Source organism: Pelophylax lessonae (assembly GCF_965119305.1).
Source record: "Pelophylax lessonae genome assembly, chromosome: 3".
Lineage (NCBI taxonomy): Eukaryota > Metazoa > Chordata > Amphibia > Anura > Ranidae > Pelophylax > Pelophylax lessonae.
The window spans coordinates 228,275,664-228,699,542 of record NC_138770.1 but is presented as its reverse complement, the minus strand read 5'-3'; the positions used below and the strand labels follow the sequence as shown (position 1 = coordinate 228,699,542).

Below are 423,879 nucleotides of genomic sequence, written 5' to 3'. Positions count from 1 at the left end.
TGCATAATACGAAATATACATGGCTTTTAACCACTTTACCACCGGAGGATTTTGCTGTCTTCCGTCCAGGCCACTATTTGCGATTCGGCGCTGTGCGACTTCAACTGACAATTGCGCGGTCGTGCGACGCCGTACCCAAACGAAATTTACGTCCTTTTTTCCCCACAAACAGAGCTTTCTTTTGGTGGTATTTGATCACCTGTGCGATTTTTACTTTTTGCGCTATAAACAAAAAAAGAGCGTTTATTTTGAAAAAATAACAATATTTTTAACTTTTTTTTTATATGAAATTCCCCCCAAAAAAGATGTAAAAACCAATTTTTTTAAACATTTTTGGCCAATTTGTTTTCTGCTACCTATGTTTGGTAAAAAAAATCGCAATAAGCGTATTTTGATTGGTTTGCGCAAAAGTTATTGCGTTTACTAACAAAGGGAAAGATTTCTGTCATTTTTGGTGTTTTTTTTTTAACGCGTAATGGCGGCGATCTGCAATTTTTTTTTTGCGGGACTGCGACATTGCGGCGGACAGATCGGACCCTTGACTGACATTTTTGACACTTTTGGGGGTACCAGTGACATTACTGCAGTAATCAGTGCTATATATATGCACTGTTACTGTAAAAATGACACTGGCAGGGAAGGGGTTAATTTTATTGGAGAGGGAGGGGTTAATATATGCCTGGTGCTTACTGACGTGTAGGGGGGGAGGTGACTGAGTGAGTCATGGACAGATCGGATGTCCAGCTATGCTGAACAGTCCGATCTGTCACTCCCTGTCACTATGGAGATCCGCCCGCTGTGTTTACACACAGCGGGCGGATCTCCAGACTCGATCCCCGACGATCGGGTAAGAGCAGCGGCGATCGCCGCTGCTCCTCCCCTGGCCCGACTCCCGCTGTGAATGAAAACAGCGGGAGCGAGCCTCCGGCGGTGCGCAAGCGCCGCCCAGAAGGGGGAGTGTCTGACGACGTAGTACTACGTCGTCAGACGATAACGAGCCACTCTGCCGCAGTAATATTACTGTGAGCAGTGGTAAAGTGGTTAAAATCATTTTTCTTTTTACCTATTATTATTTTAATCAACCCCCAATAACCCCGACAAGCTGTATACTGAACTAGTTATGTGTTCACTTGTAGTTCCACCAAACAAACAAACAAACTCGAACACGAAATCAAACAAATAAACTATCAAACTTCAAAGGTTATATCGAATTCAAACTATCGAACAAACCCAAACAACTCAAAACCAAACTCAAACAGCAATAGAGAGAGAGAAATATATCCACTATTTGTTATACTGTATTCAGCACATGTTGTACATGGACTGTCTGCTGCAAAAGTGTCACTGTTATCTATGAAGAAAAGTTGAAGTTAATAAAGAAGATATCTTAAGCGTTTGGTGTGCTCTTTAAACCTACTGCTTTCCATAGAACGGTATTAGAGGAATTTATAGAGTAACAGACAGTCTGGTTATACTGAAGTCAGAGAGATCCAATTCTTCTAATGCCACAGGGCATAAGGCACTTTGTAGTGCTGCGCCTGCCACACGCTCCTCCACCTTCCGTTTGAAGATGCCCCACAGATGCTCCATAGGCTTTAGGTCTGGAGACATGCTTGGCCAGTCCATCACCTTTACCCAGGCAGTGGTCATCTTGGAGGTGTGTTTGGGTCATTATTATGTTGGAATACTGCCCTGCGGCCCAGTCTCTGAAGCAAGGGGATCATGCTCTGCTTCAGTATGTCACAGCACATGTTGACATTCATGGTTCCCTCAATGAACTGTAGCTCCCCAGTGCCGGCAGCACTCATGCAGCCCCAGACCATGACACTCCCACCACCATGCTTGACTGTAGGCAAGACATACTTGTCTTTGTACTCCTCACCTGGTTGCCGCCACACACGCTTGACACCATCTGAACCAAATAAGTTTATCTTGGTCTCATCAGACCACAGGACATGGTTCCAGTAATCTATATCCTGAAGGCCCGTACACACGTACCGATCGTCGGCATACAAACGTCGGTGGACGAAGGATCTGCCGATTGTACGCGTGTTAGTATGGTGCCTCCGACAGATGTCTGCGCACAATCCGCGGACAAAAGTCTTTCGTGCAAACATGAAAATATTTGTATGCCGACACCAGAACGGACGATTGTTCGCCTGTCAGTACACAATTCGGCCGACAGACCGCAGATTTGCAAGACTGGGCATGCTCAGAAAATAGAAAACACAGGGAAAGTTAACCATTACATGACATCACTTCTGCAGTCGGCGGACAAAATTCTTGTGCTGTCCTTGTGCTGTCTTTGCACTTTTCAGCAGACACCGACATCCCGGGGAGAAAAGAGGAACATTTGTAAGCCGACCATCGGTACGTGTGTACGGGGCTTTAGTCTGCTTGTCTTCAGCAAACTGTTTGTGGGCTTTCTTATGCATCGTCTTTAGAAGAGGCTTCCTTCTGGGACAACAGCCATGCAGACAAATTTGATGCAGTTTATTGTCTGAGCACTGACAAGCTGACCCCCCACCCCCTCAACCTCTGCAGCAATGCTGGCAGCACTCATACTTCTATTTCCCAAAGACAACCTCTGGATATAATGCTGAGCATGTGCACTCAACTTCTTTGACCGACCATGGCGAGGCCTGTTCTGAGTGGAACCTGTCCTGTTAAACCGCTGTATGGTCTTGGCCACCATGCTGTAGCTCAGTTTCAGGGTCTTGGCAATCTTCTTATAGCCTAGGTCATCTTTATGTAGAGCAACAATTCTTTTTTTCAGAGTTCTTTGCCATGAGGTGCCATGTTGAATTTCCAGTGACCAGTATGAGAGAGTGAGAGCGATAACACCAAATTTAACACACCTCAGACCTTGTAACACTAACGAGTCACATCATACCAGAGAGAGAAAATAGCTAATTTGGCCCAGTTTGGACATTTTCACTTAGGGGTGTACTCACTTCTGTTGCCAGCGGTTTAGGCCCCTTTCACACTGGGGCGATCCGACTTCCCGGGGCGACCTCATAGGTCGCGGCGCGCTGCTCGCACCGCGACCTCGGAGCGGCCGGCACGGACTTCATAACATTGAAGTCTATGCAGGTCGCTCCGGGTCGCCCCAAAGAAGCTTTGGACCCTTTTTCTAAGTCGGAGCGACTTGTGTCGCTCCTATTAGAATGGGTCCACAGCTTCTCTAGGCGACCTACGGCTGACAGGTCGCCCCAGTGTGAACGGGGGCTTAGACATTAATGGCTGTGTGTTGAGTTATTTTGAGGGGGCAGCAAATTTACACTGTTATAAAAGCTGTACACTCATTACTTTACATTGTAGCAAAGTGTAATTTCTTCAGTGTTGTCACATGAAAAGATATAATAAAATATTTACAAAAATGTGAGGGGTGTACTCACTTTTGTGAGTTACTGTAAGTGGGATTGGCTTGTAGATTCCTGTGACAGCATATCTGGGACTAGCTTGTTCATCCATGTGACAGCATAACTGGGACTGGCTTGTGGATGGATGTGAGGGTACATCAGTGAAGGAGAAAAAAAATACCTTTCTCTTACGTCCTCCGACAGTCGCCGCCTCCTCTAAGTCATCACTGATGGGTATTGTCATCTGCTCCGCAGGAGTAGCTAGGCATATAGACTTAGTTAAAAACAAAAGGCATTTGCATGTGTACACCCCTGGGGGCTGTCCCATCTGGTCAATACCCCCCTGCAGTGACCACTCCCAACTCAGTTTTTAATTTACCTAGCATCAGGAGTAGTTAGGCTTTCCCTGTGCTGGGGCTTCAGTCTCAGCCTATCTTATTTTTTATTTGATTTTCTTGAAAAATGTCAGTTTTTTCTTTCTTTACTAGCTGTTTAATTTGTCAGCTTTAGTGTTAGTTGACTCTTCGGACGAAGATGGACATGCGCTGCTGGGATTCGGACTGGCCGCCCTGGTTCTCCAGGGCACAGAGGGTCAGATGGACCCCCAGCCCGCCATCGAGCGTTCAGCTATGGTTCGCCCTGGCATTATGAACGACCCATCCCTGTTCGCAGCAGGGATGCAGCTGTGAGGTGGCTACCTCACTGGACGCATCTGCGACTCAGCAGTGCAATGTCCCTGGCAAATGGAATTCCCTGTCCGATGAGGACAGCGGCTTTCCGTTCTGTGAGGCTCCCCACGCCATCGGGTACAGGTAAGTACTTCCGTGTGGGGCCTCTGTGTGGGGTGGCAGTCCTGGTTGCTGTGTGTTCCCCATGTCTGTGCCTTGTGTGACTCCCTGCTGCGATCCCTGCGGGGATCATTTGTACATGCGCTGCGGCGCTGTGTGTGTTTGGGGGTCCCCTTCCCTGGGTCACTTCGGTGTTTGGGGGTGCAGACTGTGTATGGACCGCGGCGGAGGGACACCGCGCGGTCCGCCATTTTTTATACACTGGGCAGGCATGTGAGCTTCTCTATGGGCTAAACAACATGCTGATTTGGCGCCAATCGCCGCCATTTCTCTTACGTCCTCCGACAGTCGCCGCCTCTTCATATTCGTCACTATGGGGTTATTGACCTTTGCTCCGTAGGAGTAGCTAGGCAACAGAATATGTTAATATCAAAGCTTTTAGCATATCCCACCCCTAGGGGGTGGTCCCCTCAGTCAATACCCTCCTGCTTCCTGCATTCCTACCTCAGGTTTAATTGTCTAGCTTAGGAGTTAGCAGGCTTATCCTGTGCTGGGGTTTTCAGTCTAAGCCTTTATTCTCTTTTTGATTTTATTTTGAATGTTTTTTTTCTCTTTCTTTACTTAGCTGTTATTTTTCAGCACTAGTTTAGTTTCTTCGGATGAAGATGATCGTGCGGAGCTGGGTCTCGGGCTGGCCTCCCTGGTTATCCGGGGTTCAGGGCCAGTGGCTTCCCAGCCTGCCATTGAGTGTTCAGCGCAGGTTTCCCTGGCATATATGAACGACCCATCCCTGTTCGCTGCAGGGAAGCTGCGGTGAGGTGGCTACCTCACCGGACGCCTTTTGTGGTTTCGCACCGCAGTTCCACTGCGTCCTGGCTGCGACTCTCCCTGTCCTTTGATCGCTTGTGCGGGCTCCCCACGCCATGCGGATGGTAAGTGTATTCTATGTGGGGACCTGTCTGTTTTGGGTGTCAGTCTGGGACTGTGGGACCCTGCATGTCTGTGAATAATGTTGAGCTCCCTGTCAGAATAGCTGCCTTCTGTGGGCTGCAAGGAGGGGGGCTCTCCTACTCTGCTCTGTGTGACAGGCTGTGTTATCTGTGAGACATGCTGTATGCTGTGAGACATGCTTGTGTGACATGTTGGGGCATACTGTGCGGCGACCGCTGCTGCGGTCCGCCATTTTTTTGCAGCAAGCTTGTGGTGGCCGGTCCTGTGTGGTAAGCGCGGCGTTTTGGCGCCAAACGCCGCCATTTTGGCGTCGATCGCTCAGGCCACATGTCAACGCTGTTCTCTATCTCCCTATGCAGTCCTCAGCCAGCGGCCATGTTTGTGTAGCCTTACATAGGCTTTATAGGGGCGGTCAGTCTTGCATCACTTCCTTTTGCTCTGGGACAGCGATCGGTGCAGCAGCCTGTGTGATCTCTCCAGGTTTTACCTTAACACAATACTGTATTCCTTGCCTAGTATTCTTATCCCTGTGGGGGTCAGTGTGTTCAGTGGGTACGGTGGGCTACGCTTGCCGCGATCTTAAAGGGGCAGTACTCCTTTTTTTCTTAATACTACTGGGGCATGGATTCTCAGGAAAGCAAGTTTCCTCCCACCTTGGTGGGGGGCCAAGGGGCTGCTGCTTCCCCCGAGGGGGCTGATTTGGCTGCTATTGTGGCAAACCTAGCTGCTCAGGTGCAGATGCTAGTGGCTGATCGATCCACAAAACGGCCCAGAGTGTCAATTTCCTCTGATTCAGAGGGCGATGGGGCTGCTATGGCTGGGGTGCCCTTCTCAGGGTCCCATGCATCTCTAGACTTTGTGGGGTCTGAGGGGGAGGCTGAGGTAGAAGTGGTTGATAATTCCCCCCCTGGCTCGTCTGAAGAGCTTGCACTCATGGATGAGTTGGTTGCTTCTATCAAGCAAACACTGCATTTGCAGGATGAACAATGTCCTCCTGCTTTGCTGTCCTCTTATGGGACGCAGAGGAAACACAAAACATCGCAGGTTTTTCCTTGCTCTGCAGAGTTTCAGCGCGCTGTTGATGAACAATGGCGCAATTTAAAGAAGCCTTTTGCTGTGCCGAGTAGGTTCAAGCTGCGTTATCCCTTTACGCCCGCTACTGATGAGCGTTGGTGTGTGCCACCTCCGGTGGATCACGCGGTGGCAGTTTTGAATAAGTCTACTGCGATTCCAGCGGAGGATACCCCGGTGTTCTGGGATCCCACGGACAGGAGATTAGTCTCTTGCCCGTCATACTTATACGGTTACTAGTTCAATGCTGAAACCTATTTTTGCTTCCCTTATGGCAGCCCAGGCTGTCGCGGATTGGACGCAGGTGCTTAGGCGCATCCTGGTGGCTGACTCTGCCCCGCCGACAACATTGGCTATGGTGGATCAAATTCATCAGGGTGTCATGTATTTGTGTGATGCGAACTTGGATTTGGTCCCTTTGACTGCGCGCGTCCAAAGTGTGGCGGTGTTGACACGCCGTCTGATATGGCTAAAATGTTGGTCTGTTGACCAGGCTTCTCGCAAGACTTTAGCTAATTTACCCTATGCGGGATCCCGCCTTTTTGGCGAATCTTTGGAAACTCTGATAAAGGGAATTTCCGGGGGTAAGAGCACGCTCTTGCCCCAGACTCACAAGTCTAAGGTTGTTCGTGGTAAGAAGAATGCCTCTTTTAGACCCTCTCAGGGGTCCTTTCGTGCCTTTCGGTCGTACTATAAGGGCAAGCCCTTCAAAGGCCAAGGCTCCCAGAAAAAGCCGTGGACAGGTAAGCAGAAGTCCGGCCAGTCCGGGTCCACTGCCCATAACAATGCGGCCTGAAGGGGCGCCCTCACCCAGTTCTGGGGTGGGGGGACGTTTGCTCGGTTTTCTTCAACCCTGGCTGGCCCACGTTCGGGACAGGTGGGTTCAGGAAATCGTTCGATCTGGGTACAAGATCGAGTTTCTCTCTCGGCCGGCGAGCAGATTTTTTCCCTCGAATCTTCAGCTGTCTCCGGAGCGCTTGCGGGATCTGCACCTGGCGGTGCGGGACTTGCGGGCTCAGGGAGTGGTGGTTCCGGTACCTCATCGGGACAGGTTCTGGGGGTTCTATTCCAATCTGTTCACTGTGCCCAGAAAGGAGGGCAAGGTACATCCAATTCTGGACTTGAAAGCTCTGAACCGCTTTGTGCGGGTTCGCAAGTTCCGCATGGAATCCCTGCGTTCGGTGGTGGCTGCCCTGGTTCCGGGGGAATTCATGGCGTCCATCGATCTGAAGGATGCGTATCTTCACATCCCCATTTTCGAGGGTCACCAGAGGTACCTTCGATTCGCCATTGCGGAGGAGCATTACCAATTCGTGGCGTTACCCTTTGGTCTCGCTTCAGCTCCGCGGGTGTTCACCAAGGTGCTTGCGCCGGTTCTGGCCTTGTTAAGAGCTCAAGGCATTTCTGTCCTGGGGTATCTGGACGACATTCTGGTTCGATCTGCGACCAGTCAGGGTCTGGTGAACGACCTGTCCGTCACGATGCAGACTCTACAGGAGTTTGGTTGGACGATAAATTTTCCAAAGTCGACGCTGTGTCCGTCGGTTCGTCTTCCCTACCTGGGAATGATCCTGGACTCTGTTCAGGCGAAGGTCTTCCTGCCGGTAGACAAGCTCAGGACGCTTCAGGAAGAAGTTGGGTCCCTCAGGGACGTTCAGTGCTCGTCCCTCCGGACGTGCATGAGGTGTCTGGGATTGATGGTCTCGGCTTTCGAGGCGATTCCCTTCGCCCAGTTTCACACGCGGGGTCTCCAAGCGTAGATTATGACCAGGTGGGACGGGATCTTCTGGATCTCCAGATTTCATTGAGCCATCGCACCAGAAGGGATCTTCTGTGGTGGCTACAGTCCCCGGCGGTGTCGGGGGGCAAGTCCTTTCGCCCTTTCTCGTGGACAGTGATCACCACGGATGCCAGCCTGTCGGGCTGGGGTGGTGTTCTGGGCGTTCTGTCCGCCCAGGGAACTTGGTCGGAGGAGGAATCCTCCCTTCCGATCAACATTCTGGAATTGCGAGCGATAAATCTCTGCCTTCGGCGTTGGACGGACAGGCTGCAGGGCCGTCCGGTTCGGGTGCAGACAGACAACGCCACAGCGGTGGCCTACATCAACCACCAAGGGGGCACCAGGAGTGCCCGAGCGGCTTGGGAAGTGGCCGACATTCTGTCTTGGGCCGAGACGCACGTCCCGGCGATAACGGCGGTTCACATTCCGGGGGTGGAGAACTGGCAGGCGGATTATCTGAGTCGCCAGACCCTGGACCAGGGAGAATGGTCCCTTCACCCGGATGTCTTCCAGATGTTGTGCGCGAAGTGGGGCTCTCCAGATGTGGACCTGTTCACGTCTCGTCTAAACAACAAGGTGGAAAGGTTCGTGGCAAGGACGCGCGATCCTCGGGCAGACGCGTCAGACGCGTTAGTGGCGCCCTGGCATCAGTATCGTCTGATGTATGCCTTTCCACCGATTCAGCTGCTATCCAGGTTCCTTCGCAGGTTGGCCTCGGAACCGCACACGGTGATTCTGGTGACGCCAGACTGGCCTCGCCGGTCTTGGTACGCGGATCTCGTGAATCTGGTGGTCGACGCTCCGTGGCGTTTGCCTCTTCGAGAAGATCTCCTGTCTCAAGGGCCGATATTCCATCCTGCTTTACAGTCGCTGGCTTTGACGGCCTGGCTGTTGAAAGCGAGGTCCTGAAGGACAGGGGTCTCTCCCCTGAGGTCATTCACACTTTGATCAAGGCTAGAAAGACCTCTTCGGGGAAGGTTTACTACCGTACTTGGAAGGCGTATTTTGCCTGGTGTGAGTCCAGGGGGTATTCCCCTCGCTCATACTCGGTATTGAGAGTGTTGGCTTTCCTTCAAACGGGCGTGGACCAGCGTTTGGCGTTGGCCACGATTAAGGGTCAGATTTCTGCGCTGGCCGTTCTCTTTCAACACCCTGTGGCGTCTAATTCTTTGGTTAGCACCTTTGTTCAAGGGGTGCAACATCTGGTCCCTCCTAGGAGGGAGCCTTTGCCTCAATGGGACTTGAACCTTGTTCTGTCCGTGTTTCAACATGCTCCTTTTGAAAAGATCAGAGAGATCTCGTTGTCTATGTTGTCCAAGAAGGTCGCCTTTTTGGTGGCTATCACTTCGGCTCGCAGAGTGTCGGAGCTGGCTGCTTTGTCCTGCAGGTCTCCGTATTTGGTGGTTCACTTGGATAAGGTGGTCTTGCGACCTAACCCGTCTTTTCTTCCGAAAAGGATTTCGGAATTTCATCTCAATGAGGACATTGTATTGCCTTCGCTTTGCGCGAAGCCTAAAAATCCGAAGGAGGTGGCTTTGCATTCCTTGGATGTTGTTCGGGCGATCAGGGTTTACCTGTCATCGACTGAATCCTTTCGCAAGACGGATTCTCTATTAGTCCTTCCAGAGGGACCTCGGAAGGGCATGGCGGCGTCGGCTTCTACCATCGCCAAATGGATCAGACAGACCATTGCACAGGCTTATGCTTTGAAGGGAAAAGTTCCCCCCATGCCTGTGAAGGCGCACTCTACCAGATCTCTGAGTACGTCTTGGGCCTGTCATCATCGGGCTTCTGTGGCCCAGGTGTGTAAGGCGGCGACTTGGTCGTCCGTTCACACCTTCTCAAAATTCTACAGAGTGGATGTTCAGGCATCGGCAGATGCTTCCTTTGGCCGCAAGGTTCTTAGTGCGGCAGTGCCTTAGGGTCCCTTGTTTTGGGTCCTTGGCTGTTGGGATGTTTTTATCCCTAGGTATTTGTTTTCCTGGGTTGTTGCTCCAGTTGAGCAAGTTTTTTTCATGTTGCCCAGTTGGTTTCCTTCCTTTGGTAAGGTTCCTTTTTTTTCTGATGTGGGTACTGCGTTGCCTTAGGCGCGGCTGCGTTTTTTCTCCCACCCCTCATGTCTACACTGCTTTGGGACGTCCCCATAGTGACGAATATGAAGAGGCGGCGACTGTCGGAGGACGTAAGAGAAAACGGAATTTTTGTAAAATCTTACCTTGTAAAATTCCTTTCTCTGAGTCCTCCGACAGTCGCCGCCCCCGCCCCTCTTTTGGGGTTTGTTTATGTACTCTACTGCTATGCTACTGAAACTGAGGTAGGAATGCAGGAAGCAGGAGGGTATTGACTGAGGGGACCACCCCCTAGGGGTGGGATATGCTAAAAGCTTTGATATTAACATATTATGTTGCCTAGCTACTCCTACGGAGAAAAGGTCAATAACCCCATAGTGACGAATATGAAGAGGCGGCGACTGTCGGAGGACTCAGAGAAAGGAATTTTACAGGTAAGATTTTACAAAAATTCCATTTTTTGCGGTGACCGAACGCTCGGTTCGGCCGCATGTCGGCGGCCATTTTGGTGGAGTCTCCCATATGTTTCTATGGGGCAGCCATTTTCCCTGGGTCATGCAGCAGATTAGTTCAGCCTACTTTTGCAGCTCTTCCTCTTTCCTCTGAAGCAGGACAGCGGTGGCAACACTCTGCGGGGCTCTGCAGGTTATTGCTCTCAATATATCTCTGTACTGTCGCTTCTGGCTCAGTTTTGTCTCCTTTCCTGTTTGGGGGTCTTTTTGTCTTTATAGCTGGAGCGCTGGGCTGCGCCCTCGCAGCGCTTTTTAAAGGGACCGCACCTAATTCTTGCACTGTCCTTTTTTTCTCACTTGAGCATGGATTCTCAGGATAGCAAATTTCCACCAGCCTTGGTGGGGGCCCCCAGTTCTCCTGTGGCCCCTCTGAGACCTGATTTGGCTGCTGTAGTGGCGACTTTGGTATCCAAGAAGGAAATGCTGATGGCTGAACGTGCTGCTCTTAAGAGGCCCAGATTGTCCCTCTCCTCTGATTTAGATGGTGATATGGCTGCTGCGAGCGTGCCCTTTTCAGGGTCCCGCTCATCCTTGGACCTGCAGGGGTGTAAGGGGGAGGTGGAGGGGGTTGATACCTCCTCTCCGGGGTCGCCCGAAGAGCGGGCGACCATGGATGAATTAATTATTTCTGTGAAGGAAACTTTACATTTGGAGGATGAGCCCAGTCCTCCGGGCGTTGTGTCCTCCTTTGGGACGCAAAGGACCCGCAAGTCGGTGCAGGTTTTTCCCTGTCCCGCTGAGTTTCATTACACTGTTAATGAACTGTGGCGCACGTTAAAACGTCCGTTCGTGGTGCCTAGTAGGTTCAAATTGCTTTATCCCTTTGCACCGGCTACGGAATCGCGCTGGTGTGTGCCTCCACAGGTGGATCACACGGTTGCAGTGTTGAGCAAGGCTACCTTGGTTCCTACGGAGGATTCCCCGGTTTTCCAGGATCCAACGAACCGGCGTTTGGAGTCTTTGGCCCGCCATTCCTATACGGTGGCGGGCTCTCTGCTCAAACCCATTTTCGCGTCCGTGTTAGTGGCGCAGGCGGTTGCTGATTGGACTAAGGTGCTTAGGAGCAACCTCGTGTCTGATGATGTTCCGCCTGCCCGGCTGGAAATGCTGGATCAAATCCATCAAGGAATCATGTATCTGTGTGATGCGGCCTTGAATGAGGCCCCCTTGGTGGTGCGCCTCTCTAGCGTCTCGGTGCTTAACCGGCGACTGATATGGCTGAAGAGCTGGTCGGCTGACCAGTCCTCGCGGAAAACGGTTGCTGATTTTCCCTATGCTGGCTCTCGCCTTTTTGGCGAGGCGTTGGATACCCTGGTGAAAGGCGTCACGGGGGGCAAGAGTACTATGCTGCCCCAGAACCCAAAGCACAAGTCCTTCCGGGGCAAGCGGGGTTCTGCGCCTAGATCCAATCAGGGTTCCTTTCGTGCCTTTCTAAACCAATCCAAGGGCAAGCCCTTCAAGTCCCAGGGAGGACAGAAGAAGCCCTGGGCGGGTAAGCAGAAGTCAGGCAATGCCGCTTCGGCGGGCCAGTCCACCTCTGCCTGAAGGGACGCCCTCACCAGTTTCAGGGGTGGGGGGACGTTTGCGCGGTTTCCTCCAACCTTGGCTGCTCCGGATTTCGGACAGGTGGGTTCAGGAAATCGTTCGGTCTGGATACAAGATCGAATTTCTTTCCCGTCCAGTGGACAGATTCTTCCCCTCTAATCTTCATTTGCCTCCGGGGCGTCTGCAGGACCTGCACTGTGCGGTTCAGGACCTCCTTGCTCAGGGAGTGATTGTCCCGGTACCTCACCGGGACAGGTTTCGGGGCTTTTATTCCAATCTGTTCACTGTGCCCAGAAAGGAGGGCAAAGTGCGTCCTATTCTGGACCTAAAAGCTCTGAACCGCTTTGTGCGAGTTCGAAAATTCCGTATGGAGTCTCTCCGATCGGTGGTGGCTTCCCTGAGCCCAGGAGAATTCCTGGCTTCGATAGACCTCAAGGATGCGTACCTGCATGTTCCCATCTTCGAGGGTCATCAGCGGTACCTTCGGTTTGCCGTCGCGGAGGACCATTACCAGTTTTTGGCGTTACCTTTCGGTCTCGCTTCGGCTCCAAGGGTCTTTACCAAGGTATTGGCGCCGGTTCTGGGCCTACTGAGGGCTCAGGGCATTGCGGTCTTGGGGTATCTGGACGATCTCATAAGATCGAGTGTCAGTCAGGATCTGGTGCGCGATCTGTCCACCACGGTCCAGACGCTTCAGGAGTTCGGATGGACCATCAACATTCAGAAATCATCGTTGTCCCCTTCGGTTCGTCTTCCCGACCTGGGGATGATTCTGGACTCTGCTCAGGCGAAGGTGTTCCTGCCGGAGGACAAGCTCCGAACATTGCGGGACAAGATCAGGTCCCTCAGGGACGTAACGGCCTCGTCTCTCAGGACCTGTATGCGGGTCCTGGGGTTAATGGTGTCGGCCTTCGAGGCAATACTCTTTGCTCAGTTTCACACACGGGCTCTCCAAGCGGAGATCCTGGCTAAATGGGATGGACTGGCTCAGTCCCTGGATCTGCGTATCTCCTTGAGTCGTCAGACAAAATTGGCTCTTCTGTGGTGGCTCCAGTCCCCGTCGGTGACGGAGGGCAAGTCTTTCCATCCGTTGGTTTGGACGGTGATCACCACGGATGCCAGCCTGTCAGGCTGGGGTGGGGTCCTGGGCACCCTGTCTGCCCAGGGCACTTGGTTGGAGGAGTCCTCTCAACGTCCTGGAATTGCGAGCGATAAAGCTCTGCCTCCTCCAGTGGTCGGACCGTCTACAGGGTCGTCCTGTCCGGGTACAGACGGACAATGCTACCGCAGTGGCTTACATCAACCACCAAGGGGGCACCAGGAGTGCTCGGGCGGCCCGGGAGGTGACCGACATTCTGTTTTGGGCCGAGATTCATGTCCCGGCAATCTCAGCGGTTCACATTGGCAGGCCGACTATCTGAGTCGCCAGACCCTGGACCAGGGGTAATGGTCCTTACACCCGGAGGTCTTCCAAATGCTGTGTGCGAGGTGGGGATCCCCGGACGTGGATCTGTTCGCATCTCGGCTAAATCAAAAGGTGGAAAGGTTCGTGGCAAGAACGCGCGATCCGTTGGCGGACGCCTCGGATGCGTTAGTGGCCCCTTGGCATCAGTATCGTCTGATGTATGCCTTTCTTCCAATTCAGTTGCTGTCCAGGTTCCTCCGCAGGCTAGCCTCCGAACCGCACCTGGTGATTCTGGTAGCGCCGGACTGGCCTCGCCGGTCCTGGTACACCGACGTTGTTCACCTGGCAGTGGCGCCTCCGTGGCGACTGCCAATGCGGGAAGATCTTCTGTCTCAAGGACCGATCTTCCATCCTGCTTTACAGTCGCTGGCTTTAATGGCCTGGCTGCTGAGACCCAGGTCCTGAGGGACAAGGGTCTCTCCCCTGAGGTTATCCCTACTCTAATCAAGGCTAGGAAATCCTCCTCTGGTAAAATCTATTACCGTACCTGGAAAGCTTATTTTGCCTGGTGTGAGTCCAGGGGGTTTTCCCCTCGCTCGTACTCGGTGTCAAGAGTGTTGGCTTTCCTCCAGTCTGGAGTGGATCAGCGCTTGGCGCTGGCCACGATAAAGGGTCAGGTGTCTGCTCTGGCTATCCTTTTCCAACGCCCTGTGGCGTCTAATTCCTTGATCCGCACCTTCATTCAAGGTGTGCGACATTTGGCTCCTCCCAGGAAGGAGCCTTTACCTCCATGGGACTTGAACTTGGTTCTGTCCGTGTTACAGCGTGCTCCCTTTGAAAATATCAGGGAGATCTCTTTGCCTCTGTTGTCAAAGAAGGTCGCCTTTTTGGTGGCGATCACTTTGGCTCGCAGAGTGACGGAGCTGGCAGGGTTGTCTTGCCGCTCCCCTTACTTGATAATCCACAAGGATAAGGTGGTGTTGAGAACACTCCCGTCCTTTCTTCCCAAGGTGGTCACTGAATTTCACCTTAATGAGGAAATTGTCCTGCCTTCGCTTTGCACGAAGCCTAAGCATCCAAAGGAGATTGCTTTGCATTCTTTGGATGTTGTCCGGGCGATCAGGGTTTACCTGTCGTCTACAGAATCCTTTCGTAAGATGGATTCCCTGTTTGTTCTTCCTGAGGAATCTCGGAAGGGCATGGCTGCGTCCGCAGCAACTATTGCCAAATGGATCAGACAGACCATTGAGCAGGCTTATGCTTTGAAGGAACGGGTTCCACCCTTCCCTGTTAAGGCGCACTCTACTAGATCTGTGAGTACGTCCTGGGCTTGTTGGCATCGGGCCTCGGTGGCCCAGGTGTGCAAGGCTGCGACTTGGTCGTCGGTGCACACTTTCTCCAAATTCTACAAAGTAGATGTTCTGGCATCGGCTGATGCTTCCTTTGGCCGCAAAGTTCTCAGTGCGGCAATGCCATGACGGACCCTTGTTTTTGTATGGGTCCCTGGCTGTTGGTGTTTGCTTTCCTGGGCTGCTCCTGTTGAGCATTGTTTTTTCTGTTGCCCAGAAGGTTCTCTTACAGTGCATGTAAGATTCCTTTCTCTGATGTGGGTACTGCGTTGTGTCTATACTGCTTTGGGACATCCCATCAGTGATGACTTAGAGGAGGCTGCGACTGTCAGAGGACGTAAGAGAAAGCGGAATTTTTGTAAAATCTTACCTGTAAAATTCCTTTCTCTAAGTCCTCCGACAGTCGCCGCCCCCGCCCCTCTCTTGGGGTTCTTGTTACTTACTGCTATGCTACCAAACTGAGTTGGGAGTGGTCACTGCAGGGGGGTATTGACCAGATGGGACAGCCCCCAGGGGTGTACACATGCAAATGCCTTTTGTTTGTAACTAAGTCTATATGCCTAGCTACTCCTGCGGAGCAGATGATAATACCCATCAGTGATGACTTAGAGGAGGCGGCGACTGTCGGAGGACTCAGAGAAAGGAATTTTACAGGTAAGATTTTACAAAAATTCCGTTATTTTCAAAATATTCTGACAGAAACTAAGACTTTTTTTTTTTTTCCAAGTTTTTTGGTCTTTTTTTTTTTTTTTTTTTCTTTTTAGGAAAAAAAAAAAATAAACAGCAGTGATTGAATACCTATCTAAAGAAAGCTGTATTTGTGTGAAAGAAAATGAATTATTTTGGGTACAGTGTTGCATGACCACATAATTGTCATTCAAGGTGTCACAGCACTGAAAGTTGAAAATTGGCCTGGGCAGGAAAGGGGTAAACGTGATCTGTATTGAAGCGGTTAAAAAAATAAACAAACCCATACTTCTCTTTTAATGTTTATACTGCTAGCATTAGTAAATAAATTGTAAAGTATATCATATTTACTTGTTTTAAAATGTTTACTTCCATTTCTTTAGTTACTTCCTAGTTTCCAGGCCTAGGCAAATAATGCCTTACGTACCAGGAGTCTTCAAGGAGGGGAGGAGGGGTTTTCTTTGCTAAACAAAACCTCCTGCAGACGGATTCCAGGAAATAAATGCTACATGAAACATCTGCACTTAAGATTACCACAGCCACAAATGCTAGAGGGTGTTTTTCAAAGTGATTTCCCAGCAAAATAAAGCATGGAGGAATGGATTGGTGATTTTGCTTTTATTATTAAAAATTAATTAACCACTTACCGCTCGCCCACCCCGTCAAATGACGGTAGAGCGGTGCAGCTACTGTTCTGGGACGCCGTCATATGACGGAGCACCAGAACAGCCTCTCTCGCACACCCCCGGGGGCGCACAGTGTGGCAATCGTGGCCGCGCCGTGTTACTAGGGCATGGCGCGACCCCAATCTGTAAAGAGCTAATGACATGGCTCTTTACCCATGTGATCGGCTGTGTCCAATTACAGCCGGTCACATGTAAATGAGGAAGCGCCGTTTATCGGCTCTCCTCGTCTCACACTGTAGAATGTGAGGCGAGGAGAGCTGATCAGCGGCTCCTCCTCACAGGGGAGACCAGGACAGGTAATCAGGGCACTGATCATCAGTGCCCTGATTACAAAAAAGTGCTAAACAGTGCCCACAATCAGTGCCCATAGTGTTGCCAGTCAGTGCCTGCTCATCTAGGCACTGACTGGCAGCACTATGAGCACTGATTGTGAGCACTGATGGTGCTGCCCATCAGTGCCGTCTGTCATGTCAGTGCCCATCAGTGCGGCATATTAGTACCCCCCCCTCATCAGTGCCACTTCATCAGTGCCGCCTCATCAGCACACATCAGTGAAGGAGAAAAATTATTTATTTTCAACATTTACTGACAGAAAATAAGAAAAACTTTTTTTTTTTCAAAATTCTGTCTTTTTTTCTTTTTGTAAGAAATAAGAAACCCAGCAGATATTAAATTCCACCAAAAGAAAGCTCTATTTGTGTGAAAAAAATGATAAAAATGTAATATGGGTACAGTGTAGCATGACCGTGCAATTGTCATTCAAAGTGTGACAGCGCTGAAAGCTGTAGATTGGCCTGGGCAGGAAGGGGGTAAAAGTGCACTGTATTGAAGTAGTTAAACAGCATTTTTGGTTTGTGGTGCTCAGGTGCATCGTAGTTCTGCTTGGTCTGGTACAGATACACTCTTATATGGGACTGCAAGCTGGTCTCAGCCAAGTCCTCAAGATTTACAAGCTGGCTATTATGATGAATCTGTCACAAGTCAGTCCCAGAGATGGTCTTGCATGCATCTACAAGTTCATCCTCCAGCCTAGTGGAGAGTTCTGGGGCTGTGTAGTAGCTCAATAAAAGCTATAATGCACTTATAGTAGCTCGGCTGTCATTTTGGTGCTTTGGCTTTCAGAATCCGTAACATGTAAAAAAAAATGGATTTTTGTAAAATCTTACCGTAAAATCCTTTTCTCTTAGCTCATCGACAGACGTAGTCCTCGGTGATACACCACCTTCGGGTTATGTTACCTCCGCAGGAGCAGGACTAGACAGGAAATTAAAAAGCTCTGGCCACACCCTAGGGGCAGTCCCAGAGGGTATATCCTCTCTCTCTCTCTGCCTCAGCAAATCAGTTATGTGAAAAAGCAGTGCTTAGAGAATTTAACCCAACCCAACTCCAAAACAGAGGGGCGGGGACTACGTCTGTCGATGAGCTAAGAGAAAAGGATTTTACGGTAAGATTTTACAAAAATCCATTTTTCTCTAGCGCTCATCGACAGACGTAATCCTCGGTGATACACCACCTTCGGGACGTCCCAGAGCAGTATCACAACTGAGGGGTGGGAAAATGGAAATCAAATCCCAATCTAGAAGGCCCAACCGGTGCCAACTAGAAGTTTACAATGCTCATCCTTAATGATGAGACTCAACCAAAAAAAGAGAAAACAATTTTTTTTTTTTTTCAAACAGAAAAAAACCCTCGAGGTAGACCACCGGTCTCCTCAAATTGCGGCCTGCAAAACCTTGCGGCCAAATGAGGCATCCGCCGATGCCGTCACATCAATTTTATAGAATTTTGTAAAGGTATGTACCGACGACCAGGTGGCCGCCTTACATACCTGGACCACTGACGCTTGATGGCGAAAGGCCCAGGAAGTACTGAGCGCTCGAGTGGAGTGCGCCCTAACAGGGAACGGAGGACTCTGACCCTTAATAGAATAAGCCTGTACCACCGTTTGTCTAATCCATTTGGCAATGGTCGCGGCAGATGCAGGCAAACCCTTTCTGGGGCCATCCGTGATCACAAAAAGTGAATCCGTCTTACGGAATGATTCCGTAGATTTCAGGTATACCCTGATTGCCCGAACCACATCTAAGGAATGCAACGCATGTTCCCGATGATGCTTGGGCTGAGGACACAAGGAAGGTAGTACAATATCTTCATTCAGATGAAAATCTGAAACCACCTTGGGAAGAAAAGATGGCTTAGGATGAAGTACTACCTTATCCCTATGAATCACTAGGTATGGTGACTGGCATGATAATGCAGCCAGTTCTGACACCCTGCGAGCAGAAGTAATAGCCACCAAGAAGGCCACCTTCTGGGATAGAGTAAGCAAGGGAATCTCCCTGATGTTTTCAAAAGGAGGTTTCTGTAGAACCGACAAAACCAAATTAAGATCCCAGGGCGGTAAGGGCGCGCGGACTGGAGGAGCCAGGTGCCGCACCCCCTGGATGAAATTCCGCACCAAGGATTTGGTAGCTAAAGGCTTCTGAAAGAAGATTGCTAATGCTGAAACTTGACCCTTGATGGTGCTCAAGGCTAGCTTCTGCTCAACCCCTTGTTGCAAAAAAGCCAATATTCGAGTCACCGAATAGGTACGTGGAGGAAATCCTAAAGATTCGCACCACGCAATATAAGTATTCCATGTGTGATAATAGACTTTGCTGGAAGTCGCTTTCCTTGCTTTAATAAGGGTAGGAATGACTGAAGTAGACAAACCTCTGTCCTTCAGTACTTGGGTCTCAATGGCCAGGCCATTAAAACCAGCGACTGTAAAGCACGAAGGTAAATTGGTCCTTGAGACCACAGACACTCCCTGAGACGAAGTTCCCACGGAACGTCTGCAACTAACATGTCCAAGTCGGCCAGGCCGGCTTGAGGAGGCCAGCCTAGAATTTCTAGGACCACTGGCGCTGATTGGATCTGAACCAGGCGTCCCTAGAGCTATCTGGCCCCGACCATCCGAGAAAGTCTGGTCGTTTTCTGTTCCCACACATTTATCAGATACCTGATAGTTATCAGGAAAGGTGATCTTTTCTGGTTGAACCTCAGGGACCGAAGTCACCCGACTAGAGGCTACTTGGCCTATCTGGTCAACCAGATCCGATTCCTGTGAGGTATCGGGACTAATCTTAGGAAAAGGTAAAGGAAAAGATCTTTTCAGGGAACGGTAACTACCGCTTCCTGTGGTACTTAAATGTTGGAAGGGAAGAATCGCACCGGTAGTAGTGGTTGATGCTCGATCTAATGTCCTGAATACCGGTGAAAACGTCCCCCCCACCCTGAAACCGGGTGGGGGCGCACCTTCAGGCTGTGTACTCCTTTGCTTCGGGTTTGGCTGGGTTGGTCCCCTTCTTGAACCCTCCTGGAGGAGTCTTGCCTTTCCCGCTAGTACCAGCCGGGCGCCCTTTATGGGCGGTAAAGAAAGGTCCTCGCTTGTTGCGAGGTCCCTTAGCTTTTGCAGCCTGTGGCAAAAAAGTGCTCTTGCCCCCAGTGGCATCCTTAATGATTTCATCTAGGTTGGCTCCAAATAGACGATTCCCCTGAAAGGGGAGATTGGTCAAGGTCTTTTTGGAACCTAGGTCAGCTGACCAGCATTTTAACCACAGCACACGTCTGAGGATCACTGCTAACTTAGATGCATGCCCTAATAGGGGAGTAGTGTCCAAGGCTGCGTCACAGATAAACCGTAGCCCTTGTATGATCTGTTCCATCAAATCAGATGTCTCCTGGGGAATATCTTTTCCCCTAAGATCTTGGCGTACCATCTTCGCCCATTCCGTAAGTGTCTGGGAAACTAGACCAATAACGATTACTGGTCTAAATGCTGACCCTATCAGAGAAAAGATAGTGCGGGACTCTGCTTCTATCTTTCGATCCACCGGATCCTTAAAGGACGAAGTGTCCTCCACTGGAATAACCGTGGCTTTATTCAGCCTGGAAATAGGCGGATCCACGACTGGTGGTACCGTCCATTTCTTGATGATGGATTCCTCAAACGGATAGCGTCTAGCAATACGCTTGGAAATAGTAAAGGTACGTTTAGAATGCTCCCATTCTCCTTTAATCTGATTACCAAAACATTTAGGTACAGGAAAAGCCTTCGCCGTCTTGATGGGCTTATTAGTCCCAAAAGGCCTCTCTGTTTCAGTTGCCTCTGCCGGTAAAGCCTCAAGTTTTAAGGTTTCTTGCACTGCCACAACTAGTGCGTCCACCAATGCTTCTTCCTGAATTATAGCAAGAGAAGAAGCGTCCTCCTCACTGTCTGAGGGGGCTTTACCTGGGATAACAGCCCTTGCAGAGGAACCTGCAACTGCCGTGACCATCTCTGAATCTGAGTCAGAGGTGTCAGATGGTATAGGGGTAGGCGGGGGTCGCTTCCTTGACCCCCGTCCCTGACAGGCCGCCTCCACCCGAGCCACCATAGACTCCAAAATTGCTGTAAATGACTCTATACTCTGTGCACCGGCGGGTCCCGAGGCCCCCTCGAGGGAAACAGGTGGGGGAATATGTGTGGCAGGGTCCATAATAACTCCAGTTACTTCCTGGATAATATAATTCAAAAGTAAAGAAAAAAACTTTTTTTTTTTTTTTTTTTTTTCTTTTCTGACCCCCAGCGCCACAAAAAAGCCCCTTAGTGTTACCTGCTTAGGGATCCCTATCGATTGAGAGAGAGAGAGAGATAGACCCCCAGGCTCACCACTTGATGCTCAGAGTTAAACTGCAACAGCTTACAGCACTGTCTTGACAAACAGGAAGTCTTTTGGCTGGCTGCCCAGGAAGAAAGGAGGCGGCTCCGCCCCTCTGCACGCCTTCCGGCGCCTCCCCCAAGCTCCACGAGGTGTAGGATCACCTCAAACATGGCCGCCCCCATGCTGGAGACACGAGGCTACGCCAAAATGGCGGCTCGTGCGATCCTGCAAGAAAAAATGGCGGTGGCCTGCTGAATGGCGGTGTGCTGCACACAACACTGTCTCTGCCTGGGGATATGGCGTGGTTGGCGGTAACGGCCCCTGGCGGACCGCATGGCCGTTCGGGAGGCCTGCTAATAGCTGGAGATCTGATTTGGAAGGCAGTCTACATGTCCGTGGCTTCTGACTGGTAGGTAGCTTATACTTAACCCATAAGATTCCCAGAATGCCACAGATTACATCTTTTAAACATGTATACAATAGATTGTTAGCTCCCAAACCAAGCCTCCTGGCTTTTTGTACACAAAAAATCACACTCAAAGTAGGAGGATCTGTGACATGTTATAGGATAGAAAGAACTCTTTCTTACCATACAGAGAGGGGCCCGCGTTCACCACAAAACCCGTCAGGGGGAAAGGGGGAACATACTACTCACCATACCGGAACCAGGCGGGCACCAACTCCTGACAGTACCCCTCTCCACCGGGGCGGGAGGGCTGTCGACCGATACGAACGCCGTGACTCATGGTCTTTGGCGTTTCAGCGAGACGTTTAACTCGCGGGTTCAGTCCTTTTAATGGGACTTTGTCGCGGCCGACCCAGCGCGGAGCTATGGCCTGCACGCGCTCGTAGGCTGAACTGGGGTGACCACCGGATCTCAACATCCAGCCCGTCGCCCAGTTCAGCTTTCTTGCTTGAAGATCTCACAGGAACACTGGAGAAAAAGCTGTCTAAAAAAAAACCTTTAAGAAAAAATTCTTGCCAGGACCTAAGATCCCAGCAAGGTGTCTAGGTCCTTACTCCTAACTAGACAGAAAATAACTGATTTGCTGAGGCAGAGAGAGAGAGGATATACCCTCTGGGACTGCCCCTAGGGTGTGGCCAGAGCTTTTTAATTTCCTGTCTAGTCCTGCTCCTGCGGAGGTAACATAACCCGAAGGTGGTGTATCACCGAGGACTACGTCTGTCGATGAGCGCTAGAGAAATATTAATTAATCATACTTAATTGCGCTAAATAATGCAAAGAACTCTAAAGCTGCAACTTTACAGTGAGATACCACTAAATATATATGTACAAAAACAAAAGCTGCGCTGTGATAAATTATTACTATATATTAAATAAATATGATGTTCTGAACAAAAAAAGTGCTAGGTGAATACACCATATATAGTCCAAACGATTGCTAAAGATAAATATAATGTTAAAAGTCTAAAGTCCTGAAGCAGTGGGTGCGGTTGGAGCGGCACTCGGTAGGGACCCCCCCTGAGTCCTCTTTGTGGACGCCTTCCCCCGTTCCTAGGGAACTGTCCGACCATCGGCCCTACTTTGCGGGTCGGTAGGCGGTTGTGCCACGGGGGCCAACTGGCTACTCTGCCGTCCCCACTTCTCCCGGTGGTTGACAGCCCTGATTTCCCGCCGGGGATGGGCCATCCGGGATTTCGGTCCCTGAGGGAGGCCGGATTTGGCCAGGCCGGTCACTTTGTGCGGGCCGGGGCATGGGTCCCTAGGTCTCTCCTTCACTCAGACGCCACCTTCTCTACGTTGACCTTTTGGCAGCAGGTCCAACTTTCTCATTTTTTGCACTCTGCCTGCGGCACCTCTGTTTACTAGACGTCTCACCTATTTTGAAGAACTTTGCTCTGCCCCGTCTCCTTTACGACACACTATTTCCCTGTTGTACAGGGCTTTGGTCACACCCGAGGCACCATTTCAACCACCCTACATTGCACGTTGGGAGCGAGAACTCGGCCTGACCTTCACCGATCAACATGTCGAACGCCTACTGTTTTTCGCGTATAAAACTTCGCTCTGCTCTCGCTACCAGGAAGTGGGATACAAATGCCTGACCCGGTGGCATTACACCCCGGCAAGGCTGAGTCGAATGTTCCCGACCTGTACTGACACTTGCTGGCGATGTGGGAAGGAGGGGGGGACCTACCTCCATATTTTCTGGTCTTGTGAGCTGCTGCAGCCTTTTTTGGACTTTGGTACGTACCATCGCCCAAAAATTCACAGACCATTCTCTGACGCTGGACCCTGCTCTTTTCCTTCTCCACCATCACGAGTTTCCGAGGGCGTTCCCATCGGAAGTCCATCCTACCGTTGTTGCTCACGGCAGCGAAAAGTTGCATCCCCCCCCTCTGGAAGCAGACTCAGCACCCGACTGCAGCCATGTGGCTCCATAAAGTTAAATGCATCAATGAAATGGAAGACCTGATGGCAACGGAGCGGGGAACCAGAGAGAAATTTTCGAAGCGCTGGTACTACTGGCACGAATTCACGTTTACTGCGGAATACCGTGACATACTGCTCTGATGCCCCCCCCCCACCCTTTTTCTCTTTTTTCTTCTTCGCTGTCTCCTATATTTCTGGTTTGTTCTTCAAGGCATAATTCCCTAGCTCTCTGTTTGATCTATGTTTTGCCCCCAGTCGGACATGCTGATATCAGTTCCCCCTGTGACAGAGGAACAATTTGGTGGCCGTTGGGGCGCGGCCCCCCGCGCACCAGTTGCCGGCCATATGTTAGATGCCGGTGGTGATGGGAGGTTGCCCCGACATGGTCATTAAGCGTCTTGGTATACACTGGGTACCACATATATCTCTGTGCTATGTTCTCAGGGGTTGATGTAATTATATTAGGTTGTCGTGTTGTATCCATCCTCACGTTCCAATACGTTATCCTGTTATTTCATGCTAGATATGTGGACTGAGAGCTGTGTATTCTGTTTTGTCTCCATACTGCTCACTGTATTTTTTTATGACTGGTCATATGCCTTTTCTGTCTCAAACAAATTTACAAAAAAAAAAAGTCTAAAGTCAATGATGAAGTAATTGGATTCCAACCGTAAACAAATTACATATGTGAAGTAAGGAGTGAACTTCCCCCACCAACACTGTGTATCCACCACCACCACACGGAAAACCCACTTACCAGAAGGGGAGACCCCAAAGGGTCAAAAACGCCAGAGGTAAGTAGATGTTAAGATGACAAGTGGACCACTCCGCTGTGGCTCTTTAATAATAGTCCGCTTGGCACCAGATGATGATCTCCAAAAGATACAATAAAAAGTGCCATAGTGTAAAATAGTAAGGTGAATTTATTTAAAAAGGTAATTATTGCACTTACAGCCGGCCGGCTATACACTGCACCTGTCCTTCCGGGATCTCCGTAACACTCGCTGACGTCAGTACTTTTAGGCTTTTAGGTTGGGTCGTGACGTGCTGACGTCACCGAGTGTTACAGAGATGCTAGAAGGATGGGTGCAGCGTATAGCCAGCCGGCCGGCTTTTATCTGCCTTTTTGATGCTTTTTACTTGCTTTAAGTGCAATAATTACCTTTTTAAATAAATTCACCATACTATTTTACACTATGGCACTTTTTATTGTATCTTTTGGAGATCATCATCCGGTGCCAAGCTGAATATTATTAAAGAGCCACAGCGGAGAGGTCCACTTGTCATCTTAATATCTACTTACCTCTGGCGTGTTTGACCTTTTGGGGTCTCCCCTTCTGGTAAGCAGGTTTTCCGTGTGGTGGTGGATACACAGTGTTGGTGGTGAAAGTTCACTCCTTAGGGTCGTTTCACATGGTGCGCGGTCCGGTCTCTGCTCAGCGGGGATTGATCCGCTGAGTAGGCAGGTGACAGCTCCGTCTCCGCTCTGTGTGCGGAGACGGAGCAGTAAGATCCCCGCTGTCCTCTATGGGGGAATTGGATGAGAACGGACCACCTGTCCGTTGTCATCCGATCCAATCCCCTGAACGGATAGAAAATAGGGTTTTCATCCGTCCAGATTTCACGGACAGGATCGGAATCGGATAGCAGCGGAGATGTCTCCGCTGACATTCGCTGCCCCATAGGGATGCACGGAGGATCCGATCAGGTCCGCCTGAAAAACTGACAGGCGGATCTGATCGGATCGTTCGTGTGAAAGGACCCTTACCTCACATATGTAATTCGTTTATGGTTGGAATGCAATTAATTCTTCATTGACTTTAGACTTTCAACATTATATTTATCTTCAGCAATCGTTTGGACTATATATGGTGTATTCACCTAGCACTTTATTGCTCAATATAACACTTTATTATTTTGAACATCATATTTATTTAATATATAGTAATAATTTATCACAACGCAGCTTTTGTTTTTGTACATGGAAAAATTATACTTTTTTTTTCTTTTTTAAACTTTATACATTGTAAACTGTTTGATATTTAATTGTTTTGTTTGTGCTAAAACACTGCATATTAATCTATTATGAAACATTAAAATTCACTTTCCATTTTAATACCAAGCCACTGTATTTTTCCAAAACTATTAAAAAAACGATTTGCCTTGCTTGCAACATGGAGACATTCTATACACAAATTCGTATGAACAACACGTTCCAGGAAAAAAATTATTTTGACTTTAAGTGCAACTAAAGGCAAAACTTTTTTTCTCTTACGTCCTCCGACAGTCGCTGCCCACTCACAAGTCTTCGCCAATGGGTATTGACCTTTGCTCCGCAGGAGTAGCTAGGCAACAAGAATTGTTAATACAAAGCTTTTAGCATAGACACACCCCTAGGGACTGTCCCCTCAGTCAATACACTCTGCACCAGCATTCCCAACTCAGTTTGACTTTGCCTAGCTTAGGAGTAGCTGGCTATCCTGTGCTGGGGCTCAGTCTCAGCCTTCTACCCTTTCTTTGATTTTATTTCAAGTATTTTTTCTCTTTTCCTTGCTAGCTGTTATTTTGTCAGCCTTAGTTTAGGGATCTTCTGATGAAGAATCATCATGCGGAGCTGGGTCTCGGACTGGTCGCCCTGGATCCCAGGGCTGAGAGCCAGATGGATCCCCAGCCTGCCATCGAGCGTTCAGCTTAGGTTTTACCCTGGCACATTGAACGACCCATCCCTGTTCGCTGCAGGGATGCTGCCTGTGAGGTGGCTACCTCACTGGACGCCATGACTGCGGTCCACAAGCGTCCTGGCTGCGGCACTCCCTGTCTGCCCTGATAGCTGTTTGTCGCTGGAGACGGCTCCCCACGCCATCTGGTACGGTAAGCACCTTCTGTGTGGGGACCTTCTGTATGGGTGTCAGTCTGTGGCTGTGTATTACCCTCCATGTCTGTGTAACTGCGGGCTCCCTGTCTGATCCCTGTGTGGCTGCACTGCCTGTGGGCTGCAAGGGGGGACCATCCTGCTCTGCTGTTTGATATGCTCTGGGTGCAGTTTGTGTGCAGACATGTGTGTGTGCGGCGGTCGCTGCGGCGATCCGCCATTTTATTTGCCTGTATACTGTGACCGGCCCTGTCCCTATGCAGCGCCGTGTTTTGGGGCCATTCGCCGCCATTTTGGCGGGCGATACTCATCATGCACATGGCGGCGCCATTTTATTGTAGCCTTTTCCCTCGGCCGAGCGGCCATTTTGCTGGAGCCTTCCATAGGCTATATCAGTCAGTCAGCATTGCATCACTTCCTCTTTCTCTGGGAACAGCGATCGGTGGCAGCAGTCTGGTGTGCTCTCTCCAGGTTTTTACCTTCTTGTCCTGTCGTTCCTTGCTCAGTATTTGTCTATCCCTGCGGGGTCAGTGCATACAGCAGTGTGCGGTGGGCTGCGCTCGCCGTGGTGTTAAAGGGCCAGTACCTTTATACTTTTTTGTACTGGGGCATGGATTCTCAGGATAGCAAGTTTCCCCCCGCCCTGGTGGGGGACCAGGGGGCTGCTGCACCCCCCGAGGGGGCCGATCTGACCACTGTAGTGGCTTCCTTGGTGTCTCAGGTGCAGATGCTGCTGGCTGAACGATCCGCAAAAAGGGCCAGGTTATCCATTTCCTCTGATTCAGAGGGCGATGTGGCTGGCGTACCCTTCTCTGGGTCCCGCTCATCTTTGGACCTTGTGGGGTCTGAGGGGGAGCCTGAGGTGGAGGGGGTTGATGTTTCTCCCCCTGGCTCGCCTGAAGAGCTTGCACTCATGAATGAGCTGATTGCTTCCATAAAGGACACCTTGCACCTGGAGGATGAGCCTACTCCCCCTGCTAGGATGTCTTCCTTTGGAACACAGAGGGCTCGCAAATCAGCGCAGGTTTTTCCCTGCCCCGCTGAATTTCACCATACGGTTAATGAACAGTGGCGCAATTTAAAGAAGCCCTTTACTGTGCCAAATAAGTTTAAACTGCTTTATCCGTTTGCACCTGCCACCGACGAGCATTGGTGTGTGGCGCCTCCGGTGGATCACGCGGTAGCCGTTTTGAACAAAGCTACTGCGGTGCCTTCCGAGGATACCCCGGTTTTCCGGGACCCTACGGACAGGAGAATAGAGTCTCTTGCCCGTCATGCCTATATGGTGGCTGGTTCTATGCTGAAGCCTATTTTTGCTTCCATTATGGCGGCACAGGCTGTTGCTGATTGGACCAAGATGCTCAGGCGCACCTTGGCTGCTGATTCCGCTCCGCCTACCACGTTGGCTATGGTGGACCAGATCCATCAGGGTGTCATGTACTTGTGTGATGCGGACTTGAATTTAGCTCCCTTGGCTGCGCGCCTGTCCAGCGTGGCGGTACTGAACCGTCGTCTGATTTGGCTGAAGAATTGGTCGGTCGACCAATCTTCTTGCAAGACGCTGGCGGATTTTCCTTACGCGGGGTCTCGCCTTTTTGGCGAGACTTTGGATACCCTGATAAAAGGGGTTACGGGGGGCAAGAGTACTCTCCTGCCCCAGTCTTTCAAGCATAAAAGTCTTTCCGTGGAAAGCGGAATTCCTCGTCTAGGCCCTCTCAGGGGTCCTTTCGTGCCTTTCGGTCGCAGTCCAAGGGCAAGCCCTTCAAGGGCCAAGGCTCCCAGAAGAAGCCGTGGGCAGGGAAGCAGAAGTCCAGCCAGTCCGGTTCGACTTCCCATACCACTTCCGCCTGAAGGGGCGCCCTCACCCGTTTCTGGGGTGGGGGGACGTCTGCGCGGTTTCCTACAACCTTGGCTGGCCCGCGTTCGGCACAGGTGGGTTCAGGAAATCGTTCGATCTGGTTACAAGATCGAATTTCTCTCTCGGCCGGCAGGCAGATTTTTTCCCTCAAATCTTCAGCTGTCTCTGCGGGCCCAGGGGGTGGTGGTCCCGGTGCCTCATCGGGACAGATTTTGGGGGTTTTACTCCAATCTGTTCACTGTGCCCAGAAAGGAGGGCAAAGTGCGTCCGATTCTGGACTTGAAAGCTCTGAACCCCTTTGTGCGGGTTCGCAAGTTTCGCATGGAATCCCTGCGCTCAGTGGTGGCTGCCCTGAGTCCGGGGGAATTCATGGCCTCCATCGATCTGAAGGATGCGTACCTACACATCCCCATTTTCGAGGGTCACCAGAGGTACCTTCGATTCGCCATTGCGGAGGATCACTACCAATTCGTGGCGTTACCTTTCGGTCTCGCTTCGGCTCCGCGGGTTTTTACTGGCGCCGGTTCTGGCCCTGTTGCGAGCACAGGGCATTGCTGTCTTGGGGTATCTGGACGATATCCTGATACGGTCAAACGCCAGTCAGAGCCTGGTGACCGACCTGTCCACCACGATGCGGACTCAGCAGGAGTTCGGTTGGACCATAAACATTCCGAAGTCGACTCTGTGTCCTTCGGTTCGCCTTCCCTACCTGGGAATGATTCTGGACTCTGTCCAAGCGAAGGTCTTCATGCCGGAGGACAAGCTTCGGACTCTTCAGGACGAGGTCAGGTCCCTCAGGGACAACTGGCTCTCGTCTCTCCGGACATGCATGAGATGTCTAGGTCTAATGGTCTCGTCTTTCGAGGCGATCCCTTTTGCCCAGTTTCACAAGCGGAGATTCTGACCGAGTGGGACGGGCGGCCGCAATCCCTGGATCTGCGGATCTCGTTGAGCCACGACACCAGGAGGGATCTTCTGTGGTGGCTCCAGTCCCCGGCGGTGTCGGGGGGCAAGTCTTTTTCGTCCATTATCGTGGACGGTGCTCACCACGGATGCCAGCCTGTCGGGCTGGGGTGGTGTTCTGGGCGTTCTATCTGCCCAGGGAACTTGGTCGGAGGAGGAGTCCTCCCTCCCGATCAACATTCTGGAATTAAGAGCGATAAAGCTTTGCCTTCTGAGATGGACGGACCGGCTTCGGGGCCGTCCAGTTCGGGTTCAGACTGACAATGCCACCACGGTGGCTTACATCAACCACCAAGGGGGCACCAGGAGTGCCCGAGCGGCTCGGGAAGTAGCCGACATTCTGTCTTGGGCCGAGACACACGTCCCGGCGATAACGGCAGTTCACATCCCGGGAGTGGAGAACTGGCAGGCGGATTATCTGAGTCGCCAGACCCTGGACCAGGGAGAATGGTCCCTTCACCCGGATGTCTTCCAGATGTTGTGCGCGAAGTGGGGTTCCCCGGATGTGGACCTGTTCGCGTCTCGTCTGAACAACAAGGTGGAAAGGTTCCTGGCAAGGACGCGCGATCCTCGGGCAGACGCCTCAGACGCGTTAGTGGCGCCCTGGCACCAGTATCGTCTGATGTATGCCTTTCCACCGATTCAGCTGCTGTCCAGGCTTCTTCGCAGGTTAGCCTCGGAACCGCACACGGTGATTCTGGTGGCACCGGACTGGCTTCGCCGGTCCTGGTACGCAGACCTCATAAATCTGGCGGTCGACGCTCCGTGGCGTCTGCCACTTCGAGAAGATCTCCTGTCTCAAGGGCCGATATTCCATCCTGCTTTACAGTCGCTGGCTTTAACGGCCTGGCTGTTGAAAGCCAAGTCCTAAAGGATAGGGGTCTCTCCCCTGAGGTCATTCCCACTTTGATCAAGGCTAGGAAAGCCTCTTCGGGGAAGATTTACTACCGTACTTGGAAAGCGTATTTTGCCTGGTGTGAGTCCAGGGGGTATTCCCCTCGCTCATACTCGGTGTCGAGAGTGTTGGCTATTCTTCAAACGGGCGTGGACCAGCGTTTGGCGTTGGCCACGATTAAGGGTCAGATTTCTGCGCTGGCCGTTCTCTTTCAACGCCCTGTGGCGTCTAATTCATTGGTTAGCACCTTTGTTCAGGGGGTGCGACATTTGGCCCCTCCTAGGAGGGACCCTTTACCTTGGTTCTGTCCGTGTTGCAACAGGCTCCCTTTGAAAAGATCAGGGAGATCTCGTTGTCTCTGTTGTCCAAGAAGGTTGCCTTTTTGGTGGCAATCACTTCGGCTCGCAGGGTGTCGGAGCTGGCGGCTTTGTCCTGCAATTCTCCCTACCTGGTGGTCCACAAGGATAAGGTGGTCCTGCGGCCTAACCCATCTTTTCTTCCGATAAGGATATCGGAATTTCACCTGAATGAAGACATTGTCTCGCCTTCGCTCTGCACGAAGCCTAAGCATCCGAAGGAGGTTGCCTTACATTCCTTGGATGTTGTCCGGGCGATCAGAGTTTACCTGTCGTCCACTAAATCATTTCGCTAGTCGGATTCCCTCTTTGTCCTTCCTGAGGGACCTCGGAAAGGCATGGCGGCGTCGGCTGCGACCATCGCCAAATGGATCAGACAGATCATTGAACAAGCCTATGCATTGAAGGGGAAGGTTCCTCCCTTCCCTGTAAAGGCGCTCTCTACCAGGTCTTTGAGTACGTCTTGGGCTTACCGTCATCAGGCTTCTGTGGCCCAGGTGTGTAAGGCGGCGACTTGGTCGTCCGTTCATACCTTCTCAAAGTTCTATAAGGTGGATGTTCAGGCATCGGCTGATGCCTCCTTTGGCCGTAATGTTCTCAGTGCGGCAGTCTCCTAGGGACCCTTGTTCTCATGGGCCCTTGGTTGTTGGGGTGTTTTACCCCTGGGTTACTTGTTTTTCCTGGGTTGTTGCTCCTGTTGAGCACGTTTTTTTCCTGTTGCCCAGTTGGTTCTCTTACTGGAGTAAGGTTCCTTTCTCTGATGTGGGTACTGCGTTGCCTTTCTACGGTTGCGTCTCCCACCCCTCATGTCTACACTGCTTTGGGACATCCCATTGGTGAAGACTTGTGAGTGGGTGGCGACTGTCGGAGGACGTAAGAGAAAACGGAATTTTTGTAAAATCTTACCGTAAAATTCCTTTCTCTGAGTCCTCCGACAGTCCCCGCCCCTCTTTTGGGGTTTTTGTGTACTCTTACTGCTATGCTACCAAACTGAGTTGGGAATGCTGGTGCAGGGAGGTATTGACTGAGGGGACAGCCCCTAGGGGTGTGTCTATGCTAAAAGCTTTGTATTAACAATTCTTGTTGCCTAGCTACTCCTGCGGAGCAAAGGTCAATACCCATTGGTGAAGACTTGTGAGTGGGCAGCGACTGTCGGAGGACTCAGAGAAAGGAATTTTACGGTAAGATTTTACAAAAATTCTGTTTTTTTGTTTTGGATAGAGTGGAGAGGGATTTTACTGCTTTAGCCTTTAGGGAGCTACAGCCTCCCTATTTGCCATGTTTGCCGTTATCATCAAAAGTGAAAGAAAATCCAAAATTTGGGGTTAACATTAAAACACTAAAAGAGTAAAAAATCTTCCAATGGGGACACTTTTTTTGGTGGCACACCAGGATAACCTCACTTTGGAGGGATTTCTTCTCACTTCCTGTTTTGGTCTATGAGACAGGAAGTGAAGGGAAATCTCCCCAACGGAAGGCAAATGGCAAGAATAAACTGGACCCTTTGCCTTTAGTTACACTTTAACTGGTTATCCCATATCTTGGAGTACAGGACACAGGCCAGATATTCATAGTTTCAGCTTATAGGCTGCTACCTTTAGGTGATTGGACACCGGCAATGATTTTGGACATGCCTCTCCCTTGAGCATACCCCTGTAAACCTATACCAATCCACGAGAGTTTTTTCTAGCAGGGAATGCAGAGTAACACAGGAACAGAGAGGGGGTGTTCTTTGCTGTACTCCAATATACAGAATTTACAGGCAAATCAAAATTCCTTTTATCCTAATTGTACAGTACAGGAAACAGGCTGAATATTCATAGATCCTAGGATGTTCCCAAGCAATGAATTAGAAGGGTGGGCAACATCAATGTAAACAGAATCGTGCCAATAGGCCTAACCAAAGATAAAACGTGTCTACTTGGAAGTTTGAGAATGTCTGTGTACCAGGTTCTTCTGGGTACGTTTTGGTGCAATGAGAATCACAGATTTCTTCTCTTCTCTTCTCTTCCTCTATCTTGGGGAGCAGTCGAGAAGCAATCTGCACAGGAGATAGAAGATATCAGGTTGGAGGGACCATCCCAGTTATCCACTGATGGAATGTGAACAGCAGAGATGTCTGGGTAGTATTAGGAGATGATCAGACTTGCTTCCTTCAAAACTAACTCCTAGTTCCGAGAAGCTTGTTTGGTGGAAGGCAAACCATTGCCTGGGCCTGGTCTAGGATGAGGCCTAGATAATTCAGATGTAGGTGGGGCTGGAGGGAAGACTTTTGGAAATTTTTTACCCAACCAAAGCCCTGAAAGAAAGAATTTGCATAGTCATTTGGGTGTTTGCCGACAGTTGTGGGAGATGAATCCATTAAAGTGGAAGTACAGCCTAATACCTTAAATTCTCCCCTGCAATCAATAATGTGAGCGGAGTTCAGCCTTATGTGTCAAAATGAAAAATACCAGTTTTCTACCTTTATTTTGCAGTATTCAGCGCTATCACATGACTTCAAGTCCTCTTCCTGTTGAGTCCAAGAGCAGCAAGTGGGTGTGGTTACTGAAAGCTAGTGACATCACTTCCAGGGAGGGACACTGTTCCTGTGTAGCCAGTGGGCGTATACAGGACGGGAGGAGCTGATCATAGGTTCCCACCCAGTGTTCTCTCATCAGTAAGGATACATTGTACATCCTAATTCAGGAGAAAATAAAAAAATAATTCACACAGGAAGGGGGGGGGGGGCACATATACAGAATAGCTGTGCTAGGGGTAGGGGCACATATACAGTATAGCTGTGCTGGGGGTAGGGGCACATATACAGTATAGCTGTGCTGGGGGAGGAGCAAATATACAGTACAGCTGTGCTGGGGGGAGGGGCACATATACAGTATAGCTGTGCTGGGGGAGAGGGTCATATATACAGTATAGCTGTGCTTGGGGGAGGGGCAAATATACAGTATAGCTGTGCTGTGCTGTGCTTTGAATGAAGACTACCATAGGAGAAGGAATCTGGACACGGGAGGAGAGGGAAAGGTAATTGTAGCTGGCAGTACTCTGGAGTCTTAGCTCACGGTCTACAATGATCATAGTACAGGAAAGCACACTACGTCCACTATCCACTAATGTGACTAATCAATAGCACCCATTCCCCATCTATGTGGCTTTGAAAATCAGCGACTTTGTAAAGGTACCTGCACTACTTTGATTCAACTTTTAATGGGACTTTGATCCAGAGAGTGTAAAATTAGATCAAAGTTGCATCAAGGTCGCACTCTAAATCGCAATAGTGGAAACTTAGACTAAGGCCCCTTTCACACAGGCTGACCGTTCAGATCCGCCTGTCCGTTTTTTTGGCGGATCTGAACGGTCCCCCCATGCATTCCTATGGGGCATCGGATGTCAGCGGAGACATGTCCGCTGACATCCGATCCGTCAAATCTGGACGGATGGAAACCCTATTTTCCATCTGTCCAGCGGATCGGATCGGGTGAGAACGGACTGACGGTCCGTTCACATCCGATTTCCCCCATAGAGATGCATGGGGAACTGTCAGCTGTGTCTCCGCACACAGCGCGGAGACACAGCTGTCCTCCTGCTGCTCAGCTGGGGATCGGCGGCTCGATCCCCCGCTGAGAAAAACTGACTCCGTCCAGCGGACGGAGTGTGTGAAAGAGCCCTAAAGCTTTCTCTCCACTAGTGTGACTTGTCATGCGACTTTGGACACAAAGTTGCATGAAAAGTCATAGCCCATTGATTTCAATAGCACCCGTTCCCACCTATGTGACTTTGAAAAGGTACCTGCACTACTTTGATGAAACTTTTGATGCCACTTTGATCCAGAGAGTGTAAAGTTAGATCAAAGTCGCACTCTAAGTCGCAGTAGTGGAAACGTAGACTAAGGCCCCTTTCACACTTGTGCAATTTGGGACTGCAAAGTCACATGACAAGTCACACTCCGCAATTTCCAAAGAGTACCGTTTATATCTGTGCGACTTCAAGCTGCCACAACTTTAAAGTAGTCCCTGCACTACTTTGGTCCGACTTTGATGCATTTTGAGGTTCAAAGATATAGGCATTGCTTCAAGTCCAGTCAAAATCGGGGCAAAAAATTGCGCGACTTTTAGGCCACACAAGTGTGGAAAGGGACTTAAGCTCTATTTTCCACTAGTGCAACTAATAATGAAACCCGTTCCCATCTATGCGACTTTGAAAAGGTACCTGCACTACTTTGATGCAACTTTAGATGCAGTTTTGATCCAGAGAGTGTAAAGTTGGATCAAAGTTGCATCAAAGTCACACTCTAAATCACAATAGTGGAAACTTAGACTAAAGCTCCGTTTACACTACTGCGACTTAGGACACACAAAGTCACAGCCCATTCATTTAAACAGCACCTGTTCCCATCTATGTGACTTTGAAAATCAGCGACTTTGAAAAGGTACCTTCACTACTTTGATGCAACTTTGATCCAGAGAGTGTAAAGTTGGATCAAAGCCTAAAGACTAAAGCTCCGTTTCCACTAGTGCGACTTGTCATGCGACTTTGGACACACAAAATCGCATGAAAAGTCACAGCCCATTGATTTCAAACGGCACCCGTTCCCATCTATGTGACATAGAAAATTTGCAACCTGAAAAAGGTACCTGCACTACTTTGATGCAACTTTTAATGCGCCTTTGATCCAGAGTGTGTAAAGTTGGATCAAAATTGCACTCCAAAGTCAAACTCTAGCTTAGTAGCTATGTTTCCACTAGTGTGACTCTTGTGCGATTTAAAGTGCGACTGAGTGCAGCTTTTATCCAACTTTACACTCTCTGGATCAAAGTCGCATCAAAGGCACATTTTTAAAGTCGCAATTTTCAAAGTGGGATAGATGGGAACGGGTGCCATTGAAATCAATGGGCTGTGACTTGTCATGCAACTTAATGTGTCCAAAGTTGCATGGCAAGTGGCACTAGTGGAAATTGAGCCTAAAACTCATTACTCACATGTAATGAGCAAAAAAAAAAAATGGATCTGTATCCTTCTAAACTTACACAAATGTTCCTTTGTACCCCCCTCTCAGGAGAAGCGGTTAGTCTAAAAAAGGCAATGAAGACCAGAGGAGGTAATGGTGAAAGATAGGGTGGATGGGGGAGGAGCTGGGCAGGTCTGTCTAAGAAAGCTTGACAACTTTATCAGGAAGTGAAAGGCAGCTTATCAAATATCAGATAACAGGAAATAGAGTTGTCAGTGAAGAACAGGAAGAAGCTGTTTGTCCAGCTTAGACAAGACTTTCTAAGCTTCACAAGCAGCTAGCCAGAAAATGAATAATTTAAAAGATAAAGATATTTAACATACTATTAGGAAAAATTTCATTTTTGACTGCAGTTTCTTTTTAGGATAAAGGTTGTGTATTATTATAATACAGAATTTATACAGTGCCAACAGTTTGCACAGCGCTTTACAACATGAGGGCAGACAGTACAGTTACAATACAATTCAATACAGGAGGAATCGGAGGGCCCTGCTGATTAGAGCTTACAATTAAAAGGGAGGGTCAAGTGTTACAAAAGGTAATAACTGTGAGGGATAATCTGACAGAGAAAATAAAATTAAAGTTAGGTGGAGGCAGGATGGGCTTCTCTGAAAAGTTTTCAAGAATCGCCTAAACGTGGACAGAGTAGGAGATAGTTCAGACAGATTGGAGTAGGGAATTCCATAAAATAGGAGAGGAGAGGCTGCGGTGTAGAAGCTTGATAATTTGGATACTCCAGGTTCTTAAGAGTGATAGTAGGGGTGCAAGTATCTTTGTGAATAGTCTGGATAGGCCTAAGAGCAGTTTTGTTTATCTCTTACTGTAATGCACAGATGAGGTGGGTAACTGGGAATATGGAAAATCTTGAACATCTACTGATGCCAATTGTTCCAGTTGTCTCAGAAAGGCAATATCTGACCTTGCGTATTCCATGTGAAACTTGTGAATGCAAAAGGTACTTGTCTGGGGATTTTAGGTAGATGATAGGACCAATACTCCCAGATAATTTTGGTACTGTGAACAGGTTTGAATAGAACCTGTCCACCGGAGGGACCTAAACAACCACCCTTTGAGACAAGAGATGGTTCAGGACAACCCTGCAGACGATTTGTCCAGTGACTCAAGCAAAGCCTAATTGCTCTGAGTCTCCCCCCCCCAGCTGGACAGGCTGTCATTCACGGATATCACAGGCCAATACAATGGAAGGAAGGAAGGAAGGACTTGACGCAACGGAGCCACCACAGTAGAGCACTTCTTGCGTTTTGACTCAACCAAATCAGATTGTCCATAGATTTTGGATCCTTGTTCCACTTGACAAGTATACCCCTTTGCAGAGGTCTTGTGTGGAACTGAGCAAACGGAACCGCCCCGAAGGTAGACACCATCAGGCCTAGAGCTTGCATGCAAGTCCGCAATGAGGACAGAGTGCTGGGTAACAGCAACTGAATCGCCCTCTGCAACTTTTGCAGCTTTTCTGCGGAAAGAATAGAAACCATTTTGGAGGCTGGGACCAGAGCAGATTTTCTGAAATTGATGGTCCAACCAAAAACTTGCAGAGTTCGTACAGTGACTGACAGATTGCCCACCAGAACTGAGTGGGAGTCTGCTCTTAAGAGGAGATCGTCCAGGTACCCTAGTACCGCAATCACCCGCTGTCACAGTAATGCCAATACTGGAGCAGACACTTCGGTGAAGACTGGGGGCGGAGGCGAGACCAAAGGGTAATGCCACAAATTGATAATGTTCTTCTCCTACAGCGAAGCAAAGAAAATGCCGGTGTCCAGTGTAAATAGGGATGTGCAGATATGCGTCCTTAATATCGATAGAGGCCAAAAAGTCCCCTTAAAGTAGGAATGCCACTACCGTGCAAATGGACTCCATTCCAAACTGTACCAGCACGAAGAGATTCAGAGCCTTTTGTCCAGAATTGGACGCACTTTCCCTTCTTTCCTGGGAACAGTAAACAGGTTTGAATAAAACCCTTGAAAGCGTTCCCGAGAGGGAACCGGCACAATCACCCTTTGCGACAGCAGATCTTGTACTGCCTCTCGTAGATCTCTTCCCCGATCTGAAGATAGGCGTAGATTGGACCAGAAGAATCTGTCCGACGTTCGGGACCTGAATTCGATCTTGTAACCCGATCGGAGCAGCTCGTGGGCCCATTTGTCCTGAATCAAGGAGGTTCCTGACAGAAAACAAAGACCTCAATCCCCCCACCCCAGATATGGGGGGAGGGCGTCCATTCATGGAGATAGAGATTTGTCTGCAGATCTGGAGGGGGCCTGTTCTCAGCTTACCCGACCGCATCTTCTTGGAACCCCCAGATGATCTAAATGGCTTAGGTCCTTTCTCCTGCGTGCAGAAGGCACAAAGGGGCCGCCTGTGTGCTGTAAAATAAGGGCCCCATCTATTATGCTGTGACTTGCCCTTAGCGGATAGATGAAGAAGAGTAATCTTCCCACCTGTGAGTCCTTTGATCAGTTCCTCCAACAAAGACCCAAATAGGCAGTCCCCTGTAAAGGGGAGATCTGATAGAGCCTTTTTAGAAGCCTGGTCCGCAGGCCAACATTTTAGCCACACCATGCGTGGTTACCATGATTGCGTTTAGAACTCCACTGATTCGCGACAATTTTGTCACAGTAGGCGGGAAAAGGGAGTACCTTTGCCGCCATTAGGGGAGCTGCGGGCCCCTGAAGACCCTGTGGACGTTCTGCACCGATACAATCAGTGCATCCACCAGCACCCTTGCATGTGCAGTTAAAAAAATAAATCATCACCACAGAGCACCCGAAGTGTGTGGACGCAGACCCAGTAGAGTCGCTATATGCTAAGCCCACCCTGAGAACATAAGCAGGGGAGGTTACCGACCACAGTCCCGCAAGTAGACGCCGGCTAAAGTTCCACAAGACCTTAAGACTTATTAGACCCTAAGGGTCGCCCATCGTAAATGACATAAAAGGACATAGCCCCCTATAAAGGGGAAGAGGGGGCCCGCCGTGATGTAGACGCGCAGGCAGAGTACCCCCACACAACAATGCCCCCCGGTTTAAGGGGGGGCCCCAGACAGTCCATATGTCCACCCCCCTGAGGGGGGATGCCCATCCACTGCTCTATCACCCCGGTCAGCTGCTCAAACAGCCTGGTCAACAGCTCGGACAGCCAGCCTCGGGTAGGTCACAAGGCCGCGGACTAAATTTGGGGCCCAATCCAGTCGGGAGTCTGCCGTCAGCTTGATCAGCAGCTCGGTTAGGAGCTCAGACAGCTTGTTCAGTCAGACAGCCAGCGCCGTCAGCAGGCCGCAAAGCTGCGGCCTCAATTTTTGGCCCGATCTGGCCACGTGAGGTGATCAGTCGGCATCCCCCGATCATGCTTGGTCAGACACTCAGTCAGGTACCCAGACAGCCGCGAGTAGGCCGCAAAGCCATGGACCAAATTTTCGGCCTGACCCAGACACGTGAGGTGCAGACCCGCAGATGAAGAAATATCCGCTCCCCCCAAGTCTATAACCACCGCAGGGAGCCCAAAGGACATCCCTGCCCCAGTCACTAACTCACAGGGGTCGGGAACTTGTTCAAAGACCACTGTGTGCGATCCAGACAGCCCGGTCAGCAACAACCGCATCCACCCCCCCCCCCCCTTACTGGAGCAAGTGCAAAGCCAGCTCCTACCTAACCCCAGGAGGGGGTGGCGTGGGGGTAGGTTGGGGCCAAAAGAACACAGTGACTGTTAGAGGGGCTGGGGAAATGGAAGGGAACCCGGGGTTCCGACTATCCCAAGGAGGTGGCCACGTCCACCCCGAGATACTGTAGCAAGAGCTATGAGGGGACACTACTCACCATACCGACAATAGGGTGGGCGCCACTTCGGACGGACTACCTCTCCACTCGGGGTGGGGGTGCTGACGGCCAAGGGGCACACTGCGACTCAGGCCGAACCAGGTCGTGTGTGTGTCCCGGCGAGGTGTTTCACTCGCGGGCTAGCCCCCGTCCATTGGGGCTCTGTCGTCGTGAGGCCTAGTGCGGGGCTATAACCTGCACACGCTCGCTGGCTGGACTGGGACACCTTAAGGATCTAGGATATCCAGTCTGAAACCCAGTCCGGCTGTTGATTGCAGTTCTCTCAGGAACATAACTAGCTAAAAAATGTAAATTTTAACAAAGGTTCCCCTTAAAATAAAAAAAACAAGCTAAGACCGAAGCCCCAGCCGGGAACTAGGTCCTACTCCTAAACTAGGCAGAAACAAACTGAATCCTATAGCAGAGTGAGTGGGTGTATGCCTTCAGGGACTGCCTATAGGCGTGGTAAAGTTTTTTCCTGCCTAGTGTCCTACTCCTTTAGGGGGCAGCAATGGTTAAAAAGAATATGTTACTGCGTCTGTCAATGAACGATAGAGAAAACTGAATTTTTGTAAAATCTTACCTGTAAAATTCCTTTCTCTGAGTCCTCCGACAGTCGCCGCCACCTCTAATGCCCCACACACACGTGCAGATTATCTGCAGACTTTTGTCTGCAGACTTACCAAAACCATATAATATGAGGTCAAACCTAAACACTTTCAATTTGTATGCAATCCGGCAGGCCCTTGCACTACATAGAAAAGGTAAGTCTGCAGATAATCTGCATGTGTGTACGGGGCATAAGTCATCACTGTTGGGTATTGACTTCCCATCCGCAGGAATAGCTAGGCATATAGACTTAGTCCAAAGACAAAATGCATTAGATATACACACCCATGGGGGCTGTCCCATCTGGTCAATACCCCCCCTGCATCACCACTCCCAACTCAGTTTGGTAGCATAGCAGTAGGTAATAAGAACCCCAAAAGAGGGGCGGCGGGCGACTGTCGGAGGACTCAGAAAAAGGAATTTTACAGGTAAGATTTTACAAAAATTCCATTTTCTCTTACATCCTCCGACAGTCACCGCCACCTCTAAGTCATCACTGTTGGGATGTCCCAAAGCAGTATAGACATGAGGGGTGGGAGACGCAACTGTAAAAAAAAAAAAAGGCAACGCAGTACCCACATCAGAGAAAGGAATCTTACACGCACTGTAAGAGAACCAACTGGGCAACAGAAAAAAAACAATGCTCAACAGGAGCAACAGCCCAGGAAAAACAAATGCCAACAGCCAGGGACCCAGAAAAAAATTCAAGGGTCCATCATGGCACTGCGCGCACTGAGAACTTTGCGGCCAAAAGAAGCATCAGCTGATGCCAGAGCATCTACTTTGTAGAATTTGGAAAAAGTGTGCACCGACGACCAAGTCGCAGCCTTGCACACCAGGGCCACCGAGGCCCGATGCCAATAGGCCCAGGACGCACTCAAAGACCTGGTAGAGTGCGCTTTAACAGGGAAGGGTGGAATCCGTTCCTTCAATGCAGAAGCCTGTTCAATGGTCTGTCTGATCCATTTGGCAATAGTTGCTGCAGACGCAGCCATGCCCTTCCGAGATCCCTCAGGAAGGACAAATAGGGAATCCGTCTTCCGAAAGGATTCCGTAGACGACAGGTAAACCCTGATCGCCCTTACAACATCCAAGGAATGCAAGGCAATCTCCTTAGGATGCTAGGCTTCGTACAAAGCGAAGGCAGGACAACGTCCTCATTAAGGTGGAACTCAGAGATCACCTTGGGAAGGAAGGATGGGGGTGGTCGCAAAACCACCTTATCCTTGTGAATCATCAAGTAAGGGGAGCGGAAAGACAACGCCGCCAGCTCCGACACTCTGCGAGCCGAAGTGATCGCCACTAGAAAAGCAACCTTTTTCGACAGCAGAGGCAACAATATCTCCCTGATGTTTTCAAAGGGAGCACGCTGTAACACGGACAGAACCAAGTTCAAGTCCCATGGAGGTAAAGGCTCCTTTCTGGGAGGAGCCAAATGTCACACACCTTGAATGAAGGTGCGCACCAAGGAATGAGACGCCACAGGGCGTTGGAAAAGGACAGCCAGTGCAGACACCTGGCCCTATATCGTGGCCAGCACCAGGCGCTGATCCACGGTCCGACCACTGGAAGAGACAGAGTGATCGCTCGTAACTCCAGCACATTTATCGGGAGGGAGGACTCCTCCTCCGACCAAGTGCCCTGGGCAGACAGGTTGCCCAGGACTCCACCCCAGCCCGACAGGCTGGCGTCCGTGGTAACCACCGTCCACACCAACGGATGGAAGGACTTGCCTTCCGCCACCGACGGGGACCGGAGCCACCACAGAAGAGCCAATCTGGTCTGATGACTCAAGGAGACATCCAGATCCAAGGACTGAGGCAGTATGTCCCACCTGGCCAGGATCTCCGTCTGGAGAGCCCGCTTGTGGAACTGAGCAAAGGGTATCGCCTTGAAGGCCGAAACCATCAACCCCAGGCCCCGCATACAGGTCCTGAGTGACGAGGACGGGTCGTCCCTGAGGGACCTGTCGTCCCGCAAAGTCTGGAACTTGTCCGCCGGTAAGAACACCTTTTCCTGAGCAGAGTCCAGAACCATTCCCAGGTAGGGAAGGCGAAGCGATGGAGACAACGCCGATTTTTGAACGTCGATGGTCCCTCCGAACTCCTGGAGCGTCTGTACCGTGATGGACAGATCGCGCACAAGGTCCTGACTGGCACGTGATCTCAGAAGCAGATTGTCCAGGTAACCCAGGACCGCAATGCCCTGGGCCCTCAGCAGGCACAGAGCCGGCGCCAACACTTTGGTAAACACCCTTGGTGCCGAAGCGAGACCGAAAGGTAACACCACAAACTGGTAGTGGTCCTCTGCGATAGCAAAACGAAGGTACCGCTGACGACCCCTGAAAATGGGGATGTGCAGGTACGCATCCTTCAAATCTATCGAAGCCAGGAATTCTCCTGGACTCAAGGAAGCCACTACCGAACGGAGAGACTCCATTCGAAACTACCGAACACGCACAAAGCGGTTCATCGCTATCAGGTCCAGAATAGGATGCACTTTGCCCTCCTTCCTGGGAGGTGAACAGATTTGAATAAAACCCCCGAAACCTGTCCCGATGAAGCACCGGGACAACCACTCCCTGAGCAAGCAGGTCCTGCACCACTTGATGCAAGTCCTGCAGACGCCCCGGAAGCAGATGAAGATTGGAGGGAAAGAATCTGTCCGCCGGCCGGGAAAGGAATTCAATATTGTAACCCGATTGAACGATTTCCTGAACCCACCTGTCCGATATCCGGAGCAGCCAAGGTTGGAGGAAACCGCGCAAACGTCCCCCCACCCCTGAAATGGGTGAGGGCGCCCCTTCAGGCAGAGGCGGATTGACCCGCCGAGCCGACATTGCCGGACTTCTGCTTACCCGCCCAGGGCTTCTTCTAGTTGCCCTGGGCCTTAAAGGGCTTGCCCTTGGATTGGTTCCGAAAGGCACGAAAGGACCCCTGATTGGATCTAGGCGCAGAACCCCGCTTGCCTCGAAAAGACTTGTTCTTCGGGTTCTGGGGCAGCAGAGTGCTCTTGCCCCCCGTGACGCCTTTCACCAGGGTGTCCAACGCCTCGCCAAAAAGGCGAGAGCCAGCATAGGGAAAATCAGCAACAGTTTTCCTTGAGGACTGGTCGGCCGACCAGCTCTTCAGCCATATCAGTCGCTGGTTTAAGCACCGCGACACTAGAGAGGCGAGTCACCAAGGGGGCCTCATTCAAGGCTGCATCACACAAGTACATGACTCCTTGGTGGATCTGATCCACCATTTCCAGCCAGGCAGGTGGAACACCATCAGACATGAGATAACTTCTAAGCATCTTAGTCCAATCAGCCACCGCCCGAACCACCAGAACGGACACGAAAACGGGTTTGAGCAACGAACCCGCCACCGTATAGGAATGGCGAGCTAGAGGCTCCAACCGCCGGCCTGTGGGATCCCGGAAAACCGGGGTATCCTCAGTAGGCACCAAGGTAGCCTTGTTCAACACGGCCACAGTGTGATCTACCTGTGGAGGCACACACCATCGCGATTCCGTAGCCGGTGCAAAAGGATAAAGCAATTTGAACCGGCTAGGTACCAGGAATGGACGTTTCAACGTGCGCCACATTTCATTAACAGTGTAATGGAATTCCGCTGGGCAGGGGAAAACCTGCGCAGACTTGCGGGTCCTGTGCGTCCCAAACGAGGACACAACGCCCGGAGGACAGGGCTCATCCTCTAAATGTAAGGTGTCCTTTACAGACACAACCAACTCATCCATGGTCGCCCGTTCTTCAGGCGACCCCGGGGAGGAGGCATCAACCCCCTCCATCACAGCCTCCCCCTCAGACCCCGGGGGGTCCAAGGATGAGCGGGACCCTGAAAAGGGCACGCTCGCAGCAGCAGCCATATCCCCATCTGAATCAGAAGAAAGAGACAACCTGGGCCTCTTTATCGCAGCCCGTTCAGACATCAGCATTTCCATATTTGCCACAGCAGCCAGATCGGGTCGCAGCGGAGCCACAGGAGAACTGGGGGCCCCCAGAAAGCTGGAGGAAACTTGCATTCCTGAGAATCCATTGCTCAAGTTATCAGAACAAACTACAGTGCAATACAATGTACTGTCCCCTTTAAGAACGCTGCGGTGTGCGCAGCCCACCGCTACTGCTACAGTGATAAAAGACCCCCAAAGGAGAAAAGAAACTGAGCTAGAAGCGATAGCACAAAGGGAAATTGAGAGTGATAACCTGCAGAGCTCGCAGAGCGTTGCTACCGATGTCCTGCTGCTGATGGAAAGGAAGCGCTGCTGGAGTAGGCTGGACTATATGCCAGACCCTGGGAAAATGGCTGCCCCATAGGGATGCATTGGAGGCTACGCCAAAATGGCCGCCGACATGCGGCCGGACCGATCGTTCCACCGCCCACAAAATGGCGGCGAATGGTGCCAAAATAACATGCAGGATCGCCCCAGAGGAGCTACACATGTTAGCCCATAGCAAAGATGGCGGACCGCGCGAAAATTCGCCGCTGCGGTCGCCGCACAATCAGAAAACGTCTGCACCCCCAACAATGCACCTAAGTGACACAGGGACCCCCGGGCACACACAGTATCTGCACAAGCGATCCCCACAGGGATCGCAGAGGGAGTCACACAGGCACAGACATGGGGAACACACAGCAACACAGACTGCCACCCCAGACAGAGGCCCCACACAGAAGTACTTACCTGTACCAGATGGCGTGGGGAGCCTCTATGCACGGAAAACCTCTGTCCTCATCTGACGGAGTGCCGTGAGCCAGGGACATGACGCTGCAGCACCGCAGACGAGTCCTGTGAGGTAGCCACCTCACGGCTGCATCCCTGTAGCAAACAGGGATGGGTCGTTGTTCGTAATGCCAGGGCGAACCATAGCTGAACGCTCGATGGCGGACTGGGGGTCCATCTGACCCTTTTGCTCTGGAGAACCAGGGCGGTCAGTCCGAATCCCAGCACCGCATGATCCATCTTCATCCGAAGAGAAGACTAACACTAAAAGCTGACAAAATAAACAGCTAGTAAAATAAGAGAAAAAACTGACATTTTTAAAGAAAATCAAATCAAACATTAGGAAGGCTGAGACTGAAGCCCCAGCACAAGGTAAGCGTGACTATTCCTGACGCTAGGCAGATTAAAACTGAGTTGGGAGTGGTGATGCAGGGGGGATATTGACCAGATGGGACAGCCCCCATGGGTGTATATGCTAATGCCTTTTGTCTTTGGACTAAGTCTATATGCCTAGCTATTCCTGCAGATGGAAAGTCAATACCCAACAGTGATGACTCAGAGGTGGCGGCGACTGTCGGAGGACGTAAGAGAAATAACAATTTTGTTTGGGTACAGTGTTGCATGACTGAGTAATTGCCATTCAAAATGTGAGAGCGCTGAAAGCTGAAAATTGGTCTGGGCAAGAAGGGGGTAAAAGTGCCTTGTGTTGAAGTGGTTAAACCATTTACATTAAGACTACATTCAGGTGGCACGTCCTGCTTTTCCCTTTCTTGCTTAACCACTTGCCGACCGCCGCACGACTATCTACGTCGGCGGTCAGCCCCTCACAGGCAAACTAACGTAGGGCTACGTTGCTTGCTTGTGAGGGTCTAGGGAGCGAGCGCGCGCCCCCGGGGGCGCGCTCCCGCGTGGTCACGGACCCCCCCGCGCGTATGACCAGCGGACCCGATGTCCGCCGGTCACTCGGCGATCGGCGGGGGAGAGGGAGAATGTCAGGCAGCTTGTGTAAACAAACTGCCTGTCATTCTCCTCGCTGCAAAGACACTGATAAAACGGATCTGGTATGTAGATCCGTTGATCAGTGTCCTTACAGCTAGAGCCACAGCCAATCACAGTAGAAACCACGCCCCTAGGGACACACACAGCCCCTCCCTTCCAAATAAAGTTAACCCCTTCACTACCAGTGTATTTTTACAGTAACAGTGCATATGTATAGCACTGATTACTGTAGAAATGTCACTGGTAACCCCAAAAGTGTCAAAAATGTCAGTCAAGGGTCCGATCTGTCCGCCGCAATGTCGCAGTACCGCAAAAAAAATCGCAGATCGCCGCCATTACGCGTTAAAAAAAAAAACAACAAAAATGACAAAAATCTTTCCCTTTGTTAGTAAACGCGATAACTTTTGCGCAAACCAATCAAAATACGCTTTTTGCGATTTTTTTTACCAAACATAGGTAGCATAAAACAAATTGGCCGAAAATTTTTAAAAATTTTGATTTTTACATTTTTTTTTGGGGGAATTTCATATAAAAAAATGTGAAAAATATTGCCATTTTTGCAAAATTGACGCTCTTTTTTTGTTTATAGCGCGTGATCAAAAAATCGCACAGGTGATCAAATACCACCAAAAGAAAGCTCTGTTTGTGGGAAAAAAAGGACGTCAAATTTGTTTAGGTACAGCGTCGCACGACCGCGCAATTGTGCGTTAAATTCACGCAGTGCCGAATCGCAAAATACCCCCTGGTCGGAATGGGGGTAAAATCTTCCGGGGCTTAAGTGGTTAAAATAGGGTCCATCTCCAATTCAAGGGAAGTAATATTACTCTGAGTGGATTGAATGCTTTGCATCAGTAAGGGTATTTCCCTTTGGGGTACTCCCAGAGTAGGGTGTGGAAATGTGGTCAGCCTGTCAATAGAAGGATACATAGCTACCCAGGTATCGATGAAACTGATTAATGAATTCAAAGTAAAAAAAGGTCTAGTTAATGTGAACTAAGTGCTCTTAATAATGACAATGTTTAATCCTTATGCTGCTAGCAATAGTAAATAGATAGGAAACTACATCATATATACTTGTTTTGAATGTTTTTTTCTACATTTCTTTAGTTACTTCTTGGTTTCCAGGTCTAGGCAAAATAAAATACATATTCTGATTCTTTATGGGAGGGGAGATGTTTTCTCAGTTTAGCATACCCTCCTGCATGCAGGCCTGGCCTAGGGGCAGATAGAATTTGTGACAGACCCAACCAGGACAGGGGCTTTTAGAAAGAACTAGGTTAAAGCCTCCTACCCACTGAATTTGGCCCATGGAGAGAGCAGATCATTCTCGAATGATGGACATGATTAACGTTGAGAGCAAGGCTTGGATTCATTCTCTGAATAAGGACAATAAAGCATCCATTCTGGAGAGGATGGAAAGGTGTAATATTAATCCCATACACTTTAATGGTCAGAAGAAATAAGGTGGCCCTCCTGCAGACTGGGTTGACTTGGGACAGAAATATTTATCAATATCCCTCAAGAACTCTATGAAGATACATTAATTCCACCTTTTCAGACTGCTGGAACATAGTATAAGTTTTGTCTCAGACTGTTGCCTGACAGTTTGGGATCCCTGATTAATCAAAGCATTGTTTAGGTTTGAATTCCCATGGTTGAGTCACCTATTGTTTCTGTCTGTTGGCTAAATTGGCTAACTCTTGGGAGGTTCCTACATGCTGTGATAAGCCTTGTGTCAACTCTACCTTGTTATCTAACCATTGTGTAATGTTTTGGGTAATATTTGGTTTGATTGACCTACTTTTGAATGGTATAAAAACCTGTATGTCTATATAATAAAGAGTTCCAGTTTGCATTTAAGCTAGTGTTGTCTAGTCTTGGGTGGTCAGCTAGAATACCCGGTTCCTGGTTCCAGACTATAGGAAACTATATCTTGACAGAGGCACCCAAGCTGGGTGCTAGACTGTTCCGTCACACTTTCTATCAAGTAAATGCTATATGAATCATTGGATTCTAATAAACCGGAGCACCTATATCCGATCACCAATACTTCACTGCCATCTCTTACACATCAATAAACACACAAATAAGGGATCCAACACCCCATATTGAATACTGTAAAAAAGTAGAGTTTCTTACTAATGCCTCCCTTCTCTCAAATGTACACATATACATCACTGATTTACAAGGCTGAGAAATATAGTGAAGACCAAAAATTGGGCCTGCAGATTGGCACAGAGATTGGAGCTCAGTCAGACAGGATAGTAGTGATTTTGAGCAGGGAAGGCTTAAGGGCATAGTGACAGACTGCATTATATATGTCATTTTTATTTTGCTCAGTTTCAAAATAAATTTTAAAGTAGAACTGAAGGCAAAACTTTGAAATTGCATTATCTATGTGCTGCACATAGCCTGTTCAGAGAACAGAGCTGTGGGAGAGACCCAGCACCCACCCAATACAAACTACATGCAGAATAAAATCAGACGGGGCAGATACAAGACACCTTACCCTGCACAAGAACAGAGGGCAGCAGTGCCAGGTTTTCATGACAGGAACCAATGGGGGACATTTATCATAACTGCGAATGGAAACCATTCAGCTTCCATCTTCAGCTTGTTCAGTTAAGCTTTGAAAATTAAAGGGAACCTGATTGGTTGCTGATTCTTTCTGCTACAGTTTTAATAAATTCCACCCAATGTTTCACACATTACTTCAAAGATATGCAAGACAAAAAAAGCCCGTGAAGATTCAAATAGGAATACTCATATTTAAACAATATTTGCTTCTCCTGGAGTTCAGCTTCAACAGTGGAAATTAAAGTGATTGGAAAAGCTAAGGTTTAACTTAAAGCGGAGTTCCACCCAAAAGTGGAACTTCCGCTTTAGGGAGTCCTGACCCCCCCCGACATGCTACATTTGGCATGTCATTTTTTGGGGGGGGGGAGCGGGTACCTAGTTTTGACAGGTACCCACTTCCGCTCGGAGCGCCGCGGCGCCCTGAGCGGAAGTTCTCCTCTCCCCCTCCCTCCCTGCAATCTTCTGGGACACGTCAGAGGTCCCAGAAGATTGCCGGCCAATCACGGCGCGCAGCGCGACTCGCGCATGCGCAGTGGGTACCCGGCTGTGAAGCCGCAAACTGTAACAGCCGGGTGCCCACAGCAGTGATGCCGGCGCCGAGGGAGAGGATCGAGGCTTCCGGCGGCCGCATCGCTGGACCGTTGGACAGGTGAGTAAATGGCTGGAACTCCGCTTTAATGCAGTCTTTGCAATAAAGTAAAAAAAAAAAAAAGACAACTTTGTGCAGCTTCCCTCCCCACTTATACTTTCCTGAGTCCGATTTTGATCCAGTGCTATGCCCGAGAACAGTGGCGTTGCTCTTTCGCTCTCCTCACTGGTCTCAGTGAGCGCAACAAAAGCCATTGGCTCATGCTGTCAATCAAAATCCAGTGGCAGAGCCGAACCGAACTGTATGCCAGTTGATGCACACAGTGCGGCTCAGGATTGAGCCCACAAGACTGCCCCCATAGCAAGCGGCTTGCTATGAGGGCATTTAGCAGGGGGGAGGAGCCAGGATCCTCGGCAGGGTGGAGGGGCCGGGAGCCCCGGCAGGGGGATCCCAAGAGAGAAGAATTGGGGCTACTCTATGTAAAACCACTGCACAGAGCAGGAAAGAATAACATTTTGCTTAAAAAAAAAAATACTTAAACTTTAAAATTTTTTAAAAATGACTGCATCAGCCCAATTTAGATCTGTTCTGTACAAAATGGACCTTACATTAAAATGAATTTTTGTAAGAACTTACCGTAAAATTCTTTTCTCTGAGTCCTCTGACAGTCGCTGCCCACTCATACAGTCTGTACTTCTGGGTATTGGTCTTATCCACAGGAGTAAGCTAGGCATAAGATTTTGTTAGAAAACATTTACAAAACCTTTGTATAGACACACCTACAGGGGGCTGTCCCTCTGGTACAATACCCCCAGCTAGCAGCATTCCCAAATCAGTTTGGTAGCAAGCAGTATAGAAATCCATGAACCCCAAAAGAGGGGTGGGCGGCGGCGACTGTCCGAGGACTTAGAGAAAATAATTTTACGGTAAGTTCTTACAAAAGTTCTATTTTCTCTTACGTCCTCTGATAGTCGCCGCCCATTCATACAGTCTGCACTTCTGGGACGTCCCAAAGCAGTGTAGATGTGAGGGGTGGGAAACGTAACCGTCAAAAAAGGCAACGCAGCACCCAGGTCAGAGAAAAGAACCTTATCTGAACCAGAAAAATAACCACTGGGTAATAGGAAAGCTCAACAGGAGCGAAAAAACCCAGGAAAGCAAAATAACCAAGGGGGGAAAAAACACCAACAGGAGGAGACAGGCTAAAAATCGCCATGTCTCCCCTAAGGCACTGCCGCATTCAGAACTTTGCGGCCAAAAGAGGCATCTGCCGATGCCAGAACATCAAGTTTGTAAAATTTAGTAAAGGAATGCACGGACGACCAGGTTGCCGCCTTGCACACCTGGGACACCGACGCCTGATGGCGGAAGGCCCAAGACGCACTAACCGCTCTGGTAGAGTGCGCCGTGACAGGGAAAGGTGGAACCCGAGCCCTAATTGAATAGGCCTGCACAATCGTCTGTCTGATCCATTTGGAAATGGTTGCCGCAGACGCAGCCGTACCCTTCCGAGGTCAGGAAGGACAAAAAGAGAATCCGACTTTCTAAAGGATTCAGTAGACGACAGGTAAACCCTGATCGCCCTTACCACATCCAAGGAATGCAAGGCAAACTCCTTAGGATGCTTAGGCTTCGCACACAGCGAAGGTAAGACAATGTCCTCGTTGAGATGGAAAACCGAAACCACTGTCGGAAGAAAGGACTGATGAGGTGGCAAGACCACTTTGTCCCTATGAACAACCAGATAGGGGGAGCGGCACGACAGGGCCACCAATATCGATACTCTGCGAGCAGATGTGACCGCCACCAGAAAAGCAACTTTCCGTGACAGCACCAGCAGAGGAATCTCCCAGATGTTCTCAAATGGAGGACGTTGCAAAACGGACAAAACCAAATTTAGGTCCCAAGGAGGCAAGCGTGCCCTCCTAGGGGGAGCCAGATGAAGCACCCCTTGAATGAAAGTGCAGATCAAGGAATTCGATGCCAGAGGGCGTTGAAAAAGAATGGCCAGCGCAGATAACTGGCCCTTAATAGTGGTCAGCGCCAATCTCTGCTCCACACCAGTTTGCAGGAACGCCAACAACCTCGCCACCGAAAAGGAGCGGAGATGGAACCCCTGCGATTCACACCAGGCGAAATAAGCCTTCCAGGTACGATAATAAATCTTACCAGACGAGGCTTTTCTAGTGATGCAAATGTGGGTGCGCTGATAGGAGTGAAGCTGCTACCTGAACTATACCTAGTGAAAATAATTGTTGAAAAAATAGGTGCGCTAAACAAAAGTGCTGAATAAATTGCCGTATAGGCACATATGAACACAATGAAAACAATCAAGTCTCATGAATGGTTGTGAAAAATAAACCATGGTGAACGTGATCCAATTGAAAATGGGAAACCCAAAATAGGTGCAAAAACTAATATGAGTTCACAAAGTCCAATTGATGTAGTCTTCACCAAAATGTGTGTTGTGAAGAAATGTGAGAAATCGACTTCAAGTGATATTTCCAGTGTTGTAAAACAGTGATTCCCACCACCGACAGGCTTTCCTCCTTATGAGATTAAACAAGGTAAGGCGCAGAGTGAAAACTCAAATAAGCCGGTTGGAAAGGAGGAAAACTTCCACTGCAATTCCACCCTGTGAGATGACACAAATTGGCCTCTTACCAGATGGTGTGTGTCAAAGGCACAGGAAAAATCTCCCAAGTGGATGTCCCTTCTGCTGATCGGATACTGGTAGTCTCCTCCGCTAACCACATACGTCCATTTTCTTATTTAAACTCCCCAGGATGTCATATGAGGAACAAGGAATAAGCAGACGATCGTGTAATACCCCCGAGATGTTTATTTAAAAGATGGTCATGCACTTACATGGGTATGCGGGGAAACGAACAAGAGTATCCAGTGGTACGCCTATGCCCGGCTGCAGATCGGGCAATGCGTGACGTCTGTGGCGGCGCGACACACCTCCTCACTGACGCGTTTCCTCTGACAAGGCTTCTGCTGAGATAGGAGCCACGCCGTCAAAGCCAGCGACTGTAAAGCAGGATGGAAGATTGGCCCCTGAGACAGAAGATTGTCTCGTAGTGGGAGCCGCCAGGGAGGCTCGACGACCAGTTGCATGATGTCTGTGTACCAAGACCGGCGCGGCCAGTCTGGGGCCACTAGAATCACCAACCTCGGTTCCGAGACCAACCTGCGAAGGAACCTGGACAACTGAATCGGGGGAAAGGCATAAATCAGGCGATACCGATTCCAAGCCACTACCAACGCGTCCGAGGCGTCCGCCAGAGGGTCGCGTGTTCTTGCCACGAACCTTCCCACCTTGTTGTTTAGCCGAGATGTGAATAGATCCACATCCGGGGATCCCCACCACGCACACAGCATCTGAAACACCTCCGGGTGTAGGGACCATTCCCCCTGGTCCAGGGTCTGGCGACTCAGATAGTCCGCCTGCCAGTTCTCCACACCTGGAATGTGAACTGCTGAAATCGCCGGGACCTGCGTCTCGGCCCAAGATAGAATCTCGGCCACTTCCTTGGCCGCCCGGGCACTCCTGGTGCCCCCCTGGTGATTGATGTAAGCCACCACAGTGGCGTTGTCCGTCTGCACCCGCACCGGACAGCCCCGCAGACGATCCAACCAACGGAGCAAACAGAGCCTGATCGCTCGCAGTTCCAAGACATTTATCGGAAGGGAGGACTCTCCCTCCAACCAAGTGCCCTGGGCAGACAGATTACCCAGAACACCACCCCAGCCCGACATGCTGGCGTCCATGGTTACAACAGTCCATAGCAACGGCCGAAAGGACTTTCCTTCCCGCAGAGCCGGAGACTGAAGCCACCACAGAAGATCCGATCTGACTTGAGGGCTCAAAGAGATCCTCCTTCCCAAGGAGTGAGGATGCCTGTCCCGCCTCGAAAGCCGACACCATCAAGCCCAGGGACCGCATGCAGGTCTGGAGCGAGGAGAACTCGTCCCTGAGGGACGTGACCTCGCCCTGCAGAGTCCGGAGTTTGTCCTCCGGAAGAAAGACCTTCGCCTGGGCGGAGTCCAAAATCATCCCCAGGTAAGGGAGACGAACAGAAGGGGACAATGTCGACTTCTGAAAATTGATGGTCCACCCGAACTCCTCGAGCATCTGAACCGTTGGACAGATCGCACAACAGAGTGGCACTGGAACTCGACCTTAAACGGAGATCGTCCAGGTACCCCAGGATGGCAATCCCCTGAACCCGCAACAAGGCAAGAACAGGAGCCAACACTTTGTAAAAACCCTTGGAGCCAAAGCGAGGCCGAAAGGCAACGCCACGAACTGATAATGCTCCTCCGCAATTGCGAATCGGAGGTTCCTCTGATGACCCTCGTATATAGGGATGTGTAGATACGCATCCTTGAGGTCGATGGAAGCCAGCCTTTAAGTCAGAAACTTTAAGTCCAGAATCGGACGCATCTTGCCCTCTTTTCTGGGCACTGTGAACAGATTTGAGTAAAAACCCCGAAACCTGTCCCGATGTGGCACCAGGACAACCACTCCCTGGGCGAAGAGATCCTGAACCGATGGAGATATCGGCAACGATCTGGGGTCAAATGAAGATTTGAGGGAAAGAATCTGTCAGCTGGGGGTGATCGAAACTCGATCTTGTACCCTGACCTAATGAGTTCTTGAACCCACCTGTCCTGAATCTTGGCCAGCCAAGGTTCGGGAAAACAGCGCAGACGTCCCCCCACCCCTGAGAAGGGTGAGGGTGCCCCTTCAGGTCGAGGCGGACTGGGCCGCCGTGCCCGTGTGTGCGGCTTTAGGCTTGCCCGCTCAAGGCTTCTTCTGGCCACCAGAGGCCTTGAAGGACTTACCCTTGTCTTGTGCCTTGAAGGCACGAAAGGACCCCTGGTTAGGTTTAAATGAAGGGCCCCGCTTACCACGGAAAGATCTTCCCCTGGACACCTGGGGCAGCAGCGTGCTCCCTTCACCAGTTCATCCAGAGAGTCCCCAAAAAGACGACTCCCAGCATAAGGGATGTCAGACACCGTCTTCTTGGAAGACTGGTCGGCCAACCAGCTTTTCAACCAAACGATGCGACGAATCGTCACAGCAACTGCAGACAGGCGTGAGACTAAAGGGGCCTCATCCAGGGCCGCGTCACATACGTATAAAACAGCATGAATATTTTGATCCACCATCTCCAGAGTAGCAGGAGGGGTGGAGTCTGCAATAAGTGTGCGTTGAAGCACCTTGGCCCACTCCACAACAGCCACAGAGACCATTAAGGAACCCGCAACCATGTAGATGTGTCGGGTAAGATTTTCCACCCGCCTATCCGCTGGGTCTTTAAACACCAGAGAATCCTCCGTGGGCATTAAAGTGGCTTTATTCAACCTGGACACAGTGTGGTCCACCTTAGGAGCCACAGTCCAGCGTGTATGCACCGGAACCGCAAAGGGATAACGGTACTAAAAACACTTGGGCACCACAAAATTGCGCTTTTAATTGCGCCATTGTTCATTCACGGTCTCGTGAAACTCAGCGGGCAGGGAAAAACCGGACCTGACTTCTGAGCTTTGCGGGTCCCAAAGGAAGACCGCTTATCCGACAGGTGGGGCTCATCATCTAAATTTAGCGTGTCTTTCATAGCGCTAATAAGAGCAGACATTGCAGCGCGTTCTCTTGCTATACCGGAGGTGGAATTCTCATCCTCCTCCTCCACATCCGACCTCAGGGGGTACACTGTCCGTGGCAACCATATCTGGCTCTGAATCAGAAGACTGAGAAAACCTGGGCCTTTTCCTAGAAGCCCGGTCAGACATTAAGAAATCCACTTTTGACGCTAAAGTCGCAAGCGCAGCAGTAAGTGAGACTATAGCCGAGGATTCAGGAGTACCTGAACCCTCCACCAGAGCAGGGGGGAATTTGCTATCCTGGGACTCCATCACAGCACTTCAGAATTTAAAAGGCGCTGGCCCTTTAAATCGGCGATTACCGCGGTTCCCACCGCAAATGCACCGCAATGAGGAACTAAGCCTGTGCTACTAAAAACTGCAAAGGAATGAAAGCCAGCAGGAATGCAGCCCAGGAAACACCATAAAATCCCCCAAAGTGTGCATATACCTTGTCACACGCTGCCAGCTCGATCTGCCTGTGAGAAGAAAGGAAGTGACCTCACGCCACTAGAGGCAGAACACAGCTCTGAGCCACAAGAAAATGGTTGCCATACAAGTCTATGGAGAAGGCTCCAGCAAAATAGCCGCTGTTCACCTAAAGAAACATAGCGCCCACACTAAAGATGGCACCCCGAAGGGCGCCAAAAGAATAGCAGAGAATGGCTGCTGCCCTCACGATGAGGCCAAACAGCCTGCCCACACCTAAAATGGCGGCCCTGCGGTTTTACACCGATCGCGGCCCCCACACACCATGTCTGTACCCCCAAAACATTGCAGAAGCACCTCAGGGACCCCCGCAACCCCCCACACAGCGGTAGAACCGCCATTGCACCCCAGCAGGGACCAAGAAGGGACACGCAGGGACCGCACTGACAGACATGAGGGGGATATCACAGATCCATGTGCACTGCCATCCCCATACACAGAGGACCCACATACACACCCTGACAGACAATAGACAGAAGGGTAGCATGGTACTCACCGGTCCAGCGAAACGTGGGTACCACTCTGTAACAGGAAGCCTCCCACTCTGGGTGGTGGTGCGGTCAGCCGAAAAGGACGCTAGCAACATGCGGCGTACCGCAGTTGAGACATCCCAGGCGAAGAAGCCACTTCACAGGCTCTGCCCTGAGGACAGGGACATGGTCGTTTGCGAGGCCTGGGCGTACGCATAGCCTGCTAACGCTCGACACTCGGCAGGCTGGGATTCCATAAGGCCCTAGGATAGCCAGTGCGATTCCCAACCCGCAAACACTGTAGTCTTCCGAAGTCTGACTAACTATGCGCAGGAACAAATAAAAGGCTATTATTATAAAAGAAAAAAACACTTTCTCAGAGAGAAAAAATAATAAGAAAAAAGGCTGAGACTGCAGCCCCAGCCAGGGAAAAGCCAGCCTGCTCCTATGCTAGGCAAAGACAAATGGATTTGGGAATGCTGCTAGCTGGGGGTATTGGACCAGAGGGACAGCCCCCTGTAGGTGTGTCTATACAAAGGTTTTGTGAATGTTTTCTAACAAAATCTTTTGGCTAGCTTACTCCTGTGGATAAGACCAATACCCAGAAGTGCAGACTGTATGAGTGGGCGGCGACTGTCAGAGGATGTAAGAGAGATAGCATTTTTAACAGTATATTTGGCATTGTCACGTGCCTTTTTACCATAGTCATGCTATGTTTAAATGCTGAGAGCATGGCCCACCTACTCTGCAACTTCTTTCCAGTGATCTGCTTGTTATTAAGAGTCAATGAGTATCTTTGCAGAAAACTTGCCATCAGACTAAACCTTTCTGATGTAAACTGTGACATCTAAAATGCCAGATGCCTGACTGACTCTGATCTCAATACTTCGAATCACTAAAATGAAACATGCTTGCAGCAAGTTAGAACCCCTAATCTGCATTCCTATTCCAAGACAGTGACTCAAAATATTGAAGCATTTGGATCAAATTAACAGGCAAGTACTTCCAAAAGGAGAGTTCTGTAATGACATAACAGCTGCTGCTTTAGGCTTATAACCGGTTCACCAAACTTTGGAACAAGCGGTCTTTATGCATTCTGGAGATATGCAATTATAGAAGTTCAAGAACACAACCTACACAGGGAGTATATGGATTTATTTGATCATGTTAGATCCCCTGGGATTATTTTGTTTCAGAAAAAAATTGAGGTCTCGCATCTGGTCTGGAGCCCACAATAGAACACAGTAGTACCACTTTTCTTGCAGGTCCTATGTCTCCTTTGTACACATACAGTGGGTACGGAAAGTATTCAGACCCCCTTAAATTTTTCACTCTTTGTTATATTGCAGCCGTTTGCTAAAATCATTTAAGTTCATTCTTCTTCCTCATGAATGTACACATAGCACCCCATACTGACAGAAAAACACAGAATTGTTGACATTGTTGCAGATTTATTAAAAAAGAAAAACTGAAATATCACATGGTCCTAAGTATTCAGACCCTTTGCTCAGTATTTAGTAGAAGCCCCCTTTTGATCTAATACAGCCAGGAGTCTTTTTGGGAAAGATGCAACAAGTCTTTCACACCTGGATTTGGGGATCCTCTGCCATTCCTCCTTGCAGATCCTCTCCAGTTCTGTCAGGTTGGATGGTAAACGTTGGTGGACAGCCATTTTTAGGTCTCTCCAGAGATGCTCAATTGGGTTTAAGTCAGGGCTCTGGCTGGGCCATTCAAGAACAGTCACGGAGTTGTTGTGAAGCCACTCCTTTGTTATTTTAGCTGTGTGCTTAGGGTCATTGTCTTGTTGGAAGGTAAACCTTCGGCCCAGTCTGAGGTCCAGAGCACTCTGGAGAAGGTTTTTGTCCAGGATATCCCTGTACTTGGCCGCATTCATCTTTCCCTCGATTGCAACCAGTCGTCCTGTCCCTGCAGCTGAAAAACACCCCCACAGCATGATGCTGCCACCACCATGCTTCACTGTTGGGACTGTATTGGACAGGTGATGAGCAGTGCCTGGTTTTCTCCACACATACCGCTTAGAATTAAGGCCAAAAAGTTCTATTTTGGTCTCATCAGACCAGAGAATATTATTTCTCACCATCTTGGAGTCCTTCAGGTGTTTTTTTTAGCAAACTCCATGTGGGCTTTCATGTGTCTTACACTGAGGAGAGGCTTCCGTCGGGCCACTCTGCCATAAAGCCCCGACTGGTGGAGGGCTGCAGTGATGGTTGACTTTCTACAACTTTTTCCCATCTCCTGACTGCATCTCTGGAGCTCAGCCACAGTGATCTTTGGGTTCTTCTTTACCTCTCTCACCAAGGCTCTTCTCCCCCGATAGCTCAGTTTGGCCGGACGGCCAGCTCTAGGAAGGGTTCTGGTCGTCCCAAACGTCTTCCATTTGAGGATTATGGAGGCCACTGTGCTCTTAGGAACCTTAAGTGCAGCAGAAATCTTTTTGTAACCTTGGCCAGATCTGTGCCTTGCCACAATTCTGTCTCTGAGCTCTTCAGGCAGTTCCTTTGACCTCATGATTCTCATTTGCTCTGACATGCATTGTGATCTGGAAGGTCTTATATAGACAGGTGTGTGGCTTTCCTAATCAAGTCCAATCAGTATAATCAAACACAGCTGGACTCAAATGAAGGTGTAGAACCATCTCAAGGATGATCAGAAGAAATGGAAAGCACCTGAGTTAAATATATGAGTGTCACAGCAAAGGGTCTAAATACTTAGGACCATGTGATATTTCAGTTTTTCTTTTTTAATAAATCTGCAACAATGTCAACAATTCTGTGTTTTTCTGTCAGTATGGGGTGCTATGTGTACATTCATGAGGAAGAAGAATGAACTACAATGATTTTAGCAAATGGCTGCAATATAACAAAGAGTGAAAAATTTAAGGGGGTCTGAATACTTTCCGTACCCACTGTATCTGAAATTACAAATTTTACCCTTGCCATAACCGGTTTTCAATCTGTTACTTAAGCATGTCCTTTCTTAAAATTATTTCTGACTGAAGGGCCAGGATTCATTATAACCACCTGGTGCAATATCAGGAACACGAGAGGGTAAATAAACAAGTCATGTGTTTCTACAGTTACTCTTGCCTGTCTGAGCCAGCATGATGTTAAAGAGGCAGATTCTGCAGTGTTTTGGCCAGTGAGGACACTGATGCCATAGAATCCAGTAATGACCTCTCTAGACATCCTGTAATCTCAGAGAGCATGTCACCAACAGTGAATCTCTTAATATTCATTTGCAATCAAAAATCCTGTATTTTCAATTTTCCTTGCATGATTGGGTACTCATTGCAAAGTGGATTTTCACATTTTTTAAGCTAAGTGAAACAAAATAAATCAGCCACAATACCTGTATATCTGGAAAAAATAAAAAATGATAAAAGAAAACTACAATTATCAACATTACCTACTGAACAGAATAACTTTATTCTTACAAACCCATTTTAATTAGGTTGTCACAGTACAGTCATAAGAAAAGCACAACAATAACAAAATATTTTTAGACTTATTGTGGTAAACATTGCAACAGAAAATTGTATACCTAATCACTGCTTAAAACAGCAGGTTCTCATCTAGGACATTTATAAACTTTTTACATGGGTCTTCTCCTTGGAGAAAGTCCAACATAAAGACACTGAAAGTCATCTCTTATCCGTTCGGAGATAGCAGTAAACTATTCAAGGATAAAAAAAACAAATACAACCTGGACTATCAGACATTACACAATAGTCTGTAAAAATTTAAGTCACAAAGCTTCATTTAGGAATTTAGAAAGTGGCAGCAACCCACAATAGTCAGTATTATTCACTGAGGCCACCCATCACATTAATAATCAGGCTTAGGCAGGGCCAAAACAACACGAGTGTATCTGCACAGACCCCCCAAAGTTTTGGGGCTGCTTGAGCATGAAATCAAATTCTTTATTCTCTCCTGCATTGCTGATCAATTGGTGGAATGTAAAAGCAGCCAATGAGTAAGTCAGTTAAGCTTTCAGCAGCGATCACATGTAAGGAGCCCAGCCTAGGTACATTTGGCTCAGAAGGTTTTCATCAGTAGCTTCTTGAATCAAATAGTGAACATGGCCTTCAATAGACAGTGGAAGGCCTTTGATACGATTCCTTGTCTTTATGACGCCCTGCAGCCTTTGTTCGATATCAAGCACATGGGTTTTAGCCTGAAAACAAAGTGAAAATATTACTTTCATTTTCGTTTTCAAAAGACAAGAAAGTGTGCCATAAAGTGGTTGTAAACCTCAGACATGAAATATGAAAAAGCACATCCCTCTATAGTGTGTATATGTCTCAATCCAGAGCAGTAAGTGTCATTTCTGTAGGCTGCTTCATTCCTCTGCTATTAGCGTGAGCTTCTGACACGTTTTCCTGATACCAAGAGGTAAGGGTAATTCCAGCACACAGCCTGTGATTGACAACCTCTGCTCTGTGTACTGTATAGGGGAGGATTTGTCCCTTCCCTCCAATCAGCTCTGAACTCTGCAGATAGTACCTTCGGCTCCCCGCCCCCCTGCTGGAAAGGTAGACAAGCTGTATGAATTCTGGACTTTTAATAGATGTAAGGAAGAGAAAACTGCAGACAAAGGGGGACAACTTATGTAGGAGGATTTGTTTAATTTCCGTATCACCTGAGGCCAGTCACTTCACTGGGTATATGGAAGGGTTTACAACCACTTTAAAGAATGAAACAAGATAGAAAGAAACTTAAATAAAACAACGCCTATACAAATACCAAACCACATCAGGGAATCAATAACAGGTGTCTGCTTATATCCTCAGCATTCTTAAAGGATATCCAATATAAAAGGGTGTTAAGAAAGACTTTTTATCTAAGAAGTTAAAAACTGGCAACATGTCATTATTGGCCAGTAAAGCCACCCAACACTTTAATATGGCAGCAGACCCAAGCAACAACTTCCTTTTCTGGAAAATAGACCACACCAGTTTTGGACACTCCTAAAGGAAGCACCCCAAAGTTCTGGAGATTATTCCCACAGGTTGTTAACATTTAAGTCACTCCAGGTGTAATTTAAATAGTCTTTCAGGAGGAAGGAGGGCAAATTGCCACAGATATGAAGAACAGGCACCTTACAAACCTGTGCACAAACCTGGCATTTGACTTTTTTTTTGTACAGCCACATTCAAAAATATTCTGGCTATATCCATTATATACACATCTGCTGACATATTCACAGTACAAACCTTTTCATTGACAACTTCTCCAGTCTCATTAGCTTGAACTTTAGTACCCCCACGAGCAGGTTTGCTCCATTCCACCAAAGGATCATGCAAGAATGGTTTCAGTACACTGGAAAAAAATTGTAATGTACTAATCTTTAATATATATAAGAATAGAGATCTTTAATATACAGTATATAGGAAGAAAGCATTACTTAAGTTGCTTTAATAAGGGTGTGACTTCTGTTTATAAGAACTATTTTCTAGGTGCTGCCAAAATACATATACGCAAACGGCAGTCATATACAAGTAATACGAGTTTTAGATGAATTTAGAAAATTTTAGCTACACAAGAGGGTACACAATATAGTAGCAGACACATATACTGACAAGCTAAACATGACTTGTGTTTTAGAAGAAAAGATATAAAACAACCTGAAGGGCCCTTTTTATAAGGCAGCAAACAAGTAAACAATGCCAATTATATTTTCACGCATTGAAGACAATTATAAAATATAATTTTTGTACTTCCTGTAAAATTTTTTTTTTTTTGGAGTTTGTTGAGGGACACAGGAATCCAGACATGGTTATACTGCTGCACACAGGAAGACGGGATACTGGCAAACAGAAAAAATTGTGGGGTAGCCCAGTAAAACAGCTCCAACTGACAGAATGCCTTAGTTTTGTGGCAAAGCATTACCAAGAGTATAATCATAAACACAGGGAACAATTGCTTAATGAATTCCAAGAAACAGACTTTGTTAAAAAAACAAAAATACTACTTTAAAATAGTACTCTCCCTACCAATAGTGGCTCTGTTTGATTCCCTTACTAAAGCAAATTAATCTAAGGGCTCCATTTCAGACACCTATATACATTTACCGACTTCACACTGGTGTAAATTCCCTCTCTGCTGAAAACTGGAAGGACATGGGGCCTATTTCTGATGATATCTGGGAAACAGTCCTACAATCTGATCAGTTGATGTTGATTACTCCCCTTCTAGCTGACTCAACTACTTATTTTACATTTTTGTACAGTATTGGCCTATGTAGTGAATTCTGCTGCAATAGATGTTATCAACCACATGGCACCCTAATTTGTCTGGAAACAAGAAACAAACAGAGGGCACACCGTCCTAGTGCATTATCCCTAAAGCAATATATTTTAATAAGGTTAAAAAAGGTACTCACAAATGTTTGGTATAGGCATATCTCATAAAAGGACTATGGAGTCCACAGTATCTCATCAGGATGAATAAAAACTGCCACGGGGACTTCCGGTTCCGGCACCAGATGTGAAGGAGCAGGAAGTAGCGTCTCAGGGCACATCGCTGTACAAAACCGGCTAATCCGCCCGATCGGCGGGTCCGCGGCACCCCCCGCAGCCACTACCAATTAGGGGAACACCCCATGGACAAGTTTCTGGTCCACGGACCTCCCGCAGCTCCTCCGCCCGACCTCTCGGACTGTTCGTCTGCCGCCTCACAGACAGGCAAGATGGCGGAGGGCGCGACCTTGCATCCCAGCCAGCATCCACCCGGCCCTAGCTATGCTGCTGTTGTGGCCACCTCCGCTGCCACTAGTGCGGTGTCCCCTGAGCACTATAATGGCATTGCTCAAGCTGTCGCAGCCCTGCTATCCCCAACGATCACAGCAGCTGTTGATAAAGCTATGGCTGCAGGCATTGCTCAGATCAGGAAGGATCTGAGTGAACATGCATTCCGCCTCACTGAGCTTGAGAGTAGAGTGACTGACATAGAGGAAGAAACACAGGCATCTTTCCATTCTGAGAAACAATTCAAACAGACCCAACAATATCTCTTAGAGAAAGTGGATGATCTTGAAAATCGTTCACGCAGGAATAACCTGCGTATAATTGGTCTCCCGGAATCCTTTGGTGCGGATTCCCTGATGGAACTGTGTTCTCAGCGTGTACCTCAGGCATTGGGACTCACAGCCCCCTGCGTTGCTGAAAGGGCTCACCAAGTGGGACCTCCCTCTAATGAAAGGCGCACTCCACGTCCAGTGATAGTGAAATACCTGAATTTTGCTGACAGAAATAATTTGATGAAATCCTATCGAAATTCCAAAGCTCTGCAAATTGACGGCCATAAATTACTGCTGTTCACAGATTACTCACAGGAGGTCTCCCGCCGCCGTAAGGCCCTACAACCAATCTGCAACGCCCTCTATCAGCAGGGTATAAAGTGCACTCTGGCTTATCCTGCGACTTTGCGATTCACAGATCCGACAGGCCTCTCCAAGTCCTTCACTCACCCGGATGACGCCTGGGATTACCTTAATTCCCACCTGAGACTGCCGATGGATACCTCCGCACCACCTGCACAATCCTCTGCCAGGTACCAACAACCCAGAGATCAACGGAGCCCCCGCAGGGAGCCCGCTAAAAAACTGCGACTCACTGATCTTCCCGGGAAGTATAATCCTGTGTGGCCTACGTTAAAGTTGATGATCCCCATCTTTGTTCCTCGGTTCGCTTTCAGTTTTATTTTGCTCCATCAACACACTAAGGAATGCCAGTGGGAGCCCCTGCAGCCACTGCTTAGCTCCATTTCCACCCACCTGTAACATTCCTAGTGGTTTGAATACACCTCTAACTATCTACAGGTGGGGCCGAACATCCTAGTTGGCATGCCCATGTCTCATTCTCACCCCCTACCTTGCATTGATGGATTGGTTCGTATATATAGGCTCTTGATAGATTATGTGCACTGTTTTGCCTGACTGTTTTCTTTTACCCACCTCCTCACAGGGTGCTACCGCGGATAGTCTGCTCCTTTACAGCTGGTTGTGGTCACCCTGCTGTTGTTCGAGATGTCTGGGCTGGAACTCATCTACACTCTCATCTACCTGTGGATGGGGCTGCGGACTCGCTGCTTGGGCCAGATCGTCGACCTTCCCCGGTAGCGCTACTGTAGGAGATAGTCACATGTGGGAAGAAGCGTAGTTCAGGCTTCCACGGACACGTAAGTGTCTTTTCACTGCTCTGTACTGTTTGTTTTCCCCCCCTCCACCCCACTACTTCACTGCTAGATGCAATGCATATTCATGGTCACTTGCCTCCCATCAGGTCCACATGTCGAGGCTACGGGCCCAAATCTGTGAGACCTGTTCGGGACGCCTACTTTGGTTTATTAATTGAGTGTTGTTTTACATGATACTGTTTGTTGTGTATTTTGCATTGCATTGTTTGTGCAAACTCTGTTCATTTCTTGAAAAACCTCAATAAAATATGTTTTAAAAAAAAAAAAAAAAAAAACTGCCACGGGTTGGCTGACACGTTTCGAGGTCCTGCCTTTTCTTCAGAGCCAAGTAGGCTGTGTCTTTGTCTAACGCTTTATGCCTTCTCACAGACTAGAGGCAGAGGTGTGGTCCGCGCCCAAGGGGTGTATACTATAGGGTGGCCGGATGACCCCCCTCTGTCTCAGATCAAGGAAAGCAAACAAGCCCAATAAAAATGCACTAAAAATACAATATTGTATTGTATTTTGCATCTTTATTGTATTTTTATTGGGCTTGTTTGCTTTCGCTGATCTGAGACATCCTTATGAGGTACTGTGGACTCCATAGTCCTATGTGATAGGCCTATATCAAACATTTGTTTGTCAGTACCTTTTTTTACCTTATTAAAACACATTGCTTTAAGGATAATGCACTAGGCCGGTGCGCCCTCTGTTTCTTGTTTCCAGTCATACAGACTACCCTAGTCTAGTGAGGGCAGCAAGGTGGCATCTATCCGTATCAGCCTGGACAGAAAGGCAGCATCTATCCGTATCAGCCCGGACAGAGATCTTTCAGCTGAGCCCCCCTGGGACTCACCTTTTAAGCGCAGGAGAATTTGCCTTGTGTGTTTTCAAAGCACCCTAATATGTCTCATGCGGCCTTGTCCCAAGCTTTAAAGGTATTGGGAGGATGTGGTTTTGCCTCTCACTGAAGTCTTTGGTAAAAAAAAACTGGTAGCTGACCCCAGACCTGTATCTTGGGATATTTTGACTCTTTAATCCCCGATGACTGCATATTACAGGCAATACTTAGATTTCTATTTGAAAACTGCAAAAGGAATGAAGTATCTAAAGCAGGGGTGGGGAACCTCCGGCCCGTGGGCCGCATGCGGCCCGCACGATCGTTCTGTCCGGGCCGCACAATCATTGCGATCCGATGGCTCCTTTCTGACACTGTGAATCTCCAACTGCAGAGCAGTGCGCCTCCAGCCGCCCATTTGTGTGACAATAGCGAATGAAAATTCGCTACTGTCTCACGGATCCTCCTCCTCCTTGGCCAATGCCATTGGCCGAGGAGGAGGCGGGACGCGGGAGGACTCGAAGAGATTCGGGGACTGAAGAGAGGAAGCCGCCGCTACAACAGGTAAGTCAAGTGCACTGGGGCTTGGCACGCTGTTCACTCTGCATTGTGATCAATCAGTCTGCATTAAAATTGGGCACGCTGTGGTCAGTCTGCATTAAAGGGGGCGCGCTGTGGTCAGTCTGCATTAAAATTGGGCACGCTGTGGTCAGTCTGCATTAAAAGGGGGCACGCTGTGGTCAGTCTGCATTAAAAGGGGGCACGCTGTGGTCGGTCTGCATTGAAAGGGGGCACGCTGTGGTCAGTCTGCATTGAAAGGGGAATAAAAATATGAGTATTGCAGCGCTTGAACAGTTATAAAATATATCCGTCAGTCCCAGAAGACCAAACGATATATCACAGAACACTTATCAGAATGGCTCCCTGGATAAAATCCATCTGATGTTACATGTGATAGTAATCCAGAACTGAAAGATCACACGCTTGATATAATAGACCAGCAAGAATCTCGGTACAGCCTCAAACAGATAACGCCAAGCACCCCAGAATCTTCTCCCAACCTCTTGTTAGACAGTCACCATGCACAATAAAATGGAAAGTATCTTTATTAAAATGTAGCACAAAACCAAAAATAAAAGTAGCCACTCACATACAGGTAAACTCTGGTGCTCCTCAAAGGTAACAGGTAGAGTTCCTCAGTGGGCGGCTAGCCTGACATGTTTCTGGCCAAAAGCCATTCATCAGGGGGCTCCTGTGCAGTCTGTGCATTGAAACGGGGCACGCTGTGGTCAGTCTGCATTGAAAGGGGCACGCTGTGGTCCATCTGCATTGAAAGGGGGCACGCTGTGGTCAGTCTGCATTGAAAGGGGGCACGCTGTGGTCAGTCTGCATTGAAAGGGGGCACGCTGCGGTCAGTCTGCATTGAACGGGGGCACGCTGCGGTCACTCTGCATTGAAAGGGGGCACGCTGTGGTCACTCTGCATTGAAAGGGGGCACGCTGTGGTCACTCTGCATTGAAAGGGGGCACGCTGTGGTCACTCTGCATTGAAAGGGGGCACGCTGTGGTCACTCTGTATTGAAAGGGGGCACGCTGTGGTCACTCTGCCTTGAAAGGGGGCACGCAGTGGTCAGTCTGCATTGAAAGGGGGCACGCTGTGGTCAGTCTGCATTGAAAGGGGGCACACTATACCTTGATTACTGAAGGCCCCTTTCACACTTTTGTGACCTCAAAGTCACGCAATTTTTTACAGCTTTTTTTGCCGCAAAGCAATGCCTATTACATTTATGCATACATTTTGTACGGCCCCCGAATGATGTTACAAAAATCCAAATGGCCCTTGGCAGATAAAGGTTCCCCACCCCTGATCTAAAGTATCAACATGTTTCACCTATATGAAGGCTTCTTCCAGATCCCTTTATTTGTTAATAATGAAACAAGGTGAGTAAAGTGCTGTAAGGTGTTTATTTAGTGCATTGGAGGACAGAACCATATTGAGTAGAGAAAATTAAATAGAACCACCATACAGGGGTCCCTGATAGGAATGCAAGTGGTAAATGGGTTTGCATGAAAGCATGTGCCAATACACATAAAGGTGAGGTGAGTATAAGTAGTTTGAAACCAAAGTATTGACCAAAAGGCCACCAAAACAGTGATGTCAGCAGAATGAAATGGAAGTAAAAAAACTATACACCTATGTTTTAGTATACTTTCATTTTTTTAGACATCATCAGAATAATATTGGTTATACAGTACTCTTAATTACATGACATGGAAGACTAATCTACTCCCATCACCATATGTCACAGTGTTGTGATAGCATTGTGGTTGAATGTACATGAAATACAAAATGTTAAGGTATTTACTGTGTGTATATATGAATTTTCTAATTCCCATGTGTGTATCATTGCTATGTGCTATTTTACCTGTTCTTGTACTTTCATAAACATGTCATTGTGTTTTTGTTAACTATCTAGTCATGTGCCTTATACCTCACACAAAGTCCCAACCCTCTCCTTTAATTATAGATTCAGGGATGGAGGTGCATGACAGTGTCATGCTCTTCATTTAAAGTCCCACAACCCTCCTTCATGCAACAGGAAAGTCAATAGCCAGTTAAAAAAACGATACCAGGATCATGGCTGCAGATATGATCCTTATATAACCACTTGCTGATCAGCATGTTTATATGTATGTGCTGGACAGCAAAGCACTACAACATTGCGCTAAGCTCATCCTCTACATAAAAAAAGAGTTACATTTTTTATCATGGATAAACTTACACAGAAGTACACATTTACCTCATAAGTGGTTCTCTCTGGTCTCTCATCAGTCTCATGGTGACTTCACAGGCACGTCTGAAAAGACCTTCTGTTCCCATAGGACCCATTCCATTAACCATGTTATGTGTCAGCCGGAATGGGACAATTTCTGGAACCTCAAATGTTTCACCCTAATAAAAGCCAACAACTTATTAATAAATAACTCAAGACAATTAATGCAAACATTACAATCTTTAGAACTTTGTTTAGGACCAAACTCTAAAAAAGTTTATATGAAGCGCCTTACAAAGTATTGGGATCTCTCCCACTGTGGTAAATTTCTGAGGGATTACATGTGATATGACAGGACCACAGGTTTCCATTTAGGCCCCATGTATGCAGACATGACAGACAAAAGCGGTCAGTGCCCTTTTTTAGTTTTTTGATTTTGTTAGTGCTGCTGCCAGAAGAACTAAGCAGTAAGGCTGGTTGCACAACACTATATAAAGGCAATTTATTCCTTTCTTTTATGCCACGCATGGCAAGTGTTCTTTATGTGAATGTACTGTAATGGTTACAGCTCTTAAAGAGGAAGTAAACCCGTTTCACATTTTTAAAAAAAAAAAAAAACCTGTAAAAACAAAGGCATAATGAGCTAGCATGCATCGCATACTAGCTCATTATGAAGTACTTACCTAAAAATGAAGCCCCCTCAGTGCTGACAGGATGGCCGACATGTCCGGACGTCCTGCTTCATGGATCTCGTCCTCCGGCCATCTGATTGCCGTCGGTCACGGCACTGGTATCTGAAGGAACGGCACGGGTGGCCATTCCTTCAGAGCGCATGCGCCGATGACATAATCTGCTGCATGCACTGTAAATATCTCCTAAACGGTGCAAGTTTAGGAGATATTTATAGCACCTATAGGTAAGCCTTAACGTGGGCTTACAAATAGGTAAATGTAAACAAAAGGGGTTTACAACCTCTTCAACCAGTCACATCCACCAAGGTGTATAAACTAACCAAGTGTCTCTGCTTGTCTACAAATCCGTTCCTTAATCTTGGGCCTCTACCCAGGATCTGGGCTCCTCCCAAGTACAAAGTCATGCAAACTCAGCCTCCTTCATTAAACTATTGGCTGTGCTACTTGACAGTTAAATGACAGCAGGGTGAGCGTAGCATCAGGTGTTCCTTTCCGCTCACCCCAGTGTCCTTTAAAATGTTATGAACGCTGGAGGGCGGAAAAGATTGGCTGTCACAGTGGTCACATGATTGAAAGCAGGTCCCTTCAGCTACAAATCATTAGCAGGGACCAATAGTTTTTTACAGCTCGGTCTCTGCTAAGAATGTGCTCCTAATGTAGAAACGTTGGCCACCCAGCCGCAAACGTGTGGCATGTGGGCAATAAATCACGCCCTTTTGCCGCCACACATATCTATTAGGCGGGCATAAATGAGTTTATCTCAAGTTGTGTCTCAGAGTCAGATGCAGGTTTCATATGCAGGTCCATGCAAGTTACAAAGAAACTGATCTTAACCACTTCTATACAGGGCAGTTACACCCCTTCCTGCCCAGACCAATTTTCAGCTTTCAGCACTCTCACACTTTAACTGACAATTGCTCAGTCATGCTGCACTGTAACCAAAACAAAATTTTTTATAATTTTCACACAAATAGAGCTTTCTTTTGGTGGTATTTGATCACAACTGGGTTTTTTTTTTCTCCTGATATATGCAAAAAAAGAGCAAAAATTTTGAAAAAAAAACAAACACCACACTTTTTTTCCGTTTCTATTATAACATTTTGCAAAAAATACATTTTTCTTCATACATTTGGGCCAAAATTTATATTGCTACATATCTCTGGTAAAAATAACCCAAATTAGTGTATATTATTTAGTCTGTGTAAAAGTTATTGAGTCTAGAAGCTATGGTACCAATTACTGAAAATTGATCACACCTGATGTACTGACTGATCTCCTTTCTTGAGGCCCTGAAATATCAGGACAGTACAAATACACCCCCCCCCCCCCCCCAAATGACCCTTTTTTGGAAAGTAGACAGTCCAAAAGGTATTTAGTAAGAGGCATGGTGAGTTTTTTGAAGTTGTAATTTTTTTCCCCACAATTCTTGGGAAAATGAAGAAAAGTTTTTTTTGTTGTTGTTTTTTTCCCCACAAAGTTGTCAATGTATAAGCTATTTCTAACACATAGCATGTAAACAGCAAAAATGACACCCTAAAATACCCATTACTCGGGTACTCTGATGGGCAGGTGGCAGGTACTCGGGTACTCTGATGGGCAGGTGGCAGGTACTCAGGTACGCTGATGGGCAGGTGACAGGCACTCGGATGGGCTCACAGATAGGTACTAGGATCAGCTGGTGACAGGTCCTCTTTATTTGGTTGGGCAATCAGGGCACAGTAGTATGCACAGTAAAGTGGTAACTCACTGTTTCCAGATCTCCTCCTCACACTGGATAAGTGTGTGATGAGGAGAACCTGGTAACAGTGAGTTACCTCCATCTTTGTTGACTTTTGTGACCGGCTGTGATTGGACATTGCTGGTCACGTGGTAGAGAGCCAATTTCATTGCTCTGTCCGAGAGACGACCCTCGTCCCAGTTTACCGCGCTACGCGCCCCTGGGGGCTCGCGTTGCGGCGAGAACGAGCGGCTCGCACTGGAGCCTCTCGTGATCAGCTGTGATTGGACACAGCCGATCACGTGGTAAAAAGCCAATTTCATTGGCTCTTTACCTTGATCGGGGATGGGCTCTGTCCGAGGGACGAGCCTCATCCCTGATCACCACGCTGCGCGCCCCCGGGGGGGCGCACAGTAGCAGCGAGAACAGAATCGACAGAATGTTCCTGCCAGCGCCATTTGACTATGGGCCGGTAAGGAACTGGTTAAGGTAAGCATAGAAAAGTGACTGCATTTTGCGATTGTAATTTAGTGGTGACATTTTTTTTTTAACAACGTTAAGAAAAAACAATAAGTGAGTCAACTATTACAGACAATTCAAGTGTATAGGATCGAAAATGTGAAACAGATAAGATTCAGATAATATTGCGATTGTAATTTAACCACTTAACGACCAGCCACGTAGATCTAAGTCGGCTGACGTTGAGTGGTTATACTGGGATGATGCCTCTACCTAGAGGCATCATCCCGGTACCGTTGTTTGAAGCAGACGGTCGGCTTTCCGTCGGTAACGATCGATGCGGCTCGGGAGCCGCTCGATCGTTACCCGGGGGGGGCGGGAGGGGATGTCCCCCCCCCCCCTCCCGCCGCCTTCCGCGTCCGCGTCCGCCGGCTGGATGGAGTCCCGATGAATGCCGGAAACGGCATCGATCGGGTCTCCGATGACGTAACCCGGAGGCGGCGTCCATGACGTCACATCCGGGTTACTGTGCTGCAAAAGGTGGCAGATTTGAAAAACGGCTGTATGCAAAAATGCCGTTTTCGGCGTTTTGCTTACATGGAAGTGTAGTGGAGGAGTCTAGGGTCTTTTAGACCCTCGATCCCTCCATAAAGTGTACCTGTCACTACATATTGGTGTCACAAGGGATGTTTACATTGCTTGTGACAGCAATAAAAGTGATCGGATTTTTTTTTTTTTTTTTTTTAAAAACCTGTAATAAAGTTAAAAAAAAATAAAAAATAAATAGGAAATAAAAAATTTAGCCGCCCCCGTCACCGTTAGCTCGCGCACAAAAAAAACGTATACGCAAGTCGAGCCGCAAATGAAATCGCTGTTCAAACCACACATGTGAGGTATCGCCGCAATCGCCAGAGCGTGGGCAATAATTTAAAAAAAAGAGCTACACTCTAACTCTAAACTGGTAACCGTTAAATAAATTTAAAGCGTCGCAGATTGAGATCTCTATTGACCGTAGTTTGTCGCCATCCCACGGGGGGCGCAATTTTAAACCGTAACATGTTTGGTATCTATTTACTCGGCGTGACATCATCTTTCACAATATACAAAAAAAATGGGCTAACTTTACTGTTTAGTATTTTTTAAATGCAGTGAAATGTGATTTTTCTAATTTTTTCCAAAAAAATGGCGTTTTAAAGACCGCTGCGCAAATACCGCGTGACAAAAAATTTTGCAATGACTGACATTTTATTCTCCAGAGTCTGCTAAAAAAATATATATAATGTTTGGGGGTTCTAAGTAGTTTTCTAGGAAAAAATACTGGTTTTAACTTGTGAACAAAAAGTGTCCGAAATAGGGCTGGGGGTAAAGTGGTTAAACATTTTCATAAATAATTCAATATATGGTGCAGTGTATAGGCATAACCTGCTAAATGGCCATTTGTCCTGGGGTATTATTATATAGCACCAGCAGTTTGCACAGCGATTTACAAAATTAAGGCAGACATTACAGTTACAATACAATTTGGTACATAAGGAATCCGAGGGCCATGTATGTTAGAGCTTACAATCTAAGAGGGAGCACCAAGTAATACAAAAGGTAATAACTGTAAAAACACAGTGTATTAGTTAAAAGAAGGATAGGCTACTTTAAAATAGAAGGGTTTTCAGGGATCATCTAAAAATGTCTAGATTATGAGATAGTCGGGGTAGAGAGTTCCAAAGGATGGGAGAAGCTCCAGAGAAAATCTGGAGGCAAGCATGGGAGGTGGTGACAAGGGAGCTAGAGAGCAGGAGGTCTTGGGAGTACCGAAGAGAGTGGCTTTGTTGATATTTTGAGACCAGGTTAGTGACGTAGCTGGGGGCAGAGTTGTGGATGGCTTTGTAAGTTGTTGTTAGTACTTGGGTTTTGGATAGACTGAGTTTGAGGAAGTGGTGTGACATCCAGATATGTCTTTTAATAAATCAGTGACGCGTGAGGAAACTGATGGGGTTCAGCTGAGGGGAGGAGAGATCGATTTGGGTGTCATCAGCATAGCAATTGTATTGGAAGTCATGGGAGGCTATCAGCTGACCCTGGGAGGAGGTGTAAATCGAGAATAGGAGAGGTCCAAGGACAAATACTTGGGGGACCACAACGGTAAGAGGAGAGGAGGAAGTAGAGTTGTAAAGGACACTGAAGGTGCGGTGAGATAGGGAAGATTCGAACCAATGGATAGCACAGCCATGAAGACCAAGGAGATAGAGTTTTTTTAAGAAGGAGGGGGAGGTCAACTGTATAAGGCAAAATGAGAGGTCCAAGCAAGGAGCTTCTATTCACCTGTAAGAATGGATCTTAGACCAAGGCCTATATATATAAATTTTAAGCTCCTCAGATAATTATACCAATATGAATTCTATTGCTTTTATTGCTGATTATAACTGTCCCTAATCTGAAGTCTTTTGCATTGATGCAGACATGAAATGCCCTACTAAATCCCACTATGCTTAACAATTTATAGAAGACGTAGGAAGTAGTAAATTATTCTATGTTATATAATTACTACTATACCCATATGCCTTGCATGACTATATAAAGGATTGCTATTAGAGACTGATCCAAACACAGTACAACACAGAAAAGTTGTCATTTAACGTGCCATACTGTTTCTGTTTATGACTTGGCTATTTACACTTGTGTACCTTGTTAAAGAGACAATTGAAATCTACGTGGACACACTCTCCTGTGAGGGAATCAAATAGAATATTCTCTCCATGGCGATCTCCAAGGCCCAAGATATAGCCAACCATGGACATCACAGCTGTGGAGCGGCAGTACGCTGATCTGCTGTTGTACCTAGAAACATTTTTACAGTCACATTAGAATACCTTCACAGATTAGTCACCAGAGCCTTTATATACGGTAGTTAGTTTAGAATTCTGGTTCAAATAGATTAATTACTGTCCTGGCTCAATTAACACTCAAATACAGTATCTCACAAAAGTGAGTACACCCCTCACATTTTTGTAAATATTATTTCATCTTTTCATGTGACAACACTGAAGAAATGACACTTTGCTACAATGTAAAGTAGTGAGTGTACAGCTTGTATAACAGTGTCAATTTGTTGTCCCCTCAAAATAGCTCAACACACTGCCATTAATGTTCTGAACTGCTGGCAACAAAAGTGAGTACACCCCTAAGGCTCCTTTCACACGGCCGCTCCGTGTGAAAGGTCCGCTGCGGGACTTTTTTTTTTTTTTTTTTCCACGGAGCGGATGACATTTCTGTCATCCGCTCCGTGTGCCCGCATATCATCCCATCCGTTTGCAGATGATATGCGGACATAATGTAAGTAATATGGCACTGCGGATGTCAGCGGATGACACCGCTGACATCCGATTTTCCTTCCTTTCCGTTTTTTACACGGAAGGAAAAATGGGGTTCTGTTCCATTCGTAAAAACGGAACAGAACTGACAGGAGGAAAATCGGTGTCAGCGGATGGTATTCCGCTGACACCCGCAGTGCCATTCACTTACATTATGTCCGCAAATCATCCGCAAACGGATTGGATGATTTGCGGACACACGGAGCGGCCGTGTGAAAGGACCCTAAGTTAAAATGTCAAAATTGTCCAAATTGGGCCCAATTAGCTGTTTTCCCTCCCCGGTGTCATGCGACTCATTAGTGTTACAAGGTCTCAGGTGTGAATGGGGAGCAGGTGTGTTAAATTTGGTGTTATTGCTCTCATTCTCTCATACGGTCACTGGAAGTTCAACATGGCATTTTGTTGTCAGCGGTTTAGATATTAATGGCTGTGTGTGGAGTTATTTTGAGGCGACATCAAATTTACACTGTTATACAAGCTGTACACTCACTACTTTACATTGTAGCAAAGTGTAATTTCTTCAGTGTGTCATATGAAAAGATATAATAAAATATTTACAAAAATGAGAGGGCTGTACTCACTTTGTGAGATAATGTATCTTTATAGGTAAGACGATTAACAATTAACAGATAAATTATCCAGTTTTCCTTTGAACAAGCCTTTTACACTACAAATCTATATTAATGAAATAATAAATGGCCAGGGCAGATGCAATTTGCATTGTATACTGGTAAGTATACAATGCATTCCTCAGGAGAAAAAAATGTATCTTTGTAAGAACTTACTGTAAAATCCTCTGACGTTCATCGACAGAAGCAACTCCTTATCTTCATGACTCACAGGGTTCTGCTCCTCCTAGGAATAGCCACTAGGCAGGAAAAAAACGTAACCACGCCTATGGCGGCTGTCCCTGCAGGCAAAACTCCTCAGACTCTGCTATCATCCAACAATTTAGTTGCAAGCAGTGTTTAGAAGATAAAAAACCCCATACCTCAGAAGTAGAGGGGCGGGTGCTGCGTCTGTCGATGAACTTCAGAGAAAAGAATTTTACGGTAAGTTCTTATAAAAATCCAGTTTTCTCTATCGTTCATCGTCAGACACAGCTCCTTATCTTCATGACTCATAGGGATGGCCCAAAGCAGTGTAATCAGGGGTGGGAAACAATGCAGAAACAAAACGTAAGTCCCCAATGGCTAAACTTAGCCAACCAGGTAACATGGAGCTTAACCAGAACAACTGGAGCTTAAACAGAACAACTGGAGCTCACCCGGTCCCAGCAGGAAGCTAGGTCCTATTCCTAACACTAGGCAGAACAAAACTGTTTGATGATAGCAGTGTCTGAGGGGTTATGCCTGCAGGGACAGCCCCCGTAGGCGTGGTTAAGTTTTTTCCCGCCTAGTGCCTGTTTCTAGGAGGAGGAGCATAACCCTGTGAGTCATGAAGATAAGGAGCTGCATCTGTCGATGAACGATAGAGAAACTGATCCCAGTAAATAGTTTTTTTAATTGTAGCTGGAACCTATTAAAACAATTTTCTGTTGAATAAGTTCCCATCTTGGTACAGAACCATTGTATTTTATATTCTTATGGCATCTCGAATAATGATTACAGCTAAACGGAAAACTAACCTAGCACCTAATATCTCTGAGGTTGTTGACAGAGTCAATACACACTATCAATATGAAAGAGCAATAGCTAGCAATACTAACTCTCTACAAGCGTTTCACCATAGATGGTCAACTTGGATGCATTTACATCCAACTCCATGATGTGAGATCCCTTCCTCTAAGTTAACCAGTAACTTAGATAAGTATGATTACATATCCTTTTCCGATGACGGTATTTAGTGTTTCCCTTCTTCTCTCTCTCTCTTCTATCCTTACTTTATTTTATCTTTCCTGTTCTCTTTTGACTATACTTTTTACTTACACTGGGCATGTACTACTAATCTCCTCTGACCAACTTCACTTATAGTGTGAACACATTTACCAGGTTATAGTGAATTAGTGGTGACTCCAGTCTCCCTTCTGTTGGAGAATCCTACGCCCCTTAGGGGCATTGCAGATCGGCTAGGGGTGCTGGGGGCTGCGTTGCTGGCTCTTGAGCATGGGTTGATCCCAGTAGGGGTGCCCAGGAGTTGGGGGCGCCTCCCTGGGGTCCTGGTTGACCACTGTATCATCTGATCTTTAAACAAATGCAATACGAACTGACTGGTTGTATTATTGAAGACCTCCATCAGTGGTAGTTTTTCTAAAATTGGTTATGTACCATGAGTTACAGAGGGGCTATGGGAGCCTTTTTCTGTGTGGCTCCTGGGTCCCTTCTTGTTATTGTTTATTTGTTCTTTGCATTCCCACTGTATGTTTTTCATGGTTTGCATTTTCTTTTTCTGGAAAAAATCTATTGAATCATAAAACTATTTTCTTCTGTTTATTATTCTATATTGATACAGAGGATTAAACCTTGTTTGGAGATGAATGCTGATGACAAGTGCATTGCACTACATAACATATCTGCTAATACCATGATGTTGGATCAGGAAATGTCCTTAAAAACCACTCATGGAACACAGGTGGGTGACGAAGCAGGAGAGTCTCCTTATATATCTTCAGCTTGTCCTGCAAGGGAGCTCCCTTTGGCAACATACACTGGCGAAGTTCTTTCCCACTCATGTATATGCCTGCAAAAAAACAGAGAGGGACATGGCTAGCATTAATAGACTGGCTATTTTGTGATTATTAGCAAAAGTAGACGCAAAATCAAATACGGAAGCTCTGGAATACCCTATACGAGTGATGGCGAACCTTGGCACCCCAAATGCTTTGGAACTACATTTCGCATGAAACTCAATTCCAATGCAGAGTGCATGAGCATCATGGGAAATATAGTTCCAAAACATCTTGGGGGCAAAGGTTCGCCATCACTGCCCTATACACTAGAAATGCAGACCATGTTTGCATCGGATGGTGGCACTCTTAGCTCTGGCAGGTCAGTTCAAGATAAGAATATCATTTAAAGATTGTGTTTTTGTAAAGCAATCACAATACAAAGTGCTCTTTAAAAGGGAACCTGTCATGGCGATACTTTGGTCTTGAAATTACAATCCCCATGTGGATAGTCACACACACTCCCCTCAACCAAACCATGCCATGAAATTAACCAATTATATTAAATTAAACCTGTGTTTTTCAACCTTACTCCAGTCACGGTGCCCTTAAAAATTATTTTCAGTCTCAAGGCACCCCAGTCTAGGGCATAGTTTACATGACTATGTTGGGAACGTGTGCCAAATCACGCACGTTCCCGACACGCAGACAAACGTACTGATCTTTAGCAGACACACAGGAGTACCAGTCATTCTTAATATAGTTTCCCCATGTATTGGCAAATGCTGAGTCTTTTATTGTCTGCAAAACTGGTGCAACGTGATTTTAAATAAAGGGTTTGGACCTTCTTTTTCTATGTTTTAATGGGTAGGGCAGCCCACTTAAATGAATGGGCTACCATACACACACACACACGAGGTTGGGTGACGGTAAAACCACTCTGTTTAGCCAACTTTATTAACGTGCTTCCAACTGCTCCCTTCTTAGCGGCAAAGGCAGCAGCTACAGTCGTACATATGCTGTAGCAACTGCAGTGACTATACCCCCAGGTAAACTAGGCCAACCGGGCAATTGCATGTATTGCACGTGGTTGTGGAAAGGTGGCGCTGCACTTAGAGGGTTAAAACAGGTGGTGAGCACGTGACATATTGCCTCTTCATAGTCTGCAAATTCCTCTGAAAATAAATCCAAGCATGGATCACTTTTCAGAGGAGCAGCATTCCTAACCACTATTGTAAACAAGCCGTAAAATAGCAGTTCTGATTGAGATTATGTGTCAAGATTAAAAATAACGCACACACATGCATACACACACGCAAGCAAGCAGTTTTAATAATTGCAGTGCTGTACCTTCACCCACACTGCCAAGAACTGCACCACACAGTAATGCCCTGTAGTGGGGAGATGAAGAGCTCAGGTCAGCACCTTCCCCTTCCCTGCACTTTACTGTCCTTGAGCTCCTGCTTTGCTAAAGCACAGTTTCACAGAGGAGCTCAAACAGCCTTTCTGAATCAGGATGCCACAACACTCCAGACAACCTCACATGGCACCCCAGTTGAGAAAGGCAGATCTAAACTTTTATAATGAAGCTTTAACACAAGTACCCTGAAATCTAGATTGTAACAGCTATTCTCTTAAATCCTAACATGAGCCTTACCTCAACCTTAACCCTTGCAGAGCCATACTTAGAACCATGTCATAAGACAAAGGTTCTGGCCAGTCCTGCACCCAGATTGACACTGAAAACTAGGCCTGTGGAATATAATCGGGGGAAAGGCAACATCGATTAGGAAATTACGTCATCCAAGCCGCGCCACGCCCTCCCACTCCTGGGAGAAAAAAGTCAAAGAGCACAGCAGTGGTGATCGGCATGGGAGCGGATTATTGCGGGAGCTGAATAAAAAGGCTCTGCCCCTTCCTCTTCCCTCTTTGACCCGAGGCGCAGCGGTAAGAAGAACATCCCCCGCGTGGTATCGGCGTCCCACTTGCGGCCTTGCAGGAGCCCTGAGAGTGGCAGCCAGCCAGGACCTGGAGCCCCAAGCGTTCCCATCGCAGCCAGCGCCGCCTCACCGTGGTCGTTTCAGGCCCAGCCGTCACGCCAGCCAGCCTTCCCCAAAGCATGGAAAAACAATCCAGCTGCTATTTAGCTGCTTGGATTGCTTTAACTTAATGCAGACTTGCCGGCCAAAAAAAAAAAAAAAAAGATACTGGGTTCATGACTACAGCCATGGCCCCGGTATAACCACCGAACTCGAGGACACACAGGGACGTCCTACAGGTGAGGTGGGAAGTAGATAACTTTGGCAGCTCCAAAATATCTCTGCTCACAAAATTTCCTTAAAACATTAAAGAGGTAGTAAAGGTTCCTAGGATTACTAAAAAATTTGCCCCCCCCCCCCCCCCCCCCGCCTATACTGCATACCTTGTAAGAAAAAAAAATGTGCTTACCCTTTTTAGTCCAATCAGGTCGAGTGATCCTGCAGCTCCAGCTCCCCTGTGTAAGGAAGCGCTCGGCAACAGCTGTGATTTCTTAACTCCTAGGCTCCCATTAACCTCCCCCCTTGTAGGCATTTCCTCCTCTCCCCTGCAGCAGCAGACTGAAACAGGAGAGCCAGAGCTGCAGGATTATGTTAACAGGAAAAAAAAATAAAAGTAAGGTACACATCTTATATTCAGGGATAAAAAAAAATAATACCGGTAGGAGGGGGGGGGGGGGGGGGAACATTTTTAAGAAAGAAAATTGCTAACCTTATCTTACACTTCAAGCTCTTAGCATACAGAGTAAATGAGTACATAAAACATTTATCAGAATAAACTGTAACTAAAAAAAATAAAAAACTATAGAACGATTAGCTGGTAAAAAACACAGTAATATACTTTAGGATTTAAAAACAAATAACCTCTCACACTGACCTCTTTCTTTGTATAGTTTGATTAGTATGTTTCTCAGTCCCGCTGTGTTATTTACCCATTCTATTATGCCACACTCATCATTCAGTGGGATTACAGCATAGGTTCGGATATGAAGTTCTCTCCTTCGAGACTCTGCATCCTTTCGCAGGCACTATTAAAACACACACACATAAAACATTGGTATTTCGCTACAACTTCCTGAAGGTGTATAATGCATTGCATGTAAAATGCATTAATCATAAAGGACTTGAGTGCATAGCTCACACAGGAAAGTGTATAGAAATCCTACTCAATCAAAAAAACCACCAACTTCTAAACGTGAACCTATTGATTTTTAAGAAATGTATAGATTCATATTATCTTTGTTCAACTTAGTAGTTGTGAACTAGACAGAATTTGAAAGATATAATTATTAAACTCTAGACAGTTTTTTGTCATATTGAACCAATACTTGATGAGATTATGATCTGTAAAAAATCGGATTTTTGTAAGATCTTACCGTAAAATCCTTTTCTCTTAGCTCATTGACAGACGTAGTCTTCTTGATTCACAAGAACTGGGTTATGTTGTCTCCGCAGGAGTAGGACTAGGCAGAAAAGAAAAAACGTTCTGGCTCCACCCTAGGGGCAGTCCCAGAGGGTATATCCTCCCTCTCTCTGCTACAAGGCATCAGTTCTGTCACAAAGCAGCAACAGAGAATTTTAACCCAACCCAACTCAATGATAGAGGGGCCGGTACTGCGTCTGTCAATGAGCTAAGAGAAAAGGATTTTGTAAGATCTTACAAAAATCCGATTTTCTCTGTCGCTCATTGACAGACGTAGTCTTCTTGATTCACAAGAACTGGGACATCCAGAAGCAGTGCCACAAATGAGGGGTGGGATTGACAGAAATCAAAATCCAATCTAGAAGGCCCAACCGGTGCCAACTAGAAGTTTTAAAGGCTCATTAGAAACAAAGAATGAGACTCAAATAAAAATTTCCAACGGAAAAAAACCCTCGAGGTAGACCACTGGTCTCCTCAAATGGCGGCCTGCAAAACCTTGCGGCCAAACGAGGCATCAGACGATGCCATTACATCAACTTTATAATGTTTTGTAAAGGTATGCACCGACGACCAGGTAGCCGCCTTGCACACCTGGACCACTGACGCCTGATGGCGAAAGGCCCATGACGCACTAAGTGCCCGAGTGGAGTGCGCCTTAACAGGGAACGGGGGCTCCCGACCCTTAATATAATAAGCCTGTACCACCGTCTGTCTGATCCATTTGGAAATAGTCGCGGCAGATGCAGGCAACCCCTTTTTGGGTCCATCCGGGATCACAAAAAGTGAATCCGTCTTGCGAAACGAGTCTGTCGTTTTCAAGTATACCCTGATCGCCCGGACCACATCCAAGGAGTGCAAAGCAAACTCCCGAGGATGACTGGGCTTAGGACACAGGGAAGGTAATACAATTTCTTCATTCAGATGAAATTCTGAAACCACTTTTGGTAGAAAGGCTGGATTCGGACGAAGAACCAACTTATCTCTATGAACCACCAGATATGGGGAACGACAAGATAATGCAGCCAGTTCTGACACCCTGCGTGCAGAAGTGATAGCCACCAAGAAGGCCACCTTCTGGGACAACGTAGGTAGAGGAATCTCCCTAATATCTTCAAAGGGAGGTTTCTGAAGAACCGACAATACTAAATTAAGATCCCAGGGTGGTAACGGCGCGCGCACTGGCGGAGCCAGATGTCGCACCCCCTGGATGAAATTCCGCACCAAGGGATGAGTAGCCAAAGGCTTCTGAAAGAAGATAGCTAAGGCTGAGACCTGACCCTTGATAGTACTCAAGGCCAGTTTCTGCTCAACCCCTTGTTGCAGAAAAGCTAATATTCGACTAACCGAATAAGACCGTGGACGGAACCCCAGAGGTTCACACCATGCAATGTAGGACTTCCATGTGCGATGATAAATCTTTCTGGAAGTCGCTTTCCTTGCTTTAACTAGAGTAGGAATAACTGAAGCTGACAAACCCTTGTCCTTCAGCACCTGGGTCTCAATAGCCAGGCCATTAAAGCCAGCAATCGTAAAGCAGGATGGAAGATCGGTCCCTGAGACAGTAGGTCCTCCCTGAGAGAAAGTCTCCACGGGACGTCCGTCACCAGTCTGACCAAGTCGGCGTACCACGCTCGGCGAGGCCAGTCCAGAGCTACCAGGATTACTGGAATTCCTTCCTCCTCTATCCTGCGAAGAAGTCTTGGCAGTAACCCGAGAAAAGGGAAGGCATACATTAGCTGGTATTGCCCCCACGGGGCGATCAGTGCGTCTGCGGTCTCTGCTAGAGGATCGCGGGAGCGAGCCACGAATCTCTGTACTTTCCTGTTGAATCGTGATGCCAACAGATCCACATCCGGGGTGCCCCAACGTAGGCACAACTGGTGGAAAACTTCTGGATGGAGGGACCATTCCCCCTGATCCAGAGTCTGACGGCTGAGATAATCTGCCTGCCAATTTTCCACCCCCGGAATGAACACCGCAGAGATCGCTGGAACAAATCGTTCCGCCCAGCGAAGAATGCAAGCCACTTCCTTGGCCGCTCGGACACTCTTGGTGCCCCCCTGGTGATTGACATAAGCCACGGCCGTGGTGTTGTCCGACTGGATTCGAACCGGGCTGCCCTGGACCTGCTCGGTCCAGTGAATCAGACAAAGTCTGATCGCTCTCAGTTCCAATACATTTATCGGCAACCTGGATTCTTCCGGGGACCAAGTCGCTGGACAGATAACTGACCGAGAATTCCTCCCCATCCGGATAGGCTGGCATCCGTGGTCACTATCGTCCAATATATTGGCAGAAATGACTTTCCCTGGCTGAGCATCGGAGACCGAAGCCACCAGACCAGAGACTCTCTGGTCTGTTTGCTCAATCGGATCCGATTGTCCAGGGATTCCGGATTCCGATTCCATCTGAGAAGAATCTCTTGCTGAAGAATTCGGGTATGGGACTGGGCAAATAGGACTGCTTCGAAGGAAGCCACCATCAACCCCAGAACCCTCATGCAAGTTCGAAGAGAAGACCAGCTGTTGGATAGTAACAACTGGACTGCTGATTGAATCTTCCAGAGTTTCCCTACCGGAAGGAAAACTCTTGTCCTGACTGTGTCTAGAATTAGACCCAGATATTCGAGCCTCTGGGTGGGAACCAGAAATGACTTTTGCTGGTTCACCAGCCACCCGAATTCCTGTAAAGAAATTATAGTAATTTCTATGTTTTGTAGCAGGGTCTGAGGAGACTCTGCATGAAGCAGGAGATCGTCTAGGTAACCTAGAATCGATATGCCTCTTTGGCGCAGTAGTGCCAACATTGGGGCCAACACCTTTGTGAAGACCCGAGGAGCCGTGGCGAGATCGAAAGGTAACGCCACAAACTGATAGTGGTTCTCTTCTACGGAAAAGCGTAGAAACCGCTGATGTCCTGCGAAAATGGGAATGTGAAGATAGGCGTCCTTGATGTCTATGGACGCTAGGACATCCCCTGGATGCAGGAAGGCTCTTTTTTTTTTTTTATGTGTCTCCCCCTAGCGCAATAGCGCCCCTCAGAGTACCTGCTTCTCGATCCCCACAGAGAGAGAGAGGGACCCCCAAGGCTCACCACCCGATGCAGAGAAGTTTCCAACCAACTGCAGTCAGTGTCTGTCTTTTACAGACTGGAAAGAGCTGTGTTCGTTTTCCCGGGTAGAAGGACGTGGCTCCGCCCCCTGTGTACGCCTTCCGGCGTTCCCAGCTCTCCACGAGGTAGCTGGGCTCATCAAACATGGCCGCCCCCATACGGGAGACAATAGACTCCAAAAACATGGCGGCCGGCGTGACCTGAGGACATTCATGCACCCGGTCTACGGCAAAATGGCGGCGGACTGCCGAAATCGTTTTTCCCAGCACATCCACCTGCATCTCTGCTAAGTGGCGGTTTATCGATCTGCAGGAGGTACACTACAATTAAGGTAGGATTATACCTCCTATGTCTGCTGTAATACTACAGTCTGCTGGGTAGAGTGTTAGCTCTCAAACCAAGTCCACTTCCCACCAAACACATACTGTATTTACAAGGGGGACTTTTAGTGTCAGATATATACTGACCATGTATGGAGGGGCCCATAATTCATACTGCCTCATAACGAGGAAAAAAGGGAACGTTTACTCACCATACCGAACCGACAGGCACCCTCTCTTCACAATACCCTCTCCACCGGGGTGGGGGGTTGTGGACCACTCTGGACGCCTCGACTCTCTGGTTCCTGGCGTCCAAGCGAGACTTTTAACTCGCAAGGTCAGTCCCTCCAATGGGACTCCGTCGCGGCCGACCCAGCGCGGAGCTCTGGTCTGCACGCGCTCGTAGGCAGAAACCGGGGTGACCACTGGATCTCAACATCCAGCCCGTCGCCCGGCCCCGCATACTTACTTGAATGTGTCGCGGCCGACCAAGCGCAATGCAATGGTCTGCGCGCGCTCGTAGGCTGGCTGGGGTGACCACTAGTGTCGCCCAGTCCGGCGTTTTCTAAAGAAAAAATCTTGCCAGGACCAAAAAGATCCCAGCAAGGAACTTAGGTCCTTACTCCTGACTAGACAGAAAAAAACTGATGCCTTGTAGCAGAGAGAGGGAGGATATACCCTCTGGGACTGCCCCTAGGGTGGAGCCAGAACGTTTTTTCTTTTCTGCCTAGTCCTACTCCTGCGGAGACAACATAACCCAGTTCTTGTGAATCAAGAAGACTAAGTCTGTCAATGAGCGACAGAGAAACATTAGTTCCGAGCTCTGCAGAGGACCACAGACTTCTGTACTGTAGTAGTAATTAGGCTTACTAATATATAGAACAATACACAGAGATACAACTAGTAATGTCAAACTGCACACACAACTATAGTACAACTACTACAACTAGTAATCGACTAACTGTAGTTTTCCTCAGTGCTGACATTAACGCAATATTAAACCTATAAACAAAAATGTTATACAGTATAGTACAGCTTACCAATCCTTAAATGTGGTGGTTGCATTCATTTTCTAATTGTAGGCTTTTTTCCTTTATTTTTACCTGTTTGTCCAGCTAGTCACACTATGTCTTAGGGTGTCTCCACTCTGCATAGAGATGCAATGGAGACACCCCTGGGCAGCAGCACTGTTATTCTGGGGAGAGGGTAGCATTAGATGCACCTGCAGATTTAGATGGACTGGACTAATAAGGCTCCTTTCATACTATCTGTCCGTCGGACGGATTCCGTTTTTCTCAGCGGAGGATGACAGCTGTGTCTCCGCGCTGTGTGCGGAGACACAGCTGTCAGTTCCCCATGCATCTCTATGGGGGAAATCGAAAGGGAACGGACCGTCGGTCCGTTCTCATCCGATCCAGGCCGATCCGCTGGACGGATGGAAAATAGGGTTTCCATCCGTCCAGATTTGACGGATCAGATTGGATGTCAGCGGACATGTCTCCGCTGACATCCGATCCCCCATAGAGATGCATGGGGTGACTGTTCAGATGCACCAAAAAAACGGACAGGCGGATCTGAACGGTCCGCCTGTGTGAAATGGGCCTAAGTTAAAACTGAACCCAAGATAACACTTTTTAAGCAGTTACAGCAAGCTTTTTTTTGTTTTTACAGGAGGGTCAGCTTTTACAATAAATCCCAACATTGCACATTAATCACCCCTGGCAGTGTAACATGGTTTGTCTCAAGCCTCTAAAAGCTTTGTTTGCTGGACATCCCCGTTGTGTAAAGAAACTGGACAGCTCATCACATGAAAATAAAAGTTAAAAAAGCTGAAAAAAAGAAAATGAATGCAGCTACCTCAGTCAAGAATCGCAATATAATACGTAATTTAACACAGCCGCAAGTTATTCTTTACAGTCTTGCAGAAACATTTAGTGATTTATCCTCTCTCTTGTAAGCCCTATTAATGACTTAAATATCAGCTACCTGGAAGTAGTTTTAGACACTTACTTTGTTAATCAGGGAATTGAACTCCATGAGTCTACAGTCTTTCCTGAGATCATCTTTTGGTTTACACATCATAATGTAAGATTTTCCATCAGATCCTTTCAGTGAAATTTTCTTGGGCTTTTGAAGTGATGGTAATATCTCAACCTATAATAAGCAAAATTATGACTGTACAGGTTTACTGACATTGTGAGATTATAACAGATTAGTGATTATTTGGAGGAAAGGGCACTATGAAGCTTTGACAATGGTTAGTGGAATAATGTATGTAGCTACATTCCACTGCTATCGTCTCTGCAAGAAGATACCAAATAAGCATAGAAATATAAAAGAATGATGGCAGAAAAAATGGCCAAGTGGTCCATCGAGTCTGCCCCAATATATTTATTCTTTTTTTTTTTTTTTTACTTTATTTGTCTGAGTATAGATCTAGGTTTGTCCCAAGCATGTTTGAATCCACTTACTGTTGGCTGGCTCACTACCTCTGCTCGAAGTCCATTTCAAGCATCAACTACCCTTTCAGTAAAATAATACTTTCTAAGATTAGTTTTGAACTTGAGGTCATGTCCCTGTGTTCTTGATCTTGATTTCATATTGAAAATACTGCCCTCCTGAACCGTATTCACCTCCTTGATGTATTTAAAGGTTTCAGTCATGTCTCCCCTTTCCCTGCTTTCCTCTAGGATGTACATAAGTTCCTGAAGTCACTCTCGATATGTTTTATCCCTCAGACCTTTCACCACTTTTTGTCGCCTGTCTCCAGGCTTGTTCTATCCTATCAAAATCTTTTTGCGAGATTGCCAGAACTGGACACAGTATTCTAAATGAGGTCTTACTAAAGATCTATATAAGGGGAGTCAGGACATACTTTCTCCTGCTGGTAGTGAGGCATCCTAGAATTCAATTCACTTTTCCCAACTGCCTGGTCACCTTGTTTGCTCATTTTGCAATCTTCTGAAATAAGTGCCCCCAAATCTTTTTCTTCTGTAGTGCTGGCTAACACTGTACCTCCAATGTTGTACTCTCTCAAGTGATTGTTTTTCCCTAGGTTCATTATTTTACATTTAGAAACATTTAACTGCAGTTTCCACTGCTTTGACCAATCTTCCAGCAATGCCAAATCATAATCCATGTTACAGACACCTCCAGGGATATCAACCCTATTACACACCTTTGTGTCAACAGCAAAAAGACATCCCTTACCCACCAACCCTGTAGTTCTATCACTTACATATAGATTACATAGAACAGGACCTAGTACAGAACCTTGTGGTACACCATCAGTGACTGCTCTTTTCTCGGTGAACCCCATTTACAACCACACTCTGGTATCTATCCTTTAGCCAATTGCATATCCACTGAACCACCCAAGGGTTAAGTCTTCGCTTGTATAACTTTTTTATTAGAGTATTCTTTATTAGAGGTTACCAGAAGAATTACCAGATCTCTAGCTTCAAGTCCTACAGTCTCCTTGAGTGGGAGGCAAGCTCTGAATGCCTATATGTACTTACTGCTGAAGCAGAAGGATGGGATTCCTCCAACCCCCTCCACAGACCACCTTTGTTGATGCAGGAGTACACGCTGGCCACCTGCAGTGTTGCTAATAACAGTGTAAAGAGCAGGTTCTAAGAGACAACATCCCATAAGGAGTAACTAAATCAAACGTGCATAATCACATAATCAGCATCCCAAGCTCAGAGCTAGAATACACTATATGGTTTGCCGGTTAAGATGGATGACTGGTGCGTCTACAGTTGGAATGGAGCACTGTTTTTATAGATTCCCTCTCAAAGGGAATGAGTCAACACACTCTCAGGTGGGACACAGGAACATCAGGGTGTTTCCAGTCCTCGAAAAGGAATGACCCAAATAATGGGTGTAGAAAGAAGGCCTTTGCAGCTGTAGGAGATGTAAAAAACCAAAGGCCTGAAACAGCAGGCTGATCCTCCAGATTCAGTGTAGTATGCACAGAGTTGTATAAAGTACTCGAAACCCATACTTGAGTAAAAGTACAAGTGCTCAATCAAAAAATGACTTGAGTAGAAGTGGAAGTGCTCAATCAAAAAGTGACTTGAGTAGAAGTACTAAAGTATTCAACATTTTTTGTACTTAAGTATTGCAAGTAGTTTTTTTAAAAAATTTTGCTACTCAAGTACTGAAAGTAAAAGTACCAGTAGTTTTGAAAAAAAATTGCTACTCAAGTACTGAAAGTAAAAGGTACAAGTACTGTGTTATGTAGTTATTAAAGAAAGAAGTCAATAGTTTGAACATCATATTGTTTTTTATTATTTCAAATGCAGCTTTTATTCATACATACAGTAGCATTTATTTTCGTATGCGCTGATAATACACATGTTTTGAGCTTCATGAAACCTGCCATCTACTGTTCTGGCAGTGGTAATTTTTATAATAGTAACGAGTAACTATGCAGCACAGAAAAAAAAAAATATTGGAGTAGAAGTATTGAAATCATTGAAAAAATGTAGTGAAGTAAAAGTGGAAGTAGGGGAAAAAAATTCTACTCTAGGAAAGTACCGATACCGCCTTTCACAGTAGTGAAGTAGTTCTACTTAGTTACTATACATCTCTGAGTATGCACTACATTGGTATGATTTGTAGCAACCCCCTGTAAGCATGAATCAACTACAAGAGACTGGAGTGTCTCAAAATCAGTCTCTCCAGTAACAGAGATGGGATATGGAAACAAGGCCACAGGTCAGGTTTGGCTTAGAAGGGTCTGCAGGGGATAGCACCAGAATGTGCTTAGAACCTCTATGGGTAGAATGTTTCAGTATCTGAGCGCAAGCAGTCAGGAAGTCCAGAGCAGACTTAGAAGTCCCTGAGGACATGGGGGAGGACACGGGGAAGGCCATGGCCACCCTTAGAGGGCTGAAGTAGACTCTGATGGAGGGCAACCCTATGACAAAAAGGGATCCAGGTTCTGGGGTCAGTTTATTCTGGGCAAGTCAGGTGAAAGCGGAATTCCACCCACATTTTGCACTCTCCATCATGTAGCACTGCGTTGCATCCTTAAAATGAATTTGCTTTTTTTTTCTTCGGTTCACTTACCTTTTTTAGGCATGTATCTAATCACAATTCCTCCTCCGCCTCGTTGCTTTTCTATCAACTCTAACCTGTCTGCCCATTCACCTCTGAAATCAGTCATCAAGTAGGCATTTTCCTCCACAAAACTGCCACTTACTGGATATTTTTTTCTATTTTTGCACCATTATCTCTATACCCTAGAGACCTTTGTGTGTGAAAACAGCAGTAGATCAGCAGTTTTTCAAATACTCACACCAGCCCGTCTAGCACCAACAACCATCCCCCATTCTTCCCCATATATACAACCCAAAAAATGGCCCCTGTGTGTGTGTGTGTGTGTGTGTATATATGTATATGTATATATATATATATATATATATATATATATATATATATATATATACACACACACACACACACAAGCGATAATAAGAAAAATTATAAATAGTTTTTAAAAATAATTAAAATCACATTCTGTAATTTCCTTGTGTTCTGCATTATTTTAGAAGAGCTCTTACCTAAATCAGTGGCGTTTTGCATGTGTTGATTTCCACAAGTAGACAACTGCTTTTTTACTTCCTGGTTCCTGGAGGGGGAGAAGAGGTTTCCATAGCAAAGGGGCAGCAACTTCCTCCGACGCCACCGTCGCTATGGAAACCAGACCCACAAGCTATTGTGCCGTTTGCAATGCATGTGCAAGATCGGCAGGTGCATGCTGGGTAGCCAGCATGCACGGAATACAGGAAGTGGGACACAGCGGCTTCAAATGCCCACACTGGAGATGGCCGCTCTGTGCAAGAACTACACTAAGATAGTTTACAGCATAACTTTATTACACTGCACGAGGCATGACTATTCTAAAGGTATTTTTATTGTAAAACATAAATTTCGGCCGGAACACAGCTTTAGGGCCTTCACCCTTCAGCTGCTAGGGAAGTAAGGGCTGATGTCACTTGAAGCAGTGGGATTGTCCTGTGTGTGTCTTAGCAAAGACATGTTGGATCTTCACAGTGGCGATGCAACTAGGCCCAGTGTGACCAACTAGGTTCAGTGTGAGGCAAGGCCTCAAGCACTAACAAAACTGGGCAGCTGTTTCTAATGAGGGTTTTAGGTGCCCAGAGGTGGGCAGTGGAAACAGACCAGAGGATCCATGCGATGCTTCAGGAGCAAGAGCAGGATGAGGCTTCCTCCAGGCTGAACAGTACGAGCATGGAGCACTACACCCGGCAGATTATGTAAGCCCTTGAACTCTCAGCCCTAAAGTGGTTGTTAGGCCACCGAGCCTTCTTGCTACATTCAAGTCCGGTATATTAAATCATGTGCCCCAGTGCATGTGTTTTTTTTTTTTTTTAAAATAAGCTGCTGTATAATTTATTTTATAGCACTGCTCACGTGATTGGCTGCCTTTCTCCTCTCTCGAACTGACAGCTACAGTGGGCGGGGCTGAGAATCCCCTGCTGATGTCAGCCAGGAGGAGGAAAGAAGTGGCAGGTCACATGAGCTGAGCTATTAAATAAGGTATACGGCGGCTTATTTAAAAAAAATAAAAATAAAAATAAAATAAAACCCATACACTAGGGCACATCACTTATTAGAACAGACGAGATTGTAGCAAAGAAGATATTAGTTATTTTAGCAGCAGGGAGGGAGGGCCAGGGAGCAGATCAGAGCTAACAGTCGAGGGGGGGGGGGGGGCAGGACAGAGGAGAGCAGCAGATGACTGAGGCACGTAAATGACCACGGTGTAACCACGATGACAAATGGTGGTCAGGTTACAGAGGGAAGGGCAGAACCAGGCAGGATCAGCCAGGTATTTTAGATGATACAAAGGGACAAATTACACAGCACAAGCATTGTGCTGTATAACATGCTTTAGAGCAAGGGTGTCCAAACTTTTTTCAAAGATTTAATGAAGTGAACATGCGTAAGGGCCGACCATTTTGCCTGACATTCTTTGGACCATTAAAATTAAATGCAAATTAACTATTTTATGCAATATACCCAAGGACAGGGTCGCACCTGGGTCTGTGCAACAGCTTTGGACTTGGAAAACCCTCCGTGGCTAACACAGAACACTGCTCAGGGCCCAAAGGTCACATTCAAGGCCAGTCCAGGTATGGCCTCAAAAAAAAAAAAAAAAGTGCTCTGGAAATGCTAATCCAGATAGATGCTTTGTACAGACAAGCTCAAGCAATCAAGAAATCTTGATTGAAGTCACCAAGGAAAAGAAAAAAAAAAAAAAAGAAAAAAATGACAGTGAGGTGGTTAGCAAAAATCAGACATATTTCAGCAGATTTGATGGCAAAGGCAAACTTCCTGGGACACTAGCAAAAAAGTGAGACATGCTGGGTAAAGGATGATTTTTAACAATGGGCTGGCTTGCAATTTTTATGTTTGCCATTGTCCCCACCTGCTGTAGGCAACAATATAACCTGATTCTAAATTCTTCTGCATACAAATAAAACATTTCTTACTGGAATCTACAATGGCTCAAGTAACATGGTAAACTTTAGCAAGCAAAACAGATTCTATCGCGCAAATGAGTAACAAAGTACTACAATGCAGTCGGCAAAATGACAACAGAGACTATATGAATGTACTGTCATTTATCACAAAGATGTTTCGTGCAGGGGCATTCCAACTTATACTTTTTTTCAATTGTCACAAAAAAATTATCATCATGAATTAGCTTAATAGCTGTATACTTACAGCATCATCAAAGCCAGCAATATATGCCCAGTGTCCAGGAAAGGGGTCATGGTTGGCATGGTCACGCTTTCCAACAGTGGATGGCAGTGTAGGGATCATAACGGACTGTAGTGGTATTAGAATCTCACTAAACGTAGACTCCTCTACCAGCTTCTTAAGCAGCCTGAAGTGGACACTCATGCTTAAAGTGCCAGTGTTTCCATCCACCTAAACAGGGCACACATTAAAAAAAATACCATCACACTTTGACATGCATGCATGTTACAATGTGGCAATTCATGTAAAATATATGTTAACTATGCAGCAGAAGAGAAGTTCCCCCACATAAAACATGACATTACCAAGAAATGCTTTCTCCCTTCACTTTATGGAGTTACATTTACTGAAATCATATTCCGTATGGATACCAAATGGGGCAAATGCTGCAAGTGCTACCATGGAGAGAAGTTCCAGCATTAGTGTAACAACACAACATACACAGGTCCGCTCCTGCTTATTACAGCAGCAGTTGGAATCTTCTGCTTTGCTTTATTTCTTGAAAATTTAGCTTTGAATTATTTTCTATATTTTCTCTTTACTTCATAGTCAAAGTGATTCTTGAGCCCTAGCGCCCATGTTTTATGAAAGAAACTCCTCCAGCAACTAATGTGAACTAACAGAAATTCTTATCCTGGTTGATCAAGCTGCAATAGCATTAGACAAATGTCACCTTTCAACCATTATTGCATGCACTACATATTGATATGTCAGTTTAAGGTTGCCTTGATGAATCAGGTAATTGGTCTCAACAAAATTACTCACAGGTTTGTTGCAGAGCTCCAGAAGCTTATCTGTAAGTCTTGTGGCATCTCCAATAAATTTTCCAAGTGCTGGCTTCATGTGAATGGCCTTTTCAAGTATCTCTTTACATCGATTTACACGCATTGGATAGGAAGACTGTGGAAATATGGCAACACAATCATAAAAACAAAAAATGTATATTCATTCCTTTTAGTGGGAACAGCCACAAATGTAGAAGAAAAAAAAAAACCAGAATGTCTAAGGCCCCTTTCACATAGGCCGGATTCGGTTCCCCATCAACAGGGGGATCCACTCCCAGATCCCTTGCTGATCAGAGCAGGTGGATGGTACATCCATGTCCGTTCAGTTTCTGCATAGCAGACATGGACACAGCCCGCTTTGCTCAATGGGCAGATAGGAGTAAACAGACTTCACTGTCCATTTACACCTAACTACCCTCTGATCTGCCTAAAGAGAGGACTAATCCCCTCTTCTGTTTTTTTTTTTTTTGCAGGCCGGATTAGACCCAGAGGCAGGACACAAGTCAGTTTACACCCATCTGCCCATAGGAATGCATGGACCTTCTGATCAAGTCCGCCAGAAAAACTGAGTACCTGATCAGATCGCCCATATGAAAGAAGCCTAAATATGCACAGACCAATATTTAGAGGCCAATGCGAGTCCTTATCATTAGTTTTATAAACATACGTAAAGAATGGCTACAACTTCTGTCAGTTATTTAATGCTGCATATGTCCATATTAACGAGATTTCACCTCACTTTCTGTAACTAACAGTAATACATCAAGAGGTGCAAGGATGTGTCCTGCTAATGAGATTTCCATCTATGCCTGTAAGATTTTTTTTCGGTAACATAAAAATTGAGTGAAAAATAAAGCATAACAAAATTTCTATTATTTCGAACATTAGAAAAATGTATGCTGAAAATCAATTTAAAGAGACATTTTGGGGGGGCGTGGCCGGGATGTGAGTCTGAGCGGACGTGCGGCGCTGGAGCTCCGATCCTGATCTCATCCTTTTGCCTCATTGAGCTACCTGTTTATCCTCGGCACCCCCTTTTACCACCCTGGGTCCCCCCAAGAAGACAAGCGGCAAGCAGCGGGCACCTCCGCTATCGCCTGGGCGGCTTAGATCCTCGGTTACGCCCGCTTCTTCTCCCTGTCCCCCGGGACGCTCGGCGGCCATCTTGGTCACGAGGCCTTCTCCCTCCAACATGTCGGCCAGTACTCAGACGGAGGCAGGCCCAAGCCAGCAGCGGGATCCCTCTCCATCGGATATCCTGGAGGCGATACAGGCCTGCAAGGACACCCTTACGGTCAAAATAGACTACCTGGCCACGGACATTAGCCTGATCAGGCACGATCTGGACAAATTCCGCTCGCGGGTGTCTGAAGCGGAGGACCGCATCTCCCGCCTGGAGGACAACACCAGGGAGGACTCCAGGGACCTCCATGCCCTGCAAATACAGGTTAAGGCTCTCCAGGACAGGGCGATTGACACCGAAAACCGCCTGAGAAGAAACAACATCCGCATCTTGGGGCTGCCGGAGCGTGCGGAGGGCCCCAGGCCTGCGGAATTTGCTGAGACCTTTCTGCCGCAGCTGCTGGACCTCCCCGCTATGCCACCGACCTTTGTGGTGGAGAGGGCCCACAGGGTCCCCGCGGTTCCTCCGATACCCGGAGCACCCCCAAGGCCTTTCCTGCTGCGCCTTCTCAACTACCGGGACCGAGACCGTCTCCTGGCAGCGGCACGAACCAAGAAGGAACTCCGCTATGAGGGCGCCCGCATTATGCTGTTCCCGGATTATTCCCCTGAGGTGCAACAGAAACGCCGCCAGTTCACTGACATCCGCAAGCGTCTCCGCGATCTGGGTATCAAATACAGTCTCCTCTACCCCAGCAGACTCCGAGTGATCGACGGGGATCGCACCAGATTTTTTGATACCCCTGACCTGGCGGCCTCCTGGCTGGACGTTCGCTGACCTGAATCCCCCCCGCACCTAAGCTGCGCAAGTATACCCCCTTTCTACTGTTGACCCCCCCTACTTCATATGACTTTTATGATTTGGATTGCCCTCTTTTGGTCCTGCTCCCTACCATCCTGCCGTTATTCTTCCCCCCCCCCCTTCTTATTTTTCTCTCCTGGACCCCCCTTCTCCCTGTATGTGCCTTATGAACTGCCGCTGCTCATCTCTGACTGTTCACTGTAGCTCACTGTATGGAGCTGAACCAGCTGCCGAGCTGCACACTGCAATATAAAATCCCCCGCCGGTCTATTCGTTTTGCTGTGGTGGGATTTTCCTTTTTCGCCTTTGCTGGACATTTCTTCTGTGCTGCCCACCCCGGCTCCCCCCTGTTTGGTGGAGCCGGCGTGCCCCCCCTACTGCTGAGGCTGATGCTTTTAGCCTAACAGCAGTTCTGGACTCTGTGTTGTTTTTTTTGGGTATAAGCTTTCCCTGGCTCCCCCCGGGGGGACTAGTTGGTCCGCCCTGTTTTTTTTTGGGGGGAATGCTGGGGCTTAGCAGGATAGGCACTCCGTGCCTGGGTGTTTTTGTTCTGTTTACATGTGTAACTGTGTTCCCTGTCCTACAGTTGTGTTTACGGTGCTTGGGTTCGACTGCTCTTGCTGCTCCTCGGATGCTGATAATGGTTCCCACGGGGTCCTCTCCCATTTCCTTCCAGTATAGTTGTCATGGCCTCACGTGACCTGCAGACCTTCTCCGTCCTCTCCTGGAATGTTCGGGGCCTAAATTCAAAGTTTAAACGTGCTCTCATGTTTCAATACTTAAATTCCCACAAACCATCGATTGTAATTTTACAGGAAACGCATCTGATGGGCAGCAAACTGTTGTCCCTTAAGAAACCTTGGGTGCACAAGTCTTTCCATGCTTCCTACTCCAGTTACGCAAGGGGGGTCTCGATTTTGATTCGAAAGTCCCTTCCCTGTGAGGTGGAGGCGGTCCATACGGACCCTCTGGGCCGTTATGTTGTGCTAGTTCTCACTATGTGGCACCGTAGATATGTGATGGTGGGCCTGTATGTACCCCCGCCCTTTAAGCCTGATGTGTTGTATTCTATCTTGGACAGGGTTTCCCCGTACTGCCCTGCCAGGTTGCTTTGGATGGGGGATTTCAACGCCATTCTCTCCCCGTCCCTGGACAGGCCGTCCGCCCCTAAATCCTTTTCGGAGGATCTATTGCGCTGGTCGGAGGCCGCAGGGTTGACGGAGGTCTGGCGTTGGAAACACCCCGATCAGAGGGGTTACTCCTGCTTTTCGGCTTCTTACAAGACTTCCTCCAGAATTGACCTGGCTTTCGCCAATACGGCGGTGTTATCTGATGTGGTGTCGGCGCGGTATTTGCCGGCAGGGCTGTCTGATCACTGCCCCTTGGAGCTTACCTTGCGTTCTACTGCGGCCCGGTGTGGCTCTATGTGGCGCTTGGGCTCCCAATGGGTGGACCACCCGGACGTCTCCTCTCAGATCCCACCGCTTCTGCAGGAGTATTGGAAGAATAACGCAGAGACGTCCACGCCCGGAGTGGTTTGGGACGCCTTCAAGGCTTACACCAGGGGCCACTATATGTCTACCATTAAGGCGGTCAAGGTCCAGCATTCAGCTACGCTGACCCGTCTGGAGGAGGAGGTGGAGGGCGCCAGTGCCACGTATGGCCTGGACCCTTCGACCGCCAACTTCGAGACGTTGCAGACGAAGAAAAGGGACTTGCATCTACATATGTCGGAGATTACGAGGTTGGCGATGTACCACTCCCGACAGTCCTTTTTCGAACAGGGGGACAGGAATGGTAGATTTCTCAACATGACTCACCCCAGACGGTGGTTCCGGAGCTCACCTCTCCCACAGGGGAGGCCCTTACCTCTCCCGAGGACATACTGGAAGCCTTTAGATCTTACTATAGCACACTCTACACTACCACCCTTCCCCCAGACTTTAGCCCGACTGACTTACACTCCCTCCTGGACCCAGTGGCCCTGGGCTGGCTCTCGGATCGGGAGAGAGATTGGCTGGTGCGCCCAGTCACGACTGATGAGGTTTTGGCCATAATTTCGTCCATACCAGGTGGCAAGGCCCCGGGCCCGGACGGTCTGCCCATAGAATTTTATAAGACCCACTCGGGACTTCTGGCCCCGCTGCTGGCCGTGACCTTTACCAGGTGCCTCGAGGAGGGGTCCTTGCCCCCCTCGATGGCGGAAGCACATATCATCCTCATTTACAAGCCCCCTAAGGACCCCAAGCTTTGCGCCTCTTACAGGCCTATCGCGCTACTCAATAATGACTTGAAAATTCTGACCAAGCTGCTAGCTACTAGACTCCAGCCCTTACTTCCCTCGATAGTGGATCAGGACCAAACAGGCTTTATGGCCCATAGGTCCACGGATGTTAACCTTCGCAGACTGTATACCAACCTACAAGCACAACATCTTAACGTAGGGACTAGAGTAGTGGCCTCGCTTGACATAGAAAAGGCATTCGACTCGGTGGAGTGGCCTTTCCTGTGGGAGACTCTCCGGAGAATGGGGTTCCCCCTAATCTTCATCCGTTGGTTGCAAACCATTTACAGGGCACCGGTGGCGGCCATTCGCTTGGGTGGACAGTTGTCCTCTAGGTTCAATCTATCTAGGGGCACGCGACAGGGCTGCCCCCTCTCTCCGGCCTTGTTTGCCATTGCCATGGAGCCGGTGGCGGAGGCCCTCCGCATTTCCCCGCAGGTCAGGGGCCTGCGGATTGCCGGGTTGGAGGAGAGGGTAGCCCTGTATGCAGACGACCTCCTACTGTTCTTGAATGATGCTGACTCTTCCCTCCGGGGGGCGCTGCACGTTTTGGACACCTTCTCCAGAGTGACCGGGTTGAGGGTCAACTGGTCTAAGTCGCAACTGTTGGCGATTGACCAGGGGGCCAGGCACTTGGCACCGCCGGATGTTCAGTTGCAATGGGTGGAGGACATGGTGTACCTGGGAGTACGGGTGTCTCGGGATGTTGACGCCTTTATTTCACTTAATCTGGACCCGGTGGTCAACGCAGTTAGGGCAAGATTGAAGGCATGGGAGAACCTACCCCTTTCCCTTTTAGGTCGCATTAATCTAGTGAAGATGAAGGTATTGCCTAAATTTACGTACCTCTTTCGCCACTCCCCGCAGTGGATACCCAAGTCCTTTTTCACGGCACTAAATAGACTTTTTTCCTCTTTCTTGTGGGGGTCGCACCCGCCTAGGTACAAATTTTCCACACTTATGCGCCCCCTTTCCCAGGGGGGACTGGCATTTCCGGATTGCCACAAATACTTCCTAGCATCTCAACTGGTCACGGCCGTTTGGTGGCTAAATCCTGATCTATACAACTCGGCGGTTGCGGTGGAGGCGGCGGTGCTCGGATCCGTGGAGGCACTCACTCACTTGCTGTTTAGGGGCCCCAAGGCCCCACACGGGCTCACTGCCTCCATGTCCACGGTGCTGCGAGCCTGGAAACTCGGGCTGCAGCTCGAGGGTTATCCGGGCACGGCGGTCTCCCCCAACGCGCCTTTGTGGCACAACCCTGACTTGCCGTATCTCTATTCCCTTCCTGACCCGGCGGTGTGGACTAAATTCAACATCAAGAAACTCTCGGATGTGTCGCATGATCTCACCTTCCCTCTATTGTCCCATTTTGTCGATACGTTTAATGTCCCGCCATCCCTAGTGTTCAGATACCTGCAGTTCTCTCATGCCTTCAAGGCCCAGTTCCCGCCCGGTGGTGCTCAGCTGGTGCAATCGGACCTGGAACGGGTTCTGCGACATGACTGCTCGGAGCGAGCGGTGTCGGCTCTGTATGCCCACCTTCTCCGAGTCCGCTCTCCGGAGCTCTCTGGCCTCCATGATCGCTGGGCCCGGGATGTTCCGGACTTGGACTCGGAGGATTGGATTAATGTGTGGGAGGTCCCCTTTAAGATGCTGGTCTCTCTCAGGGACAGACTCATCCAATTTAAGATAGTCCATAGAGCCTATCTCACCCCATATCGTCTCCACAAGATGCATGCATCTCACTCCCCGGAGTGCTGGCGGTGTGGCCAGTCTCCGGGAGATTTCTTCCACGTATTCTGGGCCTGCCCCCATCTCTCTGACTTTTGGTCCGGGGTGCTTCAATTGATTGAAAAAGTTTCTCAGGTTAAACTTGATCCCAGCCCCAGAGTCTGCATTCTGGGGTTGCTTGATGACCTAGTGCCCCGGGTGGCTGATCGGACGTTGCTGGGTCTTTTGCTTTATTATGCCAGGAAATCTATTGTTTTGCATTGGCGACGGCGATCGCCACCCACGGTACTGCAATGGAAGATACTGGTGAATTCGGTGCTTCCTCTTTACAGGGACACGTATACACATAGAGGCTGCCCGAAGAAGCATGACAGGGTGTGGAAGAAGTGGCTCGCCGATCCCTCTACGGCTGCGAGCGGCTGATGCGGGCCTCGTCCCGTCGCCCTAGGGCGGCCGGGGATGCCCGCGTCGGTCTTATTTAAGGTATTGCCCTCTTGTGCCTATGCCACATGCCTTGTCACTAGATGGCCCCTTGGGCGAAAGTCGGGTTTCATAGGAGGGAGGTGTTTGCCTTTTATGATGTCTTTGCTGCTAATGTTTTTCCATTTGGACCCCTGCGTGGGTACCGTGCCTTAATGCCTGTACTGCTTAGTAGTTCGGGTCAGTGTGGACCCTGGCACCGTAGTTTGTTTTTGTTGTTTTGTTTTCTTTTCTCTGTTGAAAACTCAATAAAAAAGATTTTTAAAAAAAAAAAAAGAGACATTTTGGATTAAACCAGTGGAGTTTGTAAAGCTCTGCAAAAAGTAAGGAATCCTTTTTTGGGATTCATTTTCCGCAGGGTATATGGGGAAAAAAATTGCAAGTCTTCTAAAAGATAAAGTAAACCTGTCATAGGAGGAACATGGCTAATCTCTATTGCCAAATGAGAATTTTGATACTGTAAAATCCTTTTCCTAGAGTCCATTAAGGAACACTGAAAATCATATACTGACAGGTTATACTGCCTATAGTAGGACTGGACACTGGCAAAGCAAACATTGTTGGCAAGCCCAATCCTACTCCAAAGCATGCCTTAGTTTTGAAGCAAAGCAGTACCAAGGGCATGATCATAAATCAACACAAATGGGTGGAACCGGTCTTTCAATGGACTCAAAGAAGAGGATTTTACAATTATTACACCAATCCGGTTTCCTTTCTGGTCCATCAACAAACATACGAGGTCATATACTGTTAAGGCCTCCAAAAGCAATCCAACTAAGGGGCAGACAACACAGCAAACAAAACTCGAACAGGTCAACAAAAAAAACAGCTCAACAAAGCTCAAACAGGCACCTGAAGGATCTTAACACCTGAATACCGTATTCATGCGATAAAGCTTGCAGAACATGTGAAAAGATGACCAGATGTCAGCCTTGTAAATTTGAAAAACAATAGATACTGTAGAGCTGAAGAAGCACTTACAAATCTAATAGTGAGTGCCTTTAGGAAATGGCGACTTCCAATCCTTTAGACCAGGGGTGGACCGATATCCCTCCTTGCCGACCCCCCCGAACCTGGAGAGGAGGGGAGGCATTTGCCGGAACCGATCCCCTGTATTTTTCTCCTGCAGCAGCTGAAGGTTGGCTTCTCCTCCTTTCCCTCCCGCTGGCATTCAGCTGCTGCAGGAGGAAATTACAGGGCAATGCTACCAGTAAATACTACTCCATTGTCCCTCCTGTCACTGTTTCTCTTCTGTCGCCCGGAGATTCTCCCCTCCCCATCCTCCTCAGCGCTGCCGGCTTCCCTGCTCCCCTTTCCTGCCAGCTGCTGCGGGGCATCGTTCCAGGCTAGAGAGCAGGGGAAAGGGCCCTTAAATATGATGTTTACTGGCCCCTACCATTTCTGAATTAACATAGTGAGTAATCAATACCTGAAGCATAGTAAATGCTCAGAACACAGTGCGCTAGAGCTGCACGATTCTGGCCAAAATGAGAATCACGATTTTTTAGCTTGGAATAAAGATCACGATTCTCTGTGTAACAAAAAAAAATTGGGATACCTTTACTGTTACGTTTTTTTTTTTATTCATTAAAGTCTATTAATTGCGTTTGAAAGACTGCTGCGCAAATACAGTGTGACATAAAATATTACAACAATCGCCATTTTATTCTGTAGGGTCTCTGCTAAAAAAAATATATAAAATGTTTGGGGGTTCTAAGTACTTTTCTAGCAAAAAAAACCTGATTTTAACTTGCAAGCAACAAATGTCAGAAAAAGATCCAGTCTTTAAGAGGTTAAACTTCCTTTCTCCCTGGCAGAGGGAAGGAAAAGATACAATGTAATCATTTTTGTTTATAGTTACTGGGAGACTATGCTGATAGCTGTTTGCTGGGAGGCTTTTTTTTTTTTTTTTCCACAGCTGTTCTCTCTGCTATGCAGCTATGCAAAGAATCGAGCATATTTCAGGGTTAGATCGTCAGGAGGGGTGAATCGAGATCGCGATTTTCATACGATTAATTGTGCAGCTCTACTGTGCGCTTCTCATTCATTCATGGTACAGTGCAGCTGAGGCTGCAGAGAAAGGGACTGGGAATCTCTGTCCTCAGTCCCTTTCTCGGTCTCAAAAAAGACACATCACGGGTCTTTTTAGACCCCTGATATTTCAACAAGGCCCCCCAACAGGGATCCTAGAAAAAATTGTTAAAAATAATATTGTCAATAAATAATAAAAAAAACTGCCGATACCATTCACTGCCCCACTGACTAACACTGTCCAAGTTTAAGGTAAAGTTTATATGTTTGCACCCATGTATTGCTTACACAAACAGTGACAGACCTTGTGAGAAATAGACTTCCTAGTTTTTTAATATTGTGTGAATTACGGATTCCGAAATACCTGTGTCCCTCAGAACCTGGGCTTAAACAGCAATGCCAGTAAAAAACCAATGACCATGAAGAGGAATGTTAAATTGGTCCTTGAGAAAGAAGATCCAGATGATCTAAAAGAGCCACAGAACATCTTCCAAGAGTCTTATCAACCCGGAGTAACACACCCACTTGGGCTATTATAAAGCTACGAGAGCCCTCTTTATCCTGCGTAGCAGGCTAGGAAGCACCTGGTCCAAGAGGAGTGGTCCCTACACCCTGTTGTGTAGGAGGACATGTGTCGTAGATGGGGTGATACTAAATGTAGCTCTCCTGTCTTTCAGGCTCAACAACAAATTGTTGTACAAGAGGTTTGCTTCATGTTGTAGAGATCCTCTAGTGCAAGCAGTGGATGCTCTGGTTACCCCATGGAATCCATACACCATAATTTATGCCTTTCCTTCTATGTCTAAAGTGATACATGTTGCAGTCATGTGATGGTAAAGCAACACAGCTCAAAGGTTTGAAGCAAGGCCCCAGGTGCTCACAAAACCAAGGGGCTGGTAGCAGGTGTAGGGTCAAACAGCCAGAGGTGACCAGGTCACTGTAGGCGGAATAGTAGTAAGTGACTAAACATCGGCGTTACATGTCTCTTACATAAGTCTCTTTAAAGCTGTTGTAATAAGCCTGTATTAATGGTGTACTTATACAAAGGGACTTTTCCTCAACTTCAACATTACCTTAGACACAGCAGTCATCATCCACATTGCCTGCTGAGGATAAGCCACAAACACTTTTGCCACTATTTCCATCAATACTGCAAACACCTCATCGTGAGAGTGACAGATTCTAGAGATTAGCTGAGAGAAGGCCGTCAGGAACTGGTATGGAGCCAAATTATTTTTTTGATCTGTTATAACCTTGTTAATTTTGATCAAATCGTTTTTCATTTGCAGACGATCAGCACGGCCAGCTGAAAATGGCAAAGTAAAATTGCATATTTAAACAATGAAAATAACACATACAAATTCTGGTCAACAATAATCATAGAAGTGCCAAATGGCAGGTCCAAAAGTGAGCAAAATCTTAGCATGTATAAAGAGTAAGATAAAAAGAAATCATATACATACAGTATTGCCTCTTTATAAATACTTCTAAAGTCACATTTAAAATACAGTTTTTCTCATAGGTTTACATACCCTGGCAGAATTTATGATTTCATGGCCATTTTTCTGAAAATATGAATAAAAGAAAAAACGTTTCTTTTACTCATGGTTCGTGTTTGGCTGAAGCCATTTATTATCAATCAACTGAGTTGACTCTTTTTAAATGATAATGACAACAGAAACTACCCAAATGACCCTGATCAAAAGTTTACATACCCCCTTAATACAGTGTATTGTCCTCTTTAACATTATGAGGCGCTTTATCTTCTCAGATGGTGAAGCTGCCCATTCTTCCTGGCAAAAAGCCTCCAGTTCCTTTAAATTCTTGGGTGGTCTTGCATGAACTGCACGTTTGAGATCTCCCCAGAGTGGCTCAATGATATTGAGGTCAGGAGACTGAGATGGCCACTCCAGAACCTTCACTTTATTCTGCTGTAGCCAATGACAGCTCGAGTTGGCCTTGTGTTTAGGATCATTGTCATGTTGGAATGTCCAAGTACCTCCCTTGCGCAGCTTCCGGGCTGATGAATGCAAATTTTCCTCCAGTATTTTTTTGATAACATACTGCATTCATCTTGCCATCAATTCTGACCAAATTTCCTGTGCCTTTGTAGCTCACACATCCCCAAAACACCAGCGATCCACCTCCGTGTTTCACAGTAGGAATGGTGTACCTTTCATCATAGGCCTTGTTGACTCCTTTCCAAATGTAGCATTTATGGTTGTGTCCAAAAAGCTAAATTTTGGTCTCATCACTCCAAATGACTTTGTGCCAGAAGGTTTGAGGCTGGTCTCTGTGCTGTTTGGCGTATTGTAAGCGGGATACTTTGTGGCATTTGCGTAGTAATGGCTTTCTTCTAGTGACTCGACCATGCAGCCCATCTTTCTTCAAGTGCCTCCTTATCGTGCATCTTGAAACAGCCACACCACATGTTTTCAGAGTCCTGTATTTCGCCTGAAGTTATTTGTGGGTTTTTCTTTGCATCCCGAACAATTTTTCTGGCAGTTGTGGCTGAAATTGTAGTTTGTTCTACCTGACATTGGTTTGGTTTCAACAGAACTCTTCATTTTCCACTTCTTGATTAGAGTTTGAAGTTTGAACACTGCTGATTGGCATTCTTTATTCCTTGGATATCTTTTTATATCCCTTTCCTGTTTTATACAGTTCAACTACCTTTTCCCGCAGATCCTTTGATGATTCTTTTGCTTTCCCCATGACTCAGAATCCAGAAACGTCAGTGCAGCACTGGATGAAAGATGCAAGTGTCTGTCAGGAGTCCAGAAGCTCACTGACCTTTTACACACACACTAATTACATGCAAACAGATCACAGGTGAGGGTGGTTACCTTCAATAGCCATTCAGACCCTTTTGTGTCAACTTGTGTGCATGTTATCAGGCTAAAATCACCAGGGTATGTACACTTTTGATCAGGGTCATTTGGGTAGTTAGTTGTAATTATAATTTTAACCACTTCAGCCCTGGATGGTTTTGCCCCCTTTCTGACCAGGCCCTATTTTGCGATTCGGCACTGCGTTATTTTAACGGACAATTGCGCGATTGTGCGACTCTGTACCCAAACTAAATTTACGTCCTTTCTTTCGGTGGTATTTGATCACCTCTGCAATATTAAATTTTTGCACTATAAACAGAAAAAAGCGACAATTTTGAAGAAAAAAAAAAAATAATTTTTCACATTCTGCTATATGACATTACCCCCCCCCCCCCCTCCCGAAAAAAAAATGTAGAAATCTATTTTTTTTTTTAACATTTTAGGCCAATTTGTTTTCTGCTACATATTTTTGGTAAAAAAAAACAAAAAAAAACGCAATACGCGTATTTTTATTGGTTTGCGCAAAAGTTATTGCATCTACTAACTACGGGAAAGATTTGTCATGTTTACTTTTTATTTTATTTTTTTTTTACTAGTAATGGCGGCGATCTGCGATCTTTTTGCGGGACTGCGACATTGCGGCGGACAGATCGGACCCCTGACATTTTTTACACTTTTGGGGGGACCAGTGACATTACTACAGTAATCAGTGCTAAAAATAGGCACTGTTACTGTAATAATGACACTGGCAGGGAAGGGGTTAATACTGTGGGTGATCAAGGGGTTAAATGTATGCCTCATGCTTACTGACATGGGGGGGGTTCTGTAACAGACACAGAGATCGCAGTTTCAGCATAACACGAGGGACATGGGCTGATCGCTTTCTGTCTGTCACTGAGAAGGTCTGCCTGCTTGGTTTATATAAGCAGACGGGTCTTCTCTCCATTTCCCTGATGATCGGGGGAGGGCAGCGGCAATCAGAGCCGCTCCTCCCGCGGCCGGACTCCCGCTGTGTCTAAACACAGCAGTCCAGTGACGTAGATCTACGTGGCTGGACCCAGGGGAGCCGCACTGCCGCAGTAATATTACTTTGAGCAGTCGGCAAGTGGTTAAAAACGTGTAAAATGTTCCAGAAGGTGAACTTATCCTTTAACCCTTTCATAGCCAGAGCAGTTTTTGCATTTTTTGCACACGTTTAAAAAAAACATTTTAGGCCTGAAGATTACACAAAACCCCCACGTTTTATATTTTCTGAAAGCAGACACCCTAGAGAATAAACTAGCGTAGTTCCATTTGTTTTGTTTTTTTATGTCCCACGATATTATCGCAAATGTTTAGTAAAAAAAAAAACACATTAAAAGTTAATTTTAGGGGGTCCAAAAATGCAATAAATTACCCAAGTTTTTGTTAAATTATAAAAGCCGAGGTTGCACCAAGGAAATAGATTCCCAACATGTCAAACCTTAACCACTTTACTACCAGTCACGTAACCTCTACGTCGGCTGACTTTGAGTGGTTATACCGGGATGATGCCTCTAGCTAGAGGCATCATCCCGGTACCGTTGTTTGAAGCCGACGGTCGGCTTTCCGTCGGTAACGATCGATGCGGCTCGGGAGCCGCTCGATCGTTACCCGGGGGGGCGGGAGGGGACGTCCCCCCCCTCCCGCCGCCTTCCGCGGCTTTGCTCGGGGCTACCGTCCCACCGGGAGCCCCGAGCACCCAGCCGGCATGTCCGCCGGCTGGATGGAGTCCCGATGAATGCCGGAAACGGCATCGATCGGGTCTCCGATGACGTAACCCGGAGGCGGCGTCCATGACGTCACGTCCGGGTTACTGTGCTGCAAAAGGCGGCAGATTTGAAAAACGGCTGTATGCAAAAATGCCGTTTTCGGCGTTTTGCATACAGGGAAGTGTAGTGGAGGGGTCTAGGGTCTTTTAGACCCTCGATCCCACCATAAAGTGTACCTGTCACGACATATTGCTGTCACCAGGGATGTTTACATTGCTTGTGACAGCAATAAAAGTGATCAGATTTTTTTTTTTTTTTAAAAACCTGTAATAAAGTTTAAAAAAAAGAAAAAATAAATAGGAAAAAAAAAAAAAAAAAAAATTTAGCCGTCCCCGTCACCGTTAGCTCGCGCACAAAAAAAAACGTATACGCAAGTCGAGCCGCAAATGAAATCGCTGTTCAAACCACACATGTGAGGTATCGCCGCGATCGCCAGAGCGTGGGCAATAATTAAAAAAAAAGAGCTACACTCTAACTATAAACTGGTAACCGTTAAATAAATTTAAAGCGTCGCAGATTGAGATCTCTATTGACCGTAGTTTGTCGCCATCCCACGGGGGGGCGCAATTTTAAACCGTAACATGTTTGGTATCTATTTACTCGGCGTGACATCATCTTTCACAATATACAAAAAAAATGGGCTAACTTTACTGTTTAGTATTTTTTAAATGCAGTGAAATGTGATTTTTCAAATTTTTTCCAAAAAAATGGCGTTTTAAAGACCGCTGCGCAAATACCGCGTGACAAAAAATTTTGCAATGACCGACATTTTATTCTCCAGAGTCTTTGCTAAAAAAATATATATAATGTTTGGGGGTTCTAAGTAGTTTTCTAGGAAAAAATACTGGTTTTAACTTGTGAACAAAAAGTGTCCGAAATAGGGCTGGGGCTAAAGTGGTTAAACATGTCAGTACCCTATATTTTCCATAGACGCTTTAAAAGCCCCCCCAGGTGCCCGCTGCATGTGTTTACACTTGTAAATGCATATATGTGGGGGAGCTCAATTTTTTTTTTTGATGGGTTTGCTAACTTTTATTACATTTAAAAAAAAAAAAAAGAAAAACAACAGGATTTTTGTATGTAGCACCCTACAGGTAGGTGCTAGGTAAAGGTATAGTGGACCATATCTGCCTAACAGCAGGGCTGTGATTTATTTAATCAGTGTGTCATGGTTTTCAGGTGTGCCTGCTGAAGGGGGAGTCTCCGCACTGGCTCCAGTGAGAGGTTTCTCATAGGGCGGTGGAGGAAGCCCAATCAGGGGACATATCCAGGCTTGTAACTACCCCAGAAGGCAGATTGTGCTGCAAAGGATTCTGGGAGTGGGTATAAGTTTGAGGGTGGCACATGACACAATGTCTTTGGCGGGAGCAGAGTCCCAGGATGGAGAGTGCGGCTGTCTCTCCTCCAGTCTGAGGAAAGAGGATGCCTCGAGGTGTCGCCTGAGAATTCAGAGAGTGCTGAGTTGAGCAGAGGGGATCCTGGGTGCCGAGAACCTGCGGAGAGAGAGGGGTTCAGTCCCTGGAAAGCCTACACAGGTCGTGAGTACTGAGGATTGCCCCTGGGGGTCTGCCAGAGTTAAAGGGGACCACTCCGGAAGAGGTTCTGGGATCCAGTGCCAGCTAGCAGAAAGGGGGTACCTAGGTTGAGGACCCTAAAGTTACAGAGGGGGGTGCATAGATCGTGAATCCCCGAAGAATTCAAGGTTAAAGTTTAAAGGGGGCACCTACCATTGTGCCCTGAATTGTACAGAGTGTGCCAGTTGGGATTTACAGTTCTACAACATACTACCTCAAGCCAGAGCAAGGCGGGAGGGAAGTATTCAGTGACTTGTTGCAGTGTAACAGTGTCGGTGGTTCTACAAATTCCCAGTCCTGGATCTTTTGGACTTTAAGTCAAGGATTCAGCACTTCTATTAAGCTACGGAGTATCCTCAGAGTTAGTGGGCGCGGCTGGCGTTAAGGTAGCGCCAACAGGCATTTTTCAGGAACCAAGTCCCAAGTGTATATGGTTGAAGCCTAAAGGAGTATCCCACTCATTCCCTTCTCCCATCCTCTTTATCTACAATAAAACAACAAAACCAAGATGCCGGAGTTGTCCATGTCTCAGTCTCTACATCCAGGGCCGCAGCTCACATGGGCTGGAAAGGTAACCGGTAACAATGGCAGACCCACATCAGGCCGCAGGCCTGGAAAACCTGCTACATGTACTTACTATTAAATCCCTTTCTCTAAAGTTCATCGACAGACGCAGCTCCATTTCTTCTTTAGAGCATTGGGTTATGCTCCTCCTATCAGGAATAGGACACTAGGCAGGAAAAAGCTTTACCACACCTAGGGGGGCTGTCCCTGCAGGCATAACCCCACACACTCTGCTACAGCATCTAGTTTCATTCTACAGACGCAGCTCCATATCTTCTTTAGACCATTGGGATGTCCCAAAGCAGTATTTTCATGAGGGGTGGGAAGACAACACAAAGAAGATGAATGTAACTCCCCAAAGGCTAAACGTAGCCAACCAAGTAATATGGAGCTCAACCAGGACAACTGGAGCTCACCTAGGAAAACCATACACCCTCAAAGAGAACAAAAATAATTCTCTTTAAACAGCAGCCTGCAAAACCTTATGGCCAAAGGAGGCATCCGAAGATGCCAACACAAACTTTGTAGAATTGTGTGAACGTATGCACAGATGACCAAGTTGCCGCCTTGCAAACTTGCACTACTGAGGCCTGATGGCGAAAAGCCCAAGAGGCACTCAGCGCTCTAGTAGAATGCACCTTCGCAGGGAACAGAGGAACCTGACCCTTCAGCGTATAAGCCTGAATAAGCGTCTGCCAGATCCATCGGGATATGGTCAAAGCAGACGCAGTCAAGCATTTAGGAGGTCCCTCGGTAAGGAAAATAAAGCATCCGATTTTCTGAAGGACTCAGTGGCCGCCAGGTAAACCCTGATCGCCCGATCCATGTCCAAAGAATGCAAGGCGAATTCCTTAGGATGCTTAGGCTTGGGATAGAGTGAGGACAGCACAATGTCTTCAGTCAAATGAAAATCAGAAACCATCTTAGGGAGAAAAGACTGATTTAGTCGGAGTACCACTTTATCTCCGTATACCACCAAATAGGGTAAGCGGCAGGACAACGCTGCCAATTCAGATACTCTGCGGGCAGAAGTTATAGCAACCAAAAAGGCAACCTTCTGAGACAAAGCAGAGGAATCTCCCGAATGTTCTCAAAAGGAGGTTTTTGAAGAACAGATAATACCAGATTCAGATCCCACAGAGGTAGTGGGGAGCGTCTCGGAGGAGCCATATGGTGCACTCCCTGAGTGAAAGTACGAATCAGGGCATGCATAGCTAACAGGCGTTGAAAATATATAGCCAAAGCCCACACTTGGCCTTTGATAGTGCCCAAAGCCAACCGCTGTTCAACCCCTTCTTGCAGAAAGGCCAAAACCCTAGCTACTGAAAACAAGCGAGGGTGCACCTTCAGTGATATATCTTCGTGGAAGTCTACTTCCTAGCCTTCAGAAGCGTAGGAATCACAGAGTCAGATAGACCTCTATCCCTCAACACCTGGCTTTCAACAGCTATGCCGTTAAAGCCAGCGACTGGAAAAGCAGGATGGAAGATCGGACCTTGAGACAACAGATCTTCCCTGAGAGGACGTCTCCAAGGAGCATTGGCGACCAACCTTCTAGGTCTGCGCACCAAGACCGGTGAGGCCAGGCTGGAGCCACCAGAATGACCAGAAACCCTTCCACCTCCATCCTGCTCAGAAACCCCGGCAGGAGTTTTGGCAGAGGAAAGGCATAAATCAGCCGATACTGACCCCAAGGAGCCACCAGCGTGTCTGTGGAGTCGGCCAGAGGATCTCGAGACCTGGCTACGGACCTCTGCACTTTCTTGTTCAGACAATAAGCAAACAATTCGACCTCAGGTGTCATCCACCAAACGCACAGGAGATGAAACACCTCCGGGTGTAGGGACCACTCCCTTTGATCGAACACCTGACGACTTACGTAATCCACTTGCCAGTTTTTCACACCTGGGATGTGCACAGCAGAGAAGGCTGAAACAAACTTTTCCACCCAGGCCAGAATCTCTGCCACTCCCTGGCCCACAAGACACTCTTGGTGCCCCCCTGGTGATTGATGTAAGCCACAGCCATGGCATTGTCCAATTGAATCCGAACCGGACAATCTTGCAGACGATACGTCCAGTGGCTCAGACAAAACTTTATTGCTCTGAGCTCCAAAACATTTTTTGGCAACTTGGACTCTTCTTCTGTCCAGGCTCCCTGGGCACAGAGATTTCCCAGTAACCCGCCCCAGCCTGACAGGCTGGCGTCCCTGATTACCATTGTCCAAAACAACGGTAGGAAGGGTTTGCCCTGGCATAGTGCTGGAAAATGAAGCCACCATAACAGAGCAGATCTTGTGTAGCGGCTCAACCAAATCAAAGTGTCCAAGGACTTTGAATCCTTGTTCCATTTGACAAGAATCTCCCTTTGCAAAGGTCTGGTATGAAACTGAGGAAACGGATCTGTCTCGAAGGTCGATACCATCAGACCCAAGGCCCGCATGCAAGTTTGCAGAGAGGACAGATTGTTTGCCAACAACTGGATCGCCCCCTGCAACTTCTGCAGATTGTTTGGGGAGAGAAAGACCCTCGCCAAAGCTGAATCCAGAGTCAGGCCCAGAAAATTCAGTCTCAAGGAAGGTATCGGGGCGGACTTCTTGAAGTTGATGTTTCACCCGAACTCCTGCATGGAGCTGACAGTGATCGTCAGGTCGCTCATCAGGGCTGAATGAGAGTCTGCTCTCAACAGGAGATCATCCAGATACCCTAGTACAGCAATCCCCTGTTGGCGCAACAAAGCCAACACTGGGGCCAATACACCCTGGGAGCGGAGGAGAGACCAAAGGGTAACACCACAAATTAATAATGCTCTTCTGCTACTGCAAAGCGAAGGAACCGCTGGTGACCAGCGTAGATAGGGATGTGTAGGTATGCATCCTTGATATATATGGAAGTCAAAAAGTCTCCCTGGTGTAGTGACACCACTACTGTTCGAATGGATTCCATGCGAAACCTCTGTACCTGCACAAAGCGATTCAGAGCCTTGAGATCCAGAATTGGACGCACTTTGCCTTCTTTTCTGGGAACAGTAAATAGGTTTGAATAAAACCCCTGAAAGTGTTCCTGAAAGGGAACTGAAACAATCCCCCCTTGCGACAGCAGATCTTGTACTGCCTCTCATAGATTCCTTAAGTTGTCTGAAGATATGCGCAGATCGCAGATAGGCGCAGGAATTCGATCTTGTACCCTGATCTCATTTGTCCTGAATCAAGGAAGTCCAAGGTCCCGGAAAGAATCGAAGACAAACCCCCACCTGAGAAGTGGGTGAGGGTGCCCCTTCATGCAGACAAGGATTTGTCTGCAGATCCGGACTGACCGGACCATGGCTTCTCGGAACTCCCAGAAGGCCTGAACGGCTTCCCTTTTTCTTGTGACCCGGAGGTACTAAAAAAGCCGCTTATAAGCAGTGAAGGAAGGCCCCCCGTCTAGGACGTGGTGCCTTTCCCTTAGAGAACTAAGAAGAGCACTCTCCCCCCCCCCCTCCCCCCGTAAGGCCTTTGATCAACTAGTCCAGAGAGGATCCAAACAACCTCTCCCCCATAAAGGAAAGAGCTGTCAAAGCCTTTTTGGAAGCCTGGTCTGCAGACAAGCTTTTCAACCACACCATGCGTCTAATCGCAATCCCCACTGCAGACACTCTGGTCACTAGGAGAGCCACATCCAGGGACGTATCACACATGAACACCAGAGCTTGAGCCATCTGGTCCATTATTTCCAGCACCGCTGAGGTGAGCTGCTCAGCTTCCAAGATACCCTTTAGTAACTTCACCCATTCAGTCACCGTCTGGGACACCAGAACATTCACAAATATTGGCTTCGAAGGCCGGGGATTCTTCCACCGAAACCACAGTAGACTTATTCAGCCTGGAAACCGGGTGATCCACCTTTGGTGGCACGGTCCACCTAGAATAAACTGCATCTGCAAAAGGATAACGGCGTTTAAAGCGCTGAGGCACCACTAGCATGTGCTTGATGTGCCGCCATTGTTGGACAATATCGTCAAAAAGCTCCTGACAAGGAAAACCCTTGCCCGATTTTCGGGATCCAAAAGACATCTGCGATCCCGACGCTGTAGATTCATCTGCCAATTTTAAAGTTTCCCGCACTGAAACTATAAGTGCTTCAACCAATGTGCGTTCCCGCGTGGCGGCAGACTAGGACATGTCCTCTTCACCATCAGAATGCGAAGACACCAACACCTCAGGGTGGGGTGCGTCTGCGGCGGCCATATCTGCCTCAGAATCTGAGGAAACTACCAAGCGAGGCGAAGGCAAAGGGTGTTTATGGCTAGCAACACTTTTACATACAAAATCTACCTTTGACACCAGGCTTTCCAAGACTGCTGTAATCGCAGACAGGGGCTGCGACCCAGAAGGTTCCGCAGCCACTCCTAGGGGTCTGTAGGTGAAAAAGTACCCTGGGAAAATAACAGTGTCACTTTAAAAGTCACTAAATCGCAATTCCACCGCTAAATTAGTGGTATACCTAGTCCCAATCCAAAACAATCTGATAGAGTGGGTAAGAAAAACCTACAGGGGACCCCAGAAACATTACCAAACCACTCAGGAGACTGTCTTGTGAAACAGAAAGTGAAATGAAATGACAAGCACAGCCTGTCACAGCTAGATTTTTGTGTTACATGCCGTTCGCCTGTCCAGCATTGTGGACTACAAGAAAATGGCCGCCCCATGCATTCCCATGGGGAACAAAAAAATGGCTGCCCATGCATTTCAATGTGAGAAACGAAAGCATGAATCTTCAGCAAAATGGCTGCCCCCCCCCCCCCCCCCCACGGTGCACAATGCGGTCTCCCAGACCCCCAGAAGGGCTCCCAGACAAGAGGCATCAGAGGATGGGCCCTCACCAGAGCAAGGCCACCCCCCGCAGAAAAACGCAGCCGCGAACGCAATATTTCTACCCTCCGGAGGTTAGACCTGCTGTGGGTAGGGGAAAATACTTGGAGGGGATAGGCCTAAAATCTCAGAGGCCAGGGGAACCAACGGAGCCCAGAGGGTCCGACTATTTCAGGGAGGGGGCCCACGTCCACCCCAAGATCGCCAAACGATTGGGGGGGACAGTATTACTCACCATATCTCGGTACCAGGTGGACGCCACTCCGAACAGTCCATCTCCCACCCGGGTGGGGGTGCTGCCAGCCAGAGGATACGCTGCGACTCAGGTTGTTCCAGGTCGATTGCGTCCCAGTGAGACTTGTCCACTCGCAGGCTCGTCGCCATTCATCGGAGCTCTGTCGTGGCGAGGCCTAGTTCTGGACTATAACCTGCTCACTTGCTGGCCAGGCTGGGAGACCATAAGGATCTAGAATATCCAGTCCGAAACCACAGCCGGCTGTTGCTTATAGTTCTCCAGGAACTACAGCTACCACTTTATAAAACACTGGTCCGACCACACCTGGCGTATTTTGTCCAGTTCTGGTCACCAGTCCTCAGAAGGGAAGTGTTGGAGCTGAAAAGAGTCCAGAGAAGGGCAACTAAACTGATTAGGGGATTAGAGGACCTTAATTATGAAGAGCGCTTACAAGCGGTTGATTTATTCACACTGGAGAGGAGACGCCTGAGAGGGTACATGATAGCGATTTATAAATACCTCAACGGTGATCTCAACATAGAGAAAAAACTATTCAGTCGCAAGGAATGCATGAGGACACGGGGCCATACAATGCGATTAGAGGAGAAGCGTTTTAACCTCAGGCTACGCAGTGGGTTCTTTACAGTAAGGGCTACAAGACTGTGGAATTCTCTACCACAAATGGTAGTAACTGCGGGAAGTATGGCTACTTTTAAAAAAGACTCTTGGATGTACATCTCAAGGATCATAACATTCAGGGGTATGGGAAATGATTACGGCCACACACACCTACACAGGTTGAACTGGATGGACTATTGTCTTTATTCAACCTAAACTACTTTGAAACTATGTAACTATGTACAGTATTGTAGGAACTCTTAACCAGTGAAAAAAAAAAAAAATCACAAAATAAATTTCCCTAATAATAGCGAAGACCGAAGTCCCAGCAGGGAACTAGGTCCTATTCCTAAACTAGGCAGAAACAAACTAGATGCTGTAGCAGAATGTGTGGGGTTATGCCTGCAGGGACAGCCCCCATAGGTGTGGTAAAGCTTTTTACTGCCTAGTGTCCCATTCCTGATGGGAGGAGTATAACCCAATGGTCTAAAGAAGATATGGAGCTGCATCTGTCGATGACTAATAGAGAAAAATGTTTAACTTTTTTTTTTTTCCATTACATAAGGGAACAAAAAGTCCTCTATGTTACTTTTTTTTTTTTTGGGTGACAGGTTCTCTTTAATGAGACATGCAGGGTCCCTATGCTCCAGTGAATGTAATGCAATTCACATTGCACTGCATTACATTCATTCCTGGCTTGATGGCTGGGGAAACTGAACGGGGACCCAGACGTGATATCTCTTCGGTGTTAACAGCTAGAAGGGGAGGAGAGCGGACACACTTCCCTTCCTACTCCATGACGGCACCAGTTATACCGTTACGGGGAACGCAGATGGGCAAGCAGAGCCTCGGATACATAACGGGGGAGGGGGAGAATTCAGGCAGCACCCCAGGCGCCTGGGGTTTTTTCGAGCCCTGTAGTATACTATAAACGGAACATAGGCATTCTGCAAAGGATTCAAAGGTGAACTACTAAAAAAATAAATGGAACGATCTGTAAATTATTAGAAATATTGGGTATATTCAGTTTGACTTACAAACATCTTAAAAGGGTCCACGACCAAAAACAACTGTATTCAGAGAACTTTACACAGGTAATACATGTAATAATAGTATTCACAATATCACTTTTTTCCCCCAAATACTTTTATTTTTTTAATGTAGAGCAGTATTAAACCCAAGTCAAAAATTTTATATTTTGCAGTTTGCAAAATTGTGGTGGCTGCATTAGATTCTTTTAAAGGATTTTTTCCTTCATTTTTGCCTGGTGATCTGTCCAGTAACACGCTTCCCATCTTAGGGTGTCTCCACTCTGGATGGAGGTGCAATGGAGAAACCCTTGGACAGCAGCATTATCAATCTGGGGAGTGGATAGTGTTCGATGCACTAGCAAGTTTGGATGGACTTGAACAAAAAAAAAAAAAAAAACTCCTGCTAAAACTTTTTAAGCAGCTACAGTTTTTTTTTCTTTTGGGACATACATCCTATATAATAAAGTACAAGTGTCTCTGTGTCCAGTCCCTGTGTCCGTGGGATTGCGCTACTGCACATGTGCCCCACGGACAGCCGTTGGGACTTGGAGCGCAGAGACTTCGGGCGGCCGGATAATGCCTCCCGTCAGTGGCGTCGGCAGGGGGGGCTATAGGCCAGGGCTATAGCCCCGAGTGTTCCCCCGAAAAGCCCGGGTCTGTCTCCTGTACACTTTCAATAAGTATTAGCCCCGAGCCTCCTCTCTGTGCTGGCTGGACAGCCCTCACCTGGCGCATCCCACGGCGCGGCCCACGGTGCTCTTATGGCATTGTACATTTAAAAATGGCGTCGCTCGGCGCCAACATGTCACCGCGCATGCGCAGCCGGGAATAGCCGAACATTGCATGCGCAATGGCGTGTTGGCGGCGCCATTTTTAAATCAAAGGTGCCTCATGAACAGGTAAGTGAGAATGTCAGTGTAGGGGTCAGTGTGGAGGGGGTCAGTGTAGGTGTCATTGTGGAGGGGGTCAGTGTAAGGGGGTCAGTGTAGGTGTCATTGTGGAGGGGGTCAGTGTAGGAGGGGTCAGTGTAGGAGGGGTCAGTGTAAGGGGGTCAGTGTAGGTTTCAGTGTAGGAGGGGTCAGTGTAGGAGGGGTCAGTGTAGGAGGGGTCAGTGTAGGAGGGGTCAGTGTAGGAGGGGTCAGTGTAGGAGGGGTCAGTGTAGGTTTCAGTGTGGCGGGGGTCAGTGTAGGAGGGGTCAGTGTAGGAGGGGTCAGTGTAGGAGGGGTCAGTGTAGGAGGGGTCAGTGTAGGTTTCAGTGTGGCGGGGGTCAGTGTAGGAGGGGTCAGTGTAGGAGGGGTCAGTGTAGGAGGGGTCAGTGTAGGAGGGGTCAGTGTAGGAGGGGAGGGGGGGTCAGTGTTGGTGTCAGTGTAGGGGGGTCAGTGTAGGTGTCAGTGTGGCGGGGGTCAGTGTAGGAGGGGTCAGTGTAGGTGTCAGTGTGGCGGGGGTCAGTGTAGGAGGGGTCAGCGTGGGCGCCTGTTAATTTAACAGGCTTAATGTCTAGTTCTACATAAAAGGATAAAAGCTGACCATTGTAAATAAACCTATTAGTGTTAAATGGTTCATCTCAATTCTCTAACTGCCACTTTTGCTGGACAGTTTGGTCTACTGGAAGTTAAAATAAGCACACTTAAGCCTGGTACACACTACTGCGGGTGGTTGCGGGTGTGGGAATAGGACCGATTCAAGCACCCGCAAACACACGCAGTCAAAATGCACTGCTGTTTAAAACCGCACAGGAGTGCCATTCATTCTTACTGGCACCCCCACGCATCTCAAACCACAGCACATTTGCGGAAACCGCAGGTAAGTTGCATGGTGCAAAAACTGGATTTTTGTAAGAACTTACCGTAAAATCCTTTTCTCTGAGGTTCATCGACAGACGCAGCTCCTTATCTTCATGACTCATAGGGTTATACTCCTCCTTCTATGAATAGGGACAAGGCAGGAAAAAAAATTAACTACGCCTATGGGGATTGTACCTGCAGGCATAACCCCTCAGACTCTGATATCATTCAACAGTTTAGTTGGAAGCAGTTTAGAAGACAAAAAAAAACCCATACCTCAGAAGTAGAGAGGCGGGTGCTGCGTCTGTCAAACTTCAGAGAAAAGGATTTTACGGTAAGTTCTTACAAAAATCTAGTTTTTTCTATCATTCCACAGATGCAGCTCCTTATCTTCATGACTCATAAGGATGTCCCAAAGCAGTATAATCATAAGGGGTGGGAAACAACGCAGAAACACTTAGCCAACCAGGCAACATGGAGCTCAACCAGGAACTGGAGCTCACCCAAAAAAAATTGAACCCTCAAAGAGAAACTAAACAGTTCTCTTTTTAAACTGAAGCCTGCAAAACCTTGTGGCCAAAAGAAGCATCCGCGGATGCCAACACATCTACCTTGTAGAATTGTGTGAACGTATGCACAGACGACCAAGTTGCCGCCTTGCAAACTTGTAGCACCGACGCCTGATGGCGAAAAGCCCAAGAGGCACACAGCGCTCTCACAGAATGAGCCTTCACCGGGAAAGGAGAAACCTGGCCCCTCAGTGAATAAGCCTGTACCAACGTCTGCCTAATCCATCTGGAAATGGTCGCAGCAGACGCAGCCAATCCCTTACGAGGTCCATCAATAAGGACACAAAGAGCGTCTGATTTTCTAAAGGACTCAATGGTCGCCCGAACCACATCCAAAGAATGCAAGGCATACTCCTTAGGATACTGAGGTTTAGGGCAAAGTGAAGATGAAAATCAGAAACCACCTTAGGAAGGAACAACTGATTAGGTCGAAGTACCACCTTATCCCCGTCTACCACCAGATAAGGTGAGCGGAAAGACAACGCCCCCACTTCAGATACCCTGCGGGCAGAAGGGATCCCCACCAAGGAGGCAACCTTCTGAGACAAAGAAAGCAGCGAATCTCCCAAATGTTTTTAAAAGGAGGCTTTTGAAGAACAGATAACACTAGATTTAGATCCCATGGAGGTAACTGGGATCGCCTCGGAGGAGTCATATGGCGCTCTCCCTGGATAAAAGTCTGGATTAGAACATGCGTGGCTAACGGACGTTGAAAATATATAGCCAAAGCCGAAACTTGGCCTTTGATAGTACCCAAAGCCAACCGCTGTTCATCCTCTTTCTGCAATAAGGCCTAAACCCTAGTGATTGAAAACAAGAGAGGGTGCACCTTCAGCGATTCACACCATGTCATGTACGATTTCCACGTACAATGGTAGAGCTTCCTGGAAGTTGACTTCCTAGCCTTCAAGAGTGTAGATATCACAGTAAGAAAGAACCCTGACTTTCAACAGCCATGCCCTTAAAGCCAGCGACTGTAAAGCAGGATGGAAGATCGGACCTTGAGAACAGTAGAGGAAGTCTCCAAGGGTATCGGCGACCAGCCTTATCAGATCTCCGTACCAAGACCAGTGAGGCCAGTCTGGAGCCACCAGAATGAACGGAATGTTTTCCAACTCTATCCTGCGCAGAAGCCTCGGCAGGAGTTTTAATGGAGGAGATGCATAAATCAGCCGATACCGACCACAAGGAGCTGGCTACGAACCTCTGCACCTTCTTGTTCAGACAAGAAGCCAACAGTTCGACCTTGGGTGTCCTCCACCAAACACACAGGAGATGAAACACCTCCGGGTGTAGGGACCACTCCCCTTGATCCAACAACTGATGACTCAAGGAATCCGCTTGTCAGTTTTCCACACCTGGGATGTACACAGCAGAGAGGGCTGGAACAAACTTTTCCGCCCAAGCCAGAATCTCTGCCACCTCCCTGGCCGCCAAGAAACTCTTGGTGCCTCCCTGGTGATTGATGTAAGCCACAGCCGTGGCGTTGTCTGAGTGAATCCGAACCAGACAATCTTGCAGACGAGTCGTCCAATGAATCAGCCAAAGCTTTAATCGCTCTGAGCTCCAAAACATCTGAAGTTTTGACTTTTCCATCGTCCAGGTACCCTGGGCACAGAGCTTCCCCAGTACCACGCCCCAGCCGACTGGCTGGCGTACGTGATTACCCCCGTCCGAAACAACGAAAGGAAGGACTTGCCCTGGCACAGTGCTGGAGATTGAATCCACAACAGAGATTTTGTGTTGTGGCTCAACCGAATCACAGAATCCTAGGACTTTGTATCCTTGTTCCATTTTACAAGAATCTCCCCTTGCAAAGGCCTTGTATGGAACTGAGCAAACAGAACCGCCTCGAAGGTCGATACCATCAGACCCAAGGCTCGCATGCAAACTCGCAGGGGACAGATTGTTGTCCAACAACTGAATCGCTCCATGCAACTTTTGCAGCTTGTCGGGGGGAAGAAAAACCTTTGCCAGGGCTGAATCCAGATTAAAGCCCAAATAATCCAGTCTCAGAATCGGAGTCAGTGTGGATTTCTTGAAATTTATGTTCCAACCAAACTCCTGCAGAGTTCTGACTGTGATTGTCAGATCCCCAAACAAGGCTGAAGGAATTTGCTCTCAACAGATCCTCCAGGTAAGAATAATATTGTGGGTTTGCGGCACTCAAATAATAGTCCATATGAATATTCTGCTTACCAGATGGAAGATAAAAATTAACCTGTCAGTAGGTAGAGATGGTGTAGAATCTCGCGATTCCAGCTTAGCTCAATCAATTCAATGCAGATGGCAAGATGTATGTAAAAAAACAAAAGGAAATCTCATGGTGCAGTATATCCCAACTTTTAAATTTTAGGAACAAACCCGCCACCAAGAACTAAAAAATGCCACTCTATCAAATGATTATATGAGCCGCTCACCAGAAGGATATATATAAAGGTGGTAAATTATACAGAAAAACCGTCACCAGAATCTCCTTAAGATCATCAAACAATTGTAGTCACACAGTCTGCTTACCAGATACTATTGTAAAGTACGCAGTTATACACAGGTTTAAGACTTCTCTCCACTTCCAATGGCAGGCAAACTCCAGAGAACAGGTCTCAAAAGTTTAAAATTAACTAAAAAAAATGGAAAAAATATACATAGTGTGGTATGTTTGGACACCAGAATAGTATCTAATAAAATGCCACCACCAAATTCCTTATGAGTTACAAGAAATCACCTGTGGATGTAATTAAATGGGCTGCTTACCAGAAACACTCGTTATGATGGCATGAATACAGGTTACAGGGATCCAGGAGGATTCTTAGTGGAAAGGGGGATCTCATAAGAAGGATGATCCAATATCCGGATAACCAATCCACCAAGAGGGTTAATCACCAATGAATTTCAGTTCCAAAAAAGAGGAAAGAGGCTCATGGTGCAGTATTTAAAAACTAACTCACATTTATTGTAGTCACTTACATGTAAAACTGATAGACAGGTACACATAGGAAAAACCACAGTGTAGGTTCAAACAGCGTGTCCTAGAAACTGCAGGAGGATCATCTGATGCATTTCGGCCAGCCGTCATCTGAGGTACCCTCCTACAGCATAGACACGCATTATATATGGGCAGCAATCAAGGACGTATTGCACGTATCCATCAGCTGTATTAGAAGTGTCCTCCCTCTGTGGTCACATCAAAAGTCCATAGAGCTAAGACATGGAACGCACATATGCTGGGCGGGGGCCTAGACCGCAACCGCCAATCATACGAGAAGGGGCGGAGCCGCTCGCTCGAGCCGCTACCCCCAATCTAACGAGAAGGGACGGAGTCACAACCAATCGTGTGGAGGAGGGCGGAGAAAGCTTCCATTCACCAAAGCATCAGCAGAGGGGCAGCTGTGCCGATCGCAACAGCCTATCAGCACAAGTAGGAGGCGGGGACACACGCCGCAAAAAGCCAACCACAGCGAGAAAGGGGCGAGGACACCCACGACCCTCGCTGATATAGTGAATATACTACACTTCTGTTTTTAAACACAGGCCAATCTGCATCTGAAAGCACATGACGTGCTTCCGGTGTCTCCAGAGGAGGAAAAAAAAGCACATCCCAACATTAACCACTTTACGACCGCTCACATTGCTGCTACTGCGGCAATGTGGCTCGTTATCGTCCAGCGACGTAGACCTACGTCGCTGGACTCCTCCCCTTGTGGGCAGCGTGCGCGCCGCCGGAGGCTCGCTCCCACTGTATTCAGTTACAGCGGGAGTCGGGCCAGATGAGGAGCGGCGGTGATCACCGCTGCTCTTCCCCGATCGTCGGGGATCGAGTGTGGAGATCCGCCCGCTTGTGTAATCAAAGCGGGCGGATCTCCCAAGTGACAGGCAGGGTCAGATTGCAAGATTCAGCATAGCTGAACCTGCGATCTGTCCCTGTGTCACATAGTCCCCTCCCCCCACACACGTTAGTAAGCACCAGGCATACATTAACCCCTTGATCACCAATAAAAATTAACCCCTTCCCTGCCAGTGTCATTTTTACAGTAACAGTGCATATTTATAGCACTGATTACTGTAGTAGTAATGTCACTGGTACCCCCAAAAGTGTCAGTCAAGGGTCCGATCTGTCCGCCGCAATGTCGCAGTCCCGCAAAAAAAAAAAATCGCAGATAGCCGCCATTACTAGTTAAAAAAAAATAAAAATGACATAAAATTTCCCGTAGTTAGTAGCTGCGATAACTTTTGCGCAAACCAATCAAAATACGCTTATTGTGATTTTTTTTTTTTTTACCAAAAATATGTAGTAGAAAACAAATTGGCAAAAAAAGTTAAAAAATTTAGATTTTTACATTTTTTTTTGGGGGGGGGGGGGGGGAATTTCATATAAAAAAAATGTATTTTTTTTTAAATTGTCGCTTTTTTTTGTTTATAGCGCAAAAAGTAAAAATCACACAGGTGATCAAATACCCCCAAAAGAAAGCTCTATTTGTGGGGAAAAAAAGGACATAAATTTAATTTGGGTACAGCATCGCACGGCCGCGCAATTGTCCGTTAAAATAACGCAGTGCCGAATCGCAAAATATGGCCTGGTCAGGAAGGGGGTAAAAGCTTCTGGTCTTAAAAGCAGTTAAAAATACGCTCATTGAGAATTTTTTTTGTCAAAGACATGTAGCTAAATACATTTTGGCCTAAGTATATGCCAAAAATTGAATATATTGGATATTTTTAACAGTCAAAGTAGAAAAAACTGAATTTTTGTAAAATCTTACCTGTAAAATTCCTTTCTCTGAGTCCTCCGACAGTCACCGCCTCCTCTAAGTCATCACTGTTGGGTATTGTCTTCCTATCCGTAGGAATAGCTAGGCATATAGACAAAAGGCATTAGCATATACACACCCATGGGGGCTGTCCCATCCGGTCAATACCCCCCCTGGATCACCACTCCCAACTCAGTTTGGTAGCATAGCAGTAGGTAAAAAGAACCCCAAAAGAGGGGCGGGGGCGGCGACTGTCGGAGGTCTCAGAGAAAGGAATTTTACAGGTAAGATTTTACAAAGATTCCATTTTCTCTTATGTCCTCCGACAGTCGCCGCCTCCTCTAAGTCATCACTGTTGGGATGTCCCAAAGCAGTATAAACATGAGGGGTGGGAGACGCAACCGTAGAAAAGGCAACGCAGTACCCACATCAGAGAAAGGAATCTTACATGCACCGTAAGAGAACCAAATGGGCAACAGAAAAAAAACAATGCTCAACAGGAGCAACAGCCCAGGAAAGCAAATGCCAACAGCCAGGGACCCAGAGAAAAATTCAAGGGTCCATCATGGCACTGCCGCACTGAGAACTTTGCGGCCAGAAGAAGCATCAGCTGATGCCAGAAAGTCTACTTTGTAGAACTTGTAAAAAAGTGTGCACCGACGACCAAGTCGCCGCCGTGCACACCTGGGCCACCGAGGCCCGATGCCAATAGGCCCAGGATGCACTCAAAGACCTGGTAGAGTGCGCCTTAACAGGGAATGGCGGAACCCGTTCCTTCAAGGCATAAGCCTGCTCAATGGTCTGTCTGATCCATTTGGCAATAGTTGCTGCGGACGCAGCCATGCCCTTCCGAGATCTCTCAGGAAGGACAAAGAGGGAATCCGTCTTCCGAAAGGATTCCGTAGACGACAGGTGAACCCTGATCGCCCTGACAACATCCAAGGAATGTAAGGCAATCACCTTTGGATGTTTAGGCTTCGTACAAAACGAAGGCAGGACAATGTCCTCATTGAGGTGAAATACAGAGATCACCTTGGGAAGGAAGGATGGGGGTGGTCGCAAAACCACCTTATCCTTGTGAATTATCAAGCAAGACGCCGCCAGCTCCGACACTCTGCGAGCCGAAGTGATCGCTACTAAAAAGGCAACCTTTTTTGACAGCAGAGGCAACGATATCTCCCTGATGTTTTCAAAGGGAGCACGCTGTAACGCGGACAGAACCAAGTTCAAGTCCCATGGAGGTAAAGGCTCCTTCCTGGGAGGAGCCAGATGTCGCACACCTTGAATGAAAGTGCGCACCAAGGAATGAGACGCCACAGGGCGTTGGAAAATGACAGCCAGTGCAGACACCTGGCCCTTTATCGTGGCCAGCGCCAGGCGCTGGTCCACTCCAGACTGGAGAAAAGCCAAGTTTCTCGACACCGAGTAAGAACGAGGGGAGAACCCCCTGGACTCACACCAGGTGAAATAGGCTTTCCAGGTACGGTAATAGATCTTACCCGAGGAGGATTTCCTAGCCTTGATCAGGGTAGGGATAACCTCAGGGGATAGACCCTTGTCCTTCAAGACCTGGGTCTCAACAGCCAGGCCGTTAAAGCCAGCGACTGTAAAGCAGGATGGAAGATTGGACCCTGAGACAGGAGATCTTCCCGCAGAGGCAGACGCCACGGAGGCGCCACTGCCAGGTGAACAACGTCGGCGTACCAGGACCGGCAGGCCAGTCCGGCGCCACCAGAATCACCATGTTCGGTTCCGAGACCAATCTGCGAAGGAACCGGGATAGTAACTGAATCGGAGGAAAGGCGTACATCAGACGATACTGATGCCAAGGGGCCACCAACGCATCCGAGGCTTCCGCCAACGGATCGCGTGTTCTTGCCACGAACCTTTCCACCTTTCAATTTAGCCGGGATGCGAACAGATCCACGTCTGGGGATCCCCACCTCGCACACAGCATCTGAAAGACCTCCGGGTGTAGGGACCATTCCCCTTGGTCCAGGGTCTGGCGGCTCAGATAGTCGGCCTGCCAATTGTCCACACCCGGAATGTGAACTGCCGAAATCGCCGGGACATGAGTCTTGGCCCAAGACAGAATGTCGGTCACCTCCCGGGCCGCTCGAGCACTCCTGGTGTCCCCCGGGTGGTTGATGTAAGCCACCGCGGTAGCATTGGCCGTCTGTATGCGAACAGGCTGGCCCTGGAGACGGTCCGACCACTGGAAGAGAGAGAGTTTTATCGCTCGTAGTTCCAGCACATTTATCGGGAGGGAGGACTCCTCCTCCGACCAAGTGCCCTGGGCAGACAGGTTGCCCAGGACTCCACCCCAGCCCGAAAGGCTGGCGTCCGTGGTAACCACTGTCCACACCAACGGACGGAAGGACTTGCCTTCCGCCACCGACGGGGACTGGAACCACCCCAGAAGAGTCAATCTGGTCTGGCGACTCAAGGAGACATCCAGATCCAAAGACTGAGGAAGTCTGTCCCACCTGGCCAGGATCTCCGTCTGGAGAGCCCGCGTGTGGAACTGGGCAAAGGGAATCGCCTCGAAGGCCGACACCATCAAACCCAGGCCCCGTATGCAGGTCCTGAGTGACGAGGACGGATCGTCCCTGAGGGACCTGAGTCCGTCCCGCAAAGTCCGGAGCATGTCCTCCGGCAAGAACACCTTTGCCTGAGCAGAGTCCAGAACCATTGCCAGATAGGGAAGGCGAAGCGACGGAGACAACATTGATTTTTGAACGTTGATGGTCCATCCGAACTCCTGGAGCGTCTGTACCATGCTGGACAGATCGCAGTAGGCCCAGGACCGGTGTCAACACCCCGGTAAACACCCTGGGTACCGAAGCGAGACCAAAAGGTAACGCCACAAACTGGTAGTGGTCCTCTGCGATAGCAAACCGAATGTACCGCTGATGACCCTCGAAAATAGGGATGTGCAGCATCCTTCTGTAAGATTCTGGTACCTTTGGTACCCTTATTGCCCATTTTCCTTTTTATATTGCGTCCCACCTTTTTAGTTAGGTGGAACGCATATACCTTTAAGCCGGATGACATCATCGCTGAGCGCCGCTCTGAGCGGCTATTTCGCCGGCTTTCTCTCTCACATTGTTCATTCAATGTTACCGCATGCTCACAAGCCTTGTCTTATGCTGCCGGAGCCTCCAGCTATTCTCTTTACCTGGAACAGACCGGAACCTCGCTACTGATCCCGTAACTCGCTACCGGATCACTCCCTCACTACCGGACCCCTCTACTTACTAACCTTACTAGTGATAAGTACCCCACAGGGGATTCCTCCATAACTAACTTACACTATCTACCTCTGCACATTAAGGACTGTTACTATCTATGCATACTAATTCTATCATCTGCACTGTTACATAGATTGCTAGCTCTTGAGTCTACTACCATCTATCCTTGCACTGGGTTAGTCTATCCTGTATATATCATCTGCTGTCCTCACCACCCGTTACCATACATGATCACTAACCTATCTGCATTCTACCTATTACCATCTACTACTCTCCTGAACATTTCTATCAAGTGCTTATCATTGCTGTCACTGCTCACACCTGTCCCTTCAGCACATCACCTCCATACTGTCCTATACATCCCATCACTCCAGGAACATCTTATTGAGTGTATGTATATCTGTATGCTGAAGCAGACAGGCCCACAGTGATGAGTCTGGAGAGTTGGATCTGGTGTTTCAACACATCTCTACATGACTACTGAGTGGAGATTCTGCAGCTGCAAATCCAGCTTACTATAAAAACGCAGGAGCGTTACACCTTCAGATCTACCGAAGCCAGGAATTCTCCTGGACTTAAGGAGACCACAACCGAACGGAGAGACTCCATTCGAAACTGCCGAACACGCCCGAAGCGGTTCAGCGCTTTTAGGTCCAGAATAGGACGCACTTTGCCCACCTTCCTGGGCACAGTGAACAGATTCCCCGAAACCTGTCCCAATGAGGTACCGGGACAAGCACTCCCTGAGCAAGCAGGTCCTGCACCGCTTGATGCAAGTCCTGCAGACGCCCCAGAAGCAGATGAAGATTGGAGGGAAAGAATCTGTCCGTCAACCGGGAAAGGAATTCGATCTGGAAGCCCGATCGAACGATTTCCTGGACCCACCTGTCCGATACCCGGAGCAGCCAAGGTCGGAGGAAACCGCGCAAACGTCCCCCCACCCCTGAAATGGGTGAGGGCGCCCCTTCAGGTAGAGGCGGATTGAACAGCCGAGCCGGCATTGCCGGACTCCTGCTCACCTGCCCAGGGCTTCTTCTGGGTGCCCTGGGCCTGGAAGGTCTTGCCCTTGGGACGGGCCCGAAAGGACCCCCGATTGGAACCAGACGCAGAACCCCGCCTGCCTCGAAAAGACTTGGTTTTCGGGTTCTGGGGCAGCATAGAGCTCATGCCCCCCGTGACGCCTGTCACCAGGGCGTCCAATGCCTCGCCAAAAAGGCGAGAGCCAGCATAGGGAGAATCAGCAACCGCTTCTCTTGAGGACTGGTCGGCCGACCAGCTCTTCAGCCAAATCAGTCGCCGTTGAAGCACCGCGACACTAGAGAGGCGAGCCACCAAGGGTGCCTCGGCCAAAGCTGCATCACACAAGTACATGACTCCTTGGTGGATTTGATCCACCAATTTCAGCTGGGCAGGTGTCACACCAGCAGACACAAGATTGCGCTTAAGCATCTTAGTCCAATCAGCAGCCGCCCGAGCCACCAGAACGGACGCGAAAACGGGTTTGAGCAACGAACCCGCCACCGTATAGGAATGGCGAGATAGGGACTCCAAACGCCGGTCCATGGGACCCCGGAAAACCGGAGCTTCCTCAGTAGGAACCAAGGTAGCCTTGTTCAGCACGGCCACAGTGTGATCCACCTGTGGAGGCACACACCATCGTAATTCCGTAGCCGGATCAAAAGGATAAAGCAACCCAAACCGACTAGGTACCAGGAATGGACGTTTTAAAGTGCGCCACTGTTCATTAACAGTGTCCTGGACTTCTTCTGGGCAGGGAAAAACCTGCACAGACTTGCGGGTCCTGTGCGTCCCAAACAGGGACACAACGCCCGGAGGACAGGGCTCATCCTCTAAATGTAAGGTGTTCTTAACAGACACAATCAAATCATCCATGGTCGCCCGTTCTGCAGGCGACCCCGGGGAGGGGGCATCAACCCCTTCCATCTCAGCCTCCACCTCAGACCCCAAGGGGTCCAAAGATGAGCGGGGCCCTGAAAAGGGCACGCTCGCAGCAGCAGCCATATCCCCATCTGAATCAGAAGAGAGAGACAACCTGGGACTCCTACTCGCAGCACGTTCAGACATCAGCAGTTCCTTATTCGCCACCGCAGTTAGAGCGGGGCGCAGCGGGGCCACAGGAGAACCGGGACCCCCCACTAGAGCTGGAGGAAACTTGCTTTCCTGCGAATCCATGGCTCAAGTTATCAGAAACAAAACTACAGTGCAAAAAAGATGTACTGTCCCCTTTAAAAGCGATGCGGTGTGCGCAGCCCCACCGCTACTGCAACAGTGATGAAAGACCCCCAAGGGAGAAAAGAAAACTGAGCCAGAAGCGATATACAGAGGGAAAATTAAAGTGATAACCTGCAGAGCCCGCAGAGCGTTGCTACCAGTGCCCTTGCTGCTGATGGAATGCTGCCGACATGCGGCCGGACCGATCGTTCCACCGCCCACAAAATGGCGGCGGATGGCGCCAAAATGACATGTACAATCGCCCCAGATCACAGTAAAGATGGCGGACCGCGCAAATTTTTCCCCGCTGCGGTCGCCGCACAAGCACAAACGTCTGCACCCCTAACATGCACCTAAGGTGACACAGGGACCCCGGCAAACATACAGATCTGCACAAGCGAACCCCGCAGGGATCGCACAGGGAGTCACACAGGCACAGACATGGGGGGACACAGCAACACAGACTGCCACCCCAGACAGAGGCCCCACACAGAAAAGTACTTACCTGTACCAGATGGCGTGGGGGAGCCTCTATGCACGGAAAACCTCTGTCCTCATCTGACAGGGAGTGCCGTGAGCCAGGGACATGACGCTGCAGCACCGCAGACGAGTCCTGTGAGGTAGCCACCTCACGGCTGCATCCCTGCAGCGAACAGGGATGGGTCGTTCGTAATGCCAGGGCGAACCATAGCTGAACGCTCGATGGCGGGCTGGGGGTCCATCTGACCCTTTTGCTCTGGAGAACCAGGGCGGTCAGTCCGAATCCCAGCACCGCATGATCCATCTTCATCCGAAGAGAAGACTAATGCCCCATACACACGTGCAGATTATCTGAAGACTTTTGTCTTCAGATTTACCTTTTCTATGTAGTGCAAGGGCCTGCCGGATTGCATACAAATTGAAAGTGTTTAGGTTTGACTTCATATTATATGGTTTTGGTAAGTCTGCAGACAAAAGTCTTCAGATAATCTGCACGTGTGTATGGGGCATAACACTAGAGCTGACAAAATAAACAGCTAGTAAAGTGAGAGAAAAAAACTGACATTTTCAAAGAAAATAAAATAAAAGATTAGGAAGGCTGAGACTGAAGCCCCAGCACAAGGTAAGCCTAACTATTCCTGACGCTAGGCAGATTAAAACTGAGTTGGGAGTGGTGATGCAGGGGGGGGGGGGGTATTGACCGGATGGGACAGCCCCCATGGGTGTGTATATACTAATGCCTTTTGTCTTTGGACTAAGTCTATATGCCTAGCTATTCCTACGGATAGGAAGACAATACCCAACAGTGATGACTTAGAGGAGGCGGCGACTGTCGGAGGACGTAAGAGAAATGTTATTTTTTCAAAATTGTCGCATTTTTTTATTAATATCGCAAAAAATGAAAAGCGCAGAGGTGATCAAATAGCACCAAAAGAAAGCTCTGTTTGTGGGAAAAAAAGGACGTAAATTTCGTTTGGGTACGGCATTGCATGACCACGCAATTGTCAGTTAAAGTCGCACAGTGCCGAATCGCAAAAAGTGGCCTGAACGTAAGACAGCAAAATCCTCCGGTGGTAAAGTGGTTAAATCGGTAGTTTCATCTCCTACATCATTCGTAAAATGTACACCTAGGCCCAATTTGTGCATATATTTGCAAGCCGTAATAATAACCTTCAAAAGGTTATATATATTATGTGTATTACTAAATCAAGTTAAATGACGATTGCTTAAGGCATAATAGTGAGCCTTTAACATATAAATGAAAAAAAATTTGTGGTTAATAGATAATATACGGGACCACAGACAGAGGACACCTACAATAAAAAATAATATACAATTTAAAACTAAAAATAAAATAACTAATTAAAAACTTTAACTTTATTATTTTTTATTGTAGGTGTCCTCTGTCTGTGGTCCTGTATATTAACAACATTTTTTTTTTTTTATTTATATGTTAAAGGCTCACTATTATGCCTTAAGCAATCATCATTTATTAATTTGATTACGTAATACACATAATATAACCTTTTGAAGATTATTACGGCTTGTTGCCACCAAGCATCTATATGCACAAATTGGGCCCAGGTGTACAATTTAAGAATGAGGTAGGAGATGAAACTACCGATTTAATATCGGGATGTGCTTTTTTTCCTCCTCTGGAGACACCGGAAGCACATCATTATGTGCTTTCAGATGCAGATTGGCCTGTGTTTAAAAACAGAAGTGTACTATATTCACTACATCAGCGAGGGTCGTGGGTGTCCTCCTCGCCCCTTCTTGCTGTGGTTGGCTTTTTGCGGCGTGTGTCCCCGCTTCCTACTTGTGCTGATAGGCTGTTGCGATCGGCACAGCTGCCCCTCTGCTGATGCTTTGGTAAATGGAAGCTTTCTCCGCCCTCCTCCACACGATTGGTTGCGCGCAAGTGACTCCGCCCCTTCTCGTTAGATTGGTGGTTGCGGCTCGAGCGAGCGGCTCCGCCCCTTCTCGTATGATTGCGGTCTAGGCCCCTGCCCAACATATGTGCGTTCCACGTCTTAGCTCTATGGACTTTTGAAGTGACCATAGAGGGAGGACACTTCTAATACAGCTGATGGATACGTGCAATACGTCCTTGATGGCTGCCCATATATAATGCGTGTCTATGCTGTAGGAGGGTACCTCAGATGACGGCTGATTGGCCGAAATGCATCAGGTGATCCTCCTGCAGTTTCTAGGACATAATGTTTGAACCTACACCGCGGTTTTTCCTGTGTGTACCTGTCGTTTTTATCAGTCTTACATGTAAGTTACTACAATAAATGTGAGTTAGTTTTTAAATACTGCACCATGAGCCTCTCTCCTCTTTTTTGGAACTGAAATTCATTGGCGATTAACCCCCTTGGTGGATCGGTTATCCGGATATTGGATCATCCTTTTCCACTAAGAATCCTCCTGGATCCCTGTAACCTGTATTCATGCAATCATAACGAGTGTTTCTGGTAAGCAGCCCATTTAATTACATCCACAGGTGATTTCTTGTAACTCATAAGGAATTTGGTGGGGGCCTTTTATTAGATACTATTCTGGTGTCCAAACATACCACACTATGTATATTTTTTCCATTTCTTTGAGTTAATTTTAAACTTTTGAGACCTGTTCTCTGGAGTTTACCTGCCATTGGAAGTGAAGAGAAGTCTTAAACCTGTGTATAACTGCGTACTTTACAATAGTATCTGGTAAGCAGACTGTGTGACTACCATTGTTTGATGATCTTAAGGAGATTCTGGTGACAGTTTTTTTCTGTATAATTTACCACCTTTTTATATGTCCTTCTGGTGAGTGGCTCATATAATCATTTGATAGAGTGTCATTTTTTAGTTCTTGGTGGCGGGTTTGTTCCTAAAATTTTAAAGTTGGGATATACTGCACCATGAGATTTCCTTTTGTTATTTTACATACATCTTGCCATCTGCATTGAATTGATTGAGCCAAGCTGGAATAGCAAGATTCTACACCATCTCTACCTACAGACAGGTTCATTTTTATCTTCCATCTGGTAAGCAGACTGGACTGTCCCTACTATTCATATGGACCATTATTTGAGCCCTGCAAACCCACAATATTATTCTTACTTGATCTGAGTTGTCTATATCAGAATTTGCTGGCAGCCACACTTTGGACTTTATTATCTTATCTTGTATTTTGAGCGCGGAATTTCTTCTATATTATCTAGATCAGGGATTCCCAAACTACGGCCCTCCAGTTGTTCAGAAACTACAATTCCCATTATGTCTGTGAATGTCAGAGTTTTACAATGCCTCATGGGATGTGTAGTTCTGCAACAGCTGCAGGGCCGTAGTTTGGGAATCCCTGATCTAGATCATCCAGGTCCCCCGGTACCGCAATCCCTCGGCAGTGCAGCAGTGCTAATACCGGTGCTATTACCTTGGTAAACACTCTGGGAGCAGAGGCGAACCAAAGTGTAACTCCACAAATTGAAAATGCTCCTCTGCTACCGCAAAGCAAATAAACTGCTGGTGTCCAGCATAGATAGGGATGCGTAGATATGTGTCCTTGATATCTATGGAGGCTAAGAAATCACCCTGATGCAGAGACGCTACTACCGTGCGGATGGACTCCATCCGAAACCTCTGTACCTGCACGAAGCGGTTCAGGGCCTTGAGATCCAGGATGGAACGCACCTTGCCTTCTTTTTTGGGCACGGTAAATAGGTTAAAATAAAACGCATGAAAACGTTCCTGAGCGGGAACCAGCACAATCACCCCTTGCGACAGCAAGTCGTGTGTTGCCCCTTGCAAGTCCCTTAACCGGACTGGGGATGATTGAAGATTGGATGGGAAGAACCTGTCCAACGGACGAGATTGGAATTCGATCTTGTATCCTATCGGATCAGTTCGTGAACCAATTTGTCCTGAATCAAGGAGGTCCAGCATTCCTGAAAGAATCAAGACGTCCTCCCCACCCCAGACTAGGGTGAGGGCGCCCCTTCATGCAGCTGAGGACTTGTCTGCAGGTCCAGATTGGCCGGACTTAGATTTTCCCAACCATGGCTTCTTGGAAACCCCAGAAGGCCTAAACCATTTACCTTTTTCTTGCAACCCGGAGGCACGAAAAAAAGACGTTTATGAGCAGTAAAGGAAGGCCCCCACCTAGTGCGCCACGCCTTGCCCTTAGAGGATTGGGGCAGATTAGTGCCTTTACCCTCCGTGATATCTTTGATCAACTCATCCAGGGAGAATCCAAACAGCCTCTTCCCTGTAAAAGGAAGATCAGTCACAGCCTTCTCAGAAAGCTGGTAAGCCGACCAGCATTTTTGCCATACCATGCGCCTAATAGCAATCCCCACTGCTGATGTCCTGGCCACCAAAAAAGTCCAGGGACGTATCACACATGAGCACCAGGGCTTGGGTCAACTGGTCTATTAGTTCCAGTACCGCAGGGGGAAGCCGTGCCGTTTCCAAGTTATTTTTCAGTAATTTCACCCATTCAGTAGCAGTCTGCGCTACTAAAAATTCACAAAGGTGGCCTTTAACATGTGACCTGCTATCACATGTAAATGGTGGGACAAGGATTCCACCTGTCTATACACGGGATCCGGAAAGGTTGGAGACTCTTCCACAGGTACCAGAGTCGATTTATTCAACCTGGCCACCGGATAATCCACTTTTGGTGGTACAGTCCACCTATTGGACACCACCTCCAGAAAAGGATAACAGCGTGAAAAATGCTTAGGCACCACCAACATGTGCTTAATGCGTCGCCATAGTTCATCCACAATAGTATGAAACAATTTTGAACAAGGGAACACCTTGCCCGATTTACAGGATTTGCGAGAGCCAAAAGACACCTGCGTATCTGACGCTGTAGGTTCATCAGCCAAATTTATGGTTTCCCACACAGAAACTATCAGGGCTTCCACCAATGCGCGTTCCCGCGGCAGCTGATGAGGACAGGTCCTCTTCACCTTCAGAATGTAAAGACACCGAGCCATCAAGGTGGTCTGCGTCCGAGGCAACCATATCTGTCTCAGAGTCCAAGACCCTGCCAATGGAGGCGAGGGCGGAGGGCGTTTGCGGCTGGCAGCACCAAAAAAATGACAAAATCCACTTTTGACATCAGGCTTTGCAAAAAAACTGCAATTTCTGGCTCCGACTGTGAGCCGGTTGGTCCCGCAGTCGCTTCCAGGGGGTCTGCAGGTGAATTTTTATCCTGGGACTCCATTGCTCAAAAAAAAATTAAAACATTTTGTGTAATGTCCCTTTAAGACCGCTATTACTGTGGATTCACAATACGTGATTATGTATAAATAGCAGAGCAGAAGAGGAACAAACCCACAGGGAAACCCAGGAATCTTACCAGACCACAGAGAAGCATCCAGCCTGATGAAAAAGCGAAACTAACACGGTCTGCACAGAAAGAAGCTTTGCCTCTATCATTACAAGCCATGCCACATGCCTGTCCATCCCATGGACCTCAAGAAAATGGCCGCTTATACATTCTCAATGGGGAAGTATAGAAAATGATTGCCCATGCAAACTAATGGGAACACAGAGATCAAGAACCACAGCAAAACGGAGGCCTCCACGGCGCGCCATGCGGTCTCCAGGACCCCCCAAAGGGGTCCCAGAACAATCGGAATCTAAAGGGACCCACCCAGGACAATCCACCCCCCCTCTAATAAGCGCCATAATGGCCACATTATTACAGCCCCCCCAAGGTAAAACCTTCTACGGGTAGGGGAATGCCAAGGGGTACACCAGATTAGTCCTCAGGGGTGCCAGGGAACCGAGGGAGCCCTTAAGATCCAACCATTCCAGGGAGGGGCCCATGCCCGATTTGCGACCACCAAGGGTATTTGGGGGGACAATTTTACTCACCATATCACGGTACCAGGTGGGCGCCACTCCGAAACAGATCACCTCCCACCTGAGATGGGGGTTCTGACAGCCAAGGGGAAGCTGCGACTCAGGGCGTTTCGGGTCAATGTGCCCCAGCGAGACTGTCCACTTGCAGGCTCGTCCCCATCCATCTGTGCACTGCCGTGGCATGGCCTAGTTCGGGACTATAACCTACTCACGTTCGCTGGCCAAGCTGGGAGACCTTAAGGATCTAGATTATCCAGTGCGAAACCGCAGCCGGCTGTTGCTTGTAGTTCCTCTGTATCTTGGTCCTCAGGAACTAACTAGTTAAATAAAAAAGCACAAACTTTTCTTTTTATAGCTAAAACCGAAGTCCCAGCAGGGAGCTAGGTCCTATTCCTAACACAAGGCAGAACAAACTGTTGGACGATAGCAGAGTCTGATGGGTTATGCCTGCAGGGACAGCCCCCACAGGCCTGGAGGAGCATAACCCTATGAGTCAGGAAGATAAGGCGCTGCGTCTATCGATGACCGATAGAGAAATCACTATGCAATTTTTTGGCCCCTGCATTTCCAAAATGTTGCAAGAACCTTTTTTCTTCGGGAAACACAGGCACGCCAGCCTATTCAAATAACTGGCTGCTGTGCCCGTGCAAATGCGGGCAGAAAACCTGCAATAGTGTGAACCAGGGCTAACTGAATGGATCACAAGGTAAAAATAAAGGAAAAACGGAATTTTTGTAAAATCTTACCTGTAAAATTCCTTTCTCTGAGTCCTCCGACAGTCGCCGCCTCTTCATATTCGTCACATATGGGTATTAGACTTTGCTCCGAAGGAGTAGCTAGGCAACAGAATATGTTAACAATAAAGCTTTAACATATCCCACCCTCAAGGGGTGGTCCCCTCAGTCAATACCCTCCTACTTCCTGCAACCATATCTCAGTTTTAGTGGAATAGCAGTAGAGTATACATTCAAACCCCAAAAGAGGGGCGGGGGCGGCGACTGTCGGAGGACTCAGAGAAAGGAATTTTACAGGTAAGATTTTACAAAAATTCCGTTTTCTCTTACGTCCTCCGACAGTCGCCGCCTCTTCATATTCGTCACATATGGGGACGTCCCAAAGCAGTGCAAACATGAGGGGTGGGAAACGCATCCGCGCCGAAAGGCAACGCAGTCTCCACATCAAAGAAAGGAACCTTACCAAAGGAAGGAAACCAGCTGGGCAACAGCAAAAATAAGTGCTCAACAGGAGCAACAACCCAGGAAAAGACAAAAAACCAGGGGATACAAAACTTATCCCAACAGCCAGGAGTCCCCAACAAGGGACCCTAGGGAACAGCCGCACTAAGAACCTTGCGGCCAAAGGAAGCATCCGCCGATGCCTGAACATCTACTTTGTAGAATTTTGTGAAAGTGTGTACGGTCGACCAAGTCGCCGCCTTACACACCTGGGCTACAGAAGCCCCATGACGACAGGCCCAAGACGTACTCAGAGATCTAGTAGAGTGCGCCTTCACAGGCACAGGGGGAACCTTCCCCTGCAAGGCATAGGCCTGTTCAATGGTCTGCCTGATCCATTTGGCAATGGTAGAGGCGGAAGCCGCCATGCCCTTCCGAGGACCCTCTGGAAGAACAAACAAGGAGTCCGTCTTTCGAAAAGACTCAGTCGATTTAAGGTAAACCCTAATCGCCCGAACAACATCCAGAGAATGTAGTCTCACCTCCTTTGGATGTTTAGGCTTCGTGCACAACGAAGGCAAAACAATATCCTCGTTAAGATGGAATTCCGAAACTCGTTTCGGCAGAAAAGAAGGATTAGGTCGCAAGACCACCTTATCCAAATGAACAACCAGGTACGGAGACTTGCAGGACAAAGCCGCCAGTTCCGACACTCTGCGAGCCGAAGTGATCGCCACCAAAAAGGCGACCTTTTTGGACAACATAGACAACGATATCTCCCTGATCTGTTCAAAAGGAGCACGTTGTAACACAGACAGGACTAGATTCAAGTCCCAAGGGGGCAAAGGATCCCTCCTAGGAGGAACCAGATGCCGCACACCCTGAATAAAAGTGCCAACCAAGGAGTTGGAAGCCACGGGACGTTGAAACAGAACGGCCAGCGCAGACACCTGACCCTTTATCGTAGCCAGCGCCAAACGCCGATCGACACCCGTCTGAAGGAAAGACAGCACACGGGAAACCGAGTACGTGCGGGGTGAAAACCCCCTGGACTCACACCAGGCAAAATAGGCCTTCCAAGTACGGTAATAAACCTTTCCCGAGGAAGACTTCCTCGCGTTGATCAAGGTATGAACAACCTCTGGAGAGAGACCCTTCTCCTTCAGGACCTCGGTCTCAACAACCAGGCCGTCAAAGCCAGCGACTGTAAAGCAGGATGGTAAATCGGTCCTTGAGACAGTAGATCGTCCCGAAGAGGCAGACGCCAGGGGGCGTCGACCGCCAGATTCACGAGGTCTGCGTACCAGGACCGGCGAGGCCAGTCCGGTGCCACAAGAATCACCGTGCTGCGTTCCGAGTGTAACCTGCGAAGGAACCGGGACAGCAACTGAATCGGTGGAAACGCGTACATCAGCCTGTACTGATGCCACGGGGCCACTAACGCGTCCGACGCGTCTGCCCGAGGGTCGCGCGTCCTTGCCACGAACCTCTTCACCTTGTAGTTGAGGCGAGACGCGAACAGGTCCACATCTGGAAGACCCCACTTCGCGCACAACATCTGGAAGACAGCCGGGTGGAGAGACCATTCCCCCTGATCCAGGGTCTGGCGACTCAGATAGTCCGCCTGCCAGTTCTCCACTCCCGGAATGTGAACCGCCGTTATCGCCGGGACATGAGTCTCGGCCCAAGACAGAATGTCGGCCACTTCTCGAGCCGCTCGGGCACTCCTGGTGCCCCCTTGGTGGTTGATGTAGGCCACCGCCGTGGCATTGTCCGTCTGCACCCGAACCGGGCAGCCCTGCAGCCGGTCCGTCCAGCGATGAAGACAGAGCCTTATCGCACGCAATTCCAGAATGTTGATCGGGAGGGAAGACTCCCCCTCCGACCAGGTCCCCTGGGCGGACAGAACGCCCAGAACACCACCCCAGCCCGACAGGCTGGCATCCGTGGTGATTATCGTCCACGAGATCGGACGAAACGACTTGCCCCCGGACACCAACGGGGACTGGAGCCACCACAGAAGGTTTTCCCTGGTGCGATGACTCAACGAGATCTGAAGATCCAGAGATTGAGGTCGCCCGTCCCACTTGGACAAGATCTCCGCCTGGAGACCCCGCGTGTGAAACTGCGCGAAAGGAATCGCCTCGAAAGCCGAGACCATCAATCCCAGACATCTCATACACGTCCGCAGAGACGAGTTCGGAACGTCCCTGAGGGACCTGACGTCCTCCTGAAGAGTCCTGAGCTTGTCTTCCGGCAGGAAGACCTTCGCCTGCACCGAGTCCAGTATCATTCCCAGATAGGGAAGACGAACCGACGGACTCAGTGTCGACTTTGGAACATTTATCGTCCAACCGAACTCCTGCAGAGTTTGCATCGTGACAGACAGGTCCTTCTCCAGACCCTGACTGGTCGCAGACCGAATCAGAATGTCGTCCAGATACCCCAGGACAGAAATGCCCTGGGCTCTCAATAATGCCAGAACCGGTGCAAGCACTTTGGTGAGGACCCGCGGAGCCGAGGCGAGCCCAAAGGGCAACGCCACGAACTGGTAGTGATCCTCCGTAATGGCAAATCGAAGGTATCTCTGATGACCCTCGAATATGGGGATGTGAAGATACGCATCCTTCAAATCGATGGAGGCCATGAATTCCCCCGGAACCAGGGCAGCCACCACCGAGCGCAGGGATTCCATGCGGAACTTGCGAACCCGCACAGAGCGGTTCAGAGCTTTCAAGTCCAGAATTGGACGAACCTTGCCCTCCTTTCTGGGCACGGTGAACAGATTGGAATAAAACCCCCGAAATCTGTCCCGATGAGGCACCGGAACCACCACTCCCTGAGCCCTCAGGTCCCGCACCGCCAGGTGCAGATCCCGCAGGCGCTCTGGAGACAGTTGTAGATTTGAGGGAAAAAATCTGCTCTCTGGCCGAGAGAGAAACTCGATCTTGTAACCAGATCGAACGATTTCCAGAACCCATCTGTCCCGCACACGGGCCAACCAGGGCTGAAGAAAACCGAGCAAGCGTCCCCCCACCCCAAAACTGGGTGAGGGCGCCCCTTCAGGCCGAACTGTTATGGGCCGCAGGTCCGGATTGGCCGGACTTCTGTTTCCCAGACCAGGGTTTCTTCTGAGAGCCCTGGCCCTTGAACGGTTTGCCCTTGTAGTGCGGCCGAAAGGCACGAAAGGACCCCTGAGGGGGCCGAAAATGAGCATGCTTCTTCCCAGAAGCCCCCTTAGCCTTGGGGAAATGGGGCAAGAGAGTGCTCTTACCCCCGGTAATCCCCTTAATCAACACATCCAGGGACTCCCCAAAAAGGCGAGACCCATCATAAGGCAGATTGGCTAAGGTTTTACGTGAAGATTGGTCCACCGACCAACATTTCAACCAAACCAGGCGGCGAGACAACACCGCCACGCTGTGCACACGCGCGGCCAACGGAATCAGGTCCAGGTCCGCATCACACAGATACATGACACCCTGGTGGATCTGATCCACCATATCCAGGGTCGCCGCCGAGGCCGAATCGGCCACTAGGACGCGCCTAAGCATCTGCGTCCAACTTGCGATCGCCTGGGCCGCCATGAGAGAAGCAAACAGAGCCTTAAGCATAGAACCCGTAACAGAATAAGTATGACGGGCAAGAGACTCCAGTCTCCTATCCGTGGCATCACGGAAAACAGGGGATCCCTCTGCAGGGATCGCAGTGGCTTTGTTCAAAACCGCAATAGCATGATCCACTGGCGGAGGCACACACCACCGTTCATCAGTGGCAGGCGAGAAAGGATAACGCAGCTTAAATTTACTTGGTACCGCAAAAGGCTTGCGCAAATCGCGCCATTGGTCCTTAACAGCGCGCTGAAAATCAGCATTGCAGGGAAAAACCTGCGGCGTCCTGCGTTTTCTCTGCGTCCCATAAGCCGCCAAGGCAGCTGGGGGACACACCTCGTCCTGCAAACGTAGCGTCTGCTTAATGGAAGCAATCAACTCATCCATGATTGCAAGCTCTTCAGGCGAGCCAGGGGGAGAATTATCAACCCCCTCAACTTCAGCCTCTACCTCAGACCCCACTAGATCAAGAGAGGAGCGGGACCCCGATAGGGGGGTCCCCGCCAGAACAGCCCCATCACCTTCACCCTCAGAATCAGAGGACAGAGTAACTCTGGGCCGTTTAGTAGATTGAGCAGCCACCAGCATTTGCACCTGTGCAGCAAGGCCAGCCACAATAGTGGCCAAATCCCCCCCTGGGGGGGAAACAGCGGTCCCCTGGCTTTCCACCAATACTGTGGGAAACTTGCCCTCCTGAGAATCCATTGCCCCTGTATGCCAGACAACCAAGGGTTAACTGCCCCCTTACAGCAAGCGCGGCAAGCGCAGCCCACCGCACCACACTCAGGCACAATGAGACCCCCACAGGGAATATACAGACTGAATACAGGCAATGGAATACAGGAATAGAAGGATAAAACCTGAGGAGACTCCGCTGCTGCTGCTGCCTCGATCGGTGCTTCCAGGAGAGAGGAAGTGATGCTGCCAGGGCGCTCTATGTAAGCCTATGGAGGCTACAAGAAAATGGCCGCCGTGCATGTAAACCATGCGGCCGGAGCGGGCGCCGGTAAAATGGCGCCGTTTGGCGCCGAAATCGCCGCTCCACAGTGCATAAAATCACACACAATATTATCCCATAATATGGATACATGTTAGATCGCCGCAGCGATCGCTGTATATGCCCCAACATGCCATTAAAAACATGCCCCACAGCACACAGCTCCTCACACTGCCCAGCCTGACATACTCAGTGTCATACAGCTCCCCCCCCCCTTGCAGCCCACAGCATGCAGCCGAGATATAGGGAGACAAGCAGTGTGATTAAAGGCAGGTTACACAGTCCCAGACTGAGACCCCCCCCAGACAGACAGGTCCCCACATAGATACACTTACCTCACATGGCGTGGGGAACCCGCACAGGCGAACAAGCCGCTGCACATGAGGCAGGGAGAGTCGCAATTCAAGACGCACACAATGGCGGTTCAGAAACCGCACAGCGTCCGGTGAGGTAGCCACCTCACCAATCATCCCTGCACCGAACAGGGATGGGTCGTTCACCGTGCCAGGAGCGTTACCTGGCTGAACGCTCGATGGCAGACTGGGAAGCCACTGACCCACGACCTGCGACCAGGGGGATCAGCCCGAGACCCAGTCCGCATGATCCTCTTCGTCCGAAGAACCAACTAATGCTGACAAAAATAACAGCTAAGTAAAGGTAGAGAGAAAACTCAAACAAAATATCAAAAAGAAGAAAGAGTCTGGGACAAAAAGTCCCAGCACAGAGAGAGCCAGCCACTCCTGACAAGCTAGACATTAAAACTGAGATATGGTTGCAGGAAGTAGGAGGGTATTGACTGAGGGGACCACCCCTTGAGGGTGGGATATGTTAAAGCTTTATTGTTAACATATTCTGTTGCCTAGCTACTCCTTCGGAGCAAAGTCTAATACCCATATGTGACGAATATGAAGAGGCGGCGACTGTCGGAGGACGTAAGAGAAAAAGGCCTTATAAAAATGAATGGAGCCACAGCAATTTAGAATTGATAAACTGCAATATAATACATTTTTATTTGGATTTAATACTGCTTTAAACAAGCAAACCAGGAAAAAACTAACATGCAACAGGGAAAACAATAACAAAACAAGTACCACAATTACAGCAGCAGTATAGTTTGCCTATGTATTAAACTGGCAACAGCTGCTACTTTTACTCCAATTGTCTCTGAAGCAAAATAACAGAATTTTTGTAAGAACTTACCGTAAAATTATTTTCTCTGAGTCCTCTGACAGTCGCCGCCCGATGGTATTAGCCTTCACTAATGGGTAATGGCGCACTCTGCAGGAGCAGGCTAGGCAGATAATTGATCAGGTTAATACAAAAAAAAGTTTTTATACCTCGGCACGCCACTAGGGGGCCATCTCTCAGCCATTATTCTAAACCCAATCTGATAATACCTCAGTTTGTAGTACTGGAAGGCAACAACCCTCAGATCCAAAAACCAGAGGGGCGGGGGCGGCGACTGTCAAGAGGACTCAGAGAAAATAATTTTACAGTAAGTTCTTACAAAAATTCTATTTTCTCTTACCTTATCCGACAGTCGCCGCCCGATGGTATTAGCCTTCACTAATGGGACGTCCCAAAGCAGTGCAGGGGTGGGAAAGCAACGCAACGCAAACAATTGAGAAGGTAACGCAAATAACCGGGCCAGTAACAACCTGAGCCCATAGGAAAAAACTGGAACAAACCCAGAAAAAAACACCCCAAAAAGGAGGGACAGTAAAACAACGTCCCCTTAAACAACTGCGGCTTAAAACAAACCTTTGCGGCCAAAGGAAGCATCCGAAGGTGCCAAAACGTCAAGTTTGCAAAACTTTGTGAAAGTGTGGACAGACGACCAGGTCGCCGCCTTGCACACCTGAGCCACAGAAGCCTGATGGCGAAAAGCCCAAGAGGCACTAACGGCTCGAGTAGAATGGGCCATCACCGGAAAAAGAGGAATCCGACCCTTAATGGAATAGGCCTGAATAATGGTCTGTCTGATCCACTTAGAAATGGTCGCTGCGGAGGCGGCCGATCCCTTCCGAGGTCCCTCAGGAAGAACAAATAAAGAGTCAGACTGTCTAATCGACTCCGTGGCGGACAGATACACCTTGACCTCCTGGGACCACATCCAGAGAATGCAAGGCAAACTCCTTAGGATGCCTAGGTCGTGCACAAAACGAAGGCAACAAGATATCCTCATTGAGGTGGAACGAAGAAACCACCTTGGGAAAAAATGACTGATTCAGTCGCAAAACCACCTTATCTCTATGAAGCACCAAATAAGAACGGCAGGACAAAGCCGCCAATTCAGACACTGTGAGCCGACGGGATGGTCACCAGAAAGGCAACTTTCTGGGATAACACAGACAGAGGAATCTCTCTGATGTTCTCAAAGGGAGGTTGTTGTAGCACAGATAAAACCAAATTTAGATCCCATGGAGGCAAAGGATCTCTCCTTGGGGGGAGCCAAATGCAGCACCCCCTGAATGAAGGTACGGACCAAGGAATGCGACGCCAGCGTTCGCTGAAAAAAGATGGCCAAGGCCGACAACTGACCCTTGACCGTAGTCCGCGCCAGACGCTGATCCACGCCCTTCTGCAGGAAGGCCAAGACCACCGAGAAGGAACGCCACCGAGAAGGAACGAGGGAGACGACCATTCGCCTCACACCAAGCAATATACACTTTCCAGGTGCGGTGATAAATCTTCCTTGAAGTGGCTTTACGAGCCTTTAACAAGGTAGGGATGACCGCCTGTGGAAGACCTCTATCCCTCAAGACCTGGCTTTCAATAGCCATGCCGTTAAAGCCAGAGACTGTAAAGCAGGATGGAAGATCGGTCCTTGAGACAAAAGATTGTCTCGCAGCGGAAGGCCGCCAGGGAGGTTCGATGACCATCTGAACGATGTCCGCGTACCAGGACCATCGAGGCCAGTTCCGACGCCAACCTGCAGTGGAACCTGGACAACAGCTGAATCAGAGGAAAAGCATAGATCAGCCGATAGCGGTGCCAAGGCACCACCAACGCGTCCGCGGCGTCTGCCAGAGGATCGCGAGTTCTGGCCACAAACCTTTCCACCTTTTTGTTGAGACGAGACGCAAACAAATCCACGTCCGGGGTCCCCCACCAGGCGCAAAGGAGGCAAAATACCTCCAGATGCAGGGACCATTCCCCCTGGTCCAAGGTCTGGCGACTCAGATAGTCCGCCTGCCAGTTGTCCACACCCGGAATGTGAACAGCTGAGATCGCCGATACATGCGATTCGGCTCAAGACAGGATCTCGGCCACTTCCATGGCCTCCCGGGCACTCTTTGTGCCCCCTTGGTGATTTATGTATGCCACAGCCGTGGCATTGTCCGTCTGTACCTGGACCGAACACCCCTGAAGCTGAGATGACCACCGAAAAAGACAAAGCTTTATTGCCCAGAGCTCCAGGACATCAGTAGTGAGGTCTCCCCCGCTGACCACGTCCCCTGGGCACAAAGCGTGCCCAGAACTCCTCCCCAGCCCAACAGGCTGGCATCTGTGGTGAGAATCGTCCACAACAGAATCCAAATGGACTGGCCCTGCGTCACGGACGGCGACTGGAGCCACCACAAGAGGTCCGACCTCACCAGACAACTCAAGGAAATTCTCCTTTCCAAGGACTGGGGCATCCTGTCCCATCTGGCCAGGATCTCCACTTGCAGAGTCCTGATGTGAAATTGAGCAAACGGGACTGTTTCGAAGGCCAAGACCATCAGGCCCAGAAACCGCATGCAGATAGCAGAGTGGAGAGATCGTTGTGCCTGAGAGCCCTGATTTCTTCCCATAGAGTCCCGAGTTTGTCCTCCGGAAGGAAGACCCGAGAGTGAGCGGAATCCAGAACCATCCCTAGGTACTGAAGACAAGTTGAGGGAGTCAGTGCCGACTTCCGAAAATTGATGGTCCACCCGAATTCCTGAAGTGTCTGAACCGTCACGGCCAGATCGCTCGCCAAGGTCACATATGAGTTCGACCAGGTAACCGAGGACCGCAATGCCCGTAAACGCAGTAAAGCTAGAAGCGCAGCCAACACCTTGGTGAAAACCCTGGGAGCCGAAGCGAGGCAGAAAGGCAACGCCAAACTTATAGTGCTCCCCAGCCACCGCGAAGCAGAGATATCTCTGATGACCCTTGAAAATGTGCAGATACGCATCCTTCAAGTTGACTGAAGCCAGGAAGTCCCCGGGTCTCAACGATGCCACCAACGACCGGATGGATGCCACCCTGAACTTCTGCAACCGCACAAAGCGGTTCAGAAATTTCAAGTCCAGAATCGGACGTACCTTGCCCTCTTTTCTGGGCACCGTGAACAGGTTGGAGTAAAAAACGTGAAACCGTTCCCGTGAAGGAATGGGTACAATGACTCCTTGGGCAAGCAGATCATGCACCGCCCCCATGAGATCTCTGAAACGATCGGGAGACAGCTGGAGATTGGACGGAAAGAACCTGTCTGGGAGGCTAGATCGAAACTCGATCTTGTACCCTGAACAAATCAGTTTGTGAACCCACCTGTCCTGAATGCCGAACAACCAGGGTTCCTGAAAGCAACGCAGACGTCCCCCCACCCCAACAACGGGTGAGGGCGTCCCTTCAGGAAGAGGTGGACTGGGCCGCCGAGCCTGACTGGCCGGCTTTTGGCTTACCCGTCCACGGTTTCTTCTGGCCACCAGGAGGTCAGAAGGGTTACCCTTCTCCTGCGTCCCAAAGGAAGTACGTTGAGTCTTAAAGGAGGGTCACCGCCGGGCGCGCGCGCGGGAGGGGGGGGGGTGTTTACCCTTAGTGACCTTCTGTGAGCCCCTTGATCAACTCACCCAGAGTTTTCCCAAAAAGACGACCTCCCGCATAGGGAATCTCAGATATCATCTTCTTGGACGTGTGGTCAGCCGACCAGCTCTTCAACCAGGTCCCCACCGCCGACAATCAGGCGACCAAAGGAGCCTTGTGCAAGGCCGCATCGCACAGATACATCCCAGTTTGGATGAGCTGATCGACCATGTCAATGGCATTCGGAGAGGCCGACTCCGCCACCAGGGTGCTGCGAAGCCCCTTGCCCCACACCGTGAGTGCCTGATAGGCCATCACCGAGGCAAAAACAGGTTTCAACAGGGAACCTGCCACCATATAAATGTGACGGGAGAGTGCTTCCACACGCCTATCCGCCGGATCTCCGAAAACCGGGGAATCCTCTACTGGAATCAAGGTGGACTTATTCAGCCTAGACACAGTGTGATCCACTTTTGGGGACACCGTCCAACATTTTTTTACGGCCTCCGCGAAAGGATAGCGGACGGAAAAACGCTTAGGCACCACCAACATGTGCTTAATGCGCCGCCACTGGTCATTCACAATCTCGTGAAATTCCTCAGGGCAGGTAAAAGCCTGACCAGACTTCTGGGGTCTGCTGAACCCGAAGGCAGACCGCTTACTTGACTGAGATGGCTCATCGCCAAGAATGAGAGCTTCTTTAATTGCGCTAATGACAGAATCCATCTTAGCGCGTTCCCGCGCTACCGAGGTCGAAGATTCCTCCTCCTCCTCATCCCGCTCAGAAGCAGGGGACCGGGACCTCTCAGGGCGGCTAACGTTTGTGGCAACCAATTCTGGCTCAGAGTCAGAGGACTGGGAGGGCATAGGCCGTTTTTTGTAGGAGCGTTCTGACATCAGCAGATTCACCTGGGATGCCAAAGAACAGCAGATATGGAGGCCATGGAGGAGGATTCAGGTGTACCCGAAGCCCCCACCAGGTCTGCGGGGAATTTATTGTCCTGGGAGTCCATTTTTGCCTTTAAATTAAAAAGGGACGCTGGCCCTTTAAATCCCCCCCGCACTAACTGAAAAAGCCCCTTGAGGAAACGCACTAGCCACAAGTAAAGTTCGAGTTGGTCGAAAAATGGCTGAGAAATAAGCAGAAAAAGAGGCCAGCCCTCGAGCCCAAAAAAAAGGTGCCTATTGAAAGTCAATGACAAAAGTCACAGGGAAAATAGCTGCTTGCCCTTACTAGGCATGTTGCCCACATCCAAGATGGCGCCCGACCGGGAGCCCATGCAGAATCCCAACATGGCTGCTGTCCTCACAAAGAACTTAGATTCTGCACACCATAAAACATGGCAGCAAAATAAGTGTACAAACACATTCTGGCTAACAGCAGGGACCCCAGGGAGACCCCTACAGTGCCCCATACAGCGCCCCCAGCGGGAGCGGGGGGGAGAAAACCACAATCCCGGCCAGAAGGGGGACCCTAGAGAGACCACCAGCCCTGCTATCCACTGAGGGACGAGGGGGTATCAGTACTCACCATCCAGGAAGCGGGCACCGCTCAGATACGGGAGACCTCACACCTAAGTGGGGGTGCTGTCAGCCATGGAGGAACGCTGGCAACACGTGGGCGATCCAGGTTAAGACATCCTCAGCGAAGACGCAGCTCCGCAGGTTCGTCCCCATATGGAGGGGCACTGTCGTTGCGAGGCCTGGGCGTACCAGTAACCTGCGACGCTCGTTGGCAGGCTGGGACTCCATAAGGATCTAATGGCACTTTTCCACTGCAAGTACCGGCTCGGCTCTACTCGGCCCTGCTTGGCCCGGTTTGCTTTTCCACTGCTGGTACCGCATGGTACGGTGTTGGAACGGTTCGGTACGGTATGCTTTTCCACTAAAGTAGTACTAAAGCTAAGTGGGTGGGATAACAACGGGGTGGGTGGGATTCTCTGACCAATCAGTGGCTAGTAGTGACTGCATGCAAAGGATTGTGGGATATGGTACCGGTTATGGTACCTGTTGGAACCACAATTGAGTCGGGTACTGTTTTTGAGCGCCGTACCGTTCGGTTCCATGCAGTGGAAAAGCGTCGCCGTACCGTACCATTCCTACACTATACCATGCGGTACCAGCAGTGGAAAAGCACAAAAGCGAGCCGAACCGTTCGGTTCCATGCAGTGGAAAAGCGCCATTAGATACCCAGTCCGAGGCCCAGCTCTGCAGTCCTCCAAGAAAGGAATCCCTGACTAACTAGTGATAGAAAATAAAAATCTATTGTGTAAAGAAAAACACAAATTCAGAAAAAAAAAAAACAAGAAAAACCCAAACACTAGGTCTCAGCAGGGAAGACCTAGCTCTACTCCTGACACTAGGCAGCATAAAACTGAGGTAATATCAGATTGGGTCTAGGATAATGGCTGAGGGATGGCCCCCTAGTGGCGTGCCGAGGTATAAAAAGTTTTTTTTGTATTAGCCCGATAATCAATTATCTGCCTAGCCTGCTCCTGCAGAGTGCGCCATTACCCATTAGTGAAGGCTAATACCATCAGGCGGCGACTGTCAGAGAACGTAAGAGAAAGCAGGATTTAGAAAATGTTAAACCTGATCCACAGTCTCTTTTCATCCTTTTTTTACTATGTATAAAACAGTTAAAAAAAAAAAAAAAAAAAAAAGAGTACATAAGATAAATAATATATTTTACCTTTTTCCCATTCATAAGCTTTAGCTCCAAAGTCAAGCCACAGAGATAGCATTCGAGGCATTGACTGGTAAATGAATTGGTTTCCATATTGCAGGGACCTAATAAAAGTTGAATTTTAAATTTAGATTTTTAATAAGCAATACAAAATCTGTCAATTCAATTAAAAAAAAAACTCAAAAATTGTGAGCCCCCTGGATCACCTAACACTATGGATTATATGTTTTAGCTACAAAAGAATGGCATTATGGGGTAAATATTCTGACTTCAAGAGGAATGGTATATGATGTATATAAATTATAGCAAATTGTTGTCATGCTCTGCATATTATTGCCGGCTGTCATTTGTTAAGGTATGTACAGTGCCTTAAAAAGGATTCATACCTCTGTAAATTTTTTGCATTTCTTCAGGTTACAACCAAAAACGTAAATTAATTTTATAGGGATTTTATGCGATAGATAGACCAACACAAAGTGGCATATAATTGTGAAGTGGAAGAAAAATCATAAATGGTTTTCAAAGTTTTTACAAATATCTGAAAAGTGTGGTGTGCATTTGTTATCAGCCCCCCGAGTCAATACTTTGTAGAACCACCTTTTACTGCAATTACAGATGCAAGTCTTTTTGGGTATGTCTCTACCAGCTTTGCTCAAAAGAGCGACATTTTTGCCAATTCTTTTTTGCAAAATAGCTCAAGCTGTCAGATTGAATGGGGAGCGTCTGTGAACAGCAATTTTCAAGTCTTGCCACAGATTCTCAATTGGATTTAGGTCTGGGTTTTGATTGGGCCATTCTAATGCATGAATATGCTTTAATCTAAACCATTCTATTGTAGCTCTGGCTGTATGTATAGGGTCGTTGTCCTGCTGGAAGGTGAACCTCTGCCCCAGTCTCAAGTCTTTTGCAGACTTACAGCTTTTCTTCTAAGATTGCCCTGTATTTGGCTCCATCCATCTTCCCATCAACTCTGACAAGCTTCCCTGTCCTTGCTGAAGAAAAGCATCCCTACAACATGATGCTGCCACCATGTTTCATGGTGGGGATGGTATGTTCAGGGTGATGTGCAGTATTAGTTTTCTGGCACACAGTGTTTTGCTTTTAGGCCAAAAAAATGGATTTTTGTACCGTAAAATCCTTTTCTCTGAAGTTCGACAGATGCAGCTCTGCTTAATCATAGACTATAGGGTTATGCTCCTCCTACTAGGGTAGGCACTAGTTGGAAAAACGCCTATAGGGGCAGTCCCAGCAAGCATAACCCTCAGGCTCTGCTATACTCAAACAGTTGTTCCAAGCAGTGACAGAAAAAGACCCCATAACTCAAAGGTGGAGGGGCGGGTGCTGTGTCTGTCGAACTTCAGATAAAAGGATTTTACGGTAAGTTCTTACAAAAATCCAGTTTTCTCTATGGTACATCGACAGACGTAGCTCTGCCTAATCATAGACTATAGGAATGTCGCAAAAAAACAAGGAGTTAAGTGAAAACCCTGGTGTGAGGGTCTAACACAAACACCGTGTTTAAAGTGGAAGGGAAGAAAAGGAGGAAGTGAAAAGAGGTATGAGAAGGAAGGGGAGAGGAAAAGGGGAGGGGGGGGGGGAAGGGGGGGGGGGGAAAGAGGGAAAAGAAAAGAAAAGGAAAAGTTGGATTGAGAAAAGAAGAGATAAGAGAGAAAAATGGTTGAGGGCTAATGGGATTTTAACGGTACTTAGATCAACGATGGAAAAACCACCATGTATAAAAATATATAAATTTTATTGTTCCATTAAAAATTACATACAGAATAAAGAAAAGAAATTATAAAATAAAGGATTGTACAGAACAGATTACCATCATAGTCATATCAATTACATACAGTTCTGAACATTGCAGGCAGTATAGATGTTATGCAAGCTCCGGTGACCCCAAACTAGGGTACCGGGCATTAACCCAACATGTTTCGCGGGTTTCAACACTCCGCTTCTTCAGGGGTGTAAGATTATACAATATATTGGTTGCCTTAGAGTTCCTGTGTAATAGAAATATATTATGAGAACATTGTAATCAACAGTTTTATACAGAGGAGTTATTTGCATGCACAAACACATACTGGTCCGGGGCTCCCACCACCAAAACACATGCAGGGGTAGCCACCCAGTGAACGCCTCACCCACGGATGTGGAGGGGGTCATTAAGGTAGCGTGATTTTGATAATGAAGGTTATATGTGACATTGTCACAATACCTGTATATGATAGTATCGGTATCTGGTAGGTCATAGAATGCCCATGGGGTTGTTTGGCCAGATAAAGTGGCACTTCTTTCTGTAGAGCATAAGAATATTTATGTAATACCGTAGCTAAAAGGGCTCTAGGTTTGCAAGGATTCATAGCTCTATTAGGATTGGAGCTTACCAAACTTTAGTTAGGAGTATACAAGTGTATCTATAGTTACATCTGGATATCCCTAGTAGTTCTTTTTTGGCTCCAAGTATGCATGTAAGCAATTATGGAGGGATATATAGGTTTTCCGGATGGAGGCTCCCTTTGAGGAGGTGAGAGGCACTTGGATATCTGTATGATGAAAGGCAAGTTATGTATGGATTAGAAGAGCATAAGTCTAGGTATATGCCGATCTATCATATTCAGAGAATTGCTCCCCAGCGCTTACCTCGTGTCTGGTCTGCTTGTGTGCACCCCGGCATCTGCAGGGGAATTGTTCGCCCGCCACCTTATGAGCGTCCCCTCAACCCGGCGTGTGTGTGCACTTCCGGGCGGAAGTGACGACACCACGTCGGGTCAGGTCTCTAACGGCGCTCGCCAGTGCGCAGGCGAGCGCCGTTAGAGACCTGACCCGACGTGGTGTCGTCACTTCCGCCCGGAAGTGCGCACACACGCCGGGTTGAGGGGACGCTCATAAGGTGGCGGGCGAACAATTCCCCTGCAGATGCCGGGGTGCACACAAGCAGACCAGACACGAGGTAAGCGCTGGGGAGCAATTCTCTGAATATGATAGATCGGCATATACCTAGACTTATGCTCTTCTAATCCATACATAACTTGCCTTTCATCATACAGATATCCAAGTGCCTCTCACCTCCTCAAAGGGAGCCTCCATCCGGAAAACCTATATATCCCTCCATAATTGCTTACATGCATACTTGGAGCCAAAAAAGAACTACTAGGGATATCCAGATGTAACTATAGATACACTTGTATACTCCTAACTAAAGTTTGGTAAGCTCCAATCCTAATAGAGCTATGAATCCTTGCAAACCTAGAGCCCTTTTAGCTACGGTATTACATAAATATTCTTATGCTCTACAGAAAGAAGTGCCACTTTATCTGGCCAAACAACCCCATGGGCATTCTATGACCTACCAGATACCGATACTATCATATACAGGTATTGTGACAATGTCACATATAACCTTCATTATCAAAATCACGCTACCTTAATGACCCCCTCCACATCCGTGGGTGAGGCGTTCACTGGGTGGCTACCCTTGCATGTGTTTTGGTGGTGGGAGCCCCGGACCAGTATGTGTTTGTGCATGCAAATAACTCCTCTGTATAAAACTGTTGATTACAATGTTCTCATAATATATTTCTATTACACAGGAACTCTAAGGCAACCAATATATTGTATAATCTTACACCCCTGAAGAAGCGGAGTGTTGAAACCCGCGAAACATGTTGGGTTAATGCCCGGTACCCTAGTTTGGGGTCACCGGAGCTTGCATAACATCTATACTGCCTGCAATGTTCAGAACTGTATGTAATTGATATGACTATGATGGTAATCTGTTCTGTACAATCCTTTATTTTATAATTTCTTTTCTTTATTCTGTATGTAATTTTTAATGTAACAATAAAATTTATATATTTTTATACATGGTGGTTTTTCCATCGTTGATCTAAGTACCGTTAAAATCCCATTAGCCCTCAACCATTTTTCTCTCTTATCTCTTTTCTCAATCCAACTTTTCCTTTTCTTTTCTTTTCCCTCTTCCCCCCCCCTTCCCCCCCCCCTCCCCTCCCCCCCTCCCCTCCCCTTTTCCTCTCCCCTTCCTTCTCATACCTCTTTTCCCTTTCACTTCCTCCTTTTCTTCCCTTCCACTTTAAACACGGTGTTTGTGTTAGACCCTCACACCAGGGTTTTCACTTAACTCCTTGTTTTTTTGCATTATTACCAGGGATGTTGGTACCATACTACAATTATACAACAAACATTTGATTATATATACTATAGGAATGTCCCAAAGCAGTAAAAACATGAGGGGTGGGAACAAGACAGGAACTAAAAACCTGAATGCCCCAATGGCCAAACGTAGTAAACCAGGTAAAACAGAGCTCAACCAGAAACAACTGGAGGTCCCCGAAAAACAACGTACCCTCAAAGATACCAACGAAAGCATCAGCTGATGCCAACACATCTACCTTGTAGAATTTAGTGAACGTAAGCACAGACGACCAAGTTGCCGCTTTGCAAACTTGTAGCACCGACACCTGATGGTGAAAAGGTTGCAGCAGACGCAGCCAGTCCCTTACGAGGTCCATCCGTAAGAACAAAAAAGAGCGTCCAATTTTCCGAAGGACGCAGTGGCCTCCAAGTGAACCCTGATAGCCCAGGCTACATCCAAAGAATGTAAGGCATACTCTTTAGGATGCTGAGGTTTAGGACAAAGGGCAGGCAGTACTATGTCTTCATTTAAATTAAAATCAGAAACCACCTTAGGAGGGAACGACTGATTAGGTTGAAGTACCACCTTATCTCTGTGAACCACCAGATAAGGTGAGCAGCAGACAACGCCGCCAATTCAGATACTCTTCGGATAGAAGTGATCGTCGCCAAGGAGGCAACCTTCTGAGACAAAGCAAGCAACTAAATCTCCTGAATTTTCTCAAAAGGCGGAATTTGAAGAACAGATCGCACCAGATTGAGATCCCATGGCAGTAACGGGGATCGCTGCGGAGGCGCCAAATGGCCAATGAATAAACGTCCGAATAAGGGCATGCATGGCTAATGGGCTTTGAAAATAGATCGACAAAGCCGAAACTTGGCCTTTGATAGTACCCAAGGCCAACCGCTGTTCAACCCCTTTCTGCAGAAAAGCCAAAACCCTGGCGATAGAAAACAAGCAAGGGTGCACTTTCAGCGATTCGCATCATGAAATGTACGATTTTAGATTTTTTCGAGAAGTCGACTTCCTAGCCTTCAAGAGAGTGGGAATGCCAGACTCAGAGAGACCCCTATCTCTCAACACCTGACTTTCAAAGGCCATGCCGTTAAAGCCAGGGACTGTAAAGCAGGATAGAAGATTGGACCTTGTGGACTCCATCCAAAACTTCTGTGCCCACACACAGCGGTTAAGCGCATTGAGATCTAGGATGGGGCGCACCTTGAAAGCGTCCCCGAGCTGGAACCGGCACAATCACCCCTTGCGACAGCAAGTCGTCTACCGCCCCTCTCAAGTCCCTTAACCTGGCTGGGGACAACAGAAGATTTGACAGGAAGAACCTATCTTGTCGACGAGACCGGAATTCGATTTTGTATCCGAAACGGATCAATTCGTGAAACCATTTGTCCTGAATCAAGGAAGCCCAGGGTTCCCCGAAGAATCAAAGACGTCCCCCCACCCCAGACTCGGGTGAGGGCGCCCCTTAATGCAGACGAGGGCTTTTCTGCGGGTCTGGATTTACCAGACCACGGCTTCTTGGACCCTCCCGAAGATCTAAACGGTTTACCTTTTGCCTGTGACCCGGAGACATGGAAAAAACCTTTATGAGCAGTAAAGGAAGGCCCTCGCCTAGGGCGCGGCGTCTTGCCTTTAGAGTGCTCTTACCCCCGTGATACCTTTGATTAACTTATCCAGAGAGGCTCAAAATAGCTTCTCCCCTGTAAAAGGGAGATCAACAACAGATTCAGAAGCCTGGTCAGCCGACCAGCATTTCAGCCATATTAGCCGTCTAATAGCAACCCCCACTGTTCGACGTCCTGGCCACCAATAAGGCCAAGTCCAGGGACGTATCACACATGAACACCAGGGCTTGGACCAACTGGTCTAACAGTTCCAGAACCGCAAGGGGGAACTGTGTCGTTTCCAAGTTGCTCTTCAGCAACTTCACCCATTCAGTAGCAGTCTGTGCTACGAGAATGTTCACAAAGTTAGCTTTTAACATGTGAGCCGTTACATGGGATCCGGAAACGTTGGAGACTCTTCCACTGCTTTATTCAACTTGGCCACAGGGGAATCCACTTTCGGTGGTACAGCCCACCCGGTATCCACCGCCTCCGCAAAGGGATAATGGCGTGCAAAACGCTTAGGCACCACCAGCATGTGCTTAATGTGTCGCCATTGTTCATCCACAATAGAGTGAAACAAGTCAGGACAAGGGAATACTTTACCCGATTTGCGATATTTTCGGGAGCCAAAAGACACCTGTGTACTTGACGCTGTGGGTTCATCAGCCATTCTAAGAATTTCACATTTTACAACAAGGCACGTTCTGGCGCGACAGTGGAGGATGACAGGTGCTTTTTATTGTCAGAATGTGAAGACACCGACCCCTCAGGGTGGTCTGCGTCAACCATATCTGTGTCAGAATCAGAAAATCCTGCAGATGGGGGACATTTGCGGCTAGGAGCCCCAGAACAAACTGACTGCACTTTTGACATCAGGCTTTGCAGAAAAACTGCAATCTCTGGCTGCAACTGCGAGGCGGAGGGTCCTGCAGTCAATTCCAGGGGGCCTGCAGGTGATATTGTATCCTGGGATTCCATTTGCAAATAAAAAAAGATTTGATGCAATGTCCCTTTAAGACCGCGAAAAACGCGGTCTCCCCGTTATTACTGTGGATCCCCAAAACCTCAGCAATGTATAAATATAGCAGAGCAGGGGAGGAAAAGCCTACAGGGGAACCCATGAAACTTTACCAGAGCCCAGATAAAACATGCAGTCCTGGTCAGTGTCAAAACGAAAGCAACACAGAAGAGCAGGAAGAGGAAGCAACTCTGCCTCAAGCATAGAAAAAAAAGCGTGCTGCATGCCATTCCCGCCCCCAGACCACAGGAAAATGGCTGCTATAGGGATTCCTAGAAAATGGCTGCCCATACAAACTAATGGAAATACAGAGGTCATGAACCATGGCAAATGGTGGCCAGGTACAAGGTGGGCGCCACTCCGAAACAGATCACCTCTCACCCGGGATGGGGGTGCTGTTGGCCATGGGGAAGCTGCGACTCAGGGCGTTCCAAGTCATCTGCGTCCCAGTGAGATGATCCACTAGCAGGCTCGTCCCCATCCATCGGGGCACTGTCGTGGTGAGGCCTAGTTCTGAAATATAACCTGCTCACGCTAGTAGGCCAGCCTGGGAGACCTTAAGGATCTAGATTATCCAGTGCGAAAACCACAGCCGGCTGTTGCTTGTAGTTACTCTGGATCTTGGTCCTCAGGAAGTAACTATAAAATATTAAAAAAAAAAAAAAAAAAAAAACTTTCCCTGTTACAGCTAAGACCGAAACCCAGCAGGGAACTGGGTCCAATCCCTGTCACTAGGCAGAACAAACTGTTTGTATAGCAGAGCCTGAGGGGTTATGCCTGCTGGGGCAGCCCATAAAGGCGTGGACAAGTTTTTTCCGCCTAGTGCCTATCCCTAGCGGGAGGAGCATAACCCTAAAGTCTATGATTAAGCAGAGCTGCGTCTGTCGATGAACGATAGAGAAAGTTAAATTTTGGTCTTATCTGACCAGAACACCTTCTTCTACGTTTGCCGTGTCCCCTGCATGGCTTCTCGCAAACTGCAAACGGGACTTTTTATGGCTTTCTTCTTGCCACACTTCCATAACGACCAGATTTGTGGAGTGCACCACTAATAGTTGTTCTGTGGACAGGTTATCCCACATGAGCTGTAAATCTCTGCAGTTCATCCAGAGTTACCATGGGCCTCTTGGCTGCTTCTTCGATTAATGCTCTCCTTGCCCGGTCTGTCAGCTTTGATTGATGGCCATGTCTTGGTAGGTTTGCAGCTGTCCCATACTCTTTCCATTTTCAGATGATGGATTAAACAGTGCTCTGTGAGATGTTCCCAGCTTGGGGTAATTTTTTATAACCTAACCCTGTTTGAAACTTCTCCACAACTTTATCCCTGACCTGTCTGGTGTATTCCTTGTCCTTCATGATGCTGCTTGTTCACTATGGCTCTCTAACAAACTGCTGAGGGTTTCACAGAACAGCTGTATTTGTACGGAGATTAAATTAAACACAGGAGAAATCTATTTACTAATTAGGCGACTTCTGAAGGCAACTGGTTTCACCAGATCTTAGTTAGGGGAATCAGAGTAAAGGGGGCTGAATACAAATGCATGTAACACTTTTCAGATATTTGTAAAAAAAATGTATCATTTTCCTTTCACTTCACAATCATGTGCTACTTTGTGTTTGTGTATCACATAAAATCTCAATAACATACATTTATATTTTTGGTTGTAACATGACAATGTGGAAAATTTCAAGGGGTAATAAAACTTTTTCAAGGCACTGTATATACCCTATTACTGGAATGACACTATGGGGTGTATACCCTGGCTACAAAAAGAATGTTACTATAGCCTATATCCCTGGGTATATGAGGAATGGCACTATAGGGTACATTCCCTCGCTACAAGACGAATGGCACTTTCGGGCATATACCCTGGCTATCAAAGAAATTACACTAGGGGGTATATACCCTGGCTACAAGAGGAATGTCAAAATTCGGTGTATCCCCTTGCTACAAGGGAAATCACACAATGCTAGTAGAGCTATAAGGAAAACAAGAAAAAGACAGGTGCCTCCGAGTGTAAACTGTAGTATTTTTAATAAGAGGAATAAAACTCAAATGTTAAACATGGGTACAAGCACATAGGGAAATTCTGGTGGTCAGAGTCTGCATGAGTCCGCCTTGTAGATCGTATACTGCTGCTCGTAATACTGTCCTTGCCGGCAGGATGTAGAAGCACGCCGGTGACACCTTCACGGAACACACTGCGGTCCAGCCCGCATTCCACCATCACTTGCACATCCTGCCAGCCAGGACAGTGTCACGAGCGGTGGTATACGACCTATAAAGGCGGACTCATGCAGACTCTGACCACCAGAGTTTCCCTATGTGCATGTACCCATGTTTAACATGTGAGTTTTATTCCGCTTTTCATTGAAAATACTACAGTCTACACTCAGAGGCTCCTTTCTTTCTTATTTTTCTGCATGTTTGTAGATTGCTTCTACTCCCCTCCAGGTTTGCCCTAAGCTTTTTGACTGTGCATCATTCACCCCATGGATAGAGCTAGCAGCTCCAAGGACTGCATGCTGGACATTGCATTGCATTAAAATGCAAACCCTTGGTTGCGGCACTACCCACATGTTGTAGTAGAGGTATAGCACTGGGGGTATATAACCAGGCTTCAAGAGGAATGACACTTTGATGTATATGCTCTTGTTTCAAGCAAAAATGCACATTGCAGTATATCCCCTTGCTAGGAGAGGTATGGCATTGTAGATTTGGGGTATGGCATGTACTATGGGGTATATGCCCTGGTTACAGGAAGAATAGCATTATGGGGTAGTTTCTCCAGCTACAAAAGTAATGGCACTATGGGGTATATGCCCTGGCTATAAAACTGGAGAAAAGGGGGGGGTTGATATTAGTATGTTTTGAAACAATATGTGGACATTTAAGTATTAATTATATGTTATCGACCAGCAATTATTTGTAATACTGTTACTACTATATTATGATGTTGCGTGTATATTGATGAATTAAATGTGATGCTATATATTTTTATTGTGTTATGATCTCACATGTACATATATTAATCATTTATATGGGTTTATTAACTTATCTAATTCTCTTGGATTGCACCCACAGTTTCATTTAAAGTCCCAATCTCCCTTTGCTTTTATTCAATTTGCCCTGGCTATAAAAGATATGGCACTATGGGGTATAAGCCATGCCTACAAGAGGCATGAAACATTGGAGTATATACCCAAGCCAAAAAAAAAATGGCTCCATGAGGTATATGTCCTGGCTACAAGAGGACTTACACTATGGGATACAGTTCCTGGCTACAGAGGATATAAATATAATGTTCTTTTGCAAGAAACATACATTGCAATAAAAATCATACTATCAAAATAAGTGTGTGCTGTAAATTGCCTCTAGCCCCTGAACAGCAGTAAATCAAAGCGGTACTAAACCCATCGATTTAAGAGTTTCAAAAAACAGTTACATTTCTGGAACGTTAACTGTCACATTTGACTGTGTCCTCAAACTATCAAATGCTTGGTGTCATAACTGATCACATTTGCAGCACCATGCAGTTGCATATCAAACAAAAGCAGCTTCTTTGGCTATAAAGCATAGGAGGGTTTAATTCCATTTTAAGGCTGTCACAAGATTGGCCTCTACAAATTCTGGAGTGCCTAAAAATAGAGAGAAACTGAGCATGTGCAGAGCAGGGTGAAACAGTGTATTACTGGATTTTAAACAATATAGGTAGTTATGTTTTACATAGTTTTTGCAAAAGGGACCAGCCAGAAGTGATCTAGCAGGATTAAATTTTCTGACTTAAGTTCCACTTTATCTAGATTTGTGCTCATAAGTTACAAGCTACAGCAGTGCAAGGCATTTAGTCAAAATTGATAGAAAGATAAATGCAGCATAGTATCAGAATATAACAAAAAATATTTGTCTTAATAAGCTCGAAGCGGCACATAGGACACACTTGGAATTTCTAACATGACAATGATCCAGACATAAGATTAAAGCGGTGTTCCAGCCTCCCCCTCCAAAAATTAAAAGTCAGCAGCTACACATACTGATGGTTGATGTAAGCCACAGCCGTGGCATTGTCGGATTGAATCCGAACCGGACAATCCTGCAGACGAGTCTTCCAATGGCTCGGACAAAGCTTTATTGCTCTGAACTCCAAAACATTTATCTGTAGTTTTGGCTCTTCCTTTGTCCAGGTACCCTGGGCACAGAGCTTCCCCAGCATCCCGCCCCAGCCCGATAGGCTGGCGTCCCTGGTCACCAACGTCCAAAACAATGGGAGGAAGGACTTGCCCTGGCATAGTGCTGGAGACTGAATCCACCACAACAGAGCAGACTTTGTGTTGTGGCTTAACTGAGTCAAAGAGTCCAAGGACTTCGGATCCTTGTTCCATTTGACAAGAATCTTCCTTTCTGGTATAAAACTGAGTAAACAGAGCCGCCTTTAGGTTTGATACCATCAGACCCAAGGTCTGCATGCAAACTCGAAGAGAGGAGAGATTGTTTGCCAACAACAAACGAATCGCCTCCTGCAACTTTTGCAGCTTGCCCGGGGGAAGAAACACCTTGGCCAAGGCTGAATCCAGAGTCAAGCCCAGATAATCCAGTCTCAAGACAGGTGTCAGCGCGGATTTCTTGAAATTGATGGACGCTCCTTCATGCAGATGAGGACTTGCCTGCAGTTCCAGATTGGCTGGCCAGTGTTTGCTCTCCCCGACCATGGCTTTTTGGAACTCCAAGAAGACCTGAATGATTTACCTTTTTCTTGCGACCCGGAGGCACAAAAAAGACGTTTCTGAGCATTAAAGGAAGGCCCCGCCTAGCGTCTTGCCCTTAGAGGATTGGGGAAGATGATGCCCTTACCCCCCATGATACCTTTGATCAACTCATACAGAGAGGATCCAAACAGCCTCTCCCCTGAGAAGGGAAAATCAGTCAAGGCCTTTTTAGAAGCCTGGTCCGCCGACCAGCTTTTTAGCCACACCATGCACCTAATAGCAATCCCCACTGTGGACGCCCTGGATACCAACGGGACTGAATCCAGGGACATAGCAGCACGCATGAACCCCAGGGCTTGACCCAACTGGTCCAGTAGTGCCAACACTGCAGGGGGGAACCATTCAGCTTCCAAGTTACTTTTTTTTTACCATTCCGTAGCAGTCTGCGCTCCCAAAACATTCACAAAAGGTCTTTAATATGTGACCTGCTACCACGTGTAAATGGCGGGACAAGGATTCCACCCGTCTATCCACGGGGTCCGCAAAAGTTGGAGACTCTTCCACCGATACCAGAGTCGATTTATTCAACCAGGACACCGGGGGGGGGTCCCCTTTTGGCGGTACAGTCCACCTAGCGGACACTGCCTCTGCAAAGGAAAAATGCTTAGGCACCTCCAACATGTGCTTAATGCGCCGTCATTGTTCATCCACAATAGTATGAAACAATTCTGGGCAAGGGAACACCTTGCCCGATTTACGGGATTTGCAGGAGCCAAAAGACACCTGTGTACCCGGCGCTGTGAATTCATCAGCCAATTTTAAAGTTTCCCGCACTGAAACTATCAGAGCTTCCACCAAAGCGCGGTCCTCTTCACCGTTAGAATGCAACACCACCGACACCTTAGGTGGTCTGCGTCTGTGGCGGCCATGTCCCCACCTCAGAGTCCGGAGACCCTGCTGATGGAGGTGAGGGCAGAAGGTATTTGAGGCTGACAGCACTAGCAATGACAAAATCTACCTTAGACATCAGATTTTGCAAAAAAATTGCAATCTCTGGCTGGGACTGTGAACCAGAAGGTCCCGCAATCGCTCCCAGGGGGTCTGCAGGTGAAATATTATCCTGGGACTACATGTTACACATTTTAAAATATTTGGGCAGTGTTTCTTTAAGACCTCCAAAAACACGGTCCCACCGCTATAAGTGTGGGCTCACAATCCCTGGTTATTATAAGATAATAGCAGAGTGAATGAAGAAAATCCACAGGGAACCCCAGGAAAAAGTTACCAGACCACAGGGGAGACTTCCAGCCCGATCTGTGCAAAAACGAAACTGACACTACAGGAAGAGAAAACTCAGCCTCTATATGTTGAAACCCATGCCACATGCCTGTCCAGCCTATGGACCTCAGGAAAATGTCCGCTCATGCATTCTCAATGGGAAAATATATAAAATGGCTGCCCATATAATCTAATGGGAATATAAAAATCATGATCCACAGCAAAATGGTGGCCCCCGTGGTGCGCCACATGGTCTCCGGGACCCCCAAAAAGGAGCACAGAACAATAGGCATCGGAAGGTCCCTTCCCAGGGGCCCACACAGGACAAGTCACCCCCACAATGGCCGCATTATTACCAACCCCCCCAAGGTAAGGGGTAGACAGGACTAGTCCTCTGAGATGCCAGGGGAACCGAGGGAGGCCCTAAGGTCCAGGGAAGGGCCCACGTCTGCCCCAAGACCACCAGGGGTGTTTGAGGGGACAATTTACTCACCATTCCACTGTACCAGGTGGGCGCCATTCCGAAACAGATCTCCTACCCGGGATGGGGGTGCTGTCAGCCAAGGGGAAGCTGCAACTCAGGGCGTTCCAGGTCGTGTGTGTCCCAGTGAGACGGTCCACTCACAGGCTCGTCCCCATCCGTCGGGGCACTGTCGTGGCGAGGCCTAGTTCTGGACTAGAACCTGCTCACGCTCCCTGGCCAGGCTGGGAGACCTTAAGGTTCTAGATTATCCAGTGCGAAACCTCAGCCAGCTGTTGCTTGTAGTTCCTCTGGATCTTGGTCCTCAGGAACTAACTAGTGAAAATAAAAAAAATCACAAACTACCAAACAACCAAACTTTCCTAGAATAGCGAAGACCGAAGTCCCAGCAGGAAGCTAGGTCCTATTCCTTAAATTAGGCAGAAACAAACTGCTTGATGATAGCAGGGTGTGTGGGGTTATGCTTGCAGGGACAGCCCCTATAGGTGTGGTTAAGCTTTTTGCCTGTCTAGTGCCTATTCCTGATAGGAGGAGCATAACCCTATAGTCTGTGTATAGATGGAGCTGCATCTGCCGATGAACGGTAGAGAAATCCAATTTTCTTTATCGTACATCACGGGATACAGAGCAGCCATAATAACTATTATCCGGGATGTCCCACAGCAATGCACTTGAGCGGAGGGGGACACTGATAATGAAAACCGCCATCAGACTGAAAAGATCTACATAACTGCCTGCAGCATACTGCGGCCAAATGCAGAATCCTTTCGGGGCCCTAACATCCACCTAATAAAATCTAGAGACTATATGTACTGAAGACAAGATAGCGGCCCTGCAAATTTAAGCTATAGAAGCTTGATGGCAAACTGCCCATGAAGCCCTACTTTTCTAGTAGGGTGTGCCTTTACCCGAAAAGATGAAACCTTCCCCTTTAAACCATATGCCGGGATAACCTAGCAAATCCACTGAGAAATTGTAGTCCAATATGCTGCCTGCCCTTTCATGGGCCCTTCTGGCAGCGCGAACAAAAAATCGGTTTTCCAAATCTAAGCTGACATATTCAAATAGACCTTTAATTCTACATTTGACTACATTGAGGATGTTTGAGGATCTGTAAAGAAGGAAGGCAGTGTAATGTCTTGATTCAAATGAAAAGCAGAAACCACCCTGGTTGTGGACGTAGAATCACCCTATCTTGCTGAAAGATCAAAAATGGCTCCTTACAAGAATGAGCCACTAATTCTGACACCCTTCTAGCTGAAGTTACTGCAACCAAAAAGACTAACTTTCTTGTCAGAAGAGCCAGAGGAATATGCTGAAAGGGCTCAAAGGGATGTTTCTGTAGGATGGCCAGGATTCAATTTAAATCCAAAGGACATATCGGCGGCCTAGCTGGCGGAAGCATATGCAGCACCCCTTGTAGAAAGGCTCGAACCAGGGAATGCGAAGCAATTGATCTTTGAAAGAAGACTGATAAGGCTTAAATCTGACCTTTAATTGTGCCTAAGGCTAGCTTTATATCTATCCCTACTTGCAAGCTAGAATTCTACCGATTATATATTTACGGGATGCCCCTTCCTGGCCTCACACCAGGAAATTAAGGCTTCCAGACTCTATAATAAATGTTTACTAGCGTTTATCATGGTAGACTGCAGGACCAGATATACCCGCTCCCTCAAAATCCTGGCTTCTATAGCCAAACCCTCAAATTTAGCGATTGTAAAGCAGGGTGGAATATCAGACCCTGAGAGAGCAGGTCCGGACATAGTGGGAGGACCCATGGCCTTTCCACCGACAACCTTAGAATTTGCGGGTACCAAATCTTCCTGGGCCAAGCTAGAGCCACCAGAATTGCTGGTTTCCCTTCTTCCTGAATCTTGCACAGAAGTTGTGCCAGCAGCTGGACCAGGGAAAAGGCATAGATCAGGGAGAACTGCTCCCAGGGAGTCACCAAGGAATCCACTCCGACTGTGAGCGGATCCCTGGTCCTGGACACAAATTTGTCCAACTTGTTGTTGAACCTGGATGCCAACAGATCTACATCCAGAAGCCCCCAGCTTTGACAAATCAATGCAAAGATCTCAGGAAGTAAGGACCATTCCCCTGATAACATCTGCTGACGACTAGAGTCTGCCTGCCAGTTCTCTATTCCCAGAATAAAAACTGCCGACAGGCACGGAACAAATTCCTCCACCCAGGATATTATGTGACCCCCCTACTTCTGGGCTGACTGACTCTTGGTGCCCCCCTAATAGTTGATATAGACCATAGGAGGTGGCATTGTCGGATTGGACCCTGACGGGGCAACCCCGTAGTCTGATAGTCCAGAACCTTAAAGCCAAACTGCTTGAATTTGCAGGATATTGATGAGTAAGCTCCTTTTTAACCAGGACCATTTCTCTTGGACAATGGCTTCCTCCAGAACTGCTCCCCAGCCAGAGAGACTGGCATCTGTAGTCACCACCTTCCAGACTACTGGAAGAAAGGATTTCCCGCTCTCCAAATTCCTGGCTACCAACCACCAATCTAGACTATGACGTACCCTTGGTGATAGAGAAATGCGACAATCTAGGGCCTGGATCTTTTTGCTCCAGGCTGGCTCTATGTTGTTCTGTAATGGTCTGCCATGGAATTGGGCACAGTGAACTGCTTTGAATGAGTACACCATCTTCCCTAGCAAGCTTGTGCAAAGAAGTACAGAAGGATACTTCTTGCTTCTTGCGATCCGGACCAGATCCTTCAGGGCTACGACCTTTCTTGGCAGCAAAAACACCTTTGCCTGTACTGTGTACACAAGGAGACCCAGATACTCTAGACTCTGAACCGGATTCATTGCTGACTTTGCTAAATTCAGAATCCAACCCAGACGTTCTAAGAACTGAACTGCCCGGAACACATTCTGGCTAAAAGTAGAAGCCGACTGATCTATGAGTAATAGATCGTCCAGGTATCCTACAACTGCTATCCCTTGAGATCTTAGAATAGTGAATACTGGAGCTAGGGTTTTTGTGAACACTCATGGAGCTGTGGCTAGCCTGAAGCACAAAGCCACAAACTGAAAAGGACGGTCTTCCACTGCAATCCACAAAAAAACGTTTGATGGGCCTGAAAATTGGCACGTGAAGATATGCATCTTTGATGTCTATGGATGCTAGAAATTCTTCTCCTTGCAGAGAAGCCACGACTGAGCGAATTTACTCCATTCGAAAAGTGAGAATGTTTAAAAATTGGTTCAGGGCTTTGAGATCCAGAATGGGTCTCACATCTTCGTTTGGTTTGGGGACTACAAAAAGGTTTGAGTAGAAGCCCCTGAATTTCTTGTCTTCTGGAACCTCTAATCACTGCTTGTGACTTCAGATGGTTCAGAGCCAGAAAACGGAATTTTTGTAAAATCTTACCTGTAAAATTCCTTTCTCTGAGTCCTCCGACAGTCGCCGCCTCTTCATATTCGTCACATATGGGGTATTAGACTTTGCTCCGAAGGAGTAGCTAGGCAACAGAATATGTTAACATTAAAGCTTTTAACATATCCCACCCTCAAGGGGTGGTCCCCTCAGTCAATACCCTCCTACTTCCTGCAACCATATCTCAGTTTTAGTGGAATAGCAGTAGAGTATACAACCAAACCCCAAAAGAGGGGCGGGGGCGGCGACTGTCGGAGGACTCAGAGAAAAGAATTTTACAGGTAAGATTTTACAAAAATTCCGTTTTCTCTTACGTCCTCCGACAGTCGCCGCCTCTTCATATTCGTCACATATGGGGACGTCCCAAAGCAGTGCAAACATGAGGGGTGGGAAACGCATCCGCGCCGAAAAGGCAACGCAGTCTCCGCATCAAAGAAAGGAACCTTACCAAAGGAAGGAAACCAGCTGGGCAACAGAAAAAAACAAGTGCTCAACAGGAGCAACAACCCAGGAAAAGACAAAAAACCAGGGGATATAAAAACTTATCCCAACAGCCAGAGGTCCCTAACAAGGGACCCTAGGGAACTGCCGCACTAAGAACCTTGCGGCCATAGGAAGCATCCGCCGATGCCTGGACATCTACTTTGTAGAATCTTGTGAACGTGTGTACGGTCGACCAGGTCGCCGCCTTACACACCTGGGCTACAGAAGCCCCAAGACGTACTCAAAGATCTAGTAGAGTGCGCCTTCACAGGCACAGGGGGAACCTTCCCCTGCAAAGCATAGGCCTGTTCAATGGTCTGCCTGATCCATTTGGCGATGGTAGAGGCCGAAGCCGCCATGCCCTTCCGAGGACCCTCTGGAAGAACAAACAAGGAGTCCGTCTTTCGAAAAGACTCAGTCGATTTAAGGTAAACCCTTATCGCCCGAACAACATCCAGAGAATGCAATCTCACCTCCTTTGGATGTTTAGGCTTCGCGCACAGCGAAGGTAAGACAATATCCTCATTAAGATGGAATTCCGAAACTCGTTTCGGAAGAAAAGAAGGATTAGGTCGTAAGACCACCTTATCCAAAGGAACAACCAGGTACGGAGACTTGCAGGACAAAGCTGCCATCTCCGACACTCTGCGAGCCGAAGTGATCGCCACCAAAAAGGCGACCTTTTTGGACAACATAGACAACGAGATCTCCCTGATCTGTTCAAAAGGAGCACGTTGCAACACAGACAGAACGAGATTCAAGTCCCAAGGGGGCAAAGGATCCCTCCTAGGAGGAACCAGATGCCGCACACCCTGAACAAAAGTGCCAACCAAGGAGTTGGAAGCCACGGGACGTTGAAACAGTACGGCCAGTGCAGACACCTGACCCTTTATCGTAGCCAGCGCCAAACGCTGATCAACACCCGTTTGAAGAAAAGACAGCACACGGGAAACCGAGTACGTGCGGGGTGAAAACCCCCTGGACTCACACCAGGCAAAATAGGCCTTCCAAGTACGGTAATAAACCTTCCCCGAGGAAGACTTCCTCGCGTTGATCAAAGTATGAACGACCTCTGGAGAGACCCCTCTCCTTCAGGACCTCGGTCTCAACAGCCAGGCCGTCAAAGCCAGCGACTGTAAAGCAGGATGGTATATCGGTCCTTGAGACAGTAGATCGTCTCGAAGAGGCAGACGCCACGGAGCGTCGACCGCCAGATTCACGAGGTCTGCGTACCAGGACCGGCGAGGCCAGTCCGGTGCCACAAGAATCACCGTGCTGCGTTCCAAGTGTAACCTGCGAAGGAACCTGGACAGCAACTGAATCGGTGGAAACGCGTACATCAGCCTGTACTGATGCCACGGGGCCACTAACGCGTCCGACGCGTCTGCCCGAGGGTCGCGCGTCCTTGCCACGAACCTTTTCACCTTGTTGTTGAGACGAGACGCGAACAGGTCCACATCTGGAAGACCCCACTTCGCGCACAACATCCGTAAGACAGCCGGGTGGAGAGACCATTCCCCCTGATCCAGGGTCTGGCGACTCCGATAGTCCGCCTGCCAATTCTCCACTCCCGGAATGTGAACCGCCGTTATCGCCGGGACATGAGTCTCGGCCCAAGACAGAATGTCGGCCACTTCTCGAGCCGCTCGGGCACTCCTGGTGCCCCCTTGGTGGTTGATTTAGGCCACCGCCTTGGCATTGTCCGTCTGCACCCGAACCGGGCAGCCCTGCAGCCGGTCCGTCCAGCGATGAAGACAGAGCTTTATCGCACGCAATTCCAGAATGTTGATCGGAAGGGAAGACTCCCCCTCTGACCAAGATCCCTGGGCGGACAGAACGCCCAGAACACCACCCCAGCCCGACAGGCTGGCATCCGTGGTGATCACCGTCCACGAGACAGGACGAAACGACTTGCCCCCGGACACCATCGGGGACTGGAGCCACCACAGAAGGTTTCTTCTGGTGCGATGACTCAACGAGATTTGAAGATCCAGAGATTGAGGTCGCCCGTCCCACCTGGACAGGATCTCCGCTTGGAGACCCCGCGTGTGAAACTGGGCGAAGGGAATCGCCTCGAAAGCCGAGACCATCAATCCCAGACATCTCATGCACGTCCGCAGAGACGAGTGCGAAACGTCCCTGAGGGACCTGACCTCCTCCTGAAGAGTTCTGAGTTTGTCTTCCGGCAGGAAGACCTTCGCCTGCACCGAGTCCAGAATCATTCCCAGGTAGGGAAGACGAACCGATGGACTCAGTGTCGACTTTGGAAAATTTATCGTCCAACCAAACTCCTGCAGAGTTTGCATCGTGACAGACAGGTCCTTCTCCAGACCCTGGCTGGTCGCAGACCGAACCAGAATGTCGTCCAGATACCCCAGGACAGAAATGCCCTGGGCCCTCAATAATGCCAGAACCGGTGCAAGCACCTTGGTGAAGACCCGCGGAGCCGAGGCGAGACCAAAAGGCAACGCCACGAACTGGTAGTGATCCTCCGCAATGGCAAATCGAAGGAACCTCTGGTGACCCTCGAAAATGGGGATGTGAAGATACGCATCCTTCAAATCGATGGAGGCCATGAATTCCCCCGGAACCAGGGCAGCCACCACCGACCGCAGGGATTCCATGCGGAACTTGCGAACCCGCACAGAGCGGTTCAGAGCCTTCAAGTCCAGAATTGGACGAACCTTGCCCTCCTTTCTGGGCACGGTGAACAGATTGGAATAAAACCCCCGAAATCTGTCCCGATGAGGCACCGGAACCACCACTCCCTGAGCCCTCAGGTCCCGCACCGCCAGGTGCAGGTCCCGCAAACGCTCTGGAGACAGTTGAAGATTTGAGGGAAAAAATCTGCTCTCCGGCCGAGAGAGAAACTCGATCTTGTAACCAGACCGAACGATCTCCTGAACCCACCTGTCCCGCACACGGGCCAACCAGGGTTGAAGAAAACCGAGCAAGCGTCCCCCCACCCCAAAACTGGGTGAGGGCGCCCCTTCAGGCCGAACTGTTATGGGCTGCAGATCCGGATTGGCCGGACTTCTGTTTCCCAGACCAGGGCTTCTTCTGAGAGCCTTGACCTTTGAACGGCTTGCCCTTGTAGTGCGGCCGAAAGGCACGAAAGGACCCCTGAGGGGGCCGAAAATTAGCATGCTTCTTCCCAGAAGCCCCCTTAGCCTTGGGGAAATGGGGCAAGAGAGTGCTCTTACCCCCGGTGATCCCCTTAATCAACACATCCAAGGACTCCCCAAAAAGGCGAGACCCATCATAAGGTAGATTGGCTAAGGTCTTACGCGAAAATTGGTCCACCGACCAACATTTTAACCAAACCAGGCGGCGAGACAACACCGCCACGCTGTGCACACGTGCAGCCAATGGAACCAGGTCCAGGTCCGCATCACACAGATACATGATACCCTGGTGGATTTGATCCACCATATCCAGGGTCGCCGGCGAGGCCGAGTCGGCCACTAGGACGTGCCTAAGCATCTGCGTCCAACTTGCGATCGCCTGGGCCGCCATGAGAGAAGCAAACAGAGCTTTAAGCATAGAACCCGTAACAGAATAAGTATGACGGGCAAGAGACTCCAATCTCCTATCCGTGGCATCACGGAACACAGGGGAATCCTCTGCAGGAATCGCAGTGGCCTTGTTCAAAACCGCAATTGCGTGATCCACTGGGGGCGGTACACACCACCTTTCATCAGTGGAAGGCGAGAAAGGATAACGCAGCTTGAACCTACTTGGTACAGCAAAAGGTTTGCGCAGATTGCGCCATTGTTCCTTAACAGCGCGCTGAAAATCATCATTGCAGGGAAAAACCTGCGGTGTCCTGCGTTTTCTCTGCGTCCCATAAGCCGCCAAGGCAGCGGGGGGACACACTTCATCCTGCAAACGCAATGTTTGCTTTATGGAAGCAATCAATTCATCCATGATTGCAAGCTCTTCAGGCGAGCCAGGGGGAGAATTATCAACCCCCTCAACTTCAGCCTCCACTTCGGACCCCACTAGATCTAGGGAGGAGCGGGACCCCGATAAGGAGGCCCCCGCCATAACAACCCCATCCCCTTCACCCTCAGAATCAGAGGAAAGAGCAATTCTGGGTCTTTTAGTAGATTGAGCAGCCACCAGCATCTGCACCTGAGCAGCAAGGCCAGCCACAATAGTGGCTAAATCCCCCCCTGGGGGGGAAACAGCGGTCCCCTGGCTTTCCACCAAGGCGGTAGGAAATTTGCCCTCCTGAGAATCCATTGCCCCTGTAATACCAGACAATAAAGGGTTAACTGCCCCTTTAAGCAAGCGCGGCAAGCGCAGCCCACCGCACCACACTCAAGCACAATGAGACCCCCACAGGGAATATGCAAACTGAACACAGGCAATGGATAGCAAGAACAGAAGGATAAAACCTGAGGAGACCCTCGCCGCTGCTGCTGCCTCGATCGGTGTTCCTGGAAAGAGGAAGTGATGCTGCCAGGGCGCTCTATGAAAGCCAATGGAGACTACAAGAAAATGGCCGCCATGCATGTAAAACATGCGGCCGGAGCGAGTGTAGGCAAAATGGTGCCGTTTGGCGCCGAAAACGCCGCTCCAGAGTGTAGTAATTCACACATGTCATCCATGTATAAGAACACATGTCAGCGATCGCTGTAAATGCCCAAACATGCCAAAAAAACATGCCCCACAGCACACAGCTTTTCACACTGACCAGACTGACACACACAGTGTCACACAGCTCCCCCCCCCCCCCCTTGCAGCCCACAGCATGCAGCCGAGAGATAGGGAGACAAGCAGTGTGAATAGAGGCAGGTTACACAGTCCCAGACTGACACCCCCCCAGACAGACAGGTCCCCACATAGATACACTTACCTCTTAATGGCGTGGGGGACCCGCACAGGCGAACAAGCCGCTGCACATGAGGCAGGGAGAGTCGCAATTCAAGATGCACAAAATGGGGGTTAAGAAACCGCACGGCGTCCAGTGAGGTAGCCACCTCACCAATCATCCCTGCACCGAACAGGGATGGGTCGTTCACTGTGCCAGGAGCGTTACCTGGCTGAACGCTCGATGGCAGGCTGGGAAGCCACTGACCCACGACCTGCGACCAGGGGGATCAGCCCGAGACCCAGCCCGCATGATCCTCTTCATCAGAAGAACTAACTAACGCTGACAAAAATAACAGCTAAGTAAAGGTAGAGAGAAAACTCAAACAAAATATCAAAAAGAAGAAAGAGTCTGGGGCAGAAAGCCCCAGCACAGGAAAAGCCAGCCACTCCTGACAAGCTAGACATTAAAACTGAGATATGGTTGCAGGAAGAAGAAGGGTATTGACTGAGGGGACCACCCCTTGAGGGTGGGATATGTTAAAAGCTTTAATGTTAACATTCTGTTGCCTAGCTACTCCTTCGGAGCAAAGTCTAATACCCCATATGTGACGAATATGAAGAGGCGGCGACTGTCGGAGGACGTAAGAGAAAAAAGGATTTTCTTTTTACAGGGATCTGCAGGTATGTTTGACCTTACAAACCAAGGATGAGGAAATGCTCGGAATTCTAGTTTGTACCCCTGCGAGACTGTGGAAACAACCCAGCTGTCCTGAATCACTTCTACCCAACTGAGTGGGGGCATCTCTTCAGAAGGTAGATTTAGAGCTAGGCTTGGGAGGCCTCTGGACCCAGGGTTTCTTCTGCCCTTGCCCTGTTGGTTTGGCTCTAGATCCAGATGGCTGAGGCTGTCAAAACTGCCTGGGATTAGAAGTACTGGGAACTTGAGCATTAGACACCTTAAAAGAAGGCCATTTACTTCTCCTCTTAACTGGTAGTTCTTAACCCCCCCCCCCCAAAAAATCTTTTGGATATATTTATTCAGATCGTCACCAAATAGGAGTTCCCCATGAAAGGGAAAGCCAGCTAGAAACTTTTTACATGGCAATTCCGCAGACCAATTCTTTAGCCACAGAATTCTGTGCATATGAACTGACAGAAGAGCAAACCGTGACATCTGCTGTATGGAGTCCTTAAGAGCATCTACTGTAAAACAAAAAGCACAAGGTAAATCTGCTAAATCCTCAGCAGACTACCCCTGAGTAGGAACACTCCTGATCATCTGCTTAATGTGGTCTTTCAAAGACTGAAAAACCCCTATAGCTGCCACTGCTGGTTGTATTGCAGACCCAGCAATAGCAAAAGAAGCTTTTAGTCAAGATTCCAATTTCTGGTCCACTGGATCTTTAAAACCTGGCCATTATCTAGGAAAGGTTCAATTTATGTTTACAGAAGAAATAGCATCAACTGCAGGCATACTCCATTTCTTTTTTCTGAATAGGATACAACAGAGAGAACCTTCTGGGAGGAATAAAAACTCTATACACTATCTGCCCTAAAAGCGGAAGGGAAAAGCCTGAGTGTTTTGTGGAGGGCGTAATAAGCCTAATGAAGAAAAAGACTTCAGAAATCTCTAGGGGAGGTAATTTAAATCCAGACTAGACCATTTCAGTGGGAAACGGAATTCATCTCTGAGATTGAGAGGCAGAGGAATGGCTCCTCAGACCATGACTCCCCAGAAGTGGAATCCTCAGCTTGACCTTCTACTAGGTCATTTACAGCTACTTCTTCCACATCCTCTGCCCAATCCTGAACTAAAACAGGGGGGGCTCAAGTGAATGGGATAATTTTTTCCCTCAAGGCCGGCTAAAGCAGATGCCAAATCGTCATTAGTGACGTAGGCTGAGACAGAAGCACTAGATGTAGCTACTATGCCTGACAACCGTAATGGCTCAGATTGGCCAGTCGCCTCTGGTCTCTCAAGGGAGGTCAACACAGAGGATGCACGGCTAGGATCTTCCAATCCTGATGGTAGATCACTTGTGCCCCTTCCCGCATTAAACCCCCCGCCCCCCCCTCCACCACTCCTTTTCGGGGGGGAACATGTTTACCATTAACAGCAGTAAGACATATGGTTATGGCCAGGATCACCACTTTGGAATTTTTTGAATATTCGATAAAGGTCTTTACCTCCAACTGAGAAGCACTATTTATCAATCACTCTACCATGGTCATCCTTGATTGATGTCGGCATGCCAGCATGTGCTCAGTGTCTGTACAGCAGTGATTACAGTCTGTTTTCACTAAGCACTCTCTCACACTGAGTCACATGCCTTTATTGTTCCTGCATTGTGGGTGGGATATGTGTCGCGTGTGTCTTTTTATGCTGTCTATGTTTATTGTTGGTCTGTCCGGTTCCTCATTGGTATCAATATCCACTACCTTGTGGTGGATTCCGTTACAAATGTATATTTGCACAAATTTTCCTTAATAAAGTTTTTTCAATTTTTTGAAATATCAGATTCGAGCATCCCTTCTTTGCAACCCTCTGAGGTTACACCTCTTTGTTTCCTCCGTTTTGCCTGTCACTTGTAGACCTTCAAGGAGCGGGTCCCCCTATAATCTTGGGGCCACTCCCTTGGACCTGTAGGGCACTCTGCCAGATTGCCTTTGGAGTCAGTCTTACCAAGAGTCCGGATCCCAGGGTCCAGCGCCAAAGAGGGTCGCATTACAGGCAATACCTCGCAGTCTTCCTCTACCGAGGCTCAGGTACCATCCTTTTAGTCTTCCACTTTCTGATGGATCCAATTGCACATCCTCTTGGAACCTGCAAGATCTTATCCAGGACTGTAGCATAACCTTAAAATATGGAGAGCTTCTCCAACCATGACCATCACCTCTAAGACACTGGCGAAAAAACTGAGGTACTTCCTGTATAGCAGGGGTTATATAGAGGGGGACTTCCTGTCTTTTTAGTTGCCAGTGTCCATTCACCTATAGGTGGGGTAAAACCCAGATAGTAATTATTATGGCTGCTCTGTGTCCCGTGATGTACGATAAAGAGAGGTGAAAGTTCTAGAGTAATTATCACAGTCCAATGACCTTAACATTACTGAGTCTCTTTAAAAAGATCTCAAACATGCAGCTCATGCTAGACAACCAAAGAATTTACAGTACCTAAAGGACTCTTTTTTTCAAAGAATGAGCTGTTTTACCACAAGGCCCATTCAAAACTATTACAATGGAATGCAAGCTGACAATGATTAAATGGGGGCTATAAACAATATTAAGAACTATGGGTATGCAACCTTTTGAAAAGGGCAATTTTATTAGTTTCCTTTATTGCGGTGGTTTGTTTAACGATGGTGCTAATCTGTGATGACCAATAGCTTATTTGAATCACATTAAAAATAAAATTAAATAGCTTTGTCTATTCACCAATGTTTTCTTAAAGAAATTAAAAAAACGATTCACATCTTATAAATCCTGCCGAGGGTATGTAAACTTAGAGCACAACTGTAGTTCTGACGGATCATGTTTTTTTTTCTGTAACTTGCTAACCTCCCAGTATAGGTAGAGAAAATGCGTGAAGAATAAAAAGATTCTTGCTAAAACTGATCTGCTGGTGTATGACATTCTGATCTGCCACGGAAGTTTTGCAATACTTGCTGGATTCTCTTCTGAATACTTTTTTGAACCAAGCAGTGTGAATGCCCCCACACAATGCCCCAATACGCATAGGTAGATTATGGCAAGGTAAATTTAAAAGAAGCCAATAGTAATATGAATGTGGAGTTGTCAAGAAATTTAAGAATAATGAACATTAAGGGGGGAAATCTAAGCTAAGAATCTGACCAACATGTAAAAAATAACATTTTTAGTATCCACTGCTTGCTTTAGGCAGGGAACACTCCGAGGTAAAGGTTATGTTGTGTCTCTAAAGAACAATAAAATAAAGTATCAACAGCCTTTGTCAGTAAATGTGCCAGCATCCAATGTATAATGCAACCCAGTAATTTTTGAAGAGGGATTGATAGATTGAAGATAGCCTTAATGCTTGGGTTCTCTAACTGGACTGGCAACTTAGCTTTAATGGTTTTTCAATCTTAAGAACAGGTTTTCTGGAGAACACACTACTGATTGAAGTATGACTATCCTTCAAACCTTATACACATATATAAATTTTATGTCGCAGAGCCTAAAAACAAGACAAAAAAGAACTACAAGACATAACAGAAGAACATATACCTCCCAAAATGATGAACAATATATCTTATCAGATCACCCTGCTTCTCCATCTTGTTGTCAGTCACCATAGGCATCAGTTTGTCATAGTACTTTGCAAGGTAAAAATGCCCATCCTCCCATTCAGGCAGCAAAGTGGTAACATCCTATATAAATTAATGATGAAAATATGTATTGAATGAAATATTCTAAAAAAAACAATATGAAACAATCACATGAAATAGGATTTTTGAAGTCAATGTAAAATCATTTGCTTGGAGTCTACTGAGAGACACAGGAAAGCCTAACATTTGGGTCATACTGCTGCCTAACAGAAGGATTGGACACTGGCAACAAAAAAAAAAAAAAAACACTTTAAGCCAGCAGAAAGAAAACCCCTTTCACTACCAGCATGTCTCAATAATTCAGTAAAGCAGTACTGAGAGCATATTCATAAACACACAGTGGTAGGTAAGACCTGTGTCTTTCAAAGGACTCCAAGAAAAGGATTTTTATAGGGGAAAAAAAACTCCTTTCATGCACTGAGGGACACAAGAAATCTTTATTATTTGGCATGTCCAAGAGCAGTCCAGGGGTGGCAACAAAGCAAATGATCGCAAACAGGCCCAAAGTATCAAAAGAAAACTGGGAACTGCCTGCAACTTTAAAGAGCCGCCTGAAGTACCTTATGCCTGCAGCTGGCATCAGATGAGGCAGAGACTTAGGCCTGGTAGGACCTTAAGAACATGCAAATTTGAGACTATATAGCAGCCTTACAAATCTAGGAAACAACTGGCTGATGCCGAAGAGTGCAGGAAGCACCAATAGACCTAGTAGAATGAGCCTGAAAGAAGTATTGGCTGAGAGGTAAACTGACACAGCCTAAACCTCATCCAGATAATAAAGGGAAAATTCCTTTCAGTAAACTGCAGAACAAATGGCTGGTAGAACAAAATCCTGGTTAAAGCGGAGTTCCGGCCACAAAATCGACAATCGATTTTGTGGCCATCCGCTTGCTTTTCTTTACCTGAAAAGGAAATGGATAGTTACGATTTTTTTTTTTACTTACCTTGTTGTTGAAGAAAAATATACTCACCTTTCTTCCACTTCCTCCCTCGGCGGCCGCGGCCCGCGCCTTTACTTGCGGTTTGCAATGATCCCTGGGAGCTGAACGTCATCGCTCCCAGGAATCAATGCGACGGCATCGGGCCCGCTCGTCACTTCCGGTGCAACGCCGCATTCCCTGTTAAACAGCTTCTGGGCATGCCCAGAAGCTGTGGAGGAATGTGGCGCCGCACCGGAAGTGACGAGAGGGGTCGTGCAGGCGCATTTTCGGAGAAGAGGACACGGAAGAGGACACAGAAGAGGATCACGCTGGCTTCAGCTGCCCACATCAGAGATGGCAATGCTGGAGAAGAAATTTTGAAAGTGAGTATTTCTTCTTGCAGGTAAGTGCGAACCGGGACAGATCAGAGGCTAGCCATTGTGGAATGTACTAGCCCTGACTGTACTGGGGTATTTTCATTGAAAATATTTTTTTGTGGCCAGAACTCAACTTTAAGGTAAAAGGCAGAGACTACCTACGGCAAGAAGGATGTCCTGGACTTCAACGCCAAGTTATCCCTAATCAAGACCAAAAACTGCTCCTTGCAAGACAAGTCCAGTTTAAACAATCTGCTCACAGAGATGATAGCTACAAGAAAAGCAACCAATCACTGTTGATGGGCAGCAGGAGCAGATTAATGATCAAAATTCCATGTATTTTTTTGAAACAGGAGCAGCAGTTGGGATATGCATCCTTTATGATGTATGGCAGGAAAAAGAGCACAGTGCATGCACAATACTTCACCTAGGGGATGTAAGTGCTCAGTCCCACAGTGCTGACACCTTCCATAACACATCTAGTGGGAATGGGGAATAATAGCACCTAGCAAAATTTAGGGAGCTCTTGGTGGTCTGATGGGCCTACTCATTAAGTGAGTTATCAAGAATATGGCAAGTGCACAGGGAATGCCAATATCTCTGAACCTTGAAAGTGCTCAGAAGCTAATATATACAAGTTTATAAAGCACCTAACTAGGAACCCAGTGTGCAAAGGTCCCTTTCCAGGGTAACCCTGCAATGTCCAGTCCAGCAGGATCTGGATACAGTAGTCCAAAAGCCAGGCTGAAGACAACTGCACCGGAGAGCTGCAAATTGAACGGTAGACATTCAGCATTAGTGTAGAGATAAGCCTTTATGGAAGAAAAAAAGATTAAACATTTGCTAGAAAAATTACAGTATCTCACAAAAGTGAGTACACCCCTCACATTTTTGTAAATATTTTATTATATCTTTTCATGTGACAACACTGAAGAAATGACACTTTGCTACAATGTAAAGTAGTGAGTGTACAGCTTGTATAACAGTGTAAATGTGTTGTCCCCTCAAAATAATTCAACACAGCCATTAATGCCTAAACCGCTGGCAACAAAAGTGAAAATGTCCAAATTGGTCCCAATTAGCCATTTTCCCTACCCGGTGTCTTTTCCCTACCCGGTGTCATGTGACTCGTTAGTATTACAAGGTCTCAGGTGTGAATGGGGAGTAAGTGTGTTAAATTTGGTGTCATCGGTCTCTCACTCCTTCATACTGGTCACTGGAAGTTCAACATGGCCCCTCATGGCAAAGAACTCTCTGAGGATCTGAAAAAAGAATTGTTGCTCTACATAAAGATGGCCTAGGCTATAAGAAGATTGCCAAGACCCCGAAACTGAGCTGCAGCATGGTGGCTAAGACCATACAGCGGTTTAACAGGACAGGTTCCACTGAGAACAGCCTTACAAAAAGAGTGGGACCAGGGCAAGATAGCAACCTAGGCACACAAAGCAGTTAATAAGCAGGAACTACGGATATCTGATGGTGTATAATAAATTAATATAATATAAGTTTACAATTACAAAAATGCATTAAATGCCATAGAATTAGGTGTCCCATATCCTCCACCCACACATAAAAAACACATGCCAAGTGAGGCTCTGGATCAGCTAATAAATAAGTCATGCAGTGCTGAAAAAGCACAATTATTAACTAATCAGCTGAATAAAAAAAAATGGGGAAATCTCAAAAAATCCTACACTGTGTAGGATTTTACAGTGGCTTTCCACCAGGGAGTAGCAGAGGAGACAATCATCAGGATTAGCAGCCTGGATAATTAATATCCTTATTTATCTGTAAGCTGACCTTTGAATGCTTATGTTTGAGGAGCCTACAACCGTGAGGATCATGACCCACAGCGCGGCTTGCCATCCTTACCGGAGATGGATGGCAGATAAGCAGCGAGCACATGAAATAACCTTATACACCATCGGATATCCATAGTCCCTGCTTATTAACCGCTTTGTGTGCCTAGGTTACTATCTTGCCCTGGTCCCACTCTTTTTGTAAGGTTGTGTCTTTTGGTTTACAGCGGGAAACCACTAAATTGGTTTGGACACTGATTGGTTATTATTTAATCTTATTTCAGATGGTGTCAAGCGTGTGTGGCGGCAACCAGGTGAGTACAAAGACAAGTATGTCTTGCCTACATTCAAGCATGGTGGTGGGAGTGTCACGGTCTGAGGCTGCAGACACTGGGGAGCTACAGTTCATTGAGGGAACCATGATTTCCAACATGTATTGTGACATACTGAAGCAGAACATGATCCCCTCCCTTTGGAGACTTGGCCGCAGGGCAGTATTCCAACATGATAACAACCCCAAACACACCTCCAAGATGACCACTGCCTTGATAAAGAAGCTGAGGGTAAAGGTGATGGACTGGCCAAGCATGTCTCCAGACCTGAAACCTATTGAGAATCTGTGGGGCATTCCTCAAACAGAAGATGGAGGAGCTCAAGGTCTCTTATATCTACCAACTCCAGTGGCAACCTGAGAAGCTCTGGTGAACTCCATATCGAAGAGGGTTATAGCAGTGCTGGAAAATAAGGGTGGCCACACAAAATATTGACACTTTGGGCCCAATATGGAAATTTTAACTTCGGGGTGTACTCACTTTTGTTTCCAGCGGTTTAGACATTAAATGGCTGTGTGTTGTTATTTTGAGGGGACAGCAAATTTACACGGTTATACAAGTTGTACATTCACTACTTTACTTTGTAGCAAAGTGTCATTTCTTCAGTTTTGTCACATGAAAAGATATAATAAAATATTTACAAACATTTGAGGAGTGTACTCACTTTTGTGAGATACTGTACATATTAGTCTTTACCTCAGACTTCCATCATCCTAGGACACTAGCAAAAAAACTGCATGCTGGCAGTAAGAATGGTTATCCTGGGCTGGGCTGACTTACAGTTATTTGTTTGCCAGTGTCCAGTCCTACTGTATGTGGCAGAAAAACCCAAAGGTTAAAAAGTCAGTGTCCCTCATTGGATGAGAAAAATGATTCCCTATACTGAACAAAATTATAAACGCAACACTTGTTTTGCACCATTTTTCATGAGCTGAACTCAAAGATCTAAGAAAACCGTGATTCATCCATTAAGGGAACACCTTTCCAAAGTGGCAAACGCCATCGAATGTGAGCATTTGCCCACTCAAGTCTGTTACGATGACGAACTGCAGTCAGGTCGAGACCCCGATGAGGACAACGAACATGCAGATGAGCTTTCCTGAGACAGTTTCTGACAGTTTGTGCAGAAATTCTTTGGTTATGCAAACCGATTGTTGCAGCAGCTATCCGGGTGGCTGCTCTCAGACGATCTTGGAGGTGAGGATGCTGGATGTAGAGGTCCTGGGCACGTGGTCTGCAGTTGTTAGGCCGGTTGGATTTACTGCCAAATTCTCAGAAATGTCTTTGGAGACAGCTTATGGTAGAAAAAACGGAATTTTTGTAAAATCTTACCTGTAAAATTCCTTTCTCTGAGTCCTCCGACAGTCGCCGCCTCTTCATATTCGTCACTATGGGGTTATTGACCTTTGCTCCGTAGGAGTAGCTAGGCAACAGAATATGTCAATATTAAAGCTTTTAACATATCCCACCCCCAGGGGGTGGTCCCCTCAGTCAATACCCTCCTGCTTCCTGTATCCATACCTCAGTTTCAGTAGAATAGCAGTAGAGTACACAAATAAACACCAAAAGAGGGGCGGGGGCGGCGACTGTCGGAGGACTCAGAGAAAGAAATTTTACAGGTAATAATTTAAAAAAATTCCGTTTTCTCTTACGTCCTCCGACAGTCGCTGCCTCTTCATATTCGTCATTATGGGGACGTCCCAAAGCAGTGCAAACATGAGGGGTGGGAAACGCAGCCGCGCCTAAGGCAACGCAGTACCCACAGCAGAAAAAAAGGAACCTTACCAAAAGGAAGGAAACCAGCTGGGCAGCATGAAAAAAAAAAAAAAAAAAACTTGCTCAACAGGAGCAACAACCCAGGAAAAAACAAATAACCTAGGGACAAAAAAACATCCCAAAATAGCCAAGGGCCCAAAAATAAGGGACCCTAAGGCACTGCCGCACTAAGAACCTTGCGGCCAAAGGAAGCATCTGCCGATGCCTGAACATCCACTTTGTAGAACTTTGAGAAGGTGTGAACGGACGACCAAGTCGCCGCCTTACACACCTGAGCCACAGAAGCCCGATGAGGACAGGCCCAAGACGTACTCAGAGATCTGGTAGAGTGCGCCTTCACAGGCATAGGGGGGAACTTTTCCCTGCAAAGCATATGCCTGTTCAATGGTCTGTCTGATCCATTTGGCGATGGTAGAAGCCGACGCCGCCATGCCCTTCCGAGGCCCCTCTGGAAGGACAAATAGAGAATCCGTCTTGCGAAAGGATTTAGTCGATGACAGGTAAACCCTGATCGCCCGAACATCCAAGGAGAGTAAATCCACCTCCTTTGGATGTTTAGGCTTCGCGCAAAGCGAAGGCAAGACAATGTCCTCATTGAGATGAAATTCCGAGATCCTCTTCGGAAGAAAAGAAGGGTTAGGTCGCAAGACCACCTTATCCAAGTGAATAACCAAATACGGAGACCTGCAGGACAAGGCTGCCAGCTCCGACACTCTGCGCGCCGAAGTGATCGCCACCAAAAAAGCGACCTTCTTGGACAACATGGACAACGAGATCTTCCTGATCTTTTCAAAAGGAGCATGTTGCAACACAGACAGAACAAGGTTCAAGTCCCATGGAGGCAAAGGCTCCCTCCTAGGAGGGACCAGATGCCGCACCCCTTGAACAAAAGTGCCAACCAAGGGGCTAGACGCCACAGGGCGTTGAAAAAGAACGGCCAGCGCAGAAATCTGACCCTTAATCGTGGCCAACGCCAAACGCTGGTCCACACCCGTTTGAAGGAAAGACAACACCCTAGACACCGAGTACGAGCGAGGGGAAAACCCCCTGGACTCACACCAGGCAAAATAGGCCTTCCAAGTACGGTAGTAAACCTTCCCCGAAGAGGTCTTTCTAGCGTTGATCAAAGTGTGAATGACCTCAGGGGAGAGACCCCTATCCCTCAGGACCTCGGTTTCAACAGCCAGGCCGTCAAAGCCAGCGACTGTAAAGCAGGATGGAATATCGGTCCTTGAGACAGAAGATCTTCTCGAAGAGGCAGACGCCATGGAGCGGCGACCGCCAGATTCACGAGGTCTGCGTACCAAGACCAGCGAGGCCAGTCTGGCGCCACCAGAATCACCGTGAGCGGTTCCGAGGACAACCTGCGAAGGAACCTGGATAGCAGCTGAATCGGTGGAAAGGCATACATCAGTCGATACTGATGCCACGGAGCCACTAACGCATCCGACGCGTCTGCCCGAGGATCGCGCGTCCTTGCCACGAACCTTCCCACCTTGTTGTTAAGACGAGACGCGAACAGGTCCACATCCGGAAGACCCCACTTCGCGCACAACATCTGGAAGACATCCGGGTGGAGTGACCATTCCCCCTGGTCCAGGGTCTGGCGACTCAGATAATCCGCCTGCCAGTTCTCCACCCCCGGAATGTGAACTGCCGTGATCGCCGGGACGTGCGTCTCGGCCCAAGACAGAATGTCGGCCACCTCCCGAGCCGCTCGGGCACTCCTGGTGCCCCCTTGGTGGTTGATGTAGGCCACCGCTGTGGCATTGTCCGTCTGCACCCGAACAGGACGGCCCTGAAGCCTGTCCATCCAACGTCAAAGGCAGAGATTTATCGCCCGCAATTCCAGAATGTTGATCGGAAGGGAGGATTCCCCCTCCGACCAAGTACCCTGGGCGGACAGAACGCCCAGAACACCACGCCAGCCCGACAGGCTGGCATCCGTGGTGATCACCGTCCACGAAGGAGGGCGAAAAGACTTGCCCCCCGACACCGCCGGGGACTGTTGCCACCACAGAAGATCCCTTCTGGTGCGAGGACTCAACGAGATCTGAAGATCCAGAGATTGTGGTCGCCCGTCCCACCAGGACAGGATCTCCGCTTGGAGACCCCTCGTGTGAAACTGGGCGAAGGGAATCGCCTCGAAAGCCGAGACCATCAATCCCAGACACCTCATGCCCGTCCGGAGGGACGAGCACGAAACATCCCTGAGGGACCCGACTTCTTCCTGAAGTGTCCTTCAGGAAGACCTTCGCCTGAACAGAGTCCAGGATCATTCCCAGGTAGGGAAGACGAACCGACGGGCACAGCGTCGATTTTGGAAAGTTTATCGTCCAACCAAACTCCTGTAGAGTTTGCATCGGGACGGACAGGTCTTTTACCAGACCCTGACTGGTCGCAGACCGAACCAGAATGTCGTCCAGATACCCCAGGACCGAGATGCCCTGGGCTCTCAATAAAGCCAGAACCGGTGCAAGCACCTTGGTGAACACCCGCGGAGCCGAAGCGAGACCAAAAGGCAGCGCCACGACTTGGTAATGATCCTCCGCAATGGCGAATCGAAGGTACCTCTGGCGACCCTCGAAAATGGGGATGTGAAGGTACGCATCCTTCAAATCGATGGATGCCATGAATTCTCCCGGAACTAGAGCAGCCACCACCGAGCGCAGGGATTCCATGCGGAACTTGCGAACCCGCACAAAGCGGTTCAGATCTTTTAAGTCCAGAATCTGACGTACCTTGCCCTCCTTTCTGGGCACAGTGAACAGATTTGAATAAAACCCCAGAAATCTGTCCCGATGAGGCACCGGAACCACCACTCCCTGAGCCCGCAAGTCCCGCACCGCCAGGTGCAGATCCCGCAAACGCTCCGGAGACAGTTGAAGATTTGAGGGAAAAAATCTGCTCGCCGGCCGAGAGAGAAACTCGATCTTGTAACCGGACCGAACGATCTCCTGAACCCACCTGTCCCGAACGCGGGCCAGCCAGGGTTAAAGAAAACCGAGCAAACGTCCCCCCACCCCAGAACTGGGTGAGGGCCCCCCTTCAGGCCGCATTGTTATGGGCAGCGGACCCGGACTGGCCGGACTTCTGTCCACGGCTTCTTTTGGGAGCCTTGACCTTTGAAGGGTTTGCCCTTATAGTGCGACCAAAAGGCACGAAAGGACCCCTGAGAGGGTCTAAACGAAGCATGCTTCTTACCTTGAGCAACCTTAGCCTTGTGAGACTGGGGCAAGAGCGTGATCTTACCCCCAGTGATCCCCTTTATCAGCGTATCCAAGGATTCGCCAAAAAGGCGAGATCCCGTATAAGGAAGATTAGCTAAAGTTTTGCGAGAAGATTGGTCCACAGACCAACATTTCAGCCAAATCAAGCGGCGTGTCAACACCGCCACGCAGTGCACACGCGCAGCCAAAGGGACTATATCTAAGTCCGCATCACACAAATACATGACACCCTGATGAATTTGATCCACCATAGCCAACATTGTCGGCGGGGCAGAATCAGCCACCAGGACGCGCCTGAGCACCTGCGTCCAATCCGCGACAGCCTGAGCTGCCATAAGTGAAGCAAAAATAGCTTTCAGCATGGAACCGGTAACCGAGTAAGTATGGCGGGCAAGAGACTCCAGTCTCCTGTCCGTGGGATCCCGGAACACCGGGGTATCCTCCGCCGGAATCGCAGTAGATTTATTCAAAACTGCCACCGCGTGATCCACCGGAGGCGGCACACACCAACGTTTATCAGTGGCGGGTGTGAAGGGATAACGCAGCTTGAACCTACTTGGCACAGCAAAAGGCTTCTTTTTTTTATTGCGCCATTGTTGACTAACAGCGCGCTGAAAATCCTCAGTGCAAGGAAAAACCTGCGATGATTTGCGTCTCCGCTGCGTCCCATAAGAGGCCAGGACGGCAGGAGGACATGGTTCATCCTGCAAATGCAGTGTTTGTTTGATAGAAGCAACCAATTCATCCATGATTGCAAGCTCTTCAGAGGAGCCAGGGGGGGAATCATCAACCCCTTCAACCTCTGCCTCCCCTTCCGACCCTACAAGGTCCAGGGACGAACGGGACCCCGATAAGGGGACCCCAGCCATAGCAGCCCCATCACCATCGCCCTCTGAATCAGAGGAAATTGAAACTCTGCGCCGTTTTGTGGATTGAGCAGCCACAAGCATCTGCACCTGAGCAGCTAGGTTAGCCACAATGGTAGCCAAATCGCCCTTCTCGGGGGAAGCAGCAGACCCTTGGCCCCCCACTAAAGTGGGAGGAAATTTGCTTTCCTGAGAATCCATGCCCCAAAAGTTTGCAGGAAAAAAAGGGGTACTGCCCCTTTAAGATCGCGGCGAGCGTAGCCCACCGCACACACACCGACCCCCACAGGGAGAAGTACAAAAACTCAGGCAAGCAATACAGGAATAAGGAAGGTAAACCTGGAGAGATCACTCAGGCTGCTGCATCGATCGCTGTTCTCAGGGCAAAGGAAGTGATGCAATACTGACCGCTCCGATAAAGCCTATGGAAGGCTACACAAAAATGGCCGCCGGAGGAGGACTGCAAAGGCAGAGATCATGCAGCGCTGACATGTGGCCTGAGCGATCGCCGCCAAAAATGGCGGCGCTTGGCGCCAAAAACGCCGCTCTCCCCACACAGTATCGGCCACCACAAGCCTGCTGCAATAAAATGGCGGACCGCAGCAGCGGTCGCCGCAAGTATGCCCACAAACATGTCTCACATCATGCCCCACAGCATACAGCATGTCACACAGAAAAAACACAGCCTGTTACACAAAACATGGCAGGAGAGCCCCCCCTGCAGCCCACAGAAAGCAGCAATCCAGACAGGGAGCCCAACAGTGTTTTCAGACATGCAGGGTTACACAGTCCCAGACTGACACCCACTAAACAGACAGGTCCCCACACAGAGTACACTTACCTCCTAAATGTCGTGGGGAGAACCGCCCAAGCGATCAAGCCACTGCAGAGAGGACAGGGAGAGTCGCAGTCAGGACGCAATAGAACTGCGGTGCGAAACCGCATGGCGTCCAGTGAGGTAGCCACCTCACCGCAGCATCCCTGCAGCGAACAGGGATGGGTCGTTCACACATGCCAGGAAAAAACCTGACTGAACGCTCGATGGCAGGCTGGGAAGCCACTGGCCCTGAGCCCCGGAAACCCAGGGAGGACAGCCCGAGACCCAGCACCGCACGATCATCTTCATCAGAAGAACCTAACTAGTGCTGAAAAATAAACAGCTAATAAAAGGAAGAGAAAAAACTTCAAATAAAATCAAAAAAGAAAAGAAGCTGAGACCGAAAAGCCCCAGCACAGAATCAGCCAGCCTACTCCTGAGCTAGACAATTGAAACTGAGGTATGGATACAGGAAGCAGGAGGGTATTGACTGAGGGGACCACCCCCTGGGGGTGGGATATGTTAAAAGCTTTAATATTGACATATTCTGTTGCCTAGCTGCTCCTACGGAGCAAAGGTCAATAACCCCATAGTGACAAATATGAAGAGGCGGCGACTGTCGGAGGACATAAGAGAAATTAACATTTAATTCATGGGCAACAGCTCAGCATGCCAACTGCCCACTCCCTCAAAACTTGCGACATCTGTGGCATTGAGCTGTGTGATAAAACTGCACATTTTAGAGTGGCCTTTATTGTGGCCAGCCTAAGGCACACCTGTGCAATAATTATGCTGTCTAATCAGCATCTTGATATGCCACACCTGTGAGGTGGATGGATTATCTCGGCAAAGGAGAAGCGCTCACTAACACAGACAGTATAGATGCGAACATATGCTAACAAGACTAATAGCAGTATATTTGTTTTGAACTCACTTTATATTTTTTCATCACAGCATTACTTTCAAAGTTAGCCGTCTCCTCCATGAATCGCCCCACAAGTAGCATGGCTCTGCCATGGATAAGCGGCTGCTCACTGCTGTCAGACTGAAACAACTCTGCTCCTTTCTGAAGGACAATGAGGGCCTGGTGCACATCACCCTGTTAGAAGTGTGAAAAAAAACATAAAAGTTATGTTACATCCCATACAAATATACGAATGCACTGTTTTTGACCTATGATGCCTGCTGTGGCACTCAGAATGCACAGCATGCAAGTACAGAGAACAAATGTGTTCACAAGCACTAAATTAAAAGGCAATCATTTGTTTTGTCAATTTTTGAAAATAACCACAGCATAATCACAACTGAGGTACAAAACCTAATTATCCACCTGACAAAAGGATGCCTGCAGAGTGGTACACAGATGGCAGAAGAATGCCGGAACTTTGTAGCTTAAAGCCGGCTACACATGAATTGAAATTCTCTCAGTGGACTGGTGAATTTCAATCCATGCATGGGTAGGTTGCTTATACAGAAGAGGATCTACCCATCTACTTCTGTACAACTGTCCTGCCGGGTTTTTCCTGAACGATCTGCGGCTGGCAGCAGTGATCAGTGTATTCTGATGATGGCGAAGTCTCCCTGCTGTCAGAATACAATAGCTGAGCAGACATCCACAGAGAGAGTAGATGGGTGAAAGGGGGGTCATATTTTTTTGTTCAATAAAAAAAAAAAAAAAAAAAAAAAACGATTAGTATATAGGCTGCTTTAATAAGGGACTCCGGACCAAAACTTTTTTACATGTTCTTGTTGCTGATCTACATTCACCAAATATGCCATTTATCTTCTTGCTACTTCAGTAGTTCCTCTGTAATAGCCTGATTATTTTTAAATAAAACTGTTAGTAAGACCAGTGGTTGCTATTCCTCCTGTACCTCTGGTCACCGATCTTTGCACTTCCCATTTGTAGTTCTATCTACAGCAAGCAGGGTTTTTAACTTCTGCCCTGCTTGCTGTAGTGGGCAGAGAGGTCTCACAGATTCCGGTCTGTACTGCCCAATGGAGGTGGAATCCTAATCCTACATAGAGTCCAACCAGCTGCCACTGTCACTTCCTGTACTGGGCTCACCTCAATGCAGCTGCCTCTGTTAAGGATGCCCCAGTACTGATCAGTGCCGCTCCATCGGTGCCACCGATCAGCGCAGCTCCACCAGTGGAGGCTCACCAGTGGAGGCTCCACCACTAAGCATTGCAGTCTCACCAGTGGAGGCTAAGCATTGCAACCTCACCAGTGGAGGCTCACCAGTGATGCCTCATCAGTTATTACATCAGAATAGAGTGTTTAGAATATTTAAAGCGGAGTTCAGGCCACAGATTCGTTTTTTTTTTTTTTAAATACCTCCCAAACAGTGATCCACCACCCTTCTTACATCCGCTAATCCGATTTTATACATGTAAATAATAGATTGGCAATACTAAAATCTTACTTAAATTTTTGCAGAGCGCCGCCATCTTTTCCAAGGTCCCCCGAAGCCACAGTGTGCACAAATATGCCCTGCTTCCTGGTTGTAAATGGAGGGGGGCGATCAATGCAGCGCAAAATCTTGCGCATGCCCAGTACAAAGGAAAGTACTGGCAATAGGCTGGCGCCGTCCGCGCTGTGCTCCGCCTCTCATCGCATCATTTTCTGTTTGGAAATAATGCGATGAGAGGAGCGGCCGGCCTCCTACGTCACTGCCCATTGCCTCCTGGGAGTGATCAGTAAGAGCTCCCAGGACGCATTGCGGGACAGGAAGTGACGGCACGGGCCGCGGCCGCACAGGGAGGAAGTGGAAGGAAAGGCGAGTATATTTTCTGCTGAAAAAAGTAAAAAAAAAAATTCAGGAATATCCAATTCTTTTTCAGGGTACAATAGTTACATAGTAGATGAGGTTGAATAAAGACAATAGTCCATCCAGTTCAACCTGTGTAGGTGTGTGTGGCTGTAATCATCTCACATAGCCCTGAATGTTCTGATCCTTGAGATGTACGTCTAAGAGTCTTTTGAAAGCCACCATACTTCCCGCAGAAATCACCTCTTGTGGTAGAGAATTCCACAATCTTGTAGCCCTCACAGTAAAGAACTCCCCACATTGCCTGAGGTTAAAACGCTTCTCCTCTAATCGCATTGTATGCCCTCGAGTCCTCGTGCAATCCCTTCGATTGAACAGCTTTTTTTCTAAGCTGAGATCCCCATTGAGATATTTGTAAATTGCTATCCTGTCCCCCCTCAGGCGTCTCTTGTCCAGGGAGAATAAATCAAGCGATTGCAGACGCTCTTCATAATCAAGGTCCTCCAATCCCCTAATCAGTTTAGTTGCCCTTCTCTGGACTCTCTCCAGCTCCAACACATCCCTCCTGAGGACTGGCGACCAGAACTGGACAGAATACTCCAGATGCGGTCGGACCAGAGTTTTATAAAGTGGAAGGATTATAGTCTTATCTCTGGAATACATCCCTTTCTTTATGCATGCTAATATTCTGCTGGCTTTGGCAGCTGCTGCTTAACATTGCATGCTATTGCCTAATCTATCAACCAAGACTCCCAGATCTTTCTCCATTTTTGATTCCCCCAAGGGTTCCACTCCTAACGTGTATTGTGCTTTTATGTCTTTAGTCCCCAAGTGCAAAACCTTACACTTCTCAACATTAAACCTCATTTGCCATGTCGTATAAGGAAGCGGATGCCACAAAATCTAAAATAACGAATTTGCGGCCGGATCTCCACTTTAATTATGAGCCTGTGTCTATAGGTCGGCAATAATAAAGTAAATGAAAACCCATTTCAGAAAATCTGACCTGGGCACATAGTCAGGTCCATAAATATTGGGACAGACACAATTCTAATCTTTTTGGCTCTATACACCACCACAATTGATTTGAAATGAAACAAACAAGAGGTGCTTTAACTGCAGACTTTCAGCTTTAATTTGAGGGTGTTTACATTCAAATCAGGTGAAAGGTGTAAGAATTACAACAGTTTGCATATGTGCCTCATATTTTTTAAGGGACCAAAAGTAATGGGACAATTGGCTGTTCAGCTGTTCCATGGCCAGGTGTGTGTTATTCCCTCATTATTCCATTTACAAGGAGCAAATAAAAGGTACAGAGTTAATTTCAAGTGTGCTGTTTGAATTTGGAATCTGTTGCTGTCAACTCTCAATATGAGATCCAAAGAGCTGTCACTATCAGTGAAGCAAGCCATCATTAGGCTGAAAAAACAAAAAAAAAACATCGGAGAGATAGCAAAAACATTAGGTGTGACCAAATCAACTGTTTGGAACATCCTTAAAAAGTAAGAATGCACCTGTGAGCTCAGCAACACCAAAAGACCCGGAAGACCATGGAAAACAACTGTGGTGGATGACCGAAGAATTTTGTTTTCCCTGGTGAAGAAAACACCCTTCACAACAGTTGGCCAGATCAAGAACACTCTCCAGGAGGTAGGTGTATGTGTGTCAAAGTCAACAATCAAGAGAAGACTTCACCAGAGTGAATACAGAGGGCTCACCACAAGATGTAAACCATTGGTGAGCCTCAAAAACAGGAAGGCCAGATTAGAGTTTGCCAAAAAACATCTAAAAAAGCCTTCACAGTTCTGGAACAACATCCTTTGGACAGATGAGACCAAGATCAACTTGTACCAGAGTGATAGGAAGAGAAGAGTATGGAGAAGGAAAGGAACTGCTCATGATCCAAAGCATACCACCTCATCAGTGAAGCATGGTGGTGGTAGTGTCATGGTGTGGGCATGTATGGCTGCCAATGGAACTGGTTCTCTTGTATTTATAGATGATGTGACTGCTGACAAAAGCCGCAGGATGAATTCTGAAGTGTTTCGGGCAATATTATCTGCTCATATTCAACCAAATGCTTCAGAACTCATTGGACGGCGCTTCACAGTGCAGATGGACAATGACCCAAAGCATACTGCGAAAGCAACCAAAGAGTTTTTTTAAAGAAGTGGAATGTTATGCAATGGCCAAGTCAATCACCTGACCTGAATCCGATTCAGCGTGCATTTCCCTTGCTGAAGAGAAAACGGAAGGGAAAATGCTCCAAGAACAAGCAGGAACCGAAGACAGTTGCAGTAGAGGTCCGGAGGAGCATCACCAGGGATGAAACCCAGCGTTTGGTGATGTCTATGCGTTCCAGAGTTCAGGCTGTAATTGACTGCAAAGGATTTGTAACCAAGTATTAAAAAGTGAAAGTTTGATTTATGGTTGTTAATCTGTCCCATTACTTTTGATCCCTTAAAAAGTGGGAAGCACAAAACTGTTGAAATTCCTACACCGTTCACCTGATTTACATAGTTACATAGTAGGTGAGGTTGAATAAAGACAATAGTCCATCCAGTTCAACCTGTGTAGGTGTGTGTGGCTGTAATCATCTCACATAGCCCTGAATGGTCTGATCCTTGAGATGTACGTCTAAGAGTCTTTTGAAAGCCACCATACTACCCGCAGAAACCACCTCTTAAGGTAGAGAATTCCACAATCTTGTAGCCCTAACAGTAAAGAACCCCCCACGTTGCCTGAGGTTAAAACGCTTCTCCTTTAATCGCATTGTATGCCCTCGAGTCCTCATGCAATCCCTTCGACTGAACAGCTTTTTTTCTAAGCCGAGAATCCCATTGAGATATTTATAAATTGCTATCATGTCCCCCCTCAGGCGACTCTTCTCCAGGGAGAATAAATAAAGGTATTGCAGACGCTCTTCATAATTAAGGTCCTCCAATCCCCTAATCAGTTTAGTTGCCCTTCTCTGGACTCTCTCCAGCTCCAACACATCCCTCCTGAGGACTGGCGACCAGAACAGGATAGAATACTCCAGATGCGGTCGGACCAGAGTTTTATAAAGTGGAAGGATTATAGTCTTATCTCTGGAATATGTCCCATTCTTTATGCATGCTAATATTCTGCTGGCTTTGGCAGCTGCCGCTTGACATTGCATGCTATTGCCTAATCTATCATCAACCAAGACTCCCAGATCTTTCTCCATTTTTGATTCCCCCAAGGGTTCCCCTCCTAACGTGTATTGTGCTTTTATGTTTTGGATGTAAATATCCTCAAATTAAAGCTGAAAGTCGGCAGTTAAAGCACATCTTGTTTGTTTCATTTCAAATCCATTGTGGTGGTGTATAGAGCCAGAAATATTAGAATTGTGTCAATGTCCCAACATTTATGGACCTAACTGTTTACTTATCTCTCTCAAAAGCCCTAAGTCCTGTGTCTTTCTGCTGCTCCATTCCTCTGCTATCAGCATTCCAACTTCTGACAAGCTCTCCGATACAGGAGATAAAAGCAGCTGGAAATTTGTGTCGGGGAGGTAACTTAGAGACAGATAAGCAAAGAGCTTGTCTATTCACAGCTCTGCAAGTTTCTCTGCATTTGTGGAGTGGGGGTGTGTGCCTTTCCTCCAATCAGCTCACACACAGCTTATGCCCAGACTCATCTAACATGATGTGCACTTTAAGAGTCTAGAAAGCTGAAGACAGCAGATATACATGCAAAACGTATATAAGGGAGATTTGTTTCATCTCTGTGTATCATCTGAGGCTGTTCACTTCGGGTATATGTGAGAGTTTACATCCACTTTAAATAAAGCATGTAGGGGCAATTCTTTTATCTGCTGTTCTGGTTGGAGGAGGAAGAGATCTCATGGGAAGATTGTTGCCAGTAGCAGAAAATCTAGAGGAGGGCGAATTCAATATTTAATGAAAATAGACTACATAGAATAAACTAAACATTGTGCACATGCATGCTTTATATTTATAAGACTGTCATTTGTCTGTGTGCTCAGCAGTGTTTGTGAGAATGAGGGGAGTGATTTATGTTGAAGTGGGCTAGTTCACATTTCACATGTACAGGTCAAGGGTACCCTGACACATTCACTGCAATTCCCAAAAGGTTCATGGGGAATGTAGTTCCTTTTCCTGTAAAGAGAGAGGAGAGGATATGGTGTAATCAATGCTGTTACACCTCCTCCTTGGCAGAACAGATGCTGGATTTTTTGAAAAACAAAGCTGAAAATTCAGTTAGACTTTTCTCTTTAATGGTATAGAATTTCACAAATGTAATAACTTTTTAGTGCAGGGTGGTGTACTGATGGGAGCTCTACTTTAAGGTCTCTGCCTCAGAACTATGGATGAAGGTGCATATGCATCAACACAACCCACCTCTCCCCCGTCATCCCAAACCTCATCTTTTTATCCTGGAATTTAGAACTTTTTTTAGCAAAGAAAATAACCAAGTTGCAAAGTAACCCTACTTTTGGATATGAATTCAAACCTTCAAACTGGCAGACACTTAAACTGGTGGCAATGCTGTTCATCAGTAACAGAAAACATATGCCAAAAGTGTGCTTACCTTTGACCAGTGCCACTTAGCACGCTCGACATTGAGTTCTGACAGCCTGGTCTCTCCAGCATTGAGAAGGGCATTGTATGCAGCCTGATGATGGCCTGCTTTACGTGCAACTCGAGCACTTTGGAGCCAACATTCCCCAACCATATCAGTGTAATGAGGCCTGAAGAATACAAGACTGTTCTTTAATTCTTTTTTTAAAGGGTTAGAACCAAAAATGAACAATTTTACACAATTGGCTAATCACACACATTTTCTAATACAAGTGGCATGTGCTTTTTTTTTTTTAACCATTTGCCTACCGAGGCAATTCTGACAATTCTGTCACATGCAAATATCAGCATTTTTTTTGCTTGCTAGAAAGTTACTTAGAACCCCCTACATTATATATATTTTTTTTTTTAAGCAATGGCGCTAGAAAATAAAATGGTGGGTGTTGCAATTTTTGTTACACGGTATTTGCGCAGTGGTTTTTGAAATGCAATTTTTTTGGAAAGGTACACTTTTATTAATTTTAATACACAACATATTACCCAATTGCTTGGTAAAATATAAAGGATGATGTTACACCGAGCAAATAAATACCAAACTTGTAATGCTTTAAAATTGCGTACGCCCATGGAACCATTCTCGGTGATACTTCACGCGTGTGGTTGTTGGTGTGAACACCATTTTCATATGCATACATGACCTAAGTATACATTCGTACAAAAAAGAAGAATGCCCAAGGGACTTTGTAAGACACAAACCACAAGGTATAAAATGAACAACATTTATTAAACTTTAAACACTTTAGTACATACAATTGAAATAATTCTAATAAACATAGGTACATAGATATATGCATGGGTTTCCATAGTTACATAAATCAAAATATAACTGACAATCCAAGGTGTAAATGTATATATGGTAAAATTTCTCTACGCGTTTCGCGAGACCATGCTCGCTTCCTCAGGAGTAACAGCTATAAATGCCTGAAATTAGAGACAGTAGTTAGGCCTCAGAGCAGAAAGGGAGGATAAGAAAGGAAATGGGGGGGGGGGGGGGTTAACAAAAAAAGGAAAAAAGGAGAGGGAAGACCAAAAAACTTACAATTGTAAAGAGATGAACTACATGGACTGCTTGAGGATCTCTGTTTACCTACATCTTCAACTCCAATGGGGAGTCCTATGGGAATCATGAATCTATTTGACTGTTTACCCTGGTTTGGAAGTTTGTTAGGACTATTATATACACAATTATGTGAGGAAGCAAGCATGGTCTCGCGAAACACGTAGAGGAATTTTACCATATATACATTTACACCTTGGATTGTCTGTTATATTTTGATTTATGCAACTATGGAAACCCATGCATATATCTATGTACCTATGTTTAATAGAATTATTTCAATTGTATGTACTAAAGTGTTTAAAGTTTAATAAATGTTGTTCATTTTATACCTTGTGGTTTGTGTCTTACAAAGTCCCTTGGGCATTCTTCTTTTTTGTATTCATACATATCGGGACTAAGACACTTGCATACCCCTCATATGCCAGCTCTCCTCTGATCAAGTATACATTCGCCTTTGTGCGCAAGCACAGGGAAGCAGGGGTGCATTTTTTTTCTTTATTTAAATTTTTCTTTTTACACTGTACCTTCAATTTTTTTTCACTCATTTTTATTGCTATAACAAGGGATGAACAACATCCCTTGTGATAGCATGGGCAGTGACAGGTTCTCTTTACTGAGACATCCGGGTCTATTAGACCCCAGATCTCTCCTCTGCCTCTTTTACCTTCCGCCGCAGCAGCTATTTAGTCACTAGGATTGTTTTTACATTATACAACATCACCAGGGTCATGAGTGCAATCATAGTCCCGGTATACCCACTTCAACCCAAGGACATATGGGTATATCCTATGGATAGGAAATGGTTAATCACCGCCCTTCATGTGTTTTTTCCAGATCTGTGCAGCAATCCAGCATAAAACAACTTCTGCACTTTGTTGATTTTTACAAGACTTCCTGTAATAAAGACCAGTCATTGCTATTCTCTCTGGTCTTGTACGTATATCCTTTTTGTCGAAGGAAGATTACAAGCAAAAGTTTTGGTACCCATACTTCAGGTTCAAAGGGTTAGTTCACAAAAAAGCACACTATGCAGTCCCATGGGGGTATAGCAGCATAGCATGCTATACCTACCTTCCAGCCAGGGCTCCTTTTCAGTTCAAAGAATGAAGGTCAAATTGCAATAACATTTTCTACAGCCTGTGATGGCTCTTGTCTCATACTATTGTATGGATGGAGCAGCCAATGGAACCAGCGACCCTAGTGCCACTGCAAGGAGCAATGTCCTGTTCTTTTGTCCTGCACATGTACAGTGTGTACCTTCTAACACAGCTCTTCATTGACTGATCCCAACAGCTGCTCCGTTCCTACAATAACTCAGGACAAAGCCTTCAAAACGCATGAGACAGCAAAGTGTGCTTTTTTTGGAAAAGTGAATTCTTTAACACTCAGGCTCCAAAAATGACAACCAAAAAGAGGTTGTCATTTTTGCTAAGGATGTGCTGAACTAGATCTATTTCACCACTACGGCTAGCCTCCTTAGAGTTAGTTTATGAAACCGTTTTTTTTTTTTTTTTAAAAGATCTTTAACTTTGAAATGCTTTCCTAAAACTGCTTTCTTAATTCTGTAACCTGCTTCATGAATTGTAGAACTTACCTATTACTGACAGTCAGCAATGCCCTGCGTACTGCCAGAATGGGCTCCCTAGCCCTGTAGGAATTCTGTGTCATTTCCAGCCGTGCCTGCCAGTTGAGAAAATCTGCAGGTGAGTCACTAAGAGATTTATCCAGTAACATCTTCACACTGTGCTCCAGCTCACAAAGCATGTGTAACCTTGGGAAGAAGATAAAAAGTACTCTTTTTGCCAGAATATACAACACAAGACTTACAAAGCTACCCTGAGTCTGAGTATGCATTTGAATATTTTCCTAATTTACCAAGTAATAAATAGCTTTCAAAGTATAGATTTTGTTATACCAATTTAGGCAAGATCCATGGGGGAAAGAGGGGGGGGGGGGCTGTTAAAGTAAATCTTAAAGCGGAGTTCCACTCAAAAGTGGAACTTCCGCTTATCCATCTCATCCCCCCATCCAGTGCCACATTTGGCACCGTTCACCGGGCAGCAGGTACCTGTTTTTGACAGGTACCCTGTCCCCACTTCCGTTGGACCTCGCCGCGGCGAGGTACGTCAAAGGTTCGACCCTCTCCTCCTCCCTCTGCTTCCAGGCCAATTACCAAACGCAGCACGCTTCGTGCATGCGCAGTAGTGGCCCGGCCGTGAAGCCGTCAGGGTTCACGGTCAGGTTCCATTTCCGGCAATTGCGGCGGCAGCACCCAACAGCCGAAGGAAACATCAGCTGCGGTGCTGACATCGCTGAATTCCAGGACAGGTTAGTGTCCTAATATTAAAAGTCAGCAGCTACAGTATGTATTTTAATTTTTGGAGGGGGTGGCGGAACTCTGCTTTAAAACGCAACTAAACCCATCAATTTAACGTTTTCAAAAAACAGTTACATTCCAGGCATGCAGGGACTGCTGTCGCATTTGCTTGTGCTCTCAACCAAACTGTTAGCCATCAAATGGCTGGTGTCCTAACTGATCACATGAGGCTAAGATGGTAGCTTCTTTGGCTGAAAAGGATAGGAGAGTCTAGTTCAACTTTATGCTAAAAATAAGTTTTGGGATAGAGTACGGAGGAGTTAAAGCAACTGACAGGGTTTTTTTTTTTTTTTGCCATCTGTGTCACATTGGCAAGATTTGTATTCACTTCCTGTCCCATACACACATCAGAAAGTGAAAGGAAGTCTCTTTATAGTATGGGAGATCCCTTCTTAGCCAATCACCGCAACAAATGTCCCAATGGGAAGGCTTCCCGTCTGTTTCTGTCCAAGTGATTTTGAATTTTCCTTCACTTTCAGTGGCAGCATCAATGGTGGCAAGGAAAAATGGAAAGTGTGAATTTCTCTCTCAATTTGGAAGTCAAGCAATTGTTGCCATTTCACAAAACTATTGATACGTACCTCACAATGTACTCGTATCCACGTTGGTAGGAGCCTCTCTCAAAGCTGGCAGCCGATAAAGGCACAATCTGCTCTGCTCGCACCACTTTCAGTGTGTCATAGAATCTGTCTCTTTCTTTCTTCTTAGAGGACAGAAGCAGCTGACCAAGTCTGATACTCCAGGTCGTAGATTTCTTATCTGTTTAAGAGCATCTGCTGCATTATATGTTAACACAAAATGCAATCTAACATTAAAAAAACATATCACCACAATACCGCACTCAAATTCCAGGGATTATCAGAAGTGAGTCACTGAGTTGAATACTTAAAAACACAGACGGGCATATTAATAAAGCAGTAAATGCGACATTTACCAAATAATCACTGGATGGGAATCACAGTGTACAAGTGTTTCAAATTATAGAAAATGGTTGACCGCCTGTGAATGTAACATTTACCGTTTTATAAATATGCCCCTTAAGCCAGGTTTGGGAATGATCTGAATTCAGGAAATGCATATTGCATATTTTTTTTACACTTATGTTCTGGCTAAGAGTAGATCGTGGAGTCTTTTACATAATCACCATGCTCCTTATACCTGCAGACAAATATTCTTCCACTAGGTCCCACTGCGAGAGCTTCCAAGCTGCCTCCACTCTGTAGGTGTTCAATTCTGAAATCCAATCTGGCCTAGAAAAGCAGTACAATTTATTTATTTTTTGTTAGATCTCAACGTGTATAACCCTAACCTTAATCCTAAGGGCCCTTTCACATTGATCGTTTTTTGATTAGTTGTTCAGTTAAAAAAAGCTGAAGAAAAATGCAGGAAAATGCATGCCTTTAAATCCTATGGAACCATTCACATTGGTCTGTTGCATTTTTAAAAGTCCTGCTTTCTGCATTTTTGGTGTATGTTTGGTGTGGTAAATAAAAAGCAACAACGAGGCACCTCTCCAATGAAATTGAAATGGAATGGAAACAAACACAATGTGTCTGTGGGACGTGCTTTCTCCTGTCACATGTCCAGGGGAAAAGCGCACCTGTGACAAAAAAATGCATAAAAAAATGCATCAAACACGCAATGCAAGCATATGCGTTTTTGCACTAGAGCAGAGTGAAAGCAAACCCCTAACAGAACAATGCATGTTTATAATCTCAGGCAATACTCCAAAGAACTGAATTTTACAAATAAAATATACAGCACAGTTCACATCTACAAAAAGAAAAATCACACAGTATTTTTGCGGCAGCTTTCAGAAAGTGCCATCTTCCATGGGGATTCAAGGAACAGTGTATACATTCCATGAAGGGAAAGAGGAGAGCGGACGCATCAGCATTCTCAGTTAAGCTTTGGAAATATAGGCTAGAAGCCAATTGGTTACTATGCAAAACTTCTCTGGATTCTGTCCACTCCAGTCTTAGTTAACTCCCCTGGCTATTATTTGTAAAACTTCAGTGATAAGAATGGAAAGTGCTGATTCTCGTGCACCGTTTAGGATATATTCACTCTGGATGCAGCTGGTGAAATCACCAGTGCATGTGCTCAGGACGGTTCAGCATAGCGTGCAGGACCGTCAGAGCTTCGTACCGGGGCCGAGGGCTCTCGCACACGTGTGACGGTAGTGACATCAACACAGCTCCGCCCACTCATACAGCCGGAGCCTGCAAACCCAGAAGAAAGACGGACATACAATATACAAAGTAATCCCTAGATTTCTTCAACAAGGTACAATTATACTGACCTGCTATTTAGTACTCCATTAACTTGAGTTATTACAGTAGAGAGTTGACCAAGGCCCAGCATAGATTTCACCACTCCATTATAGTGAACAATCTATAAAAAAGAAAAGATAACAAAAGGATTCACATGGTATAGTCCTAACCGAAGGAAACTTGACAGTGGACAAATACAGAAGCTACCACAGCGAACATATGAAAACATCATGCTGTTCCAAAGGTCTCAACATTTTGAGTCACTGACCTGAAAGAGACCTGCAGGTCTTCTAACTTCACTGGCTTTCTTATCTGAATGTTTGTTTTAGGTTGATTAAAGCCAGAGATAGAACAAGTTAAAGTTTTTGTAAGTTACCTTTTTTTTTTTTACAAGCATGCCATACTTACCTGCTCTGTACAATGGTGTCACAGAGTAGCCCGATCTTCCTCTTCTGGGGTCCCCTCTGGGCTCCTCCTTTACTCTGCATGCCACCATAGGATTCCTATGGTGGTACACATGAAGGCTCGATCCTGACCACACTCTGTGTGTCCATTGACACACACAGGGTGACTCGGCCCTGGACTTGATTAACAGCAGCAGGAGTCTAAAGCTCCTGCTGCGCTCATTAGGTCCAGTGAGGGGTGTCAGAACTATGATTAAGAAATAGACATATTTCAAAAAGATTTCATATGGAGATTGAATATTGAAAAGGTCTTAAAAAAAATAGAATTTTTGTAAGAACTTACCGTAAAATTCTTTTCTCTGAGTCCTCTTGACAGTCGCAGCCCGTTCAGTATTCCTTCGCGAGTGGGTAATGTGCCCTCTCTGCAGGAGCAGGCTAGGTAGTTAAAAGGTTAACAACAAAAGCTTTACACACAACACATCTCTAGGAGGCTGTCCCTCAGGCATTACCCATCAGCCTCTAGGTGCTGCCCTTCAGTTTTGTAGCAAGCAGTACAGGAAAACAAATAACCCCCAAAAAATAGAGGGGCTGCGACTGTCAGAGGACTCAGAGAAAATAATTTTACGGTAAGTTCTGACAAAAATTCTATTTTCTCTTATGTCCTCTGACATTTGCAGGCCGTTCAGTATTCCTTCACGAGTGGGACGTCCCAAAGCAGTGCAGATGTGAGGTGTGGGAAGACGCAACCTAAATAGAAGGCAACGTGTCAACCAGGCCAGAGAAAAAACTGAGCCAACAGGGCAACAGAAGCTCAACAGGAGCCAACCAAGAACAAATAACACCCCAGAAAGAGACAGAACAACGCGTCTCTTCAAACAACCACGGCACACAAAACCTTGCAGCCAAAGGAAGCATCCGAGGATGCCATCACATCAAGTTTGTAGAATTTTTTGAAAGTGTGCACAGACGACCAGGTCGCCGCTTTGCACACCTGAGCCACAAAAGCCTGATGGCAAAACGCCCAAGAGGCACTGACAGCTCTAGTAGAACGTGCCCTCACAGGGAAAGGAGGCACCTGACCCTTGATTGAAAAGGCTTGAACAATAGTCTGACTGATCCATTTGGAAATGGTAGCAGCGGACGCACCTGAACCCTTCTGAGGTCCCTCAGGAAGGACAAACAGGGTATCAGACTCCCTAAAGGACTCCGTGGCAGACAAAAAAAAAACGATCGCCCGGACCACATCCAACGAATGCAAGGCAAATGCAAATAATATATATATACAAAACGCAGATAAAACAATATTTCCATGGAGGTGGCAAGCAGATACCACCTTAGGAAGAAAAGACTGATTAGGTCGCAGGACCACTTTATCCCTATGAACAACCATATAAGGCGAACGGCAAGCCAGAGCCGCCAATTTAGACACTCTGCAAACAGAGGTGATAGCCAGCAGAAAAGCAACTTTCTGGGACAACACAGGCAGAGCCATTTCCCTGATGTGCTCAAGGGGAGGCCGTTCTAAAACGGACAAAACCAAACGCAGGTCCCACGGAGGCAAAGGAGCCTTCCGCGGGGGAGCAAGATGACGCACTCCTTGAATAAAGGTGCGAATCAAGGAATTAAGTCGCCAAGGGCCGCTGGAAGAAAATGGCTAAGGTCGACAACAGACCTTTGATAGTGCCCAGCGCTGATCCACTCCTTCCCGCAGGAAGGCCAAAACCCTCGCCACCGAAAAGGAGCGAGGATGAAACCCTTGCGACTCACACCAGGCAATATACACCTTCCAGGTAGGATGGTAAATCTCCCTGGAGGTAGCCTTTCCGAGCCCTCAGTAAGGTAGGAATAACAGCATCCGAGAGACCCTAGTCTCTCAAAACTTGGGCCAGTCTAGGGCCAGTCTAGGACGAGGCCAGTCTAGGGCCACCAGAAGCACCTGCACTTGTTCCGACGCCACCGGCGTAGGAACCTGGACAGGGGTGGAATCGGAGGATAGGCACAAATCAGCCGACACCGGTGCCAGGGCATCACCAATGCGCCGTGGCGTCCGCCAGAGGAACGCGGGTACTGGCCACAAACCTTCCCACCTTTTTGTAGAGATAGGACGCGAACAGATCCACGTCCAGAGTCCGCCACCAGGCACACAGGAGTTGAAAAACCTCCGGATGCAGGGACCATGCCCCCTGGTCCAAGGACTGGCAACTCAGATAGTCCGCCTGCCAGCTTTCCACTCCTGGAATGTGAACAGTCGAAATCGCTGGAAAGTGCGTCTCGGCCAAAGACAGGATCTCGGCCACTTCCTTGGCTGCCCGGGCACTCTTGGTGCCCCCTTGGCGATTGACGGAAGCCACCGCCGTGGGGTTGGCCGTCCGAACATGAACCAGGCGACCCTGTAGCCGAGTTGTCCAATGGAACAAGCAGAGCCTGATTGCTCGGAGCTCCAAGACGTTGATCGGTGAGGAGGATTCCTCCGCCGACCACGTCCCCTGGGCACTAAATGTGCCTAGAACTCCACCCCAGCCCAACAGGCTGGCATCCGTGGTGATCACTGTCCACAGAAGAGGCCGAAAGGTTTCACCGTGACTCAGAGTGGGTGACAGGAGCCACCACAAAAGGTCCGTCCTCGTGAGGTGGCTCAAAGATATCCTCTTGTCCAAAGACTGAGTTTTTCTGTCCCAAATGGAAAGAAGCTCTGCTTGCAGAGTTCTCGTGTGAAAACTGAGCAAACGGAATGGCTTCGAAGGCAGAAACCATCAGACCGCAGGCCCATAGAGGAGAGATTGTTGTCCCCGAGGGACCTGATCTCGCCCTGCAGGGTTTGAAGTTTTTCTTCGGGGAGAAAAACCTTCGCTTGAGCGGAGTCCAGGACCATCCCCAGGTAACTGAGACAAACTGACGGGGTCAGTCCTGACTTCTGGAAGTTGATGGTCCACCCGAACTCCTGGAGCTTCTGAATCGTGACCGTCAGATCGCCCGACAGAGTGGCACACAAACTCGCCCTCAACAGGTGGTCGTCCAGATAACCGAGGACCACAATCCACTTCATGTGCACCAAGGCCAAAATAGTGAATACCCTGGGATGGGAGCCGAAGCAAGACCAAAAGGTAATGTCACAAATTGAAAGTGCTCCTCTGCCACTGCAAAGCGGAGATACCGCTGATGACCTTCGTAGATAGGGATGTGCAGATACGCATCCTTTAAATCGATGGAGGCCAGAAAATCCCCCGGACTCAATGATGCCCCCACTGACCGGATAGATTCCATCCAGAACTTCTGCACCCGCACGAAGTGGGTCAGAAATTTGAGGTCCAGATTCAGACACACTTAGCCCTCTTTTCTGGGCACCGTGAAAAGTTTGGAATAGAACCTGTGAAACCTGTCCCGCTGAGGGACTGGCACAATACTTCCTTGGGCAAGAAGATCTTGCACCGCCCCCTTGAGATCTTTTAAAAGGTTCGTGAGTCAGACGGAGATTTCATGAGAAGAACCTGTCTGCGGGAAGAGATCGAAACTCGATCTTGTATCCTGAACGAATTAGTTTGTGAACCCACCTGTCCCGAATTTGGGACAACCAGGGTTCCTGAAAGTAACGCTGACGTCCCCCCACCCCTGAAATGGGTGAGGGCGTCCCATCAGGCGGAGGAGGACTGGGCTGCCGAACCGGCCTGACCGGCCTTGGGCTTCCCGGACCATTTAAGGATTTACCTTTTTCCTGTGCCCCTGAGGCACGAAAGGACCCACGAAGAGCCCTGAAGGAAGGACCCCGCCTAGCGCGGGTTGATATTTTACCTTAGAGGTTTGGCACAAAAGGGTACTCTTACCACCCGTAAGACCTTTGATCAACTCATCTAAGGTATCCCCAAAAAAGTTGATTACCCAGACACAGTCTTCTCGGAAGCGTGGGCAGCTGACCAACTTTTTAGCCAAATAATGAGGCGGATTGTGACCCCAACCGCAGATAACCTTGCGACCAAAGGAGCCTCGTCCAAGGCCACATCACATAGGCACAGCATGGCCTGGGCTATCTGATCCACCAGGTCAAGGGCAGTCGGTGAGGACGACTTTGCCACTAAGGTGCGCCTAAGCACCTTGGACCATTCCGTGACCGCTTGAGGAAACCATCACCGAAGCGAACACAGGTTTGAGCAGGGAGCCCACCACCAAATACATGTGGCAGGAAAGCGTCTCCATGAGCCTATCCACCAGGCCTTTGAACACCGGGGAGTCCTCCACAGGCATCAACGTGGATTTATTCAACCTAGAAACAGTGTGGCCCACCTTAGGTGACACCGTCCAGCGACTGTCGGCTGGATCCGCAAATGGATAACTGTTTTGAAACTGCTTAGGCCCCGCCAGCACGTTTAATGCAACGGCATTGATCGTTCACGGTTTTGTGAAACTCCTCGGAGCAAGAAAAAACCTGACCAGACTTCTGGGCTTTTCGGGACCCGAAGGACACCAGCTTACCTGACTGGGGAGCTCATCATCAAGATTTAAAGTCTCCCTGACGGAGCTAATGAGTATATCCACTACCGCGTGTTCCCGCGCCTTAGCGGAGGAGGACATCTCCTCCTCCCCATCCGAATGAGGACTGGGACCCCTCAGGGGGGACTTTGGCAACTAATTCAGGCTCTGAGTCAGAAGACAGAGGGCATCGGCCTTTATGAGCAGTGCGTTCAGACATCAGCAGATCAACCTTGGATGCCAAGGTCGCAAGCGCAGCAGATAAGGAGGCAATGGAAGAGGATTTAGGAGTTCCTGAAGCCCCAAGTCTGTGGGGAACTTGTTATCCTGGGACTCCATTTAGTATTTACATTTTTTTGGGACACTGGCCCTTTAAAACGGCGGATCCCGCGGTCCATACCGCAAATCTGCACCGCCGGTGGAGACCCCTTTAAACTGCTATAGCCACAGAGAAAGAACAGTTTTGCAAGAAAAAGTCCGAAAAAACAGCCAAAAATCAGCCCCACAGTGTACATTACCACCTCAAACACGCTGCTGCAGTGAAGGGAGAAGAGAGAAAGGAAGTGACCTCATGCACTAGAGGCCAATCCATGCCCTGAGCCACAGTATAATGAATGCCTATTAAAAGTAAATGGGAGGAAGCAGTCGCAAAATGGCCGCCTACATGAAAGGAAGGAAAGGAGGCGCAACCACCTAGTGCATTACCCGTGGTACTGTATAAATTTTTAATAAAAAATGCCAAATGCATACTCACAAACATGCAGAAATAAAATCGTGTTACAAATTCCCATCACACGTGTGCTGGAACATGTCCTTTAAGATGCGAACGCGTTTCGGGAGTAAAGCCCCCTTCTTCAGAGCTGGTCATGACCATAGCAGGTACAAGTATATATAGAGAGTAGCCTCATGTTCCTCCACCTACTCCCCCCTCCCCTTCCCCTCCCTCCCGAGAGAGGGCGGGACCATCCAGTGTCAACAAGCACTCCTGCTGTGCCTGTGCCTTAATGCTCAAAACTTTTATGGGTCTGAATTTTGCCCCCCCTGCACTCCCCAATCTTTTCAAACTCTTTGTGGATCTAAATAAGTTCACACGAAACTTAACATTGAAAAGATTTTTTGCCAAAAAGGAGAGCAAAAATGTACCAAACCATGGTGGGGACGTAGACGTCCTATGACGAAACGTACGTAGGGCGGAAACCCACGTCACTTCCGGTCCGCAGCTCGCCGAGGCTTGGAACGCAGGAGCTTCCTTGGCGCAGACTGCCAATATCTGAAGGGATCTGCTGCATCTACCCAAGCGTGAGTCGCTACTATCACATTGTATACCCGATCCACACTTATCACACTGAGTAGCTTCTCTCTTTTCTCCCTTTTGTACCCAGATGGGATCTTTTTGGGTCCGAGGGGACCGTCAGTAGACAGGTTTGAGGATCTCACCTACATCCTGTCTTTTGGCTCATATACCTAACATCTGTGGTCTTAGGGTAAGTGTGACACCTAGTGTTTAAACTGGAGAACTACATCCCAAAAGGTATACAATTAGTATCCTCACTGCTCCTTTGATTTAAGATCGATTTATAACCAATACATTGAGCGTTTTTTTACCTAATATTATTTATTCTACATTATTCACCTATTTAATTATTGTATTAATTATCACTTACTCAGCAGTACCTATTGGAAATCACTATAGTATTGATTTAATATACATCTTTTAACATACTTTTTTACCACACTTCGCTTTCTTTCTTTTATTCATTTATTTATTTATTGTCTTGGCCTAAGTTTTATATATATTGACCTATGTACACAACTATCTATATGTCACTTTGCACGCACTAAGCACTTTTTTCCTCTTCACCCGCATCTTTGCACATGCGTTAGGTAGCGCCGTTTTCCAACTATTCACCCCCACACTATATTCCTGCCCCTAAGTTTCTTAGGGGTTCGGTTGGTGGCTGCAACCTTATATATATTTACTGCCTGTCAGTTCTTATCCATAGCGCTGGTTCTCACAACCCCCGTGTAGAACCAGTGGATGTGGGAGATGTAGTACAGGAAGAGGCAGGTCTATGTGCATTGGAAGAACTTTGGGAGGAAGGAAAGTGCTATGATGATGATGATGGAGAAGGTTTGATAGAATTTGAGAGATTATGCCATGTCCATACAGGACAGATCCAGCACACTTCATTTAAGCCTAAGTCGGTATTCCATCCCCATTGGGCAAAGGGTAATTACATATCCACATTTTATGAGATGGTCTATTCAGATTTTAACAAACTATGTCAGAAAGCTAGGGGAGACCACTCCGCAGCCATGCCACAAGGAGAACGTGAGGCCTTGAGGAATTTGAAGAATACTCCAGATTTAGTATTCAGGCAGGCCGATAAAGGGGGTGGATTGGTAATACAAAACAAGGATCAATATATGGCAGAAGCCTATAGGCTGTTGAGTGATGCTGAAACATATGAGAGACTCCCAGGAGATCCTACAGCCGCCTACACGGTGGTTTATAGGGAGATTTTGGATCAGGCTTTAGAAGCAAAAATTCTCACAAAACAAGAAAGAAGCTTCTTGTTAAGACCCTTCCCCGTCATACCACACTTCTATCATATCCCCAAAATACATAAAGACATCTCGAATCCCCCGGGTAGAGCCATAATAGCGGGCATAGATAGCCTCCCCTGTAATTTGGGGAACTACATTGACTTCTTGCTACAAGATATGGTCATGCAGTTGCCCTCTTATATTCGTGACTCCGGTCACATGCTGGAAGTCCTGACCAATTACAAATGGCACGAAAACTACAGATGGGTATCATTGGATGTATGCTCGTTATACACCTCTATCTAACACGAGTACAGGTTGCAAGCAGTACAACACTTCATGTTCCAAGATCAGACACTCCACCATACCCAAATAGAATTTATACTACGATGCATTGAGTTCACCTTGACGCACAACTATTTCACGTTTGTGGGTGACTTCTATAGGCAGCTTAGGGGCACGGCGATGGGAGCCAGGTTCGCCCCTAGTTATGCCAATTTGTTCATGGGGTTATGGGAACATCATTTCATCTGGAGGAACAACCCCTACGGGGCGAACCTGGTTCTCTTCGCCCGCTATATAGATGACATAATCGTCATCTGGGATGGATCGGATGATGAACTACAGGCATTTGGTTTAGTACTGCCAAAATAATCCATATGGGATCCAGTTTACACATGTGGTGGACAAGGAAATGTTGGTCTTTTTGGATTTAGAGCTCAGGGCGGAGCCAGATGGGTGCATTACATCAAAAACCCACTTTAAACCTACAGCAGGCAATTTGTACCTGCATGCCCACAGTCACCATCACCCCAGGTGGATACATAATGTTCCTTTGGGTCAATTTTGCAGGCTCAGACGTACATGTACCAAGCTCGAGGACTTTGAAGAACAGAGTTCTATCCTGACCAAAAAATTCCAACAAAAGGGATATGACAACCAATGTATACACACAGCTTATACCAAATATAGGCAGGAATATACCGATGAGAGGAAGTCTGAGGATTGCAGAACCAGTCAGGTATATAAAACAAGGGAGGACTATCAAGTGTCATTCTGCACCAAATACAACCAAAAAGCGTTTGCCATTAAAAACATCCTAGAAAAACATTGGGGCATTCTAGAAAAAGATCCGTTATCAGGGGCTATTTCAAGTAAACCAAAGGTCATCTATCGTAGACCGAAAGATCTAAAGAGTGTCTTAGCACCGAGCCGAGTCAAACCCACTAGGACAGAACTGGCACCGATGTGGAAGACTGTATTTGACCAAAAGGGCTCCTTCAGATGTGGAGTTTCCAACTGCGGACTTTGCAAATACATGTGGCACAGGAAAAAGGAGGTTGCAGGGATAGACGGTCGAGTACATCCTACCAGACAGTTTATCAATCGTTCCACAGAGTTTGTGGTTTATGGTCTCGTCTGTCCCTGCGGACTCCTTTATGTAGGCCACACTTCACGCACTTTCAGAACACGATTTGGAGAACATAAAAGGAACATCCACAAAGGTTTTGATAAACATTCTCTCTCCTGCCATTTTCGGGATGTGCATGACAAAAAATCAGTGGGTCTGAAAGCCTTTGGACTTGAGGCCATCCCAGGCTACACAGATGCTGGCCTCAGATTTCAAAGGTTGTGCAGTAGGGAAACGTATTGGATTCATCAACTTGGTTCATTGGCTCCCAGGGGGTTGAATGAGAGTTTGGACATCAGAGCTGTCATACGTTGAGTGTAGGGTCAGTTGGCCCCACGGTCTTTGTTAGGGGGATTTTTTCAGAGTCATGTGCTAATAGATACACAATAGGGGGAGAGCTAAGTGTAGGACGGGGAGGGGAGACACAAGGGTGAGTGTTTGGGGTCACCACTACAGGTAGTGGATCCACCCAACCAGATAGGCCATTGGATGGTGTACAACTTTTAATTTTACTATTGTACTATTTTAGTATGCCAACTGTTGAACACACTATTGTTAGCAGTTTTAGTGAAAAAAGTGCATGGCAGAGACATTTTATGTTTTTTAATAGATGTTTTTTATTACACAATTTTTTTTTATCATACATTCTGGCTATATAGGCACCTATATCATTGATTATATCACTGTACATGTTATAAGTGATGTTTACAGCATGGAGTAGTATCAGGTTCCTACATCCTACAATACACTGGAGTTTTAGGACTCCAGTGGATCCACAAGGGAGTCGGGGTGTGACTGTCCAGTACGCAACAATACCCATGTAGGAAAACACTTTTATGTCCGATTTTCTTCTTCTTCACACTCACTTAAGGAGTAAATTGTATATATGGAATTATACAAGATATAATTGTATACAATTTTTTATATTTTTTATATATTTACAATATACAGAGAAGAAATCCCAGGGCACCTGCCAACACAGGGTCACGTTTTTTAAATTGCTGTTGTATTTCGGATGGTGAGCCTTGGGGGAGGCAGTAGATCCTAGAGATAACGTCTTGTATTATAAATCCTATTGAGACTTCATGTGGAGTGTAGTGTCTTCCTCCAACAGCCAGGTGGCAGTGAACCTAACCAGTGATCCAGCTTGGTTTGCGTACATGTCCCCATGGGTACAGACGGAGGCGGGCTCTATACAGAGCATCCGCCCGTCTTACAGGAAGTGATGCGGTACAGGTCCTGGAGCGCAGGGTGCACGGCATGCATTCCAGGACCAGGAAGTAGCAATCTCCTGGGGGGAACACACATTGTACAGCAAGATCAAACTGCACAAGTTATATTCCGGCATGCGAGAGGTCCCGTGAGTGAGAGGACAGGCGGCTGGGTACAGATGCCAACACATACACTTTATAAAAATTTGTAAAAGTGTGCGCCAACGACAAGGTGGCCGCCTTGCAAACCTGCGTCACTGACGCCTGATGACGGAAAGCCCAGGAGGCATTAACGCCCTAGTGCACCTTGACAGGGAAAGCAGAAACCTGACCCCTGATGGAAAAGGCCTGAACCACCGTCTGTCTGGTCCATCTGGAAATGGTCGCAGAGAAAGCGGAGAACCGTTTGTGGTCTATCCATGAGCACAAAGAGAGAGTCTGACTTCCTGAAAGACTCCGTAGCTGCCAGGTACACCCTAATTGCCCAGACCACATCCAAGGCATGCAAGGCATTTTCCTTGGCCAAAAGTGTGTGGCCAAAACGTCGTTGGAGGAAGACCCCTAAAGCAGACACCTGGCCCTTGATGGTACAATTTCTGTCCAACCCCCCATTGAAGGAAGGTCAAGATCCGAGCCACAGAGAGGGAGCGAGGAAGAACCCCAAGAGATTTACGCCACGCAATGTATGTCTTCCGCGTACAATGGTAGATCTTCCTAAAGGTAGATTTCCTAGCTTTTAACAGTGTAGGAATCACTGACCTTCAGCACCTGGCGTTCAACAGCCAAACCGTCAAAGCCAATGACTATAAAGTGACTATAAAGCATGAAGGAAAATTGGTCCTTGGTACAGCAGATCCTCCCAGAGAGGAAGCTGCCAAGGAACGTTGGCGACCAGCTGCACCAGATCGGCGTACCAAGCCCTGCAAGGCCAGTCCGGAGCCACTAAGATGACCAGAATCCCTTCTGCCTCGAGCCTGCATAGAAGTCTTGGCAGAAGCTTGAGAGGAGGGAAGGCGTAAATCAGATGATACTGACCCCAAAGGGCCACCAGCGCATCTGTGGCGTCCGCCACAGGAACCCCTGACCGAGCCGCAAACCTCTGTACCTTTCTGTTTAACCGAGACACCACCAGATCCACCTCGAAGATGCCCAACCAGAGAGACAGCTGATGAAACACCTCCGGATGAAGGGACCACTCCCGTGGTCCAATGCCTGCCGAATCAGTAATCCGCCTGACGATTTTCCACCCCGGGATGTGTACGACAACGAACCGTTCTGCCCACCTTACAATGCTGGCTACCTCCAGAGCCGACAGGACACTTCTTGTGTCCCCTTGGTTGACATAAGCCACAGCCGTGGCATTGTCTGATTGATTGCGCACTGACAACCCTGAAGACGCGATGTCCAATGATCAAGACACGCTCGGAGTTCCAAGACATTGATCGGGAATCTGCACTCTTCCAGCGTCCAGATCCCCTGAGCATAATTTTTGCCAAGGACGCCTCCCCAGCCAGGCAGGCTAGCATCCGTGGTGACCACTGGCCAATACAAGGCGAGGAACGAGTTTCCAAGCCGAAGCGCCAAAGAACAAATAGGGATTAAAGGCTAGCGCTAAGGATTATAATTATACTGATACCACTGTATAGTAGGCTGCTGCTGGTATAAAAGGTGATGTTCCTTCATAAAGTGTATAGTGCAAAAGTATACCTGCGCTGCTAACAAAACAAACTAATAAATAAATCTCAATAATTATTGTGTATAAATAGTCTGTGTAAAAGCATTTGATAACGCTCTGTGTGTGGAGCGAAACGTGTCAAGCCGTTCGTCCGAGTACGTACTACGCCTGAATACATCCACCTTCCGAGATACGGGGACACGGGGAGTGAGTACAGTCGTTTGGATTGGTAACCCGTGGGATGACTTTTAGGCGTTTGAACCTTTGCCATATTGTAAGTGTATCTTGTATTGTGTGCATTGAATAAAGTGGTTACATACTTCACGATGCCAGCATCTCTTTTCTTTTTTTGAGCAAATACCTGGATGATGTGATCTACAGTAAAGCTATTGAGTTGATGGTCCAATAAGGCTCGTCCTATCTAAGGATATTTTTGAAGGCGGTGTATTATTTGGCTTCTGGTGAGTAGGGGTCCAGGAGGGGAGCACCTACCCATGTAGAGAGAGCACCGGCACTTGTTTTACGAGCACGCAGCACTTTGGACTTATATTTTGCACAAAGACTGTCACTATTTCAGCACGTCTTTAATTGAAGGATTTTATTCACATTCATTTTTTCACGTGTATAAAATTTGTATTTATGTATATTTTTATATTGATTGGTATTTAAGATATAGGATTGTGTATTTTAAGTTGAGCACTAGCACTTTACACAGACTATTTATACACAATAATTATTGAGATTTATTTATTAGTTTGTTTTGTTAGCAGCGCAGGTATACTTTTGCACTATACGCCAAAGAACAAAGCCACCATATCAGGGTGTGCCCCGACTCAGCCGATCTGATTTCCAGAGACTGCAGAGTCTTACCCATTTGGTCAGAATTTCACTTTGCAGGGACCTCGTATGGAACTGTGCAAACTAAACCGCCTCGAAGGTAGACACCATTCAGGCCTAGCACCAGCATGCAAGTCCTGAGGGATGACCATTTGTTGGACAGCAGAAGGTGATTTGCAGCCTGCAATTTCTGGAGTTTGTCCAGAGGAAGGAGCAATCTGGCTAAGGCCGAGTGCAGAGTCAGGCCCAGATAGTCCAGCTTTGTGGACAGAACCAGAGCAGACCTCTGAAAATTCAGAATCCAGCCAAACTCCCGCAGAGTTCGTATTGTGATCTCTAGGTTCTCCACCAGAGCAGAGGGAGACTCTGCTTGCAGAAGATCGCCAAAGAAGCCCAGTAACACGATCCCCCATTGTCATAGCAAAGCTAGCACCAAGGCTAACACTTTTGTGAAGACCCGAGGAGCAGACGCGAGACCAAAGGGTAATGCCACAAACTGATAATGCTTCTCCCCCACAGCAAAGAGGAGAAAACGCTGGTGACGGGAACATATTGGAATGTGAAGATAGGCATCCTTGATATCAAAAGAGGCAAGGAAATCCCCCCTGACGCAGGGATACCACCATCATTCAAATGGACTCCATTCTGAACTTCTGTACCCGCAGAAAGCAGTTTAGCGCCTTGAGGTCCCGGATTGGATGCACTTTGCCTTCCCCTCAAGGGTACAGGTTTGAGTAAAAACCTGAAAACCTTCCGAGGTTGGAACCAGGACAATCACCCCTTGAAGGAACATGTCTTGTACCGCCCCAAACAGGCCCTGTAAACTGTCTGGGGACAGGCGCAAGTTGGAAGGAAAAAACCTTGCCAGGGGACAAGAGCAAAACTCAATCTTGTAGCCGGACCGAATGACTTTGTGGACCCAGTTGTCTTGCACCCGGGAAGTCCACGGGTCCGGAAACCAGCGAAGACGTCCCTCCACTCCAGATACGGGTAAGGGTACGCCTTAATGCAGAAGGAGCCATGTCCCCGGATCTGGAGAAGCCCGATCTAGGCTTGCCAGACCAGGTTTGTTTGGATCCTCCAGAAGAGGCCCTGAAAGGCTTCGAGCCCTTGTCAGTCGACCCTGAGGGACGAAAAAACTTCTTATGAGCCGAGAAGGAAGGCCCATGTCTATGACGAGGTTCCAAGCCCTAAGTAGCCTGCAGAAGAAAAGTACTCTTTTTAGCTCCAAACAGGCGATCTCCCTGAAAAGGAAGATCAGTCAAGGCCTTTCTTGAAGTATGATCCGCAGATGAGCACTTGAGACAAAAAGCACGCCGAAGGACCACTGCCAAAAACAAAGAGGTGAGCCATCAGGGGAGCCGCATCCAAAGAGGTATCTCACAGATAAACTGAAACCCCTGGACCAGCTGGCAGAGGGGAGCTGTTTCCCCTCCGAGTCACGGTGTAGGAGCTTAGCCCACTCGGTCAGAGTTTGCGACACTAGGGCAATATTAAATACAGGCCTCATTGCTAAACCAGCCAGAGTGTACATTGTGGGGGCCACAGCCTCAGCCTTCTGGTCAGCCAGATCCTTAAGGCCCGGGACTCTTCAAGCGGAATCATGGTTGCCTTGTTCAATCTAAAAACCGGTAGGTCCACCACCGGTGGCACAATCCACTTCTTAAGAAGGGACTACTCAGGGGTAACACCTAGTAAAGCGCTTAGGGACCCCAAGAGGATGCTTTGGTCATCCTCCCTCCTTAGCGACGATTCTGTCACAATAGGCAGGGAAAGTAAATGCCTTAGCAGCTTTGGATGGCTTGTGAGTGCCAAAAGGCACCTGACCCTCCGTCACAGTTTCAGCTGTGTCCTACAGTTTCAGGGTCGCACGCACAGATACAATCAGTGAATCCACCAGCGTCTCTTCATGCGCGGTCACAGACGTGGAGAAATCATCCTATCAGAGGATTCCAAGCACGATATTGCAGACCCAGCAGGATGACCCACGGCCACAGCAGCCGAATCAGATTCAGGATCTGATGGGACAGATGAGGCAGGGGAAAGTGGGGGGGGTCGCTTTTTGCTAGCTCGTCGTCTGCAAGCCACCTCCACACTGAACACAAGGGACTCCACGACTGCCGTCAGTGCATGGATGGATGGTTGGGGAAAAAATGATTTTCTGCCTAGTGTCCTACTCCTGTAGGGGGCAGTATGACCCAATGGTTAAGAATATCAGGAGTGGTTTCCGTCAATGAACGAAAGAGAAAAATGAGGTGGCTCCTGGTGCTCTGCTAGCCTATTCACTAATAGTCTTCAGAAACCGAGCAGGCAATGCCAGCGGCTCTGCAGCTAACTTTTACCAGAAGGTAGTCTAGAAAAAGCAGATTCAAATGCCTAAAGGTTACTTTGTGGCTATTCCCGCATGTCCAGTCTAGCGGTGTCCAAACGCGAGACTTCAAAAGCCTGGCTGGGGACGACTGTGATGGAAAGCTGCAACCAATGAGATAGAGCTTCAGCAGTGATGCAGAGAAAAGACTTGATTAAAGAAAAAAAAAAAAAACAACAACAAAGAAGCAGAAAAATAAGTTAGTCTCAACACAAGAGTGAAAGAAAGAAAGCAAGCAAGAAAGAGGGGGGGGGGGGGGAGAGATATATCCATTCATCTTTGACACTAGCCAATGAAAGGCATGCTGATAGTGCTAGCATTCATCTTGGACTGGCCTAGTTTTTCTGTTTGCCAATCCTGTAAGTGGCAGAAATACTGAAGTTAGACTTACTGTGTCCCTTTATTGGATGAGAAAAGGAGAACATATTTTTTTGCAGCTGAGTTACACTAGTTAAGGTGAAGTCAAGGTATGGGAAACATTGCTCTGTATGACAAGTGGACTGGAATTACCTCCTCTGGTTTCAGTTGGATTGCTCGGTCATAGCAGGCTGTGGCATCTCTCAGCAAACCAATACTTTCATGCTCCAATATCTGTTCTCTCAGAGTTGCCTCTCTCTTACGAATAGCACTGACCCCAGCCACTCCATCAGGTTCATGCATAGCAGCATACAGTTTCTTATGGGGGGGAAAAAAATGCCACAGATATGCAGTGCATTACTAGCTTGTAAAAAAGAAAATAAAATTCATAAAGCCTTGATGTTCAGTTTAAATTACTGTAAATATAAATCACAGATTTTAGGTCTGCTATTTTGAAGCCACTAATGCAGACTCTACCTTGTGACAAACAATGCCATTGTATGACACTATGACAAAATGAATTACTAGATATTGCAAATATGTCAGTTTACAAAACAAATCTACTTAAAGTAGTAGTTCAGCCTAAAACTATCTAAACGGTAAATCTACTGGCAGCCACATTCTAAGACTGATCTAACCCTGTAAAGCAAAAAAGCACTATACACACCTTTTTCCGCAACTGGTCCAGTCTCTTAGCAGCGGATGTTGTGAGGAAGAGGCAGCCAACAGCTGAGAAGTGACGTCACCCACAGACTTACTATGGGGCTACCTATTCTGCACACACCTACAAAGAGAAGCTGCTGCTGACATCTCAGTGTGGGACCGGACCAGAGCGACTGAAGAAAAGCGATGTATAGCAATTTTTTGCTTCACAGGGCTAGATTAGTCTTAAGCCCCATACACACTAGTCTTTTTTTTTTTTTTATTCAACCCAGCAGGGCAGAACGAAAAAAACGGACAGCTCAGGAGGAGCAGCTGTACTAACTATCCAACGTTAGTATAGCGACCTCCCCTGCTGTTCTATTGTTTTCTGACAGAGGGACGCAACCCCCCCTTTTAATAAAGGCAATTAGATAGTTCATTTTGCAATTGCAGCAGCACTCTGCAAGGAAATTTGCTAGATTAGTAAATGAGGTGAAGCTTCAATTTGCAAAGAATAACCCTTCACATGCACAGGGAATAACACTTACGGTTGTTTGTAGGGGTTTTCTGCAAGTTGCGTCCGCTCTGTCTCCTCGCTTCCCTCGGTGTGAGGGTGAAGTGAGGAGACGCTGATTCCCCGGCCTTTTTAAAGCCCTTCGCGCGTGCGCACTGTGTGCCGCACGTACGGAGCTTCCTGTGTGACTGACGTCATTCCCTTGTTGAGCGCACGCGCTAGTGGGGTGCGCGCGCATCAGGGAGACTGGTCGCACATTATTGGCCGCCGACACGGGAGGGAGGAACTAAAATCCCGGGAGGGGGATTTTGCGGAAGATGGTATATTCCGGGGTTCCAAGTTTAACCCCTGGTTTACACAGGGGCTTTCCGTGCCGGGTGCGTTCTTCATGATTTGAACAGTTTCATCAGGGGTCGATGAGTTATATCAAGCATACATATATATATATATTTGAAAGTTATACAGTAAATAAAACTAAATAGTATATTTGTGTATAGTCTAGTATCATGAGTTTTAACAGCAGAAAAAATATACAAAAGGAAGGGGGCCTCATTGTATTCTGGAGAGCAAGAGTTTAGAGGTCCTGTGGGAATGAAGGGGGTGGAAAAAAGGGGAGAGGGAGAGAGAGAGGGGGGGGGGGGGGGAAGGTATTTATGTATTTTTTAGGGGATTTTGACCGTGAGGTGAGTTTGGCTTATTTTTAGTTTTTGGGTTTTTGGGAGGTTTAGTGTTTAATCAGTTTTTCCTGATACGAAACCTTCCAGAAAAGGGCGATAGCTTGCTATTTCGTTTAGACCCGGAGGTACGGTGGCTTTTAGGCGCTGTATCCACCGTAGTTCTATTTGGAGGAGGCGTTTGTTCCAATCCCCCCCTCTATGGGGGATATGGATTCTGTCTAGAGCCATAAAGTTTATTCTGGGCATTTTGTAGCCATGTTGATACGCTACATGTCTTCCTAGTGGAAGGTCGGGATTGCAAAGGTCCATACTGTTTACATGTTTTCCAATTCTTTTTCCCATTTCTTGTTTTGTTTTCCCAACATAGTATGCTCCGCATTCGCATGTCATCAAGTAAATCACTCCCTTTGTTTTGCAATTTGCAAAGTGTCTTGGTATAAATTTTTCCCCATTTGGTAATGTGGTTTCCACGCATTTCTTAATGACGTTGCATTGCGCGCATGATCCACAAGGATATGTTCCTTTAGTTTTGCATGGGTCTTTTCTGATGTTTTCTTTAAATTCACTGTGTATGAGGTTTTGTTGTAGGGAGCCTGCTTTGCGATATGTTATTGATGGATTCTCGGAGACCAGATGTTTTATTTTGGGGTCCTCTTTTAGGATTGGCCAGTGTTTTTGGAGAATGTTTTTTATGGTGGGATGTTCGTTGGTGTATCTTAGTATTATCCGTGTGTTGTCTTGTTCTTGTTTTTCTTTTTCGAAAGACGACCACCACTGAACAAGACACACAAGCTGAAACGTCAAGACTGGGCCAAGAAATATCTCAAGACTGATTTTTCAAAGGTTTTATGGACTGATGAAATGAGAGTGAGTCTTGATGGGCCAGATGGATGGGCCCGTGGCTGGATTGGTAAAGGGCAGAGAGCTCCAGTCCGACTCAGACTCCAGCAAGGTGGAGGTGGAGTACTGGTTTGGGCTGGTATCATCAAAGATGAGCTTGTGGGGCCTTTTCGGGTTGAGGATGGAGTCAAGCTCAACTCCCAGTCCTACTGCCAGTTTCTGGAAGACACCTTCTTCAAGCAGTGGTACAGGAAGAAGTCTGCATCCTTCAAGAAAAACATGATTTTCATGCAGGACAATGCTCCATCACACGCGTCCAAGTACTCCACAGCGTGGCTGGCAAGAAAGGGTATAAAAGAAGAAAAGCTAATGACATGGCCTCCTTGTTCACCTGATCTGAACCCCATTGAGAACCTGTGGTCCATCATCAAATGTGAGATTTACAAGGAGGGAAAACAGTACACCTCTCTGAACAGTGTCTGGGAGGCTGTGGTTGCTGCTGCACGCAATGTTGATGGTGAACAGATCAAAACACTGACAGAATCCATGGATGGCAGGCTTTTGAGTGTCCTTGCAAAGAAAGGTGGCTATATTGGTCACTGATTTGTTTTTGTTTTGTTTTTGAATGTCAGAAATGTATATTTGTGAATGTTGAGATGTTATATTGGTTTCACTGGTAAAAAAAATAATTGAAATGGGTATACTGTATATTTGATTTTTGTTAAGTTGCCTAATAATTATGCACAGTAATAGTCACCTGCAAACACAGATATCCCCCTAAAATAGCTAAAACTAAAAACAAACTAAAAACTACTTCCAAAAATAGTCAGCTTTGATATTAATGAGTTTTTTGGGTTCATTGAGAACATGGTTCTATTTTTATTGAACAATAATAAAATGAATCCTCAAAAATACTCATTTGCCTAATAATTCTGCACTCCCTGTATATGCAGTGCCCTCAATTCAGAAGAACGGTAAACTATATATCTGCATTCCCTAGTAACCCTTATGTTGTCATATAAGCAATAAGAAGAAGGAATGCAATGAGTTCAACTACACTCAAGCATAAGAAAACTTCTGAAACAGTGGGGTTGATTTACTAAAACTGGTGTAGCTCTACATAGAAACAAGATTTCAGGTTTTTTTTTTTTTTTTTTGGCCAAAGCTTAAATTAAACAAGCTGAAATTAGAAGCTGACTGGCAAACACGCACAGCTGCACCAAAATTTGCACTCTCCAGTTCTAGTAAATCAACTTTCACGTGCTTATGTGTGTAACCTAAAAAGCCAAAGATGCAATATACCGTACAATAGCACAGTGAAAGGTTGAACATCGCACTAGTAATACCACCAGCAAGGCAGAACGTACTGCACATGAGCTATCTTGGGGAAAAATAAAAATAAAGTGCCAAGCAGTAGGCTGTCTTAGCAGTGAGCATTTTCTCACCTGCAAAAATCCAAGGTGCTCCTGGATTTGTTGTTTTTTTTCCACAATAAATGATTCAAAGTGCATGACAGCTCTGGTGTATGCTTTGGAACGGAATGAAGCCACAGCCAAAGTATCTTGCGGTATAAGCTCTAAGAATTTTGTCACATTTTGATACTGTACAGTGTCTTCCTGACAGATAGCTAGTGAAACAAAATAGAAAGAAATATGTTTTGACAAAGTAATACCAAAAAAAATAAAGAGTAAAAAAAAAAAAAAAAATTGCTATGTATCTGCCAACAGAGCAACCTAAGAAAAAAAAAATGTCCTACACATTATTTATGGATTTACCAAACGTTCAATTACCGGTGCCATGGTCTTTTCAACCTGTAATCTTGCCACCCCTACCTCCAAGCCAGAGTCTCTGCAAGTGTTCAAATACGTTTGTACAATATAACAATGTCATTCTTCCCTGCATGAGTTTACATAGAAATTATTATTTTCTTTAGATATTTGTCCTTTAGGAGATTCAACACCCAATAAAGACACTGCTTTCCATAACAGCAACTCAAGCTACAGAAAAAATCGGATTTTTGTAAGATCTTACCGTAAAATCCTTTTCTCTTAGCTCATTGACAGACGTAGTCTTCTTGATTCACAAGAACTGGGTTATGTTGTCTCCGCAGGAGCAGGACTAGGCAGAAAGAAAAAACGTTCTGGCTCCACCTTAGGGGCAGTCCCTGAGGGTATATCCTCCCTCTCTCTGCTACAAGGCATCAGTTCTGTCACAAAGCAGCAACAGAGAATTTAACCCAACCCAACTCAATGATAGAGGGGCGGGTACTACGTCTGTCAATGAGCTAAGAGAAAAGGATTTTACGGTAAGATCTTACAAAAACGGAATTTTTGTAAAATCTTACCTGTAAAATTCCTTTCTCTGAGTCCTCCGACAGTCGCCGCCTCTTCATATTCGTCACATATGGGGTATTAGACTTTGCTCCGAAGGAGTAGCTAGGCAACAGAATATGTTAACATTAAAGCTTTTAACATATCCCACCCTAAAGGGGTGGTCCCCTCAGTCAATACCCTCCTACTTCCTGCAACCATATCTCAGTTTTAGTGGAATAGCAGTAGAGTATACAACCAAACCCCAAAAGAGGGGCGGGGGCGGCGACTGTCGGAGGACTCAGAGAAAGGAATTTTACAGGTAAGATTTTACAAAAATTCCGTTTTCTCTTACGTCCTCCGACAGTCGCCGCCTCTTCATATTAGTCACATATGGGGACGTCCCAAAGCAGTGCAAACATGAGGGGTGGGAAACGTATCCGCGCCGAAAAGGCAACGCAGTCTCCGCATCAAAGAAAGGAACCTTACCAAAGGAAGGAACCCAGCTGGGCAACAGGAAAAAACAGGTGCTCAACAGGAGCAACAACCCAGGAAAAAACAAATAACCAGGGGATAAAAAACTTATCCCAACAGCCAGTGGTCCCCACAAGGGACCCTAGGGAACCGCCGCACTAAGAACCTTGCGGCCAAAGGAAGCATCCGCAGATGCCTGAACATCTACTTTGTAGAATTTTGTGAAAGTGTGCACGGTCGACCAAGTCGCCGCCTTACACACCTGGGCCACAGAAGCCCCATGACGACAGGCCCAAGACGTACTCAGAGATCTAGTAGAGTGCGCCTTCACAGGCACAGGGGGAACCTTCCCCTGCAAAGCATAGGCCTGTTCAATGGTCTGCCTGATCCATTTGGCGATGGTAGAGGCCGCCGCCGCCTTGCCCTTCCGAGGACCCTCTGGAAGAACAAACAAGGAATCCGTCTTTCGAAAAGACTCAGTCGATTTAAGGTAAACCCTTATCGCCCGAACAACATCCAGAGAGTGTAATCTCACCTCCTTTGGATGTTTAGGCTTCGCGCACAGCGAAGGCAAGACAATATCCTCATTAAGATGGAATTCCGAAACTCGTTTCGGAAGAAAAGAAGGATTAGGTCGCAAGACCACCTTATCCAAATGAACAACCAGATACGGAGACTTGCAGGACAAAGCTGCCAGCTCCGACACTCTGCGAGCCGAAGTGATCGCCACCAAAAAGGCGACCTTTTTGGACAACATAGACAACGAGATCTCCCTGATCTGTTCAAAAGGAGCACGTTGCAACACAGACAGAACGAGATTCAAGTCCCAAGGGCGCAGAGGATCCCTCCTAGGAGGAACCAGATGCCGCACACCCTGAACAAAAGTGCCAACCAAGGAGTTGGAAGCCACGGGACGTTGAAACAGAACGGCCAGCGCAGACACCTGACCCTTTATCGTAGCCAGCGCCAAACGCTGATCGACACCCGTTTGAAGGAAGGACAGTACTCGGGAAACCGAGTACGTGCGGGGAGAAAATCCCCTGGACTCACACCAAGCAAAATAGGCCTTCCAAGTACGGTAATAAACCTTCCCAGAGGAAGACTTCCTCGCGTTGATCAAGGTATGAACGACCTCTGGGGAGAGACCCTTCTCCCTCAGGACTTCGGTCTCAACAGCCAGGCCGTCAAAGCCAGCGACTGTAAAGCAGGATGGAATATCGGTCCTTGAGACAAGAGATCGTCTCGAAGAGGCAGACGCCACGGGGCGTCGACCGCCAGATTCACGAGGTCTGCGTACCAGGACCGGCGAGGCCAGTCCGGTGCCACAAGAATCACCGTGCTGCGTTCCGAGTGTAACCTGCGAAGGAACCTGGACAGCAACTGAATCGGTGGAAACGCGTATATCAGCCTGTACTGATGCCACGGGGCCACTAACGCGTCCGACGCGTCTGCCCGAGGGTCGCGCGTCCTTGCCACGAACCTTCTCACCTTGTTGTTGAGACGAGACGCGAACAGGTCCACATCTGGAAGACCCCACTTCGCGCACAACATCTGGAAGACAGCCGGGTGGAGAGACCATTCCCCCTGATCCAGGGTCTGGCGACTCAGATAGTCCGCCTGCCAGTTCTCCACCCCCGGAATGTGAACCGCCGTTATCGCCGGGACATGAGCCTCGGCCCAAGACAGAATGTCGGCCACTTCTCGAGCCGCTCGGGCACTCCTGGTGCCCCCTTGGTGGTTGATGTAGGCCACCGCCGTGGCATTGTCCGTCTGCACCCGAACCGGGCAGCCCAGCAGCCGGTCCGTCCAGCGATGAAGACAGAGATTTATCGCACGCAATTCCAGAATGTTGATCGGAAGGGAGGACTCCCCCTCCGACCAAGTCCCCTGGGCGGACAGAACGCCCAGAACACCACCCCAGCCCGACAGGCTGGCATCCGTGGTGATTACCGTCCACGAGATCGGACGAAACGACTTGCCCCCGGACACCATCGGGGACTGGAGCCACCACAGAAGGTCTCTTCTGGTACGATGACTCAACGAGATTTGAAGATCCAGAGATTGAGGTCGCCCGTCCCACATGGACAGGACCTCCGCTTGGAGACCCCGCGTGTGAAACTGGGCAAAGGGAATCGCCTCGAAGGCCGAGACCATCAATCCCAGACATCTCATGCACGTCCGCAGAGACGAGTGCGGAACGTCCCTGAGGGACCCGACTTCCTCCTGAAGAGTTCTGAGTTTGTCTTCCGGCAGGAAGACCTTCGCCTGCACCGAGTCCAGAATCATTCCCAGGTAGGGAAGACGAACCGACAGACTCAGCGTCGACTTTGGAAAATTTATCGTCCAACCGAACTCCTGCAGAGTTTGCATCGTGACAGACAGGTCCTTCTCCAGACCCTGGCTGGTCGCAGACCGAACCAGAATGTCGTCCAGATACCCCAGGACAGAAATGCCCTGGGCCCTCAATAATGCCAGAACCGGTGCAAGCACCTTGGTGAAGACCCGCGGAGCCGAGGCGAGACCAAAAGGCAACGCCACGAACTGGTAGTGATCCTCCGCAATGGCAAATCGAAGGTACCTCTGGTGACCCTCGAAAATGGGGATGTGAAGATACGCATCCTTCAAATCGATGGAGGCCATGAATTCCCCCGGAACCAGGGCAGCCACCACCGACCGCAGGGATTCCATGCGGAACTTGCGAACCCGCACAGAGCGGTTCAGAGCCTTCAAGTCCAGAATTGGACGAACCTTGCCCTCCTTTCTGGGCACGGTGAACAGATTGGAATAAAACCCCCGAAATCTGTCCCGATGAGGCACCGGAACTACCACTCCCTGAGCCCTCAGGTCCCGCACCGCCAGGTGCAGGTCCCGTAAACGCTCTGGAGACAGTTGAAGATTTGAGGGAAAAAGTCTGCTCTCCGGCCGAGAGAGAAACTCGATCTTGTAACCAGATCGAACGATCTCCTGAACCCATCTGTCCCGCACGCGGGCCAACCAGGGCTGAAGAAAACCGAGCAAGCGTCCCCCCACCCCAAAACTGGGTGAGGGCGCCCCTTCAGGCCGCACTGTTATGGGCTGCGGATCCGGATTGACCGGACTTCTGTTTACCAGACCAGGGCTTCTTCTGAGAGCCTTGACCTTTGAACGGTTTGCCCTTGTAGTGCGACCGAAAGGCACGAAAGGACCCCTGAGGGGGCCGAAAATTAGCATGCTTCCTCCCAGAAGCCCCCTTAGCCTTGGGGAAATGGGGCAAGAGAGTGCTCTTACCTCCGGTGATCCCCTTAATCAACACATCCAAGGACTCCCCAAAAAGGCGAGACCCATCATAAGGCAGATTGGCTAAGGTCTTACGTGAAGACTGGTCCACCGACCAACATTTTAACCAAACCAGGCGGCGAGACAACACCGCCACGCTGTGCACACGTGCAGCCAACGGAACTAGGTCCAAGTCCGCATCACACAGATACATGACACCCTGGTGGATTTGATCCACCATATCCAGGGTCGCCGGCGAGGCCGAATAGGCCACTAGGACGCGCCTAAGCATCTGCGTCCAACTTGCGATCGCCTGGGCCGCCATGAGAGAAGCAAACAGAGCCTTAAGCATAGAACCCGTAACAGAATAAGTATGACGGGCAAGAGACTCCAATCTCCTATCCGTGGCATCACGGAACACAGGGGAATCCTCTGCAGGAATCGCAGTGGATTTGTTTAAAACCGCAATTGCGTGATCCACTGGGGGAGGCACACACCACCTTTCATCAGTGGAAGGCGAGAAAGGATAACGCAGCTTGAACCTACTTGGTAAAGCAAAAGGTTTGCGCAGATTGCGCCATTGTTCCTTAACAGCGCGCTGAAAATCATTATTGCAGGGAAAAACCTGCGGCGTTCTGCGTTTTCTCTGCGTCCCATAAGCCGCAAAGGCAGCGGGGGGACACACTTCATCCTGCAAACGCAGCGTTTGCTTTATGGAAGAAATCAATTCATCCATGATTGCAAGCTCTTCAGGCGAGCCAGGGGGAGAATTATCAACCCCTTCAACTTCAGCCTCCACCTCGGACCCCACTAGATCCAGGGAGGAGCGGGACCCCGATAAGGAGGCCCCCGCCATAACAGCCCCATCACCTTCACCCTCAGAATCAGAGGAAAGAGCAACTCTGGGTCTTTTAGTAGATTGAGCAGCCACCAGCATCTGCACCTGAGCAGCAAGGCCAGCCACAATAGTGGCTAAATCCCCCCCTGGGGGGGAAACAGCGGTCCCCTGGCTTTCCACCAAGGCGGTAGGAAATTTGCCCTCCTGAGAATCCATTGCCCCTATAACAAATGCCGGATAATAAAGGGTTAACTGCCCCTTTAACACGCGCGGCGAGCGCAGCCCACCGCACCACACACAAGCACAATGAGACCCCCACAGGGACAATAAAACTGACACAGGCAATGGATAGGAAGGATAAAACCTGAGGAGACCCTCGCCGCTGCCTCGATCGGTGTTCCTGGAGAAGAGGAAGTGATGCTGCCAGGGCGCTCTATGAAAGCCTATGGGAGGCTACAAGAAAATGTCCGCCATGCATGTAGAACATGCGGCCGGAGCGAGTGTAGGCAAAATGGCGCCGTTTGGTGCTGAAACCGCCGCTCCACAGTACAGTAATGGACACATGTCTGTATTAAAAAAAACATGTCAGATCGCCGCAGCGATCGCTGTATAATGCCCAAACATGCCACAAAACATGCCCCACAGCACACAGCTTCTCACACTGACAAGGCTGACACACACAGTGTCACACAGCTCCCCCCCCCCCCCCCTTGCAGCCCACAGCATGCAGCCGAGAGATAGGGAGACAAACAGTGTGAATAGAGGCAGGTTACACAGTCCCAGACTGACACCCCCCCAGACAGACAGGTCCCCACATAAATACACTTACCTCACAATGGCGTGGGGGACCCGCACAGGCGAACAAGCCGCTGCACATGAGGCAGGGAGAGTCGCATACAAGACGCACAGAATGGGGGTTAAGAAACCGCACAGCGTCCAGTGAGGTAGCCACCTCACCAATCATCCCTGCACCGAACAGGGATGGGTCGTTCACTGTGCCAGGAGCGTTACCTGGCTGAACGCTCGATGGCAGGCTGGGAAGCCACTGACCCACAACCTGCGACCAGGGGGATCAGCCCGAGACCCAGCCCGCATGATCCTCTTCATCCGAAGAACTAACTAAAGCTGACAAAAAGAACAGCTAAGTAAAGGTAGAGAGAAAACTCAAACAAAAAATCAAAAAAGAAGAAAGAGTCAGCACAGAGAGAGCCAGCCACTCCTGACAAGCTAGACATTAAAACTGGGATATGGTTGCAGGAAGTAGGAGGGTATTGACTGAGGGGACCACCCCTTGAGGGTGGGATATGTTAAAAGTTTTAATGTTAACATATTCTGTTGCCTAGCTACTCCTTCGGAGCAAAGTCTAATACCCCATATGTGACGAATATGAAGAGGCGGCGACTGTCGGAGGACGTAAGAGAAAATCCGATTTTCTCTGTCGCTCATTGACAGACTTAGTCTTCTTGATTCACAAGAACTGGGACATCCAGAAGCAGTGCCACAAATGAGGGGTGGGATTGACCGATATCAAAATCCAATCTAGAAGGCCCAACCGGTGCCAAACTAGAAGTTTTAAAGGCTCATTATAAACAAAGAATGAGACTCAAATGAAAATTTCCAACGGAAAAAAACCCTCGAGGCAGACCACTGGTCTCCCCAAATGGCGGCCTGCAAAACCTTGCGGCCAAACGAGGCATCAGACGATGCCATTACATCAACTTTATAATGTTTTGTAAAGGTATGCACCGACGACCAGGTAGCCGCCTTGCACACCTGGACCACTGACGCCTGATGGCGAAAGGCCCATGACGCACTAAGTGCCCGAGTGGAGTGCGCCTTAACAGGGAACGGGGGCTCCCGACCCTTAATAGAATAAGCCTGTACCACCGTCTGTCTGATCCATTTGGAAATGGTCGCGGCAGATGCAGGCAACCCTTTTTTGGGTCCATCCGGGATCACAAAAAGTGAATCCGTCTTGCGAAACGAGTCTGTCGTTTTCAAGTATACCCTGATCGCCCGGACCACATCCAAGGAGTGTAAAGCAAACTCCCGAGGATGACTGGGCTTAGGACACAGGGAAGGTAATACAATTTCTTCATTCAGATGAAATTCTGAAACCACTTTTGGTAGGAAGGATGGATTCGGACGAAGAACCACCTTATCTCTATGAACCACCAGATATGGGGAACGACAAGATAAAGCGGCCAGTTCTGACACCCTGCGTGCAGAAGTGATAGCCACCAAGAAGGCCACCTTCTGGGACAACGTAGGTAGAGGAATCTCCCTAATATCTTCAAAGGGAGGCTTCTGAAGAACCGACAATTACCCAGGGTGGTAACGGCGCGCGCACTGGCGGAGCCAGATGTCGCACCCCCTGGATGAAATTCCGCACCAAGGAATGAGTAGCTAAAGGCTTCTGAAAGAAGATAGCTAAGGCTGAGACCTGACCCTTGATAGTACTCAAGGCCAGTTTCTGCTCAACCCCTTGTTGCAGAAAAGCTAATATTCGACTAACCGAATAAGACCGTGGACGGAACCCCAGAGGTTCACACCATGCAATGTAGGACTTCCATGTACGATGATAAATCTTTCTGGAAGTCGCTTTCCTTGCTTTAACTAGAGTAGGAATAACTGAAGCTGACAATCCCTTGTCCTTCAGCACCTGGGTCTCAATAGCCAGGCCGTTAAAGCCAGCGATCGTAAAGCAGGATGGAAGATCGGTCCCTGAGACAGTAGGTCCTCCCTGGGAGGAAGTCTCCACGGGACGTCCGCCACCAGTCTGACCACGTCGGCGTACCAAGCTCGGCGAGGCCAGTCCGGAGCTACCAGGATTACTGGAATTCCTTCCTCCTCTATCCTGCGAAGAAGTCTTGGCAGTAACCAGAGAGGAGGGAAGGCATACATTAGCTGGTATTGCCCCCACGGGGCGATCAGTGCGTCTGCGGTCTCTGCTAGAGGATCGCGGGAGCGAGCCACGAATCTCTGTACTTTCCTGTTGAATCGTGATGCCAACAGATCCACATTCGGGGTGCCCCACCGTAGGCACAACTGGTGGAAAACTTCTGGATGGAGGGACCATTCCCCTTGATCCAGAGTCTGACGGCTGAGATAATCTGCCTGCCAATTCTCCACCCCCGGAATGAATACCGCAGAGATAGCTGGAACAAATCGTTCCGCCCAGCAAAGAATGCAAGCCACTTCTTTGGCCGCTCGGACACTCTTGGTGCCCCCCTGGTGATTGACATAAGCCACGGCCGTGGCGTTGTCCGACTGGATCCGAACCGGGCTGCCCTGGAGCTGCTTGGTCCAGTGAATCAGACAAAGTCTGATCGCTCTCAGTTCCAATACATTTATCGGCAACCTGGATTCTTCCGGGGACCAAAGTCCCTGGACAGATAACTGACCGAGAATTCCTCCCCATCCGGATAGACTGGCATCCGTGGTCACTATCATCCAATATATTGGCAGAAATGACTTTCCCTGGCTGAGCATCGGAGACCGAAGCCACCAGACCAGAGACTCTCTGGTCTGTTTGCTCAATCGGATCCGATTGTCCAGGGATTCCGGATTCCGATTCCATCTGAGAAGAATCTCTTGCTGAAGAATTCGGGTATGGGACTGGGCAAATGGGACTGCTTCGAAGGAAGCCACCATCAATCCCAGAACCCTCATGCAAGTTCGAAGAGAAGACCAGCTGTTGGATAGTAACAACTGGACTGCTGATTGAATCTTCCGGAGTTTCCCTACCAGAAAGGAAAACTCTTGACCTGACTGTGTCTAGAATTAGACCCAGATATTCGAGCCTCTGGGTGGGAACCAGAAATGACTTTTGCTGGTTCACCAGCCACCCGAATTCCTGTAAAGAAATTATAGTAATTTCTATGTTTTGTAGCAGGGTCTGAGGAGACTCTGCATGAAGCAGGAGATCGTCTAGGTAACCTAGAATCGATATGCCTCTTTGGCGCAGTAGTGCCAACATTGGGGCCAACACCTTCGTGAAGACCCGAGGAGCCGTGGCGAGACCGAAAGGTAACGCCACAAACTGATAGTGGTTCTCTTCTACGGAAAAGCGTAGAAACCGCTGATGTCCTGCGAAAATGGGAATGTGAAGATAGGCGTCCTTGATGTCTATGGACGCTAGGACATCCCCTGGATGCAGGAAGGCTGCTACTGTGCGAATGGATTCCATCTTGAATTTCCTTATGTTGAGAAAGGAATTGAGTGCCCTTAAGTCCAGAATTGGACGCACTTTGCCCTCTTTCCTGGGTATTGTAAATAGGTTTGAATAAAACCCTTGAAAACGTTCTGTCCAAGGAACGTGGACTACCACTCCTTGTTGTAGTAAATCCGTGACTGCTCTCCGCAGATCTTCTAAACGATCCGGGGATAGTCGGATATTGGAAGGGAAGAATCGCGCCGGTGGGAGAGATCGAAACTCGATCTTGTACCCTGACCTTATGACTTCGCAAACCCACTTGTCCGGGATTCTGGAAAGCCATGGATCCGGGAACCGGCGAAGACGTCCCCCCACCCCAATTATGGGTGGGGGCGCACCTTCAGGCTTTGGACGATTTATCTTCAGGTCTGGAGGGGGCGGGCTTTTGCTTGCCCGACCAACGTCCCCTTAAGCCTCCTGAAGGAGCTTTGGAGGACTTAATTTTTTCACCCGCGGGACGAAAAAACTTTTTGTGAGCAGAGAAAGAAGGCCCTCGTCTTTGACGAGTTCCTTTACCCTTAACATTTTGCGGTAAAAAAGTGCTCTTTCCACCCGTGAGATCCTTAATGATCTCATCTAAGTTGGCTCCAAATAGACGCTCTCCTAAAAAGGGGATATTAGCCAATGCTTTTTTGGAACCTTGGTCGGCTAACCAACCTTTTAGCCACAGTGTACGCCTGAGAACCACTGCTGAAACTGATGCTCGCGCCAATAATGGAGTGGCGTCTAACGCCGCATCACACACAAACTGTAACCCCTGTATCATTTGTTCCAACAAATCTGATACCGCCTGAGGGACCTCTTCTAAGTCCCGGCGTAACCACTTGGTCCATTCAGTTACAGTCTGCGAAACCAGACCAATAGCAATTATTGGTCTGAAAGCTGATCCAATCAAGGAAAACATGGTGCGAGACATAGCTTCTATCTTGCGATCCACTGGATCTTTAAAAGACGGAGCGTCTTCTAAAGGAATAACCGTGGCTTTATTCAATCTAGCAATTGGTGAATCCACCACAGGTGGTTCTGTCCATTTCTTAATGAGGGTTTCCTCAAACGGATAACGCCTGTTAATGCGTTTAGAAATAGCAGAGGTGCGTTTTGGCAGACTCCATTCTTCTTTGATTGGATTGCCAAAACATTTGGGCAATGGAAAAACCTTCGCCACTTTCATGCGTTTTTTAGTCCCAAAAGGGATTTCAGTTTCAGCTATTTCCGACGGAATACCCTGTAATTTTAAGGTTTCTTGAATAGATACAATGAGTGCGTTTACCAACGCTTCCTCTCGGGCTATGGCTGATGCCGAAACATCCTCCTCACTGTCTGAAGAGACAGTACCCGAGACACCAATCCCAGATGAAGTACCTGCAACTGCAGAAATAGGCTCAGAGTCTGAATCCGAAGTTTCAGATAATAAGGGGTTAGGCGGGGGTCGCTTTCTTGCGCCCTGTCCCTGACAAGCCACTTCCACCCGGGACACAAAAGTTTCCATAATAGCTGACAATGATTCAACCATCAGTGGGGTGCTGGAGGATCCTGCAGACACCTCGAGGGATCCGGTGGAGATACATGAGTGGCAGGGTCCATGTTAATTCAGGACACCTCTGCCAGAAAAAACAAAAAACTTTCTTTTTTTTTTTTTTTTTTAAATAAAAAAATACCTCTTTTTTTTTTTTTTTTATTTTTTTTTTTATGTGTCTCCCCCTAGCGCAATAGCGCCCCTCAGAGTACCTGCTTCTCGATCCCCACAGAGAGAGAGAGGGACCCCCAAGGCTCACCACCCGATGCAGAGAAGTTTCCAACCAACTGCAGTCAGCGTCTGTCTTTTACAGACTGGAAAGAGCTGTGTTCGTTTTCCCGGGTAGAAGGACGTGGCTCCGCCCCCTGTGTACGCCTTCCGGCGTTCCCAGCTCTCCACGAGGTAGCTGGGCTCATCAAACATGGCCGCCCCCATACAGGAGACAATAGACTCCAAAAACATGGCGGCCGGCGTGACCTGAGGACATACGTGCACCCGGTCTACGGCAAAATGGCGGCGGACCGCCGAAATAGTTTTTCCCAGCACATCCACCTGCATCTCTGCTAAGTGGCGGTTTATCGATCTGCAGGAGGTACACTACAATTAAGGTAGGATTATACCTCCTATGTCTGCTGTAATACTACAGTCTGCTGGGTAGAGTGTTAGCTCTCAAACCAAGTCCACTTCCCACCAAACACATACTGTATTTAAACGGGGGACTTTTGGTGTCAGATATATACTGACCATGTATGGAGGGGCCCATAATTCATACTGCCTCATAACGAGGAAAAAAGGGAACGTTTACTCACCATACCAAACTGACAGGCACCCTCTCTTCACAATACCCTCTCCACCGGGGTGGGGGGTTGTGGACCACTCCGGACGCTTCGACTCTCTGGTTACTGGCGTCCAAGCGAGACTTTTAACTCGCAAGGTCAGTCCCTCCAATGGGACTCCGTCGCGGCCGACCCAGCGCGGAGCTCTGGTCTGCACGCGCTCGTAGGCAGAAACCGGGGTGACCACTGGATCTCAACATCCAGCCCGTCGCCCGGCCCCGCATACTTACTTGAATGTGTCACGGCCGACCAAGCGCAATGCAATGGTCTGCGCGCGCTCGTAGGCCGGCTGGGGTGACCACTAGTGTCGCCCAGTCCGGCGTATTTGCTTGAAGATCTCACAGGAAAAAAACACTGGAGAAAACTGCCTAAAAAATATTTTTTCTAAAGAAAAAATCTTGCCAGGACCCAAAAGATCCCAGCAAGGAACTTCGGTCCTTACTCCTGACTAGACAGAAAAAAACTGATGCCTTGTAGCAGAGAGAGGGAGGATATACCCTCAGGGACTGCCCCTAAGGTGGAGCCAGAACGTTTTTTCTTTCTGCCTAGTCCTGCTCCTGCGGAGACAACATAACCCAGTTCTTGTGAATCAAGAAGACTACGTCTGTCAATGAGCGACAGAGAAACTGAATTTTTTACTTACCGCAAAATCCTTTTCTCTGAAGTTCATTGACAGACGCAGCGCCATATCTTCTTGACCATTGGGTTATGCTGCCCCCTACAGGAGTAAGACACTAGGCAGGAAAAAGCTTAACCACGCCTATGGGACACAGTCCCTGCAGGCATACACCCACACACACTGCTACAGCCGTCAGTTTTGTTGCAAGCAGTGTTTAGAAGAAAAAAAAAACATCCCACTCAGAAATAGAGGGGCGGGTGCTGCGTCAGTCAATGAACTTCAGAGAAAATGATTTTACGGTAAGTCAAAAATCCAGTTTTCTCTATCGTTCATTGACAGACGCAGCTCCATATCTTCTTGACCATTGGGATGTCCCAAAGCAGTATTTGCATGAGGTGGGAGAAACAACGCAAAGAACGAACGTAATTCCCCAAAGGCTAAACTAGCCAACCAGGTTACATGAAGCTCAACCAGGAACAACTGGAGCTCACCTGAAACCAACATATACCTTTAAGAGAATAGTGCCTCTTTTAAAACAGCAGCCTGCAAAACCTTGCGGCCAAAAGAAGCATCTGAGGATGCCAACACATCAACCTTGTCAAACTTTGTGAAAGTGTGCACCGACGACCAAGTTGCCACCTTGCAAACTTGCATCACTGACGCCTGATGGCGAAATGCACAAGAGGCACTCAGCACCTTAACCGAGAAAGGAGGAACCTGACCCTTCAGTGAATAAGCCTGAACCACCATCTGCCTGATCTATCTGGATATGGTCGCAGCAGACGCAGCCAATCCTTTTCGTGGTCCTTCAGTAAGGACAAAGAGAGAGTCTGATTTCCTGAAAGATTCAGTAGGCACCGCCAGGTAAACTCTAATTGCCCGAACCACATCCTAAGAATGCAGGACACAGTGACGGCAGCACAAGGTCTTCATTCAGAAGAAAATCAGAAACCACCTTAGGAGGAAACGACTGATTAGGCCGAAGTACCACTTTATCTCTGTGGACAACCAGATAAGGTGAACGGCAGGACAACGCCGCCAGTTCAGATACTCTGCGGTCAGAAGTAATAGGCACCAAAAAGGCAACCTTCTGTGACAGTGTAAGCAGAGGAATCTCCCTAATGTTCTCAAAAGGAGGTTTTTGAAGAACAGATAACACTAAATTAAGCTCCCACGGCGGCCTTGAATAAAAGTGTGAATCAAAGCATGCATAGCTAAAGGCCGTTCGAAAAATACAGCCAAAGCCGACACTTGGCCTTTTTGAAGAAAGGTCAAAATCCTATCCACCGAAAACAGGCGAGGATGCACCTTCAGCGATTCACACCATGAAATGTACAATTTCCATGTACGATGATAGCTCTTCCTGGAAGTAAACTTCCTGGCCTTTAATAGTGTAGGAATCACAGAATCCGGGAGACCTCTATTCTTCAATACCTGGCTTTCAACAGCCACGCCTTTAAAGCCAGCAACTGTAAAGCAGGATGGAAGATCGTCCCTTGAGACAGCAGATCTTCCCACCCATAAGGTCTTCGATCAACTCATCCAGGGAGGATCCAAACAACCTGTCCCCCATAAAGGGAAGGTCAGAAAGAGCCTTTTTGGAAGCCTGGTCCACAGACCAGCTTTTCTGCCACACCATGCGTGTAGCAATCCCCACCGCAGACACTCTAGCTAACAGTGGAGCCGCATACAGCAACGCATCACATATATGCAAAAGCACTTGGACCATTTTGTCTATTAGCTCTATCAGGCCTGGTGAGAGCTGCTCCGTTTCCAAGTCACCTTTTAGCAACTTCGCGCATTCTGTGATGGTTTGTGACAATCACTGTACGGACCCCTGCAAGAGTTCGGTTGGAACATCAATTTAAAAAAATCCACCCTGGTATCATCCTTAAAACTGGATTATCTGGGCCTGACTCTGGACTCTACTTTGGCGAGGGTTTTTCTTTCTCCGGACAAACTGCAAAAGTTGCAGGGGGTGATTCGTCTTTCATCTTGTGGTGGCCTTGTCCTCCTGTTTGGAGAAAGCAGATTTTTGTTTGCCCGACCAGGGTCGTTTGGAACCGCCTGAGGGAGTCTTGAAGGGTTTCGCCCTAACGACTAACCCCGAGGGGCAAAAAAACTTCTTGTGTTAGCCTGCGGGAGGGAGGTACTCTTACCCCCTGTGAGATTATTTATAATGTCATTCAGAGTAGCCCCAAACAGGCGATCATCTTGAAAAGGTAAATCAGTCAAGGCCTTCTTTGATGTCTGATCCGCAGACCAGCACTTCAGCCAAAGTATACGCCGGAGGACCACTGCCGAAACCGACAGTCGGCCCATATGGGAGCAGTATCCAGAGCGGCATCGCAAACAAATTGCAGTCCAACAGCTCCGCAAAGGCAGGAGGAAGGTGTTTTCCCTCCAGGTTACGGCATGGTAACTTTGCCCATTCAGTCAATGTTTGCAAGACAAGGGCAACCATAAACACCGGTCTTAGTGCAGACCCCGCCAGGGGGTACCTTATGCTGGGCCACTTACTACGCCTTTTTTTCCACCGGATCCTTAAAGGACAAAGACTCCTCCACTGGGATAAGTCTGTCTTGAGACTGGAGGGACCACCGGAGGTGGCACAGTCCATTACTTCATAAGGGACTTCTCAAAAGGGTAGCATCTAGCAATCCCTTTAGGCACCCCAGGGGAACGCTTTGGGTCCCATTCCTTTCTGAGCATGGCCTCAAAATACACGGGAAGAAACCTTTGCCGCTCTGAATGGCTTGTGAGTGCCAAACGTAACCTGCGCCTCCGTCGCAGTCGCGCCCTCCATTTTCAGGGTCTCACGCACAGGTACAACCAGTGCGTCCACCCACGCCTTATCTTGCACGGCAGTGGAGGTAGAAATGTCCTCCTCACTGTCAGAGAAGACAGGGTGCGAGGTAGCGGACGCAGCATGGAGACCCGCGTCTGCGGTGGCTGAGTCAGACTCAGAATCTGAGACATAAGATGAGGCAGGGGTAGGCCACCTCCACCCAAGACACAAACGATTCCAGGACTGCCGAAATTGCATCTATAGACAGCTGGGGTCCGGAAGGCCCTGTGGCCTCCTTGAGGGGGTCAGATGGGGACACATGATCTGTAGGGTCCATGTTGCGCCAGGGAAACCTGTCAGCCAAACTTTTTTTTAAAAAAGCATCCAACCGCCCCCCGGAAGTCAGGCTAAGCACATTGGAGACTTCCAGCAGTGAGAGAGGGACCCCCAGACTCACTGTACCAAAGATGCACCAGGAGGCCCAGAACGGCTGCACAGCACATGTCAGCAGCAATCTCGATCCAAAAGGGGAGGATCTGAGGAACAGCTCAGGGTATAGGGAGGTGCTCCTCCCACAAAACGCCTCCAGGATCTCCCATCCTGATTCTTATTAGAAAAAGCCTCCGCAAAATGGTCGTGCCGGGTGTACCAAGATGGACAACGATCTCCTCAGCACATGAGGCTACAAGAAAATGGCGGCCCTGCGCAGCCTGCAGAACAACTGAGGACCCTCGTTGGGACCCCCCAGACTCCAGAACGAGATCGACTGGAAGGTGGGCCCCAAAGTGACAGGTAGAGACCCCCCCCTGCACGATCGTTCGTATTTCGCCGGCGGCGCCCCACCCCACCCCCTCCCCCACATGCGGCCTGCCGTGTGTTTCCAGCCCCCGGGAAGGTGGTGGGTGATTGACAGGACAGAGGGGAACCCGGATTGTGAGAGTCTGACCGTCCCAGGGAAGGTCCCGGGTCCACCCCAAAATTCGCCAGGGAGAAGAGGGTGGAGGGAACATTTACTCACCATACCGGAACAGATGGGCGCCATCTCCTGACAGCACCCCTCTTCGCCAAAGTGGGGGGGCTGTCGGCCAAATAGGAATGCTGTGACTCGGGCCTAGACCCGGTCGTATGCGACCTAGTGAGAGGTTTAACTCACGGGGCCAGTCCCCGTCCAGCGGGACTATGTCGCGGCCGACCCAGCACGGAGCTAATGTCTGCGTGCGCTCGTTGGCTGGCTGGGGTGAACACTGGTTCTATACATCCAGCCCGTTGCCCAGATCCGGCATAGTTGCTTGTATATCTCACAGGAAAAAATCCGGAGAAAAGCCAACTAAAAACATTTAAAAAAAAAAATGTATCTAGAGAAAAAACTTTGCCAGGACCAGAGATCCCAGCCAGGAACTAGGTCCTTACTCCTGACTAGATAGATTAAAACTGACATCCTATGAAGGAAGAGTGAGGGTGTACCCTCTGGGAATGCCCATAGACGTAGCCAGAACTTTTTTTCTGTCTAGTGTCCTACTACTGTAGGGGGCAGTTTAACCCTACTGATATGCATTATTGACTGCGTCCGTCAATGAACAATAGAGAAAAAGTCAGTGTCACTTTAAGAAGTGTCGCAAAAACAGGATCCGCACTGATGCATCAGCAGTAGAGCTGCACGACTCTGGCCAAAATGAGAATCACGATTTTTTAGCTTGGAATAAAGATCACGATTCTCTCACGATTCTCTGTGTAACCAAAAAAAATTGGGATAACTTTACCGTTACGTTTTTTTTTTTATTCATTAAAGTCTATTAATTGCGTTTGAAAGACTGCTGCGCAAATACAGTGTGACATAAAATATTACAACAATCGCCATTTTATTCTGTAGGGTCTCTGCTAAAAAAATATATAAAATGTTTGGGGGGTTCTAAGTACTTTTCTAGCAAAAAAAAACTGATTTTAACTTGCAAGCAACAAGTGTCAGAGAAAGGTCTAGTCTTTAAGAGGTTAAACTTCCTTTCTCCCTGGCAGAGGGAAGGAAAAGATACAATGTAATCATTTTTGTTTATAGTTACTGGGAGACTTTGCTAATAGGCATTTGCCAGAGGCTTTTTTTTTTTTTTCCACAGCTGTTCTCTCTGCTATGCAAAGAATCGAGCAAATTTCAGGTTTAGATCGTCAGGGGGGGTGAATCGAGATCGCGATTTTCATACGATTAATCATGCAGCTCTAATCAGCAGTACCACAAGTCCCAGCCCTAACACAGCCTGCAGCAGGGTGAGTGAGAATACCTACAGGGACCCCAGGAACAGACCACCAAACCGGTCTGGAGGCTTCAGGAATGTTCTGTGCAGAGATAGAAACAATCTGACACAGGGAATAGAAAAGCACCTGGGTCGTGCCTAGAGCCCCTAGCTTCTCTCTTACTGTCCAGCGATCGTGAACTTCAAGAAAATGGCCGCCCCATGCATTCCTATGGGGAACTACCAAAACATGTCTGCCCATGCATTTCAATGAGAAAATTATTTACATTGATGCAGAGCAGAAAGCCTTCAGCAAAATGGCGGCCCCCACGGCGCGCAATGCGTTCTCCAGGACCCCGAGGGGGGGGTCATCAAACAGAAGGCATCAGGGACCCTCATCGGGTATCCCTCGGTTCCCCTGGCCTCTCGGTGATACCAGGCCTCCCTCGGCTGCCCCCTCCCCCCACAAAATAAACCAAGTAAGTTATACTGAAACCCAAAAAGGTTCAAATAAACAAAAAAATTAAAAAGAAAAGAAATACAATTTTATAAAAATCTATATAAATTTATTTAATTTCAAAATATGTATAAAAATCACATCAAAATAAAATCAGTATATGTATAACTAAGCTTTTAATTGACTGGTTTCGCCTAACCGGCTTCTTCAGAATAAGCAAAAAAGCAGAATTGTTGTGGGCTTTTAATTACAAACATTAAGAATCTACTAGCGGTTTCTGGCTCAGTAATAAAACATCACTCCTTTAGTATCCATCAACATGGCCTTTTTTGGAGGATATACACTGTTGTAGCCCTTCTACGATTTTGATTGGCGCTTATTCTGAAGAAGCCGCTTAGGCGAAACTGGTTAATTTAAAGCGTAGTTATACATATATTGATTTTATTTTGATGTGGTTTTTAAACATCTTTGTAATAAATAAATTTACATAGATCTTTATAAAATTATATTTTCTTTTTCAATTTTTTTTTGTTTATTTGAACCTTTTTGGGTTTTAATAACACTTACTTGGTTTATTTTATGCACCTACAAAGTCCCTAGTGCCCATATTCTATATATTTTTCTATTAGTTTGGGGTGTTGGTGCTTCAATGTTTTCAAAGTGATTCCACCCTTCTAATGTAAGCTATAATTTAATATTAACAACTGTAAAGTACAGAAAAAACTGAAAATAAATAAAATTAAAAACTAAGATGGTATCAAATGTAAAAGTAAAAAACTATAGAAACACAGAGAAAATAACTGGTACTAACTCTAAATACGACAGGGTCTCTCTTTGCTTAAACCAGCTCTAGGAAACAAATACATACTAACCCTTAACTTCTCCGCGACCTCCCAATTTAGTACTGATCTCAGCCTGAAGCGCCTGAAATTTTTCCCTTGACCACTGAGTCAGGTGATCCAGCATTGAAAACACTGTCTGGGTGCTCAGCTGGCTGAGATCAGAGGCATTGTCCTGTAATCGCCGGGCCCCTGGATCTTCATGTTTCAACACTGCCATGATCTCAGCATGAATCTGAAATACAATGTACAACATATCTTCAGTAACTGAAAAAAAAAAAAAAACGATTTTTGTAAGAACTTACCGTAAAATCCTTTTCTCTGAAGTTCATCGACAGGCGCAGATCCATCTTCATTACAAGTAGGGTTATGCTGCTCCCATCAGGAATATGCACTAGGCAGGCAAAAAAAAAAACACTTATGGGGGATGTCCCTGCAGGCATAACCCCTCACACTATCATTAATCAGTTTAGTTGCAAGCAGTGTTTAGAAGACAAAAAACCCCATACACTCAGAAGTAGAGGGGCGGGTGCTGCGTCTGTCGAACTTCAGAGAAAAGGATTTTACGGTAAGTTCTTACAAAAATCCAGTTTTCTCTATCATTCATTCATCGACAGACGCAGCTCCATCTTCATTACTAGTAGGGATGTCCCAAAGCAGTATATTTATGAGGGGTGGAAAGGCCATGCAAAAAAAAAAAAAAGAACGCAAGTCCCCCAAAGGCTAAACGTAGCCAATCAAGTAACATGGAGCTCAACCAGGAACAACCTGAGCTCTCCCAGAACAAAATTACACCCTCAAAGAGAAACTAAAAAAAAAAAAAAAAAGAGTTCTCTTTCAAACTTCAGCCTGCAAAACCTTGCGGCCAAAAGAAGCATCCACAGATGTCAAAACCTCTACTTTGTAGAATTTTGTAAAGGTATGCACAGACGACCAAGTTGCCGCCTTGCACACTTGCAGCACAGACTCCTGATGGCAAAAAGCCCAAAAGGCACTCGGCGCTCTCGTAGAATGTGCCTTCACTGAGAAAGGAGGAACCTGACCCTTCAGTGAATAGGCCTGTACCACCGTCTGCCTGATCCGTCTGGAAATGGGTCACAGCAGACACAACCGATCCCTTACAAGGTCCATCAGAGAGGACAAAAGAGCATCTGACTTTTGAAAAGATTTGGTTGCCTCCAAATAAACCTTGATAGCCCGAACCACATCCAAAGAATGCAAAGCATATTCCTTAGGATGCATGGGCTTAGGACAGAGTGAAGGCAACACAATGTCTTCATTCAAATGAAAATCAGAAACCACCTTAGGGAGAAATGACTGATTAGGACGAAGTACCGCTTAAGGTCTGTGTACAACCTGATAAGGGGAGCGGCAGGACAACACTGCCATGCAGAAACTCCAGATAACACCAGATTGAGATCCCACAGAGCCAGCGGAGATAGTCTTGGAGGAGCCATATGGCGCACTCCCTGGATGAAATTATGAATCAATGCATGTATAGCTAATAGATATATATCCAAAGCCGAGACTTAGCCTTTGATTGTGCCCAAAGTGCCAAAATCCTAGCTATAGAAAACAAGCGAGGATGCACCTTCAGTGATTCACACCATGAGATGTAGGACTTCCACGTACGATGATAAATCTTCCTGGAAGTCGACTTCCTAGCCTTCAAGAGCATAGGAATCACAGAGTCAGAAAGACCCCTATCCCACAACACCCGGCTTTCAACAGCCATCCAGTAAAGCCAGCGACTGTAAAGCAGGATGGAAGATCGGGCCTCGAGACAGCAGACCTTCTCTGAGATGAATTCTCCAAGGAGTATCGGCGACCAGCCTTATTAGGTCCACGCACCAAGACCGGGAAGACCAGTCCACGTACCAAGAGCAGGGAGACCAGTTCAGAGCCACCAGAATGGACGGAATGCATTCCACCTTTATCCTACACAGAAGCCCTGGTAGAAGTTTAAATGGGGGAAACGCATAAATAAGCCGATACCGACCCCAAGGAGCCACAAGTGCATCTGTGGCTTCGGCCAGAGGATCTTGAGACCTGACTACGAACCGCTGGACCTTCTTGTTGAGGCGAGAAGCAAACAGATCAACCTTGGGAGTCCCCACACTGAACAGACAGGAGATGAACACCTCCGGGTGCAGGGACCACTCCCCTTGATCCAACACCTGACGACTCAGGTAACTAGCCTGCCAGTTTTCCACACCTGGAAAGTGTACAGCAGAGAGGGCTGGAACAAAGCTTTCTGCCCAGGCCAGAATCTCGGCCACCTTCTTGGCTGCCAAGACACTCTTGGTGCCCCCCTGGTGATTGATGTAAGCCACAGCCGTGGCATTGTCTGATTGAATCCGAAAAGGACAATCTTACAGATGAGTTGTCCAATGACACAGACATAGCTTTAATGCTCTAAGCACCAAAAATTTAATCGGAAGTCTTGACTCTTCCATCGTCTGGGTACCCTGGCCACAGAACTTCCCCAGTACACCACCCCAGCCCGACAGGCTGGCGTCCGTGGTTACTACTGTCCAAAACAACGGAAGAAAGGACTTGCCCTGGCACAGAGCTGTAGACTGAATCCACCACAACAGAGCAGACTTCGTGTTGTGGCTCAACCGAATCATAGAATCCAAGGACTTTGGATACTTGCTCCACTAGACCACAAACTCCCTTTGCAACGGTCTTGTGTGGAACTGAGCAAAGGGGACCGCCTCGAAGGGCAAGACCATCAGACCCAAGGCCCGCATGCAAACTCGCAGAGAGGACAGATTGTTGTCCAGCAACAACCGAATTGCCCCCTGCAACTTTTGTAGCTTGTCCGGGGGTAAAAACCTACTCCAAGGCTGAAACCAGAGTGAAGCCCAGATACTCTAGTCTCAGGACAGGAGTCAGCGTGGATTTCATGAGATTGATGTTCCAACCTAACTCTTGTAGAGTCCTGACAGTGATCTCCAAATCCCCCAAACAAGGCTATGTGAGAGTCCGCTCTCAACAGGAAATCGTCCAGGTACCCTAGTACCGCAATCTCCCACTGGCCTAACAATGCCAATATCGGAGCTAGAACCCTGGTAAACACTCTGGGAGCAGAGGCGGGACCAAAGGGTAACGTCACAAATAGATAATGTTCCTCTGCTACTGCAAAGCGAAGAATGTGAATAGGTTTGAATAAAACCTTTGAAAGAGTTCCAGAGATGGAACCGGAACAATCACTCCTTGCGACAGCAAATCTTGTACCACCCCATGCAGGGCCTGTAACCAGACTGGGGATAATTGAGATTGGACGGGAAGAACCTGTCCAACTGACAAGACTGGAATTCGATCTTGTACCCTGATCAGTTTGTGAACCCATTTGTCCTGAATCAAGGAAGTCCAAGGTTCCTGAAAGAAACAAAGAGGTCCCCCTACCTCAAAATTGGGTGAGGGCACCCCTTTATGCAGCTGAGGACTTGTCAGCATGCCCAGATTTTCCAGACTTATGCCTCGTTTCCACCGAGCGGATCAGTTTGGGTCGGTTCGGTACGCAAATTTGAGTGTTTCCATTATGAAAGTGGCCCATACAACCGAACCAAACCGCACCATTCCTGGTCCTGCTTCAGATGTAGGGCCATAGGAAATGGTACGGTACGGTTAGGGCGGAGCTACTGGCGTCACACGATAGATTCCACTGATTGGCGGACAGGAAAACTTCAATGCTCACGTCAAATGAAAGAGCAAAACAAACCCCTCATTTGGTGTAAACCCCGCATGGCCCCTGGTGGCCCGACTTGCAGTGGAAACGCTCACCTGAATAGACCGGACCATTCTAACCCTTCCAAACTGTGCCGACCTGAACCGTTCCGCTCAGTGGAAACTAGGCATTAGTCTTTCCCGACCATGGCTTCTTGGGACCCCCAGAAGACCTGAACGATTTCTCTCTCTCTTGCGACCCGGAATCACAAATAAACATTCATGAACATTAAAGGAAGGCCCCCGCCTAGGACGTGGCGCCTTACTTTTTAAAGACTGGGGCATATTAGTGCTCCTACCACCCGTAATACCTTTGATCAACTCCTCCAGAGAGGATCCAAACAGCCTCTCCCCTGTAAAAGGAAGATCAGCCACAGCCTTTTTTGAGGCCTGGTCAGCCAACCAGCATTTCAGCCATACCATGCGCCAAGGGGCAATCCCCACTGCTGACGTCCTGGCCACTAACAGAGCTGAATCCAGGGACGTATCACACATGAATACCAAAGCATAAGTCAACTGGTCTAGTAATTCCAGCACCGCAGGGGGGGGGGGGTGAGTCGTGCAGTTTCCAGGGGTTACTTTTAAGTAACTTCACCCATTCAGCAGCAGTCTGCGCTACCAGAACATTCACAAAGGTAGTCTTTAACCTGTGACCTGCCACCACATGTAAATGGCGGAACAGCGATTCCACCCTTCTATATACAGGATCCGGAAAAGTTGGCGATTCTACCACCGGTACCAGAGTTGCCTTATTCAACCTGATCACCGGAGATTGTACTTTTGGTGGAACAGTCCACCTACTGAACACCGCCTCCACAAAGTAGTAACAACGTGCAAAATGCTTAGGCATTACCAACAGATGCTTAATGCGTCTCCATTGTTCATCTACAATGGAGTGAAAAAATTCTGGGCAAGGAAACACTTTCCCCGGGGAATTGCGGAAGCCAAAAGACACCTGCGCACCTGATGCTGTCGGTTTGTTCATCAGCCATTTTTAGAGTTTCCCGCACAGAAACTATCAGAGCTTCAACCAATGCTCGTTCCATCGATGCGGTTGATGAGGCAGGTCCTCTTTACCGTCAGAATGCGAAGACACCGACCCCTTAACATGCTCTGCGTCTGCGGTGACCTTATCTATCTCAGTCTGTAGACCCTGCTGATGGAGGTGAGGGCAGAGGGCGTTTGTGACTGGCAGCACCAGAAATGACCAAATCTACCTTGGACATCAAATTTTGCAAAAAAAACTGCAATCTCTGGCTGAGACTGGGAACCCGAAAGGTCCCGCAATCGCTCCCAGAAGGTCTGCAGGTGAAATTTGTATCCCGAGACTCCAAATTATGTAATAACATTTTTTGTAGGGTACTGGCCCTTTAAGACCGCCAAAAACGCGGTCCCACCGCTAACACTGCGGTCTCTCAATCCCTGATAATTATAGAATAATAGCAGAGCAGATGAGGAAAAACCTCAGGAAAAACGTTACCAGAGCACAAGAAGCTGCCAGCATGATCAGTGTATGATACTGACTGAACAGGAAGAGGAAGAGAAAACTCTGCCTCCTTCTTTAAAAAGCCATGCCGCAAACCTGTCCAGCCCAAGGACCTCAAAACATGGCTGCTCATACATTCTCAATGGGGAATTATATAAAATGGCTGCCCATACAATCTTAATGGGAACATAGAAATCATGAACCACAGCAAAATGCCAGCCCCCCCCCCCCCCCCACGGCGCGCCATGCGGTCTCCAGGACCCCCAAAAGGGGTCCCAGAACAATAGACATTTAAAGGTCCCTGACCAGGGACCCACACAGTACCATCCACCCCCCTCAAATAAGTGCCACAACGGCGGCGTTATTACCGGTAAAAACCTGCTAGTGGAGGGGGAATGCAGAGGGGAATACCAGACTATTCCTCCGAGGTGCCAGGGAACCAAGGGAGCCCCTAAGGTCCAACCAGGGAGGGGTCCACGACCAACCCGAGACCGCCAGGGGTTTTGGGGGGCAACATTTACTCACCATACCACTGTACCAGGTGGGCGCCACTTTGAGACAGATCACCTCTCACCCGGGATGGGGGTGCTGTCAGCCAAGGGGAAGCTGCGACTCAGGGCATTCCAGGTCGTGTGTGTCCCAGCGAGACTGTCCACTCGCAGGCTCATCCCCATCCATCGGGGCACTGTCGTGGCGAGGCCTAGTTCTGGACTATAACCTGCTCACGCTCGATGGCCAGGCTGGGAGACCTTAAGGATCTAGATTATCCAGTGCGAAAACTACAGCTGGCTGTTGCTTGTAGTTCCTCTGGATCTTGGTCCTCAGGAACTAACTAGTGGAAAGAAAAAAAAAAAAATCACAAACTGTCCCTGTTACAGCTAAGACCGAAGTCCCAGCAGGGCTAGGTCCTATTCCTAACACTAAGCAGAACAAACTGCTTAATGATAGCAGAGCGTGAGGGATTATGCCTGCAGGGACAGCCACCATAGGTGTAGTTAAGCTTTTTTTGCCTGCCTAGTGCCTACTCCTGATGAGAGGAGCATAACCCTACTAGTAATGAAGATTGAGCTGTGTCTGCCTATGAACGAGAGAGAAATCTAATTTTTTAATTCGCAAAATGTGAATTTCACAATCGCATAAGTAGCAATGTGCTAATGGTCAAACGAATATTTGCCCATTCACCCAACATTTAAAAAAACTTCTGATTACAAAACACATGAATTTCTTGGGCAGGTTTGTTATCTTTCATGTATAGTTTTGAGATTTCATTGTACAGCCATATAGAAATAGACCCAACAATCGCATGCTCTAATTTTTTACTTTTTCATGCCATGTACAGAATATACTATGATATTATACTGTATGCGGTCATGACTTTGGCATACATGGGAAGTTTAAAAAGAATCCTTTAGACTCGAAAGTCCAACATGAGCAACCTGCGAGGGGATATCCTTGACAATCGAGGTGCACACATTCCCATCTTTCTTTATTGGTAATCTAGAGCAGGAAAGAAAGTATGCCTTTTGTTTAAGCATAATATGCCTGCCTCAGCTTCCTTTCTGACATCTGTCCATCACTCTTTGAAGTGGGACAAAAAGAGTGCAGAAGCTTTCAAATGTTTATCTGCGGTTACGGGCCAACTGGGGGAAAAAAAATTCTGATCCCTAAAGAAAATCAGGTAAATCCATGGATTAATATTCTGCAATATTATGTTTTACAAATATTAGTAGCTAATTTTATTTGTGCACTTAGAAACACATCCAGCCCTTTGAGTCAGCTAGAATCATTTCCTACATTTTTAAAGTTCCGAAAGCAGAAATAAAATGAAAAAAAATTTAAATAATTGCTAGGCCATAGGAATTTTTTACACTTCTGTGTACATTGTATGCTGCATGCACAGAGCAGTGTACACTATCCTTTCATTTCTGGTATCGCTAAGATGACAAGAATCAGTCATGTGCCTGGGACAATCTAACTCCTGTGTGCATGTGCAGAAGTTACATCATCAGTGGCTGCCCAATGATTACAGAGGGATAACTGGAAACCTAGAGGTAGCCGCAGCAGAGATGGCGGCAGTGAAGGACGGAGCAAAGCCTGCATCAGGCGGCCCTGGAGAAGGGTACACGTGTAAGGTAAGTGTGCAATATATCAAAAGTCCACACAACACATCCCACTTTAAAGTATAGAGGTCTTTCCATATCTGTTTCCCGATCTTAGAGTGAATAACTTTTCACTGAATTTATTAAATAGATATTATGTATTTAAAAAAATGTAAAATGTATTAATCTTATCAATCCTCAATCCCCTCTTCTGTATAGTTTTTTGAGTAACTATAAAAATAATATATATTTCCTGAAGAATATTAACACTGTATTACCTCTTGGTGATCTTCTTTGGTACATCCCAGCAATGCATAAACCAAAATATGTGGTAAAAGATATATGGTCACTTTGAAGTCATGTTTCATCATGATACTGCAGCAGCTGAAGACCTTCCTAGCAAGCTCATGCCTGACCTATAGACCACAATTTTTGAAAAAATTTAAACTACGTTAATCTAATAAACAGGAAAAATATAGGACAGTGTACATGTTATACTGGCTTCAGGTTCACAGTTGCTTCAAACCAGCTTTGTAATAAAAGCAACAAAACTTGGAACGCATGGTAACATATTTAAATATAAACACAATACTCCCTTGTCCAAACTTAGCTCCAAGTTAAAACCCAATTGAATTTTTAAATAAAGCTGGATACACTAAATACTGTGCAGAATTTAAAACAGCTATTGTTACACAAGAAGTTAATTTAAATCCCATCGCTTGCCTGAACTTTTTTCCCCCAGAATTTGTCTGCAGTGAGGCAGCAGCCTCACTGTGAGATAGTCCAAAAGCTCCACAGAAGACCCAAAGCTATTAACCCCAGCAGCACCAAAGTTTAGCAGTGTGAAAAGGACTGGGCATCCCTGCACAGAAGATTTCTACAGGATCCAGGTGACAGCACGACATGGGACAACCTTTATTACAGATAAGTTCGTTTACAAAAGCTAGAGAATGGTTTTGTTAGGTCTAAGCGTCAGCTTTAAAACAATTTGACATATTTTGTTTAAAAGTGTCTTACCATAAAGTCCTTTTCTCTGAGGTTCACTGACAGACACAGCTTCAAATCTTCAGACCATTGGGCTTTACGCTGTCTCTCTTCAGAAATAGGACTAGGCGGAAACCTTTTTGGTTACTCCCCTGAGGCAGTCCCAGATGGTATGCCATCACTTCCTGCTGTATGACTCCAGTTTGTAACAAGCAGTGTCAGAAGAAAATATAACTCAACCCCAACAGAGGGGCGGGGTGCTGTGTCCGTCAGTGAACCTCAGAGAAAAAGATTTTACGGTAAGATAAAAATCCAGTTTTCACTTTCCTTCACTGACGAACACAGCTTCAAATCTTCAGACTATTGGGATGTCCCAAAGCAGTGTCAATATGAGGGGTGGGAAAAAACACAGCAAAAACAGAATTCTTAACAAGGCTAAAAATAGCCAACCAGGCAACAACAGGAGCTCAACCAGGAACAACTGGAGCTCACCACCAGGAAAAAATTACACCCTCAAATGCGGAAGCCTCTGCAACCGCAGCCAGCCAAACTTTGCGGCCAACCGCTGCATCCGAAGATGCAAATACATCCACCTTATAAAACGTTGTGAATGTGTGTACAGACGACCATGTAGCCGCCTTGCACACCTGAACCACTGACGCCTGATGACATTAGGCCCAGGAAGCACTAAGCCCCCCCATAGAATGCGCTTTAACAGGGAAAGGAGGAACCTGTCCCTAATGGGGTAGGCCTGCACCACCGTCTGCCTAATCCACTTGGAAATGGTCGCAGCAGATGCGGCCTGCCCCTTACAAGGTCCATCCGTAGAACAAAGAAACTGATTTTCAAATCGGTTCAGTCACTGCCAGGCACATCCGAATTGCCCTTACAACATCTAAGGAATGTAAGGCAATGTCCTAAGGATGTTTCGGCTTAGGACATAGGAACGGTAACCCAATATCTTCATTCAAAGAAACTCCGAGACAACCTTCGGAAGGAACTCCTGATAGGGTCGTAACACCACTTTGTCCCTATGAATCACCAAGTAAGGTGACCGACAGGACAACGCAGCCAATTCTGACACCCAACGTGCGGAAGTAATCGCTAAGAAAGCCACTTTCTGCAACAGAGTGAGCAGAGGAAGTTCTTGAATATTTTAAAAGGAAGCTTTTGAAGCACCGACAGTACCAAATTGAGATTTCATGGAGGTACCAGGGATCGCACCTGAGGAGCCAGATTGCGAACTCCCTTCACAAAAGTGTGAACCAAGGACTTCGGTGCCAACGGCCTTTGGAAAAAGATAACCAAGACAGTAATCTAGCCCTTGATGGTGCCCAGAGCCAAATGCTGATCTACACCTAGCTGTAGAAACTCCAACAGGGGAGACACAGAAAAGGGGTGGGGAGAAACCCCCAAGACTCACATTAAGTAATGTACGCCTTCCAAACCCTATGATAAACCTTCCTGAAAGTAGATTTCCTAGCTTTGAACAATGTACGAATCCCAGACTCTGACAGCCCTCTGTCCTTCAGCACCTGGCTTTTAATAGCCAGGCCATTAAAAGCCAGCGACCGTAAAGCAGGATGGAAGATTGGCCCCTGAGACAGAAGATCTTCCATGAGAGGAAGTTTCTAAGGAGCGTCTATCAGCCTTACCAGGCCTGTGTACCAAGACTGGCGAGGCCAGTCAGGTGCCACAGAAGTTGTATTGGCGGAAATGCATAAATCAGACGATACTGACCCCAAGGGGCCACCAAGGCATCAGAGGATTCGGCCAGAGGATCCCGAGACCTTGACACAAACCTCTGCACCTTACTTTTGAGACAGGAGGCCCACAGGTCCACATTGGGGGTCCCCCACCGGTGACACAGTTGATGAAATACCTCCAGGTGAAGAGACCATTCTCCCGGATCCAACGTCTGCTGACTGAGATAGTCAGCTTGCCAATTCTCCACCCCTGGAATATGCACAGCAGAGAGGGCCGGAACATATAGTTCTGCCCACCTCAAGATGCTGGCCACTTCCCGGGCCACCAGGGCACTCTTTGTGCCCCCTTGATGATTGACATAGGCCACAGCTGTAGCATTGTCCGATTATATCCGCACAGGGCATCCCTGCACGCAGAAGCGGATTGTCCAGGTAACCCAGTACCGCAATCCCCTTCTGCCATAGCAAGGCCAACACTCGGGCCAAAACCTTTCTGAACACCCGAGGAGCAGAGGCGAGACCAAAGTGTAATACCACGAATTGAAAGTGCTCCTCGCTCACGGCAAAACGAAGAAAATGCTGATATCTGACATATATTTGAATAAGAAGGTAAGCATCCTCTTCCATAGAGGCACCGAACAGACGGTCAACTACAAAAGGAAGATCAGTCAACACCTTTTTAGAAGCCTGGGCAGCCGACCATTACTTCAACCAGATCATGTGGCGAAGGATCACCGCCGTCACAGAAATCCTGTCGGCCAAGGGGGCCGCATGTGGGATGCATCACAAATATAATGTAACCCCTGGATCAACTGATTCGCCAGCTCAGAAGGGTGTCGACTCCCCTCCAGATCCTGGCAAAAAATCTTCGTCCATTCCATTAAAGTCTGGGCTACCAAGGTGATAGCAAACACCGGTCTCACAATTGAACCAGCCACGATGAAGAGCTACCGAACCAGAGCCTCAGCTCTTTTGTCCACGGGGTCCTTAAAGGACGAAGAATCCTCCACCGGCAAAAGTGTGGCCTTATTTAGCCTGGAAACCTGAGAATCAACCGACGGTGGAACCATTCCTTTCTTCAGAAGAGACTCCTCAAAAGGTATTTATCCTAGCAAAACGCTTAGGTATTCCAAACATGCGTTTTGGGGGAACTCCACTGACTAATGACAATCTCGTCAAAATAGGCAGGAAAGGGAAACACCTTAGTCACCTTTGCGGGTGCCAAACTGCACCGGCGTCGCCGACTCCGCTGCAACTGAGTCCTCAAACTTTAAAATTTCCCGCACTGACACGATCAGGGCCTCCACCAGCACTTTTTCATGTGCGGCTGCAGAGGACGACGACGACGACTCACTATTAGAGCACTCAGCGTGTGTGGACGCAGACCCAGTGGGCTAACACTCGTCCGTTGCGGCCAAATCCACCTCAGATTCTGAGGAAGCAGAATACAGATGAAGGCGGGGGGCACTTCTTGCCAGGCCTCCTTTGCAGAGCCAGATCTACTTTGGCTATCAGTGACTGCAGGGCTGCCATCATGGCTGCCAGGCCAGACTGAGACCCAGAGGGTCCTGCAGCTTTCAGGAGTGGATCGGGGGGTGAAACGCGCTCCAGAGGCGCCATTACCATTAAGGGTTATTCGTAACCGCGCTGCTCAGAAATTTTTTGCAGGAAAAAAAAAAAAGGGAGAGCCCCCCCCGGGCACCCCTGGGGCACCACAAGAAACAGCGCACCCGCGGCGCTGTATACAGCAGAGGAAGGATATAGTACCCCCATAGACTTACCACTTGAGCTGGAGAGCGCCAAAGCGGTGTGCCACACTGCTAGAAAGAGGATGAGGAAATGCCGACCTGACACTAGAGGCCCCCGCAGTCCCACACCGCATCAGACTAGAGAAAATGGTCACTGTTAAACTCTATGGAGAAACCAAAAACATGGCCGCCGGACTACACAAACATGGCTGCCGAAGCCAGGAATATAGAATCAGCGGCAAAATGGCGCACCACGGGGCTCTGCATGGGACCTTGGACCCCAGAGAAGCACACAGACCCCAGGAGGGGACCCCCCAGGGGAACCGCCCTTCAGCAGCCAGGTACAGACACCCCCACAAGGGGGCCGACAGCGGCATCACCCACTACTTCTCTGGCCCAGAACCATACAAGCCCCCTCCACCCATGCCCCCCGGAGGGAGCCAGGGGAGGGGACAAGGAGCGGATGAGGGCACCTACACAGGGGAAACCCCACTAAGGAGAAGGGGGAAAGGTATGAGAGGGAGGAAAGACATAGGAGGGGCCTACCATCCCCAGGGAGGGCCAGCGACCACCCTAACAATTCCGTAAGAAAGGAGGGGGGGACACTACTCACCATACCACGGCTCCAGGCGGGGACTATTCCCATCAGTCCACCGCACCATCTTGGGGAATGGGGGTGCTATGGCCTGAGGAATGCTGCAACTCTGATCTCGACTGCTGTCGTGACCAGGGCTATGCGACCTCGCAAGGTGTTTCACTTCATGGCCAGCCCCCGCCCAATGAGGCTACATCGCAGCCAACCTAGCGCGGAGCTAATAGTTGGGTCATGCTCGCAGGCCAGACTGGGAAGACCATAAGGATCTAGGATATCCAGTGCATCGCCCAGTCGGGAACAGTTGATTGTAGTTCACACAGGCACAAAAATAATAAAGAAAATGTAAAAAATTGCATTGAAAAAGTAAAAAATGCCAGGAGCGCAGATCCCAGGAGAGAGCCAGGTCCTTACTCCTAACTAGGCAGAAAAAACAGGAGTACTACAGCAGGAAGTGATGGTATACCGTCTGGGACTGCCTCAGGGGCATAATCAAAAAGGTTTCTGCCTAGTCCTACTCCTGAAGAGAGACAGCATAAAGCCCAATGGTCTGAAGTCTAGAAGCTGTGTCCGAGTATTTATTACAGTAAACACAATTTCCAATAGAAGAAACATCGTTGGCAGATGTCAGTGAATACTTTTTTCAGTCATGGAATGTGCTGGCAAATCTAAATGTTAAAGAATATTTGTAGAAGGCCCTTTTCACGGATGAACTTCACCAGCAGTCCACCTGCTCAGCTGTGAATCTGTCAGCTGATCCCTGCTGGGCAGGCGGATGGCTTGTTCATGTCTGCTCCACTTATGCAAAGCAGACACAGAAATGGCCATCTGATCAGATCCGCTTGACGGATGGGGAATGGGTCCCCATCAGTCTGTTTTTAGTGGATAGGATCAGATGTCCTTTGATTAAAAAAAAAATGACACGCGGACCTGATCAAAAAGCCCATGGGGGCCTTATACATAGGTTTGTCAATAATCCCCTATATACTTTTATTCACTTACCAAGTTCAATAAAACCAACGCATACAAGACTCATAAGCACAGCTATCACAGAAGGGGCTTTCTGGAAAGAAAAATGCCAACACAGTTCAACTATATCTTACCTTTGTTATCAAGTATCCAGCCCAGGACGCAGACCAATCTGCAAAGTTATCACCCAGTTTACTTAGGTAAATGGGTTTCTTTATTTTAGTCCAGTTTATTGCCTTACGGGAACTCTTGTACCTAAAGGAAAAAAAGGGCATTTTTACCTACCAATCTTTAGCCATGGGTTTTTTTTCAGCTACCTTCTGGTGACTGGATACACAGGACTATCGCCAAAAAAAAAGAAAAAAAACTGTAGGGACCTATAATCCCTCCCATTCCCAGCTAACCAGTTTTGTAATAGGAAGATATTAATACAGAAGGATCATCTTCGGGGTAAAAAACCTCCCCAGGAAAGAGGTGAGATTTTCTTTGTCACCTAAGAACACTAGCTGAGGCTAGGAACGGGAGCGGTTATATAGGGGGTTAAAGACTTTATTTGTCCTCTTCGTCCTCTTGTTTTCCACACCAAAAACCCAACTTAGCAATCTGCCTCATGTCCTAAAGTCGTCTAGACATCTCCAGACAAGGAGGCTTATTTTTACTCACTGCAAACTCATTTTCTATAAGTTAATTAGGGGCACAGGAGACCTCTGGTGTATACCTACTTTGACTGTATATGCAGTAAAAAAGTAAACCGAAAGATGCAACAGAAGATTAAAAAAAAATACTATCAAAGGGTAGAAGCTGTTCCGCCCATTGATCTCAACAAACATAAGATTTTACAGTATGTACAAAAAAAAAAAACTTTTACCTCCTTTACGCTAGGGGGCATGAGTGACCCATGGGGATATTCAAAAGCATGCCCAAAAATGAGTGGGGAACTAGGACAAGTCTTGAGCACACTACACCTCTAACAGTGTCAAGCAAAACAGAATCACAAAAAAATTAGATTTTTGACTTACCGTAAAAACCTTTTCTCTTAAAGTGGAGTTCCACCAGTTTTTCCAACATTATAAAAATTGCTTTTATTCCCCAAATGATCACAGCATTGGCTAAATGTAATTGTTTTCCTATCTACTTAAAGGAAAACGGAATTTTTGTAAAATCTTACCTGTAAAATTCCTTTCTCTGAGTCCTCCGACAGTCGCCGCCTCTTCATATTCGTCACATATGGGGTATTAGACTTTGCTCCGAAGGAGTAGCTAGGCAACAGAATATGTTAACAATAAAGCTTTAACATATCCCACCCTCAAGGGGTGGTCCCCTCAGTCAATACCCTCCTACTTCCTGCAACCATATCTCAGTTTTAGTGGAATAGCAGTAGAGTATACATTCAAACCCCAAAAGAGGGGCGGGGGCGGCGACTGTCGGAGGACTCAGAGAAAGGAATTTTACAGGTAAGATTTTACAAAAATTCCGTTTTCTCTTACGTCCTCCGACAGTCGCCGCCTCTTCATATTCGTCACATATGGGGACGTCCCAAAGCAGTGCAAACATGAGGGGTGGGAAACGCATCCGCGCCGAAAGGCAACGCAGTCTCCACATCAAAGAAAGGAACCTTACCAAAGGAAGGAACTAGCTGGGCAACAGCAAAAATAAGTGCTCAACAGGAGCAACAACCCAGGAAAAGACAAAAAAACCAGGGGATACAAAACTTATCCCAACAGCCAGGAGTCCCCAACAAGGGACCCTAGGGAACAGCCGCACTAAGAACCTTGCGGCCAAAGGAAGCATCCGCCGATGCCTGAACATCTACTTTGTAGAATTTTGTGAAAGTGTGCACGGTCGACCAAGTCGCCGCCTTACACACCTGGGCTACAGAAGCCCCATGACGACAGGCCCAAGACGTACTCAGAGATCTAGTAGAGTGCGCCTTCACAGGCACAGGGGGAACCTTCCCCTGCAAGGCATAAGCCTGTTCAATGGTCTGCCTGATCCATTTGGCAATGGTAGAGGCGGAAGCCGCCATGCCCTTCCGAGGACCCTCTGGAAGAACAAACAAGGAGTCCGTCTTTCGAAAAGACTCAGTCGATTTAAGGTAAACCCTAATCGCTCGAACAACATCCAGAGAATGCAATCTCACCTCCTTAGGATGTTTAGGCTTCGTGCACAACGAAGGCAAAACAATATCCTCGTTAAGATGGAATTCCGAAACTCGTTTCGGCAGAAAAGAAGGATTAGGTCGCAAGACCACCTTATCCAAATGAACAACCAGGTACGGAGACTTGCAGGACAAAGCCGCCAGTTCCGACACTCTGCGAGCCGAAGTGATCGCCACCAAAAAGGCGACCTTTTTGGACAACATAGACAACGAGATCTCCCTGATCTGTTCAAAAGGAGCACGTTGTAACACAGACAGGACTAGATTCAAGTCCCAAGGGGGCAAGGGATCCCTCCTAGGAGGAACCAGATGCCGCACACCCTGAATAAAAGTGCCAACCAAGGAGTTGGAAGCTACGGGACGTTGAAACAGAACGGCCAGCGCAGACACCTGACCCTTTATCGTAGCCAGCGCCAAACGCTGATCGACACCCGTCTGAAGGAAAGACAGCACACGGGAAACCGAGTACGTGCGGGGTGAAAACCCCCTGGACTCACACCAGGCAAAATAGGCCTTCCAAGTACGGTAATAAACCTTTCCCGAGGAAGACTTCCTCGCGTTGATCAAGGTATGAACAACCTCTGGAGAGAGACCCTTCTCCTTCAGGACCTCGGTCTCAACAGCCAGGCCGTCAAAGCCAGCGACTGTAAAGCAGGATGGTAAATCGGTCCTTGAGACAGTAGATCGTCCCGAAGAGGCAGACGCCATGGGGCGTCGACCGCCAGATTCACGAGGTCTGCGTACCAGGACCGGCGAGGCCAGTCCGGTGCCACAAGAATCACCGTGCTGCGTTCCGAGTGTAACCTGCGAAGGAACCGGGACAGCAACTGAATCGGTGGAAACGCGTACATCAGCCTGTACTGATGCCACGGGGCCACTAACGCGTCCGACGCGTCCGCCCGAGGGTCGCGCGTCCTTGCCACGAACCTCTTCACCTTGTAGTTGAGGCGAGACGCGAACAGGTCCACATCTGGAAGACCCCACTTCGCGCACAACATCTGGAAGACAGCCGGGTGGAGAGACCATTCCCCCTGATCCAGGGTCTGGCGACTCAGATAGTCCGCCTGCCAGTTCTCCACTCCCGGAATGTGAACCGCCGTTATCGCCGGGACATGAGTCTCGGCCCAAGACAGAATGTCGGCCACTTCTCGAGCCGCTCGGGCACTCCTGGTGCCCCCTTGGTGGTTGATGTAGGCCACCGCCGTGGCATTGTCCGTCTGCACCCGAACCGGGCAGCCCTGCAGCCGGTCCGTCCAGCGATGAAGACAGAGCCTTATCGCACGCAATTCCAGAATGTTGATCGGGAGGGAAGACTCCCCCTCCGACCAGGTCCCCTGGGCGGACAGAACGCCCAGAACACCACCCCAGCCCGACAGGCTGGCATCCGTGGTGATTATCGTCCACGAGATCGGACGAAACGACTTGCCCCCGGACACCAACGGGGACTGGAGCCACCACAGGAGGTTTTCCCTGGTGCGATGACTCAACGAGATCTGAAGATCCAGAGATTGAGGTCGCCCGTCCCACTTGGACAAGATCTCCGCTTGGAGACCCCGCGTGTGAAACTGCGCGAAAGGAATCGCCTCGAAAGCCGAGACCATCAATCCCAGACATCTCATACACGTCCGCAGAGACGAGTTCGGAACGTCCCTGAGGGACCTGACTTCCTCCTGAAGAGTCCTGAGTTTGTCTTCCGGCAGGAAGACCTTCGCCTGCACCGAGTCCAGTATCATTCCCAGATAGGGAAGACGAACCGACGGACTCAGAGTCGACCTTGGAACATTTATCGTCCAACCGAACTCCTGCAGAGTTTGCATCGTGACAGACAGGTCCTTCTCCAGACCCTGACTGGTCGCAGACCGAATCAGAATGTCGTCCAGATACCCCAGGACAGAAATGCCCTGGGCTCTCAATAATGCCAGAACCGGTGCAAGCACCTTGGTGAAGACCCGCGGAGCCGAGGCGAGCCCAAAGGGCAACGCCACGAACTGGTAGTGATCCTCCGCAATGGCAAATCGAAGGTATCTCTGATGACCCTCGAATATGGGGATGTGAAGATACGCATCCTTCAAATCGATGGAGGCCATGAATTCCCCCGGAACCAGGGCAGCCACCACCGAGCGCAGGGATTCCATGCGGAACTTGCGAACCCGCACAGAGCGGTTCAGAGCTTTCAAGTCCAGAATTGGACGAACCTTGCCCTCCTTTCTGGGCACAGTGAACAGATTGGAATAAAACCCCCGAAATCTGTCCCGATGAGGCACCGGAACCACCACTCCCTGAGCCCTCAGGTCCCGCACCGCCAGGCGCAGATCCCGCAGGCGCTCTGGAGACAGTTGTAGATTTGAGGGAAAAAATCTGCTCTCTGGCCGAGAGAGAAACTCGATCTTGTAACCAGATCGAACGATTTCCAGAACCCATCTGTCCCGCACACGGGCCAACCAGGGCTGAAGAAAACCGAGCAAGCGTCCCCCCACCCCAAAACTGGGTGAGGGCGCCCCTTCAGGCCGAACTGTTATGGGCCGCAGGTCCGGATTGGCCGGACTTCTGTTTTCCAGACCAGGGCTTCTTCTGAGAGCCCTGGCCCTTGAACGGCTTGCCCTTGTAGTGCGGCCGAAAGGCACGAAAGGACCCCTGAGGGGGCCGAAAATTAGCATGCTTCTTCCCAGAAGCCCCCTTAGCCTTGGGGAAATGGGGCAAGAGAGTGCTCTTACCCCCAGTAATCCCCTTAATCAACACATCCAGGGACTCCCCAAAAAGGCGAGACCCATCATAAGGCAGATTGGCTAAGGTTTTACGTGAAGATTGGTCCACCGACCAACACTTCAACCAAACCAGGCGGCGAGACAACACCGCCACGCTGTGCACACGCGCGGCCAACGGAATCAGGTCCAGGTCCGCATCACACAGATACATGACACCCTGGTGGATCTGATCCACCATATCCAGGGTCGCCGCTGAGGCCGAATCGGCCACTAGGACGCGCCTAAGCATCTGCGTCCAACTTGCGATCGCCTGGGCCGCCATGAGAGAAGCAAACAGAGCCTTAAGCATAGAACCCGTAACAGAATAAGTATGACGGGCAAGAGACTCCAGTCTCCTATCCGTGGCATCACGGAAAATAGGGGATCCCTCTGCCGGGATCGCAGTGGCTTTGTTCAAAACCGCAATAGCATGATCTACCGGCGGAGGCACACACCACCGTTCATCAGTGGCAGGCGAGAAAGGATAACGCAGCTTAAATTTACTTGGTACCGCAAAAGGCTTGCGCAAATCGCGCCATTGGTCCTTAACAGCGCGCTGAAAATCAGCATTGCAGGGAAAGACCTGCGGCATCCTGCGTTTTCTCTGCGTCCCATAAGCCGCCAAGGCAGCTGGGGGACACACCTCGTCCTGCAAACGTAGCGTCTGCTTAATGGAAGCAATCAACTCATCCATGATTGCAAGCTCTTCAGGCGAGCCAGGGGGAGAATTATCAACCCCCTCAACTTCAGCCTCTACCTCAGACCCCACTAGATCCAGAGAGGAGCGGGACCCCGATAGGGGGGTCCCCGCCAGAACAGCCCCATCACCTTCACCCTCAGAATCAGAGGACAGAGCAACTCTGGGCCGTTTAGTAGATTGAGCAGCCACCAGCATTTGCACCTGTGCAGCAAGGCCAGCCACAATAGTGGCCAAATCCCCCCCTGGGGGGGAAACAGCGGTCCCCTGGCTTTCCACCAAGACTGTGGGAAATTTGCCCTCCTGAGAATCCATTGCCCCTGTATGCCAGACAACCAAGGGTTAACTGCCCCCTTACAGCAAGCGCGGCAAGCGCAGCCCACCGCACCACACTCAGGCACAATGAGACCCCCACAGGGAATATACAGACTGAATACAGGCAATGGAACACAGGAATAGAAGGATAAAACCTGAGGAGACTCCGCTGCTGCTGCTGCCTCGATCGGTGCTTCCAGGAGAGAGGAAGTGATGCTGCCAGGGCGCTCTATGTAAGCCTATGGAGGCTACAAGAAAATGGCCGCCGTGCATGTAAACCATGCGGCCGGAGCGGGCGCCGGTAAAATGGCGCCGTTTGGCGCCGAAATCGCCGCTCCACAGTGCATAAAATCACACACAATATCATCCCATAATATGGATACATGTTAGATCGCCGCAGCGATCGCTGTATATGCCCCAACATGCCATTAAAAACATGCCCCACAGCACACAGCTCCTCACACTGCCCAGCCTGACATACTCAGTGTCATACAGCTCCCCCCCCCCTTGCAGCCCACAGCATGCAGCCGAGAGATAGGGAGACAAGCAGTGTGATTAAAGGCAGGTTACACAGTCCCAGACTGAGACCCCCCCAGACAGACAGGTCCCCACATAGATACACTTACCTCACATGGCGTGGGGAACCCGCACAGGCGAACAAGCCGCTGCACATGAGGCAGGGAGAGTCGCTACTCAAGACGCACACAATGGCGGTTCAGAAACCGCACAGCGTCCGGTGAGGTAGCCACCTCACCAATCATCCCTGCACCGAACAGGGATGGGTCGTTCACCGTGCCAGGAGCGTTACCTGGCTGAACGCTCGATGGCAGACTGGGAAGCCACTGACCCACGACCTGCGACCAGGGGGATCAGCCCGAGACCCAGTCCGCATGATCCTCTTCGTCCGAAGAACTAACTAATGCTGACAAAAATAACAGCTAAGTAAAGGTAGAGAGAAAACTCAAACAAAATATCAAAAAGAAGAAAGAGTCTGGGACAAAAAGTCCCAGCACAGAGAGAGCCAGCCACTCCTGACAAGCTAGACATTAAAACTGAGATATGGTTGCAGGAAGTAGGAGGGTATTGACTGAGGGGACCACCCCTTGAGGGTGGGATATGTTAAAGCTTTATTGTTAACATATTCTGTTGCCTAGCTACTCCTTCGGAGCAAAGTCTAATACCCCATATGTGACGAATATGAAGAGGCGGCGACTGTCGGAGGACGTAAGAGAAATAATGTTTTATAAATGACATTCTTCATAAACTAACCTTGATTTTTCCTCAGCAGGGGGCTCCCATCTTAATTGTGGGCGTGTGAAGCCCACATGTTACTACTTCCTACAATAGGTGCTGCTGGTTACCCAGCATGCACCTCCAAAGGAAGGTCCCACCCTGTTGTTATGGCAACACAGCTACTGCTGTGTTGGTCTCTGGTGAGAATTGAAATCACATGAATGTCTAATACATTGTTACTGTGGCTAACTTTGTTTATGTTAAACATACCTGTATCATATATATTATTACTATTATACAGGATTTATATCGTGCCAACAGTTTGCGCAGCACTTTACAATGTGAGGGAAGACAATACAGTTACAGTACAATTCAATACAGGAGGAATCAGAGGGCCCTGCTCGTTAAAGCTTACAATCTAGAAGATATATATATATATATATATATATATATATATATATATATATATATAAGAGATCTATCTATCTATATATATATATATTTTAATATTTTTATATATCCATTTATTTTTTACAGTATTGCTAATTTTCACTTGCAGCTGACGAAACAGATTTTCACTTCGCCCCGGTTCACACTTCTGCGAGTGCCGGGTTTGCATGTAATGTCGGAGCGCACTGCTCCGACATTACATGCGATCAGCTGTGCGGTGCGAGTTTAGCCATACAGTTTGTATGGCTAAATTCGCATCGCACCCGGAGCAAAGACGCACAGGAGGCATTTTTGCAGCCGCATAAGGATCGGATCGCACAGCGGTTCACACTTGTGCGATCCGCTCCTGTGCGAACTGCACGATCGCACTGCGATATGCGATCAAACTGGGGGTGTCGTTAAGATTACATTGACACCCCCAGCGTATCGCATATGGCAGTGTGAACTGCCGGGGGTGCGTGTGCGATGCGGGAACAGGCTGCGAATTCGCAGCCTTCCCGCACTCGCATAAATGTGAACCGAGCCTTCACCTTTAATTCCACCGTGAATTTTAAATGTACCTTGGCGCCGCGTGAGGGGGGGCGCACATAATCCTCTATCTCCCGCAAGCATTGCCGGGACAAGGCCATCCAGCGCCCAGGGCGAAGACACCAAACTGCACCCCCCCATAAAATTTCCCCTCCAAGCGCAAATTCTCCCCTCTTAAAATCCCCCCCCTCCCAGCACAAATCTTCCCCTCCCCCAAATGTCCCCTCCTAGCATAAGTCCTCCTCCCCTCCTAGCAGAAATACCCATCAATTATCCCTACTAGCACAAATCCTCTCCCCCAAACCCCCCCTCCCCCCAAAAAAATTCCCCTTCTTGCACAAATCCCCCCTCCTAGGACAAATCCTCTTCCCCCCATCCCAAACCCCCCGAATATCAGTCTAGCACATCCCACCATATTCCCCCGCCTAGCACAAATCCTCCCCCCAATTTTCCCCTCTAGCACAAATACCCCCAATCATCCCTACAAGCATAAATTCCCCCCATCCCCATTTCTAACAGCGCCATAATTCCCCATCCTAGCACAAATCCCCCCATCACCTCTTCTAGCACAACCCCCCCCCCCCCAAATCCCCTTCCTAGCACAAATCCTCCCCCCCCCCCCGTCCGTCCCCCCAGCACAAATCCTCTTCCCCTTATTCCTACAGCACAAATCCCCCCTCCTAGACAGAACCTCCCCCCCCCCCACAATCTCCACAGCACAAATTCCCCCCTCCTGGTACAAATCCTCTTCCCTCCATCCCCACAGCAAAAATCCCCCCTCTTGGCACAAATTCTCCCCCCACAGCACAAATCCCTCCTCCTGGCACGAATCCTCCCCCCCAGCACAAATCACCCCTTCTAGCACCCCCCTCCCCAATTTCCCTGCTAGAAAAAATGTTATCCTGTCACCTCTCAAATTTCCCATCCCAGCACAAATACCCCCCCCCCCTATATTGATCCAACCTAGAAGTAATCATCTTCTCCCCACCCCTCCTAGTACAAATACTCTCATTCCCCTCTCTCCCCCCCCTCCCTGGTGTCCCCAGTGCAGTTCTCCCTTCCCTCGGCTTGGCTGCAGCTTTCCTCCAGCAGGCAGACCTCAGATACAGCGCGGCACATTGATTTGTGATTCTCCTCTTCTGAGGCTCCTTCCTTCTCATCTTCATATGTCAGAGCGGAGGAGGAGCCTAGGGGAAGCCGATTTCTAAAGCTTAGCACGAACAGCTGGCGGGAGAGATGCTGCTGCAGAAAGGGGAGGAAGATTGCGGCTCAGGGATGCCACTGGATGTCAGATCGGGACTTTACAGTATTTGTTACCCCCCTCTTCTTAAAGCAAACAATGTGTGTAGGGGGTGTAGGGGACACGTAATCAAACTCTGTATTGTCCCAATCTGACAACCAGTGGCATCCCTGAGCCGCGATCTTCTTTCCCTTCAGCACAGCAGCCGCATCTCTTCCGCCAGCTGTCCGTGCCAAAGGTTTAGCAACCAGCATCTCCTAGGCTCCTCTCCACTCTGACATATCAAGATGAGGAGGAGCCGAAAGAGGAGAAATCCCGATCTGACAGTCCCGATCTGATGAGCGCTACAGTAACAGGAGTGTGAAGCTGGGGAGGAAAGAGAGAGAGCACATCCCGCTCTCTTCTGTCAGCTAATAGTTGCAGAAACACTCCTGGTAGCGCCCCCTCCACCTCCCAAGCTACAGACGCCCAGGGCAGCCGACCTCCCGCCCACGAGAAAGATAGAGAGACAGAGTCAATTATTATGTTTAAAATTTTATTAAATTTTTTTTATTTACAAAAAATAAAAATATTTTATTTACATATACTGTATATGATCAAAAAATACAATAAAATAAGCATACAAGAATACATCTAAAGAGAGAAAGAGAGAACGAGAGAGAAAGCGCGGGAGGAGAGAGAGAGCGAGACAGAGGGGGGAGAGAGAGAGAGCGAGACAGAGGGGGAGAGAGAGAGAGAGCGAGACAGAGGGGGAGAGAGAGAGAGAGAGCGAGACAGAGGGGGAGAGAGAGAGAGACAGAGGGGGGGAGAGAGAGAGCGAGACAGAGGGGGGGAGAGAGAGAGAGCGAGACAGAGGGGGGGGAGAGAGAGCGAGACAGAGGGGGGGAGAGAGAGAGCGAGACAGAGGGGGGGAGAGAGAGAGCGAGACAGAGGGGGGGAGAGAGAGAGCGAGACAGAGGGGGGAGAGAGAGAGAGAGAGCGAGACAGAGGGGGGAGAGAGAGAGAGAGAGCGAGACAGAGGGGGGAGAGAGAGAGAGAGAGAGCGAGACAGAGGGGGGGAGAGAGCGCGAGACAGAGGGGGAGAGAGAGAGCGCGAGACAGAGGGGGAGAGAGAGAGCGCGAGACAGAGGGGGAGAGAGAGAGAGAGAGCGAGACAGAGGGGGGGAGAGAGCGCGAGACAGAGGGGGAGAGAGAGAGCGCGAGACAGAGGGGGAGAGAGAGAGCGCGAGACAGAGGGGGAGAGAGAGAGCGCGAGACAGAGGGGGAGAGAGAGAGCGCGAGACAGAGGGGGAGAGAGAGAGAGAGCGCGAGACAGAGGGGGAGAGAGAGAGAGAGCGCGAGACAGAGGGGGAGAGAGAGAGAGAGAGAGCGCGAGACAGAGGGGGAGAGAGAGAGAGAGAGAGCGCGAGACAGAGGGGGAGAGAGAGAGCGAGACAGAGGGGAGAGAGAGAGAGCGAGACAGAGGGGGAGAGAGAGCGAGACAGAGGGGGAGAGAGAGAGAGAGAGAGAGCGCGCGAGACAGAGGGGGAGAGAGAGAGAGAGAGAGAGACAGAGGGGGGAGAGAGAGAGCGAGACAGAGGGGGAGAGAGAGAGAGCGAGACAGAGGGGGAGAGAGAGCAGACAGAGGGGGGGAGAGAGAGAGAGCGAGACAGAGGAGAGAGAGAGAGAGAGAGACAGAGGGGGGGAGAGAGAGAGAGCGAGACAGAGGGGGGGAGAGAGAGAGAGCGAGACAGAGGGGGAGGAGAGAGAGAGCGAGACAGAGGGGGGAGAGAGAGAGCGAGACAGAGGGGGGAGAGAGAGAGAGCGAGACAGAGGGGGGGAGAGAGAGAGAGCGAGACAGAGGGGGGAGAGAGAGAGAGCGAGACAGAGGGGGAGAGAGAGAGCGCGAGACAGAGGGGGAGAGAGAGAGAGAGAGCGAGACAGAGGGGGAGAGAGAGAGCGCGAGACAGAGGGGGGAGAGAGAGCGCGAGACAGAGGGGGAGAGAGAGAGCGAGACAGAGGGGGAGAGAGAGAGAGAGCGCGAGACAGAGGGGGAGAGAGAGAGAGAGCGCGAGACAGAGGGGGAGAGAGAGAGCGCGAGACAGAGGGGGAGAGAGAGAGCGAGACAGAGGGGGAGAGAGAGAGAGCGAGACAGAGGGGGAGAGAGAGAGAGCGAGACAGAGGGGGAGAGAGAGAGAGCGAGACAGAGGGGGAGAGAGAGAGAGAGCGAGACAGAGGGGGAGAGAGAGAGAGCGAGACAGAGGGGGGGAGAGAGAGAGCGAGACAGAGGGGGGAGAGAGAGAGCGAGACAGAGGGGAGAGAGAGAGAGCGAGAGAGAGAGCGAGAGAGGGAGAGAGAGAGGGGGGAGAGAGAGAGAGAGAGAGCGAGACAGAGGGGGAGAGAGAGAGAGCGAGACAGAGGGGGGAGAGAGAGCGAGACAGAGGGGAGAGAGGAGAGAAGAGAGACGAGAGGGGGAGAGAGAGGGGAGAGAGCGAGCGAGACAGAGGGGGAGAGAGAGAGAGAGAGAGCGAGACAGAGGGGGAGAGAGAGAGAGCGAGCGAGACAGAGGGGGAGAGAGAGAGAGAGCGAGCGAGACAGAGGGGGAGAGAGAGAGGAGGGGGGGGGGAGGAGCGGAGACAGAGGGGGAGAGAGAGAGAGAGCGAGACGGAGGGGGAGAGAGAGAAGACAGAGAGAGAGCGAGACAGAGCGAGACAGAGCGAGACAGAGAGAGAGAGAGAGAGCGAGACAGAGGGAGAGAGAGAGCGAGACAGAGGGAGAGAGAGAGCGAGACAGAGGGAGAGAGAGAGCGAGACAGAGGGAGAGAGAGAGCGAGACAGAGGGAGAGAGAGAGCGAGACAGAGGGAGAGAGAGAGCGAGACAGAGAGAGACACACACACACACAGAGGGGGAGAGAGAGAGACAGAGAGAGAGATAGAGACACACACACACACAGAGGGGGAGATAGACAGAGAGAGAGACAGACAGAGAGAGAGATAGAGAGACACACACACACAGAGGGGGAGAGAGAGAGACAGACAGAGAGAGATAGACAGAGAGAGAGAGAGATAGAGACACACACACACACAGAGGGGGGGAGAGAGAGAGAGAGAGAGAGACAAACAGACAGACAGAAAGACACAGGACCTCACCTTGCACACACTAATCGTGCCTGCCTGCCCCCTCCTCCTCCTCTCACAAAGCACACAGACAAGCACAACACCCATAACAGCACTAAGATGAATCTTAGCTTGTCTGATGTCCTCATGGATAGAAGTGTATCATTCCTTTTCAAAACATGCAGTACACTGTAGACTCTTCTACAGCCGCTGCTTCTTCTGTGTTATGGTAACACAATATTAGTCTTCCCTTCTCCAACATGGTGCTTAGCTCCGCCTACCAAACGCCATTTCCGGTTTAGAAAAAATGCAATGATTCTTTCCCACGGCTCCTGGGAATGATGACACACATCTCCCAGGAGCCCCTGCGGCGCCGGAAATGACATAGTTCGCCGCGGCGCCGAAGGAGGCAGAAAATTGCTTACCCCTAGCAACAGGGCAAGTGGAGCAAGAAAAAAAAAAAAAAAGTCACCAATACTGTGATCATTTGAGGAATAAAAGCAATTTTTGTATTGTTGAAAAAACGGGTGGAACTCCACTTTAAGTTCATTGACTGACGCAGTTCCTGATGCATAGCAGTAGGTTATACTGCCCCCTACCGGAGTAGGACACTACACAGAAAAAAGTTCTGGCTACGCCTATGGGCAGTCCCAGAGGGTACACCCTCTCTCTTCCTGCATAGGATGTCAGTTTTGTATCAAAGCAGTGTCAGAGAAGTAATACCAACCCAACTCAAAATAAAGGGGCGGGTACTGCATCCGTCAATGAACTTAAGAGAAAAGGATTTTACGGTAAGTCAAAAGTTCAGTTTTCTCTATCGTTCATTGATGGAACGCAGTTCCTGATGCATATCTGCAGGGACGTCCCAAAGCAGTGCCATGAAATGAGGTGTGGGAACAGCAGAAAAAAAAAAGTCCCCAAGGCTAAACATAGCCAGCCAGGCAACATAGGACTCATCAGAAAAACAAGATGAGGTTCACCTGAAACAAACAGTAAACACCAAGGAAGATTGCCCGAACCACATCCCGAGTATGCAGTGCAAACCCCTTAAAATGTTTTTTGGCTTAGGACACAAAGAGGGTAACATGATGCCCTCATTTAAGTGAAAACTGGAAACTACCCTCAGAAAGAAGGACAGATCCGGACGAAGTACCACTTTATCCCTGTGAACCACCAGGTAGGAAGAACAAGACAACGCCGCCAGTTCCGACACCCTGTGTGCAGAAGTGATGGCCACCAAAAATGCCACCTTCTGGGATAAGATAAGCAGGGGAATCTCCCGAATACTTTCAAAGGGAGGTTTCTGGAGAACCGACAGCACCAAATTAAGGCCCCAAGGTGACAACAGAAGTCGCATCGGAGGTACCAAATGTAGAACCCCCTGGATGAAGTTACGCACTAGGGAATGGGTGGCCAATGGCCTTTGGAAGAAAACTGCCAAGGCCGAGATCTGACCCTTGATAGTACTCAAGGCCAGCTTTTGATAAACTCCCGGTGGAAGGAAAGCCAAGATCCGAGCCACCGAGTAAAAGTGAGAGGGAGCCCCAAGAGACTCACACCTAGCAATATACGACTTCCACGTACGATGATAAATCTCTCTAGAAGTCACTTTCCTCTCTGTAAGCAGAGTGGGAACCACGGAAGCAGACAAACCACTGTTCTTCAGCAACCGACTTTCAAAATCCAAGGCGTCAAAGCAAGTGACCGTAAAGCAGGATGGAAGATTGGCCCTGGAGACAGTAGATCATCCCTGAGAGGAAGTCTCCAAGGAGCATCTGCTCGGCAAACCCAGTCCGGAGCCACAAGAATGACCGGAATCCCTTCTGCCTTGATCTTACAAAGCAGTCTTGGCAGCAACTTGAGGAGGAGGAAAGGCATACATCAGCAGATACTGGCCCCACGGGCCACCAGCGCATCTGTGGTGTCCACCAGAGGGTCCGGGAGTGGGCCCGAGACGCCAACAGATCTACATCTGGAGTGCCCCAACGAAGGCACAACTGCTGGAACACCTCAGAATGGAGGGACCTTTCCCCCGCATCCAAGGCTTGTCTACTGAGGTAATCCGCCTGCCAATTTTCCACTCCTGGAATGTGAACAGCGGAGGGAGCTGGAACAAGGCTTTCCGCCCAATGAAGGATGCCTGCCACTTCCAAGGCCGCAAGGGAAATTTTGTTGCCCCCTTGGTGGTTGACATAAGCCACAGCCCTGGCATTGTCCGATTGAATGCGCACTGGACAACCCTGCAGGTACTCGGTCCAGCGGACTAGGCAAGGCCAGATCGCTCTCGGCTCCAGAACATTGAACGGTAACCTGGATTCTTCCAGAGACCAGACACCTTAAATCAGACAACCTGCCGAGAACTGGATACACAGGACTATCGCCAAAAAAAAAAAGAAACTGTAGGGACCTATAATCCCTCCCATTCCCAGCTAACCTCAGTTTTGTAATAGGAAGATATTAATACAGAGGGATTCTCTTCAGGGAAAAAACCTCCCTAGGAAAGAGGTGAGATTTTCTTTGTCACCTAAGAACACTAGCTGAGGCTAAGAATGGGAGCGGTTATATAGGGGGTTAAAGACTTTATTTGTCCTCTTGTTTTCCGAACCAAAAACCCACCTTAGAAATCTGCCTCATGTCCTAAAGAAGTCTGGACATCTCTAGACAAGGAGGCTTATTTGAACTCACTGCAAACTCATTTTCTATAAGTTAATAAGGGGCAAAGGAGACCTCTGGTGTATACCTACTTTGACTGTATCTGCAGTAAAAAGTAAACCGAAAGATGCAACAGAAGATTAAAAAAAATACTATCAAAGGGTAGAAGCTGTTCCGCCCATTAATCTCAAGAATAAGATTTTACAGTATGTACAAAAAAAAAAAAAACGTTTACCTCTTCTACACTAGGGGGCATGAGTGACCCATGGGGATATTCAAAAGCATGCCCAAAAATGAGTGGGGAACTAGGACAAGTCTTGAGCACACTGCACCTCTAACAGTGTCATGCAAAACAGAATCACGAGGTAATCCGCCTGCCAATTTTCCACTCCTGGAATGTCAACAGCGAAGGGAGCTGGAACAAGGGCCCCCCCCCCCCTCCCCCCCCCCCTCCCCCCAACGAAGGATGCCCACTACTTCCAAGGCCGCAAGGGCACTTTTGGTACCCCCTTGGTGATTGACATAAGCCACGGCCCTGACATTGTCCGATTGAATGCGCACTGGACAACCCTGCAGGTACTCAGTCCAGCAGACTAGGCAAGGCCGGATAGCTCTCAGCTCCAGAACATTGACTCAGTCAGACGGACTCAGAACCTGAGGCATCAGATGAGGCAGCTTCCACGAGGGAATTAGAAGCAAAATCCAGCAGGGACACAAACGCTTCCAGGACCGCCAAAATTGCAGTGGACAGCTGGGATCCGGAAGGCCCTGCAGCCTCCCCAAGGGGGTCAGGTAGGGACACAATCCGTAGGGTCCATGTTGCACCACGGGAACCCATCGGCAAAAAGCTAAAAAAGTGAAAATTTTTTTTTAAATGTCCCACTGCGCAGCAGCGTCCCCCCAAAGGTCAGGCAATTGCGCAGGAGACCCCCAGCAGAGAGAGAGAAAGACCCCCAGACTCATTGTAACAAGATGCAGCAGAAGACCCCAGAACGTCTGCACGTGTCAGTAGCAAGCTCGATCCAAAAGGAAATGAGCTGAGAAACTACCCAGGGTATAGGGAGGGGCTCCACCCACAGAACAACGTCTCCAGGAACTCCCATACAGATTCCTAGCTTTAGAATCCACCGCAAAATGACTGTGCCGGGTGTACGAAGATGGCCGCTGATCTCCTCAGAACATGTGGCTACAAGAAAATGGCGGCCCGCGTGGCCTGCAGAGCAAACAAGGACCCTCAGGTGGACCCCCTAGACTTCACAGTACGATCGATCAGCAGGTGGGCCCTGGAGGTACAGACCGAGAGCCCCCCCCCCCCTCCGCACGATCATCCGTCCGCTGCCGGGGCATCCCCCAACCCCCCCCCCAGGCAGGTAACAGAGGGGGTGCAAGACAGGACACCCGGGATTGTGAGGGTCCGAACGCTCCAGGGAGGGGTCTGCGTCCACCCCAAAATCCGCCAGGGGAAGAGGGGGGAACATTTACTCAGCATACCTGAAACACAGGCAGGCGCCATCTCCTGACAGGATCCCTCTCCGCCGAAGTGGCGGGGCTGCCGGCCAAACAGGATTGCTGCGACTCAGGCCTAGACCCGGCTGTATACGGCCTGGCGAGAGGTTTACCCATCGCAGAGCTAAGGCTTGCGCGCGTTTGTTGGCCGGCTGGGGTGACCACTGGATCTATACACTAAGCCCATCGCCCAGATTCGGCATAGTTGCTTGTAGATCTCACAGGAAAAAATCCGGAGAAAAGCTAACAAAAAAAAAATTAACTAGAAAAAAAACTTTGTCAGGACCAGAGATCCCAGCAGGGAACTAGGTCCTTACTCCTGACTAGACAGATTAAAAACTGACATCCTATGCAGGAAGAGAGAGGGTGTACCCTCTGGGACTGGCCACAGGCGTAGCCAGAACTTTTTTTCTGTCTAGTGTCCTACTTCTGTAGTGGGCAATATAACCTACTGATATGCATGAGGAACTGCGTCCGTCAATGAACGATAGTAAAAATGCCCCTGTTTAAAGTAGGTATAACAGACATGAAGCTCAATCCACAAACCTAACACCTCAGTAGACGAAAAAAAAAAAAAAAAAAAATATATAAAGCTGTCCACATAAACCATCTTTCGCACCGCCATCATCCCTTCCACAACACGCTCCATGAGCGCTTCAAGCCTCACTTTCAGAACGCTCTACTGCAGGGTAGTCTTCCCGGACACGACTGCAGACTGCGGTGGTGAGAGCCAGCGGTGATGAGAATGGTCTATGCCAGAGATATAGTAAGATTCTGACAGCCACAAGCATGACAACCAGAGGCATGATGGGACTTGTAGTTTTGCAACAGCTGGAGGGCCACAGTTTGCATATCCCTGGTTTATGTGGACAGCTTTACCCCAGATGCCTGCATTCTCAGATGTTCCTCTTTTAATGATCAACCATGTGAGAACCTTCACTAAATGTAATCATATTGCTACACTTAGAGGCACCTCTGTTCTCTTTTTATACACTGTAGCTCCTGCTGGATTTTTCTTCTAATTCCCTCGTGGGAATTCACAGGGTGAAAGGCAGGACAGCGCCGCTAATTCAGATACTCTGCGGTTAGAAGTATTAGCCACCAAAAAGGCAACCTTCTGAGACAGTGTAAAGCAGAGGAATCTCCCTAATGTTCTCAAAAGGAGCTTTTTGAAGAACAGACAATACCAAATTAAGATCCCACGGAGGTAGTGGGGATCTCCTCAGAGGAGCCATATGGTGAACACCTTGAGTAAAAGTGCAAATAAAGGCATGCGTAGCTAAAGGACGTTGGAAAAACACAGCCAAAGCCAACACTTGGCCTTTGAAAGTGCCCGAAGCCAACCGCTGTTCAACCCCTTTTTGAAGAAAGATCAAAATCCTAGCCACCGAAAAAAGGCGAGGATGCACCTTCAGCGATTCACACCATGAGATGTACGATTTTCACGTACGATGATAGATCTTCCAAGTAGAATTTCTGGACTTCAAACAGTGTAGGAATCACTGAATTAGAAAGATCTCTATCCTTCAATACCTGGCTTTTAATAGTCATGCCGTTAAAGCCAGCGACTGTAAAGCAGGATGGACGATCGGCCCTTGAGACAACAAAACTTCCCTGAGAGGAAGTCTCCAAGGAGCACTGGCGACCAACCTTACCAGATCTGTGTACCCAGACCGGCGAGGCCAGTCTGGGGCCATCAGAATGACCAGAATCCCTTCCACCTCTATCCTGCGCAAAAGTCTCAGGAGTTTCAGCGGAGGGAACGCATAGATTGGTCGATACTGGCCCCAAGGAGCCACCAATGAGTCTGTGGTGTTGGCCAGAGGATCCCAAGACCTGGCTACAAACCTCTGAACATTCTTGTTCAGGCGAGAAGCTAACAGGTCGACGTCAGGTGTCCCCCACCGGACACACAGGGGAAACACCTCCGGGTGCAGAGACCATTGCCCCTGATCCAACACCTGACGACTCAGGTAATCCACCTGCCATTTTTCCACACCTGGGATGTGCACTGTGGAAAGGGCTGGAACAAAATTTTCCACCCATTTCAGGGATCTCGGCCACCTACTGGGCCGCCAAGACACTTTTGGTGCCCCCTTGATGAGTGATGTAAGCCAGGGCCGTGGCATTGTGCGACTGAACTGGGACTGGACAACCCTGTAAATGATTTGTCCGGTGACTCAGGCAAAGCCTTATCGCTCTGAGTTCCAGAATATTGATCGGAAGTTTGGATTTTTCTACTGTCTAGGACCCCTGGACACACAGTTTCCCCAGCACTCCTCCCAAGCCGGACAGGCTGGCATCTGTGGTTACCACAGTCCAATGCAAAGGGAGGAAGGACTTGCCCTGGCGTAGTGCCAACGAGGGAAGCCACCATAGAAGTGCAGTCTGTGTTGTCACTCAACTGAATCCTAGTGTCCAAGGACTTTGGATCCTTGTTCCATTTGACAAGAATTTCCCTTAATAAAGGGTCTCGTGTGGAACTGAGCAAACAGAACTGCCTCGAAGGTTGACACCATCAGACCAGCTTTTTAGCCACACCATGCGTCTAATAGCTACCCCCACCGTGGACTCTATGGCTACAAGGGGGGCCGCATCTAGCGCATCACATATAAATAGTAGGGCTTGGACCATCTGGTCACTTTTCAATAACTCTGCCAATTCCGTTGTTGTCTGGGATACCAGAGTAATCAGGAAGATTGGTTTAATTGAGCCCGCTATCGCGTGTAAATGGCGGGACAGAGATTCAGTCTATCCACAGGGTCTGTAAAGACTGGGGACTCCTCGACCGGAACCACAGTAGATTTGTTCAATCTGGAAACCGGATGGTCCACCTTCAGTGGTACAGTTCATCTTGCGAAAACCGCGTCCGCGAATGGGTAGCGCCTTTTAAAACACGTTGGCACCACTAACATCTGTTCGATGTGCCCCCACTGTTCATTGACAATTTTGCCAAAAAGTTCCGGACAAGAGAAAACCTTGGCCGACTTCTGGGATTTGCGGGTGCCAAAAGACACCTGCGTCCCTGATGCTGCAGAATCATCTGCCATTTTTTTGAGTTTCCTGCACTGACACTAAGTGCCTCCACCAGCACATTTTGCTGAGCGACTGCAGACAAGACTATGTCATCCTCGCCATTCAAGTGCCCTCAGGACCCTCAGGGTAACCTGCGCCCGCGCTGTCATATCTACCTCAGAATCTGAGCATACGGGAGAGGCAGGGGAGGGCATAGGGCACTTTTTACTAGTGGTATTTTTGATAACCATATCCACTTTTGACACCAGGTTTTCCAAAACTGCTGTTAAGGCAGACAGGGGTTGCGACCCAGAGGTCCCTGCAACCGCAAGGAGGGGATCCGTGGGTGAAATTTGTTCCTGGGACTCCATTATGAAGCCTGGAATAACGCAGTGTCACTTTAAGAAAACTGCAAAAAAAAAATGGACCGCACCACTGCACCAACGGTAGTACAAGTCCCAGCCATTAGCAGTGCCGATAGCAGGGTGAGCGAGGAAGAACTACAGGGACCCCAATATACATACCACCAATGGATATGGAGGAGAACAGGATCGTTCTGCTATTAGAAAAAACATTCTTCACAGGAATAGGAAATACCTGGGTCATTCACTAGAGTAAAGGCCTAGCTGCTCCCTGCTGTCCAGCAATTGCGGACTCCAAGAAAATGGCCGCACAATGCATTCCTTAAGGGAAACCACAAAAACATGGCCGCCCGTGAATTTCAATGGGGAAGTTTGCAAAATGAGGCTCAACGATTCTATAGCAAAATGGCGGCCCCATCAGCGCGCCATGCAGTCTCCAGGACCCCCTAATGGGTCCAAACGATAAGTGGCATCGGGGGGTCCCCGGCAGGGACCCCCCACCAGGATTAACCCCGCCTCCCAGTGGATCCGCTATAGCGGCCTCGGCGCTTCCACCCCGTCTCTGACTGAGGTAGGGACCTCCATGACTGGTGGGGAGGGAGGGCTTGGGGGAGCCTGGTACATACCGAGATGCCAAGTGGAATGAGGGGTACCTGAGGGTCGGACTTTCCCAGGGAGGGGCCCACGTCCGCCCCGAGACTGCCGGAGCTATGGGAGGACACTACTCACAATACCAACGACATTGGGTGGGCGCCACTCCAGACAGACTACCTCTCCACTCGGGGTGGGGGTGCTGATGGCCAAGGGATACGCTGCAACTCAGGCCGAACCAGGTCGTGTGCGTCCCTGCGAGGTGTTTCACTGTTTTCACGACGAGGCTTAGCACTGGGATATAACCTGCACACGCTCGCTGGCCGGGCTGGGAGACCTTAAGGATCTAGAATATCCAGTCCAAAACCTAGTCCGGCTGTTGACTGCAGTTCTCTCAGGAACATAACTAGCTAACCTGCACACGCTCGCTGGCCGGGCTGGGAGACCTTAAGGATCTAGAATATCCAGTCCGAAACCTAGTCCGGCTGTGACTGCAGTTCTCTCAGGAACATAACTAGCTAAAAAAAAAAAAAAAGTAAATTTTTAATAAAGGTTCCCCTTAAAAAAAAAAAAGAAAAAAAACAAGCTAAGACCGAAGTCCCAGCCGGGAACTAGGTCCTACTCCTAAACTGGGCAGAAACAAACTGAAGCCTATAGCAGAGTGTGTGGGCGTATGCCTGCAGGGACTGCCCCATAGGCGTGGTAAAGTTTTTTCCTGCCTAGTGTCCTACTCCTGTAGGAGGGCAGCATAACCCAATGGTCAAGAAGAATATGGAGCTGCGTCTGTCATGGAACTATAGAGAAATGAACATTTTACTCCCAGGATTCGGTCACTTCCTCTTTTCTGTTGCCGACATCACTGAGCCTCACAGTAGAATTTTGGGAAAGCCGATGATTCCAATTATTGTGAGAAGTTGCTTCAGCGCTGTGCAGGAATGCATTCTTGTGGTATTTGGGATCCCAAGCTTTCCCAGGATCTAGCAAGAAGACCCAGTGACATGACCCTTAACCTAGGCATGCTGCTAGAAGATGGGAATAAGGGAAAAGGTAAAAAGGTGTCTATGTTTTTCTTTTTTTAAACCCACTCAGCTCATGGAGATGAGGCTGCGTCTGTCGATGGACGATCGAGAATAGAGATTATCTTGCTAGTAATAAAAAATTCAATTGAGCATTTTGTATTTTAAAAGGTTTTAAGCCTTTAAGAAGGCTATAGTTTTCCTTTAAGATACAATGACCTTTACCTTGTATTAAGATGGGGTTCTAATATCTCCTGAACATGTTCTGGAAATCTCTTCCAAAGCCTCCGTCCAGGACAGTCAAGTCTTCCTTCTCTGCATTCATAAATAGATAACAACTCCTGCATAAATACAAAATGCTAAAATAAGGCAGTGTCAAACCATTTTACAACTAGTGCAAAGTCTGAAGAGCCAGTGCCTAGGAAATGGTACAGCCACAATGGAAAAGCAACCTCTTGCTGACAGTGCATATATGTGGCTATGCCCCCAATGGTCAATTGGAGAACTAATCATTTTTTTTTTTTTTTTTTTTAGATTAAAGAAAAAAAATATAGCGAGCAGTATTTTATCATAAAGATTGTGCTTTTACCCCCTTCTAACAAAAGCTATACAATGCAATGAATTTAAAATGGAAAATAAATTAAATTCCAGCATGCCCCACAAGTTGAAATTAGGTATGCTAAGACTTGAAACCTCACATTGCCAGAAGAGATACAGGCTAAAATATATTAGGATAAAACACAAAACACACACAAATAATTAGATTTTTGTCTTACCATAAAAATCCTTTTCTCTGATGTTCATTGATGAACACAGCTCCAGAATCTTAACCATTGGGTTATGCTGCCCTCCTACAGGAGTAGGACACTAGGCAGGAAAAAGCTTTACCACACCTATGGGGCAGTCCCAGGGGATAAACTCCCACACTCTGCTAAAAGCATTCAGTTTTGTTGCAAGCAGTGTCAGAAGAAAAATAACCCAACTCAATAGAGGAGTGGGTGCTGTGTCTAAAAATGAACATCAGAGAAAAGGATTTTACGGTAAGACAAAATTCCAATTTTCTCTTCCGTTTATTGACTGACACAGCTCCAGAATCTTCTTAACCATTGGGACATCCCAAAGAAGTGTTAAAACATGAGGGGTGGGAAAAACACAGCAGAAAAAAATGTCAAAAGGCTAAACCTAGCCAACCAGGTAACATGGAGCTCAACCAGGAACAACTGAAGCTCACCTGAAAAATATACACCCTCAAAGAGGACTAGGTCCTCTGAAACAGCGCCCTGCAAAACCTTGCGGCCAAAATCAGCATCCGCAGATGCCAGTACATCCACTTTAGAAAATTTTGTGAAAGTTTGCACAGACGACCAGGTGGCTAACCTGTATCACTGATGCCTGATGGAGGAAAGCCCAGGAGGCACTTAGCGCCCACATAGAAAGTGCCTTAACAGGGAACAGAGGAACCTGACCCTTGATGGAATAGGCCTGCACCACCGTCTGTCTTGTCCATCTGGAAATAGTCGTGGCAGACGCGAACAACTCTGCGAAGTCCATTCGTAAGGACAAACAGTAAGGCTGATTTCCTAAATGACTTGGTTGCCATAAGGTACACCCTGATCACCTGACCCACATCCACAGAGTGCAAGGCAATACCCCTAGGATGTTTAGGCTTAGGGCACAGGGAAGGCAACACAATGTCTTCATTCAGGTGAAAACCAGAAACAACCTTCGGAAGGAAAGATTGACAAGGGCGAAGCACCACTTTCTCTCAGTGAGCCACTGGGGAAGGTGAACGACAAGACAACGCAGCCAGCTCCAACACCCTGCATGCAGAAGTAATTAGCCACCAAGAAAGCTACCTTCTAGGACAATGTAAGCAGAGGAAGCTCGTGAATATTTTCGAAAGGCGTTTACCGGAGAACCGACAGCACCAAATTGAGATCCCACGGAGGCAACGGAGACCGTACCGGGGGAGCCATGTGGTGAACCCCCTGAATAAAGGTGTGAACCAAACAATGCGTAGCCAAAGGACGGTAAAAGACGACCGCCAAGGCCAGGCGCTGCTCAACACCTCGTTGGAGGAATGCCAAAATCCGAGCCACTGAAAGGGAACGGGGATGAACCCCAAGAGACTCACACCATGCAATGTACGTCTTCCTAGAGGTAGATTTTCTAGCCTTTAACAGCGTGGGAATCACCCATTTAGACAACCCCCTATCCTTCAACACCTGGCTTTCAACAGGCAAGCCGTTAAAGCCAGCAACTATAAAGCAGGATGGAAGATTGGCCCTTGGGCCAATAGATCTTCTATGAGAGGAATTCTTCAAGGGGCATCGGCGACCAGCCGTAACAGATCGGCATACCAAGACTGGCGAAGCAAGTCTGGAGCCACTAGGATGACCAGATCTCTTCTGCCTCGATCCTTCGCAAGAGACTCTGCAGAAGTTTTAGGGGGGGGAAGGGCGTATACTAGATGATACTGGCCCCAAGGAGCCACCAGTGGGTCTGTGGCATGGGCCAGAGGATCCCGAGACCTTACCACAATTCTCTGTACCTTCCTGTTGAGACGAGAGGCCAACAGGTCCACCTCAGGAGTTTCTCACCGGAGACACAGCTGAACCTTAGAATGCCGGCTACCTCCCGAGCCGCCAGGACACTTCTTGTGCCCCCTTGGTTATTGACATATGCCACAGCACTGGCATTGTCCGATTGAATCCTTACCGGGCACACCTGAAGGCCATTTATCCAATGAGCCAGACAAATCCTATCGCCTGAAGTTCAAGTATATTGATCGGTAGTCTTGACTCCTCCAGAGTCCAGACCCCTTGAGCACATCTGTACCCAAAATGCCTCGCCAACCATACAGGCTGGCACAGTGGTGACCATCGTCCAGTACAGGGGAAGGAAGGATTCACCTTGTCGAAGCGCCTGAGAGCAAAGCCACCATATCAGAGAAGTTCAGGACTTGGTGTTGTGGAGGTATATTGGAGTTGCATGTTATGAATAGTTTTGGAGGCATATCCTTTCCTGGTTAAAGTATTTGAGTATATACATCGCCTCGATTTGGTCACCATCTGGTAAGCAGTTAGTGTGTACATCACGGCTGGGTGTTGGCTCCATCTATACTTCACCATTGGGAATTGGGATCTTGCTCCTTCTTTTCCTCCTCCGTATATTTTATTTGACATTTTGGACTTGATATTGGACGTTTTTCAATCAGTGTTTGGCGCTACTTTTATTCTTTTTTATGTCTACAAGTTTGTAATCCACTTTCTAGTTGGCTGTCATTACTAATACACCGATATATATTTATATATCACACATATTTTATACATTTGTCCAAGCACAGATATCCCCTTTTTACTTTCACCATATCAGGGACCCTCTCGTATCCTGGCTGAACAGGATCAGCTTGTCTAGAGACTGTGGATTCTTGTCCCACTTGGCAAGAATCTCTCATTGCAGAGGGCAAGAATCTCTCATTGCAGAGGTCTCGAGTGGAACTGTACAAACGGACCGCCTTGAAGGTAGACACCATCAGACACAACGCCCGCATGCAAGTCCTGAAAGATGACCGACTGCTGGACAACAGAAGCAAAATCGCATCCTGCAGCTTTTGAAGTTTTTCCCCTGGAATAAACACCCTGGGTAAAGCTGAGCCCAGAGTGAGACCCAGATAGTCCAACCTGGTGGACGGAACCAGGGCAGAATTTTGGAAGTTTAATTTACAACAGAACTCCTGCAGAGTCCGCACAGTAATTTCCAGGTTGTCCTTTATCCAGTAACCCAGTACTGCAATCCTCCACTCCTGCTACAATGCCAACACCGGGGGCAACACTTTTGTGAATACCTGAGGAGCTGAGGCGAGACCAAATGGTAATGCCGTGAATCGAGAATGCTCCTCGCCCATGGCAAAGCGGAGGAAACACTGATGACCGACATACATTGGAACATTAAGGTAAGCATCCTTTGATGTGGGGATGCCAGTACCGCACGAATGGACTCCATTCAGAACTTCTGTACTCGCACAAAGCGGTTCAAAGCCTTGAAGTCCAGGATTGGATGTACCTTGCCTTCCTTCCTGGGAACTGTAAACCTTTCCACAATTCTCTGTACCTTCCTGTTGAGACGAAAGGCCAACTGGTCCACCTCAGGAGTTCCTCACCGGAGACACAGCTGAACCTTAGAATGCCAGCTACCTCCCGAGCCACCAGGACACTTCTTGTGCCCCGTTGGTGATTGACATACGCCATGACCGTGGCACTGTCTGATTGAATCCTTACCTGGCACTCCCTCCTGAAGGCGATTTGTTCAATGAGCCAGACAAATCTTATCGCCGGAAGATCCAGTATATTGATCGACAGTCTTGACTCCCCCAGAGTCCAGACCCCTTGAGTGCAAAACGCCTTTCACCCCGGACAGGCTGGCAACAGGGGGGACGATCATCCAGTACAGGGGAAGGATGGATTCACCTTGTCGAAGTGCCTGAAAGCAAAGCCACCATATCAGGGACCCTCTCGAATCCCGGTTCAACAGGATCGGATTATCTAGAGACTGTGGATCCTTGTCCCACTTGGCAAGAATCTCCCTTTGCAGAGGCTCGAGTGGAACTGTGCAAATGGAACCGCCTCGAAGGTAGACACCATCAGGCACAGCGCCCGCATGCAAGTCCTGAAAGAGGACAGACTGCTGAACAACAGGAGCCGAGTCACATCCAGCAGCTTTGGAGTTTTTGTTCCCCTGGAAAAAATACCCTGGCTGAAGCAGAGTCCAGAGTCAGACCCAGATAGTCCAACTTGGTGGACGGAACCAGAGCAGATCTTTGGAAGTTTAATTTACAACCAAACTCCTACAGAGTCTGCACAGTAATTTCCAGGTTGTCCTTTAGAGCAGTCAGAGACTCTGCTCCCAGAAGAAGATAGTCCAGGTACCCAGTACCACAATCCTCTGCTGCCGCTTCAATGCCAACACCAGAGCCAACACTTTTGTGATCAAAGACATGGAGAAAGGAGGGGGGGGGGACATAGAAGGCCAGTATCAGCCAGGGTTCCCGAAAGATCAATGCATGTAAAAATATAAACCAGCCCTGAGAGTCGACCCGAGAGTCCAGGAGGCGAAAATCGACAGATTTAACAATAATATCGCTACACCCCTGGAATGGGAGGTATACGCAGAGTGATACACCCAGCCAATACAGGGGCGCTTCAGTGCTAAGTGCAGACGGCCTTCAAGATGTGTTTCAACTAATACAAGGATATCCGCCCGGTGTTTTTTTAAGGTTGGCAAAGGCCGCAGAGCGTTTAACCCTGTCCCTGAGGCCTCGGGCATTCCAAATGATTAATTTTAGGGTGGCCATCTATACAGGGGTAGAAATGGGAGCCTGCACAGTAGAAGGATCTCGGATCTCATCCCAGCACAGGACACAGTACACATTAGATAACAGAAAAGCTGAACCCTGAGCATGTTACCATTGCCCACAAAGCCCAGACACACATTGGCAGTATACTCTAGTCCAGTTGCATTAAAAAAAAAAAAAAGTGCACAGTCCAGAAAACAATAACCCCCCACCCCGCCCTGCACCAACCCCAACTTGTGTGGGCATAGATTCCCAAAAAAAACCCTGAAAAAAAGTCCCTGTAGCAAAAAAACTGGAAGGGAGGAGGGGAAGGCCGCGCATAGGGGGATTGCATTTGCCCCATAGGGCTCAAAAAGAAGGGTAGCACAGCAGGCCACGTATGAAAAACAAGGGGAGAAAATCCAAGTAGTAAAGAAAAAAAGGGAAACAAAAAAATCACAGGGACCTTACACCTGACCCAAGCAGGTGTCGGGGGCGAAAACTCCCTGGGCAACATGCCATGAGTAGAGCTCATCTAAGTCCTAGAGATGGATCTCGGCCGGGCCTAGTCCCTCCGTCGGGTCCAGCATAAGTGAACCCTACAGCAGACCGGGATTGTATGGGAAAAGGAGCCAGCATGAAGAAGTTTTGTAATTTTGCAGTCCGGCGGCACACACCACCGTTACCAGGTCAGCAGGATAATGTTAGACCGGGGGAAGGGGGAAGAGTGGCACAGGGAGGGCATCAAGGGAAGGGAAAGGTGCTGACAGATAGGGAAACAGCAGGGCCAACAGGGCACAGTACTCATCTGAAGGAGCAGAAGCGGCCTCATCTTCCTTGGAGATAACTGCAGGTAAGTTAGCCACTAGGGATGTAACGATATTACCGCTATCGCGGTATCGCGGTTGTTACTATGGCCCGATATCGTCGTGGTGGGTGCACGGTTGCAGGCGGCAGAGCGGCCGCTCATCTCTGAGTATTCTGACTGGTCTGTCTCGTCGGCGGTCACTCACCTCTATGCTGCACTGCTACTGGCCGAGCCGAGGCGAGCGGCTGCCAGTTGGTTTGGAGCAGTGTGGGTGGGCGGGCTTGTGGGGCGGAGGCGGAGCCAGCGCACGAGAGCGGCGGAGTCGGCGGAGCAGCTTCCTTCCAGGCAGGCACCACAGCGTGACAGCACGGCAAGACAGTCAGCAGCAGTGACACCGGACCGCCAGTGAGTTTATTATGTGTACTGCTGAATGACTAAAACTCCTAGCCTTTAGGCTGTCACAAGGCTGATCTGGATGCTGGCACCAAATGGAGGTCCCACCTGCCCCTATGGAATCGATCCTTTGATCACTGAGCTACTTAGATGTTGTTGCAAGGGTATGTGACAGGGGGCGCTCTTGATGGTGCCCACAGGCATTCTGAACAGAAGTTTGTACAGTATATAGCTATATCCCCGTAGTATGTCAAGGATTCATTGAATAATCTTATGCCTGTGGCTTGGAATTTATTTTCATTGCTCGGCATATTGCGATGTTGTTTTGTAGCAGATTATAGAGAGATGCACAAAGACTTAAATGGTTTCCCTTTACTGGTTTGTCCACTTTCTCATGAAGCCGTAAACGGCTGCCATATGTGATCAGACATTCACAAGCTGCCTGCCTAACACTGGCAGGTGAAACCCAAAAGGAAAAGTTCTTTCAGGGTGAGTGATGGCATGGAAACAAGTAGAAATGGGCACTCGTTGACCTGCCTAGTTTTCCGATATTAACATTTTGAAATCTTTCGGGCAAATGGCTGAATGAAACTGAAGCCAAAGCAATAAAACAGCGGGTCCATGCATTTTTTCATATGAAAAGTGCACAGACATATTACTTCATTCAGAAAGTTTTTGTTATCATTGCTTATTTATATACAAAACACTATCGTGAGCTATTTAACAATACCGTGAGCTTTTCCACAATATCGCAATAAATATCATACCGTGAGGTCAATATCGAAATTGTATCGTACCGTGAGATTTTGATATCGTTACATCCCTATTAGCCACGGGCCTCCGGGTGTTCCAGCCAGGTGATTAGCGCTTCAGGATCATCGCAGAAATGTACGCGGTCTTCCCCTTCCACCTGGAGCCGTGCGGGGTACATCATGGCGTACTTAAGATGTTTGATCCGGAGTCTGCGTTTGGCCTCAGTAAAGCTCTTGCGCCTTCTCTGGACATCAGCCGAAAAATCTGGGAAAATGGCCACTCTGCTATTACCCATGGGAATATTACCCTTCACTCTCGCCAGTCGCAGGATTGTGTCTCTGTCTCGAAAGTTTAGGAATTTTGCAATGAATGTTCTTGGGGGCGCCCCCTGGGGTGGCGGGCGGCCCAATAGCCTGTGGGCCCTCTCCACCACAAACGTAGGAGAGAAGGACTCCCTACCATAGGTGCTGATTAGCAGCTGTTCAAGGTAGGTAGTGGGGTCTGCTCCCTCAGTGCCCACGGGGAGACCAATAAATCGCAGGTTACAGCGTCGCAGGCGATTCTCCGTGTCGTCCTGTTTCTGCAGAATATGTGTAACTTGTTGCTGCAGCCTGTCTGTAGAATGCTGCAGGGGTGGCAGGGAGTCCTCCATGCCACCTATCCTGCGTTCTGCCTCCGTGACCCTCTCGCGCAGCTGCTTCATATCCTGGCGCATGAAGCGAAATGTCCACCTTTACCTCGTCTATTTTGGACGTCAGGGTGGCCTGGCAGGTGGAAATAGCATCAAGTAGTGCCGCAGTATCTGCTCCCGCTGCAGTGCCTGCATCCGCGCTCAGGTCGGCGCCATCTTGGGTAGAGTCCTCGCCGGCCTGGCGGCGGAATTTATCTAGTTTTGCGGTGGCTTCGGAGTATTTTTTCAGTGGTGACATGGCCGGCGGGTGTCCACTGTGGCCCGAGAGAAGTTAGGGTGCGTTCTGGCGCTGTGGGGGTGCAGGATGTAGAGTAAAGGATGTGTAGCCGACGGAGCTCTAGCTACTCACGTCTTACCGCATGTCGCGCCAGGCCACGCCCCCCATCACTTTTTTAACAGGGACTCTTCAAAGGGATACCGTCTAACGAAACGCTTAGGCACCGACATATTGCGTTTAGGTCACTGACTTGGGACAATTTTGTCAAAGTAGGCAGGAAAAGAGAATATCTTTGCCGTTTTTGGGGAGCTGCGGTACCAAAGGGGACCGGCGCCCCCTGACGCAGCAGCAGCTGCATCCTCCATTTTTAATGTTGCCCGCACTGATAGAATCAATGCATCCATGCATCCACTGTGACCGTTTACAGGGGCTGGTGGGAAGAGAGGGGAACCCAGGGTTTCCCAGGGAGGAGCCCACATCCACCCCAAAAGACCTCCAGGGGAGAGGGGGACTCGAGGACGCACTGCTCCAGGCAGGTCAACGCACCTTTGGAATGGGGGTGCTGGGGGCCAAGAGGCACGCTGTGACTCAGGCCGGAACCAGGTCTTATGCGCCCTCGCGAGACGTTTAACTCGAAGGCCAGCCCCTGTCCAGTGAAGCTATGTTGCAGCTGACCTAGCACAGAGCTGTGGCCTGCGCACGCTCGCCGGACTGGGGAGACCGTAAGGATCTAGAATATCCAGTCCATCTCCCAGTCCAGCAGTTGATTATAGCTCTCACAGGAACCGGAAATAATAAAAGAGGAAAAAAAATCCAATTTAGAAGGAAAAAAATGCTAGGACCAGAGATCCCAGCAAGGAACTAGGTCCTTACTCCTGACTAGGCAGAAAAAAACCGAATGCCTATAGCAGAGTGTGGGAGTATATCCCCTGGGACTGCCCCCATAGGCATGGTAAACCCAATGGTTAAGAAGATTATGGTGCTGTGCCTGTCAATGAACGAAAGAAAAACTTAGATAAACTTATTTACATTTATAGTTTGAATAAAGATCTTTGTTCACCTGAATAGCATAAGCAGCAGAATCCTGAGCACGGACATTATCAGCATAAGCCAAAAATGCTCTGGTTAACTCTAAGAGCAGCTCATAAGCAAAATTTGGATCTTCAACCCCAGTCTAAAACAAAAAAAAAAAAAAAAAGAGGTTTAACATTAAGCCTGCAATCTCAAAATATATACAATTATAGACCAAATCAACAAATTTTTGTTTTGTTTTCAATAGATTCAGGAAGAGTAGATATTGCACTCAAATAATTACTGCTATTAGTGACCCCTTTGGGGAGATTTCACTTCACTTCCTGTCCTAGTGACACCCTGTGACTGCAAACAATATATTAGGGTCACCATGACAGGAAGCATAAACATTCAACAATTGCTGTCCGGGGGCAATGTATTCTTTTCAGACTGGTTAAAAAAATCAGCATTTTTTTTTGCTAGACAATTACCCCCAAACATTATACATTTTATAAAAATAGAGGCCCTGGAGAATAAAATGGTGGCTGTTGGCTTTTATGTAACACAATATCTGTGCAGCCATTTACCAAAACACAAACTTTCAAGAAGAAATATACTAAAATGTATTTTATTCCACATGAACACAATATATAACGCCCACTTTTTTTTTGGTAATATATAAAAGATAATGTTGCATTAAGTAAATACAAAGTTGGGGATGGAAACAGTTTCCCCAAAACAGTCTCCAAGTAAATAGATACCAAACATGTCAAGACTCAAAAAGAGTGCACCAGAGAAATGGCAAAAAACAAAAATTCTTTAGCTGACACTTTAAAAGCCTTATAAGTGTAGAATTGTTTGATGTCCCAAGAGCTATTGCTCTCACTCTGACATTTGTGTTGTGGTGCAATCTCTGGTAACATGTTCGTGCTGGACCCACGCCATGTTTGTTTGTATGCATTGGGAAGGCAGGAATGCTTCTTTTGATTATATTTATTCAATTTTTTTTAAGTTTAAATGTATTGCTAATTACAAGGGAACTAAACTAACTAGTTTCCATGTGATAGTTTTCATCGGGCCCTCTTTATAGAGACATAAGGGCTCTATTAGACACATAATGCCCCCCTTGCACTCCAAAGCAAGTATTCAAGCACAGATCGTACTGTAACCACCAGGGAATGAGAGCTTTGAACCTGGAAGTGATGAAATCATAGTTGCTTCCGGATTCATTTGTCACATAGGCGATTGATATGGACATCTGCCAGCTGTAAAAAATGACAAGATCATGGTTGCAGCTGCAGTCAGCATTTAATAAGCCTACAGGGGCTCAAACTTTTCCCTATTTTACGATAAAATAAATGTTTTGGGTATGTTTTGGGATTTTTTTTGCAGTCAGCGCTCCACTAAAGAGAATAAGCATGTAAAAATATTAAATGTAGTACTAAAATAAACATAGAATATGCATTTGCTGAAAATACTCTATATGTTTCTCTTAATCTGGGATTATGCCCCAAGACAAGTAAAAGATATAGTGTCAACAGATTTCCATTTAAGCCAAAATCTAGGCTCAACAAAATGGCAGAATGTGATTTTTCTTGAATTGATCTTACTTGTTTGTACCTTTTAAGATTGTGTAAAAATCCAGCAAAAAAACTCTTGCATTTTGCCCTGAAAAAATGCTTGGTCATTACTGGTGTCTCTCTTACAAGGTGACTGGTCTTTATTTTTGCCCCTCGCCCCATATATTTCTACAGTCAGCTCGTAGTGGAGGACTGGTCAGAATCCGTCCATAAACTTCTTTGATCGGCACAATGTGTCAGAAAGGCTATGTACAGTTATAAAAAGCCTACATTTCCAAAAGAAAACTGTGTCTTTGGAAGCTGGTTGTGCAACAAATATAATCTCATTGGTTGTCTTTACCAGAAGGCTTGGGAGATAGACATTCCGGAAAAAGCAGCCTATCAACAGATTTGCCTGAACTCGGACCCTTCCCGTTAGCCAAAAGTGAAAGAGGCTACCTGGGTGGGGTCTAAAAACAAGCTCAGATTATCTACATAATACATAAACCTTTGTTTTTTTTACACAGCACTATTAGTTCCATGGTTTTCACATTTGCGCCCAATGTTATTTATTGTAAATGCATAAAACATTCACCACGCATGCCTAGTACTTTCAAGTTGTCATCCAACTTAATCACAGTTAACAAAATTGGGTTTTCTAAGATACATCACTTACAACAAAGGTAGAGCCTTTGCCTTGTGCATCACTAGTTGAAAAATCCAGTCTTCCAGGATCAATTGCACCTAGTTGTCCAAGGCATTCACCACACAGTAGTCTTGCCTGTGGGCTGGCATCCTGGCACCCAATTAACAGTACAGTTACCAGCTGTGAAACAACTGGCTCCACAGTTTCACTGTCTGTTGCATACTGCAATAGTTTTTCCTGAAAGAAAAGTATTAAGACACAAAAATCAGCCGTGAGCTTGAGCAACATTAAAACTATAATTCAATAGTTGACAACAATGCTAGTGTATATGATCGCTTTGTTCTAATAAATGTATGCAAGCTTGGTAAACACAAAACACATTTGATAGGCCAAACTCCATCAACCGACTCTATCCCTCTAGTATTATCACACAGGATTTATGTAGCATCAGGGGTTTGCTCAGCAAATTACAAAATAAAGGGAGACAGAATAGTTACATTGAAATTTCATACAAGAAGACTAAGAGGGCCCCATTCATGGGAGTTTACAATCCAAGAGGAAGGGAGAAGTGGTACAGAATTGATAACTGAGGGATGAGCTGATGAAGAAGGTAGAGAAGTACAGGATTTCAGGTGGCGGCAGGATAGATTTCACTGAACAGATGATTTCTCAGGGATCACTCTTAAAAGGCAAACAGAATCAATATTTATTAAAAAAAAAAAAAAAAAGCTGTTCTAAGTACTACAAAATGACAATGTTCTTCTATGTTTATGCTATATAAGATAATGCATGCAGACTCTATAGGTCCCCTAAATAACGGCAAATGAGAGGTATCTTCAGATGCATGACTCTCTTCTGTGCCACTGTTGCAATGACTTATGGAAATTTAGTCAAAAAATTAAGTCCTGCTAGATCACTTCAGGTTGGCCCATTTTACAGGTATAACTGTAAATCATTAAAAATAAGTACCTATACTGTTAAATATCCACTAAAACATGGTTTCACCCTGCTCTGCACATGCTCAGTTGCTCTCCATTTTTAGGCACTTGCTGAGTTTGTAGAGGCCAATCTGCGGACAGCCTTAAAGCAGAATTAAACACTCCTATGCTTTTCAGCCAAGGACGCTGCTTCGGGTTAAACTGCAACTGTCCTGCACATGACTCCAGCCATTTGATGGTTTGACAGTTTGGTTGAGGACACAGGCAAATGTGACAGTTAGCAATTCCAGCATTCCTGGAAAGTAACTTTTTAGGAACCGTTAAATTAATGGGTTTAGTTTCACTTTATGATTTACTGCAGTTTGGGGGCTCTGGGCTTCAGCAAAAAGAAAGCTTCCAGAAAGAAGTTGTTATGGGTAAAGTTCTGCTTTACATTTCTGTGGCTCTACAGCTTACACTCACCCCTAGAGTAAACAAGACTATAAAGCAAATGAATCACAGGTCTGCATACAGCTTATTTCACTGGATCCAAGAAAGCAGGCTTGTACATTCTGCATCCCAATGAAGCACTATCCTCAGACTTTCTATTAATGTTAAGCTCCTTTCAGTACATTTTAATCAAATGCACCATTTATGCGTTTTATTAAACCTTTAGACATCTTAAAAATTCTCTTCAAAAAGTATACTAATTTACATGGTTAGCATGTATTCTACTGCTTAAAACTACATTTGCCAAAGCCTTCAATGAAACTTATAAACAGTGTCAGTGTAGGTCTGCTTGAGCTTCTGCTAACCACTGCAAAATGATGGGGCTCCAGTGACCCACTGACACTTGGGAACAACAGGGAACAACAGGTTGTAGAAAATCAAAGAAAATATTATGTTAGAAGAGTCTCGCAGGAAAAAGATTTGTTTTTTGTAAAATTTGAAAGGATACCTTTAGTGAACAAAAAACAGGATACCTGGTTTTTATAAAGTGTCTCCTTTAAGCTGGTGAGAGCATGAATACGGACATCAACATTTTCATGCTGAATGGCTTTTATTGATAACTGCAATGCTGTCTGAAGGTCTGTGCTTTTGGTTGTCTCCTGGAGTAAAACAAAAATCCACATAACATACCCATCATATCTTTCTTATATTACCAAAGACTTACATTTAATTTATTTATAATAAAAAAAATTTCACTGTCAACAAATAAATAATTTTCATGGTTCACGGAACCCCTGCTAAATCAATTAATTAGTGGTCAGTAAAAAAAATGCCCCCTCCCTTACAGTGATAGTGGGAAGATATCCCTCCCTTACTTGTGGTGGTCAAAATGCCACACAGACAGCTAAAAATATTATAGGGCTCATGCAGTTGCACTGCCAAATGGCATGGACCCCAAAACTGTGCAGGCACCATCAAATGGTAAATTAGCCACAGCTCAAGAAACCCATTGCAACCTCTGAAGGAAATAAAGTTTCAAAGTGGTTGTCGTGTCACCACTATTACAGCATTCTTTGTCCCTCTTAATGGTCAAGTACAATGATCAATATAAAAAGGGCCAACCACCACTTGATTTAAAGTACAGCAGCAACTTAGAGGATAATGAGGGACAACCTAAAGACCTTGATGCTGGAACTATGAAGATGTGGATATTCCACAACTACCCTTAAATTTTTGCACAAGCTGTGACTACATATTCAAATTTAGAACTTACTTTTCTGTATTCCTGAAGAACTTTCTGGATTTGCTTCAGCTCTGGGTGATTTGGAAGAAAATATATTTCATGAAGAAAATCTTGGACAGCAGCTCTAAAAAAAATCAAATAATAATATTATAAAAGCTATTCCACAAAACTGTGGTGTGATAAAAACACTTTTGCATAACTAAAGTACCTCATGCATACAAAACATATTTATGTACTTAAAGGGGTTGTTGTAAAATCAGAAGGTTTTTTATCCTTAATGCATTCTATGCATTAAGGAGTAAAAGCTTTCTGTGTGCAGCAGCCCCCCTAATATTTACCTGAGCCCCCTCTCTATCCAGCAATGACCACGAGTGATGAATGACCTTAGCCGTCCGGAACTCTCTCTCCTGTCATTGGCTCCTGCTGCTGTCAATCAAACTCAGTTAGCCAAACAGGAGTGGAGGTGGGGCTTAACAGCAGCTCCATGCCTGAATGGATACACAGAGCTGTAGCTTGGCTCAGATGCTCCTACAGCAAGCTTGCTGTGGGGGAACTCAACAGGAGGGAGAGGCCAGGAGCTCCAGCCAGGGACCCCAGAAGGAGGAGGATCTAGGCTGCCCCTGTGCAAAACTACTACACTAATTTAAAGCAGGAGTAAATCACACTTTAACAAAAAAAAAAAAAAGAAAAAAAACAAGCCTGCAAGACAATGACATAATGTGCTAGTATGCATCACATACTAGCACATTACGAAATACCCTAGAACGAAGCCCTACAGTGGCGAACTGTCATCACTTCCGTGTCTCCCGCACATGCACGCTGGAGTCACAGCCACAGCATGGAGCTCTGAAGGGACTGGTATGCCATCTCATCAGAAGGCATGTGCCGGTGACATCGCCGGCTGCATGCAGTATGCATATCTACTAAACAGTGCACATTATTCACTGCCTCATTATATGCTTACCTGTAGATACAAGTGAAAAACATATACATTTTTGTGTACACGTTAAAACTTCAACTGCCTTAAAGTCCACCAAATGTCTGGTTAAAACATTACAGAATTTTTTTAAAGTGGTAATAAAGTCTCTTCATCAACTCTTCCAATATAAATAGGTCTGTTTTAACCTACCTGTTCTCTACAATGAGATAATAGAACACATCAACTGTTTCCTTTGGTTGGATGTGTAGCAGAGGCAGTAAAGCAACTATGACATGGCTGAGAAGGGGGCCAAGGTATGCTTGATCCAGACATCGAACAAACAAGTCCCAAGCTCTAAAATTATACAACACAGAAAGGACTAAGCTGTTTAACTATGCCTTTGATTTAAGAATATATAACAAGAATATCATCATTTGCAAAGTACCTGCAACAAAGTTCCGGAAATTCCTCTTTATAACGAAGGCCAGTCCTTAAAGTTGTCATCATCTTCACTCGTACAGAGCTGATATGTTTAGGGCCCAATAGTTTCATCAGAGAAACCAAACTGTTCAGAGCCTAATAAGTAATATATGCGGACTTTAAAAAGCAGCCACACACAGTTTATCTTACCAAGAGTAACAAATGATAAAAGGTCTGCCCATACTTTGTAGAACTGAGCACAAAAAAAGGATCCACTTCAGAGGTGATCCTTTTAAAAATACCAATGTACAATATAGGCTTCTTAAGTCTATAAGAAGTAATTTGGGGCTTGTAGTTGACACCTACATAGCCCAATTATCACAAATGATGCTTAGATCTGTCTAGCCACTTGTAAATGCCATGTACAGCCCACAAACTGCAAAAAAATTGCTTTGCCAACATTAAATGAGAAGGTGAGGCAATAACGCCATAGATCTATCATTTGCTGTATTAAACTAGCATCACTTAGTTTTCTTTCCACTTGAAAAGCTAAATGCCAAACTAATAGTGAGGGTTTGCCATATTGTGAGAAAAAGAAATAAATACTGGTAAGCAGGTATTTCTAAAATGTACAGTAAAATAAACAGTATGTGTGGAAGCTCCATCTTGTGAACTGTATAAGCATGTTTATAGAGTCAACAATCATTGAGTGAAAAATTACCATCTTTTTGTCTTCAATGCCAATACTGGAACTCAGCAAGTGCATATTAAAGAACGCAAGAATTCCTAATAGTTTGGGTTGCAGGTAATCAGCCTACAGGGTAAGAAAAAAAAATCTGTGAAATGTGAGAAATATACAGCTGAAGCCTTAAGTCTTTTACCACTACTGTACAGTATATGCTTACCATTATTTCTGGCTTAGTGATGTTTCTGGGTCCTTGGTAAGGATCGTCATTGGATGCAAAGGATGCCAAAATAGACAGTCCATTGAAGACCTGCTGATAGTGCTCACCAAGCCGCAGCAGCAGCTCATTGTGCAGACCCTGGTAATCCTGTCTCAGTAAACTGCCCAGTTCAATCTCTGTTTCATTCTGTTCTCAAGAAACAAACACAAACAAACTTGTATAAAAATAGAAATATAAATGGCTTTCTGCTGTGCTGACAATCTACAAGATATAGTAACCTGAGCTGGACAGACACAAAACATGAAAGCATGACATGTATTGCACTGTAAATTGGCTTCCACTTTATTGCAAGGAAATTACATTTAAATTCCTATATTTATCAGTTATAATCATAATTGTCCTGTAAAACTTACCGTGTATCTATCACAGTATTGGATATGGTTATGTATTGTAAAGAGACCTTTGTACTGATATCTAGTGGTAATTCAGTACAACTGCAACTTGTAATGCTTGTAAAATGAAACAATCCAAATGACCTATGTGTCCAAGTTAGTTGATTAGGTTCTTAGCTAGACCCCTCCCTTCTTTATGTTTCTCAGTTAGTTTTCCAGCCTTCCCAGTGGATGCATGGTGTAGGAAATTATGGCCTATTTACATTTTGATATGATTGGTGGACAACCATGTATGCTTTTTGACAAGCAAAACTACACTGGATTAAACCAATCTTTCAACTGTGGTGCCTTCAGACTTCTTCAAGGGTGCAAAATTACTAAAAATTTCCCAAAGATTTTATACAAGTCAGCAGGTGGATCAAATCTGCCTTTTAGTTACACAAACCACAGGTTTTCATTGTGCACCATTACAACTTTCCAGCCTCTGGCTTCCTAACAACCAATTACGTCTTTGGATGACAAGGAGGATGTCAGGCGTCTGTACAGCATCCTTGTTTGCCCCTCATAGATTGCTCCTTGCATATTATTAGCGAGTGATAATTGTTGGGTGTCCTAAGTGTGAAAGTGTTACTGTACTAGGTAAAACTATTAGTTTAGTTTTTTTACATTTTAGAATGAGGTGCCTCAAGATTGTGCAGAATTTTAAAGGGTGCATTGACTGAAAAAATGTTGAGAAACACTGGATTAACTGCCATATTATGTGCGAGAGTTGAGTTGTCTTTGGAGAGCGCCTAATCAGCAGGTGATCATATTGGCTGGACAGACTGATGTCTAACAGAGGTATGTCAATGCATAAAGCATTGCTTGAAACAGATTATTATTTAAAGCGTAACTCCACTTTTGTTGAGAAAAAAAAACATTCCCCTCTGGGTGATCTATGTACATTACAAGGATTATAACAACCTTTGTTGCAGAATCCTACCTTTTGTTAATCTGAAGAAATCCCTGTTTGTTCCTCTGTGCTGAGTGGGTCTAATGGGAGTGGTTTCATAATTATAAGTCAGCTGTGCAGCTGCAGAGCACCAATGAGGAAATCTGCTGGGCCTGCATCCCTTCAGATGTGTTCCTATTGGGAGTATCTCACTAAAAATGACATTTTTGTTGCAGGGGATTCCATTAATCCGAGTTGTATCTTAGGCAGAATTCTGGGAAAATTGGTGAGCCAATCACACAAGCAGGAAATAATGTTTCTAGGGTGTGTTCAGTACACATTTTGTGTACAAGACAACTGCAGGTAACCATATTGCATTGTAATTTCAGAAAATTACAGCGGCTGCAGATTGAAAAGGAAAAAGTTTTTTTTTAAAAAAAATAAATAAATAATGTAATTACAATATGACTTGTGTCCCAATTGTATATGCTATATTTTTTTTCTTTATTTGACTACCCCCCCCCCCCCCCACACACACACACACACACACACACAAAAGTGGAGTTACCCTTTAAATAGCTCCTCATTTTAAAAACAGGCTGGAGCATTTCTTTAGCGCATAGTTACATGTATTTAAACATAAAGAAAGGCATATGAAGTCCAAATGACCATATTCCTGTGAAAGGAAATTTAAATGTGTTACTGCAGGAGCCTGCCTGTTATCAGTGGATCAGAGGTGCAATGTCAAGCTCCTGCAGACAAGCCCTCCAGGTTCCAGCCCGTACTTCTGTACGGGTTGTCTGTTTGCAAGCTGCAGGGCTTGTGAATGAACTACGATTAAGCTCATCATTCCTCACGCAGTTATTTGACAACTACAAGCTGTCTGCTGTAAGAGCAAAGTAAACTAACATCTTGACCAGATACTGAGTGGAGCACTGGCTCCTGAAGGAGGACAAAGATGGCAGCCCTATGCCCTGATTGAGGTGAAAAGATGAAACCACCTTAGGTGAAAAGACCTTGGACCAAAGAACAACCTTATCTTTGTGAACTACCAGGAAGGACTCCATGCAAGATAAGGTAGACACCACCAACACTCTGCTGGAAGAAGTGATGGCAAAAAGAAAAAATCACCTTGCAAGGTTGGCAACAGATAAATCCCCAATGGGTTCAAAGGGTAGAGTCGGCATCTGCTCCAAATTTGGGTCACACGTAGCCACAGGAGAATGTCTGGGAGGAATAATATGAGATACCCCTGTAAGAAGGCCTTCACATTCGAGAGCATGATTCCAAAGGCCATTGAAAAAACAATAGCCAAGGCTGAAATTTGTCCATTAATTGTACTCAGAGGCAACTGCTGATCCAGTCCTTAATGAAGAAAAGTCAGGATATGTCCCACAGACTACTAGAAAGGGCTTGCCTTTTTCGGTTCACACCAGGCAAAAACTGAATTTTTGTAAGAACTTACCGTAAAATTCCTTTCTCTGAGTCCTCTGACAGTCGCTGCCCACTCATACAGTTATCACTTATGGGTATTGACTTCTTATCCACAGGAGCAAGCTAGGCATAAGATTTGTTAAAACACAAAACAATTTGCATAGACACACCTATAGGGGGCTGTCCCTCTGGTCCAATACCCCCCCCCCCTACTAGCAGCATTCCCAAATCAGTTTGGTAGAAGCAGTAAATAGTCCAAAACCCAAAAAAGAGGGGCGGGGGCGGCGAGTGTCAGAGGACTCAGAGAAAGGAATTTTACGGTAAGTTCTTACAAAAATTCAGTTTTCTCTTACGTCTTCTGACAGTTGCCACCCACTCATACAGTCATCACTTATGGGATGTCCCAAAGCAGTGTAGACATGAGGGGTGGGAAGCGCAACCGTCACAAAGGCAACGCAGCACCCAGATCAGAGAAAGGAACTTTATCTGGACCAGAAAGGTAAAAAACGCTGGGTAACAGAAAAGCTCAACAGGAGCGAACAAAACCCAGAAAGCAAATCAACAAAGGGGAAACAAACCCCAACAGGTGGGGACAGACTAACATCATGTCCCCCTCAAGGCACTGCCGCACATAGAACTTTGCGGCCAAAGGAGGCATCTGACGATGCCAAAACATCAAGTTTGTAAAATTTTTAAAAAGTGTACACGGACGACCAAGTCGCTGCCTTGCACACCTGGGCCACCGATGCTTGGTGTCGGAAAGCCCAGGACGCACTCACCGCTCTGGTAGAGTGCGCCTTGACAGGGAAGGGCGGCACCCGTTCCCTAATTGAATAGGCCTGTATTATCGTCTGTCTGATCCATTTCGAAATGGTTGCCGCAAACGCAGCCATACCCTTCCGAGGGCCCTCGGGAAGGACAAAAAGAGAATCCGTCTTTCTGAAGGATTCAGTAGACGACCGGTACACCCTGATCGCCCGGACCACATCCAAGGAATGCAAGGCAAACTCCTTAAGATGTTTAGGATTCGCACACAGCGAAGGCAAGGCAATGTCCTCGTTAAGATGAAAATCAGATACCACCTTAGGAAGGAAAGATTGGCGAGGTCGCAAGACCACCTTATCCCTATGAACAACCAGGTAAGGGGAACGGCAGGACAGGGCCGCCAACTCCGACACTCTGCGAGCAGATGTGATTGCCACCAGAAAGGCAACCTTCCGTGACAGCATAGGCAGAGGAATCTCCCTGATGTTCTCAAATGGAGGACGTTGCAAAACGGACAGGACCAAATTCAGGTCCCAAGGAGGTAAAAGGCGCTCTCCTAGGGGGAGCCAGATGACGAACCCCTTGAATAAAGGTGTGTATCAAAGAGTTTGACGCCAATGGGCGCTGGAAAAGGATTGCCAGCGCAGACAACTGACCCTTAATAGTGGTTAGCGTAAGACGCTGGTCCACACCAGATTGCAGGAAGGCTAACACCCTCGCCACCGAAAAGGAGCGAGGATGGAAAGCCTGCGATTCACACCAGGCAAAATAAGCCTTCCAAGTACGGTAATATATCTTACCGGACGAGGCCTTCCTAGGGTAGGAATGACCGCCGATGAGAGACCTCTGTCTCTCAAGACCTGGCTTTCAACAGCCACGCCGTTAAAGCCAGCGACTGTAAAGCAGGATGGAAAATCGGCCCCTGAGACAGCAGATCGTCTCGTAACGGGAGCCGCCAGGGAGGCTCGACGACCAGTCGCATGATGTCCGCGTACCAAGACCGGCGCGGCCAGTCCGGGGCCACCAGAATCACCAACTTCGGTTCCGAGACCAACCTTCGAAGGAACCTGAACAACTGAATGGGGGGGGGGGGTTGGGGGGGGGAGGCATAAATCAGATGATACCGATTCCAAGGCACCACCAGCGCATCCGAGGCGTCTGCCAGAGGATTGCGCGTTCTTGCCACGAACCTTCCCACCTTGTTGTTTAGACGAGACGCGAACAGATCCACATTCGGGGACCCCCAACGCGCACACAGCATCTGAAACACCTCCGGGTGTAAGGACCATTTCCCCCTGGTCCAGGGTCTGGCGGCTCAGATAATCGGCCTGCCAGTTCTCCATACCTGGAATGTGAACTGCCGAAAATGCCAGGACCTGCGCCTTGACCCAAGACAGAATCTTGGTCACTTCCTGGGCCGCCCGGGCACTCCTGGTGCCCCCTTGGCGATTGATGTAAGCCACCGCAGTTGCGTTGTCCGTCTGCACACGCACAGGGCGACTCTGAAGATGATCCGACCAACAGAGCAAGTATAGTCTGATCGCTCGCAGTTCCAAGATATTTATCGGAAGGGAGGACTCCTCCTCCGACCAAGTGCCCGGGGCAGACAGAGTGCCCAGAACGCCACCCCAGCCCGACAGGCTAGCGTCCGTGGTGATCACTGTCCACAACAACAAACCAGAGGTACCTCTGATGACCCTCGAATATGGGGATGTTTTCCTTTCTGGGCACTGTGCACAGATTTGAGTAAAACCCCCAAAATCTGTCCCGATGAGGCATCCTGAACCACCCGTTGAAGATCTTGTAAACGATCTGGGGTCAAATGAAGATTTGAGGGAAAGAACCTGTCCGCTGGACGCAATCTTGTACCCTGACCGAATGAGTTCCTGAACCCACCTTTCCTGAATCCGGGACATCCAAGGTTCGGGAAAACCGCGCAGACATCCCCCCACCCCTGAAACGGGTGAGTGCATCCCTTCGGGTCAAGGCGGACTGGGCCGCCGTGCCAGCGTGGGCAGCTTTTGACTTGCCCGCCCAAGGCTTCTTCTGGCCACCAGCGCCCTTGAAGGCACGAAAGGACCCCTGATTAGGTTTAAAGGAAGGGCCCCGCTTACCGCAGAAAAACTTACCCTTGGGTGCTTGAGGCAGCAGAGTGCTTTTGCCTCCAGTGACCCCCTTAACCAACTCGTCCAGGGAGTCCCCAAAAAGGCGATTCCCTGCATAAGGGATGTCAGACACCGTCTTCCTGGACGTCTGGTCAGCCGACCAGCTCTTTAGCCATACCATACGACGGATTATCACTGCGACAGCAGATAGTCGCAAAACTAACGGGGCCTCATCCAAGGCCGCGTCACACAGGTATAAAACAGCCTGAATAATTTGGTCCACCATCTCTAAAGTAGCAGGAGGGGCGGAATCAGCCACCAGGGTGAGTCTGAGCACCTTGGCCCACTCTACCACAGCCTGAGAGACCATTACGGAGGCGAACATGGGTTTCATCAAAGAACCTGCCACCATATAGGAATGGCGAGTAAGAGACTCCACCCGTCTATCCGTAGGGTCCCTAAATACCGGAGAATCCTCCGTGGGCATTAGAGTGGCCTTGTTCAACCTGGACACCGTGTGATCCACCTTAGGGGCCATGGTCCAGCGCGAATCCGTTGGAGACGCAAAGGGATAACGGTACTGAAACTGCTTTGGTACCATAAAATTGCGCTTCAAATTGTGCCATTGTTAACTCACCGTTTCGTGAAACTCAGCGGTACAGGGAAACACCTGTGCCACTTTCTGGGTCCTGCGGGGCCCAAAAGAAGACCGCTTACCCGGCGGGTGGGGTTCATCCTCTAAATGTAGTGTATCCTTAGCAGAACTAATAAGCGCAGACATAGCCGCGCGTTCTCTGGCCATCCCGGGAGGGCAGTCGTCCCCCTCCTCTTCGGACTGAGAGGACTACGACCCCTCAGGGGGTACACTGTCCATGTCAACCATATCTAGCTCAGAATCAGAAGAATGAGAAAGCCTGGCCCTTTTCTTAGAAGCCCGCTCAGACATCAACAGATCCACTTTAGATGCTAAAGTCGCAAGTGCAGCAGTAAGGGAGCCCATCGCAGAAGATTCAGGCGTACCTGAACCCTCCACCAGAGCTGGGGGGAATTTGCTGTCCTGGGACTCCATAAAAAAATTTTGGCGCTGGCCCTTTAAATCTGCGATAGCGGCGAATCTAGCCTGAGTTACCAAACAGTGAGGAATATAACTGACAGCAAAGGTAATATCCCCTGAAAAACAGCAGAAAAGCCCCCCACAAGTGCAGCTGTACAATACACGCTAGCAGCATTATCTGAGGAGAAAGGAAATTATGTCACACCGCTAGAGGCCAAAATAGGACTTGAGCCAAGGAGAAATGGTTGCCAATGTAAATCTATCGGGAGGCTCCGGGAAAATGGCCGCCGAGCACATGAATAAATACATTGCCCACACTAAAGATGGTGCCCAAAAGGGCGCGAATACACTACAGGGAAAATGGCTGCCAAATGCCCATACTGAAGCCAAAACAGCCTGCCCACACCCAAAATGGAGGCCCCGCGATTTTTGCATTGCGGCGGCCCCCACAAGCATGCCTGCACCCCCAAACGTACACAAAACATTACTGAGGGGTTCAGGGACCCCCACAAACCCCCCACAGCGCAGCCTGACCGCAATATAGCGCCCCCGCAGGGACCGGGAGGGACAAGCGGGGCCCAGACATACAGACATGAGGGATAACACAGACTCCAAGTAGACTGCCATCCCCTCGACAGAGGCCCTACATACACCCCCAGACATACAATGTCACAGAGGGGGTAGCATGGTACTTACCGATCCAGCGAAGGCGTGGGTGCCTCTCTGCAACGGGAAGCCTCCCACCCCTGACGGTGGGGGTGAAGTCAGCCAAACAGGATTCTAGCAACACGCGGCGTACCGCAGTTGAGACATCCTAGCGAAGTGGCCACTTCGCAGGCTTTATCCCTGAGGTCAGGGACATTTCGTTTGCGAGGCCAGGGCGTACGGATAGCCTTCTAAACGCTCAATGGCGGGCTGGGATTCTGTAAGGCTCTAGTACAACCAGTCCGATTCACAGCTCCGCAAACGCTGTAGTCTCCTGAAGTCTGACTAAGCACAGGAACAAATAAAAAGCTATCAGTGTAAAGAAAACACTTAGCAGAAATAAAAATGAAGAAAACAGAAGAAAAGGCTGAGACTGTAGCCCCAGCTAAGGGAAGCCTGTCTACCCTGACTAGGCAAAAGACAAACTGATTTGGGAATGCTGCTAGTAGGGAGGTATTGGACCAGAGGGACAGCCCCCTATAGGTGTGTCTATGCAAATTGTTTTGTGTTTTAACAAATCTTATGCCTAGCTTGCTCCTGTGGACCCTGAGACAATAGATTTGGACAATATCGCAAGGTTCACAGTACATTCAATAGAAGTCTAAATACTTTCATATTCTTCTTAGCCAAACTGGGGCACAAGAATCACTGGAATCCCTTTGTAATCGAGCCAACTGATCAGACCAGGGCGGAGCTTCAGAGGAGGAAAGGCATATATCAGTGATAACTGCTCTAGTCGATACCAACATAGATTTATGAAAGATCGTTCTTGCCAGACCAACCTTTTATCATTCTACAAGGGGGTGAGCCATTATTATTTGGAAAGAGGAAGGGCTGTGGAAGAAGTTTGTCCAGATTTTGCTACGGTGTTTGATACATTATTCCACAAATGCTTAAAGTGGAACTTTACCCATAAAAATTTGATAAAAAATAATGTTCTTAGCAAGGAACATAGATTCCACATGAATAATTATGCCACAAAAATGAGCGTGTGCTGTAATTTGCCTCCGGCATTGCTCCTGCTTCTTCTTGCTGGAGACTGCTGTTTTGCTGATCCCCAGAACCTCAGCAGTAAATCATAAAGCATAACTATCCTGGAATGCTGGAAATGCAAACTGTCACATTTAATTGTGTCCTCAACCAAACTGGTAACTGATTACATGTAGAGCACCATGGAAGTTGCAGTTCAAACATAAGCAGCTTTCATGGCTTTAACCACTTTAGCCCCAGCCCTATTTCGGACACTTTTTGTTCACAAGTTAAAACCAGTATTTTTTCCTAGAAAACTACTTAGAACCCCCAAACATTATATATATTTTTTTAGCAAAGACTCTGGAGAATAAAATGTCGGTCATTGCAAAATTTTTTGTCACGCGGTATTTGCGCAGCGGTCTTTAAAACGCCATTTTTTTGGAAAAAATTTGAAAAATCACATTTCACTGCATTTAAAAAATACTAAACAGTAAAGTTAGCCCATTTTTTTTGTATATTGTGAAAGATGATGTCACGCCGAGTAAATAGATACCAAACATGTTACGGTTTAAAATTGCGCCCCCCCGTGGGATGGCGACAAACTACGGTCAATAGAGATCTCAATCTGCGACGCTTTAAATTTATTTAACGGTTACCAGTTTAGAGTTAGAGTGTAGCTCTTTTTTTTTAATTATTGCCCACGCTCTGGCGATCGCGGCGATACCTCACATGTGTGGTTTGAACAGCGATTTCATTTGCGGCTCGACTTGCGTATACGTTTTTTTTTGTGCGCGAGCTAACGGTGACGGGGACGGCTACATTTTTTTTTTTTTTTTTTCCTATTTATTTTTTCTTTTTTTTTAAACTTTATTACAGGTTTTTAAAAAAAAAAAAAATCTGATCACTTTTATTGCTGTCACAAGCAATGTAAACATCCCTGGTGACAGCAATATGTCGTGACAGGTACTCTTTATGGAGGGATCGAGGGTCTAAAAGACCCTAGACCCCTCCACTACACTTCCCTGTATGCAAAACGCCGAAAACGGCATTTTTGCATACAGCCGTTTTTCAAATCTGCCGCCTTTTGCAGCACAGTAACCCGGACGTGACGTCATGGACGCCGCCTCCGGGTTACGTCATCGGAGACCCGATCGATGCCGTTTCCGGCATTCATCGGGACTCCATCCAGCCGGCGGACGTGCCGGCTGGGTGCTCGGGGCTCCCGGTGGGACGGAAGCCCCGAGCAAAGCCGCGGAAGGCGGCGGGAGGGGGGGGACGTCCCCTCCCGCCCCCCCGGGTAACGATCGAGCGGCTCCCGAGCCGCATCGATCGTTACCGACGGAAAGCCGACCGTCGGCTTCAAACAACGGTACCGGGATGATGCCTCTAGCTAGAGGCATCATCCCGGTATAACCCCGCAAAGTCTGATGACGTAGAGGTTACGTGACTGGTAGTAAAGTGGTTAAAGGACAGGAAAGTTTAATTCCACTTTAAGGCTGTCAGCTGACTGGCCTCTATAAAAACTCAGCAATGCCTAAAAATGGAGAGCAACTGAGCATAGGGAGCAGGGTAATGGGCCATACACACTACACAATTTTCTTTCGATTTTTTCCTTTAGATTTACCAAAACCATATAATACGAGGTCAAATCTAAACACTTTCAATTTGTATGCAATCAGTCAGGCCCTTGCACTACATAGTTGAAGGTGAATCTAAGGGTCCTTTCACACGGCCGCTCCGCTGCTTTCCGTGTGTCCGCAAATCATCCTATTTTTTTGCGGATGATTTGCGGACATCAATGTAAGTGAATGGCACTGCGGATGTCAGCGGAATACCATCCGCTGACATCCGATTTTCCTCCTTTCAGTTCTGTTCCGTTTTTTGGAACGGAACAGAACCCCATTTTTCCATCCGTGTAAAAAACGGAAAGGAAGGAAAATCGGATGTCAGCGGTGTCATCCGCTGACATCCGCAGTGCCATATACTTACATTAGGTCCGCATATCATCCACAAACGGATGGGATGATATGCGGGCACATGGAGCGGATGACAGACATGTCATCCGCTCCGTGGAAAAAAAAAAGTCCCGCAGCAGACCTTTCACACGGAGCGGCCGTGTGAAAGGAGCCTAAAGGAAATCTGACAACAAGTTGTATAGTGTGTATCCAGCTTAAGATAGTGTATCACTGGATAGCAGTAAAGGCACTTGTTTTTAATGTTTTACATAGCTACACCTGCAAAAGGGGCCAGCCAAGAGTGATCTAGCAGGACTTCCATTTTCTGACTAAAGTTCCACTTTAATTTACATGTTAATGATACTGTATTACTGTATGTACATGGATAGAAAACAGATTGCAGTAGCAAGTCCAGAGGGTGGTGATTAATGGTATATTTTATGAATGATTTAGGGTTGTGAATGGTGTACCCCAGGGCTCTCTCCTGGTGCCAATTCTGTTTAATTTGTTCATAAAACATAGAGGTTGGAATAAATAGTTCAATCTTAGTGCTTGATGAGGATACAAAGCTAAGCAGAACCATAACTTCACAACAGGATATAGCAACTTTACAAGAAGAGCTAGTTACAATAGAGGGGTGGACAGCTAGATAGCAGATGAGGTTTAATATTGATAAATGTAAAGTAATACTAAAAAAAAAAAAAAAAAAAAGACATGCAAGTCACTTGCTAGTGGGAGAACCTCTGGGGGAATCGAGGACAGAAAACAATCTAAGGGTCATTGTAGATCATGGACTAAGCAGTAGCATGCAATGCCAAGCTACACCTAGCAAGGCTAGCACACTATTAGCATACATTAAAAAGGGTATTTACTCAAGAGGTAAAACTATAATTCTAGCACTTTACAAAAAAGTGGTTCACTCACATATTGGGTATTCAGTACAACAGTTTTGGTCCCCAATCCTCAGGAAAGATGTCCTCGAATTGGAGTGTCCAGAAAAGGGCAAAAAAAAAAAAATCTCTTTTGGAATAATTTCCCTAATTTTTAGGGTGGAACATGTAATATGTTCCAGCATCTGCAGCTTCTCCCCATGCTCCCCCCTCACCTGTGGCAGCAAGCCAAGGATCTTCTCCTTGCACTTACTGTCGCTATTTGAACACAGTGCGGCCATGCGGATGGAGCTCAGCTTCCTGTGAATGAATGCCTACAAGTACCATCAGCCATTGCAGCTGATGGCTTGCAGTTTTCAAAAATCTGCAAAGGTGCTGGTTAGCATCCTCGTAGTCCATTGATCTTACTGCTATCATGTAACTGTCTGCCTGCACAAGGTACCAGCAGACAGCTACCCTGAGAGTCTGCAGGAGCATAAGATTGCACACATGCTCTGCTGATCAAGGGTGCAATGCTCTGCAGGCTCCTTTGTAAGTTCTTACAAAAATCCAATTTTCTCTATCGTCCTCTGACAGATGCAGCTCTCAATGCTTCTTCACTATTGGGACGTCCCAAAGCAGTGTAGGCATGAGGGGTGGGAAGAACGCAACCAACTGTTAACGTACACCCAAGGCTAAAACGTAGCCAACCGGGTGACACAAAAAAGCTCAACCCAAAACAACAGGAGCTTACCCCAACACAAAAATTCACCCCCGCAAAGAGAAAACCAAGTCTCTTTGTCAAACAGCAGCCTGCAAAACCTTGCGGCCAAAGGCAGCATCCGAGGATGCCAACAAATCAACTTTGTAGAATTTGGTATAAGTGTGAACAGACGACCAGGTTGCCGCTTTACACACCGGAGCAACTGAAGCCTGATGGCGAAAAGCCCAAGAGGCACTCAGCGCTCTCGTAGAATGCGCCCTCACAGGAAATGGAGGAACCTGACACTTCAAAGAATAGGCCTGAACTATGGTCTGCCTGACACATTTTAATATGGTTGCAGCAGACACAGCTGAACCCTTCCAAGATCCCTCAGGAAGGACAAACAAAGAATCAGATGTCTGAAAAGACTCCGTGGCTGACAGGTAAACCCCGATCGCTGAACCACATCTAGCGAATGCAAGGCAAATATCTTGGGATGCTTGGGCTTAGCACCGAGTGAAGGCAAAACAGTATCTTCGTTGAGGTGGAAGGCAGACACCCCCTTAGGGAGAAAGGATTGGTTCGGGCATAGAACAACCTTATCCCTATGAACGACCAAATAAGGCGAATGGCAGGACAGAGCCGCTAACTCAGACACTCTGCGGGCAGAAGTGATAGTCACCAGAAAGGCAACCTTCTGGGACAACAAAGGCAGAGAAATATCCCTAATATTTTCAAAAGGGAGGCCGTTGAACATACAGAACCAAGTTCAGATCCCAGGGAGGCAAATGGGATCTTCTTGGCGGAGCCAGATGGCGCACCCCTTGAATAAAGATGCGGATCAAAGAATTAGTCGCCAAGGGGCGTTGAAAGTAAATGGCTAAGGCTAACACCTGACTCTTAATCGTGCCTAAAGCCAAGCGTTGCTCAAAACCTTTCTGTAATAAGGCTAAGACCCTCGCCACCGAAAAAGAGCGAGGATGCAACTTCTGCAATTCACACCAGGCAATATACATCTTCCAAGTGCCATGATAAATCTTCCTGGAAGTCGCTTTCCTAGCTCTCAACAAGGTAGGAATCACAGAATCAGAGAGACCACTGTCCCTCAACACCTGGCCTTTAACAGCCACGCCATTAAAGCCAGCGACCGTAATGCAGGATGGAAGATCTGCCCTTGAGACAGCAGATCCTCTCGCAGAGGCAAACGCAAAGGAGGCTCAATGACCATCTTTACTAGGTCTGCGTACCAAGACCAGCGAGGCCAGTTTGGGGCCACCAGAATCACCTTTTCCACTGCCACCCTGCAGAGGAACCGTGACAAGAGCTGAATCGGAGGAAAGGCATAAATTAGCCGATAGTGGCTCCAAGGCACCACCAACGTGTCTGTGGCGTCGGCCAGAGGGTCTCGAGCCCTGGCCACAAACCACCCTAACTTTTTGTTCAGACGAGATGCGAACCTCCGGAGTTCCCCATCGGGCACACAGGAGGCAAAAAAACCTCCAAATGCAGGACCATTCCCCCCGATTCAGAAGCTGACGACTCAGATAATCCGCCTGCCAATTCTCCACACCTGGAATGTGAATAGCGGAGAGAGCCTAAACATGATCCTCGGCCCAAGTCAGGATCTCGGCCACTTCCCTGGCCACCCAGGGAACTATTGGTGCCCCCCTGATGATTGATGTAAGCCACAGCTGTGGCATTGTCGGACTATACCCGAACCGGAGAGCCGAGTAGCCGAGGCATCCAATGGAGCAGGCAGAGCTTGATCACCCTGAGCTCCAGCACATTTATCGGCAAGGATGTTTCTTCCGTCAACCAAACACCCTGGACACAAAGTGCGGGTCCTTGTCCCACTTGACAAGAATTTCTGTTTGTAGAGGCCTCGTGTGAAACTGAGCAAATGGGACCGCCTCGAATGTCGATACCATCAGCCCCAGGGACCTCATACATTTCCCCAGGGATGAGAGATCGTTGTCCCATCAGCAACCTTATTAATGTCTTGAGTTTTTCCGCGGGAAGAAAGACCCTCGCCTGAGAGGAGTCCAAGATCATTCCCAAGTAGTTCAGACGCACTGACGGGGTCAGTGCAGACTTCTGGAAGTTGATGGTCCACCCGAACTCCTGAAGTGTCCGGACCGTGAATGCCAGGTCGTCTGACAGGTTGGCAGGAGAGCTTGCTCTCAACAGGAGATCATCCAGATACCCGAGGATTGAAATCCCCTTTTTGCGCAGCAAAGCCAGCACTAGGGCAAAAACCTTGTTGAAGACTCTGGGAGCGGAAGCTAGACCAAAGGGTAATGCCACAAATTGAAAGTGCTCCTCCGCCACTGCAAAACGGAGATACTGCTGATGACCCTCGAAGATAGGGATGTGCAGATACGCGTCCTTTAATCAATGGAGGCCAAAAAATGCCCCCGATTTAGAGATGCCACCACCGACCGAACGGATTATATCCAGAACTTCTGCAACCGCACAAAGCGGTTCAGCGATTTGAGGTCCAGAATCAGACACACCTTGCCCTCCTTTTTGGGCACCTAAACAGGTTTGAGTAAAAACCCCGAAACCTGTCCCGCTGGGAAACCGAGACGATTACGCCCTATGCAAGGAAATCCTGCCCCGCCCCCCTGAGATCCCTCAGTCGATCTGGAGACAGACGGAGATTGGATGGAAAGAACCTGTCTGCTGGGCGAGACCGAAATTCAATCTTGTACCCTGAACGAATCAGTTTGTGAACCCAGTGGTCTTGGGAGGTCCAGGGTTCCCGAAAGTAATGCATAAGTCCCCCCCACCCCTCAAATGGGTGAGGGCATCCCTTCATGCAGAGGAGGACTGGCCGGCCTTGGGCTTACCCAACCAAGCCTTTTTGTTCACTCCAGAGGCTCTGAAGGGTTTTGCCTTTTTCTTGCGCCCCTGAGGGACAAAAAAAGCCCCCTGTGAGCCTTGAAGGAAGGCCCCCGCTTACCCTGAGGCGCCTTACCTTGTGAGGATTGGGGGAGAAGAGTACTCTTACCCCCCCGTTAGGCCCTTGATCAACTCATCCAAAGAGTCACCAAACAGGCGTTCACCCAAAAAGGGGAGATCCGTTAAGGTCTTCTTAGAAACCTGGTCCGCTGACCAGCTCTTCAGCCATACCATGCAGCGTATGGCTATTCCCACCGCAGACACTCTGGCAACCAGAGGAGCCATGACCAGGGCCGCATCACATAGGTACACCAAGGCCTGTCCATAAACAAGAGATGGTGACCGCATTCAGGTAAAGATGAAAGCACTGAAGTGTTTATTCATCACCACGAGTAACAAACATGACTGGTACATCACAGGACAGGTAGACAGGTTGACGCGTTTCACGATACTATTGATTGCTTACTCATAACCATATAAAGAATGCCAGAGGAGAGACTGCAGTTAAAGGGGTGCAACAGCTGAGAACAATGAATGGTAATGATAACGCCTCAAACTCCATGCTGGAAACGCCTCTCATCTGCAGGCACAATCCAACCAGCATGTTAAAATCAAATCTGTCACATCTCCTTGTGTTAATCAAGGAATGTTTAACATCAAACTAATCAAAAAACATCAACAAAAGAAGGAAACATGAAAAACATAAAAATAAAAAACATCATATGGAATAAAAAAAAAAATAATAAATGCATATAAAAGGTGTAATACATGTGAAAATATTGAAAAACATTTCCCATATCATGAACCAAAATCATTTACTTATGAGAAGTAATTGATATTAAACCAAAAAGAGAGACTACGTGACCTCCCACAAAATATGGAGCACCGAATGCATATGAAACAAACTATCAGCGCAAAACCAAGTGCAAAAAAATGAAATCAATGTGCATTAATTTCCATGTGCATCAATCAGTGCATAAACAATCAATGTGCATATAAATAACCGGCAGCATACACTAATCGTGTCCACACCTCACAATCAAAATAATATAAATCAAAACGTGATGCGACAGATGTGCACAAAATTAATAAAGTGACCGTATAAACAATAAAGTGTCCAAATATACAGTTCAAGAAAAGATGCTGTGCTTAAAAGCAATAATTAATGTGTTCCAGTGTCCATTTATCATAAAGAAAGCCTTGATCCCGTGAGAGATGACAGTAAACACCAATGTGTTGAATCCCTTCACCATAAAGATTGGCCTCTCACCTCAATATATGACCCAAACGGGCCGGCATTAGCCTATATGGGGATATTGGACTCCAGGAATGACTCTCCAGCCTTTCACCTCCGGAGGTCGCGGGACATGTAGTAAAGATATAAGGAAAAATCTAGTGCTCTCTGCTTTAAATGTGGATAAGCTTTATTGAAAAATAGGAAGGCAACTCACATTTTTCAGGCACTCAGCCGTGCCTGCTAGTATGGCATTCAGTGTTGAGTTCAGCCCAGGGATGATCGGCGTCAGGCACGCAGGCACCGCCCCCCTATATGCGTTACCTCGGAGCGTCGGCTCCGTTGGCTTCTTCGGTAGGGGTGGGATTTGCGTGTCAAGCTTCGCCTTATAACAACATTCCTAGAGGTGGATTGGCCAGCAATCGTGCGTCCCTCCTTCTTCTACTAGCAATACACGGGACACCGGAACCAACGATACACTCATGTAATCTTCGGTGTCACCACCTAGTGTATTAATGGAGGTAATCTGAACATATACTTAAAGGTATATGTAAATAAAGATAATGCAGAGATCGCGTGTCTGGGCCGCCATCGCTCCGGTATCACTCTTAAAAACATGTTATACATATAAAATCACATTAAATCGTAAATTTGCCATAAAAAGACCTAAAATAGGGTTAAAATCAAATAAAACTACCAGAATTTAAAATTACATATAAACCTGATAAAATAAATAAAAATACATGAATAATGGATAAAATTAAGGGTATATTTAAAACAGCTCCGGATAAATACTAGATGAATATTGGGGTACTATCTGTCGCTAATAAAGCAGTTGAGGTCAAAGTCTATGTTTAACCCCCTGGGTGCCAGTACTTTGGCCTCATAAACCCAGAAGGACTCTCTTCTGCTTAACTGGCGAATGTAGTTTCCCCCTCTCCAGTGTGGTTGGACATGTTCAATACCCCAAAACTTCAGAGAGTGAGGTTTCCTATCATGGACTTCTCTAAAGTGCTTTGAGACATTGTGTGAGACTTCACCCTTTTTTATATTTTTAATGTGTTCCCCTATCCTTACATTTAGGGGTCTGGATGTACGGCCCACATATGAGATCCCCACCATGAATAGGTTCTCTCCTTTGTACCCGCCAGCCATAAAAAATCCGCCAGATGTTTTTTTAGGGAAACCCAGTGCCCTTTGGGGGTACAGGGGATCCACTGGAAATCAATCTGGGGGAAAAAGAAAAGACAAAGAGGACGACGAGCAGGCCGACGCTTCCAAAAAAAGCAAGAGCCAATAGGTGCGGGGGCATTTAACATCAGTGGAATACCCTTAAGTAGGGAAGAGACGAAAGTCTTGGATAAAGGGTTAAAATATGCCCCGGTTAAGAATTTAAGTAAATTTGACACTTATGTCAATTTACAAAAATACATGAGAACTTTAAATCAAAAAAAGTATTTTTTGGCCACACCAGACAACCGCCCTAATGTTAGTGAAAGAACACATCATTCCACTTTGAAGAACAAGTCAGTCTTCAATCCGCCAAACAAAGACAACAAATACATGGAGGTGTTCAAGAATCTGGTGGCCCATGATGTTGAACACCTGAAGGTTAGGAAAATTCAGGATCCACAGTGGATCCGAGATGGTATAGCCAGTTTGGAAAAAAATAAGAAACTGGTGATACGACCAGCGGACAAAGGTGGAGGTATCGTTGTTATGAGTGCGGAATATTAGACTAATGAGATGAAGAGTCAACTCTCAGATCAGAACACATATTCCCGATTAAGACGAAATCCGGTAAATGATTACAAAAAGGAATTGGACAATTTGATTAAAAATGGGTTAAATAATGCCATTTTAAATAAAAAAGAAGCACTTTACCTGAATCCCATTGCCTGTAGAACTCCAATTAAATACTTTCTCCCGAAAGTCCACAAATGTGTAGAGAAACCTCCGGGAAGGCCAATTATTAATGGCATCGACTCCCTCAGCTCTAGATTGGGCCAATATATGGATTTTTATTTACAGCCACTGGTTACCCATACACAAGCATACATTAAAGACACCAAACATGTCATACAGAATCTACAGAATTTATCCATATCAGAGAACTGCATTCTAGCAACCGCAGATGTAGGTTCTATCTATACCATTATTGGGCATGGAGCTGCACTGGAGGCAGCTGCATGGGCTCTTGAAGAGTCCGATTTAGAGGTGGAACATGTAGAATTTCTTTTGGAAAGTTTGGAATTTTGTCTTAATCATAATTATTTTTGGTATGCCGGGGAATATTTTTTACAAACCAAAGGCGTGGCTATGGGGGCAAGATTTGCCCCCAGTGTAGCCAATTTATTCATGGCCCAGTGGGAGGAGGAGGAGATTTCATTAAACAGACCCCCAGAACTTATTTTTTACAAAAGATTTATCGATGATTTTATCATGATCTGGGAGGGAGATATGTTATCTTTTAATATTTTTAAAGCCAAGATGAATTTTAATAACAGGAATATTGTACTTTCATGGACTGAAAGCAAGGAAAAGTTACATTTCCTTGATTTAGAAATTTTTATAAAAGAAGGTCGTATACATACAAAAAATTTTTTTTAAACTAACCGACCGAAATTCCTACCTGCCTATGGATATCTGCCACCATAGGAATTGGCTTTTTAATATTCCGAGGGGACAGCTTATCCGAATTAAGAGGAATTGCTCGAATGAGAATGATTACATCACACAGTCCAAAATATTAGTAGAACGTTTTCAGGCAAAGGGATATAATATGGAGAAAGTGACTTCTGATTTACAACAAGTATCCTTAGTGAATAGGGCAGATCTCTTAGAGAATAAGAGGAGACCACAGAGGGAGGGTAATGATTTTAAATTAGTGTTTGATTTTAACGTTCAACATAGGCAGGTTGAGCGTATTATCAAAAAACACTGGGGTGTTTTAAAACCAGATAAAATTTTAGGACCCCACCTCCCGGAGAAACCTGGCTTCATATATAGAAGAGCACCTATATTGAAGGACAGGCTGGCACCAGGAGTGGTAGATCCTCCTAAACCTATGAAAAACACCGTCTTCCAGTTTTTATCCGGATTTTATGCATACGGCAAATGTGGAGTTTGTCGACAAACGAGAAGAAATATAAAGAAAAGAAAATCGTTTAAATCTAATGGCACAGGCAACGAATACCAGATCAAAGATTTGATCACATGCACCACCATTGGGGTGGTTTACATGATGGAGTGTGGTTGTGGACTTCAATATGTGGGCCGTACATCCAGACCCCTAAATGTAAGGAGAGGGGAACACATTAAAAATATAAAAAAGGGTGAAGTCTCACACAAGGTCTCAAAGCACTTTAGAGAAGTCCATGATAGGAAACCTCACTCTCTGAAGTTTTGGGGTATTGAACATATCCAACCACACTGGAGAGGGGGAAACTACATTCGCCAGTTAAGCAGAAGAGAGTCCTTCTGGGTTTATGAGGCCAAAGTACTGGCACCCAGGGGGTTAAACATAGACTTTGACCTCAACTGCTTTATTAGCGACAGATAGTACCCCAATATTCATCTAGTATTTATCCGGAGCTGTTTTAAATATACCCTTAATTTTATCCATTATTCATGTATTTTTATTTATTTTATCAGGTTTATATGTAATTTTAAATTCTGGTAGTTTTATTTGATTTTAACCCTATTTTAGGTCTTTTTATGGCAAATTTACGATTTAATGTAATTTTATATGTATAACATGTTTTTAAGAGTGATACCGGAGCGATGGCGGCCCAGACACGCGATCTCTGCATTATCTTTATTTACATATACCTTTAAGTATATGTTCAGATTACCTCCATTAATACACTAGGTGGTGACACCGAAGATTACATGAGTGTATCGTTGGTTCCGGTGTCCCGTGTATTGCTAGTAGAAGAAGGAGGGACGTACGATTGCTGGCCAATCCACCTCTAGGAATGTTGTTATAAGGCGAAGCTTGACACGCAAATCCCACCCCTACCGAAGAAGCCAACGGAGCCGACGCTCCGGCGTAACGCGTATAGGGGGCGGAGCCTGCGTGCCTGACGCCGATCATCCCTGGGCTGAACTCAACACTGAATGCCATACTAGCAGGCACGGCTGAGTGCCTGAAAAATGTGAGTTGCCTTCCTATTTTTCAATAAAGCTTATCCACATTTAAAGCAGAGAGCACTAGATTTTTCCTTTTATCTTTACTACATGTCCCGCGACCTCCGGAGGTGAAAGGCTGGAGAGTCATTCCTGGAGTCCAATATCCCCATATAGGCTAATGCCGGCCCGTTTGGGTCATATATTGAGGTGAGAGGCCAATCTTTATGGTGAAGGGATTCAACACATTGGTGTTTACTGTCATCTCTCACGGGATCAAGGCTTTCTTTATGATATATGGACACTGGAACACATTAATTATTGCTTTTAAGCACGGCATCTTTTCTTGAACTGTATATTTGGACACTTTATTGTTTATATGGTCACTTTATTAATTTTGTGCGCATTACGTTTTGATTTATAACCGAATGCATATGTATACACATCGGTCTCCGTATTACCCAAACAATCAAAAACAAAATTATTAGTAAAAAAGATGAAAAAAATATAACAATAAGGATGATGTAAATATATATGAAAAGAAAAAGGAAATATACGCATGTATAAACCTCAAATAAAATGAAATGAATGTGTAAATTACTCGTGTGTGAATTACTTGATCAGAGGTGAATAAGAACGGTGGATAAAAACAGGGAGATGGACTAAATATAGGTTTTATGGCCATAGTGAGTAATAAAGTCTATATTATTTCAGTATATATATATATATATATATATGCATACACATACAGTGCATTGCGATAGTATTCGCCCCCTTGAACTTTGACCATTTGCCACATTTCAGGCTTCAAACAAAGATCTAAAACTGTAATTTTTTTTGAAGAATCAACAAGTGGGACACAATCATGAAGTGGAACGAAATTTATTGGATATTTCAAACTTTGTTAAATAAAAAGCTGAAAAATTGGGCGTGCAAAATTATTCAGCCCCTTTACTTTCAGTGCAGCAAACTCTCTCCAGAAGTTCAGTGAGGATCTCTGAATGATCCAATGTTGACCTAAATGACTAATGATGATAAATAGAATCCACCTGTGTGTAATCAAGTCTCCATATAAATGCACCTGCACTGTGATAGTCTCAGAGGTCCGTTTAAAGCGCAGAGAGCATCATGAAGAACAAGGGACACACCAGGCAGGTCCGAGATACTGTTGTGGAGAAGTTTAAAGCCGGATTTGGATACAAAAAGATTTCCCAAGCTTTAAACATCCCAAGGAGCACTGTGCAAGCGATAATATTGAAATGGAAGGAGTATCAGACCACTGCAAATCTACGAAGACCTGGCCGTCCCTCTAAACTTTCAGCTCATACAAGGAGAAGACTGATCAGAGATGCAGCCAAGAGGCCCATGATCACTCTGGATGAACTGCAGAGATCTACAGCTGAGGTGGGAGACTCTGTCCATAGGACAACAATCAGTCGTATACTGCACAAATCTGGCCTTTATGGAAGAGTGGCAAGAAGAAAGCCATTTCTTAAAGATATCCATAAAAAGTGTCATTTAAAGTTTGCCACAAGCCACCTGGGAGACACACCAAACATGTGGAAGAAGGTGCTCTGGTCAGATGAAACCAAAATCAAACTTTTTGGCATCAATGCAAAATGTTATGTTTGGCGTAAAAGCAACACAGCTCATCACCCTGAACACACCATCCCCACTGTCAAACATGGTGATGGCAGCATCAATGTTTTGGGCCTGCTTTTCTTCAGCAGGGACAGGGAAGATGGTTAAAATTGATGGGAAGATGTGGATGGAGCCAAATACAGGACCATTCTGGAAGAAAACCTGATGGAGTCTGCAAAAGACCTGAGACTGGGACGGAGATTTGTCTTCCAACAAGACAATGATCCAAAATATAAAGCAACATCTACAATGGAATGGTTCACAAATAAACATATCCAGGTGTTAGAATGGCCAAGTCAAAGTCCAGACCTGAATCCAATCGAGAATCTGTGGAAAGAACTGAAAACTGCTGTTCACAAACGCTCTATCCAACCTCACTGAGCTCGAGCGATTTTGCAAGGAGGAATGGGCAAAAATGTCAGTCTCTCGATGTGCAAAACTGATAGAGACATACCCCAAGCGACTTACAGCTGTAATCGCAGAAAAAGGTGGCGCTACAAAGTATTAACTTAAGAGGGCTGAATAATTTTGCACGCCCAATTTTTCAGTTTTTTATTTGTTAAAAAAGTTTGAAATATCCAATAAATTTCGTTCCACTTCATGATTGTGTCCCACTTGTTGATTCTTCAAAAAAAAAAAAAAAAATACAGTTTTATATCTATGTCTGAAGCCTGAAATGTGACAAAAGGTCGAAAAGTTCAAAGGGGCCGAATACTTTCACAATGCACTATATATATATATATATATATATATATATATATATATATATATACACACACACACATACACACACACACACACACATACATATATAGACAAAAGAAACCTATATTTAGACCCAAAGATTAATAACAATCGAGTGAGATCCTTATTGGATTACAAGAAATTTAAATACTAAACATTTTTTTTTCAAAAAGTCTATGGATGTCCAAAGAAATATAGCGCACGTACAGTTAAATTCATATGGACAGCGATAGCGCCAGCAAAGCCATAAAATGCTAGTGTGAATATATAAAGATATGCAAAAACACTGCTGTGGTTAGTCAATGGACTTCCCAAAATAGATGATATATATAAATCAATATAAAAATGTGTTTATATATAAAATTCCAACCAAGGGACCTCTCTCCATGTTTAACTTGTGACAAAAAGTCGGAACGTGTAAAAGTCGGGACAACAAGAGAAAGACAAGAAAAACTGGAAAAGATTTTGTAAGCAAAGACAAAGACAAAAATGGGAGACACCAAAAGTGTTTGTGAAACATTTGAGGAGATGCACGGTCTAAAGATCCATCTATTTGTGTATACGCATACAAATACAAACATTGATTAGCGATGTAATTCAATATAGGAGCTGGTGTATGTTTGTATAATGACATCCACGTTGATTGACCTCTGTATTTGTTAAATGGATCTCATCCATGGTGTGGTCTGTGTAAACATGCACACCCATAGACGGATTGACCAGAACATTCATGGTGGACATGCAGACAGACCTTTACTACTCGATTCCCTCACTGACCAAAAAAGTCCTCCCAAATAATGGGTAAACAAGGAAATAAAGAGGGAACACAGAAAGGAAGGACAACTAATCTGTATATAAATCATGTGTGTTTTCGTCTGCAAATAAATCCACAATCCAACATCAGTATCCATGTAAAATCCCTCAAACGAGAAAGAAAGAAAAGGCACCCATATAAAAAACTAGACTGACATTCAAAAAAATGAGTGACATCCCATTCAAAGTTTAATCCTTGCGGCAATCGAGTTTGGAGTTTAAAAATCCAGAACACTTCTCTTTTGCAGAGAAGTCGGAAAGCATCTCTTCCTCTCACTGATGTATTCACTTTTTCTATAAACTTGTACTAAAACTAGGGATGTGTCACCCCCATTTTGGCCATTGAAATGGCGGGCAACATTTGTAGATTTTAACCCTTTTATGTCACTTAAATGTTCCCTAAATATATCTTTTAATTTACGTTTTGTCATGCCTACATATTGGGTAGAACATTTTTTACAGGTTATTAAATAGATAAGAAACTGTGTATTGCAATTAAAGAGTTTATCTATATTATATGTTTTATTACATGTAAAAGATGAAAAAGTGTTACTCTGCAAGATATGAGGACACTTAAGACAGTCCCGCATACTACATTTGTAGTTTCCCTTACAGTGAAGCCATGTGGGGGACTTAGATTTTGTCCCAGATGAAAAAAGACAGGGAGACAAAAAGTTTCCCAATGTAGCCGCCCTCACGGCCACAATATTAACACCCTGGGTCCAGAAGTTGGGCACAGGTGTCACCAGTGTACAAAATGGGTAGATGTTTTCTGATGATGTGCTTAATCTGATCAAACCCCAAACTATATGGAAATGATAAAGTAATAGAAGGAGGTAATTTGTCAGAGTGCTTTTTCTTTTTTGTGTTTTTGGTTGTTCTTGTCTTGTTGGAAAGATAACATGATTTTTGTATGCCAAGAAGATCAGCTCGATCCCTATTCAGGGCTACATGGTAAGCTCTGTTGATTTTCCATTTCGGATAACCTCTATCCAGGAAGCGTTTATAGAGAGCACCAGATTCTCTCTTGAACATAGAGATATCTCTGCAGATACACCAAGTCCTGGGCCATCTGATCCGTGAGCTCAATCAGAGTTGGGGGAACCGACTCAGCATTCAAGTTACCCCGAAGTACCTTGACCCATTCAGTAACCGTCTTGGAAACCAGGAGGGACGCGAATACAGGTTTGAGAATCATTCCCGCCAACAAGTGCAGGTGGTTCCAACCATCTGTCCATCGGGTCCTTAAACACCAGGGAGTCTTCCACTGGGACCACAGTAGATTTGATCAACCGGGAAACAGTGTGATCCACCTTAGGCGACACTGTCCAATGATTTGAAATTGAGTCAGCGAAGGTGCAACAGCGCTGAAAACGCTTAGGCCCCTTTCACACAGGCAGACCGTTCAGATCCGCCTGTCCGTTTTTTTGGCGGATCTGAACGGTCCCCCCATGCATTCCTATGGGGCATCGGATGTCAGCGGAGACAAGTCCGCTGACATCCGACCCGATCCGATCCGTCAAATCTGGACGGAAACCCTATTTTCCATCCGTCCGGCGGATCGGATGGGATCGGGTGAGAACGGACTGACTGTCCGTTGACATCCGATTTCCCCCATAGAGATGCATGGGGAACCGTCAGCTGTGTCTCCGCACACAGCACGGAGACATAGCTGTTCCCCATGCTGCTTCTGCGGGTGTATCGGCGGCTTGATCACCCGCTGAGAAAAACGGACTCCGTCCAACGGACGGAGTGTGTGAAAGGAGCCTTAGGCACCACTAGCACGTGCTTAACGCGCCGCCATTGCTCATTCAAAATATTGTGAAAATCCTCAGGACAAGGAAACACCTAACCTGACTTTTGGGCTTTGCGGGAGCCGAAAAACTACCCACTTTCCTGACTGTGTGGGCTCATCATCCAGTTGCAACGTTTCCCTGACAGAACAAATCAGTGCTTCGACACCAGAGCACGTTCCCGCGCCGCACCCGAGGACGACACATCCTCCTCACCATCAGACTGCAAGGACAGAGATCCCTCAGGAATGGGGGTGTCCATGGCGACCATATGAGGCTCTGAATCAGAAGAATGAGAAGCCATCGTCTGTTTCTAAGCAGCGACTTGTTTCATCCTTAAGTCCACCTTTTGGCGCCAGAGTTTCTAATGCTGCAGATAGAGACACCAGAGATGATGATCCGGAAGGTCCGGACACACAAATAAAATCAGAGGGGAAATTTTTGCCTTAGGACTCCATTTTGCCCCTTTAAATCGCGATCGCGGTCCGAACCGCTATACCGCGCTATATCCGGAGTCCCCATTTAAAAAGGTTGGCAAGAGCCAAGTGTGCCCGAGGAATGCCCAAAGGACCAATACCCCTTACTTAACCACCACTGATTGTCCAGGAAGCAGCCTTTCAGCAAGAGAAACATCTGACAGGAAGTGACACAACGTCAGTAGAGGCCGAACTCCGCCTGGGTAGCCTCAGGCTACAAAAAATGGTGCCAATGAAAAGGTATAGGAAAGCCTAGGTAAAAAGGCCGCTGCCCTTACACAGAGCGGCCTATGCCCACAGCTAAGATGGCGGCCGAAAATGACGCCAAACGCTCAGGAAACCCAGGCACAAGGCCACCATGGGAAGCCCCCTAAAGGGACCCCCCAGGACAAGGTAACATCTCCAATCCCCCCCCCAGGCGTCAGACGCTGGCTATAGCGCCCCCAGCGGGAGCAGGGAGTGAAGGGCCTGTCCTGATAGGCCTGGGGGATCTTTCAGAGGAAAATAGCCCGGTTATCCCCAGGAGTGGGCCCACAGCTCCCCCTCAGAGGTCTGCTACAGGGACACGGGGGGCATTGCATCACTCACCATACAAGGACCAGGTGGGCTCCGCTCCGAAACAGCTCGCCTCCCACCCCGACTGTGGGTGCTGTCAGCCAAGAGGGGTACACTGCGACTCAGGGCATTCCAGGTTGATGCGTCCCGGCGAGACATCCGCTCGCAGGCTCATCCCCATCAACCGGGGCTCCGTCGTGGCGAGGCATTGGCGGACCACAAACTGCTCACGCTCGTTGGCCAGGCTGGGAGACCATAAGGATCTGGATTATCCAGTGCGAAACCCCAGCCCGGCTGTCGCGTGTAGTTCACTAGGAGGATCCCCCTGACACTAGCTAGCGATAGAAAAGAGTAAAGAGAAATAAACATTCTCAAAAGAAAATAAAAACTGAGACCGAAGTCCCGGCAGGGAACCTAGGTCCTACTCCTAAAACTAGGCAGCAAGAAACTGATTTGAGAGCACAGTGTGTCTGGGGTTATGTTGTAAGGGACAGCCCCCTATAGGCGCATCGAGTGAAAACTTTTCACTGCCTAGATGGCGCATAACCCAATAGTGAAGAAGCATTGAGAGCTGTGTCTGTCAGAGGACGATAGAGAAATAATAAATGCACCTTTTTTTTATCTGCAAAAAGATGTACATTTATTATTTTTTGTTTTCTAAAAGGTGAACTTTTCCTTAAAAACTTATTCTTCCTGGAGTAGAGGCACATAAGCAGGGATGTTATCCCAATTTACAAATGGCTGCTGTATCATTGAGAGAAAACAAAGAAGACACACATTGTCATACAATGAAGTTGGACAAGAAGTGGTTCAATCTTAAACTGTGTAATGGTTCTTTACTGTTCGAGCAATAAGGATGTGGAATTCCCTTCCACAGTTGGTGGTGTCAGCGGAGAGTGTAGATTGATTCCAAAAACATTTAAATGGGTTTCCTTGTGAATATAATGTACACAGATATTGAAAATGGTAGAGACAAACACAAAACACGACAAATACAAAACACTCAGGTTGGACTGGATGGATCAGTGTCTTAACTTTACTAACTATATAACTGATCCTACTGAGTAACCAATGCATCCACCGATAAGGTCAACAGGTCCCAAGACCAAGATACAAGTTTCTCCACTTTGAGATTGAATCTTGCTGCAAGGAGATCCACATTCAGCGTCGCCCATCTTTACCAAATGTCCTGAGACACTCCGGAGTGAAGGGACCACTCTCCCAATGCAGCGGCTGGCATGCAGTGTTGCCCAACTTGATTAGTGCCATGTTAGATCGGCACATCACACTGTTCCCTTTCTTTTTAAACAAACTTTATTGAGAAGTCAAACAAACATCTCACTAAAGTTCAACTGCAGGCTGTGCAGTGCGAGACAGTGGGATTGCCTTGCACTACGCCGAAAAATAGTATCGTGCTTTTTTTCACTGCGCGCACACACACACACACAACTGCAACACAGTGGTGTGAATAGAGCAGACAGGAATACAAGGCATTTTGCCCCGTCATGTGGTGGAACTGTGCTTGAACAGCTATCCAACACAAGCCCCACCGCATGTGAACAAACCAACCCAAAGAGAACCAATAATGGTAATCCTAGGTTGACAGAGCTTTGGCAGATGCACCAGGCAAATTCTCACTTCATCAAACACCACTAAAATAACATCACAAAGACCTGGTGATAAAATAGCCAAGGGAAGTTACTCCTGAGAGGAAACCTCTGATTCAAAAGGAAAAAGACTCCACCTTCTCTTCTTCTACCACCTTACTATCATTGTCTGCTATAGAACCCCTGGCAGAGCTGTGTCAGAGACAGAACCTGCCGGAGGTGGGATAGGAGTGAATAGGAGTCACTTACAACCCTGACAGCCTGAAGCCTCAATATCAGCCGAGATTGGTACCATAAAAGCAGACATGGATGCTACAAATCCTCCTATCTTAGATTATCTGGCAGGGGGGGTTAATAAAAATGCTCTCAGAGGCTAATCTCTGGGTGGGGGTTTGGAACAGCCCCTTAATCCCCATTGGCCGCCAGGGCAAATTTAGGACCCTGTTTTTGCGTCCCTAAAACTTTCCTCCAAAAGTCTGCCATAGTGAGGGGAAGCCCTGGACAGGGTACTCACTTGACCTGGATTGAGGATGGGGAATTTGGAGGGCTCCCTCCACAAGTCCACACACCTGCTTGCAGCACCTGGCCCCTGTGCCCAAAATGGAAGGCCACACTTGCTCTGGTCCTGGTTAGGATTAACCCCAAGGTTTTGCCGATTAACCACCAGAGCTGCAGCTGCTCATAATGCAAAAGGAAAGGGGGGAACAGTAGGCAGGCAACCTGAAACCCCAAATACAGGGAGCAAGAGGAGCATTGAGGAATTGCTTCCTCCGGGAAAGGAAGGCAATAGGGGTCATACTCAAAGCATGGCGACCTCCAATGCAGACGAGAAGAGGATTACACCTCTGACTTCTTACCCCTGTCTTCACCCACTTCGAAAGGGGCATAACCCCTCAGCAAGAGGGTCTTTAGGGACTGGGTTACACCAGCATGGATCACCTCCGTCCTGAACCTCCAAAGCACCTTGCAGCTCACTCACTGCACTACATGCCTGACACAGGATCCAGGGAACCAAGCAGCATTACAGGCTGGCCCGTGTCTTCTCCAACTGGGTCTGGTTTTGGTCTCCAAAGCTCTTGGCTCTGGATAGCAATCCAGAAACCAAGTAAGATGCCACTGTGGCCACATCGCAAGGAAGGAACTTAACTGAAGAAATCTGGCAAATGCAACTAGGCTAACATATACTCAGAGAGGACACGTCCAACACCTAAAGAGAGTAGCAAAGAACTGATGGTTGAGCGACTAGGGGTTCCTGACAGGTTTGTTTTTTTTGCCTGTGTCCAATCACCAGAGGTACCTACCTGTAACCCAGTCTTCTCTTAATCTGCCTGTGTCCTGTCTTGTAGGATCAAGCAACTGAAATATCTAAAATTACATAGTTACATACATACCTTTAGATAGTGAAGGGACTTTTCAAGCTCATCCTTGGTGCATGAGCAGACAAGATGAGAGAAGACGTATTTGAAGTTATTGATGAGGATTTCTCTGCGGTTTACACTGAGCTGTTTGGCAATCGTTCTGATCAAAGCAGAGGCTGCCCGGCTGGCTTTGGCTGCCAGATATGGAAGCAAAAGTTGCAATGTTTTCTGCATAAATGAAGAACACACCAGAAATCAAATTACAAGCCTCAATGTCCTTGCACAAACCAAAGCAGAATCAACAAAGAAATGTTAAAACAGAAAGGAGGAAGCACTCACATTTAAAAATCGGTTCAAGTCAGGGAAGTCAAATACATTGGCTATTTCAGACAACACATCAAGAGCTGCTTCCCTGTGCTGTGCAGCCTCCTGCTTTTGCATCTCACTGCTACTCCCTGGTGTGCTGTTCAAAAGAGTTTGCTGGTTTGTGTGCAGTGACTCCACAAGTAACTAAAGGAAATAAAACAAAACAAGACTCAACAATGCGATAATCTTCCACTCATTTCTAATTGCTTGACAGCGTGCATAAAACTGGATTTTTGTAACAACTTACCGTAAAATCCTCTATCTGAAGTTCATCAACAGACACAGCTCCATCTAGTCAGATACTATAGGGTTATGCTCCTCTTATAAGGAATAGGCACTAGACAGGAAAAAAAGCTTCACCACACCTATAAGGGCTGTCCCTGCAGACATAACCCCACACAACCTGCTATCATCAAGCAGTTTAGTTGCAAGCAGTGTTTAGAATAGAAAAAAATCCCATTCACTCAGAAGTAGAGGGGCAGGTGCTGCATCTGTCGAACTTCAGAGTAAAGGATTTTACAGTAAGTTCTTACAAAAATTCAGTTTTCTTTATCGTTCATCGACAGACGCAGGTCCATCTAGTCAGAGACTATAGGGATGTCCCAAAGCAGTATATTCATAAGGGGTTGGAAGACAACGCAAACCGAAACATAAGTCCCCCAAAGGCTAAACTTAGCCAACCAGGGAACATGGAGCTCAACCAGGAACAACTGGAGCTCACACTGAAAACACAATACACCCTCAGAGAGAAACAAAAAAAAAAAAAAAAACGGGGGCGTGGCCGAGCTGCGAATGTGAGAAGATGTGTGCGCCGCTAGCTCCGCCGAATATCCTGCCTATTATCCTTCACAACTCCGGACCCGATCGTATACTTACCTTGGGGGTGTCCGTGCGGTGTTCTCCACGTCGGGACGCACCGAGTGTGGGCTCTGGTCCCATCCTCTTCATGGCACAACGAGGCAAAGGCGGTAAGGTGGCTCCGGCCGGTCCGGCCCAAGATGGCGGCCCCCTGCAGCGGGCTTCTCACAAGGAGAAGTACCTAGAGGCCGCACAGAAGCTCTTCTCCAGACCTGGGTCCCGTGAGTCCCCTTCGGCTGGCGGGTCGGCGCAGTCGGTCTCTCCAGGCTCCCAGTCAGATGCAGATGATACTGTGCCGCTGGGGGACCTCTCACGCCAGCTAGGGGAATGGGAGGCGGCAGGCCTGGAGCAAGCCCCGATGCATTCCTCTCCCTCTCCTGACTCAGAGCCCACCCTGAGGGATGTTATGGCGGCTGTTGCATCCTGTACTTCATCCATCATGGCCCTGACTACGGAGCTGAAGGGGGTCAAGGCCGAAATCTCCTTTATGCGCCAAGATATGCAGAAGCTTAGAGAGCGCACTTCTGCGGTGGAGGGGCGCATGAGCTCGCTGGAGGATGACATGGCGCCCCCTGCAGAGAGAGGTGAAACACACTGCCATCCTTGCTGCTCAACAGGCTGCCAAGCTGGACGACTTGGAGAACAGGATGCGTCGTAATAACATCAGAGCTATTGGCATCCCTGAACAAGCTGAGGGTAAGAACCCTGTATCCTTTATTGAGCGATGGTTAACCTCTACATTTGGGCAAGACTCTTTCACCGCCATGTTTTCGGTGGAACGGGCACACCGTGTTCCCATGCGGCCCCTCCCACCGGGCGCCCCGCCGCGTACATTTATCTTCAAGCTCCTAAACTACAAAGACAGGGACATTATCCTTTCTAAAGCAAGAGAACTGCAGGGGAACCTGAAGATTGACAACGCCAGGATTTCACTGTTCCCCGATTACTCTGCGGAGGTCAAAAAACAGCGGGCGAAGTTTGTGGATGTTAAACGCAGACTCCAGGACCTCAATATTCCCTACGCTATGCTGTTCCCTTCTAAACTCCGGGTGGTTGCCAGAGATGAGGTCTTCTTCTTCGACAAGCCTGCGGCGGCTGGAAGCTAATGGGGGGGGCGCTGCGAGGTGCGGCCTCTCCTAGACGGGGGGCCCCGTGAGGCCGGAGGTGCGCCCACTTGTCTCCTGGATTGCTCACTACTTGGCCCTAGACGATTTCTGGATACAAATTGCATTGATGTCCGGAAGCTGTGCTCTGTCTCCCTGACCAGGCGGTGGCTATATGACTGCGACATTTGTGTGGGTCCCCGCCATGTTCGCAGCTTTTGAGGAGATTGCTGTGGCATCTGCAGTCCCTCCCCGGATTCCCCCTTGTTGTCCTGGTTGGACGTTCCCCACTGACTGTTCCTTTTTCGTGTGCACGTGGCAGACGTGTTCCCCTTCCCTTCCCATTTTCTATTTTTTTACTGGATCGTGTCTTTGCCCTTGAACTCTATTGCACTACTGCTCTGGCCCACTGCATTGACTATGGACTGGACTTCACTTGCTCAAGCTATCTAGTTCAGCCCTGACTCTCCGCTTCTGTTTCAGTTTACTGTCCTACTGCATGTTGGGGGCTCTCATCTGTGCTGCGGTGCCCTCATGGATCTTCCTCTTCAAATCTGGTCTCCCTGTCATGCACATCCTGATGCACAAGGTGCCTGTATTGCTGGTATCTCCGTTTCGGGATAATGGCTGACACTGTCTGCATTGTGTCATGGAATGTTCGGGGCCTCGGGGACCCGATTAAGCGGACAGCTGTCCTCCGGAATGCTAAACGACTGCAGGCTGACATTGTTTGTTTGCAAGAAACTCATTTGCCCCCGCATACAATCCCTAACTTGGCACCTAGACCATTAAGTCATCAATATCATTCCCTGTTTTCCAGCTATTCCAGGGGGGGGTGTATTCTTATTAGAAAGGAGGTTCGGTTCACCTGTTTGCAAACTGTGATTGACTCAGAGGGTCGCTTTGTAATCCTATTGTGCCAGCTATCTGGTCTGACCTGTGTACTTGTAGCGGTGTACATACCGCCGCCATATTCCTCTGGGGTCCTCAAACTCATAATAGACCAAGTGGCTAAGCTCCCTGTAGAGCCTCTTCTGATGATAGGAGACTTTAACACTGTAATGGATGTTGCCTGGGACAGGTTTTCCCCTCGCTCCGGTGACTCCCACGTGGCAGGTGGGCCTACGCCCTTCTCCCGGCTGGTGGGGGAACTCGGACTGATGGATGTGTGGTGGTTGGGGCATCCGGGGGCACGGAAGTATTCCTGCTTCTCAGCGGCTCGCTCCGGCCTTTCTAGAATTGACATGGGCTTGGGCAATTGCCCTATCCTGCCGCTGGTGACTGGTGGCTGGGGCGGATTACGAGCCGAGACTGGTCTCTGATCACTCTCCGCTTTTGGTCCGTCTGACCCTTCCGGTGAGTCGGGGCAAGCCTCTATGGAAACTCAACTCATTTTGGTTAACCCTCTTTCCCAGCCTGGACCCCGTACCGGCCTTGTTGACTGATTTTCTAGCCCGTAACCTCCATACAGCTGAGTTGGGAGTTGTGTGGGATACTGCTAAAGCCTTCCTCAGGGGGCACTTTATTCATATTATAAATGGTATTAAGACTGCTACTAAAGCTTGGGAAAATACTGTGTTGGAGGAGGTGTCTAGAGCTGAGGAGGCTTACATCGCTGACCCGTCAGAAGCTGCTCAGCGTTCATGGTTGGCTGCCCAGTCATTGGCTAAGACGGTGTCAGTTCAACGAGCCGAAAATAAACGTTTCTTTCTGCAACAGAGGTACTTTGAGGAGGGGGAGACCACGGGTCACATGCTGGCTATGCTGGTTCGGGCACAACAACCTGCCGCGTATATACCGGCGATTAGAGACTCTCGGGGGGGGGGCTCTGGCAGGCCGCGTCTGATGTTGGGAGAGTGATGCGAGATTTCTTCGCCGATCTCTACTCTACTCCAAAATCACGGCTGAGGTCCGGGAGATTGAAAATTTTCTGGACGCCTGTGAGTTGCCCAGGCTCTCTGCCTCGGATGTGGCTGCGCTTGATGCTCCTCTCACAGAGGATGATATCTTTGCCGCTTTGAAATCCATGCAGAATGGTAAAGCTCCGGGGGCGGACAGTCTCCCCTCTGAGGTGTATGGCAGGTACGCTGAACAATTGGTTCCGCTCCTGCTGCGGGTTTATAATGAGGCGTTTCGCACAGGGAGCCTTCCGGCTTCTATGGCCGAAGCGATTGTGGTCCTACTGTTAAAACCCGGCAAGGACCCCTTATTGGCAGACTCGTATCGCCCCATTTCTCTCCTTACTGCTGATGTAAAAATTTTGGCCAAAATTCTAGCCACGAGACTGTCTCAAGTTATACAGCAAATCATACATAGGGACCAATCGGGTTTTATCCCTACTCGCTCGACTGCGATGAATCTTAGACGTCTTTATCTTAATCTTCAGGTTCCTGTAGATAATCCGGGTAATCGGGCAGTCTTTTCGTTGGATGCCGCTAAGGCATTCGACAGTGTCGAATGGACCTACCTGTGGGCGGTATTGCGCCGGTTTGGCGTAGGGGAGAATTTCCTGACCTGGGTCCAAGTACTTTACGCGAACCCGACGGCTAGACTACGCATTAATGGGGAACTGTCTGAACCCTTTTGTCTACTTAGGGGCACCAGACAGGGATGTCCGCTCTCACCATTGCTATTTGCTATGGCGTTAGAACCTTTGGCGGCGCGAATCCGCACCTCTCCTAAGATTGTGGGCTTTAGACGGGGTACACGCATGGATGTGGTCTCGCTTTACGCGGAAGACACCTTGCTTTACCTCGGCGACACCCTGGGGTCCCTTCAAGCAGTTATGTCCCTCATTAATTTCTTTGGGTCTCTATCGGGATTTTCCATTAACTGGGACAAGTCGGTTCTGATGCCTCTGGATCCGCTGCCTGCGCCTCTCCCTGAGTGTGCCTCAGCGGTAAGGGTAGTTGAGTCATTTAAATACCTGGGGATCGTTGTGACGCCGGATACCTGTGACTATATAGCCCTGAATTTAGTGCCTCTGTTGTATAGATTTCGTTCTAAATGCGCAAGCTGGTGCAAGCTGCCGCTCTCTGTTGCAGGACGTGTGAATTTGATCAAGATGGTCTGGGCTCCTCAGCTCCTGTATGTCCTTCACAATTCACCGGTGTGGATACCCAGGAGATGGTTTCGTAAGATAGACTCCCAATTCCGGGACCTTATTTGGTGTAAAAAGTTTGCTCGCATTAAACTCTCTACGCTGCAGCTGGGAAAAGACTTTGGGGGTTTGGCGGTTCCGGATCCTAGGGTTTATTTCCTTGCCTCCCAGGTTCAGCACATGGGGGGCTGGGATCTACTGGACCCCCTGGACCCCATTGGTTCCATTCTTATGCCTCCGGACTCCTCCCACCCGGTACTGGTCCACCTGGAAGCAGGCTTCGCGAGTGTAAGGTCGGGGCTTCCGACGATTAACCTGCTGCGGATGGTCTGGCGCTGTGTCAAGGGGATGCTTCGGATCGGGGGATTCCTTGCTAAAACCCCGATCTGGAACAACCGCAACTATAGGGAATTGCTTAAGCTGGAGGGCACGGAACTATGGGAGGAATTTGGTGTTAGCTTCATGTCACAACTGTTTAGACATAACGTGTTGAGGTCTTTTCTGGAGCTCCAAACGGAGTTTGGTTTACCTAGGCATTTTTTTTTCAGATACCTGCAACTAAGGCATGCTATCTCAGCCCAATCTCAGCTCTCCACTCTACAATTCACTACACACCGATTGATTGATGAGGTCTTCAGGACCTCGGACAGGAAAGGCATGATCTCTAATGTTTATACTATTTTGCTGAGCTCAATGCAGGATCCGGCCTCCTTGCCTGCTCGCGCTGGGTGGGAGGGAGACCTCGGCCCCATTGATGGTGAGACCTGGGACCTGTGTCTCTCTTCAATTCCGATGGTGTCGGTGTCCGCATCTCATAAGATCTCGCACCTATTAATGTTTCATAGAGCCTATAAGACACCGGTTCAGTTGTTCCGCTGGGGCCGCAGGTCTTCCCCACTTTGTCCGAAATGTGATAGGGACCAGGGAACGCTTATTCATATGATGTGGAGATGCCCCAAATTGTTTCGGTATTGGTCCACTATAATTGATACCATATCTAGGATATATAACTTTCAATTGCTGAGGGATCCGTTGGTCTGCCTACTTGGAGCCCTAGAGGTGGAGACCTTGTCTCCTAATGCGCATGTGGCTGTCTTGCGATTGTTATATATCGCACGCAAACTCATTGCTCGATACTGGATATCCTCCCGGGTCCCGAGTGCGGGACAATGGATCACTCAAGTCAACGCTTCTCTGGTTAGAGAAAAATTGACGTATCAACACCGAAGGGCACATAAGAAGTTTTCATCACTGTGGCAGCTGTGGCTGGATGATCCAGCCTTGGCCCCGCCTCAATTGGTTATGGACAGGCTTTTAACAGGTTAAATACTTGTAGTGCGTATAGTGTTTGCTGGCGATACTGCAGTGGACTGCTCCTTCTTGGGCGTTGACATGCTACCTTCCAGTACCTTCCTCCCTTTGTTTCCCTCCTTTCCCCCCCCCCTTTTTTTTTTTTTTTTCTTTCCTCTCTCTCCCCCCCCTCTCACTCTCTTGTTTCTGCCACTGTTCTTCCCCTTTGATTTACACTGTCCATCTTACTTTAGGTGCTGAGCTATAGGTCTTGGTAACGACGATATTTGTATACTGTACCGATTATTGTTTTTTTTTTTTTTCCTTTGCCTAGCACCTATGTCATGTTCTGAAATAACTTTTGCGTACCCCTCCTCCCCTACTCTCCAGTTTTGTATTTGCACCTCCTTTACAGATGTCTGGTTTGTCTGACGTTTACCTTGACATGGTATGGTATGATTGCATTCAGTGATAATGTAAGGTTTTATTTTTTATACTGCTGGCTTACTGCACTAATGTTCATGCTGAATAGTTTTTTTCATGTACTGACTTATTTCTACCATGTAATGTTTATTCTTCAATAAAGAATTATATTTTTCTGAAAAAAAAAAAAAAAAAACAGTTCTCTTTAAACAGCAGCCTGCAAAGCCTTGCGGCCAAAGGAAGCATCCAAAGATGCCAACACATCTACTTTGTAGAATTTTGTAAACATATGCACAGACGACCAAGTTGCCGCCTTGCAAACTTGCAGCACCAACACCTGATGGCGAAAAGCCCAAGATGCACTCAGCGCTCTCGTAGAATGCCCCTTCACCAGGAAGGAACCTGACCCTTCAGTGAATAAGCCTGAATTACTGTCTGCCTGATCCATCTGGATATGGTTGCCGCAGACACAGCCAATCCCCTATGAGGTCCTTCAGGTAGGATAAAAAGAGCGTCTGACTTTCTAAAAGACTCTCCAGATAGACCCTGATCGCCCAAACTTCATTCAGAGTGCAGCACAAATTCCTTAGAATATTTGGGCTTAGGGCAGAGTGAAAGCAACACAATGTCTTCATTCAGATGAAAATCAGAAACAACCTTAGGAAGAAAAGACTGAAGTACCACTTATCTCTGTGTATCACCAGATAAGGTGAGTGGCAGGACAACGCCACCAGTTCAGATACTCTGCGAGCGGAAGTGATAGCCACCAAGAAGGCATCCTTCTGGGACAATGAAAGCAGAGGAATCTCCCGAATGTTCTCAAAAGGAGGCTTTTGAAGAACATACAATACCAAATTGAGATCCCACGGCGGTAGCGGGGACTTTCTCTGAGGAGCCATATGGCGCACTCCCTGTGTAAAAGGTACGAATCAAAGCATGCACAGCTAACGGGCATTGGAAGTATATAGCCAAAGCCGACACTTGGCCTTTGATAGTGCCCAAAGCCAACCGCTGTTCAACTCCTTTCTGCAGAAAGGCCAAAACCCTAGCTATCGAAAACAAGCGAGGGTGCACTTTCAGTGATTCACACCATGAAATATACGATTTCCACATACGATGATATATCTTCCTAGCAGTCGACTTCCTAGCCTTCAATAGTGTAGGAATCACAGAGTCAGAAAGACCTCTATCTCTCACCACCTGGCTTTCAACAGCCATGCCCTTAAAGCCAGCGACTGTAAAGCAGGATGGAAGATCAGGCCTTGATAAAGCAGATGTTCCCTGAGAGGAAGTCTCCAAGGCAAGGAGCACCAGCAAACAGTATTACTAGCTCTGCGTACCAAGACCGGCGAGGCCAGTCCCGAGCCACCAAAATGACCAGAATGCTTTCCACCTCTTTTCTGCACAGAAACCTTGGCAGGAGTTTCAAGGGAGGAAAGGCATAAATCAGCCGATACTGACCCCAAGGAGTCACCAGAACGTCTGTGGCGTCGGCCAGAGGATCTCGAGACCTGGCTACGAATCTCTGAACCTTCTTGTTGAGGCAAGAAGCAAACAGATCGACCTCAGAAGTCCCCCAATGAACACACTGGAGATGAAAACACCTTTGGGTGCAGGGACCACTCCCCTAGATCCAACACCTGACGACTCAGGTAATCCGCTTGCCAGATCTCCACACCTGGAATATGTACAAGAGAGGGCTGGAATAATTGTATCCGCCCAGGCCAGAATTTCTGCCACCTCCTTGGCTGCCAAGACACTCTTGGTGCCCCCCTGGTGATTGATGTAAGCCACAGCCGTGGCGTTGTCTGATTGAATCCAAACCGGACAATCTTGCAGAAGAGTCGTGCAATGGCTCAAACAAAGCTTTATTTCTCTGAGCTCCAAAACATTTATCGGTAGTTTTGACTCTTCCATTGTCCAGGTACCCTGGGCACAGAGCTACCCCAGCACCCCACCCCAACCCGATAGGCTGACATCCGTGGTCACCACTGTCAAAAACAACGGGAGGAAGGACTTGTCTTGGCATAGTGCTGGAGACAGAAGCCACCACAACAGAGCAGACTTTGTGTCGTGGCAGACTTTGTGTTGTGGCTTAACCGAATCAAAGAGTCCAAGGACTTTGGATCCTTGTTCCATTTGACAAGAATCTCCCTTCGCAAAGGTCTGGTATGGAACCAAGCAAATGGAACCGCCTCAAACTTTGATACCATCAGACCCAAGGCCAGCACGCAAACTCGAAAAGGAGGACAGATTGTTCGCAAACAACCACCGAATCGCCTCCTGCAACTTTTGCAGCTTGTCTGGGGGAAGAAACACCTTGGCCAAGGCTGAATCCAAAGTCAAGCCCAGATAATCCAATCTCAAGACAGGTGTCAGCGCGGAATTCTTGAAATTGATGTTGCAACCGAAATTCTGCAGAGTTCTGGCAGCGACCGTCAGATCCACCAACAAGATTGACGGAGAGTCCGCTCTTAAGAGGACATTGTCTAGGTACCCCAGTAGCGCAAACCCCCGCTGGCGCAGCATTGCCAACATCAGTGCTAAGACCTTGGTAAACACTCTGGGAGCTGAGGCGAGACCAAAGGGTAATGCCACAAATTGATAATGCTCCTCTGCGACCACAAAGCGAAGAAACCGCTGGTGTCCAGCATAAATAGGGATGTGTAGATATGCGTCCTTGATATTTATGGAGGCTAAGAAATCTCCCTGGTGTAGTGAGGCCACTACTGTGTGGATGGATTCCATCCGAAAACTGTACCCGCAGGAAGCGGTTCAGGGCCTTGAGATCCAGGATAGGACGCACCTTGCCTTCCTTCCTGGGCACGGTGAAGAGGTTTGAATAAAACCCTTCAAAACGTTCCTGAAAAGGAACAGGTACAATCACTCCTTCCAACAGCAAATCGTGTACCGCCCCTCACATGTCCCTTAACGGGACTAGGGATAGTCGAAGATTGGACGGGAATAACCTGTCCGACAGGCGAGACTGGAATTCAATCTTGTACCCAGATCAGATCAGTTTGTGAACCCATTTGTTCTGAATCAAGGAGGTCCAGGGTTCCAGAAAGAAAGACATCCCCCCCCACCCCAGAATCGGGTGAGGGCGCCCCTTCATGCAGACGAGGACTTGCCTGCAGGTCCAGATTGGCCAGTCTTTGCTTTCCCTGACCACGGCTTCTTGGAACCCTCAGGAGACCTGAATGATTTACCTTTTTCTTGCGACCCGGAGGCACGAAAAAGACGTTTATGAACATTAAAGGAAGGCCCCTGCCCAGGACATGGCGCCTCGCCCTTAGAGGATTGGGGAAGATGATTTCTCTTACTCCCCGTGATACCTTTGATCAACTCATCCAGAGAGGATCCAAACAGCCTCTCCCCTGAGAAGGAAAGATCAGTCGAGGCCTTTTTAGAAGCCTGGTCCGCAGACCAGCTTTTTAGCCACACCATGCGCCTAATAGCAATCCCCACTGCGACACCCTGGCCATTAACAGGGCTGAATCCAGGGACGTATCACACATGAACACCAGGGCTTAAGCCATCTGGTCCAGTAGTTCCAACACCACGGGGGGGGAGCCGTTCAGCTTTCAAGTTACTTTCAACCACTTCCATACCGCGCGATTTCTGGCACTCCGCTCCTACATGTAAAAAACAATTTTTTTTGCTAGAAAATTACTTGGAATCATTATATATATATTTTTTAGCAGAGGCCCTAGGGAATAAAATGGCGGTCATTGCAACTTTTTATGTCACACGGTATTTGTGCAGAAATTTTTTAAACAAGTTTTTTTTTTTTTTTTTAAAGAAAAAAAAAAAGAAAAGGTTTTATGAATTAACAAAAAACAAAACACTAAAGTTAGCCCAATTCATTTCTATAATGTAAAAGATGATGTTACGCCGAGTAAATAGATACCTAACATGTCACGCTTTAAAATTGCACACGCTCGTGGAATGACGCCAAACTTCGGTACTTAAAAATCTCTATAGGCGACGCTATAAAAATTTTTTACAGGTTACCAATTTAGAGTTACAGTGGAGGTCTTGGGCTAGAATTGTTGCTCTCGCTCTGACATTCGCGGCGATACATCACATGTATGGATTGAACACCGTTTACATATGTGGCCGCGACAAATTCATGCGTTTGCCACATGGGACAGGGGCACTTTAATTTTGTTTGTTTTTTATTGTTTATTTTATTTTTACACTTTCCCTTGAATTTCTTTTTTTTTTATAATGTAAACATCCCTTGTAATAGGAATATGAATGACAGATCCTCTTTATGGGGAGATCTGGGGTCAATAAGACCTCAGATTTCTCCTACAGGCTAGAAAGCCTGAAATCAAGCTGCAGGCATCATTTAGATATCCCCACTCAAAGCCACAGGGTCCGTAAAAGTTGGAGACTCTTCAACCGGTACCAGAATCTATTTATTTAACCTGGACACCAGGGGATCCCCTTTTGGTGGTAATTTCCACCTAATGGACACTGCCTCAGCAAAGGGGCAATGGCGTGCAAAACACTTAGGCACCACTAACATGTGCTTAATGCGTCGCCATTGTTCATCCACAATAGTAGCAAACAATTCTAGAAAAGGGAACACCTTGCCCGATTTATGGGATTTTTGGGAGCCAAAAAACACCAGTGTACCTGGCACTGTGGGTTCATCGGCCAATTTTAAAGTTTCCCACACTGAAACTATCAGAGCTTCCCCCAAAGCGCGTTCCCGCATGGCAGCTAATGAAGGTTCTCTTCACCGTCAAAATGCAACGGCACCGACCCCTCAGGGTGGTCTACGTCTGCGGCCGCCATGTCTATCTCAGAGTTCGAAGACCCTGCTGATGGAAGTGAGAGCGGAGGGCGTTTGTGGCTGGCATCACTAGCAATGACATAATCTACCTTTGACATAAGATTTTGCAGATTTTTACACTGGGCAGTGTCTCTTTAACCACTTGCCGACCGCCGCACGACTATCTACGTCGGCGGTCAGCCCCTCACAGGCAAACTAACGTAGGGCTACGTTGCTTGCTTGTGAGGGTCTAGGGAGCGAGCGCGCGCCCCCCGGGGCGCGCTCCCGCTCCCGCGTGGTCACGGACCCCCCCGCGCGTGTGACCAGCGGACCCGATGTCCGCCGGTCACTCGGCGATCGGCGGGGGAGAGGGAGAATGTCAGGCAGCTTGTGTAAACAAACTGCCTGTCATTCTCTTCGCTGCAAAGACACTGATAAAACGGATCTGGTATGTAGATCCGTTGATCAGTGTCTTTACAGCTAGAGCCACAGCCAATCACAGTAGAAACCACGCCCCTAGGGACACACACAGCCCCTCCCTTCCAAATAAAGTTAACCCCTTCACTACCAGTGTATTTTTACAGTAACAGTGCATATATATAGCACTGATTACTGTAGAAATGTCACTGGTAACCCCAAAAGTGTCAAAAATGTCAGTCAAGGGTCCGATCTGTCCGCCGCAATGTCGCAGTACCGCAAAAAAAAAATCGCAGATCGCCGCCATTACGCGTTAAAAAAAAAAACAACAAAAATGACAAAAATCTTTCCCTTCGTTAGTAAACGCGATAACTTTTGCGCAAACCAATCAAAATACGCTTTTTGCGATTTTTTTTACCAAACATAGGTAGCATAAAATAAATTGGCCGAAAATTTTTAAAAATTTTGATTTTTACATTTTTTTTTGGGGGAATTTCATATAAAAAAATGTGAAAAATATTGTTATTTTTGCAAAATTGTCGCTCTTTTTTTGTTTATAGCGCGTGATCAAAAAATCGCACAGGTGATCAAATACCACCAAAAGAAAGCTCTGTTTGTGGGAAAAAAAGGACGTCAAATTCGTTTAGGTACAGCGTCGCACGACCGCGCAATTGTGCGTTAAATTCACGCAGTGCCGAATCGCAAAATACCCCCTGGTCGGAATGGGGGTAAAATCTTCCGGGGCTTAAGTGGTTAAGACTGCCAAAAACACGGTCCCACCGCTATAAGTGTGGGCTTACAATCCCTGGTTATTATAAGATAATAGCAGAGTGAATGAAGAATATCCACAGGGAACCCCAACATTACCAGACCACGGGGGAGACTTCCAGCCCGATCTGTGCAAAAACAAAACTGACAGTACAGGAAGAGGAAGAGGAAGAGAAAACTCAGCCTCTATATGTTCAAAACCATGCCACATGCTTGTCCAGCCTATGGACCTCAGGAAAATGGCCGCTCATGCATTCTCAATGGGGAATTATAGAAAATGGCTGCCCATATAATCTAACGGGAATAAAAAAATCATGATCCACAGCAAAATGGTGCCCCCCACGGCACGCCATGCGGTCTCCAGGACCCGCAAAAGGGGGCCCAGAACAATAGGCATCAGAAGGTCCCTGACCAGGGGCTGACACAGGACAAGTCACCCCCCTCAAATAAGCGCCAAAAAGGCTGCATTATTACCAACCCCCAGGGTAAAAACCTGCTAGTGGTAGGAGAATGCCGAGTGGTACACAGGACTAGTCCTCCAAGGTGTCAGGGGAATCGAGGGAGACCCTAAGGTCCGACTATTCCAGGGTAGGGTCCAAGTCCGCCCCAAGACCCCCAGGGGTTTTTGGGGGGACAATTTACTCACCATACCACAGTACCAAGTGGGCGCCATTCGGAAACAGATCACCTCCCACCTGGGATGGGGGTGCAGTCAGCCAAGGGGAAGCTGCGGCTCAGGGCGTTTCTGGTCGTGTGCATCCCAGCGAGAGACGGTCCACTCGCAGGCTCCTCCCCATTCGTTGGGGCACTGTCGTGGCGAGGCCTAGTTCAGGACTATAACCAGCTCACGCTCGTTGGTCAGGCTGGGAGACCTTAACCACTTTAGCCCCAGAGGATTTGGCTGCTCAAAGACCAGGCCCTATTTTGCGATTCGGCACTGCGTGATTTTAACGGACAATTGCGTGGTCGTGCGACGCTGTACCCAAACGGAATTGACGTCCTTTTTTTCCCACAAAAAGAGCTTTCTTTTGGTGGTGTGAAAAACTAATTTATACCCGCGCTTATGGAATAAAATAGCTAAATTATAAATCTCCAAGTGATCAAATGGTGTATAAATTCAGTGCAAAGAAAATAATAATATATTATAAATGAGCAGCTGCTGCGACACTAAGAAAATCTTAGGAATGATATACAACACAAATTTAAAGCAGCGCTAGCCCTTGAACTGTATAAAAATAAATAACACTAGATCTCTCCTAGGTAAAACATGTGACACTCTCCAATAAAAAATTGGATATTAAATTTTGTTAAACAATTTTTAAAAAAATTATGTATAAGATATTGTGAAATGATAATATTTTTTGGTGCTAAAATACATAGATAATTATAAAAAACTGTGAAATCGTGCTAAAGTCCATAAAAAATAAATTGGTATCCCTTAGGTGATCAAAGTAAGGTGCTCCGGTGCCGGTTATACAATAAAGTGCTCCAAGGTGAAAAGGTGCCCCTCTTGGTTCGCTACTCACCACAGCGCCAATAATTAAGAGCCTCAACAGTATTGCAAATAAGCCTTGACACCAGGATATTTTCCTCTGTACGCCTTTCACTGTAAATAAGGGTCCGCTTGCGCATCCACCATTAAAAGAAATAAAAGGCGTATATAGTGAAGTATGTACGTATGGGTTTATTTCTGCTTAGCAGCCAAGTGCATACTTACAGCAAGTACAAGATAGTTAGGCATATACAACGTAGTGCCTCGTGGTTACGCCGCTCGGCGTGCGTTCCACGGACAGGAAGCGATAAACCGGAAGTGACGTGCCGCTCCGTGCGTGATGCACGGAGCGGCACGCACGGAGCGGCACGTCACTTCCGGTTTATCGCTTCCTGTCCGTGGAACGCACGCCGAGCGGCGTAACCACGAGGCACTACGTTGTATATGCCTAACTATCTTGTACTTGCTGTAAGTATGCACTTGGCTGCTAAGCAGAAATAAACCCATACGTACATACTTCACTATATACGCCTTTTATTTCTTTTAATGGTGGATGCGCAAGCGGACCCTTATTTACAGTGAAAGGCGTACAGAGGAAAATATCCTGGTGTCAAGGCTTATTTGCAATACTGTTGAGGCTCTTAATTATTGGCGCTGTGGTGAGTAGCGAACCAAGAGGGGCACCTTTTCACCTTGGAGCACTTTATTGTATAACCGGCACCGGAGCACCTTACTTTGATCACCTAAGGGATACCAATTTATTTTTTATGGACTTTAGCACGATTTCACAGTTTTTTATAATTATCTATGTATTTTAGCACCAAAAAATATTATCATTTCACAATATCTTATACATAATTTTTTTAAAAATTGTTTAACAAAATTTAATATCCAATTTTTTATTTGAGAGTGTCACATGTTTTACCTAGGAGAGATCTAGTGTTATTTATTTTTATACAGTTCAAGGGCTAGCGCTGCTTTAAATTTGTGTTGTATTTCTTTTGGTGGTATTTGATCACCTGTCCGATTTTTATTTTTTGCGCTATTAACAAAAAAAAAAAAAAGATAATTTTGGAAAAACAATATTTTTCACATTTTTGTATATGAAATTCTCAAAAAAAAAAATTAAAAATAAAAAACTAACATTTTAGGCCAACTTGTTTTCTGCTACATATTTTTGGTTAAAAAAAAAAAAAAAAAAATCGCAATAAGAGCCCATTCACACTAGCGCGACTTGTGAGGCAACTTGTGTTGCCCCAGGTAGCTTGACATAACAAAAGCAATGTTAATCAATCAGTGCCGTCTTAATTGGCACTACTGAAGTTGCTCCGACTTCAGAAAAGGGTCCTGTACTACTTTGAGGCGACCTGTGATCCGACTGTCCCATATACTTCAATGGGAGTTGCCTCCTTATCTTAATTGACAAGACTTGTTATCAGACTTTCCAGGAAGAAGAAAGAGATTAGCCAGGCATTCCCCACAGACAAAGTCGCCTGTCTCTTCAAAGTAGTGCACAAGTCTCTAAACAAGTCTCTAAACAAGTCTCTAAACAAGTCTCTAAACAAGTCTCTAAACAAGTCTCTAAACAAGTCTCTAAACAAGTCTCTAAACAAGTCTCTAAACAAGTCTCTAAACAAGTCTCTAAACAAGTCTCTAAACAAGTCTCTAAACAAGTCTCTAAACAAGTCTCTAAACAAGTCACGGGGCGACTTTCTGGTAGTGGTAGTGTGAACCAGCTCTAAGCGTATTTTGATTGGTTTGCGCAAAAGTTACTGCGTTTACTAACTACGGGAAAGATTGTCATTTTTAGTGTTTTTTTTTTTTAACTAGTAATGGCGGCGATCTGCGATTTTTTTTTGCACAGTAACTACAAACATGCACTGTTACTGTAAAAATGACACTGGCAGGGAAGTGGTTAATTTTACTGGTGATCAAGGGGTTAAGTGTGTCCCTAGGGGCGCAATTCTAACTGCCAGGGGGCGTGGCTTGTGAAGTAATCACAGAGACATGTGATCCTATACAGCAGGATCACATAGCCTCTGTCATTACTTCAGAGAGAATGACAGACGACTGTGTTTACATCAGCCGTCTGTCCTTCTCCCACTGCTGCGGGAGATCGCGAGTGGCCAGCGGCCATCAGAGCCGCCAAGCACACGCACTGGCTCCCCAGCTGACAAGCGGGGGCGATAGCGCGCCTCCGGCGGCGCGCGGTCGCCCCCTAGCTCCTCCCAGGTGAGCGCCGTACATGTATGACGCTTTGGCTTGGAGCACCAGAAGGCGCCGTACAACTGCGGCAGGCGGTCCGCGTGCAGTTAAGGATCTAGATTATTCAGTGCTAAATCTCAGCCGGCTGTTGCTTGTACTTCCTCTGGATCTTGGACCTCAGGAACTAATTAGTGAAAATAAAAAAATCACAAACTAAAACTTTTCCATAATAGTGAAGACCGAAGTCCCAGCAGGAAGCTAGGTCCTATTCCTTAAACTAGGCAGAAACAAACTGCTTGATGATAGCAGGCTGTGTGGGTGTTATGCCTGCAGGAACAGCCCCCATAGGTGTGGTTAAGCTTTTTTCCTGCCTAGTGCCTATTCCCGATAGGAGGAGCACAACCCTACAGTCTTTTACTAAATGGAGATGCGTCTGTCGATGAACGATAGAGAAAACCTAATTAGAAAAATAATTTTTTTCAGAATGACAAACGGTATGCGCCAAACCAATGGCTAACAATTTATATGCAGCACACAAAAATAACTTACTTTGCAAATAGGTTTCTTATACTGGCTGAAAAAGTCCTGTAACCGGACCAACTTTGCTGCAGACAACGATCGGATTTCTGTGTAAGAAGCACCAGCCACTGACGGGGACTTGGAAAGCAAGCAATGTAGCAAGTGTAGTAATGCAAATGGAACCAGGTTTCCTTTTGCAGCTCTGCAAATTATAACCAACACATGAGTTTATGATGTGCATTCCTAAATAATTCTAAACATCAAACAAGAGAACCCCATATATATCTTTTGGACACTTGCACAAGAACATCCTTTGGTCTCCTATCAGTTAAATGGAGACGTGAAGCAAAATGGAACAGAAGGGAGAGAAGATTTATTCTGTGCAATGACATTTGTTTTGTGCACTGCTGTTATGCAGAAATAGTGGCAGGAGAAATGTTCACTGGGCTATGTCACACAGGATACAAAAGCTTTACACAATATCATATATGGAACTTCTGAACATTTCATTTACTCTACATATTTACAGCAGATCTCCAAACATATACAAATAGCTTACCTTCCAATATCGCCTGTTGTCAGAATCAGCGTCTTTTTTAACTCGTTATTCCTAGACATTGTAGCATTTGTATAGACTTCTTTTATCCTCGCAACCAATAGCTGCAGCACAAAAAGGGACAATAATGAGCAAGAAAAATATGTATTTTTTAGGATTTTGGGAGAACAATGAAAACAGCATGTGAACCTCTATGCAGATTAATATATAGGAAATGCTTGCATGTTTTAACTCTCTTAGAACTTCCACATCTCCCCCACTATGGCTGATTCTAGCGGGGGCGGGGAGATATGCAACATGTGTATCACAATCAATGTTTTTCATGCATCCCCAACGCGTGCTTTTACATATATAGGTGTGTGGGGGACTCAAAAAATTTTTTTTTTTGTGGGGGGGTTTGATTTTATAAGCTTGGGTGAAAACTGTTAACCGTGACCCGGAAGTGACATCTTGCGCATCGCTTCCGGGTCAGGAAAAAAATGGGGAGGAGAGCAGATGTGTGTCCATTCTCCTCCCTCCCCTCTACCCTATTCTGGTCCCGCAGATGGGCAAGAGGGGCCTGGGATACATGGGGGGGGGGGGGGGTTTAATTTACGTGTGTGTGTGCCCGGCGCCCGGAACTATAAGTCCCAGGCGTTGGGAGATACAAATTGTGCAGCCTGCAACAGTGAATGGGCTGACAAAAGCCCAGGCACAAGGACATGCTGACCTGGCGCCTGGGATTTGTCGAGCCCCGAGTTATAGATTCTTAAAAGAAGGCTCTCTCTCAGAAACCTCAAAATCCATACTGTTCTATTACCAATTCTTTCCTTCTACAGGTCTCAAATATTCTATAAAAATTAGACTACATAGGAGACACTTTTATATTTGGAATGCCCATGTTTAATTAGGATATAAAATAATGAAAAAGCTAAATTCTTAGCTCTATTTTTTACAGTATTAAAAATTGCATATCTGTACCTCATTCAGATAACCTTCTTCAAAGTTTGCAGACTCCAAGATATATCGGATATTCCCGCTGAAAGCTATTCTAACATCTTTATCAGGATCTTCCATCAGGTTAAGTAATGCTTCAATCATGGCTCTCAAATCTATTTCATCTTTTTCAACATTCACATTTTTAAACAACTCTGGAATGTTCCTGATGAAAGCTACATATACAGACAAAAAAAGGTATGGTAAATAGACTGATATAGCACAATTGATGATGCTAGAGCATGGTGTTACAGTTTCATTAATTTCTCTGATTTGTAACAGTTACAAATTGATTTTGACGCTGCTTTTCCGCTCTACGCGTTTCGTCACTGCAACGTCATCTGGGGCGGTACTAGGCTACGTACTCCCGGAGCTTATATAGGCCTGCGTATCCTAGCGACCATTGTGTGTACCTCCGCCATCTTGGTACCCTCACGCGAGTCATACCGGCGGCCATCTTGGTATCTTTGGATATAATGGTCCACAAATGCCGGATACCAGGTTATTTGTTTACATCACGTGAAGTTCCTTATACAGCGGTCCCCACATATTAAATGCATACATCTCATAAACATAAAGTGACAGTAATTAGTGAATCTTAAAAACGTGCCATAAAAGTGCTGAGAGATGAGCCGAGTGGGTGATCCGCTTTTTAATAGAGAGATATAGATTGTGAAAAATGTGAAACTTTTATTATGAACACATTAAAAAATTAAAAATAAGAATAAAAATGAAAGATTAAAAATATATAAAAATATATAAAATATATATAGAAGTACTCGATGGGAGGGACATATCGGGTATGCAAATTTCAGATAAATCCATAGAGGGTATTAAAACCATACTATCTAAATGAGACTGAGCACCCAACAGCATGGCCTCAAGTTCCAATAATGGAGGAGAGGAGTTAGGTAATATGTGTGGAGGAGCCATAAGGTTTGAGTTGGAGGAGAAAAATTACAGACTTGTTATTGTGTTGGAGCAACCATTGCGGAGGGATAAAATATCAGCATAAAATTAAAATAAAAAGAAGAGAAAAAAATCGGTGTATACGCATGAGTTCTGGTGCGTCAACATACCTTAGACTCACCAGAGTACCACATACCAGACTCACATATCATTCATGACGCACCAGAACTCATGCGTATACACCGATTTTTTTCTCTTCTTTTTATTTTAATTTTATGCTGATATTTTATCCCTCCGCAATGGTTGCTCCAACACAACAACAAGTCTGTAATTTTTCTCCTCCAACTCAAACCTTATGGCTCCTCCTCCACACATATTACCTAACTCCTCTCCTCCATTAATGGAACTTGAGGCCATGCTGTTGGGCGCTCAGTCTCATTTAGATAGTATGGTTTTAATACCCTCTATGGATTTATCTGAAATTTGCATACTCGATATGTCCCTCCCATCGAGTACTTCTATATATATTTTATATATTTTTATATTTTTTTTATATATTTTTAATCTTTCATTTTTATTCTTATTTTTAATTTTTTAATGTGTTCATAATAAAAGTTTCACATTTTTCACAATCTATATCTCTCTATTAAAAAGCGGATCACCCACTCGGCTCATCTCTCAGCACTTTTATGGCACGTTTTTAAGATTCACTAATTACTGTCACTTTATGTTTATGAGATGTATGCATTTAATATGTGGGGACCGCTGTATAAGGAACTTCACGTGATGTAAACAAATAACCTGGTATCCGGCATTTGTGGACCATTATATCCAAAGATACCAAGATGGCCGCCGGTATGACTCGCGTGAGGGTACCAAGATTGCGGAGGTACACACAATGGTCGCTAGGATACGCAGGCCTATATAAGCTCCGGGAGTACGTAGCCTAGTACCGCCCCAGAGGACGTTGCAGTGACGAAACGCGTAGAGCGGCAAAGCAGCGTCAACGTCACTTCCGGTTAGGTGGCTCCGGCCGGTGGAACGCGGAAGTACCGAGCGGCCGAACACTGGAGACACACCAAACAAGCTGACGGTGAACTTCCTAACAGTGAGTCGATGCTAATTTCTTCCCTCAATATTGTACTATACTACGCAATGGAAGCTCTCTTGGTCTTTTGTATACTGACTCCCTAGATGCAAGCGCAACTGTATGTACGGAACAACCAGCTCTCACAGGCATCAGGAGAAGGGAGACACAGTATATTAGAGTGAGAAGGGAGAGGACTTTTGGTAAGTGCTTTACCCACGGTATTAGCACTTCTCACTCCTAACACGCGCAACAGGCGTTTTTACTCTCTCACTTTACACTGCATAGTGTTTTGTAATATTCACCACGGATGTCAGTTTCCTCTTTCAAAGGAGGCCACAATAAAGTATCTATTGTTCAAATCACCTAAATTGCACTTAGCACTTTTTTGCACTGGTCACTATATGATTGTTTACATCCGATGAGTGATACATACACGGTACAATCCAATTGATATACGATTACTACCGTTTTTATAATTTTAATTTTATATCTGCACTGTATTGCACATTTAATATTTGCACAACACCTGTTCACCAACAAGCACTGTGCACTTTCATTTTTTGGATCACATACAACGAAGTAATTCGCTGTGCAAGGTGGTAGCGCCCCATACCAACACCTCCCAAAAACCCCAACATTTCTTTATCCTTGTGGCAAGTTGGAGGCAGCATAACCATCTGATCCCCACACTCTGCATTTAAAACTGTTGGTTCAGTGCTTGTGTTGCTATCCATAGCGCGGGTGCACCCCAAACCTCTTTTTTACAAATTGATTATCAAAGTATTCATTCATAGCTACATTTAAGATAATGACCTAATACAGGCATATTAGAGAATCACATATTAAACACTGTTTTATTGTACAACATCACAACTATGTGGAATGAGAAGCACAAAACACACACAATAAGGAAATACAAAACTATAATCAAGTAAACTAAAAGGTAGTAGGAAGACCACTCACCCAATTTCACAGAGCTTGGCGTGTTTTGATCCAACAGTGAAAGGAAAGGCTTGAAAACCGAAGCACCAATAACAGAAGGAGCAGGGGGAGGTAAAATAGTCACCCTTAGGGTACTAGAAAGCAGATCACCTTCTGGTTCCATAGCTGATGTGTGCACATGATGGTCAATGGAAAGACCAAAAGCTAACTTGCTCATTGAATTGGCAAACTCCTTTCTTACCAGCTCTGAGTTATCATTCAAGTGGTCCCTAGAAGAAAAATCTAGTAATAAAATTGTGCAATGAAAATGTGCATTAAAATGGCAATCATACAAGTACTAATAATTTATATAATCCTGAGAATCTTAAAAAAAGTGTAATTTGTTGATAACCAAATACAGTATAACTAATGAAAAGGTAGTCGGCAATATACATACACAACAAATACCGGTATTTCTTATTTACATAGAATTGCCATCAATGGTACATACAGCAGATACTTAAGGATTGGACTGAAGGCCTCTTCATTAACATGGTGCTTTAATATGGGAAAACCTTTTACACACTGAGAACGAACAATCTCATGTGGACTTTCCAATAACCAGTGGTAAACTTTTAATCTCCATTCAGGCACTGTCGTAATGGGAAATAACGACAAAAGAAAAACAAGCTGGGACTGAATTTTAGGAGCTGGAAAAAGCAAAAACAACATTTTTGGATCAGTTGATGAGAATAATGAACGTGGTTCAAAATACAAAAAAATATTTATATGAAATGATGTCAGTTAATTTTCTTTAATGATACAGTCCCCTACTTCACAATGTTAATGTCTAAACAGGGGCTTCAAATCCAAAAGATGATTATCTGGTTTTACGTGATAGGTAGTACTACAGTGTTGTTGCCTAACCCTAAGCTTCACCCAGTATCTTATAGCAGTTCTAACACTTGGCCTTTCCCGGTATCTTATAGTGGTTCTAACACTTGACCTTACCCGAAGGTCCGTTCGCACCCGAGCGTAGCAGGAATGCGCATTCCTGCTCGCCTTTTTTGCACATTTTTCACATGTTAACGCAACTTGCACCTAGGGCAAAGTAGCTTGAAAATGCCAGAAAGGTGTTTACACCGCTCAGGTGAAAGAATGTCAGTAATCCAGCATGGGTGCATGGCCCCGGCTAGCCACCACAATAGTACAATCAAGTAGGGAAAAATGGCTGCTCACCAGAGCGGAGCTTGAATGAAGAAAATCCTTTTTATTGACACGTCAAGCCTCAAAGGTACAAACAGGAAAATGTAGACGTGCTTCACACGAACACAACGTGAACAGTAGTGAACAAGCACGCTGTGTTCATGTGAAACGCGTCTACATTTTCCTGTTTGTACCTTTGATGCTTGACATGTGTCAATAAAAAGGATTTACTTCATGCAAACTCCGCTGTGGTGTGCGGCAGTTTTTCTCTTCTTGAATGCCCTACGAGTAATAAACACCCCAAAGTAGTTCCAGAGCCTTTATGATCATGGAGCATCAGGCGCATTTTTCAGTGCGCATTTTGTCCCATTTGTAATGCTACATACTCTTGGGGTGCCATTAACAATTAATTGCACTACAATTGTGGCCCTTATTTGCAGCTAATTTCCAAAACACTCAACAAAATGCACATTTCTGTGCGATTTGTTGTGCGTTCAGGAGACACATTGGTGTGAATGCAGCCTAATTGAGCCCAACACATAATATTTCTAAAGTATTAGTTTGGAAGCTTAACACTACTTTTCTGAGCAGCAGGTGTTTTGCTACAAGCAACAAAATGCTCAGATGTGAAAAGGGGCCATTGAAATGAATACAATTTTGCTTGTTGAGCATCTTGGAGCGTAAGCTTCAAGCAGAAAATCGCTCAGGTGTGAATGTGGGCCCTAAACATCTACCCTCATCCTGCACGATAGCACTAACACTAACTAACCACTTTAACTGTATACAGCCTGCACCTTGTCCAGTAAAGGGAGCGAAGGAACCTCTGACACAGTACAGGCACCATTTCTTCACATTGCCAATCCTGTGCTACTGCAATAACCTGCATTGCAAGGAAACAGACTAGCTGCTTTTCCCTCCTCTTGCTCTAATTTTTTAGTAATAATGGAATATTATTCAGCTATCACAAAGGCTCAAGTACTTGTATTAATAAACAGATACACAAAGCAATTAGGGAACATCTCTAGCATGCTTAAAACCCAACAACATTAAAAAAAAAAAAAATACACCCATTGCTGTGACACACACTGCAAAGGTTAATTGTTCATTATTTCTGGAAGATTGCAGAAGAGGCTGTTTCACTTAACTTCTACATATCCTCCCTCTGGCCAGCTCCAGCTCTCTCCTCCTCTGCCCTTAGCGCCAGTCTGAGGGTAGAGCCTCAAGGTCATCAACTGAAGTACAGGGGCATTTTTCATGAAATATACTTTTTGGAGGCTGGATTGCGATTAAGCTAGTCATGTTTCAGGGGACCGGTTGCAATGCTGGAGGGAGCCTGCTGGAGCTAAACATTTTACAGTAATATCTCCTTAATCCTCTGCCAGTAGCCATAGCAAAATGTAACCCTTGCAGTGCAGGGACACTGCAAGGATGGATTTTTTTATTTTCATGGAGGTGAGTTTACTACTGGCAACATTTTGACAGCTTTGCTTTTTTAAACTAGTAGATCATTGTAAATGCTGCAAATATAACCTTTCAACAAATACACAAACTCTGTGCAACAAAATCTACTTACAAAAACTCTGCGAAATCTTGAGGCTTAATGTAACAAGGGCAGGGTCAAATTCTGCCACATTCAGAGAAGAATGATTTAAAACATCATGAAGCCAAGGCAAGGACATCAGCGCACATAAATCTACAAGTATCTGATCAGGAAACTGGTTTTTCACTGGAAAAGAAAAATATTTAAAGTATTAGAAAAGTTAGTTAGCTATGGAAGTGGTAACCAAGAGGATTCTTTAAGGCCCCTTTCACACATGCTGTCCGTTTGTCCTTTTTTCATCCATCCGTTGACGGATGAAAAACGGATGTCAATGTATCTCTATGTAAAAACGGATGACAACGGATGATCATCAGTTAACATCCGTTTTTGTCAATGTCCGTTTTTTTTGAACGGACGAATGCCCTATTTTTCATCCGTCAAAAAAAAGGATCGGACGACAAACGGATGACAAACAGAAAAACGGATAACAACTGACGAAAAACGGATGAAAAATGGATGAAAAAACGGATGAAAAACTGATACATTTTGACGTGACTGAAGTGATGAACTGAACGGACAGCATGTGTGAAAGGGGCCTAATACTAGATCGACCCAGGACTTGAACTTCCCTTTCTTGCTCTGTGCAGCTAAATAGAGCGATGGGGGAGGCAAAGAAGGTATATATTCACTGCAGAAGTGAGAAATAAACTGAGCCTGTTCTTTGTCCAGTATGAGTTAAAGCAGAACTTCACTCAATAGGTGAAGTTACGCTCTTTCTCCTCCTCCTTCACATTTGGCACACCATTTTTGAGAGAGGGGCAGGTACCTGGTTTTGACAGGTTCCCACTCTCCAACTTCTCGCCGCGGCAATCTGACCAGAAGTTTGCCCCATCCTCCTTCCCCTGCAGCCTTCTGGGACAGATCACAGCTATGGAACCAAATCAGATGGTGCAGTGTGGCTTGCGCATGCACAGCTGGCTGTGAAGCCGCAATCGGTCACAGCTGGTTGCCCACAGTTAGTATGCCAGCTCCAGTGGCCAAAGCCTGGTAAAGACTCCGGCTCAAGTAAGGACAGCACGGGATCCTAGGATAGCCAAGTATCTGTTTATTAAAAGTCAGTAGCTACTGTCTTCGTAGCTGGTTTAAATGTTTCAAAACATGATTGCAGAACCTCTTTAAGATCATTTTTTTTTAAAAACGATCCCGACAAAGCATGGCCGGTATCCAATTGCAATGGCTGGTTGAAGAACAAAAAGACAGCCAAGGGTGTCAGTAGTAATGAGCTCGGGCATGTTTGGACTAGGATCCAAACCCACGTGTGGGAGCCTGTCAGGAAGCGGTCACCTGTACTGGGCCAATCATCTGCACCCGGGGCATTTCACTCACCACAGACAAGCACATACAAGAACAGCCCAGTGACTTAGTGGTTAGTACTTCTAACTTAAAGCACTAGCCAGGACGCTATTTGCATGTCCACTCTGTATTTGCGTGGCTTTTCTCTGGGTATGCTGGTTTCCTCCCCCACTCCAAAGACATATTAGTATGGTAATTAGCTTGAGTCTAAATTGGCCCTAGTATGTGTGTGTATATGTATGCATGCAAGTGCAATAGAGACCTAATGCTGGACATACATTAGAACAGGGGGTCTCTAATCTTTTCAGTATAAGGCCCATAAAAGAACTCCCATCAGGGTCCCCCATCTGTGTATCCCTTACATTAGGTTCCCCATCAGAGTCATCATCAAATTCCCCCTTACATCAGGAGCATAGGCAATCTCTGCTGACCTGTGTACTGATCAGTGCACACAGAGGATAGGCCACTGACCTTCTCTGGTGGGCGGATAAAATCTTGTAGCGGGGCAGATGTAGCCCACAGCCAAAGTGTGGGAATGCGTGCACTATAAGAATTTAATTCAAAAACTTTTGTTTGATTTTTTTTTTCAATCTGTAGTGAGATCAAGTCGATGTCTGATAACAAGAAAATTCAAAAGAGCAGGATGGAAAATTTTTCTCCACTAAGCTTTTTTTTTTTTTTAACAATGAATGTGGTTTTCAATTCAGGAAATTACATTCATTCCAAAATGAAATGTTAAAATCAATTATACTGTAAGCGTTCTTTGATGGCAGGGACTGATGTGAATGTACAGTATTGTTAAGCACTTCGCAAATTGTCAGGGCTAAGTAAATAAAAAAAACAACTATAGGAAACAGGACAGATGAGGCAGAAACTCATGTGAACAGCTGGAGCATTAAATGGAGCAATGCCCAGAAGGCTGTGACCATTGGAACAGCCTTGCTGATGGCAGTGACTGTCTAGTGCAGGCAGTAAAAAGCAAATGACAGAACAGAAGCAGAGGGTTAACCAGGGACAGTGCAAGTCCAAATAGGAATGTAACATACCCAAGAGTGTGAAGACAGGAAATTATAAGGAAATGAGCTAAGGAAGAAATAGACAAGCAGGACAAAGGTTGGAAGTAGCAAAGGCAAAACGCAAAAAAAGACTAAATGAATTGAGACAAATGAAGGACTAAATGAAAAGAGAAAATAAAATGAAGCACACTTAAGACTAGAGTATGGGGTACAAGGTAACTAGACAATTTCAGGTCAGAAAGGTTGCTATAAAGAAAAGGGCAAGAGGCTGGGCAAACATTCTTAAATACTTAGAACCAGACCATAAAAAACACAAAGGTGTAAGTAATGCAAAGTAGAAGAGACACACACAGCAGTAGTACATGGGACAATGCGCTGATAAAAAAATGCTTGGAGAGAATTACCCAGAAAAGATTAGCAGGCTAGGCAAATGCACAAGAAGACACAGGATTAGAACTATAGCTGAAAAAATTTGCCTCAGCCATAGGTTACCGTAGAAAAAAAAAAGATTTTTACCAATGCCTTGAAGTCAGAAGAGTTAATATGTTGTGCATACTAAAGGACTGTGAATACTGTGTCACCGGGAATTTTATTGTCAGCTAGTATATTGTACTATAAAACATTTTTTTACCATAACTACAAGGAAGATGTAAAAGACAAAGACAAAAGGAAGAAGTGGTACACTGGCAGTAAAACAAGATGTTTATAGTTTGTGTATTCCAACGGGCAGTTTTAAAGCGGTGTTCCAGCCTCCCCCTCCAAAAATTAAAAGTCAGCAGCTACACATACTGTAGTTGCTGACTTTTAATATTAGGACACTTACCTGTCCTGGAGTCCAGCGATGTCGGCACTGCAGCTAATGTTTCCATCAGCTGTCGGGTGCTGCCGTCGCCATTGCCGGTAAGGGAACATGGCAGTGAAGCCTTGCGGCTTCACAGGCGGGACCCTACTGCGCATGCCCATTTGGATTGGCTCGGTGGCGGGGGAAGAAGGGGGGGGGTCAAACTCCGAGGGACAGCGCCGCAGTGCCGTCTCCCGGAAGTTGGGAAGGGTACCTGTCAAAAACAGGTACCCGTCCCCCTTCTCCTCCCCCCTGGTGGCACCGGAGGGGGAAGGGAGGAAGCAAATGAACGGAAGTTCCACTTTTTGGTGGAACTCCGCTTTAAGGATCTGAACATTTAAAGTCAAAACATTTTAAGACAAACAAATCCTTGCTAATCAGAAAGTTGAATTGGCTGGGAATATAATAGCCTTGACAAGGAACATAGTAAGCCAAAGTTGAACTTCTATTTAAAGGTTTTAGAGAACGGCCAACTATATGTGCGGTGACTTAACCACTAAATTTAAGAATGCAGGTATGTACTGTAGGTTTACGAAAGCTGCTCCCATAAAAAAAATATGAGAGGCACATAGAAATATGTATACACATTCAAAAAATAAAATGTAATCTTTCTAGCAAACATTCATATGGCAAAGTTCAAGATCATCCCATGAAAATCTTGTTCTCACCATGCATATAAAGGAAAGCATCAAAGATCTTCACCAACTTCATCAAAATGACATCCATACAGCTTCTTTGGTATCCTGAATTAAGAAGCTTTTGGCAAACCTTAATGACTCTCACAATTTCTTCTGGTGCAACCCATGAAAGCTGGGGTTTTATATCTGCCAAATGAGAGTTGCCGTTCTCATGAAGCCCCAAGCCCTTCTGAGTACCGCTGCAATTACACAAAACATTATAAATGGTGGGAATAAGAATGCAACCGTAAATACAAAAAAACAGAGCATATTGTTTTTGGAGTTCCTCCACATGATGAGGTACTTGTTTTTTTAATTAAAATAGTAAACATGGCATACTTACCTGAAAAAAACATTGCAAGGAGCAGCCCCGTACCTCCTCTTCTGCCCCCCCCCCCCCCCACTGGTGCTCCAGGCTCCTCCTTTTTAGAGTGTGGCCCCATACCCATAGCAAGTTGATTGCCATCACTTGTGGGCTTGATTCTGAGCCAGGCTGTGTACATCTACTGACACACACACACACACACACAGTGGCTCAGCCATACCCCCCTTCCTCCTTTCAGTTTTGGTAGATGCTTGCATTACTGGGTAATATGCTGGTATCCTCATCTCTTAGGACCTCCAGTGCCCATGTCCCTATAATATCTTTGCTTTCTTTTTAATCTATTCTATGAAATGGGGAACACAGCAGAATACAAGACTCCTACAGAAGACATAAAACTTAAAAGGCACACAAATCGAATCCTGGAACTATAGTAAGGCAATATGAAAATGGTTTAGTCAAAAATACATAAGCAGCCAGTGGGTGCATCAGTCTACAAGAATCCACCCAACTGAAACAGTTTGGAAGGGGATGATACTATCATTAAAAAAAAGCTTGTTAATTCAAGCTCAAACATGCTGATTAGTAAATACTTAAAAATTGACTCAAGCTGGGATTGTCTTATAGCAAAAACCAGAATAAACTTTATAAAACCTGACAATTACAAATAAAAAGCTACAGTAGTGATGTCGTATTTCATGTCTCCTTGGGAAGTTCTGAAATTATGCAGATTTCTGAAAAATGTCAAATTGACATAACAGAGGGATAATGTAGGCAACTACACATTAAAGGGCATGCATTGCAATAAAAACTGAATTTTTGTAAAATCTTACCTGTAAAATTCCTTTCTCTGAGTCCTCCGACAGTCGCCGCCTCTTCATATTCGTCACAATGGGGTATTAGACTTTGCTCGGAAGGAGTAGCTAGGCAACAGAATATGTTAACATTAAAGCTTTTAACATATCCCACCCTCAAGGGGTGGTCCCCTCAGTCAATACCCTCCTACTTCCTGCAACCATATCTCAGTTTCAGTGGAATAGCAGTAGAGTATAAAACCAAAACCCCAAAAGAGGGGCGGGGGCGGCGACTGTCGGAGGACTCAGAGAAAGGAATTTTACAGGTAAGATTTTACAAAAATTCCGTTTTCTCTTACGTCCTCCGACAGTCGCCGCCTCTTCATATTCGTCACAATGGGGACGTCCCAAAGCAGTGCAAACATGAGGGGTGGGAAACGCATCCGCGCCGTAAGGCAACGCAGTCTCCGCATCAAAGAAAGGAACCTTACCAAAGGAAGGAAACCAGCTGGGCAATAGGAAAAAACTTGCTCAACAGGAGCAACAACCCAGGAAAAACAAATAACCAGGGGATAAAAGACATATCCCAACAGCCAGGGATCCCAACAGGTGATCCTAGGGAACAGCCGCACTAAGAACCTTGCGGCCAAAGGAAGCATCCGCCGATGCCTGAACATCTACCTTGTAGAATTTTGTGAAAGTGTGTACGGTCGACCAGGTCGCCGCCTTACACACCTGGGCTACAGAAGCCCCATGACGACAGGCCCAAGACGTACTCAGAGATCTAGTAGAGTGTGCCTTCACAGGCACAGGGGGAACCTTCCCCTGCAAAGCATAGGCCTGTTCAATGGTCTGCCTGATCCATTTGGCGATGGTAGAGGCCGACGCCGCCATGCCCTTCCGAGGACCCTCTGGAAGAACAAACAAGGAATCCGTCTTTCGAAAGGACTCAGTCGATTTAAGGTAAACCCTTATCGCCCGAACAACATCCAAAGAATGTAGTCTCACCTCTTTCGGATGTTTAGGCTTCGCGCACAGCGAAGGCAAGACAATATCCTCATTGAGATGGAATTCCGAAACTCGCTTCGGAAGAAAAGGATTAGGTCGCAAGACCACCTTATCCAAGTGAATAACCAGATACAGAGACTTGCAGGACAAAGCCGCCAGCTCCGATACTCTGCGAGCCGAAGTGATCGCAACCAAAAAGGCGACCTTTTTGGACAACATAGACAACGAGATCTCCCTGATCTGTTCAAAAGGAGCACGTTGTAACACAGACAGAACGAGATTCAAGTCCCAAGGGGGCAGAGGATCCCTCCTAGGAGGAACCAGATGCCGCACTCCCTGAACAAAAGTGCCAACCAAGGAGTTGGAAGCCACGGGACGTTGAAAAAGAACGGCCAGCGCAGAAACCTGACCCTTTATCGTAGCCAGCGCCAAACGCTGATCGACACCTGTTTGAAGGAAGGACAACACTCGGGAAACCGAGTACGTGCGGGGTGAAAACCCCCTGGACTCACACCAGGCAAAATAGGCCTTCCAAGTACGGTAGTAAACCTTCCCCGAGGAAGACTTCCTCGCGTTGATCAAGGTATGAACGACCTCATGGGAGAGACCCCTCTCCTTCAGGACCTCGGTCTCAACAGCCAGGCCGTCAAAGCCAGCGACTGTAAAGCAGGATGGTATATCGGCCTTTGAGACAGGAGATTGTCTCGAAGAGGCAGACGCCACGGGGCGTCGACCGCCAGATTCACGAGGTCTGCGTACCAGGACCGGCGTGACCAATCCGGCGCCACAAGAATCATCGTGCTGCGTTCCGAGTGTAACCTGCGAAGGAACCTGGACAGCAACTGAATCAGTGGAAACGCGTACATCAGCTTGTACTGATGCCACGGGGCCACTAACGCGTCCGACGCGTCTGCCCGAGGGTCGCGCGTCCTTGCCACGAACCTTCTCACCTTGTTGTTGAGACGAGAAGCGAACAGGTCCACATCTGGAAGACCCCACTTCGCGCACAACATCTGGAAGACAGCCGGGTGGAGAGACCATTCCCCCTGATCCAGGGTCTGGCGACTCAGATAGTCCGCCTGCCAGGACGAGAAGACTTGCCCCCCGACACCATCGGGGACTGGAGCCACCACAGAAGGTCCCTTCTGGTGCGATGGCCCAACGAGATTTGAAGATCCAGAGATTGAGGTCGCCCGTCCCACCTGGACAGGATCTCCGCTTGGAGACCCCGCGTGTGAAACTGGGCGAAGGGAATCGCCTCGAAGGCCGAGACCATCAATCCCAGACATCTCATGCACGTCCGCAGAGACGAGTGCGGAAAGTCCCTGAGGGACCTGACTTCCTCCTGAAGAGTTCTGAGTTTGTCTTCCGGCAGGAAGACCTTCGCCTGAACCGAGTCCAGGATCATTCCCAGGTAGGGAAGACGAACCGACGGACTCAGTGTCGACTTTGGAAAATTTATCATCCAACCAAACTCCTGCAGAGTTTGCATCGTGACAGACAGGTCCTTCTCCAGACCCTGGCTGGTCGCAGACCGAACCAGAATGTCGTCCAGATACCCCAGGACAGAGATGCCCTGGGCTCTCAATAATGCCAGAACCGGTGCAAGCACCTTGGTGAAAACCCGCGGAGCCGAGGCGAGACCAAAAGGTAACGCCACGAACTGGTAGTGATCCTCCGCAATGGCGAATCGAAGGTACCTCTGGTGACCCTCGAAAATGGGGATGTGAAGATACGCATCCTTCAAATCGATGGAGGCCATGAATTCCCCTGGAACCAGGGCAGCCACCACCGACCGCAGGGATTCCATGCGGAACTTGCGAACCCGCACAGAGCGGTTTAGAGCCTTCAAGTCCAGAATTGGACGAACCTTGCCCTCCTTCCTGGGCACGGTGAACAGATTGGAATAAAACCCCCGAAATCTGTCCCGATGAGGCACTGGAACCACCCCTCCCTGAGCCCTCAGGTCTCGCACCGCCAGGTGCAGGTCCCGTAAACGCTCTGGAGACAGTTGAAGATTTGAGGGAAAAAATCTGCTCTCCGGCCGAGAGAGAAACTCGATCTTGTAACCAGATCGAACGATCTCCTGAACCCATCTGTCCCGCACGCGGGCCAACCAGGGTTGAAGAAAACCGAGCAAGCGTCCCCCCACCCCAAAACTGGGTGAGGGCGCCCCTTCAGGCCGCACTGTTATGGGCAGCGGGTCCGGACTGACCGGACTTCTGTTTACCAGACCAGGGCTTCTTTTGAGAGCCTTGTCCCTTGAACGGTTTGCCCTTGTAGTGCGACCAAAAGGCACGAAAGGACCCCTGAGGGGGCCGAAAATTAGCATGCTTCTTCCCAGAAGCCCCCTTAGCCTTGGGGAAATGGGGCAAGAGAGTGCTCTTACCTCCGGTGATCCCCTTAATCAACACATCCAAGGACTCCCCAAAAAGGCGAGACCCATCATAAGGCAGATTGGCTAAGGTCTTACGTGAAGATTGGTCCACCGACCAACACTTCAACCAAACCAGGCGGTGAGACAACACCGCCACGCTGTGTACACGTGCAGCCAACTGGACTAAGTCCAAGTCCACATCACACAGATACATGACACCCTGGTGGATTTGATCCACCATATCCAGGGTCGCCGGCGAGGCCGAATCGGCCACTAGGACGCGCCTAAGCATCTGCGTCCAACTTGCGACAGCCTGGGCCGCCATGAGAGAGGCAAACAGAGCTTTAAGCATAGAACCCGTAACAGAATAAGTATGACGGGCAAGAGACTCCATTCTTCTATCCGTGGCATCACGGAACACCGGGGAATCCTCTGCAGGAATCGCAGTGGATTTGTTCAAAACCGCAATTGCGTGATCCACCGGGGGTGGTACACACCACCGTTCATCAGTGGAAGGCGAAAAAGGATAACGCAGCTTGAACCTACTTGGCACAGCAAAAGGTTTGCGTAAATTGCGCCATTGTTCCTTAACAGCGCGCTGAAAATCATCATTGCAGGGAAAAACCTGCGGCGTCCTGCGTTTTCTCTGCGTCCCATAAGCCGCCAAGGCAGCGGGGGGACACACTTCATCCTGCAAACGCAGCGTTTGTTTTATGGAAGCAATCAATTCATCCATGATTGCAAGCTCTTCAGGCGAGCCAGGGGGAGAATTATCAACCCCCTCAACCTCAGCCTCCACCTCGGACCCCACTAGATCCAGGGAGGAGCGGGACCCCGATAAGGAGACCCCCGCCATAACAGCCCCATCACCTTCACCCTCAGAATCAGAGGAAATAGAAACTCTGGGTCTTTTAGTAGATTGAGCAGCCACCAGCATCTGCACCTGAGCAGCAAGGCCGGCCACAATAGTGGCCAAATCCCCCCCTGGGAGGGAAACCGCGGTCCCCTGGCTTTCCACCAAGGTGGCAGGAAATTTGCCCTCCTGAGAATCCATTGCCCCAATATGATATGCCGGAGAATAAAGGGTTAACTGCCCCTTTAACAAGCGCGGCGAGCGCAGCCCACCGCACCACACACAAGCACAATGAGACCCCCACAGGGACAATAAACTGACACAGGCAATGGATATAGCAAGAACAGAAGGATAAAACCTAAGGAGACCCTCGCCGCTGCTGCTGCCTCGATCGGTGTACCCAGGAGAAGAGGAAGTGATGAGACCAGGGCGCTCTATTAAAGCCTATGGGAGGCTACAAGAAAATGGCCGCCATGCATGTAGAACATGCGGCCGGAGCGAGTGCAGGCAAAATGGCGCCGTTTGGCGCCGAAACCGCCGCTCCTACAGTACAGTAATGCACATAACACCATCCATATAAAAAAACATGGCAGATCGCCGCAGCGATCGCTGTATTGTGCCCAAACATGCCACAAAACATGCCCCACAGCACACAGCTTCTCACACTGAACAAGGCTGACACAGACAGTATCACACAGCTCCCCCCCCCCCTTGCAGCCCGCAGCATACAGCAGAGTGATAGGGAGACAAACAGTGTGAACAGAGGCAGGTTACACAGTCCCAGACTGAAACCCCCCCAGACAGACAGGTCCCCACATAGATACACTTACCTCTCAATGGTGTGGGGGACCCGCAAAGGCAAACAAGCCGCTGCACATGAGGCAGGGAGAGTCACATACAAGACGCACAAAATGGGGGTTAAGAAACCGCACAGCGTCCAGTGAGGTAGCCACCTCACCAATCATCCCTGCACTGAACAGGGATGGGTCGTTCACTGTGCCAGGAGCGTTACCTGGCTGAACACTCGATGGCAGGCTGGGAAGCCACTGACCCAGGACCTGCGACCAGGGGGATCAGCCCGAGACCCAGCCCGCATGATCCTCTTCGTCAGAAGAACTAACTAATGCTGACAAAAAGAACAGCTAAGTAAAGGTAGAGAGAAAACTCAAACAAAAAATCAAAAAAGAAGAAAGAGTCTGGGGCACAAAGCCCCAGCACAGAGAGAGCCAGCTACTCCTGACAAGCTAGACATTGAAACTGAGATATGGTTGCAGGAAGTAGGAGGGTATTGACTGAGGGGACCACTCTTGAGGGTGGGATATATGTTAAAAGCTTTAATGTTAACATATTCTGTTGCCTAGCTACTCCTTCGGAGCAAAGTCTAATACCCCATTGTGACGAATATGAAGAGGCGGCGACTGTCGGAGGACGTAAGAGAAAAATGGTTTTAAATCATCATTAACCAGTTCTGGACAGGAAGGATTTGCCCCCTTAATGACCGGGCCATTTTTTGCGATTCAGCACTGCGTTACTTTAACGGAAAATTGCGCATGTGACACTGTACCGAAATAAACTATGTCCTTTTTTTCCCATAAATGGAGCTTTCTTTTGGTGGTTTTTTTTTTCCGCTATAAACAAAAAAAAAAAAAGAAAAGGAGAGCGACAATTCTGGAAAAAAAAAAAGTTATATATATATATATTTAAACATATTGGACTAGGTGGGACTTTAGATGAGACCCAAGCTGGTGTTGCCCGGCGTCTCCATCCCTATAACAAAACACAAAATGAGGTTGAAGGATTGTAAGAGGTGCATGAAAGTCAGCCAGCCCCCAGTTTGATGTACTCACCTTCCAGTCTGTCACCAACCAAATAAGACCTGTCTCTTGGTACAAAGAACAGGGGTTTAGTTGACACACATTTGCAAACGCATGTGAAAGCTGCAGAGCCACGTCACGGCACCCTGTTTAAATCTGCAGTCCTACACTCTTAATTTAGTGTCCTCACACTGGAGGCACATGGCCGCTAATGGGTGGATGGGGAACAGGTGAGAGGGAGACAGCCCAACCTCCCCCAACCCATCCCCATGCACGACTGGCTATTGTCTCAAAAAGTTCAAATAATTAGGTTAAAATATAACCATGGTGCAAACTGGAGAAGACCAGCTGAAAAGCATTACACCTCCATCCCCTTGGTGGATGCAGTATATGGATAGGAAGGGATTTTATATATGGGGCATGGCCTGTAAAGCACACTGCCTTTGAAATCCCTTATTTCCTTTGGGACTTTATATGAGACAAGCAGGTCATGCTATTGGTCTCCATCCCTGTATACGGAAAACACTAGGGTCAAATCAAAAACTGCATCCACCAAAAACGCACGAAAATCGCACGGTGGGACTTTAGATGAGGCACCAAGCTGTAAGCAAGGCGTCTCCATCCCTGGTTGCTTTAAACATATTGGACTAGGTGGGACTTTAGATGAGACCCAAGCTGGTGTTGCCTGGCGTCTCCATCCCTATAACAAAACACAAAATGAGGTTGAAGGATTGTAAGAGGTGCATGAAAGTCAGCCAGCCCCCAGTTTGATGTACTCACCTTCCAGTCTGTCACCAACCAAATAAGACCTGTCTCTTGGTACAAAGAACAGGGGTTTAGTTGACACACATTTGCAAACGCATGTGAAAGCTGCAGAGCCACGTCACGGCACCCTGTTTAAATCTGCAGTCCTACACTCTTAATTTAGTGTCCTCACACTGGAGGCACATGGCCGCTAATGGGTGGATGGGGAACAGGTGAGAGGGAGACAGCCCAACCTCCCCTTCCTATCCATATACTGCATCCACCAAGGGGATGGAGGTGTAATGCTTTTCAGCTGGTCTTCTCCAGTTTGCACCATGGTTATATTTTAACCTAATTATTTGAACTTTTTGAGACAATAGCCAGTCGTGCATGGGGATGGGTTGGGGGAGGTTGGGCTGTCTCCCTCTCACCTGTTCCCCATCCACCCATTAGCGGCCATGTGCCTCCAGTGTGAGGACACTAAATTAAGAGTGTAGGACTGCAGATTTAAACAGGGTGCTGTGACGTGGCTCTGCAGCTTTCACATGCGTTTGCAAATGTGTGTCAACTAAACCCCTGTTCTTTGTACCAAGAGACAGGTCTTATTTGGTTGGTGACAGACTGGAAGGTGAGTACATCAAACTGGGGGCTGGCTGACTTTCATGCACCTCTTACAATCCTTCAACCTCATTTTATATATATATATATATATATTTTTTTTTTTTTTTTTTCACATTCTGCTATAGAACATTCCCAAAAAATAAAAAAAGTTAAATCTAAATTTTTCATCCTTTTAGGCCAAGTTGTATTCTGCTACATATTTTTGGTAAAAAAAGAAATAAATCGCAATAAACGTATTTTGATTAGTTTGCACAAAAGTTATTGCATCTACAAACTAGGGGAAAGATTTATGTCATTTTTATTTATTAATTTTTTTACTAGTAATGGCGGCGATCTGCGACTTTTAGCGGGACTGCGACAATGCAGCGGACAGATCGGACCGCTGAAATTTTTGACACTTTTGGGGGGACCAGTGACATTACTACAGTAATCAGTGCTAAAAATATGCACTGTTACTGTAATGATGACACTAACAGAAAAGGGGTTAACCTAGGTGTGATCAAAGGGTTAATTGTGAGCCTAGGGGAGTGTTTTCTAACTGTGAGGGGGATGGGCTTGTGAAATTAACACAGAGACCTGTGATCCTATATAGAAGGATCACAGGCGCTCCTCTGTGATCATTTCAGAGAGAACAACGGTCAGCTGTGTTTACAACAGCTGACCGTCTTCTCTCAGCGGGGAGTGATCGCTGGTGCCCGGTGGCAATTGCGGCCGCCGATCCCATAGATCAAAATCCCTGCAGCCTAGCGGGGGAAGAAGCACGCCGCCGCCGGTGCGGCTCGCCCTCCAGCACCACTCCTGCGAACCAATGTACCCCTACGTCGATTCGCGCAGCCGAGCCAGCCTGTTGCAGTAAAAACTGAGGCGGGCAGTCGGTAAGTGATTAACAATCATTGCCTGACTGTTATACAATTCTGTGTATTTAGTCTTATGCTCTATCAATAACCCTTATGGCTACTTGAACCCGAGACTACCTTTTTTAAAACTACAAATTATATCTTTAGTATGTTTATATGTCTTTGGATAAAATGTATGAACTCTGTATAAGCTTTCTTTGTAAAATATCTAACTTGCCCAACATCACTTGTGATAGAATATTAGAGATCTGTGTAAAGTAGGCATGTGACAGTATCAGATTTCCATGCTGCAATTAATTGATTAAGGTTTTGCTAAGGTATTATTACGGTATTCAATTATATGATTATATAATTTCAAGTTGGGATGCACCGAAATTTCGGCCACCAACATTTTCGGCCGAAAATGAGCCTATCCCATTTCGGCCGAAAATGGGTTAAAAATGCCGAAATTAATGGGCGCCGTGAGGAAGGAGGAGAGCGCAGCGCAGGTTTGAAAAGTCCCGCCTCTGGCCGGCCGCCCGCCTCTCAATGATGTCCCTACTACGATCTGTGTATGAATGAACTGAACTGACCTGACACCGGGCGGGAGGGCGGGCGAGCGGCCGCTAATAGCTGTAACTATGTGAGCGCTTCCCTTCCCTGTCATGCGGGTATCTCCTCTGACAGGGAAGTGAAACGCTCACATAGTTATAGCTATTAGCGGCCGCTCGCCCGCCCTCCCGCCAAGTGTGTCAGTTCATTCACACACATAGTCCCGCTGACAGGGAAGTGAAGTGAAGCTCTCACATAGTTACAGCTATTAGCGGCCACTCGCCCGCCCGCCCGCCCGGTGTGTCAGTTCATTCATGCACAATTGCACAGATCGTAGTAGCAGTAGTGACATCACAGGGAGGCGGGCCGCCGGCCAGAGGCGGGACTTTTGAAAGGAAGGACAGTGACCGGAGGAGCAGAGTGAGAGTAAAGAGATCGCATCCTTGGGATGGGGAGGGAAGCTGAGGCGAGCTTACCAATGGTATTAGTATTATGCAGCATGAGGGGGTTAACATATTGCCACTGCTGGTCACTGATGCATTAGTGACCGACCAGTGGCAGTTAATTAATTGTGCTGCATTAGTGCAACCAGTATCAGTGCAAACAATGTTAATTAACACTGATACTGGTTGCACTAATGCAGCACAAAGGGGTTGATTAACTGCAACTGGTCGGTCACTAATTCATCAGTGACAATACATTAACCCCCTCATGCTGCATAATACAAATACCATTAGTAATTAAATTAACCTCCTGCCAACCTGTCACAGTACATATACTGTGACAGGGTGGCAGCGACAGGTGTACATCGCTGCCTGTTTTTGGTGTATGCCCCTCTTCTATCTATTTTAAAATCATTTGGGGGAAAAAGTCATTTTCGGTTTTCGGCCAAGGGCATCCTGCATTTTTGGTTTCGGCCCAGAATTTTCATTTCGGTGCATCCCTAATTTCAAGTGGCCTTGATCCAATGGCCTGGTCATTAAGGGGGCAAATCCTTGCGGTTCAGAAGTGGTTAAAGCTGCAGGAGGACTGGTGTTCTTATTTATAAAATTACTTTACTATTGCTTTAGGCCTGGTTCACATGTATGCGGGTTGGCGGCCCACATTTGCACAGGCATAGCAGCCCATTGATTTGAATGGGCTGCTATGCCCTCGTTTTCCACAAAAAAAAAGGTGCATGCATTTATAATAATGCAGTGGCCTTGAAATCCATCCTGCTTTTGCACCATGCGACCGTTTGTGCGTTTTTATATACGTGGGCCCAGCACTTAAAAACACAGTTTGCATGTGCAGGAACTGCAGGTAAGTCACTTGGTGCAAAAGCAGGATGGATTTCACGGCCGCTGCATTTTTTTAAATTCTGCATGCATCTTTTTTCAGCTGAAAACGCAGGCATAGCAGCCCATGCCCATTCGAATAAATGGCCAGCTATGCCTGTGAAAATGTGGGCTGCCAACTCGCATACATGTGAACCAGGCCTGAAACAATTGTAATTTATAAATAAAAACACTGGTCCTCCTGCAGGTTTAACAACTTCTGAACCGCAAGGATTTGCCCCCTTAATGACCAGGCCATCAGATCGGAGCGCCAGGACCAGTCATCACCAGGTAGGCCAGACACTTGATGACTATATAATAATGTAATGTGGGCTGCTATGCCTGTGCATATTATTTTATATATATATATATATATATATATATATACACACACACACATACATATACACACACATATACATATACATACTCACAGTGACAGTATATGGTAACAGTAGTGGGTAGGTAGTGGTACTTGCAGAGATTTGCTTGTAGTGGGCACTGTGTTTGTCTGTGTCTGAGCCCGGGAAGCATGCAGCCCGCTATAGAGCAAAGCTGCTGATTCCTGTGTATGGCTCCTCCTGTCACAGGCAGTGTGCATCTGATATCACTCCGCCTGTGAGCCAAATCTATACAGGAAGTAGCGGCTCCGTTTTAGTAAAGGACAGCTGAGCCGGGAGTCCGGACACTGCGGGGACATGCGGGGGCAGCCCGGCAGTGTATGGAGACTTGGAGAGCAGAAAAGTGTCTCTAAAGACATTTTTTGGATTGAGTGGGGAGGGATTAGAACTCTTCAGATTTTATTGCTGTCTGTGCCCTCGTTAGGGAGATTTAACCTATTTGTCTTGTTTACCATTATCATCAAAAGTTACAGTAAAAGAAATTCCCAAATTTGGGGTTGAGACCAGAAAAGTAATAAAGGGCAAATCTTCCAAAGGGGGCACTAGTTCTATTGAACATGGTGACACCCTGGGATTTCCTCTACCTTCCTGATTTGGCTACGGGACAGAATATAAAAGGGGAAATCTCTGCCATGGAAAAAAAATGGCCATAAAAAAACTGACAGGGGTTATAACCCTCCCTTACTCTATACAAAATGAAAAAAGGTTTTGCCTTTCGTGACCATTTAAAGCCCAATTAAACCCAATGTATTTGTGACTGTATCACAGTCAGGTTGCATTACCATTAACCACTTGCTTACCACCCCAATTCTGACACTACTCTCGTAAATAGAAAAATCAGTGTTTTGTGCAAGAAAAATTACTTAGAACACCCAAACATTATATATTGTTTTTTAGCAGAGAATAACGGAATTTTTGTAAAATCTTACCTGTAAAATTCCTTTCTCTGAGTCCTCCGACAGTCGCCGCCTCTTCATATTCGTCACATATGGGGTATTAGACTTTGCTCCGAAGGAGTAGCTAGGCAACAGAATATGTTAACATTAAAGCTTTTAACATATCCCACCCTCAAGGGGTGGTCCCCTCAGTCAATACCCTCCTACTTCCTGCAACCATATCTCAGTTTTAGTGGAATAGCAGTAGAGTATACAACCAAACCCCAAAAGAGGGGCGGGGCGGGGCGGCGACTGTCGGAGGACTCAGAGAAAGGAATTTTACAGGTAAGATTTTACAAAAATTCAGTTTTCTCTTACGTCCTCCGACAGTCGCCGCCTCTTCATATTCGTCACATATGGGGACGTCCCAAAGCAGTGCAAACATGAGGGGTGGGAAACGCATCCACGCCGAAAAGGCAACGCAGTCTCCGCATCAAAGAAAGGAACCTTACCAAAGGAAGGAACCCAGCTGGGCAACAGGAAAAAACAGGTGCTCAACAGGAGCAACAACCCAGGAAAAAACAAATAACCAGGGGATAAAAAACTTATCCCAACAGCCAGTGGTCCCCACAAGGGACCCTAGGAAACCGCCGCACTAAGAACCTTGCGGCCAAAGGAAGCATCCGCAGATGCCTGAACATCTACTTTGTAGAATTTTGTGAAAGTGTGCACGGTCGACCAAGTTGCCGCCTTACACACCTGGGCCACAGAAGCCCCATGACGACAGGCCCAAGACGTACTCAGAGATCTAGTAGAGTGCGCCTTCACAGGCACAGGGGGAACCTTCCCCTGCAAAGCATAGGCCTGTTCAATGGTCTGCCTGATCCATTTGGCGATGGTAGAGGCCGACGCCGCCATGCCCTTCCGAGGACCCTCTGGAAGAACAAACAAGGAATCCGTCTTTCGAAAAGACTCAGTCGATTTAAGGTAAACCCTTATCGCCCGAACAACATCCAGAGAGTGTAATCTCACCTCCTTTGGATGTTTAGGCTTCGCGCACAGCGAAGGCAAGACAATATCCTCATTAAGATGGAATTCCGAAACTCGTTTCGGAAGAAAAGAAGGATTAGGTCGCAAGACCACCTTATCCAAATGAACAACCAGATACGGAGACTTGCAGGACAAAGCTGCCAGCTCCGACACCCTGCGAGCCGAAGTGATCGCCACCAAAAAGGCGACCTTTTTGGACAACATAGACAACGAGATCTCCCTGATCTGTTCAAAAGGAGCACGTTGCAACACAGACAGAACGAGATTCAAGTCCCAAGGGGGCAGAGGATCCCTCCTAGGAGGAACCAGATGCCGCACACCCTGAACAAAAGTGCCAACCAAGGAGTTGGAAGCCACTGGACGTTGAAACAGAACGGCCAGCGCAGACACCTGACCCTTTATCGTAGCCAGCGCCAAACGCTGATCGACACCCGTTTGAAGGAAGGACAGCACTCGGGAAACCGAGTACGTGCGGGGAGAAAATCCCCTGGACTCACACCAAGCAAAATAGGCCTTCCAAGTACGGTAATAAACCTTCCCCGAGGAAGACTTCCTCGCGTTGATCAAGGTATGAACGACCTCTGGGGAGAGACCCTTCTCCCTCAGGACCTCGGTCTCAACAGCCAGGCCGTCAAAGCCAGAGACTGTAAAGCAGGATGGTATATCGGTCCTTGAGACAGGAGATCGTCTCGAAGAGGCAGACGCCACGGGGCGTCGACCGCCAGATTCACGAGGTCTGCGTACCAGGACCGGCGAGGCCAGTCCGGTGCCACAAGAATCACTGTGCTGCGTTCCGAGTGTAACCTGCGAAGGAACCTGGACAGCAACTGAATCGGTGGAAACGCGTATATCAGCCTGTACTGATGCCACGGGGCCACTAACGCGTCCGACGCGTCTGCCCGAGGGTCGCGCGTCCTTGCCACGAACCTTCTCACCTTGTTGTTGAGACGAGACGCGAACAGGTCCACATCTGGAAGACCCCACTTCGCGCACAACATCTGGAAGACAGCCGGGTGGAGAGACCATTCCCCCTGATCCAGGGTCTGGCGACTCAGATAGTCCGCCTGCCAGTTCTCCACCCCCGGAATGTGAACCGCCGTTATCGCCGGGACATGAGCCTCGGCCCAAGACAGAATGTCGGCCACTTCTCGAGCCGCTCGGGCACTCCTGGTGCCCCCTTGGTGGTTGATGTAGGCCACCGCCGTGGCATTGTCCGTCTGCACCCGAACCGGGCAGCCCAGCAGCCGGTCCGTCCAGCGATGAAGACAGAGATTTATCGCACGCAATTCCAGAATGTTGATCGGAAGTAGAGCTGCACGATTCTGGCCAAAATGAGAATCACGATTTTTTAGCTTGGAATAAAGATCACGATTCTCTCACGATTCTCTGTGTAACAAAAAAAATTGGGATAACTTTACTGTTACGTTTTTTTTTTTTATTCATGAAAGTTTATTAATTGCGTTTGAAAGACTGCTGCGCAAATACAGTGTGACATAAAATATTACAACAATCGCCATTTTATTCTGTAGGGTCTCTGCTAAAAAAAATATATAAAATGTTTGGGGGTTCTAAGTACTTTTCTAGCAAAAAAAAAAATGATTTTAAACTTGCACAAGCAACAAGTGTCATAAAAAGGTCTAGTCTTTAAGAGGTTAAACTTCCTTTCTCCCTGGCAGAGGGAAGGAAAAGATACAATGTAATAATTTTTGTTTATAGTTACTGGGAGACTGCTGATAGGCGTTTGTGGGAGGAAAGATACAATGTAATCATTTTGTTTATAGTTACTGGGAGTTTTCCACAGCTGTTTTCTCTGCTCCCTCAGCTATGCAAAGAATTGAGAATATGTCAGGTTTAGATCGTCGGGGGGGTGAATCGAGATCGCGATTTTCATACGATTAATCGTGCAGCTCTAATCGGAAGGGAGGACTCCCCCTCCGACCAAGTCCCCTGGGCGGACAGAACGCCCAGAACACCACCCCAGCCCGACAGGCTGGCATCCATGGTGATTACCGTCCACGAGATCGGGCGAAACGACTTGCCCCCGGACACCATCGGGGACTGGAGCCACCACAGAAGGTCTCTTCTGGTGCGATGACTCAACGAGATTTGAAGATCCAGAGATTGAGGCCGCCCGTCCCACATGGACAGGACCTCCGCTTGGAGACCCCGCGTGTGAAACTGGGCAAAGGGAATCGCCTCGAAGGCCGAGACCATCAATCCCAGACATCTCATGCACGTCCGCAGAGACGAGTGCGGAACGTCCCTGAGGGACCTGACTTCCTCCTGAAGAGTTCTGAGTTTGTCTTCCGGCAGGAAGACCTTCGCCTGCACCGAGTCCAGAATCATTCCCAGGTAGGGAAGACGAACCGACGGACTCAGCGTCCAACCAAACTCCTGCAGAGTTTGCATCGTGACAGACAGGTCCTTTTTCAGACCCTGGCTGGTCGCAGACCGAACCAGAATGTCGTCCAGATACCCCAGGACAGAAATGCCCTGGGCCCTCAATAATGCCAGAACCGGTGCAAGCACCTTGGTGAAGACCCGCGGAGCCGAGGCGAGACCAAAAGGCAACGCCACGAACTGGTAGTGATCCTCCGCAATGGCAAATCGAAGGTACCTCTGGTGACCCTCGAAAATGGGGATGTGAAGATACGCATCCCTCAAATCGATGGAGGCCATGAATTCCCCCGGAACCAGGGCAGCCACCACCGACCGCAGGGATTCCATGCGGAACTTGCGAACCCGCACAGAGCGGTTCAGAGCCTTCAAGTCCAGAATTGGACGAACCTTGCCCTCCTTTCTGGGCACGGTGAACAGATTGGAATAAAACCCCCGAAATCTGTCCCGATGAGGCACCGGAACTACCACTCCCTGAGCCCTCAGCTCCCGCACCGCCAGGTGCAGGTCCCGTAAACGCTCTGGAGACAGTTGAAGATTTGAGGGAAAAAATCTGCTCTCCGGCCGAGAGAGAAACTCGATCTTGTAACCAGATCGAACGATCTCCTGAACCCATCTGTCCCGCACGCGGGCCAACCAGGGCTGAAGAAAACCGAGCAAGCATCCCCCCACCCCAAAACTGGGTGAGGGCGCCCCTTCAGGCCGCACTGTTATGGGCTGCGGATCCGGATTGACCGGACTTCTGTTTACCAGACCAGGGCTTCTTCTGAGAGCCTTGACCTTTGAACGGTTTGCCCTTGTAGTGCGACCGAAAGGCACAAAAGGACCCCTGAGGGGGCCGAAAATTAGCATGCTTCTTCCCAGAAGCCCCCTTAGCCTTGGGGAAATGGGGCAAGAGCGTGCTCTTACCTCCGGTGATCCCCTTAATCAACACATCCAAGGACTCCCCAAAAAGGCGAGACCCATCATAAGGCAGATTGGCTAAGGTCTTACGTGAAGACTGGTCCACCGACCAACATTTTAACCAAACCAGGCGGCGAGACAACACCGCCACGCTGTGCACACGTGCAGCCAACGGAACTAGGTCCAAGTCCGCATCACACAGATACATGACACCCTGGTGGATTTGATCCACCATATCCAGGGTCGCCGGCGAGGCCGAATCGGCCACTAGGACGCGCCTAAGCATCTGCGTCCAACTTGCGATCGCCTGGGCCGCCATGAGACGAGCAAACAGAGCCTTAAGCATAGAACCCGTAACAGAATAAGTATGACGGGCAAGAGACTCCAATCTCCTATCCGTGGCATCACGGAACACAGGGGAATCCTCTGCAGGAATCGCAGTGGATTTGTTTAAAACCGCAATTGCGTGATCCACTGGGGGAGGCACACACCACCGTTCATCAGTGGAAGGCGAGAAAGGATAACGCAGCTTGAACCTACTTGGTACAGCAAAAGGTTTGCGCAGATTGCGCCATTGTTCCTTAACAGCGCGCTGAAAATCATCATTGCAGGGAAAAACCTGCGGCGTCCTGCGTTTTCTCTGCGTCCCATAAGCCGCCAAGGCAGCAGGGGGACACACTTCATCCTGCAAACGCAGCGTTTGCTTTATGGAAGCAATCAATTCATCCATGATTGCAAGCTCTTCAGGCGAGCCAGGGGGAGAATTATCAACCCCTTCAACATCAGCCTCCACCTCGGACCCCACTAGATCCAGGGAGGAGCGGGACCCCGATAAGGAGGCCCCCGCCATAACAGCCCCATCACCTTCACCCTCAGAATCAGAGGAAAGAGCAACTCTGGGTCTTTTAGTAGATTGAGCAGCCACCAGCATCTGCACCTGAGCAGCAAGGCCAGCCATAATAGTGGCTAAATCCCCCCCTGGGGGGGAAACAGCGGTCCCCTGGCTTTCCACCAAGGCGGTAGGAAATTTGCCCTCCTGAGAATTCATTGCCCCTATAACAAATGCACCACACACACAAGCACAATGAGACCCCCACAGGGACAATAAAACTGACACAGGCAATGGATAGGAAGGATAAAACCTGAGGAGACCCTCGCCGCTGCTGCTGCCTCGATCGGTGTTCCTGGAGAAGAGGAAGTGATGCTGCCAGGGCGCTCTATGAAAGCCTATGGGAGGCTACAAGAAAATGGCCGCCATGCATGTAGAACATGCGGCCGGAGCGAGTGTAGGCAAAATGGCGCCGTTTGGCGCCGAAACTGCCGCTCCACAGTACAGTAATGCACACATGTCTGTATAAAAAAACATGTCAGATCGCCGCAGCGATCGCTGTATAATGCCCAAACATGCCACAAAACATGCCCCACAGCACACAGCTTCTCACACTGACAAGGCTGACACACACAGTGTCACACAGCTCCCCCCCCCCCCCCTTGCAGCCCACAGCATGCAGCCGAGAGATAGGGAGACAAACAGTGTGAATAGAGGCAGGTTACACAGTCCCAGACTGACACCCCCCCAGACAGACAGGTCCCCACATAAATACACTTACCTCACAATGGCGTGGGGGACCCGCACAGGCGAACAAGCCGCTGCACATGAGGCAGGGAGAGTCGCATACAAGACGCACAGAATGGGGGTTAAGAAACCGCACAGCGTCCAGTGAGGTAGCCACCTCACCAATCATCCCTGCACCGAACAGGGATGGGTCGTTCACTGTGCCAGGAGCGTTACCTGGCTGAACGCTCGATGGCAGGCTGGGAAGCCACTGACCCACGACCTGCGACCAGGGGGATCAGCCCGAGACCCAGCCCGCATGATCCTCTTCATCCGAAGAACTAACTAAAGCTGACAAAAAGAACAGCTAAGTAAAGGTAGAGAGAAAACTCAAACAAAAAATCAAAAAAGAAGAAAGAGTCAGCACAGAGAGAGCCAGCCACTCCTGACAAGCTAGACATTAAAACTGAGATATGGTTGCAGGAAGTAGGAGGGTATTGACTGAGGGGACCACCCCTTGAGGGTGGGATATGTTAAAAGCTTTAATGTTAACATATTCTGTTGCCTAGCTACTCCTTCGGAGCAAAGTCTAATACCCCATATGTGACGAATATGAAGAGGCGGCGACTGTCGGAGGACGTAAGAGAAATACTTTTTTGGCACACTGTATTTGCTCAGTGGTTTTTCAAACACCTTTTTTTGGGTAAAATAAATTTTAATGAATGAAAGAAAAACGAAATCAATACCTAACCCAATTATTGTACAATATGAAAGATGATGTTGCACTGAGTAAATAGATACCCAACATGCATTAAAGTTGTACATGCTCGTGGAATGGCAGCAAACTGCTGTATTTAAAAATCTCTACGGGCAACGATTAAAAATTTCTACAGGTCACCAGTTGTTACAAAGGAGATCTAAAATTTTTGCTCTCACTCTGAGGTTTGCAGTGACCTTTTACATGTGTGGTTTGAACACAGTTTTCATAAGTAGACGTGACCTACATATGTGTTCACCACTGCTCACGAGCACGGGGCGACGGGGTATTTAAAAAAAAAAAAAAAAAAAATTATATATATATATATATATATATATATATATATATATATATATATATATATATATATATATATATATATATATATATATATTATTTTATTTTGTTTACACTGTGCCTCAAAAAAAAAAAAAAATGTTTGGATCAGTTTTTTCCTATCACAAGGAATCCCTTCTTGTGATAAAAATGACAGGTCCTCTTAATGGAGAGATCTGGGGTCAATAAGACTGCACATGTCTCCTCTACAATGTAAAGCATTGGATAAAAAAAAAAAAAAATTAAAAAAAAAAAAAAAACATTGATTTAATGCTAAAGAAAAAAAAAAAAAAAAAAAAAGGACTTGTTTACATTGTACCGTAACCAACGTCATGAGTACCCCTCCTGTCACATCTAAATATGACCCAGTGGTGAATCTGCTGCTCGGCCATTTTTATCGGTTAGAGCAGGGATCCTCAAACTACGGCCCTCCAGCTGTTGCGAAACTACACATCCCATGAGGCATTATAAAACTCTGACATTCACAGCCATGACTAGGCATGATGGGAATTGTAGTTCCTGAACAACTGGAGGGCCATAGTTTGAAGACCCCTGGGTTAGAGGATCACCGGCTGAAAAAACAATATCAGGGTTATGGCATATTCCTGCAGCCATAACCCCGTATTCCACTTCCGTCTGAGGATGTCTTTTGTCTATGGCCTGGTCAGCAAGTAGTAATACATATGCTGCTCTGCTTTTTTAATTTACTTGCCATATACCCAGTCTGGCAGCACACAGGAGGGTTAGATTACTCCTCTGATACACAAAGCAGAGGCCTGACATGTTCACTTTCATCCGGCTTCAATTAACAGAGCTGCTCAAGTAGTTTTTCCACAGTTCTCCTATATATATGTGGAAGCCAATCGTAGGGAAAAAAAAGAGAAAAATAGTATAACAGAAATTACTTACTTGAAAGAATCAGGCTCAGAAACATGAGCTGTGCAAAGAGCAGCAACACGCAGCACTACTGCAATGCCTTCTAAAGAACAGACCACATTGTCTTCAGACACATTGTCTCCTTCCAACGCATGCAACAAAGACAAAAATTGACGATTTATAGAATTCCACAATGCAATCTTGGACCTCGCATCCACTGTAAGTCTCCTATTAGAAGCAGAAAAGCCCACATGTACTACACTGTTAGAAGTATAAAAAGCATTACTATAAAGAAAAATGGATTTTTGTAAAATCTTACCGTAAAATCCTTTTCTCTTAGCTCATCGACAGACGTAGTCCTCGGTGATACACCACCTTCGGGTTATGTTACCTCCGCAGGAGCAGGACTAGACAGGAAATTAAAAAGCTCTGGCCACACCCTAGGGGCAGTCCCAGAGGGTATATCCTCTCTCTCTCTGCCTCAGCAAATCAGTTATGTGAAAAAGCAGTGCTTAGAGAATTTAACCCAACCCAACTCCAAAACAGAGGGGCGGGGACTACGTCTGTCGATGAGCTAAGAGAAAAGGATTTTACGGTAAGATTTTACAAAAATCCATTTTTCTCTAGCGCTCATCGACAGACGTAGTCCTCGGTGATACACCACCTTCGGGACGTCCCAGAGCAGTATCACGACTGAGGGGTGGGAAAATGGAAATCAAATCCCAATCTAGAAGGCCCAACCGGTGCCAACTAGAAGTTTACAATGCTCATCCTTAATGATGAGACTCAACAAAAAAATTTTTCAAACAGAAAAAAACCCTCGAGGTAGACCACCGGTCTCCTCAAATTGCGGCCTGCAAAACCTTGCGGCCAAATGAGGCATCCGCCGATGCCGTCACATCAATTTTATAGAATTTAGTAAAGGTATGTACCGACGACCAAGTGGCCGCCTTACATACCTGGACCACTGACGCCTGATGGCGAAAGGCCCAGGAAGTACTGAGCGCTCGAGTGGAGTGCGCCCTAACAGGGAACGGAGGACTCTGACCCTTAATAGAATAAGCCTGTACCACCGTTTGTCTAATCCATTTGGCAATGGTCGCGGCAGATGCAGGCAAACCCTTTCTGGGGCCATCCGTGATCACAAAAAGTGAATCCGTCTTACGGAATGATTCCGTAGCTTTCAGGTATACCCTGATTGCCCGAACCACATCCAAGGAATGCAACGCATGTTCCCGATGATGCTTGGGCTGAGGACACAAGGAAGGTAGTACAATATCTTCATTCAGATGAAAATCTGAAACCACCTTAGGAAGAAAAGATGGCTTAGGATGAAGTACTACCTTATCCCTATGAATGACTAGGTATGGAGACTGGCATGATAATGCAGCCAGTTCTGACACCCTGCGAGCAGAAGTAATAGCCACCAAGAAGACCACCTTCTGGGATAAAGTAAGCAAGGGAATCTCCCTGATGTTTTCAAAGGGAGGTTTCTGTAGAACCAAATTAAGATCCCAGGGCGGTAAGGGCGCGCGGACTGGAGGAGCCAGGTGCCGCACCCCCTGGATGAAATTCCGCACCAAGGATTTGGTAGCTAAAGGTTTCTGAAAGAAGATTGCTAATGCTGAAACTTGACCCTTGATGGTGCTCAAGGCTAGCTTCTGCTCAACCCCTTGTTGCAAAAAGGCCAATATTCGAGACACCGAATAGGTACGTGGAGGAAATCCTAAAGATTCGCACCACGCAATATAAGTCTTCCATGTGTGATAATAGACTTTGCTGGAAGTCGCTTTCCTTGCTTTAATAAGGGTAGGAATGACAGAAGTAGACAAACCTCTGTCCTTCAATACTTGGGTCTCAATGGCCAGGCCATTAAAACCAGCGACTGTAAAGCACGAAGGTAAATAGGTCCTTGATGTAAGTGTCTGGGAAACTAGACCAATAACAATTACTGGTCTAAATGCTGACCCTATCAGAGAAAAGATAGTGCGGGACTCCGCTTCTATCTTTCGATCCACCGGATCCTTAAAGGACGAAGTGTCCTCCACTGGAATAACCGTGGCTTTATTCAGCCTGGAAATAGGCGGATCCACGACTGGTGGTACCGTCCATTTCTTAATGATGGATTCCTCAAACGGATAGCGTCTAGCAATACGCTTGGAAATAGTAAAGGTACGTTTAGAATGTTCCCATTCTCCTTTAATCTGATTTCCAAAACATTTAGGTACAGGAAAAGCCTTCGCCGTCTTGATGGGCTTATTAGTCCCAAAAGGCCTCTCTGTTTCAGTTGCCTCTGCCGGTAAAGCCTCAAGTTTTAAGGTTTCTTGCACTGCCACAACTAGTGCGTCCACCAATGCTTCTTCCTGAATTATAGCAGGAGAAGAAGCGTCCTCTTCACTGTCTGAGGGGGCTTTACCTGGGATAGCAGCCCTTGCAGAGGAACCTGCAACTGCAGTGACCATCTCTGAATCAGAGTCAGAGGTGTCAGATAGTATAGGGGTAGGCGGGGGTCGCTTCCTTGACCCCCGTCCCTGACAGGCCGCCTCCACCCGAGCCACCATAGACTCCAAAATTGCTGTAAATGACTCTATACTCTGTACACCGGCGGGTCCCGAGGCCCCCTCGAGGGAAACAGGTGGGGGAATCTGTGTGGCAGGGTCCATAATAACTCCAGTTACTTCCTGGATGATATAATTCAAAGTAAAGAAAAAACTTTTTTTTTTTTTTTTTTTGACCCTCAGCGCCACAAAAAACCCCTTAGTGTTACCTGCTAGGGATCCCTATCGATCGAGAGAGAGAGAGATAGACCCCCAGGCTCACCACTTGATGTTCAGAGTTGAACTGCAACAGCTTACAGCGCTGTCTTAGACAAACAGGAAGTCTTTTGGCTGGCTGCCCAGGAAGAAAGGAGGCGGCTCCGCCCCTCTGTACGCCTTCCGGCGCCTCCCCCAAGCTCCACGAGGTGTAGAATCACCTAAAACATGGCCGCCCCCATGCTGGAGACACGAGGCTACGCCAAAATGGCGGCTCGTGCGATCCAGCAAAAAAAATGGCGGCGGCCTGTGCTGACTAGCGGTGTGCTGCAGGCACACAACACTCTCTCTGCCTGGGGATCTGGCGTGTTTGGCGGTACCGGCCCTGGCGGACCGCATGGCCGTTCGGGAGGCCTGCTATTAGCTGGAGATCTGACTTGGAAGGCAGTCTACATGTCCATGGCTTCTGACTGGTAGGTAGCTTATACTTAACCCATAAGATTCCCAGAATGCCACAGATTACATCTTTAAAACATGTATACAATAGATTGTTAGCTCCCAAACCAAGCCTCCTGGCTTTTGCACACATAAAATCACACTCAAAGTAGGAGGATTTGTGACATGTTATAGGATAGAAAGAAACTCTTTCTTACCATACAGAGAGGGGCCCGCGTTCACCACAAAACCCGTCAGGGAAAACAGGGGGAACATACTACTCACCATACCGGAACCAGGCGGGCACCAACTCCTGACAGTACCCCTCTCCACCGGGGCGGGAGGGCTGTCGACCGATACAGACGCCGTGACTCATGGTCTTTGGCGTTTCAGCGAGACGTTTAACTCGCGGGTTCAGTCCTTTAATGGGACTTTGTCGCGGCCGACTCAGCGCGGAGCTATGGCCTGCACGCGCTCGTAGGCTGAACTGGGGTGACCACCGGATCTCAACATCCAGCCCGTCGCCCAGTTCAGCTTTCTTGCTTGAAGATCTCACAGGAACACTGGAGAAAAAAAGCTGTCCAAAAATCCTTTTAGAAAAAAATTTCTTGCCAGGACCTAAGATCCCAGCAAGGTATCTAGGTTCTTACTCCTAACTAGACAGAAAATAACTGATTTGCTGAGGCAGAGAGAGAGAGGATATACCCTCTGGGACTGCCCCTAGGGTGTGGCCAGAGCTTTTTAATTTCCTGTCTAGTCCTGCTCCTGCGGAGGTAACATAACCCGAAGGTGGTGTATCACCGAGGACTACGTCTGTCGATGAGCGCTAGAGAAAATTATTTATACTTTGTGTACTTATATACCAAGCATGTGAAAATAACTGCTCAAAAAAATTAAAGGAACACTTTGAAAACATCAGATCTCAATGGGGAAAAATATCATGCTGGATATCTATACTGATATGGACTGGGTAATGTGTTAGGAACTATAGGATGCCACATCGTTTTAAGGAAATGAAAACAATCAACCCACAGAGGGCTGAATTCAAAGACACCCTGAAAATCGAAGTGAAAAAATGTCCATTCATTGCAGAAACTCAAAATGGTACTCAGTAGTTTGTATGGCCCCACCTGCTTGTATGCATGCCTGACAACATCGGGGCATTCTCCTAATAAGGCATCAGATGGTCTCCTGGGCTATTTTCTCCCGGATCTGGACCAGGGCATCACTGAGCTCCTGAACAGACTGAGGTGCAATATGGCAACGTTCGATGGACCGAAACAATGTCCCAGAGGTGTTTTGTTGGATTTAGGTCAGGCGTGCGTGGGGGCCATTCAATGGTATCAATTACTTCATCCTCCAGGAACTGGCTGCATACTCATGCCACATGAGGCCGGGCATTGTCGTGCACCAGGAGGAACCCAGGATCCACTGCACCAGCATGGGGTCTGTCAATGGGTCCAATGATTTAATCTAATACCTAATGGCAGTTAGGGTGCTATGGTCTACTCTAGCCTATAGAGATCTGCGCCTCCCTCCATGGATATGCCTCCCCAGACCATCACTGACCCATCAGCAAACCGGTCATGCTGAATGATGTTACAGGCAGCATAACGTTCTCCACGGCTTCTCCAGACCCTTTCACGTCTGTCACATGTGCTCAGGGTGAACCTGCTCTCATCTGTGAAAAGCACAGGGCACCACTGGCAGACCTGTCAATTCTGGTGTTCAACGGTAAATGCCAATCGAGCTCCACGGTGCCGGGCAGTGAGCACAGGGCCCACTAGGGGACGTCAGGTGCTTAGGCCACCCTCATGAAGTCGGTTTCTGATTGTTTGGCTAGAGTCATTAACACCAGTGGCCTGCTGGAGGTTATTTTGTAGGGCTCTGGCAGTTCTCATCCTGTTCCTACTTGCACAAAGGAGAAGATACCGGTTCTGTTAATGGGTTAAGAACCTTCTACAGCCCTGTCCAGCTCTCCTAGACTAACTGCCTGTCTCCTGAAATATTCTCCATGCTCTTGAGACTGTGCTGGGAGACACAGCCAACCTTCTGGCAATGGCACATATTCATGTGCCATCCAGGGGGAGTTCGACTGCCTGTGCAAACTTTCATAGGGTCCAGGTATCGCCTCATGCTACCAGTAGTGACACTGACCCTAGCCAAATGCAAAAACTAGTGAAAAACAGTCAGAAAAGAGGAGTAGTGAAAAAGTCGTCAGTGGCCTCTACCGGTAAAACCACGCTTGTTTTGGAGGTCATCTCATTGTTGCCCATCTAGTGAACCTGTTAATTTCATTAACATCAAAGCAGCTAAAACCGATTAACAACCCCCTCTGCTACTTAACTAGATCAATATCCCAGGAGTTTAATTTACTTGATGCTCTGATTCAAAAGTGTTACTTTCATTTTTTTTGAGCAGTGTATATGATACAAGCATGACATTCGGAGCATTTATACAATAAACATTGGATTTTTCTAAATTGCTACAGTAAAAAGTTAAAGCTTGCTATTTTCTTCAGCATGGGTTTCTTAAACACAGGGAAAATAGCTTCAGAGATCAGCTTATGTTCCATTTGCTACAATGATGACAATAATAGGGACGGTGTTAGCTGCAGTGAATCTCCAGACTTAGGACCAGTGTGACACTGCAAGTAATAAACCAAGATTTTCAAGAGATTGGGCTTCTGTAAAATCCACAAAGTTTCACAATGCGCTAGCAGGGAAAAAAAAAAAAAAAAAAAAGCTAAACATTTTCTAGCTCTTAGGGCACCAAGCTAAAAATTAGCTCAATCGGTCTATAGAGTTATAGCCCAGAGATGAAAAAAAAATGCCCCTCTGCTTTAGGCTGGTGCTCAGCTCTTTAAAGGCAGGACATATATACCAGAGGTTGGCCGTGTCCCTCAATGATTACTAAGATAAACTACATTTACTTCCTAAGATGACAACAACCACCACATTTTTATCTAGCAAAACACAAATTAAACCACAAATAGAACTATAAAGGGAATCACCCTGCAGACGGCGTTTGTTTCTTCCGAGCCTTTGCTGTTAAACTTAAACGTGGCCGTTTCTCCTGAATTTCATCACTGCTGCTGCTACCATATTCAGAATCTGTATTTGTGATTTGCACCTCCTGTTTCAGTTGTAAAACTTCCAGGCCTTCTTTTCTCAGCACAGCATACAGTGAAGGGATCAAATACTAGGTAAGATGGACAAAGGCATTACACACTCTGTAAAGACTTTCTACAATATTTCCATTTTTTTCATAAACATATGAATGCAACAGCCTTAACGAAATCACTGCACCATGATTGTGCTTTACTGCTTTTCACTCTCCTTGTGATTACATCAAGCTACTCCATTTGGCTTATCTTGTACTATAAACCACATATTAACACATTATGACAGACAGACATCTCTTTCAAAGGAAGCCCTCTAATACAGCGCTGTCAGTGCAGGGGGAGGGGGTTCCATCTTCTCCCAACCTTCCTTCTGGGTTTTGCAGCTTGAATGGCGAGGCCGCAATGATGTCACTTCCATACATGCATAGGGAAGTCTAAATTTCATCATAGCACACAGCGGATGCTGTGCATGTACTCAGTTGCGCATGCAGGTCTCAGTGTATATTACCACTGACAGGCAGCGGGAACCATTTGTGACAGAAGAGACCACTAGGGTCTCTTCTGTCATAAAAGCCATGCTTGGCACCAGCGTTTAAACAAAATGTAGGTAAATGCAACTTTAACCAATGATGCTGACTGCACTCTCGAACATAAAAATAACCACTAGATAGATCATCAACATGCCCTTAAAAAAGCAAAACTAAAAAAGAAAATCAACTAGCATGCAATGTTTTAATAATAACTCTACGCAAACGTAGACTACAGAATTCTCCTAAATCAGACAAGTCATGGTGCAAACAGAGATTTCAATTCACAGTAATTTTATTTTTTTCACAGGAAATGATGTACCCTGACTCACCATATGTTGGTTCTGAATGCCAAGAATGTCCACGAAAGCTTTACAGATGCAGCAAACCTGCTGATTCCGGACCTCCTTAGCAGATTCATAGCCCAGAGGAACAACAGATAAGAAATAGTAAACCATATGACAAAACGCTTCTTTTAAAACATTGGACTGAACATCTTTCAGTATTCCACCATCAAACAAGGCTGCCAGCTTTGCCAGTAACATATTAAGATAGACAGGTCCTATGCCTGCGTAGGACTCAGGCTCCATTGAGAATAGCACTTTCACCAACTTTAATATTGGAGTCTCAAAAAGCAACTGCTCTTCCAAATCCATATCTTTTACACATGCCAACATGCCAAAAAACACAGTGAAGAAAAAATGTGCAGGCTGTTCTGGTGGTCCTCCCAGAATGATAAGCTCTCTTAGGAAATTCAGTGCCAGTCTCTTAAGCTGCATTCCTCCATAGTCTAGCAAAGAGCATCCTATTCCCCACAGTATAAGGTTCTGCCTTTGAAAATAAAAAGCAGAGATATCATGGTCATCGTCAGCCAGGACCATTAACAATGTGGTCTCCAAAGACTCCACTTGCTGAATGTGCTGCACCTGAAAGGGTGCTGCTCTTAGGTTAAACTGGTTTTCCATTGAGCTGCACAAGAACCTGCATATTGTAACTGGCCAGTCCACAGACCTTTCTAAGCTTATTTCATTCAGGTTAATTAGATCTTCTAAGAGATTTAACAAATCCTTGCTAAGGATGCCAAAAAGAACAGGGCTTTTATTCTTGAAAAGGAAGAGTAAAGAGTGGATGACTCCAGAAATTTTTTTGTGTAAAGCTTCACAGCTTGGTGTGGCAGCAATGCGGAGTAGTCTGGTGATTATCCAATTACTGAATCCTAATGAAAAAAAAAAAAGCATCAGGCAAGTTATTTAAAAAAACAAAAAAAAAAAAATCAACTACTATAATTACTATTAAAGACCAGGATTTAAAAAAAAATAAGTACATTGAATTTTCTTTATTTAAATCAGATTTTTTTGATTTTTATCAAATTTATTTTAATAAAATGCATTCAGAAGAAAAATCTATCTTCTTGGAAAACAAAAATATATCTAAAAAGGTAGTTTTCTTTTTAACATACATTCATAATTTTGATTATTCGGCATGAAATGGAACTTCATTATGTAGCATAAAGCTGTATATTCTGCAATATTTACATTTTTGGTAAACTCATTTAATGAGTCCAAGCTCTGCAAGCTGAGATAACATACACTGCATTGAAGAGGCATTCACACAATTTCACAGTAACTATGAGATAAAACAAAGTTCAGGAATATTCCTCTATCCCACTGTTTTACAAATCTATGTACACTACAAACTGTATGATTGCTTGAAAAGAAATGCATCTGTGCCAGGCTCTAAGTGTGAGGAGGAAGGGCAAACAGTAAAAATGAAAGTAAAATCTAAGCAGCTTATAAACCGTGTGATCTTTGTGATCTTTCTGCACATAGCTTGAAGTGCTTTGTTCCTCCCTTAAGGAGCAAAATAGCAGCAGGCCGTAAAAGGGACCCACAGTTTGGGAAATTTTTAATGAAGTGCCTGGTGGCCCGATTGAAATATCATGAGAAGACGTGCTGTGATTAAAGGTTCATGTTGGAAGTTTTTTTTTTATGTGGACCCAGTTCAAGTTCTTTTGTTTGTTTTTTCAAAGATATTTTGTGTATGCACTTCAGTTACTAAACATTGATGTTTAACCAAATACAAGAAAATGTAATATGTTGTTTTACTAATTAAATTATTTAATAATTATGTTTTAATTATTATTTTAAGAATTTGAGATGTCCTCCAATTATATGTGAATAATCTATTAACCTAAAATTGGTTCAGATATAACGCTGTTTTACTAACCTGACAGCTTATTATTCCAAATAGGAAACTTTGATTTTGTTTGCAAATTTTAAAGATTCTCACTACCAGCAAGAATGAGTCTTTACATATAAAGAGAACCTGTCATTTCAGATCCATCATGGCAGTGCCTGTTAGCTGGCATCCACTCACATGCTGCCGCTATGCCCGTCACCTTCTTTTGTCACGGCCGCATCACCAGCCGTTCCATAAAGTGATTGTAGTCTAGTTTAAAAAAAAAATAACAAACATGTTATACTTACCTCCTCCGTGCAGTTGGTTTTGCACAGAGCAGCCCGGATCCTCCTCTTCCCAGGTCCCTCAATGCTGCTCCTGACCCATCCCTCCCATCGAGTGCATTAAGATAAAAAGCCTTCTGGCTTTACAACTCCTTTAAAATGACTGGTACTGTCGGTGAATGAGCAGCTGGTCAGAGGAGAGATGACAGCTCTTTAAAAATTATGATTTAAATCGAGTGGATTTAAATCAAGCCTTTTTACTAGTGATTTAAATCATGATTTAAACTGTGGATTTAAATCGACTTGATTTAAAGTGATTATAAATTCTTGTCTTTTTTTCCTATAAAAATAAACATGTTATACTTACCTGCTCTGTTGCAGTGGAGTTGCACAGAGCAGTCCAGATCCTCCTTCTTTCCGGGTTCCTCTTCTGTGATCCAGACCCCTCCCTCCTGTTCAGTGACCCACAGCAAGCAGCTTGTTGTGGAGGCACCCGAGCTAAGCCTTGTTCCCCCTCTCTCCTGATTAGCTAGCTGACTTTGACAGCAGCGGCAGCCAATGGCTCAGCTGCTGTCTCTCAGCCAATCAGGAGGGAGAATCTCGAAAGGCTGAGACACTCGTGGACATTGCTGGACAGAGAGGGACCTCAGGTAAGTATTGGGGGGGGCTGCTTCATGCAGACGGCTTATCATCTTAATGCATAGAATGCATCAAGATAGAAAAAAAACCTTCTACTATGTATAACTTAGGAGACAATCTCTCAGTGCTAGAAAATTAAAAAAATGTTCTTCACTTGTATACTTGAATTTCTACAGGAACGTAATATGCCATGTTTACCTTGTTATTTAGTTATTTTAACCTCTGTTTGAATTATATATTGTTCATGAGGCTGTATGTACTTCTACTTTTTGAATATTCAATAAAAATGTTTTTGAAAAAAAAAAAAAAAGAAAAATAACCATTTATGTCACAATTTGCTAAATCTTTGTCTGATTAAGTCCCTCCAGTGTGCAGCCGTCAAGCCTCTCAGCCGGGGTGTTCCATTTTTCATAAGTTATAAACAATAAAAAATTTGACTTAAAAAAAAAAAAAAAAAGAAAAAAAGAAAAAAAAAAAACCTTCTGACTTTACAACCCCTTTAAATTGAATCCACCCTGTTAAAGCCCAAATGAGACTGCGAGGTAAGAGCCCCCCCCCCCAAAAAAAAAAATCTTACAGTGGCACCTGGCATTACACTTGCAGTCTTCAAGCACCGAAGTAAATAAAACTATTAACCACTTGACCTGTGGAAGATCTACCCCCCTTTATAACCAGGTCATTTTTTGCAATACAGCACTGCATTATTTTAAATGACAATTGCCCAATTATGCAACGCTGTAACAAAAAAAAAAATGGATTTTTGTAAGATCTTACCGTAAAATCCTTTTCTCTTAGCTCATTGACAGACGTAGTCCTCTTTGATTCATATCAATTGGGTTATGCTGCCCTCTACAGGAGTAGGACTAGGCAGAAAGAAAACGTTCTGGCTCCACCTTAGGGGCAGTCCCAGAGGGTATATCCTCTCTCTCTCTCTCTGCTACAGGATGTCAGTTATGTCACAAAGCAGTGTCAGAGAATTTAACCCAACCCAACTCAAAAGTAGAGGGGCGGGTACTACGTCTGTCAATGAGCTAAGAGAAAAGGATTTTAAGGTAAGATCTTACAAAAATCAATTTTTCTCTGTCGCTCATTGACAGACGTAGTCCTATTTGATTCATATCAATTGGGACGTCCCAAAGCAGTGCCACAAATGAGGGGTGGGATTAACGAAAATCAAAATCCAATCTAGAAGGCCCAACCGGTGCCAACTAGAAGTTTTAAAGGCTCATCAGACAAAAGAGATGAGACTCAACTAAAACTCCAACGGAAAAAAACCCTCGAGGTAGACCACCGGTCTCCTCAAATTGCGGCCTGCAAAACCTTGCGGCCAAAAGAGGCATCCGACGATGCCATCACATCAACTTTATAGAACTTTGCAAAGGTATGCACTGACGACCAAGTAGCCGCCTTGCAAACCTGAAGCACTGACGCCTGATGGCGAAAGGCCCATGACGCACTAAGCGCCCGAGTGGAGTGTGCCTTAACAGGGAACGGGGGCTCCCGACCCTTAATAGAATAAGCCTGTACCACCGTCTGTCTGATCCATTTGGAGATAGTCGCGGCAGATGCAGGCAACCCCTTTTTGGGGCCATCCGGGATCACAAAAAGTGAATCCGTCTTGCGAAACGAGTCCGTCGTTTTCAAGTATACCCTGATTGCCCGAACCACATCCAGGGAGTGTAAAGCAAACTCCCGATGATGGCTGGGCTTAGGACACAGGGAAGGTAATACAATATCCTCATTCAGATGAAATTCTGAAACCACTTTAGGAAGGAAGGATGGATTCGGACGAAGAACCACCTTATTCCTGTGAACCACCAGATATGGGGAACGACAGGATAATGCGGCCAGTTCTGACACCCTGCGTGCAGAAGTGATGGCCACCAAGAAGGCCACCTTCTGGGATAACGTAAGCATTGGGAAATCTCCCTAATATCTTCAAAGGGAGGTTTCTGAAGAACTGACAGCACTAAATTAAGATCCCAGGGCGGTAAAGGTGCGCGCACTGGCAGAGCCAGGTGTCGCACCCCCTGGATGAAATTCCGCACCAAGGAATGAGTAGCTAAAGGCTTCTGAAAGAAGATTGCTAATGCTGAAACCTGACCCTTGATAGTGCTCAAGGCCAGCTTCTGCTCAACTCCCTGTTGCAGAAAAGCCAATATTCGGGTCACCGAATAGGAACGTGGGGGGAACCCAAGGGATTCGCACCACGCGATATAAGACTTCCATGTGCGATGATAAATCTTTCTGGAAGTCGCTTTCCTAGCTTTAATTAGAGTAGGAATAACTGAAGTTGACAACCCCTTGTCCTTCAGCACCTGGGTTTCAATAGCCAGGCCGTTAAAGCCAGCGATTGTAAAGCAGGATGGAAGATTGGTCCCTGAGACAGCAGGTCTTCCCTGAGAGGAAGTCGCCACGGGACGTCCGCTACCAACCTGACCAAGTCGGCGTACCTGACTAGAAAGAAAAAAAAAACTGACATCCTGTAGCAGAGAGAGAGAGGATATACCCTCTGGGACTGCCCCTAAGGTGGAGCCAGAACGTTTTCTTTCTGCCTAGTCCTACTCCTGTAGAGGGCAGCATAACCCAATTGATATGAATCAAAGAGGACTACGTCTGTCAATGAGCGACAGAGAAAAGTCATTTTTTTCAAACAAATAGAGCTCTCTTTTATATTTCAATATTTTTATTGAAAAGATCTGGTAACAACAGAAATAACACTGGAACAAAGGTTGTCATCATATCAAGAGAAGATATGATCAGTAAGAATAAGTAGAATCCAACATCAGAAGAAAAAAGGCATACAACAGGCAAAAAATGGTCTCAGGTTAATCCATAGGTTAAATGTACTATCCATCATCATTAAGAAATAAAATAAAAAGGGATGTAGTCCTGAGCAATAATGGGACAGAGAGTAAATATTTCTGATCGGTAATAAGGGATACAGCTATGTACGATGGAGAGCAGAAGCAAGGGCATGGTATGGGGGGGAATGGGTAGGAGGAAAATAATGTGTAACGTATAGCAGGGAGACCCCCAACACTAATCTCTGAGACTATCGTTGGGCACTCAATTGTATAAGGACCCAAAGACGAGGGAATGTACATTAAATTTAGATAAAGAAAGGGAGTAAAGATGAAGAAAAAAAAGGGGGGGGTGAAGAAATAGAGAAGAAAGAAGAAGGAGGGGGTCAACCCATAGCTCATTGGGGAGCCGCGATATAACAAATCCATGGATTCCATATTTATCAAACTTTTTAGAATTGTTATGAAGTATATGGGTGAGCTTGCCATTAACCATGATCCAGTTAAGTTTACTCTTGATTATTCAAGGGGAATAACCAACTGCTTCCAATGCCTAGCAATTGTGATTGTTGCTGCCAGCAATCTCTAAGTGATCGATTTTACTGACTTCTTGGGTACTATATCAGGCAGTTTGTGAAAAAGAACTGCTTCTGGGGATCTGCGAATGTTCACCCCTGTCAACAAATATAAGGTTAACCACTTCAGTTCCGGAAGGTTTTACCCCCCCCCTTCCTGACCAGGACATTTTTTGCGTTACGGCTATGGCTTAAACTGACAATTTTGCGTTGATGAAATGCTGCACCCAAATAAAACTGATGTCTTTTTCCCCCATAAATAGAGCTTTCTTTTGGTGCTATTTGATCACCTGTGCGTTTTTTTATTTTTTGTGCGATAAACAAAAAAAACATTTTTTACTTTCTGCTATAAAACATACCCAATAAATTAAAAAAAAAAAAAAAATCAAATTTTATCATCAATTGAGGCCAATATGTATTCCGCTACATATTTTTGTTAAAAAAAATCCTACTAGTAAGTTGAGCTTAGATCTGGCAAAGGATGCGATTTGATTGTATCATAATATTTCACTAGAGGGCATTTGCATTGTATCCTTAATGTGTTGCAAGGAATATACTTGATCTCCATTAAGATAGTCGCCAATTCTTAACAGCCCCTTATTAAGCCACCACTGAAATGAGCACGGTACCAGACCAGGCGGAAACTTTGGGTTACAAAAGATGGGAGCCAACGGTGTATGTGGGGACGATAAAGAGTTGCGGTGACATATTCTGTCCCAAACCGCTAAAGAATGTGATAGAGAGGGACATAGTAGAGGAGGGCATAGACAGCTAGGAAGCCACATTAATGATCCTATGGCAAAGGGATGGCAATCTCATTCTTAATTCTATTTTCTTAGATCCTCTTGAAAATTGAGCCTGATTTCTGTTTTGCCTTCGTCCAGGTCTTATGAACATTGGCCAGTTTGGTTGGCTATTGTCCAGCCTAAAGCTAGGTACTGGCTGAAGGAAAAAAACTGACAGATCACTGTACTAAAACTCGCTGTGTTAGTACAGCGATCTCCCCAGATGTGCTATTGTGTCCCCCCCCCCCCCCACCAGGACAGTAGGGATCGACTGATTATCAGCAAGGCTGATATATTGAGGACCGATATGCACGTTCCTCGATATATCGGAATTGGCCCCGGAAGTTACCGATATTGCCAAAATTTTCGTGACGTCATTCTGACTTCTTAGGCTGCCTCCCTCGCCTTGGACAGCCTCGTCTGGAGTCGGGACTAGTCTTGCAGGAGTGTATCACAGCCATACACCCACCTACAGCAGCCCAGTGCCAGCCAGCCACCCACACCCACAGGCCCTGTACTAGCCAGCCAGCCAGCCAATCAACCAAAGGCCCTGTACCAGGCAGCCAGCAGTCCACAGGCCCTGTACCAGCCAGCCACAGGCCCTGTGCCTGCCAGCCAGCCACCCACAGGCCCTGTGAAGTCCAGCCAGCCACCACAGGGTGCCAGCCAGCCAGCCAGCCACCCACCACAGGGTGCCAGCCAGCCAGCCAGCCACCCACCACAGGGTGCCAGCCAGCCAGCCACCCACCACAGGGTGCCAGCCAGCCAGCCACCCACCACAGGGTGCCAGCCAGCCAGCCACCCACCACAGGGTGCCAGCCACCCACCACAGGGTGCCAGCCACCCACCACAGGGTGCCAGCCAGCCACCCACCCCTGGGTGCCAGCCAGCCACCCACCCCTGGGTGCCAGCCAGCCACCACCACAGGGTGCCAGCCAGCCATCACCACAGGGTGCCAACCACAGGGTGCCAGCCAGCCAGCCACCACAGGGTGCCAGCCAGCCAGCCACCCACCCACCACAGAGTGCCAGCCAGCCAGCCACCACAGGGTGCCAGCCAGCCACCCACCACAGGGTGCCAGCCAGCCACCCACCCACCACAGGGTGCCAGCCAGCCACCCACCCACCACAGGGTGCCAGCCAGCCACCCACCCACCACAGGGTGCCAGCCAACCACCCACCTGCCCACCACAGGGTACCAGCCAGTCACCCACCCACCACAGGGTGCCAGCCAGCCACATCAGGGTGCAAGCCAGCAGGCATTAAACAAAAATTTAACATGTTCAGTACCAGATTTGTGTCAAAAATTGTCTATATTTTTCAAAACTTTAAGGGCTCTTTCAGACGGCCGCTCCGCTGTTTTTCTCCGCTGCGGGACTTTTTTTTTTTTTCACGGAGCGGATGACATTTGTGTCATCCGCTCCGTATGCCCGCATATCATCCCATCCGTTTTTTGAACGGATGAAAAAATAGGGTTCTGTTCAGTTCCAAAAAACTGGAACAGAACTGAAAGGAAGAAAATCAGATGTCAGCGGATGGTATTCCGCTGACATCCGCAATGCCATAGACTTACATTATGTCCGTAAATCATCCGCAAAAAAAATAGGATGATTTGCGGACATACGGAGCGCCCGTGTGAAAGGGCCCTTAATGTACAAAATATCGGCCCATACCGATATGTGATGGCCAAAATATCAGTATCGGCAACGAAAAACCGATATCGGTCGATCCCTAGTGTACAGTGCCCTCAGCCATTGGACTGCCCATAGGGTGGTGCACTGTAATAGCCAATCTTACTGGGCAGGTGCAAAGGGCACCATCTTGTGGAAAGAAGCACTCTCAGATTTTTTTTTGTTATCCTGGCATACCAGATAAGAGAAGCAGCACTGTGCATTGTTCATACATACAGAACATACCTCACAACTTCCGCGCTTTCGTGAATGAGAGACATGACAGAGTGGAAGTGACTTGCGGGACGCGTAACGCACCGCAACAAAAAAGTGGGTGTGGCAAAACATTGGAGTGGGAGGGTCTAAGAGACGTGGTTAAACAAAACCTGGGCTTGCTTGTAGCTATAAAATACATTGAGACCGGGGCCTCCATAATTGCTGTTGTGTTTGCCTGTTAGGCCCTGACTTTTCACATGTAGCAATTTGGGATCTTTACTGGGCAGATGCAAAGGGCACCATCTTGTGGAAGGAAGCAGGAAAGCGCACACTGTTTTTCTTGTTAAACAGGCATACAAGACAAGAGAAGTGGTACTTTGCAGACACCGCAGAGTCCATACATACAGAAAAAGAGAAGATACTTAGAATACGGTGCACCCGGGAGACACAACAGTAATGGAAGACTCAGCCCAGCCTTAGTCGATGTCATTAAGACAATGTTCACATGTAGTGATTTGGAATCACGGGCTGGCAGTATCCCCGTGATTCTGCCTGCAATTCCAAATCGCACGGCGATGCTGGCAAAACGCAGCACGTGTGTTTGTGTTCCATTCATTTTTAGTGTCACCAAAACATTGTGTGGTTTTGGATCCTTGTGTGATAAATCGCTCAACAATCACAGCAAAACCACACCACATTTTGGTGTCACTAAAAATGAATAGAACACAAACGTGTTGCGTTTTGCCAGCATTGCCGTGGGTGTGGCGGCAGGCGGAATTACAGGGATATTCTGCCCACAATCCCAAACTGCTACATGTGCACAGTCAGGGCCTAACAGGCTAACACAACAACAATTATAGAAGACTCAGCACCTAGCATCTCAATCAACAAACTTTGCCAGTAGTTCCCACAATCTCAGATACCTAGAAATTCTGCACTGCAGTTTTAGCCTGAGGAGCACACAAGGGAAAGAGGTGCACGCGCACACACACTCCAAAATTTTAAAACTGCGCTTGGAAAATAAATATAATTAAAACCGCAACTAATTAGTGACTCTGCTCTGTTGTGAGATAATTAACACAGAATATATTCAAATATGTAACAAAACAGCCGTGATAATAAAAATAATGTGATGATGATAATAATAATAATAATGTATGCAATGCATAATAGCACATTATGCCATTCATTTTCAGGGAGATTTTTTTGTGGTTTACTACCACTTTAAGCTAAGACCAGTAGTCCTAGCATCGCAAGAAAGGGTCAACAACTTCCTCAGCAGGACTACAATGTAGCAGGCTAGCAGCATACATTTAAATAGGGGTTAATAACCTTCAGGGCAGCATTCAAATGTAGTAGCAGAGCACTCTATACAGCGAAGGGTAAATCTCAGAATGTTCCCACTGTTATGTGAATGTGTAGAAAGCAGAGAGAGAGAGAGAGAGAGAGAGAGAGACTGTTCATTTGTAGGTCTCCTTACTTTTTTTCAGAGCCAATCTTTGTCTGTGCTTATATTCAGAATGGCAGGATTGGCTTTTGTAAGAGATCATTAACCTTACACCCATTTTACACTCTAATGTTGAGACTGAGGTATGCATTGCAAGCATGAAATGAGAGGAAGATAAGAAATGATATTAATGAGAGTTTATAAAAGAAAAGAAGAAAAAAAACTGAACTCCAACTGTTCTAGCAGCCCTGATCTAGAACAGCACACAGAGCGAGACACACCTGGTGGTTGTTGGTGACCTGTCCTCCTGGAGTTAAGGTCCAGACTGCAGCACAGCACAGCAGCACTTCAGAGAAAATTGAGATGCAGGCTCAGCTGAGCTAACAGCATTTAGACTCAGGTAGCTCCTTCCCCAAGTGACAGCCAAAGGCAGAAAGTGGCAGCTCGAAGAGTGGAGGAGCTGATCATATGCGTCAGTGGGCAGGATAGGTGCTGCCTGCTCCCTCACGCTCTGCTCTCAGTGCTGCTGTCCTCCTGGAAGCTTCTGTAACTGGCAGGACAAGTCAAGAAATGTCTCTGGAGTTTCAGTCTGGACTAGAGAGGAGGTGTGGAGGCAGAGCAGACAGATGAGAGCACTGTCAGTCAGAACCTCCCTCACCCCAATCCAAGCCTACAGCCCGGCGGCGCTCCAGGTGGTCAGGTGGAGTAACAGCAGGCAGCAGCATTAAAATAACAATGCATTAGTGCCTAGGGCGGAGCAAAAAAAAAAAAAAAAATGTAACTCCCCCCTCCTTATCCATGTCCCTGATTTTGGGGTATATAATGTCTGTTTCTGCATTCGAGGCCTCCCGTTTCCCCATACGAAGGGCAGAGCTTCAGCTTGTAGACGCTGTAAATCTCCCCTACCACTGCATTTATGGCCAATATGTATTCTGCTACATATGTTTGCAAAAACAAAAAATCACAATAAGAATTAATTGTATTGATTGGTTGGCACAAAAGTGAAAAGGGCCATCCCCCAGACTGTTCCCACAAAAATGGGAGCATGAAATTGTCCAAAATGTCTTGGTATGCTGACGGCTTAAGAGTTCCCTTCACTAGGATCCAGTAGGGGGGCGCAAACAGAAAAATGTAATAGGCATTGCTTTGCGGCAAAAAACGCTGTAAAAAACCTACCGTTAGTTTACCGGTAACGGTCTTTCTTCCGAGCCTTCACGGACAGCCCAACAGTAAGAGATGATAGGCTCCTCCCCACAGGAAACACAATCAATTCCAGGCTTGCTAAAAGGCCCCACCCTTCCCTCTGCCCCTCAGTTGTAATAGAGTATCTTCCACAACCAAATTCGAGGGAAGTGTTCTAATAATTCTATAGGTACTTACCACCTAAGTTTTTCCATAATATTTATACCCTTTTATCAAGGGCGGGTAGGCGGGCCGTCCTGGAAGGCTCGGAAGAAAGACTGTTACCGGTAAACTAATGGTAGGTTTTCTCTCCTCCCCTTCCAGGACAGCCCAACAGTGAGAGGATACTAGAGATCCCCTTAGGCCTACTTTCGGGTGGGACCACTGTCTGTAAAAACCTTTTTGGCCAAGGGCTTAGGTCTTTGTTGAGACAGTACTTCTGCACGGTCACGTTTTAGGACCGTGCCATGTCTAGACCAGGTGGCCGCATTGCTTGTACTCCAGCTTTTTTTGGCCCAGGATGTCTTCAGGGCTTCTTATGGTTCTTGTTTTGCTGGTGCTGAAACACCCAAGTTTGTAATAAGACATGTTTAATGTCTTATCCAATCCACCTAGGGACTGAAGGTTTTGAGGCCCATAGTCCTATTGGTCCAGAATGGAGGATCCATGGATAATTAGAATTATCAAATTTCTTGATCCTCAGTCATTAGGTGAGGATGTGGTTCCTCACGTCCAATCAGTGGAAATTCATTCCCTTACATCCATAGGGTTACCACCTAAGGATGGGAAAGGGTTTACCTCTTGCCACCTGTTAATGAAAGAGGTACCCTAGGCAGATCTAAGGGATCTGGCCTGCCAATAATCCTATATGGGAATAAACACCATAAAGGTTCTTTTCCTAGAAAGATCTTGTAATTCCCCTACACTTCTGGTAGATGTGACAGTTAACATGAAGCTAGTTTTGAGCTACTTGGCAAAAATCATCCACTAGAGTTTGCAAGTAATAACGTATCTAGTTTATCCCAGGATGGGTAGCAGCTTAAATACTGGGGGTTCCACCCCTTAAGCTCTATTTTACTGGTGCGACTTGTTATGCAACTTCCCTGGTCCTGCGACTTTCAGGGCTGTAGCGATTCTGGCAGGCCGGGTGCTTGCGCTTTACTGATGTGCTTTCTAGTCAGAGACTACTACATCACATCCAAAAATGTATTAAACAGCGTATATCCAAGTCACACTGTAAAGTCGCACTACAAATAGCGTGACTCTAGCGTAGTACCCGTGTAAAAGCAAGCTAACACACTAATGTTATGGCTGGCTACATATTATGCAGTTTCCATTGTCAGATTTACATGCAGTGCAAGATGCCTGCCAAACTGCGCACACAGTTTCTAGGTTATTTGTACCCATCTGGAGAGGGAAAGGTAGTATCGCCCTCATGAAACAGGAGGCAGTACAACCACCAGCAGAGATAAAAACTCCCTCCCCTGGCTGTAGTCAGGGAAAAACCTGTTCATCTCCCCAGGTAAGGGGAGGCATGCACCACTGTTGTCTTTTCTTCTTACCCCAGCCCCAGGTTTTTGTAATTCAACTCCTGAGTATATGCAGGGAGGGGTTTTTCCTTGACCCCGAGTCCTTTTTATCAGCCAGTTTAATATCCCAACTGGGAGTTTTTTGCAGAAGAGGGAACCGCCACCAGATCGCTCTTCCTGCTGCTTTCAGGTATTTTTCCATTGTTAAAGGATATGACCTTTAAGGGAATGGTGTATAGATAAAAACTCTAGAAGGGCTTTGGCCTAGTCCTTTGTAGAGTTTATGCTGTGTTGAGGTTTTAGGCAGATTTGGTATCTCTTCAGGCATAAATAGTGGCCTGAAAGAGCCCCAGCATGCTTGTTTTGTTGGTTTTACCTCATCAGGTGCATCTGAGTCCCTGCTCCCTTAACTTACTGAAACAGTTCTGGGAATTGTGAGCGGCTCTCCTCTGGTGATGTCCTATTTTCTTTGCCTTTGTTCTTTTTTCCTTTGGATTGTGCTGAAGGGAGGAGACTTTGGGAAGATGTTATAGTTGCAGAGGTTTCTGTGAGCCACTTAGGGGACTCTGGAAGACAGGATACAAGGCATTATAAAGTATCACTCTTCCTAAAGGTGTTTTAACATGAGGACCATAGAAAGGACATGGATGAGTACGACTAAGGTCGGGGAAAAGGGACTAATTCCAGGCTCTCTTAAGTCGGTAACCAGCAGACTTTAAAGGGAACAATCCAGTGAAGGGTACATTCTTTAGCACTTAGCCTGTTCAGAACTGGGTTTTGCTACCGACTCCTGGTCCAGCCTCTCCTCCTCCAGAGGATGGGCCGTGGAGAGCTTCATTTTTCCCCCAAGCAGATGTCCGAGCTGCGATAGCCTTGGAGTCTGCTTTGCCGCTAGTAAGCGGCCCCGGCATCTCCTCCACGTTCCTTCCGCATGCTACAAATCATGCAGTGCATTGCGCGCATCCTGCCGTTGCGCCGGAAGTTTTGGTCTGAAGACGAAGCTTGAACTGCCCCGCCCGGCAGGAACTTCAAGAAAAACTTCTGTGGAGGAGAGCTGCTGGCGCCGGACAACCAGACCTGGAAACACACCGCAGGTGACCGAGGGCTTGTACGTCTGTGGGCGACCTGTGAGTTGCCAGAGGGGTGGCAGGTAAAGCTCTGCTCGTAGGGTCCCCCGGAGGGAACCCGTGGCCTTCTGCTGAACTTGGCTTACAGGGATACCGTTCGACTCTCAGAGTCTGCAGGTCAGTAAACATAAACGCTTCACTGCTTGTGGGAAGAAACACAATCTAAACTGAGGGACAGAGGGAAGGGTGGGGCCTTTTAACAAGCCTGGAATTGATTGTGTTTCCTGTGGGGAGGAGACTATCATCTCTCACTGTTGGGCCGTCCTGGAAAGGGAGGAGAGAAAATTGCGTGACTTTGAGGTCGCAAAAGTGTGAAAGGGGCATTCAGTAATTAAGGTATAGTGTGCCCCCTTTCAATGCAGAGAGACCAGCGTGCCCCCTTTCAATGCAGTGACCAGCGTGCCCCCTTTCAATGCAGTGACCAGCGTGCGTGCCCCCTTCCAATGCAGTGACCAGCGTGCGTGCCCCCTTCCATGCAGTGACCAGCGTGCGTGCCCCCTTCCATGCAGTGACCAGCGTGCGTGCCCCCTTCCATGCAGTGACCAGCGTGCGTGCCCCCTTCCATGCAGTGACCAGCGTGCGTGCCCCCTTCCATGCAGTGACCAGCGTGCGTGCCCCCTTCCATGCAGTGTCCAGCGTACGTGCCCCCTTCAATGCAGTGACCAGCGTGCCTGCCCCCTTCCATGCAGTGACCAGCGTGCCTGCCCCCTTCCATGCAGTGACCAGCGTGCCTGCCCCCTTCCATGCAGTGACCAGCGTGCCTGCCCCCTTCCATGCAGTGACCAGCGTGCCTGCCCCCTTTCATGCAGTGACCAGCGTGCGGGGTGCCCCCTTCCATGCAGTGACCAGCGTGCGGGGTGCCCCCTTCCATGCAGTGACTAGCGTGCGGGGTGCCCCCTTCCATGCAGTGACTAGCGTGCGGGGTGCCCCCTTCCATGCAGTGACCAGCGTGCGGGGTGCCCCCTTCCATGCAGTGACCAGCGTGCGGGGTGCCCCCTTCCATGCAGTGACCAGCGTGCGGGGTGCCTCTTCCATGCAGTGGCCAGCGTGTGGGGTGCCCCCTTCCATGCAGTGACCAGCGTGCGGGTGCCCCCTTCCATGCAGTGACCAGCGTGCGGGGCGTCCCCTTCCATGCAGTGACCAGCGTGCGGGGTGCCCCCTTCCATGCAGTGACCAGCGTGCGTGCCCCCTTCCATGCAGTGACCAGCGTGCGTGCCCCCTTCCATGCAGTGACCAGCGTGCGTGCCCCCTTCCATGCAGTGTGGCCCCGAGACCAGTGCACTTACCTGGAGCAGCAGCAGAAGGCCGGCGGCTTCTCTTCAGTCTCCCGGCACGTCTCCACGAGTCCTCCCACTCCCGCCGCCTCCTCGGCCAATTGCATGGGGTTTGCCTTGCGGCAAATCAGGAATCAGGTATTAGACTCGCTCCCTGATTGGCTAGGAGGAGGATCCGTTTTCATTCGCTATTGTCACACAATGGGTGGGCTCGGGGCGCACTGCTCTGCGCCCCCCGGGTTCACCCTTTACTGAAGCCTATTAGAGCCTTTGGCTCTAATCAGGGGATTAGAAAAAAAAAAAAAAACCCCCATTGAACTCCATGCGTCCGGCGCCCCGCATGCAGATTAGGGGGCGGATGCATGGATGGGGGGGGCGACGCCCCTGCTCCCCCAACGCACCGGCCGCCACTGCTGGGATCAAGAGGTCAAGCCCAACCCCACACCATAATCCCCCCTCCACCAAATGATTTGGACCAGTGCACAAACAAGGACCATAAAGACATGAATGAGCGAGTTTGGGGTTGAGGAACTTGACTGGTTTGCACAGAGTCCTGACCTCAACCCGATAGAACACCTTTGGGATGAATTAGACCCTTTTCTCATGGAGCAGATCCGCTCGGCAGGCTTTGCCAACTCAGCTGGGGATTGCTCCACTGATCCCCCCTGAGCAGGCTGATGACAGGTCGGTCTCCACCCACTGTGCGGAAACGGACCTGTCAGAGTCTAGCTCTCCTCTAAGGGGAGATCGTATGGAAACGGACAGCATGTCAGTTTCCATCCGATCCGACCCGCTGGACGGATGGCGAACGTATCGTCATCAGTTTGTTTTTCATCTTATCGGATGCCAGACACACACATCTCCGTTGACATCCACCTCCCCATGAAGGAGAATGGGTGGCTCGATCAGGTCCGCCTGGAAAACGGACAGGCAGACCTGATCAGTCTGATCATGTGAAAGGGGCCTTAAAGCGGAGACTACGAGCCAGGCCTTCTCATCCACATCAATGCCTGAACTCACAAATGCGCTTCTGGAAGAATGGTCAACCATTCCCATAGACACTCTCCTAAACCTTGCGGAGAGCCTTCCCAGAAGAGTTGAAGCTGTTACAGCTGCAAAGAGTGGGCCAACTCAATATTGAACCCTATGGACTAAGACTGGGATGCCACTAAAGTTCATGTGCGTGTAAAGGCAGGCATCCCAATACTAGTGTATATTTAAAAATTCATTAGTTCTGATGTACTGACGACCTTTCTCATTTTCTTTAGGCCCTTAAAATGCCAAGACAGTACAAATACACCCCAAATAACTCCTTTTTGGAATGTAGACAGTCTGAGGCATTTAGCAAGAGGCATGGCAAGTTTTTTTTTTTAATTGTCACAATTTAAATTTTGGCATAATATTTTTGTAAATGATATATGTTTTTTGTTTTCACATGCTGTCACCAGTGCAGTACAGAAGCATCATATGACTGGTGTGGCGGTGATCAGGGACACTGTGTGCCCTAACCTGGAACATGCTGGAAGGTGTACATGCAATTGACCCAACCTTCCCCTACCAGCTGCCCGCAGTAAAAGTATTGTGGGCAGCAAGTGGTTAAGATATTCTGAGATTCCCATAGTCAGATCCCTTATGGGGTAGAAGGTGGGGGGCCCGTGTAGGGGGCCTTTCAACATTTCAATTTTAACACAAACCCAGCTTTTAAATTCCTCAGATTAGTAATGCCTGTATGTAGTCATAGCAAAGAACTGCATACAGGAAAAACATGATTCTTAAAACAATGTAAACAGTACTTCTAAAATACTAAGCTGACTGAATACACATTTATTTAGTAAGCCTACCATTAGAATTTCTTATAGTCAGATTAGTGTCTTACCAATACAGTTGCGATCAGCTTCTTCATTTTGAGCACTATTCATGGAACTGACAAACATACGTGGAGATGATTTCATGATGTGTTGAATAAAGTCCAGCAACATTACAGAACTTGGCTGAGACTCAATATTTTTGGATAACTCCACGGCCACTGTAAATGCAACATCACAGTTAGTTATCAATTCCAGTCATACATAGTAAGTCTGGTTGAAAAAAGACAAGTCCATCCAGTTCAAACAAATAAAAGGGAAAAAATACACAAGCCTATACCCACAGTTAATCTAAAGGTAGGCAAAAAAAAAAAAAAAAAAAACTAGCAAAGCACGATACAATTTGCTCCAGCAGGGGAGAAAATTCCTTCCTGATCCCCCAAGAGGCAATTGGATATTCCCTGCATCAACTTTACCTATAAATGTGAGTATCCAGTTATATTATGTACATTTAAAAAATAATCCAGGGTTTTTTTAAAGCAGTCTACTGAGCTGGACACAACCAGCTCTTAGGCTCGGTTCACATTAGTGCTATGGCAGACATCGCATGTGATTCGGAGCACACTGCTCTGAAAATCACATGCGATGGCTGTGCAGATAGTATGGCTGAATTTGCATCTGATTCGGCACAAACACGCACAGAACCCTTTTTTGGGTCTGCAGCAGAATCGCATCGCATGGTGGTTCACACTTATGCAATCCGATTCATGTCCGAATGTCAGTTGACACTGCGATATGTGAACTGATCTGGGGGTGTCGTTAACTTTGAATTGACACCCTAGTGATTCGCATATGGCAGTGTAAACTGCCTGCGCTGGGAATGCGATGCGGGAACCCGCAGTAGATACGCAGGGTAACCGCATCGCATTAGTGTGAACTGGGACTTACTGTGAAGCAGCCTTTCCATGTCTGGAGATTAAATTTCCTTTCCTCCAGACATAAAGAGTTCCCCCTTGTCCTCTGTGATGACCTTAAAATTAATAAGTCAACACCAAGTTCACTATATGGACCCCTTATGTATTTATACATGTTGATCATATCCCCCCGTAATCTCCTCTTCTCAAGAGAGAATAAATTCAGTTCCTCTAATCTTTCCTCATAGCTGAGCTCCTCCATGCCTCTTATCAGTTTGGTTGCCCTTCTCTGCACTTTCTTCAGTTCCCCGATATCCTTTTGTGAACTGGTGCCCAAAACTGAACTGCATATTCCAGATGAGGTCTTACTAATGATTTGTACAGGGTCAAAATTATGTCTCTGGAGTCCATACCTCTTCTAATACAAGAAAGGATTTTGCTCGCTTTGGAAACCGCTGCTTGGCATTGCGTGTCATTATCAAGCTTATGATCTACCAGAACACCCAGATCCTTCTACGCTATGGATTCCCCCTGTTCTACTCCACCTAGTATGTATGATGCATGCATATTTTTAGCCCCCAAGTGCATAACTTTACATTATGCGCAAAAAAAAATAAAAAAAAATAATAAATTGTAATAAGCGTATTCTGATTGGTTTGCACAAAAGTTATCGCATCTACAAATTAGGTGAAAATTTTTTTTTTTTTTTACTAGTATTGGCGGTGATCTGCGATTTTTAGCGGGACTGCGACATTGTGGCGGACAGATCGGACCCCTAACTGACATTTTTTACACTGTTGGGGGGACCAGTGACATTACTACAGTAATCAGTGCTAAAAATATGGACCGTTACTGTAATAATGACACTGGCAGGGAAAGGGTTAACCCAGCGGTGATCAAGGGGTTAAGTGTGAGCCTAGGGAAGTTTTATAACCGTATGGAGGAGGGACTTGTGAAATGAACACAGAGGCCTGTAACCAATATAGGAGGATCACAGGCACTCTGATCATTTCAGAGAGAACAGTCCGCGGTGTTAACAGCAAACCGTCCTCTCTCAGCGGGGAGCAATCGTGGGTGCCCGGCAGGTATCCTTGCCGGTGGTCCCGTGAAAGGGCATCCCCACTGCCTACATAGGGAGATATACTGGAGCAAGGTGGCCCTCCTGCGTGAAATCACATAACTGTACGTGATTTTGTGCAGTGGGTCTGGGGGCACGCCGCAGGCGACCCGCTCCCGCTGTAATTGGACAGTTGGCGCGATGTCCACCGGGACCCACCGATCATTCTCAGAAGATGCAGAACGGCAGTCTGCCTATGTAAACAAGGCAGAGGTGATCAAATACCACCAAAATAAAGCTCTATTTGTGGGGGGGGGGGGGGGGAAGGACAATCTATTTTTTTTTGGGTACAATGTTGCACGACCGCGCAATTGTCAGTTAAAGTAACGCAGTGCCGTATCGCTAAAAATGGCCTGGTCATGAAGGGGGTAAACCTTCCGGAGCTGAATTGGTCAAAGAGCAGCACATGGACATGGTGTTTGGGTGCCTCCCTATGACCTTTTCCTTGCCAACAGGACACAGCGACCCATCGGTGCCCAGGTCTCCAGCGTGGTAACGTTTGCAACACTGCATAATTTTCCCTTTTCGGTTTATGGAAATAAACAAAATGTGGTTTTCATTTTCTGTTGACTCTGGACATACTTCAGCTCCTATATCTCATGGCTTATACATCTCTTCATGAGTGAGCTACTGAGCCCCGCCTGACTTGTTGTTTTCAGTTACTCAGCATTACTTTAATGTGATATGACAGCTACACAGGTTTAGCCCTGGTCATACTATTGTGTTTACCCCAACCCCCCCATTTCTCAACTAAAATTTGGATTCACAGTTATCAGTGCCTGGAACCCAGTGTTTTTATGTATAAAATCATGACTACCTGGGTTATACACCATCTATAGGTGAATGGCAGATATTGAAAGAAGTCCTCCCCTATATAACCCCCTCCTGTACAGGAAGTACCTCAGTTTTGTACCAAGCAATGAAACCGCAGAAGAGCGGGGAGGGACCTCTATATTAGGGCTGAACGATAGTCGATATGATATCGACTATCGTTCTGCGGCCGTAGGCGATATTCATAATCGCAGAGGTCACGATATTTGCATAGGCAGGGGGAAGGGACTCGGAGGACGACAGGAGGACTCGCAGACCGTGTTAGGCAGGGAGAAGTCGGGACACTTCAGCGGTGAGCATACACTGACTCACTCGAGCACTGCAGCCCGCCCCACAAGTTCAGTGAGTCTCACTCTCCGCCCTAGTTTTCTCAATGGCACATTCAGGGAGCCAATCACGCCATGATTAGCTGCACAGCTAACCAATCACGCGTGCCTGCACACCTGATTGGTTCCGCTGTGCCGCTACTCACGGCGTGATTGGCTCCCTGAATGTGCCATTGAGAAAACTAGGGCGGAGAGTGAGACTCACTGAACGTGTGGGGCGGGCTGCAGTGCACGAGTGAGTAAATGTATGCGGCTGTGCTGTGATCCTTTCCCGGCTCCTAGTCCACCGCTCCAGCCTCCTACCACCACCACTGTGAGAGACTGTCTGTCACTGAATATTCTGATCGATTCCACAGTCCACACTGTCACTGATTGATTTTACCATATTAACCCTGACCTGCCCAGTGCCCTGTATCTGCAATTAAAATTTAGAAGGCTGCCTGCATGCTTCATCCTTTCCATTCCCAGCATCCTTCCCAATCCCTACAGTGTCAGTAACATTAACCCTATGGTACAAGGCTGCAGTGTGCACTGAATCCCATTCCCTTCAGTAACATACATTAACCCTGTATGGTCAGAAAGGCTGGATTGACGGGTCCCTCAATATCGCAATATATATCGTTGAAATATCGCAATACATTTTTTTCCAATATCGTGCAGGCCTACTCTATATCCACTGACATAGTCCAAGAAATGGATTTTACATGCAAGTAAAAAAATCCAGTTTTCTTTATCGTACATCACAGGACACAGAGCAACCTATAAATCATGACTACCTGGGATGTCCCAAAGCAATACACATGAGGGAAGGGAAACACAGAAGCCACCATCAGACCCAAGGAAACTACTCCGCAGCCCACAATGCACAGCGGCCAAAAGCATTACTGTCCTTGTACCACATTTGCACTAGCAAGGCATATGTGCGCCTATTGTGCCACACCTAAAGGTTACAAAATAAACAACTATTAACATTTACAATAAAGTAAATAATACTTACCAACGTCAACATCAGTAAGGATCCGGTCCACAAACTGGCACAGAATCTGTCTTGGTTTCTGAACAACATCATCATAAGATTCAGGATTTGCCCTGAAATAAAAACAGTATAATTCATAACAGTGACCGGATTTATCATTAGGTTTTTTTTTAGGTCTATAAATATTTTTCTTTCTGTACTACTAATCATTAACCAACTATCTTAGGCTAGGTTCACATCTACGCGGCAATGTGAGCCGCGGTTTGCGCGGTCAGGACAGTTTATTTGCAAATGGTTGCAGCTGCAGGAATTTGTGCAGGACTTGCAACGGTAAAATCCGCACAGGTGTGAACTTAGCCTTAAAGCTGCAAGCACTCAGAAAATAAACTAAATTACCAATAAAAATAGATCAAACAAAAAGATTACAGTGCTAATGGGCCACTCTACTACTTTAAAGGATAAGCTCACCTTTTTGAAGAAAATAAAATAAATGCACGTTTTCGCAGGAAAATAAGAAAAATGTGCATTTATTATTTTACAGGAGCATGCAATGTCAGGTTCCTGCAGGCTCTTCATATAGCTCTGTGCCTGTACCTCTGTGTGGGCTGTTAGTTTCAGAGCTGTAGGAAGTGTGAATAGACTACATGCGCACTCATCAACACATTCACAGTCCATTGAAACTACAAGTCCGTCTGCCGTGGTGGAAGAAGGGACTTGTAGTTTGTTTGTTCACAGATCCCTGTGAATGAATGACGCATCTGCATAACTAGAACCTTCAGGGGCCTGGTGCAAGAAACCATGAAGGCCGCCTGACCCCTGGCCAAGGGCCCTTCCCTCTGAGCCCAGTGGCAGGATGCCAGCGCTTGGTCATAAGTGCGACCTTTGTGACCCTGGTAGTTCAACCATTGGTGTTAGTAGTTTTTTTTAGTTTTTTTTTATTATTGTTATGATTATTAAAATATTTTTTACAATATTTTAGAAGCCCTGTTGGAGGGCTTTGGTGAGATATCCGGAGTCTAAACAGACCTCTGAGGTTTCACCTTTGAGACAGAGAAAGGAGATTGAGGACACAACTATCAATCTCCATCTCTGCCGTCTCAGCTGCACAGAAACACAGGACAGGAATAGCTCTGTACAATGACTTTCCCTAACTGAAGCATAGTAAACACAGTTTCCTTCACTTCAGTTATGAATGGAGAGAGTCCGTGATCAGTATCAATTACTGACTGTCATTTGAGACAAGAAGGGGCAGGTAAATAACGGAATTTTTGTAAAATCTTACCTGTAAAATTCCTTTCTCTGAGTCCTCCGACAGTCGCCGCCTCTTCATATTCGTCACATATGGGGTATTAGACTTTGCTCCGAAGGAGTAGCTAGGCAACAGAATATGTTAACAATAAAGCTTTAACATATCCCACCCTCAAGGGGTGGTCCCCTCAGTCAATACCCTCCTACTTCCTGCAACCATATCTCAGTTTTAGTGGAATAGCAGTAGAGTATACATTCAAACCCCAAAAGAGGGGCGGGGGCGGCGACTGTCGGAGGACTCAGAGAAAGGAATTTTACAGGTAAGATTTTACAAAAATTCCGTTTTCTCTTATGTCCTCCGACAGTCGCCGCCTCTTCATATTCGTCACATATGGGGACGTCCCAAAGCAGTGCAAACATGAGGGGTGGGAAACGCATCCGCGCCGAAAGGCAACGCAGTCTCCACATCAAAGAAAGGAACCTTACCAAAGGAAGGAAACCAGCTGGGCAACAGCAAAAATAAGTGCTCAACAGGAGCAACAACCCAGGAAAAGACAAAAAACCAGGGGATACAAAACTTATCCCAACAGCCAGGAGTCCCCAACAAGGGACCCTAGGGAACAGCCGCACTAAGAACCTTGCGGCCAAAGGAAGCATCCGCCGATGCCTGAACATCTACTGTGTAGAATTTTGTGAAAGTGTGTACGGTCGACCAAGTCGCCGCCTTACACACCTGGGCTACAGAAGCCCCATGACGACAGGCCCAAGACGTACTCCGAGATCTAGTAGAGTGCGCCTTCACAGGCACAGGGGGAACCTTCCCCTGCAAGGCATAGGCCTGTTCAATGGTCTGCCTGATCCATTTGGCAATGGTAGAGGCGGAAGCCGCCATGCCCTTCCGAGGACCCTCTGGAAGAACAAACAAGGAGTCCGTCTTTCGAAAAGACTCAGTCGATTTAAGGTAAACCCTAACCGCCCGAACAACATCCAGAGAATGCAATCTCACCTCCTTTGGATGTTTAGGCTTCGTGCACAACGAAGGCAAAACAATATCCTCGTTAAGATGGAATTCCGAAACTCGTTTCGGCAGAAAAGAAGGATTAGGTCGCAAGACCACCTTATCCAAATGAACAACCAGGTACGGAGACTTGCAGGACAAAGCCGCCAGTTCCGACACTCTGCGAGCCGAAGTGATCGCCACCAAAAAGGCGACCTTTTTGGACAACATAGACAACGAGATCTCCCTGATCTGTTCAAAAGGAGCACGTTGTAACACAGATAGGACTAGATTCAAGTCCCAAGGGGGCAAAGGATCCCTCCTAGGAGGAACCAGATGCCGCACACCCTGAATAAAAGTGCCAACCAAGGAGTTGGAAGCCACGGGACGTTGAAACAGAACGGCCAGCGCAGACACCTGACCCTTTATCGTAGCCAGCGCCAAACGCTGATCGACACCCGTCTGAAGGAAAGACAGCACACGGGAAACCGAGTACGTGCGGGGTGAAAACCCCCTGGACTCACACCAGGCAAAATAGGCCTTCCAAGTACGGTAATAAACCTTTCCCGAGGAAGACTTCCTCGCGTTGATCAAGGTATGAACAACCTCTGGAGAGAGACCCTTCTCCTTCAGGACCTCGGTCTCAACAGCCAGGCCGTCAAAGCCAGCGACTGTAAAGCAGGATGGTAAATCGGTCCTTGAGACAGTAGATCGTCCCGAAGAGGCAGACGCCAGGGGGCGTCGACCGCCAGATTCACGAGGTCTGCGTACCAGGACCGGCGAGGCCAGTCCGGTGCCACAAGAATCACCGTGCTGCGTTCCGAGTGTAACCTGCGAAGGAACCGGGACAGCAACTGAATCGGTGGAAACGCGTACATCAGCCTGTACTGATGCCACGGGGCCACTAACGCGTCCGACGCGTCTGCCCGAGGGTCGCGCGTCCTTGCCACGAACCTCTTCACCTTGTAGTTGAGGCGAGACGCGAACAGGTCCACATCTGGGAGACCCCACTTCGCGCACATCTGGAAGACAGCCGGATGGAGAGACCATTCCCCCTGATCCAGGGTCTGGCGACTCAGATAGTCCGCCTGCCAGTTCTCCACTCCCGGAATGTGAACCGCCGTTATCGCCGGGACATGAGTCTCGGCCCAAGACAGAATGTCGGCCACTTCTCGAGCCGCTCGGGCACTCCTGGTGCCCCCTTGGTGGTTGATGTAGGCCACCGCCGTGGCATTGTCCGTCTGCACCCGAACCGGGCAGCCCTGCAGCCGGTCCGTCCAGCGATGAAGACAGAGCCTTATCGCACGCAATTCCAGAATGTTGATCGGGAGGGAAGACTCCCCCTCCGACCAGGTCCCCTGGGCGGACAGAACGCCCAGAACACCACCCCAGCCCGACAGGCTGGCATCCGTGGTGATTATCGTCCACGAGATCGGACGAAACGACTTGCCCCCGAACACCAACGGGGACTGGAGCCACCACAGAAGGTTTTCCCTGGTGCGATGACTCAACGAGATCTGAAGATCCAGAGATTGAGGTCGCTCGTCCCACTCGGACAAGATCTCCGCCTGGAGACCCCGCGTGTGAAACTGCGCGAAAGGAATCGCCTCGAAAGCCGAGACCATCAATCCCAGACATCTCATACACGTCCGCAGAGACGAGTTCGGAACGTCCCTGAGGGACCTGACTTCCTCCTGAAGAGTCCTGAGTTTGTCTTCCGGCAGGAAGACCTTCGCCTGCACCGAGTCCAGTATCATTCCCAGATAGGGAAGACGAACCGACGGACTCAGTGTCGACTTTGGAACATTTATCGTCCAACCGAACTCCTGCAGAGTTTGCATCGTGACAGACAGGTCCTTCTCCAGACCCTGACTGGTCGCAGACCGAATCAGAATGTCGTCCAGATACCCCAGGACAGAAATGCCCTGGGCCCTCAATAATGCCAGAACCGGTGCAAGCACCTTGGTGAAGACCCGCGGAGCCGAGGCGAGACCAAAGGGCAACGCCACGAACTGGTAGTGATCCTCCGCAATGGCAAATCGAAGGTATCTCTGATGACCCTCGAATATGGGGATGTGAAGGTACGCATCCTTCAAATCGATGGAGGCCATGAATTCCCCCGGAACCAGGGCAGCCACCACCGAGCGCAGGGATTCCATGCGGAACTTGCGAACCCGCACAGAGCGGTTCAGAGCTTTCAAGTCCAGAATTGGACGAACCTTGCCCTCCTTTCTGGGCACGGTGAACAGATTGGAATAAAACCCCCGAAATCTGTCCCGATGAGGCACCGGAACCACCACTCCCTGAGCCCTCAGGTCCCGCACCGCCAGGTGCAGATCCCGCAGGCGCTCTGGAGACAGTTGTAGATTTGAGGGAAAAAATCTGCTCTCTGGCCGAGAGAGAAACTCGATCTTGTAACCAGATCGAACGATTTCCAGAACCCATCTGTCCCGCACACGGGCCAACCAGGGCTGAAGAAAACCGAGCAAGCGTCCCCCCACCCCAAAACTGGGTGAGGGCGCCCCTTCAGGCCGAACTGTTATGGGCCGCAGGTCCGGATTGGCCGGACTTCTGTTTCCCAGACCAGGGTTTCTTCTGAGAGCCCTGGCCTTTGAACGGTTTGCCCTTGTAGTGCGGCCGAAAGGCACGAAAGGACCCCTGAGGGGGCCGAAAATTCGCATGCTTCTTCCCAGAAGCCCCCTTAGCCTTGGGGAAATGGGGCAAGAGAGTGCTCTTACCCCCGGTGATCCCCTTAATCAACACATCCAGGGACTCCCCAAAAAGGCGAGACCCATCACAAGGCAGATTGGCTAAGGTTTTACGTGAAGATTGGTCCACCGACCAACATTTCAACCAAACCAGGCGGCGAGACAACACCGCCACGCTGTGCACACGTGCAGCCAACGGAATCAGGTCCAGGTCCGCATCACACAGATACATGACACCCTGGTGGATCTGATCCACCATGTCCAGGGTCGCCGCCGAGGCCGAATCGGCCACTAGGACGCGCCTAAGCATCTGCGTCCAACTTGCGATCGCCTGGGCCGCCATGAGAGAAGCAAATAGAGCCTTAAGCATAGAACCCGTAACAGAATAAGTATGACGGGCAAGAGACTCCAGTCTCCTATCCGTGGCATCACGGAAAACAGGGGATCCCTCTGCAGGAATCGCAGTGGCTTTGTTCAAAACCGCAATTGCATGATCCACTGGTGGAGGCACACACCACCGTTCATCAGTGGCAGGGGAGAAAGGATAACGCAGCTTGAATTTACTTGGTACCGCAAAAGGTTTGCGCAGATCGCGCCATTGATCCTTTACAGCGCGCTGAAAATCAGCATTGCAGGGAAAAACCTGCGGCGTCCTGCGTTTTCTCTGCGTCCCATAAGCCGCCAAGGCAGCGGGGGGACACACGTCGTCCTGCAAACGTAGCGTCTGCTTAATGGAAGCAATCAACTCATCCATGATTGCAAGCTCTTCAGGCGAGCCAGGGGGAGAATTATCAACCCCCTCAACCTCAGCCTCTACCTCAGACCCCACTAGATCAAGAGAGGAGCGGGACCCCGATAGGGGGGTCCCTGCCAGAACAGCCCCATCACCTTCACCCTCAGAATCGGAGGACAGAGTAACTCTGGGCCGTTTAGTAGATTGAGCAGCCACCAGCATTTGCACCTGGGCAGCAAGGCCAGCCACAATAGTGGCTAAATCCCCCCCTGGGGGGGAAACAGCGGTCCCCTGGCTTTCCACCAATACTGTGGGAAACTTGCCCTCCTGAGAATCCATTGCCCCTGTACGCCAGACAACCAAGGGTTAACTGCCCCCTTTCAGCAAGCGCGGTAAGCGCAGCCCACCGCACACACTCAGGCACAATGAGACCCCCACAGGGAATATACAGACTGAATACAGGCAATGGACAACAGGAATAGAAGGATAAAACCTGAGGAGACCCCGCTGCTGCTGCTGCCTCGACCGGTGTTCCAGGAAAAAGGAAGTGATGCTGCCAGGGCGCTCTATGTAAGCCTATGGAGGCTACAAGAAAATGGCCGCCGTGCATGTAAACCATGCGGCCGGAGCGGGCGCCGGTAAAATGGCGTCGTTTGGCGCCGAAACCGCCGCTCCACAGTGCATAAAAACACACACAATTTCATCCCATTATATGGATACATGTTAGATCGCCGCAGCGATCACTGTATATGCCCCAACATGCCATTAAAAACATGCCCCACAGCACACAGCTTCCCACACTGCCCAGCCTGACACACACAGTGTCATACAGCTCCCCCCCCCCCCTTGCAGCCCACAGCATGCAGCCGAGAGATAGGGAGACAAGCAGTGTGATTTAAAGGCAGGTTACACAGTCCCAGACTGAGACCCCCCCCAGACAGACAGGTCCCCACATAGACACACTTACCTCATATGGCGTGGGGAACCCGCACAGGCGAACAAGCCGCTGCACATGAGGCAGGGAGAGTCGCAATTCAAGACGCACACAATGGCGGTTAAGAAACCGCACAGCGTCCGGTGAGGTAGCCACCTCACCAAACATCCCTGCACCGAACAGGGATGGGTCGTTCACCGTGCCAGGAGCGTTACCTGGCTGAACGCTCGATGGCAGACTGGGAAGCCACTGACCCACGACCTGCGATCAGGGGGATCAGCCCGAGACCCAGTCCGCATGATCCTCTTCGTCCGAAGAACTAACTAATGCTGACAAAAACAACAGCTAAGTAAAGGTAGAGAAAAAACTCAAATAAAATATTAAAAAGAAGAAAGAGTCTGGGACAAAAAGTCCCAGCACAGAGAGAGCCAGCCACTCCTGACAAGCTAGACATTAAAACTGGGATATGGTTGCAGGAAGTAGGAGGGTATTGACTGAGGGGACCACCCCTTGAGGGTGGGATATGTTAAAGCTTTATTGTTAACATATTCTGTTGCCTAGCTACTCCTTCGGAGCAAAGTAAATAATGTAATTCCCCACGATCCATCCTGACACTTCCCACGCAGTAGCCGGTGGGAGAGGGGAGGGGGAACCTGGCAGTGCTGCGGGGGAACGAGAGGGGGCCAGGAGACCGAAGAAGAGCACAGAAATCCCCGGGAAAGATCACAGGGGAGCCAGGAGAGAGCAGAGGGGCCCGCTGGGAGCAGAAGGAAGCTGGATAGGAGGGGCATCATACAGAGGAACCTATGTCCCCAGTGTTGCTCCTGCAGCCAGGAGAAAAGAAGATGATATTCAGCAGCTGCAGGAGGAACATGGAGGGCATCGGTTCCTCTATATGCCATCCCTCCTGTCCAGGCATAGAGGGGAGCCATACAGCATGGGGCTGGGTCCCAATGGCACCCCTGTAGTTACGCCCCTGGGTGTAACATTTAACATGTTCAAAAAGTGAACCTAGCTTTTAAATAAATATGGCAATGATGATTTTTCATCAACATATTTACTTGGAGAAGTATAGCAGAGCTTTGGCGTGGTAAAATTTCTGTTTAATGTACCTATGCCATAGGCCTAGGTCTATGGGCACTGTTAATCAGAAGGCTTCTGCTCCAAAAAATACCAAACATCTAAACAGTATAGTAGATCTACATGTCTGCTTCAGGATGTATGCTCTAGGGGAATTAAGGTGCAACAAAGACCAGTATTTTTCTTCACAGTAAGATTTGTCTTTGGTGCAGAAGAGGTGAGTATGTAAACAAAGCCCTTCTGTGCAGTCACAGAATGTCTTGAATGTGAATGGAAAAGGGAGAGAAGGAGAGTGAAGGGACAGGAGGGAAGGGTAAACAACAGGATCTCTACTTGTTTTGTGAATGACAGGAGAAGAGAGAGTTAAACAGAATTTATTTAAAAGTTTTAAAGCCAGAACTCACAGTCGCAGCACCAGGAGTGCTGTGTGTAGTATCCGAAAACAGTAATGCTGTGATTTGTACAGCAGCATTCCAGTCATAGGATAGCCATTATTAGAGGTAACTTATATGACTTGTAGTGTTTCCCCAACATATTTTTTCCCTGGAGCTCCACTCCAAGGAGGAATAGTGTTAGGGTTGTGTAATCTGTTCTCTGCAATCTACTGCAGTCAGTTTCCCAGCAGCACATTGGAACTAAAAATTAGGGTTGCACTGATGCCGATAAATATTTGCACGAGTACTGGTATTTGTGCAAATGCTTCGATACGCAAAACAAATGAAAATTTTGAATGGGCTGAAATCGCACCGCAAAGTATCAGTATCCGTGAGTACTTGACAAATAAATTGGTGCAGCGCAAATCCTACATGATGTTATATACATAGGTCATACAAGTATAATAGAAAAAAGTCCCAAAAACACAGGTTAAAGAGGTTGTAAACCCATTTTTTTTTCTTCACCCTGAAAGAGAAACATAATGAGCTAGTATGCATCGCATACTAGCTCATTATGAAATACTTACCTTAGAACGAGCCCCCGCCGTGCCGCCCGCTTACCTCTATGACGGGCGACATGTTCAGTCGCCAGTCTTCCGGGATCGCGGCATCCGGCCATCTGATTGCCCGGAGCCGCGGTGACGTCACTCCCGTCACGGCGCTCTGAAGGAACGGCACCAGCGGCCGTTTCTTCAGAGCGCATGCGCCAGTGACGTCACTGGCTGCATGTAAGGTAAATATCTCCTAAACGGTGCATGTTTAGGAGATATTTACAGTACCTATAGGTAAGCCTATGATAAGGCTTACCTATAGGTACAACTTGCAGAGGAGGGTTTACTTCCTCTTTAAGAAAAGTCCTTAGGTCCACTTAAGGTGCTGAAAAGAATGTAGGAAGCAACGATTCCAACCAGTGATCTCCCTCCACCAGAAAGCACACCAATGACCTCAACTCATATTTTGAACCCTGTCTATAGCTGCTAAGTGGTTTATGCCTGTAAATACACTAAAGAAACCTGGTGCCTGCTGACTACAGTGGATCATTCTGCTTATACTGCGGTATTTGACCTTCTGGTAAAACAGGGGTCAAAATATGAGGTGAGGGCATCGGTGTGCTTTCTGGTGGAGGGAGATCACTGGTTGGAATCATTGCTTCCTACATTCTTTTCAGCACCTTAAAGCTTTCCACCCTGGAAATACATTTTTTAATAAAAATACCCCCGGGACAGTCACGCCTAGTACATTCCACAATGGATAGCCTCTGATCTGTCCCAGGTTGCACTTACCTTTTAGGAGAAATACTTACCTTGAAAATGTATTGTCCAGCGCTGCCATCGCACGTGTGGGCAGCTTGAAGCCAGCGCGATCCTCTTCTGCGTCCTCTTCCTTCTTCTTCGGTCCCACGATGCACTGCACCGGCCCCGCCGTCACTTCGGCATGCCCAGAAGCTGTTTAGAAGGGAATGACGCGCGCGCACCGGAACTGACATCGTGGCCGGTGCAGGCGCAATGATTCCTGGGAGCGATGACGTTCAGCTCCCAGGAATCATTGCAAAAGCCAGGAAGTGACGAATCGCCGTGGCCGCCGAGGGGAGGAAGAAGGAAGTAAGGTAAGTATATTTTCTCTACGAGGTAAGTAAAAAAAAAAAAAAAAATTGCGATTATCCATTTGTTTTTCAGGTGACCCGGAGCGAGAAGATGGAGGCAAGTATAAATTTAGGGTGGAACTCCACTTTAAGTGGACCTAAGGACTTTTCTTAACCTGTGTTTTTGGGACTTTTTTCTATTATACATGTATGACCTATGTATATAACAGCATGTAGGATTTGCACTGCACCAATTTATTTGTCATATTCTTTCTGGGATTTTGCCGTGTATCCTGGGTCGGTGTCCAGTCAGCATTTCCATTTACATTTACACATCTTACCTGTCTGCGCTGATTGTTTGTTAATCAGTGAGTACTTGACCGAAAAAGTATCAGTAATCATCAGTAAAAAAAACTATAATGATGAAACCCTACTAAAAATGCCCCCCATGCACTAGCATGTGCTTTTACAGTTAGATTTAGGATGTACACCCACCCCCAGATTGTGGTGGTTAATAGATAGAAGTCATGAGCTGGAGGACGCTGTGTAACAGAAGGATGGTGGAGACCACTAGGTACTGCTGCCCTTTGCTGTCTTGCAAAAAAAGGCACACAGCTGTGAACGAGGGCTAAGGCCTCATGCACACTTGAGCTAATAAATGCCTGTTTTACAGGGATTTTACTTTTCTTTTTCAGCCCCTAAAAAGTCAATACACACACAGTCATTTAGAGGTGCTCAGAAGAGGATGTTTATGTTATGGCCACTTAGTGCTTGAGCGTTTATTTCAAAAGGCCATAAAAATGTTGGGCAGCAGAGTGGCTAGGTGGTTAGCACTTCTGCAAAGCAGCACAAGGGTCACTGCAGTTTCCTTCCACTCTCCCAAAGACATGCTGGTAGGTAAATTGGCCCTAGTATATAAATGGGAGTTAGGGACCTTAGATTGTAAGCTCCTTGAGGGCAGAGGCTAATGTGAATGTACAATATACACTCAGTGGTCCATTTATTAGGTACACCCTGCTAGTACCAGGTTGGACCCCCTTTACCTTTCAGAACTGCCTTAATTCTTTGTGGTATAGATTCATCAAGGTGTTGGAAACATTCCTCAGAGATTTTGATCCATATTGACATGATAGCATCAAGCAGTTGCTGCAGATTTGTCAGCTTCACATCCATGTGACTCTCCCATTCCACCACATTCCAAAGGTCCTCTATTGGATTGATATCTGATGACTGTGGAGGCCATTGGAGTACAGTGACCTCATTGTCATGTTCAAGAAACCAGTGGCGAGATGATTTGAGCTTTGTGACATGGTGCATTATCCTACTGGAAGTAGCTATTAGAAGATGGGTACACTGTAGTCATAAAGGGATGAACATGGTCAGCAACGATACCCAAGACGACCATGGCATTTAAACGGTGCTCAATTGGTACTAAGGGGCCCAAAGTGTGCCAAGAAAATATCCCTCACACGATTACACCACCAGTCTGAGCCGTTGATACAAGGCAGGATGGATCCATGTTTTCATGTTGTTTACACCAATTTCTGATCCTACCAGCTTAATTCAAGACTCATCTGACCAGCAACATTTTTCCAATCTTCTTTTGTCCAATCTTGGGGAGCCTGTGCAAATTGTACCCTTATTTTCCTATTCTTAGCTGACAGGAGTGGCACCCAATGTGATCTTCTGCTGCTGTCGCCCATCTGCTTCAGGGTTCGATGTGTTGTGCGTTCAGAGATGGTATCCTGCAAACCCAGTCTGCCCATTCTCCTCTGACATTAAAGCGGAGTTCCACCCTGGATTTTTTTTTTTTTTTTTTTTTTAATACCCCCGGGACAGTCAGGGCTAGTGCATTCCACAATGGCTAGCCTCTGATCTGTCCCGGGTTGCACTTACCTGTTAGGACAAATACTTACCTTGCAAACGTCTTGTCCAGCGCTGCCATCTCAGATGTGGGCAGCTTGAAGCCAGCGCGTCCTCTTCGGCGTCTTCTTCCGCCTTCTTTGGTCCCACGATGCTCTGCGCCGGCCCCGACGTCACTTCCGGGTCGCGCGCGTCATCCCTCCACAGCTTCTGGGCATGCCCAGAAGCTGTTTAGAAGGGGATGACGCGCGCGACCCGGAACTGACGTCGGGGCCGGTGCAGGCGCAATGATTCCTGGGAGCTATAACGTCCAGCTCCCAGGAATCATTGCAGAGCCAGGAAGTGACGACGGGCCGCGGCCGAGGAAGGAGGAAGAAGGAAGTAAGGTAAGTATATTTTCTTCGCTACGAGGTAAGTAAAAAAAAAAAAAATATGCGATTATCCATTTCTTTTTCAGGTGACCCAGAGCGAGAAGATGGAAGTATAAAAATAGGGTGGAACTCCACTTTAACAAGGCATTTTTATCCACACAACTGCCGCTCACTGGATATTTTCCCTTTTTCAGACCATTATCTGTAAACCCTAGAGATGGTTGTGCGTGCTAATCCCAGAAATACTGAGACCAGCAAGTCTGGCACCAACAACCATGCCACGTTCAAAGTTACTTAAATCCTCATTCTGATGCTCGGTTTGAACTTCAGCAAGTCACCTTCACCACATCTAAATGCCCAAATACATTGAGTTGCTGCCATGTGATTGGCTTATTAGCAATTTGTGTTACCCAGCAATTAGACAGGCATGTCTAATAAAGTGGCCGGAGAGGGTATATAGATGTATAGCACAGTTTAAACTGACGGCACTATATAAATACCTCGAATAATTCTGGCCGATGAAATTAACCAATTACCGACTGGCTCATAGCAGATTTACTGCTATAGGGCGGCCATACGTGATTCTGCACTTCCGGGTTTTGAGCGTGAGTGCACGTCGATGGCGGCTCACTCCTGTTGAGATTTTACACAGCAGGAGCTAATCAGCAGGTCCCGCGGCCCCGATGTCCGCTGGGACCCGCTGATTATTCGGTACACTGACAGAATGCCAGTCTGCCTATGTAAACAAGTCAGATTATCATTCTGTCATTACGGAAGACATAGATCCTGTGTTTCTGTAAAGCAGAAACACCGATCCATGTCTTCCACTACTAAAAGCACCTCCCCCACTACACCAGAACACTGGCTAGGCATGATTAACCCTTTGATTGCCCCCTGATGTTAACCCCCTTCCCTGCCAGTGTCATTAGTACAGTAACAGTGCATATGTTTAGCACTGATGCTTGTATTAGTGTCACTGGTCCCCAAAAAAGTGTCCGATTTGTGCGCTGCAATATAGCAATCCCGCTATAGTCGCTGATCACCTCCATTACTAGTTAAAAAAATAAATAAATCTTTCCCCTAGTTTGTAGACACTATAACGTTTGCACAAACCAATCAATATTCGCTTGCTGAATTTTTTTTTTTTTGTTTTACCAAAAATATGTAGCAGAATACATACTGGCCTAAATTGACGACATTTGATTCTGTGCATTTTTTTTTATTGGGTGAGTTTTAAAGCAGAAAGTAAAAAATATATTTTTTTTTTTCAAAATTGTCGGTCGTTCTTTGTTTTTAGTACAAAAAATAAAAACCGCAGAGGTGATCAAACTGCACTAAAAGAAAGCTCTATTTGTTGGGAAAAAGGGACATCAGTTTTTTTTGGGTACAGAGTCGCACGACCACGCAATTGTCAGTTAAAGTAACGCAGTGCCGTATTACAATAAAAATGGCCTGGTCATGGCTGAGTTGGCCATTGTAGAGCATGCCCTGACTGCTGTCCTGTGCAGACTAGGAACCCTATCCCCCTGTCACACACTACACGGGGCACAGAACATCAGATACTTTCATTAGGCCATAGCTACTAAAGTAGACAAGCTGTGGAGATGACACACACTTTTCTGAGGCAGTCCAGCGGCTGTGGTACCACAAATCTCAGCATGTCTCGCCAGCCTAATGTGTTCCACAGCAGCTGGACATCAGCACGGACATTTACCCCGCCAGTTCCCGCAGAGCCGGGATCATAGAGGCCATCTCCAAGCTGGGGTCCGCCGCCATCCTCACTTCTAGCTGACAGCCAAGTTCGCGGCTTCCCAGTCTGAATAATCGTCACAGAACGTGCGGAGCTCGGCTACGGAGGCCGCCCAACACCAAACCTCCTGAGACATCGCGAGAACGCGCTCTGTGCGGGGAGGGTAGGATGGAGCACTCCTCTCCCATACAACCATATGGGGATTCACACAGCACTCTGCCACTTCTGACTGAGGAGAAAAAGGCTGCTGTGTTTAGGAATGGGGGTTTTGACCCCTCTTCTTTTTACCACACATTAACATAATAAAAGACACAGACCAGAGAATGGCTGCAGCATTTGAATTCGTTTTAAACATAAAAACCTATGAACAAATCCTATTATCCTAAATAAATCGCTCAGACTAAGACCCCTTTCACACTTGTGCGACTTGTCCTGGGTCTTGGGACTGCAAGGTCACATGTCAAGTCGTACACCATGATTTCTAATGAGTATCATTCATATCTGCAGACATCCCAACCTGCAAAAACTCATCAGGGAGGTGGCACTCCGCGCCGCTGGGCTCTGTGGTATGCCGGTGTCTGTGATGCTGGGCTCTGTGGTATGCCGGTGTCTGTGATGCTGGGCTCTGTGGTGCCAGGTTCTGTGGTATGCTGGGTTCTGTGGTATGCTGGGTTCTGTGGTGCTGGGTTCTGTGGTATGCTGGGTTCTGTGGTGCTGGGTTATGTGGTATGCTGGGTTCTGTGGTGCTGGGTTATGTGGTATGCTGGGTTCTGTGGTGCTGGGTTATGTGGTACGCTGGGCTCTGTGGTGCTGAGCTCTGTGGTATGCTGGGCTCTGTGGTGATGGACTCTGTGGTGCTGGGCTCTGTGGTATGCCGGTCTCTGTGGTGCCAGGTTCTGTGGTATGCTGGGTTCTGTGGTATGCTGGGTTCTGTGGTACTGGGTTATGTGGTATGCTGGGCTCTGTCTGTGGTGCTGAGCTCTGTGGTGCTGGACTCTGTGGTGCTGGGTTCTGTGGTATGCTGGACTCTGTGGTGCTGGGCTCTGTGGTGCTGGGTTCTGTGGTATGCTGGGCTCTGTGGTGCTAGTCTCTGTGGCGCTGGGCTCTGTGGTGCGCTGGGCTCTGTGGTATGCTGGGCTCTGTGGTGCTGGTCTCTGTGGTATACTGGGCTTGTGGTGCCGGTCTCTGTGGTATGCTGGGCTCTGTGGAGCGCTGGGCTCTGTGGTATGCTGGGCTCTGTGGTGCGCTGGGCTCTGTGGTGCGCTGGGCTCTGTGGTATGCTGGGCTCTGTGGTGTTGGGCTCTATGGTATGCTGGGCTCTGTGGTGCGCTGGGCTCTGTGGTATGCTGGGCTCTGTGGTATGCTGGGCTCTGTGGTGCGCTGGGCTCTGTGGTATGCTGGGCTCTGTGGTGCGCTGGGCTCTGTGGTATGCTTTGGATATCCTGGCAGGGCTGAGGGCGGCAGTGGCAAAGCTCAGCTATCAAGACTGTGAGAATGGAGCCGCTATATCCTCCATAGTACCGGCTCACAGGCAGAGTGATATCAAGTGCACTTCGCCTGTGAGAGGAGGAGTCATACAAAGGAAGCACACGGCTGCAGTAGAGAGCAGAGCCACGTGCTTCCTCTGTATGGCTCCTCCTCCCACAGGCGGAGTGCACTCGATATCACTCCGCATGTGAGCCGGCCCTAAAAAGAGGCTCCGTTCTCAGTCATGACAGCTGAGCTCGGCACTGACACTGCTGTCCTCAGCCCTGCTGGAATATCGCCCTGCACTCGTGGGTGTTCGTGAGTGCAAGGCAAAATGCGGGAGACTTGAGATGTCTGTATCTGTGCGACTTCAAAGTAGTGCCTGCACTATTTTGGTCTGACTCTGATGCTACTTGAGGTCCATAGCTCTCAAGATCACACAGGCATTGCTTCAAGTCTAAAGCCTCATACACACGATCAGATTATCGGATGGATTTTCTTTAGTTTTTTGTTGCATGCTAGTGTAGCACTACTCCCTTGGGAGCTGCTGGTAATGGATTCCCCTGGGTTACCCATAGGAACAACTTGACAAAATAGCATATTCTAAGTGCTTGGCTCAGTCAGAAAACAGTCCAGGGGTTTTGGGTTTTTGTTGATTTAATTGAGAACTGGCATAGGAGAAGGGATGAGTGGGATACTCCAACTGAATAACTATGCACAATTGCTGGGACTTTCTGATTAGCTGAATGCGGCAAGGCCGCTGCTTCACTTTGCCACTATAGTGTAGAAAAATTAAATGAACTGCACCGTATTGTGAATTACTCTTCAGGGTCCTACTTGGCACCCCCTTTGGGCCCTATACTTCAGGGTTCTACACGGCACCCCCTTTATTCTTATTCTGACATCTATGTGAGCTAGTCCCTTGATCCTCTGACTTCAATGGAGTGGTCCCCCTTCCTAGGCAGACCCTTTGGCAAGTCCCCTGGTACTCACGGACACTGTTTTTCCCGGAAGACTCTGCCAGCAGCTCCACCCTCAGTTACACCAGATCCTCTGCAGCTCAGCTCCACTCCTGGTTCACTAGGCCGACTGCCTAAGACCACCTTCCTCATACAGCAGGAGGAGAGACAGCCATCAGTCTCCTCCTAGGATTCTGCTTCCCACCAAAGATGCCCTGTCACATGTCCCCCCACCCATTATGAGCAATCCCAGGATGCACTGCAAGAGTGCCCTCCCACTGGGACTCTCACAAAAGCCAATGTGTCACTGGCCAGGTTTCCTCCACTGTCCAACAGGCTTCCCTATTGGATGCAGTGGGGCACTCCCTTAGACCCAGTGAATCACACCTGGGAACATGCAACAGGCAAACTACCGTAATAGATCAAGCTACCCTGATAGGCAGATGGAGCATACAATGCTTTGAACCTAGCACCTAACTAGGAGGGTGCTACATCCACCCCCCACCAAAAATGAGCCAAGTCCCATTGGCTCTGGGGCAGCCACCCCCTACCAAAAATTCTACAAATAATCAGGAGTATCCCACAAACTTGGAAAGGGGGAAAAGGGAAGAACGAATGTTTAAAGAATACATTAAGTGAAAAAATATATGTTTCTCTGCTATACAATATAATACATTCTGAGAGCATGGGCAAGTAATGCACAACCCACAAAACAAATCTTGTTTTGGTGAGTAATGACACACATGGCATCCTAACTAACTACCACTATAACTCTATACAACCTGAAAAAAGAAGAAGGAAAGGTTAGGCACTTATACTGGCACATATTTCACAAGTTGTTAATTCCTAACTCAGGATGATGAGAAGACCCTCCCCACAGGGGCGGCCTTCCCATCCAGCATCCCTGTCTAAACGATCTGTTCTTCTGGCAGTCTTGACCCAGTGATCAGTCCACTCCTCCAAGGTGGTCCTCAGTGGCGGCCGGTGCGTTGGGGCACAGGAGCGCCGCCCCTCCTATCCATGCGTCCGGCCCCCTAATCTACATGCGGGGCGCCGGACGCATGGAGTTCAATGGGGCTTTTTTACATCACCTGATTAGAGCCAGAGGCTCTAATAGGCTTCAGCAAAGGGTGGACCCGGGCGCAGAGCAGTGCACCCCGAGCCCACCCATTGTGTGACAATAGCGAATGAAAATACGCTATTGTCACACGGAACCTCCTGGCCAATCAGGAAGTGGGTCAGAGAGCCGCTTCCTGATTGGCCGAAAGGCAAACCCCATGCCATTGGCCGAGGAGGATACGGGAGGACTGAGGACTCGAGGAGACGCGGGGACTGAAGAAAAGCCACTGCTACAGGTAAGTGCACTGGTCTGGGGGGGGGGGCTTGGCACGCTGTTCACTCTGCATTGAAAGGGGGCACGCTGGTCTCTGCATTGAAGGGGGCACGCTGGTCTCTGCATTGAAGGGGGCACGCTGGTCACTGCATTGAAGGGGGGCACGCTGGTCTCTGCATTGAAAGAGGGCACGCTGGTCACTGCATTGAAGGGAGGCACGCTGGTCTCTGCATTGAAAGGGGGCACGCTGGTCGCTGCATTGAAGGGGGCACGCTGGTCTCTGCATTAAAAGGGGGCACAATGATCTCTGCATTGAAGGGGGCATGCTGGTCTCTGCATTGAAAGGGGGCATGCTGGTCTCTGCATTGAAAGGGGGTACGCTGGACTCTGCATTGAAGGGGGCACAATGATCTCTGCATTGAAGGGGGCACGCTGGTCTCTGCATTGAAAGGGGGCACGATGATCTCTGCATTGAAGGGGGCACGCTGGTCATTCTGCATTGAAAGGGGGGGCACGCTGGTCACTGTGCATTGAAAGGGGGCACGCTGGTCATTCTGCATTGAAAGGGGGCACGCTGGTCACTGTGCATTGAAAGGGGGCACGCTGGTCACTGTGCATTGAAAGGGGACACGCTGTGGTCTCTCTGCATTGAAAGGGGGCACGCTGTGGTCTCTCTGCATTGAAAGGGGGCACGCTGTGGTCACTCTGCATTGAAGGGGGCACACTATACCTTGATTACTGAAGGCCCCTTTCACACTTTTGTGACCTCAAAGTCACACAATTTTTTACAGCGTTTTTTGCCGCAAAGCAATGCCTATTACATTTTTCTGTTTGCGCCCCCCCCAAAAAAAAAATTTTGAGCACCAGCCGCCACTGGTGGTCGTGATCCCTACCACTGAGTACCTACTATAGTCCATAGATTTCCTCCCACAGGAATTCGGTTGCTGGAGCCTGAGCAACCCAACAGTCCCATGGGGAAGAAAAATGATCTCTTCAGGGGCCCTTAACGATATCAGGGCACCCCCCACTAAAACTCTCGGTATGCTGCCCACTTCTTCCTAGGCAGCTGTTTTCGAAATTCCAGTCCTGGCCCAATGGCCAAGGTAGTCCATCTGGAACTTGAGGTAGAATCTTGTTTTTTTCTTCGGTTTGTAATCCGTGACCCCGACCCGATGGCCCAAAAGGTCTCTGGAACAACAATATGGAGTCGTTCCAAAAAGTTCTCCGGAGAGGGATGGCCCTCTAATGTAAGTCCACAACTCCTTCTCCAAGGATAGAAGGGGAAGGGGTGATGGGAGAAAGAGGGAACATATGCCCCAACAACAACTGAACTTGAAGGAAACACAGACTTTTTTTCTGTCTGTTTTCAGTCCATAGAACAGGCTAGCCAGCCTCATTTGAAAACTTTCTTAATTCTCCTTTAGGTGTAGAAATCAGGATGAGGAATTCTCACCAGTTTTCCATCGTCGTCTCGGATGCGGATTGACCTGGCCAGATCCATCTGGGCGGCGGACCTCCACTCCGTCCAGGTAGATAGACCGCCCGTGATTCCACTGTGTCTGTACTGACAGAAAGTTCTTCCATATATTCACCCTAGATGAATTTCTCTATGGCTTAGGGACAAACAGGAAGTCCCATATAGCTTTGTCACACCAGGATTCCCTCTTTGCCTCGATTTCCAACATAACCTCCCATGGAGCATAGGGGTAATCGTACCCATACTCCATAGCCACCTTCTTCTGTAGCCACCGTTGCATCATTGAGAACCTAAGAAGGGTTTTCCGGTTCCCTCTCCCAGCTGGAGAAAATGGGGTCTCTTCCCGCCTGATAGGCCTCATTTTGGTACGAAACCTGGGCGTACTTCATGGGTGGGGTTAGATCTGGGACCCGGCTGACATAGGCCTCACAGAAACCCCGGACTCTTGGCACGCTCTTCCTGCACCACAGAGTCCCTAGTCTCTTCATCCGCATTTCAGGCAGGTCAGGACAGGGTGGACTGCTCAGCTCCCCAGTCCCACTCAGTCTCATCTTCAGATCTCCAGACATCTATTCCTTCTTCTAAGGATCCAAACCGATTCTGGAAACTAGGAGACCCCACATCAATGACCCCGGCTTCCTCCTCACTGCTTACACTCACTTTAGCAGCCCTGGTTACCGCTGGCCATCTTTCCTCCTCAAGTTTTAGAAGAGCAGACTTAGCTTCTACTGCTGCAGTTTTTAATGCATCAGGTGGCCATTCCCGGCCCGCATTACCTGCATGCATCCTGGCTCGGACATTTGAGTCTCTTTCTATGAGCAAACCGGACCACTAACAGGTTGCATGGCCTCCAGCTGCACCATTACTTTCAGCACACCCAGGGCCGGCCTTAGGGGTGTGCGAGCCATGCGGCCGCACAGGGCGCCATGGGCAACAAGGGCGCCGTGCGGCCATCACAGCTCGCAGAAGATCAGGCACAGCGGGAGGTAAGCGGCGACCGCGGCCTGGACAGGGTTAACACAGGCCGCGGCCGCCGCTTACCTCCCGCTGTGCCTCGGTCACCTCACCTACTGCAGTGCTGTGCTGTATCACACACAGCTCAGCCTCCGATCCACCACGGTGACAGATTCCCTCCTCCCTGCAGGGATCATCAGCTCCTCCTCGCCCCGCCCTTCTCCTCCTCCTCCTACCCCGCCCACACTCCCCGGGGATGTGTGGGCGGAAAGTTTCAAGAAAAAAAAAAAGCTGCAGAGCAGACAGCGTGAGGTAAGTGAGGTCTCCTTCAAAAAATGTAAGGGGGGTCTCTGATGTGGGGGGCTCTGTGTGAGGTGGGCTCTCTGATGTGGGGGGCTTTCTCTGATGTGGAGGGGGCTTTTTGTGGGGGGGTCTGTGATGTAAGGGGGGCTCTCTGATGTGGGGGGGGCTCTGTGTGGGGGGGGCTCTGATGTAAGGGGGCTTTTTGTGGGGTTCTGTGATGTAAGGGGGCTCTCTGATGTAAGGGGGTCTCTGATGTAAGGGGGGCTTTGTGTGGGGGGTCTCTGATGTGTGGGGGGGTCTCTGATGAAAGGGGGGCTTTGTGTGGGGGGTCTCTGATGAAAGGGGGCTCTGTGTGTGGGGTCTCTGATGTGAGGGGGGTTTTGTGTGTGGGGTCTCTGATGTGAGGGGGGTTTTGTGTGTGGGGTCTCTGATGTGAGGGGAATTTTGTGTGGGGGGGTCTCTGATTTGAGGGGGGCTTTGTGTGGGGGGTCTCTGATGTAAGGGGGGCTTTGTGTGGGGGGTCTCTGATGTGTGGGGGGATCTCTGATGTAAGGGGGACTTTGTGTGGGGCGTCTCTGATGTAAGGGGGGCTTTGTGTGGGGGGTCTCTGATGTAAGGGGGGCTTTGTGTGGGGGGTCTCTGATGTTAGGGGGGCTTTGTGTGGGGGGTCTCTGATGTGTGGGGGGGTCTCTGATGTAAGGGGGGCTTTGTGTGGGGGGTCTCTGATGAAAGGGGGCTCTGTGTGTGGGGTCTCTGATGTGAGGGGGGTTTTGTGTGGGGGGTCTCTGATGAAAGGGGGCTCTGCGTGTGGGGTCTCTGATGTGAGGGGGGCTTTGTGTGGGGGGTCTCTGATGTGAGGGGGGCTTTGTGTGGGGGGTCTCTGATGTGAGGGGGGATTTGTGTGGGGGGTCTCTAAAGTGAGGGGGGCTTTGTGTGGGGGTGTGGGGGGTCTCTGATGTGAGGGGGGCTTTGTGTGGGGGTCTCTGATGTGAGGGGGGCTTTGTGTGGGGGGTCTCTGATGTGAGGGGGATTTGTGTGGGGGGTCTCTGATGTGAGGGGGGCTTTGTGTGGGGGGGTCTCTGATGTGAGGGGGGCTTTGTGGGGGGGGTCTCTGATGTGAGGGGGGCTTTGTGTGGGGGGGTCTCTGATGTGAGGGGGGATTTGTGTGGGGGGTCTCTGATGTGAGGGGGGCTTTGTGTGGGGGGTCTCTGATGTGAGGGGGGCTTTGTGTGGGGGGTCTCTGATGTGAGGGGGGCTTTGTGTGGGGGGTCTCTGATGTGAGGGGGGATTTGTGTGGGGGGTCTCTGATGTGAGGGGGGATTTGTGTGGGGGGTCTCTGATGTGAGGGGGGCTTTGTGTGGGGGGGTCTCTGATGTGAGGGGGGATTTGTGTGGGGGGTCTCTGATGTGAGGGGGGCTTTGTGAGGGGGGTCTCTGATGTGTGGGGGGTCTCTGATGTAAGGGAGGCTAAGTTATTAGTGATCATAAAAAAGAAAAGTCAAATAAAGTGCAAAAAAGGTGCAAGAAAATGCACGCGGGGGGGGGGCGCCACAGGATTAGCTCGCACAGGGCGCCTGAACACCTAAGGCCGGCCCTGAGCACACCTCTCCCACGACCCTGGAGAGGCCCCGATTTTGCAGCCGACAAGCTGAGTGACTCTGGTCTCCCACAACATACACAACTTCTTTTGCCGACCTTCGCTCCTCCCCGCCCGCAGCAGCAGATGGCCACAATGCCCGCACTGGCTCCAAGCTTTCACCTGCATGGTCACATTCAAACACTGGGGACATACCAGGCCCAAATGCTCCACGCCTCCTCCGGTGCATAACGCCAGTCCTCCATTGGGCACCATCCACAACCCTGTATCCCACAGGGTGGACGTCTTCGGCTCTCCGGTCTGCTCCCCAATCTGCCCAGCAGGTTCTCCGCCAACATGTGAGTCAATCACTGATGTGCTCCGACATGCTCCGACATTCGCCATCTTGCTCCTCCGCACACATGTCTCCCTCTCAGCCACACCCGGAGGCGGAAGTAATTTATTCCGACACTTTTTTTACAAGTAGAAATCTGTATTTTTGCTAGAAAATTAAAATCCCCAAAACAACATATATTTTTGTAGCAGAGGCCCTAGAGAATAAAATAGTGAGATTTGCAAATTTTTATGTCACACAATATTTGCACAGAATTTTTTTTAATGCAATTTTACACACTAAAGCGTAAATACAGTGCATTTAATGAATTTCAATGCACACAGAAACAATATAATACCCACATTTTTGGTAAAATATAAAATATGGGGCTGCACTGGGTAAATAAATACCAAACATATCACACTTTAAAATTGTGCAAGGTTTTAAAATGGCGCCAAACTTCGGTATTTAAATAATCTCCATAAGCAACATTTTATAAGCCTTTATTGGTTACCAGTTTAGAGTTACGCAGAAGGTCTGGTGCTAGAATTATTACTCTCACTCTAACTCTCGCGGCGATACCTCACATGTGTTGTAAGATCGCTGTTTATGTATGCGTACAAGACCAACATGTGTGTTCCCCTTTGCGCACCAGGGGGATGGGGGCATTTTAAACATTTTATTTATTTATTGGTGGGACACTGGTACACTAACAGATGTTTTTTGTGCACTTGTACACTATAACAGATGTTGATCGTCCACCAGTGGATGAGAGACATTCTGGACATTCTGGATATATACCTTGGATTCCCTCAGTCCTAATGGGTTATATGAGGAACTAGACATTAACACTATCCTATAGCCAGTACTTTACCTTTTTGCCATCATCATACCACTTAACTTTTTTCATTACCATTTCAGGTTTCTTCTTAAGTTTATGTCACATACATCTCATTTTACTAATTCAATCAAGACTCCACTTAGTAAGTATGTTTTTCCTTGATTTTAATACCTATATGCATATTAGTACCTGTCCCCTTCCCACATCCACTTGGTTGTAATGTCCCTCAAAGTGTCACTATTATTATTGCTTTGGGTCACTCTACATGTACCTTGTAGATTGCCGTTTTAAGACTTCTTTACTGCCACCTTAAGTAATTGCACATGCCCCCTGCAGCAGACTATAATAGACTGCAGCTTCCCTATGTCCTGGACACATGATAAAGGAGTGTGCATGCCCGGTTAGGGTGTTCGTGCATGCTCCGAAACGCGTAGTGAAGCCCTTCTGCCCTTCTTCCGCTCCTGACGTCAGACGCTGCCAGCCTCCGCCTCGCGGTCTCCACATCCCGCCCGCCCAGAAGACAACAGAGCCGGCTCTCTCCCTTGTCTTCTATGACATCCCGGGCACCGCGGATCGCTGCATTACCACAAAGGAGCTACTGACGTTCCAGACAAACGCATTCCTTCTAACCTCGATGTGAGTTGCTACATTTTAATTGCTGTATTAAAATTTCCATTGCACTCAGAGGCACTCTCCCTTTCTCTTTTATTGGTACAGATGTGAGGGGGACAATGTGACAGATGTTTTGTGCACTGGTACAGATGTTTATGGGGACACTGACAGATGTTTGTGCAGTGGTACAGATGTTTATGGAGACACTGTGACAGATGCTTTGTGCACTGGTACAAATGTGATGGGGACACTGTGGCAGATGCTTTGTGCACTGGTACAAATGTGATGGGGACACTGTGACAGATGCTTTGTGCACTGGTACAGACGTGATGGGAACACTTTGACAGATGTTTTGCGCACTGGTATAGATGTGATGGGATACCATGACAGATATTTTGGGCACTGGTACAGATGTGATGGGGCATTGTGACAGATGTTTTGTGCACTGGTACAGATATGGTGAGGTGCTGTAACAGATGTTTTGCACACTGGTACAGATGTTTATTGGGACACTGTGACAGATGTTTTGTGCACTGGTACAGATTTGATGGGGACACTGTGACAGATGTTTTGTGCACTGGTACAGATGTTTATGGGGCCCTGACAGATGTTCATGGAACAGGGACAGTGGTGCTTGGTGTACTGTGTGTGGAGATCTGTGACAGATCTTTGTGTGTCTCTGTTTACACTGTGAAGGCTGTGATTAAACACAGACATCACATGATCGGGAGTGCCAATCACAGGGCCCATATCCCGATCCCATCTTGGCTGAGCCCTGTGATCATAGCCATCACAGGATCGCGCCTCAGGGACACGCAGGAGCACCCATTCTGAGGGATGGTGAAGCTCCTACCCGCCCGTTTATGTACATTGGCTGGGTGGGAAGCAGTTAATGGACTCTAAGAAAAGGATCTTATGGCCAGTGCAAAAATCCTATTTTACCTTTTGCTTCCATCTGCTCCATTCAGCGTTAGACCTGTGTAAGCTCCATGTCATGACTATGATCAGAACTCTCTTCCCAACCCCATGTGACTGCGTTGTCCCCCCATGTGACAGCTATGTCCAAGTGAGCAGTGGCATAGCTGCAGGGGTCGCAGGGGTTGCAATTGTGACCCTGCCCCTGCTTTGGGGAGCTAGTGTGGCTCATAGAGAGAGGCTGTCAAATGAAACTCCCCATCGTGCATCAGCACTGGGAGCTCCGTCAGACAGTGAATATACTCAGCAAATTGAAAGCAAAGGAAGGAGAGGTGTCTTCCTGAATGCTGTGTTCTCTGCCTCCCCCTACAGTACAGTACCCAGCTGTGTGATTGAAGGTACTGTACTGCTGATTTTTGGAAAGTCTATGCATATACTGTATATATACAGTATCTCACAAAAGTGAGTACACCCCTCACATTTTTGTAAATATTTTATTATATCTTTTCATGTGACAACACTGAAGAAATGACACTTTGCTACAATGTAAAGTAGTTAGTGTAAAGCTTGTATAACAAATAACAAATAACAAAATAACAAATAACTCAACACACAGTGAGTAAAAGTGAGTACACCCTTAAGCGAAACTGTCCAAATTAGGCCCAATTAGTCATTTTCCCTCCCCGGTGTCATGTGACTCATTAGTGTAACAAGGTCTCAGGTGTGAATGGGGAGCAGGTGTGTTAAATTTGGTGTTATCGCTCTCACTCTCTCATACTGGTCACTGGAAGTTCAACATGGCACCTCATGGCAAAGAACTCCCTGAGGATCTGAAAAATAAAATTGTTGCTCTACATAAAGATGGCCTAGGCTATAAGAAGATTGCCAAGACCCTAAAACTGAGCTGCAGCACGTCGGCCAAGACCATACAGCGGTTTAACAGGACAGGTTCCACTCAAAACAGGCCTCACCATGGTTGACCAAAGAAGTTGATTGCACGTGCTCAGCATCATATCCAGAGGTTGTCCTTGGGAAAGAGATGCATGAGTGTTGCCAGCATTGCTGCAGAGGTTGAAGGGGTGGGGGGTCAGTCTGTCAATGCTCAGACCATACGCAGCACACTGCATCAAATTTGTTTGCATGGCTGTCGTCCCAGAAGGAAGCCTCTTCTAAAGATGATGCACAAGAAAGCCTGCAAACAGTTTGCTGAAGACAAGCAGACTAAGGACATGGATTACTGGAACCTGTCCTGTGGCCTCATGAGACCAAGATAAACGTATTTGGTTCGGATGGTGTCAAGCATGTGTGGCAGCAACCAGGTGAGGAGTACAAAGACAAGTATGTCTCGTCTACAGTCAAGTATGGTGATGGCAGTGTCATGGTCTGGTGCTGCATGAGTGCAGCCGGAACTGGGGAGCTACAGTTCATTAAGGGAACCATGAATGCTAACATGTACTGTGACATACTGAAGCTGAGCATGATCCCCTCTCTTCAGAAACTGTGCCGCAGGGCAGTTTTCCAAAATGATAACGACCCCAAACACACCTCCAAGAGGGCTACTGCTTTGCTAAAGAAGCTGAGGGTAAGGGTGATGAACTGGCCAAGCATGTCTCCAGACCTAAACCCTATTGAGCATCTGTGGGGCATCATCAAACGGAAGGTGAAGGAGCGCAAGGTCTCTAACATCCAACAGCTCTGTGATGTCGTCATGGAGGAGTGGAAGAGGACTCCAGTGGCAACCTGTGAAGGTCTCGTGAACCCCATGCCCAAGAGGGTTAAGGCAGTGCTGGAAAATAATGGTGGCCACACAAAATATTGACACTTTGGGCCCAATTTGGACATTTGCACTTAGGGGTGTACTCACTTTTGTTGCCAGTGGTTTAGACATTATTGGCTGTGTGTTGAGTTATTTTGAGGGGACAGCAAATTTACACTGTTATACAAGCTGTACATTCACTACTTTTGCTACATTGAAGCAAAGTGTAATTTCTTCATCGTTGTCACATTAAAAGATATAATAAAATATTTACAAAAATGTGAGGGGTGTACTCACTTTTGTGAGATACTGTATGTGTGTGATTGTGTGTGTGAAAGAAAAATACTTGCTAGTTCTGGGTAGGGGGTAAGGGTAGGGGCATGGGGTTATCTTGTGTGTGTGTGTGTGCTTTTATATTTGTTTGTATGTGTGTGTGTAACAATCCTACAGGCTCACCTGAGTCAGAGGACTGCTGCCGGAGGTAGGAGTGGAGCCCAGTGGCAAAGACCGCAGGCAGTTAGTAGGTGCTGGATACCGGATGGACACAGCGTAGTACTCTGATGAGGACACGGGTTCACCTGAGGTGCGGAAACTAAGTGCTAGCTGGTTTTCACTAGAGCCCCTGATGGTGGGGAAAGACTGCGCTGCAAGCTAACACCAGGACGCGGCCCTCAGGATCACCCAGCCAGGCAGAGTGCAGGTTTGGTCCAAAGGCGGAGGAGCAGACAAGGGATAACCAGAGAGAAGTCAGATGAGCCAAAGGTCGGGGCGGGCAGCAGTAAGCGTGGTCAGACAATCTGGATCGGCAACAGAGGTAGCAGTTAAGTAGGTAGGGACAAAGCAGAAGAGTAGTCGGTAGTCAATTCCTGGTCAGCGTTGGATTTGTGGTAGTAGATAAGAGCAGCAGGTGAGGAGTAGCTTGATCAAGGCTCAGGAGCTCAATAATCAGCAAGCTGGAGTGCAAGGGGCTGGACTTATAAAGGGAAGTACCAGGTGTGGGGAATCAAGGGTGATGAGCAAGGCTTGGCAAGACTAAGGTTGAATTAATAGGCTTCAGGGAAGAATGTTCAGGGAAGAATGTCCAGAGAGGATGATAGCCTAGTAAGCAGGGCTACCGCCTGGGATGTGGCTGGTCACAGGTTCGAATCCCGACAGTACTCCCCCCCTTCCAAGGTGACCTCCGGGCACCGCAGGGGCAGGCTTATCGGGGTGCCGTTGGTGGAACTCTTTTACCAGTCTGGGGGCGTGGACGTTTTCTTCTGGTTCCCAGGAGTTATCCTCGGGAGGGTAGCCCTCCCACCCAATTAGGTATTGTAGTCTTCCCCGGTGGATCCTGGAGTCGAGGATCTTTGCAACAGCGTATTCTTCTTCACCCTGTACCCTCACGGGTGGTGGAGGGGGCGAGTGGCGACCTGTGAAGGTGTTCTCCACGTATGGCTTGATGAGGGAGCAATGGAAAACAGGGTGCACCCTAATGGAGTCTGGAAGATCGAGCCGGAACGTGACCTCGTTAATTTGCGCGGAGATCCGGAATGGACCCATGTATTTTTGGGCCAACTTTTTGGAGGGAACCTTCAATTTGAGGTTCCTGGTGGACAGCCACACCTTGTCTCCCACATGGAAGCCCGGGGTGGGTCTGCGGCGTCTGTCTGCTCCCTGTTTAAAGCACCTCTGGGCGAGCTGGAGGTTGTTTACAATGTTCTTTTGTGCCTCCTGTAGGGTTGTTAGGCGTTCGGCCACTGCTGGGAGGGTGGAGGCGACGGATAGGTGGGGAATGAATACTGGGTGCAAGCCTGTGTTAGCAAAGAAGGGGCTGTGCTTGGTTGAGCTGTGCTCCGCATTGTTGTAGGCGAACTCGGCCGTGGAGAGATGGTCAAGCCAGTCATCCTGCAGGTGGGAGCTAAAACAGCGTAGGTACTGCTCTAGGGTCTGATTAGTTCTCTCCGTCTGCCCGTTTGACTGAGGGTGGAAGGCGGAGGACAGGTTCATTTTAACCCCGAGCGCCAGGCAAAAGTTCTTCCAGAACTTAGAGGCAAATTGTACGCCTCGGTCGGAGACCACGTCGTCCGGGATCCCATGCAGCTTAAAGACCTCTCTGAGAATAAGATCGGCCGTCTGTTTGGCGGTGGGTAGGCCTTTGTAGGGGATGAAATGGGCCATCTTGGTGCGGCGGTCGACTACGACCAGGATGGTGTTCATCCCTTTTGAAGGAGGAAGGTCTACCACAAAGTCCATGGAGATCGAGCCCCAGGGGCGGGAGGGAATCGGGAGAGGTTGTAACAGACCCACGGGAGAGGAACGAGGAGTCTTATTGCGGGCACAGACAGAGCACGAGGATATGTACCTCTTGATGTCCTAATTGTATGTTGGCCACCAGAAGGAGCGGGAGAGAAGCTCCTGGGTCTTTCTGGTGCCTAGATGGCCGGCCAGCTTGGAGTCATGGTTGAGTCTGAGTACTTCGAGCCGTGCGATTTCTGGTACATATAATTGTAGGTCCCGATGAAACCAATGACCGTTCTTAAACGTAAGGCTGACATTCCTTGTGGGATGGGCAAGGAAGGCGTCATTTTCGTATCCTTCTTTGATTGTGCCCAGGAGTTCTTTAGAGTAGGTGACCCCTACGACCCTTCTCTCGGGTAGGATGTTGTTTTGGCCCTTGTTACTCTGCGAGGGCTCGGAAAACATTCTGGAGAGGGCGTCAGCCTTACCATTCTTTGATCCAGGGCGATAGGTGATGAGAAAGTTAAAGCGGGAAAAGAATAGGCTCCATCTGGCCTGTCTGGCTGAGAGTCTCTTAGCGCTGCGGATGAACTCGAGGTTCTTGTGATCAGTTAGTACGATTATGGGGTTGGTGGCTCCCTCCAGCAGGTGTCTCCACTCAGAGAAGGCATCCTTGATCGCCAGTAGTTCCTTGTTCCCGATGTCATAATTCTTCTCGGAGGGGGACATCTGGCGGGAGAAATATGCGCACGGGTGTAGTAGCATCTTCTCCCCTGTCCGTTGTGACAGAACAGCCCCCACCGCGGAGTCAGATGCATCCACTTGGACTGTAAATGGCAGCTCGGGGTTTGGGTGGATTAGGATTGGAGCAGAAGTGAAGAGGAGTTTCAACTTGGTGAAGGCCTCCTGTGCCTCGGGTGTCCAGGAGAAGGGGACTGATTTCTTGGTGAGTTGGGTAATTGGTGCTATGATCTTGGAGAAGTTCCGGATAAACTTCCGATAGAAGTTGGCGAAGCCAATGAATCTTTGTATCTCCTTCTCGTTTCTCGGAATGGGCCAGTTCATCACGGCTTGGACCTTCCCCGGGTCCATACTTAGGCCCTCTGGGGAGATGATGTATCCAAGGAACTGAGTGGTGGTTCGCTCAAACTCACATTTCTCTAGCTTGATATAGATAGAGTTCTGTCGGAGTCTCTGCAGTACCCTGCGGACGTGTTCGCGGTGCTGCTCGAGGTCTTCAGAGAAGATCAAGATGTCGTCTAGGTAAACGACTACAAACAGATCGAGCATGTCCCTGAGGACGTCATAAATGAAGTGCTGGAAGGTGGCGGGAGCATTGCAGAGTCCGAAAGGCATGACTAGGTACTCGAAGTGACCATAACGTGTCCGAAAGGCAGTCTTCCATTCATCCCCAGGGCGGATTCGGACGAGGTTGTAGGCCCCTTGAAGGTCATGTTTGGTGAAAATCTTTGCTGCCCGGAGTCTCTCGAGGAGTTCTGAAATCAGTGGGAGTGGATACCGGTTCTTTATGGTAATGTCGTTAAGCTTCCTGTAGTCAATGCAGGGACGCAGGGAAGAGACTTTTTTCTCTACAAAGAAAAAGGGGGCTCCTGCAGGGGAGGTAGAGGGCCGGATGAACCCCTTCCTTAGGTCCTCGTCCAGGTACTCTTTCAAGGCCTTGAGTTCAGGCTCCGAGAGGGGGTAGATACTGCCAAAGGGTATTTCAGACCCGGGCAACAGTTCTATAGGGCAGTCGTAGGGCCGGTGTGGTGGCAGCTTGTCTGCGTTTTTCTTGTCGCAGACATCCTGGAACTCACGGTATTGAGGGGGGTAGCAGATCCTTGACGGATAGTTCAGAGATGGTGGTGTCTTCGGGTGGAAGGACGGGTTTGTGGGAGCAATTTAGCGAGTAGAACTCGGACAGGAACCGTATGCAGCGGGTTTCCCAGTCCACCGAGGGGTTGTGGGTGGCCAACCATGGAATGCCCAAGATCACCGGGAACTTCGGGGAGGCGATCAGCGAGAAGTGGATCTTCTCGTGGTGATCGGGTTCTATAAGGAGTTGTAGTTCGATGGTCTCGTGAGTCGCCGGCCCCGAGGAGAGTGGGGATCCGTCGACGGTTTCCAGGTCAACAGGGGCTGCCTTGATTGTCAGTGGAATGTTCTGTTCGCGGGCGAAGGTTAGGTCCATGAAGTTGCCTCCCGCCCCGGAGTCTAACATCGCAGAACAGGGGAGTTGTTGCCCCTCGATGTTGATGAGGATGGGGATGATGAAGTGGGATCCATGAGCCGCCGTGTTGTTATCTTCAGGGGCTGCTGGCGGGGTTGGAGTCTGTGATTGCTCCTTTAGCTCTGTGACGGCAATAGTTCTTCGAATCTTATTGGGACATTTGATGGCAAAATGACCCGGCTCTCCACAGTAGAGGCAGAGGTTTTCAGCCAGCCGTCTCTCCTTCTCCACTGTGGATAGAGACCTCCGTAGTGCGTCGACCTGCATAGGTTTAGGTGCTGACTGGGGGTCGCGCTGGGCGGTAGAGGAGAAGGAGTAAGTGGGTCTGTGGTCCGAGGACCAGAATCTTTCCCTCTTCCTCTCGGAGAGTCTTTGATCTATCCGGATGCATACTTGAATAAAGTCATCCAGATCGTCCGGGGCTTCAACTCTGGCGAGTTCGTCTTTTATTGCTTCGGACAGGCCTCGCCGGAATTGGCTCCTCTGTGCTGCTGGGTTCCAGGTGGTGTCCGTGACCCAACGGCGAAATTCGGCGGTATATTCGGCGACGGAGCGTCTCTCTTGTCGCAGACTATGTAGTCGCACCTCGGCCGTCGCACAGCGGTTGGAGTCATCAAAGACTAGGCTCATGGTGGTGATGAAGTTGGTTAGGTTGTCCAGGAGCTGATTGTTGGACTCCACGTATGGCGACGCCCATGCTAATGCTTCATCCGTCAAGAGATTGATCATGAATAGCACCTTCTTTTTATCGGTGGTGAAGGGGGCCGGGTTCATCTGAAAATAGATGCGGCATTGGTTCAGAAATCCCCGATACTGGCGTCTGTCACCGCCGAATTTTGATGGGAGTGGCATGCGGGTGTCTGCGGCCGCGCCGCGGACGTCTAGGAGTTGCCTCTGTAGTTCAATAATCTCCTGCTGATGGCTTTTGACTACTTCTTGGAGCTGGGCAAATTTCTCCTGATACGTAGTACCGAATTCTTGAAGTTCAGTGACCTGTCTACACAGAGTGGTCATTGCAGACTCCATAGTTATGGCTGATTATTCTGTAACAATCCTACAGGCTCACCTGAGTCAGAGGACTGCTGCCGGAGGTAGGAGTGGAGCCCAGTGGCAAAGACCGCAGGCAGTTAGTAGGTGCTGGATACCGGATGGACACAGCGTAGTACTCTGATGAGGACACGGGTTCACCTGAGGTGCGGAAACTGTGCTAGCTGGTTTTCACTAGAGCCCCTGATGGTGGGGATAGACTGCGCTGCAAGCTAACACCAGGACGCGGTCCTCAGGATCACCCAGCCAGGCAGAGTGCAGGTTCGGACCGAAGGCGGAGGAGCAGACAAGGGATAACCAGAGAGAAGTCAGATGAGCCAAAGGTAGGGCGGGCAGCAGTAAGCGTGGTCAGACAATCCGGATCGGCAACAGAGGTAGCAGTTAAGTAGGTAGGGACAAAGCAGAAGAGTAGTTGGTAGTCAATTCCTGGTCAGCGTTGGATTTGTGGTAGTAGATAAGAGCAGCAGGTGAGGAGTAGCTTGATCAAGGCTCAGGAGCTCAATAATCAGCAAGCTGGAGTGCAAGGGGCTGGACTTATATAGGGAAGTACCAGGTGTGGGGAATCAAGGGTGATGAGCAAGGCTTGGCAAGACTAAGGTTGAATTAATAGGCTTCAGGGAAGAATGTTCAGGGAAGAATGTCCAGAGAGGATGATAGCCTAGTAAGCAGGGCTACCGCCTGGGATGTGGCTGGTCACAGGTTCGAATCCCGACAGTGTGTGTATATGTGTGCGCAGAGCATTCCACTCATCACACAACACGCCACCCATCCAATGATAACACTGCAGAGTATTCCAACCATCCAATGATATACTGCAGAGCATTCCACCCATCTCATAACATACTGCAGAGTATTCCACCCATCCCATAATACACTGCAGAGCATTCCATCTACCCCATGTTAATACAGAGCATTCCAGCCATCCTATGACACATTTCAGAGCATTTCACCTATGCCATGACATACTGCAGAGTATTCAATCAATCCCATGACACACTGCAGAGCATTCCACCCATCCCCTAATACACTGCAGAGAATTCCACCATCCCATGATCCACTGCAGAGCATTCCACCCATCCTATGATACACTGAAGAGCATTACAACTATCCCATGATACAGTGCAGAGCATTCCACCCATCCCATGACACTGCAGAGTGTTTCACCCCGTGAAAGAACTACCAGTGTCGCAAAGGTTGC

At 47.6% G+C, this 423,879-nt stretch overlaps 1 protein-coding gene across 1 annotated transcript; it reads right to left on the bottom strand.

Annotated features, from left to right (window-relative positions):
• Nucleotides 1-58,891: 58,891 nt before the first annotated feature.
• Nucleotides 58,892-404,729, bottom strand: ATR (ATR checkpoint kinase). The gene is made up of 47 exons (XM_082249535.1): nucleotides 404,623-404,729; nucleotides 390,980-391,071; nucleotides 386,866-387,015; nucleotides 369,613-370,496; nucleotides 368,643-368,830; nucleotides 362,475-362,702; nucleotides 342,046-342,254; nucleotides 338,201-338,353; nucleotides 335,933-336,131; nucleotides 335,464-335,711; nucleotides 332,487-332,677; nucleotides 331,530-331,630; nucleotides 331,001-331,172; nucleotides 313,986-314,156; nucleotides 313,680-313,874; nucleotides 284,512-284,697; nucleotides 284,328-284,420; nucleotides 283,632-283,762; nucleotides 283,397-283,540; nucleotides 282,298-282,391; nucleotides 281,558-281,683; nucleotides 279,688-279,894; nucleotides 277,502-277,615; nucleotides 268,473-268,588; nucleotides 246,780-246,900; nucleotides 240,925-241,062; nucleotides 233,363-233,564; nucleotides 214,403-214,584; nucleotides 210,438-210,602; nucleotides 195,040-195,131; nucleotides 193,896-193,987; nucleotides 193,319-193,496; nucleotides 191,955-192,131; nucleotides 189,251-189,410; nucleotides 182,839-183,003; nucleotides 171,687-171,829; nucleotides 145,478-145,575; nucleotides 100,883-101,115; nucleotides 91,277-91,411; nucleotides 90,476-90,682; nucleotides 84,725-84,868; nucleotides 78,738-78,888; nucleotides 75,742-75,898; nucleotides 72,533-72,686; nucleotides 67,014-67,165; nucleotides 60,414-60,519; nucleotides 58,892-59,374 (listed from the first exon to the last, which is right to left on the bottom strand). The coding sequence occupies exons 1-47, from the start codon at nucleotides 404,682-404,684 to the stop codon at nucleotides 59,201-59,203; spliced, it is 7,980 nt and encodes a 2,659-aa protein (XP_082105661.1). The 5' UTR covers nucleotides 404,685-404,729; the 3' UTR covers nucleotides 58,892-59,200.
• Between the last annotated feature and the right edge of the window lie 19,150 nt (nucleotides 404,730-423,879).

What these genes read in the sequence shown, in the direction of transcription:
- ATR (XM_082249535.1), bottom strand. Translation starts at nt 404,684, where the DNA reads ATGGCGGCGGACCCCAGCTTGGAGATGGCCTCTATGATCCCGGCTCTG. An exon ending in TCTGAGCCTGATTCTTTCAA is followed by an intron (nt 342,255 to 362,474) that starts GTAAGTAATTTC and finishes GTGTAATTGCAG; the next exon opens with CGGTACTCAGAAGGGCTTGG. An exon ending in GAACCCCATCTTAATACAAG is followed by an intron (nt 246,901 to 268,472) that starts GTAAAGGTCATT and finishes TTTTTCCTTTAG; the next exon opens with GTACAAGAGTTCCCGTAAGG.